At 47.8% G+C, this 467,126-nt stretch overlaps 8 protein-coding genes, 122 non-coding genes and 9 pseudogenes across 130 annotated transcripts; 15 read left to right on the top strand and 124 right to left on the bottom strand.

Moving 5' to 3' along the window:
• The first annotated feature begins 31,935 nt into the window (after positions 1-31,935).
• Positions 31,936-34,430, top strand: LOC146201071 (uncharacterized; annotated as a pseudogene).
• A 1,385-nt stretch (positions 34,431-35,815) lies between these two features.
• LOC146201070 (uncharacterized) lies at positions 35,816-37,360 on the top strand (annotated as a pseudogene).
• A 3,107-nt stretch (positions 37,361-40,467) lies between these two features.
• On the top strand, positions 40,468-62,613 carry LOC146201058 (uncharacterized). Its single transcript, XM_084592483.1, has 3 exons — positions 40,468-40,494; positions 57,083-57,940; positions 62,437-62,613. Exons 1-3 carry the CDS (start codon positions 40,468-40,470, stop codon positions 62,611-62,613), a joined length of 1,062 nt encoding a protein of 353 aa, XP_084448609.1.
• Positions 45,421-45,502, top strand: TRNAS-CGA (transfer RNA serine (anticodon CGA)). The gene has a single exon. It is a non-coding gene; the product is annotated as a tRNA-Ser (tRNA).
• On the top strand, positions 45,588-45,669 carry TRNAS-CGA (transfer RNA serine (anticodon CGA)). Its single transcript has one exon. It is a non-coding gene; the product is annotated as a tRNA-Ser (tRNA).
• TRNAS-CGA (transfer RNA serine (anticodon CGA)) lies at positions 45,755-45,836 on the top strand. Its single transcript has one exon. It is a non-coding gene; the product is annotated as a tRNA-Ser (tRNA).
• TRNAS-CGA (transfer RNA serine (anticodon CGA)) lies at positions 45,922-46,003 on the top strand. The gene has a single exon. It is a non-coding gene; the product is annotated as a tRNA-Ser (tRNA).
• On the top strand, positions 51,019-51,100 carry TRNAL-CAA (transfer RNA leucine (anticodon CAA)). The gene has a single exon. It is a non-coding gene; the product is annotated as a tRNA-Leu (tRNA).
• On the top strand, positions 51,186-51,267 carry TRNAS-CGA (transfer RNA serine (anticodon CGA)). Its single transcript has one exon. It is a non-coding gene; the product is annotated as a tRNA-Ser (tRNA).
• Positions 56,285-56,366, top strand: TRNAS-CGA (transfer RNA serine (anticodon CGA)). Its single transcript has one exon. It is a non-coding gene; the product is annotated as a tRNA-Ser (tRNA).
• On the top strand, positions 56,452-56,533 carry TRNAS-CGA (transfer RNA serine (anticodon CGA)). Its single transcript has one exon. It is a non-coding gene; the product is annotated as a tRNA-Ser (tRNA).
• Positions 56,619-56,700, top strand: TRNAS-CGA (transfer RNA serine (anticodon CGA)). Its single transcript has one exon. It is a non-coding gene; the product is annotated as a tRNA-Ser (tRNA).
• TRNAS-CGA (transfer RNA serine (anticodon CGA)) lies at positions 56,786-56,867 on the top strand. Its single transcript has one exon. It is a non-coding gene; the product is annotated as a tRNA-Ser (tRNA).
• Positions 62,001-62,082, top strand: TRNAS-CGA (transfer RNA serine (anticodon CGA)). The gene has a single exon. It is a non-coding gene; the product is annotated as a tRNA-Ser (tRNA).
• Positions 62,614-62,748: 135 nt separating the features above from the next.
• On the bottom strand, positions 62,749-74,910 carry LOC146201054 (uncharacterized). The gene is made up of 4 exons (XM_084592482.1): positions 74,860-74,910; positions 72,371-72,390; positions 68,408-69,144; positions 62,749-62,831 (listed from the first exon to the last, which is right to left on the bottom strand). The coding sequence occupies exons 1-4, from the start codon at positions 74,908-74,910 to the stop codon at positions 62,749-62,751; spliced, it is 891 nt and encodes a 296-aa protein (XP_084448608.1).
• On the bottom strand, positions 69,411-69,492 carry TRNAS-UGA (transfer RNA serine (anticodon UGA)). Its single transcript has one exon. It is a non-coding gene; the product is annotated as a tRNA-Ser (tRNA).
• TRNAS-UGA (transfer RNA serine (anticodon UGA)) lies at positions 69,737-69,818 on the bottom strand. The gene has a single exon. It is a non-coding gene; the product is annotated as a tRNA-Ser (tRNA).
• TRNAS-CGA (transfer RNA serine (anticodon CGA)) lies at positions 69,904-69,985 on the bottom strand. The gene has a single exon. It is a non-coding gene; the product is annotated as a tRNA-Ser (tRNA).
• Positions 74,911-85,418: 10,508 nt separating the features above from the next.
• TRNAS-UGA (transfer RNA serine (anticodon UGA)) lies at positions 85,419-85,500 on the bottom strand. The gene has a single exon. It is a non-coding gene; the product is annotated as a tRNA-Ser (tRNA).
• Positions 85,501-85,585: 85 nt separating this feature from the next.
• TRNAS-UGA (transfer RNA serine (anticodon UGA)) lies at positions 85,586-85,667 on the bottom strand. Its single transcript has one exon. It is a non-coding gene; the product is annotated as a tRNA-Ser (tRNA).
• Positions 85,668-85,752: 85 nt separating this feature from the next.
• Positions 85,753-85,834, bottom strand: TRNAS-UGA (transfer RNA serine (anticodon UGA)). Its single transcript has one exon. It is a non-coding gene; the product is annotated as a tRNA-Ser (tRNA).
• An 85-nt stretch (positions 85,835-85,919) lies between these two features.
• On the bottom strand, positions 85,920-86,001 carry TRNAS-CGA (transfer RNA serine (anticodon CGA)). Its single transcript has one exon. It is a non-coding gene; the product is annotated as a tRNA-Ser (tRNA).
• Positions 86,002-90,968: 4,967 nt separating this feature from the next.
• On the bottom strand, positions 90,969-91,050 carry TRNAS-UGA (transfer RNA serine (anticodon UGA)). The gene has a single exon. It is a non-coding gene; the product is annotated as a tRNA-Ser (tRNA).
• An 85-nt stretch (positions 91,051-91,135) lies between these two features.
• Positions 91,136-91,217, bottom strand: TRNAS-CGA (transfer RNA serine (anticodon CGA)). The gene has a single exon. It is a non-coding gene; the product is annotated as a tRNA-Ser (tRNA).
• Positions 91,218-96,184: 4,967 nt separating this feature from the next.
• Positions 96,185-96,266, bottom strand: TRNAS-UGA (transfer RNA serine (anticodon UGA)). The gene has a single exon. It is a non-coding gene; the product is annotated as a tRNA-Ser (tRNA).
• A 5,050-nt stretch (positions 96,267-101,316) lies between these two features.
• Positions 101,317-101,398, bottom strand: TRNAS-UGA (transfer RNA serine (anticodon UGA)). Its single transcript has one exon. It is a non-coding gene; the product is annotated as a tRNA-Ser (tRNA).
• Positions 101,399-101,483: 85 nt separating this feature from the next.
• On the bottom strand, positions 101,484-101,565 carry TRNAS-UGA (transfer RNA serine (anticodon UGA)). Its single transcript has one exon. It is a non-coding gene; the product is annotated as a tRNA-Ser (tRNA).
• An 85-nt stretch (positions 101,566-101,650) lies between these two features.
• Positions 101,651-101,732, bottom strand: TRNAS-UGA (transfer RNA serine (anticodon UGA)). Its single transcript has one exon. It is a non-coding gene; the product is annotated as a tRNA-Ser (tRNA).
• Positions 101,733-106,717: 4,985 nt separating this feature from the next.
• On the bottom strand, positions 106,718-106,799 carry TRNAS-UGA (transfer RNA serine (anticodon UGA)). Its single transcript has one exon. It is a non-coding gene; the product is annotated as a tRNA-Ser (tRNA).
• An 85-nt stretch (positions 106,800-106,884) lies between these two features.
• On the bottom strand, positions 106,885-106,966 carry TRNAS-UGA (transfer RNA serine (anticodon UGA)). Its single transcript has one exon. It is a non-coding gene; the product is annotated as a tRNA-Ser (tRNA).
• Positions 106,967-107,385: 419 nt separating this feature from the next.
• Positions 107,386-107,467, bottom strand: TRNAS-UGA (transfer RNA serine (anticodon UGA)). The gene has a single exon. It is a non-coding gene; the product is annotated as a tRNA-Ser (tRNA).
• An 85-nt stretch (positions 107,468-107,552) lies between these two features.
• Positions 107,553-107,634, bottom strand: TRNAS-UGA (transfer RNA serine (anticodon UGA)). Its single transcript has one exon. It is a non-coding gene; the product is annotated as a tRNA-Ser (tRNA).
• Positions 107,635-107,719: 85 nt separating this feature from the next.
• TRNAS-UGA (transfer RNA serine (anticodon UGA)) lies at positions 107,720-107,801 on the bottom strand. The gene has a single exon. It is a non-coding gene; the product is annotated as a tRNA-Ser (tRNA).
• An 85-nt stretch (positions 107,802-107,886) lies between these two features.
• Positions 107,887-107,968, bottom strand: TRNAS-UGA (transfer RNA serine (anticodon UGA)). Its single transcript has one exon. It is a non-coding gene; the product is annotated as a tRNA-Ser (tRNA).
• An 85-nt stretch (positions 107,969-108,053) lies between these two features.
• On the bottom strand, positions 108,054-108,135 carry TRNAS-UGA (transfer RNA serine (anticodon UGA)). Its single transcript has one exon. It is a non-coding gene; the product is annotated as a tRNA-Ser (tRNA).
• An 85-nt stretch (positions 108,136-108,220) lies between these two features.
• Positions 108,221-108,302, bottom strand: TRNAS-UGA (transfer RNA serine (anticodon UGA)). The gene has a single exon. It is a non-coding gene; the product is annotated as a tRNA-Ser (tRNA).
• Positions 108,303-113,425: 5,123 nt separating this feature from the next.
• On the bottom strand, positions 113,426-113,507 carry TRNAS-UGA (transfer RNA serine (anticodon UGA)). Its single transcript has one exon. It is a non-coding gene; the product is annotated as a tRNA-Ser (tRNA).
• Positions 113,508-113,592: 85 nt separating this feature from the next.
• On the bottom strand, positions 113,593-113,674 carry TRNAS-UGA (transfer RNA serine (anticodon UGA)). Its single transcript has one exon. It is a non-coding gene; the product is annotated as a tRNA-Ser (tRNA).
• Positions 113,675-117,446: 3,772 nt separating this feature from the next.
• On the bottom strand, positions 117,447-118,607 carry LOC146201033 (uncharacterized). Its single transcript, XM_084592481.1, has one exon. The coding sequence runs from the start codon at positions 118,605-118,607 to the stop codon at positions 117,447-117,449; it is 1,161 nt and encodes a 386-aa protein (XP_084448607.1).
• Positions 118,608-118,750: 143 nt separating this feature from the next.
• On the bottom strand, positions 118,751-118,832 carry TRNAS-UGA (transfer RNA serine (anticodon UGA)). Its single transcript has one exon. It is a non-coding gene; the product is annotated as a tRNA-Ser (tRNA).
• Positions 118,833-118,917: 85 nt separating this feature from the next.
• Positions 118,918-118,999, bottom strand: TRNAS-UGA (transfer RNA serine (anticodon UGA)). The gene has a single exon. It is a non-coding gene; the product is annotated as a tRNA-Ser (tRNA).
• Positions 119,000-123,179: 4,180 nt separating this feature from the next.
• TRNAS-UGA (transfer RNA serine (anticodon UGA)) lies at positions 123,180-123,261 on the bottom strand. The gene has a single exon. It is a non-coding gene; the product is annotated as a tRNA-Ser (tRNA).
• Positions 123,262-123,346: 85 nt separating this feature from the next.
• On the bottom strand, positions 123,347-123,428 carry TRNAS-UGA (transfer RNA serine (anticodon UGA)). Its single transcript has one exon. It is a non-coding gene; the product is annotated as a tRNA-Ser (tRNA).
• A 1,794-nt stretch (positions 123,429-125,222) lies between these two features.
• Positions 125,223-128,312, bottom strand: LOC146201028 (uncharacterized; annotated as a pseudogene).
• Positions 128,313-128,448: 136 nt separating this feature from the next.
• On the bottom strand, positions 128,449-128,530 carry TRNAS-UGA (transfer RNA serine (anticodon UGA)). Its single transcript has one exon. It is a non-coding gene; the product is annotated as a tRNA-Ser (tRNA).
• A 5,003-nt stretch (positions 128,531-133,533) lies between these two features.
• On the bottom strand, positions 133,534-133,615 carry TRNAS-UGA (transfer RNA serine (anticodon UGA)). The gene has a single exon. It is a non-coding gene; the product is annotated as a tRNA-Ser (tRNA).
• An 85-nt stretch (positions 133,616-133,700) lies between these two features.
• Positions 133,701-133,782, bottom strand: TRNAS-UGA (transfer RNA serine (anticodon UGA)). The gene has a single exon. It is a non-coding gene; the product is annotated as a tRNA-Ser (tRNA).
• An 85-nt stretch (positions 133,783-133,867) lies between these two features.
• Positions 133,868-133,949, bottom strand: TRNAS-UGA (transfer RNA serine (anticodon UGA)). Its single transcript has one exon. It is a non-coding gene; the product is annotated as a tRNA-Ser (tRNA).
• Positions 133,950-137,673: 3,724 nt separating this feature from the next.
• On the bottom strand, positions 137,674-138,852 carry LOC146201023 (uncharacterized; annotated as a pseudogene).
• Positions 138,853-138,988: 136 nt separating this feature from the next.
• On the bottom strand, positions 138,989-139,070 carry TRNAS-UGA (transfer RNA serine (anticodon UGA)). The gene has a single exon. It is a non-coding gene; the product is annotated as a tRNA-Ser (tRNA).
• Positions 139,071-145,388: 6,318 nt separating this feature from the next.
• Positions 145,389-145,470, bottom strand: TRNAS-UGA (transfer RNA serine (anticodon UGA)). Its single transcript has one exon. It is a non-coding gene; the product is annotated as a tRNA-Ser (tRNA).
• Positions 145,471-150,583: 5,113 nt separating this feature from the next.
• On the bottom strand, positions 150,584-150,665 carry TRNAS-UGA (transfer RNA serine (anticodon UGA)). The gene has a single exon. It is a non-coding gene; the product is annotated as a tRNA-Ser (tRNA).
• Positions 150,666-150,750: 85 nt separating this feature from the next.
• On the bottom strand, positions 150,751-150,832 carry TRNAS-UGA (transfer RNA serine (anticodon UGA)). Its single transcript has one exon. It is a non-coding gene; the product is annotated as a tRNA-Ser (tRNA).
• An 85-nt stretch (positions 150,833-150,917) lies between these two features.
• TRNAS-UGA (transfer RNA serine (anticodon UGA)) lies at positions 150,918-150,999 on the bottom strand. Its single transcript has one exon. It is a non-coding gene; the product is annotated as a tRNA-Ser (tRNA).
• An 85-nt stretch (positions 151,000-151,084) lies between these two features.
• On the bottom strand, positions 151,085-151,166 carry TRNAS-UGA (transfer RNA serine (anticodon UGA)). The gene has a single exon. It is a non-coding gene; the product is annotated as a tRNA-Ser (tRNA).
• Positions 151,167-156,250: 5,084 nt separating this feature from the next.
• Positions 156,251-156,332, bottom strand: TRNAS-UGA (transfer RNA serine (anticodon UGA)). The gene has a single exon. It is a non-coding gene; the product is annotated as a tRNA-Ser (tRNA).
• An 85-nt stretch (positions 156,333-156,417) lies between these two features.
• On the bottom strand, positions 156,418-156,499 carry TRNAS-UGA (transfer RNA serine (anticodon UGA)). The gene has a single exon. It is a non-coding gene; the product is annotated as a tRNA-Ser (tRNA).
• Positions 156,500-156,584: 85 nt separating this feature from the next.
• TRNAS-UGA (transfer RNA serine (anticodon UGA)) lies at positions 156,585-156,666 on the bottom strand. Its single transcript has one exon. It is a non-coding gene; the product is annotated as a tRNA-Ser (tRNA).
• Positions 156,667-156,751: 85 nt separating this feature from the next.
• On the bottom strand, positions 156,752-156,833 carry TRNAS-UGA (transfer RNA serine (anticodon UGA)). The gene has a single exon. It is a non-coding gene; the product is annotated as a tRNA-Ser (tRNA).
• Positions 156,834-165,943: 9,110 nt separating this feature from the next.
• Positions 165,944-178,233, bottom strand: LOC146201001 (uncharacterized; annotated as a pseudogene).
• TRNAS-UGA (transfer RNA serine (anticodon UGA)) lies at positions 166,369-166,450 on the bottom strand. The gene has a single exon. It is a non-coding gene; the product is annotated as a tRNA-Ser (tRNA).
• Positions 166,536-166,616, bottom strand: TRNAS-CGA (transfer RNA serine (anticodon CGA)). The gene has a single exon. It is a non-coding gene; the product is annotated as a tRNA-Ser (tRNA).
• Positions 166,702-166,783, bottom strand: TRNAS-CGA (transfer RNA serine (anticodon CGA)). Its single transcript has one exon. It is a non-coding gene; the product is annotated as a tRNA-Ser (tRNA).
• On the bottom strand, positions 166,869-166,950 carry TRNAS-CGA (transfer RNA serine (anticodon CGA)). Its single transcript has one exon. It is a non-coding gene; the product is annotated as a tRNA-Ser (tRNA).
• TRNAS-UGA (transfer RNA serine (anticodon UGA)) lies at positions 167,222-167,303 on the bottom strand. Its single transcript has one exon. It is a non-coding gene; the product is annotated as a tRNA-Ser (tRNA).
• Positions 172,388-172,469, bottom strand: TRNAS-UGA (transfer RNA serine (anticodon UGA)). The gene has a single exon. It is a non-coding gene; the product is annotated as a tRNA-Ser (tRNA).
• Positions 172,555-172,636, bottom strand: TRNAS-UGA (transfer RNA serine (anticodon UGA)). The gene has a single exon. It is a non-coding gene; the product is annotated as a tRNA-Ser (tRNA).
• TRNAS-CGA (transfer RNA serine (anticodon CGA)) lies at positions 172,722-172,803 on the bottom strand. The gene has a single exon. It is a non-coding gene; the product is annotated as a tRNA-Ser (tRNA).
• On the bottom strand, positions 172,889-172,970 carry TRNAS-UGA (transfer RNA serine (anticodon UGA)). Its single transcript has one exon. It is a non-coding gene; the product is annotated as a tRNA-Ser (tRNA).
• TRNAS-CGA (transfer RNA serine (anticodon CGA)) lies at positions 173,056-173,137 on the bottom strand. The gene has a single exon. It is a non-coding gene; the product is annotated as a tRNA-Ser (tRNA).
• TRNAS-UGA (transfer RNA serine (anticodon UGA)) lies at positions 173,223-173,304 on the bottom strand. The gene has a single exon. It is a non-coding gene; the product is annotated as a tRNA-Ser (tRNA).
• Positions 178,234-178,240: 7 nt separating the features above from the next.
• TRNAS-UGA (transfer RNA serine (anticodon UGA)) lies at positions 178,241-178,322 on the bottom strand. The gene has a single exon. It is a non-coding gene; the product is annotated as a tRNA-Ser (tRNA).
• An 85-nt stretch (positions 178,323-178,407) lies between these two features.
• Positions 178,408-178,489, bottom strand: TRNAS-UGA (transfer RNA serine (anticodon UGA)). Its single transcript has one exon. It is a non-coding gene; the product is annotated as a tRNA-Ser (tRNA).
• A 3,512-nt stretch (positions 178,490-182,001) lies between these two features.
• On the bottom strand, positions 182,002-183,429 carry LOC146200998 (uncharacterized). Its single transcript, XM_084592995.1, has one exon. It carries the CDS (start codon positions 183,410-183,412, stop codon positions 182,225-182,227), a length of 1,188 nt encoding a protein of 395 aa, XP_084449121.1. The 5' UTR covers positions 183,413-183,429; the 3' UTR covers positions 182,002-182,224.
• Positions 183,430-183,548: 119 nt separating this feature from the next.
• Positions 183,549-183,630, bottom strand: TRNAS-UGA (transfer RNA serine (anticodon UGA)). The gene has a single exon. It is a non-coding gene; the product is annotated as a tRNA-Ser (tRNA).
• An 84-nt stretch (positions 183,631-183,714) lies between these two features.
• TRNAS-UGA (transfer RNA serine (anticodon UGA)) lies at positions 183,715-183,796 on the bottom strand. Its single transcript has one exon. It is a non-coding gene; the product is annotated as a tRNA-Ser (tRNA).
• Positions 183,797-188,800: 5,004 nt separating this feature from the next.
• Positions 188,801-188,882, bottom strand: TRNAS-UGA (transfer RNA serine (anticodon UGA)). The gene has a single exon. It is a non-coding gene; the product is annotated as a tRNA-Ser (tRNA).
• Positions 188,883-188,968: 86 nt separating this feature from the next.
• TRNAS-UGA (transfer RNA serine (anticodon UGA)) lies at positions 188,969-189,050 on the bottom strand. Its single transcript has one exon. It is a non-coding gene; the product is annotated as a tRNA-Ser (tRNA).
• An 86-nt stretch (positions 189,051-189,136) lies between these two features.
• TRNAS-UGA (transfer RNA serine (anticodon UGA)) lies at positions 189,137-189,217 on the bottom strand. The gene has a single exon. It is a non-coding gene; the product is annotated as a tRNA-Ser (tRNA).
• A 15,212-nt stretch (positions 189,218-204,429) lies between these two features.
• TRNAS-UGA (transfer RNA serine (anticodon UGA)) lies at positions 204,430-204,511 on the bottom strand. The gene has a single exon. It is a non-coding gene; the product is annotated as a tRNA-Ser (tRNA).
• A 10,953-nt stretch (positions 204,512-215,464) lies between these two features.
• Positions 215,465-215,546, bottom strand: TRNAS-CGA (transfer RNA serine (anticodon CGA)). The gene has a single exon. It is a non-coding gene; the product is annotated as a tRNA-Ser (tRNA).
• Positions 215,547-220,265: 4,719 nt separating this feature from the next.
• Positions 220,266-220,341, top strand: TRNAS-CGA (transfer RNA serine (anticodon CGA)). The gene has a single exon. It is a non-coding gene; the product is annotated as a tRNA-Ser (tRNA).
• Positions 220,342-224,441: 4,100 nt separating this feature from the next.
• On the bottom strand, positions 224,442-224,523 carry TRNAS-CGA (transfer RNA serine (anticodon CGA)). The gene has a single exon. It is a non-coding gene; the product is annotated as a tRNA-Ser (tRNA).
• Positions 224,524-224,608: 85 nt separating this feature from the next.
• TRNAS-CGA (transfer RNA serine (anticodon CGA)) lies at positions 224,609-224,690 on the bottom strand. Its single transcript has one exon. It is a non-coding gene; the product is annotated as a tRNA-Ser (tRNA).
• An 85-nt stretch (positions 224,691-224,775) lies between these two features.
• Positions 224,776-224,857, bottom strand: TRNAS-CGA (transfer RNA serine (anticodon CGA)). Its single transcript has one exon. It is a non-coding gene; the product is annotated as a tRNA-Ser (tRNA).
• Positions 224,858-228,716: 3,859 nt separating this feature from the next.
• On the bottom strand, positions 228,717-229,816 carry LOC146200986 (uncharacterized). Its single transcript, XM_084595615.1, has one exon. It carries the CDS (start codon positions 229,787-229,789, stop codon positions 228,722-228,724), a length of 1,068 nt encoding a protein of 355 aa, XP_084451741.1. The 5' UTR covers positions 229,790-229,816; the 3' UTR covers positions 228,717-228,721.
• Positions 229,817-229,926: 110 nt separating this feature from the next.
• On the bottom strand, positions 229,927-230,008 carry TRNAS-UGA (transfer RNA serine (anticodon UGA)). The gene has a single exon. It is a non-coding gene; the product is annotated as a tRNA-Ser (tRNA).
• An 85-nt stretch (positions 230,009-230,093) lies between these two features.
• Positions 230,094-230,175, bottom strand: TRNAS-UGA (transfer RNA serine (anticodon UGA)). The gene has a single exon. It is a non-coding gene; the product is annotated as a tRNA-Ser (tRNA).
• A 4,968-nt stretch (positions 230,176-235,143) lies between these two features.
• On the bottom strand, positions 235,144-235,225 carry TRNAS-UGA (transfer RNA serine (anticodon UGA)). The gene has a single exon. It is a non-coding gene; the product is annotated as a tRNA-Ser (tRNA).
• Positions 235,226-235,310: 85 nt separating this feature from the next.
• Positions 235,311-235,392, bottom strand: TRNAS-UGA (transfer RNA serine (anticodon UGA)). Its single transcript has one exon. It is a non-coding gene; the product is annotated as a tRNA-Ser (tRNA).
• Positions 235,393-235,477: 85 nt separating this feature from the next.
• On the bottom strand, positions 235,478-235,559 carry TRNAS-UGA (transfer RNA serine (anticodon UGA)). Its single transcript has one exon. It is a non-coding gene; the product is annotated as a tRNA-Ser (tRNA).
• A 5,014-nt stretch (positions 235,560-240,573) lies between these two features.
• Positions 240,574-240,655, bottom strand: TRNAS-UGA (transfer RNA serine (anticodon UGA)). Its single transcript has one exon. It is a non-coding gene; the product is annotated as a tRNA-Ser (tRNA).
• Positions 240,656-240,740: 85 nt separating this feature from the next.
• TRNAS-UGA (transfer RNA serine (anticodon UGA)) lies at positions 240,741-240,822 on the bottom strand. Its single transcript has one exon. It is a non-coding gene; the product is annotated as a tRNA-Ser (tRNA).
• An 85-nt stretch (positions 240,823-240,907) lies between these two features.
• On the bottom strand, positions 240,908-240,989 carry TRNAS-UGA (transfer RNA serine (anticodon UGA)). The gene has a single exon. It is a non-coding gene; the product is annotated as a tRNA-Ser (tRNA).
• Positions 240,990-241,074: 85 nt separating this feature from the next.
• On the bottom strand, positions 241,075-241,156 carry TRNAS-UGA (transfer RNA serine (anticodon UGA)). Its single transcript has one exon. It is a non-coding gene; the product is annotated as a tRNA-Ser (tRNA).
• Positions 241,157-241,241: 85 nt separating this feature from the next.
• On the bottom strand, positions 241,242-241,323 carry TRNAS-UGA (transfer RNA serine (anticodon UGA)). Its single transcript has one exon. It is a non-coding gene; the product is annotated as a tRNA-Ser (tRNA).
• A 5,072-nt stretch (positions 241,324-246,395) lies between these two features.
• Positions 246,396-246,477, bottom strand: TRNAS-UGA (transfer RNA serine (anticodon UGA)). The gene has a single exon. It is a non-coding gene; the product is annotated as a tRNA-Ser (tRNA).
• Positions 246,478-246,562: 85 nt separating this feature from the next.
• TRNAS-UGA (transfer RNA serine (anticodon UGA)) lies at positions 246,563-246,644 on the bottom strand. Its single transcript has one exon. It is a non-coding gene; the product is annotated as a tRNA-Ser (tRNA).
• Positions 246,645-246,729: 85 nt separating this feature from the next.
• On the bottom strand, positions 246,730-246,811 carry TRNAS-UGA (transfer RNA serine (anticodon UGA)). Its single transcript has one exon. It is a non-coding gene; the product is annotated as a tRNA-Ser (tRNA).
• A 4,973-nt stretch (positions 246,812-251,784) lies between these two features.
• On the bottom strand, positions 251,785-251,866 carry TRNAS-UGA (transfer RNA serine (anticodon UGA)). Its single transcript has one exon. It is a non-coding gene; the product is annotated as a tRNA-Ser (tRNA).
• A 5,081-nt stretch (positions 251,867-256,947) lies between these two features.
• Positions 256,948-257,029, bottom strand: TRNAS-UGA (transfer RNA serine (anticodon UGA)). The gene has a single exon. It is a non-coding gene; the product is annotated as a tRNA-Ser (tRNA).
• A 5,140-nt stretch (positions 257,030-262,169) lies between these two features.
• Positions 262,170-262,251, bottom strand: TRNAS-UGA (transfer RNA serine (anticodon UGA)). The gene has a single exon. It is a non-coding gene; the product is annotated as a tRNA-Ser (tRNA).
• A 5,079-nt stretch (positions 262,252-267,330) lies between these two features.
• Positions 267,331-267,412, bottom strand: TRNAS-UGA (transfer RNA serine (anticodon UGA)). The gene has a single exon. It is a non-coding gene; the product is annotated as a tRNA-Ser (tRNA).
• Positions 267,413-267,497: 85 nt separating this feature from the next.
• On the bottom strand, positions 267,498-267,579 carry TRNAS-UGA (transfer RNA serine (anticodon UGA)). The gene has a single exon. It is a non-coding gene; the product is annotated as a tRNA-Ser (tRNA).
• Positions 267,580-269,784: 2,205 nt separating this feature from the next.
• On the bottom strand, positions 269,785-272,651 carry LOC146200967 (uncharacterized). Its single transcript, XM_084592480.1, has 2 exons — positions 271,459-272,651; positions 269,785-269,796 (listed from the first exon to the last, which is right to left on the bottom strand). Exons 1-2 carry the CDS (start codon positions 272,584-272,586, stop codon positions 269,785-269,787), a joined length of 1,140 nt encoding a protein of 379 aa, XP_084448606.1. The 5' UTR covers positions 272,587-272,651.
• Positions 272,652-272,730: 79 nt separating this feature from the next.
• Positions 272,731-272,812, bottom strand: TRNAS-UGA (transfer RNA serine (anticodon UGA)). Its single transcript has one exon. It is a non-coding gene; the product is annotated as a tRNA-Ser (tRNA).
• Positions 272,813-272,897: 85 nt separating this feature from the next.
• Positions 272,898-272,979, bottom strand: TRNAS-UGA (transfer RNA serine (anticodon UGA)). Its single transcript has one exon. It is a non-coding gene; the product is annotated as a tRNA-Ser (tRNA).
• An 85-nt stretch (positions 272,980-273,064) lies between these two features.
• On the bottom strand, positions 273,065-273,146 carry TRNAS-UGA (transfer RNA serine (anticodon UGA)). The gene has a single exon. It is a non-coding gene; the product is annotated as a tRNA-Ser (tRNA).
• Positions 273,147-273,227: 81 nt separating this feature from the next.
• LOC146200963 (uncharacterized) lies at positions 273,228-274,735 on the bottom strand (annotated as a pseudogene).
• A 2,434-nt stretch (positions 274,736-277,169) lies between these two features.
• Positions 277,170-278,424, bottom strand: LOC146200962 (uncharacterized; annotated as a pseudogene).
• A 71-nt stretch (positions 278,425-278,495) lies between these two features.
• Positions 278,496-278,577, bottom strand: TRNAS-UGA (transfer RNA serine (anticodon UGA)). Its single transcript has one exon. It is a non-coding gene; the product is annotated as a tRNA-Ser (tRNA).
• Positions 278,578-278,663: 86 nt separating this feature from the next.
• TRNAS-UGA (transfer RNA serine (anticodon UGA)) lies at positions 278,664-278,745 on the bottom strand. Its single transcript has one exon. It is a non-coding gene; the product is annotated as a tRNA-Ser (tRNA).
• An 85-nt stretch (positions 278,746-278,830) lies between these two features.
• Positions 278,831-278,912, bottom strand: TRNAS-UGA (transfer RNA serine (anticodon UGA)). The gene has a single exon. It is a non-coding gene; the product is annotated as a tRNA-Ser (tRNA).
• A 5,077-nt stretch (positions 278,913-283,989) lies between these two features.
• TRNAS-UGA (transfer RNA serine (anticodon UGA)) lies at positions 283,990-284,071 on the bottom strand. Its single transcript has one exon. It is a non-coding gene; the product is annotated as a tRNA-Ser (tRNA).
• Positions 284,072-289,249: 5,178 nt separating this feature from the next.
• On the bottom strand, positions 289,250-289,331 carry TRNAS-UGA (transfer RNA serine (anticodon UGA)). Its single transcript has one exon. It is a non-coding gene; the product is annotated as a tRNA-Ser (tRNA).
• An 85-nt stretch (positions 289,332-289,416) lies between these two features.
• TRNAS-UGA (transfer RNA serine (anticodon UGA)) lies at positions 289,417-289,498 on the bottom strand. The gene has a single exon. It is a non-coding gene; the product is annotated as a tRNA-Ser (tRNA).
• Positions 289,499-289,583: 85 nt separating this feature from the next.
• On the bottom strand, positions 289,584-289,665 carry TRNAS-UGA (transfer RNA serine (anticodon UGA)). The gene has a single exon. It is a non-coding gene; the product is annotated as a tRNA-Ser (tRNA).
• A 5,064-nt stretch (positions 289,666-294,729) lies between these two features.
• TRNAS-CGA (transfer RNA serine (anticodon CGA)) lies at positions 294,730-294,811 on the bottom strand. The gene has a single exon. It is a non-coding gene; the product is annotated as a tRNA-Ser (tRNA).
• Positions 294,812-298,824: 4,013 nt separating this feature from the next.
• LOC146200950 (uncharacterized) lies at positions 298,825-308,528 on the bottom strand. The gene is made up of 3 exons (XM_084592479.1): positions 307,933-308,528; positions 299,102-299,249; positions 298,825-298,941 (listed from the first exon to the last, which is right to left on the bottom strand). The coding sequence occupies exons 1-3, from the start codon at positions 308,526-308,528 to the stop codon at positions 298,825-298,827; spliced, it is 861 nt and encodes a 286-aa protein (XP_084448605.1).
• On the bottom strand, positions 299,676-299,757 carry TRNAS-CGA (transfer RNA serine (anticodon CGA)). Its single transcript has one exon. It is a non-coding gene; the product is annotated as a tRNA-Ser (tRNA).
• Positions 307,071-307,152, bottom strand: TRNAS-AGA (transfer RNA serine (anticodon AGA)). The gene has a single exon. It is a non-coding gene; the product is annotated as a tRNA-Ser (tRNA).
• On the bottom strand, positions 307,238-307,319 carry TRNAS-CGA (transfer RNA serine (anticodon CGA)). The gene has a single exon. It is a non-coding gene; the product is annotated as a tRNA-Ser (tRNA).
• Positions 308,529-311,299: 2,771 nt separating the features above from the next.
• LOC146200948 (uncharacterized) lies at positions 311,300-321,174 on the bottom strand. Its single transcript, XM_084592478.1, has 3 exons — positions 320,822-321,174; positions 315,199-315,784; positions 311,300-311,639 (listed from the first exon to the last, which is right to left on the bottom strand). Exons 1-3 carry the CDS (start codon positions 321,120-321,122, stop codon positions 311,300-311,302), a joined length of 1,227 nt encoding a protein of 408 aa, XP_084448604.1. The 5' UTR covers positions 321,123-321,174.
• Positions 316,211-316,292, bottom strand: TRNAS-CGA (transfer RNA serine (anticodon CGA)). The gene has a single exon. It is a non-coding gene; the product is annotated as a tRNA-Ser (tRNA).
• Positions 321,175-321,254: 80 nt separating the features above from the next.
• On the bottom strand, positions 321,255-321,336 carry TRNAS-CGA (transfer RNA serine (anticodon CGA)). Its single transcript has one exon. It is a non-coding gene; the product is annotated as a tRNA-Ser (tRNA).
• A 4,978-nt stretch (positions 321,337-326,314) lies between these two features.
• On the bottom strand, positions 326,315-326,396 carry TRNAS-CGA (transfer RNA serine (anticodon CGA)). Its single transcript has one exon. It is a non-coding gene; the product is annotated as a tRNA-Ser (tRNA).
• An 85-nt stretch (positions 326,397-326,481) lies between these two features.
• On the bottom strand, positions 326,482-326,563 carry TRNAS-CGA (transfer RNA serine (anticodon CGA)). Its single transcript has one exon. It is a non-coding gene; the product is annotated as a tRNA-Ser (tRNA).
• A 252-nt stretch (positions 326,564-326,815) lies between these two features.
• Positions 326,816-326,897, bottom strand: TRNAS-CGA (transfer RNA serine (anticodon CGA)). The gene has a single exon. It is a non-coding gene; the product is annotated as a tRNA-Ser (tRNA).
• Positions 326,898-330,032: 3,135 nt separating this feature from the next.
• Positions 330,033-330,114, bottom strand: TRNAS-CGA (transfer RNA serine (anticodon CGA)). The gene has a single exon. It is a non-coding gene; the product is annotated as a tRNA-Ser (tRNA).
• Positions 330,115-334,134: 4,020 nt separating this feature from the next.
• On the bottom strand, positions 334,135-335,215 carry LOC146200942 (uncharacterized; annotated as a pseudogene).
• A 139-nt stretch (positions 335,216-335,354) lies between these two features.
• Positions 335,355-335,436, bottom strand: TRNAS-CGA (transfer RNA serine (anticodon CGA)). The gene has a single exon. It is a non-coding gene; the product is annotated as a tRNA-Ser (tRNA).
• Positions 335,437-335,521: 85 nt separating this feature from the next.
• On the bottom strand, positions 335,522-335,603 carry TRNAS-CGA (transfer RNA serine (anticodon CGA)). The gene has a single exon. It is a non-coding gene; the product is annotated as a tRNA-Ser (tRNA).
• Positions 335,604-336,570: 967 nt separating this feature from the next.
• TRNAS-CGA (transfer RNA serine (anticodon CGA)) lies at positions 336,571-336,652 on the bottom strand. The gene has a single exon. It is a non-coding gene; the product is annotated as a tRNA-Ser (tRNA).
• A 43,076-nt stretch (positions 336,653-379,728) lies between these two features.
• On the bottom strand, positions 379,729-380,898 carry LOC146200938 (uncharacterized; annotated as a pseudogene).
• A 45,167-nt stretch (positions 380,899-426,065) lies between these two features.
• On the bottom strand, positions 426,066-426,147 carry TRNAS-UGA (transfer RNA serine (anticodon UGA)). The gene has a single exon. It is a non-coding gene; the product is annotated as a tRNA-Ser (tRNA).
• A 5,059-nt stretch (positions 426,148-431,206) lies between these two features.
• TRNAS-UGA (transfer RNA serine (anticodon UGA)) lies at positions 431,207-431,288 on the bottom strand. The gene has a single exon. It is a non-coding gene; the product is annotated as a tRNA-Ser (tRNA).
• An 85-nt stretch (positions 431,289-431,373) lies between these two features.
• Positions 431,374-431,455, bottom strand: TRNAS-UGA (transfer RNA serine (anticodon UGA)). The gene has a single exon. It is a non-coding gene; the product is annotated as a tRNA-Ser (tRNA).
• An 85-nt stretch (positions 431,456-431,540) lies between these two features.
• Positions 431,541-431,622, bottom strand: TRNAS-UGA (transfer RNA serine (anticodon UGA)). The gene has a single exon. It is a non-coding gene; the product is annotated as a tRNA-Ser (tRNA).
• Positions 431,623-436,584: 4,962 nt separating this feature from the next.
• Positions 436,585-436,666, bottom strand: TRNAS-UGA (transfer RNA serine (anticodon UGA)). Its single transcript has one exon. It is a non-coding gene; the product is annotated as a tRNA-Ser (tRNA).
• Positions 436,667-467,126: the final 30,460 nt, after the last annotated feature.

Genomic DNA, 467,126 nt, shown 5'->3' with positions numbered 1-467,126 from the left:
TATTCATCATCCTATACAAAGCTTGTCGAAGAGGCAATAGTCAAGGTGTGCTTTAATGACGCTGGGAAAAAATCATGTCCCCTCTTGATACCCATCAGCCTTAACGAGCAGGTCAGTCGCCTTTCTGCCGCTGGTTATCCCAAAGGTCTGCCTGTTTCGATGGCAGACAGTAGAAAGAGCAGTGATTCCGTATATACACGGAATTTCGCATAGACTCAAGAGGATGGCAAGAAAGGCAAATGTGAGATTGGTTTTCTCTGCCCCAGGAGAGCTGTCGAAATTATCAAGTATCACAAACCCGGTTCCAAGCCGCTCAAAGCGATGCACCAAGAGGCATATAAATAAGTTTGTAGAGTGGGTACAAGGGGTGGTATACTGTATTTCTTAAACTTGTGGTCGAGTATACATAGGGCAAACTGGCAGGTGCTTAAAGTAAAGACTTGCAGAACACAAGCGTAATGTAGCCCAACCAAGGAATGGTAACCTGTCGGAACATTGTTATGGTCGCTCTAGTAAAACGTCCAAGCCATTGTTCAGCAAGTGCACTGTGGAGGCAAAGAGCAAAGATAGACACACGCGTGAAATAATCGATGCACACATGATTCGCAAGAAAGCAACTGAGTGCGTTAGTACTCCATTGATTAGTCCGTCAGATAAAGAAATTACGTTTCTCGATGGTAATGGCATGTGCATGCGATGAGTGTCTTCTCTCTTTTTTTGTATTTTTGATGCACTGTCTTCTGTATACCAGGTGTCCAAGCTAACTTTAGCCAAGGGTTAAAAGATGAAAGATATAAGGTAGGCCAGGGAAAACACTTGTATGCGACTGTCAGTCATCTGGCGCACCACAAGGAATTTTTTGTTTTCAATTAATTAATTAGGAATAAAGATAAGATTTTTTCTAATTTACTATGGCCTTAAGACAATAAAGGGATTAGCAAAGTTGGAGAATACTTTTTAAAACCCCCATTCCATATATTTCCGGTAAAGAAAGTCTCCCGTGTATCGTTTTTCCAAGCTCTAAAGAAAGCTTGCGAAATACAAAAATATCACGTGACTGGCGCATTCGTGCGTCCCGATTGTGCTGCTCTCAGACTGGGTTTCAGCGAATGAAATCTGCTGCGGCCTTGGCTCTACGACCCCGTAGCAGCGGTAAGTCGATATGTCCGCTGTGGTTTCTTCTTTCTTCGTCCGCTTCAGGTAACCGGCGCGCGGGACGGTGCAAGTCGCAGCGAGCTCACCCGTCGCCACCAAGATCTTGGCAAGGCCTGCCTTTACTTTATCGCCATCCGCCAGCAGCCTACGTCACGACAGGCGGATGGCGATAAAGTACCAGCAAATGAAGGTGCGAGCGCGAATCTGAGTCGAGTCACATGATGTCGTCCCGCCCCTTTACCCAAGCCTGTACGCGCAGATTCAGTGGCTGATCCTTTATCGCTCATCCGCTTGTCATGACGTTCGCTGATGTGAGAGAAGGTGATGCAAAGGCCTTGTTAAAATCTCGGTGGTGTCGGCTCACCGCGCTGGCTGCAACCATCGCCAACATATCAGCCTACTGCGGGGACTGGGTCATAAGGATTGGTAAAGAGCGGACACTCGGTGAAATCTGGCCACAGGAAATGACACTTAACTGATCATGGCATCCGAGATCACCCTCGCGCGCGTGCGCGCGGAGGTGATCTCGGAGGCCATGGACTGATAACGTTAGTATAAAACCCCGGCACCACGAAATGGATGGCGCCACCAGCATTTGTCGCACCGCGCGCACCGTGCGCGCTGGTGCCCCCTGCCCAGCAGACTCCGGAAGAGCAGCGTCGTCTAGCTACGCGGGCTGCTTTGTTTGTTCATGAGGATGGACTGAGTACATTTAAAGAGACACTAAAGACACGCAAAGATTCTATGAAAATCTAATAAACTACATTTGCTGACACTGTCGCCGCATATCCGGCAGCAAAAAATCGAATAATTGTTGAGATATTGCGATAAGAAGTTTAGGTTTTGTCTTGTTCCCGCCGGTCGAATTCAAACTGTTCCCTCCGACTACGTAGTCGGAGTAGAGTGACGCACACTATGACGTAAGCGGAGACTCCGATTGCTATCGAGCCGGCGCGGCCCACGGCGTCGACCGGTTAGCACTTTTCAGGAGCCAATATGGCAACAGCGTACTCGCAATGACGGCCACAGCCAAAATAAATAAAATGATTTACCGAGGGATGGGCCTATAAAGGAAGAAAAAAAACATAGAGCGCTTGTAATGCACAATACTTTACATGTTTCACAAGCTTTTGCTTTCCTTCTTGCACTGCGTATCAACAAGCCGAGCCCTCGGTCATCACAACGCTTTCTGAAATGTTTACATACAAATAAGATTTAGTTACCAGCAAAATAGTGTCCTCGCTGCTGCCCTTGCCAGTTTTGAAGCTTCGTCGCACTTTTTTCCTTCAAGGTTTGGGCTACTCCTCCGTGTTTAGCGAAAATTACGTCCACGGTAGCAGAGCACGACCGAAGAGCCGGCGCCACTAAATTTGCCAGCGCTGTGAAATTCCACATGTTAAAATGGATCCAGTGCTCAATATAGTGCACATAGGCATCCAGAACATTAGTTGCAACTCGTGAGAGCAGGCAGCATGCTCCGATGGTCAAGAAGTTGTAATTTTTAGACCGGCAGCAGAAACATATTCTATTGTAAATGCGGCCATGACATAAAGTGCAAAATATTTCTGGGGTTCCTCTGAGTGGCGCGGCGTAGCCGAGCGTTTAGCGCGGAACGTTACGGAGCAAGCAGTGGGGAGTTCAAATCCTACTTCTATTGGCGTTTCTTTTTTCTACAAATCAATTTTTTTCTTACCTTTTCTAATGCATTTGTGTACTGCTTCGTTATTTTTAGTTTTTACTTTTTCTCGAGGCCCTTTTTTTTCGCCGGGCGAGAAATATATCAACGCTCTCCTTGTGTGGATGTGTCGGGAAGCGACCGGAAAGTCCGATGTTGCAAGGAGATATATTACATAGCAACATGGAATGTAAGATCTATGACGCAAGGTAAACTGGATGTCGTCAAGCGAGAAATGGACAGATTGAACATTGATATCTTGGGTATCAGCGAGCTCAAGTGGACCGGACTGGGAGAATTTAACTCCGGCGACCATTATGTCTTTTATTGTGGTAACGAATCCAAGAGAAGGAATGGGGTCGCTCTCATAGTAAACAGAAGAATGGGCAAAGCAGTGCTAGGGTACAACCCCAAAAACGACCGAATGATTTCACTTCGGATCCAAGGTCACCCTTTCAACATAACAGTTATCCAAGTCTATGCACCGACCACTACTGCTGAAGAAGCTGACGTTGAGAGATTTTATGCGGATCTACAATGCCTTTTAGACCGCACCCCATCATCAGACGTCGTTTTTCTCATAGGAGACTGGAATGCTAAGGTTGGGAGGGAAGAAATATCCGGAATTGTAGGCAAGCTCGGTCTTGGCGAGCCAAATGAAGCTGGGCAGAGGCTAGTAGAGTTTTGTCAAGAAAACAACCTGACCATAGCGAATACTCATTTTCAACAGCACAAGAGACCCCTGTACACATGGACTTCACCGGACGGTCTGTACAGGAATCAGATCGATTATATTCTTTGCCGGCAGAGATGGAGAAGCGCTATACAAGCAGTAAAAACAAGGCCTGGGGCCGATTGTGGCACCGATCATCAGCTTCTTGTTGCCAAAATTAAGCTTCGATTGAGGAAAACACAGAAAACTGGAAGGCCTTTCAGGTATAATCTGGATCAAATTCCATTAGAATATGCTGTGGAAGTGAGGAATCGATTTCAAGAATTAGATCTAGAAGACAGAGAGCCCGAAGAGATGTGACTGATGTTCGTGATATAATACAAGAAGTTGCTATTAAGGTAGTTCCAAAGCAAAAGAAATGCAAGAAGGCAAACTGGTTATCTAAAGAGGCTTTGCAAATAGCTGAGGAAAGGAGGATGGCAAAAGTTATGGGGGAAAGAGAAAGATACAAGGTTCTCAATGCGGATTTTCAGAAAATAGCAAGGAGAGATAAGAATGCCTTCCTGAACATACAGTGCCAAGCAGTTGAGGACAATAGCCAATTAAGGAACACAAGAGCTCTGTATAAGACAATCAAAGATATCAAAGGAAGCTTCTGTGCTAAGCTGGGCGTGATAAAGGACAAACGAGGCAAGGACCTCACTGAAGCCTCAGAGATAAAGAAGAGGTGGCTGGAATACACAGAAGAACTGTACAAGAAGGACCCGAATGTGCAAACCCAACATAAGACGGTTGTGATTACTGATCTCGAGCCGGGCATCCTGAAGAGTGAAGTTGAATGGGCCTTAGCCAGCCTTGTTAAGAACAAAGCTAGCGGAATTGATGGCATTCCAGCTGAGCTGCTTCAAAACCTCAACCATGACGCTGTTAACATTCTGCATACATTATGTCAGAAGATTTGGACAACCCTGCAGTGGCCACAGGATTGGAGGAGGTCAGTTTACATCCCCATTCCAAAGAAAGGCAGTGCCAAAGATTGTTCCAACTACCGCACGATCGCGCTTATTTCGCATGCTAGCAAGGTGATGTTGAAAATCCCCCAAGGTAGGCTGCAGCAGTATGTGGATCGGGAGCTTCCGGACGTGCAAGCTGGGTTTCGCAAGGGCAGATGAACTAGAGACCAAATTGCCAACCTTCGCTGGATCATGGAAAAAGCAAGAGAGTTCCAGAAACCCATCTACTTCTGCTTTATTGACTATGCGAAAGCGTTTGACTGCGTAGATCACAGCAGATTGTGGCAAGCTCTCCAAGAGATGGGAGTTCCATTTCACCTCATCTGTCTCCTCAGGAACCTGTATGAAGGGCAAGAGGCCACAGTCAGAACTGGGCATGGTCTTACTGATTGGTTTCCGATCGAGAAAGGAGTGAGGCAAGGCTGCATACTGTCGCCCTGCCTATTTAACCTATATGCAGAGTGCATCATGAGGAAGGCTGGTCTGGACGAGTCTCCAGCTGGAGTGAAGATTGCTGGAAAACGTATCAACAACCTTAGATATGCGGATGATACCACTTTAATGGCAGAAAGTGAAGTGGAACTCAAGAGACTTCTGATGCGCGTACAAGAAGAGAGTGAGAAGTTTGGGCTTAAACTGAACATTAAAAAGACAAAGATCATGGCGTCTTGCCCTATCCAGTCCTGGAGCATCAATGGACAAGAAGTGGAAGCTGTGACAGATTTTCTGTTCTTGGGCTCCAAGATTACCTCAGAAGGAGACTGCAGCCATGAAATTAGGAGACGCCTGCTTCTGGGAAAGAGAGCAATGGTTAGCCTTGACCGCCTAGTAAAGAGCAGAGACATTAGTCTGCCAACCAAGATCCGTATAACTCGTGCTATGGTCTTTCCAGTTGTGATGTATGGATGCGAGAGTTGGACCGTGAAAAAGGCTGACCGCCGAAGAATTGACGCGTTTGAATTGTGGTGCTGGCGAAGACTCTTGAGAGTTCCTTGCACTGCCAGAAGATCAAATCAGTCGATATTGTCAACCATAAACCCTGACTGCTCATTGGAGGGTCAAATTCTAAAGTTAAAGCTCAGCTACTTTGGTCATTTGATGAGAAGAGAGGAGTCGCTGGAGAAAGATTTGATGTTGGGAAAAGTTGAGGGTCGCCGGAGAAGGGGTAGGCAGCGAACGCGATGGTTAGATGGCATCCTCGAGGCACTGCAGATGAAGTTATCTGATGTTAGGAAGATAGTGAGAGACCGGAAAGCGTGGCGTGACATGGTCCATAGGGTCACGAAGAGTCGGACACGACTGAACGACTGAACTGAACTCCTTGGTATGAGTGGCAAGTACGCCCATTTTGTTTACGATGCCTGCAAATAGCACGTTGAAGGTCTTGTTGCCGCAGTATGTTGGTCAGATGTGCCATGATTGAGTGAACGGTTGAATGATAATGCGTTTTTCCTTCGGTACTTAGTATATATATGCTTTTCGTGGCGTACGTAGCTGTAGTCGAGCGGTTCGGTCAGGGTTAATGGGAGCTCGCAGTCGAAGCGGCGACGGCGGCGATATGTTGGCGCAGAAGTGTGAAGGAAGGAGCGTGTCAGCGGCAGCGGATTTCGCTCGCTCGCGCCTCCGTATGCTCAAATCGGAACGATCCAGGCGCATCTGCTGCTCCAAGTTCGTAATTCAGGCGCTGCAGGTCCAAACAAACTATCCGAGTGCGCACGAAATGCCTGAGCCGAAACATAACCGAAACTGAAGTGGGCGCCTGTGGCGCCTCCAAGTATCTTTCTGTATTTTCCTTGCAACGTTTACATTGTCTTTTCGCCGTCGTTTACGTATGATAAAAGCGTGTTATTATATTCCAGACAAAACTTACGACCGCATTCAAACGGGCAACGTAATTCGCATTTTTCAGCCTCCGGGATCCCCAGCGCGTCACGTGATTTGTAGTTGCGAGTTTCGGCTGTGGCGGCGATACCTGTATTTCTGTTCTTCCTCTTTACTACCTTATAACAGCTCTGTTTTCAGTAAGAGTGGATTTTTTCTAATCAGGAATTGGCATTCTATCGATGCAAGCCCACTTCAGTTTTCTCTTTAGTGTCCCTTAAGGCTTTCTTGGCTTTCGAAGCGGAACTACTGCAGTTTTTCAGGACGGCAAGGTGAGGAACGTTATTTTCGCTTAAAACGTTGCATTTCGAGCAGTTTATCTTGACCGCGCCAGCCGGTTTCTTGAACTGAATTGCGCACTTCGTGAACAGGCGCCGGCGCTCACGTTATGGGTCGGCCAGTTCGTTACACCCCGGCAGCTTCCAGCAAAGGCAAGGTGAGAAATGTTTTCTGTTTGCAAACTACACTGCATTTCAAGCAGTTTAGCTCAGCACTCTGGCTGGCGCGGTTGTGAAGGGAAGGCCTATATGTGCTCTGTAATGGCGCAGCAAGGGCTCGCTAGTTACTGCGCAGTTAGATAAGAGCGACCCGATGCCTGACGTTCTTTGCTTGGTTTGCCTAGTGGTTACATTTGCGTGGTTTCTCGTTGAATTTTACGTTTTGGGGTTTTTTTTTTATGGCCATCACCAGTGCGCAATCTGTTTTAGGTGATGGGTTGGCCGGGTGAAATCAGAACATCGATAGTAGGCTAATGTGTTAAAGACGAGCGTTCTCGCGTGGTATGTACGGGACCGTTATTTTAAGATGGCAGAAAAAAAAAGGGTAAGCACAAAATCTGGAGAACCAGAAACTTGTGTGTCGAAGACTGTCATCTGCAACAAAATATCCCCGGGGAATGCGCTTTAAAAAAGGCAATAGAAAAGGAAACGCCGAGGTGCTTCTAAACAGGTTGACACTAAAGAACTGGCGCACCTTAGATTCCGTCCTCTCCGTTTCTGAAAACATGCATTCCACCCGCGCATTTATTTTCAGTGCTCCTAACGCACACTATGGACATCTGGCTGATAGCCCCTGTGTTGTTGCCGCCCGCATATCAGATACTTTTATCGAATGAAGTGCGCAGTCGATGAAGCTTTTAAAACCAAAGACTAACATCGGGAAATGGAGCAATGCTTAGGTGCAGCGGTGGCCTAGCGTTAGAACATTCGCCTCGCATGCAAGAGGACCAGGGCTCAAATCCCGGTGCCGCGCAATTCTCCACCGGATTTAAAAAAAAGAAAAACCAGTTTGGGGTGCGACCTGATGCCGGTGAACACCTCCGGCAACGCACTCCCTCACCAGAACAGGAGTTGGCCACCCTAGTGCAGTAATTGGCCGCAACCTCTCATGATAAGCTCCACAAAACCCCGGCCCTGAGTCACCAGCGGCTGCGGAACAACTGACCACGGCGGCGATCAGACCTGTGACGCAGCAGGGGGTGCTAAGAATTCCTGGCTCCGCTGGACAGGCCGCCATTGGAAACTGACCCTGGCAACGTTTAATGCTAGAACCCTAGCTAGTCAAGCTAGTTTAGCAGTGCTGTTAAAGGAACGAGAGGGTATGAAATGGGATGTCATAGGGCTTAGTGAGGCTATATAGAGGCCGAATGAGGCATATACTGTACTGAAGGATGGGCATGTACTGTGTTATCGAGGTTTACTAGAGAGACGAAAACTAGGAGTAGGTTTCCTTGTCAATAAGTATATAGCGGGTAATATAGATGAATTATTAATGAGAGGGTGGCAGGCATCGTAATTAGGCCTAATAAGCGGTATAAACTGAAGGCTGTACAGGCCTATGCACCTTCATGTAGTTATGATGACCAGGCAGTTGAAAGCTTCTACGAAGATGTAGAATCGGCAATACGAAAAGTAAAGACGCAGTACACTGTACTAATGGGCGACTTCAATGCCAAGGTAGGGAAAAAGCAGGCAGTAGGTGACTATGGCATTGGTTCTGGGAATAGCAGGCGGGAGTTACCAGTTGAGTTTGCAGAGCGCAATAACCAAGAATCATGAATACCTTTTCAGCAAACGGCAGAACCGGAAATGGACATGAAAAGTCCTAACGGGGAGACTAAAAATGAAATTGACCTCATAATTAGTGTTCAACCCCCGCCATTATGCAAGATGTAGAGGTAATCGAGAAAGTGCGATGCAGTGACCACAGGATGGTGAGGTCCCGAATTAGCCTAAATCTGAAGAAGGAACGCAACAGATTAGTAAGAAAGAAACCCATCAACGAATTAGCGGTGAGGGGGAGGGCAGAAGAGTTCAGGATCTCGCTACAAAATAGATATTCAGCTCTAACCGAGGATGGCGACATTACCCTAGAAGCAATGAACAATAATTTCAGAGATATGATTACTGCGTGTGCGGCAGAAGTAGGCGGTGGGATAGTTAGGATACCGGTAAGCTGTCTAAGGAGACGAAAGATTTGATTAAGAAATGCCAGAGTATGAAAGATTCCAAACCAACAGACCAGATCGAATTGGCAGAGATATCAAAGCTAATCAATAAGCGCAAGGTGGCCGATATAAGGAAGTATAACATGGAGAAAATTGAGCATGCTGTAAAGAACGGGAGAAGCCTTAAAGCGGTAGAGAAGAAATTGGGCATAGGCAAAAACCAGATTTACGCGATAAGAGACGAGGCGGGCAACATCATCACGAATATGGAAAAGATAGTCAAATTAGCCGAGGAGTTCTATACAGATCTCTACAGTAGCCAAAGTAGTCAGGACCGTAACGAGATGGGCGGTAGGTAAAAACAGTCAGCCGTTCCACTAGTGACGAAGGACGAGGTCAAGAAAGCATTAGAAACTATGAAAAGGGGGAAATCAGCTGGAGGGGATCAGATAACTACAGGTTTGCTGAAGGACGGGGGGGGGGGGGGATATCATGCTAGATAAGCTGGCCACCCTGTATACGCAGTGCCTGGTGTCATCGACGGTACCGGAACCATGGGAGAATGCAAACATTATCCTCATTCATAAAAAAGGGGACTCTAAGGACCTTAAAATTTACAGACCAATCTTGCTTACTGTCTGTTACGTATAAGGTATTTACTAAGGTAATCGCTAATAGAATCAGGACAACCTTAGACTGCAATGAAGCAAAGGATCAAGCAGGTTTTCGGAAACGGTACTCTACTATCGATCATATCCATACCACCAATCAGGTGATAGAAAAATGCTCGGAATATAACCAGTCTTTATACATAGCATTCATTGATTACGAAAAAGCATTTGACTCAGTTGAAACCTCGGCGGTGATGCAGGCATTGCGAAATCAGGAGGTAGACGAGCCGTACGTGAAAGTGCTGGAAGATATATATATATATAGCATAAGTAAATAGACGTATTTGGTTGCTAGAGGTTACATACAAGTGAAAAATTGCTTCATACTGTTTCCAAGTTTATTTGTAGTCGACGTGTCGGCAGGAGCCCTGCCTTTCTCAAGACTGAGGGTACATGATTCTTGTTCGTCTTCTTATAGCGTTGGCAAGAGGTGATACAAACAGAATATGGGCACATACAGGTGAACCAGCTGGACACGCACAACGCACACACACACACAGGTGTGGAGAGCAGCCTAGGCCGAAAGGATCATCCACCCAAGGCACCGGCCGTCGGGAGTCATCTGTATACAATACACAATACAGGCAGCCGCGGAACAACCTTGAAAAAAAAAAGAAGAAAAAAAAAGAAGAAAACAGGTGGGGGAACCTGTTTGCTGCAGATGGTGAGAAAATTATTTTTTTTTGTTCTCACTAAAAGATGGGAGCGCCAAGCGTGTTGAAAAAAAAATAAGGCTCCACAACCAGGGGGACATTGCTGGTTAGAAGAACCTGACAGCGGCGAGTAAAGTTCGAGCAACTCGCGACGAGAGATGAACCTCAAAGAAAGAATAAGAAGAAAAAAAATAAATATGTGGGAGAGTAGAGGTTTTCGCTAAAAGATGTGAGCGCCAAGCATGAAGAAGGTTTTTAAGAGAAGTGGGATGTGGAGGGTATCAAAGAAGCGGAAAAAAAAGAAACGAGGAAAACTGTAAAGGGATAATGATTGATATATGTGCTTAGCATTAAACTTGCAGGGCTCGTAAGGACGACATTGCCCCAATGTTTTCATTTATCCCAGTATTAATTGTCCTAAACTTATAAATTAAGTATGACTCACGCTGCTTCCGTTCCCGTGTATTATTGAATCCCCCCTGAAGAACTGTTAGTTTGACTGAGTCGAATGAGTGCTGTTTCTGGTTGATATGTTTTGAAAAAGGAAGGTTGAGCAGAGAGCAGACATGAGCTCAGTGATTATTAAACCGCATTCGTAGAGGGGTAGCTGTCTGGCCAATATACAGCATGCGGCATACACCGCATTCTAGGGGATATATAACGTTTGAGGCATCGCAATCAAAGTTACCATCTATCCTCCACTTAAAATTTGACGCTGTGCTTGTTGCGTAGCTTGATGTCTGCATGTGCCTGCACACCTGGCATCTACTCTTTCCGCAAGGCCGGCACCCCAACCGCGGGTTATTACCTATTTTTGAGTGGACTAGGATGTTGCGGATGTTTTTCGGTCGTCGGTAGACAACCTGGGGAGGAGTCGTGAAAATATTGGAGAGACGTTCGCTCTGTTCTAGAATGTTGAAATGTTGCTTTAGGATTTTGTTCACGTTGGGCGGGTTACTCATGTAGGTGAGTACCAGGCTTGTTCGACGGTCTATGTTTTCCTTTCGTGGACGTCCCTCCAGTATTTCCTCTCGGTTGAGTTCATATGCCTTTTTTATGGCGTCGTCAACAATATCTGGCGGGTACCGTTGTTTAGTCAGGACTTCCCGCATACGTTTTGCGTTTCGTGCGAAGTCCTGATCTTGGGAACAAATTCTTTTGAATCGATGAGCCTGAGAATATGGAATGCTTGTTTTTGAGTGATGAGGATCCCCCACTCCAGAAGTCCTAGAGGTATTGACAAAACTAGTACTAGAATACAACAACTTTGAATTCGACAATGGACACTACTTACAAATTAACGGCACCGCCATGGGTACAAAAATGGCCCCTACTTATGCTAATATCTTCATGCATAGCATTGAATTTGAATTTTTACTTACTTCCCCTATTAAGCCCACCCTATACAAACGCTACTTGGATGATATTTTCTTAATTTGGACTGACACAGAACAATCACTCCTACATTTCATTGAAAACTTCAATCTCCTCCATCCTAGCATATCATTCACGCATACATATTCCCGAAACAAAATTAACTTTCTGGACGTTGAAATTGCGGTTCATGAAGGTTCGCTCACCACAAGCGTATACAGAAAACCTACGGACCGACAACAATACTTACATTTTCAAAGCTGTCATCCTCATCGCTCAAAAACAAGCATTCCATATTCTCAGGCTCATCGATTCAAAAGAATTTGTTCCCAAGATCAGGACTTCGCACGAAACGCAAAACGTATGCGGGAAGTCCTGACTAAACAACGGTACCCGCCAGATATTGCCGACGACGCCATAAAAAAGGCATATGAACTCAACCGAGAGGAAATACTGGAGGGACGTCCACGAAAGGAAAACATAGACCGTCGAACAAGCCTGGTACTCACCTACATGAGTAACCCCCCCAACGTGAACAAAATCCTAAAGCAACATTTCAACATTCCAGAACAGAGCGAACGTCTCTCCAATATTTTCACGACTCCTCCCAAGGTTGTCTACTGACGACCGAAAAACATCCGCAACATCCTAGTCCACTCAAAAATCGGTAATAACCCGCGGTTGGGGTGCCAGCCTTGCGGAAAGAGTAGATGCCAGGTGTGCAGGCACATGCAGACATCAAGCTACGCAACAAGCTCAGCGTCGAATTTTAAGTGGAGAATAGATGGTAACTTTGATTGCGATGCCTCAAACGTTATTTATCCCCTAGAATGCGGTGTATGCCGCATGCTGTATATTGGCCTGACAGCTACCCCTCTACGAATGCGGTTTAATAATCACCGAGCTCATGTCCGCTCTCTGCCCAGCCTTCCTTTTTCAAAACATATAAACCAGAAACAGCACTCATTCGACTCAGTCAAACTAACAGTTCTTCAGGGGGGATTCAATAATACACGGGAGCGGGAACAGCGTGAGTCATACTTTATTTATAAGTTTAGGACAATTAATACTGGGATAAATGAAAACATTGGGGCAATGTCGTCCTTACGAGCCCTGCAAGTTTAATGCTAAGCACATATATCAATCATTATCCCTTTACAGTTCTCCTCGTTTTTTCTTTTTTTTTCCTCCCCTCTCTTCCCCCTTTTTTTCCCCGCTTCTTTGATACGCTCCTCATCCCACTTCTCGTAAAAACCTTCTTCATGCTTGGCGCTCACATCTTTTAGCGAAAACCTCAAAGTATTTCACCATTCTACTGTCCCACATATTTATTTTTTTTCTTCTTATTCTTTCTTTGAGGTTCATCTCTCGTCGCAAGTTGCTCGAACTTTACTCGCCGCTGTCAGGTTCTTCTAACCAGCAATGTCCCCCTGGTTGTGGAGCCTTATTTTTTTTTCAACACGCTTGGCGCTCCCATCTTTTAGTGAGAACAAGAAAAATAATTTTCTCACCATCTGCAGCAAACACGTTCCCCCACCTGTTTTCTTCTTTTTTTTTCTTCTTTTTTTTTTCAAGGTTGTTCCGCGGCTGCCTGTATTGTGTATTGTATACAGATGACTCCCGACGGCCGGTGCCTTGGGTGGATGATCCTTTCGGCCTAGGCTGCTCTCCGCACCTGTGTGTGTATGTGTGTGTTGTGCGTGTCCAGCTGGTTCACCTGTATGTGCCCATATTCTGTTTGTATCACCTCTTGCCAACGCTATAAGAAGACGAACAAGAATCATGTACCCTCAGTCTTGAGAAAGGCAGGGCTCCTGCCGAAACGTCGGCTACAAATAAACTTGGAAACAGTATATATATATATATATATATATATATATATATATATATATATATATATATATATATATATATATATATATATATATATATATATATATATATATATATATATATATATATATATATTGTAGTAATCCCGATCGCCATCAGCTCGCGCGCCAACCCGAAGAGGTAGGCGAAGTGGAGCCGGAGCCTTGTTGGCACTGCACTGTTGGTTCGAACGCTACCCCCGTCGCTTTGGTTTGCGAACGTTGCCTACGGTCTTGGTGCTCCAATAAACACCTTACACTTGGTGGAGGTGTCTCGGTCGTCGCCCCAGTCCTCCTCGCAAATTTCACCCTGGAACTTCGGAACCGCACGCTATCGCCTTCGTTCACAACCATGCAGGACGCTCCCAGCCAACCATCGCCGCCCATCTCCGCTACTCCTGCCACCATCTTCTGTCCCGGGGCACAACGCCCCCGTGACCCAACTTTCTTCAGTGGTACCGACGACCATGACGTTGACGACTGGCTGGCCTCTTTCGAGCGCGTCAGCACTTACAACCACTGCGACGATTCCATAAAACTGAGCAATGTCCTCTTCTACCTCACGGACGTGGCAAATCTGTGGTTTCGAAACCACGAAGCCGATCTTTCGACGTGGTCTGTCTTCAAGAAGAACTTCGCGGATGTCTTCGGCCGTCCTGCGGTACGCAAACTCCGCGCCGAACAACGCCTCTATGCACGGCTTCAACTTCCGAGGAAACGTTTACCAGCTACATTGAGGACGTGGTTGACCTCTGCAAGCGGGTCAATCCGTCCATGCCCGAGCCCGAAAGAGTCACACATGTTCTGAAAGGTCTCACTGATGATGCGTACTATATGATGTCGGCCAGGGACTCTACTTCCGTATCCGACATTTTAACCCTGTGCCAGAGGTTTGACGAGCTACGAAAGCAACGCGCTTCTACGCGGCGGGCTGCCGCACCTGCCGGCATTGCTGGCTTGGCACTGGCTACGTCGTCTGCGGAACAGTCTCAATTTATGCAGAATATCCAAGACTTCATCCGCGAAGAAGTTGCACGCCAGCTGTCCCTCCTCCATCCAGTTCAGCCGACCGTCTGCACTTCGCAATTAGCGCCGGCCAACGCGCCATCCTCCTCGCCGGCTATCCGCCAAGTTATCGAGGAGAAAGTCGCCGAAGCGCTGCCTTCTAGTGTTCCCATCGCTCCTGTGCAAGCCCCACTCACGCTCAAGTAACCGCTGGAACGCACGGTCCGCTTCCTACATCGTCTTACCAGAACGGCCCTACATTTTATGCTCCACCTCGTTTCATGGCCCCTCAGTCTCCGATCCCTCGACCGCGACGCCGCATTACGAACCCATGGCGAACCGCCGACAATCACCCAATTTTCTATGCTTGCGGGCTCCCGGGTCACGTCGCTCGCCTTTGCCGTCAGCGCCCGCTTCATCCTGAGAACGCAGTCCGTCAGTACCACTACGATGCCGAGCCGCCCTTGAGCAACGTCTCTTCTGGATTGTCTCCACCTCGGGCTCAGTACTCGACACGCCGTCCGCCTTCGCCTCGCCGACGTTCCATTTCGCCGATGCTCCGGCGACAGGGCCCTACGCAAGGGGAAAACTAAATGCCGCAGTTTCGGAGGCAAGAACTGCGCGTTTGACGAACTCGTTAAGTCCTCCGCCTTCTCCGGCCAACGTCATTGAAGTGTTCGTAGAAGGTTTTCCCGTTCTTGCGTTGGTGGATACAGGTGCTGCCGTTTCCGTAATTAGTGATGCCCTTCGCCGCAAAATTCGCAAGGTCACGACGCCGCCTTCTGCCTTTTCGCTTCGTACGGCCAGTTCAGAGCGCATTACCCCTGTGGCAGCGTGCACGGTACGAGTTTGCATCAAAGACATTACGTATCTCGTCGAGATGGTGGTGCTTTACGCCTGCTCCCACGACATCATCCTCGGCTACGACTTTCTGTCGACTCACAGTGCTGTTATTGGTTGTGCCCGTGCTGAAGTTGAGCTTTCCCCTGTGTGTAATGTTTCCCTGTGTGACCCGCCTGTGCGCCCTGCTAAACTCCTTGTAGCTGCAGACGCCGACATTCCTCCCTTTTCTTCTGTTCTCGTTCCCCTTATTTCGACAACTGCCCTCCCTAGTCCTGTTCTCTTTACGCCCAAACTCGCCTCCGCCCACCATAACCGCCTCCTTCTTCCTTTCGCCGTTCTAACGATTTCTGATGGCAGCTGTGTCATCTATGTTTCCAACCCTTTTCCCTGCCCGACGGTTGTTCTTCGCGGGGAGTGCCTCGGCTACATTGAAGAGCTGGACCCTGATCGCACTTGCATGTTCTCCGAACCTTAAGTTTTTCCTCACGTCGCTGCCCTGATGTCTTGTGCTGCTACGAGTGATGAGCTTCCTGTCGACGCCCTTCATCGAGCTATCGCGACCGACCTTCCGTCCGCCCAACGGGACCAAATAGTCGCCCTCCTTCAGCGCTTCAGTGCATCTTTTGACGTCTCCCAGCCTTCCTTGGGCCGCGCCTTGACCGTTTCTCATGCAATCGACACTGGTCCTCATGCTCCCCTGCGGCAGCGACCATATCGCGTGTCGCCCACTGAGCGCCGCGTCATTCGTGACAATGTCGCCGATATGCTTCAACGGGGCATCATACGACCATCTCATAGCCCTTGGGCCTCCCCCGTTGTGCTGGTGACGAAGAAAGATGGCACGATCCGCTTCTGTGTGGAATACCGGCGTCTGAATAAGATAGCCCGCAAAGATGTTTACCCACTACCATGAATTGACGACGCGCTAGATTGTTTGCAAGGAGCGGAGTTCTTTTCGTCGCTAGATTTGCGCTCTGGCTATTGGCAAGTATCGATGGCTTCCGCTGACCGCCCGAAAACAGCCTTCATCACTCGCGATGGCTTGTATGAATTCAATGTGATGCCGTTCGGACTGTGCAACGCCCCCACCACCTTCGAGAGAATGATGGATAACATTCTCAGTGGGCTCAAATGGGAAACGTGTCTTTGTTATCTAGATGACATTGTCGTTTTCTCGAAAGATTTCCCTTCCCACCTTCTGCGCCTTCAGCGTGTCCTTACGTGCCTTGCTGAAGCCGGCCTACAAATCAACTTGGAGAAATGTCACTTTGCCGCTACCACGCTCATCATACTTGGTCAAGTCATATCCAAGGATGGCGTTTTACCGGATATAGCTTAGCTGGTGCAGGCATTTTCTCATTCCGCTTTATTTTTGAATTTACTTTCCAACATTGTCAGGAATGAGACTTTGGATTGGGGCGGATCCTACCAAACTTCGTGCCGTCGCAGACTTCCCCAAGCACACAACCTTAAAAGAACTTCGCAGTTTTGTCGGTCTATGTTCGTATTTCCGCCGTTTTAACCGCAACTTCGCCAGTATCATCGCCCCTTTAACGCAACTTCTCGCCGGAGGCCCGAACCTCTCCTATTGGTCACCAGCCTGTGATGCTGCGTTCAGTACACTACGCCGTCTACTGGTCTCTCCCCCTATACTCCGCCATTTTGACCCTGCCTGCTCGACCGAAATACACACTGATGCAAGCGGCGTAGGTCTGGGCGCTGTTCTTGCTCATCGGAAACCTGGATATTCCGAGTATGTCGTCGCGTACGCTAGCCGTACCCTCACGAAAGCGGAATCGAACTATTCTCTCACCGAAAAGGAGTGTCTGGCCATCATATGGGCCATTACCAAGTTTCGTCCTTATATTTACGGCCGCCCATTCTACGTTGTTACCGACTACCACGCGCTCTGTTGGCTATCCTCCCTCAAAGACCCCTCCGGCCGCCTCGCCCGCTGGGCGTTACGTCTTCAGGAGTACGATATCCACGTCATCTATCGATCTGGACGCAAGCACACCGACGCTGATGCCCTTCCCCGTTCACCGCTTCCTAACGACTCGACGGCTGGCTTCGTTTGTGCCTACGATATGTCGCCGCTCAACATTACCAACATGAAATCTGAGCAGCAGAAGGATCCATGGATATCCTCCCTCTTAACATTCCTGTCTACGCCTGCAGAGCTGTCCCCATCACGTGCACTTCGTCGTCAGGCCCACCACTTCGCCACTCATGATGGACTTTTATACCGCCGCAATTACCATCCTACAGGGCGAAAGCGGCTTCTCGTGATTCCGCGACATCTCCGTGCCGAAATCTGCGCCTCTTTCCACGCCGATCCCCAATGCGGCCATGCAGGTGTCATGAAAACCTATTCTCGACTGCGTATGAGATATTACTGGCGCGGCATGTACCGCTTCATTCGTCAGTATATCCGATCCTGTACCGCCTGCCAACGTCGCAAGAATCCACCCCTCAGCCAGCCGCTCCGTTGCAGCCATGGCCTTGCCCCAGCCGCCCTTTGGACCGTATTGGTATCGATCTGTATGGCCCGCTTCCGACCACTTCGGCTAACAGCCGCTGGGTCATCGTAGCCGTTACGTGGAAACATCGGCCTTGTAGTCTGCCACCGCACGGGATGTTGCTTCGTTCATTCTGCATCGCCTCGTTCTTCGTCACGGCGCACCGAAAGAATTGATCAGTGACCGCGGACGTACGTTTCTTTCCGACACTGTCGAAGCCCTCCTCAAACAGTGCCAGATCATTCACCGGAGCACCACAGCGTATCACCCCCAAACGAACGGCATGACTGAGCGATTTAATCGCACTCTTAGTGACATGCTAGCCATGTACACGGTCGTCCACTTCTACCTTGAACACCGCTCTGCGTGGCCAGTGCTCCGCGGAGCGCCTCTCGCGGGTGCCTGGGGAACGAGCGCGCAAGCGCAGTGACAGCTGTAGGTGGGGCTTCCGCTGCGTCGTCTGCTTAAGCGGCGGCTCCGCCAAGGCGCGCCTTGGCGGAGCCGCCGCTTAAGCAGACGACGCAGCGGAGGCCCCACCTGCAGCTGTCACTGCGCTTGCGCGCTCGTTCCCCAGGCACCCGCGAGAGGCGCTCCGCGGAGCACTGGCCACGCAGAGCGGTGTTCAAGGTAGAAGTGGACGACCGTGTACGTTGATAGCGCTCACTCTAATTGGGACCAAGTGCTGCCTTTCGTAACGTACGCCTACAATACGGCTACGCAGACTACGACTGGGTTCTCCCCCTTGTTCCTTTTATATGGTCGTGAACCCACGTCCACCATGGATACTACCCTGCCCTACCACCCCGACGCTTCAGAGACCACTCTACTGTCTGAAGCGCACACATTTGCCGAAGAATGCCGACAATTGGCGCGCTCCTTCACAACGAAGAACCAGGCTCAGCAAACGCATAACCGGGACCTTACAAATCCAGCGCCTTCATATCCGTCAGGTGCCCTCGTTTGGCTCTGGGTGCCTTCCTCTGCACCCGGCCTCTCATCCAAACTCCTATCTCACTATCATGGACCTTACCGCATTCTCGAACAATCTTCTCCCGTCAATTACGTAGTAGAGCCCTTGAACCCATCTCCAGATCATCGCCGCCGCGACCGAGAAACTGTACATGTCGACCGCCACAAGACGTATTATGATCCCCCTATCCTTTCCTCCCCATGAGTCGCCAGGATGGCTCCTTTTCCGCCGGGGGGTATTGTAGTAATCCCGATCGCCATCAGCTCGCGCGCCAACCCGAAGAGGTAGACGAAGTGGAGCCGGAACCTTGTTGGCACTGCACTGTTGGTTCGAACGCTACCCCCGTCGCTTTGGTTTGCGGACGTTGCCTACGGTCTTGGCAACGTCCGTAGGCATATTTATATATATATATATATATATATATATATATATATATATATATATATATATATATATATATATATATATATATATATATATATATATATATATATATAGTGGCTGCTCAGCAACCACAGTTCAGCATAAAGAAAGTAACAAAATTCAAATAAAGAAAGGTGTTAGGCAAGGAGACACGATCTCCCCAGTACTATTCACAGCTTGCTTAGAGCAAGTATTCAGAGGCTCGGAATGGGAGCAGTTAGGGATAAGGGTAGATTGAGAATACCTCGGTAATCTGCGATTTGCTGATGACATTGTCTTTCTAAGTAACTCAGGGGATGAACTGCGAAGAATGATTTATGACCTAGACAGGAGAAGTAAAAAGGTAGGCTTGAAAGCCAATATGCAGAAGACTAAGATAATGTTTAACAGTCTCTAGTAGGAACAGCAGTCTACATTGGTAGCGAAGTGCTAGAAGTAGTATGCGAATATGTCTACTTAGGACAGGTAGTAACCGCAGATCCGGACCATGAAAAGGAAATAAGAATAAGATTGGGATGGAGCGCATTTGGCAAGCACTCGCAGACTATGACTAGCAGCTTACCGGTATCGCTCAAGAGGAAAGTATACAACAGTTTCATCTCACCTGTACTCACCTATAGGGCTGAAACGTGGAGGCTAACCAAAAGAGTTCTACTTAAGTTGAGGACTACCCAGAGGGCTATTGAACGAAAAATGCTAGGGGTAACATTGAGATAGGAAGCTTGCAGAGTGGGTCAGAGAAATAACTCAAGTTACTGACATTCTAGTGGAAATTAAGAAGAAATGGGCATGGGCGGGACACGTAGTGCGAAGAGAGGATAACCGATGGTCGCTGAGGGTAACAAATTGGATTCCAAGGGAAGGAAAGCGTAGCAGGGGGCGGCAGAAAGTTAGGTGGGCGGATGAGGTTAAGAAGTTCGCGGGGGTCGTGGATGCAGCTAGCGCAGAACTGGGTTACGTGGAGAAATATGGGAGAGGCCTTCGCCCTGCAGTGGGTGTAGTCAGGCTGATGATGATGACGATGATTATGCTTAGAAACTACTGGTAGGGTTCTTAGCCGTGTAGATTGATTTGTGTATTTTACATGGGTACGCACGCGAGGTTCGATAAATCAGTGACCAATATTTGTAACTTTATTGCCTTGCAGATTTCTCTCGTTTATTCTGTTTACACAGTTTCGGTAAAAGATGTATCACGATTACATATATTTCTACTGTAAATTTTCCAGCTGATGCCAGGATTCGGCAGTGTGCTGTGTGCCCTGGTGGAACAATTGCAGCATATGTGCAAGAGGACCGGATCAATATCCCGCATTCCACGAGTCAGTTTGAACTTTCACTACCGACTTGCCATTTCATGTGACTTAATGTACACATCAGGTATTTCTACAACAATATAATTGTTATTCAACGTGAAAAATGTGTTGATAGGCATGAAATAAATGCCCCAAATGTTTTCTAAAATATTAATATCGGTACACATTGCCGCGAAACCTTCAAAAGAGTATTTGTTGTTTTTTAACAGCCGCCGGCATACAGGCTTATCACTCTGATTCTGGACCGCGTATCAGTTCCGTGATCTTTGTTTGTTAATGCTCGATGTCGCGAGTCACACCTTTATCAGTTTTGTTGTAGCGCAAGATGCACAGAGATCTGTCTCGAAGGTTCCGGCCACTCGGGTGTCTTTCCACAATGTTCCAGCCCGTGCTGGTAGCTGTTTGTGACGTTATCTAGATTGTTAGGTGCAGCCTTTAAATTGAGCGTTGACGAGTGTGACGAGCATTCTTCGTTCGACGATCGACGAGCACGTTTGTTGCTATCGCCGCCGCTGAGTTGCTTAGTTCTTTTGCGGGCGCTAGTCAGCCCAATAAAGAGCTAATTTCGGTACCATCAAGCCTGTGTCTTCTTCTTGGTGTCAACGGGCTTGCCACCACTACGTGGCAATATTTTCATATTCCAACAAATGCACCATCTGAGAACATTACAAGCGAAGCTTGATTGGTTTCTAGTTAACGTCCCAAACAGACCCAGGCTATAACGACGCGCATAATAGAGGAACTATCCGTATATTGACACCGTTCTGCATTCTGGCTATGAATTTAACGAGTGGAAGTTACATTGTCATTGTAAAATGAATACAAGGCACTTTGTAACATGAGTCAATGTTTACCAGCGTATTTCAAGCTTACACAATATATGTGTTTAGAAACTCTTCAAACTTTCTGAAAAAGGTAATGCTGAGGATGAAAGACGTGACCGTCTGCAGAAATTTTGCTGTCAAGGTCGTATCCAAAAACACATAATGGTATGGGAAAGGGCGCTCATTTAAGCTGAAAGCAATGTGTCTTTGGCATAATACCCAAGCCGACTTTAAGTATATTTGCTTGAAATCTGTGTTTAAAATAAAATACAGGGTATTCTGAGGGAGCTGCGAATATATTTTGAGCACAATTTGTTTATTTTTTTATGTATCATTTTCTATACTTTGTATATCTACATGGGATGGGGTGGAATGGAGCGCATTTGGCCAGCACTCGCAGATTATGACTAGCAGCTTACCGGTATCGCTCAAGAGGAAAGTATACAACAGTTGCATCTTGCCTGTACTCACCTATGGGGCTGAAACGTGGAGGCTAACCAAGAGAGTTCTACTTAAGTTGAGGACAACCCAGAGGGCTATGGAACGAAAAATGGTAGGGGTAACATTAAGAGATAGAAAGCGTGCAGAGTGGGTCAAAGAAATAACTCAAGTTACTGACATTCTAGTAGAAATTAAGAAGAAGAAATGGACATGGGCAGGACATGTAGTGCGAAGAGAGGATAACCGATGGTCGCCGAGGATAACAAACTGGATTCCAAGGGAAGGAAAGCGTAGCAGGGGGCGGCAGAAAGTTAGGTGGGCGGATGACATCAATAAGTTCGCAGGGGTCAAATGGATGCAGCTAGTACAGAACCGGGTTAAGTGGAGAAATATGGGAGAGGCCTTCGCCCTGCAGTGGGTATAATCAGGCTGATGATGATGATGGTATACCTACATGTCATGCTACATTTGTCTACCTATGTATTGTTTCTTACCTCCTACAATATTGTTTTATACTTTTTGTGATATACACGTCCGCTGATGTATCCTACGTTTTGTTCGTCTTCCTGGTTGCTTTCGTGCACCAAACTGTGGCAGAATTGTATCGGTTTTGTTTTTGTATAAAGAAAAATAAATGTTCATTTCACAGAGCTCCTGGCATCTTTCCTGCACTACTGCTGTTTGGCAAAGGCTTTGTCGCAACTGCGTTGACGGCCAATCAGCAGTGATTGTGACCTAATTTTATATTTAATTGCTGAAAACAAATAGAAAAATAATACAGAATAATAATACATAACAGAAATATTGCGCCATCAGGGGACGGCAGTATGGCAAGCGCTTGCTAGCTTTCAAACTGCGCGCCATGGCGCAGCGCATTTCAGCATTCAAATTGCGCGCCTTTAACAGAAGCGGATGTGCGTCGAGCCCCAGCCGCTTGGTGCGCTACAGTCAATTCGGCCTCTGGGTCGTATGGAAGTGTCCGCTTTTTACCAATCCCTTTCTATATGACTGGGCTGTCGAGTCACGGCCGCACAGCTGATTTCGTTCACTCAAACTATGATTGAGAGCATGCACTACAATCGTGGCGCACGAATGCGTTAGTCTAGTGATATTTTTTTGTATTTCGCGGGCTTTCTTAAGAGCTGGGAAAAACGATACATGTGAGGCGTTCTTTATCGGAAATAAATGGAATGGAGGTTTTAGAAGGTGCTCTCAAACTTTACATATTGCCACCTAGCGTTGCCAGGTGGCGCATGACTGAGGTGTGAAAGGAGGACGAAGTTGAAGAGGACGACAAAGTGTCGCTCGCACGTTTGCGTCTGTGCTGCTGTGTTGTTGTGTCTGGGCTACCCCCTGCTATCATTGGTATCCTTAGTCACCGTGTACGTGACATTCTGGTGGAGCTACTGGGAAAAACGATCGCCTATGCAAGAATCTCCATCTACAAGACGTCGCGCCAGCCCTGTACCATTGGACACCCCCGTGCATCGCTCCAGTCGACGGCTCCAGGGACTGTCTCCGGAGTTTCAGCCATCACCCGCCGCCATGTCATCTAGTGCGCCTGCTCAGCAGGTAACGGGCGTCGCACCGGCCTGTAACTACACCTTGCAGGCCCCTCGGGTACCGAAGTCTTTCCATGGGGACCTTTTTGAGGATGTGGAGGACTGGCTCCTTCAGTTTGAACGTGTCGCTGCTTTCAACCAGTGGGACGATGCTGCCAAACTAAGGAACGTCTAATTCAGCCTTGAAGACGGCGCCCGTATCTGGTTCGAGAACCGAGAGCAATCGCCAACTTCCGTTTCTGCTATAGTGCGGGAGGAGGTGCGGCAGGCACTCAAGAGCCCTCTTTCGCCTGTAGTTCCGAGCCCGCCATTGCTGTCGGGGACTGACAATCGTCCCACATATGTGTAAGTTCTGCAGAGTCAGGCTCCCCCTTCACCACCGCCCATTCTCGCGTCACCTACAGTTCCGCTGCCCTCGGTGCAGCCAGTGCAGAACTTCGACAATCGTCCGCTGCCCCGACGCAAAGCCGACATTTGGCGCACGCCTGATCGCCGTCCGCTTTGCTTCCACTGCGGTGAACCAGGACATCTCTACCGGGATTGTCCGTATCGACGCTTCGGTCTCCACGGCTTCCGCATCGACTCGCCTCCTCCCCGTTTTGGTCAACGACCCCGAGTTATTGAGGAGTACCTGGCGAAGCAGCGTTCTTCATCTCGTTCGCAGCGTCAGCCCCGCTCCCCTTCGCCGAGGCGCTCCTCCTCGTTCACCCACGGTTCCTCGCGAGAGGACTAAGGCCGCTCGTCTAGCCCTCATCGGGAAAACTGAAAACAGCGACCTTCGGGGGCGAGGCCGCTGGTAGTCGCTGCGTTGAAGACCTCCTGTCGTCGCCGCTTCGATCCGACCGCGAGCTGCTGGTACCGTCACCTAGGGAAGCAAAAAGCGTTTCTCTGGACATTCCGGTTATTTTAGACGGTCGCACTACGGTCAATGCATTAGTGGACACCGGTGCCGATTATTCAATTTTGAGTGGTCGCGTGGCGACTGTTTTGAGGAAGGTGCTCACTGCTTGGCCAGGTGTGTACCTTCGTACCGCCGGCGGTCATATAGTTACTCCAAAGGAGATGTGCACGGCTCGCATTCAGATTAACGGACGTACGTTCGTCGTTAGTTGCGTCGTTTTAAGTGACTGCTCCCGTGACCTTATCCTCGGCATTGACTTTCTGCGGGAGTACGGAGCAGTTATCGACCTGCGAAATAGACTCGTCACGTTTTCGATGGGACAATCTACCGAACAAGATAGTAGCAGTCCTTGCAATACCGCACTTCGTGTTTCCGCTGAGAGCGTCTCGCTGCCGCCGCGAAGCAGTGCTCTTGTGGAAGTTACCTGTGACGATTTCCGTACCGATGATGCTGTAGCGGAGGCGAACCATACACTCCTGCTTGCTCATGGCATTTGCGCTCCCCGAAGTTTATTGTCGTTTCACAATGGCCGGGCTGCACTCCTTGTCACAAATTTTTCTAATGAGCACCGACACTTGTTCCCGGGGACTGCTATCGCTTTTGCTGACCATGTTGCGCACGATCCGGTCTGTTTTGCATCCACGGCAGTAGAAACTAACGAGCCATCTCTTGACAACATCAACATTAACTGTCACTTGTCAAAGGAGGAACGGCGGGCCTTAGAGCAACTGCTGCTAGACTTCAAGCACTGCTTTGCTTCTTCCTCGAAGGTTCGTCAAACGCCCATCACACAACATCGCATCATTACTTATGACGACGCTCGCCCAATACGACAGCAGCCTTATCGTGTGTCTGCCAAAGAACGAGAAGTGATCCAGACGCAGGTTCAGGAGATGCTGGATGATGGTGTTGTGCAGCCTTCACAAAGTCCGTGGTCTTCACCAGTATTCCTGGTCAAAAAGAAAGACGGCACTCTTCGATTTTGCGTCGACTATCGGAAATTGAATAATGTGACAAAGAAAGATGTATACCCGTTGCCGCGCATCGATGACTCACCGGACAGATTGCGACGTGCGAAGTATTTTTCATCTATTGATTTAAAAAGCGGCTATTGGCAAATCGAAGTAGACGAAAGAGACCGAGAAAAAACCGCATTTGTCACTCCAGATGGCCTATATGAATTCAAAGTACTCCCATTTGGATTGTGCTCTGCTCCAGCTACAAAGGATGATGGACACCGTCCTCACTGGCCTCAAGTGGCAGATCTGTCTTGTGTACTTGGACGACGTAGTTGTTTTTTTCGAAACATTTGATCAACACCTCGAACGCCTTCGAGCTGTCCTGGAAGCCCTCCGTTCTGCTGATCTCACGCTGAAGCCCCAGAAATGCCACTTCGGGTATACAGAACTCAAGTTCCTCGGCCATGTTGTAAGCGCTGATGGGGTGCGCCCGGATCCCGATAAGACTGCTGCCGTCGCACTATTTCCCGTTCCAGCTAATAAGAAGGCTGTTCAGCGCTTCCTCGGCCTGTGCGCATATTATCGGCGTTTAATTGCGGAGTTTTCTCAGATCGCAGAACCTCTGACGCGCCTTACAAGGAAGGACACCTCCTTTGTGTGGAACTCTGAGCAGCAGATGACCTTCTCTTTGCTTCGTGAGCGCCTTCAAACATCTCCTGTTCTGGCGCACTTCGATGAAGCGGCTGACACTGAGGTGCACACTGACGCCAGTAGTATCGGTCTTGGCGCGGTCCTTGTTCAGCATCAAGACGGGTTTGAGCGAGTAATAGCCTATGCTAGCCGCACTCTCTCTCGTGCCGAAATGAACTATTCCACCTCAGAAAAGGAATGCCTGGCGGTCGTATGGGCTACTATGAAGTTTCACCCCTATCTTTACGGCCGGCCATTTAAAGTCGTCACCGACCATCATTGTCTGTGCTGGCTGGCAAATCTGCGAGACCCATCTGGACGACTTGCACACTGGAGTTTACGGCTTCAGGAGTTTGACATAACCATTGTTTACAAGTCCGGCCGCAAACACGAAGACGCCGACACGCTGTCACGAGCACCCGTTGACACTGGCGATACTACAGCCGATGACGATAGCGGTTTTCTAGGAGCCCTCAGCGCATCTGAGCTCAGGGATCGACAAAGAGCTGATCCAGACATCCTTCCACTCATCGATTATCTGGAAGGGCGGGATACGACTCTGCCTCGACACCTTGGTTCCTTCTGCCTACGGCAAGGCGTCTTGTATAAAAGAAACTCCCAGGGCCAAGACAGAACTTACCTTCTGGTAGTGCCATGCGAGCTCCGTGAGGATATTTTCCTTGCTTGCCATGATGAACCAACGTCTGGTCATTTGGGTTGCTCACGGACTCTTGCTCAAGTGCGCAACATGTATTACTGGCCAGGACTCTCCGCAGCTGTGAAACGCTATGTACGAAGCTGTTGCGAATGCCAGCGCCGTAAAACACCGCCCCAGAAGCCTGCCGGATTTCTCAAGCCCGTTAAAGTACCCCGCATTCCGTTCGACCAAATTGGAATGGATCTCCTTGGCCCTTTCCCTTTGTCGCAGGCCGGAAACAAATGGATAGTAGTCGCTACTGACTACCTGACTCGATACGCTGAGACAAAGGCCATCCCTCATCCCACAGCTTCCGAAGTAGCAGTGTTTTTCATGCACAACATAGTCTTGCGGCATGGCGCCCCTTCCTACGTCATTACCGACAGAGGGACAGCTTTCACTTCACAGCTGATCGACCGCATATTTGAGCTGAGTTGCACGACCCATCGCAAGACCACAGCGTACCATCCACAAAGCAATGGCCTTACAGAAAGATTGAATAAGACGATTGCGGACATGTTGGCAATGTACGTCGATGTGCAGCACAAGACCTGGGACGAGGTGCTGCCGTACGTCACATTTGCGTATAATACAGCCTTACAAGAGACAACGCGCTTCACACCATTTCGACTTGTTTACGGACGCGAAGTTCAGAGCATGCTCGATTCCATGCTCCCGTGCCCAGATGATGACCAGCTATCCTCAGATGCCCAGCAATATGCCATCCGCGCTGAGGAAGCCAGTCAGCTCGCCCGTGTGCACATTGGGCAGCAGCAGACCACTGACGCGCACCGTTACAACCTCCGGCACCGCCAGGTTGACTACAAGCCTGGAGACCAAGTCTGGGTATGGACACCAGTTCGCCGTCCAGGCTTGTGAGAGAAACTCCTTTCCCGCTACTTCGGGCCGTACAAAGTGTTGCGCCGTGTGAGTGACCTCAGTTATCAAGTTATCCCAGACGGTGCCACACAACCAAAACGTCGAAAGCACAGCTCGGACATTGTGCACATTGTGCGACTGAAGCCGTACTACCACCGATAGCGTATGGCCACCCGCTGTGACCACTCTCTTGCTTTTCACACCATTTTTACCGGCAGTTCTCATTTTTTTCGGAAGGAGGGGGTAATGTCACCTAGCGTTGCCAGGTGGCGCATGACTGAGGTGTGAAAGGAGGACGAAGTTGAAGAGGACGACAAAGTGTCGCTTGCACGTTTGCGTCTGTGCTGCTGTGTTGTTGTGTCTGGGCTACCCCCTGCTATCATTGGTATCCTTAGTCACCGTGTACGTGACAATATCACATTCATTGCCTAAAGGCAAACGTAAAAATTAAAAAAGTTATTTTAATTGCTAATTAGTTAATTGCAAAATAAAAATTATTTTTGGTGCGCCAGATGGCTGTAAGCTGTATACAAGTGGTCTCTCTTGCCTGTAATATAAAATGTAGTTGCAAGTTAGCGCTTTGTCCTATGCATCACTCACGTCCCTGTCTTTTTTGTGCTTCAGGCTTCGCCAAAAATGAGCAAAATCTACCAACTAGCGCAAAGAAACAGCCTTACTGAACCATCCCCAGACCAACGGACTTACGGAGCGCCTCAACAAAACAATCTCAGATATGATTGCAATGTATGCACGTCAACGCCGTGCACCAGATCTGGGACACCATCCTTCGCGTATAACACGGCCGTCCAGGAGACAACCAGAGCTACCCCGTGCAAGCTTGTGTACGGCAGGGAGCCCGCGACGACGCTGGACGCAACGATGCCGCACGTTACCAACGAGGAGAACCTGGACGTCGCCGCCTAACTTCACCGTGCAGAGGAAGCCCGATGGCTTTTCCGGCTTCGCATGGAAGACCAGCAATACACTGACGCCCGACGATACAATTTGCGGCGACGCGACGCTGAGTACAGTCCGGGAGATCAAGTGTGGGTTAGGACGCCGATACGCCGTCGCGGACTGAGTGAAGATGTCTTGCGGCGGTCTTCGGTCCATACAAAGTCTTTCGATGCATCGGAAAGGTCGACTACGAGGTTATCCCCGATGGTCCCGCCACATCCCAAAGGCGCCGGGCGCGCCCAGAAGTCGTCCATGTTGTGCGCCTCATAATTTATTAAGCGCGTTAAAGTTATTTTAATATCGTGTGTTGTTCACCTTTCTGTGTTTATTTTGTTAGCATCGGTTCGGTGCCTTTTTAAGGGGGAGTAATGCCGCAAGCCAGTCAAATCTTTATTTCTTCTTTTTTTTTTCGACAGCCGTCGCAATGCGGACATCATTCTGATTCTAGCGCGCGTATCAATTCTGTGTTCTTTATTTGACCATGCTTGTTTCCGTCAGAAGCAGCTTTATCAGTTTCTTTGTCGCGCAAGATGCGACGAGATGTGTCTCGAAGATTCCGACCACTCACGTATGTTCCTGAAATGTTCTATGTTTTACTATTCACCGTTTGCAGCTTTATCGAGATATTTCATCGTCGCCTATAAATTGAGCGTTTGTCGGTATGACGGGGTTAGTAGATCGACCACCTCTGAGCACGATTGTTGCTATCGCTGCCGCCGAGTTCAGTTCTTTTGCGGGCGCAAGTCATCCCAAAAAATGGTTTATTTCTGTGAAGATCAAGTCTTCTCATTTGTTGCCGAGGTCTTGTCACCACTCCCTGACAATATTGCAGTGTATCGCAGAGACCACGAAAGCGTGCAAGAAGTGGTGAAAAGAAGCCGTAAATTTTTTTGATGCAATTTGCGGTGTGATAAGTAGGCTGATTTGTTTTGGGTTTTGGCATAAAAAGTGGCAAGCCTATTCGGTCGAATGGAGTAGGCAGACACCCAGGAAAGTACCTTGGCGTGCACGCCGCTAGACTTCTACAGAGAAAGCAAGGAATATTGGTCTCATGAAGTCGAGCAACTCAAAGCTCAGACATACAAATAGGATGGTCGCAACTTTTTCATGCTTGAAAGAGCTACGGTGTGCAACATGTTTTAATAGCGAGACTTTTTTATGTTCTGCAAGCGTTCACATTGCCAAGGATTTCCGTGCAAGAGTTGCAGAGAGGATTTGCAACTTTTATTTGGGCGTCAACATGGGAACGCACCAGCCGATGCAATCTGTTCCACACGGTGCAGAACGGTGGGCTATGTTTATCGCATTTATTTCTGAGAGAGGTAGTGCTTATAATTGGATACAGGTCAAGAAAAAGCGGAATCCACCTGTCAAAAGACCCCCCCCCCCCTCCCCTCTCCAGCCAATAGCTGCCGCTACACCACGACGTTATGGCCGACCGCTTTGCACTTACGACTAGCGCTTGGAACGTGGTTTCTTCGAGTGAGTCCGTGTTGGCAAATATTTCCTAAATGCTTCGTAATTTCCCGCAAACTTTATTCAATTCCGTCGATAGTGGTTTGCTCATCAGTGTACAGCAGGTAAAACTAAGAATTCTGATGGTGATTTTCAGCACTGTCATGTTTTCACGAAACCGCTTCTTTGTTCCACTACGGCTCCTCTTTCTCTCTTTCCACTTTCACTCCCATCTTCCTCCCTTCCCTTACGGCGCGGTTGCGGTGTCCACAGAAATCAAGTGAGACAGTTACCGTTACCGCGCCTTTCCCTTCCTATAAATAAATAAATAAATAAATCAGTTAAAGCGCCGGCTCGAACTTAATTCCTTTCTTCGCTCCTCCTCCAATGCAACCCCTGTGCGGTGGCAATCAGAGAGCCAGATCGGTGGCGTCGGATCTGTATATGTGCACCGCCCGAGCCGAAATTGCCGCTGCCGTTCGCCACTGCGAAATTATCTGGCAGTTCTTTCTGAGCCATGAGCGAGACGACCGGTGGAAGTCCTCCGTCTGTTGCTGCTGCTGCTAAACGAGCTGCCAGAGCAGAGGCCCAGCCATAGAGAAACATACTTACGTAAAGAGCGGACACTTCCATAGGGCACTGCGGCCGAGCAGCGCCAACGCCCCGAGCGGCTGGTCAGACCGTTAATTTCGTCCTCCGAGATTTTCGGCACGTGATTTGCTCTGTTTCAGTTTCGTTTTCGATAGAAATGCTTTCAATTCTGAGTTACCTTAAGTTGTTAAAATATTCAACTACATCGTCTAGAGTTGCACGCAAGTGCTTTAACGAAGCCATGCGTAAGGACGTATGAAAGTCGCGGATCGCAACCTCTTCACTGGAAATACCGGCTAGGTTCTCGCTGAAAATAAGCGTGGCTGACTTAGTTCATGCAGGTTAAAATAAAGTGATCAGAGCTGTTGTTATTTTAATCTTTTTTTTTTGCCGTTATTGAGCCGCTTTTCTCAGTGGCACACAAGGAGGCAGTGGTTCCATACAAAAAAGTTTATTTTTTTGTTTACATATTGAATGGCAGAGAAATACTGGATCACACACTTCATAAAATACATCACATTACAAAGAGAAACAAGATTGAAGGTATTGTGAAGCACGCGGAACAGCGTCACGATGAAGAAATTTCGCATACCGGCTGTGTTTTTCCTCTAAAACATCACCCGTGAGAACAACAGAAAAGGAGTTCTGAACTGGTAGACACAAGTAAGGAGGAAAAAATGCAGGCACAGCCCGTGCGGAATTTCTATAAATCAGCCTTGATCAGTAGGCTGTCCAGAAATTTGAACATACCACACTGAATCCACAATAGTAACCCAACTCTATGCTTATAATCATGATCGCAGACAAAATTGCCCTCTCCCCGTATGGCAAAGGTATTACAGGGCATCCACTGTTAGCGACTAAAAGCAGTAGATGTCGTCAAAATGCAGGCCCCGAACAGGCAGCAGCGCTTTTTAGACCCAAACGAGAATGCTTTAGCCATTATAAGGAATTCGGCATGTATAAATGATGCTTACGAAGCGGCAAAAGCCCATGCATTTTGCAAACACCCCGAAGTAAACACCACTCGGAAAACGATCCCAAATGCGCAACACACAGTTCTTGTACTGCCGAATAAAAGTTTGTGTTAAGATACATCTGAGCCACCGAAAAATTGTTTGTCTTAAAGCTGTCCTACAAAATTACGCAATCGAAGGAATGCACATGTTCTTCAAAAAAAAAAAAACACGACCCAAAAACATACAGTAACTGCACTTTAAAAATGCGACACGGCTCCTATTCTATGTTACACGTACAAAATAAGTTCACGTTGCGCAACAAACTACTTGCCAAAAGCGTTCTTAGCTCAAAAAAGAGCAAAATTATTTCTGCATACAAAAGGAAACAAGTTACCGGCCAAACGAGGTGACGCATTGAAAAGCACGGTGAGGTGGGCGTCACCGGCGGCACATGACCGGCTCAGCATCGACGTTTATATAGAAAGAGCAAGGAAAGCACAAAAGCATACGTTTTGATGTAAGCCGGTGTACGTATGATAAGCTATCTACCTTTGAGGTGGACTGGAAGCGAACGTCGCTACGCCGCCTCGCGGGTGGTCAGACCCTTACTTGCTCGGCCGCGAAAAGGCTCGAGTGTCCGCTCTTTACGTAAGCATGTTTCTCTATGGCCCAGCGCCGTCGCCCGTCGCCGCCAGAATCCAGAGGTGCGTGCCGCCGAAGCAGAAGCTTACCTTCGCCGCCGTCGAGATGATCCAGGAGTACGCGTCGCCGAAGCAGAGGCTAAGCGCCGCCGTCGAGAGCAACCAGCAGTAAGCGAGGCTGAAGCAGAAGCTCATCGCCGCCGCCGAGAAGACCCTGCCGTTCGCACCGCCGAAGCGGAGGCTCACCGCCGCCGTCGAGAGCAACCAGCAGTAAGCGAGGCTGAAGCAGAAGCTAATCGCCGTCGCTGAGAAGACTCTACCGTTCGCGCGGCCGAGGCCGAGGCCAAACTCAAACAAAGGCTCGCAAACAGTCAGGGTGCAACAAATGCTTTCCGGCGACAGTTTAGAGACAATCCGTTTGGAAGTGTGTGTTCAGTATGTGATCGGCTCTGGTTCCAAAATGACGTGAAACCGCTTCCGGATACGTGCCGTGAGAATCTCCGGTGTGCGTTTCCCAACTCGGACTTGTGTCAATTCAGACTGTGCTCTTCATGCATGCAATCTGTGCGGAAAGGTGACATTCCTCATTTTTTGACAACAAACGGTTACAAATATCGCTCGAGGCCAGCGCACCTTCCACAACTTAATGCGGTGAGTGTAAGACTCGTATCTCCGCGAATCCCATTCATGCAAGTGCGACGATTGATGCACGGCGGAGGCCAATATGGCATTAAGGGTCCAGTTGTGAACGTTTGCGTTGACGTGGACGAGATGGTTACATCGTTGCCCCGTGCCATCGAACAAGACCGCGCTCTCAATGTGCATCTGAAGCGGCGTATTCTCGCGAAGACGACGTACTTGGCGGGGGCAGTGAGAAAATGTGATTTGCTGCCGTGGCTCAAAATGCTTTGCGATAGCACACTACACAAGCACTGCAACATCAAGTGCGACTTTGCCCGTTTGGGTGATATCCCTGAAGTGGAAAAGCAGGACGAAATTGAGTCGCTCCCGGAATGCGCGGACCTCAACGATCCCATCCAGGCGGCCACAGCCATGACGTTGGCTCAGCACACCTTGATATGGGATGAAGACAAGTTTCTCGTCATTGCACCCGGTGAGGGAAAGAAGCCCTTGAGCATCCTTTACGACGAACATGCGGAGGAGCTCTCATTCCCACAGATTTACCTCGGTGAATCACGCCGAGTAGACGCCAGTGCCAAACCAACCGTCTTCACGCACGCCATAAGCGAGATCCGCAGGTCTGATCGTCGAGGTGCCACCCCACAGCGCGTACTGTACATGGCCATGAAAGTGTTTAGGCACCGAGTAGCCAGCGACATGTCTGTGGCCTTCCGCAACGTAAGAGCGGTGGAAACCCTAACGAAACAACAGCTACTCGACAAGGACGTCGTTCAGGAAGCGGTAGAACATGACATGGCTTTTATGCATGGCATACCCAATACCGTGCAGTACTGGGCCAGGCGCAAGAAAGACCTCTTTGCCATGATCCGCCAACTGGGTAAGCCTATGGCGTTCCTCACACTGTCTGCCTCGGAATTGCACTGGCCCGAGCTGTTAGTGTTGCTTCAGCGACTTCGTCTACAACCTGATGAGACTGCAGTTGCCGTAGAGGAAATGAACAGCATTTATCGTGCCCAGCTAGTAAATGACGATCCCGTAGTCTGTGTCATCTACTTCGACCGCCTGGTGCGCATCATTCTAAACATACTCCAGAATACCCGGATATCCCCCTTCAGACCATACGTAGTGGTCGACTACTTTAAACGCATCGAATTTCAGCATCGCGGGTCGGCACACGCGCACATTCTTCTCTGGCTTGATAATACCCCCAATGAGGAACTCTCCATGCACATGCCCCGAACTCTGGAAATGGCCACTACTCTGCTTTCGCTGGACACCACCTACTTGAAGCGGGAGCGCACGCAGGTACACCAACACACCCACACCTGCTACAAGCGCAACAGCACCAAGTGCCGCTTTAACGTCCCTTTCATGCCCATTGATGAACCCATGGTCGTAGTGCCTTTCCCGAGTGTGGAGAGTGAGGCGCAGAAGAAACACATCGAGATGCTCCAAATCAAGTACCAAGCCATGCACCAGGCTTTGGAAACGACCAACTATGATTCACTACAGCAGTTCTGGGAACATTACGGCATCACGGACAGGGAGCAGTACATTTCGGTTCTCCGAGCGGGTACACCTCGTCCCACCGTCATGCTACCCCGTACCGTGCAGCAAAAGCGGGTTAATTACTTTAACCCATGGGTGGCGTCCGTTCTAGATTCAAACATGGATCTTCAGATCGTGCTCGACACGTACGCGTGTGCTGCCTACGTGGTAGAGTATGTAAATAAGGCCAATTGAGGCATGTCCAATCTGAACCGTGCGGTGCAAGAAATTTTCAAGGATAAGGGGGACATGGATTACACGCAGGCACTGAGACACTTGGGCGTGAAGATGCTCAATGCGATCGAGCTCTCAGCACAGGAGGTCGCCTGGTGTTTGCTCAAGCAGGACATGTCGCAGGCCAATCGCAAAATTGTCTTTGTAAACACTGCCTGGCCTGAGGAAAGGACGCGCATCCGGAAGTCTAACGCTCAAATGGAGGAGGAACGCTTGGACGAATCTAGCACGGACGTTTGGAAAAGGACTATGATCGAGCGCTACGAAGACCGCGCGCCTGAATTGGAAGCCGTCACTCTGGCAGAGTTCGCTACAGACTACAACATCTACACCTGCAAGAAGAGAGTTTACCGAGTGATACTTCGCTACCGCGGTTACTCCATCGACGATCCAGTTAACTTCAAGAGAGAACATGTCCTACTCTTCTTCCCGTTTCGTAAGGAGGTGGACATCTTAGACCAAAATTGTTTCGAGCGGTTATACGAGGAAAACACTGACGTAATTCGGGAGCACAAATCACGCTACCAGAGTGATGTAAATATTGAAGACCTCCGTGCTGTTTGTAATTCCCTGATACGACCCAATAACGAGGAACGGGAGACGGCCTCTGAGATTTCCGACGTGACCGTGCACCCGGCAGCCGTGGAGAACGACGACTCTGATCTCCTAGACATTGGTGCAGTCGAGTCCAATGCCCCGTTTAAACAATGCCCCGCCGTGTGCACGCGCCAAGACGTCATGAGCAGAGATTAGTACCTGGACACCATGCGGAAGACAAATGATGAGCAGTACGAGATCGTCCGAGAAGTCCTACACCGACTGACAACTCCGGACTCTCCACCACTGCAAATATTCTTCACGGGAGTGGCTGGATGCGGCAAAACATTAGTACTGCGCCTGATCATGGACCTCTACAACAGGTACTGTAACCCTGCTGGCCCATGCAATCTAAACGCATATGAGGCTTGCGCTACAACAGGAAAGGCGGCGGTGGCACTAGGCGAAGTAACTGTGCACGCAGCGTTCAAGCTTAGCCTCAAGACAGCGGACTCAGGGACAACGAGTTGAACACCTTCCGCTATGCTTTCAGGAATGTCAGATGCGTGATTATCGACGAAGTTAGCATGATGTCTGCTGATATACTTCACAGAATCGACTCGCGGCAACGCTCCATCACCTGCAAATATCTGCAGCCCTTCGGAGGGTTGGACGTCATTCTCTGTGGGGACAGCTTCCCCCCGTTCGTGCAGCTGAGGTGTTCAAGCGCGTCAAAACAGACGACGTGTTTAACACAGAAATCGCGTGGCACCATCTCGCCTACTTCGCACTCATTAAAGTGGTACGACAAAACAATCTCTGGTTCTCCACGTTGCTTTCCAAAATTGGAGATGGTGTCGAATTAGACCCCGAGGAAATCGCACTTATCGAGAGTCGGTTCGTTCCACAGCAGGAAGCAGAAGCTTCTTGCCCCGGTGGCATACGCTTGTTCTACTCCAACAAGGAATCTGATTACTACAACACAACAAAGGCCATAGTAGCACAGGATAATGCTGTACCATGCGCGGCACAGGATACAATCGTTGGGTGTAGGTCAATGCAAGAGCAAACAGAGGACATGCGTAAGGTCGAAACGTTACCCAAGGCCGAAATAGGAAATTTGCCGGCAAATGTAATGCTGTGCGTTGGCAAGCCTTGCATGATCACCCTCAACGTGGATGTTTCCGATGGCCTTGTTAATGGATCGGTGGGAACACTGAAATGCATCGAAAACGACACCCATGGGAAACCGCTACGCATATGGTTGCAGTTCGGGGAGCTTGGCTCCAAACTTGCGATCGGAACCGTAGCGGCCGCAAAATCCCACCAGTTACGCAAGCTCAACAGAAACATTCAACCCAACTGGATACCGATTGAAAGGCGTACCGTCACCTGCGTTATCGACAAGAAGACGAAGGTATCGGTAAGAAGATGCCAGCTTCCCGTTGTGCAGGCGAGCGCCATTACTATTCATTAATCCCAGGGTGGCACATATGATGAAGTCGTGTACTCCTACGCCAAGAATCATCCACAGAAGTTGGTATACGTGGCACTGAGTCGCGCTACAGACATCAACGGACTCTACCTGACCAATGTTGACAACGACTTCACATTCTACCACGGAAAAGCCAATCCGGACAGAAAGCTAGCCGATGAATTTCGTCGGTTGCAGTCCCACAAACTTGACACCATCACCGCCAAGTGCCTCGCCATGACTGAACAGCCGCACTACTTATTGATCTCCGCTCTTAACGTACGCTCCCTTGCCGCACATGCCAAAGACGTACACCACGATCACATTCTGCGCCATTCTTCTGTACTTTGCTTTGCTGAAACCTGGATGGATCCCGAAGAGCCTCTCGAAATCACAGATTTCCTATACTGCTGTGGTGCTCGCAGAGACCACAACAGAGCGGCGGGAGTCGCTATCTACTTGCGCACAGGTCTCTCTGCAATACCAGTCGAAATGTTTGGCACGTCACATGAAATTGGCGAACTGTGCGCCGCAAAGTTGCCCAACGGCTTGCTGGTAGTAGCTGCCTACTTCGCCCCTACGGCAGTCACGAACGACGTCGTGCACTTCCTGCAACTCGCATTAACCGTCCATCGATCCACACCGATGTTAGTAGTGGGGGACTTTAATGTTGACATAAAGACAAACAGGAATTTCTTCACACTTATGCGGGAGAACATCCCGTTCCTCTCGCTCGTAACGCGTCCCACGGCTGTGACAACCTCGCGAGGCACTTGTATAGATCTCGTCTTTGAGAATCAAGCATTGGTGTACCAAGTCGAACATATATCTGTCTATTTCTCCGACCACAAAGCTTCCTTCATGACTGTCAAGAACTGTTAGTGGAGTCTTTGTTAAAGGAATACGTATGAAAAATAAAAAAAAAATTCTGTGATAGCGCATACATGTGTTGCTCGATTTCTTTGCCTCAATCTATCGAAAAGGTGAAACAGCTTATTTGCTGCGCTCAAATTTCGCATTAGGAAGTAACGTAATCGTCGGTAATTTTTTTCTGTTGTTTTTTTCGTGTGTGGAGCGATGTCACTGGCTGGATGGAATCTTTTAAGGCCGGTTTGTCGCTTTTTTCGTGACATGTATCCGACTATAGATTATTTTTCTTGCGGCAACATAAAGGTTTTTCTACGAACTGTTATCCAAGTGCGATTTTCGGAATCATTGCCTGATTATGTAATGCTGTCCATGTCTGCAGGCTGTAGTGGGCGGGTTAAGTGCTTTCCGACAAGATATTTCAGCGGTATCTTCAGCGGTAAAATTTTAAGATGAGTAGCCATTGTAACAAGGAAAACGATGCATAAATGTTTTTGCCAGTGCCTGATGTGCTTGATGTGTTTTGCCAGTGCCTGTTTATCGCAGCGCAAATCGTTTGAGTATAGAACGCGATGTGCTGAAAAGAGTAAATAAAAAGCCTGTGAAGCCTTCAGTGCGGTCTTTCCTTTTTCAGTTTCGTACTGGAACCCTTCCAGTGAAGCCATAGTCGCAGAGCAAAGGCCTTTTTGTACCTTGCTCAGTAGAATGTCTTTTTTGTAAAAATGTCGTAAACATTAACATTATTTTCTTGACTCTCACGACACGGGTTTCCTTAGGAATGCTTTGAAGCACATCCCGAAAAAAAAAAGGCGCTTTTAAGACCGTTTTGAATACGCTTCCTACCGTGTGCTGACGAGGATGATGTGCCCTATGACTTGTTAATTGTTTTTAATGCACAGTCTATCGCACACGCGAATGCATATCAGGCATAAACATATTGTTGTGCAACCCACTCATCAGTATTTCATTGATGGCGTCATCTATACACTGGAAATGTTTGGACAGCAAGCTGGTCAACCTGAGTAGCTATCTGTCCTAGATAAATGGGAAACCATTTATTTATTTATTCAATATACCTTACAGGCTCCTAAGACGGAGCATTGGGTAAGGGGGGAACATTTCATTTCATTTCGTTTATTTCATTTCATTTCGTTTATTTCACGTACTGAAAGCACATGAGGGGGCGAGAGAAAAAAGCTGCCTTGTCGACAGCTTGACAAGCTCGCGCCCCCTAATACATAGTGAAACACAAAAATGATTACAGGCTACGGCAAGATACAACATTATAAAGACAAAATGCAGCAAGAACATGTAAAAGAATAACACCCAATGGCAAACTATTTATTTCGTAAACAATTTATTGTGAAGAATTTTTCCAGCGTGTTCCAAAACGACGCCCGGTCAACTTCAGAGGCGATTGTGTCGGGAAGACTATTCCATAGTGAAATGGCTCGTGGGAGTACAGATGAATTGAATGCCAGCGTTTTGCCATAAATGCGCCGAAAGCTGAGATTATGATGTAGCCGCGATGATATGCGCAATGGAGCTTCAAGGGGAAAGGGGCATGGTCTCGGGCTATTAACATATTTCTGAAAGAGGCATAAAAGGGTGAGCTGTCGACGAAGTTCTAATGGCTGAAGTGAAATATCCTTTTCAATTACTGTAATGCTAGAGTTTGGTTTGCAATTGCCTGAAATGAAGCGAGCGGCTCTATTCTGTATAGATTATAGTTGGCAAGTTAAATACTTTTGATACGGTGACCATACTGCTGAAGCATATTCTAGCTGCAGACGGACGAAAGTTAGATAAAACAGGCTACGTACGGTGGGCGGAGATTGTGCAAATTACGGCGGAAATACCCTAGCGTCTTTGATGCTTTGCTACGAATGGTGGAAATGTGCAAGGACCACGATAGGTTAGGCGTGAAAGGAATACCTAGATATTTGTAAGATGAGGCCCGGGATACAACAGAGTCATTTAATACATAATTAAATTTGGATACGGTCTTCTTGCGGGTGAACGTCATAACCTTGCATATTTAACGTTAAGAGTCATTTGCCAGGCTTGACACCAGTTAGAAATCGTCAAGATCTGCCTGAAGAGCTAGATGATCGTCGGCGTTGTTAATCGTACGATTGATTATACAATCATCCGCAAAGAGCCTCAGTTGAGAAGGAATATTACAAGGCAAATAATTAATATATATAAAAAGAAGTAAAGGGCCGAGTACGCTGTCTTGCGGGACACCAGAAGTTACATAGGATAGGGGCGAGGAAAAGCCATTAACCCCAGTAAATTACTGACGCAGCGTTAAAAAGTTGCGGAGCAAAGAAAGCGTATGTTCATCTAGTCTAAGAGCGACTAGCTTTTCTATGAGGCGGCAATGGGCTACTTTTACTTTAAGGCTTTCGAAAAATCCAGAAAAAAACAACTATCTGTTTGCAGGCTATTATACATATTAAAGTGTATATCAGTAGAAAATTCCAATAAATGTATTCGCAAGAGCATCTCTTTCTAAATCCATGCTAATTAGCGAAGAAAAAGTGATTAGATTCCAGGTAACGGTAAATATGGGATGAAATTATATGTTTGAGTAATTTGCACGAAACGCACGTAAGCGAAATCGGTCGATAGTTGTCTGGTGAATGTTTGTTACCACACTTAAATACGGGGACTACCTTGGAGATTTTCCAATCCAAAAGTAGCTGACCAACGGATAATGACTGGCGAAAAATGTGACATAAAATGAGTCTGAAATTTAAAAGGCGTACTTTAAAAATTTTGAGTTGATGTTGTCGATGTCAGAAGATGTGGAAACTTTAAGGTTGCTAATGATACATGCAATTCCTTCTGCAGTAATGCCAATTGGTGTCATAAATGGATAATCAAGTTCGGCTACTATGGGCCCATTGGAATAGTCTTCCCTTGTAAAAACTTTTTTTTCATCGTGCACTGGGGAAGAAAGTGACTATTGCTTTTATTTTCATTTCAATGTATTTTTAGTTTTGTTTGTGCTGCCAAGTCGGTAACAAAGAAAAAAGCATTCGTGGCTGGGTAATCCATTCTGGTGGATCAGGGAGTGCTCGCTAACACTCTCATAGTGAAACGACACTTTCAACAAAATGCTCGCGAACAGGACGCACAACAAGGTCAGCATGTTCAAATTGCATCCTCGTTTTCCATATTGAGTGCAGGCACAGAAGCATAAACAAATCTAATAATGGGATTACCTTGCTTGATGTTTTGGTGTCGCTGAGACAATTTTAATCCGTGTTTGCCGAAGCCTGGCTTACGCGTTTTATGCACTGTATCTCTGCTTTTACTTTCAAATGTCGAGGTCGGAAAAAAAAAAAGCAGTCGTGGCCGAGAGGTTAAGGTGATGGACTCGAAATCCATTCTCCCCGCACAGGTTCGAATCCTGTCGGCTGCGTGATATGGGTCAAGCACCTATGTTTTGCAAAATGTATGCATTCATGCAAGCACGAGTGCTGGCACATTTTCTACAGCGCTCAACCGCAGTCGTGGCTGAGTGGACATCCCTGCCGCACAGATGCTCTTACATCAATTCTTTCAGATAACACTTTGTTAATCATAAGGCGTGTAGAACAACATGCATAACACATTTTAACTCCTTTCAATACAACGGCACCAACACCAATATGTTCCAACAAACAGTACAATATTTCATGAGACACACGATCAAATGCTTTTTCGAAATCCACTTGAATCATGGCCACTCTCCTGTTTAGAGCATCGCAGCACTCGAACACACTACGCGCTACGTGAATATTATTAAATATGCTTCTGGTCTTTATTCCACATGTTTGATGAGGTCCAACAATATCTTTTATAATGTATTGCAATCTCTTAGCTAACACCTTCATCAAAATTTTATAATCAACATTTGTTAACGTGATCGGTCTATAGCTTGTAACTTTTAAAAGCATGGTTGGCTCATCAGTCTTGGGAACCAAGAGCGTATGCGCGTTGCTAAACGACGGCTGCAGATAACCCACATCAAAGCCCTCCTTGAAAAGCCTATAGAGCATGATAGCTAACTCACTTTTAAGGCTCTTGTAAAAGGCCGCACTCAAACCATCTGGACCAGGGGACTTTCCGACATTCAATTCATCAATGGCGTTTTCTATTTCCTCCACACTTATTTCGTTCTCTAATTCTTCAGTAACTTCTTTGCCTAATATTGGCATCAGAGGCAAAAAGTTATCTCTAAACCCTTCTTCACTTGGTGCTTTGCTCGAAAACAGCTCACGGTAATGTTCCACGAAGGCGCTCGTAATTCCGTCTTGCTCATCATGCCTCTGCCCCTTGTATTCAATAACCGTTATCTCGTTCGCGCGCGCATATCGCTTTTAATCAGCGAGGGCGCGTTTTGTTGGCGTCTCGCCACCGAGCCATTTTTCCGTGCGCGCTCTTATCGCAGCGCCTCTGTACTTCTGTGCATCCAAAGCTTCTAGCCTAACTTTGATGCCTTTTATATCATGCATGAACATACGCGGCGTTCGTTCTTCTTCACGTCCTAAATATTTTAAGAGCTCTTGCAGTTGCTTTTCTTCTTTCTTTTCTTCATACTTAATAATGGAAGAGCGCTAAATTGCATTCATTTTAACCTCCTGTTTAAATCGTTCCCAGGATTCAATACAGCCTGTTTCGCTCTCATAAAAAATATCCATGCTTTCCTTAACTTTTCTTAAAAATAGTTCGTCTTCTGGAAGCCTCGAGTTTATTTTCCATAAGTCCCAGTTCATTTTTGATTTACACTGCTTCGTTCCGCAAAGCGTGACCGTAACTAAGCAATGGTCGCTAAATTACACTTGCTGTTCACAGGTAGGCGAAAACTCTGGCGACACATATATTCTGTCAAGTCGCGCGTGACTACTACCTTGAAAATGTGTGAAATGCACACGTTTTTCACCATTCACCAGGACTGATACGTCCTCTAAGCTGTACTCTTTGAGGACACACTTCAGGAATTCGGCACTTTGGTCTTTTCCAACATTTCTATTCGAACGATCCTTAGAGTCTACAACACAGTTCAAATCTAAAAATATAAGCGCACGACGGCATTCAAGGAAAGGCACCAACTGCTCAAAAAAGTCGTGGCGTTTTTTTTTGTCGTTGGTGCATACAGGACCACCACCCTCACCGCACAGGTTTCGTACTTGATGTCGCACACGACGAAACGCCCCTTTGCACAAGTTATTACTTGCTCCACTGCTATGCCTACACTTTTCCTCAGGAAAAGACAGCAACCTGCCGAAAAACCGACTGCATGGCTTACGCAAACATTGAAGCATGACCGAAAACCAAACACCATATTATCTGTTTGCTGCTCATCCTCAACCTTTGTTTCTTGTATGGCTACGATGTCTAAATCTAGTTCGCTCAACAAACGGTTCAACTGCACTTGCTTCCGTCTCGAGGCGAGCCCTCGGACGTTTAGAGTGCACACTTTTAGCGGCTTTTTCCAATAAGCCATGCTCTAAACCCAGCTAACAAACAATGACTAAAGGCTCACTTCTTCAGTCTCTCGTCGCGAGTGAGCGACGAGGAACGCAACGCGGTTTGCGATAAGGCTAACTTGCCTTTCTTAGCGCCTTCCACCCTCCACTGCTTTTCTAGTCGACGCAGTTCCCGTTCTGTAGCTGGTACCTTTTCGTAGTCTCGTGGTCTCTTCATGGAGGCGGTTGTCATATTCATCGGGGACTCAGCAACGCTTCCTTCCGAAGTGCCTTTCGCTGCTGGCTGATCTGACGACATAGCAGCCTCCTCCCCCTTTCCAGTCGTTTCTGCAGCGGGTTCGCTAACTTGCGTCTTCCCTCCGCCGGTGGTGTGTTCCGGCTGTTGGACATCAGGTCCTTCTCCGGATCCTGTAGGGGGCAGGGCTCCAGCGTTCTCCAGTTCCTCCTGGTCCATGATCAACTCGCTCCCGTCGTCTTGGGGGGCACAATAGCCATGGCCACACGGGCATACGTGCGGACGCATCCTTCCTGGTCGTGCCCGAAGATATGACACGAACTACATCTCGGAGTGCGGCAATCACGTCGAATGTGGCCTGTCTTCTTACACCTTAAGCATATTGGTGGCCGTCCAGGCACCACCACTAACACATGCCATCCGTAAAGCTTGTACATGTGGGGCAAATCATCGATCGAAAGCCCCTCTTTGAGCACTATTTTTACTAGCCGAGTTGTCGATTCGGCCTCTTCAAACCCCGGGCTGTTCCACTGCTCATAAGTGAATTCTTTCACATCTCCAAAGTCTTCGAACGCCCTCTGCAGCGCTTCACTCGAAACGTAGAAAGGCACCCAGTGCACCTTCAAACCCAACTCACGATTGGTCGGGTCGATGACCGCACAGTAGCGTCTCTTCACTTCCAGCGCGCCTTCTTTCAGCAGGCGTTCCTTCGCTTCCTCAGTCTTCATCTTCAGCATCCAGATATGAGACATTTGGAAGGGTCCAATGCCAGCCATGTAGGGTAGTACACCGGCCTTTTCCAACGGCTCACGAAAATCCTGTATGCGATAAGGCCGGCCGGCAATATCACAGTGAAGGAAATCCGTTGTCTCTCCTCTTTGCTATATATTTGGAACCATTGTGTAGAATGGTAATTGCTAACGAATACATCCGTGGTTTTAAGCTGGGAGTATGTGAAGTGAAAATATTGGCATACGCTGATGATGTGGCGCTTTTTTGTGAAGATCGTGAAAGCGTTTCGGAAGCTTTGAAAGTAACACAAAGGTATTGCAGGCAGACTGGTAGTGCTGTTAATTTAAAGAAAAGTCTCGGAGTCTGGCACGGGGAATGGGAAGAGGAACCGGAAATTTTCTGTGGAGTAAGATGGGCCACGAAGCCCGGAGTTTATTTGGGAGTCCCATTGGACAAATACGGGGAAAATACGAATTACTGGAATGAAAAAGCGGAAGAAACACGGGAAAGGACGAAAGGATGGATGGGACGTAGCCTCTCTATTTTCACCCATGCGACTGTATGCAATACCTTTTTGGTGGCAAGAATAATGTATTTACTTCAAGTATTGTATTGTGCTCGAAGCAATATACAAAGGTTCCATCGTGTATTTGCGGTCTTCATTTGGTCGTTCAACTGGGAACGAATTAGCAGAGATAATCTCTTTCGGCGAGTTAAAGACGGAGGGTTGTCTCTAATGCATCTATATGTGCGGCAGATGGTTTTAAGGTTTTGTTTCCTACGTGGCCAAAAAGATGCATTCCTGAGAACCTTTATGCAAATCATGCTATCCAGTGCAATTCCAGAGTTTATAGTCTGATCATGCTCTGCTCGGGGATACACTGTGTCACGCTTCCTGCGAGAAGTGGTGTGGTTGTTCAAGTTTTTGCGCGTGAGGTACACTGTAGAGTATTTAGCGACGGTACCACCTAAGCGACTGTACAAGGATCTTATTTCACAATTGTTCCCAGCTCCATTGTACAGAACTTTATACTGTGAAGGCCTAGGGAAAGATGTGCTCAAACGAGTTAAAAACATGACTGTTGCACCGGGCGTAAAAACATTCTTTTTTAAATTGCATACAGGAACCCTCCCAGTCAAAACATGGATGGAAGAAAAGGGCCTTTTTTTACCTTGGGGCTCAAACTGTCTACTATGTAGGAAACCTGAAACAGTTGAGCACGTGTTCCTGAATTGTTGGGATACGGTGTTTTACTGGGATGTGTTACAAAGGACACTTAAAAAAGACCTGCCATTGACGCCACGTGGAATTCGGTACTTGACAACTATTAATGATGATTTTCAGTATGACCTCATCATGCTACTGGGCCTTCACAGTATTTGGAGGAGTAGGATGGCTTATAGACAATGTGATGTCGATGCACGATCTGTATGTGATTATTTTGTTGAACAAGTGTATAAACTAAAAGAAATTTTGAAGCAGCAAGACGCTGCGGAGGAGGTCTTGAGTCTTATGGGCGAACTTGTGGTAATGAAAGTCCATTAGACACGGTTGTCAGCCAAGGGGCATCGCAATCACGATCTTTTACTAATGTATTTGTACCATTTCATGCAATAAAGAGAAAAAAGCAGTCGTGGCCGAGTGGTTAAGGCGATGGACTCGAAATCCATTGGGGTCTCCCCGCACAGGTTCGAATCCTGTCGGCTGCGTGATATGGGTCAAGCACCTATGTTTTGCAAAATTTAGGCATTCATGAGAGCACGAGTGCTGGCACATTTTCTACAGCGCTCAACCGCAGTCGTGGCCGAGTGTTTAAGGCGATGGACTCGAAATCCATTGGGGTCTCCCCGCACAGGTTCGAATCCTGTCGGCTGCGTGATATGGGTCAAGCACTTATGTTTTGCAAAATTTAGGCATTCATGCAAGCACGAGTGCTGGCACATTTTCTACAGCGCTCAACCGCAGTCGTGGCCGAGTGGTTAAGGCGATGGACTCGAAATCAATTGGGGTCTCACCGCACAGGTTCGAATCCTGTCGGCTGCGTGATATGGGTCAAGCACCTATGTTTTGCAAAATTTAGGCATTCATGCAAGCACGAGTGCTGGCACATTTTCTACAGCGCTCAACCGCAGTCGTGGCCGAGTGGTTAAGGCGATGGACTCGAAATCCATTGGGGTCTCCCCGCACAGGTTCGAATCCTGTCGGCTGCGTGATATGGGTCAAGCACCTATGTTTTGCAAAATTTAGGCATTCATGCAAGCACGAGTGCTGGCACATTTTCTACAGCGCTCAACCGCAGTCGTGGCCGAGTGATTCCACTTCCGGCCACCGAGCGTGACGGACGTGATTATCATGGGCTCCCAAGGAGCGGATTCAGCGGCCCAGCTGGGCCGTGGTATCAGGAGCACGGAAAGGCCTACCAAGGATTATGAACTGGTTCTACCGCATCTGCCTACAGGTTCGAGTGTTTTACATACTGTTTTTTTGCATGGCGACATAAAAGCCAGGCCGTACCGGGTGGAGCACTTTCGAGACTCCCTCGCTCGTCTTTCACTGCTGCCGGAAGTGGTTGCCCTCGGGGCATACCAAATGAATCACGTGTGGGCGGTAACGTTTAAAGGTGAAGAGGCGAAAGCGAAGATTTTGGAAGCCCAAGCTATTGAAGTGAAGGAGCACCGCTGCGTGGTCATTGACCCCTGTAACCAAGGCATCAGGTTGAAGCTTTTCTGGCTGCTTCACGGCGTGCAAGACGATGACGTGCGAGCGGCGTTGGCAGCTTTTGGAAAAGTTACGGAAATTTCAAGAGACAAGTGGAGAGTGCAAGGTTGTGTCGACAAGGCTTCAACGACACGAACGGTCACGCTGAAGCTCAAAGTGGGCGTTACCATCGAGGACCTGCCGCATCAGCTTCGGGTCGCCGAGGACGTCGCACTCGTCCACGTCCCAGGCAGAGCCCCGCTTTGCCTCCGGTGCCGCGGGAAAGGACATATACGTCGTGAGTGTCGTGTGCCGCGCTGCGGGCTGTGTCGTCGCTACGGCCATGACGAGTCGCAGTGTGTGCGCACGTATGCCAACGTTGCAGGCCCCGTGCCGAGTGAAGTGGCAGGCGAGCACTTGATGGACGCAGTGGACGCCGAGGAAGCGAGCAGTGGAATCACTGAGGAGGCAGAACAGAACGGACAGTCCTCTGAGAAGACCCCTGCCCCTAAAGAACACTGTGAATCAGAGTTGATAGTTCCGTTGCCGAATGTCGCTGGGACCGAGACACCCACGAAAGAAAACGGCAATGCCAGTGCAGCAAGCCCAGCGTCGGCTACGCAACACAGTGAGGAACAGGGGGACACTGAAGCTGAGATGCCAGCTGCTTCTACCTTGCCTGTGAAGCGGGTGCACGAAGACAGTGTCAACGAGGAATCAACCCAAGGAGGAGCGGAAAGCGGACAGCCTCCACTGAAGGCAGCCCCCCTTCGCCGGGCGTCCTTCAAGCCAAGGCCAAACGTGCCCCCAGACCGGAGAACTGTGTCACCTGTGCCTCCGCCATAGCGGGGGTACCCTTTCCGGTCGAGACGTTACAAGCCCGGTCCATGATCGGGAGCAGCGCTTGGAACGACGGACGGACTCGCCAAAAAGGAAGAATGGTCATCCCGTGCAACAGATCAACCGCAATGCTGTCTTTCTGCAAAAGCGATGTGAGTGATATATGTTTCGCGATATATAATTTCTTGAGATGGCGACGAATTTAACCACTAGCTTGCGCGTAGCCACGCTAAATGTGAGAGGGCTGTCAACGCGTCGGAGACAACTGCAGCTTAACCGCATTCTGCTGGAAAATGAAATTGATGTGCTAGCAGTTCAAGAGAGCAAAATGGAAAGCGAACAACAAACAGAGAAAATGGCTGAAATATATCGTTCTAGATATAGTGTTTGCGTTTGTCATGCGGTTGGAAGATCGGGGGGATGTGTCATTTTCATTCGAAATTGCATAGAGTGTGTGCAGTCTGTGTTCTCGTGTGAGAGTGGGCGGCTATTGATATGTGATTTCACTTTTTCTGGATTGGACTGGAGAGTGATCTGCGTTTATGCGCCGACTAGAACGTTTGAGCGGGAAGAGTTTTTTCACTATATGAAATCCTTCCTAATACATGAGAGGCGTGTTCTCCTGCTTGGAGACTTCAACTGTGTCTGTAGACCGGAAGATAGAACAACAGACCGTGTCCTTCGTGACAAGAGTGCAGAGTTACTTACTGACATTGTTATTGAGGCAGAGCTTGAAGATGCTGGCTGTATAATGACGCATGAAGGCCAAGCAAAGTTCACGCACTTTCAAGGTAGCTGTCATGCAAGGTTGGACCGAATATATGTTCCCATTGATTGTGTGCCCTTGTGCTCGGAATATGAAACACTTCCCATGAGCTTTAGTGACCACTCCCTCGTAATGATTACTCTAGGCATGAAAAGTAAGGCAACAAAGTTCAATTGGGAGCTATGGAAATTTAATGAAAAACTGCTGCTGGATGAAGAGTTTACCACTAAAGTTAAAGAATATATTAGGCATATGTTACAAAATGACTCTAATTTTATACAAGCATGGGAGCAGTTTAAGTGCGAGATAAAGATAGCTGCTATTGACCGAGCATGCACTCTCCGACGTAAAGAAAGAGAACAAGAAAAAGAACTTCGTAGCACACTTGAATACATGCTTAGCATGGAGAGCGTTAAGCCTGGCTTGTTCGCCCAAGATATAAAAAAGATAAAAACCAAACTTGAGGTGATAGACGAAGAGAAGTATCGCGGTGCGGTGATAAGGGCACGCAGCGAAAAATTGTGGCTCGGAGAGATGCCCACGAAAAGGGCACTTAGTGACGAAAAAAGGTACGCAGTGTCAAAAGAGATAAAAGAAATCTGCTATCAGAACGTAGTTACCTCGGAAAAAAAAAAACGATTGAACGGGCGTTTGTAGAATTTTACAGCGAATTGTTTAGCCTGAAAACACCGGACATTGAACGCTTCAGAAAAGACTTTCTTTCGCTGATGCCAAGAGTAGAAGACGAAGTGGCGCAGACACTTGAAGCAAGTATTACTTCCGAGGAAATTGAGGCCGCTATCGGGGAATTAAATTCCAATAAGTCACCCGGACCAGATGGTCTTGGTGCTGCCATATACAAGGCCTTTCCAACTGAAATGGCTGTTTTACTGGAAAGAGTTATTAGTGAATGCTACGAAAAGAACGTACCTCCTCCGTCTTTTCGAATGTCACACATTGTACTAATCCCGAAAACAGATGACCATGTTAAGCTTCAGTCTGTAGCGTCTTACCGTCCTATAAGTCTAACGAATGTTGACTATAAAATTTACATGAAAGTATTAGGACGGCGACTCCAAAGTGTAATTACTTCTCTTGTAGGCCCACATCAGACATGCGGTATAAAAGGAAGGACCATTTTTACTAACATACACGCAGCAAGGAGTGTACTCGAATGTTGTGACGCGATGCATGACCACGTAGCCATGATGCAATTAGACCTCCACAAAGCATTTGATAAAGTGGTACATGAAATTTTGTTCTCTGTTTTAGAGTATGTCAATGCTGGTTCCGTGATTACAAAGGGCGTGAAAATGGCTTACGAGTGCTGTTCAGCGAGACTGGTCGTGAATAAGCAGTTAACTGATCGTATACCTGTTCAGTCGTCAGTAAGGCAGGGCTGTCCTCTGTCTCCCCTTTTGTTTGCGCTTTATCTGGAGCCTTTCTGTCTAAGATTGCTTACAAGGCCAAACATACGCGGTTATAGATTTTTTCAAAGTGAAATTCGGGTTTTGGCATACGCGGACGATATTGCGGTTTTTTGTACTGACCATGAGAGCGTGCAAGAAGTTGTAAAAGAAGCCACTGCCTTTTGCACTGCAAGTGGAAGTGAAATTAGTTGGCCAAAGTGTTTAGGATTTTGGCACGGAAACTGGCAATACGCGCCTGAACTGTTCTCCAGTATGCAATGGACAATAACGCCAGGCAATTACCTTGGTGTGCCACTAAAGCACTACCGTGAAAGCAAGGAATGTTGGGCCGGTGAAGTTGAGCAAGTGAAAACCCAAACAAACAAATGGGGAGGACATAACTTTTCTATGTTCGCAAGAGCTACCGTTTGCAATATGTTCCTAGTTGCAAAAATTTTTTACATGCTGCAAGTGTTATCTATGTCAAGAATCTCTGTTCAAAAACTGCATAGGGTATTTGCCACGTTTGTGTGGGCTTCAACATGGGAGCGTACCAGTCGATGCAATCTTTTTCATACGGTGCATAACGGTGGACTGGGCTTGTCACATTTATACTTAAAGCAGATTGTAACAAGGTTCTTTTTTTTGCGCGAACAAAGCGATGTTTTTCTTAGAACGGTAATCCAAGTGCGATTGCGTGATTCACTGCCGGAATATGTAGTTTCGACTATGTCTACAGGGCCAATGGCTCTAAGTGCTTTTCTTCGCGAAGTTGTCGCGTCCTTCCAAATAGTGAAGGCGAGATTTTCAAATGAGTATATGTGTACTGTTACGCGAAAACGGCTGTACAAAGATTTATTGGAAACCTTTTTACCTGTGCCTCTTTATCGCGCTGTATATGCTTTGGGTCCGGAGCGGGACGTGTTGAAGAGAGTGAAAAGAATGCCCATCAGATCGTCCGCTAAATCTTTCTTTTTTCAATTGCATACCGGCACTCTTCCGGTGAAGCCATGGCTGGAAAGCAAAGGCCTTTTCGTGCCTTGGTCTGCTGACTGTTTAATTTGCAAAAAGCTGGAAACCATAGAGCATATTTTCCTTGATTGTCACGATGCGGATTTTTTGTGGGACGTGCTACAACGCACTATTAAAAAGGACTTACCAATAACGCCGTTTGGCATACGCTACCTTCCATGCGGCCAGCCAGGAGAAGTTCCCAGTGATTTATTGATGGTCTTGTGTATGCACAGCATATGGAGAACGCGGATGGATGTTCGCCATGAGCATGTCGTACACCCAGCCCATCAATACTTTGTTGAAAGTGTAATGTACACGCGTGATGTTTTCGGAGGGCAATCTGAACCCCCGGAATGGCTGCCAGTCTTGGACAAGCTCGTGTCACCTTATCCATTCTATCACAAGAAACCCGTAAGAAAGTGACTTGTGTTTTTAATTCCATGGGACTTTTCATCGTTCTTTGTAGTTGCCAAGTCGGTAATAAAGAAAAAAAAAAAAAGCAGTGGTGGCCGAGTGGTTAAGGCGATGGACTCAAAATCCATTGGGGTCTCACCGCACAGGTTCGAATCCTGTCGGCTGCGTGATATGGGTCAAGCACCTATGTTTTGCAAAATTTAGGCATTCATGCAAGCACGAGTGCTGGCACATTTTCTACAGCGCTCAACCGCAGTCGTGGCCGAGTGGTTAAGGCGATGGACTCGAAATCAATTGGGGTCTCCCCGCACAGGTTCGAATCCTGTCGGCTGCGTGATATGGGTCAAGCACCTATGTTTTGCAAAATTTAGGCATTCATGCAAGCACGAGTGCTGGCACATTTTCTACAGCGCTCAACCGCAGTCGTGGCCGAGTATTCTACTTCCGGCCACCGAGCGTGACGGACGTGTTCATCATGGGCTCCCAAGGAGCGGATTCAGCGGCCCAGCTGGGCCGTGGTATCAGGAGTACGGAAAGGCCTGCCAAGGATTATGAACTGGTTCTGCCGCATCTGCCTACAGGTTCGAGTGTTTTACATACTGTTTTTTTGCATGGCGACATAAAAGCCAGGCCGTACCGGGTGGAGCACTTTCGAGACTCCCTCGCTCGTCTTTCACTGCTGCCGGAAGTGGTTGCCCTCGGGGCATATCAGATGAATCATGTGTGGGCTGTAACGTTTAAAGGGGAAGAGGCAAAAGCGAAGATTTTGCAAGCCGAAGCTTTTGAAGTGAAGGAGCACCGATGCGTGGTCATTGACCCCTGCAACCAAGGCATCAGGCTAAAACTTTTCTGGCTGCTTCACGGCGTGCACGACGATGATGTGCGAGCGGCGTTGGCGGCTTTTGGAAAAGTCACCGAAATATCAAGAGAAAAGTGGAAGGTGCAAGGGTGTGTCGACAAGGCTTCAACGACACGAACGGTCACGCTGAAGCTAAAAGTGGGCGTGACCATTGAGGACCTGCCGCATCAGCTTCGGGTCGCCGAGGACGTCGCACTCGTCCACGTGCCCGGCAGAGCCCGCTTTGCCTCCGGTGCCGGGGGAAAGGACATATACGCCGTGATTGTCGTGTGCCGCGCTGCGGGCTGTGTCGTCGCTACGGCCATGACGAGTCGCAGTGTGTGCGCACGTATGCCAACGTTGCAGGCCCCGTGCCGTGTGAAGTGGCAGGCGAGCACTTGATGGACGCAGTGGACGCCGAGGAAGCTAGCAGTGGAATCACTGAGGATGCAGAGCAGAAAGAACAATCCTCTGAGAAGACCCCTGCTCTGAAAGAACACCGTGAATCAGATTTGATAGTTCCGTTGTCAAATGTTACTGAGACCGAGACACCCACGAAAGAAGACGGCAATGCCAGTGCTGCAAGCCCAGCTTTGGCTACGCAACACAGTGAGGAACAGGGGAACACTGAAGCTGAGATGCCAGCTGCTTCTACCTTGCCTGTGAAGCGGGTGCATGAAGACAGTGTCAACGAGGAATCAACCCAAGGAGGAGCGGAAAGCGGACAGCCTCCACTGAAGGCGGCCCCCCTTCGCCGGGCGTCCTTCAAGCCAAGGCCAAACGTTCCCCCAGACCGGAGAACTGTGTCACCTGTGCCTCCGCCATAGCGGGGGTACCCTTTCCGGTCGAGACGTTGCAAGCCCGGTCCATGATCGGGAGCAGCGCTTGGAACGACGGACGGACTCGCCAAAAAGGAAGAATGGTCATCCCGTGCAACAGATCAACCGCAATGCTGTCTTTCTGCAAAAGCGATGTGAGTGATATATGTTTCGCGATTTATAATTTCTTGAGATGGCGACCAATTTAACCACTAGCTTACGCGTAGCCACGCTAAATGTGAGGGGGCTGTCAACGCGTCGGAGACAACTGCAGCTGAACCGCATTCTGCTGGAAAATGAAATTGATGTGCTAGCAGTTCAAGAGAGCAAAATGGAAAGCGAACAACAAACAGATAAAATGGCTGAAATATATCGTTCTAGATATAGTGTTTGCGTTTGTCATGCGGTTGGAAGATCGGGGGGATGTGTCATTTTCATTCGAAATTGTATACAGTGCGTACAGTCTGTGTTCTCGTGTGAGAGTGGTCGGCTTTTGATATGTGATTTCAGTTTTTCTGGATTGGACTGGAGAGTGATCTGTGTTTATGCGCCTACTAGAACGTCTGAGCGCGAAGAGTTTTTTCACTATATGAAATCCTTCCTAATACATGAGAGGCGTGTTCTCCTGCTTGGAGACTTCAACTGTGTCTGTAGACCGGAAGATAGAACAACAGACCGTGTCCTTCGTGACAAAAGTGCAGAGTTACTTATTGACATTGTTAATGAGGCAGAGCTTGAAGATGCTGGCTGTATACTGACGCATGAAGGTCAAGCATTGTTCACGCACTTTCAAGGTAGCTGTCATGCAAGGTTGGACCGAATATATGTTCCTATTGATTGTGTGCCCTTGTGCTCGGAATATCAAACACTTCCCATGAGCTTTAGTGACCATTCCCTCGTAATGATTACTCTAGGCATGAAAAGTAAGGCAACAAAGTTCAATTGGGAGCTATGGAAAATTAATGAAAAGCTGCTGCTGGATGAAGAGTTTACCACTAAAGTGAAAGAATATATTACGCATCTGTTGCAAAATGAATCTAATTTTATACAAGCATGGGAGCAGTTTAAGTGCGATATAAAGATAGCTGCTATCGACCGAGCATGCACTCTCCGACGTAAAGAAAGAGAACAAGAAAAAGAACTTCGTAGCACACTTGAATACATGCTTAGCATGGAGAGCGTTAAGCCTGGCTTGTTCGCCCAAGATATAAAAAAGATAAAAACCAAACTTGAGGTGATAGACGGAGAGAAGTATCGCGGTGCGGTGATAAGGGCACGCAGCGAAAAATTGTGGCTCGGAGAGACGCCCACGAAAAGGGCACTTAGTGATGAAAAACGGTACGCAGTGTCAAAAGAGATAAAAGAAATCTGCTATCAGAACGTAGTTACCTCGGAAAAGAAAACGATTGAACGGGCGTTTGTAGAATTTTACAGGGAATTGTTTAGCCTGAAAACACCGGACATCGAACGCTTCAGAAAAGACTTTCTGTCGCTGATGCCAAGAGTGGAAGACGAAGTTGCGCAGACACTTGAAGCAAGTATTACTTCCGAGGAAATTGAGGCCGTTATCGGGGAATTAAATTCCAATAAGTCACCCGGACCAGATGGTCTTGGTGCTGCCATATACAAGGCCTTTCCAACTGAAATGGCTGTTTTACTGGAAAGAGTAATTAGTGAATGCTACGAAAAGAACGTACCTCCTCCGTCTTTTCGAATGTCACACGTTGTACTAATCCCGAAAACAGATGACCCAGTTAAGCTTCAGTCTGTAGCGTCTTACCGTCCTATAAGTCTAACGAATGTTGACTATAAAATTTACATGAAAGTATTAGGGCGAAGACTCCAAAGTGTAATTACTTCTCTTGTAGGCCCACATCAGACATGCGGTATAAAAGGAAGGACCATTTTTACTAACATACACGCAGCAAGGAGTGTACTCGAATGTTGTGACGCGATGCATGACCACGTAGCCATGATGCAATTAGACCTCCACAAAGCATTTGATAAAGTGGTACATGAAATTTTGTTCTCTGTTTTAGAGTATGTCAATGCTGGTTCCATGATTACAAATGGCGTGAAAATGGTTTACGAGTGCTGTTCAGCGAGACTGGTCGTGAATAAGCATTTAACCGATCGTATACCTGTCCAGTCGTCAGTAAGGCAGGGCTGTCCTCTGTCTCCCCTTTTGTTTGCGCTTTATCTGGAGCCTTTCTGTTTAAGATTACTTGCAAGGCCAAATATACGCGGTTATAGATTTTTTCAAAGTGAAGTTCGGGTTTTGGCATACGCGGACGATATTGCGGTTTTTTGTACTGACCATGAGAGCGTGCAAGAAGTTGTAAAAGAAGCCACTGCTTTTTGCACTGCAAGTGGAAGTGAAATTAGTTGGGCAAAGTGTTTAGGATTTTGGCACGGAAACTGGCAATACGCGCCTGAACTGTTCTCCAGTATGCAATGGACAACAACGCCAGGCAATTACCTTGGTGTGCCACTAAAGCATTACCGTGAAAGCAAGGAATGTTGGGCCGGGGAAGTTGAGCAAGTGAAAACCTAAACAAACAAATGGGGAGGACATAACTTTTCTATGTTCGCAAGAGCTACCGTTTGCAATATGTTCCTAGTTGCAAAAATTTTTTACATGCTGCAAGTGTTATCTATGTCAAGAATCTCTGTTCAAAAACTGCATAGGGTATTTGCCACGTTTGTGTGGGCTTCAACATGGGAGCGTACCAGTCGATGCAATCTTTTTCATACGGTGCATAACGGTGGACTGGGATTGTCCCATTTATACTTAAAGCAGATTGTAACCAGGTTCTTTTTTTTGCGCGAACAAAGCGATGTTTTTCTTAGAACGGTAATCCAAGTGCGATTGCGTGATTCACTGCCGGAATATGTAGTTTCGACTATGTCTACAGGGCCAATGGCTCTAAGTGCTTTTCTTCGCGAAGTTGTCGCGTCCTTCCAAAGAGTGAAGGCGAGATTTTCAAATGAGTATATGTGTACTGTTACGCGAAAAAGGCTGTACAAAGATTTATTGGAAACCTTTTTACCTGCGCCTCTTTATCGCTCTGTATATGCTTTAGGTCCGGAGCGGGACGTGTTGAAGAGAGTGAAAAGAATGCCCATCAGATCGTCCGCTAAATCTTTCTTTTTTCAATTGCATACCGGCACTCTTCCGGTGAAGCCATGGCTGGAAAGCAAAGGCCTTTTCGTGCCTTGGTCTGCTGACTGTTTAATTTGCAAAAAGCTGGAAACCATAGAGCATATTTTCCTTGATTGTCACGATGCGGTTTTTTTGTGGGACGTGCTGCAGCGCACTATTAAAAAGGACTTACCAATAACGCCGTTTGGCATACGCTACCTTCCATGCGCCCAGCCAGGAGAAGTGCCCAGTGATTTATTGATGGTCTTGTGTATGCACAGCATATGGAGAACGCGGATGGATGTTCGGCATGAGCATGTTGTCGTACACCCAGCCCATCAATACTTTGTTGAAAGTGTAATGTACACGCGTGATGTTTTCGGAGGGCAATCTGAACCCCCGGATTGGCTGCCAGTCTTGGACAAGCTCATGTCACCTAATCCATTTTATCACAAGAAACCTGTAAGAAAGTGACTTGTGTTTTTAATTCCATGCGACTTTTCATCGTTCTTTGTAGTTGCCAAGTCGGTAATAAAGAAAAAAAAAAAAAAAAGCAGTCGTGGCCGAGTGGTTAAGGCGATGGCCTCGAAATCCATTGGGGTCTCCCCGCACAGGTTCGAATCCTGTCGGCTGCGTGATATGGGTCAAGCACCTATGTTTTGCAAAATTTAGGCATTCATGCAAGCACGAGTGCTGGCACATTTTCTACAGCGCTCAACCGCAGTCGTGGCCGAGTGGTTAAGGCGATGGACTCGAAATCCATTGGGGTCTCCCCGCACAGGTTCGAATCCTGTCGGCTGCGTGATATGGGTCAAGCACCGATGTTTTGCAAAATTTAGGCATTCATGCAAGCACGAGTGCTGGCACATTTTCTACAGCGCTCAACCGCAGTCGTGGCCGAGTGGTTAAGGCGATGGACTCGAAATCCATTGGGGTCTCCCCGCACAGGTTCGAATCCTGTCGGCTGCGTGATATGGGTCAAGCACCTATGTTTTGCAAAATTTAGGCATTCATGCAAGCACGAGTGCTGGCACATTTTCTACAGCGCTCAACCGCAGTCGTGGCCGAGTGGTTAAGGCGATGGACTCGAAATCCATTGGGGTCTCCCCGCACAGGTTCGAATCCTGTCGGCTGCGTGATATGGGTCAAGCACCTATGTTTTGCAAAATTTAGGCATTCATGCAAGCGCGAGTGCTGGCACATTTTCTACAGCGCTCAACCACAGTCGTGGCCGAGCCATTCTACTTCCGGCCACCGGCGTGTACGGACGCAGAATCATGAGCTCCGGCGGAGCGGCGATTGAGGCCCAGGCTGGCCGCGGTAACAGGCTTAACGCAAACGATATGATAAGGAATATCAGCTCATTTTGCCGCATCTGCCCACTGGACGTGTTGTTTTCAACACAGTTTTTTTGCACGGCGACGTACGAGTGCGACCCTTCAGGGTTGAAGATTTCCGGGACGCCCTGGCCAAGACTGGTACGCTCCCAGACGTGGTGGCCTTGGGGGCCTACCAAATAAATCATGTCTGGGCGGTGACTTTGAGCAGCACTGAAGCAACCAAGCGGCTGCTAGCCTTCAAGGAGCTTCAAGTGAAAGGCCGACGGTGTATCATCATTGACCCGGAGGATCAACAGGTGAAGCTACGGCTCCACTGGATGTTGCATGGCGTGGCGGATGAGGATATCAGAACTGCTTTTGCGGCTTTCGGTGAGGTGACCGAAGTGACCCGTGAGCGGTGGCGCGTCCAGGGCTTTCACGAAAAGGGCTCAACAACGAGAGCCGTACTCCTGAAGTTGAAGCCAGGGATGAAGATAGACGACCTACCTCATCAGATAAGAGTAGCAGGGGAGTTGGCCTTTGTTGTGGTGCCTGGGCGGCCAATGCAGTGCCTGCGCTGCCGCGGGAGCGGTCATGTGCGCCGGGAATGTAAAATTCCGCGGTGTTCGACATGTAAGCGTTTTGGCCACTGCGAGGAAGATTGCGTACGAACGTATGCAGTGGTCACTGCACCGACAGCGAGGGCGGACATGACGGAGCACCAAATGGATGTCGCAGAGACAGAAGAGGCCGCAAAGGGGGTCGGAGAACCTGAAAAGCCAACAGCAACGACAGGTATGTTAGTGCCCCCGGGGGGCGGTGACGAGATACTCAGTAGGCCAGACAAGGAAGTCACGCTACCGAACAACGGACCGTCAGAGGAAGAAAGGGTGAGCGATGCCGAGAGCTCAAAAACTGAACTTCCAGAGTCTGCGGTCCGACAGGAAACCCTTAAAAAGAGCAGCGGCCGAGCGACCAACGTCCAAGGCCCTGCGAAGCGTGCCCACGACGGGAGCGCCAGTGAGACGAACGAGGCAGAGGCAGCTAGCAACGACGAGCCGCCGATAAAAACGCCAATAGGGAGGAGGGCGACCTTCAAACCAAGACCGAATGTCTCGACGGACAGGAGAGCTGCCGAAAAGCCGCCCCCGTCACAAGGTCTGCCAGTCCAACCTCATGGCTCTGGCGTCAACGAAAGCGTCTAGCGCCATGCTAGACGGGAAAGGTAAGCACCATGCTCTTGGCCTCTTTTCACTCTAAGAAAATGGCTTATGAACTGTCACTAAAGATTGCGACCCTTAACGTGAGAGGTCTTGCAGCGAAAAGGAAGCAGAGCCAAGCCCTGCGCCTTTTAAATGAAAATGACATCGATATACTTGGAGTTCAAGAGACAAAAGTCGAGGGTGAACAAGAGACCGAGAGCATGGTGCAACGTTTCACGTCGCGGTTTTACGCAGTTGTCAGCCATGCAGTCGGTACTTCTGCTGGATGCTTCCTGTTTGTGAAGAAGTTGCCGGGTCTTGTAGTGCAGTCGCGTGCTTCTTTTCAGTCGGGTCGGCGTGCGGTCCTCGATTTTAGTTTTTGCTCGGCTGAGTGGCGTGCTGTTTGTATATATGCACCTACGGTAGTTGATAAGAGGGCTGCTTTGTTTGATTTTGTTGAAGGGTATTTAAACACGGATAAGCAACTTGTCTTTCTGGGAGATTTCAATTGTGTACTGAGCTCCGGTGACAAATCTAGCCATCGTACATTTAGGGATCGTAGCACAGAGGTACTTTCGTGCTTGATTGACGAGTTTGCACTGGAAGACGTTGCAGAGTGTCTCACGAGCGAGCGACGGGTTCAGTATACTCATTTTCAAGGTGCTAGCCACGCCCGCCTTGACAGGATTTATGTGTCCGCAGAACTGGCCCCAAAATGCCAGGATTATTATGTTTTGGCGGTAACGTACTCAGATCACTGCATGGTTCAGTGTACAATTGGAACAAGAAAGGGAGGTAGCGGTTTTAATTGGGAATTGTGGAAGTTAAATAATAAACTGCTGAATGACGAGCAATTCACCAGACTAGTAGAAGAAGAAATTGGTAAGATTTGTCAGGAGGACACCCACGAACTTGGTCAAGAATGGGAACTCTGTAAGCAACAAATTAAAATCAAAGCTATAGGAAAAGCCAGCTGCATACGGTTTCAAGAAAAACAAAATAAAATGCATTTAAGATCTTTGCTAGATAAATTGTTAGCCCTGGAGTGTAACACGCCAGGGTTATACATGGACGACGTTAGAAAAATAAAACAAAGACTTCAACTGAATGACGATGACCGTTATCGCGGAGCACTGGTGCGTGCGAGAGCGGAAAAATTGGCCATGGATGAGACGCCGACAAAAAGATCGTTGGGAATAGAAAAAGCAAATGCAAGGCGAAATCACGTGGCAGAGGTAGATTGGGCAGGACGCACAGAAACCGATAACGAAGGAATCGCGAAAGCTTTCCGGAAGTATTATGAAGAGCTATTTTCGTCCCGAGAGGTTAATTTGGACCGTTTTAAAGAATCCTTTCTTGACGCGATGCCAAAAATTGATGACGAACAGAAAGAAAGACTGGAGCGGCCAATAAGCGAACAAGAAGTGCAGCAGGCAATAGAAAATTTAAACCCAGGGAAATCACCCGGGCCTGATGGCCTGAGTGGGGCTTTCTATAAAGCGTTCAAGGAACAGCTATCTCCTTTGTTGTGTGCCTTATTTAATGAAGCGTATGAACTGAAGGCACTGCCTGCGTCTTTCGGATCGTCGCACACAGTACTTATTCCGAAAACTGACCAACCAGATAAGCTTAGGCAGTTGTCGTCTTACAGGCCCATTGCTCTGACAAACGTTGATTACAAGATTTATATGAAGGTGCTTGCTGGCAGACTACAAACGGTTATATGCGAACTAGTGGGCCCTCACCAAACGTGCGGTATCAAAGGGCGATCTATCTTTCAGAACATTCACAAAGCGAGAAGTGTGCTCGAATGCTGCGATGCAACTCATGCATGTGTTGCGTTACTGCAGTTGGACTTGGAGAAAGCTTTTGATTGTGTGGCACATACTATTCTGTTCAGTATATTAGACTATGTTAATGTCGGCTCTGTTATTCGAGAGGGAGTGGCCTTGGCGTACCGTAACTGCACTACGAGATTAATTGTCAATAAGTCACTGGGGGCCCCCATCAACGTACGACGTTCGGTGCGCCAAGGTTGCCCCCTCAGCCCTCTTTTGTTCGGCATTTATATTGAAACATTGTGTTTAAGCATCCTACAAAACAATGACATTGATGGCTTTCGACTGCAGGAGTCGGAAGTCAAATTGCTGGCTTATGCAGATGACGTTGCGGTTTTTTGTGTGAATAAAGAGAGTATAAAGAGGACAGTGGATGTGGTAAAATATTTTAGCAAAGTCACAGGGAGTAAAGTTAACTGGGGTAAGTGCCTGGGATTTTGGCACGGAGAATGGTAGATGACCCCCGACACTTTCGCTAATGTGTCGTGGGTTACAACGCCTGCAAAGTACTTGGGTGTGCCCTTGGTATTTTACAAGGAAATGAGCCATACTGGCTAGAGCAGGTCAGAGAAACCCGTGAAAAAGCGGAGAAATGGAAAAGCGCTCAATTATCAATATTTGCAAGAGCCGCAATTTGCAGCCTGTTTTTAATTAGTAAGTTATGGTATGTAATGCAAGTGTTGCATTGCTCCCGTGTAAATGTGCAAAAATTGCACCCAGTTATTGCGGTGTTTGTTTGGGCCTCGAGTTGGGAGAGGTGCAGTCGGACAAATTTGTTCCGGCAGGTGAAGCATGGGGGGCTTGGTCTGGGTCATTTGTTTGTGCGACAGATTGTCAACCGGTTTATGTTTTTTTAGGGATGCCAGTGATCCATTCCTGCGCACAGTGTGTCAACAAAGACTTGGTCGAGCGTTGCCTGATTTCGTAGTTTATACTCAATGTATGCCGGGCTCTCTTTTTGGATTCTTTAGGGAAATTGTTGTCAGCGTGAAATTCGTAAGCGCACGTTTTTCGAAAGAGTATTTAAGTAATGTTAACAAGAGAACGTTATACAAGGATGTTTGTGAAGTGGTGTTCCCGGTGCCCTTGTACCAAGCTTTATACTATGGAGGCACAGGAAGTAATGTATTAAAACGCGTAAAGAAAATGCAAACTGCTACTGGAGCTAAAACGTTTTTCTTTATGCTACATACCGGTACTTTGAGTGTAAAATCATTTATGGAGTCCTACCGTGGGGGGCCCAATGTCTCATCTGCAAACAGCCAGAGACAATAGATCACGTGTTTTTGCATTGCTGGGAGGGGGTATATTTGTGGGATGTTCTGCAAAGGACAATAAAAAAAGCAGTTGCCACTTGATTCCCATGGCATTAGGTATTTGCCATTGGATAACCACGATGATATGCCGTTAGACCAGGTTATGTTAATGTGCCTCCACAGTATATGGCGCGCACGAATGGCTGGTTATCACTGCGATCCAGATGCACGGCCAGCCCGCATGTATTTCCGTGAAAGTGTGCAGCGATGGCTCGACGTGCTTAAATTGCAACCATGTGCTCCTGAGTGGTTGTCAAAGCTGAAACCTTTGACGGTGTTCAAGGAATTTTAACATGACAATGCCTGCCCCTCAGTGGGGGATAGGCAACGCGAACTAGCTTTGGGTACATATATTATTCCTTTGTTCCTGTTGTTTTGAGTTCCAGTGCGGTGTACTTGTGTCAGTCAGGCAATAAAAAAAAAAAAAAGCAGTCGTGGGCGAGTGGCTAAGGTGATGGACTCGAAATCCATTGAGTCTCCCCGCACAGGTTCGAATCCTGTCGGCTGCGTGATATGGGTCAAGCACTGATGTTTTGAAAAATTTAGGCATTCATGCAAGCACGAGTGCTGGCACATTTTCTACAGCGCTCAACCGCAGTCGTGGCCGAGTGGTTAAGGCGATGGACTCGAAATCCATTGGGGTCTCCCCGCACAGGTTCGAATCCTGTCGGCTGCGTGATATGGGTCAAGTACATATGTTTTGCAAAATGTATGCATTCATGCAAGCACGAGTGCTGGCACATTTTCTACAGCGCTCAACCGCATTCGTGGCCGAGTGATTCCACTTCCGGCCACCGAGCGTGACGGACGTGCTATCATGTGCTCCGTTGGAGCGGTGTTAGCGGCTCAGCCGAGCCGCGGAAACAGGATTGCTGTTCATGATAACGAGGAATACGAAGTGATGCTGCCCCACTTACCTACAGGTCGTATCGTTTTGAACACAGTATTTTTGCACGGCGACTTTCGGGCGCGGCCGTATAGGGTCGAGGACTACAGGGATGCCCTTGCCCGTTTGGATTTGCTCCCTGAGGTTGTAGCCCTGGGAGCATTCCAAATGAATCACGTGTGGGCGGTTACGTTTAGGAGTTCAGAGGCCATGCCGAAAGTGCTCGCGGCTGAAAACATTTCCGTCAAGGAACGTCGGTGCATCGTTATAGACCCCAACAAGCGGGAAGTCCGAGTCAAGGTGCACTGGTCCACAATGTGACTGACGAAGATGTGCGGGTGGCCCTCCGACCATATGGTGAAGTGAAGGAAACGTCGAAAGAGAGGTGGCGTGTTCAGGGCGTCACAGAAAAGGGGTCCACAACTAGAATGTCGAGCCTAAAACTGAAAACAGGTGTCACAGCTGAAGACATTCCCCACCAAATTCGTATCGCAGGTGAGCCAGCTCTGTTAGTAGTCGCAGGGAGGCCCTCACTTTGCCTGCGATGTCAAGGAAAAGACCACATTCGTCGCGACTTTTGAGTGCCTAGGTGCTCGCGTTGTCGGCGATTTGGGCATGATGAGAGCCAGTGTGTTCCCACGTACGCCAGCATGACGGGCCAGGCAAGGAACAGTGAGCAGGCGGGACATGTGCCCGTTGGCCGAGCTCCGACTTCCGTGATAGCGGTGCCCGTTGGCCGAGCTCCGACTTCCGTGATAGCACTCACACTCATTGCTGGTCCCTGTTGTGCGGCGCCTTGACTGAACACGTCCTCTTTCATGGACAACTCCGATACAGCCGACGCTGGCTCTTCAGTGCTGGTGTCTACGCACACCTCTTTATCCGTGGCATGCGATGTCGCCACATTATCTGGCACTGCGGAACCTCCCGTGTTGTCTTGGGTTCCCTTCGCTGCTTCTTAAGCCTCGGCAACGTCCATCACGTCCTCGGGCGTCTCCTCTCTTAGCTGGTACCGTTGCCGCCGCGTCCGTGCGCACACATTCCACTTCCGCGTGTCCGAAGCGCCGGCAGCGAGAGCAACGCGGCACTTTACACTCGCGTCGCACGTATCCGGAGCCGTGGCAACTTAGACATTGCATAGGCCTTCCGGGCACTACGACGAGGGCCAACTCGCCTGCTACCCTCAGTTGATGGGGAAGGTCATCCAATTTCATCCCTGTCTTCAACTTCAGGAGTACGGACCGTGTTGTGGAGCTTTTTTCGTTTACACCCGAGACACGCCATCGTTCACTTGTGACTTCGGTTACGTTGCCGAATGGGGCGAAAGCCGTCCGAATATCTTCGTCAGCGACACCGTGGAGCATCCAGTGAAGTCGGAGGCGGACTTGCTGGTCTTGAGGGTCGAAAATAATGCACCGTCGCCCCTTAACGTTAAGCTCTTTCAAAGCACAGATGCGCTTTGTGGCTTCAGCGGTCTTGAAAGTGACAGCCCATACGTGATTTACCTGATACGCCCCCAAGGCGACAACCTCGGGGAGCGCGTCCGTCTCGGCGAGCGCATCGCGGAAATCCTCGACTCGGAAGGGTCTAGCTTTAACATCTCCGTGCAAAAAAAGCGTGTTTAACGCAACACGTCCTGTAGGCAGCTGAGGCAAAACGATCTGATACTCGCTATCAGTACTTGCGTCGGACTTGCGCGTTTCCGCGGCCAGCCTGGGCCGCTATCGCCGCTCCGGTGGAGCCCATGACCCTGCGTCCGCACCGAACGGTAGCCGGAAGTAGAATGATTTCAAGTCCATCGCCTTAACCACTCGGCTACGACTGCGGTTGAGCGCTGTAGAAAGTGTGCCAGCACTCGTGCTTGCATGAATGCCTAAATTTTGCAAAACATAGGTGCTTGATCTACATCACGTAGCCGACAGGATTCGAACCCGTGCGGGGAGACCCCAATGGATTTCAAGTCCATCGCCTTAACCACGACTGCGGTTGAGCGCTGTAGAAAATGTGCCAGCACTCGTGCTTGCATGAATGCCTAAATTTTGCAAAACATAGGTGCTTGATCCATATCACGCAGCCGACAGGATTCGAACCTATGCGGGTAGACCCCAATGGATTTCAAGTCCATCGCCTTAACCACTCGGCTACGACTTTTTTTTTTTTTTTTTTATTGCCTGGCTTTGACACAAATACACCGCATTGGAACTCAAAACATCATGAACAAAGGAATAATATATGTACACTAAGGTAGTTAGCGTTGCCTAACACCCACTGAGGGGCAGGCATTGTCATGTTAAAATTCCTTGAGCACCGTCAAAGGTTCCAGCTTTGACAGCCACTCAGGAGCAGATGGTTGCAATTTAAGCACGTCGAGCCATCGCTGCACACTTTCACGGAAATACATGCGGGCTGGCCGTGCGTCTGGATCGCAGTGATAACCAGCCATTCGTGCGCGCCATATACTGTGGAGGCACATTAACATAACCTGGTCTAACGGCATATCATCGTGGTTATCCAATGGCAAATACCTAATGCCATGGGAATCAAGTGGCAACTGTTTTTTTATTGTCCTTTGCAGAACATCCCACAAATATACCCCCTCCCAGCAATGCAAAAACACGTGATCTATTGTCTCTGGCTGTTTGCAGATGAGACATTGGGCTCCCCACGGTAGGAACATACCCTTTTCCTCCATAAATGATTTTACACTCAAAGTACCGGTATGTAGCATAAAGAAAAACGTTTTAGCTCCCGGAGCAACTTGCATTTTCTTTACGCGTTTTAATACATTACTTCCTGTGCCTCCATAGTATAATGCTCGGTACAAGGGCACCGGGAAGACCACTTCACAAACATCCTTGTATAATGTTCTCCTGTTAACATTACTTAAATACTCTTTCGAAAACCGTGCGCTTAAGAATTTTGCGCTCAAAACAATTTCCCTAAAGAATCCAAAAAGAGAACCCGACATACTTTGAGTATAAACTACGAAATCAGGCAAAGCTCGACCAAGTCTTTGCTGACACACTGTGCGCAGGAATGGATCGCTGGCATCCCTAAAAAACATAAACCTGTTGACAATCTGTCGCACAAACAAATGACCCAGACCAAGCCCCCCATGCTTCACCTGCCGGAACAAATTTGTCCGACTGCACCTCTCCCAACTCGAGGCCCAAACAAACACCGCAAAAACTCGATGCAATTTTTGCACATTTACACGGGAGCAATGCAACACTTGCATAACATACCATAACTTACTAATTAAAAACAGGTTGCAAACTGCGGCTCTTGCAAATATTGATAATTGAGCGCTTTTCCATTTCTCCGCTTTTTCACGGGTTTCTTTGACCTGCTCTAGCCAGTATGGCTCGCTTTCCTTGTAAAATTTCAAGGGCACACCCAAGTACTTTGCAGGCGTTGTAACCCACGATACATTAGCGAAAGTGTCGGGGGTCAGCTGCCATTCTCCGTGCCAAAATCCCAGGCACTTACCCCAGTTAACTTTACTCCCTGTGACTTTGCTAAAATGTTTTACCACATCCACTGTCCTCTTTATACTCTCTTTATTCACACAAAATACCGCAACGTCATCTGCGTAAGCCAGCAATTTGACTTCTGACTCCTGCAGTCGAAAACCATCAATGTCATTGTTTTGTAGGATGCTTAAACACAAACTTTCAATATAAATGCCAAACAAAAGAGGGCTGAGGGGGCAACCTTGGCGCACTGAACGTCGTACGTTGATGGGGGCCCCCAGTGACTTATTGACAATTAATCTCGTAGTGCAGTTACGGTACGCCAAAGCCACTCCCTCTCGAATAACAGAGCCGACATTAACATAGTCTAATATACTGAACAGAATAGTATGCGCCACACACTCAAAAGCTTTCTCCAAGTCCAACTGCAGTAACGCAACACATGCATGAGTTGCATCGCAGCATTCGAGCACACTTCTCGCTTTGTGAATGTTCTGAAAGATAGATCGCCCTTTGATACCGCACGTTTGGTGAGGGCCCACTAGTTCGCATATAACCGTTTGTAGTCTGCCAGCAAGCACCTTCATATAAATCTTGTAATCAACGTTTGTCAGAGCAATGGGCCTGTAAGACGACAACTGCCTAAGCTTATCTGGTTGGTCAGTTTTCGGAATAAGTACTGTGTGCGACGATCCAAAAGACGCAGGCAGTGCCTTCAGTTCATACGCTTCATTAAATAAGGCACACAACAAAGGAGATAGCTGTTCCTTGAACGCTTTATAAAAAGCCGCACTCAGGCCATCAGGCCCGGGTGATTTCCCTGGGTTTAAATTTTCTATTGCCTGCTGCACTTCTTTTTCGCTTATTGGCCGCTCCAGTCTTTCTTTTTGTTCCTCGTCAATTTTTGGCATCACGTCAAGAAAGGATTCTTTAAAACGGTCCAAATAAACCTCTCGGGAAGAAAATAGATCTTCATAATACTCCCGGAAGCTTTCGCGATTCCTTCGTTATCGGTTTCGGTGCGTCCTGCCCAATCTACCTCTGCCACGTGATTTCGCCTTGCATTTGCTTTTTCTATTCCCAACGATCTTTTTGTCGGCGTCTCATCCATGGCCAATTTTTCCGCTCTTGCACGCACTAACGCTCCTTGGTATCTGTCTTCTTCTATCAAGTTAATCTGTTCTTTTATTTTTCGAATATCCTCTATCCATCTGCCGGGTGCCTTACATTCCTGTTCGTGTAGTTTTGCAAGCAAAGCCTTAAGCTGGGTTTCTGTAATTTTCTTCTCGTACACCAGGCAACTTGATCTGTCAATGGCTTTAATTTTAATCTGTTCCTTGCACAACTCCCACTGTTTCCAGATTTCGAGCAAAGTCCCTGGCCTCACTTTAATCAATTCATTCAATACCACGCGTCTAAAGGCATCATCATTAAGCAATTTATTGTTAAATTTCCATAACTCCCAGCTAAATGCATTGTTTCGTTTTTTGGTGCCGAATAAGCATTGCACCAAACAGTGATCCGTGAATGTCATAGGCACAACTTGGTATTCATTGCATGAAGGAATCAAATCCAGCGACGCGTAAATTCTGTCCAGACGCGCGTGGCTAGAACCTTGGAAGTGCGTGTACTGAACGGCACGCGGTCCTTCCAAGCAATCAGCCACATCCTCCATATTCCATTCGCTTGTTAACTGGCATAACATTTCAGTGCTCTTGTCTCTGAATCCGCGTGTGCTGGTTTTGTCTCGAGCATTCAGTACACAGTTAAAATCGCCCAGCAATACTACCTGCCTTTCCGTACTTAACTGCTGCATAACATTCTCGAAAAACACTGTTCTTTCCTCCACACAGTTGGGAGCGTACACACAAATAATGCGCCACTCAACACCGCTGTATACACAATCAGCCACTACACACCGTCCAGAAGAGCATGAGGAGTAGCCCTTTACAACCAGACCAGGCAGCTTTTTGACAAACAATACACACCCGGCCGATGTCCCAACTGCGTGGCTAACAATGGCGTAAAATCTAGCCGTGAAACGTCGCACCATGCTCCCGGTCTCTTCCTCCCCATCAACCTTAGTTTCTTGCACGGCAAGCACGTCAATATCGTGGTCAATTAAGAGCCGATGCATCTGGCTCTGCTTCTTTTTGCCTGCCAATCCTCTGACATTTAACGTGGCTACTCTTAAGGTGGTTTCGGGCGCCATTTTCATCAAGGGTGAAGAGACCGAAAGCATGGTGCTTACCTTTCCCGTCTAGCGCGTTGCTAGACGCCGTCGTTTGATCCATCCCCGTCCGGTGCGAGCGGCTGACCCGGCAGCGGGGGCACTTTATCCGCTACCCGTCTCTCTGATGAAATGTTTGGCCGCGGACGTAGCGTGGACCGCCGGGATTGCCCCGTTTTTGCTGGTGGCTCGTCGACGCTGGGGGCTGACGCCTGGTTATCTTCGGGTTCGGACTGTGTGTGGGATCGCTTGGCTGGGGCTGGGACGCCTGGCTTACGAACACCGCTGGTGTCCGAGTGCTCCTCCCCATTATCCTGTTCCATGCCATTTGAAGGCTCAAGTGACGGGCCTTCCTCATTGCTAGGGAGCTGAGGTGCAGAGTCCGCTCTCCCCACATCCCTCGCAGCATTGCCGCTTTCTGCCGAGTCCACCGACGAATCCGTCACCCGTGTCTGCGTTCGCACCTCTCCGGCACCCTTCGCCGCCTCCTCCGCCTCGACCACGTCCATGGTGAGCTCCGCCGACCGTTCCGCAGTTCCATGTCCCGCTGCCGAAGCGTACGAAAGCACACAGGCTGCCTCGTCATGACCGTAGCGTCTACACTTTGGACAACGCGGCACCTTACATTCTCGTCGAACGTGACCGGTACCACGGCAGCGCAGGCACTGCATCGCTCGCCCAGGCACCACGACAAGGGCCAGCTCTCCGGCCACTCGCAGCTGGTGAGGTAAGTCATCGACCTTAATCCCGGGTTTCAATTTCAGGAGCACAGTCCTCGTGGTGGACCCCTTCTCCCTGACGCCTTGAACTCTCCACCTCTCCCGGGTCACCTCGGTCACCTTCCCAAAAGCCGCAAAAGCCGTCCGGATGTCGTCGTCTGCCACACCGTACAACATCCAGTGAAGTCGCAGCTTCACCTGTTGGTCCTCGGGATCGATAATGAGGCAACGGCGTCCCTTAACTTCGAGCTCCTTGAAAGCCGCCAGTTTCTTCGTTGCTTCCGTGCTGCTTAACGTGACCGCCCAAACATGGTTGATCTGATACGCCCCCAACGCCACAACGTCGGGGAGCGCACCAGCGTTGGCAAGGGCGTCGCGGAAATCCTCGACCCTGTATGGCCTGACTCGCACATCTCCGTGCAAAAAAAGCGTGTTAAAAACAACGCGTCCGGTGGGCAAAGTTGGCAGAATAATCTGATATTCGCTATCATCCATGTCCTCAAGCCTGTTTCCGCGGCTGGAAATGGCCGCTATCGCCGCTCCGCTGGAGCACATGATTCTGCCACCGTTCACTACGGTATCCGGAAGTAGAATGACTCGGCTACGACTGCGGTTGAGCGCTGTAGAAAGTGTGCCAGCACTCGTGCTTGCATGAATGCCTAAATTTTGCAAAACATAGGTGCTTGATCCATATCACGCAGCCGACAGGATTCGAACCTATGCGGGTAGACCCCAATGGATTTCAAGTCCATCGCCTTAACCACACGGCCACGACTGCGGTTGAGCGCTGCAGAAAATGTGCCAGCACTCGTGCTTGCATGAATGCCTAAATTTTGCAAAACATAGGTGCTTGATCTATATCACGCAGCCGACAGGATTCGAACCCGTGCGGGGAGACCCCAATGGATTTCAAGTCCATCGCCTTAACCACGACTGCGGTTGAGCGCTGTAGAAAATGTGCCAGCACTCGTGCTTGCATGAATGCCTAAATTTTGCAAAACATAGGTGCTTGATCCATATCACGCAGCCGACAGGATTCGAACCTATGCGGGTAGACCCCAATGGATTTCAAGTCCATCGCCTTAACCACTCGGCCACGACTGCGGTTGAGCGCTGTAGAAAATGTGCCAGCACTCGTGCTTGCATGAATGCCTAAATTTTGCAAAACATAGGTGCTTGATCTATATCACGCAGCCGACAGGATTCGAACCTGTGCGGGGAGACACCAATGAATTTCGAGTCCATCGCCTTAACCACACGGCCACGACTGCTTTTTTTTTTCCTTTATTGCCTGACTTCGGCAGGGACCACAATACACAGAACCACTTACAGGGCAGAATGAGCAATCATTAATACAACAATCAGCCAGGTGGGTTGTGGCGTCGTCATGCTAAAAATTCTCTTAGGGTCACTAATGGCTCCAATCTTCCGAGCCACTCGGGAGCTTCAGGAGCAAGTTTCTGACTTTTAATATATCTATTCATGCATTCCCGAAAATAGATCCGTGCTGGCCGTGCGTCAGGATCGCAATGGTATTTTTTTTATTTCTTTATTTTATTTATTTATTTATTTATAGGTACTGCGATCTGGTACAGATCATAGCAGGGTGGGAAAAACAAAAAGAAATACAAGCATATAAACGCACTCAAATTCATAAAATTTGCAGGCACTTTTCAAACATTAGTAAAGAACCTTGAGTTACAGTCTCGCTATTAAGTTTATTCCATTCTGCCATTCTCGAGCTCCAAATAGAGTGGAGGGCCATTAGCATAATAAGGTCAAATGGCACCCCACTCTCATTCTCTACTGGCAAGTACCTAATACCATGCGAGTCTTTTTAAAGTCCTTTGTAAAATATCCCAAAAGTATACACCTTCCCAGCAATTTAGGAAAACGTGGTCGATAGTTTCTGGCTGTGTACGAATTAAGCAATGTGAACCCCAAGGTAAAAATAACTTTTTCCCTTCCAAGAACTTCTTTACTGGCAGTGTTTCCGTGTGTAACTTAAAGACAAAAGTTTTTGCATTTGACGGCACCTGCATCGCCTTCACCCGCTTAAGTACGTCGCGTCCTGGTCCTCCACTGTATAAGGCCCTGCACATTGGTATGGGAAGAACTACGTCTCAGAAATCCTTGTACAGCTTCTTCCTGCTAACGCAAGATAAATATTCATAAGAAAATCGAACAGACAGGAATCGCACACTCGCGACAGCTTCTCTAAAATAACCAAAAATGCGTCCCGATACACTTTCGGTCGAGACAACAAAGTCCGGCAGTGCATTTCCGAGCCTTAATTAGTACACAGTACGCAAAAATGGATCTCTTACATCCCGAACAAAAATAAATCTGCTGACAATCTGTCGTAGAAATAAATGCCCCAACCCAGTCCACCGTCCTTCACCCGCCTAAACAAACTGGTCCGGCTACATCGTTCCCATTCTGCTGCCCGCACAAAAATGGCAAATATCCGGTGCAGTCTCTGTACGTTCATCATTGCACAATGCAACACTTGCATCAGGTACCACAGCTTCGACATAAAAAACATAATGCACACTGTGGCCCTGGCGAAAACTGACAATTGTTGCCCTTTCCACCCCTCCACCTTTTCCCTCGGGGCTTGAGTCTGTGCCCTCCAGTACGATTCGCTATCGCGATAACTATCTAGTGGGACGCCCAAGTACTTTACTGGTGTTGTCACCCAGGACATGTTTGCGAACCTCTCGGGCGTCGTTGGCCATTCTCCGTGCCAAAGCCCCAGGGACTTTGACCAATTAACTTTACAGCCGGAAGCCTTTGTGAATTCTTTTACAGACGACACGGCCTCGATTACCCCTTCGCGATTCACCGCGAATACAGCCACATCGTCCGCATATGCCAGCAGCTTAACCTCTGCAGCTTGCAATTGGAAGCCACGAATTTTGTCGTTTTCTATGATATTTAAACACAGTGTCTCGATGTAAATGCAGAATAGCAGAGGGCTGAGGGGACAACCCTGGCGCACTGATCGCTGCACGTTTATGGGGGTCCTCAAACTCTTATTTACAATCAATCTTGTTGTGCAGCTCCGGTACGCCATGGCCACTCCCTCGCGAATGACGGACCCTACATTCACATGGTCGAGTATGCAGAACAGGATTTCATGTGAGACACAATCAAATGCTTTCTCCAGATCAAACTGAACGATGGCTACACAACTGTTTGTGTGATCACAGCACTCAAGCACACTCCTAACTTCATGCCCATTGGAAACAATGAATCGACCCTTGATATCACACGTCTGGTGTGGTCCAACTAACTGTTGAATTACTGACTGTAGTCTACGGGCTAGAATTTTCATAAAAACTTTGTAGTCTACATTCGTGAGTGCGATAGGGCGATATGCTGTAACCTGTTGTAACATCTGCTTCATTGTATTTAGGAATCAACACTGTGTAGGATTTGCCATAAGACGGGGGCAATAAATTTACTTTGTAGGACTCGTTGTACACGGCTGTCAGTATCGGCACTATTTCATATTTGTATGCTTTGTAGAACGCCGCGCTTAACCCGTCGGGGCCGGGAGATTTTCCCGGGTTCAATTTTTCTGTGGCAAGGTCGACCTCCGGCGCGGTTATTGACAGCTCCAGCCTATCTTTCTGCTCATCATCTAATCGCGGAAAAGCGCCCATAAACTGTCCTTTGAATGCGTTTACTTCCACGTCTTGCTTTGAAAACAGCGTTCGATAATATTCAAGAAACGCCTGCTGGATATGACCGCTTTCTCCAGATAACGTCCCGCCCCATGCGATCAGTTCAATGTTGTTTCTCTGAGCACGCGTCTTCTCGATTCCTAGTGCTCGTTTCGACGGTGTCTCCCCAGCAGCTATATCTTGGGCCTTCGCCCGCACAAGCGCACCACGATAGCGCTCTTCTTCAAAAAGTTCAATCCTGTTTTTATTTTCCTAATATCGTCCATCCATTTACCAGGCTCTTCGCTTTCTTTGCCGAGTAGTCTAGCCAGCAAGGATCTTAAATTGTCCTCCTCACGCTTCTCTTCTTGTCGTATACAGCTTGACCGTTCGATTGCTGCTATCTTTATTTGTTCTTTGAAAAGTTCCCACTGCTGCCATATTTTCATCTCCCCCCTAGACTCTATGTTGTCAATTTCTTCGCTTACTTTCCTACTAAAGATATCGTCTGTAATGAGCTTATTATTTAATTTCCACGTCTCCCATGAAAACTGATTGCCTCGATTTTTTGTCCCTATCCCGCACTCCACTAAACAATGATCAGAAAATGAAATCGGTACTACATTGTAACTACTGCATTTTGATATGACGTCCGTAGACACATCAATGTGATCCAGCCATGCGTGGCTTGACCGCTGGAAACGTGTAAACTTCACACAACGCGATCCTTCTAAACATTCCGCCACGTCGTCAAGGTTGCTAGTGTCTATAATTTCTGAGAGGGCCTCAGTACTTCTGCCCCTAAACGCTCTTTTACTGGATTTATCGCAGCCTCTCAATACGCAATTAAAGTCGCCCACGACAATCAGGGATTTCTCACAACTGAAGTACTTTTGTACGTTTTGAAAAAAGGCTACCCTCTCATCCACAACAATTGGAGCGTACACACTAATAATGCGCCAATACTTTTTGTTGTACAGAAAATGAACACAAACACACCTGCCCGACGGACATGCCATATGCGCCTGCACCTCGAGTCCGGGTAATTTCTTAACAAAAATGACACAGCCCGCAGACGAGCCAATTGCGTGGCTCACTACTAAAAAATACCTAGACGTGAAACGTCGCACCATATTACCGGTCTCTTCTTTCCCATCAATTTTCGTTTCCTGCACGGCCAGGACGTCGATGTCATGCTCAGTTAAAAGGTGGTACCCCTGGCCCTGCTTCTTTTTGCTTGCCAGTCCCCTGACATTAGGTGTACCTACTTTTATCAGAGCCGCTGAAGCCATTTTCATACAGAGGGAAGAGGCCGGTAACATGGTGTTTACCTCTCGCATCTAGCGCGTGGCTAGACGACGTCTTTGACACCGGAGCCATCCGGTGCTGGCGGCAGGCCTGACTGCGGTGGCGGTTTGTCGTAGTCTCTCCTCTCTGCCGACACATTAGATCGCGGCCGCAAAGTGAACCGCCGTCCTTGGCTGGTTTTTGCCGGCGGCTCCTCGACGCTGGGAGCTGTCGCCTTATCTCCCTCAGCACTGGTCTGGGCGTGGGGCCGCTTCGATGGGGCAGGAACACCGGTGGAGCGGGCGGCGCTCTTCATGGTTCTGCTCAAACATAGTCGCTGGTTCTGCTTCCTTGAGTGCCGGCCCACTTACTCCTTCAGTCGGCTCCTCCATCTGGTTTCCCGCAGGTTCTCCCGCTTCAGGTTTCCGCCCGGCATCGCTGCTGGAAGGTCCTGAAGAGTCCGTAGCGCTGGTTTTCTTTTCCTGTTCCTAAATGCCTTTTGCGGATTCCTCGGCCTCCGCTACGTCCATCAGGAGCACCGCCATGTCGTCTTTTGACGCGGCACCCGTAGCTGCCGCGTAAGTGCGTACACAATCGTTGTCTGCGTGGCCGTACCGCCGACATTTCGTACAGTGGGGGACTTTGCATTCCCGGCGCACGTGACCGGTGCCGTGGCAGCGGAGGCACTGCATCGGGCGTCCAGGCGCCACGACAAGGGCCAACTCTCCGGCGACGCGTACCTGATGTGGCATTTCGTCCACTTTCAGGCCTGGCTTCAACTTCAGTAGGACAGTCCTTGTCGTAGAACCCTTGTCATTGACGCCTTGTATCCGCCACCGCTCGCGCGTGACTTCCGTCACCTTTGCTAAACGCCGCGAACGCCGTCCGGATGTCGTCGTCGGCCACGCCGTGAAGCATCCAGTGAAGCCGCAGCTTTTACTGCTGGTCTTCCGGGTCGATGATGAGACAGCGGCGTTTCTTCACTTGCAGCTCCTTGAAGGCGAGAAGCTTCTTTGTTGCCTCCGCACTCCGCAGGGTAACCACCCAGACACGGTTGATTTGGTACGCCCCCAACGCAACCACGTCGGGGAGCGCACCGGACTCGGCCAGGGCGTCACAAAAATCTTCGACCCGGAAAGGCCTCACTCGTACATCGCCGTGAAGAAAAATCGTGTTTAAAACAACACGACCGGTTGGCAGTGTAGGCAAAATAATCTGGTAGTCCTTATCTTTGCTTGCATCGATCCTGTTTCCGCGGCCGTCAACGACCGCTATCGCCGCTCCGTTGGAGCCCATGACCCTGCGATCAGTTCAGCTCGGCTGCCGGAAGCAGGCACTCAAAGTCGCATGGAATTAAAAACACAAGTAACTTTCGACAGGGTTCTTGTGATAGAATGGATTAAGTGACATGAGCTTGTCCAAGACTGGCAGCCATTCCGGGGGTTCAGATTGCCCTCCGAAAACATCACGCAAGTACATTACACTTTCAACAAAATACTGATGGGCTGGGTGTACGACAACATGCTCATGGAGAACATCCATCTGCGTTTTCCATAAGCTGTGCATACACAAGACCACTTCTCCTGGGCACTTCTCCTGGCTGGGCGCATGGAAGGTAGCGTATGCCAAACGGAGTTATTGGTAAGTCCTTTTAATAGTACGCTGTAGCACGTCCCACAAAAAAACCGCATCGTGACAATCAAGGAAAATATGCTCTATGGATTCCAGCTTTTTGCAAATTAAACAGTCAGCAGACCAAGGCACAAAAAAGCCTTTGCTTTCCAGCCATGGCTTCAGCGGAAGAGTGCCGGTATGCAAATGAAAAAAGAAAGATTTAGCGGACGATCTGATGGGCATTCTTTTCACTCTTTTCAACACATCCCTCTCCGGACCCAAAGCATATACAGCGCGATAAAGAGGCACAGGTAAAAAGGTTTCCAATAAATCTTTGTAAAGCCGTTTTCGCGTAACAGTACACATATACTCATTTGAAAATCTCGCCTTCACTATTTGGAAAGACGCGACAACTTCGCGAAGAAAAGCACTTAGAGCCATTGGCCCTGTAGACATAGTCGAAACTACATATTCCGGCAGTGAATACCGCAATCGCGCCTGGATTACCGTTCTAAGAAAAACATCGCTTTGTTCGCGCAAAAAAAAGAACCTGGTTTCAATCTGCTTTAAGTATAAATGGGACAATCCCAGTCCACCATTATGCACCGTATGAAACAGATTGCATCGACTGGTACGCTCCCATGTTGAAGCCCACACAAACGTGGCAAATACCCTATGCAGTTTTTGAACAGAAATTCTTGACATAGATAACACTTGCAGCGTGTAAAACATTTTTGCAACTAGGAACATATTGCAAACGGTAGCTCTTGCGAACATAGAAAAGGTATGTCCTCCCCATTTGTTTGTTTGGGTTTTCACTTGCTCAACTTCCCTGGCTCAAAATTCCTTGCTTTCACGGTAATGCTTATTGTCCATTGCATACTGGAGAACAGTTCAGGCGCGTATTGCCAGTTTCCATGCCAAAATCCTAAACACTTTGCCCAACTAATTTCACTTCCACTTGCAGTGCAAAAAGCATTGGCTTCTTTTACAACTTCTTGCACGCTCTCATGGTCCGTACAAAAAACCGCAATATCGTCCGCGTATGCCAAAACCCGTACTTCACTTTGAAAAAATCTATAACCACGTATGTTTTGCCTTGTCATCATCATCATCATCAGCCTGATTATACCCACTGCAGGGCGAAGACCTCTCCCATATTTCTCCACTTAACCCGGTTCTGTGCTAGCTGCATCCACTTGACCCCTGCGAACTTCTTAATCTCATCCGCCCACCTAACTTTCTGCCGCCCACTGCTACGCTTTCCTTCCGTTGGAATCCAGTTTGTTACCCTCTCTTCGCACTACATGTCCTGCCCATGCCCATTTCTTCTTCTTAATTTCTACTAGAATGTCGGTAACTTGAGTTATTTCTCTGACCCACTCTGCACGCTTTCTATCTCTTAATGTTACCCCTACCATTTTTCGTTCCATAGCCCTCTGGGTTGTCCTCAACTTAAGTAGAACTCTCTTGGTCAGCCTCCACGTTTCAGCCCCATACGTGAGTACAGGCAAGATGCAACTGTTGTATACTTTCCTCTTGAGCGATACCGGTAAGCTGCTAGTCATAGTCTGCGAGTGCTTGCCAAATGCGCTCCATCCCAATCGTATTCTTCTTGTTATTTCCTTTTCGTGGTCCGGATCTGCGGTTACTACCTGTCCTAAGTAGACATATTCGCCTACTACTTCCACTATTTCGCTACCTAATGTAAACTGCTGTTCCTTCCCGAGGCTGTTGAACATTACCTTAGTCTTCTGCATATTGATTTTCAAGCCTACCTTTCTACTTTTCCTGTCTAGGTCATCAATCATTATTTGCAGTTGATCCCCCGAGTTGCTTAGCAAGGCAATTTCATCAGCAAATCGCAGATTACTGAGGTATTCTCCAGCTACCCTTTCTTTTTGGCCGTGTAAGCAATCTTAAACAGAAAGGCTCCAGATAAAGCGCAAACAAAAGGGGAGACAAAGGACAGCCCTGCCTTACTGACGACTGAACAGGTATACAATCGGCTAAATGCTTATTCACGACCAGTCTCGCTGAACAGCACTCGTAAGCCATTTTCACGCCATTTGTAATCACGGAACCGGCATTGACATACTCTAAAACAGAGAACACAATTTCATATACCACTTTATCAAATGCTTTGTGGAGGTCTAATTGCATCATGGCTACGTGGTCATGCATCGCGTCACAACATTCGAGAACACTCCTTGCTGCGTGTATAATAGTAAAAATGGTCCTTCCTTTTATGCCGCATGTCTGATGTGGGCCTACAAGAGAAGTAATTACACGTTGGAGTCGTCGCCCTAATACTTTCATGTAAATTTTATAGTCAACATTCGTTAGGCTTATAGGACGGTAAGACGCTACAGACTGAAGCTTAACTGGGTCATCAGTTTTCGGGATTAGTACAACGTGTGACATTCGAAAAGACGGAGGAGGTACGTTCTTTTCGTAGCATTCACTAATAACTCTTTCCAGTAAAACAGCCATTTCAGTTGGAAAGGACTTGTATATGGCAGCACCAAGACCATCTGGTCCGGGTGACTTATTGGCATTTAATGCCCCGATAACGTCCTCAATTTCCTCGGAAGTAATACTTGCTTCAAGTGTCTGCGCAACTTCGTCTTCCACTCTTGGCATCAGCGACAGAAAGTCTTTTCTGAAGCGTTCAATGTCCGGTGTTTTCAGGCTAAACAATTCGCTGTAAAATTCTACAAACGCCTGTTCAATCGTTTTCTTTTCCGAGGTAACCACGTTCTGATAGCAGATTTCTTTTATCTCTTTTGACACTGCGTACCTTTTTTCATCACTAAGTGCCCTTTTCGTGGGCGTCTCTCCGAGCCACAATTTTTCGCTGCGTGCCCTTATCACCGCACCGCGATACTTCTCTTCGTCTATGTCGTGACGCTGGGGCTAAGTCGACCCGGCCTTTACTTGGTAGCGTGCAGAGACTCCAGGTTCATGAAGGATTGAATCTTCGAAGTTGGTAAAATATATACAAGCAGGTTTAATGGCACTTTGAGAAAACGTATTTACATGATTATTTACATGAAAAAGAAGGGTACATCAGCAAAATGGCAAGCGTTAAGAGTTCATAGCGAGAAGCGTCTGGATGAGCCGTTTACCCAGGACTCAGAGCGTCTTTTCGTGCTCTGCAATGTCCTTAAAACCCCCTATGTCCAGCCCCTCTCTGAAGATGCTGACCAACCACTTCCAGGGCACGCCCCTCAGATATCGGCATCCAATCGAACACATCACTGCACTGATGGTCTGATGCACTGACTGGTCCAGGATTGTTTCGTTGGGCGTGGTCACTTGTTGGCGGGAAGAGCTTGGGAACGGCGAGGAGGTACATTTCTATTCTTCAGCAAAGATTCGATATGCTGGTTCCGGTAAGTGGATTTCCTTCTCAGAAGCCCAAGTGCTAAAAAATGCGCGCCGCATACTGCTCCCAGCATTGTCCCTTTCCAGCAATTGCAAATCTTTCCTGCATTCCCGGGAAATCCTCTAATGGCCGTAATCACCTTGCTCCTTTCTTGTCCTGTACGTCAGCGGACGTGTCACTCTGTCATCTCCTTTGGACAGTAGGCATTCCTCACTGGACGATAGCGCTTCTCGACGGGAAGGGTGAACAATTGAACGAAAGCACTTCCGGCTATTTCCCGCAGGGGGACATTTCTTTGTATTTTTCTAGAAGTTCCCTTGACAGGGCCAATTTGGCATTTGCAGGGTCTCCACAAAGCAAAACAGGCTTACACAAAAGGATTCATGGAAACAGGCTCACTTAGCGCCCTTTCACCAGCTGCACATATCAATGCCCACAGGCGAACAATAGAGCGCGCCAGTGCGAACGATGCAAGGTCATAACAGCCTCCTCCCCCGCCAGAAGAGTCACGGAGGGCAGCAGTCGCAGCTGCTGCATGAAGAGACGACTTAATGGCCTGCACATGAATGCTTGAAGCTCGATGTTGCTTGTCGCGTTGTCTTGATTGTCGTAGGCCAAATTGCTTGAGCTGTCTCTGAAACTCGACCACATGTCTAAGCAAGCACTCGACTCCCGCCTGAAGAGACCAGGTGAAAAGAAAACTGCCATCGTTTTCCGAGAAAAGCCCACACTCAAGACGTTCAGGACCTACGTATGCCTAGAAAACCAAACGTGCTGCTTTACATAGTCACACATGTACAAGCGGACAAAAAAAAAAAAGAACCTGAGTATCAATTTGGATACATGGTGAGGAACATCTGGGACCGCTTAGAAGCAGCGGCTAAGCGCGTCCGCATTCCCATTTAACTTCCCCTTTTTGTATCTTATTTCAAAATTGTACTGCTGTAAAATCAAGCTCCACCTCAGAAGGCGACTGTTCTTCGATGTCGCAGTTTGCAGCCAAGCCAGGGGACAATGGTCCGTCTCTAGGGTGAATTTGGCTCCTCCAAGATAGCACTGCAATTTTTGAATGGCCCATACAATGCAAGCGCACTCTTTCTCTGACGCGCAATAAGCCCTCTCTCTAGAACTCAGTTTTCTGCTCAGGTAGAGCACGGGGTGCTCATTACCGTCGTCATCTCTCTGGCAGAGAACAGCACCTAGCCCTCGATCACTGGCATCACACTGGACCGTGAATTCTCGGTCATAGTCTGGAGCTCGCAATACCGGACGGCTAATCAGCACAGCCTTCAGGTTTACGAAGGAGGCTTCCTTTCGTTCGTCCCAGACTACATTTGTCGGTTCTGTCTTGCGGAGAGCGTCGGTCAGTGGGCTGGCCAAAGCTGAATAGTTAGGGATGTAGTGATTGTAGTATCCAGTCAGACCCAGGAATGCTCGAATTTCCGTCTTCGTGCTCGGCCGCGGGTAGTCTGCTACCGCAGAAATCTTAATCTCGCTGGGTTTCCTGAAACCTTGACCTACATTGTGACCCAAGTAGTCCACGGTCGCCCTTGCCAGGCAACATTTCTCGGTCTTTACGGTTAGTCCAGCTTGACGCAAAAGGCTCAGTACAGCTCTTAGATGTACCATATGGTCCGCCCATGAGTCGGAAAAAACCGCAATGTCATCTAAATAAGGCACCGCGAATGTTTCACACCCCTTTAAAACCCTATCCATGAGTCGGGAAAAACAAAATGGAGCATTTTTGAGCCCGAAACTCATCATTGTTGGCTGGTAGCTGCCCGTCGGAGTGACGAAAGCCGCGTATCTGCTGGCGCGTTCAGTGAGCGGTACTTGCCAGTATCCTCGAGTAAGGTCTAGCGTAGTCCCATATGACGCTCTACTGACCTGTTCTACTCTCTCCTCAATATTCGGAATAGGATACACTTGATCCCTGGTGAGAGAATTCAGCTTTCGGTAGTCTACCACAGGCCTAGGGTCTTTACCTATAGCTTCTACTAAGATCATAGGCGAAGCATAATCGCTTTCCGAGGGTTTTATTACTCCCAATTCCAGCATGCGAGTTACTTCCCTATCCAGAATTTCTCTTTGCCTTGGAGAAAATCGGTAGCACCTTGATCGCACTGGCACGTCTGAAGTCAGCTCAATATCGTGCTCAGTCAAATCAGTCCTGCCTGGCCTGTCCACGAAGCAGGCCTCAAACTCTGTTATTAGCTCGCCCAGATCGGACAGCTGAGATTTCTTTAGTTCTATCTGCTCCGTCTTTTTGAGAAGCTCCTGTATCTTGGGATCATTGGCTTGCTCCATAGCTAAGTCCTCTCGGGTTCCACTTAGAAGTCTCGTGAGATTACTAGACACTGGCGGCAAGAGGTTACTCTCAAGAACGTCCTCATTCCGTGTCTTATCAAGCTCACTTTCATGTGGACTTATCTGAAATGCCTCGCTCTCAAAGTTTTCTGACCCGCTATCTTCCACATAGACCACTGTTTTACCTGCCGTTTCCTCCGCTGTGGAATTTTCTGGTATGAGCAGTGTAGCTAGTTCTCGCGCCAAATTTGAACGTGTTAAGGCTTGCACAACTCTGTCTCCGAAAAGGATGCCCTTCTTTCGCAGTAGCATGTCCGATTTGTTGGAAAACAAAAACAGATAGCACTTAGGAAGCTTTCCTGAAACAGCAGCCTCGGTTGTTAACTCGCCGAAAGGGCCCTCGATGACCACGTTCGCGATTGGCAAGCATACACTATGTTCCTCCACTACCTGGCGGATCCATGCACACCGTCCTGTAGAGTCGGAAGGCGACACATACGCCGGATGGACAACATCCATCGTTGCGGCCGAATCGCGCAGTACCTTGCAAGGCTTCCCGTTGACTACTAGGTCATGCAGGTAGGGTTCCAAAAGCTGCATATTTTCATCGCAGTCACTGACATACGAGAAAGTAATCTTTTCTTTCCGGCAGTTGACGGCAATGTGACCCTGCTCATTACACCTAAAGCACGTGAGCGGCTTCCTAGCCCCAAGCTTGTTCTTTGTGTTCTGCGCGTTGGTCACTTCCCCACTTTTCTCACTGCCGTCCTTTCTAGGGCGTTTGCCTGAAGAAGCCTTCCTTTCTTGGTTTGCAAATCTAGCAAAGTGCCTTTTCTGACGGTTATTCACACTGAACTTGGGATTGCGGGGCCTATCCACTGCTGGGTTGCTGAATTGTCGGCGCGAAGCATACTCCTCAATAAGTTCGGCAGCTTCAGTTGCCGACCTAATGTCGCCTCGGTCCTGTAACCAATTTCTTTCTTATTCTGGGAGGCAGTTATAAAACTGCTCCAAAAGATTTCGCTCGACTACAGCGTCCCTATCACTGTAGGAATCAGTGCTCTTTAGCCACTCGCCCAAATTGACTCTTAAATTGTACAGGAATTCAGGGTAACTCTCGTCCCTGGACTTAGTAGCGTTCCGAAAACGTTGTCTGAACGCCTCGGCGCTAAGCCTATACTTTATCAGAAGGCAAGCTTTGACCTTCTCGTAGTTGTCCGCGTCCTCCTTGCTCAGCCGCGCGACAACCTCCGCTGCCTCGCAGGGCAGAACCGTCAATAATCTCTGAGACCAAGTGTCTCGCTGGAAGGACAGTTTTTCGCAGGTTCGCTCAAAGTTAGCCAGATACAGACCGATATCCCCTGATATCACATATGGCTGCATGTACTCTGACATCTTGAAATCTGCCTCCTTGTTGAGAAGAGGTACCGCTAGCTGGGGACAATTGCCCGACCTCTTGCTCAACTCTAGTTCTAATTTCCGGAGCTCAATTTCTAGCTCCAGCCTTTTTGCTTCTCTTTCAATTTCACGCTTCTTGTCCTCTTTTTCCCTCTCAAGTTCACGCTCCTTTTCCTCTTTTTCCCTCCCAAGTTCACGCTCACGCCTCTTTTCCTCTTTTTCCCGCTCTTTCTGCTGTCTGAGCTGCTCCTCCTTTTTTTGTCCGATGAGGTTCCATGCTTCACTGAGCTCCTCATCATCGGTTCCCAAATCAGTGATTGCCTTTATAATCAAGGGTTTTCGTGCCAAACCACTTGTATCAATTCCCAATTCCTCACACAATTGCAACAGTTCCGGTTTCTGCAGCTTTTGTAGGTCCATGATCGCTCCGAGTGTCGGCTACTTCCAAAACAACTGTGCAAACTACCAAACCTAAAGGCGTTTCCACACTCTTTTTACCAGTTATAAAATCTAACCCTGTTCTAGAACCTGGTCCACATCAGAAGAAAAGCCAAGCACTCACCCACACATGCGATCGATGTTCCGAGCTGCTCTCTTGTTGGCCGATTGCTGCTCCTGCTTGTTGCTTGGGGTGCCACCTCCGATCACAAGATGTTGTGGCTTGTAGCTTCAGATCCCCCTCCAATCACCAGATGTTGTGGCTTGTAGATTCAGATCCACCTCCAATCACCAGATGTTGTGGCTTGTAGATTCAGATCCCAACGCTGGTCACCAGTTGTCGTGACGCTGGGGCTAAGTCGACCCGGCCTTCACTTGGTAGCGTGCAGAGACTCCGGGTTCATGAAGGATTGAATCTTCAAAGTTGGTAAAATATATACAAGCAGGTTTAATGGCACTTTGAGAAAACTTATTTACATGATTATTTACATGAAAAAGAAGGGTACATCAGCAAAATGGCAAGCGTTAAGAGTTCATAGCGAAAAGCGTCTGGATGAGCCGTTTACCCAGGGCTCAGAGCGTCTTTTCGTGCTCTGCAATGTCCTTAAAACCCCCTATGTCCAGCCCCTCTCTGAAGATGCTGACCAACCAGTTCCAGGGCACGCCCCTCAGATATCGGCATCCAATCGAACACATCACTGCACTGATGGTCTGATGCACTGACTGGTCCGGCATTGTTTCGTTGTGCGTGGTCACTTGTTGGCGGGAACAGCTTGGGAACGGCGAGGAGGTACATTTCTATTCTTCAGCAAAGATTCGGTATGCTGGTTCCGGTAAGTGGATTTCCTTCTCAGAAACCCAAGTGCACGTGCGCGCCGCATACTGCTCCCAGCATTGTCCCTTTCCAGCAATTGCAAATCTTTCCTGCATTCCCGGGAAATCCTCTAAGGCCGTAATCACCTTGCTCATTTCTTGTCCTGTACGTCAGCGGATGTGTCACTCTGTCGTCTCCTTTGGACAGTAGGCATTCCTCACTGGACGATAGCGCTTCTCGACGGGAAGGGTGAACAATTGAACGAAAGCACTTCGGGCTATTTCCCGCAGGGGGACATTTCTTTGTATTTTTCTAGACGTTCCCTTGACAGAGCCAATTTGGCATTTGCAGGGTCTCCACAAAGCAAAACAGGCTTACACAAAAGGATTCATGGAAACAGGCTCACTTAGCGCCCTTTCACCAGCTGCACATATCCATGCCCACAGGCGAACAATAGAGCGCACCAGTGCGAACGATGCAAGGTCATAGCAGTCTATCACCTCAAGTTTGGTTTTTATCTTTTTTATATCTTGGGCGAACAAGCCAGGCTTAACGCTCTCCATGCTAAGCATGTATTCAAGTGTGCTACGAAGTTCTTTTTCTTGTTCTCTTTCTTTACGTCGGAGAGTGCATGCTCGGTCAATAGCAGCTATCTTTCTATCGCACTTAAACTGCTCCCATGCTTGGATAAAATTAGTCATTTTGTAACATATGCATAATATATTCTTTCACTTTAGTGGTAAACTCTTCATCCAGCAGCAGTTTTTCATTAAATTTCTATAGCTCCCAATTGAACTTTGTTGCCTTCCTTTTCATCCCTAGAGTAATCAGTGCGAGAAAGTGGTCACTGAAGCTCATGGGAAGTGTTTGATATTCCGAGCACAAGGGCACACAATCAATGGGAACATATATTCGGTCCAACCTTGCATGACAGCTACCTTGAAAGTGCGTGAACTTTGCTCGGCCTTCATGCGTCATTATACAGCCAGCATCTTCAAGCTCTGCCTCAATAACAATGTCAATAAGTAATTCTGCACTCTTGTCACGAAGGACACGGTCTGTTGTTCTACCTTCCGGTCTACAGACACAGTTGAAATCTCCAAGCAGGAGAACACAACTCTAATGTATTAGGAAGGATTTCATATAGTGAAAAAACTTTTCGCGCTCAAACGTTCTAGTCGGCGCATAAACGCAGATCACTCTCCATTCCAATCCAGAAAAACTAAAATCACATATCAAAAGCCGACCACTCTCACACGAGAACACAGACTGTACACACTCTATGCAATTTCGAATGAAAATGACACATCCCCCCGATCTTCCAACCGCATGACAAACGCAAACACTATATCTAGAACGATATATTTCAGCCATTTTATCTGTTTGTTGTTCGCTTTCCATTTTGCTCTCTTGAACTGCTAGCACATCAATTTCATTTTCCAGCAGAAGGCGGTTCAGCTGCTGTTGTCTGCGACGCGCTGAGAGCCCTCTCACATTTAGCGTGGCTACGCGCAAGCTAGTGGATAAATTGGTCGCCATCTCAAGAAATTATAAATCGCGAAACATTTCACTCACATCTCTTCTGCAGAAATACAGCATTGCGGTTGATCTGTTGCATGGGATGACCATTCTTCCGTTTTGGCGAGTCTGTCCGTCGTTCCAAGCGTTGCTCCCGATCATGGACCGGGCTCTCGGCCACGACTGCGGTTGAGCGCCGTAGAAAATGTGCCAGCACTCGTGCTTGCATGAATGCCTAAATTTTGCAAAACATAGGTGCTTGATCTATATCACGTAGCCGACAGGATTCGAACCTATGCGGAGAGACCCCAATGGATTTCAAGTCCATCGCCTTAACCACTCGGCCACGACTGCGGTTGAGCGCCGTAGAAAATGTGCCAGCACTCGTGCTTGCATGAATGCTTAAATTTTGCAAAACATAGGTGCTTGATCTATATCACGCAGCCGACAGGATTCGAACCTGTGCGGGGAGACCCCAATGGATTTCAAGTCCATCGCCTTAACCACTCGGCCACGACTGCGGTTGAACGCTGTAGAAAATGTGCCAGCACTCGTGCTTGCATGAATGTCTAAATTTTGCAAAACATAGGTGCTTGATCTATATCACGTAGCCGACAGGATTCGAACCTATGCGGGGAGACCCCAATGGATTTCAAGTCCATCGCCTCAACCGCTCGGCCACGACTGCGGTTGAGCGCTGTAGAAAATGTGCCAGCACTCGTGCTTGCATGAATGCCTAAATTTTGCAAAACTTAGGTGCTTGATCTATATCACGCAGCCGACAGGATTCGAACCTGTGCGGGGAGACCCCAATGGATTTCGAGTCCATCGCCTTAACCACTCGGCCACGACTGCTTTTTTTTTTCTTTATTGCCTGGCTTTGACACAAATACACCGCACTGGAACTCAAAACAACAGGAAAAAAAGGAATAATATATGTACACAAAGGTAGCTAGCGTTGCCTAACACCCACTGAGGGGCAGGCATTGTCATGTTAAAATTCCTTGAGCACCGTCAAAGGTTCCAGCTTTGACAGCCACTCAGGAGCACATGGTTGCAATTTAAGCACGTCGAGCCATCGCTGCACACTTTCACGGAAATACATGCGGGCTGGCCGTGCATCTGGATCGCAGTGATAACCAGCCAGTCGTGCGCGCCATATACTGTGGAGGCACATTAACATAACCTGGTCTAACGGCATATCATCGTGGTTATCCAATGGCAAATACCTAATGCCATGGGAATCAAGTGGCAACTGTTTTTTTATTGTCCTTTGCAGAACATCCCACAAATATACCCCCTCCCAGCAATGCAAAAACACGTGATCTATTGTCTCTGGCTGTTTGCAGATGAGACATTGGGCCCCCCACGTTAGGAACATACCCTTCTCCTCCATAAATGATTTTACACTCAAAGTACCGGTATGTAGCATAAAGAAAAACGTTTTAGCTCCCGGAGCAACTTGCATTTTCTTTACTCGTTTTAATACATTACTTCCTGTGCCTCCATAGTATAAAGCTCGGTACAAGGGCACCGGGAACACCACTTCACAAACATCCTTATATAATGTTCTCCTGTTAACATTACTTAAATACTCTTTCGAAAAACGTGCGCTTAAGAATTTCACGCTCAAAACAATTTCCCTAAAGAATCCAAACAGAGAACCAGGCATACATTGAGTATAAACTACGAAATCAGGCATCGCTCGACCAAGTCTTTGTTGACACACTGTGCGCAGGAATGGATCGCTGGCATCCCTAAAAAACATAAACCGGTTGACAACCTGTCGCACAAACAAATGACCCAGACCAAGCCCCCCATGCTTCACCTGCCGGAACAAATTTGTCCGACTGTACCTCTCCCAACTCGAGGCCCAAACAAACACCGCAAAAACTCGATGCAATTTTTGCACATTTACACGGGAGCAATGCAACACTTGCATAACATACCGTAACTTACTAATTAAAAACAGGTTGCAAACTGCAGCTCTTGCAAATATCGATAATTGAGCGCTTTTCCATTTCTCCGCTTTTTCACTGGTTTCTTTGACTTGCTCTAGCCAATATGGCTCGCTTTCCTTGTAAAATTTCAAGGGCACACCCAAGTACTTTGCAGGCGTTGTAACCCACGACACATTAGCGAAAGTGTCGGGGGTCAGCTGCCATTCTCCGTGCCAAAATCCCAGGCACTTACCCCAGTTAACTTTACTCCCTGTGACTTTGCTAAAATGTTTTACCACATCCACTGTCTTCTTTATACTCTCCTTATTTACACAAAATACCGCAACGTCGTCTGCGTAAGCCAGCAATTTGACTTCTGACTCCTGCAGTCGAAAACCATCAATGACATTATTTCGTAGGATGCTTAAACACAACGTTTCAATATAAATGCCGAACAAAAGAGGGCTGAGGGGGCAACCTTGGCGCACCGAACGTCGTACGTTGATGGGGGCCCCCAGTGACTTATTGACAATTAATCTCGTAGTGCAGTTACGGTACGCCAAAGCCACTCCCTCTCGAATAACAGAGCCGACATTAACATAGTCTAATATACTGAACAGAATAGTATGTGCCACACAATCAAAAGCTTTCTCCAAGTCCAACTGCAGTAACGCAACACATGCATGAGTTGCATCGCAGCATTCGAGCACACTTCGCGCTTTGCGAATGTTCTGAAAGATAGATCGCCCTTTGATACCGCACGTTTGGTGAGGGCCCACTAGTTCGCATATAACCGTTTGTAGTCTGCCAGCAAGCACCTTCATATAAATCTTGTAATCAACGTTTGTCAGAGCAATGGGCCTGTAAGACGACAACTGCCTAAGCTTATCTGGTTGGTCAGTTTTCGGGATAAGTACTGTGTGCGACGATCCGAAAGACGCAGGCAGTGCCTTCAGTTCATACGCTTCATTAAATAAAGCACACAACAAAGGAGATAGCTGTTCCTTGAACGCTTTATAAAAAGCCGCACTCAGGCCATCAGGCCCGGGTGATTTCCCTGGGTTTAAATTTTCTATTGCCTGCTGCACTTCTTTTTCGCTTATTGGCCGCTCCAGTCTTTCTTTTTGTTCCTCGTCAATTTTTGGCATCGCGTCAAGAAAGGATTCTTTAAAACGGTCCAAATAAACCTCTCGGGACGAAAATAGATCTTCATAATACTCCCGGAAAGCTTTCGCGATTCCTTCGTTATCGGTTTCTGTGCGTCCTGCCCAATCTACCTCTGCCACGTGATTTCGCCTTGCATTTGCTTTTTCTATTCCAAACGATCTTTTTGTCGGCGTCTCATCCATGGCCAATTTTTCCGCTCTTGCACGCACTAACGCTCCTTGGTATCTGTCTTCTTCTATGAAGTTAATCTGTTCTTTTATTTTTCGAATATCCTCTATCCATCTGCCGGGTGCCTTACATTCCTGTTCGTGTAGTTTTGCAAGCAAGGCCTTAAGCTGGGTTTCTGTAATTTCCTTCTCGTACAGCAGGGAACTTGATCTGTCAATGGCTTTAATTTTAATCTGTTCCTTGCACAACTCCCACTGTTTCCAGATTTCGAGCAAAGTCCCTGGCCTCACTTTAATCAATTCATTCAATACCACGCGTCTAAAGGCATCATCCTTAAGCAATTTATTGTTCAATTTCCATAACTCCCAGCTAAATGCATTGCTTCGTTTTTTGGTGCCGAATAAGCACTGCACCAAACAGTGATCCGTGTATGTCATAGGCACAACTCGGTATTCATTGCATGAAGGAATCAAATCCAGCGACGCGTAAATTCTGTCCAGACGCGCGTGGCTAGAACCTTGGAAGTGCGTGTACTGAACGGCACGCGGCCCTTCCAAGCAATCAGCCACATCCTCCATATTCCATGCGCTTATTAACTGGCATAACACTTCAGTGCTCTTGTCTCTGAATCCGCGTGTGCTGGTTTTGTCTCGAGCATTCAGTACACAGTTAAAATCGCCCAGCAATACTTCCTGCCTTTCCGTACTTAACTGCTGCATAACATTCTTGAAAAACACTGTTCTTTCCTCCACACAGTTAGGAGCGTACACACAAATAATACGCCACTCAACACCGCTGTATACACAATCAGCCACTACACACCGTCCAGAAGAGCATGAGGAGTAGCCCTTTAAAACCAGACCAGGCAGCTTTTTGACGAACAATACACACCCGGCCGACGTCCCAACTGCGTGGCTAACAATGGCATAAAATCTAGCCGTGAAACGTCGCACCATGCTCCCGGTCTCTTCCTCCCCATCAACCTTAGTTTCTTGCACGGCAAGCACGTCAATATCGTGGTCAGTTAAGAGCCGGTGCACCTGGCTCTGCTTCTTTTTGCCTGCAAATCCCCTGACATTTAACGTGGCTACTCTTAAGGTGGTTTCGGGTGCCATTTTCATCAAGGGTGAAGAGACCGAAAGCATGGTGCTTACCTTTCCCGTCTAGCGCGTTGCTAGACGCCGTCGTTGGATCTATCCCCGCCCGGTGCGAGCGGCTGACCCGGCAGCGGGGGCCCTTTATCCGCTGCCCGTCTCTCTGATGAAATGTTTGGCCGCGGACGTAGCGTGGACCGCCGGGATTGCCCTGTTTTTGCTGGTGGCTCGTCGACGCTGGGGGCTGACGCCTGGTTACCTTCGGGTTCGGACTGTGTGTGGGATCGCTTGGCTGGGGCTGGGACGCCTGGCTTACGAACACCACTGGTGTCCGACTGCTCCTCCCCATTATCCTGTTCCATACCGTTTCCCGGCTCAGGTGACGTGCCTTCCTCATTGCTAGGGAGCTCAGGTGCAGAGTCCGCTCTCCCCACATCCCTCGCAGCATTGCCGCTTTCTGCCGCGTCCACCGACGAATCCGTCTCCCGTGTCTGCGTTCGGACCTCTCCGGCACCCTTCGCCGCCTCCTCCGCCTCGACCACGTCCATGGTGAGCTCCGCCGACCGTTCCGCAGTTCCATGTCCCGCGGCCGAAGCGTACGAAAGCACACAGGCAGCCTCGTCATGACCGTAGCGTCTACACTTTGGACAACGCGGCACCTTACATTCTCGTCGAACGTGACCGGTACCGCGGCAGCGCAGGCACTGCATCGCTCGTCCAGGCACCACGACAAGGGCCAGCTCTCCGGCCACTCGCCGCTGGTGAGGTAAGTCATCGACCTTAATGCCGGGTTTCAATTTCAGGAGCACAGTCCTCGTGGTGGACCCCTTCTCCCTGACGCCTTGAACTCTCCACCTCACCCGGGTCACCTCGGTCACCTTCCCAAAAGCAGTAAAAGCCGTCCGGATGTCGTCGTCTGCCACACCGTGCAACATCCAGTGAAGTCGCAGCTTCACCTGTTGGTCTTCGGGATCGATAATAAGGCAACGACGACCCTTAACATCGAGTTCCTTGAAAGCCGCCAATTTCTTCGTTGCTTCTGTGCTGCTAAACGTGACCGCCCAAATATGGTTGATCTGATACGCCCCCAACGCCACAACGTCGGGGAGCGCACCAGCGTTGGCAAGGGCGTCGCGGAAATCCTCGACCCTGTATGGCCTGACTCGCACATCACCGTGCAAAAAAAGCGTGTTAAAAACAACGCGTCCGGTAGGCAAAGTTGGCAGAATAATCTGATACTCGCTATCTTCCATGTCGTCGATCCTGTTTCCGCGGCTGGAAAGGGCCGCTATCGCCGCTCCGCTGGAGCACATGATTCTGCGACCGTTCACTACGGTGTCCGGAAGTAGAATGCTCGGCCACGACTGCGGTTGAACGCTGTAGAAAATGTGCCAGCACTCGTGCTTGCATGAATGTCTAAATTTTGCAAAACATAGGTGCTTGATCTATATCACGTAGCCGACAGGATTCGAACCTATGCGGGGAGACCCCAATGGATTTCAAGTCCATCGCCTCAACCGCTCGGCCACGACTGCGGTTGAGCGCTGTAGAAAATGTGCCAGCACTCGTGCTTGCATGAATGCCTAAATTTTGCAAAACTTAGGTGCTTGATCTATATCACGCAGCCAACAGGATTCGAACCTGTGCGGGGAGACCCCAATGGATTTCGAGTCCATCGCCTTAACCACTCGGCCACGACTGCTTTTTTTTTTCTTTATTGCCTGGCTTTGACACAAATACACCGCACTGGAACTCAAAACAACAGGAAAAAAAGGAATAATATATGTACACAAAGGTAGCTAGCGTTGCCTAACACCCACTGAGGGGCAGGCATTGTCATGTTAAAATTACTTGAGCACCGTCAAAGGTTCCAGCTTTGCCAGCCACTCAGGAGCACATGGTTGCAATTTAAGCACGTCGAGCCATCGCTGCACACTTTCACAGAAATACATGCGGGCTGGCCGTGCATCTGGATCGCAGTGATAACCAGCGAGTCGTGCGCGCCATATACTGTGGAGGCACATTAACATAACCTGGTCTAACGGCATATCATCGTGGTTATCCAATGGCAAATACCTAATGCCATGGGAATCAAGTGGCAACTGTTTTTTTATTGTCCTTTGCAGAACATCCCACAAATATACCCCCTCCCAGCAATGCAAAAACACGTGATCTATTGTCTCTGGCTGTTTGCAGATGAGACATTGGGCCCCCCACGTTAGGAACATACCCTTCTCCTCCATAAATGATTTTACACTCAAAGTACCGGTATGTAGCATAAAGAAAAACGTTTTAGCTCCCGGAGCAACTTGCATTTTCTTTACTCGTTTTAATACATTACTTCCTGTGCCTCCATAGTATAAAGCTCGGTACAAGGGCACCGGGAACACCACTTCACAAACATCCTTATATAATGTTCTCCTGTTAACATTACTTAAATACTCTTTCGAAAAACGTGCGCTTAAGAATTTCACGCTCAAAACAATTTCCCTAAAGAATCCAAACAGAGAACCAGGCATACATTGAGTATAAACTACGAAATCAGGCATCGCTCGACCAAGTCTTTGTTGACACACTGTGCGCAGGAATGGATCGCTGGCATCCCTAAAAAACATAAACCGGTTGACAACCTGTCGCACAAACAAATGACCCAGACCAAGCCCCCCATGCTTCACCTGCCGGAACAAATTTGTCCGACTGTACCTCTCCCAACTCGAGGCCCAAACAAACACCGCAAAAACTCGATGCAATTTTTGCACATTTACACGGGAGCAATGCAACACTTGCATAACATACCGTAACTTACTAATTAAAAACAGGTTGCAAACTGCGGCTCTTGCAAATATCGATAATTGAGCGCTTTTCCATTTCTCCGCTTTTTCACTGGTTTCTTTGACTTGCTCTAGCCAATATGGCTCGCTTTCCTTGTAAAATTTCAAGGGCACACCCAAGTACTTTGCAGGCGTTGTAACCCACGACACATTAGCGAAAGTGTCGGGGGTCAGCTGCCATTCTCCGTGCCAAAATCCCAGGCACTTACCCCAGTTAACTTTACTCCCTGTGACTTTGCTAAAATGTTTTACCACATCCACTGTCTTCTTTATACTCTCCTTATTTACACAAAATACCGCAACGTCGTCTGCGTAAGCCAGCAATTTGACTTCTGACTCCTGCAGTCGAAAACCATCAATGACATTATTTCGTAGGATGCTTAAACACAACGTTTCAATATAAATGCCGAACAAAAGAGGGCTGAGGGGGCAACCTTGGCGCACCGAACGTCGTACGTTGATGGGGGCCCCCAGTGACTTATTGACAATTAATCTCGTAGTGCAGTTACGGTACGCCAAAGCCACTCCCTCTCGAATAACAGAGCCGACATTAACATAGTCTAATATACTGAACAGAATAGTATGTGCCACACAATCAAAAGCTTTCTCCAAGTCCAACTGCAGTAACGCAACACATGCATGAGTTGCATCGCAGCATTCGAGCACACTTCGCGCTTTGCGAATGTTCTGAAAGATAGATCGCCCTTTGATACCGCACGTTTGGTGAGGGCCCACTAGTTCGCATATAACCGTTTGTAGACTGCCAGCAAGCACCTTCATATAAATCTTGTAATCAACGTTTGTCAGAGCAATGGGCCTGTAAGACGACAACTGCCTAAGCTTATCTGGTTGGTCAGTTTTCGGGATAAGTACTGTGTGCGACGATCCGAAAGACGCAGGCAGTGCCTTCAGTTCATACGCTTCATTAAATAAAGCACACAACAAAGGAGATAGCTGTTCCTTGAACGCTTTATAAAAAGCCGCACTCAGGCCATCAGGCCCGGGTGATTTCCCTGGGTTTAAATTTTCTATTGCCTGCTGCACTTCTTTTTCGCTTATTGGCCGCTCCAGTCTTTCTTTTTGTTCCTCGTCAATTTTTGGCATCGCGTCAAGAAAGGATTCTTTAAAACGGTCCAAATAAACCTCTCGGGACGAAAATAGATCTTCATAATACTCCCGGAAAGCTTTCGCGATTCCTTCGTTATCGGTTTCTGTGCGTCCTGCCCAATCTACCTCTGCCACGTGATTTCGCCTTGCATTTGCTTTTTCTATTCCAAACGATCTTTTTGTCGGCGTCTCATCCATGGCCAATTTTTCCGCTCTTGCACGCACTAACGCTCCTTGGTATCTGTCTTCTTCTATGAAGTTAATCTGTTCTTTTATTTTTCGAATATCCTCTATCCATCTGCCGGGTGCCTTACATTCCTGTTCGTGTAGTTTTGCAAGCAAAGCCTTAAGCTGGGTTTCTGTAATTTTCTTCTCGTACAGCAGGGAACTTGATCTGTCAATGGCTTTAATTTTAATCTGTTCCTTGCACAACTCCCACTGTTTCCAGATTTCGAGCAAAGTCCCTGGCCTCACTTTAATCAATTCATTCAATACCACGCGTCTAAAGGCATCATCCTTAAGCAATTTATTGTTCAATTTCCATAACTCCCAGCTAAATGCATTGCTTCGTTTTTTGGTGCCGAATAAGCACTGCACCAAACAGTGATCCGTGTATGTCATAGGCACAACTCGGTATTCATTGCATGAAGGAATCAAATCCAGCGACGCGTAAATTCTGTCCAGACGCGCGTGGCTAGAACCTTGGAAGTGCGTGTACTGAACGGCACGCGGCCCTTCCAAGCAATCAGCCACATCCTCCATATTCCATTCGCTTATTAACTGGCATAACACTTCAGTGCTCTTGTCTCTGAATCCGCGTGTGCTGGTTTTGTCTCGAGCATTCAGTACACAGTTAAAATCGCCCAGCAATACTTCCTGCCTTTCCGTACTTAACTGCTGCATAACATTCTTGAAAAACACTGTTCTTTCCTCCACACAGTTAGGAGCGTACACACAAATAATGCGCCACTCAACACCGCTGTATACACAATCAGCCACTACACACCGTCCAGAAGAGCATGAGGAGTAGCCCTTTAAAACCAGACCAGGCAGCTTTTTGACGAACAATACACACCCGGCCGATGTCCCAACTGCGTGGCTAACAATGGCATAAAATCTAGCCGTGAAACGTCGCACCATGCTCCCGGTCTCTTCCTCCCCATCAACCTCAATTTCTTGCACGGCAAGCACGTCAATATCGTGGTCAGTTAAGAGCCGGTGCACCTGGCTCTGCTTCTTTTTGCCTGCAAATCCCCTGACATTTAACGTGGCTACTCTTAAGGTGGTTTCGGGTGCCATTTTCATCAAGGGTGAAGAGACCGAAAGCATGGTGCTTACCTTTCCCGTCTAGCGCGTTGCTAGACGCCGTCGTTGGATCTATCCCCGCCCGGTGCGAGCGGCTGACCCGGCAGCGGGGGCAATTTATCCGCTGCCCGTCTCTCTGATGAAATGTTTGGCCGCGGACGTAGCGTGGACCGCCGGGATTGCCCTGTTTTTGCTGGTGGCTCGTCGACGCTGGGGGCTGACGCCTGGTTACCTTCGGGTTCGGACTGTGTGTGGGATCGCTTGGCTGGGGCTGGGACGCCTGGCTTACGAACACCACTGGTGTCCGACTGCTCCTCCCCATTATCCTGTTCCATACCGTTTCCCGGCTCAGGTGACGTGCCTTCCTCATTGCTAGGGAGCTCAGGTGCAGAGTCCGCTCTCCCCACATCCCTCGCAGCATTGCCGCTTTCTGCCGCGTCCACCGACGAATCCGTCTTCCGTGTCTGCGTTCGGACCTCTCCGGCACCCTTCGCCGCCTCCTCCGCCTCGACCACGTCCATGGTGAGCTCCGCCGACCGTTCCGCAGTTCCATGTCCCGCGGCCGAAGCGTACGAAAGCACACAGGCAGCCTCGTCATGACCGTAGCGTCTACACTTTGGACAACGCGGCACCTTACATTCTCGTCGAACGTGACCGGTACCGCGGCAGCGCAGGCACTGCATCGCTCGTCCAGGCACCACGACAAGGGCCAGCTCTCCGGCCACTCGCCGCTGGTGAGGTAAGTCATCGACCTTAATGCCGGGTTTCAATTTCAGGAGCACAGTCCTCGTGGTGGACCCCTTCTCCCTGACGCCTTGAACTATCCACCTCTCCCGGGTCACCTCGGTCACCTTCCCAAAAGCAGTAAAAGCCGTCCGGATGTCGTCGTCTGCCACACCGTGCAACATCCAGTGAAGTCGCAGCTTCACCTGTTGGTCTTCGGGATCGATAATAAGGCAACGGCGTCCCTTAACATCGAGTTCCTTGAAAGCTGCCAATTTCTTCGTTGCTTCTGTGCTGCTAAACGTGACCGCCCAAATATGGTTGATCTGATACGCCCCCAACGCCACAACGTCGGGGAGCGCACCAGCGTTGGCAAGGGCGTCGCGGAAATCCTCGACCCTGTATGGCCTGACTCGCACATCACCGTGCAAAAAAAGCGTGTTAAAAACAACGCGTCCGGTAGGCAAAGTTGGCAGAATAATCTGATACTCGCTATCTTCCATGTCGTCGATCCTGTTTCCGCGGCTGGAAAGGGCCGCTATCGCCGCTCCGCTGGAGCACATGATTCTGCGACCGTTCACTACGGTGTCCGGAAGTAGAATGCTCGGCCACGACTGCGGTTGAACGCTGTAGAAAATGTGCCAGCACTCGTGCTTGCATGAATGCCTAAATTTTGCAAAACATAGGTGCTTGACCCAAATCACGCAGCCGACAGGATTCGAAACTGTGCGGGGAGACCCCAATGGATTTCAAGTCCATCGCCTTAACCACTCGGCCACGACTGCTTTTTTTTTTCTTTATTGCCGTGAAACACAAAACAAAAATACACATGATAAAAAAGGTCAACTACACTTGAGCTAACGCGTAAGTGGCTAAAATCTTTTCAAGTTCACTAACTCATCAAAGAGACAATGCCATTGTGGCGGATCCTGCTGCCTCATGAAAGTTTCACGTATATAAACAGCACTTTCAATAAAGTTTTCACGCGAAGATCGTGTATCTATATCTGCATGACGCACCTGCATTCGTGTTTTCCACAAACTATGGAGGCCAAGAAGCATAATTAAATCATAAGGTGCATCATCGTTCTGCACTGGTAGAAATCTTATACCGTAAGGAGTTAATGGAAGCTCCTTTTTAATTGTCCTTTGGAGGACGTCCCATAGAAAGACAGCATCCCAACACTGTAAGAAAACGTGTTCAATTGTTTCCGGTTTTTTGCACAACAGGCAATTTGTTGTCCATGGGACGAAGATACCTTTTTCATTCAGCCAGGTTTTAACAGGGAGCGTATTAGAGTGAAGTTTGAAAAGGAATGTTTTAGCTGATGGCCTCACGGGCATCTTCTTAACTCTTTTCAAAACGTCCTGCCCTGGGCCTCCACAGTGTAATGCCCGATAAAAAGGCACCGGCAGCATCACGTCAATGAGATCTTTATACAGTTTTTTTCTAGGAATGTTGTAAAGGTAATCAAAAGAAAACCGCACTTCAAGCAACTTGCACGAAAAAACAACCTCGCGCAGGTAGCCAGTCACAGTACCAGGCATGTTTTCACATGACACAATCCATTCAGGGAGCAGCCTCTGTAATCGCACTTGCATCACGGTTCTTAAAAAGGTATCTTTTTGATCACGGAGGAATATAAATCGCGAAACCACCTGACGCAAGAACAGATGTGCAAGGCCAAGCCGGCCCCTTTTAACAGAAATAAACAAATTCGTCCGGGCGGTTTTTTCCCATGTGGATGCCCAAATAAAAACAGCAAAAACGCGGTGCATTTTCTGAATTGAGGTTCGTGATACACACAACACATTCATGAGGTACCACAGCCTCGAAATAAGAAAAACATTGCAAATAGAAGCGCGCGAAAATATTGAGAGTTGCCTTCCTTGCCAGGCATCCGCTTTTTCTTTCGCTCTGGATGTTTCTTCCATCCAGTGCACGTTGGGATCTTGATAACATTCTAAAGGCACGCCTAGATATCGTGTTGGGAGAGCAGACCATCGCAGCTTACAGAAGAAATCAGGTGTCACGTCCAAATCACCGTGCCAAAACCCAGAGCTTTTCTCCCAATTGATCTTACATCCCGTTTGATCACAAAATGTTTGGACGACACTCGTGGCTTCACAAATGCTCTTTCTAGTTGCACAAAACACTGCTATGTCATCGGCATATGCTAGCATTTTCACGTGTGCTGATTGCAGCTTGAACCCTAAAATGCGATCGCTATCAATGATAGCCAAGCAAAGTGGCTCTAAATACAGTGCAAACAGCAGGGGTGAGAGTGGGCAGCCCTGCCTTACCGATGAACGTACTGCGATGCTGTCAGTCAGTTCACCATTCACTATAATACGGGTCGTGCAGTTCGCATACGCCATTTTAACACCCTCCACTATGACGTCACCAAGGTTAGAATGTTCCAAAATGGAAAACAGAATTTCGTGAGAAACACGGTCAAAGGCTTTCGCCAAATCTAACTGCATCATGGCTATCTGACCACCGAGTGCATCAACACATTCTAGTACGGTTCTTGCGACATGTATATTCGTGGCAATGGATCGACCCTTGATGCCGCACGTTTGATGAGACCCAACCAATTTCTTTATTACGCTTTGCAGTCGTTTTGCTAAAACCTTCATGTACACCTTGTAGTCAACATTGGTGAGGCTAATCGGTCGATATGACCCCACCAACAGACGTTTCTCCGGATCATCTGTCTTGGGTATTAGAACAATGTGCGATGTAGAGAAAGACAATGGGACAGTATTACGTTCATAAGCTTCAGTGATTACACAGAGCAAAAACTGAGCCGCATACTGCTGAAACGTTTTAAAGAAGGCAGCGCTTAGGCCATCCGGCCCAGGGGCCTTCCCAGTTGTCAGGTCATCTATTGCAGATACTATCTCCTGCAACGTTATCGGTGTTTCTAGGCGCGCTTTACTTTCGTCATCCAGTGCAGGCATCAGTCTCAGAAAATCTGTTTGAAAGCCGCCTACAGTCTGAGGCTTAGCGCTAAGCAGTTCTTCGAAGTGCTCTGCTACCGCACGCTGAATATCTTTAGCATCTTCTGTGATATGGCCGGCATACCTTATACTCCTTATTTCTTTCTGGCAGGCGTATCTTTTCTCGTCTGCTAGCGCTCGTTTTGTCGGAACTTCTCCAGCCCAAAGTTTTTCAGCCCTTGCACGTATGACAGCCGCTGTGTATCTTTCGCTGTCGATTGTTTCCAACTCACTTTTTATCTCTCGTATTTTACTGGCGAAATGCCCTGGCACTGAACTTTCCATGCTCAAAAAAAACTGGAGTTGTTCATTCAGTTCTTTTTCTTTTTCTTTCTCTTTATGCCGCACCTTACTGCTCTTTTCTATGGATTTCAATTTGACCCACTCTTTGAAGCTGTCCCATTCCTCTGCAAAACTTACTGGTCGCATAGCAAGACGATTTTCAAACTCGGTCTTAACTTCCGTAAGGAACTCTTCATCGGCAAGAAGTTTGGCATTCATTTTCCATAGGTGCCAGTTAAAGCGCGATTTCTTTCCTTTGCGACCAAACACTGCACTCACGAGACAATGATCGCTGAAAGACACAGGTTTGACCTCATATGCAGTACATAGGGAAACAAGATCTACCGAGGCATACACCCTGTCCAATCTAGCATGGCTGTCACGCTGAAAGTGCGTGAACTCTGGCTGGTTTCCAGTGGAGAACACACTACCAACATCCTCAAGGCCATACTCATGCACAAGTGCATTCAACAGCTCGGAGCTTCTGTCTCTTCGAGGTTTACACTTCGCCGCTCGGTCCACAGCTGCGCACACACAGTTGTAGTCACCAAATACAAGCAAGATTTTGTCAGTCTTCAGCCACACCTCAATAGACTCAAAAAACAATTCACGCTCACATCCTGAATTGGGAGCATACACACACACAACACGCCAGCATAAATTAGAGTAGGTAAAATCGGTAACCAAAAGCCGACCGCTTGGACAGGCAAAAACGGACTCTACGCTTACTCCCAGCGTGTTGCGTATAAATAAAAGGCATCCACCCGATACACCAACAGAATGGCATACACACACATAAAAGTTTGTTTGAAAAGAAGCCACCATACGGTCAGTGCTTTCTTGGCTCTCAATCTTTGACTCTTGCACAGCTGCTATATCTATATCATTATCCAAAAGGAGGCGACTGAGTTGGCATTGTCGCCTTCTCGCTCCCAGTCCTCTGACATTCAAAGTAGCTACATGTAACGGCGAATTAAGCTTGAAAGTCATGTATTAGAGAGAGACGCCCGTACCCGCATGGTGCCTACCTTCATGGTTGCATGGCTTCTGCTTCTGACGAACAGCGGCGTATGTATGCATGTAATGTCCTCCCAGCAGAATGTCGGGATGCATTCAAACGAAGTCCAAGCACATTGTTTCATTTTTGCTCACCCACGCACCACTTGGTTGCAGAAGGTTCCTGACGCTGGTCGGTAGGCAGCCGACCCACAAATCGTTCAGGGCACCACAAAAACTACGGAGGCGGTTTCCCCGCCTGCCGCGTGTCGGCCGAGAAGTTCGGCTTCGGTCTTAACGTGGCTCTTCGGATGCCAGAAGTTTTCGGCGGCGGCTCACCACAAACACCGCCTGGCAGCTGAGTCTCCTCCACGCTTTCCTCATGCGGACGTTTCGCGGCAATTAAGGCTGCTGTCTCCGGCCCAACCTCCATGGCATCAGTAAAGGAAGGCTCAGTACTGAGATGGTCCTCAGCGTCGGAAAATTTGGCTACGTCTTCTGACACTTCCTTTGATGCGCTTTCATGGTCCTGGGATGGTTCGTTCAAGACATGCCGAGGTTCATTCTTTTCATTTGAGACCGTCACCTTATTATTTGTTAAAACCGTCATGGAAGGCGCGTCCTGTTTCGTTGACTGGCCTCTAATGTCAGCAGCCTCCTCCGCATCCGCCTCATCCATAATTACTCGGACGAGTCTTCGCTGGTCCCAGGTCCGGCAATGCTAGCGTAGGTTCGTGCACACTGGCTGTCTTCATGCCCGAACCGTCGACAGGTTCCGCAGCGAGGAACCCGGCACTCTTTGCGGATGTGACCCGTACCCCGGCAGCGTAGGCACAACGGGGGTCTGCCTGGCACAATGACGAGCGCGAGCTCACCGCTAACATTCAACTGATGCGGCAGGTCGTCGAGCTTCATGCCAGCTTTCAGCTTCAGCGTTACGAGTCTAGTTGTAGAGCCCTTTTCTAGCATACCTTTAACACGCCAACGCTCCCGGGAAACTTCCGACACCTTTCCGTAAGGCGCAAATGCAGCACGAACATCTTCATCTGGCACGTTGTGTAGTAGCCAGTGAAGCTTGAGTCGCACGTCCTGGTTCGCCGGGTCAATCACCAAACAGCGACCGTTTTTTACAGACAGCTCACCTACACTGACAATCTTGTTGACGGCTTCAGTACCCTTGAGAGTGACGGCCCAGACGTGGCTCATCCGATACGCCCCCATAGCGATAACATCGGGGATTAGCGAGTGTTGTGCTAAAGCATCCCGGAAATCTTCCACCCGGTACGGGCGGGCCCTGATATCGGCGTGCAAAAAAACGGTATTCAAAACAAACCGACCTGGTAAGTGTTGTCCTGTTCAGCAGTCCTGTTACCGCGGCCTGACATGGCCGCTGAAGCCGCTCCTGAGGAGCCCTGCATCCTGCGTCCGTTCACTGGCGTGGCCGGAAGCAGAATGTTCGGCCACGACTGCGGTTGCGCGCTGTAGAAAATGTGCCAGCACTCGTGCTTGCATGAATGCCTAAATTTTGCAAAACATAGGTGCTTGACCCATATCACGCAGCCGACAGGATTCGAACCTGTGCGGGGAGACCGCAATGGATTTCAAGTCCATCGCCTTAACCACTCGGCCACGACTGCGGTTGAGCGCTGTAGAAAATGTGCCAGCACTCGTGCTTGCATGAATGCCTAAATTTTGCAAAACATAGGTGCTTGATCTATATCACGTAGCCGACAGGATTCGAACCTGTGCGGGGAGACCTCAATGGATTTCAAGTCCATCGCCTTAACCACTCGGCCAGGACTGCGGTTGAGCGCCGTAGAAAATGTGCCAGCACTCGTGCTTGCATGAATGCCTAAATTTTGCAAAACATAGGTGCTCGATCTATATCACGTAGCCGACAGGATTCGAACCTGTGCGGGGAGACCCCAATGGATTTCAAGTCCATCGCCTTAACCACTCGGCCACGACTGCTTTTTTTTTTCTTTATTGCCTGGCTTTGACACAAATACACAGCACTGGAACTCAAAACAACAGGAAAAAAAAGGAATAATATATGTACACAAAGGTAGCTAGCGTTGCCTAACATCCACTGAGGGGCAGGCATTGTCATGTTAAAATTCCTTGAGCACCGTCAAAGGTTCCAGCTTTGACAGCCACTCGGGAGCACATGGTTGCAATTTAAGCACGTCGAGCCATCCCTGCACACTTTCACGGAAATACATGCGGGCTGGCCGTGCATCTGGATCGCAGTGATAACCAGCCATTCGTGCGCGCCATATACTGTGGAGGCACATTAACATAACCTGGTCTAACGGCATATCATCGGGGTTATCCCATGGCAAATACCTAATGCCATGGGAATCAAGTGGCAACTGTTTTTTTATTGTCCTTTGCAGAACATCCCACAAATATACCCCCTCCCAGCAATGCAAAAACACGTGATCTATTGTCTCTGGCTGTTTGCAGATGAGACATTGGGCCCCCCACGGTAGGAACATACCCTTCTCCTCCATAAATGATTTTACACTCAAAGTACCGGTATGTAGCATAAAGAAAAACGTTTTAGCTCCCGGAGCAACTTGCATTTTCTTTACGCGTTTTAATACATTACTTCCTGTGCCTCCATAGTATAAAGCTCGGTACAAGGGCACCGGGAACACCACTTCACACACATCCTTGTATAATGTTCTCCTGTTAACATTACTTAAATACTCTTTCGAAAAACGTGCACTTAAGAATTTCACGCTCAAAACAATTTCACTAAAGAATCCAAACAGAGAACCAGGCATACATTGAGTATAAACTACGAAACCAGGCAACGCTCGACCAAGTCTTTGTTGACACACTGTGCGCAGGAATGGATCGCTGGCATCCCTAAAAAACATAAACCGGTTGACAATCTGTCGCACAAACAAATGACACAGACCAAGCCCCCCATGCTTCACCTGCCGGAACAAATTTGTCCGACTGCACCTCTCCCAACTCGAGTCCCAAACAAACACCGCAAAAACTCGATGCAATTTTTGCACATTTACACGGGAGCAATGCAACACTTGCATTACTTACCATAGCTTACTAATTAAAAACAGGTTGCAAACTGCGGCTCTTGCAAATATTGATAATTGAGCGCTTTTCCATTTCTCCGCTTTTTCACGGGTTTCCTTGACCTTCTCTAGCCAGTATGGCTCGCTTTCCTTGTAAAATTTCAAGGGCACACCCAAGTACTTTGCAGGCGTTGTAACCCACGACACATTAGCGAAAGTGTCGGGGGTCAGCTGCCATTCACCGTGCCAAAATCCCAAGCACTTACCCCAGTTAACTTGACTCCCTGTGACTTTGCTAATATGTTTTACCACTTCCACTGTCCTCTTTATACTCTCTTTATTCACACAAAAAACCGCAACGTGATCTGCGTAAGCCAGCAGTTTGACTTCTGACTCCTGCAGTCGAAAGCCATCAATGTCATTGTTTTGTAGGATGCTTAAACACAATGTTTCAATATAAATGCCGAACAAAAGAGGGCTGAGGGGGCAACCTTGGCGCACCGAACGTCGTACGTTGATGGGGGCCCCCAGTGACTTATTGACAATTAATCTCGTAGTGCATTTACGGTACGCCAAGGCCACTCCCTCTCGAATAACAGAGCCGACATTAACATAGTCTAATATACTGAACAGAATAGTATGTGCCACACAATCAAAAGCTTTCTCCAAGTCCAACTGCAGTAACGCAACACATGCATGAGTTGCATCGCAGCATTCGAGCACACTCCGCGCTTTGTGAATGTTCTGAAAGATAGATCGCCCTTTGATACCGCACGTTTGGTGAGGGCCCACTAGTTCGCATATAACCGTTTGTAGTCTGCCAGCAAGCACTTTCATATAAATCTTGTAATCAACGTTTGTCAGAGCAATGGGCCTGTAAGACGACAACTGCCTAAGCTTATCTGGTTGGTCAGTTTTCGGAATAAGTACTGTGTGCGACGATCCGAAAGACGCAGGCAGTGCCTTCAGTTCATACGCTTCATTAAATAAGGCACACAACAAAGGAGATAGCTGTTCCTTGAACGCTTTATAAAAAGCCGCACTCAGGCCATCAGGCCCGGGTGATTTCCCTGGGTTTAAATTTTCTATTGCCTGCTGCACTTCTTTTTCGCTTATTGGCCGCTCCAGTCTTTCTTTTTGTTCCTCGTCAATTTTTGGCATCGCGTCAAGAAAGGATTCTTTAAAACGGTCCAAATAAACCTCTCGGGACGAAAATAGATCTTCATAATACTCCCGGAAAGCTTTTGCGATTCCTTCGTTATCGGTTTCTGTGCGTCCTGCCCAATCTACCTCTGCCACGTGATTTCGCCTTGCATTTGCTTTTTCTATTCCCAACGATCTTTTTGTCGGCGTCTCATCCATGGCCAATTTTTCCGCTCTTGCACGCACTAACGCTCCTTGGTATCTGTCTTCTTCTATCAAGTTAATCTGTTCTTTTATTTTTCGAATATCCTCTATCCATCTGCCGGGTGCCTTACATTCCTGTTCGTGTAGTTTTGCAAGCAAAGCCTTAAGCTGGGTTTCTGTAATTTTCTTCTCGTACACCAGGCAACTTGATCTGTCAATGGCTTTAATTTTAATCTGTTCCTTGCACAACTCCCACTATTTCCAGATTTCAAGCAAAGTCCCTGGCCTCACTTTAATCAATTCATTCAATACCACGCGTCTAAAGGCATCATCATTAAGCAATTTATTGTTCAATTTCCATAACTCCCAGCTAAATGTATTGCTTCGTTTTTTGGTGCCGAATAAGCATTGCACCAAACAGTGATCCGTGAATGTCATAGGCACAACTCGGTATTCATTGCATGAATGAATCAAATCCAGCGACGCGTAAATTCTGTCCAGACGCGCGTGGCTAGAACCTTGGAAGTGCGTGTACTGAACGGCACGCGGCCATTCCAAGCAATCAGCCACATCCTCCATATCCCATTCGCTTGTTAACTGGCATAACATTTCCGTGCTCTTGTCTCCGAATCCGCGTGTGCTGGTTTTGTCTCGAGCCTTCAGCACACAGTTAAAATCGCCCAGCAATACTACCTGCCTTTCCGTACTTAACTGCTGCATAAGATTCTCGAAAAACACTGTTCTTTCCTCCACACAGTTAGGAGCGTACACACAAATAATGCGCCACTCAACACTGCTGTATCCACAATCAGCCACAACCCACCGTCCAGAAGAGCATGAGGAGTAGCCCTTTACAACCAGACCAGGCAGCTTTTTGACAAACAATACACACTCGGCCGATGTCCCAACTGCGTGGCTAACAATGGCGTAAAATCTAGCCGTGAAACGTCGCACCATGCTCCCGGTCTCTTCATCCCCATCAACCTTAGTTTCTTGCACGGCAAGCACGTCAATATCGTGGTCAGTTAAGAGCCGGTGCACCTGGCTCTGCTTCTTTTTGCCTGCCAATCCTCTGACATTTAACGTGGCTACTCTTAAGGTGGTTTCAGGCGCCATTTTCATCAAGGGTGAAGAGACCGAAAGCATGGTGCTTACCTTTCCCGTCTAGCGCGTTGCTAGACGCCGTCGTTGGATCCATCCCCGTCCGGTGGGAGTGGCAGACCCGGCAGCGGGGGCACTTTATCCGCTGCCCGTCTCTCTGATGAAATGTTTGGCCTCGGACGTAGCGTGGACCGCCGGGATTGCCCCGTTTTTGCTGGTTGCTCGTCGACGCTGGGGGCTGACGCTGGGGGCTGGCGAACCCGGGTTACCTTCGGGTTCGGGGTGCGTGTGGGATCGCTTGGCTGGGGCTGGGACGCCTGGCTTACGAACACCGCTGGTGTCCGAGTGCTCCTCCGCATAATCCTGTTCCATACCGTTCGCCGGCTCCAGTGACGTGCCTTCCTCATTGCTAGGGAGCTCAGGTTTCGAGTCTGCTCTCCCCACCTCTCTCGCAGCATTGCTATTTTCTGCCGAGTCCACCTACGAATCTGTCTCCCGTGTCTGCGTTCTCACTTCTCCGGAACCTTTCGCCGCCTCCTCCGCCTCGACTACGTCCATGGTGAGCTCCGCCGACCGTTCCGTAGTTCCATGTCCCGCGGCCGAAGCTTACGAAAGCACACAGACAGCCTCGTCATGTCCGTAGCGTCTACACTTTGGACAACGCGGTACCTTACATTCTCGTCGAACATGACCGGTACCGCGGCAGCGCAGGCACTGCATCGCGCGCCCAGGCACCACGACAAGGGCTAGCTCTCCGGCTACTCGCCGCTGGTGAGGTAAGTCGTCGACCTTAATGCCGGGTTTCAATTTCAGGAGCACAGTCCTCGTGGTGGACCCCTTCTCCTTGACGCCTTGAACTCTCCACCTCTCCCGGGTCACCTCGGTCACATTCCCAAAAGCAGCAAAAGCCGTCCGGATGTCGTCGTCTGCCACACCGTGCAACATCCAGTGAAGTCGCAGCTTGACCTGTTGGTCTTCGGGATCGATAATAAGGCAACGGCGTCCCTTAACATCGAGTTCCTTGAAAGCCGCCAATTTCTTCGTTGCTTCTGTGCTGCTAAACGTGACCGCCCAAACATGGTTGATCTGATACGCCCCCAACGCTACAACGTCGGGGAGCGCACCAGCGTTGGCAAGGGCGTCGCGGAAATCCTCGACCCTGTATGGCCTGACTCGCACATCACCGTGCAAAAAAAGCGTGTTAAAAACAACGCGTCCGGTAGGCAAAGTTGGCAGAATAATCTGATACTCGCTATCTTCCATGTCGTCGATCCTGTTTCCGCGGCTGGAAAGGGCCGCTATCGCCGCTCCGCTGGAGCACATGATTCTGCGACCGTTCACTACGGTGGCCGGAAGTAGAATGACTCGGCCACCACTGCGGTTGAGCGCCGTAGAAAATGTGCCAGCACTCGTGCTTGCATGAATGCCTAAATTTTGCAAAACATAGGTGCTTGATCTATATCAAGTAGCCGACAGGATTCGAACCTGTGCGGGGAGACCCCAATGGATTTCAAGTCCATCGCCTTAACCACTCGGCCACGACGGCGGTTGAGCGCTGTAGAAAATGTGCCAGCACTCGTGCTTGCATGAATACCTAAATTTTGCAAAACATAGGTGCTTGACCCATATCACGCAGCCGACAGGATTCGAACCTGTGCAGGGAGACCCCAATGGATTTCAAGTCCATCACCTTAACCACTCGGCCACGACTGCGGTTGAGCGCCGTAGAAAATGTGCCAGCACTCGTGCTTGCATGAATGCCTAAATTTTGCAAAACATAGGTGCTTGATCTATATCACGTAGCCGACAGGATTCGAACCTATGCGGAGAGACCCCAAAGGATTTCAAGTCAATCGCCTTAACCACTCGGCCACGACTGCGGTTGAGCGCCGTAGAAAATGTGCCAGCACTCGTGCTTGCATGAATGCCTAAATTTTGCAAAACATAGGTGCTTGATCTATATCACGTAGCCGACAGGATTCGAACCTATGCGGAGAGAGCCCAATGGATTTCAAGTCAATCGCCTTAACCACTCGGCCACGACGGCGGTTGAGCGCTGTAGAAAATGTGCCAGCACTCGTGCTTGCATGAATACCTAAATTTTGCAAAACATAGGTGCTTGACCCATATCACGCAGCCGACAGGATTCAAACCTGTGCAGGGAGACCCCAATGGATTTCAAGTCCATCGCCTTAACCACTCGGCCACGACTGCGGTTGAGCGCCGTAGAAAATGTGCCAGCACTCGTGCTTGCATGAATGCCTAAATTTTGCAATACATAGGTGCTTGATCTATATCACGTAGCCGACAGGATTCGAACCTATGCGGAGAGACCCCAATGGATTTCAAGTCAATCGCCTTAACCACTCGGCCACGACGGCGGTTGAGCGCTGTAGAAAATGTGCCAGCACTCGTGCTTGCATGAATACCTAAATTTTGCAAAACATAGGTGCTTGACCCATATCACGCAGCCGACAGGATTCAAACCTGTGCAGGGAGACCCCAATGGATTTCAAGTCCATCGCCTTAACCACTCGGCCACGACTGCGGTTGAGCGCCGTAGAAAATGTGCCAGCACTCGTGCTTGCATGAATGCCTAAATTTTGCAATACATAGGTGCTTGATCTATATCACGTAGCCGACAGGATTCGAACCTATGCGGAGAGACCCCAATGGATTTCAAGTCAATCGCCTTAACCACTCGGCCACGACGGCGGGTGAGCGCTGTAGAAAATGTGCCAGCACTCGTGCTTGCATGAATACCTAAATTTTGCAAAACATAGGTGCTTGACCCATATCACGCAGCCGACAGGATTAAAACCTGTGCAGGGAGACCCCAATGGATTTCAAGTCCATCGCCTTAACCACTCGGCCACGACTGCGGTTGAGCGCCGTAGAAAATGTGCCAGCACTCGTGCTTGCATGAATGCCTAAATTTTGCAATACATAGGTGCTTGATCTATATCACGTAGCCGACAGGATTCGAACCTATGCGGAGAGACCCCAATGGATTTCAAGTCCATCGCCTTAACCACTCGGCCACGATTGCTTTTTTTTTTATTGCTGTGAAACACAAAACAAAAATACACATGATAAAACACGTCAACTACACTTGAGCTAACGCGTACGCGGCTAAAATCTTTTCAGGTTCACCAACTCATCAAATAGACATTGCCATTGTGGTGGATCCTGCTGCATCCTGAAAGTTTCGCGTATATGCGCCGCACTTTCAATGAAGTTTTCTCGCGCAGATCGTGTATTTATATCTGCGTGACGCACCTGCATTCGTGTTTTCCACAAGCTATGGAGGCCAAGAAGCATAATTAAATCATAAGGTGCATCATCGTTCTGCACTGGTAGGAATCTGATACCGTACGGAGTTAGGGGAAGTTCCTTTTTAATTGTCCTTTGGAGGACGTCCCATAGAAAAACAGCATCCCAACACTGTAAGAACACGTGTTCAATTGTCTCCGGTTTTTTGCACAAAAGGCAATTTGTTGTCGAAGATACCTTTTTCCATCCATGGGACCCATGGAAGATACCATGGGACGAAGATACCTTTTTCATTCAGCCAGGTTTTAACAGGGAGCGTATTAGAGTGAAGTTTGCAAAGGAACGTTTTAGCAGATGGCCTCACGGGCATCTTCTTGACTCTTTTCAAAACGTCCTGCCCTGGGCCTCCACAGTGTAATGCCCGGTAAAAAGGCACCGGCAGCATCACGTCAATGAGATCTTTATACAGTTTTTTTCAGGGAACATTGAAAAGGTCATCAAAAGAAAACCGCACTTCCAGCAACTTGCACGAAAAAACAACCTCGCGCAGGTAGCCAGTCACAGTACCAGGCATGCTTTCACATGACACAATCCATTCAGGGAGTAGCTGCAATCGCACTTGCATCACAGTTCTTAGAAAGGTATCTTTTTGATAACGCAGGAATATAGATCGCGAAACTACTTGACGCAAGAACAAATGGGCAAGGCCAAGCCCGCCCCTTTTAACAGAAATAAACAAATTCGTCCGGGCGGTTTTTTCCCATGTGGATGCCCAAATTAAAACAGCAAAAACGCGGTGCATTTTCGGAATTGAGGTTCGTGAGACACACAACACATTCATGAGGTACCACAGCCTCGAAATAAGAAAAAAATTGCAAATAGAAGCGCGCGAAAACATTGAGAGTTGCCTTCCTTGCCACGCATCCGCTTTTTCTTTCGCTCTGGATATTTCTTCCATCCAGTGAACGTTGGGATCTCGAAAACAATCTAAAGGCACGACTAGATATCGCGTTGGGATAGCAGACCATCGCAGCTTACAGAAGAAATCAGGTGTCACGTCCAAATCACCCTGCCAAAACCCAGAGCTTTTCTCCTAATTGATCTTACATCCGGTTTGATCACAAAATGTTTGGAGGACACACGTAACTTCACAGATGCTCTTTCTAGTTGCACAAAACACTGCTATGTCATCAGCATATGCTAGCATTTTCACGTGTGCTGATTGCAGCTCGAACCCTAAAATGCGATCGCTATCAATGATAGCCAAGCAAAGTGGCTCTAAATACAGTGCAAAAAGCAGGGGTGAGAGCGGGCAGTCCTGCCTTACCGATGAACGTACTGCGATGCTGTCAGTCAGTTCACCATTCACTATAATACGGGTCGTGCAGTTCGCGTAAGCCATTTTAACACCCTCCACTATGACTTTTCCAAGGTTAGAATGCTCCAAAATGGAATAAAGAATTTCGTGAGAAACACGTTCAAAGGCTTTCGCCAAATCTAACTGCATCATGGCTATCTGACCACCGAGTGCATCAACACATTCTAGTACGGTTCTTGCGACATGTATATTCGTGGCAATGGATCGTCCCTTGATGCCGCACGTTTGATGAGACCCAACCAGTTTTTTTATTACGCTTTGCAGTCTTTTTGCTAAAACCTTCATATACACCTTGTAGTCAACATTGGTGAGGATAATCGGTCGATATGACCCCACCAACAGTCGTTTCTCCGGATCATCTGTCTTGGGTATTAGCACAATGTGCGATGTAGCGAAAGACAATGGAACAGTATTACGTTCATAAGCTTCAGTGATTACATCGAGCATAAACTGAGCCGCATACTGCTGAAAAGTTTTAAAGAAGGCAGCGCTTAGACCATCCGGCCCAGGTGCTTTCCCAGGTGTCAGGTCATCAATTGCAGATTCTATCTCCTGCAACGTTATCGGTGTTTCTAGGCGCGCTTTACTTTCGTCATCCAGTGCAGGCATCAGTCTTAGAAAATCTGTTTGAAAGCCGCCTACAGTCTCAAGCTTAGCGCTAAGCAGTTCTTCGAAGTGCTCTGCTACCGCACGCTGAATATCTTTAGCATCGTCAGTGATATGGCCGGCATACCTTATACTCCTTATTTCTTTCTGGCAGACGTATCTTTTTTCGTCTGCTAGGGCTCGTTTTGTCGGCACTTCTCCAGCCCAAAGTTTTTCAGCCCTTGCACGTATAACAGCCGCTGTGTATCTTTCACTGTCGATTGTTTCCAACTCACTTTTTATCTCTCGTATTTTGGTGGCGAAATGCCCTGGCACAGTACTTTCCATGCTAAAAAAAAACTGAAGTTGTTCACTCAGTTCTTTTTCTTTTTCTTTTTCTTTATGCCGCACCTTACAGCTATTTTCTATGGATTTCAATTTGACCCACTCTTTGAAGCTGTCCCATTCCGCTGCAAAACTTACTGGTCGCATAGCCAGACGATCTTCAAACTCGGTCTTAACTTCCGTAAAGAACTCTTCATCGGCGAGAAGTTTGGCATTCAGTTTCCATAGGTACCAGTTAAAGCGTGGTTTCTTTCCTGCCCTACCGAACACTGCACTCACGAGACAATGATCGCTGAAAGACACAGGTTTCACCTCATATGCAGTACATAGGGAAACAAGATCAACCGAGGCATACACCCTGTCCAATCTAGCATGGCTATCTCGCTGAAAGTGCGTGAACTCTAGCTGGTTTCCAGTGGATAACACACTACCAACATCCTCAAGGCCGTATTCATGCACAAGTGCATTCAACAGCTCGGAGCTTCTGTCTCTTCGAGGTTTACACTTCGCCGCTCGGTCCACAGCTGCGCATACACAGTTGTAATCGCCAAGTACAAGCAAGATTTTGTCGACCTTCAACCACAATTCAATAGACTCAAAAAACAATTCACGTTCGCATTCTGAATTGGGAGCATACACACACACAACACGCCAGCATAAATTACAGTAGGTAAAATCAGTAACCAAAAGGCGACCACTTTGAGAGGCAAAAACGGACTCTACGCTTACTCCCAGCGTGTTACGTATAAATAAAAGGCATCCACCCGATACACCAACAGAATGGCATACACACACATAAAAGTTTGCTTGAAAAGAAGCCACCATACGGTCAGTGCTTTCTTGGCTCTCAATCTTTGACTCTTGCACAGCTGCTATATCTATATCATTATCTAGAAGGAGGCGACTGAGCTGGCATTGTCGCCTTCTCGCTCCCAGCCCTCTGACATTCAAAGTAGCTACGTGTAACGCCGAATTAAGCTTGAGAGTCATGTGTTAGAAAGGGACGCCCGTACCCGCATGGTGCCTACCTTCATGGTTGCGTGGCATCCGCTTCTGAAGAAGAGCGGCATATGTGTGCACGTATTGTCCCCCCAGCAGAGCGTCGGGCTGCATTCAAACGAAGTCCAAGCACGGTTTTTCATTTTTTTTTTCACACACGCCCCGCTTGGTTGCAGAATGTTCCTGACGCTGGTCGGTAGGCAGCCGACCCACAAATCGTTCAGGACACCACAAAACCTACGGAGGCGGTTTCCCCGCCTGCCGCGTGTCGGCAGAAAAGTTCGGCTTCGGTCTCAAAGTCGATCTTCGGATGCCCGCAGTTTTCGGCGGCGGCTCACCACAAACGCCGCCTGGCAGCTGAGTCTCCTCGAAGCTTTCCTCGTGTGGACGTTTTGAGGCAATTAAGGCAGCTGTCTCCGGCCCAACTTCCATGGCGTCAGTGCAAGGAGGCTCAGTACTCAGATGCTCCTCAGCGTCAGAAAACTTGATTACGTCTTCTGACGCTTCCTTTGAAGCGCTTTCGTGGTCCTGTTGGTCCTGCGATGGAACGTGCGAGACGTGCCGAGTTTCATTCTTTTCACTTGAGACCGTCACCTTTTGCTTAGTTAAAACCGTCATGGAAAGCGCGTCCTGTTTCGTTGACTGTCCTCTAATGTCGGCCGCCTCCTCCGCATCCACCTCATCCATTATCAACTCGGACGTGTCCTCGCTGGCCCCAGGTCCGGCAATGCTTGCGTAGGTGCGTGCACACTGGCTGTCTTCATGACCGAACCGTCGACAGGTTCCGCAGCGAGGAACCCGGCACTCCTTGCGGATGTGACCCGTGCTCCGGCAGCGTAGGCACAAGGGAGGTCTGCCTGGCACAACAACGAGCGCCAGCTCACCGCTAACGTTCAACTGATGTGGCAGGTCATCCAGCTTCACGCCAGCTTTCAACTTAAGCGTGACAAGTCTAGTAGTTGAGCCTTTTTCTACCATACCTTTCACACGCCAGCGCTCCCTTGTAACTTCTAACACGTTTCCATACGGCGTAAAGGCAGCACGAACATCCTCGTCTGGTACGTTGTGTAGCAGCCAGTGAAGTTTCAGCCGCACGTCCTGGTTCGCCGGGTCACTTATCAAGCAGCGACCGTTTTTCACACACAACTCGCCTACACTAACAAGCTTAGTCACCGCTTCAGAATCCTTGAGAGTGACAGCCCAGACGTGGCTCATCCTATACGCCCTCATCGCAACAACATCGGGGATCAGCGAATGTTGTGCCAACGCTTCGCGGAAATCTTCCACCCGGTAAGGGCGGGCCCTGATATCGGCGTGCAAAAAAACCGTATTCAAAACAAACCGACCTGTTGGCAGTGCAGGCAAAACAACTTGATAAGTACCATCCTGTTGAGCAGTCCTGTTACCGCGGCCTGACATGGCCGCTGAAGCCGCTCCTGAGGAGCCCTGCATCCTGCGTCCGTTCACTGGCGTGGCCGGAAGCAGAATCCCACTCGGCCACGACTGCGGTTGAACGCTGTAGAAAATGTGCCAGCACTCGTGCTTGCATGAATGCCTAAATTTTGCAAAACATAGGTGCTTGACCCATATCACGCAGCCGACAGGATTCGAATCTGTGCGGGGAGACCCCAATGGATTTCAAGTCCATCGCCTTAACCACTCGGCCACGACTGCGGTTGAACGCTGTCGAAAATGTGCCAGCACTCGTGCTTGCATGAATGCCTAAATTTTGCAAAACATAGGTGCTTGACCCATATCACGCAGCCGACAGGATTCGAACCTGTGCGGGGAGACCCCAATGGATTTCAAGTCCATCGCCTTAACCACTCGGCCACGACTGCTTTTTTTTTTTACCACATTGGAATATAACACAAAACAAAACACATCTGTACAGCATCTACATCACTTGAGAAGTAAAAGGCGCGAGCGGAAATCTGCCTCGCTCACGCCACAGGATTAAAAGCGTTTAAGCTGTACAAGGTCGTCCATTACTGACAACCACTTGGGGGGCTCATTTTGGGCCCTAAGCACATCTCTTATATAAGACATGCTTTCGATAAAGTACTCCCTGACGGAGAGTAGAGTCACGTCTGCATGCCTGAAAGCCATTCGATTTCTCCAAATGCTGTGTAGGCTGAGAAGCATGAACATGTCATATGGTATGTCGTCCCCACTCTCTAGAGGTAGAAATCGTATTCCGTATGGCTATATCGGGAGCAACTTTTTAACCGTTCGTTGTAAGATGTCCCAATGAAATACCGAGTCTGTACGGTGAAGGAACATGTGATCTATCGTCTCCGGTGTTCTACAAATTAGGCAATTTACGGACCATGGAACAAAAATACCCTTCTCTTAAAGCCAGGGCTTCACTGGTAGAGTGCCACTGTGCAACTGAAAAAAGAATGTTTTAACCGAGGCCCGCACAGGCATCCTCTTTACTCTTTTCAGCACATTTTTACCTTGACCTACACTGTACATGGCCCGGTAGACAGGAACAGGCAACACAGTATCAATGAGTGCTTTGTAAAGTTCTTTCCTCGATACTTCAGTAAGGTACTGCACTGAAAAGCGAACTTTCAAAAATTTAAAAGCTCGAACAACCTCCCAGAGAAAACCTCTGACCCTCATGTGTCAAACAGGGTTGGATGATACAACGAAGTCTGACAGTGCCTCACCCAGCAACAATTGCATTACTGTCCGCAAGAAAGCGTCTTTTTGGTTCCGAAGGAACATAAATCTCGACACAAGTTGCCTAACGAACAAATGAGTCAAACCCAGGCCGCCGGTTTTCACATATCGAAAAAGATTTGTGCGGCTTGTCCTCACCCAACTCGACCCCCAAATAAACACGGCAAACACTCGGTGCTATCGCTGGACACTTGTTCGTGACATACACAATACCTGAAGCACATACCAAACTTTGGCCACTAGAAACAGGTTGCATACTGTGGCTCTAGTAAAAATAGAAAAATCTCGGCCACCCCATTTGCGCGTATTTTCACGCGCACGTTCAATTTCTGCTTCCCAGTACTTTGCTGGTTCTTTATAATCGTTTAGCGGAACTCCCAAATATTTAACCGGTGACATTGCCCACTGAAAGCCTTCGTGCATGATAGGCGCAGATTCCCAGCTACCATGCCAAAAGCCGAAGCACTTTTCCCAGTTTATCACGCTTCCTGAGACTTTGCAAAACCTAGTCGCCTCTTTCACTGCTTCTGTTACGCTATCTTTATCTGCGCAGAAGATTGCAATGTCATCCGCGTAAGAAAGGATTTAAACTTCAGTGGACAATATCGCAAAGCCATGCACATTCTCATTTGACATAATTTTTAGACAGAATGGTTCGAGATACAGGGCAAACAACAACGGCGACAAAGGGCATCCTTGTCTAACTGAAGAACGAACAGTAATGCTTTCACTGAGTTGCTTATTAATAATGATGTTTGCCGTAAAACCAGCATATGCCATTTTAACACCATCAAAAAGAACGCGGCCAACATTCACATGTTCAAGGATAGAAAACAAGATATGGTGACTAACGCGGTCAAAGGCTTTTTCCATGTCTAATTGCAACATGGCTACAGGTTTCTCAAATGAATCACAGCATTCTAGAATACTACGTGCTACATGAATGTTTGTATGTATCGTTCGACCTTTTATTCCGCACGTTTGGTGCGGGCCAACAATAGACTTTATTACATTCTGCAATCTTCGTCCTAAAACCTTCATTAAAATTTTATAGTCTACATTTGTGAGATTTATGGGCCTATAAGCTTTTACTGATTGTCGCCTGGTGGGATCGTCACTCTTCGGTATGAGAACAATGTGGGTTTTTCGGAAACACGGAGGCATCATGTGGGTTTCATACATTTCTTGAATTATTCGGTGCAACACATACGCCATATCACTCTTGAAGGCTTTGTAGAAAGCTGCGCCAAGCCCGTCTGGTCCCGGTGCCTTTCCAGAGCTCAACTCGTCAATAGCACGCTTGATTTCAATGACGCTAATGGGTGCCTCTAGGTTAAGCTTAACTTCATCCCCTGGTATTGGCAACAGCGACAAAAATTCTGACTCAAAGCGTTCTTGCAAGTTTGCCTCGTGACCCAGCAGTTCTTCATAATATTCAACAAACGCGTGCTGAATAGTCTTGAAATCGCGAGTTATTTTTCCCTCGTAGACTATCTCTTTAATCTCATTCTTGACGAAGTATCGTTTTTCGTCACATAGGGACCGCTTTGTTGGCGACTCACCTAGCCACAACCGCTCTGCGCGTGCGCGTATGATAGCACCTTTGTATTTTTCTTTATCTATCAATTCTAGTCTATTTTTTGTTTCTTTTATTTCTGATGCAAACTGGCCTGGCTGTGCGTTTTCTAGCCGCAGAAATGAATTTAATTGGCTTTGAAGTTCTTTTTCCTCCGTTTTCTCGTTATGTCGTAGTGCACACGCTCTTTCGATTGCGCTCATTTTTATTTCTTCTTTGAAACGCTCCCATTTCTCTATAACGTCCCTATTGTCGCCCATAAACAAACTATCAAGTTTTTCTTGTACTGTACGCGCGAAACTTTCATCACTAAGCAGCTTTACATTTAGTTTCCAAAGGTTCCAGTTGAAATTAGACCTCTTGGGCTTAGTTCCTACTGTAAACATCACCATGCAATGGTCGCTGAATGCGATGCTTTTAACCAAGTATTCACTAATCATTGGCACCAAGATAGCCGACACATAAGCTCTGTCGAGTCGTGCGTGGCTGGCTTGTTGGAAGTGCGTGAACTGAGGACGGATTCCTTCTGACATAGCACTCCCAACGTCTTCGAGATTGTGCTCTTGGACGATTGAGCTCAAAAGCAGCGAACTTTGATCCCGAATGATCGCGTTAGTAGCTCTGTCCTCGGGCATACACACGCAATTGAAATCCCCAAGAGGGATCGTATATCTGGTAGAGTTCAAATAAGGTTCAATATTTTTAAAGAATGCTTTGCGCTCATTTTCCTTATTTGCGGCATACACACACAGTACGCGCCACTGTGAATCAAGATATGAAAAATCGCACATAACAAAACGTCCAGTATTACACACTACAACAGATTCTTCAACAATACCTAAAGAATTGCGGATGAAGATAGCACACCCTCCCGATGTACCAACAGAATGGCATACACATACACTGTACCGATTTCTAAATGGTTCGACCATGCGGTTTGTCTGAGCTTCACTTTCGATCTTAGTCTCTTGCACTGCTATCACGTCCAAATCGTTGTCCAGCATGAGGCGACTCAGTTGATACTGACGTCGCCTCGCTGCAAGGCCTCTTACATTAAGCGTAGCAAATCGAAGTGTTGCTTCAGGTTGAGCTGCCATTTCGTTGAGAAACAGAAGATAACCAAACCGCTCGGTGTTCACCTTCTACCGTATTATACACAGATGAGGAATACAGGAAACGTTCTCGCTTACGAAACGTCGAGTCCACTCGAGAGGTGTGCGGGTCGTCCGGCGTGTACTGACTGAACGTCAGCACACACACGCTGGCAGACCCGTCGTGAGTCTCCCCTCGTCCTTGAGTCAATTCGGGGCGAGCCATTTTTCCTACGTCGGTGTAGTCGTCGCCGGCTTTCAGTCCGGCGGGATGTTGGGCTTCGGGCGAAGCGTCGCCCGACGCTGTCCTGGTGTTTTGGGAGGTGGTTCGTCGGCGCTGGGGGTAGAAAGACACGAATCTTCAACACAGGCCTTGTCATGGGTCCTCTTTGTTGGTGCCACGTTCGTGGATGATTGGTCGTAGTCCATACCTCCTTCGGTAACTGCGGCATTTTCTCTCATGCTTATAGTGCCATGGCTGCCTTCTCGATCTGATGCCCCACCAGTCTCCGCTGCACCTGCCTGAGCAGGCTCAGAGGCGCGGTCTTCACTACACTTTATTGCCCCGCCCCCAGTGTCATCCGTATCCTTGGCATTTGACTGCGGTTTGCTCGATTCGGTACTCGCAGCTTCCTCGGCTTCAACCTCGTCCATGACGAGCTCCGAGGCGTCTTGCCTTGTTATAGACCCTGTGACATTTGCATAGGTCTTGACACATTCAGTTTCAAGATGTCCGAAGCGGCGGCATAGCGTACAACGAGGAACTTTGCACTCTCGTCGGACATGTCCTGTGGTATGGCACCTCAGGCAAAGTGGAGCTCTGCCGGAAATGACTATGAGAACCTGTTCTCCAGCAATGCGCAGCTGGTGCGGCAAATCATCAATTGTCACACCAGGCTTCAACTTCAAGGACACTGACCGTGTTGAGGAGCCTTTGTCCAGCACGCCTTGTACGCGCCAGCGTTCCTTGGCAATTTCTGTGACTGTGCCGTAGGGAGCCAGGGCGGTCCGCACATCTTCATCGGGAACGTTGTATAAAATCCAGTGGATTTTCATTCTAACATCCTGGTCACCAGGCTCAACAACAATGCACCGACGGTCTTTCACGGCTAGTTCACGGCAAGACAGCAGCTGCTTCATTCCATCGTCACTCTTGAACGTAATGGCCCAAACGTGATTCATTTGGTACGCCCCCAAGGCGATAATCTCGGGGAGCAGTCCCAACTGAGCCAGTGCGTCGCGAAAATTCTCGACCTTGTATGGTCTCGCTCTCACATCGGCGTGCAAAAAAAGAGTATTACATACAATACGACCTGTTGGAAGCCGGGGCAAAATAACTTCGTAAGCTTGGTCACCTGAGCAAGAAAACCTGTTTCCGCGACCCATTTGGGCCGCTGTAACCGCTCCTACGGAGCCCATGGTGCACACGTCCGTTCGCTAGCGAAGACGGAAGTGCACTCCACTCGGCCACGACTGCGGTTGAGCGCTGTAGAAAATGTGCCAGCACTCGTGCTTGCATGAATGCCTAAATTTTGCAAAACATAGGTGCTTGATCTATATCACGCAGCCGACAGGATTCGAACCTGTGAGGGGAGACCCCAATGGATTTCAAGTCGATCGCCTTAACCACTCGGCCACGACTGCGGTTGAACGCCGTAGAAAATGTGCCAGCACTCGTGCTTGCATGAATGCCTAAATTTTGCAAAACATAAGTGCTTGACCCATATCACGCAGCCGACAGGATTCGAACCTGTGCGGGGAGACCCCAATGGATTTCAAGTCCATCGCCTTAACCACTCGGCCACGACTGCTTTTTTTTTCTTTATTGCCGTAAAACACAAAACAAAAATACACATGATAAAACACGTCAACTACACTTGAGCTAACGCGTACGCGGCTAAAATCTTTTCAGGTTCACCAACTCATCAAATAGACATTGCCATTGTGGTGGATCCTGCTGCATCCTGAAAGTTTCGCGTATATACACAGCACTTTCAATAAAGTTTTCGCGAGCAGATCGTGTATCTATATCTGCATGACGCACCTGCATTCGTGTTTTCCACAAACTATGGAGGCCAAGAAGCATAATTAACTAAAGGCACGCCTAGATATCGTGTTGGGAGAGCAGACCATCGCAGCTTACAGAAGAAATCAGGTGTCACGTCCCAATCACCGTGCCAAAACCCAGAGCTTTTCTCGCAATTGATCTTGCATCCGGTTTGATCACAAAATGTTTGGACGACACCAGTGACTTCACAGATGCTCTTTCTAGTTGCACAAAACACTGCTATGTCATCAGCATATGCTAGCATTTTCACGTGTGCTGATTGCAGCTTGAACCCTAAAATGCGATCGCTATCAATGATAGCCAAGCAAAGTGGCTCTAAATACAGTGCAAAAAGCAGGGGTGAGAGCGGGCAGCCCTGCCTTACCGATGAACGTACTGCGATGCTGTCAGTCAGTACACCATTCACAATAATGCGGGTCGTGCAGTTCGCATAAGCCATTTTAACACCCTCCACTATGACGTCACCAAGGTTAGATGCTCCAAAATGGAAAAAAGAATTTCGAGAGAAACACGGTCAAAGGCTTTCGCCAAATCTAATTGCATCATGGCTATCTGACCACCGAGTGCTTCAACGCATTCTAATACGGTTCTTGCGACATGTATATTCGTGGCAATGGATCGACCCTTGATGCCGCACGTTTGATGAGGCCCAACCAATGTTTTTATTACGCTTTGCAGTCTTTTTGCCAAAACCTTCATGTACACCTTATAGTCAACATTGGTGAGGTTTATCGGTCGATATGACCCCACCAACTGTCGTTTCTCCGGATCATCTGTCTTGGGTATTAGAACAATGTGCGATGTAGAGAAAGACAATGGAACAGTATTACGTTCATAAGCTTCAGTCATTACACAGAGCATAAACTGAGCCGCATACTGCTGAAAAGTTTTAAAGAATGCGGTGCTTAGACCATCCGGCCCAGGGGCCTTCCCAGGTGTCAGGTCATCTATTGCAGATTGTATCTCCTGCAACGTTACCGGTGTTTCTAAGATCGCTTTACTTTAGTCATCCAGTGCAGGCATCAGTCTTAGAAAATCTGTTCGAAAGCCGCCTACAGTCTCAAGCTTGGCGCTAAGCAGTTCTTCGAAGTGCTCTGTTACCGCACGCTGAATATCTTTAGCATCTTCTGTGATATGGCCGGCATACCTAATACTCCTTATTTCTTTCTGGCAGGCGTATCTTTTCTCGTCTGCTAGCGCTCGTTTTGTCGGTACTTCTCCAGCCCAAAGATTTTCAGCCCTTGCACGTATAACAGCCGCTGTGTATCTTTCACTGTCGATTGTTTCCAACTCACTTTTTATCTCTCGTATTTTACTGGAGAAATGCCCTGGCACTGAACTTTCCATGCTCAAAAGAAACTGGAGTTGTTCATTCAGTTCTTTTTCTTTTTCTTTCTCGTTATGCCGCACCTTACTGCTCTTTTCTATGGATTTCAATTTGACCCACTCTTTGAAGCTGTCCCATTCCGCTGCAAAACTTACTGGTCGCATAGCAAGACGATTTTCAAACTCGGTCTTAACTTCCATAAGGAACTCTTCATCGGCGAGAAGCTTGGCATTCAGTTTCCATAGGTGCCAGTTAAAGCGCGATATCTTTCCTTTGCGACCAAACACTGCACTCACGAGACAATGATCACTGAAAGACACAGGCTTGACCTCATATGCAGTACTTAGGAAACAAGATCAACCGAGGCATACACCCTGTCCAATCTAGCATGGCTATCTCGCTGAAAGTGCGTGAACTCTGGCTGGTTTCCAGTGGAGAACACACTGCCAACACCCTCAAGGCCATACTCATGCACAAGTGCATTCAACAGGTCGGAGCTTCTGTCTGTTCGAGGTTTACACTTCGCCGCTCGGTCCACAGCTGAGCACACACAGTTGTAGTCACCAAGTACAAGCAAGATTTTGTCAGTCTTCAGCCACAATTCAATAGACTCAAAAAACGATTCACGTTCGCATTTTGAATAGGGAGCATACTCACACACAACACGCCAGCATAAATTACAGTAGGTAAAATCAGTAACCAAAAGCCGACCACTTGGACAGGCAAAAACGGACTCTACGCTTACTCCCAGCGTGTTACGTATAAATAAAAGGCATCCACCCGATACACCAACAATATGGCATACACACACATAAAAGTTTGCTTGAAAAGAAGCCACCATACGGTCAGTGCTTTCTTGGCTCTCAATCTTTGACTCTTGCACAGCTGCTATATCTATATCATTATCCAAAAGGAGGCGACTGAGCTGGCATTGTCGCCTTCTCGCTCCCAGCCCTCTGACATTCAAAGTAGCTACGTGTAACGGCAAATTAAGCTTAAGAGTCATGAATTAGAAAGAGACGCCCGTACCAGCATGGTGCCTACCTTCATGGTTGCGTGGCCTCCGCTTCTGAAGAACAGCGGCGTATGTGTGCATGTAATGTCCTCCCAGCAGAACATCGGGCTGCATTCAAACGAAGTCCAAGCATCGTCTTTCATATTTTTTTTCACACACGCCCCTCTTGGTTGCAGAATGTTCCTGACGCTGGTCGGTAGGCAGCCGACCCACAAATCGTTCAGGACACCACAAAACTACGGAGGCGGTTTCCCCGCCTGCCGCGTGTCGGCCGAGAAGTTCGGCTTCGGTCGCAAAGTTGCTCTTCGGATGCCCGAAGTTTTCGGAGGCGGCTTACCACAAACACCGCCTGGCAGCTGAGTCTCCTCGACGCTTTCTTCGTGCGGACGTTTCGCGGCAATAAGGCTGCTGTCTCCGGCCCAACCTCCATGGCATCAGTACAGGAAGGCTCAGTACTGAGATGGTCCTCAGCATCAGAAAATTTGATTACGTCTTCTGACGCTTCCTTTGACGCGCTTTCATGGTCCTGGGATGGAACGTTCAAGACATGCAGAGTTTCATTCTGTTCATTAGAGACTGTCACCTTATTCTTCTTTAAAACCGTCATGGAAGGCGCGTCCTGTTTCGTTGACTGACCTCTAATGTCAGCAGCCTCCTCCGCATCCGCCTCGTCTATAATTAACTCGGACGAGTCTTCGCTGGTCCCAGGCCCGGCAATGCTAGCGTAGGTTCGTGCACACTGGCTGTCTTCATGCCCGAACCGTCGACAGGTTCCGCAGCGAGGAACCCGGCATTCTTTGCGGATGTGACCAGTACTCCGGCAGCGTAGGCACAACGGGGGTCTGCCTGGCACAATCACTAGCGCCAGCTCGCCGCTAACATTCAACTGGTGCGGACGGTCGTCGAGCTTCAAGCCAGCTTTCAGCTTCAGCGTGACGAGTCTAGTGGTGGAGCCCTTTTCTAGCATACCTTTAACACGCCAGCGCTCCCGGGAAACCTCCGACACCTTTCCGTACGGCGCAAATGCAGCACGAACATCCTCGTCTGGCACGTTGTGTAGCAGCCAGTGAAGTTTGAGTCGCACGTCCTGGTTCCCCGGGTCAATCACCAAGCAGCGACCGTTTTTTACACACAGCTCACCTACACTTACAATCTTGTTCACCGCTTCAGTGTCTTTGAGAGTGACGGCCCAGACGTGGCTCATCCGATACGCCCCCATTGCGATAACGTCGGGGATTAGCGAGTGTTGCGCCAAAGCATCCCGGAAATCTTCCACCCGGTACGGGCGGGCCCTGATATCGGCATGCAAGAAAACGGTATTCAAAACAAACCGACCTGTTGGCAGTGCAGGCAAAACAACTTGATAAGTACCATCCTGTTCAGCAGTCCTGTTACCGCGGCCTGACATGGCCGCTGAAGCCGCTCCCGAGGAGCCCTGCATCCTGCGTCCGTTCACTGGCGTGGCCGGAAGCAGAATCCCACTCGGCCACGACTGCGGTTGAACGCTGTAGAAAATGTGCCAGCACTCGTGCTTTTATGAATGCCTAAATTTTGCAAAACATAGGTGCTTGATCTACATCACGTGGCCGACAGGATTCGAACCCGTGCGGGGAGACCCCAATGGATTTCAAGTCCATCGCCTTAACCACTCGGCCACGACTGCGGTTGAGCACTGTAGAAAATGTGCCAGCACTTGTGCTTGCATGAATGCCTAAATTTTGCAAAACATAGGTGCTTGATCTATATCACGTAGCCGACAGGATTCGAACCCGTGCGGGGAGACCCCAATGGATTTCAAGTCCATCGCCTTAACCACTCGGCCACGACTGCTTTTTTTTTCTTTTTGCCTGGACACATACATACATATGTAGCACTACCACAGTACAATGCTTAATAACAGACGTCCAGCCTTCTTGGACAGTACGTCGCTTAAAAGGGCTTCAAGTTGACTAGCTTCTCCATTTCCGGTAGCCATTCAGGTGGATCCCCTCGGCTTTTCAACACTTGTTTGATGTAGACCACATTTTCCATAAAGTACTCTCGCGCAGGACGGACATGTTTATCAGCCTTTCTCACAGCCATACGGGTCTTCCATAGACTGTGCAGGCCCAGTAGAATAATCATATCGAGGGGTAGCCCCCCTTCATCAGCTGCCGGGAGGATTCGGATACCCCGAGGGGAAATTGGAAGCTGCTTTTTGAGCGCTCGCTGCAGAATATCCCAAAGGAATATTGCGTCCCAACATTAAAGAAAAATGTGCTCAACGGTTTCAGGCTTTCGACAGATTATACAGTTCACTGACCAAGGGACAAATATTCCCTTTTCCTCCAGCCACGGTTTAACCGGCAGTGTTCCGCTGTGTAGTAGAAAAAAAATGTCTTTGTTGACGAGCGCACGGGCATTTTCTTTACCCTTTTCAGGACGTTCATTCCTGGGCCTGCACCGTGTATGGTGCGATACATTGGGACCGGGAGCATTACATCTAGTAAATCTTTGTACAATTGTTTCTTTGTTATTGAAGACAGGTATCCTTTGGAAAATCTAACATTTAAAATTCGGAAACTCAGTACGACTTCACGCAAAAACCCACGAATACTTGTTCGCCTTAATTTAGAAGAAGACACAACAAATCCTGGTAACTCGTGCCAGAGACGCACCTGTATCACAGTGCGCAATAATGGATGGCTCTGTGTACGCAGGAACATAAAGCGAGACACAATCTGTCTCAGAAACAAGTGAGTAAGACCGAGTCCCCCTTCTCTAACCGGACGGAAGAGATTGGTACGACTTGTTCTTTCCCAAACTGAACCCCACAAAAAAACAGCAAAAACTCCGTGTAGCTTTTGAATACTGACTCGCGACATGCACAACACTTGAAGAACATACCAAACTTTAGCAACAATAAACAAATTATACACAGTTGAACGGGCGAACATGGAGAGCTCCCTTCCGCCCCACACTAGTGTTTTCTCCCGAGAACGTTCAGTCTCTTGCACCCAATAATCATTTGCGTCTTTGTAATGTTCAAGTGGGACCCCTAGATATTTTACTGGTAGTGTCGAGAATTTTATGTTTTCGAGGGATTCAGGAGTGGAATCCCAACTGCCATGCCAAAAGCCCATACATTTGTCCCAATTTATTGAACTACCCGACATCTGAAAAAACTTCTTTGCTAAGTGCACTGTTTGACTAATACTTTCCTTGTCTTGACAAAAGACAGCAATGTCATCGGCGTACGCCAAAATTTTAACTTCGCCAGCCATCAGTCTGAATCCGTGTATACGTTCACAGTGAATGATCTTTTGGCAAAAGGGTTCGAGGTAAATCGCAAATAGCAAGTGCGATAGTGGGCAGCCTTGTCTAACTGATGACATCACTGGAATATTTTTCGTTAGTTGCTTGTTGACAACAACCTTAGTATAACATTCGTTGTAAGCCATTTTTATTCCATCTAATAAAATAGATCCAACTTTAATATGTTCTAGTATTTGAAAAAGTATGCCATGATCAACAAGGTCGAAGGCTTTCTCAAGGTCTATCTGGAGCATTGCAACGTGGTCACCCCAAGCGTCACAACACTCCAGAATGCTTCTAGCCACATGAATGTTTACACTTATTGTTCGGCCTTTAATACCACACGTCTGATGATGCCCTACTATTTCGTTAATGACCTTCTGTAACCTACTCGCAAGAACCTTCATAAAAATTTTATAGTCTACGTTAGTCAGACTGATTGGACGATATGATGTTACAGATAAGAGCTTTAAAGGATCGTCACTTTTTGGAACCAGTACAGCGTGTGTTTGACGAAAATCACTCGGTGCAAGGCGGTTGCGATTTCGCTCTTAAACATCTTGTACAATGCTGCACCAACACCGTCTGGACCAGGTGTTTTTCCGTGGCTTAGTTCCTCAATAGCTTTTTAAATCTCATTTACAGTTATTGGCGCTTCCAGACCTGCTGTAACAATTGGGTCCAATGCTGGGATTAATGCAAGAAATTCTTGTTCGAAACCTTCTTCCACTGGCCGTTGGCGCCCTATCAGGTTGCGATAGTGCTCAAAAAAGGCCATTTTTATTTCCTCGCCGTCACTAGTAACCGTATCTCCGTATCTTATCTGTCTTATTTCATTTCGTTTCGCGTATCGCTTTTCATCACTTATCGAGCGTTTCGTCGGCGCTTCACCCATGAACAACCTTTCCGCCCGGGCTCGTACTATTGCTCCCATGTATTTTTCTTTATCTGCACATTCTAACTGCGCTTTCAGTGTTCTGATCTGTGCGGTGTATTTTCCGGGCTGCAGATTTTCCAAGCTTAAAACGAAACTTAACTCGCACTGCAGTTCTTTTTCTTTCTTCCTGTCTTCTTGTCTCAGGACGGTGCTCCTTTCTATAGCGCCTATTTTAATTTCTTGCTTGAATATTTCCCACGCCGCGATAGATTTCGAAGGCTCACTTTCAAGCAATCGCTGTATCTTCATTTTAACCACATTTACAAAAACTTCATCATCAAGGAGCTCAACGTTAAACTTCCATAGGTCCCAGCAAAATTTCGAGTTTTTTTTCTTTGTGCCGATAGTAAAAGCCACTAAGCTATGGTAGCTGAAAGAAACATGTTTAACTTTATAATCCGAACACCTTGGTAGCAGAGCCAAAGAGACATAGGCACGATCCAGCCTGGCGTGACTTGCACGCTGGAAGTGCGTAAAGTGTGAAGAGCTGCAAACCAAAACATGACCAACATCTTCCATTTTGCATTCTTGCGTCAACGTGCTTAGTAGGAGAGCACTTCTGTCTCGCACCGACCTCTTGTCTGACCTGTCCTTGGCATAGCAGACACAGTTGAAATCGCCGAGTAGAATGACGCTCTTTGAACATTTCAAGTAGACACCGATTCGCTCAAAGAAACTACGCCGATCATCCTCTCTGTTAGGCGCATACACGCACATGACACGCCACTGTACACCCGTCAAAGAGAAATCGCAGACAACGAAACGGCCATTATCACTCACAGTTACTGCTTCTACTAAAATGCCCAAAGAATTGCGCAAGAACAGCGCACAGCCACCCGAGGTACCAACCGCATGGCACACGCAAATATTATAGCGAGCAGAGAAGGGCTCGACCGTGCGGCTCGTTTGCTCATCGCTCTCCACTTTCGTTTCTTGTACCGCCATTATGTCTATATCGTTATCTAACAATAGACGGCTGACTTGGTACTGTTTTCGCCTGGCTGACAACCCTCGCACATTAAGCGAGGCTACACGTAGAGCTACTTCTGGTTCAACCGCCATGCTGAAAATGAATCAAACGAGCCGCACGATCTTACCTGGTACATTGGGGTCAGGAGCGGACAAACTGCGCAGTACAGGCTGACATGACCGAAAAACAATGCTCCAAGGTGGCATCACTGGTTCATGCTGGTGGCGTTGAAACAGAGCGACGCTGCATTTGTCGCCGCTCCGGGCCGCATCAGGAATCCTTGAGCCCCAGAAGCGGCCAGAGCAGCCACGAACTCGGGGCTCCTTCATGGCGAAGGCTGCATCCCTGGTGGGTTCCGGTCAGGCGGAATAGTGGGCTTTGGCTTGAAAGATGGCCGACGTAGAGGGGCCGCTTAGTGGGGCGGTTCCTCTTGATCGGTCTTGTCGGGGGCGCCCGCTGCGTCGGTTACGTCGCGCGTGCGTTTCGTGGTCGCACTATTACTTGTGCTTTCGCGCGTGTCCATCGGTGCCTGTTCCTTTGAAGACGTTGACGTCGACTTACCACTGGCACCGATAGCAGCAACACTTGCTTCGGTGGCCTCGCCCGCAGCGCTTTTTTCATGTTGCAGGGCTTCTTGTCGCTCAGAATTTCCCTCGAGCTGAGGGGGCTGGTTTGTTCTCACCTTTGAGTCCTTTGCCCTCGCACTATCTTCTGCACCGCTAACTTCCGCGACGTCCACCTCGTCCATGAGGTGTTCTGAGAAGTCGTCGGTTCTTGCAGGCCCTGTTGCACTGGCGTATGTTTTGACGCACTGCTCATCTGTGTGGCCGAAGCGACGACAAAGGCTGCATTTCGGCACTTTACAATCCCGCCTAATATGTCCTGTGGCCTAGCACCTCACACAGAGCGGCGCCTTTCCCGGAACAACAAGAAGTGCGGGTTCACCTGCTATCTTGAGCTGGTGCGGAATGTCCTCCCTTGAAATTCCATTTTTCAACTTGAGGGCCACTGTTCTCGTAGTGGACCCTTTGTCTGCGACACCAAAGGCTCTCCAACGCTCTTTGGAAACGTCAGTCACTGTTCCGTACGGCAGCAAGGCAGCACGGACATCGTCGTGACTAACGCCATGCAAAACCCAGTGGATTTTCAGGCGCACATCCTGGTTATTCGGGTCAATAAGTAGACACGGCCGGTTCTTCACCTTTACATCAGTAGCCGCCATTAGTTTCCTTGTTGCCTCGGCACTCTTGAGCGTAACGGCCCAGACATGGTTCATCTGACACGCCCCCAAAGCAAGCACTTCAGGGAGCGCACCAAGATGAACCAAAGTATCTCTGAAGTCCTCGACGCGATACGGTTTAACCGCTGGGTCTGCGTGCATAAAAATTGTGTTCAACACAATCCTTCCTGTCGGCAAAGTTGGCAGTACGACCTGGTAATCTTCATCGACGGCAGACAAAAACCTGTTTCCGCGGCCAGACTGGGCCGCTTATACCGCTCCGACGGAGCACATGATTACACGTCCATGCGCTTCGGCGCCCGGAAGCTACTCGGCCACGAGTGCGGTTGAGCGCTGTAGAAAATGTGCCAGCACTCGTGCTTGCATGAATGCCTAAATTTTGCAAAACATAGGTGCTTGACCCATATCACGCAGCCGACAGGATTCGAACCTGTGCGGGGAGACCCCAATGGATTTCAAGTCCATCGCCTTAACCACTCGGCCACGACTGCTTTTTTTTCTTTCTTTATTGCCGGCTGTCATACACATAACCAAGGTTGACACACAAATTGAACTGAACACTCCAGCTCGTGATGTTCACATAAATATGACACAGGTAAAAAAGCCGTTGACCCTATTGGGGTTGACGTTGTCGAGTTAAAATTCTTTCAACTCTACCAATGGTGCAACTTTCACCACCCATGCTGGGACTACATTCATCGCTTTGTGCATTTCAACAAAGGTGTACATACACTCGCGAAAGTAGAGCCTTGCAGGGCGAGCTTTGGGTCAACGTGGAAGCCCGCCATTAGGGACCGCCAAAGACTGTGTAATCCTAGAAACATTACGGTGTCTTGGGGTACAGTACATAATCTTCATTATCTGTCGGCAGGAACCTGATTCCGTGTGGATCTAAAGATAATTCTTTTTTAGGTGTTCTTTGTAATACGTCCCAAAAATAAACACCCTCCCAGCAGTGCAGAAAAACATGGTCTATTGTCTCTGGTTGTTTACATATTAGGCATTGTGAACTCCAAGGCAGATAAAAACCCTTGTCTTCGAAAAATGTTTTCACCGATAAGGTACCTGTATGTAGCTTAATGAAAAACGTCTTTACCCCCCGGAGAAACTGGCATTCTTTTCACACGTTTTAATACGTCTTTACCTAGACTCTCGCTGTACAAGGCTTTGTACATAGGAAGAGGAAAAAGGTTGTCACAAATATCATTGTACAGTTTCTTCTTTTTGACTTTACTCAAGTATTCTACCGAAAAACGAGCAGTTAAATTCGGACACTGCTTACTATTTCTTGAAAAAACTTGGAAATTCGCCCTGGAATACTTCTCGTAGAGACAACAAAATTGGGCACTGCCCGCACGAAGCCTTACTTGGCACGCAGTACGTAAGAAAGGGTCTGAGAAGTCACGGAGCAAAATAAAACGATTAACCAGTTGGCGTACAAATAGATGAGCAAGCACAAGTCCACCTTCTCGAACCCGGCGAAACAAGTTATCTCGGCTACACCTTTCCCATTTGGATGCCGAAAAAACTCGATGAAGCTTTTGTACATTTAACCTGGAACAATGAAGTACCTGCATGACATACCACAACTTTGCCACAAAAAACAGATTGCACACAGTGGCTCGTGCGAAGATAGATAGCGGCGCCCCTTTCCACTTGTCGACCTTCTCGCTTATTTCTTGAGCTTGGGCACGCCAGAATGAATCACTGTCTTCATAGCATTCCAAAGGTACGCCCAAATACTTCACCGGTGTTGTGACCCAGGTTACGTTGGCAAAAACATTGGGTGTCGATGACCACTCCCCATTCCAGAACCCTAAGCACTTTCCCCAGTTTACTGGAATTCCTGAGATCGCACTGAATTCTTTCACTATCTCAAATGCCTTGAGTATACTTTCTTTGTCCAAGCAGAAAACTGCTACGTCATCTGCGTACGCCAAGAGTTTCAGCTCGCACATATGCAGTTGGAAGCCCTGGACAAATCCGCTTCGAATAATAGACAAGCACAAAGTTTCTATATAAATACAGAACAGAAGAGGGCTGAGGGGGCAGCCCTGGCGCACCAAGCGTTGCACATTTATTGGATCGCCCAGTTCCTTGTTGACAATCAATCTCGTGGTGCAGTTTCGGTACGCCAGAGCCACGCCCTCTCTGATAACAGAACCCACGTTGATATAGTCCAAAATAGAAAACAAAGCATCATGAGAAACACAATCAAAAGCCTTTTCTAAGTCGAGCTGGAGAACCGCGACCCTAGTGCAAACAGCGACGCCAGCACTCCAGCACGCACCTCGCCTTATGTATATCAGTAGTTATGGACCGTTCTTTGATGCCACAAGTCTGATGGGTGCCGACTATCTCTTGAATTACTGTCTGCAGCCTGGCCGCAAGAACTTTCATTAGAATTTTGTAATCAACATTTGTTAGTGATATAGGCTTGTATGATGTCACAAATGTTAATTTCTCCGTTTCATTAGTTTTAGGTATTAACACAGTGTGTGACGTGGCAAACGAAGGCGGCAACACTTTAAGGTGGAAACCTTCGTTAAAAACTTCTGCCAACAGCGGGGATAGCTCTTCCTTAAATGCTTTGTAGAAAGCTGCGCCCAAACCGTTAGGCCCAGGCGACTTCCCTGGGTTTAGGTTTTCTATTGCTCGTGCTACTTCTTGCTCGGAAATTACCTGCTCTAGTCTTTCTTTTGTGCAGTTGTCCAGTCGGGGTAATGAAGAAACAAACACCCCCTTAAACTTCTCCAACTCAATGTTCCTTATTGCGAATAGCTGCTGATAGTAATCATAGAACGCACGTGCTATGTCATCCTTATCCGTCATACGGCTGCCGTTCCATTCTATTTCTAGTATTTCGTTTCGACGAGCTTGTGCTTTTTCGAGACTGAGGGCCCGCTTAGTGGGGGCCTCGCCAGCTGTCAATCTTTCAAACCTTGCACGAACGATCGCTCCACGATATCGTTCCTCATCCATTAACTCTATTTTCTTTTTAATATTTTTGATGTCATCTTTATACACCCCCGGCTGTTTGCTTTCCTGAGCAACTAACATGTTTAGTGTTGACCTTAGTCCTGCCTCTTCGTGCTTTTCATTATGACGAATGCAACCGCCTCTTTCTATCGCTTTCATCTTTATTTCTTGTTTAAATAGCTCCCACTGCTCCCCAATGCTACTGTTAGGTCGCTTCTCTATTTCTTTTATCTTCTCTAATATAATATCACGTAAAATCTGGTCATCTAAGAGTTTAGAATTTAACTTCCAGAGTTCCCAGAGAAAATGTTTGCTTTGATTTCTAGGTCCAATACTGCAGTTCACAAGACAGTGATCGGAAAACGAAATCGCGATAACGGCATAATTTTGACAGTTTGGTATCGCATCCAACGATACATAAATCCGATCGAGTCGCGCATGACTGGATCCCTGGAAATGTGTCTAGAGCACACTGCGCGCACCATCCAAACACTCCGCAACGTCTTCCAGCGAAAATTCACCAATCATCTGGGACAAACAGTCAGTGCTTACGTCATTGTAGGCACGGTTTGAGGTCTTATCTCTAGCGCTTAACACGCAGTTAAAATCCCCCATCACCACGAGTTTCCTCTCTGAACTTAAATATCGTTGCATCCTTGTGAAGAAGTTGAACCTTTTTTCAACAGTATTGGGTGCATACACACACAGAACGCGCCATTCGCTATTGTGAAAAACGAAGTCGCAGACAATGAGCCTTCCACATGCGGATGAGGTCACGGCCTGCACTGTCAGTCCTGGCAACCGCCTAACAAGCAGAAGGCAGCCAGCCGATGAACCCACCGCGTGACTAACAGCCACATCATACCTTGACGTGAAACGCTGCACCATGCTCCCAGTCGCCTCCTCCCTTCCACTTTGGTTTCTTGAACCGCTAGCACGTCTATGTCTAGCTCTGTCAAAAGGCGATGTACTTGGATTTGTTTTCGTCTCCCTGCCAACCCACGGACGTTAAGCGTTGCTACGCTCAGGGCCTGTTTCATCGCCATTTTCATGCATAAGGAGGACACCGGGAGCAAGGCGCTTAGCTTTTACGTCTAGCGTGCCGCTAGACAGTTCCAGAGGTCCCACCGCCATCACTTGTGGTGGGCCCAACTTGCTGCGGGGAAGGCTTTCCAGCGGTTTTCCTGTCTGCCGAGGTATTAGGTTTTGGCCTGAACGGTTGTCGTCGGCTCTGTGTCGCTTTCGCTGGTGGCTCCTCGTTGTTGCTAGGGTTCCCTTTGTCATCACAGTTGCCGGCCTCGGCATGCGGACGCTTTGGCGCAATAGCGGTGCCTGTTGGCCGAGCTCCGACTTCCGTGATAGCACTCACACTCATTGCTGGTCCCTGTTGTGCGGCGCCTTGACTGAACACGTCCTCTTTCAAGGACAACTCCGATACAGCCGACGCTGGCTCTTGAGTGCTGGTGTCCACGCACACCTCTTTATCCGTGCCATGCGATGTTGCCACATTATCTGGCACTGCGGAACCTCCCGTGTTGTCTTGGGTTCCCTTCGCTGCTTCTTGAGCCTCGGCAACGTCCATCACGTCCTCAGGCGTCTCCTCTCTCATAGCTGGTACCGTTGCCGCCGCGTACGTGCGCACACACTCCACTTCCGCGTGTCCGAAGCGCCGGTAGCGAGAGCAACGCGGCACTTTCCACTCGCGTCGCACGTGTCCGGAGCCGTGGCAACGTAGACATTGCATGGGCCTTCCGGGCACTACGACGAGGGCCAACTCGCCTGCTACCCTCAGTTGATGGGGAAGGTCATCCAATTTCATCCCTGTCTTCAACTTCAGGAGTACGGACCGTGTTGTGGTGCCTTTTTCGTTTACACCCGAGACGCGCCATCGTTCACGGGTGACTTCGGTTACGTTGCCGAATGGGGCGAAAGCCGTCCGAATATCTTCGTCAGCGACACCGTGGAGCATCCAGTGAAGTCGGAGGCGGACTTGCTGGTCTTGAGGGTCGAAAATAATGCATCGTCGCCCCTTAAAGTTATGCTCTTTCAAAGCAAAGATGCGCTTTGTGGCTTCAGCGGTCTTGAAAGTGACAGCCCATACGTGATTTACCTGATACGCCCCCAAAGCGACAACCTCGGGGAGCGCGTCCGTCTCGGCGAGCGCATCGCGGAAATCCTCGACTCGGAAGGGTCTAGCTTTAACATCTCCGTGCAAAAAAAGCGTGTTTAACGCAACACGTCCTGTAGGCAGCTGAGGCAGAACGATCTGATACTCACTATCAGTACTTGCGTCGGACTTGCGCGTTTCCGCGGCCAGCCTGGGCCGCTATCGCCGCTCCGGTGGAGCCCATGATCCTGCGTCCGCACCGAACGGTAGCCGGAAGTAGAATGATTTCAAGTCCATCGCCTTAACCACTCGGCCACGACTGCGGTTGAGCGCTGTAGAAAATGTGCCAGGACTCGTGCTTGCATGAATGCCTAAATTTTGCAAAACATAGGTGCTTGATCTACATCACGTAGCCGACAGGATTCGAACCCGTGCGGGGAGACCCCAATGGATTTCAAGTCCATCGCCTTAACCACTCGGCCACGACTGCGGTTGAGCACTGTAGAAAATGTGCCAGCACTCGTGCTTGCATGAATGCCTAAATTTTGCAAAACATAGGTGCTTGACCCATATCACGCAGCCGACAGGATTCGAACCTATGCGGGTAGACCCCAATGGATTTCAAGTCCATCGCCTTAACCACTCGGCCACGACTGCGGTTGAGCGCTGTAGAAAATGTGCCAGCACTCGTGCTTGCATGAATGCCTAAATTTCGCAAAACATATGTGCTTGATCTATATCACGTAGCCGACAGGATTCGAACCCGTGCGGGGAGACCCCAATGAATTTCAAGTCCATCGCCTTAACCACTCGGCCACGACTGCTTTTTTTTTCTTTTTCTTTTTGCCTGGACACATACATACATATGTAGCACTACCACAGTACAATGCTTAGTAACAGACGTCCAGCCTTCTTGGACAGTACGTCGCTTAAAAGGGCTTCAAGTTGACTAGCTTCTCCATTTCCGGTAGCCATTCAGGTGGATCCCCTCGGCTTTTCAACACTTGTTTGATGTAGACCACATTTTCCATAAAGTACTCTCGCGCAGGACGGACATGTTTATCAGCATTTCTCACAGCCATACGGGTCTTCCATAGACTGTGCAGGCCCAGCAGAATAATCATATCGAGGGGAAGCCCCCCTTCATCAGCTGCCGGGAGGAATCGGATACCCCGAGGGGAAATTGGAAGCTGCTTTTTGAGCGATCGCTGCAGAATATCCCAAAGGAATATTGCGTCCCAACATTAAAGAAAAATGTGCTCAACGGTTTCAGGCTTTCGACAGATTATACAGTTCACTGACCAAGGGACAAATATTCCCTTTTCCTCCAGCCACGGTTTAACCGGCAGTGTTCCGCTGTGTAGTAGAAAAAAAATGTCTTTGTTGACGAGCGCACGGGCATTTTCTTTACCCTTTTCAGGACGTTCATTCCTGGGCCTGCACCGTATATGGTGCGATACATTGGGACCGGGAGCATTACATCTAGTAAATCTTTGTACAATTGTTTCTTTGTTATTGAAGACAGGTATCCTTTGGAAAATCTAACATTTAAAATTCGGAAACTCAGTACGACTTCACGCAAAAACCCACGAATACTTGTTCGCCTTAATTTAGAAGAAGACACAACAAATCCTGGTAACTCGTGCCAGAGACGCACCTGTATCACAGTGCGCAATAATGGATGGCTCTGTGTACGCAGAAACATAAAGCGAGACACAATCTGTCTCAGAAACAAGTGAGTAAGACCGAGTCCCCCTTCTCTAACCGGACGGAAGAGATTGGTACGACTTGTTCTTTCCCACACTGAACCTCACAAAAAAACCTCACAAAAAAACAGCAAAAACTCTGTGTAGCTTTTGAATACTGACTCGCGACATGCACAACACTTGAAGAACATACCAAACTTTAGCAACAATAAACAAATTATACACAGTTCAACGGGCGAACATGGAGAGCTCCCTTCCGCCCCACACTAGTGCTTTCTCCCGAGAACGTTCAGTCTCTTGCACCCAATAATCATTTGCGTCTTTGTAATGTTCAAGTGGGACCCCTAGATATTTTACTGGTAGTGTCGAGAATTTTATGTTTTCGAGGGATTCAGGAGTGGAATCCCAACTGCCATGCCAAAAGCCCATACATTTGTCCCAATTTATTGAACTACCCGACATCTGAAAAAACTTCTTTGCTAAGTGCACTGTTTGACTAATACTTTCCTTGTCTTGACAAAAGACAGCAATGTCATCGGCGTACGCCAAAATTTTAACTTCGCCAGCCATCAGTCTGAATCCGTGTATACGTTCACAGTGAATGATCTTTTGGCAAAAGGGTTCGAGGTAAATCGCAAATAGCAAGTGCGATAGTGGGCAGCCTTGTCTAACTGATGACATCACTGGAATATTTTTCGTTAGTTGCTTGTTGACAACAACCTTAGTATAACATTCGTTGTAAGCCATTTTTATTCCATCTAATAAAATAGATCCAACTTTAATATGTTCTAGTATTTGAAAAAGTATGCCATGATCAACAAGGTCGAAGGCTTTCTCAAGGTCTATCTGGAGCATTGCAACGTGGTCACCCCAAGCGTCACAACACTCCAGAATGCTTCTAGCTACATGAATGTTTACACTTATTGTTCGGCCTTTAATACCACACGTCTGATGATGCCCTACTATTTCCTTAATGACCTTCTGTAACCTACTCGCAAGAACCTTCATAAAAATTTTATAGTCTACGTTAGTCAGACTGATTGGACGATAGGATGTTACAGGTAAGAGCTTTAAAGGATCGTCACTTTTTGGAACCAGTACAACGTGTGTTTGACGAAAATCACTCGGTGCAATGCGGTTGCGATTTCGCTCTTAAACATCTAGTACAATGCTGCACCAACACCGTCTGGACCGGGTGTTTTCCCATGGCTTAGTTCCTCAATAGCTTTTTCAATCTCATTTACAGTTATTGGCGCTTCCAGACCTGCTGTAACAATTGGTTCCAATGCTGGGGTTAATGCAAGAAATTCTTGTTCAAAACCTTCTTCCACTGGCTGTTGGCACCCTATCAGGTTGCGATAGTGCTCAAAAAAGGCCATTTTTATTTCCTCGCCGTCACTAGTAACCGTATCTCCGTATCTTATCTGTCTTATTTCGTTTCGTTTCGCGTATCGCTTTTCATCACTTATCGAGCGTTTCGTCGGCGCTTCACCCATGAACAACCTTTCAGCCCGGGCTCGTACTATCGCTCCCATGTATTTTTCTTTATCTGCACATTCTAACTGCGCTTTCAGTTTTCTGATCTGTGCGGTATATTTTCCGGGCTGCAGATTTTCCAAGCTCAAAACGAAACTTAACTCGCACTGCAGTTCTTTTTCTTTCTTCCTTTGTTCTTGTCTCAGGACGGTGCTCCTTTCTTTAGCGCCTATTTTAATTTATTGCTTGAATATTTCCCACGCCGCGATAGATTTCGAAGGCTCACTTTCAAGCAATCGCTGTATCTTCATTTTAACCACATTTACAAAAACTTCATCATCAAGGAGCTCAACGTTAAACTTCCATAGGTCCCAGCAAAATTTCGAGTTTTTTTTCTTTGTGCCGATAGTAAAAGCCACTAAGCTATGGTAGCTGAAAGAAACATGTTTAACTTTATAATCCGAACACCTTGGTAGCAGAGCCAAAGAGACATAGGCACGATCCAGCCTGGCGTGACTTGCACGCTGGAAGTGCGTAAAGTGTGAAGAGCTGCAAACCAAAACATGACCAACGTCTTCCATTTCGCATTCTTGCGTCAACGTGCTTAGTAGGAGAGCACTTCTGTCTCGCACCGACCTCTTGTCTGACCTGTCCTTGGCATAGCAGACACAGTTGAAATCGCCGAGTAGAATGACGCTCTTTGAACATTTCAAGTAGACACCGATTCGCTCAAAGAAACTACGCCGATCATCCTCTCTGTTAGGCGCATACACGCACATGACACGCCACTGTACACCCGTCAAAGAGAAATCGCAGACAACGAAACGGCCATTATCACTCACAGTTACTGCTTCTACTAAAATGCCCAAAGAATTGCGCAAGAACAGCGCACAGCCACCCGAGGTACCAACCGCATGGCACACGCAAATATTATAGCGAGCAGAGAAGGGCTCGACCGTGCGGCTCGTTTGCTCATCGCTCTCCACTTTCGTTTCTTGTACCGCCATTATGTCTATATCGTTATCTAACAATAGACGGCTGACTTGGTACTGTTTTCGCCTGGCTGACAACCCTCGCACATTAAGCGAGGCTACACGTAGAGCTACTTCTGGTTCAACCGCCATGCTGAAAATGAATCAAACGAGCCGCACGATCTTACCTGGTACATTGGGGTCAGGAGCGGACAAACTGCGCAGTACAGGCTTACATGACCGAAAAACAATGCTCCAAGGTGGCATCACTGGTTCATGCTGGTGGCGTTGAAACAGAGCGACGCTGCATTTGTCGCCGCTCCGGGCCGCATCAGGAATCCTTGAGCCCCAGAAGTGGCCAGAGCAGCCACGAACTCGGGGCTCCTTCATGGCGAAGGCTGCATCCCTGGTGGGTTCCGGTCAGGCGGAATAGTGGGCTTTGGCTTGAAAGATGGCCGACGTAGAGGGGCCGCTTAGTGGGGTGGTTCCTCTTGATCGGTCTTGTCGGGGGCGCCCGCTGCGTCGGTTACGTCGCGCGTGCGTTTCGTGGTCGCACTATTACTTGTGCTTTCGCGCGTGTCCATCGGTGCCTGTTCCTTTGAAGACGTTGACGTCGACTTACCACTGGCACCGATAGCAGCAACACTTGCTTCGGTGGCCTCGCCCGCAGCGCTTTTTTCATGTTGCAGGGCTTCTTGTAGCTCAGAATTTCCCTCGAGTTGAGGGGGCTGGTTTGTTCTCACCTTTGAGTCCTTTGCCTTCGCACTATCTTCCGCACCGCTAACTTCCGCGACGTCCACCTCGTCCATGAGGTGTTCTGAGAAGTCGTCGGTTCTTGCAGGCCCTGTTGCACTGGCGTATGTTTTGACGCACTGCTCATCTGTGTGGCCGAAGCGACGACAAAGGCTGCATTTCGGCACTTTACAATCCCGCCTAATATGTCCTGTGGCCTAGCACTTCACACAGAGCGGCGCCTTTCCCGGAACAACAAGAAGTGCGGGCTCACCTGCTATCTTGAGCTGGTGCGGAATGTCCTCTCTTGAAATTCCATTTTTCAACTTGAGGGCCACTGTTCTCGTAGTGGACCCTTTGTCTGCGACACCAAAGGCTCTCCAACGCTCTTTGGAAACGTCAGTCACTGTTCCGTACGGCAGTAAGGCAGCACGGACATCGTCGTGACTAACGCCATGCAAAACCCAGTGGATTTTCAGGCGCACATCCTGGTTATTCGGGTCAATAAGTAGACACGGCCGGTTCTTCACCTTTACATCAGTAGCCGCCATTAGTTTCCTTGTTGCCTCGGCACTCTTGAGCGTAACGGCCCAGACATGGTTCATCTGACGCGCCCCCAAAGCAAACACTTCAGGGAGCGCACCAAGATGAACCAAAGTATCTCTGAAGTCCTCGACGCGATACGGTTTAACCGCTGGGTCTGCGTGCATAAAAATTGTGTTCAACACAATCCTTCCTGTCGGCAAAGTTGGCAGTACGACCTGGTAATCTTCATCGACGGCGGACAAAAACCTGTTTCCGCGGCCAGACTGGGCCGCTGATACCGCTCCGACGGAGCACATGATTACACGTCCATGCGCTTCGGCGCCCGGAAGCTACTCGGCCACGAGTGCGGTTGAGCGCTGTAGAAAATGTGCCAGCACTCGTGCTTGCATGAATGCCTAAATTTTGCAAAACATAGGTGCTTGACCCATATCACGCAGCCGACAGGATTCGAACATGTACGGGGAGACCCCAATGGATTTCAAGTCCATCGCCTTAACCACTCGGCCACGACTGCTTTTTTTTTCTTTCTTTATTGCCGGCTGTCATACACATAACCAAGGTTGACACACAAATTGAACTGAACACTCCAGCTCGTGATGTTCACATAAATATGACACAGGTAAAAAAGCCGTTGACCCTATTGGGGTTGACGTTGTCGAGTTAAAATTCTTTCAACTCTACCAATGGTTCAACTTTCACCACCCATGCTGGGACTGCACTCATCGCTTTGTGCATTTCAACAAAGGTGTACATACACTCGCGAAAGTAGAGCCTTGCAGGGCGAGCTTTGGGTCAACGTGGAAGCCCGCCGTTAGGGACCGCCAAAGACTGTGTAATCCTAAAGCCCCTCAATAAACTAAAAGTAGCGCCAACATGTGAAGTTTGCCGCCCGCCTCCTCTCCTGCGCTCTCCGTCGTCGTTCGACCCTCTCATTGGCCGAGCGCCGTCACGTGCGCGCGCGCGCTTTTTTTTTCTGGGCGTGCAGCTTCCTCCTTTCCAGCGGGGCGGGCGGCGCGCGCGCGGCACATATCGCCGTGTGTTTTGCTGCCACGCGGACTGCTACTAAATCGTTCCCGCTGGCTATTTAATTTTTTTTTTCAAGCATGTTGCGCTCTTTGGCCGGCGGCTGATAGAAGCACGGTGGTGAAGGCGAGTTCAACCAACGCAGACATCGCGTACAAATGGTGTCACGCACTGACAGTTGAAACCGAACCGTTTCAGCGCAAAATATAAAAAAAAACTGCTACCACGCTTCTCAAGTTTCACGGTAGCTTACAATTCAGTCCAACCTGCAAAGAAACCACACAGACTGCAGCTTCCGCAGCCTAGTTAATTTTTTTTTTTCAAGCATGTTGCGCATCTTTGTCAATGGCTGACGGACTCAAGGAGGTGAAGGCAAGTTAAATCGACGCCAAAATCGTGTACGTATGGTGACACACCATGGCAGCTGAACACGACACCGTGTCAACGCCAAATATAAAAAAAAATAACTGCTCCCTCCCTCCCCAAGTTTACCGGTAGCTCACAAGTCAATCAAAGCTGCAAAGATTCCACACAGACTGCAGCTTCCGCCGCCTATAGTTAATTTGATCTGCAGGTGAAGTTGAAAATACATGGAAGACAGCTGCTGCCACACTTCTCAAGTTTACCGGCAGCTCGCAATCCAGTCAACGCTGCAAAGAAACCATACACAGACTGTTCCAAAATTGTTCCTGTCCGCCGCCTAGTTACAAATTCTATAAAGCATGCCGCTGAGTGGTCAAATGTGACGAACTACGGACACACGGAGATGACGGCGAGTTGAACCAACGCCGAAATCGCGTATATGTGATGTATGACACTCACAGCTGAAACTATTCTGGTGGGAAATCCCTGTTAACATTCGGTAATTATGTTTCAGCAGTGAGTAATATTTTAACCTGATCACATTGCGACAAAATGCAAGGCTCTGGTGAGACCCGGCGCACGGCCGCCTCGATCGGCGCGCGCGCGCGGCGCTGATCGAGACGGCTGTGAAGGGCGCCTGCTCCGGAGAGCGCGCGCTAGTCGCGCACCCCGTAGGTGGAGCCACGGTCGAAATGCGAGAGGAGGAGCGGCGCCGCCGGAGGAGGAGAGAGGAGATGGCGCTACTTTTAGTTTATTGAGGGGCTTTATGTAATCCTAGAAACATTACGGTGTCTTGGGGTACAGTACAAAATCTTCATTATCTGTCGGCAGGAACCTGATTCCGTGTGGATCTAAAGGTAATTCTTTTTTAAGTGTTCTTTGTAATACGTCCCAAAAATAACCCCTCCCAGCAGTGCAGAAAAACATGGTCTATTGTCTCTGGTTGTTTACATATTAGGCATTGTGAACCCCAAGGCAGATAAAAACCCTTGTCTTCGAAAAATGTTTTCACCGATAATGTACCTGTATGTAGCTTAATGAAAAACGTCTTTACCCCCCGGAGAAACTGGCATTCTTTTCACACGTTTTAATAAGTCTTTACCTAGACTCTCGCTGTACAAGGCTTTGTACATAGGAAGAGGAAAAAGGTTGTCACAAATATCATTGTACAGTTTCTTCTTTTTGACTTTACTCAAGTATTCTACCGAAAAACGAGCAGTTAAATTCGGACACTGCTTACTATTTCTTGAAAAAACTTGGAAATTCGCCCTGGAATACTTCTCGTAGAGACAACAAAATTGGGCACTGCCCGCACGAAGCCTTACTTGGCACGCAGTACGTAAGAAAGGGTCTGAGACGTCACGGAGGAAAATAAAACGATTAACCAGTTGGCGTACAAATAGATGAGCAAGCACAAGTCCACCTTCTCGAACCCGGCGAAACAAGTTATCTCGGCTACACCTTTCCCATTTGGATGCCGAAAAAACTCGATGAAGCTTTTGTACATTTAACCTGGAACAATGAAGTACCTGCATGACATACCACAACTTTGCCACAAAAAACAGATTGCACACAGTGGCTCGTGCGAAGATAGATAGCGGCGCCCCTTTCCACTTGTCGACCTTCTCGCTTATTTCTTGAGCTTGGGCACGCCAGAATGAATCACTGTCTTCATAGCATTCCAAAGGTACGCCCAAATACTTCACCGGTGTTGTGACCCAGGTTACGTTGGCAAAAACATTGGGTGTCGATGACCACTCCCCATGCCAGAACCCTAAGCACTTTCCCCAGTTTACTGGAATTCCTGAGATCGCACTGAATTCTTTCACTATCTCAAATGCCTTGAGTATACTTTCTTTGTCCAAGCAGAAAACTGCTACGTCATCTGCGTACGCCAAGAGTTTCAGCTCGCACATATGCAGTTGGAAGCCCTGGACAAATCTGCTTCGAATAATAGACAAGCACAAAGTTTCTATATAAATACAGAACAGAAGAGGGCTGAGGGGGCAGCCCTGGCGCACCAAGCGTTGCACATTTATTGGATCGCCCAGTTCCTTGTTGACAATCAATCTCGTGGTGCAGTTTCGGTACGCCAGGGCCACGCCCTCTCTGATAACAGAACCCACGTTGATATAGTCCAAAATAGAAAACAAAGCATCATGAGAAACACAATCAAAAGCCTTTTCTAAGTCGAGCTGGAGAACCGCGACCCTAGTGCAAACAGCGACGCAGCACTCCAGCACGCACCTCGCCTTATGTATATCAGTAGTTATGGACCGTTCTTTGATGCCACAAGTCTGATGGGTGCCGACTATCTCTTGATTACTGTCTGCAGCCTGGCCGCAAGAACTTTCATTAGAATTTTGTAATCAACATTTGTTAGTGATATAGGCTTGTATGATGTCACAAATGTTAATTTCTCCGTTTCATTAGTTTTAGGTATTAACACAGTGTGTGACGTGGCAAACGAAGGCGGCAACACTTTAAGGTGGAAACCTTCGTTAAAAACTTCTGCCAACAGCGGGGATAGCTCTTCCTTAAATGCTTTGTAGAAAGCTGCGCCCAAACCGTTAGGCCCAGGCGACTTCCCTGGGTTTAGGTTTTCTATTGCTCGTGCTACTTCTTGCTCGGAAATTACCTGCTCTAGTCTTTCTTTTGTGCAGTTGTCCAGTCGGGGTAATGAAGAAACAAACACCCCCTTAAACTTCTCCAACTCAATGTTCCTTATTGCGAATAGCTGCTGATAGTAATCATAGAACGCACGTGCTATGTCATCCTTATCCGTCATACGGCTGCCGTTCCATTCTATTTCTAGTATTTCGTTTCGACGAGCTTGTGCTTTTTCGAGACTGAGGGCCCGCTTAGTGGGGGCCTCGCCAGCTGTCAATCTTTCAAACCTTGCACGAACGATCGCTCCACGATATCGTTCCTCATCCATTAACTCTATTTTCTTTTTAATATTTTTGATGTCATCTTTATACACCCCCGGCTGTTTGCTTTCCTGAGCAACTAACATGTTTAGTGTTGACCTTAGTCCTGCCTCTTCTCGCTTTTCATTATGACGAATGCAACCACCTCTTTCTATCGCTTTCATCTTTATTTCTTGTTTAAATAGCTCCCACTGCTCCCCAATGCTACTGTTAGGTCGCTTCTCTATTTCTTTTATCTTCTATAATATAGTATCACGTAAAATCTGGTCATCTAAGAGTTTAGAATTTAACTTCCAGAGTTCCCAGAGAAAATGTTTGCTTTGATTTCTAGGTCCAATACTGCAGTTCACAAGACAGTGATCGGAAAACGAAATCGCGATAACGGCATAATTTTGACAGTTTGGTATCGCATCCAACGATACATAAATCCGATCGAGTCGCGCATGACTGGACCCCTGGAAATGTGTCTAGAGCACACTGCGCGCACCATCCAAACACTCCGCAACGTCTTCCAGCGAAAATTCACCAATCATCTGGGACAAACAGTCAGTGCTTACGTCATTGTAGGCACGGTTTGAGGTCTTATCTCTAGCGCTTAACACGCAGTTAAAATCCCCCATCACCACGAGTTTCCTCTCTGAACTTAAATATCGTTGCATCCTTGTGAAGAAGTTGAACCTTTTTTCAACAGTATTGGGTGCATACACACACAGAACGCGCCATTCGCTATTGTGAAAAACGAAGTCGCAGACAATGAGCCTTCCACATGCGGATGAGGTCACGGCCTGCACTGTCAGTCCTGGCAACCACCTAACAAGCAGAAGGCAGCCAGCCGATGAACCCACCGCGTGACTAACAGCCACATCATACCTTGACGTGAAACGCTGCACCATGCTCCCAGTCGCCTCCTCCCTTCCACTTTGGTTTCTTGAACCGCTAGCACGTCTATGTCTAGCTCTGTCAAAAGGCGATGTACTTGGATTTGTTTTCGTCTCCCTGCCAACCCACGGACGTTAAGCGTTGCTACGCTCAGGGCCTGTTTCATCGCCATTTTCATGCATAAGGAGGACACCAGGAGCAAGGCGCTTAGCTTTTACGTCTAGCGTGCCGCTAGACAGTTCCAGAGGTCCCACCGCCATCACTTGTGGTGGGCCCAACTTGCTGCGGGGAAGGCTTTTCAGCGGTTTTCCTGTCTGCCGAGGTATTAGGTTTGGGCCTGAACGGTTGTCTTCGGCTCTGTGTCGCTTTCGTTGGTGGCTCCTCGTTGTTGCTAGGGTTCCCTTTGTCAGCAGAGTTGCCGGCCTCGGCATGCGGACGCTTTGGCGCACAAGCGGTGCCCGTTGGCCGAGCTCCGACTTCCGTGATAGCAATCACACTCATTGCTGGTCCCTGTTGTGCGGCGACTTGACTGAACACGTCCTCTTTCAAGGACAACTCCGATACAGCCGACGCTGGCTCTTGAGTGCTGGTGTCCACGCACACCTCTTTATCCGTGCCATGCGATGTTGCCACATTATCTGGCACTGCGGAACCTCCCGTGTTGTCTTGGGTTCCCTTCGCTGCTTCTTGAGCCTCGGCAACGTCCATCACGTCCTCAGGCGTCTCCTCTCTCATAGCTGGTACCGTTGCCGCCGCGTACGTGCGCACACACTCCACTTCCGCGTGTCCGAAGCGCCGGTAGCGAGAGCAACGCGGTACTTTCCACTGGCGTCGCACGTGTCCGGAGCCGTGGCAACGTAGACATTGCATGGGCCTTCCGGGCACTACGACGAGGGCCAACTCGCCTGCTACCCTCATTTGATGGGGAAGGTCATCCAATTTCATCCCTGTCTTCAACTTCAGGAGTACGGACCGTGTTGTGGAGCCTTTTTCGTTTACACCCGAGACGCGCCATCGTTCACGGGTGACTTCGGTTACGTTGCCGAATGGGGCGAAAGCCGTCCGAATATCTTCGTCAGCGACACCGTGGAGCATCCAGTGAAGTCGGAGGTGGACTTGCTGGTCTTGAGGGTCGAAAATAATACATCGTCGCCCCTTAAAGTTAAGCTCTTTCAAAGCACAGATGCGCTTTGTGGCTTCAGCGGTCTTGAAAGTGACAGCCCATACGTGATTTACCTGATACGCCCCCAAAGCGACAACCTCGGGGAGCGCGTCCGTCTCGGCGAGCGCATCGCGGCAATCCTAGACTCGGAAGGGTCTAGCTTTAACATCTCCGTGCAAAAAAAGCGTGTTTAACGCAACACGTCCTGTAGGCAGCTGAGGCAGAACGATCTGATACTTGCTATCAGTACTTGCGACGGACCTGTTTCCGCGGCCAGTCTGGGCCGCTATCGCCGCTCCGGTGGAGCCCATGATCCTGCGTCCGCACCTAACGGTAGCCGGAAGTAGAATGATTTCAAGTCCATCGCCTTAACCACTCGGCCACGACTGCGGTTGAGCGCTGTAGAAAATGTGCCAGCACTCGTGCTTGCATGAATGCCTAAATTTTGCAAAACATAGGTGCTTGACCCATATCACGCAGCCGACAGGATTCGAACCTGTGCGGGGAGATCCCAATGGATGTCAAGTCCATCGCCTTAACCACTCGGCCACGACTGCGGTTGAGCGCTGTAGAAAATGTGCCAGCACTCGTGCTTGCATGAATGCCTAAATTTTGCAAAGCATAGGTGCTTGATCTATATCACGCAGCCGACAGGATTCGAACCTGTGCGGGGAGACCCCAATGGATTTCAAGTCCATCGACTTAACCACTCGGCCACGACTTTTTTTTTCTTTATTGCCGGGCTCCGACAACTAACTCAGCACATCACGGTACACTATATACAAACACAAGCAAGACGTGGAACGAAAAGGAAACGCTGTCAGTTTTGTACTGACATTGTCACTTAAAATTCCTTTAGCCCTGCCAAGGCTTCCATCCTTGGCAGCCACTGCGGCACACACTCAAGTGTCTTCTGCACCTCAACAAAGCGGGAAATGCTCTCCCGAAAATACAACCGTGTGGCCTCGCATCAGGATCACAATAGAAGCCGGCCATGCGGGAGCGCCATACAGAGTGGAGGCCAGCCAACATTACGAGATCGAAAGGAAAACCATCTTCGTTATCTATCGCCAAATATCTGATCCCGTGTGGATCTAGAGGGAAATCCTTTTTCACTGTTCTCTGCAGAACATCCCAGAAATACACTCCTTCCCAGCAGTGAAGAAAAACATGATCTATAGTTTCGGGTAGCTTGCAGATTAGACAGTTAGTTCCCCATGGCAAGAAAAAACCTCGTTGTTCAAGGAATGTTTTGACTGGAAGTGTTTCAGTATGAAGTTTAAAAAAAAAAAGGACTTCATGCCTGGTGTCACTTGCATTTTCTTCACCCGTTTTAACACATTCTGGCCCGGCCCTCCACTGTGCATGGCTTTGTGCATCGGTACAGGAAGTATGCTGTCGCACACATCTTTGTACAGTGTTTTCCTTTTCACCGCAGACAGATAATCGTTAGAAAATCGTACTGTCAAGAAACATACGCTCATCACCACCTCCTTGAAAAAGCTCTTAACTGGTCCTGGCATTTCATTCGTGCCGATCACAAAGTTTGGCAACGCCCGTCTTAATCTCATTTGGCACACCGTTCGTAAGAAGGAGTCTTTGTGTCCCGGAAAAACAGAAACCTGTTAATAAGCTGTCGCACAAAGAGGTGCGCCAGACCAAGACCACCGTCCTCCACCTTTCTGAACAAATTTGTTCGGCTGCACCTTTCCCACTGCGATGCCCAAATAAAGGTGGCAAACACTCTGTGCAGCTTTTGCACATTTAGCCTCGAGCAATGCAAAGCCTGCATTAGATACCATAATTTGCTTATAAAAAAAAAGATTACACACAGTTGCCTTGGCAAAAAACGAGAGAGGAACCCCCTTCCATCTGTCTGTTTTCTCACGTATTTCATGCGCTTGGCTTCTCTAGAGGTCATCATTGCTTTCGTAGAATTGCAAAGGGACACCCAGGTACTTCACTGGGGTCTTCACCCACCTTACGCCTGCAAACGTGTCTGGGGTTGACGCCCATTCTCCATGCCAAAATCCCAGGCATTTGTCCCAATTGATCAAACTCCCTGTGATGTCCCGAAAACATTTTACCTCTTCGACCACTGCTATAATACTTTCTTTGTCAATACAACACACTGCGACGTCATCGGCATATGCTAAGAGCTTCACTTCGGCAGCTTGGAGTCGAAAACCGTGAACAGAATCATTTTTAATAATAGTCAAGCATAGTGATTCGATGTACAGACAAAATAAAAGTGGGCTGAGGGGGCAGCCTTGGCGTACCGCACGCTGCACGGCAATGGGGGCCCCCAGTGACTTGTTTACAATAAGCCGCGTTGAGCACCTCCTGTACGCCGTGGCCACACCCTCTCTGATAACCGAACCGACATTAATATGGTCAGGAATGGCGAACAGGATAACATGTAATACACAGTCAAACGCTTTCTCTAGGTCGAGCTGCAAAACCGCGACGCCAGATTGCATGACATCACAGCACTCAAGCACGCACCGCATCTTGTGTATGTTGCTTACTATAGACCTTCCCTTGATTCCATATGTCTGGGGGTACCCTACTATGTCCTTAATCACTGTCTGGAGCCTAGTTGCTGAGACTTTCATTAATATTTTATAGTCAACATTAGTTAAAGAGATGGGCCTGTAACTCGTTACAAGGCGAAGTCTTTCTGTATCGTCAGTTTTTGGTATGAGAACAGTATGTGACCTACTATACGACGGTGGTAATTCTTTCAGTTGGTATGCCTCATTGAATACAGCTGTAAGCGCTGCAGACAACTTACCTTTGAAAAACTTGTAGAACGCGGCAATCAAGCCATCGGGCCCAGGCGACTTTCCGTCGTTCACATTTTCAATTGCTCGGCACACTTCTCTTTCGGTTATTGGCCGCTCCAAAACTTCTTTTACCTCGTCGGCCAGTCGCGGCATCTGACTCAGAAACATCTTTTTGAAACCGTCTAAGTCAACTTCGTGAAACGCGAATAACGCCTGATAATGCTCAAAGAACTCTCGCCCAATGCCGTCGTTATCTGACACCACAACGCCGTTCCGCTCTATCTCGCATACGTGGTTTCGTTGACCGTTCGTTTTTTCCAAACCTAAAGCCCGCTTCATGGGTACTTCTCCCGCTTTTAGTGCATTTGTTCTAGCTCGCACCAGCGCGCCCCGATAACGCTCTTCTTCGATAAGCTGTAATTGCTGTTTTATAATCCTCACGTCATCTTTGAAAACACCTGGCTTTTTGCATTCCTCTGATATTAACATCTTTAGTGTTTTCTGCAGTTCGTTTTCTTTAATTTTTTCGTGAAATCGAATCGAACTGGCCCTATCAATCGCTGTGATTTTGATTTGCTCTTTGCATAGTTCCCACTGTTGTCCCACCCTGCAGTAATCGTTCATATTTATTCTGTTTGTTTCTTCTGTCACTTTTGCTACAAAATATTCGTCGTCGAGAAGCTTAACGTTCATTTTCCACATATCCCAAGCAAACTTCTTAACTTGTTTCTTTGTTCCTATTACGCACTTAACCAGACAGTGGTCAGTAAAACACAGCGGTAGCACGGTGTAAGTGCGGCATTTTGGGATCAGGTCGAGTGCTACATAAACCCGGTCTAGGCGTGCGTGGCTTGTCCCCTGGAAATGAGTGTACTTCACTGCCTGTTCACTCTCTAGGACTTCGGCCACGTCGACTAATTCGGCTGCGGTAACAATATCGGCTAACAAATCTGTGCTCTTATCTCGGAAAGCCGTGCCGCTGGTTTTGTCTGTAGAATTCAGTACACAGTTATAGTCCCCCAAAATAATGAGGCATTTTTCAAGGTCCACATATTGCTGAATCATAGCGAAAAAATTATATCTCTTATCCACTGCATTTGGTGCGTATATGCAAATATAACCCGATATTCCCTTTGGCAATAACTAAAATCACAGATAACGAATCTTCCAGAGGACCCTGATGTGATGCTCTGCACAGTAAGACCCGGTTACTTTTTGACAAAGAGTACACATCCTGCCGACAACCCAACAGCGTGGCTAACCACAGCGTAGTACCTTGAGGTAAAACGCAGCACCATGCTCCCAGTCTCCTCTTCTCCCTCGACTTTTGTCTCCTGAACAGCTAGTACGTCAATGTCATAATCTGTTATCAGCCGATACAATTGACTTTGTTTTCGTTTGCTCGCTAGTCCTCTGACATTCAACGTGGCTACACTTAGAGACGGTTCAAGTGCCATTGTTGCTCTAATTATGAGGTAGGCCCAGGAGCATGGTGCTTACCTTTAACGTCTAGCAAGCCGCTAGACGCCTCCGGAGCCGCCCGGCTGGCCGGTCTCGCTTTTCGGCGGGGTGGTTTGTCGACAGGTTGTCTTTCCGCTGCGAAGTTAGGTCGCGGCTTGAAGGATGACCGCCGTCCCTGCACCGCTTTCACAGGCGGCTCGTCAACACTGCTCGCATTCGGCATGTCGTCGAGATCGCCGGCTGCGTCGTGGGGCCGTTTAGTTGCAGTTTCGGAACCCACTGAACTTACATTGTCATTGCCTGGGAGCTCCTGACCCTTCACTGCTGCTGGCTGCTGCGCTTGACTGGATCCATCTTCGTTGATGTCGGACTCTGCCGATGATGGGTTTTCCACCATTTCACTTGCCCTGTCCGTGCTTTTATCCTGGACTTCTTCGCTAAGGAGAGGCATTTCTGCTCCCGAAGAAGTCGCTATCTCACCAGTCCCCTCCGCAGCGTCCTCCGCCTCAGCCTCGTCCATGAGGTGCTCGGTGTCATCACTCGCCGCCGTTCTCGTTGCCGCGGCGTAGGTACGGACGCACTGCGAGTTCTCATGCCCAAATCGCCTGCAGATCGAGCAGCGCGGCACCTTGCACTCTCTTCTCACGTGGCCCGAGCCATGGCATCGCAGGCACTGCATCGGGCGACCAGGTGCGACAACTAGTGCCAGTTCACCAGCGACCCGTAACTGGTGCGGCAAGTCTTCTATTTTCATGCCTTTCTTCAGCTTCAACAGCACTGACCTTGTTGCGGAGCCCTTGTCGCTCACACCCTGCACTCGCCAGCGCTCTCGTCTGACATCTATTACAGTCCCAAATGCCGCAAGTGTGGACCGGACGTCCTCATCCGCCACTCCATGCAATAGCCAGTGAAGCTTCAGCTTCACCAGCTGTTCCTGCGGGTCGATGATGACACAGCGTCGCCTCTTCACCATTAGCTCCTTCACGCCAAGCAGCCGTTTTGTAGCCTCGGCCCTACTAAGGGTGACTGCCCAAACGTGGTTAACCTGGTAGGCTCCCAGGGCCACCACATCCGGCAGTAAGCCTGTAGGCAAGAGCGCATCTCGCAAATCTTCAACCCTGTAGGGCCTTGCTCGCACGTCGCCGTGCAAAAAATCGGTGTTCTGAACGATGCGTCCGGTTGGCAGCTGAGGCAGAATAAGCTGATAATCGCTATCTTCGCTATCTGAGATCCTGTTTCCGCGGCCGCTAAAAGCCGCAATCGCCGCTCCGTCGGAACACATGATTCCGCGTCCGTACACGGCGGTGGCCGGAAGTAGAATGGCTCGGCCACGACTGCGGTTGAGCGCTGTAGAAAATTTGCCAGCACTCGTGCTTGCATGAATGCCTAAATTTTGCAAAACATAGGTGCTTGACCCATATCACGCAGCCGAGATTATTCGAACCTATGCGGGGAGACCCCGATGGATTTCAAGTCCATCGCCTTAACCACTCGGCCACGACTGCGGTTGGGAGCTGTAGAAAATGTGCCAGCACTCGTGCTTGCATGAATGCCTAAATTTTGCAAAACATAGGTGCTTGACCCATATCACGCAGCCGACAGGATTCGAACCTATGCGGGGAGACCCCGATGGGTTTCAAGTCCATCGCCTTAACCACTCGGCCACGACTGCGGTTGAGCGCTGTAGAAAATGTGCCAGCACTCGTGCTTGCATGAATGCCTAAATTTTGCAAGACATAGGTGCTTGACCCATATCACGCAGCCGACAGGATTCGAACCTATGCGGGGAGACCCCGATGGATTTCAAGTCCATCGCCTTAACCCCTCGACCACGACTGCGGTTGAGCGCTGTAGAAAATGTGCCAGCACTCGTGCTTGCATGAATGCCAAAATTTTGCAAAACATAGGTGCTTGACCCATATCACGCAGCCGACAGGACTCGAACCTATGCGGGGAGACCCCGATGGATTTCAAGTCCATCGCCTTAACCACTCGGCCACGACTGCTTTTTTTTTTCTTTATTGCCGTGAAACACAAAACAAAAATACACATGATAAAAAACGTCAACTACACTTGAGCTAACGCGCACGCGGCTAAAATCTTTTCAAGTGCACTAACTCATCAAAGACACAATGCCATTGTGGCGGATACTGCTGCCTCCTGAAAGTTTCTTGTATATAAACAGCACTTTCAATAAAGTTTTCACGCGCAGATCGTGTATCTATATCTGCATGACGCACCTGCATTCGTGTTTTCCACAAACTATGGAGGCCAAGAAGCATAAATAAATCATAAGGTGCATCATCGTTCTGCACTGGTAGGAATCTTATACCGTAAGGGGTTAATGGAAGCTCCTTTTTAATTGTCCTTTGGAGGACGTCTCATAGAAAGACAGCATCCCAACACTGTAAGAAAACGTGTTCAATTGTTTCCGGTTTTTTGCACAACAGGCAATTTGTTGTCCATGGTACGAAGATACCTTTTTCATTCAGCCAGGTTTTAACAGGGAGCGTATTAGAGTGAAGTTTGAAAAGGAACGTTTTAGCAGATGTCCTCACGGGCATCTTCTTAACTCTTTTTAAAACGTCCTGCCCTGGGCCTCCACAGTGTAATGCCCGGTAAAAAGGCACCGGCAGCATCACGTCAATGAGATCTTTATACAGTTTTTTTCTAGGAACATTATAAAGGTAATCAAAAGAAAACCGCACTTCAAGCAACTTGCACGAAAAAACAACCTCGCGCAGGTAGCCAGTCACAGTACCAGGCATGTTTTCACATGACACAATCCATTCAGGGAGCAGCCTCAGTAATCGCACTTGCATCACAGTTCTTGGAAAGGTATCTTTTTGATCACGGAGGAATATAAATCGCGAAACCACCTGACGCAAGAACAGATGTGCAAGGCCAAGCCCGCCCCTTTTAACAGAAATAAACAAATTCGTCCGGGCGGTTTTTTCCCATGTGGATGCCCAAATAAAAACAGCAAAAACGCGGTGCATTTTCTGAATTGAGGTTCGTGAGACATACAACACATTCATGAGGTACCACAGCCTCGAAATAAGAAAAACATTTCAAAAAGAAGCGCGCGAAAACATTGAGAGTTGCCTTCCTTGCCAGGCATCCGCTTTTTCTTTCATTCTGGATATTTCTTCCATCCAGTGCACGTTGGGATCTTGATAACATTCTAAAGGCACGCCTAGATATCGTGTTGGGAGAGCAGACCATCGCAGCTTACAGAAGAAATCAGGTGTCACGTCCCAATCACCGTGCCAAAACCCAGAGCTTTTCTCCCAATTGATCTTACATCCGGTTTGAACACAAAAAGTTTGGACGACACCCGTGACTTCACAGATGCTCTTTCTAGTTGCACAAAACACTTTGTTATGTCACCAGCATATGCTAGCATTTTCACGTGTGCTGATTGCAGCTTGAACCCTAAAATGCGATCGCTATCAATGATAGCCAAGCAAAGTGGCTCTAAATACAGTGCAAAAAGCAGGGGTGAGAGCGGGCAGCCCTGCCTTACCGATGAACGTACTGCGAAGCTGTCAGTCAGTTCACCATTCACTATAATACGGGTCGTGCAGTTCGCATACGCCATTTTAACACCCTCAACTATGACGTCACCAAGGTTAGAATGCTCCAAAATGGAAAACAAAATTTCGTGAGAAACACGGTCAAAGGCTTTCGCCAAATCTAACTGCATCATGGCTATCTGACCACCGAGTGCATCAACACATTCTAGTACGGTTCTTGCGACATGTATATTCGTGACAATGGATCGACCCTTGATGCCGCACGTTTGATGAGACCCAACCAATTTCTTTATTACGCTTTGCAGTCGTTTTGCTAAAACCTTCATGTACACCTTGTAGTCAACATTGGTGAGGCTAATCGGTCGGTAAGACTCCACCAACAGTCGTTTCTCCGGATCATCTGTCTTGGGTATTAGAACAATGTGCTATGTAGAGAAAGACAATGGGACAGTATTACGTTCATAAGCTTCAGTGATTACACAGAGCATAAACTGAGCCGCATACTGCTGAAAAGTTTTAAAGAAGGCAGCGCTTAGACCATCCGGCCCAGGGGCCTTCCCAGGTGTCAGGTCATCTATTGCAGATACTATCTCCTGCAACGTTATCGGTGTTTCTAGGCGCGCTTTACTTTCGTCATCCAGTGCAGGCATCAGACTTAGGAAATCTGTTCGAAAGCCGCCTACAGTCTCAAGCTTAGCGCCAAGCAGTTCTTTGAAGTGCTATGCTACCGCACGCTGAATATCTTTAGCATCTTCAGTGATATGGCCGGCATACCTTATACTCCTTATTTCTTTCTGGCAGGCGTATCTTTTCTCGTCTGCTAGCGCTCGTTTTGTCGGCACTTCTCCTGCCCAAAGTTCTTCAGCCCTTGCACGTATGACAGCCGCTGTGTATCTTTCGCTGTCGATTGTTTCCAACTCACTTTTTATCTCTCGTATTTTACTGGCGAAATGCCCTGGCACAGAACTTTCCATGCTCAAAAAAAACTGGAGTTGTTCATTCAGTTCTTTTTCTTTTCCTTTCTCTTTATGCCGCACCTTACTGCTCTTTCCTATGGATTTCAATTTGACCCACTCTTTGAAGCTGTCCCATTCCTCTGCAAAACTTACTGGTCGCATAGCAAGACGATTTTCAAACTCGGTCTTAACTTCCGTAAGGAACTCTTCATCGGCAAGAAGTTTGGCATTCAGTTTCCATAGGTACCAGTTAAAGCGCGAGTTCTTTCCTTTGCGACCAAACACTGCACTCACGAGACAATGATCGCTGAAAGACACAGGTTTGACCTCATATGCAGTACATAGGGAAACAAGATCTACCGAGACATACACCCTGTCCAATCTAGCATGGCTATCTCGCTGAAAGTGCGTGAACTCTGGCTGGTTTCCAGTGGAGAACACACTACCAACATCCTCAAGGCCATACTCACGCACAAGTGCATTCAACAGCTCGGAGCTTCTGTCTCTTCGAGGTTTACACTTCGCCGCTCGGTCCACAGCTGCGCACACACAGTTGTAGTCACCAAGTACAAGCAAGATTTTGTTGACCTTCAACCACACCTCAATAGACTCAAAAAACAATTCACGGTCACATCCTGAATTGGGAGCATACACACACACACAACACGCCAGCATAAATTAGAGTAGGTAAAATCGGTAACCAAAAGCCGACCGCTTGGACAGGCAAAAACGGACTCTACGCTTACTCCCAGCGTGTTACGTATAAATAAAAAGCATCCACCCGATACACCAACAGAATGGCATACACACACATAAAAGTTTGTTTGAAAAGAAGCCACCATACGGTCAGTGCTTTCTTGGCTCTCAATCTTTGACTCTTGCACAGCTGCTATATCTATATCATTATCCAAAAGGAGGCGACTGAGCTGGCATTGTCGCCTTCTCGCTCCCAGTCCTCTGACATTCAAAGTAGCTACATGTAACGGCAAATTAAGCTTGAGAGTCATGTATTAGAGAGAGGCGCCCGTACCCGCATGGTGCCTACCTTCATGGTTACGTGGCCTCCGCTTCTGACGAACAGCGGCGTAGGTATGCATGTAATGTCCTCCCAGCAGAATGTCGGGATGCATTCAAACGAAGTCAACGCACATTGTTTCATTTTTATCTCACACAAGCACCACTTGGTTGCAGAAGGTTCCTGACGCTGGTCGGTAGGCAGCCGACCCACAAATCGTTCAGGACACCACAAAACTATGGAGGCGGTTTCCCCGCCTGCCGCGTGTCGGCCGAGAAGTTCGGCTTTGGTCTTAACGTGGCTCTTCGGATGCCAGAAGTTTTCGGCGGCGGCTCACCACAAACACCGCCTGGCAGCTGGGTCTCCTCGACGCTTTCCTCATGCGGACGTTTCGCGGCAATTAAGGCTGCTGTCTCCGGCCCAGCCTCCATGGCATCAGTACAGGAAGGCTCAGTACTGAGATGATCCTCAGCGTCGGAAAATTTGGTTACGTCTTCTGACGCTTCCTTTGACGCGCTTTCATTTCCCTGGGATGGAACGTTCAAGACATGCCGAGTTTCATTCATTTCATTTGAGACCGTCACCTTATTCTTTGTTAAAACCGTCATGGAAGGCGCGTCCTGTTTCGTTGACTGGCCTCTAATGTCAGCAGCCTCCTCCGCATCCGCCTCGTCCATAATTAAATCGGACGAATCTTCGCTGGTCCCAGGTCCGGCAATGCTAGCGTAGGTTCGTGCACACTGGCTGTCTTCATGCCCGAACCGTCGACAGGTTCCGCAGCGAGGAACCCGGCACTCTTTGCGGATGTTACCCGTTCCCCGGCAGCGTAGGCACAACGGGGGTCTGCCTGGCACAATGACGAGCGTGAGCTCACCGCTAACATTCAACTGATGCGGCAGGTCGTCGAGCTTCATGCCAGCTTTCAGCTTCAGCGTGACGAGTCTAGTTGTAGAGCCCTTTTCTAGCATACATTTAACACGCCAACGCTCCCGGGAAACATCCGACACCTTTCCGTAAGGCGCAAATGCAGCACGAACATCTTCATCTGGCACGTTGTGTAGTAGCCAGTGAAGCTTGAGTCGCACGTCCTGGTTCGCCGGGTCAATCACCAAACAGCGACCGTTTTTCACAGACAGCTCACCTACACTGACAATCTTGTTGACGGCTTCAGTATCCTTGAGAGTGACGGCCCAGACGTGGCTCATCCGATACGCCCCCATAGCGATAACATCGGGGATTAGCGAGTGTTGCGCTAAAGCATCCCGGAAATCTTCCACTCGGTACGGGCGGGCCCTGATATCGGCGTGCAAAAAAACGGTATTCAAAACAAACCGACCTGTTGGAAGTGCAGGCAAAACGACCTGGTAAGTGTTGTCCTGTTCAGCAGTCCTGTTACCGCGGCCTGACATGGCCGCTGAATCCGCTCCTGAGGAGCCCTGCATCCTGCGTCCGTTCACTGGCGTGGCCGGAAGCAGAATCCTCACTCGGCCACGACTGACGTTGAGCGCTGTAGAAAATGTGCCAGCACTCGTGCTTGCATGAATGCCTAAATTTTGCAAAACATAGGTGCTTGACCCATATCACGCAGCCGACAGGATTCGAACCAGATCGGGAAGACCCCGATGAATTTCAAATCCATCGCCTTAACCACTCGGCCACGACTGCGGTTGAGCGCCGTAGAAAATGTGCCAGCACACGTGCTTGCATGAATGCCTACATTTTGCAAAACATAGGTGCTTGACCCATATCACGCAGCCGACGGGACTCGAACCTATGCGGGGAGACCCTGATGGATTTCAAGTCCATCGCCTTAACCACTCGGCCACGACTGCAGTTGAACGCTGTAGAAAATGTGCCAGCACTCGTGCTTGCATGAATGCCTAAATTTTGCAAAACATAGGTGCTTGACCCATATCACGCAGCCGACACGACTCGAACTTATGCGGGGAGACCCCAATGGATTTCAAGTCCATCGCCTTAACCACTCGGCCACGACTGCGGTTGAGCGCTGTAGAAAATGTGCCAGCACTCGTGCTTGCATGAATGCCTAAATTTTGCGAAACATAGGTGCTTGACCCATATCACGCAGCCGACAGGACTCGAACCTATGCGGGGAGACCCCGATGGATTTCAAGTTCATCGCCTTAACCACTCGGCCACGACTGCTTTTTTTTTTCTTTATTGCCGGTCCTCGGCTTTCACAAAACAAAGACAAACAAACAAAATATGTACACAGTTATACAAGAAGCGAAATCCCCAAGAGAGGACCAGGCTTTGTCACATTAAAATTCTCTGAGCGTTGTCAAATGCTCTAGCCTTGAGAGCCACTCAGGGACAGGATTCCGTATCTTCTGTATTTCTACAAACTTGCAGATGCTCTCTCGAAAATATATACGCGCTGGACGCGCTTCGGGGTCACAGTAGTACCCGGACATACGAGAGCGCCATATACTGTGGAGGCCCACCAGCATGACTAAATCGAACGGGATCCCCCCTCATTTTTTGTTGGCAAGTACCTAATTCCGTGTGAATGCAACGGGAGCTGTTTCTTCATGGTCCTCTGTAGCACGTCCCAAAAATAAACACCTTCCCAACAGTGCAAAAAAACATAGTCTATGGTCTCCGGTTGCTTGCAGATTAAGCAGTTTGGTCCCCACGGTAGAAACATCTCTTTTTCTTCCAAAAAAGTTTTGACGGAGTAAAGTTCCAGTGTGCACTTTAAAGATAAAACTCTTGACTTCCGGCGATACATTCATTTTTTAACCCTTTGCAACACATTACCGCCGGGGCCTCCACAGTACAAGGCCCTGTACAACGGTACCGGAAAGATAACATCACACACATCTCTGTACAACGTTTTCCTTGTTACGCTGCTCAAATAATCCTTTGAAAACCGAGTAGTTAAGAATCTGACGCTGGTTACTATCTCTCGGAAATAACCAAAAATGCCTCCTGTCATGCATTTTGTTGCAACTACATACACTGGCAAGGCTCGCCCTAGCCTTACTTGGCACACTGTGCGCAGGAAAGGATCTTCAACATCACGGAAAAAGAAAAATCTGTTTACCAGTTGCCTCACAAATAAGTGTCCCAGCCCTAGGCCTCCGTCTTTGACCCGTCTGAACAAATTTGTCCGCATGCACCTTTCCCAGCTAGAGGCCCATACAAAAACCGCAAAAATTCGATGTACCTTTTGTATGTTAATTCTCGAGCAGTGGAGCACTTGCATCACATACCACAGTTTACTAATAAAAAACAGGTTACACACAGTGGCTCTTGCAAACACGGATAAATGAGTACCTTTCCACTTTTCTGCTTTTTCTAGTGTCTCTTGTGCCTGCACCTTCCAATACTGTTCAGTATCTCTGTAAAATTCCAACGGGACTCCAAGGTACTTTACAGGGGTCGTACACCAGGTCACATTAGCGAAAGTGTGAGGAGTATCCGGCGATTCTCCGTGCCAGAACCCCACGCACTTTCCCCAGTTCACCTTGCTTCCCGTGGCCAAACTAAATCTTTTAACACCTTCTACCCCACTGCTAATGCTCTCCTTTGTGACACAGAAAATTGCTACATCATCTGCATATGCTAGGACTTTCACTTCCGCTTCATGCAGCCGAAAACCATGAACAGAATTATTCTGTATTATGTGCAAGCACAAAGTTTCAACATACATACAAAACAAGAGTGGACTGAAGGGGCAACCCTGACGCACCGAACGTTCCACGTTAATGGGGGCCCCCAACGATTTATTCACAATTAACTTTGTAGTGCCGTGTTGGTACGCCATGGCCACACCCTCAGTAATAATAGAACCTACATTGATACGATCTTAGATAGAAAACAAAATCTCGTGAGCAACACAGTCAAACGCTTTTTCAAGATCTAGCTGGAGAATTGCCACAGGTACCCCAGTGACGTCGCTACACTCCAGCACACACATTGCCTTATGAATATTGTAAGCAATAGACCTGTTCTTTATGCCACATGTTTGATGAGGGCCAACAATTTCTTTAATAACGCTCTGAAGCCTCGCCGCCAACACTTTCATGAATATTTTATAAACGACGTTCGTTAGTGAGATCGGCCTATATGCAGTAACCTGTCTGAGTTTTATAGGATCATCTGTTTTAGGGATGAGGACGGTATGGGCCGCACCGTAAGACGGGGGCAACTCCTTACGATCATAGGCATCATTAAACAGCAAAGTCAAAAGGGGGGTTATTTCCGTTTTAAACGCTTTGTAAAAAGCTGCACTTAACCCATCTGGGCCAGGAGACTTTCCCGGGTTCAAGTTCTCTATTGCTCGTTCAACTTCTTTTTCACTAATTCGCCTCTCCAAGCTTTCCTTTCGGGATTCATCAAGCCTAGGCATAGCGCCGAGAAACTCGCCTTTAAATCTGTGCACGTCAACTTCATGTTGTGCGAACAACGCCTGACAGTAATCAAAGAAAGCATGATGGATGCAATCGCTATCGGTCACTACCCCACCCGCTCCTTTGATCTCCTGAATTTCGTTGCGTCGAGCGTGCGCTTTTTCGATTCCTAAAGCCCGCTTAGTGGGCGTCTCCCCTGCAACCAATTCTTCCGCTCTCGCCCTCACTATCGCCCCTCGATATCGGTCTTCCTCCATAAGTTAAAGCTTTTGCTTTGTTTTCTTAATATCTTCCTTACCTATGCCGGGCGTTTTACATTCCAGTGCCAACAATTTTTTAAGTATATCTCTCAGCTGTTTTTCCTGTTATCTTTCCTGGTGCTTTAGCAAAGTAGACCGCTCAATGGCCTTCATCTTAAATTCTTCTTTGCCTAGTACCCACTGGAGCCCGATTTCGTTTTGACACTCATTTACTATTTTGGTAATTTTTTCCGTCACATACTCAGTGAAAATTTGGACTTTTAGCAGTTTACAATTTAATTTCCACAGCTCCCATGAAAATGCACTGGCTCGCTTCCTTTTGCCTAGAGTGCATATCACTGCACAGTGATCTGAAAAGGGCACTGGTAAAGCTCGGTATTTTTGACACTTTGGTATTAAGTCCAGTGACATGTAAATCCTGTCGAGGCGAGCATGACTAATACCATGAAAGTGAGTGTATTGCACACTACATTCACCGTTTAACACTCCGCCACGTCATCTAATGCATATTCATCTATCAGACGTGACAATAAGTCTGTACTTCTGTCCCTGAAGGCTCGGGTGCTGCTTTTATCGCGAGCCGCCAGAACACAATTGAAATCGCCCATGAGCACTATCTATTTCTCACTAGTGCAGTAATATTTCAGGATCTCAAAAAAGGAACACCTATCTTCCAATTCATTAGGTGCATAAACACAGATAACCCGCCATTCTATATTCTCAAAACCGAAATCACAAATCACGTATCGCCCTGTCTCTCCGGAAGCATAAGTCTGCACGTTAAGTCCAGGCAACTTTTTTACAAGAAGGACGCACCCGGCAGAAGTTCCGACTGCATGGCTCACAACGGCATAATACTTTGACGTGAAGCGCTGCACCATGCTCCCGGTCTTTTCCTCTCCCTCGGCTTTGGTCTCTTGAACGGCTATCACATCGATGTCTCTGTCCGTTATAAAGCGCAACACCTGGCTCTGCTTTTTCTTCGTTGCTAACCCTCTAACTTTAAGCGTCCCGAATGTCAGAGCAGGGGTTGGATCCATTTTAATATAGAGTGAAGAGACCGAAAGCATTTGCGCTCACCTTTCGCGTCTAGCACCCGGCTAGACGCCTTTGTTTCCGCCGCAGCCCTCCGGTGCGGTTGCATGGTCTTGCAGCGGCGGTGGCTTATCGCTGGCCCGCTTGTCCCCCAGAAAGTTCGGCTTCGGTCTTAGAGAGGACCGCCGGGACTGGACCGTTTTCGTAGGCGGCTCCTCAACGCTTGACACTGCTGTTTTGTCCTCTCCATCACCAGTCTGGGCGTGAGGCCGTTTGGCCGAGACATTGCCCGCACGAACATTGCACTGTTGCTGTTGCTCCTCGCTGCTCGTCGAGGCCATCATCACGGGTTCCGTAGCTGCCAAAAAGGCTATCTTCCTTCTCCTCAGTATCAGCCCAGGCCGCTGCCGAGTCTTTTTCTTCAGGTTGCCTCTCTGCCTCACATGACACGTTTGTGATTCTGCTAGAAGTCCCAGAAGAGACAGTAGCCGCTTCCGGCTTGACTACTTCCTCGACTCCTTTCGCTGCTTCCTCCGCCTCTGATACGTCCATCTGGTGTTCAGCTATCTCCTCCCTCGATGCGAGCCCCGTGGCCACCGCATATGTACGGACACACTCACTGTCGACGTGGCCGTAACGCCTGCATTTCGAACACCGGGGCACCTTGCATTCACGTCTAACGTGACCGCTACAACGGCAGCGCAGGCACTGCATAGGCCGCCCAGGCACCACAACAAGGGCCAACTCACCGGCGACTCGCAGCTGGTGAGGTAGGTCATCGGTCTTAATACCGGGTTTCAGTTTCAGGAGAACTGTTCTCGTTGTTGACCCCTTCTTTTTGACGCCTTGGACGTGCTACCGCTCCCGGGTCACCTCGGTCACGTTACCGAAAGCAGCAAAGGCCGTCCGGATGTCGTCGTCGGCCACACCGTGCAACATCCAGTGCAGCCGCAGCTTCACCTGTTGGTCCTCTGGGTCGATGATGATGCAGCGACGTCCCTTTACTTCTACTTGTTTCAACGCAGCCAGCTTCTTCGTTGCTTCAGCGCTTCTGAGCGTGACAGCCCAAACGTGGTTAATCTGGTACGCCCCCAACGCCACAACATCTAGGAGCGCACCAACGTTGGCGAGGGCATCGCAAAAATCTTCCACTTTGTACGGCCTACTGCGCACGTTGCCGTGCAAAAACACGGTGTTCAAAACAACACGTTGTGGTATCGGGAAGTGTTATCAAAGCTGCGGAACTACCTCGCCTCAGCCACGCTCTCTCCGCTCACCCTTGCCACTGTAATAAGGTGGCTTATTAAAGCGCGCTTTAATAAGCCACCTTATCACAGTGGCAAGGGTGAGCGGAGAGAGCGTGGCTGAGGCGAGGTAGTTCCGCAGCTTTGATAACACTTCGCGATACCACATGGGATACCTGGGCCGGTGTTACGCCCACTGAAGACTTTCGGCACAAGACCAAGAACTGTAGCATCTAGAGCAACGGGAACGCCTTCGCCATGTCTACTTTCGGGCAAGTTGAGCATTTTGATGATTCTACGACTGATTGGCTTTCGTATGAAGAGCGGTTAGAAGCATATTTGAGTGCTAACAAGGTTCCGGAAGACTTAAAAGTAGACGTGCTCCTGAGTTTGATCGGACCGCAAACGTACGCACTTCTCAAGTCACTGACTATTCCGGATAAGCCCTCGTCTAAGCCCTATGCAACGCTCATAACGCTACTTCGTAATCACTTGTCTCCGAAGCCGTCGGTCATCGGCGAAAGAGCAAAATTTCACCGCCGGTCACAGAAAGAAACTGAAACCATATCGGAGTTCGTGGCCGAGATAAGACACCTTGCTCAGACATGCGATTTCGGCGAGTTCTTGGATCAGTCACTGCACGACCGATTTGTCTCCGGGTTGCAGCGCGTCGACATCCAACGGCATTTATTTGCCGAAGATAATGCCCTAACTTTCCAAAAAGCTGTCGAACGTGCCTTGTCTTTTGAAGCAGCAGTGCGAAATGCGACAGAAGCGCACGTAGTGCACGAAAGGAATGCCGATATACACAAAATGCCTAGCTCAAGGCCAACTCCCGAAGCAACGACGGTAGCATGCTATCGATGTGGTTCACCCAAGCACGGAGCAGCATCTTGTCCGCATTCGCAAGCAACTTGTTATAAGTGCCAAAAGAAGGGACACATTCAACGAGTTTGCACAAGTCGTCCGCGACGTGTGAAAACGCTCACAGTAAGCTCATTCAACAGGCAAACAAAACTTGCTCTGAATGACGTTACTTTAGACACACGTGCAGTGCCTTTTATGGTGACAGTCAAAGTTAACAGTGTACCGTTACAGATGGAGCTGGACACCGGAGCTGCTGTCTCGATAATTTCACGCAACCACTGCAGGAGGCTTTTTCCAGATTTGCACCGGCAACGAACCAGTCTTCGACTACGCACGTACACGGGTGAAGTAATCAGGCCCATTGGAGTGCTTGAAGTCAACGTGGAAACGAACGGCCAAAAGCAGCGCCTACCCCTATACGTGGTGCCACAAGACGGACGCTCACTTCTGGGACGGGAGTGGCTACAAAAGATTCGGTTTGACTGGAGCCGTATCTGGGAGCTGAACGCCGTTAGGAGTTTGCCTTGTGCGACCGAAGAGTCGTCGGAGAAACTTCAGGCCTTGCTAGGAAAGTACACGCAACTGTTCAGCGAAGACTTGGACAAGATAAATGGTGAGAAAGCTACTCTTTATTTCAAAGACAATCAAGAGCCCAGATTTTTGAAGGCAAGGACAGTGCCATTCGCATTACGTCCGGCAGTAGAACAGGAACTTGTGAAGCTAGAAAAGCTTGGCGTTATCTCACCAGTGGCTAGCAGCAAGTTTGCTACGCCGGTAGTGCCGGTCATTAAAGCTGATGGCTCGATAAGACTGTGCGGTGACTACAAGGTCACCCTGAATCCAATTCTAGACACTGAGCATTATCCGCTTCCAAGAGCAGACGAGCTTTTTGCAATCCTTGCGGGAGGCAAGAAGTTCTCGAAACTTGACCTCAACAGAGCATACCAGCAGGTAGAAATGGACGAACGGTCGAAAGAATACTTGACGCTAAATACACACAAAGGGTTGTACGTCGTCAACCGCCCACCTTTTGGCATAGCATCAGCTCCTGCAATCTTTCAAAGGATAATGGATAACATGCTCAAAGGACTCGAAGGGGTTGCGTGTTACATTGACGATATCCTCGTAACGGGAAAGACTGATGGAGAGCACCTGCGTAACCTCGAAGCTGTTCTGAAACGCTTGTCTGAATGGGGCGTTAAGGTGAAGACGGCTAAATGTCACTTCTTTAGGGACCAGCGTCAGTACCTTGGTCACATTGTAAGCTCTGATGGTGTGCGTCCAGCTGATTAAGTGGCAGCATTTCAAAGGAACCGAGGCCAAATGACAAGCGTCACCTGCGGTCCCTGCTTGGCCTAGTTAAATACTATGGAAAGTTCATTCTGAACCTATCTAGTGTAATCGCACTGCTCAACAGTGTTTTACGCAGGGTGTGGAGCAGGGAATGTGAGGACGCCATCTTTGAAGTTAAGAAGTTACTATCCATGCCACCCGTGCTTACCCACTACGAGCCCGGATTGCCACTACAGCTGTCTTGCGACGCATCAGCATACGGCGTTGGAGCCGTGCTCGCTCACGTCCTACCAAATGGTATGTGCAAGCCAATAGCATACGCATCAAGAACATTGACTAAGGCAGAGGCTAGCTACAGCCAAATTGAGAAAGAGGCACTCGCCCTAATTTTCGGTGTGAAAAAGTTTCACTACTACCTCTATGGCCGTTCATTCATCCTCGTAAGCGATCATAAGCCATTGCACACCATTCTCGGGCCCAAAACAGGCATTCCTACGATAGCTGCAGCGAGATTGCAGCGTTGGGCCGTTTTGTTATCTGCCTACAACTACACGCTCAAGTACAAGTCGTCAGCAGAAAAACGCAGACTCTGATTGCCTTTCGCGGCTGCCGTTGCCTGGCAATGATGATGAAGCACCGGAAGATAAATTCTACGTTCTGCATTTTGACTCGCTTGCAGTAAACTGCCGTGACATAGCACGCGAGACCAGTCGTGACCCTGTACTCAAAGCAGTCATGCAGTACGTTTTGAGCGGCTGGCCGAATCGCGCTCCGAATGACTTACTGAAGCCGTTTTTCTACAGACGTTTGGAGTTGTCTTTGCAGCAAGGATGCCTGGTGCTGGGAACTCGTGTCGTCATTCCTGAGCGTTTCCAGTCGTTCATGCTTGAGGAGCTGCACCAGGGGCACCCTGGAATCGTCAGGACGGAGGAGTTGGCGAGAAGTTACGTGTGGTGGCCAACAATTGACAGAGACATCGAACAGAAAGTGAGTGCATGTCAGTCGTGCCAGTCGCAGCGCAACATGCCGTGCCCTGCTCCGCTTCATCCATGGGCGTGGCCTTCCCGGCCCTGGGAACGGGTTCACGTCGACTTCGCAGGCCCATTCAGCGGTGCGATGCTCTTGATAGTTATAGACGCTCATTCTAAGTGGCCAGAAGTGTTTCAAATGAAAGATACATCCGCAGAGAAAACCATTGACATTTCATGAACTTTTCTGTCGTTTCGGTTTTCCAGAGACGATTGTATCGGATAACAGTCCGCAATTAACATCGGACGCGTTCTCAAAATACATGCGCAGCATTGGCACCCGTCATGTTCGCACAGCGCCGTATCATCCAAGGAGCAATGGACAGGCTGAGCGCTTCGTGCAGTCACTCAAGTCTGCGTTGCGTAAGAATCCGTCCGTACCCCTACGCTCAGTTATTGCTGATTTTCTTTTGGCGTATCGCAACACTCCTCATACAACCACTGGGGAAGTTCCTGCACTCCTCCTGCTTGGCAGACGTCTTCGCACAAGGTTGGATCTTGTAAAGCCTTCAATCCAATCAAAAGTATCGGCTAAGCAGTTTGACCAAACCTTAAGGCGTAAGTCATGCTATCCCAAAGAGCGACTTTTTAAGGTTGGTGAAAGTGTAAAGGTCAGGAACTTCAGGCGCGGAGAAAAATGGTTTTCAGCGACCATTTTGGTGCAAACTGGTCCAGTCTCGTACCGCTTAAGTGTCGTAACTCCTAGAGGTGTGTTTCAGTGGGTTCGCCACAAGAACCACATCGTCCGAGTGGCTCCAGAAGAAGACATGTCTGCTCCTCTGGCGCCCTATGCGGAATCTGATGAGCAAGCGGAGTCCTGCCGGTCTCCCCGTCAACAGGCTGGAGTGAAAGACCGCCATTCGGATACAGAACCTGCAGAACGGCGGTACCCACTTCGGGAGAGGAGACCACCCGACCGCTATGTGCCGTGAACAGGAATTTGTTTTGAACTGTAAATAAGTGCGGAGGGATGTGGTATCGCGAAGTGTTATCAAAGCTGCGGAACTACCTCGCCTCAGCCACGCTCTCTCCGCTCACCCTTGCCACTGTGATAAGGTGGCTTATTAAAGCACGCTGCGCCAGCCACCCCAGCGCATTTCTTTCGCTTCCGTTATGACGGAATAAAGCCGTTCCTGTCTGAGCTATGCTGCCTCAGTTGTCTTGCCTAAAACACTACACACGTCCTGTAGGCAGCGTCGGCAAAATCAACTCATAGTCCTTTTCATCCGTAACAAGATGGCTGTTTCCGCGGCCGGCAAGGGCCGCTGTCGCCGCTCCGCTGGAGCTCATGATTCCGCGACCGTCCCGCTCGGTGACCGGAAGTAGAATGGACTCGGCCACGACTGCGGTTGAGCGCCGTAGAAAATGTGCCAGCACTCGTGCTTGCATGAATGCCTAAATTTTGCAAAACATAGGTGCTTGACCCATATCACGCAGCCGACAGGATTCTAACCTGTGCGGGGAGACCCCAATGGATTTCGAGTCCATCGCCTAAACCACTCGGCCACACTGCGGTTGACCGCTGTAGAAAATGTGCCAGCACTCGTGCTTGCATGAATGCCTAAATTTTGCAAAACGTAGGGGCTTAACCCATATCACGCAGCCGACAGGACTCGAACCTATGCGGGGAGACCCCGATGGATTTCAAGTCCATCGCCTTAACCACTCGGCCACGACTGCGGTTGAGCGCCGTAGAAAATGTGCCAGCACTCGTGCTTGCATGAATGCCTAAATTTTGCAAAACATAGGCGCTTGACCCATATCACGCAGCCGACAGGATTCGAACCTGTGCGGGGAGACCCCAATGGATTTCGAGTCCATCGCCTTAACCACCCGGCCACACTGCGGTTGACCGCTGTAGAAAATGTGCCAGCACTCGTGCTTGCATGAATGCCTAAATTTTGCAAAACATAGGGGCTTAACCCATATCACGCAGCCGACAGGATTCGAACCTGTGCGGGGAGACCCCAATGGATTTCGAGTCCATCGCCTTAACCACTCGGCCACGACTGCGGTTGAGCGCCGTAGAAAATGTGCCAGCACTCGTGCTTGCATGAATGCCTAAATTTTGCAAAACATAGGTGCTTGACCCATATCACGCAGCCGACAGGATTCGAACCTGTGCGGGGAGACCCCAATGGATTTCGAGTCCATCGCCTTAACCTCTCGACCACGACTGCGGTTGAGCGCTGTAGAAAATGTGCCAGCACTCGTGCTTGCATGAATCAATCAATACAGCAAAGCGCTCAAAATCACAAAGGACGAGGAGGGAACAGGACAATAGCGCAATTTGAACAAACCGCTATTGCGCTATTGTCCTGTTCCCTCCTCGTCCTTTGTGATTTTGAGCGCTTCGCTGTATTGACGATGAACCAACACGCCCAAACATTTTCCCTTCTGACTTGCATGAATGCCTAAATTTTGCAAAACATAGGTGCTTGACCCATATCACGCAGCCGACAGGACTCGAACCTATGCGGGGAGACCCCGATGGATTTCAAGTCCATCGCCTTAACCACTCGGCCACGACTGCTTTTTTTTTCTTTATTGCCGTGGAACACAAAACAAAATACACATGATAAAACACGTCAACTACACTTGAGCTAACGCATACGCGGCTAAAATCTTTTCAGGTTCACCAACTCATCAAATAGACATTGCCATTGTGGTGGATCCTGCTGCATCCTGAAAGATTCGCGTATATACACCGCACTTTCAATGAAGTTTTCACGCGCAGATCGTGTATTTATATCTGCGTGACGCACCTGCATTCGTGTTTTCCACAAACTATGGAGGCCAAGAAGCATAATTAAATCATAAGGGGCATCATCGTTCTGCACTGGTAGGAATCTGATACCGTACGTAGTTAGGGGAAGTTCCTTTTTAATTGTCCTTTGGAGCACGTCCCATAGAAAAACAGCATCCCAACACTGTAAGAAGACGTATTCAATTGTCTCCGTTTTTTTGCACAACAGGCAATTCGTTGTCCATGGGACGAAGATACCTTTTTCATTCAGCCAGGCTTTAACAGGGAGCGTATTAGAGTGAAGTTTGAAAAGGAACGTTTTAGCAGATGGCCTCAGGGGCATCTTCTTGACTCTTTTCAAAACGTCCTGCCCTGGGCCTGCACAGTGTAATGCCCGTTAAAAAGGCACCGGCAGCATCACGTCAATGAGATCTTTATACAGTTTTTTTTGGAACATTGAAAAGGTAATCAAAAGAAAACCGCACTTCTAGCAACTTGCACGAAAAAACAACCTCGCGCAGGTAGCCAGTCACAGTACCAGGCATGTTTTCACATGACACTATCCATTCAGGGAGCAACCTCTGCAATCGCACTTGCATCACAGTTCTTAGAAAGGTATCTTTTTGATAACGCAGGAATATAAATCGCGAAACCACTTGATGCAAGAACAAATGGACAAGGCCAAGCCCGCCCCTTTTAACAGAAATAAACAAATTCGTCCGGGCGGTTTTTTCCCATGTGGATGCCCAAATAAAAACAGCAAAAACGTGGTGCATTTTCTGAATTGAGGTTCGTGAGACACACAACACATTCATGAGGTACCACAGCCTCGAAATAAGAAAAACATTGCAAATAGAAGCGCGCGAAAACATTGAGAGTTGCCTTCCTTGCCACGCATCCGCTTTTTCTTTCGCTCTGGATGTTTCTTCCATCCAGTGCACGTTGGGATCTCGATAACAACCTAAAGGCACGCCTAGATATCGCGTTGGTAGAGCAGACCATCGCAGCTTACAGAAGAAATCAGGTGTCACGTCACAATCACCATGCCAAACCCAGAGCTTTTCTCCCAATTGATCTTACATCCAGTTTGATCACAAAATGTTTGGACGACACCCGTAACTTCACAGATGCTCTTTCCAGTTGCACAAAACACTGCTATGCCATCAGCATATGCTAGCATTTTCACGTGTGCTGATTGCAGCTTGAATCCTAAAATGCGATCGCTATCAATGATAGCCAAGCAAAGTGGCTCTTAATACAGTGCAAAAAGCAGGGGTGAGAGCGGGCAGCCCTGCCTTACCGATGAACGTACTGCGATGTTGTCAGTCAGTTCACCATTCACTATAATACGGGTCGTGCAGTTCGCGTAAGCCATTTCAACACCCTCCACTATGACTTTTCCAAGGTTAGGATGTTCCAAAATGGAAAAAAGAATTTCGTGGGAAACACGGTCAAAGGCTTTCGCCAAATCTAACTGCATCATGGCTATCTGACCACCGAGTGCATCAACACATTCTAGTACGGCTCTTGCGACATGTATATTCGTGGCAATGGATCGACACTTGATGCCGCACGTTTGACGAGACCCAACCAGTTTTTTTATTACGCTTTGCAGTCTCTTTTGCTAAAACCTTCATATACACCTTGTAGTCAACATTTGTGTGGCTAATCGGTCGATATGACCCCACCAACAGTCGTTACTCCGGATCATCTGTCTTGGGTATTAGCACAATGTGCGATGTAGCGAAAGACAATGGAACAGTATTACGTTCATAAGCTTCAGTGATTACATCGAGCATAAACTGAGCCGCATACTGCTTAAAAGATTTAAAGAAAGCAGCGCTTAGACCATCCGGCCCAGGTGCTTTCCCAGGTGTCAGGTCATCTATTGCAGATTCTATCTCCTGCAACGTTACCGGTGTTTCTAGGCGCGCTTTACTTTCGTCATCCAGTGCAGGCATCAGTCTTAGAAAATCTGTTTGAAAGCCACCTACAGTCTCAAACTTAGCGCTAAGCAGTTCTTCGAAGTGCTCTGTTACCGCACGCTGAATATCTTTAGCATCTTCAGTGATATGGCCGGCATACCTTATACTCCTTATTTCTTTCTGGCAGGCGTATCTTTTTTCGGCTGCTAGGGCTCGTTTTGTCGGCACTTCTCCAGACTAAAGTTTTTCAGCCCTTGCACGTATGACAGCCGCTGTGTATCTTTCGCTGTCGATTGTTTCCAGCTCACTTTTAATCTCTCGTATTTTACTGGCGAAATGCCCTGGCACCGTACTTTCCATGCTAAAAAAAAACTGAAGTTGTTCATTCAGTTCTTTTTCTTTTTCTTTCTCTTTATGCCGCACCTTACTGCTCTTTTCTATGGACTTCAATTTGACCCACTCTTTGAAGCTGTCCCATTCCGCTGCAAAACTTACTGGTCGCATAGCCAGACGATCTTCAAACTCGGTCTTAACTTCCGTAAGGAACTCTTCATCGGCGAGAAGTTTCGCATTCAGTTTCCATAGGTACCAGTTAAAGCGCGATTTCTTTCCTGCCCTACCGAACACTGTACTCACGAGACAATGATCGCTGAAAGACACAGGTTTGACCTCATATGCAGTACATAGGGAAACAAGATCAACCGAGGCATACACCCTGTCCAATCTAGCATGGCTATCTCGCTGAAAGTGCGTGAACTCTGGTTGGTTTCCAGTGGAGAACACACTACCAACATCCTCAAGGCAGTATTCATGCACAAGTGCATTCAACAGCTCGGAGCTTCTGTCTCTTCGAGGTTTACACTTCGCCGCTCGGTCCACAGCTGCGCACACACAGTTGTAATCGCCAAGTACAAGCAAGATTTTGTCGACCTTCAACCACAATTCAATAGACTCAAAAAACAATTCACGTTCACATTCTGAATTGGCAGCATACACACACACAACACGCCAGCATAAATTACAGTAGGTAAAATCAGTAACCAAAAGCCGGCCACTTGGACAGGCAAAAACGAACTCTACACTTACTCCCAGCGTGTTACGTATAAATAAAAGGCATCCACCCGATACACCAACAGAATGGCATACACACACATAAAAGTTTGTTTGAAAAGAAGCCACCATACGGTCAGTGCTTTCTTGGCTCTCAATCTTTGACTCTTGCACAGCTGCTATATCTATATCATTATCCACAAGGAGGCGACTGAGCTTGCATTGTCGCCTTCTCGCTCCCAGCCCTCTGACATTCAAAGTAGCTACGTGTAACGCCGAATTAAGCTTGAGAGTCATGTGTTAGAAAGGGCCGCCCGTACCCGCATGGTGCCTACCTTCATGGTTGCGTGGCTTCCGCTTCTCAATAAGAGCGGCATATGTGCGCACGTATTTTCCTCCCAGCAGAACGTCGGGCTGCATTCAAACGAAGTCCAAGCACCGTTTTTCATTTTTTTTTTCACACACGCCCCGCTTGGTTGCAGAATGTTCCTGACGCTGGTCGGTAGGCAGCCGACCCACAAATCGTTCAGGACACCACAAAACCTACGGAGGCGGTTTCCCCGCCTGCCGCGTGCCGGCAGAGAAGTTCGGCTTCGGTCTCAAAGTCGATCTTCGGATGCCCGCAGTTTTCGGCGGCGGCTCACCACAAACGCCGCCTGGCAGCTGAGTCTCCTCGAAGCTTTCCTCGTGTGGACGTTTTGAGGCAATTAAGGCCGCTGTCTCCGGCCCACCTTCCATGGCATCAGTGCAAGGAGGCTCAGTACTCAGATGCTCCTCAGCGTCAGAAAACTTGATTACGTCTTCTGACGCTTCCTTTGACGCGTTTTCGTGGTCCTGTTGGTCCTGCGATGGAACGTGCGAGACGTGACGAGTTTCATTCTTTTCACTTGAGACCGTCACCTTATGCTTAGTTAAAACCGTCATGGAAGGCGCGTCCTGTTTCGTTGACTGTCCTCTAATGTCGGCCGCCTCCTCCGCATCCACCTCATCCATTATCAACTCGGACGTGTCCTCGCTGGTCCCAGGTCCGGCAATGCTTGCGTAGGTACGTGCACACTGGCTGTCTTCATGACCGAACCGTCGACAGGTTCCGCAGCGAGGAACCCGGCACTCCTTGCGGATGTGACCCGTGCTCCGACAGCGTAGGCACAAGGGAGGTCTGCCTGGCACCACAACGAGCGCCAGCTCACCGCTAACGTTCAACTGATGTGGCAGGTCATCCAGCTTCACGCCATCTTTCAACTAAGGGTGACAAGTCTAGTAGTTGAGCCTTTTTCTACCATACCTTTCACACGCCAGCGCTCCCTTGTAACTTCCAACACCTTTCCATACGGCGCAAAGGCAGCACGCACATCCTCGTCTGGCACGTTGTGTAAAAGCCAGTGAAGTTTCAGTCGCACATCCTGGTTGGCCGGGTCAATTACCAAGCAGCGACCGTTTTTCACACACAACACACCGATACTAACAAGCTTGGTCACCGCTTCAGGATCCTTGAGAGTGACAGCCCAGACGTGGCTCATCCGATACGCCCCCATCGCAACAACATCGGGGATCAGCGAATGGTGTGCCAACGCGTCGCGGAAATCTTCCACCCGGTACGGGCGGGCCCTGATATCGGCGTGCAAAAAAACAGTATTCAAAACAAACCGGCCTGTTGGCAGTGCAGGCAAAACGACCTGGTAAGTGGTTTCCTGTTCAGCAGTCCTGTTACCGCGGCCTGACGTGGCCGCTGAAGCCGCTCCTGAGGAGCCCTGCATCCTGCGTCCGTTCACTGGCGTGGCCGGAAGCAGAATCCACTCGGCCACGACAGCGGTTGAGCGCTGTAGAAAATGTGCCAGCACTCGTGCTTGCATGAATGCCTAAATTTTGCAAAACATAGGTGCTTGACCCATATCACGCAGCCGACAGGACTCGAACCTATGCGGGGAGACCCCGATGGATTTCAAGTCCACCGCCTTAACCACTCGGCCACAACTGCGGTTGAGCGCTGTAGAAAATGTGCCAGCACTCGTGCTTGCATGAATGCCTAAATTTTGCAAAACATAGGTGCTTGACCCATATCATGCAGCCGACACGATTCGATCCTGTGCGGAGAGACCCCAATGGATTTCAAGTCCATCGCCTTAACCACTCGTCCACGGCTGCGGTTGAGCGCTGTAGAAAATGTTCCAGCACTCGTGCTTGCATGAATGCCTAAATTTTGCAAAACATAGGTGCTTGACCCATATCACGCAGCCGACAGGACTCGAACCTATGCTGGGAGACCCCGATGGATTTCGAGTCTATCGCCTTAACCACTCGGCCACGACTGCGGTTGAGCGCTGTAGAAAATGTGCCAGCACTCGTGCTTGCATGAATGCCTAAATTTTGCAAAACATAGGTGCTTGACCCATATCACGCAGCCGACAGGATTCGAACCTGTGCGGAGAGACCCCAATGGATTTCAAGTCCATCGCCTTAACCACTCGGCCACGACTGCGGTTGAGCGCTGCAGAAAATGTGCCAGCACTCGTGCTTGCATGAATGCCTAAATTTTGCAAAACATGGGTGCTTGACCCATATCACGCAGCCGACAGAACTCGAACCTGTGCGGGGAGACCCCGATGGATTTCGAGTCCATCGCCTTAACCACTCGGCCACGACTGCGGTTGAGCGCTGTAGAAAATGCGCCAGCACTCGTGCTTGCATGAATGCCTAAATTTTGCAAAACATAGGTGCTTGACCCATATCACGCAGCCGACAGGACTCGAACATATGCGGGGAGACCCCGATGAATTTCAAGTCCATCGCCTTAACCACTCAGCCACGACTGCTTTTTTTCTTTATTGCCGGTCCTCGGCTTTCACAAAACAAAGACAAACAAACAAAATATGTACACAGTTATACAAGAAGCGAAATCCCCAAGAGAGGACCAGGCTTTGTCACATTAAAATTCTCTGAGTGTTGTCAAATGCTCTAGCCATGAGAGCCACTCAGGGACAGGATTCCGTATCTTCTGTATTTCTACAAACTTGCAGATGCTCTCTTGAAAATATACACGCGCTGGACGCGCTTCGGGGTCACAGTAGTACCCGGCCATACCAGAGCGCCATATACTGTGGAGGCCCACCAGCATGACTAAATCGAACGGGATCCCACTCTCATTTTTTGTTGGCAAGTACCTAATTCCGTGTGAATGCAACGGGAGCTGTTTCTTCATGGTCCTCTGTAGCACGTCCCAAAAATAAACCCCTTCCCAACAGTGCAAAAACACATGGTCTATGGTCTCCTGTTGCTTGCAGATTAAGCAGTTTGGTCCCCACGGTAGAAACATCTCTTTTTCTTCCAAAAAAGATTTGACGGGTAAAGTTTTACTGTGCACTTTAAAGAAAAAACTCTTGACAATTCCGGCGATACATTCATTTTTTTAACCCTTTGCAACACATTACCGCCGGGGCCTCCAAAGTACAAGGCCCTGTACAACGGCACCGGAAATATAACATCGCACACATCTCTGTACAACGTTTTCCTTGTTACGCTGCTCAGATATTCCTTTGAAAACCGAGTAGTTCTGACGCTGGTTACTATCTCTCGGAAATAACCAAAAATGCCTCCTGTCATGCATTTTGTTGCAACTACATACACTGGCAAGGCTCGCCCTAGCCTTACTTGGCACACTGTGCGCAGGAAAGGATCTTCAACATCACGGAAAAAGAAAAATCTGTTTACCAGTTGCCTCACAAATAAGTGTCCCAGCCCTAGGCCTCCGTCTTTGACCCGTCTGAACAAGTTTGTCCGCATGCACCTTTCCCAGCTAGAGGCCCATACAAAAACCGCAAAAATTCGATGTACCTTTTGTATGTTAATTCGCGAGCAGTGGAGCACTTGCATCACATACCACAGTTTACTAATAAAATCAGGTTACACACAGTGGCTCTTGCAAACATGGATAAATGAGTACATTTACACTTTTCTGCTTTTTCTTGTGTCTCTTGTGCCTGCCCCTTCCAATACTGTTCAGTATCTCTGTAAAATTCCAACGGGACTCCAAGGTACTTTACAGGTGTCGTACACCAGGTCACATTAGCGAAAGTGTGAGGAGTATCCGGCCATTCTCCGTGCCAGAACCCCACGCACTTTCCCCAGTTCACCTTGCTTCCCGTGACCAAACTAAATCTTTTAACACCTTCTACCGCACTGCTAATGCTATCCTTTGTGACACAGAAAATTGCTACATCATCTGCATACGCTAGGACTTTCACTTCCGCTTCATGCAGCCGAAAACCATGAACAGCATTATTCTGTATTATGTGCAAGCACAAAGTTTCAACATACATACAAAACAAGAGTGGACTGAGGGGGCAACCCTGACGCACCGAACGTTCCACGTTAATGGGGGCCCCCAACGATTTATTCACAATTAACTTTGTAGTGCCGTGTCGGTACGCCATGGCCACACCCTCAGTGATAATAGAACCTACATTGATATGATCTAAGATAGAAAACAAAATCTCATGAGCAACACAGTCAAACGCTTTTTCAAGATCTAGCTGGAGAATTGCCACAGGTACCCCAGTGACGTCGCTACACTCCAGCACACACCTTGCCTTATGAATACTGGAAGCAATAGACCTGTTCTTTATGCCACGTGTTTGATGAGGGCCAACAATTTCTTTAATAACGCTCTGAAGCCTCGCCGCCAACACTTTCATGAATATTTTATAATCGACGTTCGTTAGTGAGATCGGCCTATATGCAGTAACCTGTCTGAGTTTTATAGGATCATCTGTTTTAGAGATGAGGACGGTATGGGCCGCACCGTAAGACGGGGGCAACTCCTTACGATCATAGGCATCATTAAACAGCAAAGTCAAAAGTGGGGTTAATTCCGTTTTAAACGCTTTGTAAAAAGCTGCACTTAACCCATCTGGGCCAGGAGACTTTCCCGAGTTCAAGTTTTCTATTGCTCGTTCAACTTCTTTTTCACTAATTCGCCTCTTCAAGCTTTCCTTTCGGGATTCATCAAGCCTAGGCATAGCGCCGAGAAACTAGCCTTTGAATCTGTGCACGTCAACTTTATGTCAACGCCTGATAGTAATCAAAGAAAGCATGATGGATGCGATCGCTATCGGTTACTACCCCACCCGCTCCTTCGATCTCCTGAATTTCGTTGCGTCGAGCGTGCGCTTTTTCCATTCCTAAAGCCCGCTTAGTGGGCGTCTCCCCTGCAACCAATTCTTCCGCTCTCGCCCTCACTATCGCCCCTCGATATCGGTCTTCCTCGATAAGTTCAAGCTTTTGCTTTGTTTTCTTAATATCTTCCTTACCTATGCCGGGCGTTTTACATTCCTGCGCCAACAATTTTTCAAGTATATCTTTCAGCTGTTTTCCTGTAATCTTTCCTGGTGCTTTTGCAAAGTAGACCGCTCAATGGCCTTCATCTTAAATTCTTCTTTGGCTAGTACCCACTGGAGCCCGATTTCGTTTTGACACTCATTTACTATTTTGGTAATTTTTTCCGTCACATAGTCAGTGGAAATTTGCTCTTTTAGCAATTTACAATTTAATTTCCACAGCTCCCATGAAAATCCACTTTCTCGCTTCCTTTTGCCTAGAGTGCATATCACTGCACAGTGATCTGAAAAGGCCACTGGTAAAACTCGGTATTTTTGACACTTTGGTATTAAGTCCAGTGACATGTAAATGCTGTCGAGGCGAGCATTTCTAATGCCTCGAAAGTGGGTGTATTGCACACTACGTTCACCGTCTAAACACTCCGCCACATCATCTAATGCATATTCATCTATCAGTCGTGACAATAAGTCTGTACTTCTGTCCCTGAAGGCTCGGGTGCTGCTTTTATCGCGAGCCACCAGAACACAATTGAAATCGCCCATGAGCACTATCTGTTTCTCACTAGTGCAGTAATATTTCAGACTCTCAAAAAAGGAACACCTATCCTCCAATTAATTAGGTGCATAAACACAGATAACCCGCCATTCTATATTCTCAAAACCGAAATCACAAATCACGTATCGCCCTGTATCACCGGAGGCATATGTCTGCACGTTAAGTCCAGGCAACTTTTTTACAAGAAGGACGCACCCGGCAGAAGTTCCGACTGCATGGCTCACAACGGCATAATACTTCGACGTGAAGCGCTGCACCATGCTCCCGGTCTCTTCCTCTCCCTCGGCTTTGGTCTCTTGAACGGCTATCACATCGATGTCTCTGTCCGTTATAAAGCGCAACACCTGGCTGTGCTTTTTCTTCGTTGCTAACCCTCTAACATTAAGCGTCCCGAATGTCAGAGCAGGGGTTGGATCCATTTTAATATAGAGTGAAGAGATCGAGAGCATTTGCGCTCACCTTTCGCGTCTAGCACCCGGCTAGACTCCTTTGTTTCCGCCGCAGCCCTCCGGTGCGGCTGCATGGTCTTGCAGCGGCGGTGGCTTATCGCTGGCCCGCTTGTCCCCCAGAAAGTTCGGCTTCGGTCTGAGAGAGGACCGCCGGGCCTGGACCGTTTTCGTAGGCGGCTCCTCAACGCTTGACGCTGTTGTTTTGTCCTCTCCATCAGCAGTCTGGGCGTGAGGCCGTTTGGCCGAGACATTGCCCGCACGAACATTGCACTGTTGCTGTTGCTCCTCGAGGCCATCATCGCGGGTTCCGTAGCTGCCAAAAAGCTATCTTCCTTTTCCTCAGTATCGGCCCAGGCCGCTGCCGAGTCTTTCTTCAGGTTGCCTCTCTGCCTCACTTGAAACGTTTGTGTTTCTGCTAGAAGTCCCAGAAGAGACAGTCGCCGCTTCCGGCTTGCCTACTTCCTCGACTCCTTTCGCAGCTTCCTCCGCCTCTGATACGTCCATCTGGTGTTCAGCTATCTCCTCCCTCGATGCGAGCCCCGTGGCCACCGCATATGTACGGACACACTCACTGTCGACGTGGCCGTAACGCCTGCATTTCGAACACCGGGGCACCTTGCATTCACGTCTAACGTGACCGCTACAACGGCAGCGCAGGCACTGCACAGGCCGCCCAGGCACCACAACAAGGGCCAACTCACCGGCGACTCGCAGCTGGTGAGGTAGGTCATCGGTCTTAATACCGGGTTTCAGTTTCTGGAGGACTGTTCTCGTTGTTGACCCCTTCTCTTTGACGCCTTGGACGCGCCACCGCTCCCGGGTCACCTCGGTTACGTTACCGAAAGCAGCAAAGGCCGTCCTGATGTCGTCGTCGGCCACACCGTGCGACATCCAGTGGAGCCGCAGCTTCACCTGTTGGTCCTCTGGGTCGATGATGATGCAGCGACGTCCCTTTACTTCTACTTGTTTCAACGCAGCCAGCTTCTTCGTTGCTTCAGCGCTGTTGAGCGTGACAGCCCAGACGTGGTTAATCTGGTACGCCCCCAACGCCACAACATCGGGGAGCGCACCAACGTTGGCGAGGGCATCGCGAAAATCTTCCACTCTGTACGGCCTATTGCGCACGTCGCCGTGCAAAAACACGGTGTTTAAAACAACACGTCCTGTAGGCAGTGTCGGCAAAATCAACTCATAGTCCTTATCATCCGCATCAAGATTCCTGTTTCCGCGGCCGGCAAGGGCCGCTGTCGCCGCTCCGCTGGAGCTTATGATTCTGCGACAGTCCCGCTCGGTGGCCGGAAGTAGAATGCAATCGGCCACGACTGCGGTTGAGCGCTGTAGAAAATGTGCCAGCACTCGTGCTTGCATGAATGCCTAAATTTTGCAAAACATAGGTGCTTGATCTATAACACGCAGCCGACAGGATTCGAACCTGTGCGGGGAGACCCCAATGGATTTCAAGTCCATCGCATTAACCACTCGGCCACGACTGCGGTTGAGCGCTGTAGAAAATGTGCCAGCACTCGTGCTTGCATGAATGCCTAAATTTTGCAAAACATAGGTGCTTGATCTATATCACATAGCCGACAGGATTCGAACCCGTGCGGGGAGACCCCAATGGATTTCATGTCCATCGCCTTAACCACTCGGCCACGACTGCTTTTTTTTTTCTTGATTGCCTGGACAACATACATACATATGTAGCACTACCACATTACAATGGTTAATAACAGACGTCCAGCCTTCTTGGACAGTACGTCGCTTAAAAGGGCTTCAAGTTGACTAGCTTCTACATTTCCGGTAGCCATTCAGGTGGATCACCTCGGCTTTTCAACACTTGTTTGATGTAGACCACATTTTCCATAAAATACTCTCGGGCAGGACGGAGATGTTCATCAGCATTTCTCACAGCCATACGGGTCTTCCATAGACTGTGCAGGCCCAGTAGAATAATCATATCGAGGGGTAGCCCCCCTTCATCAGCTGCCGGGAGGAAGCTTATACCCCGAGGGGAAATTGGAAGCTGCTTTTTGAGCGTGCGCTGCAGAATATCCCAAAGGAATATTGCGTCCCAACATTCAAGAAAAATATGCTCAACGGTTTCAGGCTTTCGACAGATTATACAGTTCACTGACCAAGGGACAAATATTCCCTTTTCCTCCAGCCACGGTTTAACCGGCAGTGTTCCGCTGTGTAGTAGAAAAAAAAATGTCTTTGTTGACGAGCGCACGGGCTTTTTCTTTTCCCTTTTCAGGACGTTCATTCCTGGGCCTGCACCGTATATGGTGCGATACATTGGGACCGGGAGCATTACATCGAGTAAATCTTTGTACAATTGTTTCTATGTTATTGAAGACAGAATTCTTTGGAAAATCTAACATTTAAAATTCGTAAACTCAGTACGACTTCACGCAAAAACCCACGAATACTTGTTCGCCTTAATTCAGAAGAAGACACAACAAATCCTGGTAACTCGCATCAGAGACGCACCTGTATCACAGTGCGCAATAATGCATGGCTCTGTGTACGCAGAAACATAAAGCGAGACACAATCTGTCTCAGAAACAAGTGAGTAAGACCGAGTCCCCCTTCTCTAACCGGACGGAAGAGATTGGTACGTTTTGTTCTTTCCCACACTGAACCCCACAAAAAAACAGCAAAAACTCTGTGTAGCTTTTGAATACTGACTCGCGACATGCACAACACTTGAAGAACATACCAAACTTTAGCAACAATAAACAAATTACACACAGTTGAACGGGCGAACATGGAGAGCTCCCTTCCGCCCCACCCTAGTGTTTTCTCGCGAGAACGTTCAGTCTCTTGCACCCAATAATCATTTGCGTCTTTGTAATGTTCAAGTGGGACCCCTAGATATTTCACTGGTAGTGTCGAGAATTTTATGTTTTCGAGGGATTCAGGAGTGGAATCCCAACTGCCATGCCAAAAACCCGTACATTTGTCCCAGTTTATTGAACTACTCGACATCTGACAAAACTTCTTTGCTAAGTGCACTGTTTGACTAATACTTTCCTTGTCTTGACAAAAGACAGCAATGTGATCGGCGTACGCCAAAATTTTAACTTCGCTAGCCATCAGTCTGAATCCGTGTATACGTTCACAGTGAATGATCTTTTAGCAAAAGGGTTCGAGGTAAATCGCAAATAGCAAGGGCGTTAGTGGGCAGCCTTGTCTAACTGATGACATCACTGTAATATTTTTTGTTAGTTGCTTGTTGACAACAACCTTAGTATAACATTCGTTGTAAGCCATTTTTATTCCATCTAATAAAATAGATCCAACTTTAATATGTTCTAGTATTTGAAAAAGTATGCCATGATCAACAAGGTCGAAGGCTTTCTCAAGGTCTATCTGGAGCATTGCAACGTGGTCACCCCAAGCGTCACAACACTCCAGAATGCTTCTAGCTACATGAATGTTTACACTTATTGTTCGGCCTTTAATACCACACGTCTGATGATGCCCTATATTTCCTTAATGACCTTCTGTAACCTACTCGCAAGAATATTCATAAAAATTTTATAGTCTACGTTAGTCAGACTGATTGGACGATATGATGTTACAGATAAGAGCTTTAAAGGATCGTCACTTTTTGGAACCAGTACAACGTGTGTTTGACGAAAGGACGGAGGGATGCAGTTTTCTTCATACGCCTGCAAAATCACTCGGTGCAAGGCGGTTGCGATTTCGCTCTTAAAAATCTTGTACAATCCTGCACCGACACCGTCTGGACCAGGTGTTTTCCCATGGCTTAGTTCCTCAATAGCTTTTTCAATCTCATTTACAGTTATTGGCGCTTCCAGACCTGCTGTAACAATTGGGTCCAATGCTGGGATTAAAGCAAGAAATTCTTGTTCGAAACCTTCTTCCACTGGCCGTTGGCGCCCTATCAGGTTGCGATAGTGCTCAAAAAAGGCCATTTTTATTTCCTCGCCGTCACTATTAACCGTATCTCCGTATCTTATCTGTCTTATTTCATTTCGTCTCGCGTATCGCTTTTCATCACTTATCGAGCGTTCCGTCGGCGCTTCACCCATGAACAACCTTTCCGCCCGGGCTCGTACTATTGCTCCCATGTATTTTTCTTTATCTGCACATTCTAACTGCGCTTTCAGTGTTCTGATCTGTGCGGTGTATTTTCCGGGCTGCAGATTTTCCAAGCTTAAAACGAAACTTAACTCGCACTACAGTTCTTTTTCTTTCTTCCTGTCTTCTTGTCTCAGGACGGTGCTCCTTTCTATAGCGCCTATTTTAATTTCTTGCTTGAATATTTCCCACGCCGCGATAGATTTCGAAGGCTCACTTTCAAGCAATCGCTGTATCTTCATTTTAACCACATTTACAAAAACTTCATCATCAAGGAGCTCAACGTTAAACTTCCATAGGTCCCAGCAAAATTTCGAGTTTTTTTTCTTTGTGCCGATAGTAAAAGCCACAAAGCTATGGTAGCTGAAAGAAACATGTTTAACTTTATAATCCGAACACCTTGGTAGCAGAGCCAAATAGACATAGGCACGATCCAGCCTGGCGTGACTTGCACGATGGAAGTGCGTAAAGTGTGAAGAGCTGCAAACCAAAACATGACCAACATCTTTCATTTCGCATTCTTGCATTAACGTGCTTAGTAGGAGAGCACTTCTGTCTCGCACCGACCTCTTGTCAGACCTGTCCTCGGCATAGCAGACACAGTTGAAATCGCCGAGTAGAATGACGCTCTTTGAACATTTCAAGTAGACACCGATTCACTCAAAAAAACTACGCCGATCATACTCTCTGTTAGGCGCATACACGCACATGACACGCCACTGTACACCCGTCAAAGAGAAATCGCAGACAACGAAACGGCCATTATCACTCACAGTTACTGCTTCTACTAAAATGCGCAAAGAATTGCGCAAGAACAGCGCACAGCCACCCGAGGTACCAACCGCATGGCATACGCAAATATTATAGCGAGCAGAGAAGGGCTCGACCATGCGGCTCGTTTGCTCATCGCTCTCCACTTTCGTTTCTTGTACCGCCATTATGTCTATATCGTTATCTAACAATAGACGGCTGACTTGGTACTGTTTTCGCCTGGCTGACAACCCTCGCACATTAAGCGAGGCTACACATAGAGCTACTTCTGGTTCAACCGCCATGCTGAAAATGAATCAAACGAGCCGCACGATCTTACCTGGTACGTTGGGGTCAGGAGCGGACAAACTGCGCAGTACAGGCTGATATGACCGAAAAACAATGCTCCAAGGTGGCATCACTGGTTTATGCCGGTGGCGTTGAAACAGAGCGACGCTGCATTTGTCGCCGCTCCGGGCCGCATCAGGAATCCTTGAGCCCCAGAAGCGGCCAGAGCAGCCACGAACTCGGGGCTCCTTCATGGCGAAGGCTGCATCTCTGGTGGGTTCCGGTCAGGCGGAATAGTGGGCTTTGGCTTGAAAGATGGCCGACGTAGAGGGGCCGCTTTGTGGGGCGGTTCCTCTTGATCGGTCTTGTCGGGGGCGCCCGCTGCGTCGGTTAAGTCGTGCGTGCGTTTCGTGGTCGCACTATTACTTGTGCTTTCGCGCGTGTCCATCGGTGCCTGTTCTTTTGAAGACGTTGACGTCGACTTACCACTGTCACCGATAGCAGCAACACTTGCTTCGGTGGCCTCGCCCGCAGCGCTTTTTTCATGTTGCAGGGCTTCTTGTCGCTCAGAATTTCCCTCGAGCTGAGGGGGCTGGTTTGTTCTCTCCTTTGAGTCCTTTGCCCTCGCACTATCTTCTGCACCGCTAACTTCCGCGACGTCCACCTCGTCCATGAGGTGTTCTGAGAAGTCGTCGGTTCTTGCAGGCCCTGTTGCACTGGCGCATGTTTTGACACACTGCTCATCTGTGTGGCCGAAGCGACGACAAAGGCTGCATTTCGGCACTTTACAATCCCGCCTAATATGTCCTGTGGCCTTGCACCTCAAACAGAGCGGCGCCCTTCCCGGAACAACAAGAAGTGCGGGCTCACCTGCTATCTTGAGCTGGTGCGGAATGTCCTCTCTTGAAATTCCATTTTTCAACTTGAGGGCCACTGTTCTCGTAGTGGACACTTTGTCTGCGACACCAAAGGCTCTCCAACGCTCTTTGGGCACGTCAGTCACTGTTCCGTACGGCAGCAAGGCAGCACGGACATCGTCGTGACTAACGCCATGCAAAACCCAGTGGATTTTCAGGCGCACATCCTGGTTATTCGGGTCAATAAGTAGACACGGCCGGTTCTTCACCTTTACATCAGTAGCCGCCATTAGTTTCCTTGTTGCCTCGGCACTCTTGAGCGTAACGGCCCAGACATGGTTCATCTGACACGCCCCCAAAGCAAGCACTTCAGGGAGCGCACCAAGATGAACCAAAGTATCTCTGAAGTCCTCGACGCGATACGGTTTAACCGCTGGGTCTGCGTGCATAAAAATTGTGTTCAACACAATTCTTCCTGTCGGCAAAGTTGGCAGTACGACCTGGTAATCTTCATCGACGGCAGACAAAAACCTGTTTCCGCGGCCAGACTGGGCCGCTGATACCGCTCCGACGGAGCACATGATTACACGTCCGTTCGCTTCGGCGCCCGGAAGCTACTCGGCCACGACTGCGGTTGAGCGCTGTAGAAAATGTGCCAGCACTCGTGCTTGCATGAATGCCTAAATTTTGCAAAACATACGTCCTTGATCTATATCACGTAGCCGACAGGATTCGAACCCGTGCGGGGAGACCCCAATGGATTTCAAGTCCATCGCCTTAACCACTGGGCCACGACTGCGGTTGAGCGCTGTAGAAAATGTGCCAGCACTCGTGCTTGCATGAATGCCTAAATTTTGCAAACGTAGGTGCTTGACCCATATCACGCAGCCGACAGGATTCGAACCTCTGCGGGGAGACCCCAATGGATTTCAAGTACATCGCCTTTACTACTCGGCCACGACTGCTTTTTTTTCTTTCTTTATTGCCGGCTGTCATACACATAACCAAGGTTGACACAGAAATTGAACTGAACACTCCAGCTCGTGATGTTCACATCAATATGACACAGGTAAAAAAGCCGTTGACCCTATTGGGGTTCACGTTGTCGAGTTAAAATTCTTTCAACTCTACCAATGGTGCAACTTTCACCACCCATGCTGGGACTACATTCATCGCTTTGTGCATTTCAACAAAGGTGAACATACACTCGCGAAAGTAGAGCCTTGCAGGGCGAGCTTTGGGTCAACGTGGAAGCCCGCCATTCGGGACCGCCAAAGACTGTGTAATCCTAGCAACATTACGGTGTCTAGAGGTACAGTACATAATCTTCATTATCTGTCGGCAGGAACCTGATTCCGTGTGGATCTAAAGGTAATTCTTTTTTGAGTGTTCTTTGTAATACGTCCCAAAAATAAACCCCCTCCCAGCAGCGCAGAAAAACATGGTCTTTTGTCTCTGGTTGTTTACATATTAGGCATTGTGAACCCGAAGGCAGATAAAAACCCTTGTCTTCGAAAAATGTTTTCACCGATAATGTGCCTGTATGTAGCTTAAAGAAAAACGTCTTTACTACCGGAGAAACTGGCATTCTTTTCACACGTTTTAATACGTCTTGACCTAGACTCTCGCTGTACAAGGCTCTGTCCATAGGAAGAGGAAAAAGGTTGTCACAAATATCATTGTACAGTTTCTTCTTTTTGACTTTACTCAAGTATTCTACCGGAAAACGAGCAGTTAAATTCGGACACTGCTTACTATTTCTTGAAAATCTTGGAAATTCGCCCTGGAATACTTCTCGTAGAGACAACAAAATTGGGCACTGCCCGCACGAAGCCTTACTTGGCACGCAGTACGTAAGAAAGGGTCTGAGAAGTCACGGAGGAAAATAAAACGATTAACCAGTTGGCGTACAAATAGATGAGCAAGCCCAAGTCCACCTTCTCGAACCCGGCGAAACAAGTTATCTCGGCTACACCTTTCCCATTTGGATGCCCAAATAAAAACTGAAAAAACTCGATGAAGCTTTTGTACATTTAACCTGGAACAATGAAGTACCTGCATGACATACCACAACTTTGCCACAAAAAACAGTTTGCACACAGTGGCTCGTGCGAAGATAGATAGCGGCGCCCCTTTCCACTTGTCGACTTTCTCGCTTATTTCTTGAGCTTGGGCACGCGAGAATGAATCACTGTCTTCATAGCATTCCAAAGGTACGCCCAAATACTTCACCGGTGTTGTAACCCAGGTTACGTTGGCAAAAACATTGGGTGTCGATAACCCCTCCCCATGCCAGAACCCTAAGCACTTTCCTCAGTTTACTGGGCTTCCTGAGATCGCACTGAATTCTTTCTCTATCTCAAATGCCTTGAGTATACTTTCTTTGTCCAAGCAGAAAACTGCTACGTCATCTGCGTACGCCAAGAGTTTCACCTCGCACATATGCAGTTGGAAGCCCTGGACAAATCCGCTTCGAATAATAGACAAGCACAAAATTTCTATATAAATACAGAACAGAAGAGGGCTGAGGGGGCAGCCCTGGCGCACCGAGCGTTGCACATTTATTGGATCGCCCAGTTCCTTGTTGACAATCAATCTCGTGGTGCAGTTTCGGTACGCCAGGGCCACGCCCTCTCTGATAACAGAACCCACGTTGATATAGTCCAGAATAGAAAACAAAGCATCATGAGAACCACAATCAAAAGCCTTTTCTAAGTCGAGCTGGAGAACCGCGACCCTAGTGCAAACAGCGACGCAGCACTCCAGCACGCACCTCGCCTTATGTATATTAGTAGTTATGGACCGTCCTTTGATGTCACAAGTCTGATGGGTGCCGACTATCTCTTGAATTACTGTCTGCAGCCTGGCCGCAAGAACTTTCATTAGAATTTTGTAATCAACATTTGTTAGTGATATAGGCTTGTATGATGTCACAAATCTTAATTTCTCCGTTTCATTAGTTTTAGGTATTAACACAGTGTGTGACGTGGCAAACGAAGGCGGCAACACTTTAATGTGGAAACCTTCGTTAAAAACTTCTGCCAACAGCGGGGATAGCTCTTCCTTAAATGCTTTGTAGAAAGCTGCGCCCAAACCGTTAGGCCCAGGCGACTTCCCTGGGTTTAGGTTTTCTATTGCTCGTGCTACTTCTTGCTTGGAAATTACTGCTCTAGTCTTTCTTTTGTGCAGTTGTCCAGTCGGGGTAATGAAGAAACAAACACCCCCTTAAACTTCTCCAACTCAATGTTCCTTATTGCGAATAGCTGCTGATAGTAATCATAGAACGCACGTGCTATGTCATCCTTATCCGTCATACGGCTGCCGTTCCATTCTATTTCTAGTATTTCGTTTCGACGAGCGTGTGCTTTTTCGAGACTGAGGGCCCGCTTAGTGGGGGCCTCGCCAGCTGTCAATGTTTCAAACCTTGCACGAACGATCGCTCCACGATATCCTCATCCATTAACTCTATTTTCTTTTTAATATTTTTGATGTCATCTTTATACACCCCCGGCTGTTTGCTTTCCTGAGCAACTAACATGTTTAGTGTTCACCTTAGTCCTGCTTCTTCTCGCTTTTCATTATGACGAATGCAACTACCTCTTTCTATCGCTTTCATCTTCATTTCTTGTTTAAATAGCTCCAGCTGCTCCCCAATGCTACTGTTAGGTCGCTTCTCTATTTCTTTTATCTTCTCTAATATAGTATCACGTAAAATCTGGTCATCTAAGAGTTTAGAATTTAACTTCCAGAGTTCCCAGAGAAAATGTTTGCTTTGATTTCTAGGTCCAATACTGCACTTCACAAGACAGTGATCGGAAAACGAAATCGCGATAACGGCATAATTTTGACAGTTTGGTATCGCATCCAACGATACATAAATCCGATCGAGTCGCGCATGACTGGATCCCTGGAAATGTGTCTAGAGCACACTGCCCGCACTATCCAAACACTCCGCAACGTCTTCCAGCGAAAATTCACCAATCATCTGGGACAAACAGTCAGTGCTTGCGTCTTTGTAGGCACGGTTTGAGGTCTTATCTCTAGCGCTTAACACGCAGTTAAAATCCCCCATCACCACGAGTTTCCTCTCTGAACTTAAATATCGTTGCATGCTTGTGAAGAAGTTGAACCTTTCTTCAACAGTATTGGGTGCATACACACACAGAACGCGCCATTCGCTATTGTGAAAAACGACATCGCAGACAATGAGCCTTCCACATGCGGATGAGGTCACGGCCTGCACTGTCAGTCCTGGCAACCGCCTAACAAGCAGAAGGCACCCAGCCGATGAACCCACCGCGTGACTAACAGCCACATCATACCTTGACGTGAAACGCTGCACCATGCTCCCAGTCGCCTCCTCCCCTTCCACTTTGGTTTCTTGAACCGCTAGCACGTCTATGTCTAGCTCTGTCAAAAGGCGATGTACTTGGATTTGTTTTCTTCTCCCTGCCAACCCACGGACGTTAACCGTTGCTACGCTCAGGGCCTGTTTTATCGCCATTTTCATGCATAAGGAGGACACCGGGAGCAAGGCGCTTACCTTTCACGTCTAGCGTGCCGCTAGACAGTTCCAGAGGTCCCACCGCCATCACTTGTGGTGGGCCCAACTTGCTGCGGGGAAGGCTTTTCAGCGGTTTTCCTGTCTGCCGAGGTATTAGGTTTGGGCCTGAACGGTTGTCGTCGGCTCTGTGTCGCTTTCGCTGGTGGCTCCTCGTTGTTGCTAGGGTTCCCTTTGTCAGCACAGTTGCCGGCCTCGGCATGCGGACGCTTTGGCGCACAAGCGGTGCCCGTTGGCCGAGCTCCGACTTCCGTGATAGCACTCACACTCATTGCTGGTCCCTGTTGTGCGGCGCCTTTACTGAACACGTCCTCTTTCAAGGACAACTCCGATACAGCCTACGCTGGCTCTTGAGTGCTGGTGTCCACGCACACCTCTTTATCCGTGCCATGCGATGTTGCCACATTATCTGGCACTGCGGAACCTCCCGTGTTGTCTTGGGTTCCCTTCGCTGCTTCTTGAGCCTCGGCAACGTCCATCACGTCCTCAGGCGTCTCCTCTCTCATAGCTGGTACCGTTGCCGCCGCGTACGTGCGCACACACTCCACTTCCGCGTGTCCGAAGCGCCGGTAGCGAGAGCAACGCGGCACTTTCCACTGGCGTCGCACGTGTCCGGAGCCGTGGCAACGTAGACATTGCATAGGCCTTCCGGGCACTACGACGAGGGCCAACTCGCCTGCTACCCTCAGTTGATGGGGAAGGTCATCCAATTTCATCCCTGTCTTCAACTTCAGGAGTACGGACCGTGTTGTGGTGCCTTTTTCGTTTACACCCGAGACGCGCCATCGTTCACGGGTGACTTCGGTTACGTTGCCGAATGGGGCGAAAGCCGTCCGAATATCTTCGTCAGCGACACCGTGGAGCATCCAGTGAAGTCGGAGGCGGACTTGCTGGTCTTGAGGGTCGAAAATAATGCATCGTCGCCCCTTAAAGTTAAGCTCTTTCAAAGCACAGATGCGTTTTGTGGCTTCAGCGGTCTTGAAAGTGACAGCCCACACGTAATTTACTTGATACGCCCCCAAGGCGACAACCTCGGGGAGCGCGTCCGTTTCGGCGAGCGCATCGCGGAAATCTTCGACTCGGAAGGGTCTAGCTTTAACATCTCCGTGCAAAAAAAGCGTGTTTAACGCAACAAGTCCTGTAGGCAGCTGAGGCAGAACGATCTGATACTCGCTATCAGTACTTGCGTCGGACCTGTTTCCGCGGCCAGCCTGGGCCGCTATCGCCGCTCCGGTGGAGACCATGATCCTGCGTCCGCACCGAACGGTAGCCGGAAGTAGAATGATTTCAAGTCCATCGCCTTAACCACTCGGCCACGACTGCGGTTGAGCGCTGTAGAAAATGTGCCAGCACTCGTGCTTGCATGAATGCCTAAATTTTGCAAAACATAGGTGCTTGACCCATATCACGCAGCCGACAGGATTTGAACCTGTGCGGGGAGACCCCAATGGATTTCAAGTCCATCGCCTTAACCACTCGGCCACGACTGCGGTTGAGCGCTGCAGAAAATGTGCCAGCACTCGTGCTTGCATGAACGCCTAAATTTTGCAAAAACATAGGTGCTTGACCCATATCACGCAGCCGACAGGATTCGAACCTATGCGGGGAGACCCCAATGGATTTCAAGTCCATCGCCTTAACCACTCGGCCACGACTGCGGTTGAGCGCTGTAGAAAATGTGCCAGCACTCGTGCTTGCATGAACGCCTAAATTTTGCAAAAACACAGGTGCTTGACCCATATCACGCAGCCGACAGGATTCGAACCTATGCGGGGGGACCCGATGGATTTCAAGTCCATCGCCTTAACCACTCGGCCACGACTGCTTTTTTTTTTATTACCAGGCTTATGACAAGTACAAAACACAAAATCAATGATAAAAGAGTCGCCAATCCTTCGGCTGACACATGAGATTTAAAATTGTTTGATGCCAATCAACTGGTCATGTATATTCATCCATTCCGGTGGATCAGGCTCGCTTTTGTACACATCTCGGATATACGCCACGCTCTCGACGAAATTTTCTCTAACAGGTCGCGTATTGACGTCCGCATGACGCACTTGCATTCTAGTCTTCCATATACTATGGAGGCTAAGGAGCATTATCATATCGTATGGAGTTTCTTGATTTTCAACTGGCAGGAAGCGTATACCGTAGGGATCTTTTGGGAGCTTTTTTTATTGTTCTTTGAAGAACATCCCAATGAAATATCGGGTTCCAGCAGTCTATAAAGACATGCTCAACTGTTTCGGGTTTCTTGCAGAGGAGGCAATTGGTTGTCCACGGGACAAATATTCCTTTTTTTTTCCAGCCAAACTTTGACTGGAAGCGTCCCGGTATGTAATTTGAAGAAAAACGACTTTGTCGTAGGCTTAACTGGCATCCTCTTTACTCGCTTCAAGACGTCCTGTCCTGGGCCTCCATAGTATACAGAACGGTACACAGGCACAGGTAGCATGTCTATAAGGTCTGTATACAGTTTGCGCCTTGAAACTGAAGAAAGATATTCCATTGAAAATCGGACACTCAGCATTCTGAATGCAAGAACAACCTCACGTAAGTAACGAGAGACCGTGGTACAGGGATCTAAAAATGACGTGACAATGAATTGTGGTAGCATATTGCACATTCTTATTTGTAAAACAGTTCGCAAAAACGGGTCTTGCTGGTCTCGAAGATATAGAAACCGAGATACTATCTGGCGTAAAAACAAATGAACGAGACCAAGGCCTCCGAATCTGACAGGCCGAAACAAATTTGTGCGGCTCATTCTTTCCCATGTGGAGGACCAAATAAACACAGAAAAAATGCGATGCACTTTTTGTACATGGACCCGTGACAAGACATTCATTATATACCATATTTTGGAAAGCAAGAAAACATTACAGATGCTAGCCCGCGCGAACATAGATAAATCCCTTCCTTGCCATCCTTCCACTTTTTCCCGTACTCGGTTGGTTTCCTCTGCCCACTGTCGCTCAGTGTCACGATAACAGCAAAGCGGCACGCCAAGGTACTTTGTAGGTAATTCCGCCCACTTCATGAAAGCGAAATACTCGGGTTTATTATCCCATTGTCCGTGCCAAAAGCCTGAGCTTTTTTCCCAATTAATTTGGCAGCCTGTCTGTTTGCAATATTTCCCCGTAATGGTAACAACTTCCCGAACGCTGTCTTTATCTGAACAGAAGACGGCAATATCATCCGCATAAGCTAGGACCTTAACATGAGCGTCGTAAAGCTTAAAACCGATCACCTTATCGCTGTGAAGCAAAGCTAAACACATTGGTTCGAGGTAGATTCCAAATAGCAGTGGCGACAGCGGGCAGCCCTGTCTTACCGACGAGCGCACTGGCACGCTTTTAGTAAGAGTACCATTTACAATCACACGTGTCGTGCAACATGCGTATGACATCTTAACGCCTTCTAGTATGACTCGACCGACGTTGGTGTGCTCAAGAATACTAAGTAAAACCACGTGCGATACGCGGTCAAAAGCTTTTGCTAAATCGAGTTGCAGCATAGCAACACGGCCTTCACAAACATCGCAACATTCCAGAACATTACGGGCGACATGAATATTCTTAGCTATTGTGCGGCCTTTGATGCCACATGTTTGGTGTGGACCTACCAAAAGCTTTATTACGGTTTGTAGTCGGTTTGCTAAGACTTTAGTGTAGATTTTGTAGTCTGTGTTGGTAAGGCTAATTGGACGGTACGACCCCACCAATAACCGCTGCTCGGGATCATCAGTTTTGGGTATCAAGGTAATATGGGAAGCCCCAAAGGACAGTGGCACTCTTTGCTTTTCATACGCTTCCGAGATCACACGGTGTAACAGAAGGGCCACTGGTGTTCTAAACACCTTGTAAAAATTTGCTGTTAACCCATCCGGTCCAGGGGCTTTACCAGATTGTAAGCCATCGATTGCACTTTCAATTTCGCTAATAGTAATTGGTTCTTCAAGTCGCGCTTTTGTCTCATCATCAAGCGATGGCATAAGCGGTAAAAACTCTTTTTCAAACCCGTCTTCAACATCTCTTTCATAACCTAACAAGTCGCTGAAATATTCAACAAAAGCTTGCTCTATGATTTTACTGTCTGAAATTACCTCACCTTGGTATCGTATCTGTTTAATTTCTTTCCGGCACGCGTACCTTTTCTCGTCCGATAAGGCGCGTTTTGTCGGCGTTTCGCCTGCCCACAGCTTTTGAGCTCGCGCTCTTATCACAGCCGCTTTGTTCGTGTCAATCTGTTGCAAGCGGCTCTTTACTTCTCTCATTTCCTTCGAACAGCTTCCTGGCTTGTCGCTTTCAATGGCCAAAAGAAATTCAAGACGTTCACGTAATTGCTTTTCTTCATTGTTGTGCTTGAACTTATTGATGCAGCTGCTCTCAATAGCTTTTATTTTTACGCGCTGCTTGAATTGATCCCATTCGGCAACAGCGTTTGGCGAATTAGCCTGAATTATATATTTTATTTGTTCATCTACGTAGTTAATAAATTCTTCGTCCTCTAAAAGCTTGTCATTCTGCTTCCATAGATCCCAGCTAAATTTCGGTTTTTCCTTCCTTGTTCCGACAGTTGCAATTACTAGGCAATGATCACTAAACTGTACAGGTACGACCTCATATTTGGTACACAGTGGCAAAAGCTCTACAGAAACATATATTCTGTCAAGTCTTGCATGACTTTCATTCTGAAAATGCGTAAATAGTGGACGCATACCATCTGTTAGAGCTGCCCCCACATCTTCCAAATTCCATTCTTGTACAATCTGATTAAGCGCTAACGCACTCTTGTCCCTAACAGGCAGCTTTTTTAAGCGATCAGCAACGCTACAGACACAGTTAAAGTCTCCTAACAGGATTAATTTCTTGCCGCATGAAAGATACTGATAAAGATTATCAAAAAACACTGCGCGGTCAGCCTCAACGTTTGGCGCATAAACACAAACTGCTCGCCAGTTGCACGCATGGAAGAAAAAGTCTACGACAAGAAAACGCCCATTTTCACAAATGACGACAGATTCAGGAACAACTGTTATGTCGTTGCGAATAAAAAGAACGCAGCCCCCTGATGTACCAAGAGCATGGCAAACACATACGTTGTAGCGGGTCTGAAAGGGCGCCACCATACGATCTATTTGCTCAACACTTTCGATCTTTGTTTCTTGGACAGCTATTAGGTCAAGTTCTTTTTCCAAGAGAAGTCTTTTAAGCTGGTACTGTTTTTTTCTTGCTCCCAGTCCTCTTACGTTTAATGTGGCAATACGTAGCACTATCGTATTGCTAGGATCCATGATTTAGTTTGAATATTTGAACGTATGGTGACGGCCTTTGCTGGTAAAAAACAAACAAACAAAAAAGGCTTACTGAACTTAGTTGCATATGCTCTTCATGATGCAGACACATAGTTGCACCAGACAGTGGCCAGAAACTGTCCTCACAAAGTCCCCTCAGCACCTTCCAACGCAGCCAGCAACAATGCACAGATTCACGATAGTTACGGTGGCGGTTTTCCCGCTGACCGTGTATCAGGCGGGATGTTGGGGCGCGGCTTAAAACTCGGCCGTCTGGTAGAAGCCGCTTTTGGTGGCGGCTCATCTCCAATGCTGCTTCCTGGCGTCCCCGATGCGTCGCTTGTTGCATCCTGTGGACGCTTTCCGGCTAGACTACCGGTTGCATCTTCCGCGACGTCCATGGTTTCACCTTGCTGATGCATCTCGTGTGATGAATGTTCAGCAAGTGGCCTGTCCTTTCCTTCTGTTGAAGTTGTTTTGTTGGCAGAAGCTACCGTCTGCTGAGTCTCGGTTGAATTGTCCACTTCAGGTGTCGTCTTCTGCTCAGATCCTGAAGCAGCTGACTGTGTTTCGTCCACATCAGTTACATTTTTTGCTGCCTCTTCAGATTCGACCTCGTCCATGAGCAGATCGGACGCATCCATTCTGCTCACGGGGCCTGCAGCGCTGGCATATGTGCGGGAGCATTGGGTCTGTTCGTGTCCATACCTTCGGCATGCACCGCAACGTGGTACTTTACACTGCTGTCGGATGTGACCAGTAGAATGGCACCGGAGGCAGAGTGGCGGTCGTCCCGATACAACCACAAGTGCCAACTCGCCTGCAACAATGACTTGGTGTGGAAGGTCGTCAAGCTTCATCCCTGGCTTGAGCTTGAGGGACACCAACCTCGTAGTTGAGCCTTTATCGGCGACACCTTGAACGCGCCATCGCTCTCTCGTGACATCACTGACTGTTCCGTATGGCGCAAAAGCTAGCCTCACGTCTTCGTCAGTCACGCCATGAAGAAGCCAGTGCAATTTCATACGCACGCATTGGTTCACCGGGTCAATAACAAGGCACCGATGGTCTTTAACCTTCATCTCGCCTGCATTCAAAATCTTCTTCACACCTTCCGCATCCTTGAAAGTTACCGCCCATACATGGCTCATTCGATACGCCCCCAGAGCGGTAACGTCTGGGAGCAGCGACATTCCGGCTAGCGCATCGCGAAAGTCTTCCGCCCTGTATGGGCGGGCCCTTATGTCAGCGTGCAGAAAAATAGAATTCAAAACAACTCGCCCGGTTGGCAGACTTGGCAGGATAACCTGGTATTCCTTGTCAGATGCAAAACCCTCATTTCCGCGGTCAGACATGGCCGCTGTAGACGCTCCGGCGGAGCCTTTCATCCTGCGTCCGATCACTAGCGTGGCCGGAAGCAGAATCACTCGGCCACGACTGCGGTTGAGCGCTGTAGAAAATGTGCCAGCACTCGTTGTTGCATGAATGCCTAAATTTTGCAAAACATAGGTGCTTGACCCATATCACGCAGCCGACAGGACTCGAACCTATGCGGGGAGTTCCCAATGGATTTAAAGTCCATCGCCTTAACCACTCGGCCTCGACTGTTTTTTTTTTCTTTCTTTATTGCCGTGAAACACAAACCAAAATACACATGATAAAACACGTCAACTACACTTGAGCTAACGCGTACGCGGCTAAAATCTTTTAAAGTGCACCAACTCATCAAACAGAGAATGCCATTGTGGCGGATCCTGCTGCATCCTGAAAGTTTCGCGTATATACACAGCACTTTCAATAAAGTTTTCACGCACAGATCGTGTATCTATATCTGCATGACGCACCTGCATTCGTGTTTTCCACAAACTATGGAGGCCAAGAAGCATAATTAAATCATAAGGTGCATCATCGTTCTGCACTGGTAGGAATCTTATATCATAAGGAGTTAATGGAAGTTCCTTTTTAATTGTCCTTTGGAGGACGTCCCATAGAAAGACAGCATCCCAACACTAAGAAAACGTGTTCAATTGTTTCCGGTTTTTTGCACAACAGGCAGTTTGTTGTCCATGGGACGAAGATACCTTTTTCATTCAACCAGGTTTTAACAGGGAGCGTATTGGAGTGAAGTTTGAAAAGGAACGTTTTAGCTGATGGCCTCACGGGCATCTTCTTAACTCTTTTCAAAACGTCCTGCCCTGGGCCTCCACAGTGTTGTGCCCGGTAAAAAGGCACCGGCAGCATCACGTCAATGAGATCTTTATACAGTTTTTTTCTGGGAACATTGGAAAGATAATCAAAAGAAAACCGCACTTCTAGCAACTTGCACGAAAAAACAACCTCGAGCAGGTGGCCAGTCACAGTACCAGGCATGTTTTCACACGACACAATCCATTCAGGGAGCAGCCTCTGCAATCGCACTTGCATCACAGTTCTTAGAAAGGTATCTTTTTGATCATGAAGGAATATAAATCGCGAGACCACCTGACGCAAGAACAGATGTGCAAGGCCAAGCCCGCCCCTTTTAACAGAAATAAACAAATTCGTCCGGGCGGTTTTTTCCCATGTGGATGCCCAAATAAAAACAGCAAAAACGCGGTGCATTTTCTGAATTGAGGGTCGTGAGATACACAACACATTTATGAGGTACCACAGCCTCGAAATAAGAAAAACATTGCAAATAGAAGCGCGCGAAAACATTGACATTTGCCTTCCTTGCCACGCATCCGCTTTTTCTTTCACTCTGGATGTTTCTTCCACCCAGTGCCCGTTGGGATCTTGATAACATTCTAAAGGCACGCCTAGATATCGTGTTGGGAGAGCAGACCATCGCAGCTTACACAAGAAATAAGGTGTCACGTCCCAATCACCGCGCCAAAACCCAGAGCTTTTCTCCCAATTGATCTTGCATCCGGTTTGATCACAAAATGTTTGGACGACACCAGTGACTTCACAGATGCTCTTTCTAGTTGCACAAAAGACTGCAATGTCATCAGCGTATGCTGGCATTTTCACGTGTGCTGATCGCAGCTTGAATCCTAAAATGCGATCACTATCAATGATAGCAAAGCAAAGTGGCTCTAAATACAGTGCAAAAAGCAGGGGGTGAGAGCGGGCAGCCCTGCCTTACTGATGACCGTACTGCGATGCTGTCAGTCAGTTCACCATTCACAATAATACGGGTCGTGCAGTTCGCATAAGCCATTTTAACACCCTCCACTATGACGTCACCAAGGTTAGAATGCTCCAAAATGGAAAAAAGAATTTCGTGAGAAACACAGTCAAAGGCTTTCGCCAAATCTAATTGCATCATGGCTATCTGACCACCGAGTGCATCAACGAATTCTAATACGGTTCTTGCGACATGTATATTCGTGGCAATGGATCGACCCTTGATGCCGCACGTTTGATGAGGTCCAACCAATGTTTTTATTACGCTTTGCAGTCTTTTTGCTAAACCCTTCATGTACACCTTATAGTCAACATTGGTGAGGCTTATCGGTCGATATGACCCCACCAACTGTCGTTTCTCCGGATCATCTGTCTTGGGTATTAGAACAATGTGCGATGTAGAGAAAGACAATGGAACAGGATTACGTTCATAAGCTTCAGTGATTACACAGAGCATAAACTGAGCCGCATACTGCTGAAAAGTTTTAAAGAATGCGGCGCTTAGACAATCCGGCCCAGGGGCCTTCCCAGGTGTCAGGTCATCTATTGCAGATAGTATCTCCTGCAACGTTACCGGTGTTTCTAGGCGCGCTTTACTTTCTTCATCCAGTGCAGGCATCAGTCTTAGAAAATCTGTTCGAAAGCCGCCTACAGTCTCACGCTTAGCGCTAAGCAGTTCTTCGTAGTGCTCTGTTACCGCACGCTGAATATCTTTAGCATCTTCAGTTATATGGCCGGCATATCTTATACTCCTCATTTCTTTTTGGCAGGCGTATCTTTTCTCGTCTGCTAGCGCTCGTTTTGTCGGTACTTCTCCAGCCCAAAGTTTTTCAGCCCTTGCACGTATAACGGCCCCTGTGCATCTTTCACTGTCGATTGTTTCCAACTCATTTTTTATCTCTCGTATTTTACTGGCGAAATGCCCTGGCACTGAACTTTCCATGCTCAAAAGAAACTGGAGTTGTTCATTCAGTTCTTTTTCTTTCTCTTTATGCCGCACCTTACTGCTCTTTTCTATGGCTTTCAATTTGATCCACTCTTTGAAGCTGTCCCATTCCGCTGCAAAACTTACTGGTCGCATAGCAAGACGATTTTCAAACTCGGTCTTAACTTCCGTAAGGAACTCTTCATCGGCGAGAAGTTTGGAATTCAGATTCCATAGGTACCAGTTAAAGCGCGATTTCTTTCCTGCCCTACCGAACACTGCACTCACGAGACAATGATCACTGAAAGACACAGGTTTGACCTCATATGCAGTACATAGGGAAACAAGATCAACCGAGGCATACACCCTGTCCAATCTAGCATGGCTATCTCGGTGAAAGTGCGTGAACTCTGGTTGGTTTCCAGTGGAGAACACACTACCAACGTCCTCAAGGCCGTATTCATGCACAAGTGCATTCAACTGCTCGGAGCTTCTGTCTCTTCGAGGTTTACACTTCGCCGCTCGGTCCACAGCTGAGCACACACAGTTGTAGTCACCAAGTACAAGCAAGATTTTGTCAGTCTTCAGCCACAATTCAATAGACTCAAAAAACAATTCACGTTCGCATTTTGAATTGGGAGCATACACACACACAACACGCCAGCCTAAATTACAGTAGGTAAAATCAGTAACCAAAAGCCGACCACTTGGACAGGCAAAAACGGACTCTACGCTTACTCCCAGCGTGTTACGTATCAATAAAAGGCATCCACCCGATACACCAACAGAATGGCATACACACACATAAAAGCTTGCTTGAAAAGAAGCCACCATACGGTCAGTGCTTTCTTGTCTCTCAATCTTTGACTCTTGCACAGCTGCTATATCTATATCATTATCCAAAAGGAGGCGACAGAGCTGGCATTGTCGCCTTCTCGCTCCCAGCCCTCTGACATTCAAAGTAGCTACGTGTAATGGCAAATTAAGCTTAAGAGTCATTAATTAGAAAGAGACGCCCGTACCAGCATGGTGCCTACCTTCATGGTTGCGTGGCCTCCGCTTCCGAAGAACAGCGGCGTATGTGTGCATGTAATGTCCTCCCAGCAGAACATCGGGCTGCATTCAAACGAAGTCCAAGCACCGTCTTTCATTTTTTTTTCACACACGCCCCTCTTGGTTGCAGAATGTTCCTGACGCTGGTCGGTAGGCAGCCGACTCACAAATCGTTCAGGAGACCACAAAACTACGGAGGCGGTTTTCCCGCCTGCCGCGTGTCGGCCGAGAAGTTCGGGTTCGGTCGCAAAGTCGCTCTTCGGATGCCCGCAGTTTTCGGAGGCGGCTCACCAAAAACACCGCCTGGCAGCTGAGTCTCCTCGACGCTTTCCTCGTGCGGACGTTTTGCGGCAATTAGGGCTGCTGTCTCCGGCCCAACCTCCATGGCATCAGTACAGGAAGGCTCAGTACTGAGATGGTCCTCGGCATCAGAAAATTTGATTACGTCTTCTGACGCTTCCTTTGACGCGCTTCCATTGTCCTGGGATGGAACGTTCAAGACATGCAGAATTTCATTCTATTCATTAGAGACCGTCACCTTATTCTTCTTTAAAACCATCATGGAAGGCGCGTCCTGTTTCGTTGACTGACCTCTAATGTCAGCAGCCTCCTCCGCATCCGCCTCGTCCATAATTAACTCGGACGAGTGTTCGCTGGTCCCAGGCCCGGCAATGCTAGCGTAGGTTCGTGCACACTGGCTGTCTTCATGGCCGAACCGTCGACAGGTTCCGCAGCGAGGAACCCGGCACTCTTTGCGGATGTGCCCCGTACTCCGGCAGCGTAGGCACAACGGGGGTCTGCCTGGCACAATCACTAGCGCCAGCTCGCCGCTAACATTCAACTGATGCGGAAGGTCGTCGAGCTTCAAGCCAGCTTTCAGCTTCAGCTTGACGAGTCTAGTTGTGGAGCCCTTTTCTAGCATACCTTTAACACGCCAGCGCTCCTGGGAAACCTCCGACACCTTTCCGTACGGCGCAAATGCAGCACGAACATCCTCGTCTGGCACGTTGTGGAGCAGCCAGTGAAGTTTGAGTCGCACGTCCTGATTCCCCGGGTCAATCACCAAGCAGCGACCGTTTTTTACACACAGCTCACCTACACTTACAATCTTGTTCACCGCTTCAGTATCTTTGAGAGTGACGGCCCAGACGTGGCTCATCCGATACGCCCCTATTGCGATAACGTCGGGGATTAGCGAGTGTTGCGCCAAAGCATCCCGGAAATCTTCCACCCGGTACGGGCGGGCCCTGATATCGGCATGCAAAAAAAACGGTATTCAAAACAAACCGACCTGTTGGCAGTGCAGGCAAAACAACCTGGTAAGTATTGTCCTGTTCCGCAGTCCTGTTACCGCGGCCTGACATGGCCGCTGAAGCCGCTCCTGAGGAGCCCTGCATCCTGCGTCCGTTCACTGGCGTGGCCGGAAGCAGCACTCGGCCTCGACTGCGGTTGAGCGCTGTAGAAAATGTGCCATCACTCGTGCTTGCATGAATGCCTAAATTTTGCAAAACATAGGTGCATGACCCATATTAAGCAGCCGACAGAGTTCGAACCTGTGCGGGGAGACCCCGATGGATATCAAGTCCATCGCCTTAACCAATCGGCCACGAATATCTTTTTTTTCTTTATTGCCATACTTTGACAAACACTGCACACACACACAAAAAAAAAAAAAAACTTCATTCAATCTTGACACGAGCAACCTGCCAGAGCTGCTTGACAGGCCTTGTCTTGTTTAAAATTCTTTGAGCAGGCTCAAATTTTCCATCCTGGGTAGCCAATCGGGGTTACATGATTGTGATCTCACCACTTGCACGAATCTGTGCACATTCTCCTTAAAGTACATGCGGGCCGGTCGCGCGTCTGGGTCGCAGTAATAACCCGCCATCCTGGAGCGCCAAATACTATGGAGGCCCCAGAGCATTACTTGGTCCAACGGGAAACCATCCTCATTTTGAATGACCAAAAATCTGATGCCGTACGGATGAAGCGGAAACTATTTTTTAATGGTTTTTTGTAAAACATCCCAAAGATACACCCCCTCCCAACAGTGAAGAAATACATGATCAATTGTTTCGGGCACTTTGCATATTAGGCAATGCGTACCCCATGGTAAAAATAAACCTTTCCCCTCTAAGAACTTTTTAACTGGTAGTGTTTCTGTATGTAATTTGAAGAAGAAAGTTTTTATTCCTGGCTGCACTTGCATTCTTTTAACTCTTTTCAAAACGTCCCCACCATTGCCTCCATTGTACATGGCTCTGTACACTGGCACTGGAAAAACAACATCACACAGATCACCGTATAGCTTTTTCCGCTTCACTTCACTTAAGAATTCTGCCGAAAAACGCGCTGTAAAAAATTTCACGCTGTCAGCCACTTCTCTAAAATAACCGAAGATTCTTCCTGTTAAACTCTTGGTACCCACAACAAAATCAGGCAAAGCATGGTTCAATCTTAGTTGGCACACAGTTCTTAAGAAAGGGTCACTAACATCTCGGAAGAAGAAAAACCTGTTGACAAGCTGGCGGAGAAATAGATGTCCCAGCCCGAGACCACCCTCTTTCACACTTCGAAACAAGTTCGTCCGCTTGCACCGTTCCCAGCTCGATGACCAAACAAACACAGCTAGAATACGATGTATATTCTGTACATTTACCAGGGAACAGTGCAACACTTGCATGACATACCAGAGTTTGCTTAAAAAAAAACGCATTGCACACCGTCGCTCTTGCAAAAATTGATAAATATGCCCCCTTCCATCTATCTGCTTTTTCCTGTATTTCGTTCAGTTGTCCTTTCCTGTATGCATCACTGTCCCTGTAGCTGTTTAATGGAACTCCTAAGTATTTTGTGGGGGTTGTTACCCAGGGCACATTTGCAAAAAGCTCTGGGGTCGATGGCCAATTGCCATGCCAAAATCCCTGACACTTTGACCAGTTCACTTTGCTTCCGGTTGCCTTCCTGAAACGGTCAACACACAGCACTGCCTCGCGTATACTATGCTGATCCACAGCACAGACCGCTAGGTGATCCGCGTATGCGAGCAACTTGACTTCAGCTGCCTGCAACTTAAAACCTTTAACTGCCTCGTTTTGGATAATGTTCACACATAGTGTCTTTATGTAGATGGCAAAAAAAGTGGGCTGAGGGGGCAGCCCTGGCGTACCGAGCGTTGCACCTGAATGGGGGCCCCCAGACTCTTGTTAATGATTAATCTAGTAGTGCATCCCCGGTACGCCATGGCCACGCCCTCTCTGATTACTGAACCTAGGTTCACGTGATCCAGAATACACAGCAATATTTCGTGGGCTACACAGTCGAAAGCCTTTTCGAGGTCCATTTGTTGGATGGCTACACATTTATCCATTAGTTCACTACACTCGAGCACCGATCTTGCCGTGTGTATATTTATCATAATTGACCTCCCCTTTATACCACACGTTTGGTGAGGACCAACAATATCTGTAATAACTGACTGTAATCTTCTAGCTAACACTTTCATCAATATTTTGTATTCTACGTTTGTCAAAGCAATTGGCCTATATGCTGTGACTTGCTTCAGCTTTTCCTCGTTATTTGTCTTGGGAATAATAATAGTATGAGATAGTCTGAAAGATTGCGGCAATCTATTGATTGCATAGGCTTCATGGAAGAGCGCTGCCAATATTGGAACTACTTCGTTCTTAAATTCTTTATAAAAAGCCGCACTTAGGCCGTCTGGCCCAGGCGACTTTCCCATATTTAAACCATCGATCGCTTTTTCTACCTCGATTTCTGTGATTGGCATCTCCAATCTTTCCTTCTTATCCTCGTCTAGTCGCGGCATAGCTGCAAGAAACTTTTGTTTGAAAGCTTTGTTTGAACAGCAAAGCTTTTGTTCAGCAAAGCTGAAAAGCTTTGCTGAACAGTTCCTGATAATATTAGAAGAAACCATGCCTGATATGATCGTCTTCCGACGATAGCACGCCACCCTATTCGATCTTATCAATGCGGTTTTTCTCGGCATGAGCCTTTTCAATTCCCAGTGCCCTTTTCGATGGCGTCTCGCCCATGGCCCAATTTTCCGCTCTTGCACGCACTAACGCTCCTCGGTATCTGTCTTCTTCTATCAGGTTAATCTGTTCTTTTATTTTTCGAATATCCTCTATCCATCTGCCGGGTGCCTTACATTCCTGTTCGTGTAGTTTTGCGAGCAAAGCCTTCAGCTGGGTTTCTGTAATTTTCTTCTCGTACAGCAGGTAACTGGATCTGTCAATGGCTTTAATTTTAATCTGTTCCTTGCACAACTCCCACTGTTTCCAGATTTCGAGCGAAGTCCCTGGCCTCACTTTAATCAATTCATTCAATACCACGCGTCTAAAGGCATCAACCTTAAGCAATTTATTGTTCAATTTCCATAACTCCCAGCTAAATGCATTGCTTCGTTTTTTGGTGCCCAGTAAGCACTGCACCAAACAGTGATCCGTGAATGTCATAGGCACAACTCGGTATTCATTGCATGAAGGAATCAAATCCAGCGACGCATAGATTTTGTCCAGACGCGCGTGGCTAGAACCTTGGAAGTGCGTGTACTGAACGGCACGCGGTCCTTCCAAGCAATCAGCCACATCCTTCATATTCCATTCGCTTATTATCTGGCATAACATTTCAGTGCTCTTGTCTCTGAATCCGCGTGTGCTGGTTTTGTCTCGAGCATTCAGTACACAGTTAAAACCGCCCAGCAATACTACCTGCCTTTCCGTACTTAACTGCCGCATAACATTCTCGAAAAACACTGTTCTTACTCCACACAGTTAGGAGCGTACACACAAATAATGCGCCACTCAACACTGCTGTATACACAATCAGCCACTACACACCGTCCAGAAGAGCATGAGGAGTAGCCCTTTACAACCAAACCAGGCAGCTTTTTGACAAACAATACACACCCGATCGATGTCCCTACTGCGTGGCTAACAATGGCGTAAAATCTAGCCGTGAAACGTGGCACCATGCTCCCGGTCTCTTCCTCCCCATCAACCTTAGTTTCTTGCACGGCAAGCACGTCAGTATTGTGGTCAGTTAAGAGCCGGTGCACCTGGCTCTGCTTCTTTTTGCCTGCCAATCCCCTGACATTTAACGTGGCTACTCTTAAGGTGGTTTCAGGCGCCATTTTCATCAAGAATGAAGAGACCGAAAGCATGGTGCTTACCTTTCCCGTCTAGCGAGTTGCTAGACGCCGTCGTTGGAGCCATCCCCGTCCGGTGCGAGCGGCTGACCCGGCAGCGGGGGCACTTTATCCGCTGCCCGTCTCACTGATGAAATGTTTGGCCGCGGACGTAGCGTGGACCGCCGGGTTTGCCCCGTTTTTGCTGGTGGCTCGTCGACGCTGGGGGCTGACGCCTGGTTACCTTCGGGTTCGGACTGTGTGTGGGATTGCTTGGCTGGGGCTGGGACGCCTGGCTTACGAACTCCGCTGGTGTCCGAGTGCTCCTCCCCATTATCCTGTTCCATACCGTTTGCCGACTCAAGTGACGTGCCTTCCTCATTGCTAGAGAGCTCAGGTATAGAGTCTGCTCTCCCCACATCTCTCGCAGCATTGCTGTTTTCTGCCGAGTCCACCGACAAATCTGTCTCCCGTGTCTGCTTTCGCACTTCTCCGGCACCTTTCGCCGCCTCCTCCACCTCGACTACGTCCATGGTGAGCTCCGCCGACCGTTCCGTAGTTCCACGTCCCGCGGGCGAACCGTACGTAAGCACACAGGCAGCCTCGTCATGTCCGTAGCGTCTACACTTTGGACAACGCGGTACCTTACATTCTCGTCGAACATGACCGGTGCCGCGGCAGCGCAGGCACTCCATCGCTCGCCCAGGCACCGCGAGAAGGGCTAGCTCTCCGGCTACTCGCAGCTGGTGCGGTAAGTCGTCGACCTTAATGCCGGGTTTCAATTTCAGGAGCACAGTCCTCGTGGTGGACCCCTTCTCTTTTACGCCTTGAACTCTCCACCTCTCCCGGGTCACCTCGGTCACATTCCCAAAAGCAGCAAAAGCCGTCCGGATGTCGTCGTCTGCCACACCGTGCAACATCCAGGGAAGTCGCAGCTTCACCTGTTGGTCTTCGGGATCGATAATGAGGCAGCGGCGTCCCTTAACTTCGAGTTCCTTGAAAGCCGCCAATTTCTTAGTTGCTTCTGTGCTGCTTAACGTGACCGCCCATACATGGTTGATCTGATACGCCCCCAACTCCACAACGTCGGGGAGCGCACCAGCGTTGGCAAGGGCGTCGCGGAAATCCTCGACCCTGTATGGCCTGACTCGCACATCGCGGTGCAAATAAAGTGTGTTAAAAACAACGCGTCCGGTGGGCAAAGTTGGCAGAATAATCTGATACTCGCTATCATCCATGTCGTCGAGCCTGTTTCCGCGGCTGGAAAGGGCCGCTATCGTCGCTCCGCTGGAGCACATGATTCTGCGACCATTCACTACGGTGGCCGGAAGTAGAATGCATGACTCGGCCACGACAGCGGTTGTGCGCTGTAGATAATGTGCCAGCACTCGTGCTTGCATGTATGCCTAAATTTTGCAAATCATAGGTGCTTGACCCATATCACGCAGCCGACAGGATTCGAACATGTGCGGGGAGACCCCAATGGATTTCAAGTCCATCGCCTTGACCACTCGGCCACGACTGCGGTTGAGCGCTGTAGAAAATGTGCCAGCGCTCGTGCTTGCATGAATGCCTAAATTTTTGCAAATCATAGGTGCTTGATCCATATCACGCAGCCGACAGGATTCGTACCTGTGCGGGGAGACCCAAATCAATTTCAAGTCCATCGCCTTAATCACTCGGCCACGACTGCTTTTTTTTAATAGCTTTTATTGAGACAAGCACGATACATTGTTAAAAGCACCCCGGCTGCTTCAGCCGGTCACAAGTTAAAATGACTTGATTTGAAGTAAATCGTCAAGCACACTCATCCACGCGGGTGAGTCTTTCTGCACTCGGTACACATCACGTATATACCATACACTTTCCACAAATTTTTCCTTTGTAGTTCGGACGTTTACATCTGCATTGCGTACCGCCATTCGAGTTTTCCATAAACTATATGGAGGTCGAGGAGCATAATCTTGTCGTAAGGGACACCTGTGTCATCTGTGTCTGTTGGTAAATAGCGGATTCCAATCGGTGTTAAAGGTAGTTCCTTTTTTAGTGTACGTTGCAGGACATCCCAATAGAAGATCGCGTCCCAACATTCAATGAACACATGTTCAACGGTTTCTGGCTTTTTGCACAGCAAGCAGTTAGTTGTCCATGGTACAAAAATGCGTTTGTCAGATAGCCATGTCTTAACCAGCAAGGTGCCCGTGTGTAGTTTGAAAAAGAATGTTTTTGTACTTGCTTTAACTGGCTTCCTTTTAATTCCTTTAAGAACATCTTGTCCTAGGCCTCCAGAGTTAATTATACGATACAGAGGCACTGGCATGATTACATCTATAAGATCTTTGTACAGTTTTTTCCTCTTTACAGTGCTGAGATACTCTTGTGAAAACCGAACCTTAAGAAATTGCACCGAGTCAACAACTTCTTTCAAATACCTTCTAGCGCCACAAGTTGACGATCTCACAGTGGACATTAAAAAATCAGGAAGAGCCCTGCTCAGACGCACCTGCATCATTTAGCGCAGAAAGGGGTCTTTCTGATCCCTCATAAACATAAAACGGGACACAACCTGGCGAACAAACAAATGCGCGAGACCCAGACCCCCATCTTGAACTGTTCGAAACAAATTGGTTCTTCTGACCCTCTCCCAACTTGAATTCCAGATAAACACAGCAAATGTCCTATGCATTTGTTGCACATTTACACGCGACACAGACAGAAACTGCTAAACATACCACACTTTGGCAATTAAAAAAATGTTGCATACTGTTGCTCTCGCAAACATCGACAAGTCTCGTCCTTGCCACGCCCTTGCTTTCTCGATCACTTTTGACGTCGTCTCGTTCTAGTAATCTGCGCTCTTTTTATAGTGCTCGAGAGGCACACCCAAGTAGTTCGATGGCATCTTTGTCCACTGCAGATTCGCGAACAACGGTGGTGTAATTCCCCAGCTTCTGTGCCAAAACCCCACACTCTTTTCCCAATTGATCTCAGCCCCAGTTTGCTGGCAAAACCGCTTGGCGACGTCAACACTTTCTTTCACACTCTCGCGGTTACTGCAGAATACAGCAATGTCGTCCGCATACGCAAGAATTTTAACATTAGATGACTGAAACCTGAAGCCATTTATTCGGTCGTTGTTAATAAGACTTAAACAGAAGCGCTCAAGGTAAAGTGCAAAAAGCAATGGTGAAAGCGGGCATCCCTGCCGTACGGAGGACCGCAGAGGGATGGGTTCACACAGGTTCTTATCGACGATTATTTGAACTGTACAGCTGCTGTAAACCATTTTAAGCCCGACTAGTATTATGCTGCCCACATTTACATGTTCCAAAACTGAGTACAGGACATCGTGCGCCACGCGATCAAACGCCTTCGACAGGTCTAGCTGTACCATTGCAACTCGGCCACCGAAGACATCACAGCACTCAAGGATACTTCGAGCGATGTGCACATTTGTGCAGATGGTACGCCCTTTCACTCCGCACATTTGGTGCGGTCCAACTAGGTCCGTAATGACACTCTGTGAACGGTTGGTTGGTTGGTTTGTGGGGTTTAACGTCCCAAAGCGACTCAGGCTATGAGAGACGCCGTAGTGGAGGACTCCGGAAATTTCGACCACCTGGGGCTCTTTAACGTGCGCTGACATCGCACAGCACACGGGCGCCTTGCTTTTCGCCTCCACCGAAAAGCGGCCGCCGAGGCCGTGATTCGATCCCGCGTCCTTGGGCACAGTAGTCGAGCGCCGTAACCACTGCGCCACCCCGGCGGGGCACTCTGTAAACGTTTGCCAAGAATCTTCATATAGATCTTATAGTCGACATTTGTGAGGGTTATCGGGCGATAAGCCCCCACAGACAGCATTTTTTCTCGGTCACATGTTTTGGGGATAAGCACAATGTGGGCAGTAGAAAAGGAAGGTGGCATTTGTTTTACATTGTATGCTTTTGCAATCATATCGTATAGCAGTGGGCTGACTTCTCTGAATGTTGTATAGAAAGCAGCGCCTAACCCATCAGGTCCTGGTGTTTTCCCAAGTGGCATTTCATCAATAGCCTTCTGAACTTCCTCTAAGCTAATAGGCTGTTCTAAGCGCGCACGTTTCTCTTCGTCTAATCGAGGCATGAGGTGCAAGAATTCGTCCCACAGACTGCCCTTTGCGCTTCTCTCATTCCCTATCAGTCCTTTGTAATGCTCAACAAACACTCGCTCGATTTCTTCGCGGTCGGTCGTTATTCTGTTGCGGTAGCGGATCTGTTGAATTTCATTTTGTGCTGCATATCTTCTTTCATCGCACAATGCACGCTTATTCGGCACTTCAGCCGCCCACAACTTTTCGGCGCGCGCCCTTATCACAGCCGCTCGGTAATTATCTGCCTCCAGAGCTTCTAGCTGGCTTTTGACTTCTCGGATTTCTTTAATGTACAAACCAGGCACTACTGTTTCCATACTTGTCAAAAAGTCTAATTTGCACTGCAATTCGTTGATTCGTCTCTTTTCGCTTTGATGAAGGATAGTTCCTCGTTCTATCGCTTTCATCTTGACTGTGTTCTTAAAATTTTCCCACTTATCTGCGCAGCTTGCTGATTTGACGCAAGGCATTTTGGTTAAGTCTATAATTTGTTTAACGAAGGTTTCATTCTCTAGCAATTTAACATTAAGTTTCCAAAGTTTCCAGTTGAAACGAGTCCGACTATGTTTATTCCCAAAGCTTACAATAACAAGGCTGTGATCGCTGAAAGAAACATGTTTCACTTCATGGTTGGAACACATTGTCACAAATCCTATGCTTGCGTATACTCTATCTAGTCTTGCATTGCTACCGCGTTGGAAGTGCGTAAAACATGGCTGCGAGCCTTGAAGCAACACCCAGCCCAGATCTTCCATGTCGTGTTCTTGAATTATTGCATCGAGATACTGCGCACTCTGATCACGCACAGGGGTGATCGGCACTCGATCCTCTGGCATGCAGACACAGTTAAAATCACCCATCAAAACGACGCTTCTCTCGCGTTCAAAAACACTTTGACCTTTTCAAAAAAACTAACACGTTCCTTGTAATTGTTAGGGGCATACACACAAATCACTCTCCAAAAGCACCCAGAAAGGGTGAAATCGACAACCAGTAACCGACCCTTTTCGGATGTGACAATGGTTTCATTCCCAATTCCAATATTATTTCTCAAAAATAACGCGCAACCTCCGGACTTTCCAACCGCGTGACATACGCAGACATTGTATCGGGACCGAAAAATTTCAACCATGCGATCAGTGTGTTCCTCGCTCTCAATCTTAGTTTCTTGTAATGCGATTATATCCAATTCATTTTCCAAAAAGAGGCGGCTGACCTGACACTGGCGCTTCCTCGCCGCCAGTCCACGCACGTTCAGCGTGGCTACGCGTAGTGGCAGTTGAATCTTTTGTTCATTTTTAAAGGCACCCACTGCTCGCGCATTGCTCACCTCAGGGTACCGTGGCGCTGAAGGGGGTTCCGCCTGCTGGAGCTCCACAAAGTGCACCGACTCGCAACGATCACCCGCACTTTCACAGTCCATGGTCAAAGTTTGACGGTCCAGCTCACAGTTCCCTTCCATGGTATATCGTCTCCACCATGGCACGCTGATCCGGAAACCGACGGCAGCACATTGCAGCTGTAGAAGCGCTATTCAGGTGCCTCTACCGCAGGTCGTATGTCTGGTGGAATATTTGGTCTTGGACTGTAGGGCGATCCTCGCGTCATTACCGTCTTGGTGGGCGGCTCCTCCGCGGGTGCTCCATCAGTTTGTCGGTCATCTTTCACAGTTTCGAGGTAAGCGCGTTTTGTGGCCGTGACAGCAGCTTCTTTCAATGAGACCTCATTACGGGGGTGTTCGATGTGAGGTTCGTCAAGTGTGTTAGCAGGGGCTCTGAGAGTAGGCGGCTGCTTTTCTTGGCTCGTCTTATCCTCGGAGACGTGTTGCGGTACTGGAGGTGCCTCGGCCGGACTTGTGCCGCTAGGCCCAACACTTGAAGGCTGCGTGCTCTTCTCGACGGTGTCTGCTTTTTCTCCAGCTGCCCTTGATGCTTCCTCTGCCTCAACCTCGTCCATAACGTGTTCTGTCACATCGACGTTCCTTCCAGGCCCGGTCTTGCTTGCGTACGTAGGTACACACTCGCTTTCGTCGTGTCCTAACCGGCGACAGCGCGAGCACCGAGGTACCCGACAGTCGCGGCGAATATGGCCTTTTCCTTGGCAGCGGAGGCAGAGCGGGGTCTCCCAGCTACAACCAAAAGTGCAGGTTCACCGGCTATTCGCAGTTGGTGAGGTATGTCTTCAACTGTCACTTTGGATTTGAGCTTCAGGCTTAGTACACGGGTCGTTGACCCTTTTTCTCTGACGCCGTGCACACGCCAGCGCTCCTTCGAAAAACTCGGTCACCTCGCCGTACGGAAGGAAAGCCGCACGCAATTCTTCATCAGTCAAGTTGTGAAGGACCCAGTGCACTTTAACGCGAAACTCTTGCTTGTTGGGGTCAATCACAAGACACCGGTGCTCCTTCACCGTCATGCTCCCGGCAGCAAGCACTTTCTTGACGGCTTCCGTGTTCTTAAACGTGACTGCCCACACATGATTCATTTGGAATGCTGCCAAGGCCACAACCTCGGGAAGTAATTCCAAACGGGCCAGGGCGTCCCTGTAGTCCTCGACCCTATACGGCCGCGCTCGAACGTCGCCGTGGAAAAATACGGTATTAAAAACAATACGACCTGTTGGGAGGTGGGGCAGCATAACTTCGTAGCCTGTGTCGTTATCTTCAGCAGTAAACCTGTTTCCGCGGCTCGGCTGAGCCGCTAACACCGCTTCGAAGGAGCACATGATGACACGTCCGTTCACAGTGGTGGCCGGAAGTGGAATCCACTCAGCCATGACTGCGGTTGAGCGCTGTAGAAAATGTGCCAGCACTCGTGCTTGCATGAATGAGTACATTTTGCAAAACATAGGTGCTTGACCCATACCACGGAGCCGACAGGATTCGAACCTGTGCGGGGAGGCATCAATGAATGTCGAGTCCATCGCCTTAATTACTCGGCCACGACTGCGGTTGAGCGCTGTAGAAAATGTGCCAGCACTCGTGCTTGCATGAATGCATACATTTTGCGAAACATAGGTGCTTGACCCATATCACGCAGCCGACAGGCTTCGAGCCTGTGCGGGGGAGACTCCAATGGATTTCGAGTCCATCGCCTTAACCACTCTGCCACGACTGCTTTTTTTTTCTTTATTGCCGTGAAACACAAAACAAAATACACATAATAAAACAAGTCAACTACACTTGACCTAAAGCGTACGCGGCTAAAATCATTTCAGGTGCACCTACACATCAAATAGACATTGCCATTGTGTTGGATCCTGCTGCATCCTGAAAGTTTCGCGTATATACACCACACTTTCAATAAAGTTTTCAAGCGCAGATCGTGTCTCTATATCTGCATGTCGCACCTGCATTCGGGTTTTCCACAAACTATGGAATCCAAGAAGCATAATTAAGTCGTAAGGTGCTTCATCGTTCTGCACTGGCAGGAATCTGATACCGTACGGAGTTAAGGGAAGTTCCTTTTTAATTGTCCTTTGGAGGACGTCCCATAGAAAGACAGCATCCCAACACTGTAAGTAAACGTGTTCAATTGTTTCCGGTTTTTTGCACAACAGGCAATTTGTTGTCCATGGGAGGAAGATACCTTTTTTATTCAGCCAGGATTTAACAGGGAGCGCATTAGAGTGAAGTTTGAAAAGGAACGTTTTAGCAGATGGCCTCACGGGCATCTTCTTAACTCTTTTCAAAACGTGCTGCCCAGGGCCTCCACAGTGTAATTACACTGTGGGATTACTTAATGCCCGGTAAAAAGGCACCGGCAGCATCACGGCAATCAGATCTTTATACAGTTTTTTTCTGGGAACATTGAAAAGGTAATCAAAAGAAAACCGCACTTCAGCAACTTGCACGAAAAAACAACCTCGCGCAGGTAGCCAATCACAGTACCAGGCATGTTTTCACATGACACTATCCATTCAGGGAGCAACCTCTGCAATCGCACTTGCATCACAGTTCTTAGAAAGGTATCTTTTTGATAACGCAGGAATATAAATCGCGAAACCACTTGATGCAAGAACAAATGGACAAGGCCAAGCCCGCCCCTTTTAACAGAAATAAACAAATTTGTCCGTGCGGTTTTTTCCCATGTGGTTGCCCAAATAAAAACAGCAAAAACGCGGTGCATTTTCTGAATTGAGGTTCGTGAGACACACATCACATTTATGAGGTACCACAGCCTCGAAATAAGAAAAACATTGCAAATAGAAGCGCGCGAAAACATTGACAGTTGCCTTCCTTGCCACGCATCCGCTTTTTCTTTCACTCTGGATGTTTCTTCCATCCAGTGCGCGTTGGAATCTCGATAACAATCTAAAGGCACGCCTAGATATCGCGTTGGGATAGCAGACCATCGCAGCTTACAGAAGAAATCAGGTGTCACGTCCAAATCACCGTGCCAAAACCCAGAGCTTTTCTCCCAATTGATCTTACATCCGGTTTGTCCACAAAATCTTTGGACGACACTCGTGACTTCACAGATGCTCTTTCTGGTTGCACAAGCACTGCTATGTCATCAGCATATGCTAGCATTTTTACGTGTGCTGATTGCAGCCTGAACCCTAAAATGCGATCGCTATCAATGATAGCCAAGCAAAGTGGCTCTAAATACAGTGCAAAAAGCAGGAGTGAGAGCGGGCAGCCCTGCCTTACCGAGGAACGTACAGCGATGCTGTCGGTCAGTTCACCATTCACTATAATAGTTCACGTAAGCCATTTTAACACCCTCCATTATGCCTTCACCAATGTTAGAATGCTCCAAAAGGGAAAAAAGAAGTTCGTGAGAAACACGGTCAAAGGCTTTCGCCAAATCTAACTGCATCATGGCTATCTGACCACCGAGTGCATCAACACATTCTAGTACGTTTCTTGCGACATGTGTATTCGTGGCAATGGTTCGACCCTTGATGCCACACGTTTGATGAGACCCAACCAGTTTTTTTATTACGCTTTGCAGTCTTTGTCTAAAACCTTCATGTACACCTTGTAGTCAACATTGGTGAGGCCAATCGGTCGATATGACCCCACCAACAGTCGTTTCTCCGGATCATCTGTCTTGGGTATTAGCACAATGTGCGATGTAGAGAAACAAAATGGAACAGTATAACGTTCATAAGCTAGTGATTACATCGAGCATAAACTGAGCCGCATACTGCTGAAAAGTTTTAAAGAAGGCAGCGCTTACACCATCCGGCCCAGGGGCTTTCCCAGGTGTCAGGTCATCTGTTGCAGATTCTATCTCCTGCAACGTTATCGGTTTTCATAGGTGCGCTTTACTTTCGTCATCCATTGCAGGCATCAGCCTTAGAAAATCTGTTTGAAAGCCGCCTACAGTCTCAAGCTTAGCGCTAAGCAGTTCTTCGAAGTGCTCTGCTACCGCACGCTGAATATCTTTAGCATCTTCAGTGATATGGCCGGCATACCTTATACTCCTTATTTCTTTCTGGCAGGCGTATCTTTTCTCGTCTGCTAGCGCTCGTTTTGTCGGCTCTTCTCCAGCCCAACGTTTTTCAGCCCTTGAACGTATAACAGCCGCTGTGTATCTTTCGCTGTCGATTGTTTCCAGCTCACTTTCAATCTGTCGTATTTTACTGGCGAAATGCACTGGCACAGTACTTTCCATGCAAAAAAAAAACTGAAGTTGTTCATTCAGTTCTTTTTCTTTTTCTTTATGCCGCACCTTACTGCTTTTTATGGATTTCAATTTGACCCACTCTTTGAAGCTGTCCCATTCCGCTGCAAAACTTACTGGTCGCATAGCCAGACGATTTTCAAACTCGGTCTTAACTTCCGTAAGGAACTCTTCATCCGCGAGAAGTTTGGCATTCAGTTTCCATAGGTACCAGTTAAAGCGCGATTTCTTTCCTTTCCTGCCAAACACTGCACTCACGAGACAATGATCACTGAAAGACACAGGTTTGACCTCATATGCAGTACATAGGGAAACAAGATCAACCGAGGCATACACCCTGTCCAATCTAGCATGGCTATCTCGCTGAAAGTGCGTGAACTCTGGCTGGTTTCCAGTGGAGCACACACTACCGACATCCTCAAGGCTATACTCATGCACAAGTGCATTCAACAGCTCGGAGCTTCCGTCTCTTCGAGGTTTACACTTCGCCGCTCGGTCCACAGCTGCGCACACACAGTTGTAATCGCCAAGTACACGCAAGATTTTTCAGTCTTCAACCGCAATTCAATAGACTCAAAAAACAATTCACGTTCGCATTTTGAATTGGGAGCATACACACAAACAACACGGCAGCATAAATTACAGTAGGTAAAATCAGTAACCAAAAGCCGACCACTTGGACAGGAAAAAACGGACTCTACGCTTACTCCCAGCGTGTTACGTATAAATAAAAGGCATCCACCGGATACGCCAACAGAATGGCATACACACACATAAGTTTGTTTGAAAAGAAGCCACCATACGGTCAGTGCTTTCTTGGCTCTCACTCTTTGACTCTTGCACAGCTGCTACATCTATATCATTATCTAAAAGGAGGCGACTGAGCTGGCATTGTCGCCTTCTCGCTCCCAGCCCTCTGACATTCAAAGTAGCGACGTGTAACGGCAAATAAGCTTGAGGGTCATGTTTTAGAGAGAGATGTCCGTACCCGCATGGTGCCTACCTTCATGATTGCGTGGCCTCCGCTTCTGAAGAACAGCGGCGTATGTATGCCTGTAATGTCCTCAAAGCAGAACGTCGGGATGCATTCAAACGAAGTCCAAGCACCTTGTTTCATTTTTGCTGACACAAGCACCGCTTGGTTGCCGAAGGTTCCTGACGCTGGTCGGTAGGCAGCCGACCCACAAAACGTTCAGGACACCACAGAACTACGGAGGCGGTTTCCCCGCCTGCCGCGTGTCAGCCGAGAAGTTCGGTTTAGGTCTCAAAGTTGCTCTTCGGATGCCCGCAGTTTTCGGCGGCGGCTTACCACAAACGCCGCCTGGCAGCTGAGTCTCCTCGAGGCTTTCCACGTGTGGACGTTTTGAGGCAATTAGGGCTGCTGTCTCCGGCAAAACTTCCATGGCATCAGTACAGGGAGGCTCAGTACTGAGATCCTCCTCAGCGTCAGAAAACTTCATTACGTCTTCAGACGCTTCCTTTGACGCGTTTTCATGGTCCTGGGATGGAACGTTCAAGACATGCCGAGTTTCATTCTTTTCTCTTGAGACCGCCACCTTATTCTTTGTTAAAACCGTCATGGCAGGCGCGCCCTGTTTTGTTGACTGACCTCTAATGTCAGCAGCCTCCTCCGCACCCACCTCGTCCATTATTAACTCCGTCGAGTTTTCGCTGGTCCCAGGTCCGGCAATGCTAGCGTAGGTACGAGCACACTGGCTGTCTTCATGCCCGAACCGTCGACAGGTTCCACAGCGAGGAACCCGGCACTCTTTGCGGATGTGACCCGTAGTCCGGCAGCATAGGCACAACGGGGGTCTGCCTGGCAGAATAACGAGCGCCAGCTCACCGCTAACATTCAGCTGATAGGCAGGTCGTTGAGCTTCATGCCAGCTTTCAGCTTCAGCGTGACGAGTGTAGTAGTTGAGCCCTTTTCAAACATACCTTTAACTCGCCAGCGCTGCCGTGTAACGTCGGATACCTTTCCCTACGGCGCAAAGGCAGCACGAACATCCTCGTCTGGCACGTTGTGTAGCAGCCAGTGAAGTTTCAGCCGCACGTCCTGGTTCGCCGGGTCTATCACCAAGCAGCGACTGTTTTTCACACAAAGCTCACCTACACTCAGAATCTTGGTCACTGCTTCAGTAACCTTGAAAGTGACGGCACAGACGTGGCTCATCCGATACGCCCCCATTGCGATAACATCGGGAATTAGAGAGTGCTGCGATAACGCATCCCGGAAATCTTCCACCCGGTACGGGCGGGCCCTGATATCTGCGTGCAAAAAAACGGTATTCAAAACAAACCGACTTGTTGGCAGTGCAGGCAAACAAACCTGGCAAGTATTGCCCTGTTCAGCAATCCTGTTACCGCGGCCTAACATGGCCGCTGAAACCGCTCCTGAGGAGCCCTGTATCCTGCGTCCGTTCACTGGCGTGGCCGCAAGCAGAATCCACTTGGCCACGACTGCGGTTGAGCGCTGTAGAAAATGTGCCAGCACTCGTACTTGAATGAATGCCTACATTTTACAAAACATAGGTGCTTGACCCATATCACGCAGCCGACAGGATTCGAACCTATGCGGGGAGACACCAAAAAATTTCGAGTCCACCCCCTTAACCACTCGGCCACGACTGCGGTTGAGTGCTCTAGAAAATGTGCCAGCACTCGTGCTTGCATGAATGCCTAAATTTTGCAAAACATAAGTGCTTGACCCATATCACGCAGCCGACAGGATTCGAACCTGTGCGGGGAGACCCCAATGGATTTCGAGTCCATCGCCTTAGCCACTCGGCCACGACTGCTTTTTCTTTCTTTATTGCCGGCTTCGACACACAATACACAACATACAAAAGTGATAAAACGTGTCAGCAAACCTTTAGCGGACACGACGCGTTAAAATTTATTCATCTCTACCAAGCTGTTAAGCTGGTCTATCCATTCTGGTGGTTCGGGGAGTGTTCGATACACTTCCCCCAAATGTACAACACTTTCTATAAAATGTTCCCGCACAGGGCGCACATCAACATCTGCATTGTTCAACTGATTCGCGTTTTCCACAAGCTGTGGAGGCCGAGGAGCATAATCGTATCCAGTGGACTATTGTCAGCGTGTAAAACCGGAAGGAATCTTATGCCGTACATATCTAGGGGTAATTCTTTTTTAAATGTCCTTTGAAGCACATCCCAGAAAAAGATGGGATCCCAACAATCCAGGAATACGTGTTCTAAGGTTTCAGCTTTCTTACATAGGTAACAGTTAGTTGTCCAGGGTACAAAAAGACCTTTTTCATGAAGCCATGTTTTTACTGATAACGTGTTGGTATGAAGTTTAAAGAAAAAGGATTTGACCGAGGGTAACACCGGCATTCTCTTCACTCTGTGCAAAAAATATACTCCTGGGCCTCCACATAATGGCAAACGGTAAAGTGGAACCGGAATCATTGCATCCAAAAAAATCTAAGTACAATTTTTTCCGCGTGACATCACTCAAGTATTGCATCGAAAATCGCGCATGCGGCATCCCGTATGCAAGTACCACTTCGCGTAGGTACCCTCTCACAGCCCCACCCATAGCATGACAAGAGCATACCACATATCCCGGAAGGAGTCTGCACAGTCGGAGTTGCACAACTGTGCGCAGGAACATGTCATTTTGATTTTGCAGAAACATAAATCGTGAGACGACTTGCCTCAAAAACAAATGTGCAAGGCCTAGCCGACCTTTTTTTGCAGACAGGAACAAGTTTGTCCGACTGGTTCTTTCCCACGTCGATGCCCAAATAAAAACGGCGAAAACACGGTGCAATTTTTGAATGCTGATCCGAGAGGCACTGAGCACATTCATGAGATACCATATTTTTGCAGTGAGAAATAAATTGCACACGGTAGCCCGCGAAAATACAGATAATTTCTTCCTTGCCACGCATCGGCCTTTTCTTTTGCATTTAAAGTTTCATCTTTCCAATACGAATCAGGATCCCTGTATGCTTGGAGAGGTACACCTAGATACATTGTAGGAATCGTTGACCACTGCAGTCGAAAGTAGTACTCTGGCGTGTCTTCCCAACTGCCGTGCCAGAAGCCATAGCTCTTTTCCCAGTTTATTAACGCCCCCGTAGACTGACAATACTTGTGGACTACGTTTGTCGCTTCACAGATGCTATCTCTATCTGAACAGAAAACCGCAATATCATCGGCATAGGCCAATATTTTAACATGCGCTGACTGAAGCCTGAAGCCCGTTACGCTCTCATTATTTCGGATAGCCAAGCAAAGAGGCTCAAGGTAGAGTGCAAACAACAGGGGCGACATGGGACAGCCCTGCCTAACTGACGACCGCACTTGCAGGCTTTCGGTCAGTTCTCCGTTCACTATAATTCGCGTTGTGCAGTTGGCATACGCCATTCTGACGCCGTCTGTTATTAAATCCCCAACAATGGAGTGATCCAATATGGCAAACAGCCCATTATGCGACACCCGGTCAAATGCTTTTGCAAGATCCAGTTTGATCATTGCCACACGGTCACCAAGTGCGTCACAACATTCTAGTACGCTTCGCGCTACGTGAATGTTCATGGCAATGCTGCGTCCCTTTATGCCACAAGTCTGATGCGTGCCAACCAGCTTTATTATCACACATTGCAGTCGTCTTGCCAACACTTTCATAAATATTTTATAATCAACTTTGGTGAGGCTTATCGGGCAATAAGACCCCACCAACAAACGCTTTTCCGGCTCCTCAGTTTTCGGAATCAGTGTGGTATGAGAAGTTCTGAAGGACAGTGGAACACGGTTTTGCTCATAAGCTTCATTGATAACTTTCAGGAGGAGGTGAGCTATCACTGGCTTAAACATCTTATAAAAGGACGCCCCTAATCCGTCAGGGCCTAGTGCTTTACCAGCTGGCAGAGCATCTATTGCGTCCTCTATTTCTTCGACGCAAATTGGCGTTTCTAGTCACTCCTTTTCTTCATCATCAAGCTTGGGCATTAGAGGCAAAAATTCTGCTTCAAAATCCCCTACCATTTTTCGCGGGTGACCAATTAGGTCTTTGAAATGACCGGCAATTACATGTTTGATAACACTGCCACCCGACGAAACATCATTCCTACTTCGTATTTTCCGCATTTCCTTACGGCTCGCGTATCGCTTTTCGTCCGATAAAGCGCGCTTTGTAGGTGCTTCAGCGGCCCACAGCTTCTCAGACCGTGCGCGAATAACCGCCGCTCTGTACCTATCTGTATCTAATCTTTCCAACTGTATCTTGATGCTCCTTAGCTCTTTGGAAAATGTACCTGGTTGTGCGAATTCTATACCAGTAAGGAATTCTAGTTGCTCACAGGTGTTTTTCGTTTTGTTTCTGTTCATATCGCAGTTTACTACGTTTTTCAACTGCCTTCAGTTTTACTGCCTGTTTAAATTCTTCCCAGCCAACGGCAACACTTATCGGCTGCTCTGCAAGCAACTTTTTTAGCTCCTCCTCAACGTCCTTAACATAACCCTCATCCTCCAACTATTTCGTGTTGAGTTTCCATAGGTCCCAATTAAAGCTGTTTTTGCTTTGATTTCTGCCGAAGTTTGCAATCACTAGACAGTGATCACTAAAGCACACTGGTCTAACCTCATACGATGTACACAGCGGCACTAATTCAAGCGATACATACAACCGATCAAGTCGTGCGTGGCTACTGCCTTGAAAATGAGTGAATTGGAGTTGAGTAGCATTTGCAAACACACTTCCAACATCTTCCAAGTTGTGACCGTGAATAACTGAATTCAGGATCTCCGCACTCTTATCGTTCACTGTCAAGCATTTTACACGGTCTTAGCGCGACAAACACAGTTGAAATCCCCCAACAAAACTGTGACCTTTTCACAATCTAGGTACGTCTGGAAACGTTCAAAAAACATTATTCTCTCGGAAGCTATATTAGGTGCATACACACACATAACTCTGAAGTTTACATCGTAATGTGAAAAATCAACAATCAGGAGCCGGCCACTTTGACACGAAAACAGCGACTGCACATTTATACCAACATTGCTACGTATGAAAAGGGCACAGCCTCCAGAGGAACAAACTGAATGACACACACAAACGTCGAAATGCAAGTCGGAAAGCGGGCAGCATTCGATCCGTCGCTTCTTGGCTATCAATTTTGGTTTCTTGAACAGCTACTACGTGCAGATCGTTCTCAATGAGAAGGCGGTTAAGCTGGCACTGTAGCCTTCTTGCTCCGAGGCCCCGTACGTTTATTGTAGCTACACGTAGCGCTTCAGGGAGGTTGATTGCCATGTCGAAGAAAGGAAAGGACCCTATCTCATGGTGTCTACCTAAACGACAAACCCCGCAACCCCATGCCACCTCTGTATGGCATGAACTACACAAAACTACGGAGGCGGTTTACCCGCCTGCCGTGTTTCTACAGGAATGTTCGGACGCGGTTTCAAGGTCGAACGCCTCATACCTGATGTTTTAGTCGGCGGCTCGTCTCCGCCACTGGCACCAAGTTGGGGCACATTAGGAGCTAGTTGCTCGTGCGGCCGTTTTCCGACCGTGTGGCTGACCGCTGTACCGAGAACGTCCATGGGCTGGGTGTCGCGAACTACAGAGTCAAATAATGTCACAGCCGCACCATTCGGCACGACGGCGACGGCCGATGCAGACTCTGGGGAAGACTTCTCGGGCGTTGCGCCAGCGACAGGTTGACACTCCAGTTGATCCGTCTGTGGGGCGCCCACCGTGGTCTCTTGCAGCGACGATACATTAGCCGCTCTCTATGCCTCCTCCGCGTCGGCTTCATCCATGAGCAGTTCGGCAGCGTCTACGCTGCTCACGGGCCCTGCGACGCTGATGTACGTCCGAGAACACTGGGTCTCGTCATGTCCGAAGCGACGGCAGGAACCGCGCCGTGGAATGCGGCAGTCACGCCGAATGTGGCCCGTGCCTCGACACCGCAGACAGAGGGGAGCCCTGCCCGCAACGACCACAAGGGCTAGCTCTCCAGCGACGTTCACCTGGTGGGGCAGGTCGTCCAGCTTCACGCCGGCATTCAACTTTAACGTCACCAGCGTCGTGGTCGAACCCTTATCCGCCACACCCTGTGCGCGCCACCGCTCCTTAGATATGTCGGTCACTTTGCCGAACGGCGCGAAAGCGAGCCGCACGTCCTCGTCCGGTACGCTGGGCAGCAGCCAATGTAGCTTCATTCAGATGTCTCGGTTCGCCGGGTCAACCACGAGGCATCGAGCAGATTTCACTTTCAGCTCACCCATTTGCACAATCTTCTTTACGCCCACGTCGTCCTTAAAGGCCCAAACGTGGCTCATGCGGTACGCCCTGAGGGCGATAACTTCCGGCAGGAGCGATAGGGGAGCGAGTGCATACCGGAAATCTTCCACTCGGTATGGGCAAACCCTGATGTCTCCGTGCAAGAAAAAAGTGTTTAGAACGAATCGTCCTGTAGGCAAACTAGGCAATACGACCTAGTATTCTTCACCCGATGAAAAAATCCTGTCACTGCGGCCGAGTGGTTAAGGCGATGGACTCGAAATCCATTGGGGTCTCCCCGCACAGGTTCGAATCCTGTCGGCTGCGTGATATGGGTCAAGCACTTATGTTTTGCAAAATTTAGGCATTCATGCAAGCACGAGTGCTCGTACATGTTCTACAGCACTCAACCGCAGTCGTGGCCGAGACTTCCGGCCACCGAGCGTGACGGACGTGTTATGACGAGCTGCGTTGGAGCGGCTACAGCGGCCATGTCGAGCCGCAGTGACAGGATTTTTTCATCGGGTGAAGAATACTAGGTCGTATTGCCTAGTTTGCCTACAGGACGATTCGTTCTAAACACTTTTTTCTTGCACGGAGACATCAGGGTTTGCCCATACCGAGTGGAAGATTTCCGGTATGCACTCGCTCCCCTATCGCTCCTGCCGGAAGTTATCGCCCTCAGGGCGTACCGCATGAGCCACGTTTGGGCCTTTAAGGACGACGTGGGCGTAAAGAAGATTGTGCAAATGGGTGAGCTGAAAGTGAAATCTGCTCGATGCCTCGTGGTTGACCCGGCGAACCGAGACATCTGAATGAAGCTACATTGGCGGCTGCCCAGCGTACCGGACGAGGACGTGCGGCTCGCTTTCGCGCCGTTCGGCAAAGTGACCGACATATCTAAGGAGCGGTGGCGCGCACAGGGTGTGGCGGATAAGGGTTCGACCACGACGCTGGTGACGTTAAAGTTGAATGCCGGCGTGAAGCTGGACGACCTGCCCCACCAGGTGAACGTCGCTGGAGAGCTAGCCCTTGTGGTCGTTGCGGGCAGGGCTCCCCTCTGTCTGCGGTGTCGAGGCACGGGCCACATTCGGCGTGACTGCCGCATTCCACGGCGCGGTTCCTGCCGTCGCTTCGGACATGACGAGACCCAGTGTTCTCGGACGTACGTCAGCGTCGCAGGGCCCGTGAGCAGCGTAGACGCTGCCGAACTGCTCATGGATGAAGCCGACGCGGAGGAGGCATAGAGAGCGGCTAATGTATCGTCGCTGCAAGAGACCACGGTGGGCGCCCCACAGACGGATCAACTGGAGTGTCAACCTGTCGCTGGCGCAACGCCCGAGAAGTCTTCCCCAGAGTCTGCATCGGCCGTCGCCGTCGTGCCGAATGGTGCGGCTGTGACATTATTTGACTCTGTGGTTCGCGACACCCAGCCCATGGACGTTCTCGGTACAGCGGTCAGCCACACGGTCGGAAAACGGCCGCACGAGCAACTAGCTCCTAATGTGCCCCAACTTGGTGCCAGCGGCGGAGACGAGCCGCAGACTAAAACATCAGGTATGAGGCGTTCGACCTTGAAGCCGCGTCCGAACATTCCTGTAGAAACACGGCAGGCGGGTAAACCGCCTCCGTAGTTTTGTGTAGTTCATGCCATACAGAGGTGGCATGGGGTTGCGGGGTTTGTCGTTTAGGTAGACACCATGAGATAGGGTCCTTTCCTTTCTTCGACATGGCAATCAACCTCCCTGAAGCGCTACGTGTAGCTACAATAAACGTACGGGGCCTCGGAACAAGCAGGCGACAGTGCCAGCTTAACCGCCTTCTCATTGAGAACGATCTGCACGTAGTAGCTGTTCAAGAAACCAAAATTGATAGCCAAGAAGCGACGGATCGAATGGTGTCCGCTTTCCGACTGCATTTCGACGTTTGTGTGTGTCATTCAGTTAGTTTCTCTGGCGGCTGTGCCCTTTTCATACGTAACAATATTGGTATAAATGTGCAGTCGCTGTTTTCGTGTCAAAGTGGCCGGCTCCTGATTGTTGATTTTTCACATTACGATGTACACTTCAGAGTTATGTGTGTGTACGCATCTAATATAGCTTCCGAGAGAATAATGTTTTTTGAACGTTTCCAGACGTACCTAGATTGTGAAAAGGTCATAGTTTTGTTGGGGGATTTCAACTGTGTTTGTCGCGCTGAAGACCGTTTAAAATGCTTGACAGTGAAGGATAAGAGTGCGGAGATCCTGAATTCAGTTATTCACGGTCACAACTTGGAAGATGTTGGAAGTGTGTTTGCAAATGCTACTCAACTCCAATTCACTCATTTTCAAGGCAGTAGCCACGCACGACTTGATCGGTTGTATGTATCGCTTGAATTAGTGCCGCTGTGTACATCGTATGAGGTTAGACCAGTGTGCTTTAGTGATCACTGTCTAGTGATTGCAAACTTCGGCAGAAATCAAAGCAAAAACAGCTTTAATTGGGACCTATGGAAACTCAACACGAAATTGTTGCAGGACAAGGGTTATGTTAAGGACGTTGAGGAGGAGCTAAAAAAGTTGCTTGCAGAGCTGCCGATAAGTGTTGCCGTCGGCTGGGAAGAATTTAAACAGGCAGTAAAACTGAAGGCAATTGAAAAAAGTTGTAAACTGCCATATGAACAGAAACAAAACGAAAAACACCTGTGTGAGCAACTAGAATTCCTTACTGGTATAGAATGCGGACAACCAGGTACATTTTCCAAAGAACTAAGGAGCATCAAGATACAGTTGGAAAGATTAGATACAGATAAGTACAGAGCGGCGGTTATTCGCGCACGGTCTGAGAAGCTGTGGGCCGCTGACGCACCTACAAAGCGCGCTTTATCGGACGAAACGCGATACGCGAGCCGTAAGGAAATACGGAAAATACGAAGTGGGAATGATGTTTCGTCGGATGGCAGTGTTATCAAACATGTAATTGCCGGTCATTTCAAAGACCTACTTGGTCACCCGCGAAAAATGGTAGGGGATTTTGAAGCAGAATATTTGCCTCTAATGCCCAAGCTTGATGATGAAGAAAAGGAGCGACTAGAAATGCCAATTTGCGTCGAAGAAATAGAGGACGCAATAGACGCTCTGCCAGCTGGTAAAGCACCAGGCCCTAACGGATTCCAGTTCCAGTTCAGGCGTTCAGTCGTATCCGACTCTTCGTGACCCTATGGACCATGTCACGCCACGTCTCCGCCACTGGCACCAAGTTGGGGCACATTAGGAGCTAGTTGCTCGTGCGGCCGTTTTCCGACCGTGTGGCTGACCGCTGTACCGAGAACGTCCATGGGCTGGGTGTCGCGAACCACAGAGTCAAATAATGTCACAGCCGCACCATTCGGCACGACGGCGACGGCCGATGCAGACTCTGGGGAAGACTTCTCGGGCGTTGCGCCAGCGACAGGTTGACACTCCAGTTGATCCGTCTGTGGGGCGCCCACCGTGGTCTCTTGCAGCGACGATACATTAGCCGCTCTCTATGCCTCCTCCGCGTCGGCTTCATCCATGAGCAGTTCGGCAGCGTCTACGCTGCTCACGGGCCCTGCGACGCTGACGTACGTCCGAGAACACTGGGTCTCGTCATGTCCGAAGCGACGGCAGGAACCGCACCGTGGAATGCGGCAGTCACGCCGAATGTGGCCCGTGCCTCGACACCGCAGACAGAGGGGAGCCCTGCCCGCAACGACCACAAGGGCTAGCTCTCCAGCGACGTTCACCTGGTGGGGCAGGTCGTCCAGCTTCACGCCGGCATTCAACTTTAACGTCACCAGCGTCGTGGTCGAACCCTTATCCGCCACACCCTGTGCGCGCCACCGCTCCTTAGATATGTCGGTCACTTTGCCGAACGGCGCGAAAGCGAGCCGCACGTCCTCGTCCGGTACGCTGGGCAGCAGCCAATGTAGCTTCATTCAGATGTCTCGGTTCGCCGGGTCAACCACGAGGCATCGAGCAGATTTCACTTTCAGCTCACCCATTTGCACAATCTTCTTTACGCCCACGTCGTCCTTAAAGGCCCAAACGTGGCTCATGCGGTACGCCCTGAGGGCGATAACTTCCGGCAGGAGCGATAGGGGAGCGAGTGCATACCGGAAATCTTCCACTCGGTATGGGCAAACCCTGATGTCTCCGTGCAAGAAAAAAGTGTTTAGAACGAATCGTCCTGTAGGCAAACTAGGCAATACGACCTAGTATTCTTCACCCGATGAAAAAATCCTGTCACTGCGGCTCGACATGGCCGCTGTAGCCGCTCCAACGGAGCTCGTCATAACACGTCCGTCACGCTCGGTGGCCGGAAGTCTCGGCCACGACTGCGGTTGAGTGCTGTAGAACATGTACGAGCGCTCGTGCTTGCATGAAAGCCTAAATTTTGCAAAACATAAGTGCTTGACCCATATCACGCAGCCGACAGGATTCGAACCTGTGCGGGGAGACCCCAATGGATTTCGAGTCCATCGCCTTAACCACTCGGCCACGACTGCGGTTGAGTGCTGTAGAACATGTACGAGCACTCGTGCTTGCATGAATGCCTAAATTTTGCAAAACATAAGTGCTTGACCCATATCACGCAGCCGACAGGATTCGAACCTGTGCGGGGACACCCCAATGGATTTCGAGTCCGTGGCCTTAACCACTCGGCCACGACTGCGGTTGAGTGCTGTAGAACATGTACGAGCACTCGTGCTTGCATGAATGCCTAAATTTTGCAAAACATAAGTGCTTGACCCATATCACGCAGCCGACAGGATTCGAACCTGTGCGGGGAGACCCCAATGGATTTCGAGTCCATCGCCTTAACCACTCGGCCACGACTGCTTTTTTTTTTTTTTATTGCCTGCTTTGACAAATACACTGCAAATATATACAGATAAAACACGGTGACCATGCCGTGGTCAGCGTGAATGCTTAAAACTTCTTAAAATGAACAAGTTCATCTAGGACGCCAATCCAGTCTGGAGGTTCTGGCAATGTACGGTAAACATCTCGTAAGTACAAAATGCTTTCAATAAAATTCTCCCTGACTGGACGGACGTTTACATCGGCGTGCCTAACAGCCATCCTTGTTCGCCATATGCTGTGGAGCCCCAGAACCATGATTAGATCATAAGGAATGTCTCCATCGTTTTCAATTGGTAGAAAACGGATTCCGTACGGTGTTATTGGTAGGTCTTTCTTTAGAGTCCTTTGCAAGATGTCCCAGTAGAAGACTGGATCCCAGCAATCAATAAATACATGATCTATTGTTTCTGGTTTCTTGCATAATATACAGTTAGTTGTCCATGGAACGAATATTCCCTTTTCCTCTAACCAAGTCTTAACTTGGAGCGTGCCTGTATGAAGTTTAAAGAAGAAGGTTTTAATGCTGGGCTTAATATTCATCTTTTTAACTCTCTTTAAAACATCATTTCCTGGGCCTCCACAGTATATTGTTCGGTACCTGGGTGTTGGCAACATTGTATCCAGTAGGTCTCTGTACAGTTTTTTCCTTTGCACTGAACTTAAGTACTCAAGGGAAAATCGAGCCTTTAAGATTTGTACTGCAAGTACAACTTCTCGCCAAAACCCAGTTACTGCGCGTCCACCGTCATTGCATGATGAAACAATAAATTCAGGTAAGGCATTGCCTAAGTGCACTTGCATTACTGTGCGCAAAAAGTAGTCTTTCTGGTCCCGCAGAAAAATAAATCGCGACACAATTTGTCTTAAAAACAGGTGAGACAGGCCTAATCCACCATTACAAACAGAATGAAACAAATTCGTCCTACTAGTACGTTCCCAACTTTCCCCCCAAATGAAAACCGCGAACACTCTGTGAATTTTTTGCAGATTTGTGCGTTTCATGAACAAAAATTGGAGTACGAACCACACCTTGGATATCAAAAAAAGATTGCAGACAGTCGCGCGGGCAAACATGGACAAATTACGGCCTTGCCAGCCTTGCGCCTTTTCCCTGACCCTTTCTGTCTCTTGACGCCAGTACTGTTCGCTATCTTGATAGCTATCAAGTGGCATACCCAGATACTTCGTAGGCAACGATGTCCATCGCATGTTTGCAAACGTTTCCGGTCTTTCGTACCAGTTACCATGCCAAAAGCCAGCCGATTTTTCCCAGTTAATCTCACAGCCAGTTGCGGTGCAAAAACCGCCGGCAACCTCGACTGCCTCACTTACGCTTTGTCGGTTCACACAGAAAATGGCAATATCATCCGCGTACGCAAGTACTTTCACTTCAGATGCTTGTAGCTTGAATCCACGAATTCTTTCATTATTAATCAGGCCTAAACAAAAGGGCTCTAGATACAAGGCAAATAGAAGAGGGGACAATGGACATCCTTGCCTCACTGACGATCGCACGGCTATTGCGTCAGTAAGACTTTTATTTACAATAATACGGGTAGAGCACCCAGCGTATGCCATTTTGACTCCATCTACGATAACACTTCCGATATTTACATGCTCTAAAATGGTGAAAAGGACGTCATGTGAAACGTTGTCAAATGCTTTTGACAAGTCAAGCTGCATCATTGCTACATGTCTTCCGTCTGCATCGCAACACTCTAAAACGCATCTTGCTGTGTGTACATTCGTACAGATAGTGCGGCCCTTAATGCCGCACGTTTGGTGTGGACCTACCAACTGTTTAATGACACCTTGCACCCTCCTTGCCAACACTTTCATAAACAATTTATAATCCACATTTGTGAGGCTTATAGGCCGATAGGACTCCACCGATAGAAGTTTGACTGCGTCATCTGATTTAGGAATTAAGACAATATGTGAAGCTTTGAAAGATGGCGGCATTTGTTTAACATGGTATGCTTCCTTTATTACGCAGTACAATGCCCTGCTGGCTTCTGATTTGAATTTCTTGTAAAAAGCAGCCCCTAATCCGTCAGGACCGGGTGATTTTCCAGCGCTTATTTCTTCTATAGCCTGCTCAATTTCAAGTACACTGATTGGTTGCTCAAGCCTGGCTTTAACTTCATCCTCAAGCCTGGGCATGGTCTGCAAAAACTGACTTTCGAATTGTTCTTTCCTTTGCTTAGCCCGCCCAAGTAGCTCACTATAGTACTCTGCAAACGCTTCTTTGATAACCTCGCATTCTGTTGCAACTTCGTTATGGTGAAGTATCTTTTTAATTTTGTTTTTTTCCGCGTATCTTTTCTCGTCACCGAGTGAGCGCTTGTTCGGTGTCTCGCCAACCCATAATCGCTCTGCTCGTGCTCGCACAATAGCTCCCCTATATCTTTCTTCATCGATAAGCTCAAGTTTATTCTTAACTTCTTTAATCTGCTTCGACCACAATCCAGGCGTCCCGCTATCTAGGTTCAGCAACAAGTTGAGTTGACGGTGCAGATCTTGCTCGTTCTCTTTACTGACATGTCGTAAAATGGTTGCTCTTTCTATTGCTTTCATTTTTATATTGTTCTTAAAACTTTCCCACTCACTCATCCAGTCCCCTGATTTCGTCGCAAACAGTGCGTTGAACATTTCCTTTACTTCGTTCACATAGCTCTCATCATCCAAAAGTTTAGAATTAAATTTCCAAAGCTCCCAGTTAAATTTAGATTTATTTTCCTTTGCTCCTATGCAAAAAACTACTAGGCTGTGATCTGTAAAAGACACGTGCTTAACTTCATAACTTCGGCACAGAGGCGCGAGTTCTAGGGAAATGTATGCACGATCTAGCCTCGCATGGCTTTCTCTTTGGAAATGGGTGTACTGGCATTGTCCATTAGGTGACAGAAGCCAACCAACATCTTCTAGATGATACTCTGTGGTTAACGTCCTTAATAAGTGTGCGCTGGGGTCCTTCACAGGCTGAAGTTTTACGCGATCTTCAGGCATACATACACAATTGAAGTCACCCACCATAACAACACATCTTTCACCCTTCAAATGCTGTTCGAGCTGCTCGAAGAACAACCTACGCTCCCCTTCCTTATTAGGTGCATAGACGCATATCATACGCCATTTCAAATTAGAGAAGGAAAAGTCAACAACAATCAGGCGTCCAGAAGGGCACACTGTGACTGCCTCCTCGACAATGCCCAGACTGTTGCGAATAAAAATAACACATCCTGCCGAATTGCCAACAGCATGACACACACATACATTGTACCTATCTCTGAATGGTTGCACCATGCGGTCCGTTTGTTCTTCACTTTCTACCTTCGTTTCTTGTATAGCGACCAAGTCCAATTCGTTTTCAAGAAATAGCCGACTAACTTGATATTGCCGCCGCCTCGCTGTCATTCCGCGAACGTTTAAGGTGGCTATACGTAACGCAGACTGGAGGTTTACTGCCATTTAATTGCAAAACAAAAGGACCGCACAGCGCTTACCACGGCAGTCTGGGAAGCAGTTGAGCATGTGCACTTGCTTTTTTGGTTGAGCCCGTAGCCACTGCGAAGAGGCCTTGCTTCTCGGTCGAAGCACCTTGAAGGGTTTGTCCAGTTCCTTGTGCACAAACTTCACAATCGCTCTTTGCTACGAGGGCGGTGTCCCGACCGTATTCCGGTCGAGGGAGATGTTTGGCTTCGGTCTGAAGCTAGGTCGCCGTGGCATGACGGCTTTGGGGGGCGGTCCCTCGTTGTTAGTGTAGTCAAGGCCGTCTCCTGCTCCCACGCTGTCCCCGTGCGTTCTTTTTGAGTTCACAGTTAATTCCATCGGCTCCCGCTAACTTCCACTGCCTGCGGCTGACGCTGCTCTTCGGTCACTACTAGACGCAGCCTTCGTAACTTCAGGTGACTGCATGCCGTCCTGGGTGTGTTCGTCTGGCTGGCCCTCCGACAAGGTGCTCTCGGAGGACTTCTCAGCAGCCTCCGAAGGCGTCTTTACTTGTGTAGCAAGTGACTGGCTTTTCGTGTCGCGGCTTGCGGCCTGCGTGGAGCCTTCAGAATTTTCGGAAGACGCGTTAGGGCATCGCGTGGACACTTCTAGCCTCCCTTTCGCTGCTTCCTCGGCGTCGGCTTCATCCATAATGAGGTCTGAAGCGTCCTCTTGTTGCAGTGGTCCAGTAACACTCGCGTAAGTTTTAACGCACATGTCCTCCCGATGACCAAAGCGCCTGCATCGGGTGCAACGAGGAACACGACACTCGCGTCTAATGTGCCCCGCAGTCCGGCACCGGAGACAAAGCGGAGCTCTGCCCGGCACTACAACCAGAGCCAACTCGCCTGCTACGCGGAGCTGTTGCGGGAGGTCATCCACCGAAACACCGGATTTCAGCTTGAGCCCAATTACTCTTGTCGTTGATGCTTTGTCCGCAACGCCACTGACACGCCACTTTTCTTTCGAAATGTCCGTTACCTTCCCAAAAGGTGCCAGGGCAGATCGCACGTCGTCGTCATGGACACCGTAGACAAGCCAGTGCAACTTCAACCTCACGTCCTGGTTCATTGGGTCGATGATGACGCATCGTCGTTCCTTCACCTTGAAATCACGCAGGGCCAACATTTTCTTCATCCCGTCTCCGCTCTTGAATGTAAGCGCCCAGACGTGATTCATCTGGTACGCCCCCAAGGCAATCACCTCGGGGAGCATATCCAGACTATCCAACGCATCGCGGAAGTCTTCCACGCGATACGGCCGACATCTCACATCGGCATGCAGAAAAACAGTATTTAAAACATTCCGACCTGATGGCAGTTGAGGCGAAATGACTTGATAATCCTGGTCCGGTAAGTCCGCAATCCTGTTTCCGCGACCCAGCTGGGCCGCTGTTACCGCTCCGTCGGAGCACATGATGGCACGTCCGTTCGCCTCGGCGGCCGGAAGTCCACTCGGCCACGACTGCGGTTGAGTGCTGTAGAACACGTACGAGCACTCGTGCTTGCATGAATGCCTAAATTTTGCAAAACATAAGTGCTTGACCCATATCACGCAGCCGACAGGATTCGAACCTGTGCGGGGAGACCCCAATGGATTTCAAGTCCATCGCCTTAACCACTCGGCCACGACTGCGGTTGAGTGCTGTAGAACATGTACGAGCACTCGTGCTTGCATGAATGCCTAAATTTTGCAAAACATAAGTGCTTGACCCATATCACGCAGCCGACAGGATTCGAACCTGTGCGGGGAGACCCCAATGGATTTCAAGTCCATCGCCTTAACCACTCGGCCATGACTGCTTTTTTTTTTTTCTTTATTGCCTGGCTTTGACACAAATACACTGCATTGGAACTCAAAACATCATGAACAAAGGAATAATATATGTACACTAAGGTAGTTAGCGTTGCCTAACACCCACTGAGGGGCAGGCATTGTCATGTTAAAATTCCTTGAGCACCGTCAAAGCTTCCAGCTTTGACAGCCACTCAGGAGCACATGGTTGCAATTTAAGCACGTCGAGCCATCGCTGCACACTTTCACGGAAATACATGCGGGCTGGCCGTGCATCTGGATCGCAGTGATAACCAGCCATTCGTGCGCGCCATATACTGTGGAGGCACATTAACATAACCTGGTCTAACGGCATATCATCGTGGTTATCCAATGGCAAATACCTAATGCCATGGGAATCAAGTGGCAACTGTTTTTTTATTGTCCTTTGCAGAACATCCCACAAATATACCCCCTCCCAGCAATGCAAAAACACGTGATCTATTGTCTCTGGCTGTTTGCAGATGAGACATTGGGCCCCCCACGGTAGGAACATACCCTTTTCCTCCATAAATGATTTTACACTCAAAGTACCGGTATGTAGCATAAAGAAAAACGTTTTAGCTCCCGGAGCAACTTGCATTTTCTTTACGCGTTTTAATACATTACTTCCGGTGCCTCCATATTATAATGCTCGGTACAAGGGCACCGGGAAGACCACTTCACAAACATCCTTGTATAATGTTCTCCTGTTAACATTACTTAAATACTCTTTCGAAAACCGTGCGCTTAAGAATTTTGCGCTCAAAACAATTTCCCTAAAGAATCCAAAAAGAGAACCCGACATACTTTGAGTATAAACTACGAAATCAGGCAAAGCTCGACCAAGTCTTTGTTGACACACTGTGCGCAGGAATGGATCGCTGGCATCCCTAAAAAACATAAACCTGTTGACAATCTGTCGCACAAACAAATGACCCAGACCAAGCCCCCCATGCTTCACCTGCCGGAACAAATTTGTCCGACTGCACCTCTCCCAACTCGAGGCCCAAACAAACACCGCAAAAACTCGATGCAATTTTTGCACATTTACACGGGAGCAATGCAACACTTGCATAACATACCATAGCTTACTAATTAAAAACAGGTTGCAAACTGCGGCTCTTGCAAATATTGATAATTGAGCGCTTTTCCATTTCTCCACTTTTTCACGGGTTTCTTTGACCTGCTCTAGCCAGTATGGCTCGCTTTCCTTGTAAAATTTCAAGGGCGCACCCAAGTACTTTGCAGGCGTTGTAACCCACGATACATTAGCGAAAGTGTCGGGGGTCAGCTGCCATTCTCCGTGCCAAAATCCCAGGCACTTACCCCAGTTAACTTTACTCCCTGTGACTTTGCTAAAATGTTTTACCACATCCACTGTCCTCTTTATACTCTCTTTATTCACACAAAATACCGCAACGTCATCTGCGTAAGCCAGCAATTTGACTTCTGACTCCTGCAGTCGAAAACCATCAATGTCATTGTTTTGTAGGATGCTTAAACACAATGTTTCAATATAAATGCCGAACAAAAGAGGGCTGAGGGGGCAACCTTGGCGCACTGAACGTCGTACGTTGATGGGGGCCCCCAGTGACTTATTGACAATTAATCTCGTAGTGCAGTTACGGTACGCCAAGGCCACTCCCTCTCGAATAACAGAGCCGACATTAACATAGTCTAATATACTGAACAGAATAGTATGCGCCACACAATCAAAAGCTTTCTCCAAGTCCAACTGCAGTAACGCAACACATGCATGAGTTGCATCGCAGCATTCGAGCACACTTCTCGCTTTGTGAATGTTCTGAAAGATAGATCGCCCTTTGATACCGCACGTTTGGTGAGAGCCCACTAGTTCGCATATAACCGTTTGTAGTCTGCCAGCAAGCACCTTCATATAAATCTTGTAATCAACGTTTGTCAGAGCAATGGGCCTGTAAGACGACAACTGCCTAAGCTTATCTGGTTGGTCAGTTTTCGGAATAAGTACTGTGTGCGACGATCCGAAAGACGCAGGCAGTGCCTTCAGTTCATACGCTTCATTAAATAAGGCACACAACAAAGGAGATAGCTGTTCCTTGAACGCTTTATAAAAAGCCGCACTCAGGCCATCAGGCCCGGGTGATTTCCCTGGGTTTAAATTTTCTATTGCCTGCTGCACTTCTTTTTCGCTTATTGGCCGCTCCAGTCTTTCTTTTTGTTCCTCGTCAATTTTTGGCATCACGTCAAGAAAGGATTCTTTAAAACGGTCCAAATAAACCTCTCGGGAAGAAAATAGATCTTCATAATACTCCCGGAAAGCTTTCGCGATTCCTTCGTTATCGGTTTCTGTGCGTCCTGCCCAATCTACCTCTGCCACGTGATTTCGCCTTGCATTTGCTTTTTCTATTCCCAACGATCTTTTTGTCGGCGTCTCATCCATGGCCAATTTTTCCGCTCTTGCACGCACTAACGCTCCTTGGTATCTGTCTTCTTCTATCAAGTTAATCTGTTCTTTTATTTTTCGAATATCCTCTATCCATCTGCCGGGTGCCTTACATTCCTGTTCGTGTAGTTTTGCAAGCAAAGCCTTAAGCTGGGTTTCTGTAATTTTCTTCTCGTACACCAGGCAACTTGATCTGTCAATGGCTTTAATTTTAATCTGTTCCTTGCACAACTCCCACTGTTTCCAGATTTCGAGCAAAGTCCCTGGCCTCACTTTAATCAATTCATTCAATACCACGCGTCTAAAGGCATCATCATTAAGCAATTTATTGTTAAATTTCCATAACTCCCAGCTAAATGCATTGCTTCGTTTTTTGGTGCCGAATAAGCATTGCACCAAACAGTGATCCGTGAATGTCATAGGCACAACTCGGTATTCATTGCATGAAGGAATCAAATCCAGCGACGCGTAAATTCTGTCCAGACGCGCGTGGCTAGAACCTTGGAAGTGCGTGTACTGAACGGCACGCGGTCCTTCCAAGCAATCAGCCACATCCTCCATATTCCATTCGCTTGATAACTGGCATAACATTTCAGTGCTCTTGTCTCTGAATCCGCGTGTGCTGGTTTTGTCTCGAGCATTCAGTACACAGTTAAAATCGCCCAGCAATACTACCTGCCTTTCCGTACTTAACTGCTGCATAACATTCTCGAAAAACACTGTTCTTTCCTCCACACAGTTAGGAGCGTACACACAAATAATGCGCCACTCAACACCGCTGTATACACAATCAGCCACTACACACCGTCCAGAAGAGCATGAGGGGTAGCCCTTTACAACCAGACCAGGCAGCTTTTTGACAAACAATACACACCCGGCCGATGTCCCAACTGCGTGGCTAACAATGGCGTAAAATCTAGCCGTGAAACGTCGCACCATGCTCCCGGTCTCTTCCTCCCCGTGAACCTTAGTTTCTTGCACGGCAAGCACGTCCATATCGTGGTCAATTAAGAGCCGATGCATCTGGCTCTGCTTCTTTTTGCCTGCCAATCCCCTGACATTTAACGTGGCTACTCTTAAGGTGGTTTCGGGCGCCATTTTCATCAAGGGTGAAGAGACCGAAAGCATGGTGCTTACCTTTCCCGTCTAGCGCGTTGCTAGACGCCGTCGTTTGATCCATCCCCGTCCGGTGCGAGCGGCTGACCCGGCAGCAGGGGCACTTTATCCGTTACCCGTCTCTCTGATGAAATGTTTGGCCGCGGACGTAGCGTGGACCGCCGGGATTGCCCCGTTTTTGCTGGTGGCTCGTCGACGCTGGGGGCTGACGCCTGGATACCTTCGGGTTCGGACTGTGTGTGGGATCGCTTGGCTGGGGCTGGGACGCCTGGCTTACGAACACCGCTGGTGTCTGAGTGCTCCTCCCCATTATCCTGTTCCGTGCCGTTTGAAGGCTCAAGTGACGGGCCTTCCTCATTGCTAGGGAGCTGAGGTGCAGAGTCCGCTCTCCCAACATCCCTCGCAGCATTGCCGCTTTCTGCCGAGTCCACCGACGAATCCGTCTCCCGTGTCTGCGTTCGCACCTCTCCGGCACCCTTCGCCGCCTCCTCCGCCTCGACCACGTCCATGGTGAGCTCCGCCGACCGTTCCGCAGTTCCATGTCCCGCTGCCGGAGCGTACGAAAGCACACAGGCTGCCTCGTTATGACCGTAGCGTCTACACTTTGGACAACGCGGCACCTTACATTCTCGTCGAACGTGACCGGTACCACGGCAGCGCAGGCACTGCATCGCTCGCCCAGGCACCACGACAAGGGCCAGCTCTCCGGCCACTCGCAGCTGGTGAGGTAAGTCATCGACCTTAATCCCGGGTTTCAATTTCAGGAGCACAGTCCTCGTGGTGGACCCCTTCTCCCTGACGCCTTGAACTCTCCACCTCTCCCGGGTCACCTCGGTCACCTTCCCAAAAGCCGCAAAAGCCGTCCGTATGTCGTCGTCTGCCACACCGTACAACATCCAGTGAAGTCGCAGCTTCACCTGTTGGTCCTCGGGATCGATAAGGAGGCAACGGCGTCCCTTAACTTCGAGCTCCTTGAAAGCCGCCAGTTTCTTCGTTGCTTCTGTGCTGCTTAACGTGACCGCCCAAACATGGTTGATCTGATACGCCCCCAACGCCACAACGTCGGGGAGCGCACCAGCGTTGGCAAGGGCGTCGCGGAAATCCTCGACCCTGTATGGCCTGACTCGCACATCGCCGTGCAAAAAAAGCGTGTTAAAAACAACGCGTCCGGTGGGCAAAGTTGGCAGAATAATCTGATATTCGCTATCATCCATGTCCTCAAGCCTGTTTCCGCGGCTGGAAATGGCCGCTATCGCCGCTCCGCTGGAGCACATGATTCTGCCACCGTTCACTACGGTATCCGGAAGTAGAATGCTCGGCCATGACTGCGGTTGAGTGCTGTAGAACATGTACGAGCACTCGTGCTTGCATGAATGCCTAAATTTTGCAAAACATAAGTGCTTGACCCATATCACGCAGCCGACAGGATTCGAACCTGTGCGGGGAGACCCCAATGGATTTCAAGTCCATCGCCTTAACCACTCGGCCACGACTGCGGTTGAGTGCTGTAGAACATGTACGAGCACTCGTGCTTGCATGAATGCCTAAATTTTGCAAAACATAAGTGCTTGACCCATATCACGCAGCCGACAGGATTCGAACCTGTGCGGGGAGACCCCAATGGATTTCAAGTCCATCGCCTTAACCACTCGGCCACGACTGCGGTTGAGTGCTGTAGAACATGTACGAGCACTCGTGTTTGCATGAATGCCTGAATTTTGCAAAACATAAGTGCTTGACCCATATCACGCAGCCGACAGGATTCGAATCTGTGCGGGGAGACCCCAATGAATTTCAAGTCCATCGCCTTAACCACTCGGCCACGACTGCTTTTTTTTTTTTCTTTATTACTGACTTGGCAACTACAAAGAACGATGAAAAGTCGCATGGAATTAAAAACACAAGTCACTTTCTTACAGGTTTCTTGTGATAGAATGGATAAGGTGACACGAGCTTGTCCAAGACTGGCAGCCATTCCGGGGGTTCAGATTGCCCTCCGAAAACATCACGCGTGTACATTACACTTTCAACAAAGTATTGATGGGCTGGGTGTACGACAACATGCTCATGGCGAACATCCATCCGCGTTCTCCATATGCTGTGCATACACAAGACCATCAATAAATCACTGGGAACTTCTCCTGGCTGGCCGCATGGAAGGTAGCGTATGCCAAACGGCGTTATTGGTAAGTCCTTTTTAATAGTGCGTTGTAGCACGTCCCACAAAAAAACCGCATCGTGACAATCAAGGAAAATATGCTCTATGGTTTTCAGCTTTTTGCAAATTAAACAGTCAGCAGACCAAGGCACGAAAAGGCCTTTGCTTTCCAGCCATGGCTTCACCGGAAGAGTGCCGGTATGGAATTGAAAAAAGAAAGATTTAGCGGACGATCTGATGGGCATTCTTTTCACTCTCTTCAACACGTCCCGCTCCGGACCCAAAGCATATACAGCGCGATAAAGAGGCACAGGTAAAAAGGTTTCCAATAAATCTTTGTACAGCCGTTTTCGCGTAACAGTACACATATACTCATTTGAAAATCTCGCCTTCACTATTTGGAAGGACGCGACAACTTCGCGAAGAAAAGCACTTAGAGCCATTGGCCCTGTAGACATAGTCGAAACTACATATTCCGGCAGTGAATCACGCAATCGCACTTGGATTACCGTTCTAAGAAAAACATCGCTTTGTTCGCGCAAAAAAAAGAACCTTGTTACAATCTGCTTTAAGTATAAATGTGACAAGCCCAGTCCACCGTTATGCACCGTATGAAAAAGATTGCATCGACTGGTACGCTCCCATGTTGAAGCTCACACAAACGTGGCAAATACCCTATGCAGTTTTTGAACAGAGATTCTTGACATAGATAACACTTGCAGCATGTAAAAAATTTTTGCAACTAGGAACATATTGCAAACGGTAGCTCTTGCGAACATAGAAAAGTTATGTCCTCCCCATTTGTTTGTTTGGGTTTTCACTTGCTCAACTTCACCGGCCCAACATTCCTTGCTTTCACGGTAGTGCTTTAGTGGCACACCAAGGTAATTGCCTGGCGTTATTGTCCATTGCATACTGGAGAACAGTTCAGGCGCGTATTGCCAGTTTCCGTGCCAAAATCCTAAACACTTTGGCCAACTAATTTCACTTCCACTTGCAGTGCAAAAGGCAGTGGCTTCTTTTACAACTTCTTGCACGCTCTCATGGTCAGTACAAAAAACCGCAATATCGTCCGCGTATGCCAAAACCCGAATTTCACTTTGAAAAAATCTATAACCGCGTATGTTTGGCCTTGTAAGCAATCTTAGACAGAAAGGCTCCAGATAAAGCGCAAACAAAAGGGGAGACAGAGGACAGCCCTGCCTTACTGACGACTGAACAGGTATACGATCAGTTAACTGCTTATTCACGACCAGTCTCGCTGAACAGCACTCGTAAGCCATTTTCACGCCCTTTGTAATCACGGAACCAGCATTGACATACTCTAAAACAGAGAACAAAATTTCATGTACCACTTTATCAAATGCTTTGTGGAGGTCTAATTGCATCATGGCTACGTGGTCATGCATCGCGTCACAACATTCGAGTACACTCCTTGCTGCGTGTATGTTAGTAAAAATGGTCCTTCCTTTTATACCGCATGTCTGATGTGGGCCTACAAGAGAAGTAATTACACTTTGGAGTCGTCGTCCTAATACTTTCATGTAAATTTTATAGTCAACATTCGTTAGACTTATAGGACGGTAAGACGCTACAGACTGAAGCTTAGCATGGTCATCTGTTTTCGGGATTAGTACAATGTGTGACATTCGAAAAGACGGAGGAGGTACGTTCTTTTCGTAGCATTCACTAATAACTCTTTCCAGTAAAACAGCCATTTCAGTTGGAAAGGCCTTGTATATGGCAGCACCAAGACCATCTGGTCCGGGTGACTTATTGGAATTTAATTCCCCGATAGCGGCCTCAATTTCCTCGGAAGTAATACTTGCTTCAAGTGTCTGCGCCACTTCGTCTTCTACTCTTGGCATCAGCGAAAGAAAGTCTTTTCTGAAGCGTTCAATGTCCGGTGTTTTCAGGCTAAACAATTCGCTATAAAATTCTACAAACGCCCGTTCAATCGTTTTTTTTTTCCGAGGTAACTACGTTCTGATAGCAGATTTCTTTTATCTCTTTTGACACTGCGTACCTTTTTTCGTCACTAAGTGCCCTTTTCGTGGGCGTCTCTCCGAGCCACAATTTTTCGCTGCGTGCCCTTATCACCGCACCGCGATACTTCTCTTCGTCTATCACCTTAAGTTTGGTTTTTATCTTTTTTATATCTTGGGCGAACAAGCCAGGCTTAACGCTCTCCATGCTAAGCATGTATTCAAGTGTGCTACGAAGTTCTTTTTCTTGTTCTCTTTCTTTACGTCGGAGAGTGCATGCTCGGTCAATAGCAGCTATCTTTATCTCGCACTTAAACTGCTCCCATGCTTGTATAAAATAAGAGTCATTTTGTAACATATGCCTAATATATTCTTTAACTTTAGTGGTAAACTCTTCATCCAGCAGCAGTTTTTCATTAAATTTCCATAGCTCCCAATTGAACTTTGTTGCCTTACTTTTCATGCCTAGAGTAATCATTACGAGGGAGTGGTCACTAAAGCTCATGGGAAGTGTTTCATATTCCGAGCACAAGGGCACACAATCAATGGGAACATATATTCGGTCCAACCTTGCATGACAGCTACCTTGAAAGTGCGTGAACTTTGCTTGGCCTTCATGCGTCATTATACAGCCAGCATCTTCAAGCTCTGCCTCAATAACAATGTCAGTAAGTAACTCTGCACTCTTGTCACGAAGGACACGGTCTGTTGTTCTATCTTCCGGTCTACAGACACAGTTGAAGTCTCCAAGCAGGAGAACACGCCTCTCATGTATTAGGAAGGATTCATATAGTGAAAAAACTCTTCCCGCTCAAACGTTCTAGTCGGCGCATAAACGCAGATCACTCTCCAGTCCAATCCAGAAAAAGTGAAATCACATATCAATAGCCGCCCACTCTCACACGAGAACACAGACTGCACACACTCTATGCAATTTCGAATGAAAATGACACATCCCCCCGATCTTCCAACCGCATGACAAACGCAAACACTATATCTAGAACGATATATTTCAGCCATTTTCTCTGTTTGTTGTTCGCTTTCCATTTTGCTCTCTTGAACTGCTAGCACATCAATTTCATTTTCCAGCAGAATGCGGTTAAGCTGCAGTTGTCTCCGACGCGTTGACAGCCCTCTCACATTTAGCGTGGCTACGCGCAAGCTAGTGGTTAAATTCGTCGCCATCTCAAGAAATTATATATCGCGAAACATATATCACTCACATCGCTTTTGCAGAAAGACAGCATTGCGGTTGATCTGTTGCACGGGATGACCATTCTTCCTTTTTGGCGAGTCCGTCCGTCGTTCCAAGCGCTGCTCCCGATCATGGACCGGGCTTGTAACGTCTCGACCGGAAAGGGTACCCCCGCTATGGCGGAGGCACAGGTGACACAGTTCTCCGGTCTGGGGGCACGTTTGGCCTTGGCTTGAAGGACGCCCGGCGAAGGGGGGCTGCCTTCAGTGGAGGCTGTCCGCTTTCCGCTCCTCCTTGGGTTGATTCCTCGTTGACACTGTCTTCGTGCACCCGCTTCACAGGCAAGGTAGAAGCAGCTGGCATCTCAGCTTCAGTGTCCCCCTGTTCCTCACTGTGTTGCGTAGCCGACGCTGGGCTTGCTGCACTGGCATTGCCGTTTTCTTTCGTGGGTGTCTCGGTCCCAGCGACATTCGGCAACGGAACTATCAACTCTGATTCACAGTGTTCTTTAGGGGCAGGGGTCTTCTCAGAGGACTGTCCGTTCTGTTCTGCCTCCTCAGTGATTCCACTGCTCGCTTCCTCGGCGTCCACTGCGTCCATCAAGTGCTCGCCTTCCACTTCACTCGGCACGGGGCCTGCAACGTTGGCATACGTGCGCACACACTGCGACTCGTCATGGCCGTAGCGACGACACAGCCCGCAGCGCGGCACACGACACTCACGACGTATATGTCCTTTCCCGCGGCACCGGAGGCAAAGCGGGGCTCTGCCTGGGACGTGGACGAGTGCGACGTCCTCGGCGACCCGAAGCTGATGCGGCAGGTCCTCGATGGTAACGCCCACTTTGAGCTTCAGCGTGACCGTTCGTGTCGTTGAAGCCTTGTCGACACAACCTTGCACTCTCCACTTGTCTCTTGAAATTTCCGTAACTTTTCCAAAAGCTGCCAACGCCGCTCGCACGTCATCGTCTTGCACGCCGTGAAGCAGCCAGAAAAGCTTCAACCTGATGCCTTGGTTACAGGGGTCAATGACCACGCAGCGGTGCTCCTTCACTTCAATAGCTTGGGCTTCCAAAATCTTCGCTTTCGCCTCTTCACCTTTAAACGTTACCGCCCACACGTGATTCATTTGGTATGCCCCGAGGGCAACCACTTCCGGCAGCAGTGAAAGACGAGCGAGGGAGTCTCGAAAGTGCTCCACCCGGTACGGCCTGGCTTTTATGTCGCCATGCAAAAAAACAGTATGTAAAACACTCGAACCTGTAGGCAGATGCGGTAGAACCAGTTCATAATCCTTGGTAGGCCTTTCCGTGCTCCTGATACCACGGCCCAGCTGGGCCGCTGAATCCGCTCCTTGGGAGCCCATGATAATCACGTCCGTCACGCTCGGTGGCCGGAAGTGGAATCCTCGGCCACGACTGCGGTTGAGTGCTGTAGAACATGTACGAGCACTCGTGCTTGCATGAATGCCTAAATTTTGCAAAACATAAGTGCTTGACCCATATCACGCAGCCGACAGGATTCGAACCTGTGCGGGGAGACCCCAATGGATTTCAAGTCCATCGCCTTAACCACTCGGCCATGACTGCGGTTGAGTGCTGTAGAACATGTACGAGCACTCGTGCTTGCATGAATGCCTAAATTTTGCAAAACATAAGTGCTTGACCCATATCACGCAGCCGACAGGATTCGAACCTGTGCGGGGAGACCCCAATGGATTTCAAGTCCATCGCCTTAACCACTCGGCCACGACTGCGGTTGAGTGCTGTAGAACATGTACGAGCACTCGTGCTTGCATGAATGCCTAAATTTTGCAAAACATAAGTGCTTGACCCATATCACGCAGCCGACAGGATTCGAACCTGTGCGGGGAGACCCCAATGGATTTCAAGTCCATCGCCTTAACCACTCGGCCATGACTGCGGTTGAGTGCTGTAGAACATGTACGAGCACTCGTGCTTGCATGAATGCCTAAATTTTGCAAAACATAAGTGCTTGACCCATATCACGCAGCCGACAGGATTCGAACCTATGCGGGGAGACCCCAATGGATTTCAAGTCCATCGCCTTAACCACTCGGCCACGACTGCGGTTGAGGGCTGTAGAACATGTACGAGCAATCGTGCTTGCATGAATGCCTAAATTTTGTAAAACATCAGTGCTTGACCCATATCACGCAGCCGACAGGATTCGAACCTGTGCGGGGAGACCCCAATGGATTTCAAGTCCATCGCCTTAACCACTCGGCCACGACTGCTTTTTTTTTTTTCTTTATTGCCGTGAAACAGAAAACAAAAATACACATGATAAAACACGTCAACTACACTTGAGCTAACGCGTACGCGGCTAAAATCTTTTCAGGTTCACCAACTCATCAAATAGACATTGCCAATGTGGTGGATCCTGCTGCATCCTGAAAGTTTCGCGTATATACACCGCACTTTCAATGAAGTTTTCACGCGCAGATCGTGTATTTATATCTGCGTGACGCACCTGCATTCGTGTTTTCCACAAACTATGGAGACCAAGAAGCATAATTAAATCATAAGGTGCATCATCGTTCTGCACTGGTAGGAATCTGATTCCGTACGGAGTTAGGGGAAGTTCCTTTTTAATTGTCCTTTGGAGGACGTCCCACAGAAAAACAGCATCCCAACATTGTAAGAAGACGTGTTCAATTGTCTCCGGTTTTTTGCACAACAGGCAATTTGTTGTCCATGGGACGAAGATACCTTTTTCATTCAGCCAGGTTTTAACAGGGAGCGTATTAGAGTGAAGTTTGAAAAGGAACGTTTTAGCAGATGGCCTCACGGGCATCTTCTTTACTCTTTTCAAAACATCCTGCCCTGGGCCTCCACAGTGTATTTCCCTGTAAAAAGGCACCGGCAGCATCACGTCAATGAGATCTTTATACAGTTTTTTTCTGGGAACATTGAAAAGGTAATCAAAAGAAAACCGCACTTCCAACAACTTGCACGAAAAAACAACTTCGCGCAGGTAGCCAGTCACAGTACCAGGCATGCTTTCACATGACACAATCCATTCAGGGAGCAGCCTCTGCAATCGCACTTGCATCACAGTTCTTAGAAAGGTATCTTTTTGATCACGCAGGAATATAAATCGCGAAACCACTTGTCGCAAGAACAAATGAGCAAGGCCAAGCCCGCCCCTTTTAACAGAAATAAACAAGTTCGTCCGGGCGGTTTTTTCCCATGTGGATGCCCAAATAAAAACAGCAAAAACGCGGTGCATTTTCTGAATTGAGGTTCGTGAGACACACAACACATTCATGAGGTACCACAGCCTTGAAATAAGAAAAACATTGCAAATGGAAGCGCGCGAAAACATTGAGAGTTGCCTTCCTTGCCACGCATCCGCTTTTTCTTTCGCTCTGGATGTTTCTTCATCCAGTGCATGTTGGCATCTCGATAACAATCTAAAGGCACGCCTAGATATCGCGTTGGGAGAGCAGACCATCGCAGCTTACAGAAGAAATCAGGTGTCACGTCCCAATCACCGTGCCAAAACCCAGAGCTTTTCTCCCAATTGATCTTACATCCGGTTTGATCACAAAATGTTTGGACGACACCCGTAACTTCACAGATGCTCTTTCTAGTTGCACAAAACACTGCTATGTCATCAGCATATGCCAGCATTTTCACGTGTGCTGATTGCAGCTTGAACCCTAAAATGCGATCGCTATCAATGATAGCCAAGCAAAGTGGCTCTAAATACAGTGCAAAAAACAGGGGTGAGAGTGGGCAGCCCTGCCTTACCGATGAACGTACTGCGATGCTGTCAGTCAGTTCACCATTCACTATAATACGGGTCGTGCAGTTCGCGTAAGCCATTTTAACACCCTCCACTATGACTTTTCCAAGGTTAGAATGCTCCAAAATGGAAAAAAGAATTTCGTGAGAAACACGGTCAAAGGCTTTCGCCAAATCTAACTGCATCATGGCTATCTGACCACCGAGTGCATCAACACATTCTAGTACGGTTCTTGCGACATGTATATTCGTGGCAGTGGATCGACCCTTGATGCCGCACGTTTGATGAGATCCAACCAGTTTTTTTATTACGCTTTGCAGTCTTTTTGCTAAAACCTTCATATACACCTTGTAGTCAACATTGGTGAGGCTAATCGGTCGATATGACCCCACCAACAGTCGTTTTTCCGGATCATCTGTCTTGGGTATTAGCACAATGTGCGATGTAGCGAAAGACAATGGAACAGTATTACGTTCATAAGCTTCAGTGATTACATCGAGCATAAACTGAGCCGCATACTGCTGAAAAGTTTTAAAGAAGGCAGCGCTTAGACCATCCGGCCCAGGGGCCTTCCCAGGTGTCAGGTCATCTATTGCAGATTCTATCTCCTGCAACGTTATCGGTGTTTCTAGGCGCGCTTTACTTTCGTCATCCAGTGCAGGCATCAGTCTTAGAAAGTCTGTTTGAAAGCCGCCTACAGTCTCAAGCTTAGCGCTAAGCAGTTCTTCGAAGTGCTCTGCTACCGCATGCTGAATATCTTTAGCATCTTCTGTGATATGGCCGCCATACCTTATGCTCCTAATTTCTTTCTGGCAGGCGTATCTTTTCTCGTCTGCTAGGGCTCGTTTTGTCGGCACTTCTCCAGCCCAAAGTTTTTCAGCCCTTGCACGTATGACAGCCGCTGTGTATCTTTCGCTGTCGATTGTTTCCAGCTCACTTTTAAGCTCTCGTATTTTACTGGCGAAATGCCCTGGCACAGTACTTTCCATGCTCAAAAAAAGAGCAAGTTGTTCATTCAGTTCTTTTTCTTTCTCTTTGTATCGCAGCTTACTACTCTTTTCTATTGCTTTCAATTTGACCCACTCTTTGAAGCTGTCCCATTCCGCTGCAAAACTTACTGGTCGCATAGCAAGACGATTTTCAAACTCTGTCTTAACTTCAGTAAGGAACTCTTCATCGGCAAGAAGTTTGGCATTCAGTTTCCATAGGTACCAGTTAAATCGCGATTTCTTTCCTTTGCGACCAAACACTGCACTCACGAGACAATGATCGCTGAAAGACACAGGTTTGACATCATATGCAGTACATAGGGAAACAAGATCTACCGAGGCATACACCCTGTCCAATCTGGCATGGCTATCTCGCTGAAAGTGCGTGAACTCTGGCTGGTTTCCAGTGGAGAACACACTACCAACATCCTCAAGGCTATACTCATGTACAAGTGCATTCAACAGCTCGGAGCTCCTGTCTCTTCGAGGTTTACCCTTGGTCGCTCGGTCCACAGCTGCGCACACACAGTTGTAGTCACCAAGTACAAGCAAGATTTTGTCGACCTTCAACCACAACTCAATAGACTGAAAAAACAATTCACGCTCACGCCCTGAATTGGGAGCATACACACACACAACACGCCAGCATAAATTAGAGTAGGTAAAATCGGTAACCAAAAGCCGACCACTTGGACAGGCAAAAACGGACTCTACGCTTACTCCCAGCGTGTTACGTATAAATAAAAGGCACCCACCCGATACACCAACAGAATGGCATACACACACATAAAAGTTTGTTTGAAAAGAAGCCACCATACGGTCAGTGCTTTCTTGGCTCTCAATCTTTGAGTCTTGCACAGCTGCTATATCTATATCATTATCCACAAGGAGGCGACTGAGCTGGCATTGTCGCCTTCTCGCTCCCAGTCCTCTAACATTCAAAGTAGCTACGTGTAACGGCGAATTAAGCTTGAGAGTCATGTACTAGAGAGAGACGCCAGTACCGGCATGGTGCGTACCTTCATGGTTGCGTGGCCTCCGCTTCTGACAAACAGCGGCGTATGCATGCATGTAATGTCCTGCCAGCAGAATGTCGGGATGCATTCAAACGAAGTCCAAGCCCATTGTTTCATTTTTGCTAACACACGCACCACTTGGTTGTAGAAGGTTCGTGACGCTGGTCGGTAGGCAGCCGACCCACAAATCGTTCAGGTCTCCACAAAAACTACGGAGGCGGTTTCCCCGCCTGCCGCGTGTCAGCCGAGAAGTTCGGCTTCGGTCTTAACGTGGCTCTTCGGATGCCAGAAGTTTTCGGCGGCGGCTCACCACAAACACCGCCTGGCAGCTGAGTCTCCTCGACGCTTTCCTCATGCGGACGTTTCGCGGCAATTAAGGCTGCTGTCTCCGGCCCAACCTCCATGGCATCAGTACAGGAAGGCTCAGTACTGAGATGATCCTCAGCGTCAGAAAATTTGGTTAAGTCTTCTGACCCTTCCTTTGACTCGCTTTCATGGTCCTGGGATGGAACGTTCAAGACATGCCGAGGTTCATTCTTTTCATTTGAGACCATCACCTTACCCTTTGTTAAAACCGTCATGGAAGGCGCGTCCTGTTTCGTTGACTGACCTCTAATGTCAGCAGCCTCCTCCGCATCCGCCTCGTCCATAATTAACTCGGACGAGTCTTCGCTGGTCCCAGGTCCGGCAATGCTAGCGTAGGTTCGTGCACACTGGTTGTCTTCATGCCCGAACCGTCGGCAGGTTCCGCAGCGAGGAACCCGGCACTCTTTGCGGATGTGACCCGTACTCCGGCAGCGTAGGCACAACGGGGGTCTGCCTGGCACAATGACGAGCGCGAGCTCACCGCTAACATTGAGCTGATGCGGCAGGTCGTCGAGCTTCATGCCAGCTTTCAGCTTCAGCGTGACGAGTCTAGTTGTAGAGCCCTTTTCCAGCATACCTTTAACACGCCAGCGCTCCCGGGAAACGTCTGACACCTTTCCGTACGGCGCAAATGCAGCACGAACATCTTCATCTGGCACGTTGTGAAGTAGCCAGTGAAGCTTGAGTCGCACGTCCTGGTTCGCCGGGTCAATCACCAAGCAGCGACCGTTTTTCACAGACAGCTCACCTACACTGACAATCTTGTTGACGGCTTCAGTATCCTTGAGAGTGACGGCCCAGACGTGGCTCATCCGATACGCCCCCATAGCGATAACATCGGGGATTAGCGAGTGTTGTGCTAAAGCATCCCGGAAATCTTCCACCCGGTACGGGCGGGCACTGATATCGGCGTGCAAAAAAACGGTATTCAAAACAAACCGACCTGTTGGAAGTGCAGGCAAAACGACCTGGTAAGTGTTGTCCTTTTCAGCAGTCCTGTTACCGCGGCCTGACATGGCCGCTGAAGCCGCTCCTGAGGAGCCCTGCATCCTGCGTCCGTTCACTGGCGTGGCCGGAAGCAGAATCACTCGGCCACGACTGCGGTTGAGTGCTGTAGAACATGTACGAGCACTCGTGCTTGCATGAATGCCTAAATTTTGCAAAACATAAGTGCTTGACCCATATCACGCAGCCGACAGGATTCGAACCTGTGCGGGGAGACCCCAATGGATTTCAAGTCCATCGCCTTAACCACTCGGCCACGACTGCGGTTGAGTGCTGTAGAACATGTACGAGCACTCGTGCTTGCATGAATGCCTAAATTTTGCGAAACATAAGTGCTTGACCCATATCACGCAGCCGACAGGATTCGAACCTGTGCGGGGAGACCCCAATGGATTTCAAGTCCATCGCCTTAACCACTCGGCCACGACTGCGGTTGAGTGCTGTAGAACATGTACGAGCACTCGTGCTTGCATGAATGCCTAAATTTTGCAAAACATAAGTGCTTGACCCATATCACGCAGCCGACAGGATTCGAACCTATGCGGGGACACCCCAATGGATTTCAAGTCCATCGCCTTAACCACTCGGCCACGACTGCTTTTTTTTTTTTTCTTTATTGCCTGGCTTTGACACAAATACACCGCATTGGAACTCAAAACATCATGAACAAAGGAATAATATATGTACACTAAGGTAGTTAGCGTTGCCTAACACCCACTGAGGGGCAGGCATTGTCATGTTAAAATTCCTTGAGCACCGTCAAAGGTTCCAGCTTTGACAGCCACTCAGGAGCACATGGTTGCAATTTAAGCACGTCGAGCCATCGCTGCACACTTTCACGGAAATACATGCGGGCTGGCCGTGCATCTGGATCGCAGTGATAACCAGCCATTCGTGCGCGCCATATACTGTGGAGGCACATTAACATAACCTGGTCTAACGGCATATCATCGTGGTTTTCCAATGGCAAATACCTAATGCCATGGGAATCAAGTGGCAACTGTTTTTTTATTGTCCTTTGCAGAACATCCCACAAATATACCCCTCCCAGCAATGCAAAAACACGTGATCTATTGTCTCTGGCTGTTTGCAGATGAGACATTGGGCCCCCCACGGCAGGAAAATACCCTTTTCCTCCATAAATGATTTTACACTCAAAGTACCGGTATGTAGCATAAAGAAAAACGTTTTAGCTCCCGTAGCAACTTGCATTTTTTTTACGCGTTTTAATACATTACTTCCTGTGCCTCCATAGTATAAAGCTCGGTACAAGGGCACCGGGAACACCACTTCACAAACATCCTTGTATAATGTTCTCCTTTTAACATTACTTAAATACTCTTTCGAAAAACGTGTGCTTAAGAATTTCACGCTCACAACAATTTCCCTAAAGAATCCAAAAAGAGAGCCCGGCATACATTGAGTATAAACTACGAAATCAGGCAACGCTCGACCAAGTCTTTGTTGACACACTGTGCGCAGGAATGGATCACTGGCATCCCTAAAAAACATAAACCGGTTTACAATCTGTCGCACAAACAAATGACCCAGACCAAGCCCCCCATGCTTCACCTGCCGGAACAAATTTGTCCGACTGCACCTCTCCCAACTCGAGGCCCAAACAAACACCGCAAAAACTCGATGCAATTTTTGCACATTTACACGGGAGCAATGCAACACTTGCATTACATACCATAACTTACTAATTAAAAAAAGGTTGCAAACTGCGGCTCTTGCAAATATTGATAATTGAGCGCTTTTCCATTTCTCCGCTTTTTCACGGGTTTCTCTGACCTGCTCTAGCCAGTATGGCTCGCTTTCCTTGTAAAATTCCAAGGGCACACCCAAGTACTTTGCAGGCGTTGTAACCCACGACACATTAGCGTAAGTGTCGGAGGTCAGCTGCCATTCTCCGTGCCAAAATCCCAGGCACTTACCCCAGTTAACTTTACTCCCTGTGACTTTGCTAAAATGTTTTACCACATCCACTGTCCTCTTTATACTCTCCTTATTCACACAAAAAACCGCAACGTCGTCTGCGTAAGCCAGCAATTTGACTTCTGACTCCTGCAGTCGAAAACCATCAATGTCATTGTTATGTAGGATGCTTAAACACAATGTTTCAATATAAATGCCGAACAAAAGAGGGCTGAGGGGGCAACCTTGGCGCACCGAACGTCGTACGTTGATGGGGGCCCCCAGTGACTTATTGACAATTAATCTCGTAGTGCAGTTACGGTACGCCAAGGCCACTCCCTCTCGAATAACAGAGCCGACATTAACATGGTCTAATAAACTGAACAGAATAGTATGCGCCACACAATCAAAAGCTTTTTCCAAGTCCAACTGCAGTAAAGCAACGCACGCATGAGTTGCATCGCAGCATTCGAGCAAACTTCTCGCTTTGTGAATGTTCTGAAAGATGGATCGCCCTTTGATACCGCACGTTTGGTGAGGGCCCACTAGTTCGCATATAACCGTTTGTAGTCCGCCAGCAAGCACCTTCATATAAATCTTGTAATCAACGTTTGTCAGAGCAATGGGCCTGTAAGACGACAACTGCCTAAGCTTATCTGGTTGGTCAGTTTTCGGAATAAGTACTGTGTGCGACGATCCGAAAGACGCAGGCAGTGCCTTCAGTTCATACGCTTCATTAAATAAGGCACACAGCAAAGGAGATAGCTGTTCCTTGAACGCTTTATAAAAAGCCGCACTCAGGCCATCAGGCCCGGGTGATTTCCCTGGGTTTAAATTTTCTATTGCCTGCTGCACTTCTTTTTCGCTTATTGGCCGCTCCAGTCTTTCTTTTTGTTCGTCATCAATTTTTGTCATCGCGTCAAGAAAGGATTCTTTGAAACGGTCCAAATTAACCTCTCGGGACGAAAATAGCTCTTCATAATACTCCCGGAAAGCTTTCGCGATTCCTTCGTTATCGGTCTCTGTGCGTCCTGCCCAATCTACCTCTGCCACGTGATTTCGCCTTGCATTTGCTTTTTCTATTCCCAACGATCTTTTTGTCGGCGTCTCATCCATGGCAAGTTTTTCCGCTCTCGCACGCACCAGTGCTCCGCGATAACGGTCTTCGTCATTCAGTTGAAGTCTTTTATTTTTCTAATATCGTCCATGTATAACCCTGGCGTGTTACACTCCAGGCCTAACAATTTATCTAGCAAAGATCTTAAATGCATTTCATTTTGTTTTTCTTGAAACCTTATGCAGCTGGCCTTTTCTATAGCTTTGATTTTTATTTGTTGCTTACACAGTTCCCATTCTTGACCCAGTTCGTGGCTGTCCTCCTGACAAATCCTACCAATTTCTTCTTCTACTAGTCTGGTGAATTGCTCGTCATTCAGCAGTTTATTATTTAACTTCCACAATTCCCAACTAAAACCGCTACCTCTCTTTCTTGTTCCAATTGTACACTGAACCATGCAGTGATCTGAGTACGTTACCGCCAAATCATAATAATCCTGACATTTTGGAGCCAGTTCTGCGGCCACATAAATTCTGTCAAGGCGGGCGTGGCTAGCACCCTGAAAATGCGTATACTGAACCCGTCGCTCGCTCGTGAGACACTCTGCAACGTCTTCCAGTGCAAACTCGTCAATCAAGCGCGAAAGTACCTCTGTGCTACGATCCCTAAATGTACGATGGCTAGTTTTGTCACCGGAGCTCAGTACACAATTGAAATCTCCCAGAAAGACAAGTTTATCCGTGTTTAAATAATCTTCAACAAAATCAAACAAAGCAGCCCTCTCATCAACTACCGTAGGTGCATATATACAAACAGCACGCCACTCAGCCGAGCAAAAACTAAAATCGAGGACCACGCCCCGACCCGACGGAAAAGAAGCATGCGACTGCACTACAAGACCCGGCAACTTCTTCACAAACAGGACGCATCCAGCAGATGTACCGACTGCATGGCTGACAACTGCGTAAAACCGCGACGTGAAACGTTGCACCATGCTCTCGGTCCCTTGTTCACCCTCGACTTTTGTCTCTTGAACTCCAAGTATATCGATGTCATTTTCATTTAAAAGGCGCAGGACCTGGCTCTGCTTCCTTTTTGCTGCTAGACCTCTCACGTTAAGGGTCGCAACCTTTAGTGACAGTACATAAGCCATTTTCTTAGAGTGAAAAGAGGCCAAGAGAATGGTGCTTACCCTTCACGTCTAGCATGGCGCTAGACGCTTTCGTTGACGCCAGAGCCATGAGGTTGGACTGGCAGACCTTGTGACGGGGGCGGCTTTTCGGCAGCTCTCCTGTCCGTCGAGACATTCGGTCTTGGTTTGAAGGTCGCCCTCCACCCTATTGGCGTTTTTATCGGCGGCTCGTCGTTGCTAGCTGTATCTGCCTCATTCGTCTCACTGGCGCTCCCGTCGTGGGCACGCTTCGCAGGGCCCTGGACGTTGGTCGCTCGGCCGCTGCTCCCTTCGAGGGTCCCCCTTCTGCCCGCAGACTCCGGAAGTTCAATTTTTGGGTTATCGGCATCGCTCACCTTTTCTTCTTCCGACGGTCCGTTGCTTGGCAATGCCACTTCCCTGTCTGGTCCACCGAGCATCTCGTCACCACCCCCCGGGGGCACTAACATGCCTGTCGTTGCTGTCACCCTCTCGTCCTCTCCGACCCCTTTTGCGGCATCCTCCGTCTCTGCGACATCCATTCGATGTTCCGTCATGTCCGCCCTCGCTGTTGGTGCAGTAGCCACTGCATACGTTCGTACGCAGTCTTCCTCCGAGTGGCCAAACCGCTTACACGTCGCACACCGCGGAATCTTACATTCCCGGCGCACATGACCGGTCCCGCGGCAGCGCAGGCACTGTATGGGCCGCCCAGGCACCACAACAAGGGCCAACTCCCCTGCTACTCTTATCTGGTGAGGCAGGTCTTCTATCTTCATCCCAGGCTTCAACTTCAGAAGCACGTTCTCGTTGTTGAGCCCTTTTCGTGCACTCCCTGGACTCGCCACCGCTCACGGGTCACTTCCGTCACCTCGCCGAACGCCGCAAAAGCTGTTCGGATATCTTCATCCGCCACGCCGTGCAACATCCAGTGGAGCCGTAGCTTCACCTGTTGGTCCTCCGGGTCAATGACGATACACCGTCGACCTTTCACTTGAAGCTCCTTGAATGCTAGCAGCCGCTTGGTTGCTTCCGTGCTGTTCAAAGTCACCGCCCAGACATGGTTTATTTTGTAATCCCCCAAGGCCACCACGTCTGGGAGCGTACCAATCTTGGCCAGGGCGTCCCGGAAATCTTCAACCCTGAAGGGTCGCACTCGTACGTCACCGTGCAAAAAAACTGTGTTGAAAACAACACGTCCGGTGGGCAGATGCGGCAAAATAATCTGATATTCCTTATCGTCGTTTTCCTCAAGCCTGTTACCGCGGCCAGCCTGGGCCGCAATCGCCGCTCCGCCGGAGCTCATCATTCTGCGTCCGTACACGCCGGTGGCCGGAAGTAGAATGTCTCGGCCACGACTGCGGTTGAGTGCTGTAGAACATGTACGAGCACTCGTGCTTGCATGAATGCCTAATTTTTGCAAAACATAAGTGCTTGACCCATATCACGCAGCCGACAGGATTCGAACCTGTGCGGGGACACCCCAATGGATTTCAAGTCCATCGCCTTAACCACTTGGCCACGACTGCTTTTTTTTTTTTTCTTTATTGCCGTGAAACAGAAAACAAAAATACACATGATAAAACACGTCAACTACACTTGAGCTAACGCGTACGCGGCTAAAATCTTTTCAGGTTCACCAACTCATCAAATAGACATTGCCAATGTGGTGGATCCTGCTGCATCCTGAAAGTTTCGCGTATATACACCGCACTTTCAATGAAGTTTTCACGCGCAGATCGTGTATTTATATCTGCGTGACGCACCTGCATTCGTGTTTTCCACAAACAATGGAGACCAAGAAGCATAATTAAATCATAAGGTGCATCATCGTTCTGCACTGGTAGGAATCTGATTCCGTACGGAGTTAGGGGAAGTTCCTTTTTAATTGTCCTTTGGAGGACGTCCCACAGAAAAACAGCATCCCAACACTGTAAGAAGACGTGTTCAATTGTCTCCGGTTTTTTGCACAACAGGCAATTTGTTGTCCATGGGACGAAGATACCTTTTTCATTCAGCCAGGTTTTAACAGGGAGCGTATTAGAGTGAAGTTTGAAAAGGAACGTTTTAGCAGATGGCCTCACGGGCATCTTCTTTACTCTTTTCAAAACATCCTGCCCTGGGCCTCCACAGTGTATTTCCCTGTAAAAAGGCACCGGCAGCATCACGTCAATGAGATCTTTATACAGTTTTTTTTCTGGGAACATTGAAAAGGTAATCAAAAGAAAACCGCACTTCCAGCAACTTGCACGAAAAAACAACTTCGCGCAGGTAGCCAGTCACAGTACCAGGCATGCTTTCACATGACACAATCCATTCAGGGAGCAGCCTCTGCAATCGCACTTGCATCACAGTTCTTAGAAAGGTATCTTTTTGATCACGCAGGAATATAAATCGCGAAACCACTTGTCGCAAGAACAAATGAGCAAGGCCAAGCCCGCCCCTTTTAACAGAAATAAACAAGTTCGTCCGGGTGGTTTTTTCCCATGTGGATGCCCAAATAAAAACAGCAAAAACGCGGTGCATTTTCTGAATTGAGGTTCGTGAGACACACAACACATTCATGAGGTACCACAGCCTTGAAATAAGAAAAACATTGCAAATGGAAGCGCGCGAAAACATTGAGAGTTGCCTTCCTTGCCACGCATTCGCTTTTTCTTTCGCTCTGGATGTTTCTTCCATCCAGTGCATGTTGGCATCTCGGTAACAATCTAAAGGCACGCATATATATCGCGTTGGGAGAGCAGACCATCGCAGCTTACAGAAGAAATCAGGTGTCACGTCCCAATCACCGTGCCAAAACCCAGAGCTTTTCTCCCAATTGATCTTACATCCGGTTTGATCACAAAATGTTTGGACGACACCCGTAACTTCACAGATGCTCTTTCTAGTTGCACAAAACACTGCTATGTCATCAGCATATGCCAGCATTTTCACGTGTGCTGATTGCAGCTTGAACCCTAAAATGCGATCGCTATCAATGATAGCCAAGCAAAGTGGCTCTAAATACAGTGCAAAAAACAGGGGTGAGAGTGGGCAGCCCTGCCTTACCGATGAACGTACTGCGATGCTGTCAGTCAGTTCACCATTCACTATAATACGGGTCGTGCAGTTCGCGTAAGCCATTTTAACACCCTCCACTATGACTTTTCCAAGGTTAGAATGCTCCAAAATGGAAAAAAGAATTTCGTGAGAAACACGGTCAAAGGCTTTCGCCAAATCTAACTGCATCATGGCTATCTGACCACCGAGTGCATCAACACATTCTAGTACGGTTCTTGCGACATGTATATTCGTGGCAATGGATCGACCCTTGATGCCGCACGTTTGATGAGATCCAACCAGTTTTTTTATTACGCTTTGCAGTCTTTTTGCTAAAACCTTCATATACACCTTGTAGTCAACATTGGTGAGGCTAATCGGTCGATATGACCCCACCAACAGTCGTTTTTCCGGATCATCTGTCTTGGGTATTAGCACAATGTGCGATGTAGCGAAAGACAATGGAACAGTATTACGTTCATAAGCTTCAGTGATTACATCGAGCATAAACTGAGCCGCATACTGCTGAAAAGTTTTAAAGAAGGCAGCGCTTAGACCATCCGGCCCAGGGGCCTTCCCAGGTGTCAGGTCATCTATTGCAGATTCTATCTCCTGCAACGTTATCGGTGTTTCTAGGCGCGCTTTACTTTCGTCATCCAGTGCAGGCATCAGTCTTAGAAAGTCTGTTTGAAAGCCGCCTACAGTCTCAAGCTTAGCGCTAAGCAGTTCTTCGAAGTGCTCTGCTACCGCATGCTGAATATCTTTAGCATCTTCTGTGATATGGCCGCCATACCTTATACTCCTAATTTCTTTCTGGCAGGCGTATCTTTTCTCGTCTGCTAGGGCTCGTTTTGTCGGCACTTCTCCAGCCCAAAGTTTTTCAGCCCTTGCACGTATGACAGCCGCTGTGTATCTTTCGCTGTCGATTGTTTCCAGCTCACTTTTAAGCTCTCGTATTTTACTGGCGAAATGCCCTGGCACAGTACTTTCCATGCTCAAAAAAAGAGCAAGTTGTTCATTCAGTTCTTTTTCTTTTTCTTTCTCTTTGTATCGCAGCTTACTACTCTTTTCTATTGCTTTCAATTTGACCCACTCTTTGAAGCTGTCCGATTCCGCTGCAAAACTTACTGGTGGCATAGCAAGACGATTTTCAAACTCTGTCTTAACTTCAGTAAGGAACTCTTCATCGGCAAGAAGTTTGGCATTCAGTTTCCATAGGTACCAGTTAAATCGCGATTTCTTTCCTTTGCGACCAAACACTGCACTCACGAGACAATGATCGCTGAAAGACACAGGTTTGACATCATATGCAGTACATAGGGAAACAAGATCTACCGAGGCATACACCCTGTCCAATCTGGCATGGCTATCTCGCTGAAAGTGCGTGAACTCTGGCTGGTTTCCAGTGGAGAACACACTACCAACATCCTCAAGGCTATACTCATGTACAAGTGCATTCAACAGCTCGGAGCTCCTGTCTCTTCGAGGTTTACCCTTGGTCGCTCGGTCCACAGCTGCGCACACACAGTTGTAGTCACCAAGTACAAGCAAGATTTTGTCGACCTTCAACCACAACTCAATAGACTGAAAAAACAATTCACGCTCACGCCCTGAATTGGGAGCATACACACACACAACACGCCAGCATAAATTAGAGTAGGTAAAATCGGTAACCAAAAGCCGACCACTTGGACAGGCAAAAACGGACTCTACGCTTACTCCCAGCGTGTTACGTATAAATAAAAGGCACCCACCCGATACACCAACAGAATGGCATACACACACATAAAAGTTTGTTTGAAAAGAAGCCACCATACGGTCAGTGCTTTCTTGGCTCTCAATCTTTGACTCTTGCACAGCTGCTATATCTATATCATTATCCACAAGGAGGCGACTGAGCTGGCATTGTCGCCTTCTCGCTCCCAGTCCTCTAACATTCAAAGTAGCTACGTGTAACGGCGAATTAAGCTTGAGAGTCATGTACTAGAGAGAGACGCCAGTACCGGCATGGTGCCTACCTTCATGGTTGCGTGGCCTCCGCTTCTGACAAACAGCGGCGTATGCATGCATGTAATGTCCTGCCAGCAGAATGTCGGGATGCATTCAAACGAAGTCCAAGCCCATTGTTTCATTTTTGCTAACACACGCACCACTTGGTTGCAGAAGGTTCGTGACGCTGGTCGGTAGGCAGCCGACCCACAAATCGTTCAGGTCTCCACAAAAACTATGGAGGCGGTTTCCCCGCCTGCCGCGTGTCAGCCGAGAAGTTCGGCTTCGGTCTTAACGTGGCTCTTCGGATGCCAGAAGTTTTCGGCGGCGGCTCACCACAAACACCGCCTGGCAGCTGAGTCTCCTCGGCGCTTTCCTCATGCGGACGTTTCGCGGCAATTAAGGCTGCTGTCTCCGGCCCAACCTCCATGGCATCAGTACAGGAAGGCTCAGTACTGAGATGATCCTCAGCGTCAGAAAATTTGGTTAAGTCTTCTGACCCTTCCTTTGACTCGCTTTCATGGTCCTGGGATGGAACGTTCAAGACATGCCGAGGTTCATTCTTTTCATTTGAGACCATCACCTTACCCTTTGTTAAAACCGTCATGGAAGGCGCGTCCTGTTTCGTTGACTGACCTCTAATGTCAGCAGCCTCCTCCGCATCCGCCTCGTCCATAATTAACTCGGACGAGTCTTCGCTGGTCCCAGGTCCGGCAATGCTAGCGTAGGTTCGTGCACACTGGTTGTCTTCATGCCCGAACCGTCGGCAGGTTCCGCAGCGAGGAACCCGGCACTCTTTGCGGATGTGACCCGTACTCCGGCAGCGTAGGCACAACGGGGGTCTGCCTGGCACAATGACGAGCGCGAGCTCACCGCTAACATTGAGCTGATGCGGCAGGTCGTCGAGCTTCATGCCAGCTTTCAGCTTCAGCGTGACGAGTCTAGTTGTAGAGCCCTTTTCCAGCATACCTTTAACACGCCAGCGCTCCCGGGAAACGTCTGACACCCTTCCGTACGGCGCAAATGCAGCACGAACATCTTCATCTGGCACGTTGTGAAGTAGCCAGTGAAGCTTGAGTCGCACGTCCTGGTTCGCCGGGTCAATCACCAAGCAGCGACCGTTTTTCACAGACAGCTCACCTACACTGACAATCTTGTTGACGGCTTCAGTATCCTTGAGAGTGACGGCCCAGACGTGGCTCATCCGATACGCCCCCATAGCGATAACATCGGGGATTAGCGAGTGTTGTGCTAAAGCATCCCGGAAATCTTCCACCCGGTACGGGCGGGCCCTGATATCGGCGTGCAAGAAAACGGTATTCAAAACAAACCGACCTGTTGGAAGTGCAGGCAAAACGACCTGGTAAGTGTTGTCCTTTCCAGCAGTCCTGTTACCGCGGCCTGACATGGCCGCTGAAGCCGCTCCTGAGGAGCCCTGCATCCTGCGTCCGTTCACTGGCGTGGCCGGAAGCAGAATCACTCGGCCACGACTGCGGTTGAGTGCTGTAGAACATGTACGAGCACTCGTGCTTGCATGAATGCCTAAATTTTGCAAAACATAAGTGCTTGACCCATATCACGCAGCCGACAGGATTCGAACCTGTGCGGGGAGACCCCAATGGATTTCAAGTCCATCGCCTTAACCACTCGGCCACGACTGCGGTTGAGTGCTGTAGAACATGTACGAGCACTCGTGCTTGCATGAATGCCTAAATTTTGCGAAACATAAGTGCTTGACCCATATCACGCAGCCGACAGGATTCGAACCTGTGCGGGGAGACCCCAATGGATTTCAAGTCCATCGCCTTAACCACTTGGCCACGACTTTTTTTTTTTTTCTTTATTGCCTGGCTTTGACACAAATACACAGCACTGGAACTGAAAACAACAGGAAAAAAAGGAATAATATATGTACACAAAGGTATCTAGCGTTGCCTAACACCCACTGAGGGGCAGGCATTGTCATGTTAAAATTCCTTGAGCACCGTCAAAGGTTCCAGCTTTGACAGCCACTCAGGAGCACATGGTTGCAATTTAAGCACGTCGAGCCATCGCTGCACACTTTCACGGAAATATCATGCGGGCTGGCCGTGCATCTGGATCGCAGTGATAACCAGCCATTCGTGCGCGCCATATACTGTGGAGGCACATTAACATAACCTGGTCTAACGGCATATCATCGTGGTTTTCCAATGGCAAATACCTAATGCCATGGGAATCAAGTGGCAACTGTTTTTTTATTGTCCTTTGCAGAACATCCCACAAATATACCCCCTCCCAGCAATGCAAAAACACGTGATCTATTGTCTCTGGCTGTTTGCAGATGAGACATTGGGCCCCCCACGGTAGGAACATACCCTTCTCCTCCATAAATGATTTTACACTCAAAGTACCGGTATGTAGCATAAAGAAAAACGTTTTAGCTCCCGGAGCAACTTGCATTTTCTTTACGCGTTTTAATACATTACTTCCTGTGCCTCCATAGTATAAAGCTCGGTACAAGGGCACCGGGAACACCACTTCACAAACATCCTTGTATAATGTTCTCCTTTTAACATTACTTAAATACTCTTTCGAAAAACGTGTGCTTAAGAATTTCACGCTCACAACAATTTCCCTAAAGAATCCAAAAAGAGAGCCCGGCATACATTGAGTATAAACTACGAAATCAGGCAACGCTCGACCAAGTCTTTGTTGACACACTGTGCGCAGGAATGGATCACTGGCATCCCTAAAAAACATAAACCGGTTTACAATCTATCGCACAAACAAATGACCCAGACCAAGCCCCCCATGCTTCACCTGCCGGAACAAATTTGTCCGACTGCACCTCTCCCAACTCGAGGCCCAAACAAACACCGCAAAAACTCGATGCAATTTTTGCACATTTACACGGGAGCAATGCAACACTTGCATTACATACCATAACTTACTAATTAAAAAAAGGTTGCAAACTGCGGCTCTTGCAAATATTGATAATTGAGCGCTTTTCCATTTCTCCGCTTTTTCACGGGTTTCTCTGACCTGCTCTAGCCAGTATGGCTCGCTTTCCTTGTAAAATTCCAAGGGCACACCCAAGTACTTTGCAGGCGTTGTAACCCACGACACATTAGCGTAAGTGTCGGAGGTCAGCTGCCATTCTCCGTGCCAAAATCCCAGGCACTTACCCCAGTTAACTTTACTCCCTGTGACTTTGCTAAAATGTTTTACCACATCCACTGTCCTCTTTATACTCTCCTTATTCACACAAAAAACCGCAACGTCGTCTGCGTAAGCCAGCAATTTGACTTCTGACTCCTGCAGTCGAAAACCATCAATGTCATTGTTATGTAGGATGCTTAAACACAATGTTTCAATATAAATGCCGAACAAAAGAGGGCTGAGGGGGCAACCTTGGCGCACCGAACGTCGTACGTTGATGGGGGCCCCCAGTGACTTATTGACAATTAATCTCGTAGTGCCGTTACGGTACGCCAAGGCCACTCCCTCTCGAATAACAGAGCCGACATTAACATGGTCTAATAAACTGAACAGAATAGTATGCGCCACACAATCAAAAGCTTTTTCCAAGTCCAACTGCAGTAAAGCAACACACGCATGAGTTGCATCGCAGCATTCGAGCAAACTTCTCGCTTTGTGAATGTTCTGAAAGATGGATCGCCCTTTGATACCGCACGTTTGGTGAGGGCCCACTAGTTCGCATATAACCGTTTGTAGTCCGCCAGCAAGCACCTTCATATAAATCTTGTAATCAACGTTTGTCAGAGCAATGGGCCTGTAAGACGACAACTGCCTAAGCTTATCTGGTTGGTCAGTTTTCGGAATAAGTACTGTGTGCGACGATCCGAAAGACGCAGGCAGTGCCTTCAGTTCATACGCTTCATTAAATAAGGCACACAGCAAAGGAGATAGCTGTTCCTTGAACGCTTTATAAAAAGCCGCACTCAGGCCATCAGGCCCGGGTGATTTCCCTGGGTTTAAATTTTCTATTGCCTGCTGCACTTCTTTTTCGCTTATTGGCCGCTCCAGTCTTTCTTTTTGTTCGTCATCAATTTTTGTCATCGCGTCAAGAAAGGATTCTTTGAAACGGTCCAAATTAACCTCTCGGGACGAAAATAGCTCTTCAATATACTCCCGGAAAGCTTTCGCGATTCCTTCGTTATCGGTCTCTGTGCGTCCTGCCCAATCTACCTCTGCCACGTGATTTCGCCTTGCATTTGCTTTTTCTATTCCCAACGATCTTTTTGTCGGCGTCTCATCCATGGCAAGTTTTTCCGCTCTCGCACGCACCAGTGCTCCGCGATAACGGTCTTCGTCATTCAGTTGAAGTCTTTTATTTTTCTAATATCGTCCATGTATAACCCTGGCGTGTTACACTCCAGGCCTAACAATTTATCTAGCAAAGATCTTAAATGCATTTCATTTTGTTTTTCTTGAAACCTTATGCAGCTGGCCTTTTCTATAGCTTTGATTTTTATTTGTTGCTTACACAGTTCCCATTCTTGACCCAGTTCGTGGCTGTCCTCCTGACAAATCCTACCAATTTCTTCTTCTACTAGTCTGGTGAATTGCTCGTCATTCAGCAGTTTATTATTTAACTTCCACAATTCCCAACTAAAACCGCTACCTCTCTTTCTTGTTCCAATTGTACACTGAACCATGCAGTGATCTGAGTACGTTACCGCCAAATCATAATAATCCTGACATTTTGGAGCCAGTTCTGCGGCCACATAAATTCTGTCAAGGCGGGCGTGGCTAGCACCCTGAAAATGCGTATACTGAACCCGTCGCTCGCTCGTGAGACACTCTGCAACGTCTTCCAGTGCAAACTCGTCAATCAAGCGCGAAAGTACCTCTGTGCTACGATCCCTAAATGTACGATGGCTAGTTTTGTCACCGGAGCTCAGTACACAATTGAAATCTCCCAGAAAGACAAGTTTATCCGTGTTTAAATAATCTTCAACAAAATCAAACAAAGCAGCCCTCTCATCAACTACCGTAGGTGCATATATACAAACAGCACGCCACTCAGCCGAGCAAAAACTAAAATCGAGGACCACGCCCCGACCCGACGGAAAAGAAGCATGCGACTGCACTACAAGACCCGGCAACTTCTTCACAAACAGGACGCATCCAGCAGATGTACCGACTGCATGGCTGACAACTGCGTAAAACCGCGACGTGAAACGTTGCACCATGCTCTCGGTCCCTTGTTCACCCTCGACTTTTGTCTCTTGAACTCCAAGTATATCGATGTCATTTTCATTTAAAAGGCGCAGGACCTGGCTCTGCTTCCTTTTTGCTGCTAGACCTCTCACGTTAAGGGTCGCAACCTTTAGTGACAGTACATAAGCCATTTTCTTAGAGTGAAAAGAGGCCAAGAGAATGGTGCTTACCCTTCACGTCTAGCATGGCGCTAGACGCTTTCGTTGACGCCAGAGCCATGAGGTTGGACTGGCAGACCTTGTGACGGGGGCGGCTTTTCGGCAGCTCTCCTGTCCGTCGAGACATTCGGTCTTGGTTTGAAGGTCGCCCTCCACCCTATTGGCGTTTTTATCGGCGGCTCGTCGTTGCTAGCTGTATCTGCCTCATTCGTCTCACTGGCGCTCCCGTCGTGGGCACGCTTCGCAGGGCCCTGGACGTTGGTCGCTCGGCCGCTGCTCCCTTCGAGGGTCCCCCTTCTGCCCGCAGACTCCGGAAGTTCAATTTTTGGGTTATCGGCATCGCTCACCTTTTCTCCTTCCGACGGTCCGTTGCTTGGCAATGCCACTTCCCTGTCTGGTCCACCGAGCATCTCGTCACCACCCCCCGGGGGCACTAACATGCCTGTCGTTGCTGTCACCCTCTCGTCCTCTCCGACCCCTTTTGCGGCATCCTCCGTCTCTGCGACATCCATTCGATGTTCCGTCATGTCCGCCCTCGCTGTTGGTGCAGTAGCCACTGCATACGTTCGTACGCAGTCTTCCTCCGAGTGGCCAAACCGCTTACACGTCGCACACCGCGGAATCTTACATTCCCGGCGCACATGACCGGTCCCGCGGCAGCGCAGGCACTGTATGGGCCGCCCAGGCACCACAACAAGGGCCAACTCCCCTGCTACTCTTATCTGGTGAGGCAGGTCTTCTATCTTCATCCCAGGCTTCAACTTCAGAAGCACGTTCTCGTTGTTGAGCCCTTTTCGTGCACTCCCTGGACTCGCCACCGCTCACGGGTCACTTCCGTCACCTCGCCGAACGCCGCAAAAGCTGTTCGGATATCTTCATCCGCCACGCCGTGCAACATCCAGTGGAGCCGTAGCTTCACCTGTTGGTCCTCCGGGTCAATGACGATACACCGTCGACCTTTCACTTGAAGCTCCTTGAATGCTAGCAGCCGCTTGGTTGCTTCCGTGCTGTTCAAAGTCACCGCCCAGACATGGTTTATTTTGTAAGCCCCCAAGGCCACCACGTCTGGGAGCGTACCAATCTTGGCCTGGGCGTCCCGGAAATCTTCAACCCTGAAGGGTCGCACTCGTACGTCACCGTGCAAAAAAACTGTGTTGAAAACAACACGTCCGGTGGGCAGATGCGGCAAAATAATCTGATATTCCTTATCGTCGTTTTCCTCAAGCCTGTTACCGCGGCCAGCCTGGGCCGCAATCGCCGCTCCGCCGGAGCTCATCATTCTGCGTCCGTACACGCCGGTGGCCGGAAGTAGAATGTCTCGGCCACGACTGCGGTTGAGTGCTGTAGAACATGTACGAGCACTCGTGCTTGCATGAATGCCTAAATTTTGCAAAACGTAAGTGCTTGACCCATATCACGCAGCCGACAGGATTCGAACCTGTGCGGGGACACCCCAATGGATTTCAAGTCCATCGCCTTAACCACTTGGCCACGACTGCTTTTTTTTTTTCTTTATTGCCGTGAAACAGAAAACAAAAATACACATGATAAAACACGTCAACTACACTTGAGCTAACGCGTACGCGGCTAAAATCTTTTCAGGTTCACCAACTCATCAAATAGACATTGCCAATGTGGTGGATCCTGCTGCATCCTGAAAGTTTCGCGTATATACACCGCACTTTCAATGAAGTTTTCACGCGCAGATCGTGTATTTATATCTGCGTGACGCACCTGCATTCGTGTTTTCCACAAACAATGGAGACCAAGAAGCATAATTAAATCATAAGGTGCATCATCGTTCTGCACTGGTAGGAATCTGATTCCGTACGGAGTTAGGGGAAGTTCCTTTTTAATTGTCCTTTGGAGGACGTCCCACAGAAAAACAGCATCCCAACACTGTAAGAAGACGTGTTCAATTGTCTCCGGTTTTTTGCACAACAGGCAATTTGTTGTCCATGGGACGAAGATACCTTTTTCATTCAGCCAGGTTTTAACAGGGAGCGTATTAGAGTGAAGTTTGAAAAGGAACGTTTTAGCAGATGGCCTCACGGGCATCTTCTTTACTCTTTTCAAAACATCCTGCCCTGGGCCTCCACAGTGTATTTCCCTGTAAAAAGGCACCGGCAGCATCACGTCAATGAGATCTTTATACAGTTTTTTTTCTGGGAACATTGAAAAGGTAATCAAAAGAAAACCGCACTTCCAGCAACTTGCACGAAAAAACAACTTCGCGCAGGTGGCCAGTCACAGTACCAGGCATGCTTTCACAAGACACAATCCATTCAGGGAGCAGCCTCTGCAATCGCACTTGCATCACAGTTCTTAGAAAGGTATCTTTTTGATCACGCAGGAATATAAATCGCGAAACCACTTGTCGCAAGAACAAATGAGCAAGGCCAAGCCCGCCCCTTTTAACAGAAATAAACAAGTTCGTCCTGGCGGTTTTTTCCCATGTGGATGCCCAAATAAAAACAGCAAAAACGCGGTGCATTTTCTGAATTGAGGTTCGTGAGACACACAACACATTCATGAGGTACCACAGCCTTGAAATAAGAAAAACATTGCAAATGGAAGCGCGCGAAAACATTGAGAGTTGCCTTCCTTGCCACGCATTCGCTTTTTCTTTCGCTCTGGATGTTTCTTCCATCCAGTGCATGTTGGCATCTCGGTAACAATCTAAAGGCACGCATAGATATCGCGTTGGGAGAGCAGACCATCGCAGCTTACAGAAGAAATCAGGTGTCACGTCCCAATCACCGTGCCAAAACCCAGAGCTTTTCTCCCAATTGATCTTACATCCGGTTTGATCACAAAATGTTTGGACGACACCCGTAACTTCACAGATGCTCTTTCTAGTTGCACAAAACACTGCTATGTCATCAGCATATGCCAGCATTTTCACGTGTGCTGATTGCAGCTTGAACCCTAAAATGCGATCGCTATCAATGATAGCCAAGCAAAGTGGCTCTAAATACAGTGCAAAAAGCAGGGGTGAGAGTGGGCAGCCCTGCCTTACCGATGAACGTACTGCGATGCTGTCAGTCAGTTCACCATTCACTATAATACGGGTCGTGCAGTTCGCGTAAGCCATTTTAACACCCTCCACTATGACTTTTCCAAGGTTAGAATGCTCCAAAATGGAAAAAAGAATTTCGTGAGAAACACGGTCAAAGGCTTTCGCCAAATCTAACTGCATCATGGCTATCTGACCACCGAGTGCATCAACACATTCTAGTACGGTTCTTGCGACATGTATATTCGTGGCAATGGATCGACCCTTGATGCCGCACGTTTGATGAGATCCAACCAGTTTTTTTATTACGCTTTGCAGTCTTTTTGCTAAAACCTTCATATACACCTTGTAGTCAACATTGGTGAGGCTAATCGGTCGATATGACCCCACCAACAGTCGTTTTTCCGGATCATCTGTCTTGGGTATTAGCACAATGTGCGATGTAGCGAAAGACAATGGAACAGTATTACGTTCATAAGCTTCAGTGATTACATCGAGCATAAACTGAGCCGCATACTGCTGAAAAGTTTTAAAGAAGGCAGCGCTTAGACCATCCGGCCCAGGGGCCTTCCCAGGTGTCAGGTCATCTATTGCAGATTCTATCTCCTGCAACGTTATCGGTGTTTCTAGGCGCGCTTTACTTTCGTCATCCAGTGCAGGCATCAGTCTTAGAAAGTCTGTTTGAAAGCCGCCTACAGTCTCAAGCTTAGCGCTAAGCAGTTCTTCGAAGTGCTCTGCTACCGCATGCTGAATATCTTTAGCATCTTCTGTGATATGGCCGCCATACCTTATACTCCTAATTTCTTTCTGGCAGGCGTATCTTTTCTCGTCTGCTAGGGCTCGTTTTGTCGGCACTTCTCCAGCCCAAAGTTTTTCAGCCCTTGCACGTACGACAGCCGCTGTGTATCTTTCGCTGTCGATTGTTTCCAGCTCACTTTTAAGCTCTCGTATTTTACTGGCGAAATGCCCTGGCACAGTACTTTCCATGCTCAAAAAAAGAGCAAGTTGTTCATTCAGTTCTTTTTCTTTCTCTTTCTCTTTGTATCGCAGCTTACTACTCTTTTCTATTGCTTTCAATTTGACCCACTCTTTGAAGCTGTCCCATTCCGCTGCAAAACTTACTGGTCGCATAGCAAGACGATTTTCAAACTCTGTCTTAACTTCCGTAAGGAACTCTTCATCGGCAAGAAGTTTGGCATTCAGTTTCCATAGGTACCAGTTAAATCGCGATTTCTTTCCTTTGCGACCAAACACTGCACTCACGAGACAATGATCGCTGAAAGACACAGGTTTGACATCATATGCAGTACATAGGGAAACAAGATCTACCGAGGCATACACCCTGTCCAATCTGGCATGGCTATATCGCTGAAAGTGCGTGAACTCTGGCTGGTTTCCAGTGGAGAACACACTACCAACATCCTCAAGGCTATACTCATGTACAAGTGCATTCAATAGCTCGGAGCTCCTGTCTCTTCGAGGTTTACACTTGGCCGCTCGGTCCACAGCTGCGCACACACAGTTGTAGTCACCAAGTACAAGCAAGATTTTGTCGACCTTCAACCACAACTCAATAGACTGAAAAAACAATTCACGCTCACGCCCTGAATTGGGAGCATACACACACACAACACGCCAGCATAAATTAGAGTAGGTAAAATCGGTAACCAAAAGCCGACCACTTGGACAGGCAAAAACGGACTCTACGCTTACTCCCAGCGTGTTACGTATAAATAAAAGGCACCCACCCGATACACCAACAGAATGGCATACACACACATAAAAGTTTGTTTGAAAAGAAGCCACCATACGGTCAGTGCTTTCTTGGCTCTCAATCTTTGACTCTTGCACAGCTGCTATATCTATATCATTATCCACAAGGAGGCGACTGAGCTGGCATTGTCGCCTTCTCGCTCCCAGTCCTCTAACATTCAAAGTAGCTACGTGTAACGGCGAATTAAGCTTGAGAGTCATGTACTAGAGAGAGACGCCAGTACCGGCATGGTGCCTACCTTCATGGTTGCGTGGCCTCCGCTTCTGACAAACAGCGGCGTATGCATGCATGTAATGTCCTGCCAGCAGAATGTCGGGATGCATTCAAACGAAGTCCAAGCCCATTGTTTCATTTTTGCTAACACACGCACCACTTGGTTGTAGAAGGTTCGTGACGCTGGTCGGTAGGCAGCCGACCCACAAATCGTTCAGGTCTCCACAAAAACTACGGAGGCGGTTTCCCCGCCTGCCGCGTGTCAGCCGAGAAGTTCGGCTTCGGTCTTAACGTGGCTCTTCGGATGCCAGAAGTTTTCGGCGGCGGCTCACCACAAACATCGCCTGGCAGCTGAGTCTCCTCGACGCTTTCCTCATGCGGACGTTTCGCGGCAATTAAGGCTGCTGTCTCCGGCCCAACCTCCATGGCGTCAGTACAGGAAGGCTCAGTACTGAGATGATCCTCAGCGTCAGAAAATTTGGTTAAGTCTTCTGACCCTTCCTTTGACTCGCTTTCATGGTCCTGGGATGGAACGTTCAAGACATGCCGAGGTTCATTCTTTTCATTTGAGACCATCACCTTACCCTTTGTTAAAACCGTCATGGAAGGCGCTTCCTGTTTCGTTGACTGACCTCTAATGTCAGCAGCCTCCTCCGCATCCGCCTCGTCCATAATTAACTCGGACGAGTCTTCGCTGGTCCCAGGTCCGGCAATGCTAGCGTAGGTTCGGGCACACTGGTTGTCTTCATGCCCGAACCGTCGGCAGGTTCCGCAGCGAGGAACCCGGCACTCTTTGCGGATGTGACCCGTACTCCGGCAGCGTAGGCACAGCGGGGGTCTGCCTGGCACAATGACGAGCGCGAGCTCACCGCTAACATTGAGCTGATGCGGCAGGTCGTCGAGCTTCATGCCAGCTTTCAGCTTCAGCGTGACGAGTCTAGTTGTAGAGCCCTTTTCCAGCATACCTTTAACACGCCAGCGCTCCCGGGAAACGTCTGACACCTTTCCGTACGGCGCAAATGCAGCACGAACATCTTCATCTGGCACGTTGTGAAGTAGCCAGTGAAGCTTGAGTCGCACGTCCTGGTTCGCCGGGTCAATCACCAAGCAGCGACCGGTTTTCACAGACAGCTCACCTACACTGACAATCTTGTTGACGGCTTCAGTATCCTTGAGAGTGACGGCCCAGACGTGGCTCATCCGATACGCCCCCATAGCGATAACATCGGGGATTAGCGAGTGTTGTGCTAAAGCATCCCGGAAATCTTCCACCCGGTACGGGCGGGCCCTGATATCGGCGTGCAAAAAAACGGTATTCAAAACAAACCGACCTGTTGGAAGTGCAGGCAAAACGACCTGGTAAGTGTTGTCCTTTTCAGCAGTCCTGTTACCGCGGCCTGACATGGCCGCTGAAGCCGCTCCTGAGGAGCCCTGCATCCTGCGTCCGTTCACTGGCGTGGCCGGAAGCAGAATCCCTTGGCCACGACTGCGGTTGAGTGCTGTAGAAAATGTGCAAGCACTCGTGCTTGCATGAATGCCCAAATTTTGCAAAACATAAGTGCTTGACCCATATCACGCAGCCGACAGGATTCGAACCTGTGCGGGGAGCCCCCAATGGATTTCAAGTCCATCGCCTTAACCAATTGGCCACGACTGCGGTTGAGTGCTGTAGAAAATGTGCAAGCACTCGTGCTTCCATGAATGCCCAAATTTTGCAAAACATAAGTGCTTGACCCATATCACGCAGCCGACAGGATTCGAACCTGTGCGGGGAGCCCCCAATGGATTTCAAGTCCATCGCCTTAACCACTTGGCCACGACTGCGGTTGAGTGCTGTAGAAAATGTGCAAGCACTCGTGCTTGCATGAATGCCCAAATTTTGCAAAACATAAGTGCTTGACCCATATCACGCAGCCGACAGGATTCGAACCTGTGCGGGGAGCCCCCAATGGATTTCAAGTCCATCGCCTTAACCACTTGGCCACGACTTTTTTTTTTTTTTCTTTATTGCCTGGCTTTGACACAAATACACAGCACTGGAACTGAAAACAACAGGAAAAAAAGGAATAATATATGTACACAAAGGTATCTAGCGTTGCCTAACACCCACTGAGGGGCAGGCATTGTCATGTTAAAATTCCTTGAGCACCGTCAAAGGTTCCAGCTTTGACAGCCACTCAGGAGCACATGGTTGCAATTTAAGCACGTCGAGCCATCGCTGCACACTTTCACGGAAATACATACGGGCTGGCCGTGCATCTGGATCGCAGTGATAACCAGCCATTCGTGCGCGCCATATACTGTGGAGGCACATTAACATAACCTGGTCTAACGGCATATCATCGTGGTTATCCAATGGCAAATACCTAATGCCATGGGAATCAAGTGGCAACTGTTTTTTAATTGTCCTTTGCAGAACATCCCACAAATATACCCCCTCCCAGCAATGCAAAAACACGTGATCTATTGTCTCTGGCTGTTTGCAGATGAGACATTGGGCCCCCCACGGTAGGAAAATACCCTTTTCCTCCATAAATGATTTTACACTCAAAGTACCGGTATGTAGCATAAAGAGAAAAGTTTTAGCTCCCGTAGCAACTTGCATTTTCTTTACGCGTTTTAATACATTACTTCCTGTGCCTCCATAGTATAAAGCTCGGTACAAGGGCACCGGGAACACCACTTCACAAACATCCTTGTATAATGTTCTCCTGTTAACATTACTTAAATACTCTTTCGAAAAACGTGCGCTTAAGAATTTCACGCTCAAAACAATTTCCCTAAAGAACCGAAAAAGAGATCCCGGCACACATTGCGTATAAACTACGAAATCAGGCAACGCTCGACCAAGTCTTTGTTGACACACTGTGCGCAGGAATGGATCACTGGCATCCCTAAAAAACATAAACCGGTTGACAATCTGTCGCACAAACAAATGACCCAGACCAAGGCCTCCATGCTTCACCTGCCGGAACAAATTTGTCCGACTGCACCTCTCCCAACTCGAGGCCCAAACAAACACCGCAAAAACTCGATGCAATTTTTGCACATTTACACGGGAGCAATGCAACACTTGCATTACATACCATAACTTACTAATTAAAAACAGGTTGCAAACTGCGGCTCTTGCAAATATTGATAATTGAGCGCTTTTCCATTTATCCGCTTTTTCACGGGTTTCTCTGACCTGCTCTAGCCAGTAAGGCTCGCTTTCCTTGTAAAATTCCAAGGGCACACCCAAGTACTTTGCAGGCGTTGTAACCCACGACACATTAGCGAAAGTGTCGGGGGTCAGCTGCCAGTCTCCGTGCCAAAATCCCAGGCACTTACCCCAGTTAACTTTACTCCCTGTGACTTTGCTAAAATGTTTTACCACCTCCACTGTCCTCTTTATACTCTCCTTATTCACACAAAAAACCGCAACGTCGTCTGCGTAAGCCAGCAATTTGACTTCTGACTCCTGCAGTCGAAAACCATCAATGTCATTGTTTTGTAGGATGCTTAAACACAATGTTTCAATATAAATGCCGAACAAAAGAGGGCTGAGGGGGCAAACTTGGCGCACCGAACCTCGTACGTTGATGGGGGCCCCCAGTGACTTATTGACAATTAATCTCGTAGTGCAGTTACGGTACGCCAAGGCCACTCCCTCTCGAATAACAGAGCCGACATTAACATGGTCTAATATACTGAACAGAATAGCATGCGCCACACAATCAAAAGCTTTCTCCAAGTCCAACTGCACTAAAGCAACACACGCATGAGTTGCATCGCAGCATTCGAGCACACTTCTCGCTTTGTGAATGTTCTGAAAGATGGATCGCCCTTTGATACCGCACGTTTGGTGAGGGCCCACTAGTTCGCATATAACCGTTTGTAGTCTGCCAGCAAGCACCTTCATATAAATCTTGTAATCAACGTTTGTCAGAGCAATGGGCCTGTAAGACGACAACTGCCTAAGCTTATCTGGTTGGTCAGTTTTCGGAATAAGTACTGTGTGCGACGATCCGAAAGACGCAGGCAGTGGCTTCAGCTCAGACGCTTCATTAAATAAGGCACACAACAAAGGAGATAGCTGTTGCTTGAACGCTTTATAAAAAGCCGCACTCAGGCCATCAGGCCCGGGTGATTTCCCAGGGTTTAAATTTTCTATTGCCTGCTGCACTTCTTTTTCGCTTATTGGCCGCTCCAGTCTTTCTTTTTGTTCGTCATCAAGTTTTGGCATCGCGTCAAGAAAGGATTCTTTAAAACGGTCCAAATTAACCTCTCGGGACGAAAATAGCTCTTCATAATACTCCCGGAAAGCTTCCGCGATTCCTTCGTTATCGGTTTCTGTGCGTCCTGCCCAATCTACCTCTGCCACGTGATTTCGCCTTGCATTTGCTTTTTCTATTCCCAACGATCTTTTTGTCGGCGTCTCATCCATGGCCAATTTTTCCGCTCTCGCATGCACCAGTGCTCCGCGATAACGATCTTCGTCATTCAGTTGAAGTCTTTGTTTTATTTTTCTAACGTCGTCCATGTATAACCCTGGCGTGTTACACTCCAGGGCTAACAATTTATCTAGCAAAGATCTTAAATGCATTTCATTTTGTTTTTCTTGAAACCGTATGCAGCTGGCCTTTTCTATAGCTTTGATTTTAATTTGTTGCTTACACAGTTCCCATTCTTGACCCAGTTCGTGGGTGTCCTCCTGACAAATATTACCAATTTCTTCTTCTACTAGTCTGGTGAATTGCTCGTCATTCAGCAGTTTATTATTTAACTTCCACAATTCCCAATTAAAACCGCTACCTCCCTTTCTTGGTCCAATTGTACACTGAACCATGCAGTGATCTGAGTACGTTACCGCCAAAACATAATAATCCTGGCATTTTGGAGCCAGTTCTGCGGCCACATAAATTCTGTCAAGGCGGGCGTGGCTAGCACCCTGAAAATGCGTATACTGAACCCGTCGCTCGCTCGTGAGACACTCTGCAACGTCTTCCAGTGCAAACTCGTCAATCAAGCGCGAAAGCACCTCTGTGCTACGATCCCTAAATGTACGAAGGCTAGTTTTGTCACCGGAGCTCAGTACACAATTGAAATCCCCCAGAAAGACAAGTTGCTTATCCGTGTTTAAATACCCTTCAACAAAATCAAACAAAGCAGCCCTCTCATCAACTACCGTAGGTGCATATATACAAACAGCACGCCACTCAGCCGAGCAAAAACTAAAATCGAGGACCACACCCCGACCCGACGGAAAAGAAGCATGCGACTGCACTACAAGACCCGGCAACTTCTTCACAAACAGGACGCATCCAGCAGAAGTACCGACTGCATGGCTGACAACTGCGTAAAACCGCGACGTGAAACGTTGCACCATGCTCTCGGTCTCTTGTTCACCCTCGACTTTTGTCTCTTGAACTCCAAGTATATCGATGTCATTTTCATTTAAAAGGCGCAGGACCTGGCTCTGCTTCCTTTTTGCTGCTAGACCTCTCACGTTAAGGGTCGCAACCTTTAGTGACAGTACATAAGCCATTTTCTTAGAGTGAAAAGAGGCCAAGAGCTTGGTGCTTACCCTTCACGTCTAGCATGGCGCTAGACGCTTTCGTTGACGCCAGAGCCATGAGGTTGGACTGGCAGACCTTGTGACGGGGGCGGCTTTTCGGCAGCTCTCCTGTCCGTCGAGACATTCGGTCTTGGTTTGAAGGTCGCCCTCCTCCCTATTGGCGTTTTTATTGGCGGCTCGTCGTTGCTAGCTGCTTCTGCCTTGCTTGTCTCACTTGTGCTCTCGTCGTGGGCACGCTTCGCAGGGCCTTGGACGTTGGTCGCTCGGCCGCTGCTCTTTTCAAGGGTTTCCTGTCGGCCCGCAGACTCCGGAATTTCAGTTTTTGAGCTCTCGGCATCGCTCACCCTTTCTTCCTCTGACGGTCCGTTGTTCGGTAGCGTGACTTCCTTGTCTGGCCTACTGATTATCTCGTCACCGCCCCCCGGGGGCACTAACATGCCTGTAGTTGCTGTTAGCTCTTCAGCTTCACCGACCCCCTTTGCGGCCTCTTCTGTCTCTGCAACATCCATTTGGTGCTCCGTCATGTCCGCCCTCGCTGTCGGTGCAGTGGCCACTGCATACGTCCGTACGCAATCTTCCTCGGAGTGGCCAAAACGCTTACATGTCGAACACCGCGGAATTTTACATTCCCGGCGCACATGACCGGTCCCGCGGCAGCGCAGGCACTGCATTGGCCGCCCAGGCACCACAACAAGGGCCAACTCCCCTGCAACTCTTATCTGATGAGGTAGGTCGTCTATCTTCATCCCTGGCTTCAACTTCAGGAGTACGGCTCTCGTTGTTGAGCCCTTTTCGTGAACGCCCTGGACGCGCCACCGCTCACGGGTAACTTCGGTCACCTCACCGAAAGCCCCAAAAGCAGTTCTGATATCCTCATCCGCCACGCCATGCAACATCCAGTGGAGCCGTAGCTTCACCTGTTGATCCTCCGGGTCAATGATGATACACCGTCGGCCTTTCACTAGAAGCTCCTTGAAGGCTAGCAGCCGCTTGGTTGCTTCAGAGCTGCTCAAGGTCACCGCCCAGACATGGTTTATTTGGTAGGCCCCCAAGGCCACCACGTCTGGGAGCGTACCAGTCTTGGCCAGGGCGTCCCGGAAATCTTCAACCCTGAAGGGTCGCACTCGGACGTCGCCGTGCAAAAAAACTGTGTTGAAAACAACACGTCCGGTGGGCAGATGCGGCAAAATGAGCTGATATTCCTTATCATCGTTTGCGTTAAGCCTGTTACCGCGGCCAGCCTGGGCCGCAATCGCCGCTCCGCCGGAGCTCATGATTCACCGTCCGTACACGCAGGTGGCCGGAAGTAGAATGACCACTTGGCCACGACTGCGGTTGAGTGCTGTAGAAAATGTGCAAGCACTCGTGCTTGCATGAATGCCCAAATTTTGCAAAACATAAGTGCTTGACCCATATCACGCAGCCGACAGGATTCGAACCTGTGCGGAGTGCCCCCAATGGATTTCAAGTCCATCGCCTTAACCACTTGGCCACGACTGCGGTTGAGTGCTGTAGAAAATGTGCAAGCACTCGTGCTTGCATGAATGCCCAAATTTTGCAAAACATAAGTGCTTGACCCATATCACGCAGCCGACAGGATTCGAACCTGTGCGGGGAGCCCCCAATGGATTTCAAGTCCATCGCCTTAACCACTTGGCCACGACTGCGGTTGTGTGCTGTAGAAAATGTGCAAGCACTCGTGCTTGCATGAATGCCTAAATTTTGCAAAACATAAGTGCTTGACCCATATCACGCAGCCGACAGGATTCGAACCTGTGCGGGAAGACCCCAATGGATTTCAAGTCCATCGCCTTAACCACTTGGCCACGACTGCTTTCTTTTTTCTTTATTGCCGGACAATGCACAGTTTACAAGAGATAAAACACGCCAACCTGTCTTCAGTTGGCGAGACAAATTAAAATTTCTTCAGGCACACTAACTCACCAAATACATCGATCCACTCAGGAGGTTCGGGTAATACCTGATACACTTCTCTCATGTGTACCATACTCTGAATGAAATTTTCGCGTACAGAGAGAACATTTGGATCTGCGTGACGCACTGCCATTCTTGTTTGCCACAGACTGTGAAGGCCTAGGAGCATAAGCATGTCATAGGGAATTTTATCACTTTTCATTGGGAGAAACTGGATGCCGTAGGGTGTAATGGGCAGCTGTTTCTTCAGAGTTCGTTGCAATATTTCCCAATGGGAGATAGGGTCCCAGCACTCGATGAAAACGTGTTCAATTGTTTCCGCTTTTTTCACAATAGACAATGAATTGTCCATGCAACGAATATGCCCTTCTGGTGTAGCCATGCTTTTACGGGGAGGGTGTTCGTGTGTAACTTAAAAAAGAAGGATTTAATGTGAGGTCTAACTGGCATTCTTTTGACCCTCTTCAACACTTCCCTTCCTGGGCCTTCACAGTAAATTACTCTGTACAATGGAGCTGGTAGTAGGTTTTCCAGCAAGTCAGCATACAATTTCTTTTTCGTAACAGAACACAGGTAATTCAATGAGAACCGAGCATGCAGCATACGGAAAGAAACCACAACTTCATGAAAGTAGCCAGTCACGCGACGGCACCTTATATCACTGGTTGTAATAATGAATTCAGGCAGCGCTCTCGCGAGTCGAACTTGCATAACTGTGCGCAAGAAACTGTCCCTTTGATCCCGTAGAAAAAAGAAACGTGACACAATCTGCCTAATAAACAAATGAGATAGGCCCAGGCCTCCATCGCGGACTGAGCGGAAAAGATTAGTGCGGCTGACTCTCTTCCAAGTTGAGCCCCATATAAATACAGCAAAAACTCGGTGCATTTTCTGTACATTGGCACGGCTCATACACAGCACCTGCAGCACGTACCATACTTTAGCTATCAAAAACAAATTGCACACAGTAGCACGCGCAAACATTGAAAGGCCACGACCCTGCCAATTTCCCATCTTCTCCCTCATTCTATCCGTTGCCTCACTCCAGTACTCTGCGGGATTCTGATAGTGCTCGAGTGGTACACCAAGATACGTCGTTGGTGTGGTTATCCAATTCATACATGCAAACCTATCTAGCTTAATGTCCCAGTTGCCATGCCATATACCAACACTTTTTTCCCAGTTTAACTTTGAACCAGTGAGCTTACAGAACTTCTTAGCAAGATTGACGGCCCCTCACACACTCTGGCGATCTTGACAGAATACGGCTATGTCGTCAGCGTACGCCAGTAATTTTACCTCTGTAGAGTGTATCTTAAAACCTATTATGGCTGTTTGAAGAATCACTGCTAAACAAAAAGGTTCAACATAAATAGCAAACAATAGGGGTGAGAGTGGGCATCCTTGTCTTACAGAGGATCGTATAGGCACTCTCTCTGTAAGAGATTTATTTATTATGAGCTGTGCTGCAGAATCTTTGTAGGCCATCATTACGCCATCTAAAATGGTGCTGCCAACATTGACATGCCTTAATATGCTGAACAGAATCTCATGTGAAACCCTATCAAATGCTTTCGCCAGGTCGAATTGCAGCATAGCAACTTGACCTTCCATGTCATCGCAGCACTCCAACACATTTCTGGCAATGTGCGTATTGGTAAGGATTGTTCGCCCTTTGATACCGCACGTCTGATGCGGCCCGACAAGCTGTTTAATCACGCTTTGCACCCTCCTCGCCAGTACCTTCATGAATACTTTGTAATCAGTATTTATAAGGCTGATAGGCCTGTACGATGTTACTGACAGTAGCTTGTCACGGTCATTCGTTTTTGGGATCAGAACGATATGGGCTGCTCTAAAGGACGGTGGCGCCTGACTTTTATTATAGGCCTCATTGAACACGCGGTGCAGTATATATGCCAGCTCTTTGGCGAAAGCCTTGTAAAATGCGGCTCCAAGTACGTCTGGTCCCGGTGACTTGCCTGCAGGCATTTCCTCGATAGCAGTCTCAATTTCTCGCACGCTTATCGCTTCCTCCAGGCGTTCTTTGTCGTCATCTTCTATCTTTGGCATATCGGACATAAACTCCGTCATGAAATCGTCACTGACTCGGGTAACGTTGCTAAATAACTCGCTATAATAATCCACGAAAGCTTGCTCTATCAATTTTTGTTCACCCGTCACCTCGTTTTGATAGCGGATCTGTCTGATTTCGTTTTTTGATGCATGCCTTTTCTCGTCGCTTAGAGATCGTTTATTTGGTGCTTCCCCAAGCCATAAGCGTTCGCTCCGCGCTCGAATCAGAGCTGCCCTGTATTTTGCGTTGTCTATAACCTCCAGTTCACTTTTGGTTCTTCTTATTTCGGCTGCCACTTTTCCCGGTTCGGAACTCACTGTGCTTACCAAAAATTCCAGCTGGCATTGAAGTTCTTTTTCTTTCTTCATTTCATTTCGACGCTTGATGCTCCCTCTTTCAATCGCAGCCATTTTGAGTTCAGTCTTAAATTCTTCCCAGGCAAATCCGTAATTTTCTGGCTCATTATTCATTAGCCATCCCAGTTTTTCCTTGACTCCGTTAACAAAAGCTTCATCATCGAGTAGTTTAGCGTTGAACTTCCACAGGTTCCAGTTGAATCGCTGCTGCTTTGGCTTATTGCCAATGGTGAAACTCACAAGGCAATGATCGGAGAATGAAACAGGTATAACCGTATAATTATTGCAGTGTGGCACCAACGGAATCGATACGTAAATTCTGTCAAGCCTTGCTTGACTATTTCGCTGGGTGTGCGTGAATTGTGGCCGCCCACCGATCGTTATCGTGCGACCTAAATCTTCCATGTTATAGTCAGCCACTAAGGATAGGAGCAAGTCAGCGCTTCGGTCACTTGTAATATACCAGTTTAGACCGATCTTCGGCACAACAAACACAGTTAAAATCTCCAAGCACAATAACGTACCTGTCACATTGCATATATTGCTTAAGGTCTTCAAAAAAATAACATCGCTCACATACACTGTTGGGAGCATAGACACAAATCAAGCGCCACCCTTTTTCAGCTAGCGAAAAATCCAAGACGATAAGGTGTCCCGTTTCAGAAACAGTAATCATTTCCTCTATAATTCCAACACTTTTACGTATCAACACAACACAGCCAGCAGATTTTCCGACGGCATGACATACACAGATGTTGTAATTGGTTTTAAAAGGCGACACCATACGATCGGTCTGCTCTTGCTTTTCCACCTTTGTCTCTTGTACCGCAATTAAGTCAAGCTCTTTTTCCATGCAAAGGCGGCTAAGCTGATATTGCCTTCGCCTCGTTGACAAGCCCCTGACATTAATTGTCGCTACATTTGTCGAGTAATTGAAGTTGTTCGCCATTTTAAAGCATGATTATAGAATCGTGTGATGTAATTACACACATGACGGCCACAACCACATCGTGCGTGTAGTAAAAACTCAAGACATGGTACGAAAAAGAACATCCGGCAAAGTGCTCAGCCCCGCCGGGGTGGTGCAGTGGTAAGACGCCCGACTACTGTGCCGGAGTTCCCGGGATCGAATCCCGGCCTCGGCGGCTGCGTTTCGATGGAGGCGAAACGAAGTGGCGTCCGTGTGCTGTGCGATGTCAGCGCACGTTAAAGATCCCCAGGTGGTCGAAATTACTCCGTAGCCCTCCACTACGGCCCCCCTTTCTCTCTATCCACTTTCACTCCCACCTTTATCCCTTCCCTTACGGCGCGGTTCAGGTGTCCACAGAGCAAGTGTGACAGATACTGCGCCTTTCCCTTCCCATGAACCAACCAACCAACCAACCAAAGTGCTCAACTGTACCTTGAAGGTGCATCTCGAAGGTCCCTTGAATCCTTCCATTTTGACTGAGGAGCGGTTAGGCGCCTTCGACGGCACCGATTCTGTACACTAAGTGGGCGTCGCCGCCGGTCTTCGGTCCGGCGGGATGTTCGGTTTTGGGCGTAATGTCGACCGACGTCCCCCCGTTGTTTTTGCCGGGGGTTCATCGTTAGCCGGTTGGCTTTGCTGTCCATCCTGGATATCCGCCTCTTCATGCATCCTCTTCGTGATAGTATCTGTTGCGCCTGGCTCGTTTGAATCCATTGCGCCATCATCGCTTGCCTCCATTTCATTGCCTTTTGAAGCTGAAGATCCTTCATCGCTCTCAGAGTGTGTAGAAGGCGGCTCCAGTTTAGAAGTCGGGGCACTTGGAGAATTACTGGGCTTAGCTTCGTGCTGTACTCCAGACTTTTGCTCTTGAGGCTTCGCATCTTCATTATTCGGTCCTGCTCCTTTAGAGGTTTCCTCGACGTCTGCTTCGTCCATGAGCAGGTCGGTGACATCATCCTTTGCCACTTTATGTGTTACAGAAGCATACGTCTTCACGCACTGTTCCTCTTCGTGTCCATAACGATGACAAAGAGCGCATCGCGGAACACGACACTCGCGTCGGATGTGGCCCGTATTGCGACAGCGCAGGCATAACGGGGCCCTGCCTGGCACCACAACCAGAGCAAATTCACCTGCAATACGGAGCTGATGTGGTAGGTCGTCCTCCGTCACCCCTGTCTTCAAAATAATAGTCACCAGGCGCGTCGAGGATGCTTTGTCGTGCACGCCTTGAACACGCCACCGTTCCCGGGACACTTCCGTCACTTTGCCATACGGCAAAAACGCCGCTCGTATGTCATTGTCCGGCACGTTGTGAAGCATCCAATGTAATTTGATGTGCAGTGCTTGATTGGCAGGATCTACCACAGGGCAGCGGCGTTCCTTCACCGTCACCTCCTTCCTAGACAATAGCCTTTTCACACCGTCTTCATTTCTGAAGGTCACTGCCCATACATGACTCATCTGGTCAACCCCCAGGGCGATAACTTCAGACAGCAAGCCCAGGCTCGCCGATGCATCACGGAAGTTTTCAACTCATCATGGCCTTGTCCGCACATCGGCATGCAAAAAAAATGGTATTCGAAACAACTCGCCCTGTTGGTAGCTGAGGCAGGAGCACTTGGTATTCCGATTCATCAGAGTCAAACATCCTGTTACCGCGGCCCTGGTGGGCCGCTGAAGCAGCTCTTACGGAGCTCATACTAAACACGACCGTCCGCTAGCGCTGCCGGAAGTGGAATCCACTCGGCCACGACTGCGGTTGCGAGCTGTAGAAAATGTGCCAGCACTCGTGCTTGCATGAATGCCTAAATGTTGCAAAACATAGGTGCTTGATCCATTTCACGCAGCCGACAGGATTCGAACCTGTGCGAGGAGACCCCAATGGATTTCAAGTCCATCGCCTTAACCACTCGGCCACGACTGCGGTTGAGCGCTCTAGGTAAATGTGCCAGCACTCGTGCTTGCATGAATGCCTAAATTTTGCAAAGCATAGGTGCTTGACCCATATCACGCAGCCGACAGGATTCGAACCTGTGCGGGGAGACCCCAATGGATTTCACGTCCATCGCCTTAACCACTCGGCCACGACTGCGGTTGAGCGCTGTACAAAATGTGCCAGCACTCCTGCTTGCATGAATGCCTAAATTTTGCAAAACATAGGTGCTTGACCTATATCACGCAGCCGACAGGATTCGAACCTGGGTGGGGAGACCCCAATGGATTTCAAGTCCATCGCCTTAACCACTCGGCCACGACTGCTTTTTTCTTTTTTCTTTATTGCCGTGAAACACAAACCAAAAATACACATGATAAAACACGTCAACTACACTTGAGCTAACGCGTACGCGGCTAAAATCTTTTCAAGTGCACCAACTCATCAAACAGAGAATGCCATTGTGGCGGATGCTGCTGCATCCTGAAAGTTTCGCGTATATACACAGCACTTTCAATAAAGTTTTCACGCGCAGATTGTGTATCTATATCTGCATGACGCACCTGCATTCGTGTTTTCCACAAACTATGGAGGCCAAGAAGCATAATTAAATCATAAGGTGCATCATCGTTCTGCACTGGTAGGAATCTTATAGCGTACGGAGTTAATGGAAGTTCCTTTTTAATTGACCTTTGGAGGACATCCCATAGAAAGACAGCATCCCAACACTGTAAGAAAACGTGTTCAATTGTTTCCGGTTTTTTGCACAACAGGCAATTTGTTGTCCATGGGACGAAGATACCTTTTTCATTGAGCCAGGTTTTAACAGGGAGCGTATTAGAGTGAAGTTTGAAAAGGAACGTTTTAGCAGATGACCTCACGGGCATCTTCTTAACTCTTTTCAAAACGTCCTGCCCTGGGCCTCCACAGTGTAATGCCCGGTAGAAAGGCACCGGCAGCATCACGTCAACGAGATCTTTAGATAGTTTTTTTCTGGAAACATTGTAAAGGTAATCAAAAGAGAACCGCACTTCAAGCAACTTGCACGAAAAAACAACCTCGCGCAGGTAGCCAGTCACAGTACCAGGAATGTTTTCACATGACACAATCCATTCAGGGAGCAGCCTCTGCAATCGCACTTGCATCACAGCTCTTAGAAAGGTATCTTTTTGATCACGCAGGAATATGAATCGCGAAACCACTTGACGCAAGAACAAATGGGCAAGGCCGAGTCCGCCCCTTTTAACAGAAATAAACAAATTCGTCCGGATGGTTTTTTCCCATGTGGATGCCCAAATAAAAACAGCAAAAACGCGGTGCATTTTCTGAATTGAGGTTCGTGAGACACACAACACATTGATGAGGTAGCACAGCCTCGAAACAAGAAAAACATTGCAAATAGAAGCGCGCGAAAACATTGAGAGTTGCCTTCCTTGCCACGCATCTGCTTTTTCTTTCGCTCTGGATGTTTCTTCCATCCAGTGCACGTGGGATCTCAATAACAATATAAAGGCACTCCTAGATAACGCGTTGGGAGAGAAGACTATCGCAGCTTACAGAAGAAATCAGGTGCCACGTCCCAATCACCGTTGCCAAAACCCAGAGCTTTTCTCCCAATTGATCTTACATCCGGGTTGATCACAAAATGTTTGAACGACACCCGTGACTTCACAGATGCTATTTCTGGTTGCACAAAAGACTGCAATGTCATCAGCGTATGCTAGCATTTTCACGTGTGCTGATGGCAGCTTGAATCATAAAATGCGATCGCTATCAATGATAGGCAACCAAGCAACCAAAGTGGCTCTAAATACAGTGCAAAAGCAGGGGTGAGAGCGGGCAGCCCTGCCTTACTGATGACCGTACTGCGATACTGTCAGTCAGTTCACCATTCACAAAAATACGGGTCCTGCAGTTCGCATAAGCCATTTTAACACCCTCCACTATGACTTCACCAAGGTTAGAAGGTTCCAAAATGGAAAAAAAATTTCGTGAGAAACACGGTCAAAGGCTTTCGCCAAATCTAATTGCATCATGGCTATCTGACCACCGAGTGCATCAACACATTCTAATACGGTTTTTGCGACATGTATATTCGTGGCAATGGATCGACCCTTGATGCCGCACGTTTGATGAGGCCCAACCAATGTTTTTATTACGCTTTGCAGTCTTTTTGCTAAAACCTTCATGTACACCTTATAGTCAACACTGGTGAGGCTTATCGGTCGATATGACCCCACCAACTGTCGTTTCTCCGGATCCTCTGTCTTGGGTATTAGAACAATGTGCGATGTAGAGAAAGACAATGGCACAGCATTATGTTCGTAAGCTTCAGTGATTACATCGAGCATAAACTGAGCTGCATAGCGCCTAAACGTTTTAAAGAAGACAGCGCTTTGACCATCGGGCCCAGGGGCTTTCCCAGGTGTCAGGTCATCTATTGCAGATTCTATGTCCTGGAACGTTATCGGTCTTTCTAGGCGTGCTTTACTTTCGTCATCCAGTTTAGGCATCAGTCTTAGATAGTCTGTTTGAAAGCCGCCTACAGTCTCAAGCTTAGCGCTAAGCAGTTCTTCGAAGTGCTCTGCTACCGCATGCTGAATATCTTTAGCATCTTCTGTGATATGGCCGCCATACCTTATACTCCTAATTTCTTTCTGGCAGGCGTATCTTTGCTCGTCTGCTAGGGCTCGTTTTGTCGGCACTTCTCCAGCCCAAAGTTTTTCAGCCGTTGCACGTATGACAGCCGCTGTGTATCTTTCGCTGTCGATTGTTTCCAGCTCACTTTTAAGCTCTCGTATTTTACTGGCGAAATTCCCTGACACAGTACTTTCCATGCTCAAAAAAATTCAGCTGTTCATTCATTTCTTTTTCTTTCTCTTTGTGCCGCACCTTACTACTCTTTTCTATGGCTTTCAATTTGACCCACTCTTTGAAGCTGTCCCATTCCGCTGCAAAACTTACTGGTCGCATAGCAAGACGATTTTCAAACTCGGTCTTAACTGCAGTAAGGAACTCTTCATCGGCAAGAAGTTTGGCATTCAGTTTCCATCTGTACCAGTTAAAGCGCGATTTCTTTCCTTTGCGACAAAACACTGCACTCACGAGACAATGATCGCTGAAAGACACAGGTTTGACCTCATATGCAGTACATAAAGAAACAAGATCTACCGAGGCATACACCCTGTCCAATCTAGCATGGCTATCTCGCTGAAAGTTCGTGAACTCTGGTTGGTTTCCAGTGGAGAACACACTACCAACATCCTCAAGGCCGTATTCATGCACAAGTGCATTCAACTGCTCAAAGCTTCTGTCTCTTCGAGGTTTACACTTCGCCGCTCGGTCCATAGCTGCGCACACACAGTTGTAGTCACCAAGTAAAAGCAAGATTTTGTCGACCTTCAACCACGATTCAATAGACCCGAAAAACATTTCACGCTTACATCCTGAATTGGGAGCATACACACACACAACACGCCAGCATAAATTACAGTACGTACAATCGGTACCCAATAGCCGACCGATTGGACAGGCGAAAACGGACTCTACGCTTACTCCCAGCGTGTTACGCGTAAATATAAGGCACCCACCCGATACACCAACAGAATGGCATACACACACATAAATGTTTGTTTGAAAAGAGGCCACCATACGGTCAGTGCTTTCTCGGCTCTCAATCTTTGACTCTTGCACAGCTGCTATATCTATATCATTATCCAAAAGGAGGCGACTGAGCTGGCATTGTCGCCATCTCGCTCCCAGCCCTCTGACATTCAAAGTAGCTACGTGTAACGGCGAATTAAGCTTGAGAGTCATGTATTAGAGAGAGGCGCCCGTACCCGCATGGTGCCTACCTTCATGGTTACCTGGCCTCCGCTTCTGACGAACAGCGGCGTATGTATGCATGTAATGTCCTCCCAGCAGAATGTCGGGATGCATTCAAACGAAGTCCACGCACATTGTTTCATTTTTGCTCGCACACGCACCACTTGGTTCAGAAGATTCCTGACGCTGGTCGGTAGGCAGCCGACCCACAAAACGTTCAGGACACCACTGAACTACGGAGGCAGTTTCCCCGCCTGCCGCGTGTCAGCCGAGAAGTTCGGCTTCGCTCTCAAAGTTGCTCTTCGGATGCCCGCAGTTTTCGGCGGCGGCTCACCACAAACACCGCCTGGCAGCTGAGTCTCCTCGGCGCTTTACTCGTGCGCACGTTTCGCGGCAATTAGGTCTGCTGTCTCCGGCCCAACTTCCATGGCATCAGTACAGGGAGGCACAGTACTTAGATCCTCCTCAGCGTCAGAAAACTTCATTACGATTTCAGACGCTTCCTTTGACGCTCTTTCATGGTCCTGGGTTGGAACGTTCAAGACATGTCGAGTTTCATTCTTTTCTCTTGAGACCGTCACCTTATTTTTTGTTAATACCGTCATGGAAGGCACGCCCTGTTTTGTTGACTCATCTCTAATGTCAGCAGCCTCGTCTGCATCCGCCTCGTCCATAATTAACTCGGACGAGTCTTCGCTGGACCCAGGTCCGGTAATGCTAGCGTAGGTACGTGCACACTGGCTGTCGTCATGCCCGAACCGTCGACAGGTTCCGCAGCGAGGAACCCGGCACTCTTTGCGGATGTGGCCTGTACTCCGGCAGCGTAGGCACAACGGGGGTCTGGCTGGTACAATGACGAGCGCCAGCTCACCGCTGACATTCATCTGATTCGGCAGGTCGTCGAGCTTCATGCCAGCTTTCAGCTTCAGCGTGACGAGCCTAGTAGTAGAGCCCTTTTCAAACATACCTTTAACACGCCAGCGCTCCCGGGTAACTTCCGACACCTTTCCGTGCGGCGCAAAGGCAGCCCGAACATCCTCGTCTGGCACGTTGTGTAGCAGCCGGTGAAGTTTGAGTCGCACGTCCTGGTTGGCCGGGTCAATCACCAAGCAGCGACCGTTTTTTACACACAGCTCACCTACCCTTACAATCTTGTTCACCGCTTCAGTATCTTTGAGAGTGACGGCCCAGACGTGGCTCATCCTATACGCCCCCATTGCGAAAACGTCGGGGATTAGCGAGTGTTGCGCCAAAGCATCCCGGAAATCTTCCACCCGGTACGGGCGGGCCCTGATATCGGCGTGCAAAAAAATGGTATTCGAAACAAACCGACCTGTTGGCAGTGCAGGCAAAACAACCTGGTAATTAGTTTCCTGTTCAGCAGTCCTGTTACCGCAGCCTGACATGGCCGCTGAAGCCGCTCCTGAGGAGCCCTGCATCCTGTGTCCGTTCGCTGGCGTGGCCGGAAGCAGAATCCACTCGGCCACGACTGCGGTTGAGCGCTGTAGAAAATGTGCCAGCACTCGTGCTTGCATGAATGCATACATTTTCCGAAACATAGGTGCTTGACCCATATCACGCAGCCGACAGGATTCGAACCTCTGCGGGGAGACCCCAATGGATTTCAAGTCCATCGCCTTAACCACTCGGCCACGACTGCATTTTTTTTATTGCCGTGAGACACAAAAACAAAATACACGTGATAAAACACGTCAACTACAGTTGAGTTAATGCGTACGCGGCTAAAATCTTTCCAGGTGCACCAACTCATCAAATAGACATTGCCATTGTGGTGGATCCTGCTGCATCCTGAAAGTTTCGCGCATATACACCGCACTTTCAATAAAGTTTTCTCGCGCAGATCGTGTCTCTATATCGGCATGTCGCACCTGCATTCATGTTTTCCACAAAATATGGCGGCCAAGAAGCATAATAAATCATAAGGTGCATCATCGTTCTGCACTGGTAGGAATCTGATACCGTACGGAGTTAATTGGAGTTCCTTTTTAATGGTCCTTTGGAGGACGTCCGATAGAAAGACAGCATCCCAACACTGTAAGAAAACTTGTTCAATTGTCTCCGTTTTTTTTGCACAACAGGCAATTTTTGTCCATGGGACGAAGATACCTTTTTCATTCAGCCTGGCTTTAACAGGGAGCGTATTAGAGTGAAGTTTGAAAAGGAACGTTTTAGCAGATGGCCTCACGGGCATCTTCTTGACTCTTTTCAAAACGTCCTGCCCAGGACCTCCACAGTGTAATGCCCGGTAAAAGGGCACCGGCAGCATCACGTCAATGAGATCTTTATACAGTTTTTTTCTGGGAACATTGAAAAGGTAATCAAAAGAAAACCGCACTTCCAGCAACTTGCACAAAAAACAACCTCACGCAGGTAGCCAGTCACAGTACCAGGCATGCTTTCACATGACACAATCCATTCAGGGAGCAGCCTCTGCAATCGCGCTTGCATCACAGTTCTTAGAAAGGTATCTTTTTGATCACGCAGGAATATAAATCGTGAGACCACCTGACGCAAGAACAGATGTGCAAGGCCAAGCCCGCCCCTTTTAACAGAAAGAAACAAATTCGTCCGGGTGGTTTTTTTCCCATGTGGATGCCCAAATAAAAACAGCAAAAACGCGGAGCATTTTCTGAATTGAGGTTCGTGAGACACAAAACACATTGATGAGGTACCGCAGCCTCGAAATAAGAAAAACATTGCAAATAGAAGCGTGCGAAAACATTGAGAGTTGCCTTCATTTCCACGCATCCGCTTTTTCGTTCGCTCTGGATGTTTCTTCCATCCAGTGCACGTTGAGATCTCGATAACAATCTAAAGGCACGCCTAGATATCGCGTTGGGAGAGCAGACCATCGCAGCTTACAAAAGAAATCAGGCGTCACGCCCCAATCACCGTGCCAAAACCCAGAGCTTTTCTCCCAATTGCTCTTACATCCGGTTTCATCACAAAATGTTTGGACGACACTCGTGACTTCACAGATGCTCTTTCTGGTTGCACAAAACACTGCTATGTCATCAGCATATGCTAACATTTTTACGTGTGCTGATAGCAGCTTGAACCCTAAAATGCGATCGCTATCAATGATAGCCAAGCAAAGTGGCTCTAAATACAGTGCAAAAAGCAGGGGTGAGAGCGGGCAGCCCTGCCTTACAGATGAACGTACTGCGATGCTGTCAGTCAGTTCACCATTCACTATAATACGGGTTGGTTGGTTTGTGGGGTTTAACGTCCCAAAGCAACTCAGGCTATGAGAGACGGCGTATTGGAGGACTCCGGAAATTTCGACCACCTGGGGTTCAATATATAATACGTTTTGTGCAGTTCGCGTAAGCCATTTTAACACCCTCCACTATGACTTCACCAAGGTTAGAATGCTCCAAAATGGAAAAAAGAATTTCGTGAGAAACACGGTCAGAGGCTTTCGCCAAACCTAACTGCATCATGGCTATCTGACCCCCGAGTGCATCAACACATTCTAATACGGTTCTCGCGACATGTATATTCGTGGCAATGGATCGATCCTTGATGCCGCACGTTTGATGAGACCCAACCAGTTTTTTTATTACGCTTTGCAGTCTTTTTGCTAAAACCTTCATGTACACCTTGTAGTCAACATTTGTGAGGCTAATCGGTTGATATGACCCCACCAACAGTCGTTTCTCCGGATCATCTGTCTTGCGTATTAGCACAATGTGCCATGTAGAGAAAGACAATGGAACAGTATTACGTTCATAAGCTTCAGTGATTACATCGTGCATAAACTGAGCAGCATACTGCTGAAAAGTTTTAAAGAAGGCAGCGCTTAGATCATCCGGCCCAGGGGCTTTCCAAGGTGTCAGGTCATCTATTGCAGATTCTATGTCCTGGAACGTTATCGGTGTTTCTAGGCGCGCTTTACTTTCGTCATCCAGTGCCGGCATCAGTCTTAGAAAATCTGTTTGAAAGCCGCCTACAGTCTCAAGCTTAGCGCTAAGCAGTTCTTCGAAGTGCTCTATTACCGCACGCTGAATATCTTTAGCATCTTCAGTGATATGGCCGAAATACCTTATACTCCTTATTTCTTTCTGGCAGGCGTATCTTTTCTTGTCTGCTAGCGCTCGTTTTGTCGGCACTTCTCCAGCTCAAAGTTTTTCAGCCCTTGCACGTATGACAGCCGGTGTGTATCTTTCGCTGTCGATTGTTTCCAGCTCACTTTTAATCTCTCGTATTTTACTGGCGAAATGCCCTGGCACAGTACTTTCCATGCTAAAAAAACCGAAGTTGTTCATTCAGTTCTTTTTCTTTCTCTTTATGCCGCACCTTACTGCTCTTTTCTATGGATTTCAGTTTGACCCAGTTTTTGAAGCTGTCCCATTCCGCTGCAGAACTTACTGGTTGCATAGCCAGACGATTTTCAAAATCGGTCTTAAATTCCGTAAGGAACTCTTCATCGGCGAGACGTTTGGCATTCAGTTTCCATAGGTGCCAGTTAAAGCGCGACTTCTTTCCTTTCCTACCAAACACTGCACTCACGAGACAATGATTACTGAAAGACACAGGCTTGACCTCATATGCAGTACATAGGGAAACAAGATCAACCGAGGCATACACCGTGTGCAATCTAGCATGGCTATCTCGCTGAAAGTGCGTGAACTCTGGTTGGTTTCCAGTGGAGAACACACTACCAACATCCTCAAGGCCGTATTCATGCACAAGTGCATTCAACTGCTCAAAGCTTCGGTCTCTTCGAGGTTTACACTTCGCCGCTCGGTCCACAGCTGCGCACACACAGTTGTAGTCACCAAGTAAAAGCAAGATTTTGTCGACCTTCAACCACGATTCAATAGACTCAAAAAACAATTCATGTTCGCGTTCTGAATTGGGAGCATACAAACACAACACACGCCAGCATAAATTACAGTAGGTAAAATCAGTAACAAAAAGCCGAACACTTGGACAGGCAAAAACGGACTCTACGCTTACTCCCAGCGTGTTACGTATAAATAAAAGGCATCCATCCGATACACCAACGAAATGGCATACACACACATAAAAGTTGGTTTGAAAAGAAGCCACCATACGGTCAGTGCTTTCTTGGCTCTCAATCTTTGACTCTTGCACAGCTGCTACATCTGTATCATTATCTAAAAGGAGGCTACGGAGCTGGCATTGTCGCCTTCTCGCTCCCAGCATTCTGACATTCAAAGTAGCTACGTGTAACGGCGAATTAAGCTTGAGAGTCATGTATTAGCGAGAGACGCCCGTACCCGCATGGTGCCTACCTTCATGATTGCGTGGCCTCCGCTCCTGAAGAATAGTGGCGTATGTGTGCATGTAATGTCCTCCCAGCAGAACAGAACGTCGGGCTGCATACAAACGAAGCCCAAGCACCGTCTGTCATTTTTGCTCACACACGCCCCGCTTGGTTGCAGAATGTTCCTGACGCTGGTCGGTAGGCAGCCGACCCACACATCGCTCAGGACACCACAAAATTTACGCAGGCGGATTCCCCGCCTGCCACGTGTCGGCCGAGAATTTCGGCTTCGGTCTTAACGTTGCTCTTCAGATGCCCAAAGTTTTCGGCGGCGGCTCACTACAAACACCGCCTGGCAGCTGAGTCCCCTCGACGCTTTCCTCGTGTGGGCGTTTCGCGGCAATAAAGGCTGCTGTCTCCGGCCCAAGCTCCATGGCATCAGTACAGGGAGGCTCAGTAGTGAGATGCTCCTCAGCGTCAGAAAAATCGATTACATCTTCTGATGCTTCCTTTGACGCGCCTTCATGGTCGTGTGACGGATCTTGCGAGGCTTGCCGAGTTTCCTTCTCTTGACTGGGCACCGTCACCTTATGCTTTGTTAAAACAGTCATGGAAGGCGCGTCCTGTTTTGTTGACTGACCTCTAATGTCAGCAGCCTCCTCCGCATCCACCTCGTTCATTATTAACTCCGACGAGTCTTCGCTGGTCCCAGGTCCGGCAATGATAGCGTAGGTACCAGCACACTGGCTGTCTTCACGCCCGAACCGTCGACAGGTTCCGCAGCTAGGAACCCGGCACTCTTTGCGGATGTGTCCCGTACTCCGGCAGCGTAGGCACAGCGGGGGTCTGCCTGGCACAATAACGAGCGCCAGCTGACCGCTAACATTCAGCTGATGCCGCAGGTCGTCGAGCTTCATGCCAGCTTTCAGCTTCAGCGTGACGAGTCTAGTAGTTGAGCCCTTTTCTAACATACCTTTAACTCGCCAGCGCTCCCGTGTAACTTCGGATACCTTTCGGTACGGCGCAAAGGCAGCACGAACATCCTCGTTTGGCACGTTGTGTAGCAGCCAATGAAGTTTCAGCCGCACGTCCTGGTTAGCCGGTTCAATCACCAAGCAGCGACCGTTTTTCACAGACAGCTCACCTACACTTACAATCTTGTTGACGTCTTCAGTATCCTTGAGAGTGACGGCCCAAACGTGGCTCATCCGCTACGCCCCCATAGCGATAACATCGGGGATTAGCGAGTGTTGTACTAATGCATTCCGGAAATCTTCCACCCGGTACGGGCGGGCCCTGAAATCGGCGTGCAAAAAAACGGTATTCAAAACAAACGGACCTGCTGGCAGTGCAGGCAAAACGACCTGGTAAGTGTTGTCCTTTTCAGCAGTCCTGTTACCGCGGCCTGATATGGCCGCTGAAGCCGCTCCTGAGGAGCCCTGCATCCTGCGTCCGTTCACTGGCGTGGCCGGAAGCAGAAATGACTCGGCCACGACTACGGTTGAGCGCTGTAGAAAATGTGCCAGCACTCGTGCTTGCATGAATGCCTAAATTTTGCAAAACATAGGTGCTTGACCAATATCACGCAGCCGACAGGATTCGAACCTGTGCGGGGAGACCCCAATGGATTTCAAGTCCATCCCCTTAACCACTCGGCCACGACTGCGGTTGAGCGCTGTAGAAAATGTGCCAGCACTTGTGCTTGCATGAATGCCTAAATTTTGCAAAACATAAGTGCTTGACCCATATCACGCAGCCGACAGGATTCGAACCTATGCGGGGAGACCCCAATGGATTTCAAGTCCATCGCCTTAACCACTCGGCCACGACTGCGGTTGAGCGCTTTGGAAAATGTGCCAGCACTCGTGCTTGCATGAATGTCTAAATTTTGCAAAACATAGGTGCTTGATCCATATCACGCAGCCGACAGGATTCGAACCTGTGCGGGGAGACCCCAATGGATTTCAAGTCCATCGCATTAACCACTCGCCCACGACTGCTTTTTTTTTTTTTTTCACTGCACACATAAAAAAAAAACTCCATTCAATCTTGACACCAGCAACCTGCCAGAGCTGCTTGACAGGCCTTGTCTGGTTTAAAATTCTTTGAGCAGGCTCAAATTTTACATCCTGGGTAGCCATTCGGGGTTAAATGATTGTGATCTCGCCACTTGCTCAAATCTGTGCACATTCTCCTTAAAGTACATGCGGGCCGGTCGCGCGTCTGGGTCGCAGTAATAACCCGCCACCCTGGAGCGCCATATATTATGGAGGCCCCAGAGCATTACTTGGTCTAACGGGAAACCATCCTCATTTTGAATGGCCAAAAATCTGATGCCGTACGGATGAAGCGGAAACTCTTTTTTAATGGTTCTTTGTAAAACATCCCAAAGACACACCCCCTCCCAACAGTGAAGAAATACATGATCAATTGTTTCAGGCACTTTGCATATTAGGCAATGCGTACCCCATGGTAAAAATAAACCTTTCCTCTCTAAGAACTTTTTAACTGGTAGTGTTTCTGTATGTAATTTGAAGAAGAAAGTTTTTATTCCTGGCTGCACTTGCATTCTTTTAACTCTTTTCAAAACGTCCCCACCGTTGCCTCCATTGTACATGGCTCTGTACACTGACACTGGAAAAACAACATCACACAGATCACCGTATAGCTTTTTCCGCTTCACTTCACTTAAGAATTCTGTCGAAAAACGCGGTGTAAGAAATTTCACGCTGTCAGCCACTTCTCTAAAATGACCGAAGATTCTTACTGGTAAACTCTTGGAACCCACAACAAAATCAGGCAAAGCACGGTTCAACCTTAGTTGGCACACAGGTCTTAAGAAAGGGTTACTAACATCTCGGAAGAAGAAAAACCTGTTGACAAGCTGGCGGAGAAATAGATGTCCCAGCCCGAGACCACCGTCTTTCACACTTCGAAACAAGTTCGTCCGCTCGCACCGTTCCCAGCTCGATGACCAAACAAACACAGCTAGAATACGATGTATCTTCTGTGCATTTACCCGGGAACAGTGCAAAATTTGCATGACACACCAGAGTTTTCTTAAAAAGAACACATTTCACACCGTCGCTCTTGCAAAAATTGATTAATATACCCCCTTCCATCTATCTGCTTTTTCCTGTATTTCGTTCAGTTGTCCTTTCCAGTATGCATTACTGTCCCTGTAGCTGTTTAATGGAACTCCTAAGTATTTTGTGGGGGTTGTTACCCAGGGCACATTTGCAAAAAGCTCTGGGGTCAATGGCCAATTGCCATGCTAAAATCCCTGACACTTTGACCAGTTCACTTTGCTTCCGGTTGCCTTCCTAAAACTGTGGACACACAGCACTGCCTCGCGTATACTAAGCTGATCCACAGCACAGACCGCTAGGTCATCCGCGTATGCGAGCAACTTGACTTCAGCTGCCTGCAACTTAAAACCTTTAACTGCCTCGTTTTGGATAATGTTCACGCATAGTGTGTCTATGTAGATGGCAAACAAAAGTGGGCTGAGGGGGCAGCCCTGGCGTACCGAGCGTTGCACCTGAATGGGGGCCCCCAGACTCTTGTTAATGATTAATCTACTAGTGCATCCCCGGTACGCCATGGCCACGCCCTCTCTGATTACTGAACCTAGGTTCACGTGATCCAGAATACACAGCAATATTTCGTGGGCTACACAGTCGAAAGCCTTTTCGAGGTCCAGTTGTAGGATGGCTACACATTTATCCATTAGTTCACTACACTCGAGCACCGATCTTGCCGTGTGTATATTTGTAATAATTGACCTCCCCTTTTAAACCACACGTTTGGTGAGGACCAACAATATTTGTAATAACTGACTGCAATCTTCTAGCTAACAGTTTCATCAATATTTTGTAATCTACGTTTGTCAAAGCAATTGGTCTATATCCTGTGACTTGCTTCAGCTTTGCCTCGTCATTTGTCTTGGGAATAATAATAGTATGAGATAGTCCGAAAGATTGCGGCAATCTATTTATTGCATAGGCTTCATGGAAGAGCGCTGTCAATATTGGAACTACTTCGTTCTTAAATTCTTTATAAAAAGCCGCACTTAGGCCGTCTGGCCCAGGCGGCTTTCCCATATTTAAACCATCGATCGCTTTTTCTACCTCGATTTCTGTGATTGGCATCTCCAATCTTTCCTTCTTATCCTCGTCTAGTCGCGGCAAAGCTGCAAGAAACTTTTGTTTGAAAGCTTTTATGTCGACCACATTTTTGCTGAACAGTTCCTGATAATATTGGAAGAAACCACGCCTGATATCGTCTTCAGACGATAGCACGCCACCCCATTCGATCTTATCAATGCGGTTTTTCTCGGCTTGAGCCTTTTCAATTCCCAGTGCCCTTTTCGATGGCGTCTCGCCCATAGACCAATTTTCCGCTCTTGCACGCACTAACGCTCCTCGGTATCTGTCTTCTTCTATTAGGTTAATCTGTTCTTTTATTTTTCGAATATCCTCTATCCATCTGCCGGGTGCCTTACATTCCTGTTCGTGTAGTTTTGCGAGCAAAGCCTTCAGATGGGTTTTTGTAATTTTCTTCTCGTACAGCAGGTAACTGGATCTGTCAATGGCTTTAATTTTAATCTGTTCCTTGCACAATTCCTACTGTTTCCAGATTTCGAGCAAAGTCCCTGGCCACACTTTAATCAATTCATTCAATACCACGCGTGTAAAGGCATCATCCTTAAGCACTTTATTGTTCAATTTCCATAACTCCCAGCTAAATGCATTGCTTCGTTTTTTGGTGCCGAATAAGCATTGCACCAAACAGTGATCCGTGAATGTCATAGGCACAACTCGGTATTCATTGCATGAAGGAATCAAATCCATCGACGCTTAAATTCTGTCCAGACGCGCGTGGCTAGAACCTTGGAAGTGGGTGTACTGAACGGCGCGCGGTCCTTCCAAGCAATCAGCCACATCCTTCATATTCCATTCGCTTGTTAACTGGCATAACATTTGAGTGCTCTTGTCTCTTAATCCGCGTGTGCTGGTTTTGTTTCGAGCATTCAGTACACAGTTAAAATCTCCCAGCAAAACTACCTGCCTTTCCGTACTTAACTGCTGCATAACATTCTTGAAAAACACTGTTCTCTCCTCCACACAGTTAGGAGCGTACACACAAATAATGCGCCACTCAACACCGCTTTATACACAATCAGCCTCTACACACCGTTCAGAAGAGCATGAGGAGTAGCCCTTTACAACCAGACCAGGCAGCTTTTTGACAAACAATACACACCCGGCCGATGTCCCAACTGCGTGGCTAACAATGGCGTAAAATCTAGTCGTGAAACGTCGAACCATGCTCCCGGCCTCTTCCTCCCCATCAACCTTAGTTTCTTGCACGGCAAGCGCGTCAATATCGTGGTCAGTTAAGAGCCGGTGCACCTGGCTCTGCTTCTTTTTACCTGCCAATCCCCCGACATTTAACGTGGCTACTCTTAAGGTGGTTTCAGGCGCCATTTTCATGAAGGGTGAAGAGACCGTCTAGCGCGCTGCTAGACGCCATCTTTGGATCCATCCCCGTCCGGTGCGAGCGGCTGACCCGGCAGCGGGGGCACTTTATCCGCTGCCCGTCTCTCTGATGAAATGTTTGGCCGCAGACGTAGCGTGGACCGCCGGGTTTGCTCAGTTTTTGCTGGTCGCTCGTCGACGCTGGGGGCTGACGCCTGGTTACCTTCGGGTTCGGACTGTGTGTGGGATCGCTTGGCTGGGGCTGGGACGCATGGCTTACGAACACCGCTGGTGTCCGAGTGCTCCTCCCCATTATCCTGTTCCATACCGTTTGCCGGCTCAGGTGACGTGCCTTCCTCATTGCTAGGGAGCTCAGGTGTAGAATCTGCTCTCCCCACATCTCTCGCAGCATTGCCGTTTTCTGCCGAGTCCACAGACGAATCTGTCTCCCGTGTCTGCGTTCGCACTTCTCCGGCACCTTTCGCCGCCTCCTCCGCCTCGACTACGTCCATGGTGAGCTCCGCCGACCGTTCCGTAGTTCCATGTCCCGCGGCCGAAGCGTACGTAAGCACACAGGCAGCCTAGTCATGTCCGTAGCGTCTACACTTTGGACAACGCGGTACCTTACATTCTCGTCGAACGTGACCGGTACCGCTGCAGCGCAGGCACTGCATCGCTCGCCCAGGCACCACGACAAGGGCTAGCTCTCCGGCAACTCGCAGCTGATGAGGTAAGTCGTCGACCTTAATGCCGGGTTTCAATTTCAGGAGCACAGTCCTCGTGGTGGACCCCTTCTCCTTGACGCCTTGAACTCTCCACCTCTCCCGGGTCACCTCGGTCACATTCCCAAAAGCAGCTAAAGCCGTCCGGATGTCGTCGTCTGCCACACTGTGCAACATCCAGTGAAGTCGCAGCTTCCCCTGTTTGTCTTCGGGATCGATAATGAGGCAGCGGTGTCCCTTTACTTCGAGTTCCTTGAAAGCCGCCAATTTCTTCGTTGCTTCTGTGCTGCTTAACGTGACCGCCCAAACATGGTTGATCTGATACGCCCCCAACGCCACAACGTCGGGGAGCGCACCAGCGTTGGCAAGGGCGTCGCGGAAATCCTCGACCCTGTATGGCCTGACTCACACATCGCCGTGCAAAAAAAGCGTGTTAAAAACAACGCGTCCGGTGGGCAAAGTTGGCAGAATAATCTGATACTCGCTATCATCCATTGTATCGAGCCTGTTTCCGCGGCTGGAAAGGGCCGCTATCGCCGCTCCACTGGAGCACATGATTCTGCGACCGTTCACTACGGAGGCCGGAAGTAATATGACTCGGCCACTACTGCGGTTGAGCGCTGTAGAAAATGTGCCAGCACTCGTGCTTGCATGAATGCCTAAATTTGCAAACCATAGGTGCTTGACCCATATCACGGAGCCGACAGGATTCGAACCTGTGTGGGAAGACCCCAATGGATTTCGAGTCCATCGCTTTAACCACTCGGCCACGACTGCGGTTGAGCGCTGTAGAAAATGTGCCAGCACTCGTGCTTGCATGAATGCCTAAATTTTGCAAACCATAGGTGCTTGACCCATATCACGCAGCCGACAGGATTCGAACCTGTGTGGGGAGACCCCAATGAATTTCGAGTCCATCGCCTTAACCACTCGGCCACGACTGCGGTTGAGCGCTGTAGAAAATGTGCCAGCACTCGTGCTTGCATGAATGCCTAAATTTTGCGAAACATAGGTGCTTGATCCATATCACGCAGCCGAGAGGATTCGAACCTGTGCGGGGAGACCCCAATAGATTTCGAGTCCATCGCCTTAATCACTCGGCCACGACTGCTTTTTTTTCTTTATTTCCGAAGTATACATGAGCAACAAATGATCAGACCTAATAAAACACTTCAGCTGCCCTTGAGCTGACGCGTGCGAGGTTAAAATTTCTTCAATTTTACTAGGTCATCCAGAACTTCTGCCCACTGTGGTGGGTCAGAAAGCGCTCACATACATTCCCGTAGATAACCAGTACTTTCAGCAAAATTTTCACGTACACTGCGAATGTTAATATCTTCATGCCTTACTTGCATTCGTGTTTTCAACAAGCTGTGGAGGCCTACAAGCATTATTAAATCATAGGGTACGTCTTCGTTCTCCACCGGTAAAAACCTGATGCCATAAGGGTTTAGTGGCAGCTCTTTTTTAATTGTTCTTTGTAGCACGTCCCAATGAAATATTGCATCCCAGCAGTCTAAGAATATTTGTTCGATTGTCTCTGGCTTGTTGCAAAGCTGGCAGTTTGTCGTCCAAGGGACATAGATTTTTTTTTCGTGAAGCCAGGTTTTGACGGGTAGAGCGTTCGAGTGCAACTAAAAAAGGAACTTTTTGGCGGCCGGTCTAACTGACATCCTCTTCACTCGTTTTAAAATATCCTGCCCTGGGCCTCCACGGTAAGGCTCCCGATACAAATGTGCCGGCATCATGATTTCCACTAGGTCCTTATACAGCTTTTTCTTGCCAACACTGTACAAATATTCAAGGGGAAAACGCACTTATAACAACTTGTAAGAGAGAACTACCTCGCGCAAATATCCTGCGACAGCACCACGCATGTTTTCACTTGAGGAGACAGCCAATCCGGGTAACAGCCTTTGCAACCGCACTTGTATGACTGTTCTTAAAAAGGTGTCATTTTGGTCGCGAAGAAAAAAAAAGCGCGATACCACTTGGCGCAGAAACAAATGAATCAATCCGACTCCTCCGCTTTTTAAAGAAAGAAATAAATTCGTTCGCCTCGTCTTTTCCCAGGTCGAAGTCCAAAGAAAAACCGCAAACACACGATGAATTTTTTGAATGGCAGTTCGTGACGCACATAGAACATTCATTGAACATATCTTTGAAATCAAAAACACATTGCAGACGAACGCGCGTGAAAAGATTGACAGTTGCCTTCCCTGCCATGCTTCCGCTTTCTCTCGCACTCTATTTGTTTCTTCCTTCCAGTGTAAGCTAGGATCGCGATAACATTGTAGGGGCACACCTAGATACTGCATTGGCAAGGAAGACCATTGCAATCGGGAGAATGAAGCCAGTTCAGCATCCCATAAGCCATGCCAAAATCCTGAGCTTTTTTCCTAGTTAACCCGACATCCAGTCTGGTCACAAAACTTTTCAACAACGTTAAACACTTCACAAATGCTCTCTCTGTTTTTACAAAATACTGCAATGTCGTCCGCGTATGCAAGTAGCTTCACACGCGCCGACTGAAGCTTGAAACCCGAGATGCATTCATTATTGAGAATGGCCAAGCATAATGGCTCAAGATAGGCTGCAAAAAGCAGAGGAGAGAGTGGGCATCCTTGCCTCAACGAAGAATGCACTGCGAGACTGTCAGTGAGATTGCCATTCACTATAATACGCGTCGAGCAGTTTGCGTACGCCATTTTCACTCCCTCCACGATTACCGAGCCCAGGTTATAATGCTCTAGAATGGAGAAAAGGATGTCGTGCAATACGCGATCGAACGCTTTTTCCAAATCCAGCTGAATCATTGCAACCTGACTTCCAAGCGTGTCTACACATTCCAGTACGGTTCGTGCCACCTGTATATTTGTGGCGATGCTGCGACCTCTTATGCCGCACGTTTGGTGCGGTACGACTAATTTGGCTATTACACTCTGCAATCTCTTGGCTAAAACCTTCGTAAAGATTTTGTAATTAACATTTGCCAGGCTTATTGGCCTATAAGACTTCACCAACAGGCATTTCTCTGGATCATCACATTTTGGAATAAGTACGATGTGTGACGTAGTAAATGATAATGGCACTTGTTTGCGTTCGTAGGCTTCTCTTATCACTTCCAACATAAGGCTGGAAACATGGTGTTTAAATGCTTTGTAAAAGGAGGCGCTCAGCCCATCTGGTCCAGGGGCTTTCCCACATGGGAGGTCATCTATGGCCTTTTCTATCTCTTGCATTGCAATAGGCATTTCAAGGCTCTCTTCACACGATCTTCGAGCGTTGGCATTACCCGTAAATATTCTATTGGAAACCCTTCACTATGTTCGCGCGTATTACTCAGAAGCTCAGCAAAATGTTTCAGAATCGCACACTTTATATCTTTAGCATCGTTCGTAATCTGCCCTTCATGTCTTATTTGCCTGATTTCCTTCTGGCAAACGTACCTTTTTTCATCTGATAGCGCTCGCTTTGTCGGCGCCTCGCCAGCCCACAGTTTATCGCTTCTTGCGCGTATAACCGCGGTTCTGTACTTCTCAGCGTCGATTCTTTTTAAATGAGATTTCACATCTCTTATTTGCTTAGTGAACTTTCCTGGCGCACACCTTTCCATGCACAACAGGCACTCAAGTTGTCCATGAAGTTCCTTTTCCGTTTCTTTCTGTTTACCGAATAACACTGCTCCTTTCTATTGCTTTTATCTTCACCTGCTCTTTAAGTCTTTCCCATTTCCTTCATGGCTTTCTTCATGCACCTTAAGCAAACATTCCAAATCGTTCGTGATTGCCTTAACAAACTCTTCATCCTCCAAAATTTTCTCGTTCAGTTTCCATAGATGCCAGTTGAAAACAGATTTCTTAACCTTCATTCCAAAAGTCGCACTAACAAGGCAATGATCACTAAACGATATAGGTTTTACATTATAGCCGGTACAAATTGGAACGAGATCAATAGATACATACAGCCTGTCTAGTCTCGCATGACTATCGCGTTGAAAGTGCGTGTATTCCGGACATGTTCCAGAAAAAAACACATTTCCAATGTCTTCCAAGCAGTAGTCATGCACAAGTACAGGGTGGTCCACTCTAAGTGCGAACACGGCTCCGCGTGGCCGCGCTCCGCGGAGCGCCAGCGGATCCGGCGCGTTCGCGCATCGAAGCAAAGCCGCGCAGGCGCACAGGGGCCCGGGGGAGGAGCTTCGTGTCGTCTGCTTTCCAGCGATGCAAGCGAGGTGCGCGCCAGCGCTGTAGCAGACGACACGAAGCTCCTCCCCGGGGCCCTGTGCGCCTGCGCGGCTTTGCTTCGATGCGCGAATGCGCCGGATCCGCTGGCGCTCCGCGGAGCGCGGCCACGCGGAGCCGTGTTCGCACTTAGAGTGGACCACCCTGTACATTCAACAGTTCAGCGCTCTTGTCTTTCACTGATCTAATCTTCACTCGATCAGTAGCAGCACACACACAGTTAAAATCGCCCAATACAAGCACAATTTTGTCACATTTCAAGTACGGCTCGACTGAATAAAAGAAGTTTTGACGATAACTTTCAACATTGGGGGCGTACATACAGACAGCACGCCAAAATAAATTTGAGAACAAAAAGTCAACAACTAAGAGTCGGCCACTTTCGCATGCAAATACGCAGTGTACGCTTATACCCAAGGTATTGCGAATGAAAAGAAGGCATCCGCCTGATGCCCCCACAGAGTGACAAACACACACGCCAAAGTTTGCATGGAAAACAGACACCATGCGGTCTGCATGGTCCTGAGATTCTATCTTAGACTCTTGAACGGCTAGTAAGTCTATTTCATCATCTAGCAGCAGGCGATTCAACTGGCATTGCCGCCTTCGGGCTCCAAGCCCTCTAACATTCAAGGTTGCTGCACGTAATGGGACATTTAGCTTAATTGCCATGCGTTTAGAGAAAAAGGCGCCCGATCCATGTGATGCCTACCTCAATCGTCCATGTGGCTCTCCTTGTCCAAGGTTCCGAAGCGTACGCGCTCGTATCCGGCCTCCCAACGGGATGTCTGAATGCGGACTGAGGCGTGCATGACCACCGCAATTGCCACCTTCCATAAACACAGTCAAAGAGCCACAGCCAAAAACAGGCTATGACGGCTGACGCACCACCTGCACTCACATGCATTAGGTCACGTCCAAACTACGGAGGCGGTTTCCCCGCCTGCCGCGTCTCGGACGAAACGTTCGGCCGAGGCTTCAACGTCGAACCCCCGGTGCTTTCGATGGTGGCTCGTCACTACCTCCACCAGGCTGCAGACCCTCACAGCCCTCATCATGGGGCCGCTTCCCAACGGGTAGGCCGCTTATTCCTGCGCTGAAGTCCATAACGTCGGAGTTGGGAGACTCCTGCAATCTTCTTCACAGCATCCGAGTCTTTCAGGGTGATGGCCCAGACGTGGCTCATGCGATACGCCCCCATGGCGATAACGTCAGGGATCAGCGAATGCTGAGCCAACGCGTCTCGGAAATCTTCCACCCGGTACGGGCGGGCCCTGATATCCGCGTGCAAAAAAACTGTGTTGAACACAAAACGGCCTGTTGGAAGCCTTGGCAAAACAACCTGGTAGTCATTATCCTGTTCCATAGCCCTGTTACCCCGGCCAGACATGGCCGCTGAGGCCGCTCCTGCGGAGCCCGTCATTACACGTCCGTACGCTGTGGCGGCCGGAAGTGGAATCCTCACTCGGCCACGACTGCGGTTGAGCGCTGTAGAAAATGTGCCAGCACTCGTGTTTGCATGAATGCCTAAATTTTGCAATACATAAGTGCTTGACCCATATCACGCAGCCGACAGGATTCGAACCTGTGCGGGGAGACCCCAATAGATTTCGAGTCCATCGCCTTAAGCACTCGGCCACGACTGCTTATTTTTCTTTATTGCCGTGAAACACAGAACAAAAATACACACGATAAAACACGTCAACTACACTCGAGCTAACGCGTACGTGGCTAAAATCTTTTCAAGTGCCCCAACTCATCAAACAGAGAATGCCATTTTGGTGGATCCTGCTGCATCCTGAACGTTTCGCGTATATACACCGCACTTTCAATGAAGTTTTCACGCGCAGATCGTGTATCTATATCTGCATGACGCACCTGCATTCGCGTTTTCCATAAGCTATGGAGGCCAAGGAGCATAACTAAATCATACGGTGCACCATCGCTCTGCACTGGTAGGAATCTGATACCGTACGGAGTTAAGGGAAAGCTAAACATTTCGACAGATTTGCCTGTCTGGTTGGGTTGATAACTAAATAAAACTTGAAATTTCTCCAACCAACACTTTTATTTTATAAAACCCGACGTTTCGGAGCCGCTCGGCTCCTTCTTCAGGGGTGCATGACGCGGGGCTGCGTGCAGCTATAAGTAAAGGAATGGTCGGTGGGGAGAAGAAGGTGGGGGGGGGGGAGAATGGGGAGGTTGTGAGATGTGTGTGAAAGAAATGAGAAGGAAGGAGGGGGGTTTAGACGAGTGAGGGTGCCGCAGGTGCAGGTGTGCTCGCTGGCGACTTTTTTCTTTTCTTCTGTGAAGTGGCCAGGAGAGAGCAAAGACCATGCAAGTATACAGCAGGGAGGTTGCCTATTGTCCGGTTGATGTTATTTGCGGTCGACTGTATGTGCCATGACTCGAGGAGGCGTCTTTTGCGGTAATTGGTCTCGGTCTCCAGGATGAACGTTTCTTCGAAATTCCCTCGGCCATTCCTTTACTTATAGCTGCATGCAGCCCCGCGTCATGCACCCCTGAAGAAGGAGCCGAGCCGGCTCCGCAACGTAGGGTTTTATAAAATAAAAGTGTTGGTTGGAGAAATTTCAAGGAGTTAAGGGAAGTTCCTTTTTTAATTGTCCTTTGGAGTACGTCCCATAGAAAGACAGCATCCCAACAGTCTAAGAAAACGTGCTCAATTGTTTCCGGTTTTTTGCACACCAGGCAATTTGTTGTCCATGGGACGAAGATACCTTTATCATTCAGCCAGGTTTTAACAGGGAGTGTATTAGAGTGAAGTTTGAAAAGGAACGTTTTAGCAGATGGCGTCACGGGCACCTTCTTGACTCTTTTCAAAACGTCCTGCCCTGGGCCTCCACAGTGCAATTCCCGGTAAAAAGGCACCGGCAGTATCACGTCAATGAGATCTTTGTAAAGTTTCTTTCTGGAAACGTTATAAAGGTGATCTAAAGAGAACCGCACTTCAAGCAACTTGCACGAAAAAACAACCTCGCGCAGGTAGCCAGTCACAGTACCAGGCATGTTTTCACATGACACAATCCATTCAGGGAGCAGCCTATGCAATCGCACTTGCATCACAGTTCTTAGAAAGGTATCTTTTTGATCACGGAGGAATATAAATGGCGAAACCACCTGACGCAAGATCAGATGTGCAAGGCCAAGCCCGCCCAGTTTAACAGAAATAAACAAATTCGTCCGGGCGGTTTTTTCCGATGTGGATGCCCAAATCAAAACAGCAAAAACGCGGTGCATTTTCTGAATTGAGGTTCGTGAGATATACAACACATTTATGAGGTACCACAGCCTCGAAATAAGAAAAACATTGCAAATAGAAGCGCGCGAAAACATTGACAGTTGCCTTCCTTGCCACGCATCCGCTTTTTATTTCACTCTGGATGTTTCTTCCATCCAGTGCACGTTGGGATCTTGATAACATTCTAAAGGCACGCCTAGATATCGTGTTGGGACAGCAGACCATCGCAGCTTACAGAAGAAATCAGGTGTCACGTCCCAATCACCATGCCAAAACCCAGAGCTTTTCTCCCAATTGATCTTGCATCCGATTTGATCACAAAATGTTTGGACGACACAAGTGACTTCACAGATGCTCTTTCTAGTTGCACAAAACGCTGCTATATCACCAGCATATGCTAGCATTTTCACGTGTGCTGATTGCAGCTTGAACCCTAAAATGCGATCGCTATCAATGATAGCCAAGCAAAGTGGCTCTAAATACAGTGCAAAAAGCAGGGGTGAGAGCGGGCAGCCCTGCCTTACCGATGCACGTACTGCGATGCTGTCAGTCAGTTCACCATTCACTATAATACGGGTCGTGCAGTTCGCATACGCCATTTTAACACCCTCCACTATGACTTCACCAAGGTTAGAATGCTCCAAAATGGAAAAAAGATTTTCGTGAGAAACACGGTCAGAGGCTTTCACCAAACCTAACTGCATCATGGCTATCTCACCACCGAGTGCATCAACACATTCTAATACGGTTCTCGCGACATGTATATTCGTGGCAATGGATCGATCCTTGATGGCGCACGTTTGATGAGACCCAACCAGTTTTTTTATTACGCTTTGCAGTCTTTTTGCTAAAACCTTCATGTACACCTTATAGTCAACATTGGTGAGGCTAATCCGTCGATATGACATCACCAACAGTCGTTTCTCCGGATCATCTGTCTTGGGTATTAGAACAATATGCGATGCAGAGCAAGACAATGGAACAGTATTACGTTCATAAGCTTCAGTGATTACACCGAGCATAAACTGAGCCGCATACTGCTGAAAACTTTTAAAGAATGCGGTGCTCAGACCTTCCGGCCCAGGGGCCTACCCAGGTGTCAGGTCATCTATTGCAAATACTATCTCCTGCAACGTTATCGGTGTTTCTAGGCGCGCTTTACTTTCGTCATCCAGTGCAGGCATCAGTCTTAGAAAATCTGTTTGAAAGCCGAATACAGTCTGAAGCTTAGCGCTAAGCAGTTCTTCGAAGTGCTCTGCTACCACATGCTGAATATCTTTAGCATCTTCAGTAATATGGCCGGCATACCTTATACTCCTTATTTCTTTCTGGCAGGCGTATCTTTGCTCGTCTGCGAGCGCTCGTTTTGTCGGTACTTCTCCAGCCCAAAGTTTTTCAGCCCTTGCACGTATAACAGGCGCTGTGTATCTTTCACTGTCGATTGTTTCCAACTCACTTTTTATCTCTCGTATTTTAGTGGCGAAATGCCCTCTCATAGAACTTTCCATGTTAAAAAAAAACTGGAGTTGTTCATTCAGTTCTCTTTCTTTTTCTTTCTCTTTGCGCCGCACCTTACTGCTCTTTTCTATGAATTTCAATTTGACCCACTCTTTGAAGCTGTCCCATTCCGCTGCAAAGCATACTGGTCGCATAGCAAGACGATTTTCAAACTCGGTCTTAACTTCCGTAAGGAACTCTTCATCGACGAGAAGCTTGGCATTCAGTTTCCATAGGTGCCAGTTAAAGCGTGATTTCTTTCCTTTCCTACCAAGCACTGCACTCACGAGACAATGATCACTGAAAGACACAGGTTTGACGTCATATGCAGTACATAGGGAAACAAAATCAACCGAGGCATACACCCTGTCCAATCTAGCATGGCTATCTCGCTGAAAGTGCGTTAACTCTGGCTTGTTTCCAGTGGAGAACACGCTACCAACATCCTCAAGGCCATACTCATGCACAAGTGCATTCAACAGCTCGGAGTTTCCCAAGTAGCACAAAGTGGGCTATGACGTGGGGGCCCGCGTTGGGCCCGTGAGGGCAGCCCACACGGGCCCCATGCGGGATTTGCAACACGTACCCAGAGGGGCCCCGCGTGGGATGCCCAATTTCGCCGCGATCGGTCCCAAACTGTATCCGCGTGGGCAGCCCAAATGGGGTAGCCCGCATTCAGCTCAAATAGGGCTGCCCGCTTTCAGCCCAGGTAGACGAATGTGGGCAGGACACCAGAACCATTAATGGGTCCCTCGTTTGTGCAGGCAGTGAAATCCATTGATCAAGGTTTTAATTTTTAGGTCGATTAATCCCTCCAATACCTGAATTGTACAGGCGCGGGATTTGCGAAAGCCAGTTGACCCACGTGCTGCCCTCATGGGTTGAATCGGGCATTTTCAGGGCTGCCCAAGTTCCAATAATCAAGTGTGAAACATTAAGCGCTAGTTTTTTTTTGCTTGTATGCTACACTCAGTAACATGAGAGAAATTTATTCCAAACACTAAAATAATATGGGCTGGCCCACATCACCCCAACATGTTGGTCTGAATATTTATTTTGGTGCTGCGTGCAGAATACTAATGCCGTAGGAACCATTTGGAGGTTCTTCAGTACATACTCGTAAAGCGGAACAGTTACTGTTGCATAGTTTCTGTCGATACTGCATAATTAACGTAGTTTGTAGAGTAAACCTAGATAATCTTTATTCATTGCATATATATGCTTAGGACAGTTATGTGAAACCTCCAGAAGAGGCAATTAGTGGCCGGTATAACATAATTTACATAAATAAAATGGTGCCCCTAAGATAGGATGCAGACGTTTCAGAGCGGTATGCCCGCCTACGGCCAATGTGGGGCCCACTGCGGCCTTTCATACGCCGCCCCAATTGGGCTGACCTTATTTTTACCGCATGGACTACGAATATATGTTGCATTTTCACGCAAGTACCCCAAGAAATACCTGTGTGGGCAGCGTGGTGGTGTATTCGCTTTTCAGCCCGGCAGCAAACCATATGGGATCTATTCGGTTTTTTCGTGGGCAGCCCCAATCGGACTAGCCTGTCATCTATTTGCTTTAGGCCCACATTTGCATCGCATCTGCCCAAAATTGCCCCGCAAGAGACCGATGCGGGCAGAAGCGGGAAAGAGCACTTGCCTGCCCCGCTAACGGCCATGCGGAAATTATCTAGGTTTTTGCTGGGCAGCCCTATTTGGGGCAGCCCAGAAATTTTCTGCATGAATTCCAGATTTTCGTCTGACCTTCCCTCAAGTAACCCTCAAGGGTCCCATGTAGGCAATGTGCGGGCATACCCGTATTTAGCCCCGCCGCGGCCCATGCGGGACCTATTCGGCTTTTGAGTGGGCAGCCCCAATTAGATTAGCCCAGGCGTTTCCTACACAGAGCCCAAATTTTATTTGCATCGGCCCTAAAATTTCACAAACGGGACCCTTGAGGGCCAGATGTGGGAATATGTAATCAGTTAGCCATATCCGCGCCTATATGATGCCCAGATGGAAAAAATAAGGGCAAGCCCAATTTGGGCTTGCCCGCTTGTTCTCTAAAGGGGGCCCTCATGGGTGTTATTGTGGTTATTCAAGCCCAACTTGCCCATACGGGCCCCAGGTGGGCCACGTAATGTGTGCTACTTGGGTTCTGTCTGTTCGTGGTTGTAGTCACCAAGTACACGCAAGACTTTGTCAGTCTTCAACCACAGTTCAATAGACTCAAAAAACGATTCACGTTCGCATTTTGAATTGGGAGCATACACACACACAACACGGAAGCATAAATTAGAGTAGGTAAAATCAACAACCAAAAGCCGACCACTTGGACAGGCAAAAACGGACTCTGCGCTTACTCCCAGCGTGTTACGTATAAATAAAAGGCATCCACGCGATACACCAACGAAATGGCATACACACACATAAAAGTTTGCTTGAAAGGAAGCCACCATACGGTCAGTGCTTTCTTGGCTCTCAATCTTTGACTCTTGCACAGCTGCTATATCTATATCATTATCCAAAAGGAGGCGACTGAGCTGGCATTGTCGCCTTCTCGCTCCCAGCCCTCTTATATTCAAAGTAGCTACGTGTAACGGCGAATTAAGCTTAAGAGTCATGTATTAGAAAGAGACCCCCGTACCCGCATGGTGCCTACCTTCATGGTTGCGTGGCCTCCGATTCTGAAGAACAGCGGCGTATGTGTGCATGTATGTCCTCCCAGCAGAACATCGGGCTGCATTCAAACGAAGTCCAAGCACCGTCTTTCATTTTTCTTTTCACACACGCCCCTCTTGGTTGCAGAATGTTCCTGACGCTGGTCGGTAGGCAGCCGACCCACAAATCGTTCAGGACACCACAAAACTACGGAGGCGGTTTCCCCGCCTGCCGCGTGTCGGCCGAGAAGTTCGGCTTCGGTCGCAAAGTTGCTCTTCGGATGCCCGCCGTTTTCGTCGGCGGCTCACCACAAACACCGCCTAGCAGCTGAGTCTCCTCGACGCTTTCCTCGTGCGGACGTTTCGCGGCAATTAAGGCTGCTGTCTCCGGCCCAACCTCCATGGCATCAGTACAGCAAGGCTCAGTACTGAGATGGTCCTCATCATCAGAAAATTTGATTACGTCTTCTGACGCTTCCTTTGACGCGCTTTCGTGGTCCTGGGATGGAACGTTCAAGACATGCACAGTTTCATTCTTTTCATTTGAGACCGTCATCTTATTCTTTAAAACCGTCATGGAAGGCACGTCCTGTTTCGTTGACTGACCTCTAATGTCAGCAGCCTCCTCCGCATCCGCCTCGTCCATAATTAACTCGGACGAGTCTTCGCTGGTCACAGGTCCGGCAATGCTAGCGTAGGTACGAGCACACTGGCTGTCTTCATGCCCGAACCGTCGACAGGTTCCGCAGCGAGGAACCCGGCACTCTTTGCGGATGTGACCCGTACTCCGGCAGCGTAGGCACAACGGGGGTCTGCCTGGCACAATCACTAGCGCCAGCTCGCCGCTAACGTTCAACTGATGCGGCAGGTCGTCGAGCTTCAAGCCAGCTTTCAGCTTCAGCGTGACGAGTCTAGTTGTGGAGCCCTTTTCTAGCATACCTTTAACACGCCAGCGTTCCCGGGAAACCACCGACACCTTTCCGTACGGCGCAAAGGCAGCTCGAACATCCTCGTCTGGCACGTTGTGTAGCAGCCAGTGAAGTTTGAGTCGCACGTCCTGGTTCGCCGGTCAATCACCAAGCAGCGACCGTTTTTTACACACAGCTCACCGACACTTACAATCTTGTTCACCGCTTCAGTATCTTTGAGAGTGACGGCCCAGACGGGCCTCATCCGATACGCCCCCATAGCGATAACATCGGGGATTAGCGAGTGCTGTGCTAACGCATCCCGGAAATCTTCCACCCGGTACGGGCGGGCCCAGATATCGGCGTGCAAAAAAACGGTATTCGAAACAAACCGACCTGTTGGCAGTGCAGGCTAAACAACCTGGTAAGTAGTTTCCTGTTCAGTAGTCGTGTTACCGCGGCCTGAGTTGGCCGCTGAAGCCGCTCCTGAGGAGCCCTGCATCCTGCGTCCGTTCACTGGCGTGGCCGGAAGCAGAATCCTCGGCCACGACTGCGGTTGAGCGCTGTAGAAAATATGCCAGCACTCGTGCTTGCATGAATGCCTAAATTTTGCAAAACATAGGTGCTTGACCCATATCACGCAGCCGACAGGATTCGAACCTGTACGGGGAGACACCAATGAAGTTCTAATCCATCGCCTTAACCACTCGGCCACGACAGCGGTTGAGTGCTGTAGAAAATGTGCCAGCACTCGTGCTTGCATGAATGGATACATTTTGCAAAACATAGGTGCTTGACCTATATCACGCAGCCGACAGGATTCGAACCTGTGCGGCGAGACACCAATGAATTTCGGGTCCATCGCCTTAACCACTCGGCCACGACTGCTTTTTTTTAATACCTTTTTATTGAGACAAGCACGATACATTGTTAAAAGCACCCCGGTTGCTTCAGCCGGTCTAAGGTAAAAAAGACTTGATTTGAACTAAATCATCAAGCACACTCATCCACGCGGGTGGGTCTTTCTGCGCTCGGTACACATCACGTATATAACATACACTTTCCACAAAGTTTTCCTTTGTAATTCGGACGTTTACATCTGCATTGCGTACCGCCATTCGAGTTTTCCATAAAACTATGGAGGCCGAGAAGCATAATCATGCCGTAAGGGACACCTGTGTCATCAGTGTCGGTTGGTAAATAGCGAATTCCAATCGGTGTTAAGGGTTGTTCCTTTTTTAGTGTACGTTGCAGGACATCCCAATAGAAGATTGCGTCCTAGCACTCAATGAAGACATGTTCAACGGTTTCTGGCTTTTTGCACAGCAAGCAGTTAGTTGTCCATGGTACAAAAATGTCTCTGTCAGATAGCCATGTCTTAACCAGCAAGGTACCTGTGTGCAGTTTGAAAAATAATGTTTTTGTACTTGCTTTAACTGGCATCCTTTTAATTCTTTTAAGAACATCCTTTCTTAGGCCTCCAGAGTTAATTATACGATACAGAGGCACTGGCATGAATACATCTATAAGATCTTTGTACAGTTTTTTCCTTTTTACAGTGCTGAGATACTCTTGTGAAAACCGAACCTTGAAAAATTGTACCGAGTCAACAACTTCTTTCAAATAACCTCTAGCGCCACAAGTTGGCAATCTCACAGTGGACACTATAAAATCGGGAAGAGCCCTGCTCAGACGCACCTGCATCATTGAGCGCAGGAAGGGGTCCTTCTGATCCCTCTTAAACATAAAACGGGACATAATCTGGCGAACAAACAAATGCGCGAGACCCAGACCACCATCTTGAACTGTTCGAAACAAATTGGTTCTTCTGACCCTCTCCCAACTTGAATTCCAAATAAACACAGCAAACACCCTATGTATTTTTTGCACATTTACACGCGACATAGACAGAAACTGCAAAACATACCACACTTTGGCAATTAAAAAAATGTTGCATACTGTTGCTCTCGCAAACATCGACAAGTCTCGTCCTTGCCACGCCCTTGCTTTCTCGCTCACTTTTGACGTCGTCTCGTTCCAGTAATCTGCGCTCTTGTTATACTGCTCGAGAGGCACACCCAAGTAGTTCGACGGCATCTTTGTCCACTGCAGATTCGCGAACAACGGTGGTGTAATTCCCCAGCTTCCGTGCCAAAAGCCCACACTCTTTTCTAAATTGATCTCAGCCCCAGTTTGCTGGCAAAACCGCTTGGCGACGTCAACACTTTCTTGTACACTCTCGCGGTCACTGCAGAATACAGGAATGTCGTCCGCATACGCAAGAATTTTAACATTAGATGACTGAAACCTGAAGCCATTTATTCGGTCGTTGTTAATAAGACTTAAACAGAAGAGCTGAAGGTAAAGTGCAAAAAGCAATGGTGAAAGCGGGAATCCCTGCCGTACGGAGGACCGCAGAGGGATGGGTTCACACAGGTTCTTATTGACAATTATTTGAACTGTACAGCTGCTGTAAACCATTTTAAGCCCGTCTAGTATTATGCTGCCCACATTTACATGTTCCAAAACTGAGTACAGGACATCGTGCGCAACGCGATCAAACGCCTTCGACAGGTCTAGCTGTACCATTGCAGCTGGGCCACCGAAGACATCACAGCCCTCAAGGATACTTCGAGCGATGTGCACATTTGTGCAGATGGTACGCCCTTTCACTCCGCACGTTTGGTGCGGTCCAACTAGGTCCGTGATGACACTCTGTAAACGTTTGCCAAGAATTTTTATATAGATCTTATAGTCGACATTTGTGCGGGTTATCGGGCGATAAGCCCCCACAGACAGAATTTTTTCGCGGTCACATGTTTTGGGGATAAGCACAATGTGGGCAGTAGAAAAGGAAGGTGGCATTTGTTTTACATTGTATGCTTCTGCAACCATATCGTATAGCAGTGGGCTGACTTCTCTGAATTTTTTATAGAAAGCAGCGCCTAACCCATCAGGTCCTGGAGTTTTCCCAAGTGGCATTTCATCAATAGCCTTCTGAACTTCCTCGAAGCTGATAGGCTGTTCTAAGCGCGCACGTTTCTCTTCGTCTAATCGAGGCATGAGGTGCAAAAATTCGTCCCACAGACTGCCCTTGGCGCTTCTGTCATTCCCTATCAGTCCTTTGTAATGCTCAACAAACACTCGCTCGATTTCTTCGCGGTCGGTCGTTATTCTGTTGCGGTAGCGGATCTGTTGAATTTCATTTTGTGCTGCATATCTTCTTTCATCGCACAATGCACGCTTATTCGGCACTTCACCAGCCCACAACTTTTCGGCGCGCGCCCTTATCACAGCCGCTCGGTAATTATCTGCCTCCAAAGCTTCTAGCTGGCTTTTAACTTCTCGGATTTTCTTAATGTACAAACCAGGCACTACTGTTTCCATACTTGTCAAAAAGTCTAATTTGCACTGCAATTCTTTGATTCGTTTCTTTTCGCTTTGATGAAGGATAGTTCCTCGTTCTATCGCTTTCATCTTGACTGTGTTCTTAAAATTTTCCCACTTATCTGCGCAGCTTGCTGATTTGACGCAAGGCATTTTGGTTAAGTCTATAATTTGTTTAACGAAGGTTTCATCCTCCAGCAATTGAACATTAAGTTTCCAGAGTTTCCAGCTGAAACGAGTCCTACTATGTTTATTCCCAAAGCTTACAATAACAAGGCTGTGATCGCTTAAAGAAACATGTTTCACTTCATGGTTGGAACACATTGTCACAAATCCTATGCTTACGTATACTCTATCTAGTCTTGCATTGCTACCCCGTTGGAAGTGCGTAAAACATGACTGCGAGCCTTGAAACAACACCCAGCCCAGATCTTCCATGTCGTGTTCTTGAATTATTGCATCGAGATACTGCTCACTCTGTTCACGCACAGGGGTGATCGGCACTCGATCCTCTGGCATGCAAACACAGTTAAAATCACCCATCAAAACGACGCTTCTCTCGCAATTCAAAAACACTTTGACCTTTTCAAAAAGCCATCACGTTCCTTGTAATTGTTAGGGGCATACACACAAATCACTCTCCGAGAGCATCCAGAAAGGGCGAAATCGACAACCAGTAACCGACCCTCTTCGGAGGTGACAATGGTTTCATTCCCAATTCCAAGATTATTTCTCAAAAATAACGCGCAACCTCCGGACTTTCCAACCGCGTGACATACGCAGACATTGTATCGGGACCGAAAAATTTCAACCATGCGATCAGTGTGTTCCTCGCTCTCAATCTTAGTTTGTTGTAATGCGATTATATCCAATTCATTTTCCAAAAAGAGGCGGTTGACCTGACACTGGCGCTTCCTCGCCGCCAGTCCACGCACGTTCAGCGTGGCTACGCTTAGTGGCAGTTGAATCTTTTGTTCATTTTTAAAGGCACTGCAAGGTGAGCACTGCTCGCGCAGTGCTCACCTCAGGGTACCGTGGCGCTGAATGGGGTTTCGCGTGTTGGAGCTCCACAAAGCGCACCGCCTCGCAACGATCACACGCACTTTCACATTCCATGGTCAAAGTTTGACGGTCCAGCTCACAGTTCCCTTCCATGGTACATCGTCTCCACCATGGCACGCTGATCCGGAAACCGACGGCAGCGCATTGCAGCTGTAGAAGCGCTATTCAGGCGCCTCTACGGCAGGTCGTATGTCTGGTGAAATATTTGGTCTTGGCCTGTAGGGCGACCGTCGCGTCATTACCGCCTTGGTGGCCGGCTCCTGCGCGGGTGCTCCATCAGTTTGTCGGTCATCTTTCACAGTTTCGAGGTAAGCGCGTTTTGTGGCCGTGACAGCAGCTTCTTCCAATGAGACCTCATTATGGGGGTGTTCGATGTGAAGTTCGTCAAGTGTGCTAGCAGGGGCTCTGAGAGTAGGCGGCTACTTTTCTTGGCTCGTCTTTTCGTCGGAGACGTGTAGCGGTACTGGAGGTGCCTCGGCCGGCCTTGTGCCGCAAGGCCCAACACTTGAAGGCTGCGTGCTCTTCTCGACGGTGTCTGCTTTTTCTCCAGCTGCCCTTGATGCTTCCTCAGCCTCCACCTCGTCCATAACGTGTTCAGTCACATCGACGTTCCTTCCAGGCCCGGTCTTGCTTGCGTACGTAGGTACACATTCGCTTTCGTCGTGTCCTAACCGGCGACAGCGCGAGCACCGAGGTACCCGACAGTCGCGGCGAATGTGGCCTTTTCCTTGGCAGCGGAGGCAGAGTGGGGTCTCCCAGCTACAACCAAAAGTGCAGGTTCACCGGCTATTCGCAGTTGGTGAGGTATGTCTTCGACTGTCACTTTGGATTTGAGCTTCAGGCTTAGTACACGGGTCGTTGAACCTTTTTCTCTGACGCCGTGCACACGCCAGCGCTCCTTCGACAACTCGGTCACCTCGCCGTACGGAAGGAAGGCTGCACGCACTTCTTCATCAGTCACGTTGTGAAGGACCCAGTGCACTTTAACGCGAACCTCTTGCTTGTTGGGGTCAATCACAAGACACCGGTGCTCCTACACCGTCATGCTCCCGGCAGCAAGTACTTTCTTAAAGGCTTCCGTGTTCCTAAACGTGACTTACCACACATGATTCATTTGGAATGCTCTCAAGGCCACAACCTCTGGAAGCAATTCCAAACGGGCCAGGGCATCCCTGTAGTCCTCAACCCTATACGGCCGCGCTCGAACGTCGCCGTGCAAAAATACGGTATTAAAAACAATACGACCTGTTGGGAGGTGGGGCAGCATAACTTCGTAGCCTGTGTCGTTATCTTCAGCAGTAAACCTGTTTCCGCGGCAGGAGCACATGACAACACGTCCGTTCACAGTAGTGGCCGGATGTGGAATCCACTCGGCCACGACTGCAAATAGAAGCGCGCGAAAACATTGAGAGTTGCCTTCCTTGCCACGCATCCGCTTTTTCTTTCGCTCTGGAAGTATCTTCCACCCAGTGCACGTTGGAATCTCGATAACAATCTAAAGGCACGCCTAGATATCGCGTTGGGAGAGCAGACCATCGCAGCTTACAGAAGAAATCAGGCGTCACGTCCCAATCACCGCGCCAAAACCCAGAGCTTTTCTAACAATTGATCTTACATCCGGTTTGACCACAAAATATTTGGACGACACTCGTGACTTCACAGATGATCTTTCTGGTTGCACAAACACTGCTGTGTCATCAGCATATGCTAGCATTTTTACGTGTGCTGATTGCAGCCTGAACCCTAAAATGTGATCGCTATCAATGATAGCCAAGCAAAGTGGCTCTAAATACAGTGCAAAAAGCAGGGGTGAGAGCGGGCAGCCCTCCCTTACCGATGAACGTACTGCGATGCTGTCGGTCATTTCACCATTCACTATAATACGGGTCGCGCAGTTCGCGTAAGCCATTTTAACACCCTCCACTATGCCTTCACCAATGTTAGAATGCTCCAAAATGGGAAAAAAGAAGTTCGTGAGAAACACGGTCAAAGGCTTTCGCCAAATCTAACTGCATCATGGCTATCTGACCACCGAGTGCATCAACACATTCTAGTACGGTTCTTGCGACATGTATATTCGTGGCAATGGTTCGACCCTTGATGCAACACGTTTGATGAGACCCAACCAGTTTTTTTTATTACGCTTTGCAGTCTTTTTGCTAAAACCTTCATGTACACCTTGTAGTCAACATTGGTGAGGCTAATCGGTCGACATGACCCCACCAACAGTCGTTTCTCCGGATCATCTGTCTTGGGTATTAGCACAATGTGCGATGTAGAGAAAGAAAATGGAACAGTATAACGTTCATAAGCTAGTGATTACATCGAGCATAAACTGAGCCGCATACTGCTGAAAAGTTTTAAAGAAGGCAGCGCTTACACCATCCGGCCCAGGGGCTTTCCCAGGTGTCAGGTCATCTATTGCAGATTCTATCTCCTGCAACGTTATCGGTTTTTCTAGGTGCGCTTTACTTTCGTCATCCAGTGCAGGCATCAGTCTTGGAAAATCTGTTTGAAAGCCGCCTACAGTCTCAAGCTTAGCGCTAAGCTCTGCTACCGCACGCTGAATATCTTTAGCATCTTCAGTGATATGGCCGGCATACCTTATACTCCTTATTTCTTTCTGGCAGGCGTATCTTTTCTCGTCTGCTAGCGCTCGTTTTGTCGACTCTTCTCCAGCCCAACGTTTTTCAGCCCTTGCACGTATGACAGCCGCTGTGTATCTTTCGCTGTCGATTGTTTCCAGCTCACTTTAAATCTCTCGTATTTTACTGGCGAAATGCACCGGCACAGTACTCTCCATGCAAAAGAAAACTGAATTTGTTCATTCAGTTCTTTTTCTTTCTCTTTATGCCGTACCTTACTGCTCTTTTTTATGGATTTCAATTTGACCCACTCTTTGAAGCTGTCCCATGCCGCTGCGAAACTTACTGGTGGCATAGCCAGACGACTTTCAAACTCGGTCTTAACTTCCGTAAGGAACTCTTCATCGGCGAGAAGTTTGGCATTCAGTTTCCATAGGTACCAGTTAAAGCACGATTTCTTTCCTGCCCTACCGAACACTGCACTTACGAGACAATGATCGCTGAAAGACACAGGTTTGACCTCATATGCAGTACATAGGGAAACAAGATCAACCGAGGCATACACCCTGTCCAATCGAGCATGGCTATCTCGCTGAAAGTGCGTGAACTCTGGTTGGTTTCAGTGGAGATCACACTACCAACATCCTCAAGGCCGTATTTATGCATAAGTGCATTCAACTGCTCGGAGCTTCTGTCTCTTCGAGGTTTACACTTCGCCGCTCGGTCCACAGCTGCGCACACACAGTTGTAGTCACCAAGTACAAGCAAGATTTTGTCGACCTTCAACCCAAATTCAATAGACTCAAAAAAATTGGGAGCATACAAACACAACACACGCCAGCATAAATTACAGTAGGTAAAATCAGTAACCAAAAGCCGAGCACTTGGACAGGCAAAAACGGACTCTACGCTTACTCCCAGCGTGTTACGCATAAATAAAAGGCATCCACCCGATACACCAACAGAATGCCAACACACACATAAATTTGTTTGAAAAGAAGCCACCGTACGGTCAGTGCTTTCTTGGCTCTCAGTCTTTGACTCTTGCACAGCTGCTACATCTATATCATTATCTAAAAGGAGGCGACTGAGCTGGCATTGTCGCTTTCTCGCTCCCAGCCCTCTGACATTCAAAGTAGCTACGTGTAACGGCGAATTAAGCTTGAGGGTCATGTATTAGAAAGAGACGCCCGTACCCGCATGGTGCCTACCTTCATGGTTGCGTGGCCTCCGCTCCTGACGAACAGCGGCGTATGTGTGCATGTATTGTCCTCCCAGCAGAACGTCGGGCTGCATACAAACGAAGTCCAAGCACCGTCTGTCATTTTTGCTCACACACGCCCCGCTTGGTTGCAGAATGTTCCTGACGCTGGTCGGTAGGCAGCCGACCCACAAATCGTTCAGGACACCAGAAAACCTACGGAGGCGGTTTCCCCGCCTGCCGCGTGTCGGCCGAGAAGTTCGGCTTCGGTCTTAACGTTGCTCTTCGGATGCCCGGAGTTTTCGGCGGCGGCTCTCTACAAACACCGCCTGGCAGCTGAGTCCCCTCGACGCTTTCCTCGTGTGGACGTTTCGCGGCAATAAAGGCTGCTGTCTCCGGCCCAACCTCCATGGCATCAGTACAGGAAGGGTCAGTACTGAGATGCTCCTTAGCGTCAGAAAAATTGATTACATCTTCTGATGCTTCCTTTGACGCGCCTTCATGGTCCCGTGACGGATCTTGCAAGGCTTGCCGAGTTTCATTCTCTTGACTGGGCACCGTCACCTTATGCTTTGTTAAAACAGTAATGGAAGGCTCGTCCTGTTTTGTTGACTGACCTCTGTCAGCAGCCTCCTCCGCATGCACCTCGTCCGTTATTAACTCCGTCGAGTCTTCGCTGGTCCCAGGTCCGGCAATGCTAGCGTAGGTACGAGCACACTGGCTGTCTCCATGCCCGAACCGTCGACAAGTTTCACAGTGAGGAATGCGGCACTCTTTGCGGATGTGACCCGTAGTCCGGCAGCGTAGGCAGAACGGAGGTCTGCCTGGCACAATAACGAGCGCCAGCTCACCGCTAACATTCAGCTGATGCGGCAGGTCGTTGAGTTTCATGCCAGCTTTCAGCTTCAGCGTGACGAGTGTAGTAGTTGAGCCCTTTTCTAACATACCTTTAACTCGCCAGCGCTGCCGTGTAACTTCGGATACCTTTCCGTACGGCGCAAAGACAGCACGAACATGCTCGTCTGGCACGTTGTGTAGCAGCCAGTGTAGTTTCAGCCGCACGTCCTGGTTCGCCGGGTCTATCACGAAGCAGCGACTGTTTTTCACACAAAGCTTACCTAAACTCACAATCTTGGTCACTGCTTCAGTAACCTTGAAAGTGACGGCACAGACGTGGCTCATCCGATACGCCCCCATTGCGATAACATCGGGTATTAGAGAGTGCTGCGCTAACGCATCCCGGAAATCTTCCACCCGGGCCCTGATATCGGCGTGCAAAAAAATGGTAAACAAACCGACCTGTTGGCAGTGCAGGCAAAACAACCTGGCAAGTATTGTCCTGTTCAGCAATCCTGTTACCGCGGCCTGACATGGCCGCTGAAGCTGCTCCTGAGGAGCCCTGCATCCTGCTTCCGTTCACTGGCGTGGCCGGAAGCAGAATCCACTCGGCCATGACTGCGGTTCAGCGCTGTAAAAAATGTGCCAGCACTCGTGCTTGCATGAATGCCTACATTTTGCAAAACATAAGTGCTTGACCAATATCACGCAGCCGACAGGATTCGAACCTGTGCGGGGAGACCCCAATAGATTTCGAGTCCATCGCCTTAACCACTCGGCCACGACTGCATTTTTTTCTTTATTGCCGGCTTCGACACTATACACAACATACAAAAGTGATAACCGTGTCAGCAAGCCTTTAGCGGACACGACGCGTTAAAAGTTATTCATCTCTACCAAGCTGTTAAGCTGATCTATCCATTCTGGTGGTTCGGGGAGTGTTCGATACACTTCCCCCAAATGTACAACACTTTCTATAAAATGTTCCCGCACAGGGCGCACATCAACATCTGCATTGTTCAACTGATTCGCGTTTTCCACAAGCTGTGGAGGCCGAGGAGCATAATCGTATCCAGTGGACTATTGTCAGCGTGTAAAACCGGAAGGAATCTTATGCCGTACATATCTAGGGGTAATTCTTTTTTCAAAGTCCTTTGAAGCACATCCCAGAAAAAGATAGGATCCCAACAATCCAGGAATACGTGTTCTAAGGTTTCAGCTTTCTTACATAGGTAACAGTTAGATGTCCAGGGTACAAAAAGACCTTTTTCATGAAGCCATGTTTTTACTGATAACGTGTTGGTATGAAGTTTAAAGAAAAAGGATTTGACCGAGGGTAACACCGGCATTCTCTTCACTCTGTGCAAAACATCTCCTCCTGGGCCTCCACACAATGTCAAACGGTAAAGTAGAACCGGAATCATTGCATCCAATAAATCTGAGTACAATTTTTTCTGCGTGACATCACTCAAGTATTGCGTCGAAAATCGCGCATGCAGCATCCCGTACGCAAGTACCACTTCGCGTAGGTACCCTCTCGCAGCCTCACCCATAGCATGACAAGAGCATACCACATATCCTGGAAGGAGTCTGCACAGTCGCAGTTGCACAACTGTGCTCAAGAACATGCCATTTTGATTTCGCAGAAACATAAATCGTGAGACGACTTGCCTCAAAAACAAATGTGCAAGGCCTAGCCCACCTTTTTTTGCAGACAGGAACAAGTTTGTCCTACTGGTTCTTTCCCACGTCGATGCCCAAATAAAAACGGCGAAAACACGGTGCAATTTTTGAATGCTGATCCGAGAGGCACTGAGGACATTCATGACATACCATATTTTTGCTAAAATGGCGAGAATTGGGCCTAGTTGGTTATTCATATTGGTTTCACCGCGCTAACACAATGTGTTAGCGCGGTGAAACCAATACCAACATATTTTTGCTATGAGAAATAAATTGCACACGGTAGCTCGCGAAAATACAGATAATTGCCTTCCTGCCACGCATCAGCCTTTTCTTTTGCACTTAAAGTTTCATCTCTCCAATACGAATCAGGGTACCGGTAGGCTTGGAGAGGTACACCTAGATACATTGTAGGAATCGTTGACCACTGCAGTCGAGAGTAGCACTCTGGCGTGTATTCCCCAACTGCCGTGCCAGAAGCCATAGCTCTTTTCCCAGTTTAATAACGCCCTCGTAGACTGACAATATTTGTGGACTACATTTGTGGCTTCACAGATGCTATCTTTATCTGAACAGAAAACCGCAATATCATCGGCATAGGCCAATATTTTAACATGCGCCTGAAGCCCGTTACGCTCTCATTATTTCGGATAGCCAAGCAAAGAGGCTCAAGGTAGAGTGCAAACAGGGGCGACATGGGACAGCCCTGCCTAACTGACGACCGCACTTGCAGGCTTTCGGTCAGTTCTCCGTTCACTGTAATTCGCGTTGTGCAGTTGGCATACGCCATTCTGACGCCGTCTGTTATTAAATCCCCAACATTGGAGTGATCCAATATGCCAAACAGCATATCATGCGACACCCGGTCAAATGCTTTTGCGAGATCCAGTTGGATCATTGCCACACGGTCACCAAGTGCGTCACAAAATTCTAGTACGCGTGGCGATGCTCCGTCCCTTTATGCCACAAGTCTGATGCGTGCCACTAGCTTTGTTATCACACATTGCAGTCGTCTTGCCAACGCTTTCATAAATATTTTATAATCAACGTTGGTGAGGCTTATCGGGCGATAAGACCCCACCAACAAACGCTTTTCCAGCTCCTCAGTTTTCGGAATCAGTGCGATATGAGAAGTTCTGAAGGACAGTGGAACACGGTTTTGCTCATAAGCTTCATTGATAACCTTCAGGAGGAGGTGAGCTATCATTGGCTTAAACATTTTATAAAAGGACGCCCCTAATCCGTCAGGGCCCGGTGCTTTACCAGCTGGCAGAGCGTCTATTGCGTCCTCTATTTCTTCGACGCAAATTGGCATTTCTAATCGCTCCTTTTCTTCATCATCAAGCTTGGTCATTAGAGGCAAAAATTCTGCTTCAAAATCCCCTACCATTTTTCGCGGGTGACCAAGTAGGTCTTTGAAATGACCGGCAATTACATGTTTGATAACACTGCCGTCCGACGAAACATCATTCCCACTTCGTATTTTCCGTATTTCCTTACGGCTCGCGTATCGCTTTTCGTCCGATAAAGCACGCTTTGTAGGTGCTTCAGCGGCCCACAGCTTCTCAGACCGTGCGCGAATAACCGCCGCTCTGTACTTATCTGTATCTAATCTTTCCAACTGTATCTTGATGCTCCTTAGTTCTTTGGAAAATGTACCTGGTTGAGCGCATTCTATACCAGTAAGGAATTCTAGCTGCTCACACAGGTGTTTTTCGTTTTGTTTCTGTTCATATCGCAGTTTACTACTTTTTTCAATTGCCTTCAGTTTTACTGCCTGTTTAAATTCTTCCCAGCCCACGGCAACACTTATTGGCTGCTCTGCGAGCAACTTTTTTTAGCTCCTCCTCAACGTCCTTAACATAACCCTCGTCCTCCAACAATTTCGTGTTGAGTTTCCATAGGTCCCAATTAAAGCTGTTTTTGCTTTGATTTCTGCCGAAGTTTGCAATCACTAGACAGTGATCACTAAAGCAAACTGGTCTAACCTCATACGATGTACACAGCGGCACTAATTCAAGCGATACATACAACCGATCAAGTCGTGCGTGGCTACTGCCTTGAAAATGAGTGAATTGCAGTTGAGTAGCATTTGCAAACACACTTCCAACATCTTCCAAGTTGTGACCGTGAATAACTGAATTCAGGATCTCCGCACTCTTATCCTTCACTGTCAAGCAGTTTACACGGTCTTCAGCGCGACAAACACAGTTGAAATCCCGCAACAAAACTATGACCTTTTCACAATCTAGGTACGTCTGGAAACGTTCAAAAAACATTCTCTCGGAAGCTATATTAGGTGCATACACACACATAACTCTGAAGTTTACATCGTAATGTGAAAAATCAACAATCAGGAGCCGGCCACTTTGACACGAAAACAGTGACTGCACATTTATACCAACATTGTTGCGTATGAAAAGGGCACAGCCGCCAGAAGAACTAACTGAATGACACACACAAACGTCGAAATGCAGTCGGGAAGCGGACACCATTCGATCTGTCGCTTCTTGGCTATCAATTTTGGTTTCTTGAACAGCTACTACGTGCAGATCGTTCTCAATGAAAAGGCGGTTAAGCTGGCACTGTCGCCTTCTTGCTCCGAGGCCCCGTGCGTTTATTGTAGCTACACGTAGCGCTTCGGGGAAGTTGATTGCCATGTCAAAGAAAGGAAAGGACCCTATCTCATGGTGTCTACTTAAAAGACAAACCCAGGAACCCCCTGCCACCTCTGTATGGCATGAACTACACAAAACTACGGAGGCGGTTTACCCGCCTGCCGTGATTCTACAGGAATGTTCGGACGCGGCTTCAAGGTCGAACGCCTCATACCTGATGTTTTAGTCGGCGGCTCGTCTCCGCCACTGGCACCAAGTTGGGGCACATTCGGAGCGAGTTGCTCGTGCGGCCAGTTTCAGACCGTTTGGTTGACCGCTGTACCGAGAACGTCCATGGGCTGGGTGTCGCTAACCACAGAGTCAAATAATGTCACAGCCGCACCATTCGGCACGACGGCGACGGCCGATGCAGACTCTGGGGAAGACTTCTCGGGCTTTGCGCCAGCGACAGGTTGACACTTAAGTTGATCCGTCTGTGGAGCGCCCACCGCGGTCTCTTCCAGCGACGACACATTAGCCGCTCTCGATGCCTCCTCCGCGTCGGCTTCATTAATGAGCAGTTCGGCAGCGTCTACGCGCTCACGGGCCCGACGACGCTGGCGTACGTCTGAGAACACTGGGTCAAGTCATGTCCGAAGCGACGGCAGGAACCGCACCGTGGAATGCGGCGGTCGCGCCGAATGTGGCCCGTGCCTCGACACCGCAGACAGAGGGGAGCCCTGCCCGCAACGACCACAAGGGCTAGCTCTCCAGCGACGTTCACCTGGTAGGGCAGGTCGTCCAGCTTCACGCCGGCATTCAACTTCAACATCACCAGCCTCGTGGTCGAACTCTTATCCGCCACACCCTGTACACGCCACCGCTCCTTAGATATGTCGGTCACTTTGCCGAACGGCGCGAAAGCGAGCCGCACGTCATCGTCCGGTACGCTGGGCAGCCGCCAATGTAGCTTCATTCGGATGTCTCGGTTCACCGGGTCAATCACGAGGCATCGAGCAGATTTCACTTTCAGCTCACCCATTTGCACAATCTTCTTTACGCCCACGTCGTCCTTAAAGGTTACGGCCCAAACGCGGCTCATGCCGTACGCCCCGAGGGCGATAGCTTCCGGCAGGAGCGATAGGGGAGCGAGCGCGTTCCGGAAATCTTCCACCCGGTATGGGCGGACCCTGATGTCTCCGTGCAAGAAAACAGTGTTTAGAACGAATCGTCTTGTAGGCAAACTAGGCAATACGACCTGGTATTCTTCACCCGAAGCAAAAATCCTGTCACCGCGGCTCGACATGGCCGCTGTAGCCGCTCCAACGGAGCTCGTCATAACACGTCCGTCACGCTCGGTGGCCGGAAGTCTCGGCCACGACTGCAGTTGAGTGCTGTAGAAAATGTGCCAGCACTCGTGCTTGCATGAATGCCTAAAATTTTGCAAAACATGAGTGCTTGACCCATATCACGCAGCCGACAGGATTCGAACCTGCGCGGGGAGACCCCAATAGATTTCGAGTCCATCGCCTTAACCACTTGGCCACGACTGCGGTTGAGCGCTGTAGAAAATGTGCCAGCACTCGTGCTTGCATGAATGCCTAAATTTTGCAAAACATAAGTGCTTGACCCGTATCACGCAGCCGACAGGATTCGAGCCTGTGCGGGGAGACCCCAATGGATTTCGAGTCCATCGCCTTAACCACTCGATCACGACTGCTTTTTTTTTCTTTATTGCCTGGCTTTGACACAAGTACACCGCACTGGAACTCAAAACAACAGGAACAAAGGAATAATATATGCACACAAAGGTAGTTAGCGTTGCCTAACACCAACTGAGGGGCAGGCATTGTCATGTTAAAATTCCTTGAGCACCGTCAAAGGTTCCAGCTTTGACAGCCACTCAGGAGCACATGGTTGCAATTTAAGCACGTCGAGCCATCGCTGCACACTTTCACGGAAATACATGCGGGCTGGCCGTGCATCTGGATCGCAGTGATAACCAGCCATTCGTGCGCGCCATATACTGTGGAGGCACATTAACATAACCTGGTCTAACGGCATATCATCGTATTATCCAATGGCAAATACCTAATGCCATGGGAATCAAGTGGCAACAGTTTTTTTATTGTCCTTTGCAGAACATCCCACAAATATACCCACTCCCAGCAATGCAAAAACACGTGATCTATTGTCTCTGGCTGTTTGCAGATGAGACATTGGGCCCCCCACTGTAGGAACATACCCTTCTCTTTCATAAATGATTTTACACTCAAAATACCGGTATGTAGCATAAAGAAAAACGTTTTAGCTCCCGGAGCAACTTGCATTTTCTTTACGCGTTTTAATACATTACTTCCTGTGCCTCCATAGTATAAAGCTCGGTACAAGGGCACCGGGAACACCACTTCACAAACATCCTTGTATAATGTTCTCCTGTTAACATTACTTAAATACTCTTTCGAAAAACGTGCGCTTAAGAAATTCACGCTCAAAACAATTTCCCTAAAGAATCCAAAAAGAGAACCCGGCATACATTGAGTATAAACTACGAAATCAGGCAACGCTCGACCAAGTCTTTGTTGACACACTGTGCGCAGGAATGGATCGCTGGCATCCCTAAAAAACATAAACCGGTTGACAATCTGTCGCACATACAAATGACCCAGACCAAGCCCCGCATGCTTCACCTGCCGGAACAAATTTGTCCGACTGCACCTCTCCCAACTCGAGGCCCAAACAAACACCGCAAAAACTCGATGCAATTTTTGCACATTTACACGGGAGCAATGCAACACTTGCATAACATACCATAACTTACTAATTAAAAACAGGTTGCAAACTGCGGCTCTTGCAAATATTGATAATTGAGCGCTTTTCCGTTTCTCCGCTTTTTCACGGATTCTTTGACCTGCTCTAGCCAGTATGGCTCGCTTTCCTTGTAAAATTTCAAGGGCACACTCAAGTACTTTGCAGGCGTTGTAACCCACGACACATTAGTGAAAGTGTCGGGGGTCAGCTGCCATTCTCCGTGCCAAAATCCCAGGCACTTACCCCAGTTAACTTTACTCCCTGTGACTTTGCTAAAATGTTTTACCACATCCACTGTCCTCTTTATACTCTCCTTATTTACACAAAAAACCGCAACGTCGTCTGCGTAAGCCTGCAATTTGACTTCTGACTCCTGCAGTCTAAAACCATCAATTTCATTGTTTTGTAGGATGCTTAAACACAAAGTTTCAATATAAATGCCGAACAAAAGAGGGCTGAGGGGGCAACCTTGGCGCACCGAACGTCGTACGTTGATTGGGGCCCCCAGTGACTTATTGACAATTAATCTCGTAGTGCAGTTACGGTACGCCAAAGCCACTCCCTCTCGAATAACAGCGCCGACATTAACATAGTCTAATATACTGAACAGAATAGTATGTGCCACAAAATCAAAAGCTTTCTCCAAGTCCAACTGCAGTAACGCAACACATGCATGAGTCGCATCGCAGCATTCGAGCACACTTCTCGCTTTGTGAACGTTCTGAAAGATAGATCGCCCTTTGATACCGCACGTTTGGTGAGGGCCCGCTAATTCGCATATAACCGTTTGTAGTCCGCCAGCAAGCACCTTCATATAAATCTTGTAATCAGCGTTTGTCAGAGCAATGGGCCTGTAAGACGACAACTGCCTAAGCTTATCTGGTTGGTCAGTTTTCGGAATAAGTACTGTGTGCGACGATCCGAAAGACGCAGGCAGTGCCTTCAGTTCGTACGCTTCATTAAATAAGGCACACAACAAACGAGATAGCTGTTCCTTGAACGCTTTATAAAAAGCGGCACTCAGGCCATCAGGCCCGGGTGATTTCCCTGGGTTTAAATTTTCTATTGCCTGCTGCACTTCTTTTTCGCTTATTGGCCGCTCCAGTCTTTCTTTTTGTTCTTCGTTAATTTTTGTCATCGCGTCAAGAAAGGATTCTTTAAAACGGTCCAAATAAACCTCTCGGCACGAAAATAGATCTTCATAATACTCCCGGAAAGCTTTCGCGATTCCTTCGTTATCGGTTTCTGTGCGTCCTGCCCAATCTACCTCTGCCACGTGATTTCGCCTTGCATTTGCTTTTTCTATTCCCAACGATCTTTTTGTCGGCGTCTCATCCATGGCCAATTTTTCCGCTCTCGCGCGCACCAGTGCTCCGCGATAACGGTCTTCGTCATTCAGTTGAAGTCTTTGTTTTATTTTTCTAACGTCGTCCATGTATAACCCTGGCGTGTTACACTCCAGGGCTAACAATTTATCTAGCAAAGATCATAAATGCATTTTATTTTGTTTTTCTTGAAACCGTATGCAGCTGGCGTTTTCAATAGCTTTGATTTAATTTTTTGCTTACACGGTTCCCATTCTTGACCCAGTTCGTGGTTGTCCTCCCGACAAATCTTACCAATTTCTTCTTCTACTAGTCTGGTGAATTGCTCGTCGTTCAGCAGTTTATTATTTCACCTCCTAATTCCCAATTAAAACCGCTACCTCCCTTTCTTATTCCAATTGTACACTGAACCATGCAGTGATCTGAGTACGTAACCGCCAAAACATGATAATCCTGGCATTCTGGAGCCAGTTCTGCGGACACATAAATTCTGTCAAGGCGGGCGCGGCTAGCACCCTGAAAATGCGTATACTGAACCCGTCGCTCGCTCATGAGACACTCTGCAACGTCTTCCATTGCAAACTCGTCAATCAAGCGCGAAAGTGAATCTGTGCTACGATCCCTAAATGTACGATGGCTAGTTTTGTCACCGGAGCTCAGTACACAATTGAAATCTCCCAGAAAGACAAATTGCTTATCCGTGTTTAAATACTCTTCAACAAAATCAAACAAAGCAGCCCTCTCATCAACTACCGTAGGTGCATATATACAAACAGCACGCCACTCAGCCGAGCAACTCCAAGTATATCAAGTATAGCAACTCCAAGAACTCCAAGTATATCGATGTCATTTTCATTTAAAAGGCGCAGGACCTGGCTCTGCTTCCTTTTCGCTGCTATACCTCTCACGTTAAGGGTCGCAACCTTTAGTGACAGTACATAAGCCATTTTCTTATAGTGAAAAGAGGCCAACAGCATGGTGCTTACCTTCACGTCTACCATGGCGCTAGACGCTTTCGTTGACGCCAGAGCCATGAGGTTGGACTGGCAGACCTTGTGACGGGGGCGGCTTTTCGGCAGCTCTCCTGTCCGACGAGACATTCGGTCTTGGTTTGAAGGTCGCCCTCCTCCCTATTGGCGTTTTTATCGGTGGCTCGTTGTTGCTAGCTGCCTCTGCCTCGTTCGTCTGACTGGCGCTCCCGTCGTGGGCACGCTTCGCAGGGCCCTGGACGTTGGTCGCTCGCCCGCTGCTCCCTTCGAGGGTCCCCCGTCTGCCCGCAGACTCCGGAAGTTCAATTTTTGAGCTCTCGGCCTCGCTCACCCTTTCTTCCTCCGACGGTCCGTTGCTTGGCAGTGCCACTTCCCTGTCTGGTCCACCGAGCATCTCGTCACCACCCCCGGGGGCACTAACATGCCTGTCGCTGCTGCCATCCTCTCAGCCTCTCCGACCCCTTTTGCGGCCTCCTCCGTCTCTGCGACATCCATTCGGCGTTCCGTCATGTCCGCCGTTGCTATTGGTGCAGTAGCCACTGCATACGTTCGTACGCAGTCTTCCTCGGAGTGGTCAAAACGCTTACACGTCGCCCACCGCGGAATCTTACATTCCCGGCGCACATGACCGGTCCCGCGGCAGCGCAGGCACTGCATGGGCCACCCAGGCACCACAACAAGGGCCAACTCCCCTGCTACTCTTATCTGGTGAGGCAGGTCTTCTATCTTCATCCCAGGCTTCAACTTCAGAAGCACGGTTCTCGTTGTTGAGCCCTTTTCGTGCACGCCCTGGACTCGCCACCACTCACGGGTCACTTCGGTCACCTCACCGAAAGCCGCAAAAGCAGTACGGATATCCTCATCCGCCACGCCATGCAACATCCATTGGAGACGTAGCTTCACCTGTTGGTCCTCCGGGTCAATGACGATACACCGTCGACGTTTCACTTGAAGCTCCTTGAAGGCTAGCAGCCGCTTGGTTGCTTCCGTGCTGTTCAAAGTCACCGCCCAGACATGGTTTATTTGGTAAGCCCCCAAGGCAACCACGTCTGGGAGCGTACCAATCTTGGCCAGGGCGTCCCGGAAATCTTCAACCCTGAAGGGTCGCACTCGTCCGTCGCCGTGCAAAAAAAAAAAACTGTGTTGAAAACAACACGTCCGGTGGGCAGATGCGGCAAAATGATCTGGTATTCCTTATCGTCGTTTTCGTCAAGCCTGTTACCGCGGCCAGCCTGGGCCGCAATCGCCGCTCCGCCGGAGCTCATCATTCTACGTCCGTACACGCCGGTGGCCGGAAGTAGAATGTCTCGGCCACGACTGCGGTTGAGTGCTGTACAAAATGTGCCAGCACTCGTGCTTGCATGAATGCCTCAATTTTGCAAAACATAAGTGATTGACCCATATCACGCAGCCGACAGGATTCGAACCTGCGCGGGGAGACCCCAATGGATTTCGAGTCTATCGCCTTAACCACTCGGCCACGACTGCGGTTGAGCGCTGTAGAAAATGTGCCAGCACTCGTGCTTGCATGAATGCCTAAATTTTGCAGAGCATAAGTGCTGGACCCACATCACGCAGCCGACAGGATTCGAACCTGTGCCGGGAGAACCCAATGGATTTCGGGTCCATCGCCTTAACCACTCGGCCACGACTGCGGTTGAGCGCTATAGAAAATGTGCCAGCACTGGTGCTTGCATGAATGCCTAAATTTTGCAAAACATAAGTGCTTGACCCATATCACGCAGCCGACAGGATTCGAACCTGCGCGGGGAGACCCTAATGGATTTCGTGTCCATCGCCTTAACCACTCGGCCGCGACTGCGGCTGAGCGCTGTAGAAAATGTGCCAGCACTCGTGCTTGCATGAATGCCTCAATTTTGCAAAACATAAGTGATTGACCCATATCACGCAGCCGACAGGATTCGAACCTGCGCGGGGAGACCCCAATGGATTTCGAGTCCGTCGCCTTAACCACTCGGCCGCGGCTGCTTTTTTTTTTCTTATTTTTCTCTCATTGCCGTGAAACAGAAAACAAAAGTACACATGATAAAACACGTCAACTACACTTGAGCTAACGCGTACGCGGCTAAAATCTTTTCAAGTGCACCAACTCATCAAACAGAGAATGCCATCGTGGCGAATCCTGCTGCATCATGAAAGTTTCGCGTATATACACAGCACTTTCAAGAAAGTTTTCACGCGCAGATCGTGTATCTATATCTGCATGACGCACCTGCATTCGTGTTTTCCACAAACTATGGAGGCCAAGAAGCATAATTAAATCATAAGGTGCATCATCGTTCTGCACTGGTAGGAATCCTATACCGTAAGGAGTTAATGGAAGTTCCTTCTTAATTGTCCTTTGGAGGACGTCCCATAGAAAGACAGCATCCCAACACTAAGAAAACGTGTTCAATTGTTTCCGGTTTTTTGCACAACAGGCAATTTGTTGTCCATGGGACGAAGATACCTTTTTCATTCAGCCAGGTTTTAACAGGGAGCGTATTGCAGTGAAGTTTGAAAAGGAACGTTTTAGCAGATGGCCTCACGGGCATCTTCTTAACTCTTTTCAAAACGTCCTGCCCGTGGCCTCCACAGTGTAATGCCCGGTAAAAAGGCACCGGCAGCATCACGTCAATGAGATCTTTATACAGTTTTTTTCTGGGAACATTGTAAAGGTAATCAAAAGAAAACCGCACTTCCAGCAACTTGCACGAAAAAATAACCTCGCGCAGGTAGCCAGTCACAGTACCAGGCATGTTTTCACATGACACAATCCATTCAGGGAGCAGCCTCTGCAATCGCACTTGCATCACAGTTCTTAGAAAAAATCTTTTTGATCATGGAGCAATATAAACCGCGAAACCACCTGACGCAAGAACAGATGTGCAAGACCAAGCCCGCCCCTTTTAACAGAAATAAACAAATTCCTCCGGGCGGTTTTTTCCCATGTGGATGCCCAAATAAAAACAGCAAAAACGCGGTGCATTTTCTGAATTGAGGTTCGTGAGATACACAACACATTTATGAGGTACCACAGCCTCGAAATAAGAAAACCATTGCTAATAGTAGCGCGCGAAAACATTGACATTTGCCTTCCTTGCCACGCATCCGCTTTTTCTTTCACTCTGGATGTTTCTTCCATCCAGTGCACGTTGGGATCTTGATAACATTCTAAAGGCACGCCTAGATATCGTGTTGGGAGAGCAGACCATCGCAGCTTACAGAAGAAATCAGGTGTCACGTCCCAATTAGCGTGCCAAAACCCAGAGCTTTTCTCCCAATTGATCTTGCATCCGGTTTGATCACAAAATGTGTGGACGACACCCGTGACTTCACAGATGCTCTTTCTAGTTGCACAAAAGACTGCAATGTCATCAGCGTATGCTAGCATTTTCACGTGGGCTGATTGCAGCTTGAATCCTAAAATGCGATCGCTATCAATGATAGCCAAGCAAAGTGGCTCTAAATACAGTGCAAAAAGCAGGGGTGAGAGCGGGCAGCCCTGCCTTGCTGATGACCGTACTGCGATGCTGTCAGTCAGTTCACCATTCACAATAATACGGGTCGTGCAGTTCGCATAAGCCATTTTAACACCCTCCACTATGAATTTTCCAAGGTTAGAATGCTCCAAAATGGAAAAAAGAATTTCGTGAGAAACACGGTCAAAGGCTTTCGCCAAATCTAATTGCATCATTGCTATCTGACGACCGAGTGCATCAGCACATTCTAATACGGTTCTTGCGACATGTATATTCGTGGCAATGGATCGACCCTTGATGCCGCACGTTTGATGAGGCCCAACTAATGTTTTTATTACGCTTTGCAGTCTTTTTGCTAAAACCTTCATGTACACCTTATAGTCAACATCGGTGAGGCTTATCGGCCGATATGACCCCACCAACTGTCGTTTCTCCGGATCATCTGTCTTGGGTATTAGAACAATGTGCGATGTAGAGAAAGACAATGGAACAGTATTACGTTCATAAGCTTCAGTGATTACACAGAGCATAAACTGAGCCGCATACTACTGAAAAGTTTTAAAGAATGCGGCGCTTAGACAATCCGGCCCAGGGGCCTTCCCAGGTGTCTGGTCATCTATTGCAGATACTGTCTCCTGCAACGTTATCGGTGTTTCTAGGCGCGCTTTACTTTCGTCATCCAGTGCAGGCATCAGTCTTAGAAAATCTGTTCGAAAGCCGCCTACAGTCTCAAGCTTAGCGCTAAGCAGTTCTTCGAAGTGCTCTGTTACCGCACGCTAAATATCTTTAGCATCTTCAGTGATATGGCCGGCATATCTTATACTCCTTATTTCTCTCTGGCAGGCGTACCTTTCTCGTCTGCTAGCGCTCGTTTTGTCGGTACTTCTCCAGCCCAAAGTTTTTCAGCCCTTGCACGTATAACAGCCGCTGTGTATCTTTCACTCTCGATTGTTTCCAACTCACTTTTTATCTCTCGTATTTTAGTGGCAAAATGCCCTGGCAAAGAACTTTCCATGCTAAAAAAAAAAAACTGGAGTTGTTCATTCAGTTCTCTTTCTTTTTCTTTCTGTTTGCGCCGCACCTTACTGGTCTTTTCTATGGATTTCAATTTGACCCACTCTTTGAAGCTGTCCCATTCCGCTGCAAAACTTACTGGTCGAATAGCAAGATGATTTTCAAACTCGGTCTTAATTTCCGTAAGGAACTCTTCATCGGCGAGAAGTTTGGCATTCAGTTTCCATAGGTGCCAGTTGAAGCGCGATATTTTTCCTTTCCTACCAAACACTGCACTCACGAGACAATGATCACTGAAAGACACAGGTTTGACCTCATATGCAGTACATAGGGAAACAAGATCAACCGAGGCATACACCCTGTCCAATCTAGCATGGCTATCTCGCTTAAAGTGCGTGAACTCTGGCTGGTTTCCAGTGGAGAACACACTACCAACATCCTCAAGGCCGTATTCATGCACAAGTGCATTCAACTGCTCGGAGCTTCTGTCTCTTCGAGGTTTACACTTCGCCGCTCGTTCCTCAGCTTCTCGGCCGCGACTGCGGTTGAGTGCTGAAGAAAATGTGCCAGCACTCGTGCTTGCATGAATGCGTAAATTTTGCAAAACATACGTGCTTGATCCATATCACGCAGCCGACAGGATTCGAACCTGTGCGGGGAGACGCCAATGGATTTCGAGTCCATCGCCTTAACCACTCGGCCACGACTGCGGTTGAGTGCTGTAGAAAATGTGCCAGCACTCGTGCTTGCATGAATGCCTAAATTTTGCAAAACATACGTGCTTGATCCATATCACGCAGCCGACAGGATTCGAACCTGTGCGGGGAGACCCCAATGGATTTCGAGTCGACCGCCTTAACCACTCGGCCGCGATTGCGGTTGAGTGCGGTAGAAAATGTTCCAGCTTTTTTTATTTATTTTTAAAAGAGCTTTCCAACCTTTGGCTAGCACATGTGTTTAAAAACGCTTCAAGTTAACAAGGTCATCTAACACCGGCAACCATTCTGGTGGGTCTGTGCTCGATTTACATACTTCACGAATGTGCAGTAGACTGTCCATAAAGTACTCTCTGGCGGGCCTGGGGTTTAGATCTGCATGATGTACTGCCATCCCCGTGCGCCATATGCCGTGCATGAATAGTACCATTATCATATCATCCGGCACCCCTCCATGGTTTTATGTAGGGAGAAAGCGGATGTCATATGGTGTTAGGGGTAAGTCCTTTTTTTAAAGTGCGTGGTAGCATGTCCCACAGAAAAAGATCATCACAACACTCAAGAAAAATATGATCAATTGTCTCTGGTCTTCTACGATGGAAACAGTTTACTGTCCACGGAACAAAAATACCTTTCTGCTCGAGCCATGGTTTCACTGGTAGAGTTGCAGTGTGTACATGAAAAAAGAAGCTTTTTACCGAAGGCCGAACTGGCATCCGCTTTACTCTCTTCAATACATCTTTACCTTTACCTTTTGGATACATCAAGCGATACATTGGCTGTGGCATGCATACATCAACAACATCCTTGTACAATTGCCTTCAGATTACGTCACCCAGGTATTTTACTGAAAATTGTGCTTGGAGAAATTGAAAGGACCCAATAACCTCTCGAAGAAATCCGCGCACACTTGATCCCTTAACTCGAGTTGAAGACACAACAAAAGATGGCACATGATCACACAATCGGGTTTGAATCACAGTCCTTAAAAAAGCATCCCCTTGGTTTCGCACGAACAGAAGCCTCGAAACCACTTGTTTCAAGAACAAGTGAGCTAAACCCAGTCCGCCCCCTTTTACTGCACGAAAAAGGTTCGTGCGGCTTGTGCGCTCCCATGTCGACCTCCATATAAATACTGCGAACACCCTATGTAGCTTTTGTATGCTCCCTCTCGAAGCACACATGACTTGCAGAACATAACAAATTTTCGCTACGAGAAACAGGTTACAAACAGTTGACCTCGCGAAGAAGGATAGGTCCCGTCCACCAAACTTCGCGGTTTTTTCTTTGAGCTGCTCTGCTTCCAGTTTCCAATATTCCGAGGTGTCTTTATAGTGTTGTAGGGGTACACCGAGATACTTCGTTGGCGAGCGTGACCATGTCATGTTTTCAAAACGTACTCGCGTGGGACCCCATTCCCCATGTCAGATTCCTATAGATTTTTCCCATTTAATGCTGCTTCCCGTCATCCTGCAGAACTTTGTTGCTGCGCTTACCGCGTTAGTGATACTGGTCTCATCAGTGCAGAATACAGCTATGTCGTCCGCGTATGCTAAAAGCTTAACTTCACTTGAGGAAAATCGATAACCGGTGATAGCATTGTTTGTTTTAATGCTTAAACAAAAGGGCTTCAAAAACAAGGCAAATAGTAAAGGCGACAAGGGACACCCTTGCTTAACAGATGATTTTACTTGAAATAGAGTGGTTAATGCCTTATTGACTACAATCCTGGTGAACATGTTAGTATAGCATAACTTAATTCCTTCTATTAGTACCTTCCCGATGTTCACATGTTGCAAGATACTGAACAGGATTTTGTGAGCGACTTTATCGAACGCTTTCTCTAAGTCTAACTGTATCATTGCTACTCTCTCACAGTATACATAACAACACTCTAGGATAGTTCTAGTGACGTGGATGTTTGTTTAAATAGAACGCCCCCTGATATCACACGTTTGGTGTGTCCCTACCAACCTCTGTATTACGCGTTGGAGTCTTTTGCCTAATATTTTCGCAAAGATCTTATAGTCTATTTGCAAGCGTTATCGGTCAGTATGCTCGTACTGACAACAGCGTAGAAGGATCGTCCGATTTGGGAAACAGAACCATATGACTGTGCCTAAAAGACGGAGGCAATTGCTTTATGCTGTATGCTTCTTCTATTACGTGGTGTAGGACTATAGCGAACTCGTCTTTAAACGCTTTATAAAACTCGGCGCCGAACAAATCAGGTCCCGGCGCTTTGCCTGAGTTTATTTCGTCTATTGCACACACTACTTCTGTAACGGTAATTGGCGCTTCCAAACTCGCTTTCATCTCATCTTCTATTTGCGGCATGAGCCTTAAGAATTGCGTTCCTAACCCTTCTTCCAGTTGTTGCTCCCGACCAAGTAATTCACAGTAATAATCCACAAAAGCGCGTTGTATCGCCTGGTTATCTCGCACAACCTTGTCCCCAAACGTTATCACTCTTATTTCGTTGCGCGTAGCATAACTTCTTTCGTTCGATAAGGACCGTTTTGTTGGAGCTTCACCCATGTACAGAGTTTCTGCGCGCGCACGGATTACCGCTCCCCTGTATCTGTCTACGTCGATTATTTCTAATTCGCTCTTTACTTCCTTGATTTCCTTACTGAATCGGCCTGGCGACGATGCTTCGGCGCTTAAATAAAAATCCATCTTAGTACGCAGTTCATTCTCTTTCTTCCTTTTGTTTTTACTCATTAAACTGGCCCTTTCGATCGCAATCATTTTCGCCTCTTGTTTAAACAGTTCCCATGCCTCACTGTAGCTTTCCTGCCTACGAACAAGCAAGTCGTCAATTTTTCTTTGAATTTTTTTAACAAATGATTCATCCTATAGAAACTGTACGTTGAATTTCCACAGATCCCAGTTGAATTTGGCGGTTTTCTCGGACCCAGCATCACCATGACCAAACTGTGGTCACTGAAAGAAACGTTTTTAACACCATACTCGGTGCACACAGGTACTACTGTTGCAGATACATAAATTCGATCCAGTCTGGCGAGGCTGCCTCGTTGTAGATGGGTAAACCATTGTGATGTTGGATTCGACATTAATAACCCTACATCTTCTAGTCCGCGGTCGTCAACCAGCTCGTTCAAAAACAACGAACTCGCATCTCGAACAGGCGCCTGCCTAATTCGGTCTTCGGATCGGCACACACAGTTGAAATCACCCATCATTACGATCATCATTTCATCTGTGTTTAGGAGGCGCTCAACTGACTCGAAAAACATTTTGCGTTCACCCTCCTTATTTGGAGCGTATAAACAAATGGCTCTAAACTTGTTACTTTGCAGTATAAAGTCACACACTATTAGACGGTCACTGCCACTGCCACCCTGCTAAAATCCCAACACTGGGATTGCAGTATCAATAAATAAATAAATAAAGTATACACAATTTCAATGGTTGCTTCAAAGGACTTCTTAACAAAAAGGCCCCAGCCACCAGCTGTGCCAGTAGCGTGGGAAATGCACACATTATAATGTGCTCTGAAAGGTTCACTATGCGGTTTGTTGCTTCCTCACTTTCAACTTTTGTCTCTTGAATAGCAATGACGTCGAGGTTGTTTTCCATGAAAAGCCGACTTAGTTGATATTGCCTTCTCCGAGTGGACAAGCCGCGCACATTCAGCGTGGCCACATGCAAACTTATTTCTATGTTCACTGCCATTTTCTTCTCAAGGAGCTCCCGAACCGCATGGTGTTACCTTCGACCTTGGAGCCCCCGATCGAAACCTCATTTTCTCCCCTTTGCACATTTTTTTTTGCATCCTACAGTTCTTAGACATGGCGTTTTTTAAATCGCCGCGAGAAGCTGTCCCTGCCTTAGCCATCGTAACCTCGTTGGCGGCTCCAACACTCACTTGGCTGAGGATCACGTTGTTGGCATCACCGACGGTTTCCGCTCGGGTCTCGGCTCGGGCGGAATTTTGGGTGCTACTCTCAATGACGGCCTTCGGTTGGGCAGAGCTTTCACTGGTGGCTCCTCGTTGGCTTCGTTTCATTTGCCGTGCACATCGTTGCTGCTGTCGGCGTGAAGTCGTTTCGTTGCTGTAGGTATGGTTGACATCACGACGTCTTCACTTTCCTGAGTTTTCCCAGGCGATGCACAAGTAGCTTCGCTCCTATTTCCACCATTCTCGTCCGCAGCGTTTTCCGTCGCAGGAGAAGCTTCTGATATACTCTTTGTTTGCGCGTTAACTGGTCCTTCTGTTTCAGGAGCAAGTGCGGCATCATTGTCTGCAGTAGGTAGCACGCTCCCTCCACCAGCTGCTTCTTCTGCGTCCACTTGGTCCATGAGATGTTCTGCCTGGACTTCGTTGCCCGCTCGGATACCTGCTACATTGGCAAACGACCTAGAGCACATAGCTTCTTCATGGCCGTATCGCTTGCACATGGCACAGCGAGGCACTTTACACTCCCTCCTGATGTGCCCTCGGCTATTGCATCTCAGACATAACGGCGGGCGCCCCGGTGCGACTAGTAGTGCCGTACTTCCAGAAATGCGTATTTGGTGAGGCAAGTCCTCCAGTGTCACACCGGGCTTTATCTTGAGGCCTACAGTGCGGGCAGAGGAACTTTTGTCTGCCATACCCTGAACCCGCCAGCACTCCCGAGGCAGGTCAGTTACTTTGCCGTATGGGGCTAGTGCCACACGAATAACTTCGTCAGGGATGTTATGAAGCACCCAGTAGAGCTTCAGCCGCACATCCTGGTTAGCCGGGTCGATGACAAGGCACCGTTTTCATTCACTTGAACCTCGCTAGCTTCCAAAATTTTTCTTGTCGCTTCTGGGCTGTTAAAGGTGACCGCCCACACATGGCTCATCTGGAACGCCCCCAAAGCTAGCCCCTCAGGGAACATTCCGAGACGGACCAGCGTGTAGCGAAAATCTTCCACACGAAAAGGCCTGGCTTTGAAATCGCCGTGAAGAAAGACGGTATTCAAAACGCACGCACCTGTTGGCAATTGCGGCAGCACAACTTGATAATCCTGGGCATCACCAGCAAAAAACCTGTTTCCGCGGCCCTCTCGGGCCGCTGACACCGCTCCACCGGAGCTCATGATAACACGTCCATCACGCTCGGTTGCCGGAAGTGGAAACACTCGGCCACGACTGCGGTTGAGCGCTGTAGAAAATGTGCCAGCACTCGTGCTTGCATGAATGCTTAAATTTTGCAAAACATCAGTGCTTGACCCATATCACGCAGCCGAGAGGATTCGAACCTGTGCGGGGAGACCCCTATGGATTTCGAGTCCATCGCCTTAACCACTCGGCCACGACTGCGGTTAAACGCTGTAGAAAATGTGCCAGCACTCGTGCTTCCATGAATGCCTAAATTTTGCGAAACATAAGTGCTTGACCCATATCACGCAGCCGACAGGATTCGAACCTGTGCGGCGAGACCCCAATGGATTTCGAGTCCATCGCCTTAACCACTCGGCCACGACTGCTTTTTTTTTCATTATTGCATGAATTGGTACAAATACATCAGTAAAAGATCGTGATTGCGATGCCCCTTGGCTGACAACCGTGTCTAATGGACTTTCATTACCACAAGTTCGCCCATCAGACTCAAGACCTCCTCCGCAGCGTCTTGCTGCTTCAAAATTTCTTTTAGTTTATACACTTGTTCAACAAAATAACCACATACAGATCGTGCATCGACATCACAGTGTCCATAAGCCATCCTACTCCTCCAAATACTGTGAAGGCCCAGTAGCATGATGACGTCATACTGAAAATCATCATTAATAGTTGTCAAGTACCGAATTCCACGTGGCGTCAATGGCAGGTCTTTTTTAAGTGTCCTTTGTAACACATCCCAGTAAAACACCGCATCCCAACAATCCAGGAACACGTGCTCAACTGTTTCAGGTTTCCTGCATAGTAGACTGTTGGAGCCCCAAGGTACAAAAAGGTCCTTTTCTTCCATCCATGTTTTGACTGGGAGGGTTCCTGTATGCAATTTAAAAAAGAATGTTTTTACGCCCGGTGCAACAGTCATGTTTTTAACTCATTTGAGAACGTCTTTCTCTGGGCCTTCACAGTATAAAGTTCTGTACAATGGAGCTGGGAACAATTGTGAAATAAGATCCTTGCACAGTCGCTTAGGTGGTACCGTCGCTAAATACTCTACAGAGTACCTCACGCGCAAAAACTTGAACGACCACACCACTTCTCGCAGGAAGCGTGACACAGTGTATCCCCGAGCAGAGCATGATGAGACTATAAACTCTGGAATTGCACTGGATAGCATGATTTGCATAAAGGTGCTCAGGAATGCATCTTTTTGGTCACGTATTCGTGGAACATTTTCACTCGGCCACGACTGCGGTTGAGCGCTGTAGAAAGTGCGCCAGCACTCGTGCTTGCATGAATGCCTAAATTTTGCAAAACATAAGTGCTTGACCCATATCACGCAGCCGACAGGATTCGAACCTGTGCGGGGAGACCCCAATGAATTTCGAGTCCATCGCCTTAACCACTCGGCCACGACTGCTTTTTTTTTTCCTTATTGCCTGACTTCAGCACAATACACAAAATCCTTACAGGGCACAACGAGCATTCATTAATACAACAATCATCCAGGTGGGTTGTGGCGTCGTCGTGCTAAAATTCTCTTAGGGTCACTAATGGCTCCAATCTTCCGAGCCACTCAGGAGCTTCAGGAGCAAGTTTCTGAATTTCAATATATCTATTCATGCCTTCCCGAAAATAGATCCGTGCTGGCCGTGCGTCAGGATCGCAATGGTATCCTGCCATTCTCGAGCGCCAAATACAGTGGAGGGCCATTAGCATAATAAGGTCAAATGGCACCCCATCCTCATTCTCTACTGGCAAGTACCTAATACCATGCGAGTCTAGTGGAAATTCCTTTTTTAAAGTCCTTTGTAAAATATCCCAAAAGTACACCCCTTCCCAACAATGCAGGAAAACGTGGTCTATAGTTTCTGGCTGTTTACAAATTAACCAATGCGAACCCCAAGGTAAAAATAAATTCTTCCTTTCCAAGAACTTCTTTACTGGCAGTGTTTCCGTGTGTAACTTAAAGAAAAATGTTTTTGCATTTGACGGGACCTGCATCGCCTTCACCCGCTTAAGTACGTCGCGTCCTGGTCCTCCACTGTATAAGGCCCTGTACATTGGTATAGGTAGAACTACGTCGCACAAATCCTTGTACAGCTTCTTCCTGCTAACACAAGATAAATGTTCATAAGAAATTCGAAAAGACAGGAATCGCACACTAGCGACAACTTCTCTAAAATAACCAAAAATGCGTCCCTATACACTTTCGGTCGAGACAACAAAGTCCGGCAGTGCATTTCAGAGCCTTAAGGCCCCCTTACGGTCGTTTTTAGAGGCGCTGCGCTCGTCCGCCTTCCGCCAGCTGGCGGACGCGTTCGGCACGGGAGGCGCATAGGGTGCTGTACGGTCACTTTTGGGCATCTTTTGGGTGGCGGATTTCTCCAGCGCTCTGATTGGCGCGCCCAGCGCGCGCTGCTTCGAACGTCGAAACGCTGGATTTGACGGCTGCGGCGCTGGTTTGGGGAAACTTTTCCTCTTCACGGTAGCTCTCGATCGTCGGCTATCAAATTAATTTGCACCCTAGCTGTAGAGTTATTGAGCCCCCGCCTATACAGCACAAACAGTATGAAATGACCATTATTAGAGCGATTAAGTCGCCGGCGATGCAATCATCCAGCAACAGCGTAGACGCACGCATGCCCCAGCGGCACCTGCTTTCGCCGTCTACTTGGTGTGTTTATGTTAGTATGATGAGAAGACGGCACGATTTTTTTTAAGTACTCCCGGACGTATACATTGAAAGGTAAAGTGTATATATTCATATCTCCCCTGCCTGTGTTCGCGCGTTCACTTCGGTATAGCACTCGCGGCAAAGATGCAGGAGCTGATCATTTAATTTTTTCATTCGAAATTACAGCCTGGACACATTTTACAACACGCCTGTTTTACTGTGAGAAAATAGACTGCAAAGCATAAACAAACATGCACATAATTTGTAACATGTACAGAAGCACTGTTTTCCGTGCGGTTCTCCCCGGTGGTAGCAATCTCTTAGTGGCGTACATTTCGCCACGTAATCCTCATTTCTGGCTGCAACTTACAGCTGTGGTGTTGCATATGAGATGCAATTGCACGCAGAAAATGTGTCGAGGTTCATGACAGTAACAAATCTTTAAAAGTGCTTGGAATCATTTGTCATGGTATCCATGCCATAGCAAATGATTCAAACAGTGCATGTTCAAATTATCTCTAAAATTCAATGTGTTTACTTCTTCAAAGACATTTAAAATAGCTGCTCAACTAGTTTATTTGTATTCAGTTTGGTTTTCAGCACTATTCATATTTGATTCAGCAGCAAGACTATGCTATTCATAATAAGTTTGGTTGGCAAAACTACAATTCGCATGCCCCCCAGTACGTATTACTAGTGTCTCCATCTCTGTGCTCAGTGCTGCCTATATTAATAAGAGCCTTCATGTCAAGTGCAGCATACACTTCCTTTCCTTGACCTATGTCATTTGGTCTTCCTAGGTTTCATGTGTGCGCACTGCTTTTGTCATTTCAGACACAGAAAGTAGCAAATGAAATCTGGCGATTGAGTGTTAACATGCAACACAGCTCAAGCTACTCAGCTGCAGAATGTACTGAAAAGAATTGTTACCAATTGAGACAGCCTCTACCAGTCAAATTTCAAGTGAAATATTTGTACAGTTAGTGCTGAGCACAAATAAACAAGAATTATGGCACAATTGTGCTGCTACTGAGGAAGAGTCCATAAAGTTTTCGAAACATTGCATGATATGAAATGACTATTCTAAGCACAAATATGTATATATTGGATGTGTTTTGTGTGGAATGAGTGTTTTATTCTTCTGTTGTAGTTTTATTTCACTGTTTCTCATACTTAAAAACAATACAGCTAAGAGTAAGCACTGAAAAGTCGCGTCACTGCACGACAGAGTAATAGTGCATGGCCGGAGCGGTCAGTTGGGATCAAGAAATACTTAGCGCCCACTGCCTTGCATCAGCCAAGGGTCCCCAATTGTAGAGAAAAACTGTCTAGGGGCTAATTGTAAAACAGTGACCAAGTGTAATGGCATGTCACTTAGTTGCCAGGACAGCATGCAGACCTGATGGAATTTTGATTTGTCTGTGAACATGAAATACTATACTTCTATGACTAGTGTACTTACCTACCCGAGTCCTTTGCTTTGTTTACATAACTATCCTGCAAGCCCATACATCAAGTTCATCGTGGAGTGAATACACAGATCCTCAATACAATTCAAAGAACAGAAACCAATTGTAATGGCATGTAAACACAGTGCAGTTCTCCAAAAGAGTCACGACAAAACTGTACCTTGTGATATCGAATAAAATATCCCCTCTGAGAATTCAATACTCTTCTGAGAAAGAAAACTGTGCTTGGAACTCTGAACTGTCAAATAAAAGAAAAATGAAAGAAAGCGAGTGTGTGTGGATGTTAGGAGTCCTTGCCACGGGAGGCTAAATGCCTTGCAAACCCAGATGTTTTATACTCGGTGGCTCGTGTAACAAGTAGCGAATGCTAAGACAGAGAGGCAAGGAAAGCAGCACTGAACTGCAAGATGTTTACTAGGTCAATATTATAATTGCATATAGTGAGAAAGCTGCTGGATAGTCTTGTCAATCCAAGATAAATGCTTTTATTGACTGTTTACAATCACCTGGCCTGCTTGAGACGGAATAAAAAAATGCTGGCTATGCCCACCATCGAACCGTTTGAAATTATGGTTGAATTTTGTATACTTACTTATTTCCTTAATCAACTGAAACAGGCAGGGGTTTTTTTCCTCAATGCTACCTATGCTTAAAAACCCATCTAATGTAGCTTTGTGTTTTGGATTGCTCATCTCACTGAATTTTGTGTATTTACAGGCACATATGGAGGCTTCTGGGTCATTTTACAATGTCACCAAGCAGCAGGCGTACCGTAAAAAACACATTTCATGCTTTGGTCAACCGCTGCAGGATCTTTTTTCAGGGAGTCTGTCTCTACAAAAGCATTGAATGTAAATGTATGGACCAGTGAGGCTTTACATACCTACCAGAGGATGCATGCATATGTAATAGTCATTCGCAACTCATCCATATGTGCCATTTAGTAACTCAAACAGCATCCGCCTTGTAATGGAAACATGCCACTAGGATGCTACATGTGCTGACCATTTTATGCTTGTAGTACTTGCTGTAATGCTCGTTGGTTCACACTGACCATTTGAGCGGCGCAAGGACATGATCACAGGAAAAGAAGATGGAAAGAAAGAGCGCCTTTCAATCCCTCTTCTTTTCCTGTGATCGTGTTCTTGTGCAGTTTCATTGATCATTTTATGCTGGGTTACTATTTTTTGAATGCGTAACGGCGCCCTCGCTTCACTTCTACTGGAAGGTTCTAGTCTTTGCCTGGTTCAATAGCCCTTAGTTTAGATCGCCCCACCAGATTCTGCACGCCTGAAGAGCTCATGCTGCATGATACGTCATCCTGTCCCGTGTTAGATGAGTGTAGGTTTCTAATGCACTCCTGATATTTTTTTTTGTCTGTGTTTCAGTGTTACTTTTTAGATGTTTCCAGGATCATGCACAAATTCCTGTGAAGCTTTGTGGATGCGTTCTTACCTGCGCTGTAGTGTGTTCATTTCCTTCTCTGCCATTGTCATTTCCCTTCATTCACTCTCCAGGCCTTTGGGCTGCGTCGAATAACATTGGCCAGCACTACTGCTTCTTGTGCGCCTTGTTTTTGTGCTTTTCGTTTCCACTTTGTTCCCCTTAAAGCTGGATAGAAACTAGTCCATGCAGTTTCACACTTGGGAAATGCGTAGTCCCCAAGTAGACGAGAGGGGGGGGTTGCTGTTGTAATGCAGCAGTGATACACAGTGGTATGCACAACATATAATAGTGATGATCGCACCTTGTAGACTAGCAGACAATGCTGTTTTGCCTTTGAGCAGTGTGGATGACTATATTGCTGGGTTCTTTTCTGTCACAAATTGGTTGGTTGGTTGGTTGGTTTGTGGGGTTTAACGTCTCAAAGCAACTCAGGCTATGAGAGACGCCATAGTGGAGGACTCCGGAAATTTTGACCACTTGGGGTTCTTTAACGTGCACTGACATCGCACAGCACACAGGCGCCTTGCTTTTCGCCTCCATGGAAAAGCTGCCGCCGAGGCCGGGATTCGATCCCGCGTCTTTGGGAACAGTAGTCGAGCGCCATAACCACTGCGCCACCCCGACAAATTGAATAAATAGATAAGTTGGCAAAGCACTACTCTTGCTCATTCGTTACAATTGCGTTTTCTTCAAGCATGCAGCCTTCCCCTCAGTGTGATCAAGGCCCTTGCCCTGGTAAATGTGTGCAAGTACCTCTATATTGTTGTATCATTGCAACTGGAAGAATGTTTAGCCAAGTTTAAAATTCCTATCAGATTGTACTTTTTTTTTCATTCTGCACCATAATATTGCCCAATTCATTACAGTCTTATAATGGGCCTTACCATCTTTCTTAGCCATTCACTTGATGGCATCTTGATCTGTTGAGCTAAGGATAGAACGACAGAAGTTGATTACACGGCATGTGCTCTATTGGGACATGAATCTCTCCTCTTGTTTTTGGCTCAGCACCAAACCCTCGGTACCCATCACTTGTGCAGTGTTGTATGTGGAGACAGGCTCTGTGGAATTTTCCATACAAAGGGGTCCTTGCAATGGGTGTATACAGTGACAGCTTCATTTAGGGGGACATTATAAAAATAGCCACTGAGCTCAACAGGGAAAGAGAAGTACATTGCTCTGAGAGGACACATAACATGCTGTAAGGTGCTGTGTTCCAGAGTCGTGAAACGCACTAAGCCTTCGGTCAGTCCGAGATTGCTAACTAGGTACATGCTGACGCAACTGCATGAATTTTCACTTGACAACCATATCTGTGGAGTACTTAGAAGCACTCCAGTGATTTTAGGTGTGTGTAACATGAATTTTTTGAGGTTTCAAGCTGTTTGTGTTGCCTGATAGTAATGCTGCACTGCTCTGGTTGAAGCCAGGAAATTCAACAAAGCAAAGGATATTTTATCCAGATTTCTGCATGCTATACCATGAACAAAAATGAATGTTGCCTGTCTGTAGCAGCAAACTTAGGCTGCATATCCCTAGTTGTAGCATCATGCATCTGTTACCAGTATAGTGGTCTTTGAAGCCAGAAAATAAATGTTTATCCTCCCCATTCTGGTTCTCCTCAACATTTGGTTCTTGCCAAGTAATTTCCATTTTCTTGCTACACTAAGCAGCAGCATTTAACATTCTCAAGAAGCATCACTTTATGCAGCTCAAGGCAATGCAAAGTAATGTGGTTGTGCGACGGGATTCTATCCGAATTATGATGCTGTAGAGGGTTGACACTATCGAACCTTCACGGTTTAGTCTCGAGGAAACTTGTTTGAAAATTCATCTTGCTCAGTTGCAACTCGTTATTTGAATTCGTCTTCCCCTCAGTGTGATCAAGGGCCTTGCCCTGGTAAAAGTGTGCAAGTACCTGTATATTGTTGTATCATTGTAACTGGAAGAATGTTTAGCCAAGTTGAAAATTCCTTTCAGATTGTACATTTTTTTCATTCTGCACCATAATATTGCCCAATTCATTACAGTCTTATAATGGGCCTTACCATCTTTCTTAGCCATTCATTTTGTGCCATCTTGATCTGTTGAGCTAAGGATAGAACGACAGAAGTTGATTACACGGCATGTGCTCTATTGGGACATGAATCTCTCCTCTTGTTTTTGGCTCAGCACCAAACCCTCGGTACCCATCATAGATATGTACCCTTTTCAGAGAGGCAAGAAAATTAACAGCTTTTTCGGCACACCATCATGATACCCAGCACCCACAACATAACGATTAATTAGAACAAGACGTGGCACAGACAAGACAGGCTTGCTATAATCTGGCTATAATTGCAAGAATTATACTTCATGAAGAATCAAGCCACTGAGTGGTGCCGATGCTTCTGTAGTCACATCAGAAAGCAGACAGTGGAGATCATTTCATTAATACAAAATAGTTTCCAGAAAGGTCACAACGCACCCAAGGGTGTTTTCAGGCACAGTACACACGAGCCACAATCAATATTTATGATGGACACGTTGCAGGGAAAAAGCCGTGCATGCATGGTCACCACAGGGGGACGAACAAACGCGACTACCTGCACAGATCGAACTTTATTTCAGCATTCAGAATGCAAGATATGTGTAGTGAGCTTTTCAAACGAATCAAATACTTGCAGGCAATTTCAACCACGAAATAATTAAAAAGTAAAAATTAAAAAAAAATGAATCAATGAGAGCAGGAAATCTGCAGTAAATAATAGGTGCATGTTATTGCCATTATGAAAAGCATTTTTTCTTGGCTGTTCATAAGACAATGAGGGAAATGTATATTGCAAAACAATGCTGCTGGTCAGCTGATCACAGGATTTCACGTGACATCTGAAGTGCTTACAAGTGCAAACTGCCTGTCTTGAGAGTACAAAAGCTTATGAGATGCTATTTTCTGCATATACCTTTGGTTTTTCATTGTAATGCACTTGAAAGAACTGTGGTAGCAGCCCATTTCTTAGGAAACTCAGTCTGAAATTACCTCCTCCTTCTTACACCTCTGCGACGCGAACACTTGTGATCCTCATTGAGGTTTTCGGGAAGCATTGAAGCATTCGGTGCTGCACGGCCGTTTTGAATGACCACTGAGAAGCTTCCTTCGTGTGCGTTAGGTGACATCGAGGGTGGCGACGCCCGCTCTCGGATGTGCTTCAAAACTCAAGAGCGCTCAGAAACAGCTTTGAACCAAGCAGGCTCGGGCACGATTGCACGAGTTGAATGCAGATCAAGTTCAATGAGGATCGAAAGTGTTTGTGTGACCATGTTACATACCTTCTACTCATTAATTTCTGCTATGAATATCCCTAAAAATTTTGCTCCTTGATTCATACTTGAGAGTACCAGCATTCATCACTCTCATAAAGTGTTACTGCATGCAGCTTAAGGCATGCCAGATGTAAACATTTGCCTTGTGCCATGTATTTGCACCCCAAGGTTCGCACTATGCTCTGTGAGCCGCATGATAAAGCTGAATCCATGGAGCCTTATACACTTTCGTGCAGGTGGTTTTCTACTGAGGTCTTGCTTGCAGGTACTCTTACTCTTTATTATTATGGCTCACAGTGCGATTCTTTTTTTTATGAGAATATCATGAGGACTGTCCTGTACAATGTGCAGAAAACTTCCATCTTTCTAACCTTATACTGCTCCAATGGGGAAACTGAATAACACATAAGATGGCATTTCATTTCAGATTGTGTTTGTACTTTTCTTCCTGTACCATATAACACTGCCCAATCTATTACACTTGTCCTAAAAAATCTTACACACCTTCTTAGCTTTCTCAGCCATTTCTACGGTAATAGTTCTATTCACAAAACAAGAATGCGTTGTGTTTTTTTTTCTCGGCACTAAAACTTGGTTACAAGCCTGCCGTGGTTGTGTGCCCACAACACATACCTATATATAAAGAGGCCAAGAACACTAACAACAATGCCGTTCGCGCACGGTTGTAATGAGAGCATTCGGAGTACGACGATTAATCCCAATAAACACATCTGTCAAGACATCACACGAAGCAATGATAACAAGCAACCATCGCAAACATACTTCACGAAACATCAAGCAGCAGATTGGTGCCGGCTTCCCGACGCTTCTCCGTGCAGCCAAAATCGTTTCGCGCACGTAAAACACAGTTTTCAGAAAGGGCACTTCACACCCACGGCAGTTCTGAAGCACAGCACATACACGAAACACGATTGATATCAGTGATTGCTCGCGATCGCTGCACGCAGACGAATGAATGCGACTAGCACAGCTCAAAATTCATATCAACATTCGGAAAACAAAGCGTGCGCAGTGAGCTTTTCACTCGTAACAGATATACTTGCAGGCGATTTCAACAACTTGGCAAAACAGCAGTCGTTCCGAACGTATCACTTTCGCTACACTCGCACTAATTGTCGCTGCTATGAAACTGTATACGCGCACAGGGAATTAATTCACTGCGGGGAGCTGCTTCTTGATGCTGTCCGTGAAAATCCTGCAGCAATCACAAACGGCTCCAAATAAACACGTCGAGGCACCGCAACTGTGTAGCAGTAGTAAATCTTCCGTAGGTTTGTCGGCCACTCGTCAACTCGGTGCAGGCCAACTCAACTGGGGGAACTGTCACTCGATGCTTGTGCACATGGCAAGGCAAACTTCCAAGTCGCTTTGAATAATCGTAATAAACGAGCAATAGCGACATGGTCTATCTTTCATCGACAGGCACCGTCCGCCTAGGCCTTGCTTCGCCTACGCTCGGTCGGCGGCCATCTTTGAAAAAGTAAGAGGAGCTTGCGAGGCGCCTCCAGAACTCATGCGACAAAAGTTGAAGTTGACGAACTCTGTGCGGCAGCCGGGCGGAGGACACATGCCTCCGTCCGCCCCATTGTTAGGACCTGGCGGATGCGTCCTCGAGCGGACGGGCGCAGCGCCCAAATAGTGACCGTACAGCGGCCTTTAATTGGCACACAGTACGCAAAAATGGATCTTTTACATCGCGAACAAAAAAAAAAATCTGTTGACAATCTGTCGCAGAAACAAATGCCCCAAACCCAGTCCACCGTCCTTCACCCGCCTAAACAAACTTGTACGGCTACATCGTTCCCATTCTGCTGCCCACACAAAAATGGCAAATATCCGATGCAGTCTCTGTACGTTCATCCTTGCACAATGCAACACTTGCATCACGTACCACAGATTCGACATAAAAAACATATTGCACACTGTGGCCGTGGCGAAAACTGAAAATTGTTGCCCTTTCCACCCCTCCACCTTTTCCCGCATGGCTTGAGTCTGTGCCCTCCAGTACGATTCGCTATCGCGATAACTATCTAGTGGGACTCCCAAGTACTTTACTGGTGTTGTCACCCAGGACATGTTTGCGAACTTCTCGGGCGCCGTTGGCCATTCTCCGTGCCAAAGCCCCAGGGACTTTGACCAATTTACTTTACGGCCGGAAACCTTTGTGAATTCTTTTACAGACGACACGGCCTCGATTACCCCTTCGCGATTCACTGCGAATACAGCCACATCGTTCGCATATGCCAGCAGCTTAACCTCTGCAGCTTGCAATTGGAAGCCACGAATTTTGTCGTTTTCTATCATATTTAAACACAGTGTCTCGAGGTAAATGTAGAATAGCAGAGGGCTGAGGGGACAACCCTGGCGCACCGATCGCTGCACGTTTCTGGGGGCCCTCAAACTCTTATTTACAATCAATCTTGTTGTGCAGCTCCGGTACGCCATGGCCACTCCCTCGCGAATGACGGACCCTACATTCACATGGTCGAGTATGCAGAACAGGATTTCATGTGCGACAGAATCAAATGCTTTCTCCAGATCAAACTGAAGGATGGCTACACGACTGTTTGTGTGATCACAGCACTCAAGCACACTCCTCGCTTTATGCACATTGGAAACAATGGATCTACCTTTGATCCCACACGTCTGGTGTGGTCCAACTAACTGTTGAATTACTGACAGTAGTCTACGGGCTAGAATTTTCATAAACACTTTGTAGTCTACATTCGTGAGTGCGATAGGGCGATATGCTGTAACCTGTTGTAACTTATCTGCTTCATTGTATTTAGGAATCAACACTGTGTGGGATTGTCCCCGTTTTATGGGAAATATCGGCCACGACTGCGGTTGAGCGCTGTAGAAAATGTGCCAGCACTCGTGCTTGCATAAATGCCTAAATGTTGCAAAACATAAGTGCTTGACCCATATCACGCAGCCGACAGGATTCGAACCTGTGCGGGGAGACTCCAATGGATTTCGAGTCGATCGCCTTAACCACTCGGCCACGACTGCTTTTTTTTAATACCTTTTTATTGAGACAAGCACGAAAAGCACCCCGGCTGCTTCAGCCGGTCACAAGTTAAAAAGACTTGATTTGAACTAAATCATCAAGCACACTCATCCACGCGGGTGGGTCTTTCTGCGCTCGGTACACATCACGTATATAACATACACTTTCCACAAAATTTTCCTTTGTAGTTCGGACGTTTACATCTGCATTGCGTACCGCCATTCGAGTTTTCCATAAACTATGGAGGGGCCGAGGAGCATAATAATGTCGTAAGGGACACCTGTATCATCTGTGTCTGTCCTATACTGACAATTTTAAAGAAATCTAAGAGATGTTGTCGAGCAAACATGTTACACTTTGTCTTCTTAAAAATTGTCAGTATAGGACAGTATGGAAAATCCCATTGTATTTGTGTTCCATACTGGCATGTATAACCAAGCTGCCTCAGTATTAAAATATCTTGCAGTCTCATCATTCACATTTACATTATTTTGTTTCTTCACTTCATTAGGGGTTTCTTTCTCGGCTGTCATATGTGAACTTGCTGTTATGTGCGGATGTGTACAAAGTTTTTTCTGTGAAGTTCTATTTGCATTACTTATCTCTTAAAATTGTCATTGGTTGCTTTCAAACAACATCAAAGTGAAAACTTCACAAAAAAAACCTATACAAAACAGATTGCCTCTGCTCATCCATTGCCTGTTTGCAAGGAGCTAATGCAGGCATTTGTTGTATGGTCTATCATGGCCATCACGCTTATCGCATATGTGGTTCAACAGGCTGCACTACATGCTGATGATCAGGTCACCATTACCCTGGCCCAGGGCAGCAGCATAGACTTGCGATTGTCTGGATCCATGGTTCTATTGCTTCACAGCCCTTCGACCTGCTCACAGCTTTCAACTTCTTAAATGCAGTATAGAATAATGTTATTACCATGTATTTGCCCTAATTATTAAAGCAAGCAACTGCATGCATCTTTAGTAATGCGCCAAGCATCAAAGTAGTGCTGTATGGGCGATTTGCTGCTCTTGCAATATGTCCAGATACTGGGTGGCGGTCTGTAGATAGGTGAAATTAAAAACTCATTAAATAATATATGTCAGCAAATGTACCTCTTCCCCAATTGTTTGCAACGATGAAATATTTTGTAATTCAATTGTTTGTATTATATAATTATTAATTTGATTCTTTTTATGTATAGACATGCAAGCAGCACTTGCCAAGGGCACTACTCTTGGTGAGGCTGAAAATAATTTCTCCTAACAATATGCAGAAATTTTCGCCTTTTGTTAAAGACTGCACTGAGACTCGTTAAGTTGAGGCCAGGCCCCATGCTCACACTATTGAGCACTGCAGCTGACTTCACACAGTTAATATGAATTGCAGCTTGCCAATTTTTGTATCGCAGCATTGCCTTACCTCTCATATTCTTGCCTGTTCGCATTGTAGAATATGGTCACACTGAATGATAACAACGTTGTACGTGCGGTACTTGGTGCTGTAGCCCGGGGTGTCACAACGCCCATATCCTGCGAGGTCCCCTTCCATTCCACCCAGATGGCTGATGATCTGCACCCGCTGTTCCTGGAAAAGGTGGGACAAAAATAAATGTGCGTTTGTGAGCCACTTGTGCCGAACTGTGTCACTCGATCGTTGCACTACTGCATGCGCGCGCTGTTTTTTCTTTTTTTATTACGCAAGCTTGCCATAAGGCATATTATAAGAACCCGTGCAAATTATTTCCCGTTATGAACTTGAGAAGGCTCCTGCTCTTATTGTTGTCGTGAGTCATTTGGAGAAGTCCTCTTCCCTTGTTGCGGTTTATCCCCCCCCCCTTTCCGCAGAAAAAACCTAGTTGTGTATAACTCCTGTCTATGCTCCTGTCAAAACCAACACTTACACTTCCGATCGGCAGCTGATCGCTTAGGGATAAAGAGGCACAACTTTGAGCGACTAAGCCAGTTCACGCAAGTGATAACGTTTCATTCGCACCCCCCCCCCCCCCCCCCCTCTTGCTGAAGGGTAAAGCCTCTTGGCACTTTTTTTTAGAGCGCAGCTCTTTGGCGTCCGTCCTGGGTTTCGCGTCGGCGTCGTCGTCGGCCTCGTAACCAGCTCCGCCCCCCTTTCATCCCCCCAGCGCTAGCAGCGACCGACTGATACCGCTGGATGCCGCTGACACCGCTAGAGAGTCAAGATAACGTGTCTGCATAGAACACCGTCGCCGCCATGCAGAAAGAGGAGGGGAGGGTCCCCCCCCCCCCCCCTGTTCATGTGTGGCGGATAGGGTGCTCTTCAGTTGCCGACGCGCCGGTTATTTCACGTAGGCCCCGGCACGTCGACGAATACGTGACCACCTTCTCACGGCTAGACCTGGTTCTTGGCGTTGCGGAAGCGAGGGTATCATATTGTTTGCGTCGGCATCGGCGGCGTTGTCCCTGAAACCAACTCCGCAGCTGGGGTTGACTCACTAACGGCGTCAGCAGCATCAGTCAGTCGCTGCTATCTCTTCCCTCCTCCCATTATCGCATTGTCCGCTTGCTGCGCGCGCTTCTGCCCCCATTGTTTGCCAATGGGTGTACACGCCGCCCCCCTCCCCCCTCTTCCTGCGAGTCTCCGGTTGTCAAAGCGCCGGCTCGAACTTAATTCCTTTCTTCGCTCCTCCTCCAATGCAACCCCTGTGCGGTGGCAATCAGAGAGCCAGATCGGTGGCGGCGGATCTGTATATGTGCACCGCCCGAGCCGAAATTGCCGCTGCCGTTCGCCACTGCGAAATTATCTGCCAGTTCTTTCTGAGCCATGAGCGAGACGACCGGTGGAAGTCCTCCGTCTGCTGCTGCTGCTGCTGCTAAACGAGCTGCCAGAGCAGAGGCCCAGCGCCGTCGCCGCCAGAATCCAGAGCAGTAAGCGAGGCTGAAGCAGAAGCTCATCGCCGCCGTCGAGAAGACCCTGCCGTTCGCACCGCCGAAGCGGAGGCTCATCGCCACCGTCGAGAGCAACCAGGTGTAAGCGAGGCTGAAGCAGAAGCTCATCGCCGCCGCCGAGAAGGGAGTCTTTGTTAAAGGAATACGTGTGAAAAATAAAAAAAGAATGCTGTGATAGCGCATACATGTGTTGCTCGATTTCTTTGCCTCAATCTATCGAAAAGGTGAAACAGCTTATTTGCTGCGCTCAAATTTCGCATTAGGAAGTAACGTAATCGTCGGTAATTTTTTTTTTCTGTTTCCATCTCTTCATTCCTGACAGTGTCCCTCCTTTCTTTTCTTTCTTTGTTCTTTTATCAACCGCCCATCTCGGTTTTCACGTGTTTCTAATACCTGGCCGCCTCGATTGGTGAACTTGGACGCGGCTCCATCCGCGCGACATTTCAGGGTGCGCTCTGTACAAACACCACACGGCGTAAAAAAAAAAAAGAAAAAGAAGGCTATAGGGCGGGAGTCATGCTGCGATAATAATCGGGCACCGAAGAGAGTTTGTTTACTTCCTGTCGGCGCGCGCGTTCGCTGTTGCAGTCAGCTGACGCCGAACCGCGGCTGACAAACTACACCACAGCGCACAACTATACAGTCCCCTTCTCCTCATCCCCTTCCTTTTTTTTCTTTACAATCGATCGTTGTCTTTCACGAAGGGGCATCGTATAGTCAAAAGCAAGAGGAGCCTAAACACGAAGGTTTCAATGTTCGGGCAAGGTGCACGAGAGTTTCCCTCCGCAACGCCCGGATAACCGCTCTCTGCGACCTCCATTCTGAATTTCTAGTCTTTCGCTAACATCTCATGCCCTTGCTGCGGTACGGATATTATGGACCCCGAGCTCGAAAAGCGACTTCGGCGAATGAGTACCGAGATGGGACTCGTCCCCCGTAAGTACTCGCCGTTGAAGAATCCGCTGCTGAACCCCGACTATGATAGTATACGGCTTATATGGGTGCATTGGTGCGTGGGGTCGACTAGAATAACATTAAAAAACAATAAAATCCCATCATAAGCTCGCCACTGGATTATTCTGAGCAGTGTAGTTCACAGTGATCATGACAAATCTTGCTATATGCATGCCACAACGGCGAGCAAGATCGCCTGAGTTAAAAAAAAAAAAACAATCCACACTGTACTGTGATAGCGCGTCTAAAGCTAATATTATAACAATCTTTTCATTTTACACTTGCCGGCAGGGTTGGAAGAAACAGCGTTGGTACCGCTCCTTCACGCAGACTCAGTCTTGTTGGGATCCCCAAATCGCAAACCACATACCCGGGTAAAGCAAACGTAGATAAACGGTTTCTTCACCGATGCTGGCTATCCGATGAGCTGTAGTCACTGTTTCCGGAGGTTGGCGTTTTGAAGCACTTAATGCAGAATGTTTTTCCTGCCGTCACTAGCAATACCTTCGCAGCCAGGGACTGAACACTGTAACAACCTCCCGCTCATGTCCCGTCAACAACAACAATTCAGCTCTTCGATAACTGCCTTCACGAACTCAAGAGAGTGACCAGTCTAGCCCAGAACTGTCCTGCACCCGTCGCGCACACGACGTAACATAAAATCGAAGGTGAGGTCAACGCCAGGGATATATAGCGTGGCAACAAAACTTGCGAGTTGTGCCGAAGGGCGATGACGATGGAGCAGACGACAATAGGCCCTCGGCGGCGCGTCGGCAAGCAAGCGCGACAAAACGGAAGTTGCGGCGTGCGGCGCTAAGCAAAAATATAAAAATGAAAGCGCAGATGCGTCAGTTGTGACGTGTCAGTGGGCGAAGGCTTGGAGGAGGGCCAGCCTTTGCGCGCGCTAAAAAGTTAAAAAGAGGAGGAAAGCCGCGAAGGCGCAGATATTCAAAATTTGATTGCAAATAACTCTGCTTCCAAATGCCGCATTTAAAAAAATTTCGCGGGAAGGTTATCTTACATCGACATGCTTTCACATACTAGGCATAGGGAAACTGTATTGCTATGGCTGTTTGAGGCCCCTTTAAGACAAGGCTGTACTCTATCACCGCTGCCGTTCATGCTTTTTATGATAAACCTGGAACGGAGGATACAAGACAGTAACCTAGGTTTTAACCTGTCATATAGTTTAGGTGGAAAGGCGGTAGAGCAGCGCCTCCCCGGTTTGATGTATGCAGACGATATTGTACTGCTAGCTGAGAGTCTGGAAGAATTGCAAACTCTAGTTAGGTATTGCGGAGACGAAGGGGACGCTCTAGGCTTCAGTTGTAGCGCAGTTAAGTCGGGTCTGATGATTTTCAACGGCTCAACTGTTCCGGGTCTTAAAATACAAGGCCATGAAATACCCAGAGTAACAGAATACAAATATCTGGGTGTATGGGTAAACGAAGGATTGCATACATTGGAAAGGATGAGCAATCACTTAAGGCCAAAGGACGAAGGAAGGCCGGGATAATGAAGTATAGGGCATTGTGGGGATACAACAGGTATGAGGTTTTGAGGGGTATTTGGAAAGGAATTATGGTGCCCGGACTTACTTTCGGAAATGCGGTTTTGTGCCTAAAATCAGAGGTACAGTCGACATTAGAAGTAAGTCAGAGAGCCGTTGGAGGATTAGCACTAGGTGCCCACGGCAAAAACACAAATGAGGCGGTACAGGGAGATATGGGCTGGGCATCTTTCGAAGTACGGGAAGCTCAGAGTAAAATATTATATGAGGAACGCCTGAGGAAATTGGACAGTAACAGATGGGTAGCTAGAGTATTTAAATACCTGTGCTTAAAAAGCGTTGACTCACAATGGAGGAAAAAACTAGGAAACTAACTAGTAAGTATGCTAGTCACACGGAGGGAGAAATAAAGAGCATTAAGCAACAGGTGACAAACACAGAAGGTAAAAATTGGATAAATTCGATGGAGCAGAAACAGAGTGTGGAATTATACCGAAAGTGGAAAATGCAGGTCAGAAAGGAAGCATTCTTTGATAACTCAAGAGGCAGTGCTCTACTTTTTGAAGCTAGATCAGGGTGCCTTAGAACACGCAGCTACAAAAAGAAATTTAACAATGAAGATGACGCATGTGCTGTATGTGGTACCTCCAGTGAAACAATTGATCATATTATACTCTAATGTAATTGTATCCACCTGGAAGTTGATGCAGGCGCAGTAACTGTTCCTGAAGCTCTGGGGTTTAGAGATACCAGTGGCCGGGTGAATAAACCGGCGGTGGAAACTAGAAAAAAACGACTGGAAGATTGGCGGCTTAAAAGCAGAGAAGTGACATAATGTTTATTTATTTATTTATTTGAACATACTGCAGGCCCTTTTCGGGCCCATGCAGGAGTGTTTACAATGCATCACTGTGCTCAAACAGAGTAAAAACAAAAAATACAGAGATGTTCTCTGAACCACACTCAAAGAAAGTGTAGGAGAGAATTAAACAGAAAAGTCAATTTTTTCGATATAATTAAGAAACATTTCCACGGACGTACACTTCACCGCATCTTCAGGTAATTTATTCCAATATGATGTAGCATCTGGAAACAGGGAGTACTTGTGGATATTTAAACGGCTGACTGGTTGACGAAGTGCTTTACTATGGTTAGTTCTAGACGAGTGTTTGAAAGGCGGGTGTAAGTATTGTGAATTGGTTATTTTGAAGTGGCCGTGAAGAAGTTGGAACAAAAACTTTAATCTTGAAATGATTCTTCGCTGTAACAGGCTTTGTAAATTTGACTGAATTATTAGACTGGTAGCGCTAATTTGGCGTGAATACTTTGAATAGACAAACCTCACTGCTAGTTTTTGGATGCGCTCTAATTTGTTGATTAAATTTTTTTGATGGGGGCTCCAGACTATATCTGCATATGCTAGGGTTGGTCTTATAAGAGTTTTATAGGCATTGAGTTTAATATGGGCTGGCGTGTTACGGAGCTTTCTCCTTAAATAATGTAGTTTACCTTCAGCTTTAGAACAAATAGATTTGATGTAGGGCTCCCAGCGCAGGTTAGATGTTAGGATGAGTCCCAGATACTTCACCTGATCATATTTTTTAACCTGTGTGTCACCAAGTGTGTATGTAAAACTTAGAGGCTGCTTCTTATTAGTGAATGTGATGCTTTTGGTCTTATCTGCGTTAAGTTTCATTCCCCAGGTCATACACCAAGCGTGGATTGATTGTAGGGAATTGTTGAGGAGAATTTGATCGTCTGATTTTTTTACAGCTATATATACGACACAATCGTCTGCAAAAAGGCGAAGTTGGATCGATGAACTAACACAGGAATGAATATCATTTATATAAATGAGGAACAAAAGAGGCGCGAGAACTGATCCCTGGGGTACACCCGAATACACATCCAGGTTCTGCGAAACGTATTCACCTATTTTAACACATTGTTTTCTGTTCTGCAAATAGCAGGATATCCATGAAATAATGTTGCGATCAATGCCAAAAGATAGTAATTTTGTTATAAGGTCATCGTGAGGAACAACATCGAACGCTTTAGAGAAGTCTAAGAATATAGCATCTATCTGGTTGCCTTCATTAATTGTGTTAGCAATGTCATTAGTAATTTCGGCAAGCTGCGTTACTGTTGAAAGCCCTGTTCTGAAACCATGCTGTTTTTCATAAATGAGGTTATTATTTTCTAGATATGAGATTATGGCTTTAAAAATAATGTGTTCCATCATTTTACAACTTGTGCTTGTTAATGATATCGGACGATAATTATTCAGTTCAGTTTTAGAACCTGATTTGTGTATGGGAATTATTTTGGCACAGCGCCAGTCATCGGGAACTACGAGTGTTTGTAAAGATGTTGCGTAAATTTTATGCAGGTATTTAGACACCCAGTCAGCGTATCGGGCTAAAAATGTGTTCGAGATGGAATCAGGACCCGGAGATTTTTTTGTGTCAAGTGTTTGTAAAAGAGAAAGGATTCCTGCTTCACTAATGATTATTTCTGTCATGGGTTCCTTGATTGTGTATGCAGGTAGAGAAGCGTGAGAGGCTCTTCTGGTGAAAACGGACTGAAAAAACTTATTGAATTCATTTGCAATATCATCAGGTTTACTTATGGTGTCGCCGAAATCTGTAATGATGGAACTAGTTGACTGCTCTTCAGATAAGTACCGCCAAAACTTATGAGGGTTGTGGGCCATGAAGGAAGGCAGGGTGAAATCAAAGAAGCGAGTTTTTGCATCTCGGACTTTGGTCTTTAAGCAGTTAACAAGACTTGCAATGTCAGTTTTGTTTCCTTTTTTTCGCCGTCGTTTTATTTTTCTTTTAAGTTGAATTATCTCGCGCGTTATCCACGGGTACTCCCTGTTTATGCGTTTTTTTTTTAAGCGGAACATATCTATTTTCGCAAGTATTTACAATGTTCTTGAAACAGGACCACAGTTCACGCACATCGGTCAGTGCGCTGAATTCGGCAAAGCTATTCTCAAGTGCACTTAGAATTGCAGGATCATCTGCACGCTCATAGTCTTTGACAAAGGTTGGCAGTGTTTTCTTCTTTTTGCGAGTGACTGATATGGGGCATGACAGTACTAGCAGTTTGTGGTCAGATATGCCGTCTTCAATACGCACTGAACACCCTGGAAGTGTACTGCTAACAAAAATTAAATCAAGGAGTGCAGAGGAAGACGACAGAACTCGGGTGTTCTCGGTAACCAGCTGATCTAAGGAAAAACTAAATGCTGTAAATAAAAGTGTTTCCCGCGCTTTGGGCATCTTTTCCGTCGTGTGAAAAGTCCGCCCAATTTATCCCTGGCAAGTTAAAGTCCCCTGATAAAATCAACTTAGATCTTGAGTTAGTGTGCTGGGACAGATAATCGTTCATTTTTTCAAGATAATCTGGCTGGGCGTTTGGGGGTCGATACACGCCTCCCAGTAATATACATTTACCGGAATGTGTTATTTTGCACCACACACTTTCGTGGTCATCAATACCCTTCAGGACTGAATATTTTATGTTGTTTTTAATAGCTATAGCTACACCGCCCCCTCGTGAACCCCTATCTTTACGTAGCAATTTATATGTTGATGGGACAACTTCCGAATCACGTACCTCTGCTTGTAACCATGTTTCTGTTATAATTATAATGTGAGGATGGTGTCCCAGAATTAGCTGCTCGAGGTGACCTAACTTATTTACTATACTTCTAGCATTGAATGACAGGATTCTTAGCGTTTTGGTTTTGGTTGGTCAGATATGATTGCTTGTCGAGCTTGCTGCTCCTGAATTTGAGTTAGGCTGGGTGTGCCCTGCATCATCGGCCCTTCTTGTTATTTCGACCCTGGCTTGTTGTGTTTCATCCCAAATGAAAACCTTGCCATTGACCTTTAGCTTGTCGAAGGACAGCGAAACCTTCGCCCCAGCCGCCCTCTCGCGCTCCGATGAGCGCCATAGCTTAGTGCGTAAGTCTCGTACCCTTTTTGAAAAATCTTCAGATATGGAAATGTTAGAGCCTTTTAGTTTGAAACAGTTTGACATAATATGCGTTTTCTCTGCGGAATTGAAGAAACGAACTATGACTGGACGTGGTGTTTTTCCTTTAGGGTTACCTATCCTGTGAATTCTTTCGGCCGATTTCACTTCCATGCCTAGCTTGTCTCTGAAGATTTCTTGCTTAACGTGTTCCTCAAGCGATTTTGCGTCTTCCTCTGGTTCCTCAGTCACACCGTAAATCACTAAGTTGTTGCGTCGACTTCGGTTTTCTAAGTCATCTATTTTTGCTGTTATACCGTGAATGTGTTTGTTCGTACTTCTGTACAGTTTTTCACTTTCATCCAGTCTTTCTTCGCATTTCTTCAACCGACCTAAGTCGTTTTCAATTGTTTCAATTCTCAACCTCATGTTATCGACCGTTCTTTCGACATGTTTTAGGTTTGTAACTAACTCCTGCAAAGTTTTGTTTGTTTTTGCTTGTTCTTTCAGAATCTTTTTCAGTAGTTCGTTGCTAAGATGACTGTCGGAGTCAGAGTCGGAGGTAGGGCCTGGGCTCAGCTCAATGTCACCGGATGTCAACAGTAAAAGCCTAATGACACTATAACAGTCACAAAGCATGCTCAGGAGAAATTGTGGACTTGGTAGCACCGTCAGGGTTACATCATTGTCTCTAACTGAGGAAACAGAGTATTTGCCACCAACCTGTACGACAAAAACGTAGTGTATGAGCATTGGTATCCGGTCGGTGCCACCAAGTCCACTGAAGGGTCCAGCTGACGGGATCCTTGTTATATTCCCGCGTGGGCGTGGCTCCGTTGTCGTTCCGGCAGCAGCACGGCGATAGCGGCTCTCCGGGCTTGCTTCGCTGTAGCGCAGATTAAATTCATCTTCATGGAAAAGCAGCTGTTTAGCCGCCACCGCCGATAAACTGTCTTCCAACGGCACATGCGCGTCCGTGCTGGTGATGAGGCTGGACGGCCACAGAGCAACCTGTACGACAAAAACGTAGTGTATGAGCATTGGTATCCGGTCGGTGCCACCAAGTCCACTGAAGGGTCCAGCTGACGGGATCCTTGTTATATTCCCGCGTGGGCGTGGCTCCGTTGTCGTTCCGGCAGCAGCACGGCGATAGCGGCTCTCCGGGCTTGCTTCGCTGTAGCGCAGATTAAATTCATCTTCATGGAAAAGCAGCTGTTTAGCCGCCACCGCCGATAAACTGTCTTCCAACGGCACATGCGCGTCCGTGCTGGTGATGAGGCTGGACGGCCACAGAGCAACCTGTACGACAAAAACGTAGTGTATGAGCATTGGTATCCGGTCGGTGCCACCAAGTCCACTTTAGTAATGTAGAAACAAAAATCTCAATAAATAGAATGATGGTATAGTAAATTAATCTAAAACAATAATTAAGATATAGGGAGAAAAATGACCATGATAGCTACCGCTACCACCCCGTTTCAAAGGGGACGCTCCTATATTCCATCCATCCAACTCAGCGCCACTCTGCGATGCTTGGGTCCCCTATACTCCTAATTTCTTTCCGGCAGGCGTATCTTTTCTTGTCTGCTAGCGCTCGTTTTGTGGGCACTTCTCCAGCCCAAAGTTTTTCAACCCTTGCACGTATGACGGCTGCTGTGTATCTTTCGCTGTCGATTGTTTCCAGCTAACTTTTAAGCTCTCGTATTTTACTGGTGAATTTGCCTGGCACGGTACTTTCCATGCTCAAAAAGAAAAAAACTCCAGTTGTCCATTCAGTTCTTGTTTTCATTTTATTTCGCACCTCACTACTCTTTTCTATGGCTTTCAATTTGACCCACTCCTTGAAGCTCTCCCATTCCGCTGCAAAGCTTACTGGTCGCAGGGCCAGACAATTTTCAAACTCGGTCTTCCGTAAGGAACTCTTCATCGGCAAGACATATGGCATTCAGTTTTGCACCCCGCCGGGGTGGCGCAGTGGTTACGGCGCTCGACTACTGCTCCCTAGGACGCGGGATCGAATCCCGGCCTCGGCGGCCGCTTTTCCGTGGAGGCGTAAAGCATGGCGCCCGTGTGCTTTTCTATGTGAGTGCACGTTAAAGAACCCCAGGTGGTCTCCATTTCCGGAGACCTCCACAACGACGTCTCTCATAGCCTGAGTCAACTTGGGGCGTTAAACCCCAAAAACCAACCAACCGTTGAGTTTCGATAGGTATCAGTAAAAGCGCGATTTCTTTCCTTCCATACAAAACACTGCACTCACGTGACAATGATCACTGAAAGACACAGGTTTGACCTCATATCCAGTTCATAGGGAAACGAGATCAACCGAGGCACACACCCTGTCCATTATAGCGTGGCTATCTCGCTGAAAGTGCGTGAACTCTGGCTAGTTTGCAGTGGAGAACACAGTACCAACACCTTCAAGGTCATACCCATGCACAAGTGCATTCATCAGCTCGGAGCTTCTGTCTTTCCGAGGTTTACACTTCGCCGCTTGGCCCACAGCTGAGCACAAACAGTTGTAGTCACTAAGTACAAGCAATATTTTGTCGACCTTCAACTACAACTCAATAGAATAAAAAAAACAATTCACGCTCGCATTCTGAATTGGGAGCGTACACACACACAACACGCCAGCATAAATTAGAGTAGGTAAAATCAGTAACCAAAAGCCGACCACTTGGACAGGCAAAAACAGACTCTACGCTTACTCCCACCGTTTAAGTATAAATAAAAGGCATCCAACCCGATACACCAACAGAATGGCATACACACACAAAAAAGTTTGTTTGAAAAGAAGCCACCATACGGTCAGTGCTCTCTTGGCTTTCAATCTTTGACTCTTGCACAGCTGCTATATCTGTATACCATTATCCAAAAGGAGGCGACTGAGCTGGCATTGTCGCCTTCTCGCTCCCAGTCCTCTGACATTCAAAGTAGCTACGTGTAACGGCGAATTAAGCTTGAGAGTCATGCATTAGAAAGAAACGCCCGTACCCGCATGGTGCCTACCTTCATGGTTGCGTGGCCTCCACTTCTGAAGAACAGCGCCGAATGTATGCATCTACTGTCCTCCCAGTAGAACGTCGGGATGCATTCAAACGATGTCCAAGCGCCGTGTTCCATTTTTGCTCACACTTGCACCGCTTGGTTGCAGAAGGTTCCTGATGCTGATCGGCAGGCAGTCGACACACGAATTGTTCAGGACACCACAAAACTACGCAGGCGATTTCCCCGCCTACCGCGTGTCTTGCCGAAATGTTCGGCCTCGGTCTCAACGTTGATCTTCAGATACCCGCAGTTTTCGGCGGCTGCTCACCACAAACGCCACCTGGCAGCTGCATCTCTTCGACGCTTTCTTTCCTCGTGCGAACGTTTCGCGGCAATTAAGGTCGCTGTCTCCTGCTCTATTCCATGGCATCAGTACAGGGTGGCTGAGTACTGAGATGCTCCACAGCGTCAGAAAATTCGGTTACAACTTCTGACGCGCCTTCATGGTCCTGTGATGGAACCTGCAAGACTTGCCGAGTTCCATTATTATCACTGGAGACCGTCAACGTATGCTTTGTTGGAACCGTCATGAAAGGCGTGTCCTGTTTCGTTGATTGTCCTCTAATGTCACCAGCCTCCGCCGCATTCGCCTCATTCATTATTAGCTCAGACGAGTCTGCGCTCGTCCCAGGTCCAGCAATGCTGGCGTAGGTGCGTGCACACTGGCTGTCTTCATGCCCGAACCATCAAGAGATTCCGCAGCGAGGAACTCTGCATTCTTTGCGGCTCGGACTCGTACTCCGACAGCGTAGGCACAACGGTGGTCAGCCTGGCACAGCAAAGAGCGCCAGCTCACCGCTAACGTTCAACTGATGCCGCAGGTCGACGCCAGCTTTCAACTTCAGCGTGACGAGTTTAGTAGTCGAGCCCTTTTCTGACATACCTTTCGCGAGCCAGCGCTCCCGGTTAACTTCTGATTAAATACCGCAGATATCTGGACAAGTCTGTCAACGTTCTTGATGTAAAAAATATCGCGAAAAACACGCCAGAAGGGGCGACGCAGACAAGCGCTAACTCGCAACTAAGGTTTATTGCTGATTACACGCAATATATACATGGCACACGGAAAAACACAAAATAGGTTCCCTCGGGTACTAGCCATGGGTAAAAAACCAACTCAGCAACACGTGTCACTCAGCAAGGAAAAAACCCGGGAAGAAAACATTTGTCATTAATGCTGCATAGCGTAAGCTAAAAAATTATGCTCACAATCTGCCAAGTTTACCGACGGCTGGCTGGTACACAGATCGGGACTGATACGTATGTGGTAGGCCACCACAATTTCACGGACCAGCTGGTAAAGTATACATGCGCTTTCAAAGATAGATTTGCAACTAATCGCTTGTGTTCTACCTTTACCCGGACAATCCTTACACGCACGACAATGCTCTGGGACAATGCCCTCCCAACAGTGCAGAAATACATGGTCTATTGTCTCTGGCTCTTTACATATTAAGCAAAGTGAACACCATGGCAGATAAAAGCCCCTGCTTTCAGAAAACGTTTGTACCGATAATGTTCCTGTATGTAACTTAAAGAAAAACGTCTTTACCCCAGGAGAATCTGGCATCCTTTGGACACGCTTCAGTACGTCTTGACCTAGACGGCCGTAATACAAGGCTCTGTACACAGGAACAGAGAAGAAATCGTCACAAACAGCTTTATACAGGTTCTTCTTTTTCACTGAACTTAAGTATTCTGCCCAGAATTGAGCTGACAGAATTCGAACACTGCTGACAACCTCTTTGAAAAAACTAGAAAGACGCCCTGGCATGCTTTCTATGGCAACAACGAAATTGAACAACGCCCGCGTGAGCCTCACTTGGTAAACAGCGCGCAAAAAAGGATCGGTAACGTCGCGAAAGAAAATAAATATGTTTACAAGCTGTCGCATGAATAAGTGAGCCAGCCCGAGTCGTCTGTTTTTAATTCGCCGGAACAGGTTATCCCGGCTACATCTTTCCCAGCTTGAAGCCACTACAAACACAGCAAAAATTCGTTATAGCTTTTGAACACTCAACCTAGAAAAATGAAGTGCTTGCAAGACGTACCACACCTTGGCAACAAAACATAGATTATACACAGTGGCTCGTGCAATGACAGAGAGCGGCACCCCTTTCGACTTGTCAGCCTCTTCCCGTATTTCCTGAACTTGGGGGCCCCAAAATGGCTCGCTCTCTTCATAGAATTCTAAAGGTACACCCAAATACTTCACGGGTGTTGTAACCCATGTAACGTTGGCACAAAAGTCAGGCGTTGATGTCCACTCCCCGTGCCAGAAGCCAAGACACTTTCCCCAGTTTACTGGACTTCCTGTGGTTGCGCTAACATTTTTCAGAACTTCAACTGTAGCGCGAATACTTTCTTTGCTCGCAAATAACACTGCTACATCATCAGCGTACGCCAAAAGGTTGACCTTAGACATGTACAGTTGAAAGCCCTGAACAGATGGATTTTGCATAATAGACAAGCATAAAGTTTCGATATAAATGCAGAATAGAAGAGGGCTGAGGGGACAACCCTGGCGTACCGAACGTCGCACATTTATGGGTTCACCTAGTACTTTGTTAACAATCAATCGCGTTGTGCAGTTTCGGTACGTCAGGACGACGCCCTCTCTGATAATGGAACCCACATTGATATAATCCAATACTGCGAACAATGCATCATGTGGAACACAGTCAAACGCCTTTTCTAGGTCGAGCTGAAGAAGCGCGACCCTCGCGCAAGCAGCGTCACAATATTACAGCACGCACCTCGCCTTGTGAATACTGGTTGTAATGGACCGGCCCTTTATACCACACATCTGGTGAGCACCAACAATGTGTTTTATCACTGTCTGTAGCCTGGCTGCTAGAACTTTCATCAGTATTTTGTAATCAACATTTGTTAAAGAAATAGGCCTGTATGACGTCACAAATTTTAGTTTCTCTGTTTGGCTTGACTTAGGAAGTAGCACTGTGTGTGGGGACGCGAAAGAAGAAGGGAGTGCACCGAGTTCATAGCCTTCGTTAAATACTGCAGCTAACAATGGGGACAGATCTAGCTTGAATGCTTTATAAAGGGCAGCGCTCAAACTATCCGGCCCAGGCGACTTTCCTGGGTTCAGATTATCAATGGCGCGTTCAACCTCGTCCTCGAAAACCGGCTGCTCTAACTTTTCTTTTGTGGTGGCATCCAGTCGTGGCAAGGAGGAAAGAAACACCTGCTTAAACGTCTCCAACTTCATGTGCCGAAAAGCAAACAGCTCCTGATAATAGTCGAAGAACGCACGTGCAATGTCGTTCTTATCTGTCACGAGGCTTCCGTTCCATTCTACTTCAGTTATGTCATTTCGATGAGCCTGTGCTTTTTCAAGACCGAGAGCCCGCTTAGTGGGCATCTCGCTGGCGACCCATCTTTAGGCCCTGGCGCGAACGAGCGCTCCTCGATATCGGTCCTCGTCTAATAATTATATTTTCTTTTTTATATTTCTGATGTCCTCTTTGTAAACCCCCGCCCCTTACACTCCTGCGCTATTAACTTCTTTAGTGTTGATCTTAGGCCTGCTTCTTCTCGCTTTTCGTTGTAGCGAATACAGCTGGCTCTTTCTATCGCTTTCATTTTAATTTCTTGTTTACACAATTCCCATTGCTCTCCAATGTTGCTGTTAGGTCGCTTATTTATTTGATTTAGCTTCTGTACAATAATTTCGATTAAGGTATCGTCTTCTAAAAGTGGAATTCAGATTCCAAAGGTTCCGCACAAAACTTTTGCTTGAGCTTCTAGTTCCTATAGTGCAGTTTACCAGACAATGATCGGAGATCGGACATTCGAATAATGGAATAATTTTGACAATTCGGTATCCCATCCAACGATAAATAAATTCGGTCTAGTCGAGCATGACTAGAACTCTGAAAATGGGTGTATTGCACGCTGCGTGCTCCCTTCAAGCACTCAGCAACACCCTCTAATGAAAATTCTCAATCGTCTGCAACTAACAATCGATGCTGGCATCTTTAAAGGTGCAGTGAGAGGGTTTGTCTAGAGGCCTAAAACACAGTTGAAGTCACCCATAATTATCAGCTGTCTTGTTGAATTTAAATATCGTTGGATGCTTTTAAAGCAAATGAGCCTGTCTTCAGCTGCATTTGGTGCATAAACGCCGAGAACGCGCCCTTCACTGTTATGCAAGACCACGTCACAAACAATCAACCTTCCGCACGTAGGCGAAATCACGGCCTGCACTATAAGTTGCGGCAACCGTTTGACAAGAAGGCACCCAGCCGATGGGCCCACAGCGTAACTAACAGCCACTTCGTATCGCGACGTGAAACGCTATGCCATGCTCCCTGTATCCTCCTCTCCCTCCACATTACTTTCCTGAAGTGATAGCACGTCTATGTCATACTCCGTTAAAAGGCGAAGTACTTGGCTTTGCTTCCTTTTACCAGCCAACCCTCAAATGTTGAGCGTTGCAACGTTCAGACACTGTTTCATCGCCATAATCATGCATTAGAAGGAGGCCGGGAGCATGACGCTTACCTTTCACGTCTAGCATGGCGCTAGACGTTTTCAGAATGCCCGCCTCCATCATCCTTTACGGGCTCGACTTGCTACGAAGGTGGCTTTTCATCGGCCCTCCTGTCCGCCGCGATGTTGGTCCGTAGTTTGAAAGGAGGTCGCCGGTTCAGGGTCGCTTTCCTAAGGGTCTGCTGGTCGCTCCTATCGCCTGTCTTGGTATGCGGGCGCTTAGAAGCGCCACCGGCGCTCGTTAACCGAATGCCGTTTCCCGCAACAAAGGTCACCTTCGTCGCAGGCTCCACAGAACCTGCGTCTTGAAGGGGTGCGTTCTCGTTCACAGACGCCGCTGGCCCCCCGGTTGCCGGCGCTTGTTGTTTTCCTGTGTCATCACTCGCCTCTGCCTGTGATGGCCGATGCCTCCACGTTGACGGATGCCGCAGAGGTTCCCACGTCTTCGCTTCTCTTTGCTGCTTCCTTGGCCTCGAGAACATTCATTACGTCCCACTCGACCACGACTGCTTTTTTTTCTTTATTTCCAGCTTGCTCATACAGGTCATTGAAACAAGCAACCAAAGGGCAAAAAATTATCTGTCTGCTGCTTAACGCAGCGCACTTGCATTAAAACTTTTTCATAGCACATAGGTTATCCAAGACAGGCAACCATACATGAGGTTCAGGGAGTGATCTGTATACTTCTCGAATGTAGTCAAAACTTGAAATAAAATTGCCACGGACAGGGCGTACATCAAGATAGGCATGGCGGACCGCCATTCCCGATTTCCAGATGCTCTGCAAGCCTAAAAGTATAAACATGTCGTACAGAATACCGTCATCGTTTTCTACTGGTAGGAACATGATACAGTAACTGTGTATTGAGAGGTCTTTTTTCAAAGTACGTTGGAATAATTCCCAGTGGAACATAGCATCCCAGCAGTCTATGAGGACGTAGTCGACTGTTTCCGGAGGCTTGCCTAGTAGACAATTTGTTGTCCATGTGACATATATACCTCTATCAGCAAGCCACTGTTTAACCGGTGTGTACCAGTGTGGAACAGGAAGAAGAAAGTCTGAACAACGGACTTCACATTCATTTTTTAACTCTCGATAGTACGTCCTGTCCAGGGCCACACGGAAACATTGATCTGTACATCGGTATCGGTAACATTGTGTCTATCAAATCCTTATACAGCTTTTTCCGTGTCAAGTCAAACCTTTTTCCGTGCCAAAACCGCAGATTCAAAATTTCTATTGCCAGGATAACTTTCTCGCAGGGATCCCGTAATGCGATTGTACATATAATTTTTAAACGAAACAACAAAGCCTGGATCGTGGTTACATAAACGCTGCTGTACTGTGCGTGAAAATTCATTCTTTTGGGCTTGCAAGAAAAAAAAAAGAAACGTTCCACTAGCTGTCTTTTAAACAATTGAGATAGCCCATTCCTCCAGATTTCACCGAATGGAATAAATTCGTGTGACTGGTTCTTTCCCACGTGGATTTCCAAATGAACACATGCAATTTCTGTATATACAAACGCTTCATGGACAGCACTTGCAACGCGTACCAAAGTTTTGATACCAAAAATAGTTTACACACTGTTGCTCGCGAGAAAACTGACAGGTCTCGGCCACCCCAAGCTGTGGTTTTTTCCTTTTTCCGTTTCTGTTGACCAGTATTCCTTAGTGTCATTATATATTTCTAACGAAACTAAGGTACTTTGATGGCAAAGGCGCCCATCGAACACCTTCAAATACGTGTGGCATGACGTCCCAGTGTCCATGCCAGAAACCGGCGCTCTTTTCCCAGTTTATCGCACCTCCAGTTTCCGCACAGAATTATTTCACTATTCTTACTACTTCACGCAAGCTTTCCCGGTTGCGGCAAAGTACTGCCACATCGTCTGCGTAGGCCAGAACTTTCATCTCGGAGGATTCAAGTCGAAAACCATCTATTCTTTCATTCATTATTACAGCCAAACATAATGGCTCTAGGTATAACGTAAATAGTAGTTGTGGTAGCCGGCAGCCCTGCTACACGGAGCTTTTAACCGGTATCTCTGCACCGAAGGTTTTGTTAACTATTATTTGCATGGTGCAAGAAGCATATGCCATCTTTAGTCCCTCTAGTATAACTGAGCCAATTTTCACATGTTCCAGTATGGTAAACAGGACTTCATGTGATACGCGATCAAAGGCCTTTTGCAAGTCAAGCTGCCGCATAGCAACACGTTCTTAGAAGGAATAACAGATTTCTAGTGCACTTCTCTCCCCATGAATGTTTCTCAGGATTGTGCGCCCTTTTATGCCACAGGTTTGATGCGGCTCTACCAGTGCCTGAATCACAGATTGCATACTCTTTGCCAAATCTTCATAAAGATCTTATAGTGCGTGTTCGTTAAGCTGATTGGCCGGTAAGATGCCATAGACGAAAGTTTAGTGGGCTCGTCTGATTTCGGGATCAGGACCGTGCGCGCTTCTGTAAACGAGTGCGGCAGTCTCTTCCTTTCATATGCTTCCACAATTATTTCATGCAAAGCACCTGCAATGTCATCCTTGAGAGAGAGAGAGCAAACTTTATATAAAGAAAATAATAATGCAGAGCTCCCGTGGCTGGGTCCTCATTCCAGGACTCCCGCGGCCTTTGCAGACCGGCTGGCCCTTTCAATCAGCCAAAGCTGACTTTTAGACTCCGAACTGAACAGCGCAGCCTGCCACTGCTCCGGCGTGCCGTGTGAATTAGACAATGCATCTATTTTCGGGCAGGCCCATGTACTATGATAAAATGTCGGGATCTGTCCACAGCAGGAACATGTGTCCCTGTAGATGGTCGGGTGTATCTTGCTGTATAAAGACAGCATGGATAAAAATTTGTTTGTAGCTGCCGCCAAGACACCGACTGCTTCCTGTATAACAATTTGTGCGGCGGAAGATATCGTCATCTGGTCCCCCGGTAGTGCATCAAAATGTCTGCGTAGGTACGAGTCACTGCCTCGGTCTCTTCGGCCTCTGACCTCTCTTGGTTTGAATAACCTCGAGCTATGAGATCGGCCTGGATGTTCTCGGCAATGCCAACATGCCCCGGAGTCCACAGTACGAATTGTTTTGTGTCGCTTGTCCCGGTGGCCTTCAAGATGACGGCCGCTTTTGTGCTAATCCTGCCGTTGGTGAATCCTCGTCAAGCGGCTTGCGAATCGGACATAACTACCAGCGAACGCCCGGACCTGTTTCCCTCAGCGACCGCTCGAGCAATTGCGGCTTCCTCGGCGTCAGACACGGTGCAGTTCCGTAGCGAGGTACTCATTTTCTCTTTTAGCTAGAAATATACCACCGTCATCACCGCATCTCTTTCGTTTGAGTATATCGCGGCATCTACATAGACGGTGTTCTTGTTCTGATAGGCCTTGGGTAAGATTTCCGCCCTGGCACTACGCCTACCCTGATGAACGACACGATGCATGTTCTTGAGAATTGGCGCTAAGACAAACGTAGACCAGATCGCGTCCGGTAGGTCTGTCGTCCGTTCAATCTCCAGTATGTGGTCATTATAGCCCAGTCTTCAGAGGAGAGTTCGTCCCTCCATAGTGCATTGTAGCCTCATCTTCTGAGAGACAAGCTGCGCTTCCCGGTGCTCGTCGTATTTGTTTGTTAAAGGGGCCCACAAACACCTCCCAAGCATTGCTCGCAAACTATCTCAGTCGCTAGGTCATGCTGCGATACATATCTGAACGTAATAAAACACATGTACGCGCAGCACTGGTGCCGCAACCCTATTCGTAACTTGGCGCTCTATTTCCTTCCACTTTTGCGGTTCCTCCATCTCCTCTGTGCAAAGCGTTTACGTACACATGTTTTCGAATGACTATTGGTCTGATTCTTTGGGACGTCACGCATCCATAAATCCACGCATCCACGTCACGCATCCCACTTATGCCAAAATAATTGTAATACGCTTAAGTTTCAGTTATCAGGAAAGAAAATTAGAATGTTTTGTAGACAGAAACATTTTTTGAAAGCTTTTTTCCTCGCACTTCCGGTCTCACGCGGGCACCGCAGTAACCACGGTAACCACTGCGCGGTCGCGCGCGGCGACCTCGTTTGAGTTCCCTGCGGGACGCTTTCCGCAGAAATAGACTTCGAAATCGGCTTACCGGTCTCCAGCATTAGGTCGGTGCCTTACATGCCGTGCCCCAGTGCACCGCGCCGTACGTAGCGCAGCAAAATTTCGGAAGCAAGCGCTCCGTTCCTGTGTCCACCAAACCAGCATACGCACCTCGGATCGAGTCAAGGCGACAACATACGCTGGTAAATAATGCGTTTACTAGCCTGAATATAGCGCACAGATAAACGACGGTTTCACAGGTACAATGAGTTAGTCATTGTTGTATTGTGTCAATATTATGGCGGCTTTTAAAATCCTACCGTCTGAACTGTTGACTTGATTGCATCAAACTCGTTTTGTCACGAAGTACGTTTGTAGCGTATGAACTTTTGTCTTACAGTAAATTAGCTAAGACAACTGTACCTATCTGGCTCGGCCGTGCGCGATGCGCGAACCTGTGGTATCATGTGCCGGCGTTGGCAGCTTTCGGCCCCTGATACTGGCGCAGATTGCGGGTTCGCATTGCACGCAGCAGCAACGAATTAAGCACCCTTACCTAACTTACTGCGAGCAAATAAAAGTTGCCGCAATATCAAAGCTCCGTGGGCAGCTTCACCACAAACGACTGAGCGGTGTAGCCGGAGAGATACAAGACGCCGCATTCAACACGTATTACGATTCGCATGCTGTATTTGCCCCTTGCAATGTTTCACATGACGTGCAATGATGAGGAGGCACCAAAGAAACAAAGAAAACTTTATTTAAAGAGAAGGCGTACAGCATTTTTCTAGATAAGTACTAGAGCATATTTCATTATGTCCTGAGGCAGTAAACAGTTGACGTTGTTAAAAAAAAAATTCTCTCCGCAGCGAAGCGCTTGCTTTCTTAGTCGCTCAGCAGTATAAATTACCTCTAAGAAGACAGTATTATATCACGCACATAATAATTGAGCGCAATTACACTGTTGTCTTTTAAACTGTGCACCTTCACGGATGGGGAACAGCGATCTCATGAAAAGAGAGATGTGACATGGTCACTTGTGAAGTCGGCTCACTTTAATTACTTCCATTTACTGCTAGCTTGGCCTCAAGAAGCTGAACAACTCTGACCGGCATAATTATTCGCAATCTAGCTTTACACACACCCTGAACTCACATTTGCTCTGCCTTTCCTACTTTTTGTTTCAAGCGGCAGCTTTGATGCAATACTTGAAGGGCCTGCGAGCGGTCGCACACCATGTGGAGTTGCCGCGATAAGCAAACAGCAACATATTTTGTGTGCACGTTTGCTTGACCGCAGCCAGAAGCAAAACACAGAGACATGGGTACAACAAGACTGCACTCACTCCGACAGAAAAAGTCGTATGAAACTGCGCTCCAGCTATTGTTAGTCGCAGCAAACATATTGAAACAATTGTTTTGGTTCCAGCGGCCAATGCTTTGCGGCGCTGATGCCAGTCTGTTGAGCATTTGGGTTAAGTATACTGACAGTTGTACTTTGCAATTGAATAGTCATGATGAAGCACAAATCTGTGCCTGTGTGCAAAAATTAGTTCTTCTTTTGACCGTCTTTCATAGGCATCAGTCATAAGGTGACGCTCTGAAGCTATGCCTGCAGCTGTCTCTCTGTGTGAAGAGCCCTGAAACCGTTTTCCGCATCCTGGAGGAGCGTCTGGACGTACGCTGCGGGAAACAGTCATCGTGATTACAACAGTTCACTTAGTTTTTTGTGTAATAATATAAGTAGAACAAAGTTTTAACTTACAAAACGTATGCTGCATTTTCACTGGTGCGGCACTGAAGTGTCCTTTTCTTGATTTTGCTATTTTCACTTTCCAGCGGTCCTCTCCTTTTCTTTTCTGTGCCTGGAGCTTAGAAGAATTTTTATTGAAGTGAATAACAGCCAGATGTGATCTAAAAAGAGGGTAAATATGAATGAATTGCTCATACTTTGGAAAACATTTTGTTTCTTGTTGCCTAAAATTATGCCAAGTAGAGGCTGCTATAAGGAGCCATTATGCATAATATTCACACCACTGCAGCAGAGATTGCTTCTGTTTTAGCTTCTATATCCAGCGCCTCTATATCAAATTAAGAATGTGATGCAATGATCCTCAAGAAGCAAAATGAATGTATGACATGGGCTATACAACTTCCTATCGTGGATGACCCGTGTTCTCCCTGCTGTTGTATTCTAGCGATCATCATTAGTTCAAGTGATCAAGTGAACCTTGAGCATTTTTTCAGTTTCAATACAGTAGCTTCAGGACATTCGAGACGGTTCTAGAGGGGTCGGAAACTTGCGCTGATAACTTCCAGTTCTTTAAAAACTACCTTTGTCTTGGGACTGCACTAAGATGAGGAGCACAAAAGAGAGACGAGGTGTTTTTCCCGCCAGCTTTCGATGCTTGCCCTCAACTTTGTGCATTGCAGTGTCTCACCTCATGTCGTTTCTGTCTATGCATTCCCGGTGCGCTGTTCTTTATGTAACCCCATCTGCCCATTCTAGTATAACAGCAATGACTTTCAATAAGGACCCTTGGGTGGCCTGTGCAGTACGTATATACCCTCCTGTCTCACTTTTTCCATAGAATGGGATTACAGAATGTAGTGCTACCATCCTACCAAATATGTTTTACCATATTATATGAAGCATCCTTGAATGTCAGAAGTGTGCACTGCAGTCTCCTCCAAATGTATGATAACTACCTTTGATATGGCAGTATTCCAAGTTTCAAAAAGAAAGACACAAGATAAGTTTAGCTATTTTTACAGCAGTGTATTTACTATCAGGATGGAAGGTTTGTGGCAGCTTGCTCGTAAGGTGCATTGGGTGCCTACTTTATGCAGAAGTTGGGATTGAGTTACGTGGTGGGCACTTTTTTTTTGGCAGATGTCAGGGTCGATTCCTGTGAATCGCAATTGTAGGGTCTCGTTTTACCTGGCCTGATAACATGAGAGGTCCAGATCAAGCACTGCACTAAGGAGACTGAAGTCAAGCCCAATTTCCACAAAAAGAAGGCGCCAAATGCGTCCAGTGAGACAGCAGTTTCTCCCTCCTCACATTAAAAAACAAAAACAAAAAAAAAACACTCGAACTCTTTTTCTCTAAACCTCAGCACTACACCATGAGAAATACTGTTTTGAGGTGCTTGAAATTGGTCACAAAGCAATTTCTCAGCCCTCCAGGGCTATTCCATAGCACAAACTAAAAGCGATCTGCTTAGTTGCAAGTTCTAATGGGCTGCTTAGCAAGTTGAAGAATCAAAAGGAGCAAAAGGAAATGGAGCAAATGAAGCACAAGCTTTCATAAATGAACTTGTGTCTTTCTTTTTCGCATTGTGTTCTATTACCTTAGGCCTCTGTTCCTTTTATAATGACAATATTATGTACCTACATACATTAAAAGTTTCATGCAAGGATTTATTGTTTGCACATGCCATGCAGAAAAGTTGGACTACATAGTCACACTGGAGTGAAAAATAATGTCTTAGTCGTCTCTTTCATTCAACTTATATTACTTGCATCCCACCATCCGAGTATGCAATTGATTTGGGAGCAAACCAGATGATAAAGTTGTGAAAAGATTCAAGGGAAGATGTTTGGGCTTTGGGAGACAGTTGTCGAGTGTCAAAGTTCTTCACAATGGAGTTGCACATGAATCTGTTAAAAATATATACATAAAAATATATATAAATATTTGGCCGATGAGTTACAGCGTTGTGAATTCTAGTCAATTCTAGATGCTGAACCTGCTTACAGCTGCTGCATTGCAGCTGAAAACAGTTTTAGCATCATATTCATAAAAAGACCGCAGGTCTTGTACTACTATATTACTGTGAAAAAAAATCTAAGAGATGTCGAGCAAACATGCTGCACTTTGTCTTCTTTAAAATTGTCAGTATAGGACAGTATGGAAAATCCCATTGTATTTGTGTTCCATACTGGCATGTATAACCAAGCTGCCTCAGTATTTATCTTGCAGTCCCAGCACTTACATTTACATTATTTCGTTTCTTCACTTCATTATGGATTTCTTTCTCGGCTGTGAACTTGCTGTTATGTGCGGATGTGTAGAAAGTTTTTTCCGTGAAGTTCTGTTTGCATTACTTCTCTTAAAATTGTCATTGGTTGCTTTCAAACAACATCAAAGTGAAAACTTCACAAAAAAAACCTATACAAAACAGATTACGTCTGATCATCCATTTCCTGTTTGCAAGGAGCTCATGCAGGCATTTGCTGTATGGTCTATCATGGCCATCATGCTTATCGCATATGTGGTTCAACAGGTTGCACCACATATGCTGATGATCAGGTCACCATCACCCTGGCCCAGGGCAGCAACACAGTAAACATGACTTGTGATTGTCTGGATCCATGGTTCTATTGCTTCACAGCCCTTCGACCTACTCACAGCTTTCAACTTCTTAAATGCAGTATAGAATAATGTTATTACCATGTGTTCACCCTTTTTATTAAAGCAAGCAACTGCACGCATATTTAGTAATGTGCCAGGCATCAAAGTAGTGCTGTATGGGCGATTTACTGCTCTTTCAATATGTCCGGATAGCTGGGTGGCGGTTCTTAGGTAGATGAAATTAAAACCTCATTACATAATAATATCGCTCCTATCCCTGTATCGCTCCTATCTTTGTCCTGACCGGACTGATAGTATCTCTAAAAAATAAATAAATAAATAAATAAATAAATAAATAAATAAATAAATAAATAAATAAATAAATAAATGTCAGCAAATGTACCTCTTCCCCAATGGTTTGCAAGGATGAAACATTTTGTAATTCAATTGTTTGTATTATATAATGATTAAGTTTATTCTTTTTATGTAAAGACATGCAAGCAGCACTTGCCACGGGCACTACTCTTGGTGAGGCTGAAAATAATTTCTCCTAATTATATGCAGAAATTGTCGCCTTTTGTTAAAGATTGCACTGAGACTGGTTAAGTTGAGGCCAGGCCCTATGCTCGCGCTATTGGGCACTGCAGCTGACTTCAGACAGTTAATATGAATTGCAGCTTGCCAATTTTCGTATCGCAGTATTGCCTTACCTCTCCTATTCTTACCTCTTCGCATTGTAGAATATGGTCAGTCTGAATGACAACAACGTTCTACGTGCAGTACTTGGCGCTGTAGCCCGGGGAGTCGCAACGCCCATCTCCTGCGAGGTGCACTTCCATTCCATCCAGCTGGCTGATGATCTGCACCCGCTGTTCCTGGAAAAGCTGGGACAAAAATAAATGTACATTTGTGAGCCACTTGTAACATTGTGCCAAACTGTGTAACTCGTCGATACACTACTGCATGCGCGCGCTTTTTTTTCTTTTTTTATTACGCAAGCATGCCATAAGGCATATTTTAAGAACTCGTGCAAATTATTTCCCGTTATGAACTGGAGAAGGCTCCTGCTCTCATTGTTGTCGTGAGCCATTTGGAGAAGTCCTCTTCCCTTGTTGCGGTTCCCCCCCCCCCCCCTTTCCGCAGGAAAAAACTAGTTGTGTATAACTCCTGTCTATGCTCCTGTCAAAACCAACACTTACACTTCCGATCGGCAGCTGATCGCTTAGGGATAAAGAGGCACAACTTTGAGCGACTAAGCCAGTTAACGCAAGTGATAACGTTTCATTCGCAATCCCCCACCCCCCTCCCGCTGGAGGGTAAAGCCTCTTGGCGCTTCTTTTTTTCTGTTTCCATCTCTTCATTCCTTACAGTGTCCCTCCTTTCTTTTCTTTCTTTGTTCTTTTATCAACCGCCCATCTCGGTTTTCACGTGTTTCTAATACCTGGCCGCCTCGATTGGTGAACTTGGACGCGGCTCCATCCGCGCGACATTTCAGGGTGCGCTCTGTACAAACACCACACGGCGTAAAAAAAAAAAAAGAAAAAGAAGGCTATAGGGCGGGAGTCATGCTGCGATAATAATCGGGCACCGAAGAGAGTTTGTTTACTTCCTGTCGGCGCGCGCGTTCGCTGTTGCAGTCAGCTGACGCCGAACCGCGGCTGACAAACTACACCACAGCGCACAACTATACAGTCCCCTTCTCCTCATCCCCTTCCTTTTTTTTCTTTACAATCGATCATTATCTTTCACGAAGGGGCATCGTATAGTCAAAAGCAAGAGGAGCCTAAACACGAAGGTTTCAATGTTCGGGTAAGGTGCACGAGAGTTTCCCGCCGCAACGCCCGGATAACCGCTCTCTGCGACCTCCATTCTGAATTTCTAGTCTTTCGCTAACATCTCATGCCCTTGCTGCGGTACGGATATTATGGACCCCGAGCTCGAAAAGCGACTTCGGCGAATGAGTACCGAGATGGGACTCGTCCCCCATAAGTACACGCCGTTGAAGAATCTGCTGCTGAACGCCGACTATGATAGTATACGGCTTATATGGGTGCATTGGTGCGTGGGGTCGACTAGCATACCGTTAAAAAATAATAGAATCCCATCATAAGCTCGCCACTGGATTATTTTGAGCAGTGTAGTTCACAGTGATCATGTCAAATCTTGCTATATGCATGCCACAACGCCGAGCAAGATCGCCTGAGTTAAAAAAACAATCCACACTATACTGTGATAACGCGTCTAAAACTATTATTATCACAATTTTTTGATTTTACACTTACCGGCAGTGTTGGAAGAAACAGCGTTGGTACCGCTCCTTCACGCAGATGCAGTCTTGTTGGGATCCCCAAATCGCGAACCACATCAGGGTAAAACAAACGTAGATAAACGCTTTCTTCACCGATGCTGGCTATCCGATGAGCTGTAGCCACTGTTTCCGGAGGTTGGCGTTTTGAGGCACTTTATGCAGAATGTTTTTCCTGCCGTCACTAGCAATACCTTCGCAGCCAGGGACTGCACACTGTAACAACCTCCCGCTCATGTCCCGTCAAAACAACAATTCAGCGCTTCGATAACTGCCTTCGCGAACTCAAGAGAGTGACCAGTCTAGCCCAGAACTGTCCTGCACCCGTCGCGCACACGACGTAACACAAAATCGATGGTGAGGTCAACGCCAGGGATGCATAGCATGGCAACAAAACTTTCGCGATGTGCCGAAGGGAGATGACGATGAAGCAGACGACGAGAGGCCCCCGGCGGCGCGTCGGCAAGCAAGCGCGCCAAAACGGAAGTTGCGGCGTGCGGCGCTAAGCAAGAAAAGTAAAAGCGCGAATGCGTCAGTTGTGACGTGTCAGTGGGCTAGACGCGTGGAGGAGGGCGAGCCTTTGCGCGCGCTAAAAAGTTGAAAGGAGGAGGAAAGCCGCGAAGGCGCAGATATTCAAATTTTGATTGCAAATAACTCTGCTTCCAAATGTCGCAGTTCACACATTCTTGCGGGAAGGTTATCTTACATCGACATTCTTTCACATACTAGGCATAGGGAAACTGTATTCCTATGGCTGTTTATAGCCCCTTTAAGCCAGGACAATTACATTCGCGTTGGCCGTTCTTATTGGCAGCCCCAGCTCTTTCTTGTACGTCTTCCTGAGGATCGCCTAAACTTGAAGATTTTATAACTCGGCTCCTAGACCATCCGGATGTACTATTCTCGACAATTCGCCCTTTTGTTGAAATTGTGACGTACGCGTGACGTGTGCAGTAGGATGGTACCAGGTTACGTAAGCACACAATTGGGTTACGCAGTCTGAAGAAAAAGAGAAATAAAGCGAAAGAAAAAAGCGGGCTGTCGTCTGCTACTATATATTGACGCCAAGTATGAAAAACGATGGTGCTCCTGCAGGAACCGATACTCTGCGGTGCATTCCATGATTCGGAACCCTCGGGTTGCAGTGAGGCGAGTGAAGTATGTTGTGGAGTTGCGGTATTAGTGTGTCGTGATATACTTGCGATCGAACATTCGGCATCAGCTACGCACGGAAAGGCTGCGCAAGTTTCAGCTGAAGAGCAAGAATGGCAATGAAATATTCTCAGTGGGATGGTGCAAAATGGGAGCGGAAAGTAGCACTGCTGTTCATAAGCGCCGATGACCTCTCACGTTCACTTATCAGCAGCTTTTAAATGCAGGAACTAAAACGTTTAAGGACTTGGTCGTAAACAGAAGGAATCGACAGATTTCCAAAGTAGCTCTAGTACTGACGAAGAGGTGCCGGCGCAGCCGGTAATGTCAATCTCAGAGGGCAACGCTCGCAGTCTCAAAGTATCAATTACTGTTAGGTACTGGCTGTGATATCCACCTTTTTCGAAAAGCCGCGTTATGGCCACATACCGTCAGGTCACCGAGTCTACTTAAGTTTCTAACATATTGTGTCGGCTTCAGTTGTGTAGAGCGCGGAAAGCAGCGCAGAGAGAGATTGAGAACGAGTGAGGGTCTTCCACACACGCATACACACATACACACAAAGTGGAAGGCATACGCTGGGCCTTACACCTAGTCGGTTAAATTTTCATGCGCAGCCGTGCGAAAAGCTCTTGCGAAACGCAAAAGATGTCCGAGAAAGAGAAGGAAACAGAATAACAGAATGGCAGGAAAGATAATTAGGCGATTCTCAGGCCACCGTACACGTGCAGAGGGTGATAAACGAACAATATGGAAAGAAAGCGAAAGATGACAGGGTAAATCGTGGTATGAATCTAGGGCGGCGCCGCGCGCTTATTCCTTACTGTCGAAACAGAAAATGCAAATAATAACAAGATATTATTTTCAGGTTGTATTAAAAAAGCAATCAACACAAAATGCCACTCAACTACATCATATGGTTAGAGCATGCCGTCATAACGTGCTCCCGAGTACTTATTTTTGTTTTTAAATAAGCAAGTGGTGAGCCCGCATGCATAATAAAAGAAAACTTTATATATGGAACACATCACATGTGGCAAGCAAACATGTGCCATGTACATGAAACATACATTCCTTTATTAAAATAGAAGCTGTGACAAAATTTTTGCTTTGCTCATCGTGGAAAGGCTGTTCAAATCATTAATATTGCGGTGAGTGCATAGTGCAAGACAAAAAAGGCAGTGTTTAGGGCCGACGTTTAAGAAAGTCTGTGGTGATCTCTCGCTGCCTGTCACGCGAAGTTTCTGCACAGCCATCAAATCATATTACCCCTCAGGTAACATGATGTAACCGATCAGACAGATAATTAGAAAGCATCGCGGTGCTCTCTGAAACCCATGAGGGTTTGGTGGGCGCTTTTTAACACAGATACAAAGAGAAGAAAACACAGAACTGGCACCTTTGTTTCTCTTCTTTGTCTCTGTTTTAAAGAGCGCCCACGATACCATCATGAACAGCTACAACTCGCCCAACTTCCCTTTCTGTTGCTCTCTAAAATGCCTCGTCTCGCGCAGATAAACCGCTTGAGTTAGCGGGCCTCATTGCTGCGCTAGGCAACGACGGTGCGGATCGATGGTTTCTCTATGAGACCAAAGCATTTGCAGCGGAAGAGTAGGTACGACCTTCGTGCGGCTGAAAATCTCAGTCTTCATTATTAATCCTCTAAAAGATGGCGCAGCTGAAAAGTTCCCTTTTGACGTCGTTTCACTGATTTCTGCAATTACAACAAGATGTGTCAGCTTACTTCACCACCCTCCAAACTCTCTACCAAACTGCGGGGAGCTAACAGCCGCCTACACTGCACGTCGAATTCGCCACGTTTTTTTCGCGGCCCCCTCAAGTGGTTCGAAGTGCGGCGCCATGCTTTGGTCATTTACAGCAATGGCAGAACATCCTAGCTTTGCGTAACGAAATGTCTTTTTGACGTCGTCATTAAATGTTTATGCATGACATATTTCCCGAAACGTAACATCAGCTAATTATATTTCAGTAGTCGGCTCTTGACAGTAATCGGTTCTTTCCAGCCCATTCGTAATACAAGCGTAAGTGCTTCCCTTTCTATCATATATACCCCTGTTTTCCCTTCACAGTTACTAATATATATTTTCCAGGCATCATGAATACCACTGCTAAAACTAGTTTTTCACGCTCACGTCATTTTTACGTCACCGCAAAAAGCCGTTTCGACACACCAAAATTTCGCGCCACAAATTTGGTTCTCAGAACAGTCACGTGTTTCAGAGAAAACAAATGGCCCCGAACGGCGGCCATGTGTGTCGAGAATAGGGACCTGGGCCAGGCGTCTTTCCTTTGCTTAACTCATCAATAGCATTTTCGATTTCTGCCAGGGTTATGGACGCTTGTAGTCTTTTTGCAAAGTCTCCTCTAGCACTAGCATCGCCGGAAGAGAGTTGTTCTTGAAGTCGTCTGCCATAGCTACGTTTCAGCCGAGACTATCGCGATAGTGCTCGGTAAATGCGTCCATTACCTTGTCTTGGTCCCTCGTCAGTGCGCCTCTGTATAAAATTTATTTGATTTCGTTCCTTTTTGCATACATTTTTTCCCCACTTAGCAGCTCGTTTGGTCGGCGTTTTGCCCATCCAAAGCTTTTCACTACGCGCTCTTACTATGGCTTTTCTGTATCTTTCTTTGTCGATTATTTCCAACTTACTCCTTACACTTCGGATGTCTTGTATAAATGAACCTGGGCACGTGCCTTCGTTATTACACAGCGTCTGTAGCAGTTCTTTCGGTTTCATCTCTTTTTCCTTTTTTTCGTAATTAAGTATGCTACTTCGTTCTATGGTTTCATTTTGTTGATTTGTTTAAAACTCTCCCATTTCTCGCACCAGTCAAGATTTGTACTCTCGTAAAGCTTTGCTAAGGCGTCCCTCACTGACTACACCGTTTTCATTTTTAAGGAGACTGCTGTTTAGTTTCCATATACCATTTAAATTTCGGCTTTCTTTTCTTTGTACCATGTTCGAAAGTGACCAGGCTATGTTCACTGAAGCTAACTGGGTGTACGCAGTAATCGACACAAGACGCGAGCATTTCTTAAGAAATATAAGCTCTATCCAGTCGCGCATGACTCTATCCCTGAAAGGGCGTGAACTGCACGCTTCCATTTGACACTGACGGCAACATCTTCCAACCCGTTTTCAATGGCAAGTTCACTCAAAAAGGCAGCACTTTGGCCATATCGATAGTAATTTACACTATCTTCCGCGGCACACACACACACACACACACACACACACACACACACACACACACACACACACACACACGCACACGCACACGCACACGCACACGCACACGCACACGCACACACACACACACACACACACACACACACACACACACACACACACACACACACACACACACACACACACACACACACACACACACACAGTTGCAATCGCCCAATAAAACAATAAGTTTGCTGCATTTGATAAGGGTGCCGATTTCTTCGAATAACGTTTTCTGTTCCCTTTCATGTTCGGAGCATACAAGCTAATTATCCGCCATTCAGTATTCATGAGCGACATATCACACACCACAAACTGATCAGAAGGACTTAGTCGTGGCAAAACGGATTGCTGTTTGTTGAGCCATTTTAAAGCTGTGAATGATAGTCTGCGGATCTCACCAAGACTTGTCGTTAACGGTGCTGTCGATGTGTAGTTTTTCGCAGTCCAGGGGCAAAAGCCGGTTTATTCTCGTGGTGTCAAGTGGGCGGATTACCCGCCCTCTTTAGACCCTCCCCAACGTCAGGCGTCACGGAGAGTCTTCCTCTTCTGGCGTGTTGTGTTTTTGAAGAAGGCTCTTGGCTTCTTGCTTCCAGCTCTACATCGCCGTGCGGTCTTTTCCCTGCGATACTGTTATCGCTTGCTCCCACGACGTCCATGGAATCTCCGTCATCATCGTTGCTGTTTCTGCACATTTCTTCTTGTCGGGTTTGTTTTGCAAAGTCTGGGAAGCTGATTTCAAGCGGTCCAGTAGTCAACTTTAGTGGACTTGCACTCGCAGTTGGCGCCACAAGTGATGGTGTTTCTTGTGTTGCAGCTTCTTCAGCCCTTGAGTTGATGTCGCTAGCTGATCGTTCCGCATTTCTCGCAGGTGCTATGCTTTCCTCCGCTTCTGCCTCGTCCATGGTTCAGTTTTTTCACTTGCAAAATGTCGCAACACCAGCATAAGGTTTGATGCAGCGTTCAGTCACGTGCCCAAAACCTTTGCACACATCACACTTTGGGGCGTGGCACCAACGTCTAATATGGCCGAGTTGTTGACACCGAAGGCACCGAGGTGCTCGACCAGGAACAAAACAAGTGCTTGTTCACTCCCTACTCGTATTTGGTGAGGGATATCATCACAGGGTACCACCACTTTCATCATAAGCACCACGGTACGAGTTATGGTGTTTTGCCGACTGTAGCCGTCAACTCTCCACTTGTCCATTTTCATCTCAACCACCCGTCCATAAGGCGCTAGGGCTTCCCGCACGTCATCTTCACGCACATAAAACAGCAGCCAATGTAGCTTGACTCTCACATCTTGTTGGTTTCGATTGATTATCAGACATTTATGCCCCTTGTCTGTCAACGTCAGTTTTGCAAGTAGCTTCTTAACGCCTTCGGAGCTTTTGCAGGATTCTGCCCACACGTGATTCATTTGATGCGCGCCGAGCGCAAGTACTTCGGTGGGCGGTACTCGTTGAAAACGTGGCTCTCTAAAATGTTCGACGCGATATGGACGTTAGGAAATATTCAGCATGCAGGAAAACAGTATTCTCGACAACGTACCCAGTTGGAGGCAGAAGTGCAACACATTAATGTGTAATTTCATCCCTGGTACCGCGGCCTGACTGGGCCGCTGAAACCGCTCCTTGGGAGCTCATGATACGCCCGTCCGTCACGCTCGGTAGCCGGAAGTCGAATCCCGGAAGCTACGACTGCGGTAGAGGGCCGTAGCAAATGTGCTCGCACTCACGCATGCATGAATATTTTAATTTAGTAAAACAAAAGTGCGTGGTCCATTTTACGCAGCTAACAGGGTTAGAACCTGTGCGGGGAGAGCGCAATGAATTTCAAGTCCTTTGCCTTAACCCCTCGGCCACGACAACTTTTTCTTTCTTTATTGCCGACTCTGAATTCAAAACCAAAAAGTACAAAGGATAAAACCATCAGCCTACTTCGGCTGACGTAACAGGGATTGAAATCTCATCAAAACAATCTAGTCATCTAGACCACAAATCCTTTCAGGTAGGTCAACTTGTGCTCGGTACACTTCTCATACGCTCGCGACACTTGCAATAAAGTTTTCGCGCACCGAACGAGCGTTGACATCAGCCTGGCGTACTTGCATCCGCGTCCTCCAGAGACTGTGGAGGCTCAGAAGCATGATTAAGTCGTATTAGTCTTCTTTGTTTTCAACTGTCTGATGCCATAGGAGTCCAGAAGAAAGTCTTATGAGAGTTTGTTGCAGCACATCCCCCCAAAAAATAGGGTCTCAACAGTCCAGAAATACATGTTCCACTGCCTCAGGTTTTTTGCATAACAGACAGTTGGTCGTCCATGGGACGAAGATCCCCTTTTTATGTATCCACGTCATAACAGGAAGCGTATTCGAGTGTAACTTAAAGAAATAAGATTCGTAGTGTGTTAACCAGCATTTTTGTTACTCTTTTTAAAACATCTTGTGCTTTGCGTCTGCGATAAGGTGAAAGGTTGATTGGAATTGGCATCATCGTGTCCACAATATCTTTATATAATTTTCGTTTCGAAACGTTATACAATTATTGAACGGAAAACCGCACATGGTGTACCCTAAAAGACGGCACAACCTCTCGCATGTAACCATTAACACTACCAAACATATTCGCACCAGACGAGACCACAAATTCTGGGAGAAGCCTCTGAAACCGTACCTGGATAACAGTGGCGAGAAAAGTATCCCTTTGATCTCGAAGAAAGAAAAACCGCGAAACAACTTGACGCAGAAATAAATGCACGAAGTCCTCCTTTTTTTTCACTGAAAGAAGCAAATTGGTACGGCTGATTCTCTCCCAGTTCGATGACAAAAAAAAAAATAGGGAACACTCTGTGTATCTTTTGAATACTGGCACGACTTGCACATAGCACATTCATCAAGTACCATATTTTGGACACGAGAAAACGATTGCACACAGTGGCGCGCGTAAACATTGATAACTGCCTCTCTTGCCACGCTTCTGCTTTTTCTCTCGCCCTCGACACTTCCCGATCCCAGTGTTCACTTGGTTCTTGATAACACTCGAGTGAGACGTCGAGATGCTGCGTCGGCAAAGTCGACCATCGCATCCCGGAGAAGTGTTAGGCATCGTTTCCTAGTCACCGTGCGAAAAACCAGAACTCTTGTCTCCGTTTACGAGACTACCCGTTTGCCCGCAAAATTTATCTACCATACTGATTACTTCGGTAACGCTGCTCCTGTCTGAACAAAATACTGCGACGTCGTCTGCATAATCGAGTAATTTGACATAAGCTGATTGAAATTGAAAGCCCGTAATGCGATCACATTTGATAATGGCTAAGCAGAGGGGCTATAAGTAGGCCGCAAACAAGTAGAGGCGAAAGCGGACACCCCTGCCTGACGAACGCACCGCTAACCTGTCCGTAAGGTTACCGTTTATAATAATACGTGTGGTGTAGTTGATATATGCTAATTTCACGACTTCTGCGATCATGCGGTCCACATTACTGTGCTCCAAAATGCAGAAACTACCATCGTGGGAAACGCGATCAAAGACTTTTGCCAGATCCAGTTGCATCATAGCAATGCGGTCCCCGAGCGTATCACGGCATTCCAACACCGTACGCGCGACGTGTACATTTGTGGTAATGCTACGTTCTTTAATTCCGCTAGCCTGGTGTGATCCAACCAATTTCTTTATTACGCTTTGCTATCACTTCGCTAGAACTTTCATGAACACTTTTTAGTCAACGTTGGTGAGGCTTATCAGGCGATAGGACCCCACCAACAGTCGCTTTTCTGAGTCACCTGACTTTGGGATTAAGACTATGTGCGATGAGGTGAATGAGAGGTACACTCTTTGTCAAAAGTATACAGCCCGGGAGGGTGGGGGGGGGGGTCTGCTTCTTGACCCGTGTAGTGGCGTTGTTGTAGCGTTAGTAAAAGTCCTTCCTATTGGAGAGGGCTGGACAAAACGTCTTACCGTGAAAGCATTCAGAACAGTAGCAATGCATTAGAAGTCGCACGAAGTGGCTCAGAAGTAGAACCCCCGGGCTCTACACTTTTGACAAAGACTGTACTTGTTTTCATTCGTACGCCTCAACCAGCACCCTTAGCAGTAGCGGAGCCACTGTGGGCTTAAAAGCCTGGTAAATTTCAGCCCGTAGCCCATCAAGCACTGGAGCTTTTCCCATTTGTAGGTCATCTATTGGAGACGCGATTTCGGTTAAACTTATGGGCACTTCAAAACGCTCCTTTAATTCGTCGTCAAGCCTTGGCAGAAGTGGCAAAAATTCAGCCAAAAATGTTTCATCCATCTCACGCGCCCTTCCAAGAATTTCATCGAAATGCTCTGTAAATATTTGCTCGATTACATGAGCATCGAACGTGACATCGCTGCCATTCCTTAGCTGCGTGATTTCTTTTTGGCAAGCGTACCGCTTTTCATCTGTCAAAGCTCGCTTCATTGGCGTTTCGCCAGCCCGAAGTTTCTGCGACCTTGCGCGCACAGCTGCTGCTCTGTACCGTTCAATGTCTAATCGTTCAAGCAGGCCTTTCACATTCCTTATGCCATTGGAATGCTTCCCAGGCTCCGAGCTCTCCATGGTTATTAAAATTGCAGTTGCTCGCGAGCTGCTGTTTCTTCCTGTTTATCTTTGTGTCGTTTCGAGAAACCATTTTCAATGTTTTTTCGTTTTAGCCACTCCTGGAAATATTCCCGTTGAACTTCTGCAATTATATGGATCGCTCCTCATGCAGCTTCTCCATTTCATCTGCAATGTCAGTTACGAATTCCTCATCCTCTAAGAGTTTTGCATTGAATTTCCACAGGTTGTAATTAAAGCTTGTTTTTTTTTCTTATATGCCAAAACTTGCGGTCACTAAAAGCTACAGGTATAACAATGCAGTTCATTAACAGAGACAAGAGATCTATGGACGTATAAATTCTCTCCAACCTGGCATGACTACTACGCTAAAAATGAGTGTATTCAGGTCTATTAGCGTCGGTAAATATATTGCCAATATCTTCTAAACTATTATCATGAGCTAGAGATTGAAGCAATTGAGCCCTCTTATCATGCACAGGAGTACACTTCAATCGATTGGTAGCCACGCATACACAATTAAAATCTCCCAAAAGAAATAACACTAACAAACAAGGTATGGTTTAAAACGGGTAAAGAAATCAAAGCGGTAGGATTCGACATTAGGAGCATATGTACAAATAATGGGCCAACATAAATACGGACTCCACAAATAATTCATAAATCCAAAAATCCACTCCATAAATATATTGGGTACGAAAATACGGACTCCACAATGATGCCTAAATTATTACGGTCAAAAATTACACACTCAATTGAGGTGCCTACAGAATGACTAACACACACATTGAAGGCTTCTTGAAAATTGTACACCACGCACTCAGTGAATTCCTCGCATTTGATCTTAGTCTCTTGGACTGCTCTTTTATGAAGAGCGTTTTCAGCAAGCAGGCGATTAAGGCGACATTGACGCCATCGTGCCTCTCAAATTCAAAGTTGCTACGCGCAAAGCTGTGTCTAGTTTCTTCGCGATGAGTTAAGAAAAAGCCTCTTGAGACGCACAGTACCCTCATAATCATCCAAGCAGCATTTTTAAACTCGCTGTGTGCGTACGGCGTCGCCATTCCATATATCCGTGTGCAGGCTTCGGGTACCCGGGTAGTCCTTCGCCAGCAGTTCCAGACCCGCGCACACCGTCCGATGGATGATTCCCCCCTCCTCTCCCCAAAAAAGAACGAAAAAAAATGACACAAATACGCATTGCGGAACTATCGAGGCGGTTTGCCCGCCTGTCTTGTCTAGGTCATGAAATTCGGCCTCGGCTTTAGCGTCGAACGCCGGATTCCCGGGATCTTCTGCGGCAGCTCGTCGCTGCCACTAAGCTGCGTCTTTTCAGCGGCGCTTTCCTCGCGGAAGCGTTTTCCAACTGTTAGGGTACCATCCCCTTGTGTGAAGTCTATGGCTTCGTTGGGTAAAAAATTGCGCAAAAAACACAAAGGACAAAGAAGAACACATAAGACATAGCGCTTGTCATACGTCTTATGTGTTCTTCTTTGTCCTTTGTGTTTTTTGCGCAATTTTTTACCCAATGGATCACCAACTAGCCCGGCAACACGCTCTTCTCTATGGCTTCGGTGTTGGCAGTTCCAGCACTTTCGGAGCTTTGACCTCGGCTTCTGTCGCGCCCTTCGGCGAGTCATCGCCGTCCTGCTGAACATCTTGCTGAACTTGTACACTCGCCGGTATGTCGCTTAAAGTCGCCTTCTGCATTGTCAAAACCGCAAGCGAAGGCCCATCCTGTGCTACTGATTGCCCGTCTACGCGGGCTGCATCCTTCGCATCCACCTCGTCCGTCAGCAACTGAGATGAGGCTTCTCCTGTCCCGGGGCCCGCAGTACTCGCGTACGTGCGGGCACATTGGCCGTCTTCGTGGCCGAACCATCGGCTAGCTCCGCCACGCGGGACTCGACATTTCTTGCGGATGTGCCGCGTACTCCGACTGCGTAGGCACGACGGTGATCCGCCTGATACAACAACGAGCGCCAGCTCACCGCTAACGTTCAACTGATGCGGCAGGTCTTCCATATTCACGCAAGCTTTCAACTTCAGCGTGACGAGTATAGTAGTCGCGCCCTTTTCTGACATACCGTTCACACGCCAACGCTCCCGGGTAACTTCCGACACCTTTCTGTACGGCGCAAAGGCAGCACGAACATCCTCGCCTGGCACGTTGTGTAGCAGCCATTGAAATTTCAGTCGCACGTCCTGGTTGGCCGGGTCAATAATCAAGCAGCGACCTTTTTCACCAGCAGCTCAACGACCCTAACAATCTTGGTCACTGCTTCAGAATCCTTGAGAGTGACGGCCCAGACGTGGCTCACCCGATACGCCCCAATTGCGATAATATCGGGGAGCAGTGAGCGCTGTTTTAATGCATACAGGAAATCTTTCACCCAGTATGGGCGGGCTTTGATATCAGCGTGTAAAAAAGCCGTATTCAAAACAAATCGACCTGTTGGCAGTGCAAGCAAAACAACCTGGTAGGTATTGTCCTGTTCGGCAGTATTGTTACCGCGGCCTGACATGGCCGCTGAAGCCGCTCCTGAGGAGCCTTGCATCCCGCGTCCGTTCATGGCGTGGCTGGAAGCAGAATCACTCGGCCACGACTGCTGATGAGCGCCACAGGAAATGTGATCGCACTCGCGCATGCATGAATACTTTAGTTAGTAAAACAAAACTGCAGGGCCCATGTTACACAGCCGACAGGATTCGAACCTGTGCGGGGAGACACCATTGGATTTCGAGTCCCTCGCCTTAACAACTCAGCCCCGTCTTTTTTTTTTCTTCACTGCCAAATTCATAATCAGATTTTACAAATAAAGGATATTACTCGACAAAAACACAACATGGGCTAAAAACCACGCGAGCTCGGGCTGCGTGATTCATTAAACATCAGCCATGGGCAGCAACACTTCCATTCTCAAAAGCCACTCAAGCACTTGGTCTTATGTCTTGAGCACAACAATAACACTCGCAAGGGCTTCTCAAAAATACTTTCTTATTTTCCTGGTATCAATGTCTGCATGCCTGAAAGCCATTCTGGACCGCCAGATACTGTGCAGGCCTAATAACATGATCATCTCCAGCGGTAACCAATAATCTTCAATTGGTAAAAATCGAATTCGAAATGCATCCATAGTTAGGTGTTTTTTTATCGTTCGTTGTAGAATGTCCTAGAAGAAAAAGGCTTCCCAACAGTCTAAAAACTTGTTCGAGAGTGTCTGGCTCGCGGCATATGGAGCAATGATATCCCCAAGGTACAAAAACTCTTCATTTCTGAATACCTCTCAGCTACTTGTGTATTGCTATGGAGCTTGAAAAACATTTTTTGCTCTCCCTGATACAGACATATTCTTTACTCGTTTAAACACTGAATTCCATGAACCTGCACAGTTCAACAATCTGTACAATGGGATCGGGATGAATACATCGCACAAGTCTTTATAATGTTTGTTCCGCCTCACAGCTGATAAATATGCAAACGAAAATCGGGCTTGCAGTTGCGGTTGTGCGCCGTAGCAAATGTTCTTGCTCGAGCGCATGCATGGATATTTAATTTAGTAAAACGAAGCTGCATGGTCCATGTTACGCAGCTGACAGGATTCGAACCTGTGCAGGGAGACTCCAATGAATTTCAAGTCCATCGCCGTAACCACTCGGCCATTCTTTGTTGCGTTTTGACAAACGACGTCAACAAGACCTAAAACGTGCTAGCAGCACTTGCACTGGCACGACGACTTAAAATTCATTCAGCTCAACCAAATCATCAAGTATATTTAGCCATGCTGGCAGCTCAGGCAGTGACAGATATACTTCTCTGAGACGCACAACACCTTCATTGAAATGCTCCCGTAGAGATCTCTCTGCGACATCGGCATTGTTGAATTGTGTCCTTGTTTTCTGTAAACCATGGGGGCAAATGAGTATAAAGGTGTCATAAGGAATGTCTCATTTTTCTACAGGTGGAAATATAATGCCATAAGAATGTAAAGGTAAATCTTTCTTTATTTAGGGGTATCCCAGAAAAACATGGCATCCCAGCAACCTAAAAACACGCGATCAGTAGTTTCCGGTTTCTTGCGTAAAAAAAAAAAAAACAATTTGTCGATCAAGGAACAATAAGGCCTTTATCATGCATCTATATTTTTTCGTTAGTGTGCCGGTGTGGAGTCTAAAAAAGAAAGATATTGGCATTCTTTAACTCTTTTGAGCACATCTGCTCCTGCTCCTCCACAGTGACAAACGATACATGGGTATAGGGATCATTGTTTCCAGTAAACCTTCGCAGAGCTTTTTCTTAGTGAGGTTGGAGAGGTATTGCATTGAAAATCGCACCTGTAAAATTCTGTACAAAAACACAACTTCACTCAAATACTCTCTAATGGCACCACTCATTTCATCAAGCGAGCATACAAAGAGCCCTGCAAGACATAAACGAACATGCATAGTTGTGCAAAGAAATACATCATTCTGATCACGAAAAAACATAAAACGCGAGACTATTTGTCTTGTCCTCACTGGCGAGCTCAAGTTAATTAGGCTGGTCCTTTCGCATGTCGATGCCCAAATAAAAACAGCAAACTCCCGGTGGATCCTCTGGATACTGATCCGCGAGACACACAGCACATTCTTGACGAACCAAAGCTTGGAGATGAGAAAGAGGTAGCACACAGTGGCTCAGGAGAACATTGGTAGTTGTTTCCCTTGCCAAGAATTCACCTTTACCTTTGCATTGCCACCTTTTCATTCCAGTAAGGTTCCGGGCTGCTATAACATTCTAGTGGTACACCAAGATACGTAGTTGGAATAGTAAATTACCGAAGTTGGAAGTAGCAGTCTGACATTTATTCCCAGTCTCCATGCCAGAACCACTAACTTTTATCCCAATTTATTTGCGCTCCTATGAATTTGCAAAACCTTCCAACGCCAGCAGTAGCTTCACAGACGCTCGCTTTACTTAAGCAAAACACAGCCACATCGACGTACGCCAAGATTTTCACCTGCGCTGAGAGTAATGTGAAGCCCGTTATGTGATAAAAATTAACAATCGTCTGACAAAGTGGCTCGAGAGAACTACGAACAGCAGGGGCAACAGTGGACCTTCGTGCCTGCCTGAAGAGCGCACGTGCAGGCTTTCCGTGAGGTCTTCATTAACAGATGCGTGTTGTACAATTGGCATACGCCAATCGCACGCCATTCATTATTAACGCTGCACACATTACCATGGTCCAGCAAGATGAAAAGAGCATGATGCGACACGTGGCCAAAGGCCTTTGCGAGATCTAACTGCATCATTGCCACCCTGTCGCCTAATGAATCGCAACATTCTAGTACACTACGCGCTGTGTGTATATTAGTGGCGATGCTCCGACCCTTGATTCCGCAAGTTTGATGATTACCTGCTAACATATTTATGACGCCTTGGATATGTTTTGCCAGAATCTTCATGAATATCTTATAGTCCACGTTGGTGAGGCTTAATGGGCGATAAGAGCCCACCAAGAGACATTTTTCTGGGTCGTTAGATTTTGTATCAGTGCAATATGCGATGTAGTGAAGGACAATGGCATACGTTTTCTTCTCGTAGGCCTCTACAACAACTTGCAGCAGGACCTGTGCTATGGTGGCTTTGAAATGTTTATAAAAGGCTGCTACTAAACCACCAGGTCCGGGTACTTTACCTAATGGCAGTTCATCAATAGCGTCCTCAAATTCTTTTAGCGAAATTGGCTGCTCAAGACAAACTTTAACTTCATCATCGAGCTTTCGCATAAACGATAGGAACTTTGTTCGAAGCACACTTTCCACTTTTGGCTTGTGTCCCAATAAGTTATTGAAATGTTCCACGATAACGCGCTTAATAATACTGCTGTCGGCCGACACCTCGTCCCCGTTCTGTATCTAACTATTTCTTTTTTGCACGCATATCTGTTTTCATTGCTTAATGCGCGCTTTGTTGGCAATTCTCCTGCCCACAGGTTCTCGGTGCGTGCGCGAACCACCGCGGCTCTGTACTTATCTACATCTAGTTTCTCTAACTTCACTTTTGCATTTCGCATTTCTCTAGAAAAAAATGCTGGTTTTCGAAAAGGTAAAATGCAAATCAATAAAGGGAGATTATTTTCAGGCCGTATTAAAAAAGCAATCAACACACAATGCCACTCAACTACATCATATGATTAGAGCGTACCGTCATAACGTGCTCCGGAGTACTTATTTTTGTTTTTAAATAAACAAGTGGTGAGCCCGCACGCATAATAAAAAAAACTTTATATATGGAACACATCACTTGTGGCAAGCAAACATGTGCCATGTACATGAAACATACATTCCTTTATTAAAATAGAAGCTGTGAGAAATTTTTGCTTTGTTCATCGTGGAAAGGCTGTTCAATTCATTAACATTGCAGTGAGTGCATAGTGCAAGGCAAAAAAGGCAGTGTTTAGGGCCGACGTTTAAGAAAGTCTGTGGTGATCCCTCGCTGTCTGTCACGCGAAGTTTCTGCACAGCAATCAAATCATATTATCGCTCAGGTAATATGAGGTAACCGATCAGACAGATAATTAGAAAGCATCGCGATGCTCTCTGAAATCCATGAGGGTTTGGTGGGCGCTGTTTAACACAGATACAAAGAGAAAAAAACACAGGACTGGCACCTTTGTTTCTCTTCTTTGTCTCTGTTTTAAAGAGCGCCCACGAAACTGTCATGAACAGCCTACAACTCGCCCAACTTCCCTTTCTGTTGCTCTCTGAAATGCCTCGTCTCGCGCAGATAAACCGCTTGAGTTAGCGGGCCGCATTGCTGCGCTTGGCAACGACGGTGCGGATCGATGGTTTCTCTACGAGACCAAAGCATTTGCAACGGGAGGATAACTACGACCCTCGTGCGGCTGTATCTCCGCGTTTTCATTATTAATTCTCTAAAAGATGAAGCAGCTGAAAAGTTCCCTTATGACGTAGTGCCAGTGCTTTCAGCAATTACAACAAGATGTGTCAGCTTACTTCAGCACCCACCAAACTCTCTACCAAACTGCGGTGAGCTAACAGCCGCCCACACTGCAGGTCGAATTCGCCATGTTTATTGCGCGGCTACTCAAATGGTTCAAAATGTGGCGCCCAACTTTGGTAATTTACAGCAATGATAAACAGCTTTTGCGTAATAAAACGTCATTTTGACGTAATCAATAAATTGATTGATTAAAACTTTAATATCCACCGATTTAGGAGGCCCCCTACTCCCCGCTCCTGGCACGCAGGCCTGAGGAACGGGGGCTGGAACCTCCGCGACTAAGGACTGGCGAATATACATTGGTTATTCGCGGCCTCAGACGCCAGGCGGACGGCTTTCTGCTGGTCAGCGGGGACGTCGCTTCGCAGCAGGGTTACCCAGGCTTCTCTACTTTTAATGTTGTCCCTAGCGCCCGGAGACTTAGGGCATTCCCAAATTATATGGTCGAGGGTCCCCCTCGTTTCGCAGGCTTTACATTTATCGTTTTTTCTCTCCTCTATCTGGGTGTGAAACAACCAGACAGGGTTCGGGAAATTTCCGGCTTGTAATCGCCGCCAGGCTATGGCCTCTTTATTATTTAAGCTAGGATCCGGTGGCGGCATCAGACGTCTTCCTAATCTATAATTTTCGATTATTTCTTTATAGGTTTGCAAACGTTCGGTCATCGCCTGGCAGTCGGGCGGCTCCGCGTTTGCCCGGAAGTAGAGATCTCGGGCTAAATCATGGGCCGCCTCGTTGCCGGGGACGGACGTGTGTGCTGGGACCCAAATTAGGGTGATTTTGCGATCGATTTTAGTTGCAGCTTTTAGAATTCGGGCGGCTTCTTGTGAGACCCTTCCTTTTCCGATATTCCAGAGAGCAGTTTTACTGTCGCTAAAGATCAATCTAGCCTTCATTCCGACGCTAGCGAGCGCTATTGCGACCTCCTCAGCCGTGTCTATGTTTCTACTTTGGATGGCGGCGGAGACGACTGGTGCGCCGCTACCATCGACTACCGCGGCGACTGCCGCCCCTGATCGGCCGCTTGCAGCGTCTACGTAGGCAACTTCTTTTACTCTGAATTCTTTTGCACTTTTAACCAGTGCTTCTGCTCTCTTCTCCCGTCTCTCCTTGTGGTATTCTGGGTGCACGTTGCGGGGGAGAGGACGGACAATGATGTTCTCGCGACTGGTAGGGCAACCTTGTCGGCTGTGCCCCTATCTATTTTTCGACCTCCCCATTCAAAGATGGTTCGACCCGTGCTCGACCTACTTAATCTTTCATGTTGAGCGATTCTCACCGCTTCAGCAAGTTCCGTCCAGCTATTATGCACTCCCATTTCTATCAGGCGTTCCGTAGAAGAGGAGATGGGTAGACCCAGCGCCCTCTTGACGCAATGCCTGATGAGTGCGTCTATCTTATCTTTTTCATTGGTCCTGATGTTGAGGAACGGTGTGGCATAGCATATTCGACTTATTATGTACGCCTGCATCAGTCTCAAGAGGCTTCTCTCTTTGAGGCCTCTGCCTTTGAATGCAATCCTTCTAAATATTCCTGTTACTTGCTTCGCGTAGGTAGTGAGTTTTTTTATCGTTCCGTCGTTATACCCGTCCTCTTGAATAAAAAGTCCGAGGATTCTGATTTGCTGGACTCTTGGTACGGTTTTGCCGTCGACCTTTATTTCTACGTTAAGGTCGCCCTTGCGCCTCATTGATTTTGGATTATATATGAAAAGTTCGGATTTTTGCGGAGAGCACGAAAGACCCCTTTCGGCCGCGTAGGACACAATGGTGTCCGCCGCCGCCTGTAGGCGTTCCTCTATGCTGCCATCGCTGCCGTTGTTCATCCAGAGATTAACGTCGTCCACGTAAATGCTGAACTTCAGGTCTTTTATGACTTTAAGAGGGGCAGGAAGGCCTCTCATCACCACGTTAAAAAGGAAGGGGGAGAGCACCGAGCCTTGCGGAGTTCCTTTACTTCCCAGGTGGACAGTGGGTTATTCTAGGTCCTGAAACTTTAGTTTCAACGTCCTGTTTGTCAGGAAATCCATTACGTAATTATATGTCCTCTCGCCGACTCCTAATTCCTGTAGTCCCGCGAGAATTGCCTGGTGATTTACGTTGTCAAATGCTTTTTTTAGATCTAGTGCTAGAATTACCTTCGCGCGTCTGGATTTCGAGTCAATTATGTCATGTTGTAATCGGAGCATTACATCCTGTGTGCACAGGCCCGGTCGGAACCCGACCATCTCATGCGGCCACAGGTCGTTTTTCTCCATGAAATTAGTTAGCCTTGTTTGGATTACGCGTTCCATAAGCTTTCCAATGCATGAGGTTAGAGAAATAGGTCTGAGGTTTTCCCATTTCGGGGGCTTGCCAGGTTTTGGAATTAGCACAACGTTTGCAGTTTTCCACTGCTGGGGAAGACGACCGCTGCTCCATATTTCTTGCATGTAGTTGGTGAGTGCCGTTATGGAAGTGTCGTCTAGGTTTCGTAGCATTTTATTTGTTATTCTATCGGGGCCGGGAGCTGATCGCGTCTTTAAGCTAAGGATTTCGGCTCTAACTTCCGCTTCTGAGATGGGCGCGTCGAGGGCCTCCTTCGGTGGGCCCGCGTATTGCCTAAGAGGGAGGGATGTTGTATCGCCGACATATGTGTCTACGAGTTTAGTTATTAGTTCCGCGTCTGTCCCCTCGAACGCCTGTCTTGCCTTTGCTATTGTTGTGTTTGACTGTGTTTTCGAACTGTCGGGATTAGGAAGATATCGTAGCAGGCTCCACGTCTTTGAAAGGCTCATGTTGCCCTCCATTTCATCGCACCTGTTACACCAGTTTTGCTCGCAGAGTTTAATTGCATAATCCTCAATTTCCTTATTGTGCCTGGCTATTTTTCGCCTTAGGTTTCGGTTCCATCTCTGACACCGGAGGCGTCTTTCCATACCATTTTTTGCTTCCCACATGTGTAGGAGTTTCCTGTCGACTGTTTTCGATGCATCGTCCCCCTCTAGGGTAATGGTAGCGGATATAACGTGGTGCATGAGGGTTTTTGCCCAATCATCGATATTTTCAATATTTTCGTTCATGTTTGCAGATTCCCTAATTTGTCTGAATTTCACCCATTCGATTGCGCTGATGATCCTTTCTCGTCTTACTTTGACTCCCCGTTTAAGCGTTATTTCGAGGACGTAATGATCGCTTCCAAAGTTGAGCTCTGTGTTCTTCCACCTAAGCTCGTCTATGTTTTGGTAAATGTTAAGTCTGGGGTTGTGTCTTTGCTCACACTGTTTCCCACCCTCGTCGGGCAGCCAGAGTCTGTCTGCAGGGTGAGGTTTAATTCGTGAAAATCTTCCCATATCGGCCTGCCCTTCGGATCTTGCCTATTATATCCCCACTCTTGGTGGCAGGCGTTGAAGTCTCCTACAATTAGCAGGGGGTTAGCGCCGGCTGCCTTCATTGCTTTGCGAAATAATGTCTTGAACCTAACTTTGCGCTGCTGAGGAGAGCTATATATGTTTAGGACGAAAATACTGGGTTCCTTCTTCCCGCCCGTGATGATTTCAAAGAAAACCGCCTCAATGTCGCGAGAACTAATTTCATGTTCGATCACCGCTACGTTCCTTTTGACGAATGTAGTGACCCGGGATTTTTCTCCCCGGCCACTAGCAAACGCTTGATATCCTGATAATTTAATAACTCCTTTGCCAGTTTCCTGTAGGGCTACGGCTAGAGGTTTTTCAACTATTTGGTCGAGATGTTGTTGCACTAACGCTCGCTTGCGCGAGAATCCTCGGCAGTTCCACTGCCATACCGTCGATTAATCTTTGGTTGCGTTTTGCCCATGTTGGAATTGGTCAAGTATCCCTTCTCTCACTGTTTGCCTTTCTGCCATAGCAGCAAGAGCCGCGTTTGTTTGTTTAGGTTGTTCCTGAATTCGGTTTAGGGCGCCTATGATATTGGTCATGCCTGTCTCTAGCCGCTCGAGTCTCGCCCCGTATTTGGCGTCTAGTCTACGCTCTATTGCCGCCAGCGGATCCGTTTCCCCGCCGTCTCTTCGTTTCTGCGGGGGAGGTGGCCTGCAATGTTCAGTGATCATTGCGTCCTCCTCCGTGTCTGACGCCGCGGGTGGTGTTAGCACCTTTGGCGTCGCAGGTGGAGGTGTCGGTTTGGCTACTTGTTTTGCGGGGAGAGCCTGTGGAGGCGGGGGGCCCCGGAATTTGGCTGTGATTTGGATTGGTATTGGTCCTGGGTGAGTTTCTTAATTATCTCCCTCAGTTACTCAACTTCCTTTCTTAACTTTTCTATTTCTTTATCTTTTTCTTTGTTTTCCTCATCTTTATCCTGGGGAACCCCACTGCTGAAACTCACGGTTTTACTGTCCCCGCTCGGGCTTCGCTTTTGGGTGGCCGACGGGTTCCTTGGGTCCCTGGAGTTAGCCGTGACTCTGGGTTTGGACCCCGACCTGGACTTGGATCCGGACCGCTCCCTGATGCTGCGGGAGCTTGAATGGTGACGTCGGTGGGCGTCCTCCAACTGCGGGAAGTCCCCGCTCTGCGCCCGGAAGCCTCCGTCCCTGTCTTGAGAATATCCGCGTTGGTCACGGTGGTCTCTTCTGAATTTCGAGCGTCCTCTGCGGTCGCTCTCAGGTGTGGTGTTGGGATATTGGTGCTGCTCGTTGTGCTGCTGCTGCTGCTGCCGCTGTTGCTGCTGCTGTTCGGCAATTTTCTGCTCCCATTGACGTTTTTTGGTCTGGTAGGGGGTCCTGTAGAGTTCTCTGCACTTCTTGTCGCCAAGCGAATGGTCTTTACCGCACAGCCGACATTTTATTTCGCAGGTGTGTCCCTGATCTGGGCGCTCTTCTCCGCATCCTCTGCACTTAGCGTTATTCGGATCTGGGCAGACACCTTCGCGGTGCCCTAGGCGCCCTCATGCGTTGGAAACCTCGTATTTCTTTCTATATAAGACACATCTTTGCCATGTAAGTGAGAGTTTCACCCACCTCGGCACCTCTGGTTTTTCAAACAGTATGAGCACGGTGGTTGAGCTCCTGCCCAGGCGCCTGGCTCCTAGCACGGGGGGGTTGCCTTTGATTGTGCGTAGCCGTTGCACTATTTCTTCCTCGGTGATGCGAAGGGGAATGTCGTGTACCACCCCCTTACCGCAGTCTTCGGGCATAGCGACGTACGCCGTGATTTCAATTTTCTGGCCCTCGAATTCGAGGACGCGTAGTGCGACGTATTTTCATTTTCGTTCTTCGCTGTCTGTTGCGATGAGGATAGACTGCTGTTTCGTGTTGACCGAGAAGGTGTCTTCCGCAGCCTCTTTGATGTTTATATTCGCGGTGCGAACGATCAACTCCGCAAGTTCAATGTTGCCATACTTAAGTAGGCGGCTGACTCCTCCCCGTGGGCGGAGAATTATTGTATCAGTTCCGTCGGGTATCTTGATCGATTGCCTTTCAACCGACTTTGCTGCCAATCTCTTTCCGGCGAGCTTGGACGCGGCTCGCTCTCTCCCTTGATCATCGGTGATGTTTATGCATGACGTATTTCTCGCCACACAATGTCAGCAATCAGATTTCAGGAGTCGGCTCTTGACAGTGGGCGGTTCATTTCAGCCCATTCGTAATGCAAGTGTAATTAAGTGCTTCCCTTTCTATCATATATACCTCTGTTTTCCCTCCCCAGTTACTTATATATACCCTCCATGCATCATGAATACCGCTGCTAAAATCCGTTTCCACTTCACGTCATTTTTACGTCACCGCAAAAAGACATTTCGACACACCGAAATTTCGCGCCACAAATTTCAAACACGTGACTGTTCTGAGAACCAATCAGAGAAAAAAAATGACGCCGAACGGCGGCCATGTGTTTCGAGAATAGGGCCCCTGGTTGAGCATTCTCTATAATAATAAGTAGCACAAGTTGCTCACGGAGATGGATTTCCTTTCGGTTGTCTTCATGCTTGGTTCGGCTGCTTGTCTCAATGGCTCACATTTTCACTAGCTGCCCAAACTCTTCCCACTGAACAGCGTAACTTGCCGGTTGCTCTGTAAGCAGCGTTTCTTGTTCTTTTTCTACTCCAAGTACAAATGTTTTCTCCAACAGCTTGTCATGCATTTTTCATAAAGCCCAACTAAAGCTTTTTTTTGAACTTTTCCTGCCACAGGTTGCATCACTAGGCAATAGTCACTGAACTGTACCGGTTTAACTTCGTACGAGGTACCCAAGGGAACGATATCTGTCGACACATATATTCTGTCCAGACGAGCATGGCTTTTTCTTCTGAAGTTAGTGTATTGTGGACGTGTTCTATCCATAAAAATTACTGCCAATACCTTCTAAACTATGATCACTGACCAGGATGCTAAAGAATTCAGCCCTTTTATGACGTATTGATGAAATCTTGACCCGATCGACTGCTTGGCAAACGCAGTTCATAACACCCAAGAACATGACAGTCTTGTCGCAATTCAATACGGATTCGAGCAACTCAAAAAATCATTTGCAATTTATTTCTGCATTTGGAGAATATACACAAATGACACGAAAAGGAAGGTGTGCGCTTTCACACAAAATCAGCTACCGTATTTTTATGCCATGCTGTTACTTATAAGAGAGCACACCCTCCTGACGCTCCGACAGAATGGCCCACACAAACACCTCAAAGTGCCCACGAAAGGCGGACACCATTCGATCTGTTGCTTCCTGGATTTCAATTTAAATTTCCTGGATTGCGACTACGTGAAGGTCATTATCTAGAAGCAGCCGATTAAGCTGGCATTGTCTCCTTCTTGCTCCAAGGCTTCGAATGTTTAAAGTAGCTACAGGTAGCACTTCGCAGATTTCGACTGCCATATCGCAAGAAAAAGCCGCCCTATTGCATAAAGTTCGCCGTCGGTACACTTACCACTTACCCACCTACACCCAAAACCAAGCTAAACAGCTTAAATTTACGCGAGGCGGTTTGCCCGCCTGCCGTGCGTACACTGGGATATTTGGCCGCGATTTTAAGGTCGAATGCCTGATACCTGGTGCTTTTGGTGGTAGCTCACTGCTACCACTGCGGTCCAAATGAGGCACACCCGACCTGGTTTCGTTGTGGGCACGTTTTACAGCGGCGAGGCTGGTTGAAGCTGGTTGAATATTCATGGGCTCGACCACAGTTTATGTGACTTCCGCCACAGATTTCACAGGTGTCACCGTCACCTCTTTCGGTGTGTCAGCGGCTGCTGCGCAATTTGCGGACAGCTGTTCTGTCGCTGCGGCGACGCTAGATTCTCCTTCTGGTTGTTAAGTTGGGGCAGACGTCAACGTGATTTCCTTGACCGTGGGCTCACTTGCCGCCTTCGAAGCCTCCTCCGCGTCCACTTTGTCCATAAGAAGCTCCGACGCGACTTCACTGCTCACGGGCCCGCTGACGTTGGCGTAGGTACGAGCGCACTGCACTTCATCATGCCCGAACCGACGGCAGGATCCGCACCGTGGAATCCGGCGCTCTCGGCGGATGTGTACTGTGCGGCGGCTTCGCAGACAGAGCGGAGCCCTGCCAAGGACGACCACGAGAGACAACTTGCCCGCGACGTTTACTTGGTGGGGCAGGTCGTCCTGCTTGACGCCGGAGAGCCCTGCCCGGGACGACCACGAGAGCCAGCTCACTCGCGACGATTACCTGGTGGGGCAGATCGTCTAGCTTCACGCCGGTGTGCAACCTCAAAGTCACGAGCCTCGTCGCTGAGCCCTTGTCAGACACGCCTTGTACGTGCCAGCATTCTCTTGAGACGTCAGTCACTTTTCCATACGATGAGAAGGCGGCTCGAGCCGCACATCCTCTTCAGGAACGCCATGAATCAACCAGTGCAGCATCATTCGCACGTCCTGGTTGCGGGATCGATGCCAACTCAGCGACTGCCCTTTACTTCCAAGTCACCGGCACTCACAATTTTCATTACTATTTTCGTGTCTTTGAATGTCACTGCCCGCGCCGCTTTTCGATGGAGGCGAAAAGCAAGGCGCCCGTGTGCTGTGCGATGTCAGTGCACGTTAAAGAACCCCAGGTGGTCGAAATTTCCGGAGTCCTCCACTACGGCGTCTCTCATAGCCTGAGTCGCTTTGGGACGTTAAACCCCACAAACCAACCAACCAACATATGATTCATGCGATACGCCCCGAGGGCGACCACTTCCGGCAAGAGCGATATCTGAGCGAGTGCATGTCTAAAATCTTCCACCCGATATTGCCGGGCCCTAACATCGCCGTGCAAAAACACGATATTCGTAACTATTCGCCCTGTAGGAAGACTTTACAATACGACCTGATACTCGGTTCCTGATGAAAAATTAGTATCGAAAGACCTGTTTTCGTGGCTGCACATAGCCGCTGTAGCCGCTCCAACGGAGCCCGTCATCGCGCGTCCGTCACGCTCAGCGGCCGGAAGTCCCTCGGCCACGACTGCGGTTGAGGGCAGTAGTAAATGTTCTCGCTCTCGCGCATGCATGAAAACTTTAATTTGGTAAACCAAAGGGGTATGGCCTATGATGCACAGCCGACAGGATTCGAAACTGGGAGGGGAGACCCCAATGAATTTCGAGTTATTCGCCTTAACCATTCTGCCCCGACTGCTTTTCTTTTTTTACGGACTTGGCAACAGCAAAAGAGCGTTGAGAGATCGAGTAGAATTGCAAACACGTCACTTTCTTACAGGTGCCTTGTGATAGAATAAATTAAGTGACGTGAGCTTGTGCAAGACAGACAGACATTTTGGGGTTCAGATTGTGCTCCGAAAATATCACGCGCGTACATTACACTTTAAACAAAATTTTGATGGACTAGGTGTACAACAATAAGCTCATGGCGAACATCCATTCGCGTTCTCCATATGCTGTGCATACACAAGACCATTAATAAATCACCCGGCACTTCTCCTGGCTGGGGGCATGGCAGGTAGCGTATGCAAATGGTGTTATTGGCAAGTCCTTTTTGATAGTGCGTTGTAGTACGTCCCACAAAAAAACCCCGCGTCGTGACAGTCAAGGAAAATGTGCTCCATAGACACCAGTTTTTTACAAATTAAACAATCAACAGACCAATGCACAAAAAGACCTCTGCTTTCCAGCCATAGCTTTATCGCAAAAGAGTGCCGGTATGCAATTGAAAAAAGAAAGATTTAGCGGCCGTTCTGATGGGCATTTTGTTCACTCTGAAAAGCACGTCCCGCTCCGGACCCAAAGTATATGCTTCGCGATAAGAGGCACAGGTAAAAAGGATTCCAATAAATTTTTGCAAAGCCGTTTTCGTGTAACATTATACATATGCTCATTTGAAAACCTCACCTTCACTATTTGGAAAGACGCGACAACTTCGCGAATGAAAGCACTTAGAGCCATTGACCATATATTAATAGACGAAACTACATATTCAGGCAGGAAATCACGCAATTGCACTTGGATTGCACATCGCACATCGCTTTGTTCGCACAGAAAAAAAAGAGCCTGGATACAATCTGCTTTTAGAATAAATGTGACAACCTCAGTCCGCCGTTACATACCGTATGAACAGATTGTATCGACAGGTACGATCTTTGCCAAAAGTAACCAGGCTCCAGGATCTGCTTCTATGCCATGTGGTAGCAGATTCATATCAAATCTGAAGCTCTAAATCTCTGCAATGTAAATGTAAGCGCATGTACGCATTTCTTAACTAGTTGTGATAAAGTGGGAATCCTTATTGGCTTTATAATACAAGTGAAAGCAAGCCATGCAGCCTGGTTACTTTTGGCTAAGAAGGTACGCTCCCATGTTGAAGGCCGCACAAACGTGGCAAACACCCTGTGAAACTCGGCCAGGACTGCATTTGAGTGCCGTAGCAAATGTTCTCGCTCTTGAGCATGCACGATTACTTTAATTTAGTAAAACAAAGGTGCATATCCCATGTTACGCAGCCGACAGGATACGAACCTGTGGAGGGAGACCCCATTGGATTTCAAGTCAATCACCTTAACCACTGGCCCACGACTGCTTCTTTTTTCCTTTATTTCCGGTTAACAATGATATTTAAAGTGGGGCAAAGTAAAAGTATAATGCCACAAAGCGCTCTAGCAAACGTAAGGGGTCCACAAAATTTCAAAAACGCTTTAGGTTGGCCAGTTCACTCAGAACTGGAATCCGTTTAGGTTTCTCACTTTGGTTATTATAGATGGCGGTCAGGTTGTTGATGCTCTGAATAAAATACTCCCTCGCTGAGCGAGCATCCACGTCCGCGTGTCTCACAACCATTCTCATTTTCGATACACTGTGGAGGCAAAGCAATACGAATAAGTCGTATGTCACACCCACTTGATTATGGGCCGGTAGGAACCGTACACCTTATGGTGTAATTGGCAAGCCCTTTTTCAACGTCCTCTGCAGAATATCCCAGCAGTCAAGAAAAATATGGTCTATGGTTCGTGGCTTATCGGAAATCAAGCCGTCCACAAACCACGGGACAAAGAAACCTTTTCCCTCAACCACGGTTTAACAGGTAATGTACCGCGGTGTAAGAGGAAGGAAAACCTTTTTTGCTGACGACCTTTCTGGCATCTTTTTAACACTTTTCAAGACATCCTTACCTTCCCCTCCATAGTGTAGTGATCGATACAACGGCACTGGCATCATTACAATAAGCAGCTTACACAGTTGCTTTTGCGTTACAGCGCATAGGTATTACATTGAGAATCTCACTTTTAAAATGTTAAAGGAAGCCACAACCTCGCGCAAAAAACACACATTCTTCTGTGTTTGATGTTGCTGAACACCGAAAATTCGGGTAAGTCTTGGCTCAATAAACATGGAAAACCATATGAAGAAAAAGGTCGGTTTGGTTACGTAAGAACATAAACGTGGATACTATTTGTCGTAAAAACAAATGGGCCAATTCAAGCCCTCAAATGTTACAGAGCGAAACAAATTTATACGGCTTGTTCTCCCCAAAACTGAACACGAGACGAAAACCGCTAGCAATCTGAAATTTCTAGACGCCGACCCTAGAGATGGACAATGCTTGCAACACATACCGGACTTTCACAACAATGAACAAATTGCACACAAAGGCGACGGTAGGAAATGTTCTCGCTCTCGCGCATGCATGGATACTTCACTTTAGTAAACCAATGGTGTACTGCCCATGTTACGCAGCTAACAGGATTCGAACCTGTGCAGGGAGATTCCAATGGATTTCGAGTCCATTTCTTTAACCAATCGGCCGCAACTGCGGTTTAGCGCAGCAGCAAATGCTCTCGCTGTCGCGCATGTGTGAATGCTTTAATTTAGTAAAGCAAAGGACGCGGCCGCTTTGACATGAGAGAATCTATTACCCAATAATACCGAGACTATTGCGAAGAAAAAAAAGTACACAACCAACAGCGGCACCTGCAGAATGACAGACACATACATCAAAATGCGTACAGAAAGCGGACACCATTCGCTTCTTGACTCAATTTTCGTTTCTTGCACGGCCAACGTGCAGATCGTTATCTAGAAGAAGGCGACTAAGCTGACACTGTCGCCTTCTTGCTAGAAGGCCTCTCACTTTTATAGTTGCTATACGCAGTGCTTCACTTAGGATATTCGCCATATCGAAAAAAAGAAGAAAAAAAAAGCGCCTGCTAAAATGGTGTCTGCCTTCGCGCCACACCTCAAGAATACCCTAAACCCAAAAGGACACTCTGTACAAGAAACTATGGAGGCGGTTTCCTCCCGCCTGCCCTGTATCGACCGAAATGCTCGACCGCGGCTTCAGGGTAGACCGCCTCAAACCTTGTGTTTTGGGTGGCGGCCCGTCCCCACCGTTGCCGTCCTGTTGCAGCGCTCCGCTGTCGACGTCGTCATGGGGGCGCTTTCCGGCCACCAAGGTAGCCGCGCCGGAAAGAATATCCCTGCCCTCACAAATGGGAGGAATGCGAGAAGCCCCAGTATCGACTGAGGGATTCGCCTTGCCCTCCTACCTGGGCCCGACGTCCTGGTGAGGCGCTGTCACGAAATCGGCGCACATTTTCATCAAGCCGGCACGGCGCGAGGCCCGCGCGGCGTCGCGTGGAAAGCATGTAGAGAAAAGCCCCCTTCCCCGCGCGGGAGAGCGCGTAGCTTTGTACGCGTTGTCGTCACCCTCTTTCCCATTGGCCGGGGAGGACGGTGGTTCATCGGACTGGAATCCGCCCGAAAATTCGAGAATCTTCTATGGGACATGGCCAATGACGACGCGCAGCTCGATGGGAGGAGAAGAGAGCGCTATAACCAGCGAAGCTAAGTGTGTGTGCGCACTAGCTTTGACGCGTGCTAACAGACAGACGCGGCGCGCCCTATTTAAAGAGACCGCGCCGCTTGTTGAGTCAGTCAGTCAGTCGGTCAGTCAGTTCGTCAGTGTTTTGCGACGTGCTCGCCTGTGCTTCGGCTGGACTCCCGGGGATCACCCGCTGCTGGCAACCTGACCGACTTTCAAGGGCGCGGCGCTCGTTTCGTATGGCGGCCACATCGTGACTCTTGAGGCGTCGGACTGCAACAGTGCCCGGTGAACAATTTGGTGTTTGTTTATGTAACTCTTTCGTGTTTGATCTGCCTCTGTGTTATTGAATCATTCTGTAGCTGCATGCTTAGCGTTTGTATTATTTGAACCTCTCGTCTGTGTATTTCAAGTGATCTTGTGTATTCCTTTTGTATCGTCTCTTGCTGTACATAAATTGTGTTTTGTTTGTTACTTCTGACTCAATCCTTACTCTGGTTTGAACCGGCGACAGCTGGGCACCAAACGGCCACCCCCTTTCTTTCACTACTAGGTAGTTGAATTCCGGCTGAGCTTGCCACGCAGGTCGAGGGCATCTCCTTTACGACCGGAACAACTACCCCCACTCACTCTAAGGGTGTCTGGGAGTGTGCGCACCGTTAAGGGTGCATCGTTAATAATAACCCCTAATTATTAACGGGTGACAGGCGCTGGTTCGCGTGTTGTAACGTCCGCCTCAACCACGGTTTTCTCGTGCTGCGCCACCCCCAGGGCAGTCTCCGTCTCACCCGCAACAGTCTCAGTCGTAGCGGACGATGCCTCTTCCATATCTGCCTCGTCCTTAAACAAGACGGATGCGTCCTGGGCGTTCAAGGGTCCGATCACTTTTGTGTAGTTCCACTCGAGCTGGCTCTCCTGGTGACCGAACTGTCGACAGGCACCGCACCTTAGTATGCGGCCCTCCGGACGGGTTTCGCCGGTGCCGTGGCAGCGTACTGTAAAAACAAACACACCTTATGAGGTTTTTTCGCTTGCTTATAGCGAATAGCCTTACTCCTTCTAAAAAAAGTGGCTTCAGTGTGCCAGTACACCCTTAAAGATGGCGATTCGATTGTCATAACACCCTTCTATGGGGTCAATGCACTCGGGTTTTTTCGTCACCTTTACAACCTATTGCTAGGTGGGAGCAATGGCATTGCACCCTTCACCCCTTGAAAAAAATCAGTGCGGATAACCTGCATATGTTGCATTCCCTATTTAGAAATTAATTTTGCCACTACACGTTCTTTAATGCTTTTCCTATGTGCACATTTGCAATCAAGCTTAATGGTATACCTGGTAACCACCTATAATGCCAAATGAGCATGTAAAGAGATGCTGCATGCCATTATTTTGACATCTCGAATGGCCCATACCAGTATGATTGTTTTCTCAAATTCACAGAGCATGTTATGAAAAAAATGTCACGGCTTCACACACAGAAGGAAACTGGACGTCTTTTATTCGTCATAGAAGTTTTAGGGTCCGGGCTAGTGGGTGGGGAGGGTTCAAGGTGGGCGCTTGTGTTCTGTCTCTTCATTGATGCGCGCTATGCAACCTCATTTATTTACCAATACTGCCGCTCTCAACCGAGAGCCTAGAAGACGAGCAAAAACATACATTTTATGTACGCAAATACATAAAAAAGAAAGCAAAACAGTTCCAACAAATGCAGACAACGAAGCATACACTTTTTGTGAAAAACAACCGAACAATGCGCCCAACAGCATGACGACATTTTTTAAAAAACGACAGTAAAACTTTTTGTAGTATGCAACAATAATCGGAGTACACAATATCAATCCTACGCTTTGTCAGTGTCAACGCGTGCACTCGTACGACATTCAGCCTTGTGCGATGAAATAAACGTCGTGCAGCGCATCTTAGCTTCGACACGCAGACGCCCAAAAAGAGGTGCTCTATAAAGCAGCACAAAATATCGGGCCCCTTGTCATATGCCAAACTGATCAGCCAAAATCCACCCATTATTGCAACAATACCCTCAGTAGAGTCGAGGACTCGAGGAAGCTTCCGCTGCTCAATGAAGGGGAAATGCTCTGCAGTTTTTTTTTCCCAGTATATCCGACGCACGCCGTGGAAGGCTTTTGTTCCTGTTCGTTGATAAAATTGTGAAAGAAGTGCATAAGAGAGCAGCTGTATGAATGTGCACTACGCATGTCAAAAAGCAAATTCAACATATTTTTCTACTCTGTAATAAGGCTACACATATGCCCCTTTAGTGTACAGCAGAGTGCTGAAAAAGGGCCCCATTGGAAACCACTGGTGGTTATTTCACAATTAACAATGCAGAGTATACTGTTATACCCAGGAGGCACAAAGCTGGCAGTCCTTGATGAAGTATAAATGAGAGCACGTAAGATCAACCCATCTTGATTCATGCAGCATGCTGTTGCATGGTATTTTTAGATTATGCAAGCTATTTGTCAAATAAAAATGGCTACACTCATCAGAAGCACCTGGGTTAGAGAACTTGCATGCCCCACGAACTTTTCATTTCACATGAACTGGAATGTTTAACATGATAGTTAAAAATGTAAGTAACTGATAGCTTGTTAAAGTATGCAGAAGGAAAAATACCAGCTGGATTTCTATCACTCCTAACAGCATTCGCAAGATTACAAAAAAGTTTTTCAAAAATAGTAACGAATTAAATTATTCAAGACTGGTAATGCAGGCCAAAAGGCAAAAATACTGCCTTGTATTTTACATAATGGTTTAACAGCATTTGTAAATTGATCTACCCTGTTAAAAAAATCAGCACCTGCCAGTGCGAAATCGTTTCTTTTTCACACATTTCTGTTGGGTGCGCTGGTGGTCTGAGAGATTCAGCGAAGCTGTGACGCGAAAATGCTAGTTTCACTTTTATGATGGGAGAAAATACTGACATTTACTTTACAACAATGCAGGTGCATTTGTGGTATCTCATATTGAAACAAGTGCTGAATAGATGCTGGGGCTGCACTGGTCCCAGTATCATTTTAGAAATAGGCAGAAAAATGGGGCTAATGAATAACAGTGTCCCAGTAAGCACCGTTTTCTTGGAACTCAATGTGCACTTGAATATAAAATTAAGGCAGTTTCTTTTTTCTAGTATTAATGGGAGAGCATCTTTCTTAAATAACTACGATCGGCGCAGTTTTGATCCTCACTTTACCCACTTATGAATAGCTTGCAACTGAAAAATGAAATTAAAGTTATAGGCTACCTTCAAAATTTGAAATGATTTGCTGACAGCACTGGAACACAGTGTTTAGGACTAAAATGTTAACAGCTGACTCAATTGAAGGCCTGCGGCATACCCTGCACTGGCCAAGTAGATACTGCAGAATCAAACAAAAAATGTGGAGTGTACTTAGCAATGGGGCACTACAAAAAACCAAGGTCATGTAGTATATAACACATAATGCGTTTCTGAACTTTTGCACTCCTTCTTGCCCTAAGTATGAACCAGCCGAGCCATAAGTCATCGCAATGCTTCCTGAAGTGTTTACATTTAGGTTTTAGTTACAAGGAAAACGTGTTCTCGCTGCTCTATGCGACAGTTCTGAAACTTCATCACACATTATTCGTAGAATGTGAAGACTGGAGTTTTGAGTTAAGCGACAATTACGTGAGCAACAGCAGAGCATTACCAAACAATCAAACAGCAGAAGCTCCAAAAAATGTGAACACTGAAGCATGGCATGTTGAAACATTTTTCGCGCATTGCACATTGTATGCGTAGACATCCAGAACATCAGTGGCGAGCCTCAAGAGACGGCAGAAAGCTCCAGTGTTCAAGACGTTGTAATCGTTATAGCGGCAGGCAGTCTGAACACTTTGAAATGCTAAAGGTCTGAATACTAAAAATATGTTGGCTAACTTGAAATGCAAAAATAAAAATTTGGATTTATTGAGAATGTCTACTATGAATGAGAATGACTACTGACAGTGCCACATGGTTAATTCATGAAATGTTAGCATCTGTAATTGAAGGCATTACATTTATACAGCATAAACCTTGAAACACAGCAGTATTTTCTCCCAACCTTAGGGGTAAACCTAATCTGAGAAGTATTAAAATTATTACATCATTTCAAACTTGGCTAGCAAATTATAGTATTTGTAATGCACTATTAAACTGCATTACCCATCTTCAGAAGCCTGTAGGATAAGACAATACGAAAAGCTTTTTCTTTTGAAGCAGTCTCAGATTTATATATTCCAGACATTAAGAACATGATAGGTACTAGCATGCATAAGCAGGTTGATATACCCCTTAGAGCCATCTGATAAAGCACTGCTGGTCCACTGCAGCAGAGTGCTTAGTCAAATGGCGCACTGCACCAATCTCGACATTACCAGTGCTTCATCAGGTGACTTGCATGAAATACGACGTGGTTAAGCATATGATGGCAGGGGTCTCTCACAAGTGCTTTTGATTATACTTATAGAGCAAATAATCTATTCACAGGAAAGAATTCGCAGTTGTGATGAAAACCTGCGTATCATTTCTATGTGAAACGCTCAGCTTTAAAAGATAGGCTTTTAATTCTTAGAAAAAATTTGTACAGACATGCATCATTAGCATATGAAAATCAATTTTTTTTCCTGGGCCCTTTTCCCTTTAAGTCAATAAACTGCTTTCAACACATACTTACAAAGAGCATTAGAATGGCTTTTGTGCAAGAAATGCAAAGAGGGTATACCATTTCCGTTCATAAAGTGCAACAAGATATCAAACTAATATTTCCAAAGTGGCTATACGTCAGTAGCACAGGCATTAAGTTGCATCTACCTTCTCTATTTGCAGATTATGAAAAAACTGAAAAATGGTTGAAAGGAGCGGCAGTATGCAAGCCGAGCCAAGATTTTGACAAGGGGTCTCCCTGGACAGAGCAGTCATGACTAGTGGGGTTTGTATTCTGTTTTGCTTCCGAAGAAGAAAAGGCAGGTGGGGGAGAAGGAAACAGGGTAAGGAGTGAAAGGAAGTTTCCTTCAGTATGAACCTGGAACCGGTGATTCCTTGACCGGAAAAAAAATAAAGGGAAGCAGCAGCAGCAAAAGTTCAATGCTGGGGGGATGATGAGTGAGCACCCAAAGCAGGTCTCATGCTGATGCACAGTACTTGAAAGGTGACAGGCAATCCAAAAGGTCCTGATAAGCAACACAGCTACAAGGGAATAGTGACAGAGAAACAGAATAATAACAAATCACAGTGAACCATAACTGCCAAACAGGTCATTATGCGAAGGAAAAGATTCAAGGGGGAACTAAATTAAGTAAGAAGTGATAAGATGGAAAGATGTTTGAAAAACACATGCAGCCTACTTTTTCTGAGGTGGAGGGAGGGGGGAGTGAACATGTGCTGTGAACTGTACAAATTATGCTAGATGGGACTTTTTCCCTGACTAGTTATGGTGCAGAGGGAATATGTTTAAGAGATACGAATGTTTATTTTGAGCTATTTATTCCTGTTGGTTTCAATGTTCTAAATTCATGAATTATATGCCTCCCTATATTTTTTGTTCATTAAATATTTAAAGCCTGACTGGAGAATAAATTTCATTTCATCAAACTTATGGCAGAAAATTGATTACCTAGATTCATTACAAATTCTTTAAGCCATCAAACAAACAAGTCTATATATCCTGCGGCCCTAGATTCACAAGTTTCCACACAGGCTTTGTTTACTAGAGACATCCCAGGAAGGTCCATTGTTTCTAACAATAATACCGCACAGAATACCTGTTGTCATATCTAAATAAAAACGCAGTAGACCTCCTACCAGCTTTCCTCATTCGTGCAGGACAAACCTCATATCCTCCAAATAATTGAGCTTATTATTAACACGTCCAACCTTTCAAATGTATGTATACTTGACTTGCTGTCATGGCACTCTCTACACTTTCTATCTTATAGCTACCGAAAGTATTGATGCCCTTTCTCAAGTATTAATCAACATCCCCCAACCTCATGAGTCGGAAGGTTGTCTATGGCTCCTTAAACAAGTCCTCACTTTAGATTATTTCGATATTGATTGATGTTATTACCTGCAGATATTTAGAACCTGCATGAGCCTTCAATTGACACAGACTTATGCGAATATATTCACGGGAATTCTGAAATCTAAAATACAAAATTCATTCCCGAAAAACACCACCAGTATACCTTTGCTAGAATCACTACATCTTCATGTATGGCAGTACGAATTAGAATCATTCCAGTCGGTCCTCTCATGAAATAATCAACACAGCAGCATTAAATTTACTTGTCAGTCTTCGCAATTAAGTCAATTTTACCAACACTACGGTCTCTGTGAAATATGGAAAACCTAAAACTTCCTTCTACACAAATCCACCGAATGAGGAATAAATAATACCTAGATTTTACCAGTCGTCATCCAAGAGATTGTAAGCAAGGAATATAAGCGAGGAAAAGAAATTGAAGCACATTACAGAAATACTGCTGCAGCAATCTTAACAATAGTACTTCATCTGATAAATTCCTAATAGAAGTAGCTATTTGCTACTGAAGAAAATAAAATCAGAAACGGTGCTGGCCAAATATCCTCAGCGTAACCTTTAAGCAGGCACTTTGCAGCTGCAGTCAGTGCCAGTATAGAAGGGCATTTTTGCAGTTCAGAAACATGCACATTTTTGTGTATTGGCACACAGAATAATTGCAAAATGCTTATTGAATAAATAATGTAAATAAGAGGAGAGACCTTGCATGAAGAACGACCTATAAATGTCATTCATTGACTTAAAAACGAAAAAAAAAACAGCAGAATTTAAATGTGAACAAGTTTGTAAGGAACCAACGGGCACAACAGATTAGCGCGGGCCCCGATGGAACGCTGGGGCCTAACAATGGCACTGCACTCGTGACGACAGGCTGGTCGTGACAGGACCGCTCTGTTCTTTTCTTTCCTTTTCTTTTTTTTTTTGTACACCGGGTTGAGCGCGCTGTCTCGACCTCGCGGGGGCAGATGAGACGCTCATTCAATGCAGGCGCCCAATGGAAGGACGTGACCCTAGGAGTTTTGCCTTTCCTTTTTTCATGAGAGAGAGGGTTTAGTCCTCTTGAAGTTGAAGGGGGTGCTTGACGTCGGAACCAACCAATCAGGTTGGTGTTGGCTGTGATTGGTCGTTGCGGAAATTAGGGCTGGACCTAAGGGGGTTAAAACCGAGCCCAGGGCACGGTCCGGCGTTCTGGACTAGGTTTTGATGCTCGGCATCGTCGGCTATGCCGAGGTGGGAATATTTCCCTTTTAGCCGGTTCCAACCTGTATCTCTACTGTAAATGTTGCAAATATTTGCTGTGTATAAAATTCAGTTCTCTTCTCGGCAACTCCTGCCCTCAGGTCTTCGCTCATACCGTCTCCGACGGGGCGTCTCTGGCGCAAGGAACTTCCGCTGCAACACGGTATACCGTCTCTGATGGCGCACCCCTGGTGCACAGGGCTAAATAACCGCCAACGGAACTTCACTAAGTTCTTGAAAGCCACTGGAAGGCATCTGGTAGGCTGCACCTCTTGTATTCAGAGGAGTGGTGGAGGTTATGCAGCATAAGTTGGCGAGCTATATTTCATCAAGTTTTGGAGGGCTGCATAAAGAACACTCACATAATACATGGTACGACCGACTGCTCGTCTTGTACTCCATGTTCTGTGTGTTCTTTCACCCCCTTCACCTTTCCCTTGTATGAAGAGTTTCGAATCCCGTGATTTAAACAGCGCGAACAGGAAGACACAGGACAAGATACAAGGAAGCCACAGTACAAGCACTTGTACTGTGGCTTCCTTTTATCTTGCCCTGTGTCTTCCTGTTCATGCAGTTTAAATTATTAATGGATGTTTACCAACTCGCCCAACAAAATATCTTGGTAAGTCGAATTCTGTGAGTGGTACAAAAAATACATTTTTGTATACTTGCAGTGCCCCAACTCAGGACATCATTTTAAAACTGTCGAGTCTGTTTTAGCAACAAAAGATCAGATAAAGAAACAGGTAGCAAAAGAAAAGACAACTGAGTAAGTTTCAGGACATTTATTTCAAAGGCCCCTATAAACAAGGATCAATAATATTGTTGCGGGGAAGATATTCAGTCCGATAGCTGTCCACACAACTAACGTTAAAGGCAGCACCGATCTCACCGCCCTCAGCGTCGTCGTCTTCGAGTCTGTCTCACTTCATCATCCTCAGCACGAGCAGCGAATATCGCTAATTAACACTACCCCCCCCCCCTCGTGTAACGCACAGTCCCGGTGCGTTCTACATTAGCTAAATAGAACGTGCATAATAGGGCTTCAGCCGGGACACATGCACTATCTCGGAGGTTGGCGCTGTGGACGAGCACTATGGATAAACAGATTCAACTTCGCATGTGACTTCGGTCACGGGGCGCAAAACACGCTAAGGGCCTGTGTAACGGGGCAAAAGCTTTTCACACAAGCCAACTCGTCTGTACGGGAGCCACAGCAAGACGAGAGATCCAGGAGTATAGTGGACATCACGGTGGCGACTGTCGTATCAGAACTTTTGGGAGTCTTGAGATGCAGAGAGCCTGGCACGAGCTATCCGGCAGGCATCATGAGCGCGGGCGACGGCATCACTGGCGTAAGTACTGGTGGCGTCTGCCGCTGGTAGTGAGGTGTCGAAGGGTATTAACGGGTGTCGGCCAATAACAAATAAAATGGAGAGTATCCAGCTGTAGAATGGACCTAGATAAATTGTAGGCGAATGTCACAAAGGGTAGATGAACGTCCCGATCCCGGTGGTCGTCAGACACGTACATCGCCAGCATGTCTGTGAGGGCACGGTTTAGACTTTCCGTGAGGCCGTTTGTATGGGGGTGATAGGCGGTGGTGAATTTGTGGCGGACGGAGCACGAACGGATAATTTCGTCAACCACTCGCGACAGGAAGCAGCGGCCACGGTCAGTTAGTAGTTCTCGAGGGGCACCATGAAGGAGAATCACGTTGGAGAATCACGTTTTCTAGAAGGAAATCATCGACGTCTGTGGCGCAGCTGGTCGGGATGGCTAAGGTAATAGCATACCGCGTAGCGTAATCGGTGGCGATGGCTATTCATTTGTTTCCTGAGGCGGAAACTGGGAAGGGGTCAAGAAGGTCAATGCCTACACAGGAAAACGGGTCCGTCGGTATGGTGATCGACTGAAAACGACCTGAAGCCAAAATTGTGGGCTTCTTCCGACGCTGACACAGTTCACATGCGGCAATCTACTGCTGGACGGAGCGGTAGAGCCCCGGCCAATAGAAACGTCGGCGCAGACTGTCATATGTGCGAGAGACACCCAGGTGGACAGCCGTGGCAGTATCATGGAACTGTTCAAGAATGGTGGAACGCAGGAGTTGGAGAATGACGAGCAAAAGGTCTGTGCCATCTGGTCGCATATTACGTGAGTATAGGGTGTCATCGTCGAGCACAAATAAGGCGAGAGATGGATCAGGGCGTTCGGAGGTAAGACGGCGGATAATGGAATACAGCGAAGGATCCAGGCGCTGTTCGTCGGCCATGGTAGAAAATGCCGAAACAGACAAGACACATGCGTCATCGTCATAGTCGGTAGGGCTAGGGGAGTCAATAGGATAACGCGACAAGCAGTCTGCATCTTGGTGAAGCCAGCAGGACATGTAGACGACGGAAAAGTTATATTCTTGCAATCGTAGCGCCCAGCGCCCCAAACGGCCAGTACGATCTTTTAGAGAGGAAAGCCAACACAAGGCATGATGATCTGTTATGACTGTAAAAGGGTGGCCAAGCAAATAAGGACGGAATTTTGTAATAGCCCAAACAAGCGCCAGGCATTCTCGCTTTGTGATAGAATAATTTTGTCCGGGCGTTGATAGGAGGCGGGTGGCATACGCGATCCCCCTTGTACGGCCGTGTTGTCGCGGAGCAAATATAGCTTCTATTCCATGGCCACTTGCGTCGGTGCGGAATTCAGTATTGGCGGATGGATTGAAATGGGCCAAGACTGGTGGAGTAGTTAGAGCAGCAATAAGCTCTGAGAAAGCTGCAACTTGTTCAGGCCCCCAATAGAATGAAACGCTTTTTTTTTTGAGGAGTTGGGTGAGCGGACGAGCAAGGACTGCGAAGTTCGGGACGAATCGTCGGAAATAGAAACATAGTCCAATAAAGCTTCGAACATAGCTGCATGAAAGCGGAGTGGGAAAATCTCTGACGGCACGTATCTTATCAGGGTCAGGCTGAACGCCAGAAGCATTAACAAAGTGACCAAAGACTGATTTCTCGGTGACCGAAGCTGCACTTCTTGGAGTTAAGTTGAAGCCCGGCGCGGCGAAAAAGCGCAAGGATTGTAGATAGGCGAAGGAGATGGCTGTCAAATGTAGAGGAGAAAACAATTACGTCGTCAAGATAACACAAACAAGTGGTCCGCTTGAAGCCTCTCAGCAGAGTCCATCATGCGTTCGAAGGTTGCTGGGGCCTTGCAAAGGCCAAAAGGCATTACTTTAAATTGGTAGAGGCCCGTCAGGGGTGATGAACGCCGTTTTTTCACGGTCTCTCTCGTCGACTGAGATCTGCCAGTAGCCGAAACGAAGGTCGATGGAAGAAAAGTAGCTGGCTCCATGCAAACTATCAAGCGCATCATCGATACGCGGAAGAGGATATACATCTTTTTTGGTTATCTTATTCAAATTTCGGTAGTCAACGCAGAATCTCCACCTGTTATCTTTCTTCTTGACCAACATGACAGGAGATGCCCAGGGGCTACTGGAAGGCTCGATTACGTCGTTCGCTAACAACTTCTGGACCTCCGTTTGAATGACGCGTCGCTCGGCAAGCGAAGCGCGATAGGGCCGCCTGTTAATAGGGCTGGCGTCACCGGTGTCAATGCGGTGGCTGACAACTTTAGTTTGGCCCAAAGGGCGGGTACCAAAGTCAAAACGCCACCGTAAGTGAGGAAATGCTTGTGTAACTCAACAGCGAATTCAGGTTGGAGGTCAGCTGGAATCATGCTATTAAGAGAATCAGGGTGCAATGTAGAGGACGAGGGAGTGTTGCAGGGACGGCCGTTGGATTATCTGTAGTAAAAGCTGAAATTGCACAATCGGTCATCGGGGAAAATGCGGCTAGTGAAATTTCTCGGGCAGAACTTGAGTAGACAAGCTGATGCTAAGGACAGGGAGAGTGGTGCGATTCTGGGATATGTGCACAATCAGATTAGGGAGGGTGACGTGCCGCTGCAGCAGGACATCAGTAATGGGGCATGCGAGATAGTCGCCATCTGGGACGGGTGAGAATGGCGACATAGGGATGTAAACTGCAGTTTGAGGAGGAAGGCGGAAGAACTGTACTGGTCGAAGGCGGGTTGAGCAGAGGGGTCTTCAGAGCAGATCGGAAGGTCCAAGCGAAGTAGGCCGCTAGAGCAGTCAATGAGGGCAGAATGAGCTGTTAAAGAGTCAATACCAAGGATAATGTCGTGTGGGCGTTCGTTTAGGACAGTGAACAACTCTGGGGCATGAAGGCCAGCAGTGGTGACTCGCGCCATACACATGCCTACATCTACAGCAGGGCTACCATTTGCAAACTGTGGACGAGACGGCTGGCGTAAGAACTTTCTTGAGGCGATAGCGAAATGAGGAGCTGAGAACGGACAGTTGGGTACCTGGATCAATGAGAGCAGAAACAGGAACTCCCCCCACAAGGACTTCGATACGGCTATTTTGTAAGGCAGGGGTCAGCAGAGGTTTTTCGGTCCGGTTCATAAATGCAGCGTCACCTCCTGACCAGAACAGAAACGTCACGAACTGCGGCGAGGAACAGAAGACCGCGAAAGGCATGCTTGCGGGGACGGTGAACGGTTGGCAGTACGAACAGTAGGACCGGGGTCAACACGGGTCTGGTCGGGGCGAGGTGAGGAATCAGTTCAGTTCAGTCGTGTCCGGCTCTTCTTGACCCTATGGACCATATCACGCCAGGCTTCCCGGTCTCTCACTGTCTTCCTAACATCACACAACTTAATCTGCAGCGCCTCGAGGATGCCATCTAACCATCGCGTTCGCTGCCTACTCTTTCTCCGGTGACCCTCAACCTTTCCCAACATCAAATCTTTCTCCAGCGACTCCTCTCTTCTCTTCAGATGACCAAAGTAGCAGAGCTTTCACCTTAGAATTTGACCCTCCAATGAGCAGTCAGGGTTTATGGTCGATAATATCGACTGATTTGATCTTCTGGCCGTCCAAGGAATTCTCAAGAGTCTCCGCCAGCACCACAATTCAAACGCGTCAATTCTTCGGCGGTCAGCCTTCTTCACAGTACAACTCTCGCATCCATAAATCACAACTGGAAAGACCATAGCACGAGTTATCCGGATCTTGGTTATCAGTGTAATGTCTCTGCTCCTTACTAGGTGGTCAAGGCTAGCCATAGCTCTCTTTCCCAGAAGCAGGCGTCTCCTAATTTCATGGCTGCAGTCTCTTTCCGGGTAATCTTGGAGCCCAAGAAGAGAAAATCTGTGACAGCTTCCACTTCCTGTCTCTTGATGCTCCAGGACTTAGATGCTCCAGACGCCATGATCTGTGTCTTTTTAATGTTCAGTTTAAGCCCAAACTTCTCTCTCTTCTTGTACGCGCATCAGAAGTCTCTTGAGTTCCACTTCACTTTCTGACATTAAAGTTGTATCATCTAAGGCTGTTGATACGTTTCCCAGCAATCTTCACTCCAGCTGAAGACTCGTTCAGACCAGCCTTCCTCATAGGTGAGGAATATCGAGGGACATAGTCTCCGCGGCGGTCGACATAGGTGAACTGACGAGATGACGTGTACCATTGGCTACGGCATTGACGGGAAATGTGGCCAACGCGAGAACAAGTAAAGCAAATGGGGCGATTGTCATGGGTATGCCATTCATTTGGATTGCGGTAGCGATATCGGGGCGAGAAACCGGCGCTGGATGAGGCAGCAGCAATCACTGGAGGGGCACGTGCGGATTCCACGGTGTCGGTGGCGCTGGCAGAAAGGAGGCCCATATTCGCAACCTCTTGGCGAACAACAGCCTGAATGGGGGATATAGTAGCCAGGGTGTTGTCGAGCGTATGCGGTAGTGAGGCTGCGGGAGTCATTGCCTCAAGCTCTTGGCGTACAATGCGTGTCAAAGTACTGTCGTTAGCAGGCGGTCGAGGAGTCTGAAGATCGACACAGGACGAGCTAGCAGCCGTGTTCGGCAGCTGGTGGAAACATTGATATATGCGCCTCTGTTTCGCTTACTCGAAACGTCGGCAGACCTGTAGCACAAAGTTCACGGTGGAACAATCTCTGCACAACAGGAGGTTGAAGGCGTCGTCGGCAATGCTTTTTACTATATGGCCAACTTTATCCTCCTCATGCGCCTTTACGACAGAGAGATAGGACGTCTTGAATGTGAGATATGACTCCGCTGATGTTTAAACGTGAGAGGCAAGCGCTTTCTTGGCGGCAGGGTGGCGACCGATAGGCTTTCCGAACAGGTCGTGGAGCTTCTGTTTACAGATATTCCAAGATGCTAGGTCATCGTCATGCGTTTCAGACCACATCCGCGCAGTCCCAGCCAGGTAAAAGATAACATTCGCGAGCTGAGTGTAGGATCCCACCTGTTGTGCTTGCTCACGCATTCGTATAGAGCTAGCCAGTCGTCCACATCAGCGTCGTAGGTCCCGCAAAAGGTTCCGGGGTCATGGGGGTGGGCCATGATGACAGCAGGTGCGGCGGCCGTAGAGGTAGCGTCGTTTGAAGTCATTGTAGTAGTACCGACGTGGCGGCCGCTACGTAGATCGAGCTTGTCACAGGGGATCGAACGGATTCACCTCCATCAAGAGATGTTACGGGGAAGATATTCAGTCCGATAGCTGTCCACACGTTAAAGGCAGCAACTAACGTTAAAGGCAGCACCGATCTCACCACCCTCAGCGTCGTTGTCTTCGAGTCTGCCTCACTTCATCATCCTCACCACGAGCAGCGCATACTGCTAAGTAACAATATTTTAAATCTATTACCTCCTTATCATGAGGCACGTAATGATTTTCTTTTCTCATATTTCAAAACGACATTGATTAGTGGCAAACTAATCTTGCAAAAAATTGTAAAACTCCATTTAAGCTTTATGCTCCTTCCTGTGCAACACCTTGGCCATGTAATTATGAATTGCTAATGAGCCGTGATTTCATTTACTCTCGGCATTCTGCATCAATTGTCAATGATAACAATGCTTACAGATTGGACCAGATATTACTTTAACACGACACTGAAAGCAAACCACTGATAATAAGTGGTTTGCTGCAATAAATATGCATGTGTTCAACTGCAATAAAACGTAAAAGTTATTTCTATTTATTAATGCTGCATAAATCACAAAGAAAAGCACAATGCAATGTTGCATTTCCCTTATCTGCCCCTTGCACTCTATAAAGAAATAAGCCAACTTTTGCAGTATACCTTTGCGATAAACAAAGCAACATTGTCGCTTTTGAAACACTGACACCGCTTAAAACAATTCACCAGTCGCTTCTAAGCAATCCAGATGTAAATGTCAGTGCAAGAGCAGACATTCTGCTTCACTATAATCATGCACTGACACAAGAGACAGCAAAGACCTTCTACTTCGCTAAACATGAGGACTGTGTTAAAAAAATTCTTCTCTCAGCTGTAATGACTGGTATCACATCCTAGCTTTCTGTGTTTGAAGGAAACGATGTAACACACATATACAACAGTCTCCATATCTTTAGCCGAAGCAGTGTCACACGAGATGACTCAAACCTTGTACAAGTATGGCGCTTCATTCATGCAATGCAAATTTTTAATAACAGTAAGTCCCAAATATGCCTCAATACGCACACTGTAATGAGCAAAGCAGGTAAACACATGCGACTAAGGCTATTATAACTGCTTCATATGTACACCAAGGAAAAAGGCAAAAAATAAGTAAACATCCTATCAGAACCAAACTCTGTAATAGCAACGTCAGCTACCATTTTTGGCCACAGAATTCAAGCTGTCGACCTCTACTTGAATGCTGAGGCATCAGTAGCAAATATCTGTTTATTATTGTCGTCACTACTAAAGACACTACAAAAATCAAGTAATGTGGTCAAACAGTTATGTTGAAATGCGACCACAAAAATAATGAAAACTCAATGGTTGAACCATATCAGCTGACTTAGCACGTGTACAAGTGCTTTAAGAAGTCTTGCTGAAAATAAAATATGTAGCTAAACAATTCTTCGAGAGCGAAAATAAATGCCATAAAAACGCAGCACAATAAAAATGCAAATTCACACTCCATGCAACCGTAAAATATTGATACGTGGCAAGGTAAGGCCAAGAGATTAGTCCAAGATGACTATGCACACAGTACACAGCAAAACAGCAGCGTTAGCCGGGCACCAACGGACACTGCTCGAAGGTTGTCTTCAAAACTCACGAGACACTTCTTCCGTCCTCATGCAGATATCAGTGCATGCACCGCCTAATGTAGCACTACCCCGCCGGCTAAAAAGCACCATCCCGGTGCATAATAGCGTCAAAACCAGGATCCGTGTAGTACGGCTTGAGGCGTGCAACATGGACCGTCTCGGTGCGTGGTGTAGAGGTATGCGTTGCGGGGTGCAAGGGCGCAATTTCGTATATTACTGGCGTCACTTGTCGTAAAATGCGGTAGGGTACTGTATAACGGGGCAAAAGTTTTCCCGAGAGGCCAACGCGGCGAGCTGGGGTCCAAGTAGCACGAGAAAGCCGCAAGAATACTGGGTGTTGCGATGACGGGAATCATAGCGACGTTTCTGGGAGTGCTGGAAGGCTGCGAGTCGGTTGCGAGCAACAACGCGGGCAGCATCAGCTCGGGCTATGGCGTCACGAGCATATGAGCTGGCAGTGGCGGCAGAAGGGAGCAGGCTGTCAAAAGGAAGCAGAGGTTCACGGCCGTATAGAAGATAGAAGGGGGAGTAGCCGCTAGTGTCGTGACGCGACGAATTGTATGCAAATGTCACAAATGGCATCGTTATGTCCCAGTCGTGGTGGTCATCAGAAACGTACATAGATAGCAAGTCAGTAATGTCCGCTTAAGGCATTTAGTAAGCCCGTTCGTCTGTGGATGGTAGGCAGTCGTGAAAGAATGACGAACGTTGCACAATCGTAGGATCTCGTCGACTATACGCGCAACGGATCAAACAGACAGACGGATTAAAGTGAGCCAACACTGGCTGACCGGTGAGGTGGGCAATAAGAGCGACGAAGGCTCCGATTGTTCGTGGCCCTGCAGGAAAAGGAGACCCCTTTTTTCAGAAGCTTCGTGAGTGGACGTGCGATTTCCGCGAAGTTTGGTACAAATCGCCGGAAATAAGAGCAAAGTCCAAGGAAGCTACGCACGTCGCTGCTAGATTTCGGTATAGGAAAATCACTTACAGCGCGAATTTTGTCAGGGTCCGGCTGGATGCCATGGGTGTTGACCAAGTGTCCTAGGACCTTGAGCTCTCGGCGACCAAAGCTACACGACTTTGAGTTCAACTGAAGGCCAGCTCGTCGGAAGACGCCAAGAATAGCCAAAACATGATGGAGGTGGCCCTCAAAGGTTGATGAATAAACGATGACGTCATCGAGGTAGCACAGACATGTGGTCCATTTGAACCCGCTTAGTAAAGAGTCCATCATGCGTTCGGAGGTCGCAGGTGCATTACATAAGCCGAAAAGCATCACCTTGAATTGGTAGAGGCCATTTGGGGTGACAAAAGCCATCTTTTCACGATCTCGTTCGTCAACAGAGATCTTCCAATATCCAGAACGCAGATCGATGAAGGAGAAGTAGTTGGCACCATGCAGACAGTCGAGGGCGTCATAGATCCTTGGAAAAGGCTACACGTCTTTTTTGGTTATCTTGTTTAGGTGTCGATAATCTACGAAAAACCGCCAGCTGTAGTTCTTTTTAACTAGTACTACCGGAGACGCCCAGGGGCTGCTCGACGGCTCAATAATGTTGCTGGCCAACATTTTCTCGACTTCTTCCTGAATGACCAAGCGTTCGGAAAGAGCAACTCTGTAAGGCCGTCTGTGGATAGGGCAGGCATCTCCAGTATCGATGCGATGCGAGACGACGGACGTTTGGCCCAGGGATCCGTGACCGAAATCAAAAATGTCGCTGTATGACCGCAAAAGGCCGGCAAGGGCGCTTGCATATTCGGGACGCAGGTCAGAGGCAACCATGGCTAAGATGCGGTCCTCCGGACTATGTGACAGGACAGGTTGTGCAGGTACCTCGGCGTGACGGTCTGACAGCACTGCAGAAATAGTAAAGCTGGACAATGGCGACAGCTCGGCAAGAAAAATGCCCTCCGGGAGAACTTGCGAAGACATGCTGAAGTTGAGTACGGGAATGAAGGTGAGATTATTCTCGACGTGTACAATGTTATGAGGTAGGACGATGCTGCGCTTTAGAGTGACGTCGATGACGGGTTTGACAACGTAGTCGCCGTCAGGAAGGGAGCGAGAAGGTGACATGGGCACGTATATTGCCGCCTCGGAAGGTAGGTGAGTAAATGTACTGGAGCGGAGGCGAGGCTGGGAATGGTCAGCACTAGGGTCGTCAACACAATGGGGTAGGGCCAGGCGCAGAAGTCCAGAGGCACCGTCAATGAGAGCGGAATGTCTAGGCCTACAATCAGGTCTTGAGGACTGATAAACTCTCTGATAAACTCTTTCATATTCAAAATTACCGAGAGAAATACGCCCATCGCCACGATAGCCGTTATGGTGGGTCTGCCATTTTCATTTCTAGTTCGGTAACATATCACCGCCGGCATGTCTTGCATTTTCCACTGACAGTTGTGAATCTGTTTGAATAGAAGTTTACAAACCATTCCTTTCCAACAGGAACACAATAATCGGAACAATATATCGCTCTCCTTCCTCATCCTATTCTGATTTCTGCTCTGAGCTTGACCGAACACTTACCATGCTGAATCACGAAAACAAAAACATTATAATTATGGGAGACATCAACATAAACATTATTGACGAAAATGACGTCTACAGCGTGAATTATAACAACTGTTTCTTTGGTCATGGTCTACAATCACTTATCAGTTCACCTACGCGCATTATTCCTGGCGGCTCAACCACACTTATCGACCACATTCTAACGAACATAATTTTATCTCATATTGCTGACACTCATTTAACTGATCATTTTCCTATTTTTCTTATACTGGATGTTCCTTACGAGACAGTCACTTGATAACATCAAATTTGCTCAGAATATAACTCTCGCAAACTGGAGCCACATCCTGAATGAAAGTTGTCTTGATGCAGCGTTTAACAAGTTCTTCAGTTTAATAACAGAATGCCTTAGCTCTTCTACAACGACTTTTAATCAGGAGAAAAAATTCTCCGTGCCTAGAAATCCATGGATTACGGGAGGGTTATTGCGTTCCATTCGCAAAAAAGATAATCTTTGGAAAAAACTTAAAAAGCAGCCATTTAACCTCGAACTTCATAACCGCTTCAAAAAGTATTGTCATACTCTAACAGCTGTGCTTAAGACTGCCAAGTGTACTTATTACCAAAACAAAATTAAAGCTAATGGAAACAACCCATGTGAAAACTGGGAACTAATTAAAGAGTCCTTAAATCTGGCTGCCCGTGAACCTACCATGACTAACCTTAGCGATGGAACAGACACTTTCTCAAATGCTATAGATACCGCCAATGCTTTTAATCGTATCTTCAGTTCTGACACAGCTGTCGTTAACTCACAGTCACCAGTGTGTACTCGCACCCCCCATTCTTTCTTTCTATACCCAACTTCTGCTAACGAAGTACTTTGAACCATTAGGCAATTAAAAAATACAGGCCCCGGGATAGATGGGATCGCCCCAGCTAAAATGAAGCTTATTGCCGAGGACATTTCACCTGTTTTGGCTCACTTAATTAAATCAATGTTTAAAACTGGTAGTTTTCCTAATCAGCTGAAACCAGGAAAAGTGGTACCAGTTTTCAAAAAAGGCGACCGCAGTATAATAACCAACTACCGTCCCATTACTATACAACCGTTTTTCAGTAAACTGATTGAAAAACTAATTGTCATTCGGCTAACAAATTATCTTCTTAAATTCGATCTCTTAACTCCATACCAATTTGGATTTCGTCCGAACTACTCCACCGAACTTGCATTAATAGAATTCACTGACAAAATTAAACATTCCCTTGATCGTGGTTACTTTGTTGGCGCCCTTTTTATAGATTTCACAAAAGCATTCGACACAATTACCCATAACATTCTCTTTCAAAAATTAGAATGCCTTGGTGTTTCTGGTCCTGCGCTTCAACTAATACGTAGCTATCTCAATGACAGACTTCAAGTTGTTGAATTCAGTGTCACATTTTCTGATCCTAAGCTAATTAACCGCGGTGTTCCACAGGGATCCATTTTAGGCCCTCTTCTCTTCCTTATCTATATTAATGACTTGCCTAAATGCCTTAACTACTCTAGTTCAATTCTTTACGCTGACGATACTACCATTTTTTCTCACGCTAGCGATGTTTCTGTACTAACCGCCAATTTGAACGCTGACCTTATGAGTATTCACCTTTGGTGCCAAAATAACCATCTACTAATTAATCCAAAAAAGACCACCATTATGATTTTTCACTCACGCAATAAAGAGGCAGTTCCTGCTCTTCAGGTACATTTAGGCACGGACACAATTTACCCGTCAGAATCTACTACATTTCTTGGTGTCGTCCTAGATAATCAACTAAAGTTTCATCAGCATACCAAATTCATTAAATCTAAAGCAGGCTTCGGTATTCACGTAATAATTAAAGCCCGACATTACTTTGACCTACCTACACTTCGCATGTTGTATTTCTCCTTCATACATAGCCACCTTTCGTATTGCATATCATCATGGGGTAACACATACAACACTCACCTTTCATGTGTTCGCCACCTTCAAAATCATGCACTCCGCATACTTACCTTCAGCCCTTACCGTGCATCCGTCTTCAATTATTATCGCACACTTAACATACTGGCATTGTCGATACAGCTTAATTTTAGATTGGCATCAATCATCTTTAAAACGCGTAATAAACATGTCGCCCTTAGTGGTTTTGAGTCACCCAAGCTTTTTAACAAAAATAACACCAGATTTGCTGATCATAATTTACTACTACCTAAAATCAGGACCAATTATGGGAAACAAACTGCATACTTCTCAGGCATATCTGTTTGGAATTCACTGCCTCCAGAAATTAAAGCACAGCGTACTATTCATTTCATCGTTCATTAATGACCTATTAATTTCCTACCTTCTTTTGTTCCACCGACTAAAGATGTTTGTCTGGATAATAGTTTCCGTGTTTACATTTCATTTATTCTTGTACTAATAATGCCCTAATTTCTGCAATTCGTGAATTTTTTGTTTGAAGTTCCTGTTTATTTTGAATTTATTTGCACTGTTTCTCGTTAGTATTATGTTATAGTTTTTCTCTGCACGCCTGTATATTCTTTTCTTCATTGCCTAGTATGTTACCTGCTAATCTTATCCATTCTGTCATAGGAGGTCCCCCGGACAGTTTATACTTCGGGACCTTCTTCTGTAATACTGATAATCCATGCACATGTACCTCACAGTGAAAATAAAGATGATGATAATGATGATGAACTAGTAAGGACGGCAAAGAGCACAGGGACGTGATGGCCAGCGATGCTGATGCGCGCAGTGTACATTCCGATGATGGTAGCAATGTTTCCATCAGCAACACGAACTGTAGAGGTGTTAGCGGGCGTAAGAACTTTTTTGAGGCGCTGGCAGAACGACGAACTAAGGACTGAAATATGGCTCCAGTGTCAATAATGGCATAAACGAATACTCCGTCCACAAGAATGTCAATGAGGTTACGTCTGGCTGTGGGGATAGGTTCCGAGTTGAAAGTCCGGGTCGGTAATGCAGCGTCACTCTCGGGCGCTGCACTCGCTAGTTAATTCTCCTGGCACATTCGCTAGGCGAGGGTGCCAGGAGAATTAAGGTACGCCGACATAGACCTTGCCGTACGAACAGAAGCGGTAGAACAAAAGCGAGTCGTTGCGAACTGAGCGCAAGTATCAAACATTCAAGAAACGAAAATCGTTTCGTAAGCCTCCTGCGCGTACAAAATGCAAGGAAACGTAGCAAAAACATAATTTCTGTTCAAGAAAGTTGAGACTGATGTTCTTGCGCGAAATCTGCGTAACTCGCCGCGACATCTAACCACATGTGCGATGTCATTTTGGCAGCCAGGTGAAAACAAGCGCGTTTCCCACCTTTTTATTTCAGCATATTCCAGAGCGTTACAGCACAAAAAGACACAGAATGCAATAATCCGGTAGGACACAGTTCTCACAAAGCGCATTGTGCGTAAGAATATACTTACCTTTACAGGCGATTGCGTCAGCCGTGCAGTATGCTGTCCTCCTTCGTATCACCGGCCCCGAACCAACAGTGCGATTTCAGAGCGAGTGCAATGTAGTCGGCGCATATACCTCTTAGTCACGAAGAAAAAAAATCGTCCATGCCTTCTTCTTTCGAGCATTTCAAACATGACACGGCGCAGCAGTCCTTCCGCCTGGTCAAAGCACAAAGAAACCCGGACACTTGCCGACACGATAAATGGCCGTTTGCGTTAAACACCACATGTAGAAGGCACTTCACAAGCGTACACACTTCTGTACACATATACATGCGAAACGCAACACATTTCACGAGGGCAAACAATCGAAGAAGCACATTCAGCATTCGCCTAAACGTGGTCGAAACACACCCCACCATGAGCGGCCATACTGCGAAATTTGAAAAGAGCGCGAGCGTGCGTAGCTACCGGCGGCCTCCTGGCGGTGAAATTTTGTTTCAGTTTAATTTTTAGAAAGCACTGGTGTGTAATTTTAATTATAACGTTATTTTTTGTGCTTTGTTTAGATATTGCGTTATATTAGCAGCGCCGCTTGTGTATAAATTGCTACGAAGTTACGCAGCCGTATCCCTCAGCATGTTAGATTGCTTGGCCGTTACACCCTAAGGCATATTCTCCAACCAAAGCACCACTTGGTATGCAAGAAGTTATTTGCAATAGCACAAACACCCAAAAAGCAAGGTGTAAGCGCGTTTTGAATGAGACAAACGTCCAGAAAAAGTGGTTTTGTTTTTGCAGTGTAGGCATAGCGGAGCCATCCCTCGAACGACAACAAGGGTCAGTTCACCGGCGATGCTTACCTGGTGCGGGATGTCGTCAAGCTTTGTTCCTTATACTTGAGATTCAGGATCACAAGAAGTGTAGTAGACCCTTTTTTCCTTATGTCTTGCAAGCGCCACCGCTCGCAGGCGACATCGGTGACCTTGCCAAATGCCGCAAATGTGAGCTTCACGTCTCCGTCCGGAATTCTGTGTGCCAGCGTACTTTCATGCGTACATCCTGGTTAGCTAGGTCAATGACGAGACTGCGATTTTTCACAACCAGCTCACCAGCTCTGACAATTTTCTTCACGGCGTCTTCATCCTTGAAAGTAACCACCCGCAGGTAGCTCCGATGGCGATGACTTCCGGTAGGAGCTGTAATTCAGCGAGCGCATCGCGGAAATCTTCCACCTGGTAAGGGCGGGCCCTGATATCTCAGTGTAAAATAACTGTGTTTACAACAAAGCGCCCTGTCAGCAAACTGGGTAAAACTACCTGGTATTCCCATCCTGCTGAAGAAACAGCGGCAAAAGACTTGTTACCCCTGCTGGGCCGCTGAAGCCGCTCCGACGGAGCCCATAACACACACGGCCGCTCGATAGCGAAGCCGGGAGTGGAATCCCTCGGGCCCGACTGCGACTGAGCGCAGTAGCACATGTTCTCGCCCTCGCGCAGGCATGACTACTTTAATTTAGTAAAACAAAGATGCATGGCCCATGTTACGCAGCCGACAGGATTCGAACCTGTGCGGGGAGACCCAAATGGACTTCAAGTCCATCGCCTTAACCACTCGGCCACAACTGCTTTTTTTTTCTTTATTGCCTGACTTTGACGCAAATACACCGCACTGGAACTCAAAACAAATGGAACAAAGGAATAATATATGTACACAAAGCTAGTTCGTGTCGCCTAACACCCACTGAGGGGCAGGCATTGTCATGTTAAAATTCCTTGAGCACCGTCAAAGTTTCCAGCTTTGCCAGCCACTCAGGAACACATGGTTGCAATTTAAGCATGTCGAGCCATCGCTGCACGCTTTCGCGGAAATACATGCGGGCTGGCCGCGCATCTGGATCGCAGTAATAACCAGCCATTCGTGCACGCCATATACTGTGGAGGCACATTAACATAACCTGGTCTAACGGCATATCATCATGGTTATCCAATGGCAAATACCTAATGCCATGGGAATCAAGTGGCAACTGTTTCTTATTGTCCTTTGCAGTACATCCCACAAATATACCCCCTCCCAGCAATGCAAAAACACGTGATCTATTTTCTCTGGCTGTTTGCAGATGAGACATTGGGCCCCCCACGGTAGGAACATACCCTTTTCCTCCATAAATGATTTTACACACAAAGTACCGGTATGTAGCATAAAGAAAAACGTTTTAGCTCCCGTAGCAACTTACATTTTCTTTACGCGTTTTAATACATTACTTCCTGTGCCGCCACAGTATAAAGCTCTGTACAACGGCACCGGGAACACCACTTCACAAACATCCTTGTATAATGTTCTCCTGTTAACATTACTTAAATACTCGTTCGAAAAACGCGCGCTTAGGAATTTTACGCTCACAACAATTTCCCTGAAGAATCCAAAAGGAGAATCCGGCATACATTGAGTATAAACTACGAAATCAGGCGACGCTCAACCGAGTCTTTGTTGACACACTGTGCGCAGAAATGGATCGCTGGCATCCCAAAAAAACATAAACCGGTTGACAATCTGTCGCACAAACAAATGACCCAGACCAAGCCCCCCATGCTTCACCTGCCGGAACAAATTTGTCCGACTGCACCTCTCCGAACTCGAGGCCCAAACAAACGCCACAATAACTCGGTGCAATTTTTGCACATTTACACGGGAGCAATGCAACACTTGCATTACATACCATAACTTACTAATTAAACACAGGTTGCAAACTGCGGCTCTTGCAAATATTGATAATTGAGCGCTTTTCCCTTTCTCCGCTTTTTCACGGGTTTCTTTGACCTGCTCTAGCCAGTATGGCTCGCTTTCCTTGTAAAGTTCTAAGAGCACACCCAAGTACTTTGCAGGCGTTGTAAACCACGACACATTAGCGAAAGTGTCGGGGGTCAGCTGCCACTCTCCGTGCCAAAATCCCAGGCACTTACCCCAGTTAACTTGACTCCCTGTGACTTTGCTAAAATGTTTTACCACTTCCATTGTCCTCTTTATACTCTCCTTATTTACACAAAAAACCGCAACATCGTCTGCGTAAGCCAGAAATTTGACTTCTGACTCCTGCAGTCGAAAACCATCAATGTCATTGTTTTGTAGAATGCTTAAACACAATGTTTCAATATAAATGAAGAACAAAAGAGGGCTGATGGGGCAACCTTGGCGCACCGAACGTCGTACGTTGATGGGGGCCCCCAATGATGTATTGACAATTAATCTCGTAGTGCAGTTACGGTACGCCAAGGCCACTCCCTCTCGAATAACAGAGCCGACATTAACATAGTCTAATATACTGAACAGAATAGTATGTGCCACACAATCAAAAGCTTTCTCCAAGTTCAACTGCAGTATCGCAACACATGCGTAAGTTGCATCGCAGCATTCGAGCACACTTCTCGCTTTGTGAATGTTCTGAAAGATGGATCGCCCTTTGATACCGCACGTTTGGTGAGGGCCCACTTGTTCGCATGTAACCGTTTGTAGTCTGCCAGCAAGAACCTTCATATAAATCTTGTAATCAACGTTTGTCAGAGCAATGGGCCTGTAAGACGACAACTGCCTAAGCTTATCTGGTTGGTCAGCTTTCGGAATAAGTACTGTGTGCGACGATCCGAAAGACGCAGGCAGTGCCTTCAGTTCATACGCTTCATTATATAAGGCACATAACAAAGGAGATAGCTGTTCCTTGAACGCTTTATAAAAAGCCGCATTCAGGCCATCAGGCCCGGGTGATTTCCCTGGGTTTAAATTTTCTATTGCCTGCAGCACTTCTTTTTTGCTTATTGGCCGTTCGAGTCTTTCTTTTTGTTCGTCATCAATTTTTGGCATCGCTTCAAGAAAGGATTCTTTAAAACGGTCCAAATAAACCTCTCGGGAGGAAAATAGCCCTTCATAATACTCTCGGAAAGCTTTCGCGTTTCCTTCGTTATCGGTTTCTGTGCGTCCTGCCCAATCTACCTCTGCCACGTGATTTCGCCTTGCATTTGCTTTTTCTATTCCCAACGATCTTTTTGTCGGCGTCTCATCCATGGCCAATTTTTCCTCTCTCGCACGCACCAGTGCTGCGCGATAATGGTCTTCGTCATTCAGTTGGTCTGTTTTATTTTTCTAACGTCGTCCATGTATAACCCTGGCGTGTTACACTTAACAATTTATCTAGCAAAGATCTTAAATGCATTTCATTTTGTTTTTCTTGATATGCAGCTGGCCTTTTCTATAGCTTTGATTTAATTGTTGCTTACACAGTTCCCATTCTTGACCCAGTTCGTGGGTGTCCTCCTGACAAATCTTACCAATTTCTTCTTCTACAAGTCTGGTGAATTGCTCGTCATTCAGCAGTTTAATATTTAACTTCCACAAATCCCAATTAAAACCGCTACCTCCCTTTCTTGTTCCAATTGTACACTGAACCATGCAGTGATCTGCGTACGTTACCGCCAAAACATAATAATCTTGGCATTTTGGAGCCAGTTCTGCGGACACTATAATTCTGCCAAGGCGGGCGTGGCTAGCACCCTGAAAATGAGTATACTGATCCCGTCGCTCACTCGTGAGACAGTCTGGAACGTCTTACAGTGCAAACTCGTCAATCAAGCGCGAAAGCACCTCTGTGCTACTGTCCCTAAATGCACTACGATGGCTATATTTGTCACCGGAGCTCAGTACACAATTGAAATCTCCCAGAAAGACAAGTTGCTTACCCATGTTCAAAATACTCCTCAACAAAATCAAACAAAGCAGCCATTTCATCAGCTACCGTAGGTGCATATATACAAACAGCACGCCACTCAGCCGAGCAAAAACTAAAATCGAGGACCACACCCCGACCCGACGGAAAAGAAGCATGCGACTGCACTACAAGACCCGGCAACTTCTTCACAAACAGGACGCATCCAGCAGAAGTACCGACTGCATCACTGACAGCTGCGTAAAACCGCGACGTGAAACGTTGCTCCATGCTCTCGGTCTCTTGTTGACCCTCGACTTTTGTCTCTTGAACTCCAAGTATATCGATGTCATTTTCATTTAAAAGGCGCAGGACTTGGCTCTGCTTCCTTTTCGCTGCTAGACCTCTCACGTTAAGGGTCGCAATCTTTAGTGACAGTACATAAGCCATTTTCTTAGAGTGAAAAGAGGCCAAGAGAATGGTGCTTACCTTTCACGTCTAGCATGGCGCTAGACGCTTTCGTTGATGCCAGAGCCATGAGGTTGGACTGGCAGACCTTGTGACAGAACTGATGCTTGGGCGAGTTGGTATGCCATTTTCTGAAGAACAGCGCGACTTGGACAAGGACGGAAGGAAGACAACACGGACAGGCGCTGCGACAGGGGCGGCTTTTCGGCAGCTCTCCTGTCCGTCGAGACATTCAGTCTTGGTTTGAAGGTCGCCTTCCTCCCTATTGGCGTTTTTATCGGCGGCTCGTCGTTGCTAGCTGCCTCTGCCTTGTTTGTCTCACTGGTGCTCTCGTCGTGGGCACGCTTCACCGGGCCTTGGACGTTGGTCGCTCGGCTACTGCTCTTTACGAGGGTTTCTTGTCGGCCCGTAGACTCCGGAAGTTCAATAGTTGAGCTCTCGGCATCGCTCACCCTTCCTTCTTCTGACGGTCCGTTGTTTGGTAGTGTGCCTTCCTCGTCTGGCCTACTGAGTATCTCGTCACCACCCCCCGGGGGCACTAACATGAATGTCGTTGCTTCTAGCGTTTCAGCTTCTACGACCCCTTTTGCGGCCTCTTCTGTCTCTGCGATACCATTTGGTGCTCCGTCATGTCCGCCCTCGCTGTTGGTGCAGTAGCCACTGCGTACGTTCGTACGCAATCTTCCTCGGAGTGGCCAAAACGCTTTCTTGTCGAACAACGCGGAATCTTACATTCTCGGCGCACATGACCGGTCCCGCGGCAGCGCAGGCACTGCATTGGCCGCCCAGCCACCACAACAAGGGCCAACTCCCCTGCTACTCTTATCTGGTGAGGCAGGTCTTCTATTTTCATCCCGGGCTTCAACTTCAGGAGCACGGTTCTCGTTGTTGAGCCCTTTTCGTGAACGCCCTGGACTCGCCACCGCTCACGGGACACTTCGGTCACCTCATCGAAAGCCGCAAAAGCAGTTCGGATATCCTCATCCGCCAGGCCATGCAACATTCAGTGGAGCCATAGCTTAGCCTGTTGATCCTCCGGGTCAATGATGGTACACCGTCGACCTTTCACATGAAGCTCCTTGAAGGCTAGCAGCCGCTTGGTTGCTTCACTGCTGCTCAAAGTCACCGCCCAGACATGGTTTATTTGGTAAGCCCCCAAGGCCACCACGTCAGGGAGCGTACCAGTCTTGGCCAGAGCGTCCCGGAAATCTTCAACCGTGAAGGGTCGCACTGGCACGTCACCGTGCAAAAAGAAACTGTGTTCAAAACAACACGTCCGGTGGGCAGATGCGGCAAAATGATCTGATATTCCTTATCATCGTTTCCGTCAAGCCTGTTACCGCGGCCAGCCTGGCTGTAACCGCCGCTCCGCCGGAGCTCATGATTCTTTGTCCGTACACGCCGGTGGCCGGAAGTAGAATGACTCGGCCACGACTTCGGTTGCGCGACGTAGCAAATGTGCTCGCACTCACGCATGCATCAATATTTTTATTTATTAAAACAAAGATGCATGGCCCATATCACGCAGCCGACAGGATTCGAACCTGTGCGGGGAAACCCCAATGGATTTCAAGTCCATCGCCTTAACCACTCGGCCACGACTGCGGTTGCGCGACGTAGCAAATGTGCCCGCACTCACGCATGCATGAATATTTTTATTTAGTGAAACAAATATGCATGGCCCATATTACGCAGTCGACAGAATTTGAACCTGTGCGGGGAAACCTCGATGGATTTCAAGTCAATCGCCTTAACCACTCGGCCACGACTGCGTTTGCGCGACGTAGTAAATGTGCTCGCACTCAAACATGCATGAATATTTTTATTTAGTAAAACAAAGATGCATGGCCCATGTTATGCTGCCGACAGGATTCGAGCCTGTGCGGGGAAACCCCAATGGATTTCAAGTCCATCGCTTTAACCACTCGGCCTCGACTGCTTTTTTTTTATTGCCTGGCTTTGACACAAATACACCGCACTGGAACTCAAAACAACAGGAAAAAGGAATAATATATGTACACAAAGGTAGCTAGCGTTGCCTAACACCCACTGAGGAGCAGGCATTGTCATGTTAAAATTCCTTGAGCACCGTCAAAGGTTCCAGCTTTGACAGCCACTCAGGAGCACATGGTTGCAATTTAAGCCCGTCGAGCCATCGCTGCACACTTTCACGGAAATACATGCGGGCTGGCCGTGCATCTGGATCGCAGTGATAACCAGCCATTCGCGCGCGCCATATACTGTGGAGGCACATTAACATAACCTGGTCTAACGGCATATCATCGTGGTTATCCAATGGCAAATACCTAATGCCATGGGAACCAAGTGGCAACTGTTTTTTTATTGTCCTTTGCAGAACATCCCACAAATATACCCCCTCCCAGCAATGCAAAAACACGTGATCTATTGTCTCTGGCTGTTTGCAAATGAGACATTGGGCCCCACACGGTAGGAACATACCCTTCTCCTCCATAAATGATTTTACACTCAAAAAACCGGTATGTAGCATAAAGAAAAACGTTTTATCTCCCTGAGCAACTTGCATTTTCTTTACGCGTTTTAATACATTACTTCCTGTGCCTCCATGGTATAAAGCTCGGTACAAGGGCACCGGGAACATCACTTCACAAACATCCTTGTATAATGTTCTCCTGTTAACATTACTTAAATACTCTTTCGGAAAACGTGCGCTTAAGAATTTCACGCTCAAAACAATTTCCCTAAAGAATCCAAACAGAGAACCAGGCATACATTGAGTATAAACTACGAAATCAGGCAACGCTCGACCAAGTCTTTGTTGACACACTGTGCGCAGGAATGGATCGCTGGCATCCCTAAAAAACATAAACCGGTTGACAATCTGTCGCACAAACAAATGACCCAGACCAAGCCCCCCATGCTTCACCTGCCGGAACAGATTTGTCCGACTGCACCTCTCCCAACTCGAGGCCCAAACAAACACCGCAAAAACTCGATGCAATTTTTGCACATTTCCACGGGAGCAATGCAACACTTGCATAACATACCATAACTTACTAATTAAAAACAGGTTGCAAACTGCGGCTCTTGCAAATATTGATAATTGAGCGCTTTTCCATTTCTCCGCTTTTTCACTGGTTTCTTTGACCTGCTCTAGCCAGTATGGCTCGCTTTCCTTGTAAAATTTCAAGGGCACACCCAAGTACTTTGCAGGCGTTGTAACCCACGACACATTAGCAAAAGTGTCGGGGGTCAGCTGCCATTCTCCGTGCCAAAATCCCAGGCACTTACCCCAGTTAACTTTACTCCCTGTGACTTTGCTAAAATGTTTTACCACATCCACTGTCCTCTTTATACTCTCCTTATTTACACAAAAAACCGCAACGTCGTCTGCGTAAGCCAGCAATTTGACTTCTGACTCCTGCAGTCGAAAACGATCAATGTCATTGTTTTGTAGGATGCTTAAACACAACGTTTCAATATAAATGCCGAACAAAAGAGGGCTGAGGGGGCAACCTTGGCGCACCGAACGTCGTACGTTGATGGGGGCCCTCAGTGACTTATTGACTATTAATCTCGTAGTGCAGTTACGGTACGCCAAAGCCACTCCCTCTCGAATAACAAAACCGACATTTACATAGTCTAATATACTGAACAGAATAGTATGTGCCACACAATCAAAAGCTTTCTCCAAGTCCAACTGCAGTAACGCAACACATGCATGAGTTGCATCGCAGCATTCGAGCACACTTCGCGCTGTGTGAATGTTCTGAAAGATAGATCGCCCTTTGATACCGCACGTTTGGTGAGGGCCCACTAGTTCGCATATAACCGTCTGTAGTCTGCCTGCAAGCACCTTCATATAAATCTTGTAATCAACGTTTGTCAGAGCAATGGGCCTGTAAGACGACAACTGCCTAAGCTTATCTGGTTTGTCAGTTTTCGGAATAAGTACTGTGTGCGACGATCCGAAAGACGCAGGCAGTGCCTTCGGTTCATACGCTTCATTAAATAAGGCACACAACAAAGGAGATAGCTGTTCCTTGAACGCTTTATAAAAAGCCGCACTCAGGCCATCAGGCCCGGGTGATTTCCCTGGGTTTAAATTTTCTATTGCCTGCTGCACTTCTTTTTCGCTTATTGGCCGCTCCAGTCTTTCTTTTTGTTCCTCGTCAATTTTTGGCATCGCGTCAAGAAAGGATTCTTTAAAACGGTCCAAATAAACCTCTCGGGACGAAAATAGATCTTCATAATACTCCCGGAAAGCTTTCGCGATTCCTTTGTTATCGGTTTCTGTGCGTCCTGCCCAATCTACCTCTGCCACGTGATTTCGCCTTGCATTTGCTTTTTCTATTCCCAACGATCTTTTTGTCGGCGTCTCATCCATGGCCGATTTTTCCGCTCTTGCACGCACTAACGCTCCTTGGTATCTGTCTTCTTCTATCAAGTTAATCTGTTCTTTTATTTTTCGAATATCCTCTATCCATCTGCCGGGTGCCTTACATTCCTGTTCGTGTAGTTTTGCAAGCAAAGCCTTAAGCTGGGTTTCTGTAATTTTCTTCTCGTACACCAGGCAACTTGATCGGTCAATGGCTTTAATTTTAATCTGTTCCTTGCACAACTCCCACTGTTTCCAGATTTCGAGCAAAGTCCCTGGCCTCACTTTAATCAATTCATTCAATACCACGCGTCTAAAGGCATCATCATTAAGCAATTTATTGTTCAATTTCCATAACTCCCAGCTAAATGCATTGCTTCGTTTTTTGGTGTCGAATAAGCATTGCACCAAACAGTGATCCGTGAATGTCATAGGCACAACTCGATATTCATTGCATGAATGAATCAAATTCAGCGACGCGTAAATTCTGTCCAGACGCGCGTGGCTAGAACCTTGGAAGTGCGTGTACTGAACGGCACGCGGTCCTTCCAAGCAATCAGCCACATCCTCCATATTTCATTCGCTTATTAACTGGCATAACATTTCAGTGCTCTTGTCTCTGAATCCGCGTGTGCTGGTTTTGTCTCGAGCATTCAGTACACAGTTAAAATCGGCCAGCAATACTACCTGCCTTTCCGTACTTAACTGCTGCATAACATTCTCGAAAAACACTGTTCTTTCCTCCACACAGTTAGGAGCGTACACAGAAATAATGCGCCACTCAACACCGCTGTATACACAATCAGCCACTACACACCGTCCAGAAGAGCATGAGGAGTAGCCCTTTACAACCAGACCAGGCAGCTTTTTGACAAACAATACACACCCGGCCGATGTCCCAACTGCGTGGCTAACAATGGCGTAAAATCTAGCTGTGAAACGTCGCACCACGCTCCCGGTCTCTTCCTCCCCGTCAACCTTAGTTTCTTGCACGGCAAGCACGTCAATATCGTGGTCAATTAAGAGCCGGTGCACCTGGCTCTGCTTCTTTTTGCCTGCCAATCCCCTGACATTTAACGTGGCTACTCTTAAGGTGGTTTCGGGCGCCATTTTCATCAAGCGTGAAGAGACCGAAAGCATGGTGCTTACCTCTCCCGTCTAGCGCGTTGTTAGACGCCGTCGTTGGATCCATCCCCGTCCGGTGCGAGCGGCTGACCCGGCAGCGGGGGCGCTTTATCCGCTGCCCGTCTCTCTGATGATATGTTTGGCCGCGGTCGTAGCGTGGACCGCCGGGATTGCCCTGTTTTTGCTGGTGGCTCGTCGACGCTGGGGGCTGACGCCTGGTTACCTTCGGGTTCGGACTGTGTGTGGCATCGCTTAGCTGGGGCTGGGACGCCTGGCTTACGAACACCGCTGGTGTCCGAGTGCTCCTCCCCATTATCCTCTTCCATACCGTTTGCCGGCTCAAGTGACTTGCCTTCATCATTGCTTGGGAGCTCAGGTGCAGAGTATGCTCTCCCCACATCCCTCGCAGCTATGCCGCTTTCTGTCGAGTCCACCGACGAATGAGTCTCCCGTGTCTGCGTTCGCACCTCTCCGGCACCCTTCGCCGCCTCCTCCGCCTCGACCACGTCCATGGTGAGCTCCGCCGACCGTTCCGCAGTTCCATGTCCCGCGGCCGAAGCGTACGAAAGCACACAGGCAGCCTCGTCATGTCCGTAGCGTCTACACTTTGGACAACGCGGTACCTTACATTCACGTCGAACGTGACCGGTACCGCGGCAGCGCAGGCACTGCATCGCTCGCCCAGGCACCACGACAAGGGCTAGCTCTCCGGCAACTCGCAGCTGGTGAGGTAAGTCGTCGACCTTAATGCCGGGTTTCAATTTTAGGAGCACAGTCCTCGTGATGGACCCCTTCTCCTTGACTCCTTGAACTCTCCACCTTTCCCGGGTCACCTCGGTCACATTCCCAAACGCAGCAAAAGCCGTCCGGATGTCGTCGTCTGCCACACCGTGCAACATCCAGTGAAGTCGCAGCTTCACCTGTTGGTCCTCGGGATCGATAATGAGGCAACGGCGTCCCTTAACTTCGAATTCCTTGAAAGCCGCTAATTTCTTCGTTGCTTCTGTGCTGCTTAACGTGACCGCCCAAACATAGTTGATCTGATACGCCCCCAACGCCACAACGTCGGGGAGCGCAGCAGCCTTGACCAGGGCGTCGCGGAAATCCTCGACCGTGTATGGCCTGACTCGCACATCGCCGTGGAAAAAAAGCGTGTTAAAAGCAACGCGTCCGGTGGGCAAAGTTGGCAGAATAATCTGATACTCCTTATCGTCCAAGTCGTCAAGCCTGTTTCCGTGGCTTAAAAGGGCCGCTATCGCCGCTGCGCTGGAGCACATGATTCTGCGACCGCTCACTACGGTGGCCGGAAGTAGAATGCACTCCGCCGTGACTACGGTTGCGCGACGTAGCAAATGTGCTCGCACTCACGCATGCATGAATATTTTTATTTAGTGAAAGAAATATGCATGGCCCATGTTACGCAGCCGACAGGATTCGAACCTGTGCGGGGAAACCCCAACGGATTTCAAGTCCATCGCCTTAACCACTCGGCCACGACTGCGGTTGCGCGACGTAGCAAATGTGCTCGCACTCACGCATGCATGAATATTTTTATTTAGTGAAACAAATATGCATGGCCCATGCTACGCAGTCGACAGAATTTGAACCTCTGCGGGGAAACCTCGATAGATTTCAAGTCCATCGCCTTAACCACTCGGCCACGACTATTTTTTCTTTTTTATTCAGCATGGTACGGCCGACCCTCTTGTTTATTGCCATACTTTGACAAACACTGCACGCGCAAAAAAAAACACTTCATTCAATCTTGACACCAGCATCCTGCCAGAGCTGCTTGATAGGCCTTGTCTTGTTTAAAATTCTTTGAGCAGGCTCAAATTTTCCATCCTGGGTAGCCAATCGGGGTTACATGATTGTGATCTCACCACTTGCACGAATCTGTGCACATTCTCCTTAAAGTACATGCGGGCCGGTCGCACGTCTGGGTCGCAGTAATAACCAGCCATCCTGGAGCGCCATATACTATGGAGGCCCCAGATCATTACTTGGTCCAACGGGAAACCATCCTCATTTTGGATGGCCAAAAATTTGATGCCGTACGGATGAAGCGGAAACTCTTTTTTAATGGTTCTTTGTAAAACATCCCAAAGATACACCCCCTCGCAACAGTGAAGAAATACATGATAATTGTTTCGGGCACTTTGCTTATTAGGCAATGCGTACCCCATGGTAAAAATAAACCTTTCCTCTCTAAGAACTTTTTAACTGGTAGTGTTTCTGTATGTAATTTGAAGAAGAAAGTTTTTATTCCTGGCTGCACTTGCATTCTTTTAACTCTTTTCAAAACGTCCCCACCGTTGCCTCCATTGTACATGGCTCTGTACACTGGCACTGGAAAAACAACATCACACAGATCACCGTATAGCTTTTTCCGCTTCACTTCACTTAAGAATTCTGTCGAAAAACGCGCTGTAAGAAATTTCACGCTGTTAGCCACTTCTCTAAAATAACCGAAGATTCTCCCTGGTAAACTCTTGGTATCCACAACAAAATCAGGCAAAGCACGGTTCAATCTTTGGCACACAGTTCTTAAGAAAGGGTCACTAACATCTCGGAAAAAGAAAAACCTGTTGACAAGCTGGCGGAGAAATAGATGTCCCAGCCTGAGACCACCGTCTTTCACACTTCGAAACAAGTTCGTCCGCTTGCACCGTTCCCAGCTCGATGACCAAACAAACACAGCTAGAATACGATGTATCTTCTGTACATTTACCCGGGAACAGTGCAACACTTGCATGACATACCAGAGTTTGCCTAAAAAGAACACATTGCACACCGTCGCTCTTGCAAAAATTGATAAATATGCCCCCTTCCATCTATCTGCTTTTTCCTGTATTTCGTTCAGTTGTCCTTTCCAGTATGCATCACTGTCCCTGTAGCTGTTTAATGGAGCTCCTAAGTATTTTGTGGGGGTTGTTACCCAGGGCACACTTGCAAAAAGCTGTGGGGTCGATGGCCAATTGCCATGCCAAAATCCCTGACACTTTGACCAGTTCACTTTGCTTCCGGTTGCCTTCCTGAAACTGTCGACACACAGCACTGCCTCGCGTATACTATGCTGATCCACAGCACAGACCGCTAGGTCATCCGCGTATGCGAGCAACTTGACTTCAGCTGCCTGCAACTTAAAACCTTTAACTGCCGCGTTTTGGATAATGTTCACACATAGCGTCTCTATGTAGATGGCAAACAAATGTGGGCTGAAGGGGCAGCCCTGGCGTACCGAGCGTTGCACCTGAATGGGGGCCCCCAGACTCTTGTTAATGATTAATCTAGTAGTGCATCCCCGGTACGCCATGGCCACGCCCTCTCTGATTACTGAACCTAGGTTCACGTGATCCAGAATACACAGCAATATTTCGTGGGCTACACAGTCGAAAGCCTTTTAGAAGTCCAGTTGTAGGATGGCTACACATTTATCCATTAGTTCACTACACTCGAGCACCGATCTTGCCGTGTGTATATTTGTCATAATTGACCTCCCCTTTATACCACACGTTTGGTGAGGACCAACAATATTTGTAATAACTGGCTGCAATCTTCTAGCTAACACTTTCATCAATATTTTGTAATCTACGTTTGTCAAAGCAATTGGTCTATATGCTGTGACTTGCTTCAGCTTTTCCTCGTCATTTGTCTTGGGAATAATAATAGTATGAGATAGTCCGAAAGATTGCGGCAATCTATTTATTGCATAGGCTTCATGGAAGAGCGCTGTCAATATTGGAACTACTTCGTTCTTAAATTCTTTATAAAAAGCCGCACTTAGGCCGTCTGGCCCAGGCGACTATCCCATATTTAAACCATCGATCGCTTTTTCTACCTCGATTTCTGTGATTGGCATCTCCAATCTTTCCTTCTTATCCTCGTCTAGTCGCGGCATAGCTGCAAGAAACTTTTGTTTGAAAGCTTTCATGTCGACCGCATTTTTGCTGAACAGTTCCTGATAATATTGGAAGAAACCATGCCTGATATGATCGTCTTCCGAAGATAGCACGCCGCCCCATTCGATCTTATCAATGCGGTTTTTCTCGGCATGAGCCTTTTCAATTCCCAGTGCCCTTTTCGATGGCGTCTCGCCCATGGCCCAATTTTCCGCTCTTGCAATGCTCCTCGGCATCTGTCTTCTATCAGTTTAATCTGTTCTTTTATTTTTCGAATATCCTCTATCCATCTGCCGGGTGCCTTACATTCCTGTTCATGTAGTTTTGCGAGCAAAGCCTTCAGCTGGGTTTATGTAATTTTCTTCTCGTACAGCAGGCAACTGGATCTGTCAATGGCTTTAATTTTAATCTGTTCCTTGCAGAACTCCCACTGTTTCCAGATTTCGAGCAAAGTTCCTGGCCTAACTTTAATCAATTCATTCAATACCACGCGTCTAAAGGCATCATCCTTAAGCAATTTATTGTTCAATTTCCATAACTCCCAGCTAAATTTGCATTGCTTCGTTTTTTAGTGCCGAATAAGCACTGCACCAAACAGTGATCCGTGAATGTCATAGGCACAACTCGATATTCATTGCATGAATGAATCAAATCCAGCGACGCGTAAATTCTGTCCAGACGCGCGTGGCTAGAACCTTGGAAGTGCGTGTACTGAACGGCACGCGGTCCTTCCAAGCAATCAGCCACATCCTCCATATTTCATTCGCTTATTAACTGGCATAACATTTCAGTGCTCTTGTCTCTGAATCCGCGTGTGCTGGTTTTGTCTCGAGCATTCAGTAAACAGTTAAAATCGCCCAGCAATACTAACTGCCTTTCCTTTCTTAACTGCTGCATAACATTCTCGAAAAACACTGTTCTTTCCTCCACACAGTTAGGAGCGTACACACAAATAATGCGCCACTCAACACCGCTGTATACACAATCAGCCACTACACACCGTCCAGAAGAGCATGAGGTGTAGCCCTTTACAACCAGACCAGGCAGCTTTTTGACAAACAATACACACCCGGCCGATATCCCAACTGCGTGGCTAACAATGGCGTAAAATCTAGCCGTGAAACGTCGCACCATGCTCCCGGTCTATTCCTCCCCATCAACCTTAGTTTCTTGCACGGCAAGCACGTCAATATCGTGGTCAGTTAAGAGCCGGTGCACCTGGCTCTGCTTCTTTTTGCCTACCAATCCCCTGACATTTAACGTGGCTACTCTTAAGGTGGTTTCGGGCGCCATTTTCGTCAAGGGTGAAGAGACCGAAAGCATGGTGCTTACCTTTCCCGTCTAGCGCGTTGCTAGACGCCGTCGTTGGATCTATCCCCGCCCGGTGCGAGCGGCTGACCCGGCAGCGGGGGCACTTTATCCGCTGCCCGTCTCTCTGATGATATGTTTGGCCGCGGACGTAGCGTGGACCGCCGGGATTGCTCCGTTTTTGCTGGTGGCTCGTCGACGCTGGGGGCTGACGCCTGGTTACCTTCGGGTACGGACTGTGTGTGGGATCGCTTGGCTGGGGCTGGGGCTGGGACGCCTGGCTTACGAACACCGCTGGTGTCCGAGTGCTCCTCCCCATTATCCTGTTCCATACCGTTTGCCGGCTCAAGTGACATGCCTTCCTCATTGCTAGGGAGCTCAGGTGCAGAGTCCGCTCTCCCCACATCCCTTACAGCATTGCCGCTTTCTGCCGAGTTCACCGACGAATCCGTCTCCCGTGTCTGCGTTCGCACCTCTCCGGCACCCTTCGCCGCCTCCTCCGCCTCGACCACGTCCATGGTGAGCTCCGCCGACCGTTCCGCAGTTCCATGTCCCGCGGCCGAAGCGTACGAAAACACACAGGCAGCCTTGTCATGTCCGTAGCGTCTATACTTTGGGCAACGCGGCACCTTACATTCTCGTCGAACGTGACCGGTACCGCGGCAGCGCAGGCACTGCATCGCTCGCCCAGGCACCACGACAAGGGCCAGCTCTCCGGCCACTCGCAGCTGGTGAGGTAATTCATCGACCTTAATGCCGGGTTTCAATTTCGGGAGCACAGTCCTCGTGGTGGACCCCTTCTCCCTGACGCCTTGAACTCTCCACCTCTCCCGGGTCACCTCGGTCACATTCCCAAAAGCAGCAAAAGCCTTCCGGATGTCGTCGTCTGCCACACCGTGCAACATCCAGTGAAGTCTCAGCTTCACCTGTTGGTCCTCGGGATCGATAATGAGGCAACGGCGTCCCTTAACTTCGAGTTCCCTGAAAGCCGCCAATCTCTTCGTTGCTTCTGTGCTGCTTAACGTGACCGCCCAAACATGGTTGATCTGATACGCCCCCAACGCCACAACGTGGGGGAGCGCACCAGCGTTGACAAGGGCGTCGCTGAAATCCTCGACCCTGTATGGCCTGACTCGCACATCGCCGTGCAAAAAAAAAGCGTGCTAAAAACAACGCGTCCGGTGGGCAAATTTGGCAGAATAATCTGATACTCGCTATCATCCATGTCCTCGAGCCTGTTTCCGCGGCTGGAAAAGGCCGCTATCGCCGCTCCGCTGGAGCACATGATTCTGCGACCGTTCACTACGGTGGCCGGAAGTAGAATCACCACTCGGCCACGACAATTTTTTTTCTGACATAGTATTTATTACATGTGATTACGTGCAGAAAGGGTTATGTACACGGACTATATACAAGCACTCAGTCACTGATGAGCTGCACAACAGAAAACACAACTAAAATGGAGGCAAAGATAAACACCGTGCCACCAGTGGAAACCAATTAGGTTTAAAGTCATTTACATTATAAATGTCCTTCAGTTGCACCATCATTCTGCTACAATGGTGTCTAGTGGAACAAAAGGTTCAATGTTGCGATCCAATATGCGTGTCTTAGACAGGCTGTGAAGTCTAGTAAGGAAAAACATGTCATATGGGTCGTAATCAGATTGTGTAAAAGCAAGATACCGCACACTGTACGAATTTAGAGCAAATGGTTCTTTAGAGTTCTTTGCAGCACGTCCCAAGAGAGAATTGCGTTTGCAATTAATGAAACAGTGCTCAATTGTTTCAAGCACATTACACAGACGGCAGTTTACAGAAGATACAAAATAATTTTCTATGGAGCATTGTGTTAACAGGTACTAGAGCAATTCGGTGTGTAATTTAATGAAAAAATGTTTTCGTGCAAGGAGAAATCTGCATTTTGCGCACCCTCTTTAGCACATCACGACCCTTAAGATATAAGTGTAATGAACGATACAGTGGTGGCGGAAAAGAGCATTGCTATCAATTCCATGTATAGTCTTTTGCACGAAACAGAATATAAGTACTCATTCGAGAATCGTACTGTCAAAAACATCACCAAAGCATAAAGTTCCTGCATAAATCCTAATAACTGCGGGCGGTCAGTAAAACATGAAGAAACCACTAAGTTGGGAAGCAAATTTATGAAATTAACTTGCAGGACAGCTCTAATAATCGGATGTGAACAATCACGAAAAAAGAAGAAACGGGCAACTAACTGCCTTACATACATATGCACTAGGCCGAGCCCCCTGCACAAACAGGTTATCACGTCGAATCGGTTCAAAATTTGATGACCAAATAAACGCCGGAAATATTCTGGGAAAACGCTGGATGTAATGTCTAGCACAAAGGAGGCCCTGAAGCACGGATTAAATTTTTGTCGCCAGAAACAGGTTGCAGGCCTGAGCCCGACCGAACACGCTCTTTCCAATAAACTGCACCTGACTTAATTGCATGCAGTTGATCGCCCAGATATTTAGGGGGCACACATGACCATTCAACTCCTGCACATAGGGGCGGTGTTGAGCCCCAAGAACCAAAGCAAAGGCCAGAACTCTTGGAGGGAATCATCTGAACACCAGAAACAATGCCAAATTATTCTAAGCTGGATATAACTCTTTCTGTGCTTGGTTCGTCAGTGCAGAAAAACGCAAGATCATCCGGATATGCATGCACTTTAACCTCATTTCCAAGGAGAGGGAAGCCATGAATACTACAGTTATGTAAAACACTCAAAGTGGCTCCAAGCAAAGAGCACAAAGCAGCGGAGACATCGGACAGCCTTCCCTCACAGAAGAGTTGATTGATACGGGGCTTGATAGGTGGCCATTTACAATCAGGCGAGTCGAACAATTCGTATAGCGAAGTTACATCCCCTTCAGTACTACAGAACCAACATTCGCTCGCTCCAGAAGAGAAAACAGAAATGAATGACGAACTCGATCAAATGCTTTTGCGAGGTGAACCTGAAGTAAAGCAACCTGATCATGGGAGCAGGAGCACGATTCCAAGATTGTGCGCGCAATGTGTACATTACTTTGAATGGCCCGCCCCCCCCCCCCCCCCCCCCCAAGCCGCACGTCTGGTGAGGGCCAATGAGAACCGACAGAAGTAATTGATCAATTGCCCCTTGTACCTCCTGCTGGGTGAAAGAGCTACTAATTACAGAACAATCATCTGAAAAAGGGGTCACCAGGAATGTGAAACGCGAGTTAATGTCAGAATTTCTCACAGGAGGAGTGTGACTAAACAAGATTGAGTAATAATCCACGAATATGGACGTAACCTCATTCGTACTCATAACCAATGAGCCTTTACGCATTAATCCCGGAACCAGCTTTGCAGTGGCATGATGCCGTTCATCAAGCAATGCTTGCCGCATCGGGCTTTCGCAGTGCAAAGTACGCTTGACAGGAGATCGAATTAAGGCACCCCTGTATCTTCCGCATCATGCCGTTTGACACTAGCAATTTCGCTTGACACGAGATCGAATTAAAGCACCCCTGTATCTTTACGCATCGTGCCGTTTGGCAATAGCAATTTCATCGGTATATGAGCCAGGTGATTCCCATTCTAGCTCATACAGGTTGCACAATCTTTTCTTAAGTGCCTGCTCCTGATGTTTCCTGCAAAAGATTTAATTGAACCAAGTTCAATCGCTATCGCACGTATTAAAGTTACGTAATAAAGTTACTCTCTTACATCTCTTTCATTAGACCTAAGCTAGAGTATGCATGCATAGCATGTTATCCTCACACTAAGTCAGATATCAAGCACCTTGAGAAAATACAAAGAAAATCAGTTCGGTTTATATTTAATAAATTCGCTAGGTTTGACTCACCCTCTCAAACAATGACAGATAATTCTTTTCCCACACTTGAATCCCACAGAAAACAGCTGAGGCTAGAATTCCTTTCTCTCCTGATAAATAACAAGCTTGCAATAAACCAGTCCCCTTATATATATCCTGCATCAACACGCTATACGAGACATCATCATCCTGACTCGCATGCAGCACAAAAAGACTACGCCCTACCATCCTCATCTTAACCAGCCAAAGGACGAGACACAGGGAAGAGACCAGGACAAGGCTGGACTAGCAACCGATATACCGCACGCGTTAATAAAAGCCAATTCATCATTATCCAGAGTGATGCAGTCTTGCATACACCTTAGAAGTCCGTCCTGTGGCAAAGAATATAAGTCCTCCACGTCAATGCTCATTGCAGAGCACCTACCCGAATTTCTGTCCATTAAAAAACCTAGCACCTTAGAAGAACTCGGAATCGAAAACGGGTCCTCAACTTTCAACACCTTTAGATGCTTCTTCAAACATCCCGAAATCTTGTACTGCCAGGTTCGACGTTCCGAAAAAAATGGTCCTGAAAGAAATGTCCGTCTTGTGCGTCTTCGCCGAGAAGAAAACATCCAAGTTGGCATCCGTAGCTGCCTTCACCCTCGAACGTAAAGCCTTCAGGTTGTGGTCATCTAACCAAGCGATAGCTTGCTTTTTGTAAGACGATGGCTTCGCTTTCACCTTCTTAAAATTCTTGGTAATCGCGGCCGAGGCTTTTTCAGAAAAAAAGCTGTCGGGTACAACGTCAAAGAAGCCGAAACGCCGACGAACGACGAAATGCCGGCAATATTCGCAACGTGGCGTACGGCAGTGCCGACGAATGGGTCCTCACGGTTGCAGCGGAGGCAGAGAGGTGGTCGGCCAGGTATTAGAACGAGGCTCTGCACTCCACACACAGCTGATGTGGAACATCACCAACGCTAAGCCCTTCGGCAAGAGTCAGTCATATCTCGGCTAAGCGTCTTCATCTGTTCCCTGTCGGCAACGGTCCAGTTTTCGCTCGAAATCGAGATCACTGCCATAAGCTTGCAGAGCCTCACAAGTAAGAGTCATCCAAGAGTTCAGACAGCCAGAGAAGTTTCACCTTTATGACCTTCGGTTCCGGATCGACAACACAGCGACGGTTCTTAACCAATAAATCTCCACATGAGACTAGTTTTCCTTTTAGAGTGCGCCGATTTACACGCAACCATCCAGACATGCGACATTTGAAATCCGCCTTTTGCGCGTGGATGTGGCGCCATCATGCGGGAGCGGGCGGGAAAAACATTTAGCGGCAGTGTAGCAGACGACGCGAAAGCGCACCATACGAAATGGCCACGCCAACGCTGGTAGAAAGCGAAAGCTTCCCTCCTTTTTTGGCCTCGGAGCGGAAAGCAGTGACAGTGATTGCAGCATATCATGTTCACGCAGTATGGGGGAAGGTAGAGCGTTTTCACAATCCACTCATAACGCACGTACGCATATACTATCTTCGTATTGTAAGAGCGTGTAGCGCGGGCCGTGTTCGACGTGACAGAATGAGACGCTCTCAGCGTGCAGGTTTTCGGCAGACAGGAGAGCGTGGGGGCAGAGAGAGAGAGAGAGAGAGAGAGAGATCTTAAAGGGCAAAGCAGCCAGGGGTTTGTTGATGCTGCAGAGCTAGGTGGAATCGTCTCCTGTGACCTTGAGCGGCGCATATGCGCGGGGTGTCTTGAGTTACCGAGCACAATGCGGTCACCGCGGCGCCGGCATGGTGCAATGGGCGTCGCTTCCTCCTCGCGTCATCTACAACCGTGCAGCTATAGGATTTCATCCACGAAGATCAGCAGAGAGGCACATATATACACCCCGTGAAAAGGGCATTGTCCCGGCCGGAATGAACACCTGCAGGAAACGCGCTGCATTTTTCTGGCAATGGATGATTCAGAGCTGTAGCCGGTTTCTGGCCTCAGGAGTCAGAACGGATGTGGTCGCAGTGGTGAAAAGGTTCTCGGTGCACAAAGAATGGTCATTCTGTTGTGAAAGGATCTCTAACGTTCATTTCTGCCTCCGCCGCGATTTCTGCGGAATCAACAACTTGGTGACACATGTGAATCTCCTACATATCGGATGCGCATCTCGGTCAGGAACCAACCCTGTTCTACGTCCAGAGCGATCCATTCTGCAAGTGAACGAGCATGAACCCTCCAAGAGACTCATTTATTGTGCCGGGCGGTTTCCTTGCCGTTGCAAACGGTTGGACGTAGACCACGATTATCAAGCTCCCTAACGAAGTGCATCTGATTGCGTAAACCAAAGGAACAAAATCCGGATGTTTTGGCGTGCACGAAGGCGAGCCTTTAATTTAAAAAAATACTGTGCGTTGTGCAAGAGTGTCAAGTGCGTCATATGCTCCGAGCGGCAAAAACACAGATACTACAGGTATGTATGCATCTAAACAAAATATGCATGATGAAGAGTACCTACTGGAGTTTTCAGCCAGGCTGTAGCGCACCAGGGATAGCTGCAATGAGGATTTTTTCGGTGCGTGATTGCTTTAGTTGCGCCGGGGCCTGAAGGCGATGTATTTTGTCCTTTCTTTTTTTTATGTGCGAAAGGGCTAGGTAGCTTAGATATCACAGGCGGCTCTGTGCGCTAGGCCGTAATATTTAGCATGTTTTATCATGACTGCCTAACAAGAAAAAAAAAATACGGCGTTTTAATGCACTGCCGTTCGCGAGCCTCATGACCAGCTCAACCACTCGGCTCGCGAACGGCGGTGCATCACAACAAACGCCCAATTTTTCTTTTCTTTTTAGTCAGGCGGCAGTCGCGATAAAACATGCTAATTATTACGGTCTAGCTCACACAGCCACCTGTGATATCTGCGCTACCCGGCCCCTTCGCACATAAAAAAAACAAACGACAAAATACATCGCCATCAGACGCGCCGAACAAATGCTCATTTCGGCTATCACTGGTGGGTTACAGGCTTGGTGCAAACTCCGGTAGATACTTTTCATTATGCACATTTCCTTTAGATGCATACATACCTGTAAAGAAGTGTTTTTCGCACAGTCGAGAGTACGCAGTAGGTAGCTAAGGTCGGCCATTCACATCTTGACGCTTGGTGGCCCTAATTGTAGCTTCACGTCGTTGTTGGCCGCGGCTCGGCGAAGGAAACCTGAAAAACCGCGTCTTGCATCTTGGCGCTTAGAGAGTGGCAACCGTACGCGGCAGATGTGGTCGGCATCGCTTTTCCAAGCCTGTGACGGCCACCGTGCCACCCGGTGCCGCCAGCCCCCGTGCACTGGCGGCGCCGAGAAACGCCGTCGACGCCGCTCAATGTGTTTCCATCGGTCGCCGCTACGACTTCGCGCATGCGCAGAAAACTCGCGCAAAAGGCGGATTGTCCAATAGAGCATATTTCTTCCAAATTCACCACGTTCCGAAGGGCGTCTCTGATGTCCTGGGCACGGTAGGGAAGGCCGGCGAGGCCAGCATGCAGAAAAACAGTCAATGACAAGCTTACCAGTTGGGAAACGGGGAAGGACATTACGATAATCATTACTGCTAGTATTAACCTGATTATTATGTCTTTGCCAGAGGCCGATTTAACCTACCACACGGTATTGCGTCTTCGTCCAGTGCAGCAGCAAATGCTGTCGCGGTCGCGCATGCATAAATACTTTAATTTAGTAAAACAAAGGTGCATGACCCATGTTACGCAACTGACAGGATTCGAACCTGCGCGGGGAGACCCCAATGGTTTCAAGTCCACCGCCTTAACATTTAGGCCACAACCTTGTTCTGACAGCCAACAGAAGGCATCACATTATACTACGTGCAGCACCAGAGAAATAATGGAAAAAATCAAAGCTGTAATTCTTTAATGAAATTGTCGCGTTAAAATTCTTTCAGAGTGGCAAAGGCTTCCAGCCTTGGCTGCCATTGGGACCCACACACAGGTGCCTTTTGTACCTCATCAAAACCTGAAATGCTATCGCGAAAATACACCCGTGCCGGTCCTGCATCAGGGTCACTGTAAAAACCAGCCATGAGGGAGCGCCACACAGAGTGTCGGCCAGTCCCTGATTATGTGGTAAAATGGAAAACCACTTTGACTATCCATCTGATGCCGTGTAAATCGAGGGGGAAATCTTTTTTAACCGTTCTTTGCAGAACAACCATTGAAATACACCCCTTCCCAGCAGTGAAGGAAAATATGAGCTATTGTTTCGGGTAGCTTGCATATTAGACAGTTCCCCATGGTAAGAAAAAACCCATTTGTTCAAGGAATATCTCCACTGGCAGTGTTTCAGTATGCAGTTTAAGGAAAAAAAGATTTCATGCCCGGTGCCAACTGTATTCTGTTCAGCCGTTTTAAGACATTCTGGCCCGGACCTCCGCTGTACTTGGCTTTGTACATTGACACAGAAAGGATGCTGTCGCACACATCTTTATACAGTGTTCCCCTTTTCACCGAAAACAAGTAATCATTCGAAAAGCGGATAGAGAAGAAGCCTACACTCATCATCACCTCTCTGAAAAAAACTTTTATGGGAACTGGCATCTCATTGTGCCGATCACAAAGCTAGATAATACACGTCGCAATCTAATTTGGTACACTGTACAAAAAACAAATCACTTGTGTCCCGAAAAAACAGTACCTTTTAATCTGACAAACAAAAGGGGTGCGTCAAGCCAAGATCGCCGCCCTTGGCCCTTCTGAAGAAGTTAGTTCGGCTGCACTGTTCCCACTGGAATGCCGAAATAAATATAGCAAACACTCTGTGCAGTCTTTGCAAATTTAGTCGGGAGGAATGCAATACCTGCATTAAAGACCATAATTTACTTACAATAGAGAAGGTTACAAACTCTGGCCGTAGCGAAGAACGAAAGCGGGATGCTCTTCCATCTGTCAGCTTTTTCACGTAGTTCGAGCGCCTGGCTTAGCCAGACGTAATTATTGTCTTTTCGCAATATTGCAAAGAGACGCCAAGATACTTCGCTGCAGTGTTCACCCACGTTACGCCAGCAAATATGTCAGGGATTGACGCCCATTCCTCATGCCAGAATGCAAGGCATTTTCTCCAGTTGCTCAAACTCCCCGTGATGTCGCAAAAACGCTTAACTACTTGAACCGTTTCTTTATTGCTCGTTGTCGATACAACACACTGCGATAACGTCATCATATGCTAAGAGCTTCACCTCGGCAGCTTGCAGTTGAAACCCATGAACACCATCTTTTATAATAATTGATAGACATAATGTTTCAATGTAAAGAGAAAATAAGAGTGGGCTGAGGGGGCAGCGCTGGCGTAGCTAATGCTGTACGGAAATCGGCGCCCCCAGTTTCTTGTTAATAATTAGCCGGGTAGAGATATATCTGTACGCTGTGGCCACTCCCTCTGTGATAATCGAACCGACATTAATATTGTCAAGAATGGCAAACAAAGTAACATGTGACACACAGTCGAAAGCCTTCTCTAGGTCTATCTGCAATACCACGACTCCAGCTTGAATAGAATCACAGCACTCAAGCACGCACCGCATCTCGTGTATGTTGCTTGATATAGATTGTCCCTTGATTCCAGATGTCTGATGATACCTTACTATGTATTTAATCACTGACTGAAGTCTGCTTGCTAGAACTTTCCCTAGTATTTTATAGTCTACAATAGTTAATAATATAGGTCTGTAAATTGTAACCTGTCGCAATTTTCCTGCATCATCTTTTTTTTTTTTTGGTACGAGAACCATATGTGACGTACTGTATGACAGTGGTAAAGCTTTCAGTTCGTACGTCTCATTGCACAGTCGCAATCAATATGAAGGTGATCGCGGGAGCTTCGACCGGTGGGCCTTTCAAGCTGCATAGCGGCCGATGTTGGAACTGCGAAGGTAATGATTGAACTGTCTTGTTGCCCTCCTACGCTCTTCCGGGCTACAAGCATCACCCGCCTGACTAACTAGCCGGCTTTTTTTTCTACGCACAACTGCTGCGGACACGATTTTGCTGACGTGGCCTGAGGACGCGGTCTGCGGACAGAAATTTGAGAACATAGCGAAGTAATGCTTTCGTGTGTCACTGCACCCTGCTTGATGGCGGGGAAAAAAATGAAAATTGCTACCTAGCGGGGAGCTTCAGCTGTTACAGGAACAGCGAAAAGAGAGAGGGGGCTACCAAGGTGTTTCTCTCACCACGGAAGGTGATGACGTAACGTGGCTCTGCTTCTTGTCTCGGTTGCGGCTCGAGCGATCACCTTCATATTGATCGCGACTGTACACCTCTGTGATCACTGTAGACACCTTATATTTGAAAACCTTCTAAAACGAGGTACTCAAGCCGTCGGGCCCAGGCAACTTTCCGTAATTCAAGTTTTCGATTGCACGCAACCCTTCGCTTTCTGTTATTGGCCGCTTCAAGCCTTCTTTCGTCTCATCGGCCAGACATGGCATGTGACTAAGGAATGTCTTTTTAAAACTATCTAAGTAGGCTTTATGAAGCGCGAATTACTCTTGGTAATAAGAAAAAAATCTGGCGCCCAATTTCATCTTTATCTGTCACCACAACGTCGTTCCGCACTGTCTTCGCTATGTGATTTCGTTGGACGTTCACCCTTTCCAATCTTAACGCCCGCTTCGTAGGCACTTCGCCCGCTTTCAGTTCGCACATCCTCGCACGCAGAAGCGCTGCCCGATATCGCTCTTTTTCCAACAACTGTAACTGCTGCTTTACATCCCTCACGTCATCTTTGAAAACACGTGGCATTTTTCACTCTGTTATTACGCTTTCCAATAACTTGCGCAGTTCAGTCTCCTGCATTTTTTATTGAAATCTAATTAAACAAGCCGTATCAATCACTGAGAGTTTATTTTGCCGTTTACATAGTTCCCACTGTTGTCCCATTCCGAAGCTTCATTTTATTCAGTTCTTATGTTACTTTCGCTTCGGAGTCCTCGTTTTCAAGAAGCTTACCGTTCATTTTCCACATATCCTAAGCAAAGTGCTGGCCTTGTTCATTTGGTCTTATTACGCATTTAACCAGACAATGGCCGGTAAAACACACAGGTACGACGATATACGCGCGGCACTTTGGAATCTCAATTAGATCTACGTAAATCTGATCTAGGTGTGCATGACTCGTCCTCTGGAAATGAGTATACTTTACTGTATGTGAGCTCTACAGATATTCAGCCACATCAACTAATTCGGCTGTCGTAACAACACATGCTAACAAATCAGCACTCATGTCTCGGAAAGATGTGCTGCTGGTTTTGTCTGTAGAACTCGGTACGAAATTATAGTCTGCCAACATAAACATTTCATTTTTAAGGGTCAACTTATTTCTGAGCGGAGGAGAACAAAAGTGTGCCCCTCATCTACTGCATTTGGCGCTTATATGCAAATACGGTATTGGCTACGACAATATTCAAAATCTCAAACACTAAACCATCCGGCCTGGCTCAATCTGATGCTCTGTACAATAAGGCCTGGCAGCTTGTCAACAAAAAGCACACATCCTGCAAGAAAACCGACCTCGTGGCTAACCGCAGCATAGTACCTACCAGTGAAACACAGCACCATGGTCCCGGTCTCCTCTCCCCCACAACGTTTGTCTCTTTTTTCAGCTAGTAATTCGATGTCATTATCTCTTATCTGCCGATACAACTGTTTCTTTACATTTGCTCCATAATCTTCTGACATTCAACGTGGCTACACTAAGGGACGGCTCAATAGCCTTTTTCGTATACAACGAAAGGAAGGAGGCCCGTGAGTATGGTGATTACCTTGAACGTCTGGCACACACGCCTGACGCCTCCGGAGCCGTCCGGTTTGCGAGTCTCGCTTACCGGCGGGGGTGGCTTCTCTACAGATCTTCTCTCCGCTGTGAAGGTAGGTCGCGGCTTGAAGGAAGGCCGCCGTCCCTAAATCGCTCTCACAGGCGGCTCGTCCGCCGTGCTTGCAGACGCCTTATCGCTACCGGCTACATCGTGGGGGCGTTTCGATGGCCTACCGGTGGCCGCTCAATTAGCAATCTCCTCATTTGGGGGTCTTGGCCTTTGTATGCTGCTGGCTGTTGCGCTGGAGAGTTAGCTTTCTTTTAATTCAGGATTTCGGCTGATGATGGACTTGTCACCACCTCAAACGCCGTATGCGTATTTGAAACCTCTACTAGATTGGCATTGTCAGAAAGTTCTGTTGCTGCTGAAGTCGTATCACCAGTTCCCTTTTCAGCGTTCCCCGCCCCATTCGCATCCATGAGGTGCCCGTTGTTGTCCTCGCCCGCCGCCACTCTCTTTGCCGCTGCGTAGGTACAGACACACTGGGAGGCCATGAGCAAACCGGCTGCAGATCAAGTACCACGGTACCTTACGCTCTCTTCGCACATCGCCCGAGCCGTGGCATCGTAGACACTGCATTGGATGTCCGGGTGTGATGACAAGGCCCAGTTTACTACCGACTCGTATCTGGTGCGGCCAGTCTTCTGTTTTAATGCCAGTCTTGAGCTTCAAAAGCACTGACTTTGTTGTAGAGCCATTGTCACTCACACCTTGCAGTCGCCAGCGCTCTTGGCTAACATACATCACAGTCCCGAAGGCCGCAAGTGCTGTCCGCACGTCCTTGTCCGTCACTCCATGAAATCTCCATTGCCGCCTCAGCCTCACCTGCTGGTCCTGCTGGTCAATGATGGCGCAGCGACGTTTCTTCACGTTATGGATTTCGATTTCATCGCCTTAACCGCTCGGCCACGACATGAGCGCCGCAGCACATGCCCTCGCTCTGGTGCGTATTCGAGGACTTTAATAAAATGCAATAAACCCACATGACCCACGTTACGCAGCCGACACGATTCGAACATGCGCGGGGAGACCCCAATGAATTTGGAATCTGTCGCCTAAACAGCTCCTCCACGACTGCATTTTTCTTTATTCCAGGGTTTCGACAAAGCAAATCACAAAACGACTACACAACACTCAACGATCACAATATCAGCTTGTGATCACGTCGGTAAGGAATTGTCAAATTAAAATTCACTAATATGCGCCAAAGACTCTACGTTTGAAAACCAGTCAGGAGCACATGAATGTGTTTTATACACGTGAATAAACTTATTCATTGATTCCCGAAAGTACATTCGCTTAGGTCGAGCGTGTGGGTCACAGTGATACCCGACCATGTGGGCCCGCCTTAAGCTATGGTGGCCCAATATGATAAGCTCCAATGGTATCCCATCTTCTTCCTTTTTAGGCTAAAATCTGATTCTAAGAGGGTTTACTGGTAGCCTTTCTTTATGGTTCATTGCAGGACATCCCTGAAATAAATTCTCTCCCTCTAATACAAAAAACATGTTCAGTAGCTTCCGGACGTTTACAAATAAGACATTGTGCACCCCATGGAAGACACAATCCCGTTGCATGTTGAAATGATTTCATGCTCAGTGTTCCCGTGTACAGTTACAAAAAGAAGCGTTCTATCCCTGGCGAGGCATGCATCTTTTTAACATGCTTTAACACTTTGCTGTTTAGACCTCCAGACTAAATATCTCTGTACATTGGTTCTGCAAACACAGTGCCACATAATTCCTTGTACAGCGATTTTCCGTTGGCACTCTTGAGAGAAAACTTAAGAACGGGCGGTGAGAAAACTAGCACTGAAGACAATCTCTCTAAAGAAGCTTTGAATTCTTCCATTCACAAGTTGTAGAGCAAAAACCAAATCCGGGTATATAAACATAATTCGAATAAAGAGGTCTTTTAAACAATGTAAAAACAAGAACCTGTTTATAATTACGCGGAGATACAAATCTCTGAGTCCAAGTCCGCATGCTTTGACGCACCAAAATAAATTGGTTTGACTGCATCTCTTCAAGCTTGAGGCTCACATAAATACGGTGAAAACTCGGTGCAGCTTCTGTACATCAACCTTCAGCTGTATAACGCTTGTAGCACATACCACAGCTTTCGTATGGAAAAAAAAATTACGAATACTGGCTCTAAACAAAGTAGACAAATGGGCACTTTACCAGTTCTCCACCTTCTCCCGCATTTCGTTCACTTGCTCTGGCCAATTTGGCGCACAATCCTTATAATATTCTAACTGGATGCCAAGGTACTTGGGTGCTTTCACCTCAGACACACTAGCGAAAGTGTCAAGGGTATAAGGGCAATCCCTGCACCAGAACACAAGGCAGTTTTGCAAGTTCGCCCTACTTTCAGTGACCCGGCTGAAGTGCTTTATAACACTGTCTCATTCACACTGCAGTCGTCAACAAAGAAAACTGCAACGTCATCTGCATATGCAAGCAGCTTGGCTTCGGTAATTGCACTCGAAATCCATGAATTGAATTTTTGTCGGCGGCGTATCGAACGCAAATAAAATCACCCATTGATACTGTTTTCGTGTTTGAGTACTGCTGGATGCTTTGAAATAAATAGTTCATGCTCCTCCAGCCCATCTGCTCCCTATAGGAATATGACGCGCCATTCAGCACTGGCGTACGCAGAATAAACCATTAGACTGAGTCCAGACGGATACGAAGCGTGCCCCCGCATCTGAAGGTTCAGCAGAGGTTTTAAAAAATACCACACATCCTACCGAGTGCCCGTTTGCATGTTCGAGATTTGGTAACATCTCGGCGTTAAACGTTGCACCATGCCCCCGGTCTCTCCTTCCCCTTCACCTTTTGTTGCTTGAATAACTACTACATAATACCGCGTTCGGTTAACAGCCGGAAAACTTGATTTTGCTTCTATTTCCTGGCTAAACTTCTGACATTAAGTCATGGTGAGTGATTAAGCAAGAGAAATGTTTATAAACGGTGAAGAAACCGAGAGCACGGTACTTTTCGCATCTAACACACCCAGACGCCTCCACCGGAACATCCGGTGCAAGTGTCCTGTGACGCCTTGTCGCCGGCTCGCTTCTCTGGCGTGCCGTTTCACCGCGGTTTGAAGTTGGGTAACGAACTTGGACAATTTTCGTCGGCGGCTCCTCCAAGCTGGCGGCCTCCGTCTTGTCCTCGTCGTAGCTAGTCTGGGCTCGGGGGCGCTTAGCTAGGGTGTTGATGCTAGCCGTACGTGTATCGCCCCTTTTCGGTTGCTATGCAGTCTTCTCTGACGCGGTGGGCTTGATATCCAGACTGGTTGCTTCGTCGTCAGGTATTCGTTCCTGAGTTTTTCTTTCGCTTCCTTTATAACATCCTTGGCATTATCGCTGCCCCTAGATGATACCAACAACTCAGCTCTATTTTTCCCTTCCCGGTCAGCTCAGTGCCTTTTGCCGCATCCTCAACCTTGTACATGGTAAGTCGTCCGCAATCGCATCGTCCGTAGTTACCGACCCTGTGGTTGCCGCGCAAGTTCGGACCCATTCGACGTTGCTGTGACCGTATAGCCTGCACTTCGAGCATAGCGGCATGTTGCACTGCCGCACTTTGCGGCTGTATGTTGCATATGGTGCCACTGCCACGGCACCGCAGGCATTGCATTGTCCGCCCGGGCGACACCACGAGGGCCAATTCGGCACCGATTCACATATGTTGAGGAGGTCGTCCAAGTTTATGCCTGGTTTCATTTTCAGAAGAATGGTCTTTGTTGTCGAGCCCATTTCCTGAACCTCAGTCACCTAACCTTACGCGGCTATTGTTGTTCTGATGTCGTCATCTGCTACCGCATGCAGAAACCAGTGTAGCCGTCGCTTGACCTGTTGGTCTAGTCGGTCGATGACAATAAAGCGTCGTTCTTTCACTTTCACCTCCCTCAGAGCAACCAGCTTCGTCGCCACATCTGCCAAGCTGAATGTTCCAGCCCCGACGTGTTTCATCTGGTACACCCCGCACGCTTCAACGTTGGTGAGCGCACCAGCTCCCTCGAGGGTGTCCATGTCGTCAATCCTGTAAGGCATCATTGGCACGTCAGCGTGAAAAACCAATGTTGAGTACAACACTTCCTGTAGGAAACGTGGGCAAAGTACCTTGATAACAATCTTGAGTGATCAAGTGATCACTGAAGATGAAGCGGTAGAGATCACTGGGATCACTAAAGTGATCACAATCTAGTGATCAATGTTTGGCGAGAGATGATAGAGAGGGACAGAAACTTTATTGCCATATAATGTCGATACTTAGGGAAGATGGGTCTGGTGTGGCCGCCAGGACGGGGTGACTTTGAGCCCACGAAAGGAGTAGCATTTGGGTTCTCCTGGCGCTTCTGAGATGTAGGTTCCATGCATCCTCGGACGGAGCTGGCAGTAAGGTTTGTAGGGGCGGGTTTCCAGCGAATTACTGGGTAGCAATGACTGGTTAAAATTTAGGCTAGAATGAGCGCATTCTCTGTTTTTCGAGAGTGCCTAGAATGGCTAAAGATCGAGTGCGTCTGCAATACGTGGAGCACGTTTTTTATAAAAAGGATTCAGTTTGTTTTAGAAGATGCAATCATCGACGTGCGTTTCAAACTGTTCGATACAAATGTTCTTTTTAAAAATCGTAAAACCTACGTCGGCGTTTTCCATGAAGTGAATGTGCGGTAAGGTGCTTATTTTTGCGATGAAGGCTCATCTGAGGCCTATCGTTAAAGGAAAGATATTGCACGAGATGTTTCTGTTCAGGTATACTGGTCCCTTCATTGTGGTTAGTCGGTTAGGCGAGGTGAACTATGCGATTGCTAAAGTTACAGCTCACAATAGCCGCTCCCGCACTACCTAAATAGCCCATGCGGCTCACCTTAGCGCTGTGTGCGTCATACAACCTGACTTGCTCGATGTCCGAATTCTGATTTCCGAGACGAATTTCCTTCGTCTGCAACGAATGAAATTGTCACGCACTACGCAGCGACTGATATGAAAGAAGTGAAAGTGACTGATTATAAGACGAAGCTGAAGAAGTGTGAGGAACGTTGGCCTGGCTGTCCGTTCGGCCTCGAGTCCACCCCCATCATATCTCTCATCATGTGTGAATTGTGGAAGATCCATCTGCCCGACACACACACACACACACACACACACACACACACACACACACACACACACACACACACACACACACACACACACACACACACACACACACACACACACACACACACACACTCACACACACACACACACACACACACACACACACACACACACACACACACACACACACACACACACACACGCACGCACGCACAGCGGCCCATGAAAAAATCATCTCTATCTTACAGAGCTTGTCGACGCCGTCTGTAGAGGCAGGTTCGGGGGTACGTAAGCGAGCACCAGGCAGGAAGCGGACAGGAACCGCACAGGGAGCCAGGCGCCGACGCACATCGCTTTATAGGGGTCAAGTGGGGGACAGGTTTCCCCTCGGCAGTAAAGGGAAAGGGCAGGGGGGGGGGGCAGTACATAGGGAGTGCCAGGTAGCGGCGCAGCCTTCAAATACGATGCGGTGTGCCGCTGCCTTGTAAGGTCCGTGGAGCAGGGCCCACAGAATAAACGCCTCCCATCCGTAACAATGTTTTGTGCGTTCAGGGTGAAATAGTCAAAAGCTAAATTGAAGGCCATCAAACCCAGACACTAGCGGCCAAAACTATGGCTTACATCACTTTCAGGGAAGATTACGGTAGCATTAAAGAATTCCTACTGGTACAGAATAATTTTACAGCAGTCAGACGTTATCAATTTAGCTTTTCCAGCCTTTATAAGTGTTTATCACTCATAAAACGTTCCGGATTCCACGTAGCGCGACATGCAAACTTGGTTATCTTAGATGGTTTTGTGAAATCGCACAACCCGCCTACCAATCAACGCTCCGCCGTGTTACCTGCCAGCAGCACCAGACAAATTGGCCATGTGTTTTGACCTTGTGACCTAAGAAACTTCGCCGACCAATGAGATATTAGTGATCGGGTCAAGTGATAAGGTTCCCGGAGCCTGATTTTTATCGGGTTTCATAGCGACATAAGGTCAATGACCTGTTTTTACGGATAAGGAGATCGCTACTTAAAACCCAGGTTCCTGCTGTGACAACTTCAAAGCTTTGTCATTCAATACATATATCAGATTCTTCCAGATGCATTGGAGCGCACATCTCACCACAAAGCAGTACGGCTTCTGGTGAGCTAGTTTCTGAGCATGCATTACAAACTGCATACAATAACCGGCTGAAATAACGACGAAACACACAGCACCTATTGATGACACCGTGAGAACATTATGGTGAACATTAAGCACAAAGCAGCGCAAGAACCGCAACGTGACGACACAACAAGCCGCTGTGTTGTATCTTCACGTCGTTATTTCTGCTATGGTTTCATCCGCATCTTGACCAAAATGCTTTCACAGAGCAATTACTTTCACCATTTTATTTCAACGCCACCATTAAGCGAGCTTCGTGCTGCAGAAAAGGCGGGCAAAATGCTGCAGTCTTCAGTTTATTCTAGTGTCCAAATGCAAGAAGGGAAGCTGAAGCGTGTGGTCTAGTAGATCACATGTATTATTTAATGCAGCCGTCTTCGACTCCGAGCAGAAGATGAATGTGCGGTGTGGCACTCCCGTTGCAGCATCAGAATGTGATCACTGCACGAATTCTGGGGAAGAAAGAAGAAACATGTCACGCAAAATAAACTTCACATGCATCAAATGCGAGATACAAAATGCCGCATAGCCCATGCTTGCGTGGTGTTGTTCGACTCTTAGGGATTACGTTAATTATTTCAGGACATTGCACTTCTTTAATAACGCATAATAATCCATTCGAATTATACAGTGAAGATCATAACTTAGAGGACTCATATTCACCTTTAAATATTGATGCGAAAGCGCTCCCAGGCGGGCATTAGGCAGTGTCACTAGGTGGTAGAGTAAACTGGCTGCTAATTATTGTCCACATTATTACTAGAAAATAGTAGCAGTAAGTTGTAAGGGGCAAAAATATTGATACTTAGAACTACTAAGCGGTGCAGCTAAGTATCAGAACCGCTTAAGCAGGTAGCGTAGCAGGGCTAATTAGTGGATGGCATTTTACCTTAATGCCGCTATCTATTATACACGATGAGGCGGCCGCGAAACTAAACGTACACACTGAACGCTCATTTACGGTATAGAAGAGCGCTCGTCTCGTGAACAACACAGCACCTCTGGATTCCGCTTGTTTGCTTTTTGCTTTTCACAGAAAGCGCGTTTCTTTTTCAGAGGTAATTTTTAATGCTGTTTCGTTAGAGCTGTCACCTTGTCAGCTTGTGCACGACCTCCCAATCCCGGCGAACTTGAAATTTCAAATCTTAAATCGGGTTTACAGGCCATACATTCAACTACCAACGCACAAGCTACCCAGCTCACTCCCCCACTTCCTTCCATTGCCCCCGAAGAGGAGGGTGACGATTCAATGCAAGAGACTCCTCCACCCAAACGCAAAGCTTACACATATATCGCCTTCATTACACAGGCGCCTCTAGAGACGGATGATTAAGATTGAAGACTCTACCGATAATAATTTTCAAATTGGTCTCTACTTGAGACCTCACGCAGCTTCAGGGTCTCACAGAGGCCATTCATAGGCTGACACGTACACAAGAAGCTCATGGTGCCCGCTTCATGCAAGTCGAAACGCGAATACAGCTCTTGGAGCAACGCTCCAACCAACATGGCTCGTAATAAGACTTCCACCCGTCTCACGCTCTGGCAGTGGAACTGTCGGGGTTCTCCCGTAAACGAGCTCTCCTTCAACAGCTTCTGCAACACAGAGATAGTCCAGCAATAATTGCCCTCCATGAAGCGGGATCTACCCCCAAGCTAGCGGGCTATCGTACTTTTCACAACTCTCTCTTTTCATCCAACGGAGTCACCGTTGTCAAAAGGAATGTAACCACTCTCACGCACGACACTGACATCTCTACTATCGATCATCTTCTATTCGAAGCTCTACCCCATCGCAAACGAGGACACAGCCTCTTCTTGAACCTGTACAGCTCCCAGAGGGAGACGCGTCCTGGTTTTCGTTCTCTCCTTGCGGAAGTCTCACGTTAGGCCGGTCCCAACGCCATTGCCATCGTCAGGGACTTTGACGCTCACCACACGGCCTGGGGCTACCAGACAGATACGCTTAAGGGCAAGGTACTGTGGCAAGCTCTCCATGATCACCGTCTAATCATTCGTAATGATGCTTCCTTTCCTACTCGTCACGGCAACAGCATTCATCGCGACACTATCTAGATCTTTCCATCATGAGCGAAGGCCTTGATGCCTCCTGGACGAACACGCACGTAAATCTGAGCAGTGATCACGATCTACAGAGATCGCTCTCGTAGGTGGCCGGCAAGTCACCTCGCTCGCCCCCAACTGTTTACTGACTGGCATCGCTTCCGAGAGTGCCGCTCTGCGCCTGAGAAGATTGACGATATTGGTTTGTGGACCTCGGAGCTATTTCAAGATATACAAGCCGCCACGGAATCAGTCTAGCCGGAAGATCCTCTGCCCCCTCACGACTCACACCTGCTCGACCTCTGGCGTTGCAATCAGCAGCTCACCGTCTATACGCGCAGGCATAAGCTCGACCATTAGCACGTCAGCAGCTAGCTGCGCTGAACAAAGAGATTGAACGCTACGCCCTCACCCCGGAGCCCCAAAATTGGGATGCTTTATGGAAGGAACTAGACAGCAACATTGCAAGAGCAGATGCATGGTGCTTGTTGCGTCACCTCATAGACCCCTATAGCACTCACTCGTGCAGAGAACGCATAACAACTGGAACGCCTCCTACACCAGTTTCCAGGATCTCCAGATGCATTACTCTCCCAGAGAGCAACAAATACGTCAATACGCCGCCCCCTACTCTGCTCCCACACTATGCGGGCCCCGACAACCCTTCTCTCAGCGCCCCAATCACAGTGGCAGAGGTCCGGGCTGCACTAGCTACGTCCGGGCTTGGCAGCCGGAACATACCGCATAAATAACAATATTCTCCGTAACCTCGACGAGCGCTCTATTCATATACTCCCAGCCTACATGTAGCTATTCTGGGATTCTAGTGTTCGCCCAAAGGAATGAGAACATGCAAAAATCATTCTTATCCCAGCCAGGTGAGCTCCCAAGCCTCGACAACCTCCGTCCAATCTCACTCACTTCCTGCGTGGGTAAGGCCATAGAGCACGTTATATTGGCATGGCTCTCGACGTACATAGAGGATCGTGATCTCTTCCTGCCAAGCATGATGGGCTTTCGGCCCCACCTATCCACGTGTGATGTTATGCTCCAACGCAAGCATGAACTTCTGGACCACAAGGCTCGAGACACTCGGGTCATCCTGGGCCTCGACGTAGCTAAATCTTTTGACAATGTTCAACACACTGCTATTCTGTCCAACCTCCAGAATCTACAGGTGGGCGAAACTGTACAACTGTATCCGTGGTGTCCTTACGGATCACACTGCCATGCTAGTTGCCGGTCTCCACTCCCTCGAGGATATTTCCCTGGGCAACAAGAGCACGAAGCAATGCTCCGACCTCTCTCCACTACTTTTCAACATTACTATGATGGACCATCCGGCTCGGCGCGCCCGCCACGAGGTCCTTGATCATAGCATTTACGCGCATAACGTCACCCCCTGAACGGCTGGGTATAGTGACGGACATGTTCAAGAGACTCTCCAGGCTGCGATCAACATAGTTGAAGTCTACTTATTGAACGAAAGACTTAAGTGCTCCGCAGCAAAATCTGAGGTCTTTGTGCGTTATCCCGGCATTCGGAAACCCTCCACTTTCCCAGATATCCGCCTCACTATTAATAACCTTCCCGTGACTAAAGTCGATATCATCCGAATTCCTGGCCTCCACATCCAAGCAAACGGAGCCAACACCAACACAACACAACGCTTGCATCGATGCACAGCAGACACCCCGTCTCATGCGGCGCGTTGCCAACAAGCGGGCAGGCATGAAGCAGGCCAATCTCCTTCATCTCTTTCAAGCATTTGTCGTAAGTCGTATTGCTTACACTGCTCCTTATTTACGTATCACGCTCACGGAGAAGCACCGCCTAGATTGCCTTATCCACAGCGGCGTTATAACAGCCCTTGGTCTTCCTCTTTCTACTCCCAACGACAAGCTCCTCGCCCTTGGCGTCTCCAACACGGTTGACGAACTCATTGAGGCGGCCCTCGTAGTCGAGCGCCAACGAGTTTCACTAGCGTCTGCAGGCCACTCTATCCTCAAACAATTTCGCATCGCTCCCCTCCGTCCGCCATCCTCGGTGGTCAATCTCTCACCTGCCATCGGGACCAGCATAAAGACTCTCCCTTTCCCCTGCAACATGCATTCAACTCATCATCAAAATCGCAAAGACGCTCAAGGCCACGTCACTCCAGCAGCGATATGCTGGCCGACTTGACGTACATAACACAGACGCGGCAGACCATCCCCGACTTCTGTAACAGCGGTTGCCACAGATGAGAACATGACTCTTCATACCTCCTGCTCCGTACGCACTTCACATATGACTACAGCGGATGAAGTAGTTATTGCTCTCGCGCTATCCACTTCTAAAGCTACAGTAGTCATAAGTGACGCATAGCGCACCATTCTCAATTTCACTCATGGCCGTATATCAGTCGAAGCGTTAAGCGTACTCACATCACATCCTCCTAAACACCTCACCCTCCTGATATTGGCTCCAGCCCACATGGGTCTCAAGGGTAAGGAGGGAGCACATGAGCAAGCTCGAGGGCTCACTTTCCGTGTAGCTTATCATCCCGCTCCGAATATGCCCGCCTTGGTCAGGAAGGACATCGTAATCACTTCAGCCGACCTGCTCCAACACTATCGGCTTTCTCGCCAACTCCTTCAGGTCCGCACCAAGAACTTACAAAGACAGAGACGGCTATATGGCGTCAACTCCAGACGGACACTTTCCCCGATTCCAAAACATTCCATAATATATTTCCTGAATGATATATGCCGATGTGCGAACACTGCAATATCCCAGCAGACCCCTCGTTACTATGGTATGGAATTGTCCACGACAATACAAGCCAACACCCACACAACATGCTTGGGAGGCTCGTCTACGCAGCTCTACCTTGGACGACCAACGAGCGCTCATCGGTCTCGCTCTAGAGGCTTCCAGATTCCGAGGAGACTAGGCCGATCCCTAGATCTGGACCTTCGGCCCCTTGACTGTTTTAACAAATGTTTACCAACCAACCGGAGAACCATGATGTGGCACCTTCTGCTGCCAACTTCCGACAGTGATCAGACTTTCCCTGATTGGTCGAGGGGTTGATGGCGTAAAAAAACCAGAGTACATGGCTGATGACTGAGGGGTGGACGTGGTGCGGGAATTCAAGAGACCGCTAGCCCAAAAGAATGCCATCAAAAGACCACTTACCCTCTCCGACCAGCCTTGGAATTTCGTTGCACATGGCAGCGGCTTTGTGTTGGAATGTACAGTTTAGCAAAGCAAAGCAAATCAAGCAAAGGATCAAGCAGGTTTTCGGAAACGGTACTCAACTATCGATCATATCCATACCATCAACCAGGTGATAGAAAAATGCTCAGAATACAACCAGCCCTTATACATAGCATTCATTGATTACGAAAAAGCATTTGACTCAGTTGAAACCTCGGCGGTGATGCAGGCATTGCGAAATCAGGGGGTAGACGAGCCGTACGTGAAAGTGCTGGAAGATATATATAGTGGCTGCACAGCAACCACAGTTCTGTATAAAGAAAGTAACAAAATTCCCATAAAGAAAGGAGTCAGGCAAGGAGCACGGCCACTCGATGGAAGCGCACTGGGTGCGGCCTGCTGCGGCGCGCCGCCGTCAATGGGCAAGCGCGTCCTTGGGGAGTTTACAGTTGCGCCCGCTATTTCTGCTGAGGGCGCTACTGTTCGGGGACCATGTCGCCGCCGGAGTCACCGGCTATGAGCGCGCGGTTTGCTTCCTTTCTGGACGCGTTCGCCTCGCGTCTGTGTGGTAAACGCAAACTTTTTTGTGTGCGCGTATGCAAGGACGTTAACGATGAGACGGGATGCGTTTGTTTTTTAAGGCGAAAGCCGTTCTAGGCTCATGGAGCGAAAATCTGTGCGCAGAAGCTGTGCCTGTAATCTGTGCGTCGCATGTGCACTGGTGTGTCAGTCGCAAAAGCGGACGTGCAAGGAGGGAGATTAAGGATGAAAATGATTGATGGTGATAGATAATCAATAAAAGTTATAAATAGACACTGATAGAGGTAATAACTAATGCTAATGACTAATAATAATTAATAATGACTAAAATGATTTGTAATGAGCAGTATATCAAACTATGGCATGTGATGACCACAATTGATTAGAAATGAGTACAAGTGCTTAGCGATGTGTGGTGATGACTATAATAGCTAGGCATGACTCATCATTACTGATAATGACTATGAAATTACCAATATGTGAAAGGATGACCTTTAATGACCACTGCTGATTCTAAATGAGTAACCTTCTTAGTTGTGAATGGTAAGGGCTACAATGACTACGCAGGCAGACTCATCATGACTGGGAAACGACCATAATATCAAACGACGACTTGAAATGACGAACTGTGGCAAACGATGAGAGGCAAATGATAAGAGAAGGGTAGGCTTTCGCCGTCATCCGCTTAAGAGACATCTAAGAGACCCTCTAATTTTATCTGCTGAGCTCGCTTCAGGCAAAGGCAGCAGCGAGGAGTGGAAATGCACTCGCTTCCTCTGAAATGAAAGCGGCGCTGAGGTTAAAAAGTCCAGATGCTGAAGCATAATGCCCTATCAGCTGCCATTGAATTTGCTACAAGGGACAGCAGATTGGACTTGTTGGTGATTAATTATAGGTTAACTGTGCAAACAACATGACGGGAATACAGGAGAAGAAGACGGCACAACCGCGCTAGTTGTGTCGTCCTCTTTTCCTGTGATTTCAACACGTTGTTTAACCTATTTAGTTGCCAGGGAGCTGGCCAGTGAACTAGGATTTTTAACGATGTGTTGTGAAGCAGATGAACATGATGAGGTAGCGCCAGAAGCTTTTCTCGCAGGTTATGTTGCGAGGACATATCAGAAAAAGGTACGAAGTTTTTTTTTTATATAAGTATACAATTTGTTCTAAATTTTGCCGCGCTAGTCTGAGCGGCCTTGCAAGCAAAGGAGCCTGTGCATACAATATTTGTTTATATTCTTGAGACAGTTTGAGCCGATGCGATGAACTGAAAAGCCACGTTCCACAGAAAATCCGGTGCCCGCTCTGTCGGCGGAAAGTCGGAAAAATACCCTTCTGGTAAGAGGCACTTTAGTTGGTGATATGGCCAGATACCTTTGGCGTAATGAGAACACATGACATGTTGAATGTGGCAGGAGCTGCCAAACCAGAGCGAGTCAATAAGATGTAAGGGTGAAATGGGTATTATTGAAAGTGGGACCCTTAGATCCCAAGTCAGGCACACCATACTCCTATAGGGCACGTTCGTACGGTTTCGGTAAAGAGGGGCTTTATATAGCTATGTGTATGATGTTATTTCATATAATGCGGTGACTTAAGGCTGCATTCTAATGATATGCGACAGAGGCAGCAATTACGGGATACGGTGAATAAGCAGGTAGCAAAGTGCGGGTACTCTAACGAGGCTCTGCAAGGAGACTTAAGAACCCCAAGTTTTGTTTATCACTACCAAGTTGTTGCTTAATTTGTGCGATATTTGGTAATGGCTTTGAAGCGACATGTCAGTCGTGCAAGAGCCTGTTGCAGGAAATATGAGTCAACTGGACCAGTTACATGTTAATGAAAACCAAGGACAATGGAGGCTTGATTTACCCTGTAAAGGAAGTAAGCAAGCTTTGTCAGCTTACGAGCACCTTCCTTAACAGGATGATGAAGCCTGAAGAGGTCCGACGAAGTAGCAAGCTGTGTAAACTTTTGATTTCATCATTGTTTTCTCACTGTACACAGTATCTGCAGCTAATCTATGAAAACAGTGATCGTGCCCATGCTGAGGCGCTATGCAAGATATCGTTAAGTTGCGGCACCCACTGATAGTGAGCTGGGCTGGAAATGTCAGCTCAACAGTGGAGCGACGTTTATGGCTATGGAATAAACTTCTCTCAAGAAAGGTTTTCCGTCTGCGATTGGTAATTTTCTTCCTTTTTTGTGTGTGTGGCCATTTAATTAGCGCCATCGGCTGCTCGCTGAATCTCGGCTGCAGTTGCGCTCTGAAGCGTGAGCATTATTGTGACTGCAGCTAAGAGTTTCACAACAGCAACACTCGATGCGCGTTCTTCCATTGAAAATTGCAAACCAGCAAAATTGTATGGGTTTGCGAGCAGCCAATAAAAATAGTGACAAAAACTTTCGGCGCATATACGTAGCACCTTGAGGCAGACCGGCTCTATGAAGCGCGCTTAGTTTGTCCGGTCATGCAAATTGCGGGAAGCCATGACGGATAGCGTTCCGGTGTACAAAGTTTAAGGTCTCCAACTGAGTCGAAGATCCCAGGTTATCATCTAGTTTTAACCTAACAAACATCTTCATATTTCCACCGTAACATTTGTCAGAATGGGATAGAAAGGTTGGTTACATGTCGCATTTTCACTGAGGTTGCTCATAGTACGACATTTTTTTATTCGATAGCGCTGACAGCTTAGAACAGGTTGACATCAATTTGTGTATAAAAGTGTATGCAGGAATGAGTAAATGGTATGAAAATGACACACGAAATTAGCGACATAGTTAATTAAGTGGTTATGCATTAGGGTACCATGGCAGCTGAACAGCTTCGAATTGTTCACAGCCGGGGGACATTTTCACGTGACAAACAACTTGATCCGAATGCAACATCATGGTAATGCGAGCTCTCCAATCGAGTGGCCTTGAACCACCGTTACATTAGGTTTTTCGGGGTACACTCCAGCATACATCTTTGCCGAGCA

This window comes from Amblyomma maculatum, chromosome 2 (genome assembly GCF_055883805.1).
Source record: "Amblyomma maculatum isolate TAMU_Amacu chromosome 2, ASM5588380v1, whole genome shotgun sequence".
Classification (NCBI taxonomy): domain Eukaryota; kingdom Metazoa; phylum Arthropoda; class Arachnida; order Ixodida; family Ixodidae; genus Amblyomma; species Amblyomma maculatum.
The sequence above is the reverse complement of the archived record's forward strand: the minus strand, read 5'-3'. Positions and strand labels throughout refer to the sequence as shown.

Excerpts from the sequence above, each read along its gene's own strand:
- LOC146201054 (XM_084592482.1), bottom strand. The coding sequence starts at position 74,910 with ATGCAAGCAAAGATAAGGACTACCAGATTATTTTGCCTACACTGCCAA. Across the intron at positions 72,391-74,859 it reads TTTGCCTACACTGCCAACCG|GACAGTTTATGGGCGCTTTT; the intron begins GTCGTGTTGTTT and ends ACGCATTCAAAG. Across the intron at positions 69,145-72,370 it reads GACAGTTTATGGGCGCTTTT|GCTTTTTTTGCACGGAGATG; the intron begins CCGCGATTAGAT and ends TGTTTTTAACAC.
- LOC146200998 (XM_084592995.1), bottom strand. The coding sequence starts at position 183,412 with ATGTGCTCCGTCGGAGCGGTATCAGCGGCCCAGTCTGGCCGCGGAAAC.
- LOC146200948 (XM_084592478.1), bottom strand. The coding sequence starts at position 321,122 with ATGACGAGCTCCGTTGGAGCGGCTACAGCGGCCATGTCGAGCCGCGGT. Across the intron at positions 315,785-320,821 it reads AAAGAAGATTGTGCAAATGG|GTAAGCTTTGTGTGAAAAAC; the intron begins GTGAGCTGAAAG and ends TTGTGAGTTTAG. Across the intron at positions 311,640-315,198 it reads AGTCAAGAGAATGAAACTCG|CTGGGAGACCCCACTCTGCC; the intron begins GCAAGCCTTGCA and ends TTTTGGTTGTAG.
- LOC146200950 (XM_084592479.1), bottom strand. The coding sequence starts at position 308,528 with ATGCCGTCGAACTACTTGGGTGTGCCTCTCGAGCAGTATAACAAGAGC. Across the intron at positions 299,250-307,932 it reads GTATTCATGCCAGTGCCTCT|AAGATTGCAGGAGTCTCCCA; the intron begins GTATCGTATAAT and ends GATGCTGTGAAG. Across the intron at positions 298,942-299,101 it reads CACCATCGAAAGCACCGGGG|GTGGCAATTGCGGTGGTCAT; the intron begins GTTCGACGTTGA and ends TGTTTATGGAAG.
- LOC146201033 (XM_084592481.1), bottom strand. The coding sequence starts at position 118,607 with ATGGGCTCCGTAGGAGCGGTTACAGCGGCCCAAATGGGTCGCGGAAAC.
- LOC146200967 (XM_084592480.1), bottom strand. The coding sequence starts at position 272,586 with ATGAGCTCCGGCGGAGCGGCGATTGCGGCCCAGGCTGGCCGCGGTAAC.
- LOC146201058 (XM_084592483.1), top strand. The coding sequence starts at position 40,468 with ATGCTCGCGAACAGGACGCACAACAAG. Across the intron at positions 40,495-57,082 it reads CGAACAGGACGCACAACAAG|GAATATCAGCTCATTTTGCC; the intron begins GTCAGCATGTTC and ends CGATATGATAAG. Across the intron at positions 57,941-62,436 it reads GACCGTCAGAGGAAGAAAGG|GTTGTAGCCCTGGGAGCATT; the intron begins GTGAGCGATGCC and ends TTGCTCCCTGAG.
- LOC146200986 (XM_084595615.1), bottom strand. The coding sequence starts at position 229,789 with ATGTGCTCCGACGGAGCGGTAACAGCGGCCCAGCTGGGTCGCGGAAAC.